The sequence below is a fragment of the Prionailurus viverrinus genome, chromosome E2 (genome assembly GCF_022837055.1).
Source record: "Prionailurus viverrinus isolate Anna chromosome E2, UM_Priviv_1.0, whole genome shotgun sequence".
Lineage (NCBI taxonomy): Eukaryota > Metazoa > Chordata > Mammalia > Carnivora > Felidae > Prionailurus > Prionailurus viverrinus.
The window spans coordinates 11,992,165-12,567,607 of NC_062575.1; the positions used below are offsets into that span (position 1 = coordinate 11,992,165).

The 575,443-nt window shown below is 38.7% G+C and overlaps 1 protein-coding gene across 7 annotated transcripts; it reads right to left on the minus strand.

Moving 5' to 3' along the window:
• Nucleotides 1-42,914: 42,914 nt before the first annotated feature.
• On the minus strand, nucleotides 42,915-294,779 carry CNTNAP4 (contactin associated protein family member 4). Of its 7 annotated transcripts, XM_047835765.1 has the most exons (25): nucleotides 294,695-294,779; nucleotides 257,855-257,965; nucleotides 218,581-218,774; nucleotides 163,661-163,808; nucleotides 147,898-148,101; nucleotides 146,951-147,135; nucleotides 146,000-146,143; nucleotides 142,771-143,032; nucleotides 134,768-134,917; nucleotides 128,673-128,844; nucleotides 122,056-122,162; nucleotides 118,601-118,720; nucleotides 108,322-108,519; nucleotides 103,969-104,125; nucleotides 99,455-99,582; nucleotides 80,122-80,292; nucleotides 79,203-79,421; nucleotides 63,269-63,508; nucleotides 60,655-60,879; nucleotides 59,132-59,265; nucleotides 58,301-58,388; nucleotides 48,395-48,430; nucleotides 48,212-48,289; nucleotides 47,819-47,890; nucleotides 42,915-43,310 (listed from the first exon to the last, which is right to left on the minus strand). In XM_047835765.1, the coding sequence occupies exons 1-25, from the start codon at nucleotides 294,777-294,779 to the stop codon at nucleotides 43,117-43,119; spliced, it is 3,822 nt and encodes a 1,273-aa protein (XP_047691721.1). In that variant the 3' UTR covers nucleotides 42,915-43,116. The 7 variants fall into 7 exon arrangements, with proteins under 7 accessions (XP_047691721.1, XP_047691720.1, XP_047691719.1 ...); XM_047835764.1 differs by having other exon boundaries at nucleotides 48,212-48,430; nucleotides 218,581-218,771; XM_047835763.1 differs by having other exon boundaries at nucleotides 48,212-48,430.
• Between the last annotated feature and the right edge of the window lie 280,664 nt (nucleotides 294,780-575,443).

A 575,443-nucleotide genomic window follows, 5' to 3' on the forward strand; every position in this document is an offset into this window, starting at 1 on the left:
AATTTTAAATGCTGTCAGTAATTCGCTTGGTAGTTTCCATCAATGTCCAACACAGACACAGAGATTTGGGCCAGAAGTTGACAAGCCCTAGCCTCTTAGGTGTCTCAAATAAGTGAGTTCAAATCACTTCCTAACTAAATCCTTGGGCACAGCACGTATTCCCACTAAAACTGAGTTTTCCCCACATCCCACTTGGACACCATCATAATACATGATAATAATAAAGGTGCCAGTTTCGTTGTGATTGTGGGGACTGAATAGAATGATGCATATGGATTTCTCAGCAGAACCCCAGGAAATAAGCGTGCTGGGTGAGAAGGATTCATTCCAATTACGTTACATACAAGCATTCTTCCACAAAGGGCTCCTTAAGTCTCAACTCTACCCCCTAGAGAAGGCTGAAAGCTTATTAGAATGTTTAAGTGCTAATTCCCACATCCCAGGGTCCAAGCACCTTAGTCATCCCGTCTGATTGACAGATTCAATTGGAGCCTCTGCAGGAAGTTTTTAGCAACGAAACGCCCAGGACTCTGGGGCGCCTGAGTGGCTCAGTCAGTTAAGCATCTGACTTTGGCTCAGGTCATGATCTTACAGTTCGTGAGTTCAAACCCCACAGTGAACTCTGTGCTAACCACTCAGAGCCTGGAGTCTGCTTCAGATTCTGTGTCCTCCTCTCTTTCTCTATGTTCTTCCCCTGCTCACACTTGTTCTCTCTCTCAAAAATAAACATTAATACACACACACACACACACACACACACACACACACACACATATATATTCCCAGGATTCCTAAGCTTAAGTAGTTTTTATCGAAGCTTAAGGAAGAGCATGATGAAAAGGCAAAAGTCACTATGTCCCCCATTCCCTTTGGATCCTGAAGATGATGGGAGCTGTTGCCCTCTACAGGGAAGACAGCAAAGCCAAGATCACCTTCCAGGATGTCCGGGCCACAGCAAAGCCCCTCCCGAGGATTGCCCGTGCCGTCCAACGCAGCTTGCGGTGGTCCCCATCCTCGGTTCTGGATTCCTGCAGTCACCTCAAACTGGCCCCTCCGGCAGTGCCTCTAGCGGCACAAATTTCCTGGAGGACCCCGTGACCCTTGTTTACCCAAAAAGTACTTGGCTTTCAGAATGGGTAGCTGTCTATGGACCTGTCCATCCCCCCTGAGAGCAGTGAAGAGCAGTGAAGTAGGATCTCCAGGAGGGAGAGCACACCTCTATGCTAGAATTTCTTCAAAAATGACTTCTTTTTATAAAAAAAAATTTTACATTTATTTTCGAGAGAGAAAACGCAAGTAGGGGAGGGACAGAGGATCCCAAGTGGGTTCTGCACCGACAGCAGCAAGCCGGAGGTGGGGCTCAAATTCACCCATTGTGAGCTCATGACCCGGACAGAAGTCAGGCGCTCGACCAAATGAGCCACCCAGGTGCCCTTCAAAAAATGCTGCTTAGCGAATCTGGTCGATGCTGCACGAAGCCTCTTTAGGTTGACACACAGCTCAAGTAAAACACCCAGTGTCCCCGGTTCCTGTTCTTCTGAGCCTCGTGGTACCACCCAGGCACACCGATCAGGCTGTCCATTTCCCCGCTGCCTTGATGACAGATCGAAAGGAAATTTTTATTTGCCTGGACAGAGCTGTGTGCGTAGACACTCAGCATCTTCCTGCAGGAACTTACGTCTCTTCCCTTGGGCTGGGTACCCCCTTCCTACAGACGCTTGGGCCCTTCCCAAAGTCGCATTTAGACCAGGCACTGAGGACTTTTATGACAAGGGACAGCCTTAAGTGGCTAACTCGGGCAAATACAAGTGTCAAGACCTTGCTTCTTCTGACATCTGAAGCACCAAAGAAATCTCTTTAAAAGATATTAAGGGAAAAACCATTTGATGGAGGAGACATAACGTTTGTAGGTTAATCAGATGGATGCTGCATAGGAGCTGAATTGAGTCTCTGTGCTTGCATTCTTTTCAAATGTGCTTAATGTTAATATAAATAATAAGTGTTGATAGTTAGATGCTATGTTTTGCTTTTTCTAATAAAATTTTTATAGTGGAAAGGCCATTATTACCTGCCTAATGTGTTCATCTATTCTCTTGATTTCCCCACACACAGAAGTAGCCTTCGCAAAATGATTAATCGTTTTTATGGTCACAATTAACTGTAATTGAAGCCATGCAGCTCAGGGAGAAAAGAGCAGTCCCTAAAAGGCAGCCTTAAAGCCCATAAAGAGACAGGAACATAATATGTATAGAGTCCACTTCTAAGTGGTATGAGGATTAAAGCTCATTTTGTGGTCACTGTTAAAAATACAATGCTGTAAGCATTTACTTTTAAACAAGGTTTAAAAGCAGAGGCGTGCTGGAACCAGCTTGTACCAGCTCACAAGAAAGCCACGTCTGTGAATTTCTTTTCAACCCTAGAACCATCCAGGAGTATTTACACCCCGGAAATTGGCAAAAGCTATCAATCGGGATGAGGGTTCCCTTTTGTTTTCTTCTCTCTGAGAATCTACCAACACACTCCTACTTAAAAAAGCAAATTTGAAATGTAGTTAAAACAGAGCTACTGCCAGAAAGATATTTGGGGATAAAAATTGACCAGATAAATGCAACAATTACCTGAATAAACCACTGCTTCTCAACCCTTCCTCTTTCTGACTTTATTCATTATCTTACTACCTACCAACTATGGCTCCTACAATATTTTCTCCAACACCCCCCTAATAAATTTCCTGTTGCCTCCCTGTTTTATACTTTTATCATTTTTCTCCAAAACCTGCCATTTACTTTTACTGATATTCACTTCTTAGCTTTGTCAATAACCACCCATGATCACTATGTACCTCAGATGCCAGTTCCCCTAGATTTCAGAAAGCGAGCTTTTTGTTGAGAGCCTCAGTCTTAAAATTCCAGCACATCGTGAATGAGAAAATTAGCGGTGCTGGTAGCAGAAAGAGCAGAGGACTGGGGATAATAGCAACCTTAGAAGTAAGTACTGCGTGGGGCACCTGGGTGGCTCAGTTGGCTAAGCATCAGGTTACGATCTCATGGTGAGTTCGAGCTCCTCGTCAGGCTCTGTGCTGACAGCTCAGAGACTGGAGCCTGCTTTGGATTCTGTGTCTCCCTCTTTCTCTGCCCCGCCCTTACTTGTGTTCCATCTCAATCTCTCTCTCTAAAATAAACAAACATTAAAAACATTTAAAAAAAAATAAGTAGCACACGCTGCTTTCTCTACACTGTGCCAAGGGCTGATCTTAAAACTTTTCATTTACTTTTTAAAATCAATCCTGTTAAGTACCAGGTATGGTTGTAATTGTCTCCCATTTAAGAGGGGTTATACTTTTTGATGAGGTCACACAATGACTATGCAGCAGAACAAAGATTTGAACTCAGTTTTTATTTCTTCTTCCCCCAGCATTCATGATCTCTCATGATCTGATTGGGGAGATGTGTTAATGCCTGGATTGGGTATGGTTGAAGGGCACCTTTGAGCACTCTAATATGCAAGAAGGAAGGGTGTGTAAAAAGAAAAAAGGAGGCACAGTTCATATTGAAGAATGACAAAATAGATCCTCAGTTAATCAGACGAGAGAAAAAACATTACGGAGGTGCAGGCATTTATGTAAAAAGATGGACTTTCTAATCAGAGTCCTGGATCAGAGTTCAGACTTCAGAATTCATCGTGGCTCTCTTGAACTTACTGACAAAAACGATTAAAATGTCTGATTAAAAATTGGGTTTAGGAATGCCTGAGTGGCTCAGGTGGTTAAGTGTCTGACTCTTGGTTTCCTGTTCAGGTCATGATCTCATGGTTCGTGGGATTGAGCACCTTGTCAGGACTTGCATTCTCATTCCCCCCCACCCCCTCTCTCTGTTCCTCCCCTGGTCATGCTCTCCCTCAAAATAAACTTAAAAACATGGGTTTCCACAGTATGGAGCTTCCCCCCAAAATTAAAAATAGAATTACCATATAACCAAGCATTTGTACTACTAGGAATTTATCCAAAGGATACAAGAGTGCTTATTCTAAGGGGGAACATGCACCCCAGTAGTTATAACACCGTTATCAACAATAGCCAAATTATGACAAGAGCCCAAATGTCCATCAACTGATGAATGGATTAAGAAGAGGTCGTGTGTGTGTGTGTGTGTGTGTGTGTATGTATATATGTATACACACACACACACACACACACACACACACACAATGGAATACTACTTGGCAATGAAAAAGAGTGAAATCCTGCCATCTGCAACAACATGGATGGAACTGGAGGGTATTATGCTAAGTGAAATAAGTCAGTTGGAGAAAGATATCCTATGATTTCACTCATAGGTGGAATTTGAGAAACTTAAATGATCATAGGGGAAGGGAAGGAAAAATAAGACAGAAACAGAGGGAGGCAAACCATAAGAGACACTTAAAGACAGAGAAGAAACTGAGGGTTGATGAAGGTGGGGAAGATGGGTGGTGGGCATTAAGGAGGACACTTGTTGGGATGAGCCCTGGGTGTTATATGTAAGTGATGAATCATTGGATTCTGTTTCTGAAGCCAAGACTACACTATTATCTAACTTCAGAATAAAAAGACAAAAACAAAAACAAACAAACAAAAAACAGGTTGAGCCTTGAGCTCAGTGGCAAGAAAAAGCTGCCCCAAAGAATGAACAGCCAATGGTCTACTTAGAAATCTGGATCCCCATATTAGATCATTTATTTGGAATTTTATTTAACTGTGTGAAATAAACCACAGACATCTGTGGTTCAGTGATTACTGGTGATCCCCAGAGAAGAGAGGTACCCAAAGAGCTGTTAGAATTGCCTGGGATGGGAAAGCTCTGAGCCAGTCTACATTCTCTGTCTTGAATTGGGATCACATTCTCCATGGGGCACCTCGTTGAACCGGAATTAAATATTACATGAAATTCTGGAGTCCTAGTACTCAGCACACTGTTGCCCGTCTCCCTTAAATTTTAACACCCACAAAGTCAAGAATGTTATCAGTCTTGCAGATCATTTTATCTGTGGTACTTAGTACAGTGCCCCAGTGAACCAGTTTTGAATGAATGGATGAATGAATGAGGATTGTGGTGGCCACAAAAGTCCTGTCTGTCATTCTGTGGCAAAACCCACTGTGGGTGATCACCTAGACCTCTTTATACTTCTAATTTCAATACCACTTACTAATCACAAAATTTTTAAGGAAAGTTTAAACAACACATACATTGTTCCAAAACTAAGTTCATTTTATCCTGGCCATTTATAACCATAATGTACTTTTTGACAAATCATGGTATAAATTATTGATAGATCCTCAGGACCAGATTTTAATTTCAACCAGATTAAAAACAGATCAAATGTTATAAATGAATGAGTGGCTTTAGAAAGTGAAATTTCCCTAATTCCATTCAATTCTTTTTGACCCCCCAGTTTGACCCCATCTTAGCTGTCTGGCCTCCAGTAAGAGACACTTCGGCAGTATTGTTGGCTCACATAAATGCTGCAGGGTTACTTCCGGAGGAAGGCAGCACAATTATTAAGGTATATAGGTAATCACTGGCAGTGATATCTTTTTGATTATACAGATCAAACACATAAACAAACAAAGAATCAGTAAAACCTTGAATGGCGAGCATAATTTGTTCCAGCAAAATGCTTGTAATCTAAAAGCACTTGTGAATTTCAAGACAATTTCATTGTCTCACTTGTGATCATGTGACGTTCAGCATCATATACTACTCGTGTTGCAAGACATCACTCGCTTATCAAGTTCAAATTTATTAAAAATGTTTGCTCGTCTGGTGGAACAAGTTACTTGCGATCTAAGGTTTTACTCTAATTAGCATGTTAAAATCCTGCTATGGATCGTTGACTCAATGGTGCATGCGAGTAAGGAATAGAGTGGTTCACACAAAGCATGTTGCAAAATTTGGCCCTGCACAATTTGAGTTGGATTACATAGCCATCATAAAGAAATTCACAAGGCTGGTAATGGTAACCAGTAAAACTGATACATGTACAAATTCTCCATCATGAAGCAAATTTGTTGTATAACCACACAGAAAAGGTAGTAGTGAAAAATACTTTAAGTTATAATCAAAAAGGAAAAAGTGAAATAATTTTACATCACTGTACAGAATATCAATGAAATAAATTGCATTAATGAAAGAAGCTCTAGAAAAGATTTTTCTTGACAAATTCTGTCAACACTGGTATAATTATTATGATTTTATTTATAAATATAGATGCAAGTTTCAGGAATGAAGTGATCACTTCATGCAGAGATACATAATATCTGTATTCCTATTCTTAGAAACAATCTTAACTATATTCTTCATTTTAGCCGAGGACAGCAATATTCTTAACTATTCCGACCTGTTGCCGCATAAAGTAGGCCTACGTACTTGCCCAATACTGCTGGGCTATCTCAAACTATCAGAAAGTACCAGTACTCCAGTGTATTGCATAATTTATGTGACAATTGTTTAAATTCAATGCCAATTATTTTATTGAAAGGTTACTTAATAACACATTTGGTCTTTTCTGTTTCAGTGGAATAACAGATTTGTTCAGAAAAAGTACTCAATCGCTCAACCCATCGATCTGATATTTCAAAACACATTTTAAAAGTTGATTTTGTAAATTTACTTCGAGAACTTCACAATCTTAGCACTCTCCTCAGGGATCTCGGAAGCCATTGGGTTCTGTGACGTGCTCCTCAAAACCTGATTTACTGGCGACTGTCAGCAATGTTTCCAACCCACACAAATAACCTCCCCATGAATCAGTTCATTAATGTGATGCTACATCACAACTATCCAAAAAGTTTTGAAAAAATTTAGACCTGGCTCATTTTACAAAGAAGTTGAATGAAGCAATTTGCTCCATATCACCAATTTTTAAGATTCCATTGTTTTCAGTCATCTCAACACCCCGTGTGGGGCTCAAACTCACAACCCCGAGATCAAGAGCCGCATGCCCTTACAACTGAGCCAGCCAGGTGCTCCTAAACTCACCTGGTCTCTTAATGACAAGAGTCCTGGACGATCACTAATGACTCATAGTGATCAACTCACCTCAAGAAAACTAATTACATACTTGAAGTTTATAATCTTTTCAACTTTCAATATACCTGCCAATAACTGCTAATTGATTTATAAATCAATCTTGTTAATCTTAATCTTCTGTTTTCCACGGCACACCTTCAGATGATGTCACTGTGGAATTCAGAATTGAGCAGCAACTTTGAGCATGCAAGATGGATCTTTAAAAAAGAGAAACCAAAGTATTTGATGTGTCCACTATCCCACTACTGTCTCCGTTTTGGAAGAAATTAACTGACCTTCTATATCTTGTTTCCTTTTCTCACATCATTCAAAGAAAGAGAACTCAGGGTGAGCAGGTCAATTATATCAGATTGTGAAAACTCAACACTGCATCCTAAGTCATTCTAACATGCCCACCACTTTGTTCTGCACTGTGGAGAGGTGTTTGCACTCCACTTATTTGGAAGCCTATCATCTGATCAAGGCTCCACGGTTCCATCGAAGAAAAATATTAAGATCAGCTCCCAACATTTTTACGAGAATGAATTATGGGAGAAAGCGTGCCCGTCAATGAATTCGGTCCTATTCAGTTTCATATTGCACGTGCATGCACCACGCACACAGTCTCAAGCACTTACAAGTTCACGGCTGTCCACACATACTCCCAGTTGTGCTTGACATAATCGCAATGTCCTGAATCTGCTTTGCTGTGCTGTTTCCTTCCCCGCCCGGGGCACAGGGCTTGTACTTCATCATTGAGAACTGACTCTGGTTATTGACTTGGAGGCAGTGAGGGAGAAAGTTTTATCCCACAAGGTACTTGCTTTCAGTAAGGCCTTCACTTGGCCTCCAGACCAGGGAAAGCTAATGTCCTTTGGAAAGCAGGGAACTTTGAAGATAAAAAGGCCTTGTATTTATCCACCCATGTATCCCCCGGTGAGTCAGAGGAACTAATTTTTTTCCCGTACCTTTAGTTTTGTTTGTGGGTCTGCGCTCTTATAACCAGAGCCTAAGCCTTATTTCCAGTATGTGGTTCTTTGAGGCTGCGGGAAGCCTCAAAGAGCCTCAAAGGCCTCAAAGCCCCAGTTGAGGTCCTCTGGACTTCACAACAATTTCTGTCTTAAATTGGCCGTCAACTGCCCTGGGATTGTCACATCTTTCTATAATTCTGTCAAAAACCATTCTACTTCATTATTCTGATGTATAGCAAGAATTTCTTAGGGTAGGTACGTGAGCTAGTATCTCCTTCTAAGTAAACCCAACCCTGCGTGCTAGGGACTGGTACCACCTCACTTAAGGACCAGTGATGTGATCACTGTTACTTTCATTCAGGAGGGCAATCCAAATCCTCAAGTCCATTTTGAAGATTTGTATCTTAAAAATACTTCTAATACAAATTGTCACAACCCGGGAAAACAGAGCCTGAGGAAAGGACTCAGGTTGCTAAAACGTTACTTGGGTGGTAAAAGTCCAGAGAAGAGGAAGGGAAGGAAAAAGAAAGTGAGGCCAAAGAACATGTTCTCCAATAGGATGGGAATGCTTCACATGGATCTATGGACGACACAGGCCATAGGATGCTCATTCAGCACTTGGGAATTCTCCAGAAGAGTTACAAGGACGAGTCTCATATTGGGGAAGAGAATAGAGGGGAAACTTATTTACTTGGTTCCTTTCCGTCTCCCCTTTCCTGTTAGTTTTCCCTTTTTAAGAGATAATGCCCGTCAGACCCAAACAGAAACCCAAACCTCATACCTTAAGGAGGGATACTTCCCCTTGCCCCCAATTTCAGAAGTCTGGCAGGTGAAATGACAACCAAGAAAGAGGGAGAGCAGAAAGCATTTGTGGGAGTCTGATAAAGTCAATGAAGGTTTTGTTTGCCAAGGGTCCACAGTTTCCACTCATTTCAGTCCACTCAGGCACCAACCCCCTTCGTTAAAAGTCCCAGCAAGCAATGTGGGGCATCCACTTCATCCATGAAAAAAAAATAGGTTCAACACAGAGACACCATTCATGCCCATAGGACCTTACAATTCAGTTGAAGAGGAAGGGGATACCAGAATTAAGAAGGCTTGTGGCTTTAGGTGGAATATAAGACTGTAGGTGTAGAATAAAGGGGTAGAGAGAAGTTGGAGTTGCTTTGCTAAAGAAAATTCTCTGAAAGATTGGATATGTTTGGTCTACATTTCTTTTAAAGCCAAACTTAGAATCACAGCTTCTGTCTCTTGTAGGTCTGATCCCTCGACACCTCATACTATGTATATGGCCCAATGCTCTGTCACGTTGCATCGATGTGACCAATTACAGCCAGCTAGTTAACTCAGCAGAATCCAGAAGACACATGATTGACGCATGTTCAAGTTACTTGAAGGTTGACATAGCTGGATAGATCTAACTCACTTGTTTTTGATCATCTCAATAATTTAGCTACCATGAACTGTTTCCACAGTCTTTTTTTGTTTAAACATTTATTTATTTTCAAGAGACACAGAGCATGAGTGGGGAAGGGGCAGAGAGAGAGGGAGACACAGCATCTGAGGCAGACTCCAGACTCTGAGCTGTCAGCCTAGAGCCCGACGTGGGGCTTGAACCCATGAACTGTGAGATCATGACCTGAGCCAAAATTGGCCGCTTAACCGACTGAGCCACCCAGGTGCCCCAACTGTTTTAACAGTCTTAAGGACAGTCATAGGTATCAATGAGTGCAGTTATTTGTAGAGAATTTTTAAGAATAAAAACTTGAAGAAAAACAGATAGGCAATTGACAGAAATGCTCATGCCAGGAAAGGCATTATCTTCACCAGTTATGGAACTGGAATATTTAATTCCCACTTTTAATCCAGGAGCAATTAGCATGGAACGCCATTTATCGATTTGAATTTATATTAAAGTGTCATAATACTATTAATAGACAAATTGCTTTCCAAATGGATCAAGCACACAAAGACAATTGCTTTCGAAAAGCAGCTGCATAACGAACGAGGCAAAGTTTCTTTCTCATGCTACTTCTTTAAAATCTTCTCAACAAAATGGGCTTTATTAACGTTTTGAATGTACAATATTTGAAAACGACAACCAACCAGACCAAGATGAAAAGCAAATGCTAATGAAAGACATGTATATATTATGAAAACAACTGTAACACTTTAAAATCTTTTTTTTTTTTTAGAATAGGCTCTGTGCTGTGGAGGTGGGGCTTGAACTCATGACCCCCCGGATCATGACCTGAGCTGAGATCAAGAGTTGGATGCTTAACTGACTGAGCCACCCAGGTGCCCCTAAAATCATTTTGAATACTAAATGTTGTAGGCTTCAGTTTTACAGAATGACTCTACACACACACACACACACACACACACACACACACACACACACACACCCTTTCCCCTATAAATGTAAATCAGGAATCTTGACTGTGCTTAATAAGGGTAACTCATCGAGGGACATGCTTTCTCGGGGTTAGTTAAGAGGTAATTCTGTTTTTACAAAACCAACTAATGTCAATAGAGAAACATCACATACCAATCTAACACTATGGGAGTTAAATATGTCCCCAAAGATTACATTTGTGTTTTCTACATGGCAACTACATGCCAATGAGGCTAAAACAAGTAATGCCCACGACACGTGGTATTAAGGTGCCACTCTGTTATCTAAGCTCTTTTTTGCCTCAACTGATTTTCAAATAGCTCTTGGTCTCACTTTTGCCACCCTTGTATGATAATGACTTAAGGACGAATTTGGGACAATTTAGTTAATGGAAATATCTGGGTCTTCTCTCAGAGGTATGCTTTTAAGCCTTACTTATATTTAATTAGTATAAATCTTCATTGGTGGCTTATACATGCAGGATATTTTCAGCCCCTTCCATTTTCTATTCTCTGCGATGAGATTTTCCAAACCTGATGACCCTCCCACAATGGTTTAAAAACTTTTATTTCTATATTTTAATCAAGCTTGTTGTCATTGAAAACAACTGAATGACAAAGCCTCCCAGCAAATTCATCCAGAGTGTGGGTTTTTAACCACATTTAGTTTATTTATTTATTTTTTTTTAAATTTGTTTTTTAACATTTATTTATTTTTGAGACAGAGAGAGACAGAGCATGAACGGGGGAGGGGCAGAGAGAGAGGGAGACACAGAATCGGAAACAGGCTCCAGGCTCTGAGCCATCAGCCCAGAGCTTGACGCGGGGCTCGAACTCACGGACCGCAAGATTGTGACCTGGCTGAAGTCGGACGCTTAACCGACTGCGCCACCCAGGTGCCCCTAACCACATTTAGTTTAAATTTTGGCAGTCTGGGGAAGTCTGTGGGCTTCGTTTCAGAATACTGATAGAGAGGTATCCCAGTATTTGATCTACATGTATGTTTACTGCATTAAATAACAAGTTTTATGGCAGTCTAATAACTACTGTAATTTCTAGTCATGAATATAAACTATTTTGAGAGCTGTATGACACCATAATGTGACATGAAAATATCTGATTTCGATTGGCGCGAATCACAGGTACTATTAACACTGCTATAGTTAGTTGTCAACAACCCGAACTAATGGAAAGGCTATGTGATTTCCATGAAGTCAGTTCCGATCCAGTTTTCTTCATCATATCCATCCATACACTGCGAGAGCTCCATCAACAGTCCCCTGAAACGAAGGGCCTTTCCACCGCATTTTCCAAAGAATAAAAGACCTTCCATCTCCCCTATGTTCGCGTGTGCATGTTCAAAAAGTCCCGATCTCAAGTGGCGAAGTCCTGAGGAAGAATGTGTATGATAAAATGCCTTCTGTTTACGCAGACTGTAGTCCACATGGCACGAGAGGACGGGATAAATACCATTCGTGGAGCATTTTCAGAAATGCAATGCTTTGACCACAAAAATCAATATATCCTTCCATATTAATGTAGGTGTAACCACTCAATTATAGGTGTACCTATTATCATGTAAGTTTTAGTGCAAGTCGAATGGACAGTGCTAGTTGTCTTTTAAAATCAACATTATCGGGGCGCCTGGGTGGCGCGGTCGGTTAAGCGTCCGACCTCAGCCAGGTCACGATCTCGGGGTCTGTGAGTTCGAGCCCCGCGTCGGGCTCTGGGCTGATGGCTCAGAGCCTGGAGCCTGTTTCCCATTCTGTGTGTCCCTCTCTCTCTGCCCCTCCCCCATTCATGCTCTGTCTCTCTCTGTCCCAAAAATTAAAAAAAAAAAAAAAGTTGAAAAAATAAAATCAACATTATCTTTACAGTCCCAATTTTCTAGTTTTCCCTAAGTACTTATATCATAAAAATAATTTAATAAAAAAAATAACCAGGCAGTGCAAGCGAGTTCATCAGTGTTACCCAGCTTTGAATCATTGAGCTGTATTTCGTTTGAACACACATTCATCAAATTGGCTCCGTATGTCAACTCAGGGAGCATTAACTTTAACTTCCGCGTGGACAGGGGATCCTATAAAACCATCGCTGACAAGGTAGTTTCACAGATTTTTTAATGGGAAACTGAAAATCTGATTTAAATGCATACCGGAGAAGCTTAGTTTTATTGAACGCGTGGGACACACAGCATATCCTCTTCAGCCTAACATCAGACGCAAGTAAAAGCAAAGAGAGAGTTCTAGATGTTCTGGAAGCTCATGATTATTCATAATTCTTTTAATTCCATGAAATACACGGTTTTGAGTAAAACAAGCTTTCATAAGCAGCCTGTTAAATCTTAAAGATCATGTGCACGTGTGTGCGGTGCGCGTATTCAGACGTGTGCTCGTGTGTGTGTGCACGGGAGCGCCCACGCGGAGTCTAGATGTGCAGGCTGGGGTTTAACTGAGTGCAGATGTTGGTCAACTAATGAATACACGTGTGAGTAGATGTGTTTCTGTGAGCACGGGGAGGCACTTGTAGGGGACACGGAGGCACGTGGGAAGGGTGTTCTAAGAGGGACCTGTGAGGAATGTGGGTGAAGATTTGGGGAATCAGGAGGGACACGTGTATGCGGACTGGGAACATAAGGTGCGGGGAGACTGTAAGGAGTACAAGGATTTGGGAACATGGACGGACACAGGGGGAAGATGGGAGTCCTGAACAGGGACATGCTTTGTTTGGATGCGGGTACAGGTGGGTGCTGGGATTCAGGGCTCACCTAGCCTCAGCAGCGATTAGTCAATTCCCGTGGAGAAGGATTCCAGGCATAAATGCAGAGGCGGCTGTCAGGGGAGAGACTGGGACGCAGGGGGAGTTCTTAAGAGCTTCAACAGCTTCAGAGGCTCATCTGGGGCTCATGTGGCCCCTCACCCTTAATTCACCTCCCTTGTTTTAGCACCAGCACTAATAGCCCTTCCTCTGTTTAAAACGATGAAATCCTAGAGGCACCTGGTTGGCTCAACTTGGTTAAGCGTCCACGTAGGCTCAGGACATGATCTCCCAGTTTGTGTGTTCTGCTGTCGTGTGCAGACAGCTCAGAGCCTGGAGCCTGCTCGAGTTCTGTGTCTCCTTCTCTCTGCCCCTCTCTCCCTCCCTCTCTCAAAATAAACATTAAAAAAAAATTAAAACCATGGAATCCTCAAGGTGCAGGTGACTGTGAAGGTAATTTACTTCTGCTCCTCAGATGGGCAGAACAGATGAAGTTCAGGGAGGTTTTACTTTGTTCCCCAGACACAGTCGATACTTATGTTCTAACTGCATGGTCTTGGTCAGGAACCACTGAAAACTGTGCCTTCATGGGAATAAAAATAACTGTGTCCCAGAGAAAAAACTGGAACATAACCTGCCCTGGGAACAAGTGGAAGAAACAGGAGCTGAATAAACCTAAGCTCTGATAGGGTCATGCTGCATGGGAGACATAGCCATGGGCTGTGGATAAATAGGGCTCCAAGGGGTTTTCAAGGTTGAGAATTAAATCAAGCATATCAGCTCTTTTGACTCTAATTCCTTGCATTTCTCTGCCTTCCCTATTTTTTTTGAACTCTTGAATCTTGACTTCTCACCCTAAATTGTTAGTCTGGATAATATTTGATCCTGTAGGTGGCAAGCCAAACTCCAAGCAATCACAGCACAATTGCCCTCAATACAATGCAATTTTAGAGTCAAAAAAGATTTTTACATTTTTAATTTTATGTTTTTAAACATTTATAAGAAACTCTTATCAGGCAGCTGTGTCCTTAAAACGAACAGAAGAAAACACCCCAGACTCAAACCTCAGACCTCTTCTCTTTCCTATTGACCCTAATTCCTGGGTCATCCAGGATCATGACTTCAAGTATCATCCCCTAATTCAGGACAACCAATCTTCTATGTAGCTCCAGATTCTCTCTCAACTCCAGATTCAGAGATCCTTAAACTCGCTCATTGATATTTCCAAACTGGAGGTCCAACTGGCATCTCCAACCCTGGCTTTGCATATCCAAAGGGAACAAAAAAGAAACTTGAATGAACAGACATACACTTCTCTCTCTTCTGTCACTCAAGCAACTATATTTTGGCCCTCTGGAAATACTAGATGCACACACTAAGACAGACAGACAGACACACACACACACACACACACAAACAAACTCTGATAGGAGCTTCTAAAATGATCCCCAAAAATCCCATCTTCTGCTACTCAAAACCTCTTGGAATCCCCTGACACGACCCCCTTGCTTCTAACGAATAGAATACCTCAACTTTGACAGTGTGCCACTTCTGTGACTGGGTACAAAGACTTAGGTTTTTCTAGCAAACTCTGCCTCTTGCAAGCCTTGATGCTCAATGAAAGAAAAGCCACAGGGCAAGTAATGGCCAGTGATCTGCAGCCAACACTGAGGAAGTGAAGCCCTCTGCCCAACAGTCTTTAAGGAGAGGAATTCTGTCAAGAGTTGGGAAAATGAGCTAGGAAGGAGATCCTTCCCCAGTTGAGCCATCAAGTGAGACCTCACCTCTGGTCGGCATCTTGACGGCAGCCTTATGAGCAACCTCGAAGCAGAGAAGCTGGGAGGGAAAGGACTTTCTGCTGTATGTGTTCACTACCACATCTCTGCTTCCTCAAACAGGACTGGCATGGGTTCAGAGATCAATACCTTTTTGTTCATCCAATGAATGAAGTATTCCTCCCCCGCTAAGACAATCAGGAGCAAAGAGAGTATGGAGGGCCTCCCTGGAGGACACTTTGTCTCTTTTGGATAAGGTCCCTTCCTAAGTGACTTCACATTATTTAACTTGAAACCAAGGATGGACTTTCTTCTTAAGTATGAATCTACCGAAGGATGAACCGAAATTTCTTTCTTTAGCCTAACCTCTCGTTAATAGATGAAATAGAGACAAAGATATCAATTTAAAGCACCATTTTTTTTAGAAGCTAATTAGATCTGGGGGGAAAATCAGGTATAATCAACTTCCAGCCCCAAGTCAAATAAAGTCATGGGATCCCACCACTGAGCATGGCCTTCTTGCAAACAAGAGCTTCAAGACTGTCACTATTCTACAGCTGCAAATTTGTTTCTACTTTCAAGATTAGCCACTGTGCTAATAGATGGCTTCAAGACTCGAAACAGGTTGGAAGCACCCATCATTCTTTTTCCTCAGTATCTCTCATCGAGGCCCATACTTTCCACTTCAAGATCTTAATTTAGGCATCAATCTCACTGCTTCAGAGACCTTCCTTAATATCTTCGTTGTTATAGGCATTTATCTACATCCTATCCGTATCCATGTAATTCGAGCTGACGTTCTCCTAAGATGGTCTCTGTCCCAAGTAGCTAAGTCATTCTATAGGAAAAAGAAATATGTGGCTTTTGGTAAAACACAGTAATTTCTCCAAAATAAAAGATTGGCAAAGGAGACATTTTGTCAAGAGAAACAGCAACTAAACCAGAGAGGTAGTGACCCACCCAAGGACCCAGTTTAAGTGATGATCTTCTGTCTTCCGCAGCCTTCTACTTCCTTGGATCATGCGGCCATGACCACACCATCCTTTATCCTTGTGCACAGCATGACCAGTGTCAGGAAATAGCGGTACAAATAATTACAGCGATCAAGGACACTTACAAGTTGTTGGACGTTTTTCTTGGTACTAAAATGCAACTTGCGGACCAAAAGACTTGAAAAGCCACTGAATCAAAGGTCTTAGAAGCTCATTTATTTTCCATTTCCTTTGGGGGTCCTAAGTGTGTTGCTGGTGTGCATTTTGAGAAAAGCAACGATGATGCTTTCTTCTATTTTTGCACTTTAAGCCCAAAAGGCAGCTTTTTATGTGGCCCCTTCCTTCAAAACCCCCACCCTCTCAGATGTGGGTGCATTTTCTTGGTTTTTATATATGGCTTCATCTTCCCTGCTTCCAGCATGGTGCCTGCGAACACATTGAAATCCTAGTTACATACCACATGTGGTAACTAGGAGACGCCAGGCTACAGAGCTTTTAGCCCCGCCATTGTTGTCTGGGATTACACCATCAATGCCAGACCATCTGTCAGGGAAGGGCTGCCAGGAGTGGATATTTATCTGGCTTCTCTGTCAATTTAAGAGGACTTAGCAAGTTGGCCACCTGCCAGCAGCTACAGAACCAACCTTCAGAGAGATGCCTGCTGAGAAACTGACTGAGATTGTACAATTTTAATCTCCCTTTTCATTTATCCAATTTCTCCACATCTGCACGAAACGAAAGGGGAATTGACTCAACACCCCACCCCGGCCCGGCCCACGGCCCCTCCACATTCGAAGGTGATGCTCTCTCTTCCTTTCCATCACATTCTTTCTGTCAAAATCCCATCCGCCCTTCAGGATCTAGTGGAAATTGCAGCCACAGGTGGCATCGCGGTATCGCTCCTACCTTTTGCGTCGTTATTGATGGATGCCTAATAGACGGTGCCCAGCAACATAGCCAGGAATGCAGAAGTCTGACTCGCTAAGCCGCCAAGTGTCCAGCTCATGATATTCACTAAGTAATTATTGCAATAAATTGGGATGGAGAGGCAAATCTCTAACCAAATTTAGGATTAGCAGAAATCCTTGTGAGGACCATTTATTGAGATTTTCCGATGAGGCTAACCACTGAAGATGGAAGACAAGTCAGACACAGGAGATTACAACAGAGTCAGTCCCCTTTCAGTGCAGCAGGTGTATTTCCATCAAGCAATAAAAGAAAGGGTAGCAAAACTTCCAAAGAAGTGATTTGAACTAAGATCTACATATGGAAAAAATGAATTGGCCATTTTTTCCTCTCTTACAAACACAAATAGAAAAAAAAAGTAAATTTAAATAAAAGCCTCACAAAATGGTCCTGTTTTAATTTACTCTGACGGGAAGAGAATGAGTTAGTTTATTTCTCTCTGGGATGTTCCTGCCACCTTTGTTGCGAAATATAGCTAGAAACTTGGCAGATTGTTTTTGGCAAAAGAAAAAAAATTGGAAGGAAAAGGGGAAGACTAGAGAGACCAGATATATTTTCTTTTCGTTTATTGTCTTAGGAGAACAGCTTTCCGAATGTCCCTGAAGCACAATTATTTCAACTGAAAACCTGGAGCTTCTCTCTGGGGTTAGGTTAATGACTTTGAAGAAGAATATGACAGGAGGCAGATCAGTCAGGAGAGGTCAAGAGCTGTCAGGAATTGTGATGGCTGCTGTGGAGTCCAACTGGCTTGTAGTCTCAGTGCTCAGACTGACTCCATGCAATAAAGCCAATGTGGTCAGCCTAGTCTGTCATCCATAGGTCTCCACAGGGGACAGCATATGTGGCTGATGACAACACCGGTGCCATGTGCATATAATGGGGAAGAGCCCCTTAGAACACGGGATCTCACACTTGGCTGTATACAGGAATCTCATAGGGAGTTAAAAAAAATGCGTAGGTCCAACCCTAAGGATTCTGATGTCTGGAATCCAGTCTCATCTTTGGAATTTTTTAAAACCCCTCAAAATTTGAGAATCACTGCCATAGACGATAAAAGAATTCAAGACCCAGTAGTAGGGGCAGTTGGCCAAAAAAGATCCTGAAAACAAACACAAAACACAGCACACTTCAGGCACCCCAGGACATCAAATTTACGTGGAAAACTGAGGCACAAGAATATACAGTTGGTAAAGAATCAGCTGTACAGGAGTCAGAGGACTTTCAAAACAAGGGAATAATGCCACACAGAGCGATGGTCAAGCTTGGAGAAAGTACAGAGGACCTGTGGCCAAGAGTTAAGGACCAGGACAGGACTTGCCCAGGAATGAGCAAAGATGTAAAAAAGGACCACAGTGGAAGGTGCTGGTAGAACGGAACTCCTTCCTCACTGGCAGGAACACAGGGTCACCTTTTCATCAGACTTGACGAGTATAAACGTGCTTACCGAGGCTCATCAGCAAATATATCCACCTATCACCCATCATCAATTACTAACGTCAATAGTCTTAGCTAATGACCTGTTCACTTATAAAGTCTTAAATGATTCTTTTAGATATGTTAAGCCAAATATACTAGAGTCTTCCATGCAGCCAACCTCTGGAAGGTCACAAAACAAAATCCATTTGAGGACTCTTACACCAGTCACACCCAGACGAGAAAAAGTATACAAATGGCAGGGATTTCTGCCACAGTGCAGACCACAGGGACAAAAGTCACTTCATGTTAAGACACAGTGCTGGTTGTTTCACTCTAGAAAAAGGCTTCTTTAAAATCTGTATTTTTACCTAGGAATTTTTAGGTTTCAAACCTTTCACCTAAGAAAAGGAACATTTGTAAAGATGTCCAGTAACGATCCACATGAACTTGTGACCACGATCGGGGGGGGGGGGGGTGCAGCTCTATAATCGAGACCCAGGTTTAGTTTTGGAAAAAAAAAAAAACACTTTTAAACATTTTTTTTAAATGAGTGTTCGAGTGTCTGAAAATGTCAAGACTTTGACACCGCTTATACCATAGTACGCTATTTGCTGAGGAAACTCACTGCATTCTGCCTCCAAAGCTGAGAAAATAGATGTCACGAGCAAATAAATTAGGCTCCAGCAGAAATATCCCATCAGGTGAAATGATATGTGCCCACCCCCAAACTCATTCCACCCGGAAATCTCCAAAATCTAAAAATCCCAAGGATTTTTAGTCCTTCATAGATTTCAACACATCTCATCTTCTTTCCCCCCCCCCCCCCCCCCAGATTCTACCCAATCGACTCTAAGTCACACACCTGCTTCTCCACTGGGCAGCACCAGCTGGATTTCAGGACTGTGTGATTTCAAGAGCTGGATGTTAATTGGGGCTCTGCTCTCCTTACAGGATAAAGGATGTGGAGTCTTACAAAGGACTTGTTTCAATACAACTCTCTGTATCCAAGGAGGGTTAATAGAATTCTGATATTTGCGTTCCCTCCCTGACTGGTCATGCAAAATGCAGCCACTCATGGGCGTGTACGCACTCAGTTTAACACCTCACTATTCAAAATGTGGTCCGTGGATCAGCAACGTGGGCATCCCTGGAAACTTGTTAGAGATACAGACTCCCCGGGTCAACTCCAGACCATCTGAATCAGAAACAGCTTTAACGAGATCCCTGGTGATTTCTGTGCAGGTTAAAATAGACCATCACAGCTCTAGATAGCTTGCCCTTCAGATCTCTCTGGATACTTAGTGTTTGCATCTCATGTATTTAAAGTTTTTGTGTTCATTTCTCTATCCTACTTCAAACCCCATGATTTGAGGAAAAAATTCACAATAGGCAAGGCAAACAAACGATTTCCCAGCTGTTCTATTTCTGTTTTATTCTGGTTATCTCACACTCTCCCGTGTCCTTCACCATAATGCTGGTGCAAATTATCTGCCTTCTTAGTCTCTGCTCACCACTCTCAATATCCAGTTTCACATTTAAGACATGCTTATTGGATAGTTTCTTCGTGATAGACCTATAGCAATTAAAACCCGATTGGTCTAAAATCTATCTTCTGCCTTTAAGAGGCTTCGCTTTTACCGTTACAAGTGATAAAATTGTAACAAGAGATTCGCACGTGATTCTAATGACCAGACCACTTCGATAAAGTCTAAGAGTATATTCACGATTGCTTCCCTCCTTTTCAAATAGGCACCCAACTTTGTCAAATTAGCTATCACTAGCCTCAATGTGTATTTACACATCTTAATATAGTTCTTTGCAATGATGTTTTAAATACTGAATTTGGGGGAGGTTTTTCTGGCGGGGGGGGGGTGGTGGTGATGAGGCTGGGAATCCTATTAGCAGCCTAACAAATATATAGGCTTACCACTGAATTCCAAGTCAGAAGCCTTATAAATTTTAATTTAGTTTACAGAAGATACCAATTTTCCCCAAAACTTTGGAAAGCATAGCTGGAATTGCACCTTAACCTCTTAATTATGACAAGAAAGTATTTTGCTTCTATACCACTTCAAGAGCATGTTCATATCCCCTGGTGAAAATCTTTGTTTATATTCACATTATTGCTACTTGTATTTAATTCCCAGGGAGGAGGGAATCCTGATACATTTTACAGCTCAGATGATACTCACCTGGATTGAACATCAGCCTAGTCTGCACACCAGGCATTAGCTCACATACCAAAGGAGTTACACTATGCTTATAGGGAAAGCTGAATGCAATATTAACTCTTTTATGCAAGTTTGAAAATAAATAGGAACCAGAGAGTGAAAAAAAGCAAAAACAAAACGGTTTGCAAAAAAGTTATTTAGATCATAAACAAATCATGTGAACCCATGATCTCTGGCCACATCACAAGCCAGGAATAAACAAGCCTCTTAGAACTAGAAAATTAAGTTGAAAATTGCCACTGATTAAAAAAAAAAAAATAGACGTTCATGTCTTCGCTTTTTCTTAGGTGCAGGGTGACTGTTGCAGGGTGGGGACTCATTTTGAAAAAGCACATTTACAGTTTATTCCTTTTCCTGAAATGAATGCTGAGATGACTTACCTGCCAATAAATGCAACCCTGAATCAGAGAAGGTCAAATGCAGAGGTTGAGTGTTTCTGTCTTACTGAGAACGCAGGAGCGTCCTGCTTGATTTTGCGGTTTCACCTCCTGGAAGCCGTCCCTCGACGGGGCTGCTGCTAATAAGCCCAAATCCCCTTCCGGCAGCCCTCCCCACCACGCCCCTGCAGGCCAGGAGCAAACCCCAGGGATAGCGCCCAAGCCACAGCTCTGCCTCAGCCTTCTCCCGGCTTGGAGAGGTTGATTAAAAATGGAAATTCCTGGGGCGCCTGGTGGCTCATCTGCTAAGCATCTGACTCTTGATTTCAGCTCAGGGTATGATCTTGTGGTTCATGAGATGGACCCCCCTGTGGGGCTCTGTGCTGACAGCATGGATCCTGCTTGGGATTCTCTCTCTCCCTCTCTCTGCCCCTGCGCACCATCAGAAAACATGGAAATTCCCGTTGCTCACAGTGAACCAGAATCACTTGATTTGGGGTTTGGGCATGCACAGCTGAGATGACTTATTTTCACTAAGTTTTGAGAACCACTGCATCAAACACATAGATAATATGGATCAAAGTCACAGACATCTCTAGCATTTGCCCACGTCCCTGTCCTGTCTTGCCAAGAAATTGCTTTGGAAAAGATTCGTGGAGTTCATGCTTTGATTATAGTGAAACAACCAATGTTCTCCTATTTATATTAAATAATGTGCGGAAATTATTATTACCTATACATTACCCATGAGTCAGTTGTTTGGAGTGAGATGAAATGCACAATAGGTATTGTTCCCAGTAGGAGAGTCTGCGTTGTGTGAATGAAGGTCTCCGTTCCTGGATTCCTCGTGAAAGATTTACGTGAGGATCCGTGCTCAAGTCAAGACAGCCAGGAGGAAAGTAGCCGGCACAAAGCAGTTGATTCAGGATCGTACACTCTCAAGAAAGGCCAGTCAAGAAGGGGTTGTGGGTCATGGACAGGATGGTCTCTAAATAAAGCTGCTTCCAATTATGTGGGGGACCCCTCCCACAGGTCCGGGAGCAAGAGTTTTTGGCCCTACAGGGTTTCTAGGGAGCTGCCACGGCTGGCCGTCTTCCCCCATGGGGCTCGGGGGTCAAAACCTCAATGCAAATATATCTGATGAACCTACAGGTTACCCTGGGGCAGAGGTTGAAGAGGAGAGCACCTACTCTCTACACCTGTGGCTCCTGGTCTGCCAGCCTCGGGGTGTTGGAAGCTGCAAGGCCAGGACGCTAAGAGCCACAAAGCCAGGATGTTGTACCCTCGGGCTTCTAATGTGTCATCTATTTATCACCGCCTTTGCCTCCAGCTCCTGTCTCGCTGACTACCTGGTCAATCAGTATGAAAGTTACATAGCACTTACTACATGCCAAGCTCACACAGGGACTCCCCTGATGTGGCTGGGCCATGCCTGAGTGCCTTCGTACAGGTAAGAGCGAAAGTTAGTTGCAGCGTTAGGGTTTATAAGATGCATCTTCCAGGAGGCTGTAACGAGAAGGCTTTGGAATATGTGCTGTTAAAGAAAGCTACCTCGGGAGAGAAAGCCCCTTTCAAAACTTTGCAGGCCAAATGAGTCTACACGTGTACCCAGATTTTTCCAGGGTAGCCTCTAACTCATCTCTCTTGGGAAATAATCTAACTGCCTTTATGAACCTCTAGCAAAGTAGCTTTGAGAAACGTCTTTTGTAATTCAGGCAGCTGACTATAAAAGAAATCATACAAGATGCTTAGTACATAACTACACAGGCATATATATATATACACATTTAAATAACTATATACATAGACATAAATATGTATGTATATATATAGATGGATCTATATATGTATATATAACACTGAATATATATATTATGCTATATGATGCATATATTTGGTGTCTCATACAAATATGTTTTAAAATATCCAGAGGACCATTTGGGTTCCTTGAAAATTCAGGTTCACAGGGGCGCCTGGGTGACAGTCGGTTAAGCGTCTAACTTCAGCTCGGGTCATGGTCTCACAGTCCGTGAGTTCGAGCCCCTCTCTGTGCTGACGGCTCGGGGCCTGGAGCCTGCTTCAGATTCTGTGTCTCCCTCTCTCTGCCCCTCCCCCACTCTCTTACTCTCAAAAATGAATAAATGTTAAAAATTTTTTTTAAAAATCAGGTTCACAAAAGATATCATATCCTCTGAAACACTGTGAAAATGTAAATCATCTCTGGTTAACCGCAGCTGCTGTCGGGGAAAGTAGGCGGAGGGCATGACTGGAGTCCTCTCTTTCCGGTGGACACACGCTCACAGGTCAGAGCCCGACTGTGGGCAGATGAGATAAAAACCCTTGTGCCAAAAAAAAAAAAAAAAAAAAAAAGATGTTCTTAAAACAGACTCAGAAACTTCAGAGATCTAGCGTCTGCAGAATAAAATCATAATGGTCTTGTGTCAGAGCAAAACAATTAGCACCCATAAAAGGACACAAAGAAGGATAAGGTAACAAACACTGTCCTCTAGACCAAATTCTAGCCACGCTCCCTTTTCTTGATGAGGCCTCACCTTGTCCCATAAACAGCTGAACTGAGACTAACAGGGTTTCTAACATTCCTAAGATGGCCTAGCCCCCACCCCATAAAGTGCATGCCTGAAAAAACTTAGGGCTGCCCATATGAGGTACTGCTTGTTACAGCCAACACCTGAGGATGGCAGGGGAGCCGGTTAACTTCGATCGTTGCCAGGAAACGGACACACCTGCCCCAACTGCATTTGCACGGACTAGCCCTTTGTGATGTGTCCCATCTCTGGCTATGGAGCCCCCGCCCCCATGCTCCCTCGTCTCCCTTTCAACACCCTGGCACCTCGGTGCAAACCCAAATCAGGTTCGGTTCACACTGGACCCGTTCCCCCACGGCAGTAGTTATTTCTGATTAAAATCCATCCTTCCCACTTTAACTAGGGCGTGGCTTTGTCTTTGACAATAGCAGTATGCACAGCCAAGTTGAAGGAGAAGTCCCAGGTTTCCCCTTAAAATAGAAGAGGCGGGGGGAAGGGTACCTGGGGGGCTCAGTTGCTGAGTATCCAACTCTTGATTTCAGCTCAAGTCATGATCCCAGGGTCATGGGATTGAGCCCTAAGTTGGGCTCCAAGCAGAATGTGGAGCCTTCCTGGGACTCTCTCTCTCTCTCTCTCTCTCTCTCTCTCTCTCCTGCTGCCCCTCCTATGAACACTCTCTCTCTCTCTCAAATTAAAAAAAAAAAAAAATAGAAGAGAAGGGAAGGAAAAACAGACTTAAACTGAGGTGTGCTTAGGACTGCAGAGGTATACAGAGAAAGATGTTGCATGTGGAAAAATACCATATTTATTCTCTCTCCATTAGGTGTTTTTCTCCCAGAAATGCACAGAGGTTAAGTATTTGTGATTAAATATCAGTATCAATAATTTCTTTAACAAAACCCCAGCGGATTTGAGCATATGAAACAGTGCCCAACCACAAGCTTTGCCTGGGGGCCATCGCTAAGGAGGCTGATTCTGGAACAATCTGAGTAACAATGTAAATAGGGTACTGGATTAGAACTCATCCAGTAAAACAAATACGCATGTGTCCATACTCACATTCATTAAACAGTTAAAAGGTAGAGAAAGGTGGTTCTTCTTTAAATGTTAATTTTTGGGGGCGCCTGGGTGGCGCAGTCGGTTAAGCGTCCGACTTCAGCCAGGTCACGATCTCGCGGTCCGTGAGTTCGAGCCCCGCGTCAGGCTCTGGGCTGATGGCTCGGAGCCTGGAGCCTGTTTCCGATTCTGTGTCTCCCTCTCTCTCTGCCCCTCCCCCGTTCATGCTCTGTCTCTCTCTGTCCCAAAAATAAATAAACGTTGAAAAAAAAATAAATAAATGTTAATTTTTGAGAGAGAGAGCACAAGTTGGGGATGGGCAGAGAGAGGAGGACAGAGGATTCCATGCGGGCTCTGGGCTGACAGCAGTGATCCCGATGTGGGGCTTGAACTCACGAACTGGGAGATCATGACCTGAGTCGATGTTCCGACCCTCAACTGACTGAGCCACCCAGGTGGCCCTGAAAGATAGTTCTTCTTTAAAGAAAAATTCAAATTAATAAATGTGGAAGCAATGAGGGAAATGTATGATCATCATAAGGAATATACCTCAGTAATAACGGTAGTGGGCAGGATCCCCTAAGGGATGCTAAAATCAGTGGGTGAAAATTTAAGGAGAAACAGGACATCAACCTAGGCTAAAAGTAACCTCATCAAGGAGAAACCCAGTGGTGACAGACACCACGTTAACCAAGAATTTGAGGCCCATATTGCAAGTAACAAGACATATTGACATCATGTACCCCAGGCTGTTATGAACTGAGGATATAACATCTCTTCTGTGGTATTCTGGCCAAAAAATGCATAAGCTCGATTTAATAATGAGAAAATATGTGGCAAGCCAAGATTGAGTGACAGTCTACAGAATGATCAGTTATTTAAAAAAAAATCAAACGAGTCAAGGTCCTGAAAGACAAGGGTAGACTAAGGAACTATCATAGATGGAAGGTCATTAAAGACCTCAGTTGCTATATGCAATCAGGGATCCTGGGCCGCGTCCTGGAACAAAAATAGGATATTAGGGGGCACACTGGAGAAATTTCTATAAAATCTGTGGGTTAGTATCCAACCATAATTTCCTGGTTCTCCCAATGGTTGTTAACATTAGGGAATCTGAGTGAAGGGTAAATGTGGATTCTGTACCAATTTTGCAACTTTTCTGTAAGCCTAAAATTATTTCAAATAAAAACTTTTTTTACAATTTTTTTAATGTTTATTCTTGAGAGAGAGAAAGAGAGAAAGCGAGCGAGTGCCAGTGGGGGAAGGGCAGAGAGAGGGGGAGACACAGAATCTGAAACAGGCTCCAGGCTCTGAGCTGTCCCCACAGCCCGACACGGAGCTCCAACTCACAAACTCATGAACTGAGAGACTAGGGAAAAATTACCAGGTGTACTCACAACTGCAAAGAAAAGACCCTACCCACTCCCCCCCCCCCCCCCCCCGCCATTCCCGGAACCAGCCAGGGGGTGCCCGGTTGTGGTCTGACCTAAAGGCGGGAACCAATCAAGTTCTGCTGAGTGTTCAAATTTAAATGTCAACTAATAACAGCTCTGTAACCGCAAAAAATCCCTAACTTGTTTGTGCCTGTCTATAAAAGAAGCTGTAAGATCCTCACTCGGGGCCTCTTAGCGTCACCAGCAACAAGTGCATGGAGGACCGGGTTTGAACCTGCAATAAATGACCCTTGCTGCTTGGCTTTGACTCTGGACTCTGGTGGTTTGTTTTCGGGGGGGGGGGTCTCTCGAATCGGGGCATATCATTTGGGGGCTCGTCCGGGATCCCCCCAAACCCACCAGACCCCAAGTCAACGGGTCATCCCTGAGACCGATCGGTAAGTGAGCCGGCTCTGTCTGTTTCTGTTTGTCTGTTTGTTTCTGGCTCTCCCTCGAGGGATCTGTATGGGTGACTGACACAGCCCTGGCGGATGCGCTATAGGGCAGTCAGTTGGGTCCAGTAGGAAACGTCCACTGGCACCCATCTGGGGCACCTTTTTGGGCCCATTGGAATTTTTCTGTTTGGGTGGCAGACACCCAAAACACGCTAGCGATCTAAGTGTTGTGTTCTCTATTCTATAACCTTTAAGTGTTAAACTCCTTCTCTTTCACAGGTGACCTGGCCTGGCCCAGCCAGAAATCCTCATAACTTTACTGTTTCTCCTTTTAATCCTTTCCTCCACCTCCAGGATACAGATGGGCCAATATCAAAGCACTCCTCTTTTCTCTCCTCGTTGCTAACTTCAGGGATGTTAGAACCAGAGGACAGAATTTGAGTTTAGACATCCGGCGGGGAAAATTAATAACCCTCTGCTGCTCCGAATGGTCAACCTTCGGCGTTGGATGGCCAACTGAAGGAACTTTCTGCCTCCCTATAATTGCTAAGGTGAAATCAAAGATTTTTCTACTGGGTCGTGAGGGACACCTGGATCAGATTCCCTACATTCTTGTATGGTGGAATTTAGTGGAAAATCCACCCCCTTGGTTGGCCCCCTTCCTATCGTCGGGAACGTGTAAGGTCCTTGCCATGCGGCCTGCAGATCCCCCAAAATCAAGGACGCCAGCCGCGCCCTTGTATCCCATATTGCCCGATAGTCAGGACCTATTATCCCTAGACCCTCCACCCTATCATCCCCCTCCCCTCGTACCCCAGGCCCTGCCCGCAGCAGCTGCCCCACCAGTTGCCCCGCTAGTTGCCCCCCTAGGGGAACCGGGAGGACGGGAAGCAGCAGCTGCGCTGGAACCAGGAGGACAGGAGGCAGCAGCCGCGCCGGGCCCCATTGAAAATGAAACCAACCGCGAGGGGCCAGCCGTCCGAACCCGCAGACGCACCCAGCGTGAGCCAAACCCTCGCCTCCCCGACTCCACTGTGGCCCTACCCCTGTGGGAAATAGGACCCCCCGATGAAACAGGCAACCCCCGACTCCAGTATTGGCCCTTTTCCACCAGTGACCTTTACAACTGGAAAACACAGAATGCTCGATTCTCTGACAACCCTAAAGACCTAATAGCTCTTTTAGACAGTGTCATGTTCACCCACCAGCCCACCTGGGACAACTGCCAGCAGCTCCTCCGCATCCTGTTCAAGCAAGAAAGCTGTCTGTAAATCCAAACCCCCACACCGCCTATAATTTGACATGGGAAATTACTAACTTAGAGACTCATGAAATCTACAACAAAACCCTAGGAACTGCCCCATTAAATACCTGGTGGCCAGATTTATATTTTAATTTAGAAAAAGTTAGTCCGTTAGAAGAAATGGAAGGAGGTAAATGGAGGCAACTGCAAAGGAGGGTGTCAATAAGTAGAAATGGATTTTATGCATGTCCGGGATTTAGGACGGGGGCGATGAGGCGCACATGTGGAGGGTTTGAAACCCTCTATTGCGCAGCCTGGAGTTGTGTCACCTCCAGTGATGGGGAATGGAAGTGGGAAGTAAAACCCCAATTTATTGAAATGTCCTATGTCCGACCATGTACCCGCACCAGGTATGATGAAAACTGTAACCTTATTTGTGTAAGATTTACAGAGGAAGGGAAAAAAGACAGGCGATGGGTCTTAGGACTGACTTGGGGACTCTACTTTTATCAACGTCCCCTCTTTGGGACTGCCATTCAAATAAAATTAAAAGTCTCCCCTCTTGTACAACCGGTGGGGCCAAATCAGATATTAGGAAAAAATAAAAATAAAAAAAGAGACTAGCCTATCCCCAGGCAGATCCCCACTACTCCCTCCAGCAGGACCCCCGTCGTTACCCCAGGAGTAAAAGCACAAGCTGTCCAAGAAAATCAGAACCCAGAAGGCATAGACTCCCTATGGAAATTGCTAACAGCAGCGTATGAGGCCTTAAACCGATCGGACCCTGAGGCAACAAGGGCCTGCTGGCTATGTTATGATATAAAACCCCCCTTCTATGAAGCCATAGGTCTAGCTGCCCCTTTTTCACAGTCAGAAGAGTCGCCAGCAGCTTGCAGGTGGAATCGAAAGGGCCCCAGCCTCACACTGCAAGTGGTCACTGGCAATGGGACTTGTATAGGAAAGGTCCCCTCTAGCCATATCCAGCTCTGTGCCCCGACTAATTACTCTATAGATGAATCTAAATGGATAATTCCAGCTCCTGACAGTTGGTGGATTTGTTCTAAGACAGGGCTCACCCCATGTGTTAGCAGAGATGTTTTTAATTCGTCACCCGAATATTGTATCATGGTATTAGTATTTCCAAAGGTTATTTACCACCGAGAAAATGTTGTATATGATCTGTGGACAGAAGGGACGGAAGCAATAGAGTCAATAAGAACAAAACGGGAACCCTTTATGTCCATAACCTTGGCCACCTTATTTGGCCTCGGTACCATAGGGGCAGGAACAGGGATCTCATCACTAGTCATCCAGCACCGGGGGTTCAATAGCCTAAGGGCAGCCATTGATGAGGATATAGCCAGACTTGAGGACTCAATCTCGCACCTCGAAAAATCTCTGACCTCCCTTTCTGAAGTAGTCCTACAGAACCGAAGGGGGCTAGATCTAGTCTTCTTCCAACAGGGAGGTTTATGTGCAGCCTTAAGAGAAGAATGTTGTTTTTATGCTGACCACACCAGAGTAGTCTGAGAGTCTATGGCTAAAGTTAGAGAAGGCCTGGCCAAACGGAGGCGAGAACGAGAACAACAACAAGGCTGGTTTGAGTCTTGGTTCAATCAGTCCCCATGGCTAGCTACCCTGCTTTCTGCTCTAGCTGGGCCCCTTACACTCCTCCTTCTCCTCCTCACCTTCAGGCCTTATATTATTAATAAACTAGTTGCCTTTATCAAAGACCGAGTTAACACGATCCAACTGATGGTGCTTAGGACCCAATACCAACCCGTCATTACCGAAACATTTGAGTCAGACACATAAGATCCAAGATTGGCTCTTAAGGCAGCAAAGAGAGGGGGGAATGAGAGACTAAGAGAAAAATTACCAGGTGTACTCAGCCAGGGCGTGCCCGGTTGTGGTCTGACCTAAAGGTGGGAACCAATCAAGTTCTGCTGAGTGGTTTGAAAAAAAGGCGGGAACCAATCAAGTTCTGCTAAGTGTTCAAATTTAAATGTCAACCAATAACAGCTCTGTAACCGCAAAAAATCCCTAACGTGTTTGTGCCTGTCTATAAAAGAAGCTGTAAGATCCTCGCTCAGGGCCTCTTAGCGTCACCGGCAACGAGTGCGCGGAGGACCGGGTTCGAACCTGCAATAAACGACCCTTGCCGCTTGGCTTTGACTCTGGACTCTGGTGGTTTGTTTTCGGGGGGTCTCTCGAATCGGGGCATATCAGAACCATGAGATCATGACCTGAGCTGAAATCAGACGCTTAACCAATGAGCCACCCATGTGCCCCTTTAAATAAAAACATTTTTAAAAAGAGACATAGTATTTTCATGTGGCGCTGTCCTTTCTTGTGCCATTTGCAGATTAAACCTAGCACACAATGGGGACATTAATTTCCCTCCTGGAAAATGCATTTGAGTTTATGCTTCTGAAAGTTCTGCTGGTATATGAATGGACACATCCTCCCATGTAAACTGCCAGGTCTGTGGATGAATGAAAAGTCCAGCTTGATTACTAATAAAATGCGTTTATTATAAATGTAGTTACACTCTTCAAACATTATAATAAGTAAAAGAAAATTACTGATGAATATAGCATGCAAAATGAAATGTTAATTGCCCATAAGTGTTATTGTGGGTAAATTGGCATTGAACGAGGGCTACATTTTTAGCACTAATGTATATAATGTGACCCATTTAAACCACATTTCAGTACCTCAAAAATAAAATGTACAAAATTTAGGGCATTGAGTAATTGGCTTTCATTAAGCTTTTCTTAATTGGATACTTTCTAAATAGGTTTATTAGTGATCACAAAATGAATCTATAAAGCAACTTGTAAAAATGTAGAACTTGCCATGTAATGGACGCTGTATTCATGGTTATTACTATCAAGAGAAGTTGGGCGTGTGATAGATAAGCTACGTGTTGCTTAATGTTTGCGTTGAGGTATTTTATTGTTCTAAATGGGGAGTAAATGTCCATTTAAAAAGAAGAACAATAGTCAGCAAGCTGCGTAAGAAATGACAGGAGGACTGTCTGCCTTTCTCCCAATTTTAATCAAGTAAATGAAAGCAATTACCCTCCATCATCCTGCCCGCCAGAGTCACTCACAAATGGGGCCCTGCTGACTCCTGGGTGAGCCACAGCAGGGCTGCTGGATTCCAGCTTCTCCCCAGAGCCAAACATCCAAGCAACAGGAAGCATCCTGCCCAATAAGAGCTTTCTCTCTCCCTCCCTCCTTCTCTCTTTCTCTCTCTCTGCCTCCACCCTCCCCCAATCCATGTGGATTTCAAGTGAAATAATTTCCAAACCAAACAAAAATATTCCAATTTCAAAACACACCCAAATTTTATACTAGAAAATGTAAGTTGCATAATTGCAAATTGTGGAAGGTCATGGCAATACAAGACCTCCCAACTTTTTTTTTCCACTTCAAACACATGGTCTAATCTATTATGCTCAAACTGTACCCTTTTTCTTTTAAATGAATCCAAATGCTCATGACAGTGTTTGCAATTGTGACCACATATTGTATCCCTCTTACATCGACGCAAGGAGAGAGAGCGTTGCATCGGAAAACTGTTGAGCGAGGAGCTTTCGATTCTACATAATGGCCTGGAGAATATAAAACGGACGGAAGTAAATGTCTTTGGCAGCCCTCTGCTTATGAAATACAGGAAAGTGGGGTGAAGGCTAATGTATTTTATTAAGAGCAAATGAGAGATACAGAGCTAGACGATGTAAGAACTGTGACTAGAGAACAAAGTTTTCCATGCCCACACATTTGCCTTTTGTTTTGCTCTGTGTTAGCTTGCAAGATAGTAAAAGAAGATTGATTTTAGTAATGGCGGAGTATTACATGAGACGCTGATTAAAAAAGCTTTCTTGATAAGTACAGTGGCGTGGGGATGGGTAAATCTATTTTGTAATAACAGAACTTGCGTTTCAATGTGACGAGGGATCCAGCTGGGGAGGTAAGCATAGTTATTCGTGTCTGGCATCTGTCTTCCTTTGTCAGGGGGGTGGGTCACCAGAAACTGACCCTTCAATCACATGTATACAGAAAACAACCAGTTCTAAGTCATTATGTATTTAATGGATGTATATTCAGTTAACTCTATTGGGTGGCTGTTAAACAGCTGGCCTTGTACTTGGTAATGGGACTGAACTGGAAACACAGAGAGCCCATCTCTTGATCTCATGGGGCTCTGTCTCATGGAGAAGGCACACAAGTGCTGTGCTTTCAGTACGAGAATTTGACCTTGAAATGGAGACCAGGGAAAGTTTTGCTGGAAAATAAAATGATGCTCAAAATGATGGAAATGAATCAACTAATTAGTTGAAAGAGAAAGGGATTTACTACAAAGGAATAGCAAATTCAAATTTTATGTGATGGGGACAGGGGATGAATGGAAAATAAATAAAACTGAACTGAAAGAATATTAGTGAGGAAAAAAACATGAGCAATTTGGTTCAGGTTAGCCATGTGATCAATCGGATGGGGATTATGATGAAAGGGGCCTTCTGGTTTGATTTCAGCTTCTGACAACAAGGTGGATGATGATGCAATTCCACAAGGCAGGAAGCAGTGGAGGCGGCCAGCAGCTGGGAGCTACAGGTGGACACTGTGTCGGGACGAGGTTTAGGCTTAGAGCATGGACAATGAGGTGAATTTTCATGGTAACTCAATGGTGAGTCCATAGAATATACCAGAGAGAGTATGTCAAAATCTTCCACCTGGTCTTCTACAAGGATGGATGTTCCCAACTTTGGGAAATCAACTGTCAAGCACTTTGTCCCAGAAACGACTTGGAAGCCTGGCTCTATGCTGTCTGGGTGAAAGTTTCCACTAAGTAATATACATTGTGTTCACCCTGGGGCAGGAAGAAATCAGGTGTTGGCAAGGAACTGCCCTTCACTTGACTGTAGTCGTTACGTTTGGTGAGTGGGAAGGAGATCATACCATCCTGGGTGAGAGAACAGCTGGGCAGAAGACTAAGTAGAACAAGTCACTGGAATGGCATGATCGGGGGACTCTAGGAACCATGATAATTGATATCCAATTGAATTCACTTGTTCTGCATTACAATCACTTTATATTATTTCCATTATGTCCATTTTTTTTTTTTTCTGAAATGCTATAGTCTGGTCTTCCCTGTATTTGGTGAATTAAAGGAAACCCAAACTATAGCCAGACAGAAGCTGGTCAGGAACAACAGAGATCATCTACTGAGTTTAAATTATTTTTTGGTCACTAGACTGATGACCCAATGTGGGCATCTGGCTGAAGTAACTTTTAATGGCCAAGATGGGTTTGTAGAACATGACATCATTCTTTCAGGGCCTCCAGAAAATCTTGGGGAGGGGGGATGAGGTATCCACTTAAAAGATCCAACTTCCTACAGTCTCAAGATAGGGGCTCAAACTATTTTTATTTGGATATGAAGGGAAACGATGGTATCTGGCTGAAGGAATTAGGATGAAGTCTGCCTTGGTTTCCCTGAGCTGTCTGGGAGCCAGTTGGAGATTCTATACCTTTCCCCAGACCTACTTCTTCAGTAGAAAAATATTCGCGTGGAAAAAAAAAAAACAGTTGCATATGTATATGGGTAAGTATGATTTGTTTTGGCAATTTAGTAGCAATTTTGCTTGTGCAATATTAATATCTCAGAAAATATTTCCCTTCAAATTAAAGATTTCAAGGATAAGACTGACTCTATGTTTATATTATGTTTTACAGTTTAAATTCTGTAGCTAAGCTTCAATTTCATGATAGAAGCCAATAGAAAAGTAGAAATTGCTTAAAGAAGTTTTTAGAGGCACTTTAGCACCATATCAATTTCATACATCGTGAAATTTCAACTATGGTAAGGCCGAAGTGTACTAAATTTCCACTAAGAAAGTCATCAGGAAAGATAAGAGATTTTCTATCTCTTATACAAATTACAGGTAGGAAATAAATGTGTATTCAGAAAATGTGATACCATTCAGCAACTATTATTAACATTATCACTACTATAATTCATAATATAAAGATTCAACCTAAGTTGAAATGAGTTTGGTCAGTATTTGTTTTAATTTCTGAATATTGTTTGTATGATAAAATGTGGTGCTTTCATTATGTTTAGCTTATGTTTTTTTTTTAAATTTTTTCTTAATGTTTATTTATTTTTGAGAGAGAGACAGAATGTGAGTGGGGGAGGAGCAGAGAGAGAGGCAGACAATGAATCTGAAACAGGCTCCAGTCTCTGAGCTGTCAGCGCAGAGCCAGATGTGGGGCTCAAACTCATGAACTGTGAGATCATGACCTGAGCCGAAGTCAGACGCCCACCGACTGAGCCACCCAGACGCCCCTAGCTTATGTTCTTTCATATAACTACAATCCTACTCTAGAAGATGCCATTCTATGATAATTTATTTGGTGCTATAGATTTCTACTAAGAAAAGTTTGTCAAATATTGCAAGCAAATGAAAAAACTTATTGCAAAGAGTCTAAATCACCATGACCATTTGTAACCATCTTCTTTTAATATGTATTTTGGAAGAACAGGTCATTTCACTGCTCAATTAAAAAATTAATTTGTTCCTGTTGAAAATGCAGAGAAACATGAATCATTTATAACAGCCTGTTTTCAATGAAAATATGAATTCCTTCACAACAACATAATTTATCAGAAAGTTTCTTCTGTGAACAGCTTGGAAGCAGATGTGTTAGTTCAATGGGTCTAAAACCATACCTAGCATCAGCACATGGAATAAAGACATTATTTTATCAAGAGCAAACCCAATTTAGTGTGGCATGACATAATGAATTATAATAAGGACTGGTCTTTCTAGTTTATGGCATGATAAAACAGATATTATTGGTTTCTTGACTTTTCAAACAACAATTGTTAGAGCCCCTAACTGTCAAAGGCAATATGAAGCCAGGAGCAAATCAAGTGATGAGCATTGTTAAACTTTACTCAGGAGGAGGGAAGGGTAAGCAAGGAAGCTGGGGCCACGGGAGGAGTTCCACTCTGGCTAGATTCACTGGCTGTTGGCATTTCTTCCACACAAGGAAAGTAAGAACAAATTATGTAAAGGAATGGCTGAGACATTATGTACCCGACTCATGAACTATGGGGACAGGTAGTTACTTCATAGGAATTTCACACATAAAGACATAAAGAGACACCTGACTATAGATATCTTTCTAGAAAAGTTCAAACAAAAAGGATCTGGAATAAACAACATCAGGCCACTTGGATGGAGAAAACCACAGAAAATGGGGGTGTTGCAGGCACACTAATGGCCCCTCAAAGCTGTCCACGTTCTAGCCTCTGCAACCTGTGAATATGTTACCTTCCCTGGCAGAGGGGAAGTAGATTGCAGGAGCCCCAGTTGCAGCTGTGGTACCAGATGTTGGCATTTCTGCTAGAGTAACATCATCTCAGGTATAGAGTATGTGGATGTTGATGTGAAAAATGTGTTCTTTTCCAACCTATCAGAATGGATATTTAGAAGCACTCTGTAGTCATCTGGAATGGACAACAGCCTTGCCCCAAAAGCCATATGAACACTTCCTCTCCCTGCCATGGTATAGTCCAAAGAGACCTGTGTCATTTGGACATCCTGTGGAACATACTAGTCTATTATATTGGCCGCCCAATCATACAATGATTAAGAATCTAGTGTTTTAAGGCAGAAGTCAGAAAAGTATGGCCTATGCATCAAATCTAGCCTACTTCTTACGTTTTACATAGCTTTGTTGGGATGCAGCTATACTCTTTTTTTTTTTTTCTTTTCACATTGTCTATGGATGCTCTCACATGACAATGACAGAGTTAGGGATCTGTGGCATAAGCTTAACCCATTTACTATCTGGCATTTTACAGAAAAAGGGCATGCTGGGACCTCTCTCCACAGTCAGTAACAAAGTATTTCATCTCTCATTTCCCACTATGAAAAAGATAGCACAGTGCCTAGTAGGCTTCTTTGGGTTCTAGAAGAGGTATTTTCCACACTTGGGAATAGGGCTGTGACCAAATATTGGGTAGCATGTAAGGCTTCAGCCAGCTTTCAGTGGGGCCCAGAATAAGAACAGGTTCTACAGTGGGGTCTAAACAACAGACATGAGGTCCAGCCCCTTGGACCACACAATCCTGCAGACCCTACGTGGCATCATTGGTGGAAAAAGACGCTATGCAGGTTTCCTTGGCCATCACCAATGGGAACATCACATTGAAGAAATGCAAGGTTTGAGAGCCATGCCACGTCATCTGCAGCAGAGAAATACACAACTCTCTAAAAAATCTCCTGATGTTCTACTGAGCTCTGCTAGAGAGGAGGTTCCTCACATTGGGATGGTAAATGTGGGCAAAATCGCTGGCTTCTCTCAGACTCACCAAGTCACAAGTTATGTGGGCTCAGCAGAAAGCCAACATAAATTGGAAACAGTGTACGTGGGATCAAGCATGAGTAGGCACTAAAAAGCTGCACAAGCCACCTGCCCAGATCCTTAAGTTATCCACTACTCTTCCCCAGCACTGTTCGCTCAGCTTATGCTTAGAGTTGCATGAATGGTTCCTTATTACCAACTGCTAGAGAAGTGAAAAGTGTGAACTGGGTGAATGGATGGGTAAGCTTAGAATATGAATGCAGGCTGAAAATGGAAAGTAACACCACTACCATTCTGGTCAGAGGACCACAGAAAGATGGTGGTGAGGAGAAACCTCCACATGAGCAGAACTTTTGGATGGTGCCATAGTTACCCACTTTGTGTGAAAGAAATGGCTCAAGGATATAATATATATGGACTTATGGGCAGTAATTTGGCCAATTTGTCAAGGACCTAGAAGGAGATTGGGAAGATCAGAGACAAGAAGGTCTGAAAGAGAAGCAGATGGACGGAACTATGGGATGGGCATGAAATGTAAAGATCTTTGCCCACCAGAAAGCATATGCTGCCTTGAAATAATCACTAAACAACCAAATCAGACAGAATGACTAAGTATCAACCAACCTTAATCACTGGCCACTGAAGGAACTGCTAGTACAATGGATGTACGAACAGAGTAGCCGTGGAGGCACGAATGGAAGCTATGCATCATCAAGCAACATGAGCTCCCACTCGTCAGGATTGATATAACTACTGCCACTCCCGAATGGTTGAGTGGTCAGCAACAGACACCAGTGTCCATTCCCCAGAATGGTTCCCCTCTACAAAAACACCAATTTTGTGGCAAGTTGACTACATCAGATCTTTTCTACCCTGAAAGGATCAGAGATTACTTTTGATTGGAATCATTACTTATTTCAGCGATGAGTTGTCTTTATTGCCTGTAAGGTATCAGCCAACACTACCTGTTGAGGATCTACAGAGATCATATCTTCTGAAGGTATGATATGAAAGGACCAGCAGTCTCACGGAAATGTGCTCATTCCCATGCATCTCTGCTGTAACGTGGATCTTTGGCTGAGGCAGTGTTATGTGGGAGGCTATGTCAGGAGTAATTGTCCCTGATAAGTGATAAGAGAGAGCTACTTTTACACTTTGGGGACAAGGAGGAATATGTTTGGCCTCTAGATACTCCTTTGACCAATTTTAATGGTAAGTGCAAAAGAACAGCAGCTACAGCTGGAGAGGTCATAGGAGGCAATGGTTCAAACTCTCTGCAGAGCTGTTAGCTAGTAAAGGAGTCCTGCACGGGCAGCAGTGGAGGGAGAGAATGAGTACCAGTGGCAGCCAAGAGATCACTTGCAGGGGCAGGATATGTGGTTCGTTCTGTCCTCCTTCCTCATGTAAGTTTCCCAGGAAATGAGGCTCGCCAGAGTCCTGAAGGAGCTGATCCCAGAACACAGATGATGATGGATCTGAGCAGCACAGGGGCAAACCCTCAGGGATGGTGAGCTGTGCCACCCAGATCCCTGGGGCAGCACTGAACGATTTCTTTTCCCCAGATGCTGAGCAGCATTTGTTCTCCTTCCTTAGGAACTGCTGAGGCTGAAGAGAGCTGTTTGTCCAAGTTCATTACCCACTTCCCCAGGCAGTCAACATCCAGTGCCTGGCTGAAAGGAGAGTGTAAATGCCCAGCCCCCTCACTCCCACTCAGGACATCAGGGTTGGCTGAGCCCTTGTGACAGCAGCACATGTTGGGTGATGGGCCCCATCCTTCCTCCTCCCCTCTCCCACAGGTGTTGATCCCAACAATTCTCCCCAATAAATGTCCTTTGTGATAACCACTGTCTTGGAGTTTGCTTCCCAAGGAAGCTGGCCTGCTACATCATGTGATGAAGAGATGGGGGCAGCTCACAGAGGCATCTAAAAGAGCTGAGACAGATGGGGAGGCGATATGGTAACAGAGAGCTGTTTCCTTGTAAGATTTCTTATGCTATTTCATTTTTTTCAATATATTCACGTATTTTTTAACAAAAAATTTAATGTTACAAATAAGGAAAAGACTAAAAGGCTATTGCACTGGAGAAGCCATGATAATCTGGGTCAGACTGTTTTCCATCCCATTTATTTTCATTTGCAAATCTTCAAAACCAGTCCCCAGGGAAGCTCTTGCCACACCAATAGTCCAGCTCTCTTAGCTAAATTATATGCAGACTGTTTCACAGTTCATATTCGCTTTCTCCTCATTTGGTATTCCTTCTTGTACACATGCATACGCTCACTCACGCATGTCCCCAACACATAGACAGTCGGCTTCCGTTCCTTCTGTTCTTTTTCTTCCGTTACCACTCTCCATCACTCAAACTTGGGAAAAATAAATGACCACCAGGACATCCTGAACATATCTAGTAGATCCATCTCATAGTCAACACAAGGACCAGAAAGCCAATCAATTGACTGAACGTTGTTGACGTGAGTTGGGTCTATTTCATCTTTTCTTCTGTTATAGCGAAGATATTTGATGCCTTGATCCATCGGGTTGAGCTCGTATGGTGTATTTCATGACTATACAAAGTGCTCCAGTTATAATCGTCTCTCCTGGTGTCGAGGGCCATAAGCTTACTAAATATTTTTTAAAGAAAACCAAATCTATCAATGGCAATGACCTACCAGATAAAGATCTATGTTCTTTTTAAAAAAAAATTTTTTTTTCAACGTTTATTTATTTTTGGGACAGAGAGAGACAGAGCATGAACGGGCGAGGGGCAGAGAGAGAGGGAGACACAGAATCCGAAACAGGCTCCAGGCTCTGAGCCATCAGCCCAGAGCCTGACGCGGGGCTCGAACTCACGGACCGCGAGATCATGACCTGGCTGAAGTCGGACGCTTAACCGACTGCGCCACCCAGGCGCCCCAAGATCTATGTTCTTTTTAAAGGATATGGGAGAGATCTAGAAGTATAGGTCATTCTGGACAAAGAGGACACCAAGATCCTTCAATTTTTCCATGCCACTAAATAATTGCCAAAACTCCAGGTCTTGGAAGTACTAAGATCAGAAACACATGGGAACAAAAGGAAATTCCCATCACGGTTTCATCACTTCCACATTGCTGACGTGTCCTTTTGGGGACACCACCTCATATACCTGTGTCCTGGACATTTCATCTGTAAAACTCAGCTGTTCACACTAATACGTATCATTCAGTAACACATCTGTGCTCTCCAGTTGCCTGATGGACCCCATTCCCAGATTCCGTTATACATGAAAGATAGTACCAATTCATGAAAGTGGATTTTGTGAAAATTTATAAAAGGGAACCTCATTTAGAATGGAGGCAGGAGGCCAGCAGGGCATGCTCATGCCCTACCCCTCCTCAATTACAGACCCAAGAGGAAAAGACCACCTTTCGTGGGAAACTACTTCACTATTCCCAGCAGGAGGAATAGGAGGAAGGAGGAAAACGATTTCCTCTTCCCTGACCCCACCTCCCCCTACACACCTCCTGCAACACAGCCAATGACAGACAGTCACAGCTCAGCCAATGAGAAGCCCCTACACTTGGAACTCCCAGTTTATTCCAATGGACTTGTTGGTAACAGGCTTTCCAACCTCCCTGCCCCCTTTCCTCTACAAACAGCATTCCTCTCCTTTGTCCAGGCAACTTGCCTATCATTTTGCCATAGCTTGCTTATCCCGAATTGCATCTCTGCTGTTCCCGAATAAACCCACTTTTGCTGGTAGAATAACTGGCAGTTTTATTTTTTAACATTAACAATTTTTTTTAATTAAAAAAGTTTTTTTCAATGTTTATTTATTTTTGAGAGAGAGAGAGAGAGAGAGAGAGAGAGAGAGAGAGACACACACACACACACACTGCATGAGCTGGGGAGGGGCAGAGAGACAGAGAGAGAATCCAAAGCAGGCTCCGGGCTCTGAGCTGTCAGCAGAGAGCCCAACACAGGGATCGAACCCATGAATCATGAGATCATGACCTGAGCCAAAGTTGGACGCTTAACTGACTGAGCCACCTAGGTGCCCCAACATAAACAATTTTAAATAACTGGCTTCTGTTTGGTCGTCAGGTGTTTACCTTGCCATCTAAAGAATTTATTAAATGTGTTTCAAAGAGTGACACTTGAGAAAGGATTTTTTTTTAAATATTTATTTTGAGAGAGAGAGAAATCAAGCACAAGGGGTGGGGGGCACAGAGAGAGAAGGAGAGAGAGACAGAGAGGGAGAGAGAGAATCCCAAGCAGGTTCTGTGCTGTCAGCAGAGGAACCATGAGATCACGACCTGGGCCAAAATGAGGACTGGGACGCTTAACCCACTGAGCCACCCAGGAGCCCCCTTGGGGACGGAATTTTTTAAAAACGAAGCTATTTGCTAGAATGGTCAAGGGCCATTTAAGTGGCACGGCTTCCACAAAATTAAGATGTCATTTCCCACAGATGACCCCTATTTCATAGAGGCCAGTATTCAATGCCACATTAACTCCACTCTATTTGCATATTAGCACATTGGAATTTAATGAGATTTAGAAAGTTCGTCTTCTTAAAAAGAGAATGTTAATTATATATTGTGTTCCTGTGAAATCACAGACAAGGGACTTCTTAAAAACTTTTATATTATAGAAGGGTGCACAGTATCCTTCGACATAATCGGGTCTGTCAGTGTAGCCTCACTGGCCAAGCTCTCTGGAGAAGTAAAAGGATAGAGCCCCGTTTAAACACACAGAATGTTTCAACAAACAGTTGCTGACAAAGGCTAGCCTCCGGCAAAACTTTAAGTGTCGTTCAACTGCCCTCACCTGTTATAATCAGTAAACCTTTTTCTGTTTTCTCCTGCCATTTTTGTGTCCATTTCAAAGGAAAATACACGATAAATGCAGTTTTCGTTAATAATTCATAATAATCACGGGATGTACCAAAAGACTTAAAAAACACAGACCGCCAGTAAAGGAGGTGGACATCTACACATCTTTTTACTGTTTTAAGAAAATGAAAATCCAGTATCATTCCCTCAGTTTAAACCTTTATACAACGTCTCTTAAAATATATCCTGCATTTTAACTTCAAAAATGCACTTTATTAAGAAAAAAGAAAGAATAGATTACAAACCCGGAACTGAAAGTCATGACAAATGACGAATCAATGCGTTGTGAGGCCATCACGTTGCAGCTTCTCGTGGTGCGGACCACACAGTACCATGAGGCTTCACCATCTATAAACCTGTCTACACTCCCAACCAGGTTAATGCGGCTACTAAATCACATGAACACTTCTAACAGATTCAGGGCCGTTAGGATGCTTGTATTCAGCTTTGCATCAAATAAAAACTAGCACTTCTGTGTTCTATTCTTCAAGTCTTTCAATTAAAAAGAAGAAAGTATGCCACTCATCAACATCGGTCCTTCATAAACTACTATGTTAATTCATACCCTAAGATTTAGTCAGGCATTTACAGAAACAGCAAAGTGGATACAGAGCTATGGAAAAGACAGGCAGCTTTTGTAAGGAGGTTGAGAAGGAAAATAAGATGATTAATTTATGTATTCCCAAATTGTTCTGGTGTGGACGAACTAAGGGACCCAACTGTTCCTTGCCAGGCACCCGAGCAGCATGATCATAAACAGCAAAGTGCCTTTATTATATAACTGGCTTATGAAATTTAAAGAGAACTACATGCATGCACCTTGTTTGCTTTGCCTCAAAATCAATTATTGCAACAAGTTTCATAAGGTCACTGATAATTCTATGATCTCTTGGTATGCATATACACCCTAATCAGAAAGCACTAGTTAGCAGGTTATATTGATTTTTGGTACTTTTCGAGAAATTACCCCGTCACCATAAATGAGAGATGACAGAAGGGCAGACGAAGCATAAATCATGCAATACGCCATCACCCCATAGAGTGAGCACTCTGTAACCACTCAACTGCTTTTGGAGAAAGTAGGGGAGGGGGGCGTGGCTGCAGCTTATATTTTACAAAGTCTGTCCCGGAGGTCAGGGCACAGAAAAATGTATGCCTGAAGGAGTATATGTTTTAGGATGGGGAATGGAGCTCTCCACTTCCAGCTGTCTTTTTTTTTTTTTTCTAATACATAAGAAACATTCCCCACGGAATACAGTCAAGGGAGATCAAAGAAAATTTGGTGATAAACTTTAGAAAAACAGAAGAACAAACCTATAAAGAAAACTGGCATAAGGTTTGGGGAAAATATTCTCAAAGGTGTGTTTCATATGAGATATTACAGTTGTAAATAAAATTTGTGCATTGTTAAGAGTTGTGGTTTTTATGTTGACAAGTTGAAGAGTTGCAAACATTTCACATTCTTTGGGAAATTGGCATTATCCAGGGTCTTACCTCCCGCCACTACTGAACAATGATAGCAGATTATGAAAATTTTAAAAGGCAAGACATCGCACGCTGACAACCAAAGCACTTTCCGAGTCTGGTTGCATATGAATTTTACATTCAGAGCTGAAGTCTGACACTCAAAACCTAAGGTATCCCAAATCATTAAGAGAAGTCAAATAGAAAAAGAACAATCAAAACAAACCAATGACAACACAACATCTTTCAAGACTATTGATAAACTGTATTGAATGTAACACAGAGAAAGGCAAAGGGGTTTTATATACTTTTGGCCACTGAAGATGCAAACACCAGCCAAAAAGGATCTTAGAAGCATTTCCAGGTCTATTAATAACACCATAGGGACACTAAAGCAAACACGAGCATGTTCTCCAGTAAAGCAAGGTCCGTATTGTCCAATTTTGATTTTTACCTCTAACAAAACTTACGTACCACACGGTGGAGAGACCAGGGATATGGTCTTCACATTTAAAAACCGTAGTCATCAAGCGAGTTAAACTTCCGTTTTAGATCCTATCAGAACGGTCGGAAATTAAGAGCGGTATCTCATCCCTTGTTCTGTAGAACGACTGCTATGGGAAATACATCACTGGATGAGGCCTCCTGGAGCCATCTGGAGTCTGGATATGGCAAGACGGCAGTGCTGCAAATCACCTGCGTGTACATTCAGTGGAAGAACATGTTCTTGTCCGTTGAGAGCCCCCGGCTATTAAAACAGACTGTCGGGATTGTAAGTTAAAACACAGCTGCCAATCAGAAGAAGTACTCTTTCTGATTTTCATTGACTGCACTTTGTATATTAAGCTCACTTTTCAAAACAGCCTCGGCACTGTCTACATTCTCTGACCTTTTTGCCTCATTTCTTTTGTATAACCTTTTCTGCTGATAAATGCGAACAGCAATGGCAGCAATGCACAGCAAGATAAAGATTACAACCGCTATCAGACCTGGGGAGGGAAGAGAAAAACAACGCAAAGTCAGAACTTTTGTCCAAACGGAAGCCCTGCTGACTTCGTTGCTTAATAAGTCATGATAAAATCGTTTTCTACATACATCAAGCATCTAGTAGGTATGAATTAAAAATATCAAAACCTCAAGTATTTCTGGATCGGGTGGTGTCATAATATACCCGAGTCTGTCTGTCCCTGAGTTCCTCTATCAGCCCTGGGGGTTCACCTCCATTTATTCTGCATGCATACGATATTGGATTTATTTAGTGCATTTCCACTTATTTTTCAAATTTTTAGTGCATTTACATATAACGCAAGATGTTATTGACATGTCTCTAAGACCCTGTGGTTGGTCACTGCATATTAACACACAAATTGTTATTATTTTAAATTTACAGATAGTAGTAATGTTGTAAAATAATTAAATGTGTTTTTGTACTTCAATATTTAAACACTGTAATTCAGTTGATTCTCAATAGTCTGTCATACTGCTGAATAGGAGGAACAGGATATATGTATATGAATAATCCTGACTAGTGAAATATATTGACACAGATAACATAGATTATTTCGATTATTTCTGTAGGAGAAATATTGATATTTTGAAACATCTGGTTGTAAATAAAATATTTAAATACCACAATTCTTAGCTATGCCAACATAGGGTTATCGACCTTGGCGTTACATCGGGCTAGTAGTTCTTCAAAGCGTGTTCTGTGAATCCCTATTGGTCCTCAGGACACTTTGAGGAGATCCACAGGGTCAAAGCTATTTTCATAATAATTCTAAGATGCCTCTCTCATTGTGTTGACATATCCACTATTAATGTAAAACAGGGTTAGGTAAAATTCCTGGTACCTTAGCACGAATTGAGGCAAGGCTACCGAACTGTAAAAGCGGTCGTGGAATTCATAAGGCAGAAGGCGTTAGATTGCCAGGCAATCCCACAAAAAAGAAAAAAAAAAAGCAAGCCAGATTCATTTTAAGAGTGTCCTTAATGAAGCCCTAAAAATTACTTATTTTATGAAATACTGACCTTTTGTCTATAAGCCTTTTTAACATTTTGGGCAATGAGGTAGAAAATACTTTGGATGGATCTCCAAGTACGATGGCTGTCTCCAGGAAGAGCGCCTGTGTGAACAGCTGACTTGTGAGCTCAACTACTTACTTTTCGCTTCATGGAACACCATTTTTATTTGAAAGAATGACTGACAAACTATGGTTGTTTTGACTTGGATATTTGGCAGATATTTTCTCTAAAATGTGTGAAGTGAGTCTGTCACTTGAAGAAAAACAACTGACAATATATGTCGCCAGTGATAAAAGTCAAGCTTTCAGATGAAAAAGAGAATTTGGAAAACTATTGCCTGTCACCATGAGTTCAAGAATTTCCTAACACTTAGACTTTTCTGATGAAAACGGTGGAGGTATTAACCGATGAAGTTGTTTTCAGACAAAAATAGGCACAATGAAAACAGCAATGTGGATCAACTGTCATATTGTAAAGCTAGGAATTCTTCATTCCAGTTTAAGTCAGGGGCATAGAACTCTAATGGAAACCGACCAAGCCAACACATTGAAGGTTCTCACCAATCACAGTGGACTCCTGAGCACATGATTTAATGGGCAATTAAATTCACTACAGCAAATTATATAATATTGCCAATGGCTAAGCCAATGTTAGGTTGGGTCGGGCTTACCTGAGAAGGATAGTAATTCCTTGCTCATATAAGTCTAACATAAATGTGGCAACCAAATTCTGCACTTGAAATCTGAAGAATTTACTAACGGATACAGTTGTTTTTATTATTATTAGTCATATTAATAAATAATAATTTTAATCAGAATATCATTTGTTGTTATATATTTTGCCTCTCATCAGTTGAGTCGCTATAAATATTTCTATTGTCTGGCCTCTTAATTTAGGCCTCTTGTTTCAAGAGAGATATTCTGAATTATTTCAATATGAAAAACTGATGAGGTATAGTAGAGACCAGGCTACAGCAATTATAAAATAAATATCAATATTACAGTGGCCCAGACAGGACATCCAGATGGTCATAATCATGGGGGGACTCTGGAACTAGTTTGTTTCATATATGTGATTTATCTCCTTTAATTTGGGGAAGGTGTCATGTCAGGATTTGTCACATCCAACAAAAACCTTGATTTAACCTGCTATACCAAAAAAAAAAAAAAAAGATACACTAAATAAAATACGGCAAACCACTGTGCTCTGTGACATTGCCATCTGAAGCTCTGTGTGAATGTTTTTATGAGGAAATTAGGTAGCTTTCTCTTTGTCTAATTCTCACCATCCATATCTGTGTAGCCTGGCCAGAAACCCTCTGTAATATCTGGGTCACGGTTAAAAAAGTCTTATTGAACAATTTTCCCATCTTACATTATTCAGTGTTTGTAAGTGAAGAAAAAGATGATCTAAAATGTAGAACATAGGGCGATTAGCCAATTTGGAGAAATTTTAAATGGATTAATTATTGTTACACAGTGGGCGCAATTTACGAGTAACGAGACAACGGGCGAAGAATTATACCGCGATGCTACCAGATGGAGAAACACCCTGGAGGATGATATTCTGTGATTTAGCAGATAAATTGCATGTGGTCCCAAGACAAGGCCTTCTGAGCTTCAACGGCCATGATCAACTGCTCTGCTTCTGAAGCTCTGTCTGAGCAATGAGCAAAAGCAGACACCACGTGTTCCCAGGCCCTCAGTTCCCAAGCTGCACACACCTTCCACACTGTCTTTCTCTGCTCTACGTATTTGAGCCAAGATGGATTTCAGAGATGACCTATAACATGTTTCCATTCCACAGTAACAGAGGATGACTTATCAATATACCCCTCCTATATTCTGTAAATATTAACAATGATCTTTGCCCAAAGCAACAATATTCTAAAGATTCAGCATTGTGCTCTAATACTGGCTTGACCGTCCAGTCATTCTCTATGTATATCTGTGAATCTGTGTCTCCCTATATCTATACCAGTTAAATGTATGGAAAAAGCACCATTGGGAGACTGAGACAATTTCTTTGACAAAGAATCGTCATTTAAAATGTTAAGCACATTGGGGCGCCTGGGCAGCTCATTCGGTTGAGCGGCCGACTTCGGCTCAAGTCATGATCTCGCGGTTTGTGAGTTTGAGCCCTGCGTCGGGCTCTGTGCTAACAGCTCGGAGCCTGGAGCCTGCTTTGGATTCTGTGTCTCCTTCTCTCTCTGCCCCTCCCTCACTAGTAATCTGTCTCTCTCTCAAAAATAAATAAAAACATTAAAAAAATAAAAATGCTAAAATGTTAAGCACATTAATTGCTATAGCTTCAAATGAGTTTTTACCACATAATGTATTTTTAATAATATATTAATGTATTTTCTTTTAGACACTCAGTTATTAACTACTCCTTTCGGAGGGACTTACTGCTGTTTGTTTTTTGCTTATCATATGACTAAATGGGAATTCTATCTTATGTATCTTTAATTTATACACCATTAATCTGATAAAAAGAAAAGCAACTGAAATGGCACAAAGATATGACTAGTACTATTCTCTGTTTAAGTAAAATCCTAACGACTTCAAGGAAGTTGATGTCTGAATGAGTAAAGATGTAAAAAAATAGAACAAAAACGGACCAGACATGAAGCCCACATAAATTGCCCAAGTTAAAGTGAAATCACATTATCTGGCAATGTAATAACTTTATTTTTTATGTTCATCTCATATGCAAAGTGTGGAGAAAAGGTGAGTCACTTAGCATTTCCATTATCTGATTAATTACTTTCTGACGATCATTCATCAGGAAGAAAAAGGTATATTTTGGGGGTTGGCTTTGAATAAATTGTGTCTCAGAGAACATGCTGTTTCATTGCCAGGAAGGTATACTTTAAAATTGTTTGTGTTAATTCTGCAATTTAAAATAACTACAAACCACTTTCATTCCATTGGCCTAATATTTGATAAAAAAAAAAATACAACTAAAAGTGTTATATTCACTGATGTGAGCATCTAAACCACGGAAATACCCATTTCATTGAGTATTAACACAACATAAAATGTATGTTCCCAGTGTTAATCTCAGGTTTTTCCTACTTTTTACATAAACTCTTGTGGAAACAATACGACAAAATCCAAGAAATCCAACAGAATAGTACCTCCCCAAATATATTCAGAATTCCTTAGGGATTGGAGAAGGCCATTTTCAAGTTAAATGATGCTCAGTTTTACACAGAGTAGCAACTGTATGAGTGTGGCACTTCAGGGAAATGATCAATTATGTATACTGAAAATCTTCAAGGAATTCATGAATTCAAGAAGACTCTAAAAGACAACCCAGTATAAATAATAAACCACCCCCGCCATTGACCTCAGGATCCAGTGTCCCGCAGTGGGGGTATGTGTGGATTCCCCACCGTTTCTCTAGTGCTAACTATTCCCCACTCCTAGAGATGAGAAGTACCAAAGAAGAGTTCATTCACGCCTTCTGTTACCTCCAATTACTGCAGAGTCACTTCTGATTGCATTAGCTAGAGGTTCTCTGTCATCTCTTGTTCCAGAATGATCTGCAGTAAAAGGATAAAAAAAAAAAGTGGGAGGGAGGGATAGAGCCAAGTAAAAAGAAGAAATTTTGGGGAAAAAAAAATCTTAAAACATTTAATCAGTGTGGGATCTCTGTGATTTTTTTTTTTTTAACCTCAGCAGCATCAACTGCAGGGGCTCACATGGATAAGGCACTGAGGATCTAGAAGAGAAATGGGTTGGAAGTTAAACAAAACCAATCTGGGGAGGCCACCTTGAGAATGCATTGCAACAGCGGCATCAGAAGATTCAACACCCAGGGGACAAGTGCGTTTGTTACTGCAAAGGAGGAGCCATTCCCCTACCTGCAAACGAGTGTGTCCTCTCCCTTGATGTGGCATCAGTGCCAGCCTGGGACACACAGCTGGACTCTGTCACATGTCCTGAGACGGTGACAGGGGCCGGGTGGCTAGGCTGCAGCGCGGCCTTCAGAGGGGCCACGTGGCTGAGCTGCACCGCAGACAGACAGCCCAGGAAGCCCTGTGCACCGGCCAGGGCTGTCTCCTGGTCTACGTCAGTGTACTCTGGAAATCCAAAGAAACACCAAAATATTAATAATCATGCAAGAGCAAACAGGCAAGGCTAGAGATGGAATGTTCTGAGTCTGATAATACAGTAACAACAGACATGCAGTGGACTAAACTCCCCTTTCTTGGGTCTTTATTAAAACAGTCAGATCCGTTAAGTCTCTCCGTGACTACCGCTGAGCCTCCTGAGGTTAACGAAAGCAAGTTTTTAAGTATGGCTAATTTAATATGATATGGTGATCTGGAAATGATTGAAGCCTCCGGACGGATGAGCCAGGTTTTGAACTGATGAGGGTTCGTGAGATGTTACATTTAAAAATAGATGATTAACGTGATTTGTGATAGGGCTTGCAGTCAATGTTCAAGAGATTAAAGTGCTTCCCGATTTGGAAATGAATTCAGCTCAGCCTTTGAGACGTAAGTCACGACCATCACAGGAGCTAGAGGGAAAATGGAGCTTCTAGAGTTCCCCTGTTAACTGCCCAAGCAGACAGCTCGGTCTGGCTGAAAGCCGCCTGGTATTCTCTGGCCCCATCCAAACACGCAGGGGGAAGATGTTATCAGGTGGGAAGGCTACACCCCAAAGTGTATTCTCTGGCCCCATCCAAACACGCAGGGGGAAGATGTTATCAGGTGGGAAGGCTACACCCCAAAGTGTCTAGAGTCGCACTAATTCCTCATGCACAGCAGTGAAAGCGTCCACACCTCACTCCCTGTTTCAGGGCTGCTGTCACTCAGGCAGAAACATGTGTGGCCCCTCTAGACAGAAAACCCCTCCCCCACATTAACCAGAGTTGAGTTTCTCTGGGACTATGATGGAACAGAGGTTGGCTTGAATGCCGGAATACTAATTTATGATTTTAGAGTGAAGAACATATTTACATTTTGTGTGTGGCAAGCCTGAAATCTAAACCAGGGGAACTAACTATAGTTTTAAAGTTCAAATGTGACCAGACCATATAGCACCTCCCCACCCAATATGACCATAAAAAAGGAGGACTAATGTCTCCTGCACTGCATATACAAGGACACAGACACAATTTGACACTCTTGTCTCTTAAAAAAAAAAAGATATTTAGTATTTATTGGGTGCTTACAATGGCACCGTTCTAAGGGATTCGCACGTCTGTGTTGACAGCTTCCAGTAGCCGCCAGTATCTTATCCCAGTCAGTCACACAGGCGAGACGCGTGGGTTCAGAACTGCAGTGATGGCCTGAGGCCACACAGCCATCGGCAGTCTGCTCGGGAGTCAGGCCTGTTGGGCTCCAAATCACAAGACTCTTCTATTTATGAACCACTTTCTGATTGGGCTGCTGATTTATTTTGTTATTAGTTTGTTTGGCTGGAGAGCAACTATTCTTGAAGTGACTCTTGGCACGTCACCTCCGAATGAGCCTGACCTGATTACTCTGGATGTATGGCATTCAGGCTCAGGGGCTCTACCTCCGAAAGTCATGTTCTTACTACCAGGCCATCCCGCCTCACTGCACCCAGACTGGCTCCTTGAACCTACGGGAGACCCTCAACCCCCCGGCATTACGTTGTTCCACAGAAGCCATGTCGTGCATGTGTGGAAACCAAGAACTAACTTAGTTCCAACACACAGCATTCACTCATTTGAATGGATATACATTCAAGCATATTTATGTTTAGAAAGGCAGCATTCTTGCTTTGGAGGTTTTTTACTTTAATAAGAAAGGAACAAGAAATATACATTAAAAACAACATAATCAGGACAGTGCTTTTCACATTTATTCTACAGTGTTAAAATCTTGATTACAATTTCGATAGGCTTTTGAAAAATCTTATCTTTTGAACACTACCCCCTCCCCGAAAAATGTAAATAGATGAGATTCACTTCTCTGGTACAAATCTGATATGAGATGAATCTTAAAAACTACACCTTTAAGTAAAAACATTTTTCAAATTACAAGTTACGGTATAAAAGACTTTAAACTCTTAAAACGTAAAGTGGGCAGTTAATCAATTAATTTTTGTTTTAAGAGCTAGAGATACAGGAAATAAATTCCGCGCATATCAAGCATGTTACATTCTAGCAGCAGAGAGAGAAAATAAACACAGAAACAGGAACTAATGAAAATTTTGAAGAGTGGTAATGCTCTGAATAAATCAATTAGAAAATGTGATGGAGTGCGTCTGGAACAGAAATTTATCTTGATGGATTAGGTGATTTTTGCGCATCTATTTTAAGGTTGATTCTTCGGAGCCCTGTTCCCTTAGTGGTCTGGAGATATTATTCCAGCATCTTCTGGCTCCATCACTTCTTCCTTAAATTTTGCAAGATTCCCTGTGTGTTAGGAATTTTGCATAGAATATGGTGGGCCCTTCTCATCTGGAGACACAAGGTTTTTCGTTAGCCTGCCAAGTGTCGTAACCTGCTTCTCCTTCCTCTTCTTTATCCTATTGGTCTGCTGATTATTCACACCACATCTTCTCTGCATTTTCTCTAAGCTGTTTTACTTTTCCAGCCTGATTTCTATCCTTTAGGACCTAATATTGTGTGAGTCGAAGCCTTCATCACTTGATCTTCTAGGTGATGAGTTCACGTTTCAACAAACATCACTCTTTCCTACTGACTTTGAGTCTGGAACACTCACACCTTTTTAGTTCCTCAAGGTCTTTTTTTGCTTTGTTGGAAGCAAGGGCTCTTACTAAGTCTCATCAGATGGTGTCTGTCTCCCTGAATATGCCCATTGTGATAGGGAGTGATTCGGTGGCTTTGTTTCTTCTCCCGTTTCATTGTTGTGAGTCTTAAGAATAGAGCTGTTTTTCTCCTCCGCTGGGTGATTGTCAGTCACTGGTTTCCTTAGGCGGCTGACATCTAGAGAAGGTAGACAATGTAGCTGCCCCACATCAGGGAGGGTATGGGCCAGGCACCCCTAACCTCCAGCCAGAGAGGACTCAAACCTCAGGTCATCGTCAGCAGGACTCAGGAACTCCTCAAGTTTCAGGTCACTACCTCTTTGGCAAAGGGGGGGATTAAGCACAGTGACGTTTTCAATGCTGACCTTTCCCCACGGGGGTCCCAGAGATCTCTGTAAGCCAAGCATTTCCAAGTGGAGAGGAGGGATCTACACAATTCAGGGTGTTCCCCAGAGACTCTCGCAGGCTGGTCCAGACCCTTCCAACCAGGGTGCACGGGGTCACCCAAGGCTCTCTTCACTGACAACCTCTAATGCTCCCCCCTGCCTGCTGGGCTGGACCAGCAACTCCTATTTGCAGGAGAGTCAATGGGTGGGAATTAGGAGTGAAGGCAGAGCACAGGGGCTTTGCAGCCACCCCCTGCCCCCCAGAACTGAGACCAGGCAAAATTAACAGTTACAATATGTTGTTCATAAGCAAAGCTGGCCTTAGAAATACATAGCATTAGATATCTTTGCTAGACATCGACAACTGCATTAACAAAGCCAACGAGCAAAAATCTCTATCTTTCCTGTTACCTGACTCCTGAGATGCTGACACCACTGTCTCCTGCTTTACACAAACCCTGAGAAGACAATCATGTTTTGGATGTTTCTGGTTGTAAAAATCCTTATTGACTCAGATGTTTGGGTGATCTTGCCTATTAAAAAATCAGCCTCAACTGTACTTTCCAACAAACAGAATGACTCCTGCTTTGTTAGAGAAGAAACCTTTTAACGAAAGATCTACAAGAAAAAGAGGGTACCGAGGAATTAAAATGTGTACGAAGTGCCTTTCCATACGTAGTAAGAGGACTGTTTCTGGAGAAGGTGTGACGTAAATGGAAGAATAATTGCAAAGAGTGCTTCATGGAATTTCTTGTGGCTCTCCTTAACAAACAAACAGAAAACCTCAGAAAACAAAACCAAGTGGTTTGGCCATACCTATGAAGAGGGGCCTTATTTAAAAAGGATCTCAGTATCTTTAATCTATGAAGATCAGATTGAAAGCCCTGCCGAACATGGTGCAATAAATCAGAGGAGGAGCCTGGCATTTTGACCGTTATATACCATTACGGCCAGGATCCTAGACAAGAGTTCATGGGAAAGTAAAATGGCGGAGCAGACGGCAAATATACCACATGGATGAGGAAGCAGTTTTTCATAAAAGGTATTTATTTGTCAACCAAACCTACCGCTCTGAGATATCACCTTGAAAATCTGATTAATACAGAAGCTATTTATAGTTAAGAGATCTCTGGGTGACCTGTACTTCTCTTTCGCTTTCGACATAACTTGTCTTAAGTGCCGTAAGACATTTACAAAATCACAGGGTCCTTAAATAATCTGGTTAAACTATCTTACATACCCCTTTGGCTTTGAAGCAGGTTTTCCATAGAATAGCATCGAGACTGACGTGTGTTCCTCTAGCTCTTCTAAGAGCTGGACTAGACACCCTCTTCCCTCTGACCACACGCTTTATTTACATCTGGCCTAAATCTCCACTGCAGAAATCTGAGCCACTTCCTGGCTCTGCAGCGTCAGAAGAGATCAATGATCCCGATGGGTCATTGCCTCTAAATATACCAAAGCTACCGCTCAGCACAGAATGAGTGAAAAACATCTTCGGGCTTTTAGAAAACTCTTCTAACATAAAAACAATCCATAAACAGAACTCAGAACTTGATTTGGCAATGAGCTTTGGATATAAAAACAAACGTAATGCAGCCTATTAATTACGGAGGGCTATGGACCAAGTCTGTCTCGAGGCAGACTGGTTCTTCCCCTACCACGATGGACGACGAATTTCTGCTGTCACGGTTCCCGCGCCGTAACATGTCTGACATAACAAAGTAATGGATAGTAGCTGTAAACTTCACTCAGCCTTTGAACAGTGACTCTGCAGTCATTTTACACTAGGTTAAATTGTATCATTCAAGATGTGAGCACATTTTTCCGTGAGAGGTTTTAAGCGATTTCACGATCATGTAATGGTCTTAATTGGGATTTTTTTTTTCATGTGTGGAATCGTGACCCAACGAAATCTCAATGAGTTAGCAAAACAACTTTACACCTGCATATCTCCTTTGATTAATGACATCTTGGAGAGATCTCTTTTTGGATAATGTTCAAGTTAATAGTTCTCTTAAAGGAGCTGATTGAGGAATCATTCACTTCGGCGTCCGTACTTACAACCTGTGAACAACATACTTGACAGAGAGATGGCATCAGACTGTCTGCCTTTTTAGAAGGAAGACCAGAAAGAAATAAAACGGCTTCCTCTCTGTCCTCCAGTGCTCATTTTTACAAAGGAAATGGACCGCAGGAACAAATTTTTAACTCCAATCATCATTAACAAGCATCACTAGCAGATATCAAGCAAGGAGTGTAATTTTTTAGGTAATGACATTAAATTGTACTATGATGACATGGAAACCATCTCGAACCCTCTATTATACTTAATAGACGACACTAACGGAATTCACGTCTACTGCTCTTACTCTGAGTGCTCCCACAGCTCATCACTGGGCCGGAAACTGTTTGCTCTGTTTGCTTTGTGCCCCAAACTCATGCAGCCACTCTCCTGCCAACCTCCTCCTCTCTTTCTCTTCCTTCAATTCTTGTTCTTTAATAAGGTCATTCACACTGTAGTGTAAGTCCCTGATAATGGCTTTATTGTTTACTTATTCCTGGTGCAGTCACATTTTAAAGCAGGCTAGTAATGAAAGGAATAAACAACTGCCTTCTCTTTTTTATTTTAGAAATTATTCTGGTTTTGTCTCTGTACAAAGGTTTCTAGATCTGGCAGCTGATAAATATATAATTTGGGATTTGTGGCTTTCGCTTTTATCATTTGGTTTTGTTTTGGTTTTTTTTTTGAAGTGTAAGCAGAGCTCTGCTTCGTTATGTTTGACTACCAGATGAGAGCAACGAGGGTGATCTTGTTGTCAAAGGATCACATTCATCCTTCCCACCTGGAGCACATCCTCGTGACTACATGAGCCTCTGACAAAATCCCAATGTCTACCCTCCCATTTGCTCCATAATTAAAATCAGAGAACATGTTTCGGCAACAGGAGTGTTCTCTGGGTTTGGGACATGACACTTTGATCAATGCTCACGTACTATAACAAGGAGAAAGGTGTTTTCCAGTTTCTAGGTATGGCCAATTCAAAATGGTACTGCTAACTCTCTGGAAACAAAGCCTCCAGAAAGTTAAAGCCACGGTATGCACTGAAGATAGTCTATGACATTCCAACTGTTAAAATACTCAAAAATCAACCTGATGAAGAAAAAAAATTTTAAGATTTCTTACTTACTTACTTAGAACAAGATTTCTCTGTTCTAAGCTGTACTTCTCTTTTAAAAGTTGCTTGTGAAATAACCACTATCTCAAGTGTCATCTCACAATATAGTTACACAAACAGGACTCAGGTCATCTGATTTTTCCTCACCTCTAGGCACCGAAGCACGTTTTACATAAAGGATTCCTGACACACAGGAAATTGTTCTTACGGCTCTTCGGTAGAGACTGAGTGGCTGTCCTTTCCTTGCTGATGACAGACATTATTTACATCTGGCCTCATCTCCACTGCAGTAATCTGAGGTACCTCCTGGCTCTGTATCCTCAGAAGAGAGGAACAATCACTACTGATCCAGACCTCTAATATGCAAAAGCTACTACTCAGAGTAAGTGAAAATAATCATCCAGCTTTTACTAAAATAAATCATAAAACTATTATAGCATATAAAAGTACTGAGATACAGAATTCAGAGCTTAATTTTATAGTGAATTATGAACATGAAAAGCAGATTTAATGTACTCTGTCGATAGTAGGAGGATCTGAACGAAACTGCTTGGCTAAAGCCTTGACTTCCCCACCACAGCCCCCAACTATTACTGAGCATTATTGTCAAAGTTATTGAGTCCTTAGTCTTTTAAGTGTAACAGGGAGTTGGAGATGGCTTCTGTGCTGTCATACTACAGTTTGGTACTGTTTCTAAAATTTACCTTCTTTTTGAGTATCTACTGGTAACCCTGGTTCACAGGACAATCCAAAATTATCTCCATAGTTCTTCCAAAATTTAAGAAATGCATAACGGAGAAAGTTGAAAGAGGGAAGAGATGTCCTTCTTTCTGGGTTTCCATCTAATATGGCAGTGAGTGATCATCTCCTTAACTCTTGGCTTGAAAAGGTAGACAAATCACAACTCCAAAAATATATATATAATTGATCAATGTTTATATTCTGCCCCCTTAGAAGAAATATTCAGAAATCATAAGATGATAGAAATATTTTAACTCATTTTAATTTGGAGGGTAATTTGGAACTATTTTATCTAAGGCAACATAGGATACATTATACTCAATCAGATACACAGGAACCTTTTGTGTGACGGTTACATGTCCGCTAACCATAAGCTCTGTGAGGACAGGTGTAATGTCCACCTTGCCGAATGGCACTCTTCGTGAATATAACATGTGATCACAGAGTATGTGCTAAACGAATCAGTGAGCCAAAGGGGCTTCCAAAAAGGAAAAATATATCTGATAAGCGTGGGGCCGTGAGAATGTGTCTTGCAGACCTCTAATTAGAGGAGGGTAACTGACCAAGGCCCCTGCTGCTGGGCTCTGAAACCCATCTTTATACTTGGGCCAAGGCCATGCTTCCTGTGGCTGTCTCCCAGCGGTGGCTGATCAGAGCAGGGATTCCTAAGGCGGGCTCATTCTTGGGAAACAGGAGACTCCTCCGACAGCTGGCTGACCCAAGGGCTCCCCAAAGACTGCTCAACCCTTCTTAGATTGCACAGACTTCCAGGATACTTCCGAGTTTCCCTCCCTCTCTCCTTCATTGGAGGCAGAGGTGCGTGCGTGGCCATCTGATGGCTCTGCCGCTCTTGGCCAGCTCCCTCCCCACCTCCTACTTTACAAGTGTTCCCTGAATAAAATCGTCACATGGTTAATTTTGTCTTGGCAACTGCTTGTTGGAGGACCCGGACTAACATAACAAGGAATTTCAAGATTGAGCAACTCTCTGGAAAATTAATAGTTCCATTTTAGTGTCTATTTTACTATAAATTAATATACTACATTAAAATATAATAATATACTACATATATTTTATTGTAAATTCATATACCACACCAAATTTGACCACAAATTATTACTTTCCTTTGAATTACATTAATTCCTTTGAATTAATGATCAAACAGACCATTAGTCCTTGGTCAAGATCCACACCTTAGGCACATGGCAAATAAATTCTTACCTACACTTTTAGGAGAATGAGTTGATTCAGACTATAAAGTTCACTGCTCAGTTTGGACTTTAATCTTATTTTTCAGTATGAGTGAGATGCGTTTTAATGATATGCTATTCTGGAGTAAAAACATTAACATCGTTAATTCCCTACTAATCTCCCTACTCATTTACAAAAAGGGAAACAAATATTTATATAACGAATGTTATTATTCTACTGTGTCATTAATACAATCTTCCTAATAGAATGCAGATAAGTTTCCCAATTGTTTTATAATATATTTAACATATTTCTACTCACAAAAAGTATTTTCATCAGCAATGCTGGCATTAAATTTGAAGATTTTATTTCCTTAAAACTATGATTGTATTAACATTAGGCATAACTATTACAATTTTCTATCTTGTGTTTTACATTTTTATGTAATGCCTCATCTCAGACCCTGCTAGATGAGGAGCTCCTGAGATCAAGATTTGTTATATTTCTTTGATTCTTTTTATTACTACAGTTGAATTTACATAATTTACATGATGAAACTCACTTGGAATTTTTCAGTTAAGCTTCCAAATATCTAAGTAGCACTTTGCACGTATTTTTTACGTCCACTCTGGCATACTGAGGGAGAACAATGCAATTCACATTTCCCCTGTTTGCAGGATGAGAGCACACGATTTTGGGGGCTAATCACGGTCCTAGAGGGCCTATAAATATTTATAAATTTAACTCTTAACCTACTCAAGGGCCAATATTTTGATCATTCACCCATGGGTTTAATCAAACATTCTCAAGATTCTGAATTATGTACAGGCAGCATAAGGAATGATTAGTCAAGGTACAAACTGCTGCAAAGTTCAAAAAAATGAAAGATTCCATTTACTATCTGGGACAAAATATTGCAGGTTCCTGTCAAATATCCAACAAGAAATAAAAACCAGGCTACAAGAAGTCCCCTCACCCTCCCAAATAAGGTGAAATATCACTCCTCTTTATAATTTACTTGCAACTAGAAAGAAAACCCTTTCAAAATTTACCACCCCTCTTTCCGCGTAGTCCCCGTTGGCAAGTGTAAGAAAACGTATATATATTTTGACATTAAGATGGCAAGAGTACGTTTCTACTTCAATGCGAATAGTCAGAAGTAACTGTTGGATATAACTAATAATCACAAGGCACAGACACACTGGGTTTCGGCAAGAGCGGCTGGCCACCACCACATCTCAACAAAGCAAACAGGCCCCAAGCCAGAACCTAAAGCACATTTACTAATTAGAACAAAAGCCATTGCTCTCCCCTACCTCCTCTTTTAGGCCTAGTCCTGGTTTGATCATTAGATGACAGCTTGTATATTTGGCAGCTGATTGATACAAAGGCTGTTATTTCTACCTTTCCTTCTATTTTTGAAGTGTGAGAACTGGATCACGTTTTACTACGTGAGAGCACAGTGGCATTACTGTCAGAGGGCAGGGCTTGCTCAGCAAGACGTCCCTGCACAGGGTCACACAAAGTAGACCTGAGAAGGTAGAGTTTCTGCCTCCATTATCACCGACTTTATAATTAAAACGAAACAAGATTTCTTTCGGCATGATAAATTGGTGTGTGGCCTATGCGTGTGCACGCGTGTTTCCAGTATGACTCTTCTGATCTTTATGCGTCACAATTAGGGAAAGGCTGTTCCTTTCCTTACCTGAAATCCGGCCCAGTACAAGAGACTTGATGGCGCTGAGTTCTGTACCCGATGACAGATGGACTTGTCTCCTTGCGTTGTCATCAATCTACAGAATTGTTACGTGAGAATGCAAGCATCCGCACGGACGCCATTTTGTTGAGGAGAGGACAGAGGGCAAAGGAAGGCAAAAAAAAAAAAAAAAAAAAGATAAAAAATAGGCAGTTTAGTGTGGCCCCAAAGACTGAGAACAACAAATTTTAAAGAGCCATTCACAAAGGTGAATGATATTTTCTAAATTTTCCATTCTATCCTAACAGTGCGCCCCACCTTCTGGCCCCTTATATCCCTTTAATTTTCTCCATTGTATGAGAAATCCAAAATTGGTAAAGCTAAAAAATATATAGACGAGTTATTTTCACCTTAATACTTTTACTTAGCTTGGCCCTTTAACCTGAGTCATTCAGCTAAGAAGTCTTCCTCTGTGTAGAGGGCCAAAATGTTCGTGCTTTGCTTCCACAGCTGGTACAGTGAATAATTCCACTGGTTTCATTAGAGCGACGATGGCCCCACTAGTGGTACGTATGATAAGCCATTCGGCTTTCCCTCCTGAGCAATGTAAAACAAATGAGGAAAGTGTAGCATTTTTCAGTATCCAATATCAATAATATCTTGGACAGAACCTTGATCCTTTCAAAAACGAGACCACATTTGAGGGTCTGTCCATGGTCTGTGTGAGAGCAGCACTGAAAGAATGCCTTCAGTCTGTTCATGATCACGATTCTGCCGGCGGTCCTTCATGCTGGGGAATCCTAACTATAACCACTGCTTCTGTTGAGTTTCCTGTATTACCTCTACAAAGAGCACTCCTTCTTCTCTGTTGATCTCTACGTGGTGAAGCTGTCCATCCGCCATGTTTTTGAAATCAAAGTTAACGACATCAGGTTCTTGATATCTGTTTAGCTTGTACCTGATCTGCAAACTTCCTAAAGTAGGGGAGAGAAGTTACAGTTTTAGTTAAAATTGTAGTTAAAGAGCTACTTATAAAAACTCAGGAGTATTCTTTTTAGTTAGTAATTTCTGGTGGAAAATTCACGGCTTATTTGGATGCCTCCTGTCCTCATAATTCCCAGAAGTCAGCTCCTATGTCAAACTGCACTATTTTTGAGATCAGGACCACGCATGTTACTAATAGGCAGCCTTTCCTGCAAATCTTGAATTTTTCCCCTAGAAGTCAAATATGCAGTCAAACATAAGCAAATCTCTGAACTAGCTTCTACCTTTAAAAAAAAAAATACACCTTATTATATTATGAAATGCCAAACTACTGTGGAATATTACAATAACGTTGTTTCTATAATCTTTTTAAAAATACATCTACCACTCCAATGACGCAATTGGTTAATGGAATTTTTATAAGCAAATGGAGTTTTACTAAAGATGAGAAATATTTCCAAGTGGTCACAGCCATGGATTTTGGAACGAAATTAGGATGAAATGAACAGTTTTGAGCCAAACTTACCGCGAGACTTAATGCTACTCACTTAGCTGCCTGCAAAGATGCCAATTACTTTATTTCACAGGGTATCTCCAATTTAACAAAGAAAATATCTTAATGTAGAGATATGCTTCAAGTTCAAAAGGTACACAGTGGTGGTAAATATACTTATTAAAGTATATTTAGTGTTCAGTGCCCTTGGGCCATATTTATTTTAGTTGCAATGATATATTCAGGTTTATAAATTTATTTTCCTCACTCAGACAATTTATCTACAGGATTCCTATCTTTAATCTGGATACAGGGAGGAGGAAAATATCTGTAAGTGGTTTTCTGCGACAAAGTTTCTGTAGCATACACACATCCTAACCCAGAAGCCACTGCCCTGCAGTAATGTACCAGCATTTCCCACAACAATTTTGTTGCTGATGATTAGAACCGACAGATTACTTTGTGGACATTTTCTTATACATAATGCTAGGTTGTTAACATTCCCCCCAAATGTCTCTACTTTTAATTGATGGAAATATTTATTATATGCAAATAGGCATCTCATTTCAAAATGAACCACAAAATTGATACTGATATTATATGGGATAGTAAAGAGTTTCTAACAACAATAAAATACAGGAAGTATTTTATATAAATAACAAGTTAACATTGAAAATGCGAAATTATCAAAATTATAACAAAACTATCTTAATAATTTCATAAATAATCCTTTTAGGTTAGATTTATAGGACAGTATAGGCACGCTTTTCTTCCTGTTTGCAGTTTGAGAGGCAAGAACATCAGAACGATCCATATTATTACTAATGTTCTAATTTAATTTTCTCCCTCTCTGTCTCTCTCTCTCTCTCCTCTAAAAAGCACTCACCATTTTTGGCAATGATAACTGAAAGGTATTCTTTATAAAAGGAGCTCACATAAAGCAGTAAGCTTGGTGCTCGCGCTGTTCGGAAGCTAAATTTGATCATTTCTCTGCTCAGCTTCATGTCGCCATGAAACGAAGCAGCGTGGGAGCTGGAATTTTTACTTAAGGAATAATTTTCTTGAAAATTGTAAATCACAGATGAGCCAGATCCAAAATATGCAGAGATCTCTGAAATGACACACACATTTTATGTTAAAAAAATTAAATACAAGGATCTTATTTCAGCTATATTGATATATTATTTTTAATTAAAAATATCAAATTATATAGATATAACAAATCGCCCCAAACCAGAATTAAATAACACAGAATATTAACAGAGCTCTTATGATGGTCCTTGAAATGGCTTTATGCTAGAATTATATGTAATTAATTTACTAGTTCACCTTCTAATTACAAGCATAACGTTCTCCTCTCTGACATCAGACATAAACCAGGCTTCTTGACTTTCGTCTCCCTTACCGTCCATTTTCTTATTTAAATTTTTGGTCCCATCTATTATTTTGTAACTAGAATGCACTAGTCTTCCTATAATAGGAAGGAAGGAAGTTTGAGGGGTCCTCTTACCTTCCAGGATCAACAGGCAGAAATGTTCCTTTTTGCCTAAACACTTTCCCCTATTTATTGTGCCCTACGAGAAGAAGCCAAGTCCTGCGTTAATAGGAGAGGGCAGTGGGCATCTTTGTAGCAGTGATCAACATAAGGAACTATCCAGCCTCTTTCAGTTTTACAAAATCATAGTACTTTACTTATATGAGATTAATATCCCAAATTCACACACACATGCATGTGCACACACACACACACACACACACACACACACATATACGTGTCTATATATACACTTATATACACACACATTTATGTACATATGTATATATGTTTGCATGAAAATGAGGATCTGGAGGAATAATCAGCACTGGATCCTTGAATCCTGCTTCTCTCCATTACTATAAAAGACCAGTTGTGGGATGTGAGTAGCAGATGATGCTCACGGGGTAACATAGCAACGTCTCCGTTCCTTGGCACTGGAGGACTATTTTGTTTGCTTGTTTTATTATGTTATTATAATGGACCTTTTTATAGTCAATATGATATGCAGAGTAGGATTCCTGACTGCACTTAGCGAGCTTAACTAGAAATCATTTTGATTCAGAAAAGGAAGACAAGTTCTTGGGAAGAAGTGGTCTCCACTCTACCTCTAAATGTGAAAAACCTTCTAGAATGAGAGCAGCAGGGTGTGAGTTGTTTATCACAGGCGCATTTTAAATAGTAACTTAGTTCTGGTCAAAAGTGGAGGACTTTTAACCCACTTTTCATGAAATAATCCCAAATGCTTTCTGTGCAAAGCAGGGGCTGCTTCAATTTGGAGGCGATTTTTGTTAGCCTTCAGTAGCCCAGACACACGCAAATAAAGCAACTAAATTAAGCTGGATGGCAGTTTTCTGTGAGCAACTATGACAGCATAACAAATGTTTGTGTATTCAGAGAAGTCCATCTAGAACACTTAATACTATACTCAGTCCTTTCTTTCTTCCATGACATAGGTCTGTGAACAAGACAGACAGAAAAATATTCCACTTCACAGACATTGGCCACATCATAGAGCAAAATGCCAGAGTAATCTTTATTTTGTTACACATCCATATTTAATGGAAAAGTAATTTTTATTCTTTTTCAATGTTTGTTTATTTATCTTTGAGATACAGAGAGAGAGAGGAGTGGGGGAGAGAGAGGGAGAGAGAGGATCCCAACCAGTCTCCGTGCCAGCACAGAGCCCAATGTGGGGCTCGAACTCACAAACCATGAGATCATGACCTGGGTGGAAATCAAGAGTCGGTCGCTTAACCGACTGAGCCACCTAAGCACCCCAAAGTTATTTTTATTCTTGGAAAAAAATACGTTTAGCAAAAAACCGAAAAACAATACTTCCTAAATTTCCTTGCATTATTGACTATCTTCATCAAAAATAACAATAATGCCTTTAAAGATTTTAAAATAGAGAACTGCCCCGTGGAACAGGTTGTTAGCATATTTACTTAAGCACATCAACACGGGATAAATAAAAGTAGATTGAGCAGCTAACACTTTAAGACAATGAGAGGAGGGGCACCTGGGTGCTCAGGCGGTTGGTTAAGCGCCCGACTTCGGCTCAGGTCATGATCTCACAGTCCGTGAGTTCGAGCCCTGCATCCGGCTCTGTGCTGACAGCTCAGAGCCTGGAGCCTGCTTTGGATTCTGTGTCTCCCTCTCTCTCTGACCATCCCCTGCTCTTTCTCTCTCTCTCTCTCAAAAATAAACGTTAAAAAAAATTTTTTTAAAGACATCAAGAGGCAACTTTAGAGGATTTATCATGAATAGTTTTTCTTTTTTTAAGAATTGAGGCCAATGTCTAAGAAATGAAATAGGATTAGCATGAAATAGTTAACTGGCAAAAAAAAAAAAAAATCAGAAATGGAAATAATTGGGTTTCAAATAGCTACCCAGAAAATGACTACAGGATGTTTTCTTCATATCGGATGAGTTTTCCTACGAAGACGTCCCACGCCATGCTTACCCTTCGAGCAGAAAGGCCCCGTGTATGCAGAGAAGGTGCAGTCACAAGAGAACCCGCTGAGCTTTTCTCTGCACTTCCCTCCATTGAGACACAACTTCCCGTAGCTGCTGCAGTGGCCTCTACAGCCCGGCTCCACGCCAGGGGTCACCTTAGCCCTCTCTTCCAGGTCCAGGGACATCCCGTTCAACTGCAGAGACCGAATGCAGCCCAGAAAGCCCCTCTGTCTGGTGGCTGTTCCACCTAGAAGGGAAATACTGCAAATGGAAACATGTTCCTAGGCGTTTGCTTCAGGATTGAAAGACCCAGCAAAACTGAGGCTTCGCAGGGAAGGGCAAAGGCTGTGGCCTTACAGGGCAGGGCAAGCGTTGGATGAGCCAATATAATTTGGGAAGCAAATTTGTGACAGGATATTGAAAGGATTTAAGAAGATAAAACATTAATTCCATTTTTTCGCAAAGTTGAATTTGTTACACGTTGGTTTTCTAAAAATGATTTATTAAAATACAAGTCGGAGAGGTTCTCTTTTTTAGTTGCTTTCTTTCCGAGAACAAAATGAGGCTGTATCTTTCATGCAAAGTAACAATGAGATGGATTGATACTCGTATGTGGAAGCTAACTTTGTTTTTGGCAATTTTAAATCAGCATATATTTGTGGGTGAGTGCGGCTCGTTCTTCATATTGAAACTTGATCCTGATGCTGGTCTGGTTTTAATTTACTGAGAATTATGAAAGACACCTTGAGTTCTTCTAACTTGACTGTGCACCGATGGGGTCTTTTGGTTATTCTTCCATCGAAAACATGGTAGCTGAGATTATCTGCTTTTGTCTGGCATATGTCCCAGTGAATTTTTCTCTAAATACTGGTCCAGGGTGGGTCATTTTAAGCTTGGAAAGATTCTCAACAAACTGGGGAAAGGGGTCAATGGAGAGACGGTGGTGTAGCATTTATTGGGTAATACATGACCATATATGCACTTATCAAGTCACCCTGAAGAGGTTTACGATGTCTGAGTGGAATCAGACCCTGACATTCTACACCAGAGGCTCTCCAACTTTAAGGAATGTAAATGTCACATGGAAGTCTTCTTAAAAATACAGGCTCGCTCTAAGAAATGCTGATTCTGTGGGCTGGAAATAGGGCTGTGGATCGAAACAATCAACAAGCCTCCCAGGTGCATCATATTCAGGTGGTCACCTGACTACCACATTTTCTGGGCACTATCCTAGTAAGAATGCAAGCTCTAGGAGGATCTTCACCCACCTGTGTGCCCAGGAACCCTCAAAATTAATGCTCTGAACTCAAAGTGGGAAAACAGTACTCTAATCTAAATAGTCTGGATGATTCTACCCAGAGGCATTATTAGATGGTCACGGGTCCTCTACAAAGGAGCTTTGTCAGTGAATGGATGAGGCTGTCTCACCACCAGAATGTTAGACCCACTCCGTACATACTGTCTCTTTCTAGAACATGTTTCTTCCCTCCTCTACCACCACACTTAGCTAGCTCCTGATCTAGCCTTCATTACTTAACATCTCCTCATCTTCAGAAATTAAAGTTGCTGTTGTTGTTTTTAACTTTCAGAACCGAAAGTTGGAAAGACCCTAAATGAATCGGCCTTTTGTCACCGTGTACCAGGTGCTACATTTCACCACTTTACTTTTGTATATCATCAGAGTCCCACCATTGCATACACTTTGGGGATGGCCGCTTCAATCACACTGCACCCCAGCACACAGGACGGTGCCTGACGCAAAATAGCTGTGCAATAATTATTTATAATCATACCTAATTGATCAGCAATTGAAAATAATAACTGATTCTTAATAATTAGATATTAATAATCAGTCAATGCAATGGCTCGTTAAACTGGATTAGGCCATAGGAGTGGGGGTTGGGTGCTTCAAAGGCTGGAGAGAGGAACATCACTGGCCCCATGAGGTGGCTTGGGTTCCCAAAACTGAGAATGAGGATAAAACCCAAGGAATATTTCTGAATACATTAATTCTATATTTTTGGATAATGAAATACCATGAAGGGGAAACCGAAAGGAATCCTAAGAATTTGGGGCTCATGACACTGATGGTATTTAGAATTCAGATTCATAGACATAAGGGTCTCCATGCAAACAACTGTACTTAAATTGGTGTATCGAAGTTGTTTCACTTAACATTGTTTGTGCCTCTTCTATGAAGCAAATACAAGTCTTCAGGGTGTGGGTCATACTTGCTATTTATAAATCAAAATGCAGTGTGCTACGCAGCCAGACATATTCCGATTCCAGTTTCTGTGGGCAAGGCAGGGGAAAGGAGTTCACCTCGTCCCAGAGTCTCAGAACAACGGCCAGTCTTCTTGTTCGCTTCCTCCTACATCTACTGTCTCCTTCCATTCTTGAAGCCTCTCTCCTCCCCTTAATCTTAGGACTCCTCTTCTTTTCCTTCCCCGTTAAAGCTGCCGTTCACCTGCGCTTCAGACCTCCCTATTCTCACACTAACTCATCTCAACAGAACGTCGAGAGCTCAGAGTTAAGTCTTGGACCAAATGCTCTTAGCATCTTTGCTGGAGTTTTCTTTCCTGGGTAAGGAAGGCTTCAGCCTTACTTTTATCTTTGGCCCAGGAACTCTTTGGAGGAGGGTCAGGTGCTGGGAAGTCTGGATTACTGGTATATTTAATTTACTTTACATTAGAGTACTTTAAATCATGAGATACATATATATATATATATATAGTATACAGTCACATTAAATCATGGTCTGTTAAGCATTTGTCACTCTGTAACATCATTTCCCTGATTTAGGAGTTGATCTCCTTCTGCCAGTGACATCATAAAAACTAAATAACTTGGGAGGCCAACAATTGAATACAATTCCTTTTCATCTGCCCCAGCTTATTTATTCTTATCTATTTTGTTTTGTTCCAGATGATGAGGACCAAGGGGCATAGAGAATTCCAGGGACAAACCCAGGGGCATAGCTGAGGAAATATTAAAACACACACATTCACTTAGAGGCAGAAAAGGGCAAGAATCTACCGTTGGCCTTTTATTGTAAGGGAGTCCCTTTCTTTTAACACCAAACTATGGTCAAAAAAGATCATTTTCATTGTCTTCTACTTCTTAGATCATTTTTGGTTCGGACGGCATTTCAGTTCTACACGCTCTACTTAGTAGCTCTGTGCTGGGCATCGAGTCTGGCCTTGGAGGTTCAGAATTATATGCAACTGACCTTGCCCTCAAAGAGCACGTGATCTAGAAATAGATTCAAACAGGGAAGCACATGATTACCACATGAGGTTAATGATAGAAATAGGTACCTGGTGGACAAGAAGGTCAGAGGATGGTCCCGGGACATTAACAGGAAACAGCCCCTTCAAATACATGTATGAGATACATATATTTATAGTAGTGAGAAGAAAATCAACACCCAGCCCTGTAAACAGGACATCTGAATTGTGAACTTGCAAAGAGTTCACGTTTACCTAACCAAATAGTTTGAAACTACATTTTTAAATTATCAAAAAAAAAAAAAAGTCTAATTAAACATAAACATATGTGTCTTACAAGTGTGGAAGATTTTTACTTTACCATTAGGTTTCAAGTTAATAACTTCTTATTTTAAGATTAACTACTCTGGAGAACATGGCCAATGTAAACAGTATTGGGCTTGAAAGCTTAATTAAAGATTCCAACAACTGTCCAGGGTTAGAGTAGGTCCAATTAAAATGAGCTGCAGTTTGATTAATTGATTCTGGATGTTTCTACTGAGCTATTATGTTTGGAACTGTCTTCCAATTAATTTCCTATCAATTTACCTGCCATGCTATATCAGATATAATGAATTCTGGAACTTCACAAACACTAGGCATCTTGTGAAACTAATGCCTAACCTTCCTATGTGAAGGAATAAAAACCTGAATCTGTTCACTTACATAACAATACTGGGACCTGCACCAATAGGTGTGCTAGGTGATGAACAGAGATGGAGTCCAACCCTTTTATCATGTTCATTACTCTCAGGAAGTGAGTCTAAGTGACAGATGCTATTGTCACGAAGTACGAGCCGGCTCTTTCCTATGCCAATTTTTTTTTTTTTTTTTTGGAGCAGGAAGACCTTTAATTTTTTAATGGCAAATTATTTATGTGCTGTGCTTGAATACTATTGAGGATTAATTGGGAACAATGGCATATTTGCCCAGGGGCCTTAGAAAAAAAAGAAATGGAGAACCTCTTCAAAATTTAAAGTTATAGAAACTTGTCTGGCAGAGTACAGGGGCTCACCCTGACCATGGCACTGTGACAGAGAAAGGCCGCTAAGGCTCTAACCACTGATCAGCTTGGAACAGGAAGGTTGTTGCACATGCATGCAGGGCCCAGGACCAAGTGAGGGGATTAAAGGAAAAACACGGTCTTCTACAGATTATGCATTGGATCTTTAGTCCTGGTCTATTCAACCATCCTGGGGGAACGCTTAGCATCGTAGAAATGAGGCATTAACGTACAGACCCGTGAGACTGGACCCCAGCAATAACTTTGCCATGGAATGTTCCTCATTGAGGAAAACCCTAGGAGAACTGGGAGGAGGAGGAAGAACCAGCTATTCCTTAGGTTCAAAGAACTATTATGGTTGAAATAGGAAGCTGTGAAGCAACAGTATCATAGTGCAGAAAATGCAGGCGTTATTCTCTGAACCAAAGTCAATGGTGAGGACATGCTCTCGTGGTAGTGACAGCAGAAAAATGTGGGTCTATTTAGATTTCTTATATGCCAATGCCACAGCACTTCTCTGGTCTGACCCATTTTAAAGAAATGAACTGTTGGTGGTATTAGTCATACTCTCTGCTCTGAAGAGATCCCATCTGAATTCAGATTTCAGTCAACAGTCACCAAGATCTGTTTGCTAAACAGGCAAAAGTAAACTGAGTGCCTCTTAAGCTGATCATGAAAAAGACATCTCAAGGAAGAGAGAACACAATTGAAGTAAGTAATAGGATTACATTAAAGAGAAATGTGACTTTCATTGCATTGCACTTTGGTAATGTGGGAACATACTTACTACAAAAGAAAACCAGACTGAAAGAAAAATTACTCAAACATAAAACTACTGCCATTCTCTTCCCATAACTATTTTAGCCTATCAAAAGTAAACTAAAAGTAAAAAGAAAAAATCTAGAATATATTATGATTAATGACTCTGTTCATCAAAAGACCCCATTAAGTACATGAAAATACAAGGGCGCCTGGGTGGCTCAGTCAGTTAAGTGTTCAACTTCAGCTCAGGTCATGATCTCACAGTTCGTGGGCTCTGTGCTGCCAGCTCAGAGCCTGGAGCCTGATTTTGGATTCTGTGTCTCCCTCTCTGCCCCTCCCCTGCTCATGCTCTCTTTCTCAAAAAATAAATGAACATTAAAAGATTTTTTTAAAAAACTAAAAAAAGTATATGAAAATACAATCCACAGAAAGAGAGAAGAAATCTGTAATAACGTTACTTGAAATAAATCCAAAATTCTTATAAACCTTTAAAAAAAAAAAGAAGAAGACAACCCTGTAGAAAATGGGCAACAGATTTGAACAGCCACGTCACAAAGGAGGATATCCAAATGGTCAATAGCTATCTGGCAGTGTCTTTTAAGGCTTAACATATGCACATCTTATGACCCAGTAATTCCACTGTTAGGTAGAGACCCAACAGAAATACAAGCATATGTTCACCAAGAGACCAGTACAAAGATATATTTGTGATATCCAACTTTGCAAGGGCACAAATGCCCATCCACAGTAAATAAATCTACCTTTGTACCGGTCATGTCAGTTTCCCAAAATATCCCTGAGCGATACTAATGTGTAACTAACGGTGATAACCAAACTTCAGACCTTCGACAGGCTCAGAGTTCAACATTAACCCTCACGTGTGGCATTTAGAAACTGTTTGCTCTAGAAGCCCAATAAATATTTGTGGATTTGATGCAATTCAAATGCAATGCAAATGACTTATGCATCCATGTCAGGAGTTCTTACTTCTCCTTCAGGTCCTAGTCACAAAGTATTGAGATGGAGTTTGCCCCATTTAAAAAAACCTGTCAGTAAAAGAATTTAGACTGCAAACAAAAATTGCAGAGCTAGTTGAATGAAAATCAATTCAAGGCTAATTTAAGAAGCTTCTAAGAAAAATGCTGAGTTTACAAACCAAAATAGAAAATGACCACTGTCACATTTCAGCTTAAAAAAATGATTGATTCTTTTCTCTCCATCATTTCCGTGGTTGGGGAATGTTTGCGGGTGAATGATAACAGCAATGACTCTCGACATTGAGACTTCATTGTAACAAGGTCAAGGACATATGTTTAATACACCAATTAACATCATGCCACTAAACTTATTTTTTAAGGTAATAAATAGAATGTCTGAATAGGACTTTTTAACTCAGACACATCATAAATCACACACACACACAAAGGACAAAGTGAAAGAATGTGAAAAGGTCAGTAAAGACTCAGTGCCATAAATAAGAACAAGAATGGAGAAAGAACTAGAAGGCTCGAACTAAAGGGTGAATTGCCATTTTTATTATGAGAAGCCATCTGACAGTTGGGATATTTGGGAAAGGAGAGGAGATTGTCACTGCATTGGTGTTCACTGTTTCTAATCACATTACATTCACGTTAAATGTTTCCACTGTCTCATACAAGGCTTTGTGTTCATTATTTTATTACTCCTTCACTTTGCACGGAATCCTATAGTTTGGTTTAGATGAAGATACTTGTTCTAACGTTTGGAACTGCAGGTATTGTTAAAAACCTTCTGTTCTATCATTTTTTGGTGTAGACTAACAGTTCCATCTCTGAAATGACCATTTCCTTTATTTCCATTTCAATGTCATAGATCATTGTTGCCCAGCTGAATCACGTTTTTATCTTGCTTTCTACTTATTTTCACTGATTTTGTTCAGAAGGTGAAGCATTAGTCTGGCCTCAGAGTTACACTCCGAGATGCGGACACACTTCATGATTGGTCTTTAGAGGAGAGAGTGAAGCCAGCAATGGAGAGAGTGCCAAATCCTACCCACTAGACCATCAGGGAGGTTTGAAGCCAGTAATGGAGAAAACACCTTAGATGTTTTCCATGATATCCCATCCTACTAGTCATTTCTGAGACACCACCCCCCCAAAAAAAAAAAGTAATGTCCACATTGTGGACATATCAACATTGACCAGGCTGTGGTAGCACAGTGAGATGGAGAATATAACTGGAATCAAAATTAACATATATCCAGATATCCACATTTTACTTGTAGGTAAAAGTGTTAAAGATATATCTCAAACAAATATATTTCTACGTTATCAAATTTTCTAATGTTTCATATTTGTCGTATTATAAAATGACTTTATTTGGTATTTGAAATACTCCACAATAGTGTTAATGTTTTCTGCCAAATTTGTTTACAAGCAAGAAGGTACATTTCTGGCAAAAGCAACTAAATGCTGGGATACTAACATAATCTATCTTAGAGTGACTAACATTAGCTTAGTCTTACAGTTGAGAGGGCTCAGTCGGCTGAGCGTCTGACTTTGGCTCAGGTCATGATCTTGCCGTCCGTGAGTTCAACCCCACATCAGGCTCACTGCTGTCAGTGCAGAGCCTGGTTTGGATCCTCTGTCCCCCTCTCTCTCTGCCCCTCCCCCACTTGCACTCTCTCAAAAATAAATAAAACATTAAAAAAAAGTTTTTTAAAAAGACGTGTTTCTATATAACTGAAATCACCATCATCACTGTCTGGATTTAAACATTTTTTTAGGAGAAAAAAGTTATACTGAACTATAGACTTACTCTTTATAGTTACATTTATCTCATTAATATATACTGATACCCCAAAACAAATGATAGTCATTATGCACACTTAAGAATACTGATTAGCCATAATTAATTTTAAGAATGATGGGTGAACTGCAAATTAAACTCTTGAACTTGTAAGTAAGGGGAATGAAATTACCTTTTAAACTGTGAACCAGAAGATCAATTCTGTTGCATTAGAAGAGAGACTCCTACTCACCCACAGAGTCATGACTCTGGGAACACACTTAGCTCTAGAATATTGGAAGGTATTCATATGTGGGGAAACAGTGTCCAAGAGAAGGTGCCTTCTACATCTGACATGTACTGGCACAGAACATATGAACAAAGAAGCCCGATTTCCTGGGAGAGTGTGATTATGGGGCGGGTGGGATCTCACTGAAGAAAAGGAAGGAGGGGAGATATTTTCTCCAGGGTGTGAAGAAGGACCACCAGTCTTTTGCTGCCTTGAAAGAGTATGGTTTATAGAGTTTGTAGTATATAATCTAGACTGAAGGGTCAGGGAACGGCGTGAATCATCCTACAGGTTAGGATAAAGGAAGAAAACAAGAAAAGCTAACTTCAGTTGAAACTGAAAAGTGCGAAATGATGTGAGAATCCCAGAGACCTAAGAGAAGTGTCTTGTCCCCGAGAAGATTAGCAGGAGTAAGTAGTCACACACTAGCAGCAACAACAAATCCACCACAAGCTGTGTGTATATAAAGTACGGCCCAATGCTGCTTTTCACTTGTGTCCGCTTCAGCCCACACCAACGTCATCTCTCACGGGGACCACTGCCCTAGCCTGCTTCTACCCTGTTCCCTCCATCCACATTCTTCACAGTGGTCAGGAAGACGTGGAAAGGTACATTAGATCAGGCGCTCCTCTGAGCCTCAGAATAAGACCCAGATTCCTCACCACAGTCTCAAGACCCAGTCAAAGTGACCATGATTTGCAACAGGCTTTCCCTCAGACCAACTCTACCGTCCTGCTACCATGGCTTCCTCCTTGCTCCCTGACTCCTTCACTTCGCTTTGAGCCATGGTTCCTCTGCTGGGAATTCTCTCCCTCCAGATGTTCACGTTCCCTCTTCTGCTTCCTCTGGCCTCTGTTCAAATGTAAGGTCCTCAAAGAGCACTCTCCTGACCACCCTGCTGAAAGTAGAAGCCCCTTAACCTAATTTATTGCTCGACTTTTTATAGAATTGATCATTATCTGAAATTGTGTCTGTATATACATATATACACACACACATAGATATATGTGTGCACACACGCATGTGTGTATATGTGTATTAACAACATATTATAAATAATAACTATATTATCTTACTATTTCCTCTTTTATTGGCTGCCTCTTGTCTCTTCCACTGAAATATACTATAAGGAATGCAGAGAGCTACTTTTTGGTCTCAGTAAACGCTACACTAAGTTAGCTCTAATCTTTATTGATTTTTTTACTAGCTTTTCACCCACTTTGCACTAATTCATTGTAACTTAAAAAAATTTTTTTTAACATTTATTTATTTTTGAGAGACAGAGAGAGACCGAGCACAAGCAGGAGAGGGGCAGAGAGAGAGGGAGACACAGAATCCAAAGCAGGCTCCAGGCTCTGAGCTGTCAGCACAGAGCCTGATGCGGGGCTCGAACCCGTGAACCATGAGACCATGACCTGAGCTGAAGTCAGACGCTCAACCGACTGAGCCATCAGGCACCCCACATTGTAACTTTTTAAATTATGATTTAACTCCCATTGAAGTATGTTAATCTAGAAATTTAAACAATATCTTGATGTGTTTATTAGTAATATTATAAATTGATAAGTTAATATTCCATCTTGTAAGTGTCATTTTTTAATGACTAGGTTGGGGCCTGTTCCTAAGAGCGTGGTCTACTCATGGGGTAGAAATAGAGATAAAAGAAAACCCTGATGTGCTCTTTGACAGCCAGTGACCTGCCTCTCCCTAAGCCTTTTTTAAAACATGGGTCCTTGGGGCGCCTGGGTGGCGCAGTCGGTTAAGCGTCCGACTTCAGCCAGGTCACGATCTCGCGGTACGTGAGTTCGAGCCCCGCGTCGGGCTCTGGGCGGATGGCTCAGAGCCTGGAGCCTGTTTCGATTCTGTGTCTCCCTCTCTCTCTGCCCCTCCCCCGTTCATGCTCTGTCTCTCTCTGTCCCAAAAATAAATAAACGTTGAAAAAAAAAAAAAAATTTAAAAAAAAAAAAAAAAAAAAAAAAAAAAAAAAAACATGGGTCCTTAAATGCTCCCCAATCAAGAGACACAGGGCATCAGAACGGATAAAAAACCAAGACCCATAAATATGCTGGTTGAAAGAGACCCATTTTAGACCCAAAGACACCTCCAGTTTTAAAGTGACGAGGTGGAGAACCATTTGTCATGCTAAGGGACATCAAAAGTAAGCTGGCATAGCCATACTGGGGCCAAAATCAGACAAACTAGATTTTTAACCAAAGACTGTAAAAAGAGATAAAGAAGGGCACTATCGCCTAATAAAATAAAGAGGTCTATCCAACAAGGTCTAACAATAGTAACTATTTTTGCATTCAACTTGGGAGAAGCCAAATATATAAATCAATAAAAAACACACTTACTGAAATTCATTGGTAACAATACTGTAATAGTAGAAGACTTCAACAGTCTACTTACAGCAACGGACATAATCTAAAGCACAAAATCAACTGGGAAACAATGGCTTTGAATGACACACTGGACCAGATGGACTTAACAGATATATTCAGAGGATTTCATCCCAGAGCAGCAGAAGACACATTTAGAATGCACGTGGAACATTTTCCAGAAGAGATCACATACTGGGTCACAAATCAGGCTTCAACCAGTACAAAAAGACTGAGATCATTCTTTGCATATTTTCAGACCACACTGAAACTTGAAGTCAACCACAAGAAAAAATCTGGAAAGACTACAAATATATGGAGGATAAAGAACATCCTGTTAATGAATGAATGGGTTAACCAGGAAATTAGAGAAGAAATTGAAAAAATACATGGAAGCAAATGAAAATGAAAACACAATAGTCCAAAACCTTTGGGATACAGAAAAGGTGGTCTTACGAGGGAAGTAGATAGCGAGAAGTCGGGAAGAAGAGGGAAGTAGATAGCTTCCTCAATCAGGAAGCAAGAAAAGTCTCAAATATACAAACTAACCTTACACCTAAAGGAGCTGGAAAAAGAACAGCAAATAAAACCCGAAGCCAGCAGAAGAAGAGAAATAATAAAGATTACACCAGAAATAAAGGATATACAAATTAAAAAAAAAAAAACAATAAAACTCGGAGATGGTTCTTTGAAAGAATTAACAAAATTGATAAACCCGCTAGCCAGACTTATCAAAAAGAAAAGAGAAAGGACCCAAATAAATAAAATCATGAATGAAAGAGGAGAGATAACAACCAACACCACAGAAATACAATTATAAGAGAATATCATGAGCAATTATATGCCAACAAACTGGGCAATCTGGAAGAAATGGATAAATTCCTAGAAACATATAAACTACCAAATCTGAAACAGGAAGAAATAGAAAATTTGAACAGGCTCATAACCAGCAAATAAATAGGATCAGTAATCAAAAATCTTCCAACTCTCAAAGGTCCAGGGCCAGATGGCTTCCCAGAGGAATTCTAGCAAACGTTTAAAAAGAGTTAAAACCTATTCTTCTGAACTGTTCCAAAAAGAGAAATGGAAGGAAAACTTCCAAGCTCATTCTATGAGGTCAGCATTGCCTTGATTCCAAAACCAGACAAAGATCCCACTAAAAAGGAGAACTACAAACCAACATCCCTGATGAACATGGATGCAAAAATTCTCAACAAGATACTAGCAAATCGAATCCGACAGTACATTAAGAGAATTATTCACCACATTCAAGTGGGAGTCATTCTTGGCCTGCAGGAGTGGTTCCATATTCAAATCAATCAATGTGATACACCACATTAATAAAAGAACAGAAAAGAACCATATGATCTTCTCAATAGATGCAGAAAAGGCACTTGACAAAATACAGCATCCTTTCTTGATAAAAACCCTCAAGGAAGTAGGGACAGAAGGAAATCTCAACATCATAAAGGCCATATATGAAAGACCCACAGCTAATATCATACTTAATCGGGAAAAACTGAGAGCATTTCCCCTAAAGTCAGGAATACAACACGGATGTCCACTCTCACCACTTTTATTCCACATAGCGCTGGAAGTCCTAGCCTCAGCCATCAGACAACAAAAAGAAATAAAAGGCATCCAAATTGGTAAGGATAAAGTCAAACTTTCACTCTTCACAGATTTCACTCTACATGGAAAACCTGAAAGACTCCACCAAAAAACTGCTAGAGCTGACACACGAATTCAGCAAAGTTGCAGGGTATGAAATCAATGTACATATATTGGTTGCATTTTGATACACCAACAGTGAAGCGGCAGAAAGAGAAATCAAGGAATCTATCCCACTTACAACTGCACCAAAAACCATAAGATACCTGTGAATGAACCCAACCAAACAGGCAAAAGATTTGTGCTCTGAAAACCAAAGAACATTTATGAAAAAACTGAAGAAGAAACAAAGAAATGGAAAAACATTCCATGCCTTTGATTCGAAGAGTAGATATTGTTAAAATGTCTACACCACACAAAGCAATCTACACATTCAACGCAATCCCTATCAAAATAACACCAGCATTTTTCACAGACCTAGAACAAATATCCTAAAATTTGTATTTGAACCATAAAAGACCCCAAATAGCCAAAGTAATGTTCAAAAAGAAAAGCAAAGTAGGAGGTATCACAATGCCAGACTTCAAGCTGTATTACAAAGCTGTGATCATCAAAACAGTAAAGTACTGGCACAAAAAGAGACACATAGATCAGTGGAACAGAATGGAGAACCCAGAAGTGGACCCATAACTTTATGCTCAACTCATCTTTGACAAAGCAAGAAAGTATATCCGATGGAAAAAAAGACAACTGCTTCAACAAATGGTGCTGGGAAAATGGACGGCAGCATACATAAGAATGAACCTGGACTGCTTTCTTACACCATACACAAAAACAAATTCAAAATGGATGAAAGACCTACATGTAAGATAGGAAACCAACAAAATCCTGGAGGAGAACACAAGCAGTAACCTCTTTGACTCTGGCTGGAGCAAGTGCTTACTAGACACATCTCCAGAGGCAAAGGAAACAAAATAAACTACCGGGACCTCATCAAGATAAAAAACTTCTGCACAGTGAAGAAAACAATCAACAAAACTAAAATACAACCTAGGCAATGGGAGAAGGTATTTGCAAATGACATAATGGGTAACATGGCTAGTATCCAAAATCTATAAAGAACTTATGAAACTCAACACCCAAAACATAAATAATCCAGTGGAAAAATGGGAAGAAGGTATGAACAGACATTTCTCCAAAGAAGACATCCAGATGGCTAACAGACACATGAAAGAAAAAATGCTCAATATCACTCATCATTGGGGAAACACAAGCAAAACCACAATGAGATATCACCTCACACCTGTCAGAATGGCTAAAATGAACAACTCAGGAAATAACTGATGTTGATGAGGACGTGGAAAAAGGGAAATCCTCTTACACTATTGGTGGGACTGGTGTAGCCACTCCAGAAAACAGTGTGGTTTCTCAAAAAGTTGAAAATAGAACTACCCTCAGACCCAGCAATTGCACTACTAGGTATTTTACCCAAAGGACACAAAAATACCAATTCAAAGGGGCACACGCACCCCAACGTTCACAGCAGCACTATCAGCAATAGCCAAATTATGGAAAGAGCCCAAATGTCCATTGACTGGTGAAAGGATAAAGAAGATGTGGTGTATATATATATACAATGGAATAATACTCAGCCACCAAAAAGAATGAAATCTTGCCATTTGCAAAAACGTGTATGGAGCTAAAGTGTATTATGCTAAGCAAAATAAGTCAGGCAGAGAAAAGACAAATACCATATGATTTCACTCATATGTGGAATTAAGAAACAAAACAGATGAACATAGGGGAGGGGAAGAAAAAATAAGATCAAACAGTGAGGGAGTTAAGAGACTTAACTATAGAGAGCAAACTGAGGGCTGATGGAAGGAAGTGGGTGGGAGACGGGCTACATGGGTGATGGGCATTAAGAAGGGCACTTGTTGTGTTGAACACTGGGTGTTGTATGTAAGTGATGGATGACTGAATTCTACTCCTGAAACCAATATTACACTATATGTTAACAGTTAACATGAATTTAAGTAAAATCTTGGAAGAAAGTAAAATAAAATAAAATAAAATAAAACGAGTTCTTCTTTCAATATCATCACATTAACCATGTCAATTTTCTCAGTTACCTGTGAGTAAAAAGAAGGGAATTGTATAAACAGATTTTTATTAAGAGTAGATACATTTTTCAGAGATCTTTCTGCCTTTTTAATTTTCTATGACTTGACTTAAACACAGCGAGGATTTTAGTTTATAAAACTTTCACATAGGGCAGCCTTTGGATTTGAACACATATGGGGATGTCAAAAGCCTAACCAATTGCCTCCATAAAGATGAAATCTCTTAGGTATATTTATTAAAATTATAACACATGATTGATGGCAGAAGACTCAAGTCTGTTCCAACACAGTCTTCTGATATAATAATAGTGCTTCCAGCCACTACAGCTACCTGAAATCAAATTAAGGCCCGGATTCCTATCAGACACAATACATAGTGACTTCATTTCTATGAAGTTAAAATTCGCACAAAGGATAAAAGGTCACGTTCAGGCGAACTGCAGCAGACCTCACTGTAAAATTCTAGGACTGTTTCAGCCTTCTCAATTTCCAAGAATAGTAAGGCTATTTCCAAGATACTGACAGATTTTAAATTGCCATACCTTTGGTTGCAGCGATCTCTCAGGTTTTGTAATTCAGGAAATATCTGTGTCAATTTCCTGAATTTCCAGCATGTTACTAAAAGTTAGGTATTTCAAGTATTCCTCATTATTTCCATACCCTTAAATCAGTCGAGTGGCCATAAGATCATGATTAGATTGTCTATTACAGTGCCCTATTCATAGAATCTGTTCATTAAATATTTATTGAGTGAAAGAATAAATGATAGAAGTAAGGAGTATATAAATTCATTAGAAATCCCAAATATGTCTTAATCAAGTAAGTCACAAATAGGCTTATCTTTTGCAGTGAGAGTAATAAACAAGATTATTAAGCAATGAACGATGTAATAGGTATGTTGAATTTTATTCTAAAACACAACTGTTAAAATGCTTGAAAAAAAGTTTCTCATCATTTATAACCTATCCTGCTTTTATAGCATTGCCGTGCCCTTTTTTTGCATTAAAATATCTGGAAAGTGATCAAGTAAGAAATAATTCCTTGCACTCATGGTCGATGAGTTCTGTAAAGTAATTAGCAAGATTAAAAATAAACACTTCCAGAAGGATTCCACCATCAAGTGTATAGATACCAAGTGAATGTATTTAGGCAATAAAGGAACAGTTGGATATAAGTATGAGGTAGGTGATCAGAAGGCATCCAAAAAATAGGCAAAATGAGAGACACCAGCAGAACTGACGGTTTATACACTTTGTTCCTGCTTTTCCTTTTGTCTTCTACTGGCCTGTTTTTTGACGAGGGTCCCTGGTTGGCATCGGCTGGAATTACAGGGAGAGTTCCTTAAATCCTCTGGGAACAGAGATAAACACCTCCAACATAACACTAAAAGCACTAATGTAAAAACAAACAAACAAAGCAAACAGATTACATAATCTGTAATAGTAAGAATCCAGATTTAGGCATTAATCAAATACAAATTTAAATCTCACTTACTAGGTAGATTCCTGAAGGCAAGGCTTTTAGATCCCTGGTAGCTCAGTCACCTCATCTGTAAAATGGGGTTAACTCATTTCACAGGTTTGGGTACCAGGAAGGCATAAAACACCTGGCACAGCCTGGGACGTAGGTTCTCAGTAAACAGTGGTTTGTTGTGGCTGTTACCACCATTTTCATAGTTGGTATGATTTCATTTTGGCCCACAACTGCGCTGACATCATAGAGTTAAATGACAACAGAACTTACCCACGAAGAGTTGACTGTTGAGCTGTAAAAGGACATGGCCATCAGTGGGAGCAGGCTGCGTCTTCGGTAAGAGCTGATCCACTTGGATAGTTGCCTCTTTCATGTTCCTTTCAACCTTGACGTGGTGCCACTGGTTGTCATTGAAATGAGTGGGTGACTGCACTGAGATTTCAAAAGGTCCATTCCCCACATCAAATGAAAAGGTCACTACTGCCGGTGCTGGAAATATGAGATACGAAGATTGTTCAAGTTAGTCCACACGGGGGAAAGCGGAGTCCTCTTCAGGAACAGCGCCATAGCATAGCAGTCAGGAAATACAAAGATAAGGGCTCAAATCTTATGGAAGGAACCAATGACGTCAGTAAAAGACAGAGGGGGAATAAAACAGTCAAACACATTTGGGAAAAAACTCCGATCTTAAAAAATTCATCCTCAGAGTTAATTTCTCATATTGAGAAAAGAGTAAAGCTATTTGGCCAGAATAAGAAAACTAAATAGGCTCTGGCCTTTTATGTAAAGATAATTTTTACAATGATTCAAAGTTTCTATAATTTTAAAAGCATGTAATATACATTTGATCTTAAGAGACTAATGGTGATCTAAGCGTATACCAAAATTATAAGGCTGGGGATCTAATTAACTTTGTAACTGACTGAGAATTTAGTTTTTAAAAAAGTTTAATTATCTGAATTTAAAACCCTTCCTAAATTGGTTCTAGAGAATACCAATTATATTCCCAAATTATCGTGTTAAATATTAAATTATTTTCTGGCAAAAAGGCTAACAATATCAGATTTTTTTCAAAAGGACACAATGAAGAGATTCAGCTGGTAAAGTAGAAACACAGTACGTTAACAATTAGTTAAAGGATTTACTACTAAATAGAATTCCACAGGCCTCTAAGGAAAAGGAGACTCACAGCGTAGCTCTATCCTTATAAAATCGGTAATCCCCAGGTTCTCTAAAAATACCCCAGATGAAGCTGTTGTCTTAAAAAAGAAAGACACATCTGCACTAAGTTCTCCATGGAAAGTAGGGAAATGAAGGTATGAAGCCTCAGTATTGAAGGAAGCTGAATTCCAAAATGATCCTGTTTGAAAAAAAAAAAAAGGAAAAAATCAAAAAGAAAAATTCATGAAATGAATGGCATAATTACATTTTCAATTTTTAGTATTTCTGCTACTAAAAATATTGCTAATTTATACAAACCTGCTTTTCTTTTTTCTATTAACTATATACTTACTCTACAGGACATGGGCAGAAGAATGGAGATTTTACAAGGATTGTGATCCTGGATTCCTTCCAACATAGGAGAGGAATGATCACTACAGAAATGGTCTGAACGTTATATTTTATGTAAGAAAAATAGCCTCACCCCAAATACCACCCTCTGCCAAAGTGATGTGGTAAAAATCTGCCAAATATTCACTAATAGACTTAATTTTTTTATAACTTGAAAACTGAAACACCTACATTCCTTTGAATAACAAAACTAAAGAAGCTCAAAGCGGTTTTTGTTCTGACACTTCTAACACACACACTTCAGAGTTACGCCTTCAACTAACTGTTTTCATTAATGGGCCTTGTGATTTTCTAAACTGAGACTGGCATTCAAAATATTCTCACCTAATTAAAGATCAAGACACTACTTACTTTCCTGATCTTCTCACAAAAATGCTCTTTCCATTCAAAATTATCTTTTACTTTGCCTGTAACAGTGAAGTGATCAACAGTAGGAAAGGGCTCTCGAAAACTTTAAAAATGCTCAATATAAGGAGAAAATGTGCAAAAGGTTGGGGGTATAAATTAAGGGATGTGAAAACAATTATGTGGACTATTAATTGAATTATAATTTCTGTCCACATGCCACTTCTCATCTTCACTTTCCCATTCTTTTTTTTTGGGGGGGGGGAGCAGTTATACCTACAACTTTCCTTTTGAGAAAATATTGTGGGACTTATACAGCAGAAAGCATGGGAAATAAAGTATAAATGTAGTGATCGAAGTGGCAAGAGCGAAATCCAAGTGTCTCTGTGTGGCTGATGAGAAGCACCACCCGAGAAATGAACTATGTAGTTGCTGCTGCCACCAGCAAGTTCTCGACACACGGAATATAAATATACACCTGCCTCCATACGCACTCACAACATTGGTTAAAATTCTATCTAAATTACCTTCCTGGAAGACGTATTGATCCACTGAAGTCAGAAAACAGTAATTTCAAAACAATGGTTCATTATGTTAGCAGGGAACAGATAGCTAGAGTTAAAAATCGCAGACTTGCCTCAGCTTCTCTCCGGTCCTTAGATTTTAATTTATTTTCTATAAATCCTGGACCAAACAAGCGGTGGCTGTATCCAGTTTACGTTTTCTGTTTTTCTTATGGACCTGATTCAAAAGTCAATTCTCAGCTCATCTGTGAACAATTTTAGAGCTGCATTTATTCCGCTGAGAATATACTTTGAGGGCTTTTTTTTTTCTACAGCCAAATGAAACTGTATATTATCTGAGTTGGCCAAGCCTAGTCTTATTTCCATTTTACAGCTATTTCTATGCTTAGACATTTTGATCTCTAGGAAAAACTGCAAGGAAATGCGAAATATCAAATCAGGGATAACAACACATTTGTGTTCTTAAAAGCTCTTACCTGACCTATTTTTAAAAGGAATTAAATGCCTTTCTGTTGAAATGTGATGTATATGAAAATTAAAGCTGTAACTTTAAGTTGTGGAACATTACCGAATCTTCTTCATTCGGTCAGATTAAAAAGAACACTCAGAATTCCTTAAAGGTCTACATGAGATAATATTACTATAAGACATAATATTTCAGTTGTTTCATTTCTATATCACACCTAACCCAATGAAGCATCCTGCAGAAGGTTTCAGGAACCTGGCTGAAACAAACAAACAAAACCAATTTCTGAATTGCTGCTATCTTTACAATGAATGTTTTTATAGTAATGAAAACAATGTATTACCTTAGGTAGCTTAAACATTCTCACATACATCATCATGCCTATTTAGCCCAGTTAGCAAACCTCATTGTACAGATTCACAATAGGTTAAAAAAATAAAAAAGAAAAGAAAAAAAAGACACCATTTTATTGGATTAGGAAATTGCTGCTAATTCGAAACAATGGTAAAGAAAGCAAAGGCCAATATTTCCATGATCAAATCATGTTTATGGCGTATGATATCTCAGCTCTTTCCAGACTGTGCTAAGAAGCACCCAGGAGAACGTGGACTGCCTCCGAAAAAGGAGGGGAAAGAGCAGGAGGCCCAGCAAAGCAGAGCCCAGCAGGCGGGCGCCAGCAGGGAGCTGCAGGTCTTTTGAAGAGAGAGTTCCTGGCTAAGGTGGTTCAAAAATCCTTAAGCTGCATCCAGGGGCAGACTGGAATGCAATCGCCTGCAATCGGGAGAATAGGACCACTTTTATCATCCCAACAAAAACAATTCATGATGTGTTATTCTATGTAATTAACTAATAATTTAAAAAATTTCAGTAATTAATAATTCGTATCTTTTCAATTAAATTCAGTAGAGGGTACTCAAAACTTGGAAATATTCCTTCAGGAATTCCACCTTTTATTCTTCCCAAATTAAAAAAAAAATGCAATGGATACTGGGATCCAGACAGTTATTTACATAGAAGAGGAAGATGTACTAAGGATTGAATTCCATACACAAAGTAAAAAAGAGCTCATTTAGGAAACTTAGCTTAGTAGAATGTTAAGATTACAAGTAATTTAAAGGGCGCCTGGGTGACTCAGTTGGTTGAGCATCCAACTTTTGGTTTCAGCTCAGGTCATAATCTCACAGTTTCGTGGGTTCGAGCCCTTGTCGGGCTCTCCACTGGCAGAGGGTAGCCTGTTTGGGATTCTGTCTCTCTCCCTCTCTGTGTGCCCCTCACCAACTCACGCTCTATGTCTCTCTCTCTCAAAATAAATAAACTTAAAAAAAAGAATTTAAAAATATTCTTTTTGATAAACTTTTATTTATATCATTAATAGATTATCCATTAAAAAGAACAGATTTAGGGGCGCCGGGGTGGCTCAGTGGGTTAAGCGTCCAACTCTTGATTTCGGCTGCGATCATGATTTCACAGTTCGTGGGAATGAGCCCTGCATCACGCTGACAGCATGCAGCCTGCTTGGGACGCTCTCTTTCCCTTTCTCTGCTCCTCCTCCATTCACACTCTCTCTCTCTCTCAAAATAAATAAATAAATTAAAAAAAAATAACAGATTTATAGAGACAGAAAGTTAGATTAGTGGTTCTCTGGAACTGGGGAGAGGAGGCAATTAGAGAATAACAGGGGCTAAGGGGTGGGGAGTTCTTTCTGCATAATAAAAATGTTCTAAAATTGATTGCAGTAATGGTTACACAATGCTGTGACTATACTAAAAGTCACTGAATAGTTCACTTTATATGCATGAATTATACGGCATGTAAATTACACCTTAATAAAGCTGTTTTTAAAAAAGAACAACATTTGAAAAAGCCATTATTTTTTAAGGCACTGTGTTTTTACTTATAAAAGCAAAAGGCATATGACACACTAACCCTACCTTTCTTTCTTGCCCCACTTTATTGAGGTATAATTGTCATGTAAAGAGCTGTACGTATTTAATGTACACAACTCGATAAGTTTGGTAACACTACCTTTCTTAAAAGTAAATAAACTGAAGTGAAATACAGAAATGCCAAGGCAAGGGATAATTTACTAGTCAAACGGATCTTTCTGGAGGTAAGAGTCATTTCAAAAGCTGGAAGTATAATTTCTTGCATTTGAGTTTTTATTTGGAGGTAATTGTAGCTTCTTGTGCGGTTGTAAGAGATAACACAGAAAGATTCTGTGCATCCATTAGCTAGATTTTCCCCAACGCTAACATCTTGCAAAACTGTAGTGTATCAAAACCGGGATATTCACACTGAGAGCAGTCAAGATGCAGGACATCTGCTTCATGGCAAGTAGCCTCCAATGTTTCTCTTTTATAGACACACTCATTTCCCTCCTGCCCTCACTCTTCTGTAGCCCTCTTACAACCCCTATTCTCTATTGTCATCCGAAGAATGTTCCATAAATGGAAGGTAGGTAGCCTTTGAGACTGACATATTTTTCACTCAGATTTCTCTCTGAAGATACACCAAGTTGGTGTGCGAATCAATAGTTCATTCCTTTTTATTGCTGAACAGTATTCCACGTACAGATGTACCAAAATTTGTTTATTCTCCTGTTGAAAGACATCTGGATTGTTTCTAGTTTTCAGCTATTACAATCAAAGCCGCCATGAATATCCATGTAAGAGTTTTTGTACGAACATAAATTCTCAGTTCTCTGGGATAAGTGCTATCCCTGAGTCATAGGAGAGTTGCGTGTTTTACTTTTTATGAAACTGCCACAGTCCTTTCCAGAGTGGCTGTATTATTTACATCCCCGCCAGCAATGTGTAAGCGAGCTGGTTTTCCACATCCTAGTCAGAATTCTGTATCATTATTTTTATAGCCATTTTGAAGGGTGTGTAGTGACATCTCATCGTGGTTTTGATATGCATTTGCCCAGGGGCTAATGATTTTGAGTATCCTTTCATGTGCTAATTGCCATCTGTAGCCCTTTGGTGAAATCTCTTTTACCCATTATATCCCTGGCTTGCTGAGGGCCACCTTCTCTCTTGGCCTTTCCTCTGTGCACAGGTGGGAAGAGAGAACCCTCTGATGTCTCTTCCTCTTTGTATAAAAACACAAGACCAGGGGCGCCTGGGTGGCTCAGTCGGTTAAGCGTCCGACTTCGGCTCAGGTCACCATCTGGCGGTCCGTGAGTTCGAGCCCCGTGTCAGGCTCTGTGCTGACAGTTCAGAGCCTGGAGCCTGTTTCAGATTCTGTGTCTCCCACTCTCTCTGACCCTCCCCTGTTCATGCTCTGTCTCTCTCTGTCTCAAAAGTAAATAAACGTTAAGAAAAAAACAACAAAAAACCACAAGACCAATCAAATTAGGGCCCCAGCCTTATGACCTCATTTAACTTAAATTACCTCTTTTTAAAAAATGTTTATTTATTTTTGAGACAGAGAGAGACAGAACATGAATAGGAGAGGGTCAGAGAGAGAGGGAGACACAGAATCTGAAGCAGGTTCCAGGCTCTGAGCTGTCAGCACAGAGCCTGACGCAGGGCTCAAACTCACGGACCCTGAGATCATGACCTGAGCTGAAGTCGGACGCTTAACCGATGGAGCCACCCAGGCGCCCCTTAAATTACCTCTTTAAAGACCCTACCAGTTAACACAGTTACAATGGGGTTAGGGCTTCAACATATAAGCTTTGGGGGTGGGGAAACCATTCAGTCCATAACATCCCTATTTTATTTTTTTTTTTATTTAAAAAAATTTTTTTTTTCAACGTTTATTTATTTTTGGGACAGAGAGAGACAGAGCATGAACGGGGGAGGGGCAGAGAGAGAGGGAGACACAGAATCGGAAACAGGCTCCAGGCTCTGAGCCATCAGCCCAGAGCCCGACGCGGGGCTCGAACTCACGGACCGTGAGATCGTGACCTGGCTGAAGTCGGACGCTTAACCGACTGCGCCACCCAGGCGCCCCTTTAACATCCCTATTTTAATTGCATTGTTTCTTTTTATTTCCACTGTTGATTTCCCAGGGTTCTTTATATATTCTAGATACTAGTCCTTTGTCAATTCTCAGCCCTCATCTTACTTAACCTTAATCTATCAACAACAATTAACGTAGTTGATTATTCTCCCCTCCTTGAAACATTTTCTTCACTTGGCTCCAGAACACCAACACTCTTGCCTTTCTCATTAGTGCTGTAATACTGTTTCTTTCTTTCTTCCTCCTCCCCTCTTCAACCTACTAATGTTTGAATGCCTCCAATCCCTATTAATGTTGGAATGCCCACTTATCCTTCCACAGTAACTCCTGCTGGCCCATCTCATGGCTTTAAATATGCTGATGGCTTACAAATACATATCTGAAGCCTGGAACTCTCAAACTAACAACCCCACATTCTATCTGAACATGTCAACTCAACTTTAATATGTTCAAAAACTGAGTTCTTTACATTCTTCTGCAACTCCTTGACCCCAGCAGCAATATTTTCTATCTTGGGAAATGCCAGTTCTGTGCCTCTAATTGACTATTAGACCAAGCACCTTGGTGTCATTCTTGACGCTTTTGCAACCTACATCAATCCATCAGCAAACTGTATTGCTTCTCCTTTTGAATTAGTCCCATCCTACAACTATTGCCATTGTGCCCATGGCCCAAACCACTATGACTCCTCAGCTGGGTTGGTGATATGGTCTTATAAATGGCCTCCTTGCTTTCACCGCCCCTGTTAAATCTCATTAAACTGTAAGTTAGAGCACATCAAGCCTCTACTCAAAATTGTCTAATGTTTTCCAATTGCATTCAAGTTGAAAAAATTAAACCTTTCAAAACCCTCCATGATCTGACCACCTGATCTTCGAATGTCTTCTGCCATTCTCTTCGCTCACTCTGCTCCAGATGTTTTAATCATCTTGCTGTTCCATGAGCATATCGGCTACATTCCCATCTCTACGTGGCTACTCTGGCTTTTTCCTCTGTCTCAGAGTACTGTTTCACAGATATACACATGCCGTGCTCCCTTATTTCCTTCAGACTTTTATTCAAATGCCACCTTCTTAGTGGGCATTTTATGACCATGCTATTTAAAATTTCCAATCCCACACCACCCTGCCTCAACTACGTTGTCTTCACAACACATCTTATTAGCATCTATCATACCATATATTTTACTTTGTTATTGTCTATCACCCTCCAAGAGAACTCAAGCCCCCAAAATGCAGATACTTTTATCTATTCTGTTCACTGTGTGCATGCTCTCTCTCTCTCTCTCTCTCTCTCTCTCTCTCTCTCTCTCTTTCAGGATGTGGAGAAGGCATAGTATAATGTATGGGCTCAGTAAATATTTGTTGAATGAAACGATAAGATTTCCTTTGTCAAAGTAGCAATAAGAAAGCTTACTGTACTTATCTCAGTAAATACACTCAAATTCTTTGGTAGACAAGAAGAACGAGGGAGGGAAAGAGGGGAACAGAAGAGAGAGTGAAAGAAGAAGAGGAAAAGGAGGAAGGGGTAAAAAAAAAAGGGAGAAGAAACATGAGGAAAATTAAATAAAGAGAACCTAAGGAAAGAAAATAAAAATATAAAAATTAAAAAGAATTTCCTATTGGTAGAGGATTATCAGACATAGTAGAGCTTGCAAAATTATATGATTATCTGTTAAAACAGAATTGACCCTCACTCTCCTTAATGGTTTATACGTAGTCTGCCAAATGGAACAAAACTCTGTCGAATGGAAGAGAAATTAACCAAATCACTAGTCAATATCTTTCTCAAGTCTATGAATGTAACTTCTGCAAAGTTATTTATTGCCTACATGCACCTTTGATTATTTAATGCATTTTGGGCAGCTGTGATTTCTCAGACAGCTGAACAAGTCAATGCAGACAAAATGAAAAAAACAATTTCAATGACAAGAATTTCTTAGAATAAGAAACTTAGAACAATCTTTTTTAACTATGCTTAAGTTTTGGTGGTTCCTTGATTGACATAAAATTTCAACACAATGGATTAACTGAGAAGAAGTACATTGAGTCAAATAGTTAGAAACACTCAAATGCCAGAGTTAAAAAACTACCTTGTTCAGATTAATGAACTGAGAGCAGAAATTTAGATCATGTTTGCAACACCAAACAGTTTAAAAAATACACACTTTCTATAGTTTACCATATGATATTCAACTTGAGGGAGAATTAATGCCAAAGTGTAACACTGAGACGCATCCTTGTTAAGTTACTGACCTTGAGGACAGAATATTAAAGTATTTGGTCAGAAAAAGCCAATCCTCTAGAAGGTGAAAAAATAAGTTTGGCTTCAGAATACAGCAAGATTCAATACCAGAAGACAAAGAAGCACTCCCCACAAATTTCTGAGAGAAAGAAAACGTATCCAGCCTAATTTTTTGTGTGTTAAAGCAATAGGCAGACATTCTCATATTTGAAAGAAATCTGAGAATAAAGCATGCACAAACCCTTTTGAGGAATAATAAAAGTAAAAGCCTACTTTGTAATGAAATATCAGCCAAAAGCTATCTGGAAAAGGTGTGGAAGGACAGGATGACTGCATGTCTCAGCGCAGACAAAAGTAGGATAATATGTACAAATGGTGAGTCACAAAGTGTGACCCACTAAAATGTTACATCAGTTTCTAAAAAGTTGAAGGGGTGACTGAGTGGCTCAGGTGGTTAAGTGTCCGACTCGTTATCTCAGCTCGGGTCATGATCTCATGGTTTCATGAGTTCGAGTCCCACATTGGGCTTTGCACTGACAGTGTGGAGCCTGACTGGGATTCTCGCTCTCTCTCCTCTCTCTCTATGCCCCTGCCTCACTCACACTGTGTGTGTGTGTGTGTGTGTGTGTGTGTGTGTGTGTCTCTCAATATAAATAAATAAACATTAGAAAAATTAAGAAAGATAAATAAATAAAAAGTTCAAATGTAGAGTTACCTTATACCCCAGAAGTTCTATTCCTAGAAATATACTCAAGATAAATGAAAACATGTATCCAGAAAAAACCTCATACATGGATGTTCATGTATAGCATTATTTATAATAGCCAAAAAGTGGAACCAAGCCACACATCTGTCAACCGATTAATGGGTAAACAAAATGTCATCTGTCCATACAATGGAACATTATCTGGTCATAAATATTAATGAAGTGTTGATACACAGTACAACATGGATAAGCCTTGACAATATCATGCTAAGTGAAAACAGCCAGTCACGAAGACCACATACTCTTGTGTTTGCATCTAAATGTTGTTGACTAGGGTTGGAGTCAGCGCAGGAGGGAAACAGGGACTGTCTGATCAGTGGGTACAGGTTTCTTTTTGGGGTGATGAAAATGTTCCAAAATTGGTTGGGTTGTGGTGATGGCTGCATAACTCTATAATGTACCGAAATGATCAAATATACTAAAATATGATCAGACTGTACGCTTTAAATGGGTGAATTGTAGGGCATGTGAATTATTTCTCACTAAAGCTGTTACCAAAAAAATAATATAAAGTTAAACTTGCAAAGTTTATTTTAGAGTTCTGAGGCAACAAATATTCCCAAGCACGTGCATACTCAAGAAATGCAACACTCAAGAGTCTTTCTGGAGGAAAACAGAAAACATCAGCTACCTGACAATGCAGTCCAAGAAGAAACAAATCAAAATAAAAAACCATTCAAGAATAGAGAGGCTCTGATGATAGATTAGCAGTTAGCATTAAGAAATAAACAACTATACAAATAACAGCAAAATTAGCAAAAAGGAGAGGTGGGGGAGAAAAAGAAGAGGAGAGGACAAATGAGTTACTTTTCCCATTTTTCACAATAGATCAATACTGTATAAAATTTAAAAATGAGTTTAACATAAAGCCTAGTGACTCTGTAATGTTTTAAATTTTCATAATCTTTTTTTAAGGTTTAGTGGGATCATTCAAGTTGAACATATATTTATGAGATATATAAATAATGTAAAGCAATTCCCTTGGCTTCAATTTGGTTTTCTTCTTTCTCTGTCGATTTCCATTAATAAAGTTTTGCAAACTTATTTCTCAATCTCTGTTTCTATTTTTCTGTCTAGAGTAGTGCTTCTCTCAACATGAGAAGATTTTGCCCCCAGGGGACATCTGAAAATTTCTGGAGACATATTTGGTTGTCACAATTAGGGGAAAAGTGCTACTAGTGGATTGAGACCAGGGATACTGCTACATGTTCAGCAATACACAGGACAGCCCCCAATCATAACAGCCCCAATGTTGGGATTGCCAAAGTTGGGAAACCCTGCTCTGGGAATATCTAGCAATGTCTGGAATAATATTCACTGATGTGAATCATTATTTCTGAGCTGTGTGAATCTTGGTTATTAGTATACTCTTTTCTTTGACATTTATACATTTCTGTATACCTTAAAATTTTATAATGCCTATATCAATTAAGTCACTAATATTTAATATTAAAACTATAAATAAAGGTATGCATGTATATAAAATTATCACAAGAGGTATTATTACAGTCTTGAGAATTATCAGGATTCCTGGTCTCAGAAAAGGGGAAATCTTTTGAAAGCATGAGAGAGAATGTTCCCTCACATTTGTGAAGCTGCTTGAGCATTAATTACCAGTGAGTAATATAAGTCATCTCAAAAGAACAGAAAACAAACAAAATGGACAAAGTATTGTTTTCTCCAACAAGTAGAAAGTATTTCAGTTTTACAAAGGTGCTGGATTATTAGAAGAGTAACAATCAAAATTATTAATATTAAGTAAAATCATATATTCATTTGAAAGCACTTTCACTGCCCAAGTCCAAGTGTATTGATGAAAGATGGTTCAGATGAAACTAGATACTCCATGTACTATGTGATTTTTCAATTGGAATACATCTTTCAATAAAAGCTGAACTCTTTTCATTCAAAGTATATATTTGCACATCATTTAATTGCGGATACATCAAAACCTTATTCCTGTCTCTTTCAAATAATTCAAAGTTATAGGTTTCTTGAGCCATATATGATGGATCTTTCTCATTCTTTCACAAACTGCTATTTATTGATTATCTTTCATGTAACAGGTAATGGACTAGGTGCCAGGAACACAATAATAAACGAGCAATGGATCTGCTCTTGAGAGGCTCAAAAATAATTAAAAGCCAGTATGAAAATATATCTCTGTAATTTGTTCAATATTCTTTGAAAGTATAAGGCCAAGTCCTCTAGAGACCTACTGAAGTCTTCACTGAGTGTAGAAAGTTTCAGTAAATGTTTCGCTTGGGGAGATTTTGCAGATGAAGGAAAGGAAATGAAAAGGCAGTGAAGCCAGATGCCATCAGAGGTCCATGAGTTTTCCCTCTGCCACAGGACCTGCAGAAGTAGGGAAAGGTCTCTGTAGATGTCCTCCTGACCTGTGTGTCAATACTGGATATCCACTCTTTCTCTTTAGCATTTGGGGAGAGTTCTGAAGACAGTGTAAGCACAGTGGGCATGCTCTCCAGTTAATTTTTCTGCATGCCAAAGTTGAGGGATTACCAGTCAAGAAGACTTTGGATGGAACCTCAAAATGAGGATGTTCCCACTGCTTCTGGGAGAAAGGAAAGTATACGAGTAAGCCCTCTGACTAATTACAACTTATTAACCAGTAAACCCAGATGTTTTCCCATAATTCTTTCCTTTGACTCTTTTGCTTCTACAGTTAATAAAGGTTAGAAACATGTTCAGCAGGATTCTATGAGTGTCCTAGAGGACAACCGTGTTACTAAAACCTTGGCTGTTTTATGAATTTATTTCTGGTATTTTTTTAAATTGAAGTACAGTTGACATACAGTGTTACATTAGTTTCAGGAGTATGACAGAGATTCGACAACCGTATATGTTATGCTGTGTTCACCACAAGTGTAGCTACCATCTGTCGCCATGCAACACTCCTACAATACCATTGACTATATTCCCTATTCCGTCCCTTTTATTCCCTGGATTTATTCATTCCATAATTAGAACTCTGGTCCTCCAAATCCCCTTTACCCATTTCACCCATCGCCCACCTCTGCCCCTCTGGCAACCACGATTTTGTTCCCTGTATTTATGGGTCTGCTTCGGTTTTGTTTTGTTTTGGTTTTTAGATTCCACATACGAGTGAAATCATATGGTATTTGTCTATCTCGGGCTGACTTATTTCACTTAGCACAATACCCTCTAGGTCCATCCATGTTGTCGCAAGTGGCAAGATCTCATCTTTTTCATGGCTGATATATATACACTTAATAGATATATTAATAAGATATAGATTAATAAGATATAGATTAATTAATTAATAAGATATAGATTAATAAGATATAGACTTAATAGATATATTAATAAGATATATAATACTTAATATATACTGCTTCTTCCTTATCCCTTCATCTACTGATGGACATGTAAGCTGCTTCTATATCTTGCCTATTGTAAATAATGCTACAATAAACATAGGGATGCATATATCTTTTCAAATTACTGTTTTCATTTTCTTTAGGCAAATGCCCAGCAGCAGAATTCCTGGATCAAATGGTAACTCTATTTTTAATGTTTTGAGGAGCCTCAATACTGTTGTACACAGGTTGCACCAATGTACATTCCCACCAACGGTGTACAAGAGTTCAATGAACACTCGTTCAGTGAACAAGAGTTCCTGGCCAACACTTGTTATTTCTTATCTTTTTGATACTAGCAATTCTGACAAGTATAAGGTGATATCTCATTGTGTTTAGATTTTCATTTCCCTGATGATTAGTGATATTGAGCATCTTTTCACATGTCTGTTGACCATCCTTACGTCTTCTTTAGGAAAATGCCTATTCCAGTCCTCTGCTCATTTTAATTGGATTATGTGTTGAGTTGTGGAAGATTATTATATACTTTGGATATTACCCCTTATCAAATATATCATCTGCAAATATCTTCTCCCATTCAGTATCTTGCCTTTTTGTTTTGTTAATGGTTTTCTTTGCTGTACAAAAGCTTTTTATTTTAGTTTATTTTTGCTTTCGTTTCCCTTACCTGGGGAGACATAGCTAGAAAAATGTTTCTAAAGCTGATGTACAAGAGATTACTGCCTATGTTTTGTTTAAGGAGTTTTATAGTTTCAGTTCTCACATTCAGGCCTTTAATCCACTTTGAGTTTATTTTGTATATGGTGTAAGAAAGTGGTCAGGTTTCATTCTTTTGCATGTAGCTGTCCAGTTTCCCCAGCACCATTTGTTGAAGGGGTTGTCTTTTCTCCATTGTATATTCTTGCCTCCTTTCTTGTAGATTAAGTGTGGATATACCTTTGTAGTATACTTGAAATCTGGGAGTGTGACACCTCCCACTTTGTTCTTCTTTCTCAAGATTGGTTTGGCTACTCAGGGTCTTTTGTGGTTTCATACAACTTTTAGAATTATTCTAGTTCTGTGAAAAATACTATTGGTATTATAATAGGGATTGCACTGAATCTGTATATTGCTTTGGTAGTATGGAGATTTTAATTATATTGATCCTTCCAATCCATGAGCATGGTATATATTTTCATTTGTTTGTGTTATCAATTTTTTTCATCAATGTCTTCTAGTTTTACGGTATTCTTTAGATAAACCAATTTTTAAATTAAGCAGTTATCATCCTTGGTTAAAAAAAAATGTACCATTCTGGTGAGTGATGTTGATAAGAGAGGTTATCTATGTGTGTGGGCAGGGGATATAAAGCAATCTCCATACTTGCCTTTCAATTTTGTTATAAACCTAAAATTTCTCTTTAAAAAAGAGCATTTAGTTCATACTAACATTTAGTCTTTTTTTTTTTGAGGGTTTTTTTTTTTTGGAGTCAGATGTATTGAAGGATAATTTACATGAATAAAAATGACCCTTTATTTGTGTAACAATCTTGATAGATGCATAAAGCCATGAAACCACCACCACACTCAAGATGTAGAACATGTCCTTAATCTGTTCCCCTTTGCAGAATTCCTCTCACCTTGAAGCTGTTGGCAACTGAAATCCTGTTTTTGTTCCCATGGTTTTACCTTTTCCAAAATACCTTAGACACTGAATCATCCAGCACATATTTTAAGTAAGACTCTTTTACTTAGCATAAAGTGCTTGAGATTCATTCACGTTACTGTATGTATCAATACTCCATTTCTTTTTAATGTTCAGTAGAATTCCGTTGTATAGAGTGGCTACACCACAGTAAAATGGGAAACTTATTCATTCACTTGTTGATGGACATTTGGGTGGGTTCCAGTTTTAGGAGACTATGAATAGAGCCAGTATAAACCTTTACATACAGGTTTTTTTTATGTCTCTTGTATATCTAAGAATGGAATTGCTGTATCATATGGTAAATGTGTGCTTAACCTATAAAAAAACAAAAACAAAAACAAAAACAAAAAAATCTGCCAAACTATCTTCCAAAGTGTCTGTAGCATTTTACATTTGCACCAGCAATGAGAGTTCCTGTTACTCTGAATCTTCACCAGAATTTGATACCGTCTGTTTTTTAAAAAATTTTATCAATTTTAACAGTTATATATTGATATCTCCTTATGGTATCATTTTACATTTTCCTAATGACTAAGGATATTGAGAATCTTTTTTTTATTATTATTTTACATTTACTTATTTTTGATAGAGAAAGAGCACAAGTGGGGCAGGGGCAGAGATAGAAGGAGACAGAATCCAAAGCAGGCTCCAGGCTCTGAACTGTCAGCACAGAGCCTGATGCAGGGCTCGAACTCACAAACCGCAAGATCATCAGGACCTGAGTCGAAGGTGGACACGTAGGTGGACACTGAGCCACCCAGGCGCCCCTTGAAAATCTTTTTATGTGCTTTTTGAAATCTGTATATTTTCTCTGATAAATGTGCAAATCTTTTGCCCATGTCTTAATCTGAATATTTTTTATTATTGACCCGTGAGAGTAATGTTCTTTCTATATCCTGGACACTAGGCTTTATCGGGTATGTATTTTGTAAATATTTTCTCCCAGTTTGTGGCTTGTCTTTTCACTTTCTTAACGTCATTTTAAAAGTAGTTTTTAAATTCGATGAAATTTAATTTATCATTTTTAACAATTTTATGGATCAGGCATTTGGTGTTGTATTTAAGAAATCTATGCCTAACTTAAAGTCACTAAGATTTTTTTCCTATATTTTCTTTTTTTTTTTTTTTTAATTTTTTTTTTTTAATTTATTTTTGGGACAGAGAGAGACAGAACATGAACGGGGGAGGGGCAGAGAGAGAGGGAGACACAGAATCGGAAACAGGCTCCAGGCTCCGAGCCATCAGCCTGGAGCCCGACGCGGGGCTCGAACTCACGGACCGCGAGATCGTGACCTGGCTGAAGTCGGATGCTTAACCGACTGCGCCACCCAGGCGCCCCTCCTATATTTTCTTAAAGAAGGTTATAGGTTGTGGGTTCACATTTAAGTATATGATTAGTTTTGAGTTATTTTTTGTACACAGTTTGAAGAATGGGTTGAGATTTTTGTTTGTTTTTGTTTTTTTTCAAATGCATTGTAATTATTCCAGCACTGTCTTAAATTGGACTGTTCTTTCTCCATTGAGTTGCTCTGGCAGCTTTTTCTTTTTTTTTCTTTTTTTTATTTAAAAAAAAATTTTTTTTTCAACGTTTATTTATTTTGGGGACAGAGAGAGACAGAGCATGAACGGGGGAGGGGCAGAGAGAGAGGGAGACACAGAATTGGAAACAGGTTCCAGGCTCCGAGCCATCAGCCCGGAGCCCGACGCGGGGCTCGAACTCACGGACCGCGAGATCGTGACCTGGCTGAAGTCGGACGCTTAACCGACTGCGCCACCCAGGCGCCCCATCTGGCAGCTTTTTCAAAAATGAATTGAATGTATATATTCTGGGCTCTCTGTTCTGTTTTATCAATCTATTTCTCTATCTTGATGTCAATATCACATTGTCTTTAATTCTACAGTTTTGTAATGTGTCGTCTTAAAAAGTGTTAAGTCTCAAACTTGGTTTTTATTTTTCACAATGTTTTAGTTATTCTAGTTTCTTTGTGTTTTGGCACACAGTTTAGAATAAGCTTGCCAATTTCTATGAAGAGGAAAAAGAAAAGTACCTAATGGGTTTTGATTGGGAGTGTAATGAACCTGTATATCAATTTTAGAAAAACTGACATCTTAACAATATCAAATCTTTCAATCCACAACTATTACAGCTCTCATTCCACAACTATTATATTTTTACTTAGTTCTTCTTTAATGATTTCTCATCAATGTTATGTAATTTTGTTACATTTATGCCAAAGAATTTAGTATTTTTGGTGCTACTATAAGAGGTATTTTAACATTTTAATTAACAGTTTTTATTAAGAAAATACAGAAATTTATTTTTGAATACTGACCTTGTATCCTGTGACCTTGCTAAACTCACTTTAAAAAAAGTTCTTACAGATTTCCTACCTAGAAATCCGTATCATTTATAAATGGAACATTTTATATCTTCCATTCTGATCTATATGCCTTGAATTCCTTTTCATATTGCATATGCTAGGACCAACAGTATGATATTGAATCGGACAGGTGATAGCAGACATCTTTGCCTTGATCCTGATCTCAGAGGGAAAGCATTTTAAGTCTTTGGCTATTCAATATGATATTAGCTGTCAGATCTTCATAGATGCCTTTAATTTTTTTTTTTCTTTTTTTGGAGAGAGAGTGCGGGCAGGGGAGGGGCAGAGGGAGAGAGAGAGAATCTTAAGCAGGCTCCATGCCCAGTGTGGAGCCTGGGCTCAATCTCACAAGAGATCAGGACGTGAGCCTAAATCAAGAGTCAGATGCTTAATGGCCTGAACCACCCAGGTGCCCCAATATATGCCTTTTAAAACACTGAGGATGTTCTCTTCAGTTCCTACTCTGCTTTTATCATAAATAGGATGTCAAATGCTTTTATCATAAATAGGATGCCATTTACTTTTCACATAAATCTTCAAGAAATTTATTTCCATATTCACAAATAAATTCGTAAGGACAATAGTATTTACTAAGTTTTGTGTCTGTAGCACAACTTTAAAGGCAGCTTTATCGTTCATACCTGTTGTGCTTTAAGACAAACACCTAACAATGTTACCTGTGCTTCTGGTATCAAACGACAATGGCAGCAGTCACGTGGAATTTCAGAACCACGTACATTTAAAAAAATAATCAAAGAAGGACTTGGAAAAAGACAACCTCAATTAATTAGGGGCAAGCTCATATTTGGTATCAATAGGTCTCAGAGTCATTTTTGTTTCTTTGTCCTGCCTTCTCAAGGCTTCTGTCCTCTTTCCTAGAAAAACATAGCTAGATAGAAAACTTTCAACATCTCTCATGTGTGTGATAAAACCAAAATGTCTATTTTTTTATACTCATTTTTCCGTTGTTCTGTCAAAGAAAATCTAAAAGTCCCTTTGTCTCAGTGAAGGGTACTAGAATTCTTACTGTCACAGCAGCTTTACTTAGATCAGAAAGTCAGAGATCTTTCAACCTCCACTTTCACGCTTTCAGCCTCCACTCCCATCCAGATCATGCCGAATTTACCTCTTTCTCTGAGCCCCTTCCGTAAGTCCCATGCCAACAACTGCCTGGTTCAAGTCCTCATCATTTTTCCTTGTCTTACATCAAAGGTCACTTCGCTGGCCTTTAGATTTATAACTGGTCTTCATGTTTTCAATTGGATTGTGAAGATTAAGCTATTTCTCAGCCTTAAATTATTCAATATTCAGGTCCTACTGCCTTCAGGATAGTGTCTGCATACCTTTCTTCTGCTTATCAGGCCCAGTGTGCATGATTCCATATCTAGAAATCCCATATCTACCCAGTCTATCTCACCTGGGAAGAAAAATAAATGTGCCTAAGGCACTGCACCTTCGGGGGTGCAGATTTCCCATGTAGAGAAAGGGGGGGCATCCATTGTTCTGTAGCCATTGCTCTTCTGACTGAGAAAATAAGAACGAGTCCCCCAGGCAGAAAACAGTCCTGTGACGTTATGTGAGGATGAGCCTCAAGCCTAAAATAGATGTGCAAGAAGGCCAAGGAAACTCTCAATTACTATTTCATTTAAAAGTGAGATATTATTTAGCAGGTCTCTAAATACTTAAATTGCTTGCAAATTCTTATTCCTAATGTTTTTCCTCCCTCTGCAGCCCCACGGTCACAAAAGTTTAATGCTGTGGTTTCTCAACTTCAGTACTATTGACATTTTGGACCAGATCATTCCTTGTTGCAGATGGCTGTCTTGCACATTATAGGATATTTAGCAGTATTCCTGACCTCTCTCTCTAGATGCCAGTAGCACTCAACCCCCCAACAACTGTACCAGTCAAAAGTGTCTTCAGGTATTGCCAAATGTCCACCGAGGGGCAAACACTGCCTTGCATGGAAAACCTCTACTTTAAGTGAAAAGGGCAGTGTGTTTTAAGTTCATGGCAGAAAGTCTATGCGAAAGAAGCCCTCAGCGCCAGTGGTAGTGACGTGAGTCAAAGCAGACACCTTCCCGGGGACTGTGGCAAATGATATAAGGGAGAGGGAGGAAGCCAGCCCAGGCCCCTGAAGGGTTAAGATGAGAGCCAGCAGGGAAAACTGTGTGTGAGGTATAGAACAATTTCTCTGCAGTCACAAAATCATCGTACTTCCCTGGATGCATCCTGAGTTTACAACCTCGTCTGTTTGCACCTAATTTTTCTCTCCATGAAATATCCTATGTCTTCTTCGTGTGATTGTGTGAGCCTACTGGCAGGACAGGAAGTAGAGATGCTTAAGATTGGGGATGGTAGGTATAATGGCAGACATTTTTTATAAGTATATATAAATTTTTATAGGCCAGTATCATTTTTGCTTTTTAACTAAGCAGCTTCTGCTGTGTATCTCCATAAATCCACTGCGTTGTTAGATCGTCTCTTCCTCTGTCGAGCCCCTAGAATAAAACTTTATTTTAGGGTATACTTTTAATGTGAATAAATATTTTTCCCATTTCCGTTTTAAGTCCTGGAAATAACTGAAGGCACAAATAATTAATGCATCAGTCTCCACACGTATGGATACATACACTCATTTCAATCCCTGCTGAAAAGAAATATTTTCTGTGAAACTATATTTGAATTTTAAAATTCTGCTTTAGAGTGCGAATACATTGAATATACAAAACAGCGTGTCCCATTGATTTAGAGTTGGACACACACACTGGAAATAAAAATGAGATCAAAAGTTGAAATATGTTTGACCAAACTGGCATTTGATCCTATTGATGCTCTAATTTCACCACGGGCCCAACAGGAGAAAACTCACATACATTCTCCACACTTTTATGCAGCACTGAGGCTTTCCAATATAGATAACAGCAGGTAGAAATTTAGGAATGCTGGGATGTGTTTACCAACCAATCAAATTGAGATGCTTAGTGGTTTCTTTCTCTTGGGATCTGAACAAGCCCTGCTGTCACAGCCTTTGTTGCAGGGCTTTAAACTTTATGAGGGTATGTTCTTTGCTGACCGACTGAAAGAAAGACTTCAAACACTGCTCATGCGCTGTCACAAGAGAAGTCTGATTAATTATTCTATGACAGAAACATGAGTCCTCAGCGACATCGGTTTCCCCAGATATGTTTACAGCACAATGCCACCACTTACTGTCTCCCCGGCAGAGTAGAGGCCCCAGTTTATAAGCTGCTTCTGAGTGCGGTCGGCCCGTGTCTGTAACCACGATCTTCCTTACTGGCAGGTGTTCTTTATAAGAAAGGAATCCAGTGTCATTGGTCCTAAAAAACAGTAACAACAACAAAAATCCTTAAAATTACAATCTGTAATTATAAAATAAGCAATAATCCTCACTACCTTTCAAAGCCAAGGTATTCTGAGCTAAATCTGCACACACAAAAAAGCAAGGAAACAATTGCTCACTTAAGCATATGAAAATATGGCCACGTTTTCACGTCTCCTGCAGACTGACTATAGCTGGTGATTCTGAAATTCAGTTGAGCATTTTCTACCTTTTCAGTGGAATGGTTATGCCGAGATAATCATTTCATAATGTACAAAAGTATCAAATCACTACGTTGCATAATATAATATAATATAATATAATATAATATAATATAATATAATATATATTGTATATATTAATATAATATTGTATACCAATTATAAAATATACTATTGTATAATTAATATACATATTAATGTAATATTGTATACCAATTATAATCCAATAGCAAAAAAGAATAGAAAACAAGTAAATTAATAAATAATTACATTTAGTATAATGACTGATATTGTGTTCTTAGTTCTAGCATTTTGTTATTTGTTGCTTATTTTTTCCCATAGGATTTCCTGTATTTCTGCACCCTCTTTCCTAAATCTCTTGGCTAACTACGTATTTCTTTGTATTCAATTTTATTTTTTACTCACTTTTGAGCTATATGTCTGTTTATAGTTTTTAATGTTTGCTTTACGGATCTTTACATGATGCGTCTTTAATTCATCCACTTTACTTAGGTTTTATGTTATATTACTTAATATAAAATGTCAGAAGCTTACTACAGGATAATATTCTTAACCTCCCCCTACCCCCCACCACACACACACCTGCTCCTTGTGTTATTGCTGTAATATAGTTTAAATCTAGGTGTTATAAATGTTATAATAAAATTAAACAGTAAATTTTAATCTACTTTTTTAATTAAAAAAAAAAGAACTTAAATGCTGGCTTTTATATTTCCTGACATAATCATGATTTCCAGTCTTCTTCGTTCCTTTCTGAAGATGAGTTTTCGTCTGGTATTATTTCTCTTCAGCCTGTAGCATTTCTGTTAGTATACTGTTACAGTGCAGTTGTGTTGGGAACAAATTCAGCATTTCCTTAATCTGAGAAGGACTTCATTTCACCTTCAGTTTTGAAATATCTATTTATTTAGTATAGAATTCTAGGTTGACATTGCTTTCTTTCTCAGCACATTAAAGAGATCATTCCATTGTCTTCTGACCTGTGCTTCTGATGAGGAGTCAGCCTTCACTGGTATCTCTCTGTTTTCCTGCATGGAATGCATTCCACCAGATCTGTCCAACCTGGCTGTTGCTTTTACAATATTTATCTTTATCATTTTTTTTAGCAGCAATTTGAACACTAAGCCAGGGTGTGTTCTTCTCTGTTTTTATTCTGCTTCAGATCTTCTGAGTTTCTGGAATCTGTACATTGATGTTGTATTAGTGATCTACCATGGCAGTACAAACTATCCTAAAACTTCACGACTTAAAACAACATTTATGATCTATGTTTCCGTGTGTCAAGAATCTGGGCAGAGCTCAACAGGAGAGTCTGGCTCCGAGTCCCCCGCCCAGCTGCAACGAGAGTGTTGGCAAGGACTACCGCCATCTCAGTGCTTGACAGGGGAAGGATCCGCTTCCAAGCTCACTCGTGTGGTTCGTCGTTGGCAGTAGTCTGCTCCTTGCCAGCGGATGGACTGAGGGCCCTGGCTCTTCACTGGTGTCGGTTGATGGTCACCTTCAATTCCTTGCCATATGAGCCTCTCCCCAGGACAGCTCATGACACGGCAGATTGCCTCATCAAAACAGGAGTCGCAGAGAGAGTTGCAAGGAAATCAGAAATCATAGTCTTTTGTGACTCCATCTCAGAAGTGACTCTCCTCCCTTTGATCATATTCTATTTATTTAAAGCAAGTCACAAGGTCCAAGTGAAATGCCACTGAAATGTCCCTAGAGCTCATTCAGTTTTCCAGGGGTAGCTCTCTGCTTGATTCCCAGAAACCTCCCCTGTGCATATGCGGTTCAAGGGCAGTCGGGGCACTGAGGGGAGTTGACAGAGTGAACTCTGCCCAGGTAGTTTTCTTCTTTCTGGGATTTCCACTCCCTCCTCAATTTTTAGTCATTTTGGCAGCCCTAAACTCTGTCCTCTGATACCTGGAGCCGAAAAAATCTAGTATTCCCTTGGAGTCCTAACCACCTCATGGCACGTGGTTTGGTGAGTGCCCTCATGCAAAAAAGCATATAAACATCTATCTCACCCACTTGAATTCCTTCTTTCAAGGGTCAACGTCCCCCAACCTTGGTAGTTTCTGCCTACATTTGGCTGCTCTCCACCTTCTTCAACTAGGTGCTTTTCTAAATATATTTCCAGAGATTATAAATGTGTCTAAGGAAGGTTAGCTCCATGGAAGCTACTTTACCAGGAGCAGAATTTAATACGAGAAATTTTAAAATCTTATTTTTAAAAATGGCTTTTTTTGAGCGAGAGAGAAAGAGAGCACACAGGGTGGGGAGGGGCAGATGGAGAGGGAGAGAGAGAGAATCTTCAGTAGCCCCCACACCCAGCACGGAGCCCAACGTGGGGCTCGATCCCACAACCCTGAGATCATGACCTGAACCGAAATCGAGTTGGACATGTGACAGACTGAACCACACCAGGTGCCCCTAAAAATTATTTTTGATGAATAATATGTTACAGAGGCATTGGAGAAATTTGGTGATTAGGTTAGGTATTTTTCCTGGTAAGCACTGCTATTAACATTTTATTTGCCCTTTAAGACACACTATTATTGTGTAGGCATTTTGTGTGTGTGTGTGTGTGTGTGTGTGGGTGTGTGCGTGTGTGTGAAGGCAGTGAGGAAAAGAGTGCCCTCCACAGGAGGTAGATATTCTGAAAAACTGGAGTTTGAGCAAGAAAGACAATACTCTATGAAACATGTAACACTAAAAATATAATCGTGACTCCATGCAGAAACCTCCTTTTAGAGTATTCTAAAACAATCTTTTTTAAAATATAATGTAGCCTTGATGTTTGCCAAATAAATACACAGAGTATTCCATAATTCAAAACGTGAGCTCAATTAACAACGGACTGATTACTGAAATTAATGTAGATTCTGTAACCAAATCAATCCCATTTACAGCCAAATTGACTATTAGTACTTTTAAAAATAATTCTTGGGGTACCTGGTTGGCTCAGTTAGTTGAGCCTCCGAGTTCAGCTCAGGTCATGGTATCACGGGTTCATGGGTTCGAGCCCCACATCAGGCTCTGTGCTGACAGCTGAGAGCCTGGAGCCTGCTTCGGGTTCTGTGTCTCCCTCCCTCTCCGCCCCTCTCCCACTCGCACTCTCTCTGACAAAAATAAATAAGCGTTAAAAAAAATTTTTTTAGATAATTTTTATGTACAGATCCAGGTGCTTAGTGATGTAAGATATACATATGGAATGCTGAAATGCGAATAGGAAAATTTAAAAACCTTTCACTTCACAAATAAATAAAACCAACGTATATTTCAACTCTAATCTCAAATATACTAAATATCTTTTCAAAATTTTCAAAGGCAAACATACACATAAGGCTTCTCTTCTACTTAAAACAATATTTCAGCCTTAGTTTTCAAATCCCTAAGTGTTTTAGATTTCCTTTTTTGAGGTATGATAAGTAGACTATTAGTTCTTTGTGGCATGGTTTGTCCTAAAAAAAAAACTAAAGAGCTACATGTTCAAATAACTGTGAGACTTTCTAAGTTTACATGTTTAAAGGTTTTAGAGGTAGATTGTTGAAGAACTGTGCTTCAGTAATTAATGTCTATAAATATATTGTGAAAATAATAGAATTCTTAACCACATTCAATTTTAAAAAGAATGATAACTGACTTACAATGAAGAGGAAACATGAAACAGATGTCTCTATTTCATCCTATTATAAAAATAAAATGTAATGATTTGTGGTCCATTTCCAAAAAACTCAAATAAAAAGATACTGGTCTTCACATTTAGGATTCAAACTGATTGTAACACATTTCATCAAAACATACCTTTATCTAATTTCTTCACTGTACTAATTTGTTCAGTATCTGCCTCGCTCTGCTGTATGTTCTGAGTGATTCATTTTTAACAATAAACTTTATATCGGGGTGTCTGGGTGGCTCAGTCGATTAAGCGTCCGACTTCGGCTCAGATCATGATCTCACGGTTCGTGAGTTTGACCCCTGCCTCTGGCTCTGCGCTGACAGCTCAGAACCTGGAGCCTGCTTGGGATTTTGTCTCTCCCTCCCTCTCTCTCTTTCTCTGGCCCTCCTCCTCCCTCTCTCTCTTTTTCTCTCCCTCAAAAATAATTAACATTAAATAAAAACAACTTTATTTTGCATAAGGAAATCACCATTCATTCCGGTCAGCGTCACAGTTGCAGTAATACTGAGAATCAATGCAGTTCCCTTCTAATCCACAAGTACACTTCTGAGGATCAGGCAAAGAACCTCCCCAGTACGTCTGTGTTTCATTGGTTCTTCCAACCCACCAACTCAGAGGGCGTCCATCTGAAAGATAAATGCGAGAAATGTGACATCAGCTCTAGACCCCACAGCCTTCCAGGCCAGTCCATTCCCTTCCGTCCCCAATCAGTCAAAAGACTGAAGGCAGGAAAAGAAAGGCTGGTCTGATGTAATGACATTCCAAAGACTGCTACTGATGGCATCTCCTTAAGAAAGCTTTTAAAAAATATATTTTATTATTTAAGCTTAAATGGTCAATATATTTTTCTTTAAGTAGAAAAGAAACCAGTAGTTCCTTTTTAATTCAGACATGACATTTAAAAATGTTTTGAGAGGAGTTCACATATGTAAGTTCTTTAAAAATAATTTCTGAAACAAGAAGGCATCAAAATATAAGCCACAGGAATTATGATATCAGAAGCAAAATTGATTTGAGATCATGAAATGCCCATTAAAACACTATAGAATGTTATGGAAAGTCAGCGATTGATCTCAATACATTTATTCATTAGGCATTGTATGGCACCCCTTCCTTATGATTTAGGATCTATTTGGAAGTTTGTGGGCTTTTTTCTTCCATTTAATGGCTTGGCTATTTATTTGGAGACTACAGAAATAACAATGAAAGATCTTTATGCCTGAAGCAAACGCTACACTCAAAAACAAAGTTTCCCTTAGCCAAGTGCATTGCTTTCTATGATGAATGTTCAGCTTCCAGCTCCTTCTTAGAGTTACGACTAAACATGATGCCAAAGAACTAGCACAAAGAATAGACAGAACATTCAGGTGAGGAATGCAGGCAATCTGTCTTAGCAAAAAACAATAGGTAGTGAGGAAAAATCATAGTCATTTGAGAATCAGGGCATGAGAAGAATGTGACATCAAATCAGTCAGCTCCTCAAAGTTGTTAGATCATTTTTCTGTTGACTTTCAAAACTTTTAAGTTACTGCCATGAGCCCTATTGAAAATACGGACTTATACTAATTTCTCCCTCATTTACAAATGTCAATGCTCATAACAACTTACCATTTGATTAAACCTCTACTAATGCTGATAACCTCTCTCCCAGTGTTCCTTTCCATACAGCACATACCATGCCAAAAAACCCAAGTGAACTGGAAGTTTGTGTTATGGATAAAGACATTAAAATCAAGGTTTTTCATTTTTTTTAATTGCATGATGAACTTAACCATCTTGAAACATTTAATAGGTATATTCCAATATACCGCTTAAACATTATGTGTTCATAGATTAAAAAGAAAATAAATTACTCCTAAATATTGAATAATATTTTCACCAATCTTCCTTGAAACCACTGAATATTTTAAAGTACCAAGGACATGCGGTTCCCTTTAAGACTTTTTCAAGTGTCCTGAAGAATTTAAATAAGCATAGGAAAGAATGAAGAAAGTCATGAGAAATTTTCTAAGTTAAAAATTAAAATTATAAAATATCAGTGATCATGGTAGGACATTCCCCTTCCCATAGTTAAAATCCCAAATGACCTGAGTATCCACATTGATCATCTTTGCAATGTGCTGAGTCATAGCTCCACAGCTTGCAGAAAATTTATTTTCATACACATCCCACTTTATTCATTCACAGTTATGGCACCATTATTACTTGAAACTGCTCTACCTTTAAGATCTGAAACTGTAAACTTAACTTGTCTGACAGCACCTTCCTGTTCTTCCCCGTGTATTTCTTATTGTGAACTTAAACTCCAAATTGTTCTATTTTCCTTTTTTTATGTTTATATATTTATTTATTTGAGAGAAAGAGAGAGAGAATTTATGGGGGAGGGGCAGAGAGAGAGAGGGAATGAGACAAATACTCCGAAGCAGGCTCTGTTTTGATTAGCGCAGAGCCCGAGGCGGGGCTCCAACCCACGAAGGGTGAGATCATGACCTGAGCTGACTGTCAGTTGCCCAACCAACTGAGCCACCCAGGCGCCCCTGTTCTCTCTATTTTCAAACTCAAGTTCATCCCATATGAGTTCTTGGGTGATGGACCTAACGAAAATCTGTGTGTGTAACAAGCATCATCACCCTTTGTTCTACAGCCTTTTCTTTACTAGTGGCTCTCAAGACTGGCTGAAACACCCAGATGCATGGGCACCATTGGCCATGAAGGGAGGGGTTCCTTCACACTCTATACTGTGCTCTTTACTTTGGGTGGTGCTTGCTCGCCAACCCCTTGGGGATTTTGTTTTCTGTTTCTTCCAGAGTTTGGCTGATTTGTGACTTTGATGCTTATCTTCCCTTTTGTCTTTCTTTTCTAGTTAGGCAACTCAGTTCATTTTGTTGCATCTCATTCATTTATCCTTCCATAAATAAGGTTCTCATTCTTCTTAGATTAGACTTCCATATTTGCTTATCTATGTTTTTAGATTCTAAGCATCAATGAACAATCAGTTGCATACTAAACTGCTACGTGAACTATAACCGTGATGCACCAGAGAGCTGAAATGAGAGAAGCTCACTTCAGGCACTTTGTACGTGCTGTGCTATGTCATCCAATTATTGCCACGCCCTGTGAGGTTGGTACCACTGGCCCCACGTCATAGAAGAGAAAGATTCATCTATCCAAGCTCTATACCTAATCAACAAGAGCCCTGGAATTTGAACCCACATCTCTCCCTGCCTTTAAGTCTTATGCTCTTTACACCGTAATTATCTGATGGTCATTCACAAATGGGATTGAGGTTTCAGGGGGGGTAAGATGTGAGAGGAGACCAGCAAGATGGGAAGGGTTGGTGGGGGTAAATGGCCAAACGAGGACATTCTGAAATAGAGGAAGGAGAAAAAGGAGGAGAGGGTGTGAAGCCAGTCACAAGGGAAAGAAGAATCTGGTTGTATTACGTGGGTGGACAGTAAGTAGAAGAGCTGCTTAACTAGAAGCAACAAGTTCAAATGTCATCCCGAGAGTTCAGAATCTTGGGGCACCTGGTGGCTCAGTCAGTGAAGCATCCAATTCTTGGTTTCCACTCAGGTCACGATCTCACGGTTTTGCGAGTTTGAGCCCCAACTGGGGCTCTGTGCTGACTCTGCAGAGCCTGTTTGGGATTCTCTCTCTCTCTCTCTCTCTGTCCCTCCCCAGCTCCCAGCTTGCATTCTTTCCGTCTCTCTCAAAATAAATAAATGAACTTAACAAAAAAGGGTTCAAATCTTTCTGCTTGACCCATATGACATATGACATTCACATATGAAATGCATGTCTTTTAAAATTGTTGTCATGGTATTCAGACCTCTCTTAAGATAACAAACAGGGGTAAACATGCGCCAAGTAGCTTTATTGTGCAGATGTCTCAGAATCTTCCTAATTTCTAAAGAAGAATATACCTCAATATTACTCCTAGAAAACAGTGTCTTAGGGAATGGTATGAATCAGACAAGAGTCTGTTTTGGACGGACAGCAAAGAGGAAGGCCTGGAGCTTCGTTAAGTAGAAAAGCGTCATGACCGAAGTCGTGTTTCTTAAAGCTTAATTCCCTTCAAAAAGATTAAATTCTAGATTACACATTGGGTGATGAGAAGATATGAGGGATGCCTACGGGAGGCCAGATGGAAAGCGCCTGCAGTAAATTCCAGCATTGCGCCAGCACTGGGTGGTGGGGCCCAAGATACCGTCACATAATGAGATGTTCTAATGGGAAAACAAAACCAAACACAGAACTGAAGAGCAGACTGGTTATTAAAAGTAGAATAAAGGAAAGAGTTAAAAGATGGTTTTCTGATTTCCGATTTAAACTGCTGAATAAACTGTTTTCAGCAGCCTATCCTAATTTTCAATTTTACCGAGGCTAGCTGCCAACAATCCATGAAAAAAGAGTCGCACAGAATAGTCACTTTGAGAAAAGTGAGTCATATTTTCATTAACTCTCTTCCTGATAAAACAAACAGTATGTGTCACCTGCCCTTTCTAAAGGATAGACACTGAGCATTCATTGAGGATCAGAATGAAGCTCCTTTCTGTAGAGTTATCTGACTGAGGCCAGGAAGAGACTCCGAAGGCAATCGAGGTTTTGAACAAAGCTCAGAGTAAATTGACCTTGTTCTTTCTTCGGGCAAAAGCATTGCTGTGACTTCCAGACTGTGACATGTTTGCTAAGTATACAGGGGGCAGACACGCTCCGTGGCCGAATGCCACCACCACCACGGCGTGATTCAAATCCTCGGGAGCTGGTTAAGTAAAGCGACGGTGCCATGTGCACAGAGGGACAGGTGCCTCAGTTTCCTTACCTTGTTTATTGGCAAGCCGTGACTTCTTGCAGTAGTAGGTAAGCTCCTGCTCACAGTGGTCCGCAAGGTTAATTGTGGCCTGGAGCTGCTCCATGCTGGCCACATACTCGAAAAACCCAGCATATGGGTTCTCTGGGTTAGTGTTTCTGACTCTTGTTAGGTCAGAGCCATTGTGCTGTATGACGGTCCATGCAGTTTCTTGTATGCGGAAATGGGGAAGAAAGAGAGGAGACCATCACTAGTCTGCAAAAGTTAAAATAAATAAAGAAAATCAAAATCACCTTTTATCTGAGTCAAGTTTTTCTAGTCATCAAACCTCTCTGAGAGGTTTCAACACAAATGGGTTCTTAAAATATTTAAATTATAGTAAAGTGACTCTTTTCCCTGAAGTTTATATGACTGCCATGCATTTGCCATGATTTTTATTTTACGTGGCCATATAATTTAACCAGAAAATGTTTATGGTGAAAAATATTAAGAAAACTAATTATTAAAATTTGCGACACGTTTCATTTCATTGAATCCAATATTCTATTTTTTAAAGATGCATCATGATTTTACTTAAAAAAACAAAAGAAAAAGCTGCCTATTATAACTATAAAACATTGTTGATTATTGATACACCCTGAATTCAGGGATGCTACGATGTGAAAAAAGGTGTATCTGTGAATTTCTGAAATATTTTAAATTATATGATATAAGCGATGATTTTTCTACTCTTAAAAATTCCCTTTACCATTCCCTTTACCAGCAAAGAAAGGTCAGATTTTTATGGGCTATATATATCTCTCTCTTCAGACAACATTTAATTATGAGTGCCCATCCTTTTCTTTTTAAATCGAATTTTAAATATTCATTTTGGTATTGTGTGATGTGCATAGTTATGGAATACAATAGGACGTTACTTCCTTGAGCTGAACACACCTGATACAGCATCAGCAACTCAACTAAAATAAAAAATAAAATATCTTTGAGTCCTTGCTAGAGCAATCCCTATCGACACTTGAATGTCTGTAAACATTACCATCACAATGATTACCAAAATTATGAAATGAAATAAAAATCCTACAATGTTTGTAACGGAAGGTAGGCATATTGTATCTAGCCTTCAACCTTCCCAGAAATTGACTTCACATTATATTTACGGTGAGAGATGCAGGCACAAGAACAGATTAATCAAAAGTCCTCTGATTTAATAGGTAAGAAACAGATTGGAAGTTGTCAAAACTCTGCTATCTATGTGACGTTAAGTCACATAACTCTTCTGTATTACAGAGGACTATTCCAAATTGGAGGAAACAGTAGGTAGAATTTCCTCCCCTCTCTTTAGCTAATGCATTCACATGGATCGACAACCAAAACAAGATAAGAGATTTCACTCCCATGCCTCACCAGGTCACCAGAGTTTTGAATAGAAAGGTCTGTCTGCTAAATAAGACGGGAGGCAGCTTTGACAGTCTTATTGCCTTCTATGTGTGAGTGCATCACTATTTTTCCTGGAAACAATAGCCGTTACTTTTATTTCTGCTTTGCATTTCTCCTCACCATTCAGCTTTATCAGTAAATTAATTTCCTTAAAGAGGACATGATATAAAAGCTAAGGAAATTAATTATGGATGGCCAGACTGTGACATAGTATAGAGACCGTCAGGATATTTGAGTTGCAGATCTGGAAGAGATGTGCCCTTAAGAAAGTCAGGTAAAATCTGAGCCTCCATTTCCAAATTTAGAAAATAAACTGGCAGAATATAGGACAATATCATAGGTCTGAAATTCTATGATTTTAGCCAACCCAACCTTCGCTATTAGAGGTTTGTGATTATTGGAGCGCTTGGGTGGTTCAGTCGGTTAAGCGTCTGACTCTTGGTCCGGCACAAGTCAGGACCTCACGGTTTGTGGGATCGAGCCCCGCCTCGGCCTGCTTGGGATTTTCTCTCTCCCTCTCTCCCTGCCCCTCCTTCGCTCGCATGTGCTCACTCGCACTCTCAAAAGAAATACATAAATACATACTCTTTAAGAAAAAAAACTTCATGATCATTAATCAGGCAAATCCACTAACCTAGCCTCCACTGGAGTCTGCTTTAATTGTTCAGCAAACAATAAAATTTCCTTGTAATGAATCAATGGACAGCATGAGGAAGCTCGACTCTGGCTGGGTAGCTGCCAAAGGAACAGGACAATATGCCTGCTTTTGCCTCTTTGCCTTTTGGTTCACTCCGAGAGGGGCTTCCCTAGAGTTTAGCATCCACTGGGTCACAGTAAACACATGATTCTAAAGGTCTTTTAAGGGGTAAGAAATCCAAGGCTGTGGTGCACGACATCCCTTGAAGGACCGTGCCTAGAAATGTTTCCTTTTGAAATTCTAAAATTTCAGTGTTACGGTAGTTTCTTTAAATGATTTCATTTTTAAAAAATATTTATTCATTTTGAGGGGGGCCGGGGCAGAGAGAAGGAGAAAGAGAATCCCAAGCAGGCTCTGTACCGTCAACACAGAGCCCAGCGCAGGGCTTCAACTCATGAACCTTGAGATCACGACCAGAGCCGAAATCAAGAATCAGACGCTTAACTGACTGAGCCACTCAGGTGTTGCTGATTTCATTTTTCAATAAAAAGTGCTACAAAGCATGAAGGAAGTTAAACAGATGCTGCATGTATCAGGCAATCTCGATTTCCGGGGCGAAGCAGAGACATCACGAGGAGCAATGAGAAAATGAGTGCCCAGCAGCCATGCAAAGCCCCATGTGCTTTGCAAACAGGGGAACCTCTCACAACTATTAACCCCGAGCCTCTCTCCTGCTCTTTCCGACATGATTGCATTAGCTGATGTTTAGAAATTACAACCGTAAAGGACACAGACTTTATCATCATTTGTAACTCAGCATTTTGTGATTTATTCCATGGGGCTTTTCCACTGGCCTGGAGGCTCCCTGAGAAGAGTGATGGTTTCTGATTTGCTAACCACCATATCTGCAGCACACAGCACGGGGCTGGCACAACACGCCCAAAAGACTTTAGTTACAGAACTGAGGGAATAAACACATGAACGAATTAAAGACAAGGTACTCTCCAGACGAGAGTACAACCTTCAGGTTCTATGGTGGCCGTGAGCCTTGCCTTGCCTCTCAGCTGCTTTAGAACTTTGTAAACTGTCAACTCATAGTTTTGCAAAAGAGTAAGTCTGACACTGTGGAGGGCGTGACACATTATCCTACTTGTAAGTTAACTGGTTATCTTGCCTCCTATCTGCATTCTATCCGTTTGTCTGCATCTAGCTACCGAGATCTAGATTTACACGGGTGGAGGAAGACGGCCGCTCACAGACACAGAAGTCTTTGGATCAGGGGCCGTCTGCCCACGGAAAATCTTAGCAGCCTCTAGGCTCTACGGCCCAATGTCCCGTGGGCCAATACAGAGAGCGCCAGATGCGCCCGCCCATGCGGGGTCTGCACCCAAGAGAGGAAACCCCCAAAAGTATGAGACTTGGAGATTACGGGCGATGGCTGGCACATCTTCTCCTCCCCTCCACAGAGGGAGACGGGCCTTCTGGCTCTAGAACCCCACAGATCTCTGGGGAGAGGCGCCAGTCCACAGGTTGTTTAAATCACTTTTGGAGGGCAGGCAAATGCATCTGGGGGGGATAAGCCTTCTCAATCTCTCCAGAGAAATTCACTATCTCTAACTTCCAAGACATATGCATATGAAATTATCCTTTAACACAGGCTTCTGGATTTAATTAATTAATTAATGTGTTTAGTCTTACTTACTGGCTCAGCAAGCAAAGCATTGTTTTCCTTACAACAAGTAATGATTGCCCACAGACGAGCAAATTCCATCCGGCAGAAGTTCAAGGGACTCCCCTTTTCTACTATGGACGAAGCCAGGTCTTCCTCCGTCTGCACATTAATTTCAACATTACCGATGTGCCCCGAGGTCTGTTCTTTGGATTCTCCTTTGAACTGGTTGTAACAGCTTACCAGTTTCCTCATGAACAATGCGTTAAAATCTTTACAATGTGTTTTTGAGCTTTTATTTTTCTATCTGCCTAAGAGTCATGATTGTATTATTTTTTTTTTTTTAATTATCCTCTACCAAAGGCCAAGAGAGTTAAGTTGTTGCAGTAAGGAGACACAGGGACATGAGTAAGGAAAGACAGCTGAAACGGGCAGCAAATCTATGAAATTTAATAAATATACTAAAAAAAAAAAAGGAAAGGCAGTTTGGGTCCACCGGTGTCTTTCCCCGAAGAGATTTCTAATATATAGATTGTATGTAAAGCACCTGAGTAATTAAGAACCTGATTTATCTTAGGCTGACTGCTATTTTTTAGTGTGATAACAGTGTAAAGAAAAAACATGCTGTTTAAGCAACACTCTTGCAGAGCTCGTGTTCCTTCAGGATTAACAGCGGAGGGTGACAGATGTGATGAAAAGCTGTGAGGTCAGGTAGGAAGTGCTGTGTTCAGGAAAGCCTCGGAGATGAAAGGGAAGAGCAGCTAGTGTTCTGGGGCAAAACTGGACGTAAACAAGGCTGCATCTGAATAACGATAGTTGGTTATTAACTCTCAGAGCTATCAGGAAGGCCTGATTGTTGAAATGCCTAGAGTAAAAATAATTTTGTTGTTATAAATCTTAGGGCGCTCCAGCTTCCCAGGGGATGGTCTCAGGAGCCCCTATCTCAGAGCTTGTTTAGAGAGCAGAGGCCCAGGCCTTGGGCTTGAAAATTGAGTCAGTGAAACTAAATGTAGGAGTCTTGGTGGTGGTGCAGAGAGAAAGAATAAGGTTAAGCGACGGAATTAGCATTATCATCAAAGTTTGAAAGCCCCAGCTCAAGCACTCATCAATCGCTCCCCACTGAAACAATTGTCTTTACAATGCAATGTTTGATCATGAGAAACAACGCCTTGAACCTAGAGCTATTTCATTTTAGAAAGAGCAGTGGATTTAGGGGCTCCTGGGTGGCTCAGTGCATCTGACTTTGGCTGAGGTCATGATCTGACGGTTCACGGGTTCTAGCCCCACGTCGGGCTCTGTGCTGACAGCTGGGAGCCTGAAGCCTGCTCAGATTCTGTGGCGCTCTCTCTCTGCGCCACCCCCGCGCCCAAAAAATAAACTTAAAAAAAAAAAGAAAAGAAAAAGTGGATTTAATGTAGAAGACAAAAGCCATGTACATTTCTAAAGAGACAGCCACTGGGATTCCTATTATCCTGTCTACTTATTTTTAAATTATATTTACAGTACTCTGTTTAGAAAGAATTTTCAGTCTTTAACATAGTTTGGGAAATTATCCATTCAAAAGAAGTTTCCTTTGTAGTTTTTAGCTTGTAATGCTTCAAGGTATTTAAATCCACGTGGAATCATTTGTTTGACAATGATTCTAGACTAATAACTGGATTTTTTTTAAGTTACCCATTTGCAAGTTACTGATTCAGCATTTTGCCTTGTTTTTATAATTGTTATACTTGATTTATACAACTAGAGGATATGTTACTGGCTATAAGCAATGTGACACTGATAGAACACAGCCTTTTCTAGTGGAAAAATGTTCAGACTGGGAGAAAGGAGACAAGGTTTTAGTCCCTGATTGCTCCCTAATGATTCTTTCCCCAACCTCCCTGCTTTCCTCATTTGCAAAAACCAGATCAATAGGGAACGTTTCAAGCTGTAACATTATTTTTCACTGGGTTGTTACATTCTGGGATTGCCACTTTAGCGTGAATGTATTTCAATATTCTGGGGTTTCTGATGACACTTAGCTGATTCCTAACTGGATTATCTGTATCTGCTCTCAATGGCTTGCTTTTCAAACGGCTTTACATGTTGCGAATGTCCTCTCCAGCATCAATGCTTTCTGATCATTTTGCTGAGGCAAAATTAACCTCTGTATGTGTGCATATACATATTTCCTTCATGTCCGTCAGAGTTGTTATCGAATTAGCACGACGCTTCGTTGACTGCGATAAGGCTCGTGACTGGTAAAGTAATATGAGGAGGTAAATGTTGATTTAATAGAAAGGGAACAATTCATTCCATAAAATGAAACTCGGAATTTCCTTGTCATTTAGATCATTTAAGTGCACCTGGCCTATCAATTTTGGAATGATTGTCCATACAAAGATAATATATGTATGTATGTGAATATAATCCAATCCTCACTATTTGCAGTTCCTCATTATCTGGAAATCGCCTACTGCCTAAAATTTATTTGAACCCCCAAATCATGACTCGAGGCACTCTTGTACATCTACAGACATGTACACGCAGCAAAAAGCTTGAGTTGCCCAATCCACACGTATCCAAAAAAATTTTTTTTTAACAATGGCCTCGAAGTGTGGTGCTAAAGAGCTGTCTAGTATTTCGAGTGCAAGAAGGCTGTGTGACGTGCCTCATGAGAAAACAGGTGCTAGAATAAACCTCGTTGAAGTGTGAGTCACAGTGCTGTTGGTTGTGAGTTCAATGTCAATGAATTAACAGTATGTATTAAATAAGGTGTCTCTAATCTGAAACACAAGTCAAACAAGGTCATGTGTTGATCGGTTGATGAGAATGTTGGCTAATTCAGTGTCTGTTGTTGCCTTGCGGAACATAACGATGTTACAATCACGGATAATGAGACTTGTGTGTGTATGTGTGTGGTGTGTGTCTATGTTTCGTAAAGTTTTAAAGATTACAGATACTTATTAACCTAGAGGTATCTGATTTATAGAATCAAAACCTTCTAAGCATGTGCCTGTGGATACTTCAGGATGCATTGTGGGAACACAGGATTCACAAGGACGCAGGGATAGATTGTTGAATGTCACTCACAACCCAAGCTGTATGAACAAGAAAAATCAAAAAGTTATTTGACACTTAAATTCCTGTATTTCACGGCAAAGTCTTCCCTTCCTCTCTGTGAAGTATTTTCAAATGTATTATGTTTCAACCTCACATAATAGAACAGTCTGTTTTGTGAAGTTGGAGAAGCACAGGTCCAAAGCAGTGATTCTCAAAGCTAGGTACACAGAGGAGTCAACTGGGAAGATTTGTAAAATATTGATTCTGTTGTCACCGCAAACACGTTGTCAGAACCTGACTCAAGTGCTGCCTGGGGGTCCGTGCTGGGTCCGTCACTGAAGGGACACACATGCGGGAATCATGTGTCTTAGGGTGCTTTGGCGTGTGGGCAGTGCCCGAATGTTTGTGCCCCCCCCCATTCACATGTTGAATCATCGGGTAATTAGGTCATGAGGGTGGGGATCAGTCGTCTTGTAAAAGAGACCCCAGAGACCCTCTTCCATCACATGAGAATACCAGAAGTCTGTGGCCCAGGAGAGACCCTCAGTTGACTATGCTGGTGCCACGAGCTTGGACTTCCCAGTCTCTAAAACTGTAAGAAACGAATTTCTGTTGTTTGTAAGCTACCCAGTCTGTGGTTATTTTGCTACAGCAGCTCAAACGGACTAAGACAGGCAATGCCTTCAATGACTGTGAGAACAAATGGAAGACGCCTAGCTGTGTTACACGAAAAACCTTTGAAGATACAGTCTAATTTTCTAATTTTCCCAAATATCTGTTGCCATGGTTTCAGCACCATCCTCCAGGTTTTAGAATTACACATTAATCCAAAGGAACTTTTGCTCCCATATTCAACAGCCTTTCTCAGTATCTCCTTTGAATGTGTCACGGACATCTCAAACTCAAAATGTGTAAAATTTTGACCGAGCTGCTGGTCTTTGCCCTCAAACCTTTTCTGACCACCTCTCAAATGTCGGCAACTGGACTACTCCAGCTGCCCAAGCCAGAACGTGGTGTTATTTTGGTTTCCTTTTGTTTACTCACATCTCACACATACTTGGTGAGAAAGTCAAAACTGCCTCCACCATCCACACTGCTATGATCTACCATCATCCTCTTGCCTGGATCCTTGCACTACTTGAACTGGTTGTCCAAGCGGGTTTCCACTCCTACTACAGACATACAGAGACACATACATTATACACACGTACACATGGATCTGCATCTTATGTATAGCCATGCCTATGGAGCGTATGTGTGTATATGCATGTGTGTGTATGTGTGGACCCCTGCTCCTAGATGGGCATTTCCCAACACTGGAGCCATCATGATCCCACTGAAGGCAGTCAGAGTGCATCCATCGGTGTTCAAAGTCCCCAGTGTCTTCTCATCTCATTCAAGTAAATATCAGGGACTTTACAACATTGTTGTAAGGACCTCGTGACTTCCCCGCCTGCCCCTGCCGTACTCGACTCTCTTGCTCTCCCACTACTCCCAGATAACTTGCCACACTCCTACCACACTAGATTTGTTGCTGTTTTCTGAAAGCACCTGGGAAGATCACTGCTCTCAGCACTTAGCACTTGCTATTTCCTTTGCCTGGAAGGTTCTTGCCCCAGATAATCACTGCCTGGTTTTTAAGTAGTGAATCTTCCTCTGAAACACCTCCTACTTCAATTTAATATTTCCTTTTTCTGTTTGTTTTGCTCCAGAAAACTGTGACTTCCTGACACGGAGCTATTCAATGTGAACTTTTGGCCACGATGGAATAGGCAGCTGCTGAGCAGTTAAAATATGGCCAGTGAGGTTGGAAAACGGGACGGTTAACTTAATCTTGTTTTTATTAATTTAAATTTAAAATGTATTTCAATTCATTTAGCTTTATTAATTAGTTTTTATTAAATTTGAATCGAGGGTTGCTTGGGTGGCTCAGTCGGTTGAGTGTCCGACCTCGGCTCAGGGCATGATCTCACTGGTCGTGAGTTTGAGTCCTGTATCGGGCTCTGTGCTGACAGCTCAGAGCCTGGAGCCTGCTTCGGATTCTGTGTCTCCCTCTCTCTCTGTCCCTCCCCCACTCACACTCTAACTTCCTCTCTGTCAAAAATAAATAAACATTAAAAAAATTGAATCAAAACAGGCATTTGTTACAAGTGGCTACTACAGTAGACAACACAGTTCATCCAGACTCCATTTTTTTGGGTTTGATGATACAGAGATCAAGATTCCTTTTTATGACATTTATATACACCCCTTCCCCTCCCCCTGCTGGCTCCCAAGCACCACTGGTTGAAAGACCATATTCCCTTCACTGTATATCAATGCCTTTGGAGTAAGTCAACTATCCATATGGTTCTTTGTGTCCCTTCAAATCTGCTGATAAATCTTAGAATCTGCGTTCCAGTTTTCATCAAAGCAATTATATCAACAAATAAATACTCCACTGGAATTTTAATTAAGGTTTTCACTGAATCAATACCTACATGGGAAGAATTGAGATTTATACTATACTGAGTTTCCCAATCAATGAAATTTTTACATTTTCCCATCTAGTTAGAATTTCAATTTATCTCATGAGCATTTTATCCTTATCTATATAGAAACCATGCATATCTTTCATTAGATTTATTACCTTGTATTTGAGATTTTTTTTACGCTATTGAAAATAAAATCTAAAACTTCATTTTGCTTATTGCTGGTATACAGACATGAAATTACTTTTTACATTAACTTGATACCCAGTGATCACCCTAAAGTTTATCTGTAAATTATGGAGAATATTCTCAATATATCACCTGGCCGAGGACAGATAATGAGAACCTTAGTTCTACCTTTCCAGTACTTCAATCCTTCCTTTCTTTCTCTTGCTTTATTGCACTGGCAAGGACCTCTATCCCATACAATGGTGAACAGAGTGATAATAGCAGGCATCTTGTGTTAATGCTGGTAACACACGTAAAGATTTCAATATTTCACCATGAAGTATGAATGTGCTGGAGAGTTTTTTGTGAGTGCTCTTTAACAAAGTAAGGAAATTTCCTTCCATTGGTAATTTATTGAGTTTTCATTTTCTCCCTTTTCATAAGTGGATGTTGCATTTAATCAAACACATTTTCCATGACTATTAATACCTATTTAAATGTATGTAAGTAACAAATTCAAGAATACAAGTTATGTTTACCTACATTTAAAAAGTAAATATTTTCCAAAGCTTTCACATGTATCAATCTTCTCAGAGAAATAAAGTCTGTCCTTTTTGTTTGGAGACTTAATAAGATACTTTATTATTAGATGTTCTACCCAGATACCACATTCATTGAAAATAATAAAACATTTTAAATCATTACCATTAAACTATTTTTTAAAGATTTATGTTGAGCTCTTTTGCTGAACAATATACATTTTAATCAAGTTGCAAATTAGGCCAACTTTCTACTGGTTTCATTTTAATTTTGTGTGTTTAAAGCTTCATGCAAATTTAACTATTAAATGAAAATTGATTAACTCACCAGTCATATTGCAATATAGAAGAAAGGGTTCCAGGGGACCACTTCCATCTGAATCTATATAGTAAAACCCTGAAGTATTTCCTCTGTGCTTATAGGATTCACATGACTGCTCATAGATAGCTGTAAAAAAAAATGGACCATCATAAATGGAATAGTATAAAATGAATCTCTGAAGTTCTAATTTGGACACAAAACACTCCAAGTGCTGAAATGTAATATGTACATTACTGACCGGGAGAAAAGAGAGAACACACTTTAAAACTCATTCTTTTAAAAAAAAAAATAACTATTATAGATGAAAGTAGGTTAATATAGAGAAAGGCAGAATGAGGTTGAATTTCATGGCATTTCTTTCTGTCATTAAAGGAATATGAGATTACTGAGTCAAAATAAAAAAACATTTTTTTACATGAGGTAAAACAACAAAAGAGACGGTATGTGTTTTAAATGTTAACATACTAAGAAGTATGGACATCCCATTTTGGACATCCATTCAAATGGATCTTGTGACATCCACTTTGGAATTTCTAATTCTAGCATCACCTAACATCTGAAACACAGTAGTGTAATCTCCTTAAATAATCTGCTATTATCCAATAATTATGAAATAGAAAGGTTTTAAATAATGTTGTAACAATTCTCCTTTCTCACAAAAATTACTCACAGATAAAATCTTTAAAAAACATAATGACCGGCAAAGCTCTTCGTCAATAATTTTAAAAGTAATTTACTAAAGAAACTTTCTCTAATTCTCTGTAATGAGAATTTAAGATAATTAAAATTGGAAGCAGAAGAAATATCTATATTAAATATTCCTTCAAGTGGTCTCAATATGTTTTGATCCATAATTGGATGTTTTTTTTTTAAAGTTCATTTATTTACTTTGGGAGAGAGAAAGCATGAGTAGGAGACAGGCAGAGAGAGAGAGGGAGAGAGGATCCCAAGCAGGCTCCACACTGTCAGTGCAGAACCCAACACGGGGCCTGATCCCAGAAACCATGAGATCATGACCTGAGAAGAAATCAAGAGTTGGATGTTTAACTGACTGAGCCCCCAGGTGTCCCCATAATTGGATGTTTTTGATTATACAATTATACATTTGCCATGTACGAGGTTTGATATTAATAGCTGTATATGATACACACATCACACTGAACATTTGGTCAAATGTACTGATAATTTTCATAAAGCTTTTGATTTTATGAAATGAGAAATAAGTCATACCCTGAATGTCCTTCCTTGATCTAGTCTAAATTTTTGAAAATTATGTTAATGACTTTTTAGGCAATATGAAATAATGTAACTAATTTGCTCAATATTACTGAAATTTCAGATAATCATACAAATTTACTTCCCTATACCTCCACCTTCTGATGGTTTTATTTTGTTCCTATTATACATTACATAGACAAGAATTTAAGCATGGGTTGTTTTCTAGTCACATTTATATTTTGTGCAGTGAAACAGGCACGTAAAAATGGTTATTTTATTCACTTCTGCACACATATACATATGTTCATAAATTCTTTGAAGGCGGTTGGCAGGAGATATACATAACTTGAGAGTCAGGGTTGGTATTAGAAAGGACACATATTTGAGGTGCCTGGATGGCTCAGTTGGTTAAGTATCTGACTGTTGATTTTGGCTGAAGTAGTGATCTCACAGTTTACGGGTTCGAGCCCCATGTCAGGCTCTGCAGTGATAGTGCAGAGCCTGCTTGGGATTCTCTCTCTTCCCCGCTCTCTCTGCCCTTACCCTATTCATACTCTCTCTCTCTCAAAATAAATAAACTTTGAAAAAGAAAGGAGACATGATTCCATAATGGTAATTGGGAGTACATTTGCTTCGTGTGTATTGCTTGACTCTTTATAATATGAATGTTTATAACATATTATTTTCTAATAAAACCTTTTAAAGACTCCATCCCTGCCCCGTTCTCTATTTATGCTAACGATAGTGAAGACTTCACTACAACCAAGTTTGTCCTCCTGGCCCCATTTCTCAGAATGTTTATTGGCCAAACCCTTCAGCTCCATTTGGACCTACCTGTTCAAGAACCTAGTAAGTTAACTCTATGCTTAGAGCAAAATGTGGCCATAAACAAAAATACTTTATCAACCAGTTTTTTCCCTCAGAATGTAAATATTTAGATTCAGTCATTCATAACAATTACAAACAAAGGGTCAATTAAAACACATTGAATTAGCATTTTGTTGGGAGTTACTACAATTAGGAAGATGGCGGATGAGAAAAAGTCAACTAGACTGGCCTTCTGCTACTGGACCTAGCTCAAGTAACTTGGTCTCTAGTTACAGTGAGGCGTGGCCTTAGCAACAGTAGGCCTCCTTCATGATGCGAAGATAAGCTGATGCCTAAGAATGACCCTGGCTGCAGTGGTGCAGGCTTGAGGGTGACACCACGAGCCCCTCCCACTCACGCCCTCGTCAGCCCCGAATCAGGACCTCTGAGGGTCCCTTCCAGAACCTGCAGGGCTGGGAGCCCGGGATGCTAACTCTCCACTCCGACAGGAGTACAAAGTAGCACAAGGTGAAGAGACTGCGAATGGAGAGACTGATGACTGCATAGAACACCCTCGCCTGAAGTCAAGGCTATGGGACATCGTAGTAGGAGAGAAGCCGCTCAGCAGTGTCTGTAATAATGTGAAAAAGTGGGAGAGAAAAATGGGCGTTTAGATCTCCCAATCCTATGTGCGGAAAAAGCGGACGTCAAAATGGCATATGAGTCTTACTTACAATGCACGCAAACACTTCATCAGAAAAACTGCATGGTTTATAATATACATAGAGTATTTATTGGTTGTGCTCCCAGGCTCTGAAGCACAATTCCAAGTGTTCACATACTCAGTGTCCCTCAGTTATTGAAGGAGGCTTGGGCAAGGTGATTAGTCTCTGATATTTCATGAGTAAACTAGGGATGATAATAGTAACCTACTAATTCAGTGAATTTGGAACATCAGAATTCAATGAACTGGGACATATAAAATATTATATCAGTACCTGCATTTAGAAAACATTCAATAAAATGAACTATTATGATTAACATCGTTACCTGCCATCCTTATTCCATTATTCTCACTAATGGGGTTATGAGAATTTAAGGATTACTCATTCTGTATTATTTATTATTTATTCATTATCTATGTTTATTCACTATTTATATTTATCCTTAGCTGCCTTTTTTTTTTCGATATACATTTCTCCTTTGCCAGCTCTCCTACTCTTTTCTATCCTGTTTTATGTTACCTATTTCTATAAGCTACTTCGACAACTCTGTGCAAAGAGGTGTGGATTTAAAATAAACTAGGAATCAACTGGACGCTAAAATTCAGTCTTGCACGTTCCAATCCACGGACATACATGCGCACAGCCACAAAAAGGGAAATGGAACAAGGAAATCGGAACAGAGGCAAGAAGAAGCAAGTGTGTTCGGCTTACAGTTGTGGCAAGTAGCTCCCGTGTAGCCAGTGTTTGCACAGTTGCAGTGAAAGGTATTCCAGGACTGGGAACATTCACCGCCATGTTCACAGTAGTTGGGCAAACACCTACAAAAGGGTGCAGATACAATCACTACTTTTCATTTTGAGCTGTCATAAACTGTTGGTCATGGTCATGTGAGAGAAGAATGTCCACAGTACCAGAAAGGGTAAATTTAACATGACTAATGGTTATTCAGTCTGTCATTAAGGTGCTTTAATCACAGAACCAAACCTTAGATCAATAGCTGCATCAGATTTCAACCAATTCTCGTTGGTTGTGACTGCTTAATTTTCAACATGTCCTGCTACATCAGAGCACTTTCTTTTCCCTAAATAAACATAACACTAATTCAATATGCTGCCAGAAATACCAATAGCTTACATAAAATAACAACACTCAATCTTATTGATTTACTACACTGAATATTTAAAGAAACAAGAATAAAAAAGAGAGAAGAAAAGAAGGAAGTAAGACGGAGGGACATCTTTATTCACTTTTTGAGTAGAGTGAATACCTCTAGGAATATTGAAGTTTCATTGGACAGGCACACAAATTCATAGCAGTGTGTTGGGGTGCTCTAGGGTGCTGAATGGAACTCACAGGGGCTCCCAGGATATTTGAACTTTTCCAGAGAAATACAGGCATACTCAATATCTGCCCAAACTTGCACAATTTCCTGCTTGAGGTAGTTCAATGTCAACATTAGATCATAATACATTCCTTTCAATGATGTCCCATATTTAAGAACCTGGGTTTTCAGTAGTTGCTAAAAAACTGAAACCATGTGAAACCATGTGAAATCAGTGTTGAACAAAAATGAGGGTGGCAGTGTCTGACCTGATCCCAAGTTTTGAAAAGTTGTGCAATACTCAACAGGTAAACACGTGTAATTATGAAGTAGCTGTGTTGAATTCAAAATAAAATTAAAATATTTTTCAAATTATATATATATATATATACACATATATATATAATCTACATATATAAATTACAATATATATTATGTATGTATATTCCATTTTCAAAGGCTTACTAAATTTTAGGACATATCTATAAAGTTGTTTGGACCTAAGTTACATCTTAAATGAAGGCGTTAGTTATATCTTCTGGCTTGGAACACTATGAAAAAATTACTGAACTATATAAGGCACTGTGGCCAAAAAACTTGGGGAGCTTCTGGTATCGACCTGAAGAGCCCTGATCAGATTATGGATGCTTTTCAGTATTGATATGGAAAGATCTATTGAGACCAAAGTTTGAAATGCTCTCCATTACTCCCAAACAAAAAATTAAACTGCAAAGCCTATCAAGAATATATTCATGCTTGGGGTTTCTGCCACCTCCTTTATTAAAACTAAGGATGGGAACTTCGTGTTCTGCTCATAGGATTTCTCCAATTTTAACTGAAAACAATGCCAGTGATTTTTCCTGATTATAAAAAACAGATATCCAGTGTACAAAAAATCAAACAACCCAGGACACAGCAGAGGAGAAATATGGTTTATAATCTCATATATAAAAATCACCATTACAAATATATACATGCATGCGCATGCATATATAAACGCATATATGCATTTGTGTGTGTGATTATATTCATAAATAAAATCGTTATGTTATTTTCCAACCTCCTTCTTAAGGATGCACAAATAAATAGTGGGCATCTTTCTATGCCAATTAAGTTTATATATATTTTAGTATTTTTATAGATTCACAGGAATCCATTCAAGAATGTTTCATGCTGTACGTATTTTTTAAGCATTTCAGATCAGTAACAATCTAGAAGAAAGAGGTAGATTAAAAAACTTAAAACATGAAAAATCCTAGTTGGTGATCAGAAAAGAAAAGGACAGCAGGCTCACGGACCTCAGCCATGCTTTAAAAGGGAGCAGATATAAGTGGCTATAAACTAAGATTCTAAAGAATGAATAATCAGTGTGATACATGTGCCATTTCTATCTGATTTGCTGCTGCTGAAAGATATTGAATTCATTTTCCTTGATTCTTGTTAGACCTGACTTTTCGCATTTTTTAAGTACAATGTGAAGACTGGATTGTGGGTGGTGTTGAAATTCACCGCGTAGTAGCCTCTCCTGACAACTAGTAAGTAACCTACAGCAAATTACATTGTAGAGTGAAGGACTGATTTTCATTCAGTGTTCTAAACAATTTACACTCTTCTCTTTCCTTAGTCATTCTCTGTAGCCTCCGACACTTTTCTGTTGATATTTGTCATTATTTTCACTGTTCATAATGGGCAGGGGATACGGACAGCAGCCCCCTTTGTGGTTCTGTCCTCACCTCGCCGAGGGACTGGCCTCCCTCAGCCCTCAGGCACCCAGATTTCTGACTTAGGGTCACTTCCCCTGTATGTCCATAGAGGACAGGGGCAGGGCTTCTAGGTGAGTGTGCGTGTGTGAATGTGGATAAGGAAGATGTGAGTATGTAAGGGGTGTGGGAATGTTCTTGTAAGTGTGCGCATGTGTGTGTGCATGTGCGTGGATTAGTAAGTAAGGAGGTGCCAGAATGTGCAAATAAAGAGTGTATTGTAAAGACTGGATGTGGTAAAGCTTTGGAAGTGTGTGACTGAGCACACAAATGTGTACACACGTATGAGAGGCTGTTCGTCTGTGTGTAAAGAGTATGTGCGAATGACCGTACAAAGGTGAGTGTGAGCATGTGTAAATATATGTACACCTTTACATGTAGATCTGATCCAACTTAAAGTTACAGTAAAAAAGGAGTTACATTTGCTTAAGTTCCTGTCAGATTTTTAAGTATATTTTTCATGTTCCTGTTTATTTTTCATTGCAATGTATTAAATCATCAAATTATGTGTTTATTATATGTAGCTTGAATAGGAACCACAATAGATGTGAATGTGCGCCCAGGGGGCTGTGCAGTTTGGCAGGCAGACATTTCAGTGGGACCTGGCCAGCCCCAGAGAGCTGAGATCGGATGTGGGCTCTCTCCTGAGCTGCGTCCTCTTAGCCAACCTCACCTCTCTGTGCACCTGCTCTCAGATTTACAAGAAACAAACACTACCAGGAAGAGACTCTAAGGGTGTTTTGTGAGGATTACTTTAAATACACATTAATTAATTTAAAATTCATTTTAGGGAGTGCCCCTCTATCTACTAAATGGGACCCTGTCCAATTCATAAATCATTTAATATACCCAATGAGATCTTTAACATTAAAAAATAAATAGGCAAAATTCATTTTAGAATGGTTGTTACACACAGTCTCTCACACACGTACACATTCACAAGCTTACTCACATATCCAAAAGCACCTCCCACACTCATGCAAATCCTTACATACACCGCCACACAGCTCCTCACATGCTAACTTGTACATATACACACACTCACACACATCAACGCTATTCCCACACACGTGCACACACTTGTAGGTCATTCACACATGCATTCCCAGACTCCTTACACTCTTGCATCATCCTTACACATAGTCACTCAAACTCACAGACTTAAATACTAATTCATGTTAAGTGCTGAGAATACAGCCTGGTAAACAGATTTTTAAAAAAAAGAGACTTTATTTAATAATGCTTGGAAGCTATGTCAATAAGCATAGCATAGACGACCAAAATAAATGAATATACGTTTTCTTCTGAATATAAGAAAATGAGTTGAGAAATACTTTTGGAAATTTAAAAGGTAAACATACATAAAAGTTACTTTGATTTTTGCTATTATTTTTAATACTGCTAGGGCTACTATTAGTCATACGTTTTTCTTTAAAAAAGAAAGCATGTATAGCCACAATCTATCCACAATTTGCTCACTCTTTCTGAAAAGTCTTCTCAAAGTGTGGTACTAAAACCATACATTCTCCAACTGTGCTATAAACCACAGTCCTCTGTTTTACAAGTGTGTATCTCCAGAAAGTAGGCAATCCAGCCTCCTCGGGTAAAATGGCAGCTTCGGAGAAACCCAGTTTGGAGAAGTGTGGATCCACCAGCACCAAAGGAATTGTCTACAATCTAAGATGGTTAACACGACTATCACTGATTGTGGATGACTGAATCTCCCCGCAGATCCTAATGATTGTTAGCCACTTGGAAGTGAGCCCTACCTCTTCAGAGCTGGCATGCCCTTCCCCAAACGGGGATTAAGGTTCTAGAGCTGATGTGGACGTAACTATGGAGAAGGTCACTGTCATTTAGTACCAAAATCAAGCCAACTGAGGTTTACTGTCTAAATTCTTCCTTTACGTATCATCTTTCATTATAGAAAGAATTATTTTAGCTACAAATTGGGTTAAATAGATAAATGCAAATTCATAAAGAGGAAAGTATGGCCTTTTAATCCATTGTTAAATGAGATTACAATTACTTTTTTTCTACATACAACACAACACCTATTAGTGTTCAAAACAGGATCCACAGACACTGACAGATTAACAGTCTATTAGATATAACACACATCATATATAGTAACAGATATAATATATACGTTTATGTTGATAAAATGTCTCATGCAAATAAAAAGTAATTTTTAAAGCTCAGTATTTATATTTATTCAAAATATATATTGAACACCTCTACGGGGTAGGAGCTAAGTCTGTCACAATGTTTAATTTTTTTATCCGCAATGACCATGACATTCCATTAAACTCAATAATTAAAATTAACAACCTTCATATTAAAACATGACTGGCAAGATTATTTGGCTATAGTTGCCCAGGCCTAAAAATACTTTTTAATTATTAACTATCAATTGTTATTTTAAAATTTACCTGTCCTCTACAATTAACTCCCAAATCTTATGCTACCATGTCCTGTACTAGAGCTCCTAATGAAACTACTGGATCATGTTTATACCTTGATCAATGCTATAGTTCCAAACTTTTCCAAAGGAGGGTTCCTTTTTATTTGCCCTGCAGAGAAGACAGTAATGTGCTGTTAAAGGTACACATTAGGAGCAGAGCAACTGTTAAACTGCTATGCCACTGAAAATATTAGTCAGCTGTCAGAGAAGCAAAAGACATTTTGATAACCAGCCACAAAGGTCTCTGACTTACTGGTACGTGCAGATCAACACTACTGTTAGAATGTACTAATTTATTGAGTTTAATGATATTTTTTTGATACATTTATACTCGTCTAAAATTATAGCGGCATTGCCGCGGCAACTTCTTACTCAACACGTCTCTGGGGGCAAGGGAAACAAAAGCAAACATGAACTATTGGGACCTCATCAAAATAAAAACCATCTGCACAGCAAAGGAAACAATCAGCAAAACTAAAAGGCAACTGATAGAATGGAAGAAGATATTTGCAAGTGACATATCAGATAAAGGGTTAGTATCCAAAATCTATACAGAATTTATCAAACTCAACACCCCAAAAAACAAATAATCCAATGAAGCAATGGGCAAAAGACATGAACAGACACTTCTCCAAAGAAGACATCCAGATGGCTAACACATGAAAAAATGCTCAACATCATTCATCATCAGGGAAATACAAATCAAAACCCCAATGAGATACGACCTGACACCTGTCAGAATGGCTAACATTAACAACTCAGGCAACTACAGATGTTGGCGAGGATGCAGAGAAAGAGGAGATCTTTTGCACTGCTGGTGGGAATGCAAACTGGCACAGCCACTCTGGAAAACAGTAAGGAGGTTCCTCAAAAAATTAAAAATAGAACTATCTTATGACCCAGAAATTGCACTAGTAGGTATTTATCCAAGGGATACAGTTGTGCTGTTTCACAGGGGCATATGCACCCCAATGTTTATAACAGCACTATTGATAATAACCAAAGTATGGAAAGAGCCCAAATGTCCACTGACTGACGAATGGATAAAGAAATGTGGTGTACATATATACAATAGAGTATTAGTCGGCAATAAAAAAGAATGAAATCCTGCCATTTGCAACTATGTGGATGGAACTAGAGGATATTATGCTAAGTGAAATTAGAGAAAGACAAATATCATATGACTCCATTTGTATGAGGAATTTAAGATACAAAACAGATGAACATAATGGAAGGGAAGCAAAAATAACGTAAAAACAAGGAGGAGGACAAAACATAAGAGAATTTTAGTTACAGAGAACAAACCGAGGCTTGCTGGAAGGGTTGTGGATGGGGGATGGGGTAAATGGGTAAGGGGCATTAGGGAGGACACTTGTTGGGATGAGCACTGGGTGTTATATACATAGGGGATGAATCACTGGAATCTATTCCTTAAATCATTACAGCACTATGCTAAATAACTTGGATGCAAATTAAAAAATAAAAATAAAATAAATAAAAGTTATAGCAGCATCAACATTACCTTTTGTAAATCGGTAGCATGTTAACATATAAATAACATGGTCACATGTCTCCCACCTAAATTTTATCCCTGGAAACACGAAGCATAAAACTAAAAGCATATTTTTCTTATTTCTAATGTGAGTATCATCCATTTCCTGTGGAATAGGTGATGGTGGGAAAGGGAGTTTTAAAACATGTTCATTTTATATATAAGTTTTAATATGCTGCCAAGCATTTGAAAATGGATGGATCAAAGTTAAAGAAAATATGAGATCTGTACCTGTCTGTGATTCCACATGAGTCTATCTGAAGGTCACTGAAGTTTCCAAGGGATCCCTGCTGAACTGAAATCAGATCCACCACCTTGTTACTGACAGAAATGAGTCTCATACATCCCTGAAATCCACCAAGTGGATTTTTACATTTGGATCCAAAGCTGTTGTCAGGACAACCTGATCAAAACAAAACAAAACAAAACAAAACAAAACAAAACAAAATAAAACAAAACAAAACAAGTCAGGATACATCATAATCAATCAGGATTTAGTACCATAGACTGCTTCATTATGAAAAAAAAAAAAGAAAGAAAGAAAAGAAAAGAAGTAGCCATTTGATTATTTTCTTAAAATTAAAAGAGGGAGGAAGAGCCCCTTGCAGTCATCATTAGTTTGATCTAAATGACAAACTGCAATTTATACAAAGTATTTCTCATTACTACCATAGGATTCTTACGAAATAATGTTACAGTAATTATCATACAATTATTATAGTATATTATTATTACATAATATTAAATTATGTATTACAGTTAAACATAGGAACTCAGTCTTTTGGAATGCAAAAAAAGGCATAAAGATTCAAAATGTGCACTGCACATAAGAAAAGATAAATCAAGAACTATGAAATACCTTGGTATTTGAAACTATTTGGGAAAGGAGTTGTATTGACTTGGGATAAAATTACCAACCATCTATGTAATTAAATACTTTATTTTTATATGCATATAAAAGCCATATACACATGCATTTTAATAAATCATAATGACTTAATGTCAAAAACATTTCACTGTGATTTTATTTCTCCTTTGATTCATAAAAGAATGTTCCATTTATATTGATTTTTTCTAACACTTACCTAAGCCCTGTTTCTAATTATTTAAATAATAAAGAACTATAATATTAACCATTACTCTCTGAGTTTTAATGATGTTCTAAGTGTTTCTCTATCCAAGTGAAATAAATAATTTTATGGAGTATGAGCACATATATTATACTTATGTATTTTTCATTAATCTTTCTTTGCCGTTATGGTTGTCAAGCACTATTACAGTTTCGAAGAATAAGAAATGAATCAGCAACTTCCTAATTCCAATACAATCCACGCTATTTTTCTACCTGAGAATTTCCATTATAATTACATACTGTGACTGAAGATATTTCCCATTTAATGCTTGTTTTCCTAACAAAACCCATTTATATGGCAAGTGAAGACCAGGATTCATATTTAAAACTATTATCAGGTACACTGAAATATTATATTTTGACCAAGGGAGACTCTGAAGTTTCAAGTTTGACGTATCAAGAAAAGGTGATGAATGCTCTTTGAGTATCAATTTATTGCACAGGCCACTACACACATTTTCGGTGCTTAAAATTCTTCTGTGGTATAGGATATGGTTATTATAACCTCGCTATGTTTTCTAGATGACTTATTAACCAATTAAGAATGTTAAAGTAACAACTGAGACGATAATAGTTCAACAATATTTGGGGGTGACTACAATATGCCAGGAATATAAACAGCTCTGCTAATCTCCTTTTCTCCAGGTAGTGTTTCCTGACACATTTCAAACTATCTCAGAATAAAATAAATTTTGCAATATGCCTGCAGGGAATAAAACTAAGCAAACTCAGTCACCAAGAAAGATGATGGAACTTTCAGAAAGCACATTGTCGTACCATGAGGAACTTTGTATTCCTAGTTACGATGTTTAATAAGCAAGAGATTCTAAGAATAAAGAAAGGTTCAAGCCAGGTTAGTCTCATTAGTCTATGATAACAGGCACCCACAAGTGAATATATTGCAATAGCAAGGAGAGGTTCAGCACTGAACCCGTCTGAGACGGAAGTTTTAAAATATGAAGATTTCTAGGGAATACTTAATGTTGAATTAATGGATGGATCCATTCCTGGAGGCAGTCGACATGTTAAGCACTTCTGAAGATGACAGATAAATTATCACTCGATGTCACTGCACCAGAAGTAAGATGTTGGCTTTGACTTCACGGTGGTCTAGCCTGTTCACTGGATGGATAATGTTTGATTTACACAAGCGGGGGTGTGAGAATTCTGCACACGGTCTAGTGCCTCCAGTTTGCACCGCACAGTGTGTTATTCTTTAGCACAAAGATCACATGGGTCAACATACAGAAATTAGGCATTTATCTGTCCTCAACCCAGACTTAAAATTTATAATTTATAAATGATAAAAGCTGGGCACAATGCGCCACAAAGCAGTCCAAATTTGTGAAAAGCACTCAGCAGGGGCTGGGGGGAGAAAGAGTAGAGAACGACGGACAGATAATGGGATCTGGCATGGCATATGCAGAATGCTGTGGTTTCTGAGCAGCCCCCCTCCCAATATAACTGTCACTCTCAAGATGGGCCTAGAATGGACGTACAACGCGGGCTGGTGGAACAGTGGGGCATGGCAGCCATGTTAGGCTGATTGTAGGCTGATAAGATCACCGGAAATTTGCAGCTGAACTGAGACACAAATGGAAGAAAACTTATAAGATCCCATCTCAGAACATGGGACATTTATTCACTTGAGGATAAACTGGCTAAAGAATTAACACCCTAGGAAGCGCCTTCCACCTAGATAAAGCAGATCCTAGTAATACAGGGGGCTCTCATGCACAAAGAGCCGAAGGTCCAGTAGGGTCAACAACTGTCACAGTTTGCCTTCGGACTCAGGGCATCCAGTGCGAAAACTGGGAAGAGATGATCACCCCACTCCCCTTCCAGTCTACTTTTGGAATCCAGGATTCCCAGCCCAAAGCCCCAAGTGAGCTTCCAGAAGGATGGACCTTCTCTATTAGTCTCTGGAGCACAAACCCGGGAAGAGGAGGGGGGGGGGGGAGCTGGGCAGCAGAAGGCCTCCTGCTTTCTTTTGGACCCTTGTTCCCAATCCTGGAAGTGTCAGGGTGCTCTACAGTTTGCAGAGCATGAGATCAGTAGAATCTCATGCTCAAAATGTTCTGGTACCAAAGGACACCAACCGAGAACTTGATTGCATTTTATTATGGAACATTCCACAGTATATTGGGTAGGAACTCAGAAACACCTCAATAGATGCCAGTTAAAAAGAACATGAGAGGGAGAAATACCCCAAATTCGAGACAGTGTTTACCTGGGGAGAAGAGACATGACCCTGGAGGGACAAATGGATATTGATACTATTATCTTTCTAAGCTGGGAAATGCACATGTAGATATGCACAGCATTCTAATTAATATGCTTTAAAATGCACACATGATGTAAGATGTGAGCAACCGAGGACACTGGGTTCAGGGGGTATGGGAACTCTGGGTATCTTTGCAGCTTTTTGATAAATCTAAAACTATTCAAAGATTAAAAGCTTATTTAAATAAAATGGTGTGTATCATAATAAAAACAAGCAAAATTACAGAGTGCACATGTGATGTAGGTTTCACCATAAAAAAATATTACAGAATAATAGCAATAAAAATTTTCCACAAAAATAGGTAGGCATTGTTAAATATGAACATAAAGGATGAAAAATACTGTAAGAATGATGATTCTATTTGCATGATTTACACTTTTATCCAATCCAGTCATTTTTTTTTTTATTTTTAAAAAAAAATTTTTTTTCAACGTTTATTTTTTGGGACAGAGAGAGACAGAGCATGAATGGGGGAGGGGCAGAGAGAGAGGGAGACACAGAATCGGAAACAGGCTCCAGGCTCCGAGCCATCAGCCCAGAGCCTGACGCGGGGCTTGAACTCACGGAGCGCGAGATCGTGACCTGGCTGAAGTCGGACGCTTAACCGACTGCGCCACCCAGGCGCCCCATCCAATCCAGTCATTTTTATCTAGTCTTTTTTTTTCCACACTTAACAATATGCATGTTTTTAAAATCTCTTTTAGTGCTTCTAAATCTTTTCCGTTGAAGTGAAAGCTCTTAGTTAATTTGTTCTCTAGATCTTACCATTTATTAAAGGAATGTGCTCCTATGGATTGCCAGAAAATCAATCATATATTCCATGAGGTTTAATAAACAAGTTGGTTCAGAAATGCACAAATCTCACTAAAGAAGGCAATTACATCTTTTGGGATTGTTGCCACTATGCTGCCATTCACAGTAATGGATTATGTAGGGGGTTTTGTTTGTTTGTTCTCTTTTTTTTTTTTTTTAAGAAATTTTTTACTTTCCATCCACCTTATTTCCATTTCATTGGCCTTTGTGGAAGAGCAGCTTAAGACCACTCAGTGCTGGTTCCTGCCCACTCAGTCGCCTGAGCAGGGGGAGCTGTGGACCAGTCTTCAGCAGCAGGCTGAGCGCCCGAGTCAGTAGGGAAATGCCAAACAGGCACAGGGGGCACCCGCCCACCTTCAGGACCAGTCTGTGACTTCAGGGTGAGTGGCAGTGAACTCAGGAGCTGGAGCAGCCCATTCACCCTGAAATTCCTCCTTGGTCACAGTCTCTTCAGCAGCAATCTGCTCCTCCTTTTCAATCTCTTCAGGATCTCTGTAGAAGTAGAGACCAGACACGACTTCCTACGGGTGTTGTGGGTAATGGCACCACACGTGCACAGAACTTCCCAGGCCAGCATCCAATACATCAGACCCACTGAGCGAGCTCCCTTGTCGTGACAACGGATGGCGATGTCCACAGGGCAGAGAGGGGAGTTTGTGCTACACAGAGTGATGGTAGGCAGGTTAATATAAGACACCTCTGTGAGAGACTGGTGGTCAGCCCTGCAATTAATAACCAGCAGAAGTCTCAGCTCCTGGAAGGCTGCCTGGATCTGGTTAGTGGAGGTTCCGGGGGTGAAGTGGCCAGCAACAGGAGTGGCTCCAGTGGCAGAACACTTCAGCCCAGCTTGCTGGCCAGGATTCCTGTATGATACGACACTAACATCAGCCAGGTTTTCATCAGCAACAATGGTGCACGAACTGCCAGCAGAAGCTTCTCCCAAATTCTCTTCAGATTCATGATGTAGACGCCATCATCTTTCCTTTTGTAGATGTACTGTCGTTCCACTTGCAAGTCAAGGTTGGTGCCACCCACGTGGGTTCCTCCTGCAAAAATTTGACGGCATCCTCCTTCTTCAATTGTAGGACATCGAGGGCTCTGGACTTTGTGAAAGTTTCCCTTTAAGTTATGGTGGGAACACAGAACAACGCCATATGCACCCCTCCTTGGGTAGCATGGAAAGTGTTTGTTTGAAAGTGTTAATATCAGACGAATGATGCATGGTCTGTGTGCTTACTGTCAACTCTTAGAAAGGAATTTGTATTTTACTGATGAATAATAAAGATTGGGCTACTTGCCACCAAATTCAAAAGTGATTCTAGACAGAAGGACTGTTAAAATTCAAAATTGCAGCAATAAAAAACATACCAAGTCAAGATTAGAAATAAGTCTTACTACTAACAGTTTTACACCTTTGCCTTTCTAATGGCAAATCACCTTTGATTTTCATTTTCCACGCTAAAGATTCATTTCCATTTCCAAGGTTTTCTTTTCCAAACTTTTAGTTCAATCAAACATCCCCTGGGCAGGTAAACGCTTCATGTGTCTTTGTTCTCTTAGAGAGATGACCTGGTGTTGAAGGTTGATGCCCTAATTTCATCCACGGTATCAGTGCATTATTACTTAGCGATGAGCAGAGGTTTCTATGGCTAATTGAGTTCGATTATTTGCCATTGGCATAACATTGCCCTTCTGCATTGGACAGTAGGAAAGCAATAAGGATGCTCCAGAGGAGCTAAGAGCCATGTTCACGAAAATACTGCAATAAAACCAGGCCATAAAAATCTGAAAAAGTCATATAAGAACCATTTAACACTAGGAAAATATAACAAAGTTCGAAAGTAAGAACTGAAGAGGGTGGCTTATTTGCAGTCATTCTCATGCAGAAATTGTAAACATAAGTAAATTCATCCCTAAGAAAGGCCTTTTAGGCCACAGTCGGTCCATCTTGATTCACTCAACATTTCCATGCTCAACGAGAGGGAGACATTATTCCATACTATTGACATTCGTTAAAATGATGACATCTCCAGGACAAAAGGGCAAGTAACTGCAAATATGGGTCAGTGTCCCATATGGCCTGACCTCTTCTCTTACCTCCAAAATAATAGGTGCCACCTGAATAAGTCTGCTCAGACCCCAGGGAAGAAGCAACAGAGGCCACCTGGCCATCCACTACCACACTCAAGTGATTCCTTTTGGCAGATAAGGAGATGGAATGCCACTGCCCATCATTTAATCCAACACCTAGGGGAGATAAAAATCAGTTAAAAGAGTTATCTCTCAACAGGGAACAGCATAAGCCGTTGGTTAGGAACAGCAATATATACATCACCCAATCAAGCACAGCACTTCCATATGTTAACAAAAGGAAACCAAAAGACAGGAAGAGGAGACAAGTGGGTACCCTCTTGGGGATAATGGTATATGATTCCTTTCTGAGGGCCTCAATAAAGGGAACAAAATCCCCAACACTGGGCAAAGTCTAACCCAATAAAACGACTTATCTGCTTTTTTTTTTTTTTTTTACATTTGTGTGTAGTCATTTTATATATTTAGCAAAGTATATCAAGTCAATCATTACAAAAATATTGGGAGAGACTATAATGAATATTGAAAGTTTGCCCATATAATACAAAGTTAAAAAATAAAGCAGTATGGGGGCACCTGGGCAGCTCAGTCAGTTAAGTGTCTGACTCTTGGTTTCGGCTCAGGTCATGCTCTCACAGTTTTATGAGTTCAAGCCCCACGTCAGGCTCTGGGCTGGCAGCACGGAGCCGGTTTGGGATTCTCTCCCTTTCCCTCTCTCCCCACCCTTCCCCTGCTCACATGCTGTCTGTGTCCCTCTCATAAATAAATAAATAAACATAAAAATATATAAATAAATAAATTAAGCAGTGTGTAAAACCACATTTACATAGTCGATCCTCATAGTGCATAGGATTTGCAAATCCACCTAAGTCACCATAATGTATCTGTAACCCCAAAACCAATACTCAGGGCATCTTTGGAATCATTCACAGAAACGTATATAGAAGAGTGAAAAAACGGAGTGGATGGACACACGTTTCCAGCTGAGGTTAAACAAGGAGATGACACTTGTTTCAGCTGTCGTATGTAAACACGTTTTCCAACTTTTTGTGCTTTTGGTTGGTGATTTTGCAATTTAAAAGACCTCAGGGGGCACCTGGGTGGCTCAGTCACTTGAGTGACATGGGTCATGATTTCAGCTCAGGTCATGATCCCAGGGGTTGGTGAGATCAAGCCCCTGACAGTGCAGAGCCTGCTGGGGATTCTCTCTCTCGCCCCTTCTCTCTCTACCCCACCCCCGCTCATGTACATGCACACTCTCTCTCTCAAAATAAATTAAAAAAACACTAAAAAAAAAAAAAGATATCAGTCCTAGTGACAAAGTACAGGTTTGGTGTTACTATATGCAAGAAGGGTGTGATGTGTCTCACAGAGAAAACATACATGCTCGATGAACTTCACTCAGCCATTGCTTATAGTGCAGTTGACCATGAGTTCAATGTTAATGGATCGACAATATATATGAAATAAGGTATCTTTAAACAGAATCACACATAAAACAAGGTTATGGATTGATTGGTTGACAAAAATGTTGTGACCAGAAAGTCACAGGAACCTAACCCCATTCATTCTAGGAGTGATGGCTCAGTGTTTGTTAATGCAGTGTCCACAGTGACTTTCTACAATAGAACTACTGCAAAGAATGAGAATCAACTCCATATATACAATTCTAAGGATACTCCTATTTTTTTTTGTATACATACGGGGAAGGGCTGAAACGACTCCGATATATCAACAGTAATTTTTTCATCATGGAAAATTGTGGGTTTTGTTCATTTTTATATTTTCCCTGGATTTCCCAAGATGATATACATGACCAAAATTCACACGAATCAAAAATCAAAGTTTTCTCATCACTTCTAAAAAATAACCTCCCATCCCTCCCACTGAAGCTCCTGTGTCATGAATCCATGAGATGAGTTAGCCCTTTCCTTCTTAAAGGGAATTAAGTCTGTCGCTGGTTGAACATGAGCAGACAGGTGGAATCTAAGCACCTCTATTGCGGATTAACCATCAAGGTTTTTTATATCCATTGAATACTCAATGCTGTATGACTTTATGGATCAAATTAGTAAACTAAACTATGAGTACTCTATTAAACCCAAAGGTCATGGTCTCTTTTCTGTTACTATGTACAATGTACAACTTCTTTACTTCCTCAGCTATTTTTGACCAGCTATTTTGCAGACAGAAAAAGTGTAGAAGCTCTGTTAGGCGATTAAGCTCTTTGCCCTGGATTTATTTAGTGTAACGCAAATTTCATCCTGGGCACCAAAGCTCATTTTTATACTACATCCAGGAAGGAGAAAAGATTTTCAAAGACCCAACTGGTTTAGTTTGTGAAAGGTAATGAGAAAGACCTAAAAACTGAGAAATGAAAAATGTAGGTTAGATACTTTTAGATACCTTTTCTAAGAGTGGGTTCCGAAATAGACAACTGAGGAGTTATGTAATCCCTGACGGTGTGAGATTGGACTAAAATAAATCAAATGCCCCAGATTTGTCATCTAGAGCTTCCTTTAAGAGGATACATTTAGAGTGAAAGCCTTTGTATTGAGCTTTGCGTCACACCTACAGACACCTCCCACCCTCCCTCCCCTACCACGTGCCTCCTATCAGCTCTCTCAAAGGCTGGGTGTGCCTATAGACACGACTTTGCAGCTCTTATTTAATTTTAGGCTTTCTAGCGGTCGAGGACAGTGCTTCCCAAGCCACCTGTGGTGATGAACATTTTCTTTTCTGATCTACTGCGGACTGATCCTTTCAAAACCTCAGCGAAAATCAATTACTAAAAATTAAATAAAGAAGACATAAAATACGAGTCCAGCGACCTTGGCCTCGGATGGTGCAGCAAGAATTTATTGCTCCAGCAGTGTTTTAGAGCTTAATCCCAATTTTTATACTCCATCTGGAAACAAGTATTTCACCGAATGAGTGTCACTCAGGGACCACACTTTGAGTAGCAGCGCTCCAGGGATCTGCTGGGTGAGGTATGCGTAGGAGTAAAGTCAAAGGCTCGGGAATTTCTTCCCTTAGTACAGAAGCCAGTTTAGATTAGGAACAAAAGATGGTCAGGACAGCCATTCTGTCATCTGACACAGTTCAGTCACCCACCTAGGCAGCTAGCACGTTGTGAAGTTGTGCTATGGTCGTGGGGGAAACTTCGGGAAGCTATTCTCAGACCTCACTTATAACAGACACCGCTCACTTATGATGAGGAGGCTTGTTACCCATCAATAGGATTTATTATGTAAATGAAATAATGAACAATCCATTTGATTTCTTTCTCTTAACTGGAGACACTAAAAGGATAATTTTAAAATTTGATTCTCTTTTTTACAGGGTGCCTGGGTGGCTCAGCCGATTGAGCATCTGACTTGGGCTCAGGTCATGAGCTCACAGTTTGTGGGTACGAGCCCCACATGGGGCTTACTACTGTCAGCTCAGCGCCTGCTTTGGATCTTCTGTTCCCCTGTCTCTCTGTCCCTCCCCCACTCCCACTCATGCCCTCTCTCAAAAATAAATTTAAAAAACATCAGAAGTAAAGTTTAAAAATAGATTCTATTTTTAAAGTTTATATATTTTTTTTGAGTGAGAGAGAGAGAGAGAGAGAGAGCACGTGTGCACACACAGGAAAGGGGCAGAGGGAGGGGGTGAGAGAGTATCTCAAGCAGGCTCTACCCTGTCAGCACAGAGCCTGATGTGGGGCTCGAACTCACAAACCGTGAGATCATGACCTGAGCGGAAATCAAGAATCATATGCTTAGTTGACCGAGCCACCCAGGCACCCCAAGATTCTATTTTTTTTAAGTGTACAACTCCTTGCTGCTTTTGGATCTGATGAGAGGGAGCCCCTTAAAAGACCACGTCGCTTTAAAAGGATGGAAGGTGACAAATCATAGAATTTGCACTCATTCTTGTTCATGATATTAGGTAAGTAAATGCTAATTTTAGCACTGCTCCCACCACTCATAAGTTTTGAGTTGGGGAGGGACATGTTGTTGGTATAACAGTAAGATAATAAAAATAGTTTTTACTGAACTGGTATCTATAACAGGTATTGGGTGCCTTACATGCATTGTGCCATTTGATCTTCAACACTGCTATTGCTATTCTCATTTTAAAGATGGAGAAAATGAGGCTCAAGTAGGAAGATCAAATCACCCAAGGTAGTGTCCCGCTGGTAAGTTGATTCCAAAACCCACACTCTTCTCTGCCTGCAGGACAGGCAGTTCCTTTACTTTTTTCCTCTTGTAAATAATTAAGTTTGAGAAACAGAAAAGCCGCCCCAACAGCCAGGACATGGCCTCGCACTCTCAGCCGGGTGATGCTATGGGACGTTGGCGAGCACTCAGAGCGAGCTCTCCCATTGAACACAATCTCATAGAATACCAATAGTAGACAAGGTAACTCTGTGACCACACTGAACTTGGACCAAAAAAAGCCAAGACTACTTTCTTATCTTGTCTAACCATAGACGATAACAAGGCTTCTGCGAAAACCAAAGAATTACCAAACTTCCTCCTCGGGATAATATGAACGACAACGGATGTTTTTTGTTTTTGTTTTTGTTTTACATCAATTACCTTATTTCATTCCTCCATCCTTCTAGATAAGATTTACAAAGATACTTAATCACACAATTACCCTCACTTCCTAGCAGCATTTAATCCAGAGCAATTTTCCACTTCCTTGAAGCCTCCCCCCAAATGAGCTAACAGCCCCAAATCTTACAATAAATCACCCTTAACACCTTAAAATTGAGACACGCCCATGGCTCCCCAGGTGTGTGCTCCCCTTGCTGCAATAAGCATTCAGCCCGACTTGTTTGATTACAGGTAGTGTGGTGTGGGCTGCGTGGAAGGCGTGGGCAACGCTAAATGGAATGATGGAAGACCAGAATAAGAAGTAAGCGGGAATGGCAGGTCATAGGGAAGAACACGGCTGTTCACCAGAAATCTCTTCCTCTCCCTCTCTCTCTTCTCCCTCCCTCCTCTCCCCCCTCTCCCCTCCCCCTCTCTCTCTCTGTCTCACAAAATACAGAAAGAGGAAAAAGATTTATATCCGCTCCTCATGTACAATCTTCTGGAATCAGCCCTAAATTGCCACAGAAATTCTGTGACAGCTTAGCCACCATCACTGGCTCCTAAGATGAGAATAGGCATCATGAAATAAGATGTATAAAGAAGGAAGACCCTGCTGGACAGGGTAGGTACTTTGTGAAGGTGCAAAAGGGAGTTATACATAGGCAATTGCTCAAGGAACAAGTGAAGGGTTTTTTCCGTTTTTAAATATCTTTGAGTGCTCTGTCAACAGAGCACCCATTAGCTATATTCATCCATTAGCTATATTTGCCAACCAGAACTAAAGTTCCAGGCCTCCAGAAAGCTCTTGTCAAGATGAAAATATGGAGATCCCTGGTGCCGGTCACTTTTGGAGAAAGAGGGAGTTTCAGAGAGTGACAGGTTTACCCTCTGAAAGGTAGGAAGAGTCCAACAGTGAAAGGGAGGAAGGTGAAATGACACAGGCCTTCTCCTGGGTTAGGCAAATCAAGAGGGCTGGGCCTCTGCAGAGGTCACAAGAATCGCGAAGGTCTAGTAAGTGAAAAAATGCCAGAAACATTTCTTACTCTGCAAGCCCGCATCACCAGGCCCTGCCCCTGAGAGCAAGAAGCTGGTTTATAGGCCTGATTTTCACCCTCAGGCAAAAGCAGCAGCAGAAATGCTAAATCATAGCAGAATCTCAAATCCTACCATACAGAGTCTGCTTTAAACAGGAAAATATAACCACACTGTGCGTTGGGTTCTTGATGTCATCTGATGATTTTTGCTTTGACATCTGTAAAAGCGACAAAGACTGGAAATATTTTGTGTCATGAGGGATTCTGTAATCCAGCTAATATCTTTTATGATTTAGACTAATATAATATCTTTAATATTTCAAAATGATATAGGTTGACATAATATTTTCAAAGAATTCCAAGTGACATTGTGCCAAACTATACAGCGCATTAAAAATGTATCCTGCTAATTCAAAGATTTGAACAATTCAGTTCTTCCACAGCATAATTTAATTTTTATGCCACTGCAAAAGATAAAAATGTTGATTCTTTAAAACATGTAAGATTGGGAAGTTATACCTTAGTAGCTAAGAAAAATTGAACCATCCTTATAAAATGGCAAGCTTCAACATGATATGGTAACAATCCACCAATAAGTATTTGGTTCCCTTTAAGGAGTCATAATAATACATTCTGACAAATGACCTAGTTCTCGAACCTTGTACAAATGAACCACCCACCCAACTACCATTTACAGAGTCCCCTTTCAAGTGCAAAAGGTGCTTGCCTCACTGAAACCGGCAAAAATTAGTATCTTAAGAGAAACGGGGAAAAATGGGAGTTGGGGGTCGGTAAGTCAAGGCCCACCTGTGTACTGTGAAGTTCAACAATTTCTCCTAGCCTGGCGTTCATCGTTCATCCATAGTCTGCACTCCTTGTTATTCGCTACAGAACAACTACACTGAGTCCTATGACACCATCGTGGATTAGACTGTATAGGAATTTAAATATCAATTTAAAGATTTTCAAATCAGAGTATTCTATATAGACTCAACACCTAGTAATTTATTACATATTCATGCCTGTAAAGTGTTTAGAATGAACCAGCTTCATGGGGCTCACTATAGTACACTGTACTGAAGCAGTTTCTTTAAGGTGTTGAAACAAGGCTCTGCATACCACCACTTCTTAGAATGTCAAATAAATCACAATAAACGACACATTAATGACAAGCTTACATTTTGGGGCCCTCATTTTAGGGAGCCTATTAATTATTTAGATGGCACTGATTAATTTGTTTCCTTTGTTTCCTTTTGTCGGGTCTGCAAATCCACCACATTTTGAGCATTACATGAAAAAGTCACAACATAGTAGCTGTTAAAAATTATATTTAATATCGAACTTCCAGCTCCCACATTTAAACTGCAGCGACAGACTGAACACCAATACATAAAGACTGGGTATTTGTGTGTCCGTTGATACACTTGTTCTTCCTATATTTAGCTTCCAACTGTATTTCTGCCAATTTTCCTCTCATATGCGATTAATTTTGGCCAGAGTTAACACAGAGGAGTAGTACAATGGCATCTTTCAATTTTTTTGAAAGATCATTTATTAAACTGATGTAGCAACTCACCCCAATGTGACCTCTAGTTGCTTGGCTTGGGTGTTATTCCATGTGTATGAAAATGTGCTGGAGATCCCTTGTCAAGAACTACATAATTTTAATGAAGAGGCAAAAATATCCCTCACCCAAAGCGCTGACCTAAATTAGGTATTAATTTTCCAAATACTCATACAGTCTCCTTAATTATAGCACTTCTAATCATTAAGATGATAACCGTATTGCCTAGAAGTAGAGAGAATCCCCTCTGGTACCCAAATGGAGAAGTTTGCACAAACCTTTTCATCCTCCCCAATATATCCAACTCTGTACAGAATATATCAGCAAGTGAAGTTACTTTGACCAAGTGCTTGGGTTTTACATCACACACAGACAGAGAAATACAGATCCAAGAAACACTCCTTTTCTCTCACAGACCAGATTAGGCTAATAGCTATGTTAGACAAAGCCTAGTCTTCCCATGAAGACACCCAGTAAACTTTTGGGCCCATTTCAAAGTCTTTTGCATTTCTCCCAAAACACATTTCCTCAGAATATGTGGATTTATCTGGAGTGGGAAGAGGGTCATGAAAGGAAATTTCTATTCCCCCATAACTATCATTCTGGTTACTAAGACCTGCTAGGGCTGAAGCCACACTTAAAAGGAAATTAGAATCGAGGTCCTCGAAGGAAGAGTCCTGATAATCTTATTAACTCAAGTATTCATTCATTAAACAAACACTAGTTTTTGTTTTTGGTTATGCATAAAAGTTTATGGAAAAGGGACAGAGAGATAATGAAATCTTTCAAACCCATACGCTGTGCCTGCAGGAATACACTTATTACCTGCTGTGATGTCACTGGGTAATTTTCCTGGCTGGTAGAGATTCAGCTTAAGTTTTCCATCATTAAGAAAGAGGAGGAGACCCCCTGAAACCAGCTGAAGTTCACTGAATAGCAGAAGTCCTGCCTTATTCCAGGTTCGAAATTGAAAAGTAGCAGACAGCTCGTCCTCCCCGGAAAAGCCTGGCAGGGCTAAGTAACTCCTGGGGCTGAGAAAAGTCACAGGCACAGACTGTGACTGCGAACAAGAAAAGGACACATTTCCCTGAGAATGAAGCAAAAGAAAAAGCTTTCAGAATGACTCCCATCATGTTAGTAATAGAAACTGAAGTGTCACAAAGGCTGTTTATGGATCTCAAATTACCCTTGATTTAAAACAACAAAAGGCTATCAACATGAAAATTCAAATCCTTGCCATTTATCTTAAAGGTTCTTCAAAATCCAGTGACAGCACGGTCAGGCAAACTTTTCCCTAGGCTCTGGGTGAAATCCATTTTTCCCCAGCTCGCAACTTCTGTAAAGGCATCTAACTCAATGTGACTGAATTCAGTACAAATTTATTTAAGCCAATTCTTTGTTTGTATCTTCTCTTGGATTTCTACTCCTTGGGCTCTGGCTGAAAATGCTTTTCTCCTTCGTCCTTTGCTGCCTTTGGTTCTAATCCATCCCGTAACATAACCAATATTAACGAGCTACTCTTTTTCCTTCTGTATTTTTTCATATTTCATATATATATGTATATCCATATATATATCCTCATTTCCAGGTTTTGTCTTTCCCAGAAAGACTGTAATAAATAACTCGGTATGCTCCTCTGTATATTTTCAGTTCTACGGAAAAGGGTTCTAAATGCAGAACTATATATACTTATATGTTTTAATAAATATTTCCAGTTTCTTTTCCAAAAAGAAGTTAAAATACTCCACAGTTCTACCGGTAATATACAAGCATATCCTTGTCCCCACATCCTTGGCAGGAATAGGTATTATAGATCTTTTAAATTTGCACAGGTTCAATGACAAAATGCCAAAGTGATATATCATTCTCATTTATCTTGCATTTACCTGACCAATAGCGAATCTAAGCATTTTTCACGAGTTTGTGTCTCTTTGGGACTAGCTTTCCTCAGAATGGTCTCTCTATAGCATCAGCCCATCTTTCCTTTTTTCTTGGATACTACAATGTACAATGTACTACTTACATTCTTTTAATTTTTTTAAAGATTTTATTTTTTATTTTTTTAAGTAACCTGTATACCCAACGCGGGGCTTGAACCCACAACTCGGAGATCAAGAGTCTCATGCTCTACTGAATGAGCCAGCCAGGCGTCCCAACATTATTTTTTAAACATTTTTGGCTCTTTCTTATTATGCCTGTGTCATCAGATTTACATGTATTATTTCTCATCTAACAGTTTTAAAATAGAGTTTCAAGACACCTTAGACTTGCATAAATTTTCATTAAAATACTATGTATAAAAATTATCTAACTAGTAAAGTATATATTTAAGGATTTAAAAAATCTTTACCCTCTGAATTATTTAGAAATAGTTAAACATGTTCCTTAACAGGCTTCAGAAATGAAGATAAAGGTTTTTACTTTTCCTGAAAATATTCTTTAGCATCTTTTCCAAATACAGATTTGAAAAGTCAATGAAATCAACTGTACTTAGAAGGATACACATTGGAATTAAACCAGTTAGTCTTGGTTAAACAAAGATATTTGGCTATGTTGTGATCCTGTTAAAAGTGAATTAGCTTTCACTGTGGACAAATATCTTGTCCCAGTGAATGGAAAATAAAAGCTGAAGAGTAAGTGACGCTGACCCATAATGTAAAGGCAATTATAAACTAACAAACCTCGTAAAACTGAAAACATTTTACCAGCGGCAGTTTGGTCTGATGCTTCATTTGGACAGTGGCCTGCTACCCCGCAAGCAGCAAATCCTCTTGCCAGTGAAAAGTAGGTGTTAGCTGCATGGGCAGTTTCTGGAAGCTCGTTTTGCCAATGAAACACACACATCTACCTACGGCTTTTTGATTTTCCTTTTAAATCGTCTTCCCTCTTATCAAAGTATGACTAAAAATCTTTCTGAATGGTATATTCCTATAGATAACATCAATTCATACAGAGAATTAGGAATAAAACATTTTATAAGAAAATAAATATTCCCGTGATGTGCTTTGCGACTGGCTGATATAACACGAGCTTGAATTTATATATCCTGAATTTTGAACAATTAAAGAAATGTATTGAAAAGGATCTACGTTTTCTTTTCTTTCATGAAGCTTCTTTCTTGAAGCTTCTTTCATGAAGCTAGTTAAGCTGGAAACCATGTCTCCCAGAATCCTCTTTCCTGGCTGGTTCTGGTTAAAAGTTAGTCAAAAACGGAGCTTGTGTGGTATTTGAGGCAAAAGTGAAATGCCAGCCATTTTTTTCCATGGGAGTTTGTTTGTTTGTTTGTTTGTTTGTTTATGTATTTATTTCCTGTGATACAAGCACAGTGAGGGATGATCACAGAGGAGCTGGCTTTCCTTCACCCTGTTCTAACTCTTCTTCCTGACAGGTGGCCACTTTTCAGCTCCTCTGACAAATGTGAAGATCCAAGTCCTAAAAGAGATCCCTTGTTCCTAAAACTCGTAGTGGTGCTACTTCCCTGACTGACCCCAGACCAATACGGTTATATTTAAAATCTGCTGCATTTCCATAGAATCTAACGCAGCCTGACCAACATCACTATTGGGACAGATTGGCAGAGGCAGTGTCATAACGGCCTGTTCGTTTCTTTTACTTGTTATGAATGACCATGGCAAAATATAGTTTTTCAAATGCCTCTCTAATACACATGGATATTATCTGATTCCAGGAACTTGATTCCCTTGATTAAGGGAGGTTGTCAGGGCATATCTTATTAAGGTAGTTACAGAGCAAAGGAAATTGGTCCCCTGGAGTAACAGCATCACAACAAAATGAAATTATCAACTGTAAAAAAAAATGTTTTACTTCATATAAAAATAAAATAATCACGCTCTGTGAATTATAATTGCTTTAAGTAGAATTAATCCCTTACATGAATATTGCCAAGCAGAGAAAATTTTTAAAAGAGTAATCTCTTAAAAAAAGAGAGAGAGTAATCTCACATCATATCAAGTGGGAATCCAAAGGGAAGCAATTTTATTGTGTGAAAAAGCAACACAATTTCATTCATTCATTTACATGAAGATTCTCTTACCATAGTGATGATCTCTGGTTTTTGTTGCTTGGCCAAATCAATGATATCTACTCCATTATAAAAGAGATTTTCTAGACACCCATGAAAATTTTTATGGGGGAATGACACTGATTTTCCAGGTGCTGGAATCCCTCCGAAGCTGATCTTAGAAAGAAAAATGGCATCAATAATATTGTTTAGTGATTTTCTGATAGTTTGCTTAAGTAATTATGATTAGTAACTATAGCTTTAATCATCACAGATAAATCAATTTTTCATCACCCTACACTGCCATGTTGCTAATTTCGTATGGATATTTTTAAAAAATTAAAATGCAGATTTGAAAACAAATTTACATGCATTCAGTTTTCATTTACACTAGAGCTTGATTACTCTTACAAGTTACTAATCACATCTGGATGTTTATTGGCTGATGAATAAAAATGCCTCTTTATATCCATGGTAAATCTCTGTTTAATAACATTAACTGGTTATAATGGCATTTTGTTCTATATGTATTTCCGGCACACATTGGTGTTTGTGCATTTGAATCGATTGATAATGAATTAATTAATCTATTAGTTACTACAACCTCTCCATAAATCTACACTGCTTGAGGGTACCCTAAAGCGCACAAAAAAATCATGCAACACATTCTGTATTTACCAGTGGTAATATGATCTCTTGGAGATTTCCTACATGTGATAATCTGTGACTATACATTTCAGGTAAAAAAGAAAACTCTCTCTCTCTCTGATAACAGATTAACATATCATCAGAAAGACAAAACCTCAGTAGCATATGCTCAAATCTGCTACTGTGAGTTAGGTCACCTGGGGAAACATGTCACCAGGACTTTGATTTACTCTGAAAGAGGGAAGGGGTGCTGTCTCTACAGTATGTTTTCTTTTGCATGGCTGCGTCACATATACATTGTAAAAATCTGCATTAATTGGAACATAACTATCACACCTCATAATCAAGGTCCAGGTAACTGAATTCTCCCTGGGCGTGGAAACGGTGCCTGTGCTCATCCACTGTAAAGTTCACTTGTCTGCCCAACCGTTGGATCAGCACTGAATGCCAGTGCTGATCGTCCAGCAGGCTGCCCAGGGTGAGATTGATCAGCGTGTGAGCAGAGGGCAGTTTGGTTTCACCTTAGAAGAGAAAAAAACAACAGTACCATTATTTCTAGTCTAAAAAAAAAAAAGTTTCCCCTTGGGGACCAGGATCTCTCATAATTGCAATCTTCTTCCTTGCATTCCATCCGAAACACTGGCATGGATTTACCTGAAGTTTGAATATAATATCCTCTCAACCTTGCTGGAATTTCTTTCACCATTAATTCTTTTTATTAGTATTTCCCATCACATGCCATTTGCAATGTAAAACGTATCTTTGCTACAATTTCATTCTTTTTACTAGCTCAGTATTTTTCAGGGACTCATCCCTTTCTTCATGATGTTTGAAAACAGCTATGTAGTTCTGTCGGCACTAAGCAAAAGAAACATCAAATGAGGGTCTTGCAGGGGTGCCTGGGTAGCTCAGTTGGTTAAGCGTCCAACTTGGGCTCAGGTTATGATCTCATGGTTCCTGGTCTTAAGCCCTGCATAGGGCTATGTGCTGACAGCTCAGAGCCTGGAGCCTGCTTCAGATTCTGTGTCTCCTACTCTCTGTCCCTCCCCTGCTCACTCTCTGTCTCAAAAATAAATAAAACATTAAAAAAAATTTTAAATGAGGGTCTTGTACAATTTGCAAAATAGGAACCATTTTTATATGTATGATACTGGTGTACATATAAGCCCCTGAATCTGGAAATAAGGCACCTTAATTGTTATACGATAAGCTATAAAAGCATAAAGTTACTGAAGTGATATCTAAGTGGCCAGACTGTCAAACACTTCCCCAAATAGATTTACCTGAATTAATAAGTAAAAAGAGTTTTCCTTTTCGTAAGTCCAACGTGATATGATCTCCATTTTGCCCTTCCCGGTGGAGCAGAATTCCATCACTCTGCATAGTTTTAAATTTCAAAGAAATAACATCCTTTATTGGGCTCAGGGAGTTTTGATCAAATCTATAGACAAGGGAACTTTTTCCATCAAGATCAACCACTTCTGATCCTAAAGACAAAGACATTAAAGTCATTCTAAAGGATAAATATACTTTTTATTAAAGCATTTTAAATGTGCATATATGTACATGTGAATGTACATATATATACACACACATATATACATACACATATATACATATATAAACCATTGTGCATACACACATGCACGTATAGTTCAGTTCCAAGACAACCATGAGGGAAAATAAAAGCTCGTGTCTAATTCCCTCTTGATGCCTGGGATTGATTCCATTTTAGTCCTTGCTAACCTATTTACAAAATCATTATCTAGAAATACATCTCAAAATGTACTCCTAATTTTCTATTATTGAAAGCTATTTCTTTTCATTCAATGAAAAAATAAAGAAAAAGGTTATGATCAATATCCACACAACCACTTTGCATATTTCACCATCAGTATTTTTAATCATGTTCCTGAAGTGCTGAAGGCAAATGGTGTTTAGCTCCTGAAAAAATGGTTTTGACATCTCAAAAATTCTCTCACACATGCTATAGATAAAAGATCTGCATAAAAATATAAACACATCCATCAGACTCATCAAATGCCATCTCAAGTATATATTAACCTGACCTTTGTGCTTTGTTTTATTTTATTATTTTTGTGGCTAAGTAATAGTATTTAAGAGCAATGCTATCTTCTGTCTTCTAAAGAGCATCACTGGAAAGATAGTCACTTAATGATATTATAAGGGCTTTTCTGCTGCATTTGTGTCAAAACTGTGACATTGACATGTTTTTTCAGCTTTCTGACAGTGTCTTATCTACTCATTGTCAAGATCACTTTTATTCAGTTCATCTGAAAAAAGATGTCATGTTATACCAGTAACATAACAGCATATCTGTCAAAATCAGTTGCACCCAAACAACAGACACAAAATAGAACTGATAATACTCAGAAAGCCGAGCAGGGTTTTCTACATTTCGCAAGTCAAAGATTTTTTTAAGGCAATTACCCTTGCGAGTACATTTATGTAATAAATGAAGAAGTTAGGGAAACCCAATGAAGCTATTTTTCAACCGGTTAGCTGACTTTTCCCAGTCAATGAAATGACATTAAAGTTTACTCATCTTGTTTCATTTGACAAAATTATTACAGCTACTTGTATGCCCAAATATACATTTCATTCAGATTATCCATCATATTTAATGTGAACCATTTATATTCACCACCCCCCCCAAATTTTTTCAACTATTTTATGCAGCTATCTTTTGAAAAGTCAGAGGTTTGATTTTTCCACATCTTGTTAATGTGCTTATAAAGAATTCATTCACCAAATGCACATGAATAAACATTGCATTCTGTAGAAAGAATAATGTTAACTGAACAATTATTCCTTGTTATATAGCTGAATGAATGTGCATGGTAAAAACATAACTCTGTGTCAAATACAAATAATGTGTTCTATGATTATTAGATTACAATAAATTAAGAAAAATTCCAATAAGACAGACTTTAAATGCTGATGCATTTGGAGCAATACAGTTATCTCTGAGTCAATGTATTGCTTAAAGGCAACCATCATAATAATGATTTTACTTTAGATAAAGTCTATTTTTGGAATAAGCTACCAAGAGAATTTTTTTTCCAATAAAGGTTTAGCCTGTGTTACTTTACCCCACTATTTCTTTCTTTCTCTTCTTCGCTATTATTATTATCACATTATAATGGTCATAATCATCCTTCATGGCACCTAAAGCTTTTGTGCCTTGTATATTTCCATCAGCAACAAAGGAAAGTGAAAAATGTGTCAGAAAATTGATGTCTAAAGCAATGGTATACTGCTTCATCTCTTAAAACGAAGCCACTTGCCATTTTCTCTCATTCTTACCTATTATCTTCTTACTCCATGGATATTAACCAAGAAATCTGAGACATTCAGAAACAATAAGTATCTATTCAGCAAATCGTTTGTGAGACCCTGTGATGGATGCTGAGATCGAGAGAGTAATCAACACCAGCACAGCCCCCTGCCCTCATGGAGCTGACATTCCATGAAGGTGGACACTGCTCAGCAAGTGAACAACCATGAAAGACTGATCAAGGTCAACAGAAGACTGGCTCTTTAGTTAAGGTAGTTGGAGAAACTCACCCCTCTGATCTAGAAACCTCACTACTAACCTTTCTACTCCTCACAATCTTCAAGTCCTACACATGTCCCCATAAGCTCTTAGAATTACTCTTAGGACATTTAATTCCCAAAGACCTAGATGTTCTCCCAATACTTTCTCTCCTCTACCGTCATGAAAAGAAATACAGAGACAGTCAGTAACTCAGCTCTCAGAGGAGGAAGAGGAGTGGGGCTTTCTTTGAAAATGGGTCTGTAGGGGCGCCTGGGTGGCGCAGTCGATTAAGTGTCCGACTTCAGGCAGGTCACGATCTTGCAGTCCGTGAGTTCAAGCCCTGTGTCAGGCTCTGGGCTGATGGCTCAGAGCCTGGAGCCTGTTTCCGATTCTGTGTCTCCCTCTCTCTCTGCCCCTCCCCCGTTCATGCTCTGTCTCTCTCTGTCCCAAAAATAAATAAACGTTGAAAAAAAAATTAAAAAAAAAAAGAAAACGGGTCTGTAAGTGAGAAAGTAGTTTAAGTAGGGAAATCAACAAACTTGCTGCCACACCATCATGGACTTCAGTGTGTGTGTGAACAATATCTTCAGGGAAGAAAAGCTAAATATAATTCAGAATGTGAGTACAATGTTAGTATACGATAACTTCAACTTACATGTGTGCAATATGTGTACAAGAATTATCATAAAATAAAAAACTCAGGATGACTCCTAACAGTATTACTTTAGATAGAAAACTTACTTATATGGGTCTAATATAAGTCACTGTTATAAAAAGCAATTTACACAACATATCTGAAATACAAGCAGCATAGACTTTTAAGCAATAATCACAAGACTCTGCGTTGTGGCACATACAGTTAATGATATAAAAATCTGGAACTATATGAAAAAGAATCTTGAGGAAGACAGAGAGACAGAGACAGAGAGAGAGAGGGAGAGAGAGACACAGAGAGAATTAATTTGAATTCATTATGAGAATCTATCTCTCCAAGGATGCTGGTGGGAGAGATAGGTTTGTAGTCTCTCCTGAAAATGGTCTTACCCACTGTTAACTGGAAAAACTGGATATAACCCAAAGCAATAATTTCACCTCCTTTCAATGTCATATTGGACCATTTTCTCACAGGTCCATCTAAAGATTATTTAATTCTAGGTGAATTAATAAAAGTCTCATTTTACTATTTATTATGGGTTAGAGCCAGACTGTGCTCAGTTACATGTTAATTTGTAAATTTTTTTCCCAGTGGAAATACAAATGACTTCTGTGTGACAGAAAATAAATGCTTTTGGTTTTAGTGCCCTGTTCGACATTAACCATTTATGTACCCAACCTAATGATAGTAATCCAACATACTTTCCAGGATTCCTATCTACACTCAGTCTCTTGAATCTTCTTGCAACTAGCTTTACCATATTTCTGATTCCTTCTTTAATTAATCTTTCATATGTATTTATTCTGTATTTGAATGAAAGTCATGTCTATTTGTTTGTTTTTGAAATTTTTACTTTCAACATTACTAACCTTTAAAGTTCAACTTGGGCTTCACATCATTGGCTGGGGAAGCAACATTTCACGTCTGAGCCGTCACCAGTAACATTCAAGGTGAATTTATTTTTGCTATTCCACAAAGGACACTACCAATGCAAATACATTCTCACAAAAGAAAAGTTCAGATGATTCATAACGATATTTATTTACATTGAAACTAACCTATGAAAGATATAATGAATGCATGCCATTCATGAAAGTAATCTAACTCTGTATTTATTTGTTTAGAAACACTAAATTAAGCATCCAAGTAATAATCATGTTTCAATTAACAGAATCACACTTATGCCCATCTTTTGTCAAACACTTTCAGAAAACGAATCTTTTGTACACGGTTGAAATGCATACATAGGAAAAACAGAGGTATTAGACAATTGGCTATAATAAAAATTAGAAATCAGAAGTCAACAAAATTTATAACAGCCAAAGACCCACAGTCCAACGATGTAGGAGGAGACGTGTTACTTGACTGAAAGAATTATTTTTCTAATTGTAAATCTGTTCATTAGTAGGCTTGTCACTCAGGTTATATTTTAATGATTAGATTGCCATCAATATTAATATTGTGACCCTGTCATATCCTGTTCACCAGAGGGAGGGCATAAACTCTAATTTTCTAGTAATAAGTTGCAAATTGTTCTGACACATTTATCCTCCTCAGGCTAGCCCCCTTCTGAGACATTTTTAATAGTTTTTTTTATTACAGGGTAGCCCAGGAGTTAAGATAACTAGTCGGCGTGGATTTGCACCTTCACCCTCCCTTGGGCAACTGTATGAGTTTCCTGTTATTGATGTAACAAATGACCACAAACTCAGTCACATGAAACGACACAAACTTATCATCTTCTAGTCTGGGAATTCAAAAAGTCCTAAAATCAAGGGGTTGGCAGGAGCTGCTTTCCTTCGGAAGTCTCTGGAAGATGATCCTTTTTTTCCCCTTTTCCAGCTTGGAGAGACCATCTGCATTCCTCAGTTCACGACTTCTCTTCATGTGCAAGGCTAGCATCATAGCATCTTCAAATCCCCCACTTTGTTTCTCAGTTACATCTCCTTCTCTGACTGATCCTCTCACCTCCCTCTTGTAAAGACCCTTGTAATTCCATCAGGTCCAACTAGATAATCCAGGCTACTTTCCCTACCTCAACGACCTTAGTTTAATCACAACTGTAAGTGCCTATGTCCCATAATGTAACTTAGTAACAGGTAACAGGGCATTACTCCCTCTGTGGCACAAGGTGTTCCACCCCTTTGTCCCTTTCCTATCTGTCACATGGGAATAACAATAGTATATTCTTCACAGGATTGTTGCACGAATGTCTATCTGCATAATTTTTGGAAGAATTGCTGGTGCATAATTAAAAGTCAATAAACATTAACTACTGCTATTACTTATTGTTAGAACACTGGGCAGGGAAAGAGGTACAGCAAAAATAGTTCAACACATACATTCGGTGTATTTAAAACTGAACTCTTTAAAAAATAATGAATTTCTGAAGAGCACGAGGAATGCTCCATTATCAATGTCACTGCCGGGTTATGCAGCAAGAATGATTTTGAGCCATCTGTGGGTTCTGTGGCTTTTTCTCTGTCTGTCAGCTAATGCTTGAGCTGACTCACTATGGCAATTGTCGGTGACCTGAATCCTCCTTAGTGAATACCTCCATCTCAAATCTTCTCATTTATAGCAGGCGTCAAGGAAAGAAGAGACTCACAAAGACTGTAGGCCCTACTCTCATATCAATTCTCCCCGTGACCCCAGGAAAGAGGTACAGTCTGCTTTATTTGCATGATTCAGAAATACAATCTCCCATGGAACGAAGAGATTTCCAATAAAAATATTCAAATTTCTTTCAGGGACTTGTGTCAGAAGTGGTATTGCTGAAATGCCTACTTGCGCCCCTTTCTGCAAGCACGTATCTATGGAGAGCTCCCTGTGAACAGGGGAAGACACAGCAATGCATAAATACAAAGCACATTTTTGTTCAAGGAGCTTCCATTGTAATGGGAAAGACACACATCCCTGAGATGTGATTTTTCAGGCCAGTGCTTAGAGCTTTGCTGCTGCGTCAGGGCTGGGTCTGAATGATTTCTAACATGTGCAGGAGGAGTTGATCCACTCAGCCTGTGAGAAGGATGTCAACTAAATTGCAGATGTACCTATGCGAGCAGCAAATTGTTCTTTTACCTGGGCATATGACACATGCAGATACACCCCTCAGTGTAATATCTTCCACTCGACCCGGTATCCTTCCCTCACACCTACATCCTACCCCTGCTCCAAAGTTTGAGGCTTCACAAAATGTGAGAGGTTGCGATTTGAAAAAGCAACACCGTCCCTACCACTCCAAGTGGATTGCTAAGAAAAAAAACATACAGGAGCATGTTTTCTTAAATTGAGCTCCATGGTCTAGCCATGTTAGAATCAACTGAGGAGTATCTCGTGAGGTTTCCAGAAGCATCCAACATCCTGGGTTCTGCTTTATATCCACCAGCGTAGGAGCTCCTAGAGCCACACCCAGGAAAACAGGTTCCTGAGGGACCCCTGAGCAGATGACAGCATCAGGATTATCAGACAAGAACAAGAAGGTTAAAGAAACCTTCTGTCTGAAAATGAGTAACTTCGTTGCATATTGAATTGGACCATGGAAAATGAGTATGTTTATCTACACGTAGGTGGTACTTGAAGAAAACTGGACATGGGAGCAGCTTGTCCTTGAAAGATGTTTTGGAGAGAAACTGGCTCTGTGAATTAACTATGAATCATTGCATCACTGATGAGGTCAGTTGGCTAAGAAATGTAAAAGAGAAAAACTGGAATAGAAAATGCATGAACTGGAACACGAATCCTTGAATAAGAGAAAACTGCCTTTATTAAAGGTCATGAGAGAGTTCCTGAAAAAGACATGACAGCTTTCTATGAATTCTGTGGGAAGCACCCCAAAAATATAAACAGAGAAAAGGGCTCTCAGTGGAGAAAGAACAATCGACCAAACTCTTCTGGGCTAAACAAGAAAGTCAGTCTCCAATACTGATCATACTGCTTCTTTATTTGAAAGTTACTACCTATGAATTTCTAAACACAGGTCCAATTTTGACTTCTAAGAAACATAAATCAGGCTGAGTCACCGTTAAACTATTATATAGTGAAATATTAAAGCAACAGCATGATGTATGGGCACTTGAGATCTGCATTACTGAATTGGGTTTTGAAGAGATGGCGAGGAGAGCCCAAGCACTTGAGAAATCAACAGGAAATGGGCTGGACTATTTTTGCATGGTAGCATAAAAGAACACAGAATGATTTAAGGCACTCTTAAGTTTAAAACAACCAAAATTAATACAACAAAAAGGAAGAAGGTACAGGATCAAGTGCTGCATATAACCACAGGCAAAAGGTGACTTTACTATCATGGTTTTAAATAGACTGAATTAAGATCAGTGATAACACTCCAGGAGGTTATAGGAACAAACAAGCCCACTGCCACCCAAATATCAATCTAAATGAACATTTTAAATAGATTTGAAATGGGTAACATCTACTACATCGAGGACACTTCAGTGTGTCATTGGAGGACATAAGCTGTATTTCTGTTTCTAATATTTGTAGTTTTGTAATGCCACAGAAGTCACATAAACATGGATTCTCAATTTCCTTATTTGGAATATGTGGAGAAAAATTCCAGTTTCTCATACAACACAAAAAGCTGTGCGTTTCAAATGGAAGTATCAAAATGCCTAATTTATTACATATTTTGTATGCTCTTACCATCACTTTAATAATAACAAACATTCGACAGCCGACATGTTTATCCCACACTTATGTAATCAACTGCTACTGTAGGAAAGTAATAAATCTGTGGTTTCTATACATTTATTCATTTTTCCATTTTTGTCATGGCTAACTGGATGTTTTTCTGAATTCTCTATGTAGCAAATAGTTACTGAGCATTTACTGTGTCCACTCCTACAGTAGGAGCTGATGTTACAACAGTGAACACGTTCTGTCCTCATGGATCCCTCAGTCTGAAGGAAAAGAAAGACATCAAGCAACTCACCCCACGTGTACAGATATATTTACAAACTGTTAAGTGGAGCATGAAGGAAAAGGGCAGGTTGCACGGGAGTTTTGAACAGGGAGATTTGAATGAGGTTTTTGACTGGGGACATCTTTGGGGAAATGAATCTTAGTCTGAGTAGATGTCCACCTCTGTGAATGTCTAGGATCAGGAAAGAAGGAGGAGGCAGGGAAGCGGAGGGTACAAGTTTGGGGAGGGGTGAGGAAGGGTGGGAGGGTGAAACCTGGGGAGGGAGGGATGGTGGTGGCAGGAAGGAGATGGACGAGGTCCATGGATCACCTTGACCCTGTGAAAGCTTGGTTCCAGATTTTGTTGGGATGGATCTACTTTGGTTTTGTCCTTAGCCCCAGGACATATCAATTGGTCCACAGATTGGTCTTTACTCCTAAAGCAATGTCCTCTGGCTTTTCAGTTAAGAGCCCAACATGTCCCACAAGTCCCTGTAAATTGGCAGGATTGATTTTTTTCCAAAGGTGTTCCTTCCAGCATTAGGCAGATGTGGAAATCTTCAGCGCCTGGATCTCCCATCCCGCTCTCTCCTGAGCTTCTTGGTACCCCATCTTGGGCATGCGCAGGTCAGGGATCAGCCGAGGACCGAAGGGGAGTTTTTATGTGGGAGTTGAGGCCCTCCCTCTCTGACCCCCTCCTTTTCCGGATTCTACCCTAAATTTCTAGCCACTCTGGCAACCCTGAACTCTGGACCCCGCCTCCACAGCCCAGTAAAATCTGGCTACTTTTCTGCTTGAGCATTATGATGCCCTGCAACTGGGATGCATTTTTAGGAAAAATTCAGTGAAACGTGGATCTCTCAAAATTTGCTTTCCTTCTCTCAAGATCAAATCTTGTCAAATATCATCCTGTTTTGAGTTGAACTTCAGAAACCTGAAGGAGGTTTTTTAATGTATATTTTCTATCCAGTGATTCCAGTTGTAGCAAGACAGTCCAATAAAAGCGACTCTTCTGTGACTGGTACTGAAAAGCAAATCATCTGTTTGTGAACTTTTATAGTCATTGACTTGGTCTATTAATTTATTTAGGGCTGCAAAGTGGGACTATGCTAATTCTATTTGCTTATTTCCCTCTTTACCTATTACCTGGAATAGACCTTTAAAGAGAAATGCCCTGTTAACTTCTATTTGATCTGTACCTTGAAGTACAGATCACATAGGAAAAGTGAGATAAATTCTTGATGTTTCCCTTCATTTACTAGTTTTCAAAATAAGGAGTTGGTTCCTTCATCTCTCTCATAGGTAACCGATTGGATTTTTGTTTTTTAGTATTGTCATGAACCCACTCACTTAAACATACTTAACATGTTGTGGAACTGTAGTTACTATCCTTACTGATGCTACAATATTTCCATTTTTGGTCAGTGAGGGCCTCCTCAGCAGGCCCTGAGTTCTTGTGACATAATCCCAGAGGGTTTCATAGCTGCTTCTTTTTTTTCTGGTATCCTAATAGCTCACCTTATTTTCATTTTAATATAACCCCATTTATCATCAGATTAAAATCTTAAGACTATCAATTTTTCAAAGAATTAGAATTTAACCTCTTTGACTTTAGGCCCACCAGAATCTATCTTCTTTTTCAAACTCCGGCATAAGCTCGGATTCCTCAGCTATGGTATCAGCTGATAAACAATCTGAGTGCAGGGATTGTATGTAATTCACCTGGATCAAGTTTTTAGCTGTTAACATGGGAGAGCTGCTTCATAAATATGTATTGAGTTCAATTATAACTATTCTTTAGAGTAAATCTAACACATTTACTGCCTTTCATTTCTCCCCCTAACTAGACACGTGGTGTAAGAGATTGGTCCCGAATAGACAGAAAACTCAGAGTCGGTTTAGTGTTAGTAGCTGCATTTCTCAGGCTACTTTCTTGCATTTCCTATTAATGTGTTTTCCAAATTAAAATCTACTGATAGAAGCAGTTCCAACTTCCAATATTTTTTACACGATAGAAAGCATATTTTTATTAAGTTGGCCTGAGTTTTGTAATTGTTGACCTACTTCCATTTGTTCAACAGAATCCATAATTTTCTCTTAATTGGTCTGGATTTAAGCAAATAAACACAACACTTTCTGTATTCTGTGTAGTTTCTATCCTTCTATGTGTTTGTTGTCTTCCAACCTTCTTAGTTCTCCCGTGTTCTATGTCATATCTTTTACGGCCTGCACGTGCCTCCCGGTTGACGGGAAAAGCCTTCCTGAGGCTCACCAACCCTACCTCCCTTTGTTCGTGCACCTATCCAGAAGACTCAGGACAAAGAAGGAATAGCTGACTACAATACAGTACCATGTGTGCATGGTACGACGGGGAGCAGAATGGCTGTTCCAGGAACAGGCGGAAATGTCCTCTGACCCAAAAGTGAGGTGTCAGAGAAGCTGCTGGAGACTGATTTCTATGCTGAGAAAAGGTGCTGAATGAAAGACTCATCTCGGTAGACAAGTGAAGGCTCCACATGTGGTGATTGCCCTGGGCACTGTGCAAAGATCCCAAGTCTACAAAAATCATATCATGGCGTGTGGAAGAAATGGAAAGTGCTCGGTGCGGCCAGGAAGCTGGATGCTCTTCTTCTGTTGAGGATGAGGAAAGGAAGATCCCACACTGCAAAATGAGGATGTTTACACAAGACTAGAGGGAAGGAACTCCGCATTTATACTGAGGGCAAGTGTCACAGCAATTCGTCCACCATTAAAGAACACTATCTCCTGTGGCTTAATGGCCACTTCCCCAAGGACATCTCAGACAGAGCTGCTTTCACTCAGTTTTGTCTCCTTTCTCTGCCTTTGTTTACCATTGTTTACTTTCCTTTGGGACATTCCGTAGACCGTGTTTCTTTACCACGAAACGTTTTCTCTTCTTGTTCTTTCTTCCATGAGTTATTTCCTTACCTACCTCTCTCGTCTAGATCTATAAACATGTTCACGGCTGCTATGGCCAAGGCATCTGAAATTTATACTTTCTCTTTGAACCCATAAAATTTAGCTTCTACTTCTCTCATTACTCAGAAAACAACTTCCAAGTTTTCCGACATAAAAGTAGAACATGCTCTTTGATATGGATTTTCCATTCACTTGATGTACCTTCATAACAAGTTACTGCCCTAACTCACCCGGACAGAGGCTAATAAAATCATGTGTGGCTCTCACAATAGCCACTGTCTCTACAATATTCATCAGAGCGGCTACCTAGAACTTCAGCGGACATATGCATTAGGCACAAGGAGGGGGGTGGCATAAAAATGCACACTACCTGAAAAACAGCGTTAAAGACCTGCTTTAATGATGATAGAAATGCATTTGTCCTTTTCAAAGACATGAGCAGTTGTCCAAACACAGCACTTCATACTGTTATTATTACCAGAAATTCTGCAAGTGGAAAGTTATGATTTAATAACAATGATATTTATGTAGCTTTCAATTATGTATCTTCAGCTCAGAGGGTTTCGTGTTCCAACCTTCCGAATTCCCCAGGCTTGAATTCAGTTAAGTCAACAGTGCAATTAATTCTCTCTCCTGTGCCCTTTCAGAGCTCATTCACTCTCCCTTGCCCCTCTCAGCACATGGCACCACTTTCCAGATGCTTGTTCAAATCTGATAACTCGGGGACCCTCATGTGCGATCACTAAGATCTCTGAATCCACATCCTCAGTATATTTGAGTCTGATGTGAATCAAGAGAAGCTTCTCTCCTGATTGTTGGTGCTCTGGTCCTGTTACTTGCACACATGAGACCAGAAGCCTCCTGACATGTGTGTGCCCTTATTTTCAGCCTGAATGACTGTTCTCCAATAAAAACCGATCCTCCAAGCAATTCTCGTCTCTGTGTTTGACAAGGGTCCGCCCCTTCCCCTATCTGGACTGTCCTCCCAGCCTCTCAAGTGAAAATATCTGCACTTCAGTTTCAAACCTATTGCTATCAGCGTTCTTACACTTACACTCAATTTCTCAATCATTTTATTCCTCCCAACCTACACTCATGCTACCATATGTTACACGGAGTTTGTGTAATTTTTATCACATTGCCTCTTCTGACCTCTAGGGGTCAAGCACCAAATGTTAATTGCCACAAATGGCGCTGTTTTTACAAGTACTCACGCACGTACCCCCACACCCCACTTCTCCCTTTCTCTCTCTGAAATTAACAAGCAAGTTGAGAGCCAGCTCCGCAAGGGTCATCACAGATCCCCGCGCCGGAGCTGTTATTCATGGTGGTGGTCTTGTAGATTACTTTGGCAACGTGTACATGCTTTTTTGGCTTTTATTGTACAGTCAGTACTATAAACTTTGCTTTGCATTTTGTAACTATGTAGTATTTTAGATAATGTTGTGTTTGCGCTTTGTTGTATAAAGTAAAAGGACTGTACTGAATAAACCTAGGATTAGAATACAAAAAAAAACCCAATTATATATAATAATTCCCATTTATTAAGAAATCTACATTGTTTTAGAATTTCTCCCTACACCCAATACCTAGTAGAGTTCTCTTTCAGCAAGTGTCAATAAATACTTAAAAGGCGAACACATGTATGATTCATAGAGTTGTCAAGAGCACTGGCTTTGGAAAGTAATGGATGTGAATTTAAATCTTAGATCTCACACAGGCAGTCTGCGTAATGCGGACAAAGTTCTTAATTTCTCTAAAGTTCACTTTCCCCCGTGTCAGGAGACTTGAAGCACCCTGGTATACAGCACTCTTAACTGAGCAGCTCAGGCAAAGCCCAGAAAAAAGTCACATTAACTTGGTGCAAGCGATGTGGATACAAAGGCTGTGGGTTGCATGCAGGCCTCCGGGCTTTCCCAAGAGGCTCACTTAATTGCCAGCATGTTCAGGAATCCTGTGACTGGGATCTAGGAGAGAGACCCTGAACCCTCCCCAACACTGCTTGTCCTTTTTTAAAGGGATTGTAGGAGAATGGCCTTGTGTATCTGAAGAAAATCCAGACTGATCTCGGATCTGGGCTACTCTGGGGAGTGGCACACAGAATCTTACGAGCTGTGTTCTTGTGCAGATAGCACCTGCTGCTCTTCCTTCTGAGGGCAAGGGGGGCTGGTGGTCCCCACTTATTTCTGTACCAGAACTCAGAGCAAGCCGGGGCTCATGCAGCAGACAATTCTGTTCCTCTCCTCTTACTCCTGCATAAAGTGGTAATATTCATGCCCCTGTTTGAATGTGTTATTAGGAGTAACTCAGAAAATGCCAAAAAAGAAAATATCTGATACCTATTAACTATTTAATAAATGATAATTACATAGAATCATGCTTCAGTAAATTCATAGTCTGTGAGGCTGATACTATTAACAGGTGGGTAATATAACTGTAACTGAAGAATTAAAATATATTTGATCAAATTCACTCAAGAAGGGACTCACACCCAACCCATTTTGAGGTTCTTTTACGTTATCTGTGATAATACTTTTCCATTGTTTATTATTTTTCCTCTTATCCAAAATTATACAACAGCCATTTTACACTCAGTCCTGTCATACCATTTTACCATACGTGTTTATGTTTGAATTTCAAATCTTGTTGGCTCTCAGTACCGTTACTTCAACTGCGGGTCAATGAAAACAGGAAGCTGATTAAATGCATGGACAATGTGCTCACTGCAAGAGACAGCAAATGAAGTCACAGGAAAAAGAATGTTCCACAGGGTTGCAGATCAATGAGAGTGGAGGGAGATTTGGGTCATCATGAAGCATATATGGCAGCAAAGAACTCAAAGGACCCTGTTCCTCAGCAGCCCCTTCCTTCCATGGGGACATGATGAGCGATGCTTTAGTTTTGGAAAAACTGTCAGTAGTCCTTTTTCAACGAATGTTGAATTTACATCCCAGATTGAATGTGTACCAAGGGTGTACAACTGGGGAACCTGTTTGATATTTCTAAGACTCTGTTAAATGGGTGATTTTTAGGATGAAATGAGAACGTCCATAAAAACTGTATCTGACACAGAGTAAGGGCTCAAGAACTGTTAGCTATTTTTATACTGTGATAAATAAATACTTTGCAAGGTGGACGCTCTGAGTAAGTAGAGATGCAACTACAAATATAAAGCATCTGATGTCTGTTTTGCTAAGTATCCAGGGTGCAGCCTGGGCTTTGCTATACTCTACGACCCAAACACAAATAAGACGGACTGAGTTCTGTGTTTCAGAATTGCAATTTGGGGTGGGATACTTTTTTTAAAGGGTGATTTTATTCCAACAGATCATTGCGAAGGAGGAGGTACCATGTAACAGGAACAGCTAAGCTGAGCTGTTGGAGACAAGAGAGTAAGTGGGTAGATGGTAAGAAGTATGCTTCCCTGGCTCATCGCTGCGAATCAACAGCTGGATGGAGCCTAAGCCTGCACGTGGGTTCTGGAGCCTGGCAGATCTGGCTGCAAATCCCGCGTTGTGACTTCCCATCAGCATGGCTTCAGCAAGTCCTAGTGCCTGAGCTTTTAACCTCCCCTTTTGCAAAGGCGGGGGGGGAGGTGGGAAGGGAATAGTAACCTAATAATATTTACCTGGACTTTTTAAAAAATTATAAACTGTTCATGTAATGCTGTAATAAGCAGTCAAGAAAACACTGCTACTTCTAGAATTTTTCAAAGACTTAGTACTATTAAAATTAGTGTTATTGCTATGATTATGATTACTGTTGATATTCACACTGTGATCGCTATTCTGTAGCCTCCAATGGGAACAAAAGGCCAGTCAGTTACCTTTGATGGGACAGAAGGATGCCGGGAACATCACTAACTACTGCAAGGAGATGTGCAGTCTGGACAACATAGTTTGTCCGTCTGACACAGTTTCAACAACGTCAACACGTTGCCTGTCCTGTGCACGACCTATCTTGCCTGCATGCAAATGAAGTGAACCGGAACCTAACTGGACTTACATCAAAAAGTGATAAAATACGTGTGACAAAAGCTTTAGTGGCTAAAAAGCTTTAGCTTTTAGCTAAATAGTGATATAGAGGAACTGAACAATCTCAGGCTCTTTTCCGGATTCTTCCATGTACTAGGCGTGGGACACTGGGCAAATTACTGAATCTCTCCAAACCTCAGACTGCTCATCTGATAATTGTAGATCATGTTAACTAACTCACTGTTCCATAATAAAAGACCATCTAACAGGATGGTGTGGCTTGAGGTAGGCTATCAATAACTCTTAGGCCCCTGCCCCACAAAAAGATATAATAAAATGCTTCATTAAGAGGAGACTAAGTGAAATCTGTGGTTTCTACCATTTTTTATGTGAAAGTATTTCAAACACATTTTATATTTTAGCAGAGGTCTTTACTTTTTCTATGAATTTATGTTGAGGGCACAGCATTATTTATAAGTGAGTTACACGGCATATTATTTTTAGGCTAAAGAGACCAACATTCTTTGGTGCCTAACGTTTGACTGGTTATACTAAATGGAACACTGTATCTTTTATGAAATTCAGGGTGCCTAAGTGAAACATCATCAGATACAGTCCATGGAGGGGGAAACTCTAATATTTGCAAGTTAGGATCTAGTTAATAATATTAGATTTGGATAAATGGATTCACATGTGTCCATTAACAGGGAGCTGTGTGTACCTATCTCCGTAGGGATTGATCTATCTATAAAACGCTTCCATTTCTGATTTAAAATATAACACTAAATACTGAAGTCAATATTGCCATGCACGGGCTCATGCGCACAACACACACACACACACACACACACACACACACACACACACACGCTTTCCACAAAGATCATTCCTGTGTTTCGATCTCTTTACATAGCTATAAAGTCAATTTCGGTGTGCAGGTTGGCTCTTAAAACATCTTTTGATCTCTATGTCAGTGTGTTGGGTAAACAAACACTTACTGTATGCACATCCGAACACCTCAATCCGCATTCCAATTCTGCCCCTGGGGTTCCACTCTAAAGGGATGAAGCGCAGAAATCGGGCTTTGATGGAAGGCTGGAGTCTATAGTACACAACACTGTCTGCATTTGCATTTCCTGAAAAGCCCTAAAAGAAAAGGGAAAGAAAGAAATCAATGCATTTGGAGAATATCCATTTTACCCTGTGACCTAGAGTGTCCACAAGCAATGTCTGATTTGTTTTTTTACTATAAAAATGGCTGCCTTCTCCAAGAAAATCATTATTACCAGTTACATTGTAATGTCCCTCTTTCACACAGAAGTCACGATTGCTCAAGCTTTTCTTTATATTGAGAGTAGATGAAATTCCACCTTCCCCATTAAGCCAGCTTTCAACACGATACCCTCAATAAACGTTGTTTCTATAAAGTGCAAATTATACTTAAAAGGTATTAACGTTGTGAATGGCACAAAAAAATTTTGAGAAAATCTTCTCCCCGCATTAAAAAAGCAGGATCTGATTCAGCAAAGAAGTTGCTTAGTCACTGATGAATGATAAAAGTTAGGAACCTGTTTCCATTGTTTTATTTTATCCTCTTAGTAACATAAACAAAAGTGTCACCCATTCAGAACTAAGGAACTACACTCCGAAAACAGGCTGTTCAACCTCACGCACTGCACTGCCGGTATGTCAAAGTGATTTAATAAAAAAATAACAACACAAAAGTGCCTGTATTAAAAAAGAAAAACTGTTAAGGGAAATTAGAAGCAATAACAATTGGGAAGACCTATAATTAGACTTACAGACTCTAGAATCTGAAAGCTAGAAAGACCTTGAGAATGATGCTAAGCTGGCACAAAGTGCAGGTGAGGAAATGAAAGGTCAGAAAGGTAGAAAATAACCCTCTGGTATTTGGAAAACTGTTGTATGGTAAGACCAAGAGCTACCCTCCTTCCGCAAAACCAGGATGCATCTGCCTACCACGTAGTTCACCTGCAAAAGCCACACACCAGAGCACCTAACATCTAAGCACTTTAATTTTCTCCTCCATGACGGATGGTACACTTTCATATATGAAAAAGTTAGGGGAAGTGGAAGTTGTTCTCAATAATTTATATTTATTTTTTTATTTCTTCTTCTCCTCCTCCACTACCCATCCTCCCTTCCTCCTCCTTCTTTTTTTTTCTCCTTTTCCCCTCTTTTGATTTTTTTTTCAACTGTAACAATCAGCAAATGTAGGAACAAAATAAGGGATCTATTCACGCTCTTGGTAGGTCTGTTGACCATGACTGACTGGATCAACAAATACGGCTGGCCTCATGTAGACTGCATAAGAAAAAGGCAAATACATTAGGAATACCTATATACAGGGAGCCTGCTCATTTACCTACTTTTCTTTCCTTTTCACTAATATCCCTTTAGCAGCATTTACCAAAATATTTTTTTAATATGAAATTTATTGTCAAATTGGTTTCCATACAACACCCAGTGCTCATCCCAACAGGTGCCCTCCTCAATGCCCATCACCCACTTTCCCCTCCCTCCCACCCCCCATCAACCCTCAGTTTATTCTCAGCTTTTAAGAGCCTCTTATGATTTGGCCAAAATATTTTCTGATACATTTTTTTTAAAGGCTCAGTGTTTCGTAGTCAGATTAATTTGATTTGACTCCCCTTATCAATAGATTCCCTACTTCTTGCTCCCACTCCACCAATATTCCATACACCAGCTCTCAGGCTCACACACCACAGGCAGTTCTGTGATGGCACCTCCAAATTATATCCCAAATCTGGGCACCTCTCTTCATCTCAGCTATGACCACCCAGTTCAACAAAGAATCATCTCACCAGAATTATCTGAATGACCTCGTCCTCACCTTTTTTGTTCTCCTGTTCCCTGGCACCAACCCCATATGCAGCCCTAGTCTCTTCCTCTCTGAGAAGTCAAAAACATTTTTAAAGGTGGGTGCCTGGGTGGCTCAGTCGGTTAACCATCCGACTTCAGCTCAGGTCATGATATCATGGCTAGTGAGTTCAAGTCCCGTGTTGGACTCTGTGCTGACAGCTCGGGGCCTGGAGCCTGTTTCAGATCCGTGTCTCCCTCTCTCTCTGCCCCTCACCCACTTGCATGCGCACACGCTCTCTCTCTCTCTCAAAAATAAATAAACATGTAAAAAATTGTTTTAATTTTAAAGGTAAATCAAACCATGTAACCCCAACTGCTTTCTTTACCACTTAGAACAAAATCCAATCTCCTTATCAAACATACGCTCTTTGACAACACCCTCCATTAGGTTTATGCCACCCTGGAGCCCCTAGAACAACCAAGCTCAGGGCTGCTTAGGGCCTCTGCACCAGCTGTCTCTGCTGCTCTGTAAGTTCTCTCCGCAAGGTCTCTGGCACAACCAGCTCTTCTTGCCCTTTGAGGCTTTGGTCAAAATATTACCCCTTAAGTCAGGCCCTTGCTAATCACAGTTGCAAAGGCAGTGTACCTGGCACACCCCACACCTTATTGCCTATTTTATTTTCTTCATATTACTCATTATTTGGGGTCTTCTTCTGTTCGATTATTGTTTGTTTATCTTACCCCACTAGAAAATGAGCTCCATGAAAGCAAAGACCTTCCGTGCCCTCCATCCATAGTACCTAGAACATGGCTTGGCTCAAGGTGGTTCACAATAAGATACCTGTTGGATGCGTATGTTTGGGAAAGACTGGGCTTCAAAACAAAACAAAATTCAACAGGTGTCTTATTTACAGAACCTCTAAGAGCATGTCAACTGTGAATGTGCTAAAGTGCACTGTATCTCCCATGACAGGGATACTTCTCTAGTATGTTTTAAACATATTAGGCCCTCATTCTTAGCTATTATTTCCCAGAACATAGACAGGAGAACACTGCTTAATTCCACAGGTATTTTAACTTTGTAATCAGACCCTTCCAGAAAGCTCCAACCTTCTCACTGGTCAAAATTTCATACTCTGGGCATTGGTGGCGTGTGTGTGTGTGTGTGTGTGTGTGTGTGTGTGTGCCCCCGTGTGTGTTTCCAGGCTCCCCAAATCAGGCCAATGTGGGAAAGGCAATGCGGGTCGAAGCCCTGGTCCACTGACATTCAATCCTAATCAGACCCCCTTACACTTCGATTCTATTTTCCTGCCTGCCTCTGGCAGGCTAATACAATTTTGATTTCTTTCGGTGAACAGCTGGATGATGAATTAGATAACCTTCCAAAAGATCTCATGTTTTTTCAACATTAATGCACATTCACAGATTTAGACAGATGCCAGTATGATGTTCTCAACATCTTAAAGGATTAAGAGGAAAGATACATAGTGGCCATGGCAACAGACAGGTAAATGGAAGGGGGAGGTCCACGCGTGGCAATCGTTCACATTTTACCTGATCGATTTATGAGCTATGTAAATTTTCAGAACATAAAGAAGAAATATAAGGTGCTTAGCTTATATACGTAATAAAAATGTCTTGGCACATTCAAACTTTTAAGCAGCTTTTTCTTACAAAGGGTGAGGGAACTTGTGAGGTGGGGGATATGGGGGTTTTAGCACATTCCAGTCACATCTGGGGTTTTTTTCTAAATGAACATTTTTAATTTTATAATAATCAGTATAATGAAAGAAGATGCAGACAGAGGAAGTGTGTTCAGTGACAGAACAGGCAGAACACTATCTTGGAATGCTCTGAGTACCTTAAATAACTTCCTAGGATCAATGTCAGCCAGAGAACAGGAATCATTGCTATTAATTAAGAATTCGTTAACTGAGCAATAATTTTGTCTTGTCTTGCTCCTCATGGTGAAATTTTTTCAATACATAAGATAAAGACTTTGCTTGGGAATTCTGTATTTAATGGGCCCCTTTTTCAGAATGGTAGTCAATTAGGGATGTGGCTGATGTTACATTACCTTATGAATGAAAAGTTCTATGCATACTATCAGGTTTCAAATGTACTTCCCTCGCCTAAGAGATATTCTTCAACTTGCTATGAATACTTTTTTTACACCATCGCAAGTTCATAAAGAACGCATGGATTTAAGTTGCTCATTAAAAAAAAAAATTTTATTATGTGGATGTTTATGTCTTCATTTTTCCCAATTTTTTTTCATGTTTATTCATTTTTGAGAGAGAAAGACTGCTAGTGGGGGAGGGGCAGAGAGCGAGGGAGACACAGAATCAGTCTCAGTAATGTTAGTGCAGCCTCTGATGCCCCCACGAGGCACTCAAACCCACAAAACTGGGAGATCATGACCTGAGCCGGAAGTCAGACCTTAACCAACTGAGCCACTCAGGCGCTCCTGTCTTTCCTTTTATTATAGATTCTGAACTTTGGTGTCTGTTAGAATTACTTGAGGAGCTGTTTAAAAATGCAATTTCTTCATATGAGTGAAAACACATGGTATCATATGTTTTCACTCATATGTGGATCTTAAGAAACTTAACAGAAGACCATGGGGGAAGGGAAGGGGGAAAAAGTTACAAACAGAGTGGGAGGGAGCCAAACCACAAGAGACTTTTATTTTTTTTAATTTTTTAATTTTTTTTTCAACGTTTATTTATTTTTTGGGGGACAGAGAGGGACAGAGCATGAATGGGGGAGGGGCAGAGAGAGAGGGAGACACAGAATCGGAAACAGGCTCCAGGCTCGGAGCCATCAGCCCAGAGCCTGACGCGGGGCTCGAACTCACGGACCGCGAGATCGTGACCTGGCTGAAGTCGGACGCTCAACCGACTGCGCCACCCAGGCGCCCCACACAAGAGACTTTTAAATACAGAGAACAAACTGAGGTTGGATGGGGCAGGGGAGAGGGGAAAGTGGGTGATGGGCATTGAGGAGGGCACTTGTTGGGAGCACTGGGTGTTGTATGAAAGCCAATTTGACAATAAATTATATTTTAAAAATGCAATTTCTAGATCCTGAACCCCATGTGCTAAATCTACAAGTGGGGCCCTGGAATCTGCATTTCTAATGCATGCCAAGCCAATTTGTGCTTTGGTCTTTAGCTGATTATGAAAAATTTTCTGGCTTGTGAATAAGCCATGCTCTTTTCCCCTCCCTATATCATTGCAAAACTTTAGAGAGGGAAGAGATTTCAGGAGAAGGGTTCACCAGGGCTAACTTCTAAGGGGAGAAATATGTAGCAAACGTGTTCTGTGTTATCAGTCTAAAGGTCTTCAGTGTGCAAATCTGTACTCAGGGTCAGGTGCAGGAGAAATGCATTACACAGCTGTAATACTTCCATCAATGCTGTAAGATAGTCATTTTTGCACCCACTTTAAAATTGAGGATAATGAAAATTATAGAAGTTGTGTGTCTAAAGCCACACAGCTAAGAAGTGGCAGAGGAAGGATTTAATCCCAGGCTTTGCTGACTCCAGAGAACATAATTTAGCTAAACTATCAATAGGCTTCCTTCCAAAAGAACATGAAAGCTAAACCAGTCGCCCTAGAGGAAGCTTGATATTTTATCTGAGGCTCCCCCCACTCTTTCTCATAATTTACATTTAAAATCTTTGACATATTGAGAGTAATACGACTCAGATGATCGCTGAACACAGCTCTCCCAGTTAACTATTATAGACAAAAGCATGGTTCCATAAACTTTACATTTTCTCAAAATTACTGGAGTAGAATAAAAAGAAAAGACAAACGTTCAATCATCAATAGGACTCGTACATAAAATGATAACTTCCTCACAGATACGAAATGCAAAAGAATATGCCAGTATTTCATCAAATGTATGAAACACCTAGAAGTAGAATTAAGGTCATGTGTCTTATGTGACAAAAATCAAAAAGCCTTAATTGTATTTTTCTTTTCTTGGAGACTTGATTTTCAAGCTCAATGAGGTATTCATAGATGGTTTAAAAATGCATTCTAACCGAGATAATTTATGGAGTTAATGAATTAAAGTTCTTCACAAGATTTTAAGTATGTCCATAATGATTCTAAAGTTTATGAAGAGGTATAACAGCATTCATCTGTTTTATAAATATTAATTGAGCAACTCATCTATGAAAGTCAAGATGCATAAAGGGAAATGCCCATATGGCAGTTCATAAGGGGATCCAAAACACTTCTGTAATAAATCAGAAACATGGGACCACTTACATGTAGTTACATAGCAGGCTGTGTAATTACATAAAAATTGGTTTAGCTCCCACCAAAATAAACAGCAATACGAATATAAATTCAACATGACCAGCAGGCAAACATGAAAATCCTCTGACCTCTCTTGTTATGAGAATTCATGTGACTCACATATGACCTATTTCCAAGAACAACTCATTTTGACACAGTCAGCTGACAGGCGGACACTGAATGCATCGTAACAACATGCTGTCTAATGGAAGTCAGACCTTTGTTTTATGGTGTTGGTTATAAATATTTACCAAGTGCACCAGTGAGCCTCCCAAGAGACTGTCTTGTCTAAAAACAAAAAATTAAAAAAACTGAGAAAGCAAAGAAAAAATAACAACTGGAAAGTGGGAAATTTGCTAGCATAAACCCAAGTAAGTAACTTGTAAACACATGTTGAATAAGCCCATTGTAACTCTACGTATAAATGCTGATTCTCTCTTAAGTGAGTGTGAACGTCATTCATTAATTGTAATAAAGAAATAGCAATGAGAGTAGAGGAATGAAATTAGAAAGTTAAGGGTTGTTCTGTGTTTATGATAAGTCTCAAATTTCAAAATAAGAATACAGAATTTTATTGATATAAAATCAGTTTCTACCACCCCCTCTGCTCTGAAAATACTGTCTTTAAAATATTTACTTGCATCAATACCAAATTCTTGGCAGTATTTCAGTAAGGTCCCATGTCTTGCCCATTATATTAGAATCTGAAGAAACCAAGTTGTAAAATACACTGTTTTATCCCTTTTAGCATAGGATGTTTCACTTCTCAGGATGGAAGAATCGAACGGCAAGAGCAAAAAAGCACATGAACAATACGGCCTTGGCTATAGTTTGTAACTATTGTTCAGAGACAGCAATAAATTGTTTTATGGAAGACACATGGATAGGTCATTACTCTTAAATTTGTATTAGGGTAAGATATGTCTAGTTTTTTGGAAGACTAAAATTTTATTGAAAGATAACTTTTAGCTTTAAAAAATCATCATATTATGGTAGTGGTAGACTAGGAAATTCTGAACAATCCTCCTGCTAGAAAAGTTGCACAAAATAAAAAATAGGGAATGAAGCGCTCAAAGACAATAAAATAGAGCCCTACCTTTGAGACCCTTTTCTCTTTCTAGGATTCCTGAATAGAACCTGAGACAGAAAGAACCTGAACATCAGATCTTTTTACAACTGCACAGGGTTAAAGACAAAATTTTAGAACTAGGTCCCCCAAGGATGAAGATATCCTGTAAACTTCCACAGATTTTGTATCGGAACTCAGAGGGTCTACAGCTTAGGACAAAGGGTAAGTCACAGACAGACAACTCCTTAGAGGGACTAAAATTCAGCTTTCTACCTTCTCAATCTGTGAAATAACATTAAGATAGTCAGAAAAGTCTGGTGCTCATTTCTACCTGCAGAAGCAAATGTAGTTACATTCTGTAGAAAGATATCTTTCTAGGTTGCAAACTGTGTTTTCATTTTTCATACATAATGTCCTACACACCACAGAAAGTAAGAAAGCAGCAGTGAAAACTGTTCTTAAAGGGAAATTTGGAGTCGTGGATACACACACACACATACTAACTAGTAAACAGGAAAGGCATCAGCTCTGTATTTAAAGAGCTTGGAAATCATGACTGTACTCTAAGCAACAACAAAGTCAGACAGACTGAAAATCAATGACCTTTCTTAGACCTGTCAGAAAACTTAGGTTATTTGGTGCTATGGATTGGATTGTGTCCCTCCAAAATTCATATTAAGGCCCTAACTCCAATGTGATGTATTTGAAAGTGGGGCCTTTGGGGTGTCATTAGGTTTAGATGAAGTCATGAGGGCAGGCCCCCATGATGGGATTAGCGTCATAATCATGAGAAAAGAGACCAGAGCCAGTGGAAGACACTGAGAAGGCTGATGTCTGCAAGCCAGGAAGTGGGTTCTGACCAGGAATGGTTTGAATTAGCCAGCAACTTGATCTTGGACTTTCCCAATTCCACAACTGTGAAAACTAAAGGTCTGTTTTGTTTAGCCACCCACCAGTCTGCAGTGTTTTGTGACTGCAGCCTGAGCTGACTAAAACCATGGCAAACTATCGCCCTGGAATCTGGAGAAACAAGACGATCCAAAGAGTCAGAGCCAAGATGTGTTCACCAGGATCTGCCACTGGTGCCAGAAACTGATAGGGTTGCTTATGTGGTAATAGTGATAAACTGATGGAGGCTGAGGGTGAGCTGGCATGACAAAGAGAGAGAGAAACTCCTGGGGACCACAGTCTTAGAGGGCCCTACATTTCTGTGAACTTGACTTTTAGGAAACTTTCACGTTCTCCATGAAGATCAGAAAAAGATTCCCTCCTGGGGAATGGCAGGGTAAGGGAAAGGTAATTATTGTGAAATACGCCCCAAGTGTTCTGCACAACAAAGGCCTACTGTCTAGGAGGAAAGACTTTGCCAGAGCCTCATCCCCATTAGGGAAGAACATTCTTCCCACTCTGGGTTCCCTACTCTCCCTGTCCCACCCAAGGGAACAGTGAACAGGAGTCAATAGCCAGGAAAAGAAGTAAGGGCAGGAAGGGAATGAGCTATGCCCCTAGAGACACACTAGTGAAGGTCACAGTCCCAAGACAGAAGCCCACTACAAACAGTGACATTTAGCTGGAATAACACAGAATGCTCTCATACCCTCATATCATAACATCCAACCAGCAGAACTCCAGTGTAATAATACTGGATAACAGCTGAAAGCACTGTAAACACGGACCACCTCTGAAGAGGACCCCAAAGTCAAGAGGAGAGACAAAAATTCATCTAAGAGTATTAGATGAATTTGAAGCTTCCGGCACCTACAACACCTACATCAAACATTAAATACAGCCCAATTCCTCACCAGGTTAATATAAATCCTCACACAAAAATTCCATTCACTTCAGTTCCCATTACTGAATATAACATGTCCAGGGGTGTCTGGGTAGTTCAGTCGGTTAAGGGTCTGACTTCAGCTCAGGTCATGATCTTGCTGTTCATGAGTTCGAGCCCCACGTTGGGCTCTGTGCTGACAGTTCAGAGCCTGGAGCCACTTCTGATTCTGTGTCTCCCTCTCTCTCTCTGCCCCTCCCCTGCTCATGCTCTGTCTCTCTCTCTCTCTCAAAAATAAATAAACATTAAACAAACCAAAATTTAATACAACATGTCCACATTTCGAAGAGAAATTGCAAGGCACGCCAAAAGGCCAGAAAAAAACCACACTGCAGAGACAAAACAATCATCAATTACATACATCTCAGATGTTGGAATTATCAGACTACGAATTTAAGACAACTCTAATATGCTAAGGGTTCTAATGAGACAAGTGGACAGCATGCAAGAAAGATGGGTAAGATAAACAGAGAGATGAGAACTCTAAGAAAGAATCAAAGGGAAATATCATAAATCAAAAACACCATGACAGAAATGGATAATGTCTTTGACGGGCACATCAATAAATGCAACACAACCAAGGAAAGAATCAGTGAGCTCAAAGATAAGAAAACATAAACTTCCTGCACTCTAATGCAAAAAGGAAAAAAGCAGAAGGGAATATCCAACACCTGTGTATAACTGCAAAAATTGTAACATGTGCATAAGTGGAATACCAGAAGGTAAGGAAAGAGAGAATGGAGTGGAAGAAATATTTGAATAATGGCCAACGACTTTCCAAAATTAATGACAGACCCGAAAGTAGGCCCAGGAATTTCAAAGAGTAACAAGCAGATTAGAAATCAAAATAAACTCTATACTGAGTCAAAATATAATCAAATTGCAGAAAGCCAAAGGTATAGAGAACATTTTTAAAGAACCAGAGAAAAGCAAACACCATACCTACAGAGGAACAAGGGTAAGAATTATATTGGACTTCTCATCAGAAAACACGCAAGCAGGAAGAGAGTGAAGTGAAATATTTAAAGTGTTGAAAGAAGTAAAAATAAACTGGGAATTCTCTACCTGGAGAAGTTCTCTCTCAAAAGTGAAAAAATAAAAACTTTCTCAGACAAAACTCAACAGAACTCATTGCTACCAGACTTGCTCTGCAAAAAATATTTCAAAGAAGTTCTTTATACAAAAGTTAAATGACATAGGTCAGAAACATGCAGAGAAAGGAAGAGCACTTGAGAAGGAATAAAAGAACTTAAGATAAGATAATTTTTTATTGTTAGTTACAAGATAATTGTTTAAAGAAACATTAGTCAAGATCTGTTGGGTGATGATAGCACTTGGATGAATTAAATGCATGGCAGCAACATTGCAGGTAATGAGGGGGAGGGATTGGGAGTATTCTAAGTTACCTGCACTATTTATTAAGTAGTATAATGTTATTTGAAGATGGACTTTGACAGGCAAGGGCAGTCACTAAAAATTTTTTTAAGTATATCAGTACGGAAAGAGATAAAATTGAATCATACAAAATTCTCAAACTCAGATAACACATTAAAAAGGGGGAGCAAGAAACAAAAGGCAAATGCAACAAACAGAAAACAGTTACAAACATAGTAGATATTAATCCAAATATATCAAAAATCACTTTAAAAGCTACAGTCTAGGGGCGCCTGGGTGGCTCCGTCGGTTGAGCGGCCGACTTCGGCTCAGGTCATGGTCTCGCGGTCCGTGAGTTCGAGCCCCGTGTCGGGCTCTGTGCTGACAGCTCAGAGCCTGGAGCCCGTTTCAGATTCTGTGTCTCCCTCTCTCTCTGACCCTCCCCTGTTCATGCTCTGTCTCTCTCTGTCTCAAAAATAAATAAACGTTAAAAAAAAAATTAAAAAAAAAATAAAAGCTACAGTCTAAATACTATATTTAGCTGTAGTCTAAATACTACATTAAAAGACAGAGATTGTCAGGCTATATATAAAGAATGATGAAACCCAACTATAGTTCATCTGCAAGGAATTCACTTTCAATATAAGACTAAAATACGTTAAATGTAAAAGGATAGAGATTTACCATGCTAATGTCAAAAATCTAAAAATAGCAAAATTTAAACCACCAGATCAATAAAATAGTAATTAGTAAGAGTTTATTGTGCATATCAGAACAGTTCAAGGACTGGGAGTTTCAGGGGCGCCTAGGTGGCTCAATCAGTGGCGCGTCTGACTTCAGCTCAGGTCATGATCTCATGGCTCATGAGTTTGAGCCCCGCGTTGGGCTCAGTGCTGATGGCTTGGAGCCTGGAGCCTGTTTCGGATACTGTGTCTCTGTCTCTTTCTACCCCTTCCCACCTCTCAAAAATAAATAAACATTAAATAAATAAATAAATAAATAAATAAATAAATAAAAGAGTGAATGAATGAATGAATGAATGAATGAATAAATAAAAGAACTGGGAGCTTTCAAACCAAAACTCTATGAGGCTTAGAAGCACGGCATTACAGGATGGCTCATAAAATGAAAATGAGGAAGTTGTTTAACCTTTACGTGATTGGTTATTACAATAGGGGTTTCCAGATGGTTAAAAGTAGTTATCTTGTACCATCTTTAGGAAAATGACTAAGTTTCACTTACGTTCATGGAATAATCTAGATTCAGTTTTGCTTATGTGGGTTAAATGGTTTTGTCTGCTCAGGGAATTTTCAAGTTTGGTTTTCATTTTGTATTTTAGCCGAACACTAACACCAATCTAAAGAATGCTGGAGTAGCCATGTTAATTTCAAACAAAGCAGCCTGCAGAACAAGAAAGATTATCAGAGATAAACAGACACAGCAGCCAAGTTTCCAACATGGTATAACAATCCTCTATGTATAGCACGTAACAACAAAAGGGTCAAAATACATGAGGCAAATGCTGATAGAACCACAGAGAGAAATAGACAAATCCATTATTATAGGTGGAGTAGTTGATACATCAAAAAGACAGAAAAACAGTAAGAATACAGAAGACGTGTATATCGGTATTAGTCAACTGGATCGAATTGACATTTTAGAATTTTCCATCTAACAGCAGCAGAAACAGTCTTCTTAAGATCACATGAAATATTCATCAAGATGGACCACGTTATAGGCCCTAAATCGCACCCTCACAAATATAAAAGAATTGGGAACTGTACAAAGTATGCTCTCAAATCACAACAGGATTGAACTAGAAACCAGTAACAGAATGATAGTTAGAAAACCCCAAAATATTTGGAAATAACCCAAGGGTTTAGGCATATGTCCCAAGTAAAATTTTTAAAAATTGATCTAAATGAAAATAAAAATATAATTTATCAAAATTTGTGAGATATACCAGCATTTGTAGCACTAAATGCATACATTTTTAAAAAGGCAAAGATCTAAATAAGTCAGTTTCCAACCTACGATACTAGAGAATGTAGAGTAATATAAATCAAAAATAAGCAAAATAAAATTATAAAAAATCAGAGCACAAATAAATGAAATTAAAAACAGAAAAACAGAGAAAATCAACAAAATCAAAAGCTGTTTCTTGGAAAAATTTGCTGAAATTGATAAGTCCCTACTCATGTTGTCCAAACAAATAAGAGAGAAAGACCCAAATTACCATTATCACAAGTGCATGAGAAGTCACTGGTACTGAGTACATGGGCATCCAAAGAAAAAAGGCAGAAGATTAATGAGCTAATAAGGACGGATGGTTGAGCACTGGGTGTTGTATGGAAACCAATTTGACAATAAATTTCAAAAAAAAAAAAAAGGATGGATGGTAAGACCTTAGGGAAAAAAATACAGTAAACTAAAACCAAGAATGAAACACAAAGTAAGTGATATAAGGCTTTGAAAGAACATTGAAATTAATGAAACCCTAGCTAGACTGATCAAGGAAAAGAAAAAAGAGACACAACTGATCAATACCAGGAATTCGAAAGAGCAACCCCACTATGATCCCATACAAGTTAGAATGACAATAAGAGGTTATTGTGAAAGGTTTTTGAACATTAAGTGAACAAATTCCAAACAAACAGTAACCTGCCAAAACAGATGAAAAACAGGAAAATCTGAGTAGCCTATCTCTACTGGCAAAATTAAATCCATAATTAAAAAATATTCACACATGGAAAATTCCAGGCCCTGATGTCTTCCCTTGTAAATTCTTCTAAACATTTAAGGACAAAATAACACTGATCTTATACAAACACCTTCAAAAAGTAGAAAAACAGAATGCTTCCCAACTTGTTTCATGAGGCTAGCCTAACCTTGATATCAAAATCTGACAAAGAATTTACAAGAAGGAAAATAAAGGCCAATCTTATTCATAAACACAATTCTTACTATCCTGTAAAATTAATTGAGAAGTTGCTAGAGTATATAGAAATAAAGAAAAAGTTTAATAGCTCATCACTTAATCAAGTGTCTTCCAGGAACATAAGGATTGCTTAATATTTAAGAATCCTTCAATGTAATTAATCAAACTGAAGAAAATATGATCTTCTAAACAGATATAGAAAGAGCATTTGATTAAATTCAACATCTAAACATGATTAAAACTTTTAGCCATAAAGGGAATTTCTAAATCTGCAAAGGATATCTATAAAAACCTTACAGCAAGCTGTCACATGCTAGAAGAAATGTGGAGATCTGCTTTGAGTGTGGGAATCAAAGTATGTTCTCTACAGACCCCTTCATTCACGATGAAGTGAATATTCTAACTAGGGTAAGAAAAATATTTAACAGATAATATGGATTCGAAAGAAAGAAAGAAGTCGGCTGTCATTCATACGTTGGATGATTATGTGTATAGAAATTTTTTTACTCTATAGAGCGTGTTTAGCAAACCTGCTGAATGAAAGTCTATATATAAATATGAATTGAATTTACACACCTTTTAGAATAGTCAAAATCCACAACACTGACAACACCAAATACTGGTGAGGATGTGAATTAATAAGAACTCTCATACATTGTTAGTGAAAACATAAAGGGACAGAAATCACCAAGATACTCTTGAAGAAAAACAAAGCTGGAGGATTTTCTTTACTGGATATCAAGTCTCATAATGGCACAAAAATAATAGAATGTCATATTGGCAGAAGGTTCCTCAAACAGACCAATGGAACAGAATAGAGAATCCAGAAACTGACTGAACATCTATGAAGAGAGGATTTTGACAATGTTTGCAATGCAGAGCAGTTAAAAAACAACAAACAAACAATAAACCACCTCTTTTAAATGTATAGTGCTGGGTCAATCAAACATCCACACTGAGGAAAAAGAAGAAAAAAGAAAAGAAAGGAGGGGGGAAAAAGGAAGGTTGATCACTCCCTTAAATCATGCACAGAAAGGAATTCCAGTAAGACTACAAATCTAAATGTGAAAGGCAAAACTATAAAGTTAGCAAAGATGTGTTAGAAGGCAGCATAGCTGGATATCTTCGTAACCCGGAGGAGGGCAAAGGTGTCTTCAACATGACACAAAGGAAAGGTTGACACATAAGACGAAAGGCTGTCAAATCAGAATATATGAAACTAAGAACTTGTGTTCATTGAAAGATGTTAAAATAGTGAAAAGAGAAGCCAAAGAATGGAAGAACCCAGTCTTCAGTATATTAGTGTACAGAATTTAGGAGAGAACTCTAAAGCAATAATGAAAAAGGGACAAGGAAATACCGAAATTACTAACAAACCCATGCCATGGTGTCCAACCTCATTAGGCACAGGGCTGTGCAAATTAAAACCATAGAGAAAGTTCTGCACACCAACCAGAATAGCTAAAACTGGGGGAAACAACATAAAGCTAGAATTAAAAGAAAACTGACAATACCAAATGCTGTCAAGAATGTGGAAGAAATGGAATTTTTCTAACACTGCTGTTGGGAGTGTAAATTAACGCAATCTCCATAAAAAGTCTTTCACGTGTTCCACTAAAAGTAAACACACACGTTATGCGCCAGCCATTCCCTTCTCAAGAGCGTGCCCACCAGAAAAGCAAGCATTGTGCACCAAATGCACATGAATGTTCTTCAAGAATTATTCAGGACAGTCTCCAAATCCAAGTCACACATCCATTTGTAGAACGGATAAACACATTCAGATATGTTTATATAACGGGATTTTGTAAAGCAATGAAAACAAATCAATTATATACAACATAATGTTACCCCAGGTAGCCAGATGTAAAGAAGTGTATGTTACATGACTTGTTGGGTATATAATTCAAAACAAGCATTAACAGTCACGATGGTGATGACTTGGGGAGAAGAGAGAGGTGGTAGTGATCAGAAAAGGATGAAAGGAGGTGCTTGAGATATTGTAATATTTTTGGCCGAGGTAATATTGACATAAGTATGTTCACTTTTTGATAATTCACTGATGTGTGTGTGTGTGTGTGTGTGTGTGTGTGTGTGTGTGCACCTTTTGTCTCTTTGGACGTGTGTTGAACTTCACTATGAAAAGTTAAATGAAAATAATTATGCCAACTTTGTCAAAGAAGTAAGTCCTTAATGCTTTAAAAGATAGTTCAGTGAAGGCAGTCAAGATTTAAATTTGCATGTATTTATCCAAAAGCAAAAAGATAAGATTCTGAAGAATACTTCATTAAAACTGTATTTTTCACTTTTGTGCTTTTCTATAGATCATTAAGAACACCATGAGAAGTACCTTTCAGCTTCAGATTTTAGATATCATATAATTTTTCATGCATTATACCATAAAGAGCTCCATTAACATCTTTCTTTTTACCATTAATATTACAAGGAATAATGGCATTCTTATGACCGTATTAAAATAACTATTGTTCAGTAATGGAAGAAAACTACTGTTCTCTATTAGAGATATTATAAAATTTAAAATAAATTATTTCTCACCTCTACCTTCTATTAATGTTTCTATACAGTCTTTCCAATATATTGACTAGTCTTCAGGGTGCTTCAAAATGCCGTTTATTTATTAAATGACTGCTAATCAGTTTTTCCAAGTACAAACTTCAATACGTGTTTTAGAAAGAGACTTAAAAAGCAACCAATCTTTCCAGCAGAATAAAACAAAATACCCACTTCATTATACTTAATTTTCAAAACTGAACTGTTTAAAAGCTTGGATACAGTTCAATCAGCCCTTAAGGTTCCTTACAGCTTTAGGCTCTCATTTTGGTCTCTGAAGCCATTCATTATTTAACATACATTAAATACATTATAGTACTAATGTATATTGTATGCACACTAATGTATATTGCAATGCACATTGTGATGTACATTAAATACCATATACAATATATAACTGGTGAACAATGTATCTTCACTTAGATCAACATCTAAACTTTCATACAAGCTTGTCACTCAGAGAAGCTATATTACCGGCCACGTCTAACTATAACCCTCAGTCTTAGCAGATACAAAGATAAATGGCCTCTAAAGTATTCCTTTTCACATTGGTGCCAACTTTAAATTTCACCAAATATTTTTAGAACACACGGACTAAAATACAATGTGGTATTATTTTGGGTCGTTTGACCTTCAGAGTCTGTATGATTTGGTCACACAATTAAAGTTTCATTACACAAAGAAGAGCCTGCTTTATTTAGTAATAATGCAATCAGGGAGTGAAATGTGCACTTTCTTAACCTATTCTTCACCAAAGAGACCCACTCGTGTGCCCTATGGGAGCAGAAGCTGAATAAATGCATGCAGCAGACAATGGGTTAGAGAGACTGGCACAAAACTGTTTTTATTTCAATCAATAATAACACCTGCCTACCTGCATTGCCTTTTGAAATACTGCCAGATGTAACAAAACAAGAAAACAAACCAGTAAATGGCTCCCATACCCATGGGTACCTTGATACAGATAAATGGAACAAAGAACACAGAGAACTTAAATGCCTTAATGCATGTGCTCCATTTTTAATGCTAGGATGTCTGCAATTTGGGAAGTTCTTTTCCCTACTCAACCCAGACAACATAAACTCATTTATTTTGTGTTCAAATACTGCTTTTCCCTCTATAGACAACTTTTTTCAAGCCCCAATGATCATTCTTCCAACAACAACTGAAACATTAATAATGCCTTCACCCCCTCTCCGTAAAGAGAAATTAAGGATATCCATCCAAACTTTTTACCAAGACACCTTGGTTGGCCCTGGAAAAGGACAGACAGTTGCCGACAACTGTGGCTCATAATAGTCAGGGATCTTATTAGCTGGAGAAACTTGAAGGAGATATATTCCTAAGCCTCTGTTTCTTCATCTATAAATTGGGGATAGAAGTAATTACTTCCAAAGTTTGAACTACAAATTAACTAAAATAAAGTGGTTAACATCTGCCTGGCTCATAATAACAATAAATGGCAGTCTGTGGTTGCTGTGGTGTGGCGATCACGTGCCGGCACACGGCACACTGTCATTCACAGCTAATGAGAGTGACCGAATGGCATTATTTGGGTTTAATACCTGAGTCTCCCAGCTACACAGTCAAAAGAGAAACAGCAGCTCCTCTGAATGTCCTTCATCAAAGTGACAATCCCATTTAGGAAATAAAGCCTAATACTTACTTGGGGGTCACGGACAGTATTTTTAACCCCAAGACAAAAAAATATCAAGAAAATACTTCCCAGAAAAGTCGCTTAAATAAAAATAGTTTTAACTTCATGAATGCAAAGTTATCCTTTTCTAACTAGCGTTTGAATAAAAACTTGGGGAATTATACTTCAGTGTGTGTAACTGTAGTACCAATGCAGCAATAAGAGGTTCCTAAATGCCCGTATTATTTGTTTCAATGCAACTGAGATTACTTGATGAACATTTTAAAAACATTTCAAAAGTATGTAATAAATTTAAACATACATAACTTTTATTAGAGATGCTTGTATGCATCCTCAAAGTCAGTTTATCAAATACAATGCATGTGGTTTCAGTGATATTGTACAGGTTTTCAAATTCTCCTTATTTGAAACTACATTATTTATAGTATATAATATATATAATAGAATAACCATTAATTATTCCCTTAAGAAACTGATAAAATGTCTTCCTCTCCATAGATTAAAAAAAACTAAAATGAATGACTCTGAGGGCAACCTCTACTAGAATTCCAATGACACATATTGAGGCTTATTATTTAACACGTAAATAACATTTATCTTAATGCAATATGTACCGTAGAGTTTATTGTTCTAAAATACATTCATATTTTCTTTTGACTTCTTCCAGAACAGTCAAAAATTCTTAGGTCACAAATGTAACATTTATGAATACAGGAATGACAGACACCATGACCTACTCTGGCTTTGTTCTCTAAGGGATGAAAATCACGCTCCATAAGAATAGGAAGAAGGGTCTGCTCTGAACATATGCACCTTTAGCAATTTCTCTGGGACTCACCTCTCAATTGAGTAACAGGTGTAAATGAGGCAACACTACACAAAGTATACGCACAGAGAACAGGCTGTGATCTCAACAGTCCTTAAAACAAATCTTTATTTCTTATTAGATTGCTGTCTTTGAAAAGTTATAGTCTCTATGTGCACACTGGCAAAAGGAAATGCATTTTTCAGTTAACTTGGAAATTCGAAAACCAATGGGATATTCAAGGATGTAAATGAGTTACTGTTGAATTTTTCAAGGTTCTGTTTTAAGAAAGGCTCTTACCTTTCAGAGATTCAAACTGAAATAGTTAAGGATGAAAGATTAGCATGCTTATTATTTGTTTCAAGATAATTTAATGGAGACAGTATATGGGGGAGATGGGTGGGGCAGGACTGGCCATTAGTTGACATCTGGGGAATGTGTCCAAGAGTGTTCATTTTGCCATTCTGTTTACTTGCGTACACAGAATAAATGTGGGCAGGGTGGCGCAGTCGGTTAAGCGTCCGACTTCAGCCAGGTCACGATCTCGTGGTCCGTGAGTTCGAGCCCCGCGTCGGGCTCTGGGCTGATGGCTCAGAGCCTGGAGCCTGTTTCCGATTCTGTGTCTCCCTCTCTCTCTGTCCCTCCCCCGTTCATGCTCTGTCTCCCTCTGTCCCAAAAATAAATAAACGTTGAAAAAAAAATTAAAAAAAAAAGAATAAATGTGGGCAAAGATTGCTGTAAAAATTAAATGAAGTGGTGTACATAAGAAGCCTAGTCTATTCACAAGCTAATATTTCCCTTTCTAACTTTCTACTTATCATAGGTATATATTGTAAGTTTCCTAATGGACAGACAAGAAATTTATTTTAATCTGTCTAGTCAACTTAAAAGCTCTCAATGCACCACAAAAACTGTTTTATTTAGTAATCAAGATTGATTGTGCCTGATAAAATTCTCAGTTTCCATATATTATATTCTTTAGCTATGTAAAAAAGTATAATCTGGGGGCCATTTACATGCTACACATTATGCTTCCAAAGTAATTTATTTAGAAACTGATGATATTGAAAGTTGCGATTCTCTGCTTTATTTTGCTCAACGATTATACTGGTCAGACCTCGATGACCACAGGGAAGGAGTAATTGCAACTCTGGTGTGGTTTTATGATGGTTTCTAGAATACTGTAACCTAATGTCACCTCTGCTAGTGAAGCTAAGTGCTCACAGAGAGTGACATACTGGGAAAACACAATTCTGTTGATGAGAAGCTCATTAACAACTGCATTTGATCGGGAGCCCCTGGGAGGCTCAGTCAGTTGAGCGTCAGAGCCTGGAGCCTGCTTTGGATTCTGTGCCTCCCTCTCTCTCTGCCCCTCCCCGACTCACGGACCCTCTCCCTCTTTCTCTCTCGGTCTCAAAAATAAACATTAAAAAATTAAAAAAAAACACAACTGCACATGATCATTCTACTAATTCTGTGCCATTTTCTATTCAGAATTGGAGAAGTTAAATTATTTCCTTATTTGAAATACATGCTTCTGTCACACATTTATCACAAATTCTTTACCGTAATGTCCTCGTCATAAGTTCTGAAGTAGTCAGAATGTGTTTATGTAACGCACACTGCAAGTCTTGTATTAAATCTTAAATTTCGAATGTGTCTATTCACTGTGCCTCGCAATTTCACATATTTGACGGTCACAAAAATCCTGACAGAGCCTTACAAAAAGACACCATGTATCGAGCAACTTAAGAATGATTACTCAAGCTTTCCAAACACCCACATGCACTAGAGATTCTGATTCAGTCTCTTGGTTAACTTTACTTCGAGCTGTTTCGATTAAGAAGTAGAATGATGTTGTATTAAGGAAATGCACCGGGGAATGGAATCCCTGTAGGGGGTCTTCCAAAGGTCAGATCTAAGGCAGTTCTTAAACACGGAGCCTTGGCTGGTTCTTTCATCTCTAACACAGTAATAATACCCAGATTGCCCAGATCACAGCTCCACTTGAAGATAATATTACCGAAAGTGTTTACTCTATGGGGCTGTACAAATATAAGGTATTTCTCAGCACATCGGCTTACACTAAGATATGTGAGCATGTCTAAATACATTTGATTAAAATAATTTGTAATTTATACTATACATTTTTGAGGACACTGAATTACTTTCAAGTCCCAAGCTTTGAAGTATAATTACCCTGGCACATGCACTTGACGGAATATTATGAAGCAATTAAAATGGTGATTTTTGCAGACTATTGAAAAATTAGTATGCTCTCTTCATTACTTGAATATGATACATGATTGTATGATCAGCATACTTATAAGTTAATTGAGAGTTAAGCATAAGAATACAGAAGATCCATCAAAGTTTTAATGGTGGTTTCATTAAGTGATAAACTCATGGATTTCTTTTTTTTTAACTTCCTCTATGTGGCAAGTTTTAATGATGCGATTATAATACCATAGAAATGTAAACAAAAAAAGGAAGAGCAAGATATATCATTCTTTTCTTCATCTACCGTTAGCCTCCTTCCACTACCAAAACTCCCTTGTCCTGGCGTTATCAATTACCTTGAGATTACCAATTATCTGGATGTTATCATCTATGCACTTTCTCTTGATCTCCCTTCACCGTGGGTTCCAGGGACCTCAGGAGAATATCCTCTAACTGAATTCTGATTATTGGCAATTTTCTAATAACCCAATTGCCTAAAAGCTTTCTAAATTTGCCTTTTGATAAAACGTATGTATTTTTAAAAAATCCAAGAATAACAACAAACGTAGCTAACTTTTCTGGAGAGCTTACTACTTTCCAGACCTAGTACAAATCACTCTGCATGCATTATTCTCACTTCATGACCTTCCTGTGAGAGAGAGAGAGATTTACTTTTTCCCCATTTTATAGAAGAGACAACTTAGAAAGGTGAAGTGACACTCAAGATCATGCAGTCAGCAAGTTAAGGTAGAAAAACCAAATAGATGAACAGATGCTCAAGATTATTCCCGAAAAAGACAATGAGAAATGAGATACTACTCTGTGCTTCAAAGGCTAACGAAATTCAGGAAGCTGATAATACCACGTGTTGAAGGAATATGGGGATGTAGGGACCCTCACATACTGCTGGCGGGAGTGCAGACCAGTACAGCTGTTCGTGAGAGCACCCTTGCATTATGTAGTAGGATCACTGATGAAGCATTGGTGTGCAAATACCCTATTACCCAGCGATTCTGTCTCTGGTTATAGATCCCGAAGTAATTATTGCATAGGTACTTAAGGGCCATGCTCTTTGCCTCATGGTGGCTGATGGCTGAAAGCAATCTGAGTATCCGTGACCGGGGGAATGAGTATTAAGGCAGGGTAGGTGTCCACCCTGCAGTATTAGGTGGCAGTTAGCCAGCTCTCCGGATGATTCTGATGTAAGCTAAGCAATGTCTGAGGACCTCTGTACACATGAATCTAAGGTGTCCTGTAGCATAAGATTCTTCTTTCCCTCTCTCTCTCTCTCTCTCATATATATGCATAGACACACATATATATGTACATGTGTATATATACATATAGATATTCCTTTATGCCTTTACTTATTTATAGCGCTCTGATTGCAACCATGAAATTTTATTCATGAAATGTCAGAATTTATGAATTGACTCTAACACTAGTATTTTAGGGCTCAGGCCTTATTATTTTTGGCTATTTGCTGACACTCTTAGGAATGTAGCACTGCTATATATACTATTCCTAGAAAGGCGTTTCAGTGAAAACAGACCTGCGCACTCCATATCCGCCGTGTGCCGTGTGCATATCCCAAAGCTTCCTCCCCTTCTATCACATACCCATGCCTACTCTCCTGAGGAAGGGGGCCAGCAGTCACTGCTCCTGCATGTTCCATTTCCAAAAAATATGCAATCCCTTGTGCCTTAATCTCCTTCCCTACAGTTCTCCTGACATTAATAGCTCAGGGATCACCAGCATCCTTCTGACCATTGTCTGTAACCACTTTCCTCAGTCCTCGTGGTTTATTTATTGATCCTTCTGCTGTCCTTCTCCCTCCAGCATCATCTATGGATTCCCTGCCTGAAAACTGCTCCTCATGCTTTGGGCTCTGGGCCCCAACATCACCTACTGCATAAATCCTTCTCTCATGCCCATAAAGGGTTTGGTGTTCCTTCTCCTGGAGCCCCTTGGATCTCTGTTCATGTGTTCACCAGAATAGAAGCTGGATTATAAAGTACTATTCGAATGTTCAGTGGTGATACCCTCTAAAAAAAGGAAAGCGTCATACCCGTGACTGATTCCCCTGAATGTACCTCATTGCCTAAGAAACAATACTCAATAAGTGCCTGCTGAATAGATAAATGAATACTTGACACTAAAAGCTCAATAGAAGGGCGCCTGGGTGGCTCAGTCGGTTGAGCGTCTGACTTCAGCTCAGGTCATGATCTCGTGGTTTGTGAGTTTGAGCCCCATGTCGGGCTCTGTGCTGACAGCTCGGAGCCTGGAGCCTGCTTCGGATTCTGTGTCTCCCTCTCTCTCTGCCCCTCCCCCGCTCATGTTCTCTGTCTTCTCTCAAAAATAAACAAACATTAAAAAAAATTTTAAAGCTCATTAGATATTCATTCTTATTGCAGACATCATGCCCAGCTGGGAATAACCCTCAGTCCTGGGTCAAAAACATGCAGTGGTAAATTCAGCGCACCCTTCTCCAGCCTGCTCCTCCAACCCCACCCCAGCCTGGCACCCCTATCCTCCACTCTGGACTGTTGTCTATTCTGTCTACACCAGCTGTCACTCCTGCTGTGCCACTCCTGTGCTCTCACTCTTCCTCTTGCCTTTGCTCACAGTGGACCTGGATGACTCCCAGACACCACCCACCCAGGAAAACTCTTTGTGAATTTCCTTCACTCCTTCAATGACACCCCAAAAGACTTTCAGCTTCCCCTTGACCACTTGTGTCTCTGCTTCCTTTGAAACCTCTCACTGTTTCTAGTGTGTTGACTTATTGACCTAATTATGTTTTTATAATAAATAGCTTTCGTTCTTCACTGTGGGTCCGTGGGCAAGCCACTGGACTTCCAGGGGATTCAGATGTTTTATGAGTAACTTGGGGAAAATGATGCCTCCTAGGCTCACAGGGTAGTTCTGAGGAGTCACGAGTGATTTGTGTGCGGGTCCGGTGGTGCTGACTGATACACAGGATGCATGAGGTGAAGGACAGTGAGAAAGATAAAAGCAGCCCTGACCGTGCTCAGCTGGGAGCCAGGTCGGTGCTTCACTATTCAACATAATTTCACAAGACGCCAACATCCCGCAAGGTCACTCTGTGACTGTGATGGAGTGAGGTGAAAATAAGAGCACTCTGTAATCCTGTCGGAACGCATCCCCAAACTCAAGCAATGTCTGAAGCACATAAGTGAGCCAACGTCCACCGCTTTGGCTAGCGTGAGCGATTCATTCCTCCTTCTTTACCGATTACATACAGCTTTAGCTCTGTCCCATTCCTCCCTCCGCCTCCTCCATATACATTCAGATACACAAATATGGTGCACCTTCTCTCGTGTTGTAACAGGAAGCAAGCCCAACCTCGTCTGACCACAAGTCTGTTTCCGGTGGGGTCTGGCTGGGGGCCAGCAACGGCAGCTATTATTGAGCTCAGTATGTTTGCTATTACTCGTTGAATTAAACGTATAGCTGTCGTGTGGGTTGCGAGGGATGTGAAATCACACGTCTTGTTCTTGTAGATGTGTCAATGCTTAAGAATTTAGTAATCAAAGTTTAATGAAGCAGAATTGGAAGTGAATTCCACAACACAGTCATTTATAAATATATCTTATTTTTAGTTGATGTTGAGATCTTTCCTTATTTGTGGTCAAGGTTATTTTATTTTCCCCACTGTTCAGGTTAATAAAAAACCAAAGATCTTTTCTGGAGGCCACAGTGTTGCTGCTGCCTGTTACCAGTTTGGATGACCGAGAGAGAGCTTATCCATTTAATTTTACTGAAGATACTTTCAAAATGTAATTTCTCCTGAAATGAAATAATTTATCACACGCTGTTTTAGCAACCTTCAGCCTGTAAAACGAATAGTGAGGTGAAAAAAAATTAATAATGTCAAGTCCCCCGATGCCCTCTAAGGATCCGATTTAAAGCAATTTCAATAGGTCACAATCTCCCTAAAGCTGGACCTCAGTGATTCCCAATCAGCTTTCATTTATCGTTATTATGGCCATTCCTCTGGGAGAGTCTTGTGTTGTCATCAGAAGTAAACCACTTCAACATACAACTGTCTTAAAAAACAGAAGAACTCTTGGGGGCTCTAGTCACAGTGATTTGCCTCGTTGTTCTCTTAATTGGCAGAAATTTATCCATCGTGTTATCCAGCCATCGCTTTGGGAAAAGGTGAGTAAATGGGGCCAACAATCTGTTCGTAATGGTCGGGGGAGAAGACATGAACTGGGGATTTCGACCTTCGGCACTTTCCACGGCAGGAGGATGTGAATGATATACACTCGTGCCCACGTTTCACGCATTTCTTTATCGGCATTGCCTAGGTCTCCTTTGATAGTAACATTTCGATTGAACTAAATAAATATTTAAGTAGACACCGAGAGTGTTTAAATTTAATTTTAATAAAACTGTTTTATTTCCAAGTATAATTTATGTTGAAAACATGAAAACTTTCATTATAAAAGTAATTTAAAAATGTTTGTTATAGATAGAATTTGGGGGGGAGGGGCAGGAAGGAGAAAGGAAGAAAAGTCCCACTCCGTCTCATCGCTCTCAAAATTAGCAGAAAATTAGGTCCTCTCCTCTTGCTATTTGTTTATAGTTACCGTCTCACTATTAAATCATTTTATAATTGTAATTTAGCACGAGTAAATACAATATTGCTCATTTTTATTACAGTTAATTAGCAATTGGAAAACACAGTCGCTCTTGCCACACATTCCAAACATGATGAGGTGTGCACATGTGTGGGCACTTGCAAATCCAACCTTCCTGATCTCAATGACAGCAAAGGACACAGCATCTGTGATTTACAGAATAAACTCCATTTAAATAGAGACTATTTAAATAACTTGCTCAAGGTCAACTTGCAAAACAAGTAAACATTCCTGACCAGCTCTATTCTACCACTAAGATCAGAGCTTCTCATGATGAATGTCAAACGATAAGATGAATTTTAAAAGGTACATATTTTCTCATGAATTTTCAGATGTCGTAGAAGCCAGAGCATGCCATAATAAATAGGCAGAACTTCTCTCCCTGCTCCATTTGAGTTTTTTCCTTTGGCATGCCTGTTCATCCCCCATGAAGAAGTATATCCAGAGGAGAAACAATCAGGGGAAATATTAGACACACTAACGTGCTCACAGTCTAACAGAGTTTGTTTCTGTTAGGAAAAAAATGAAATAAGTCATTTGTATTGACTATATTTTTCTCTGACTTCATTTAAGCGCTAATGTTTAAGTTATTTTATAGCTACTTGATGGACCCAGCAGTTCTCTGCAGAGGCATCAACGAATGCGAGATTTTAGCTGGATCTCAGCAGAGAGGGCTGAAGTCTCTTCTCAGGGAGGTGGGCTGGGGACTCAGCTCAACATGAAAACGACCCATTTGCTCCATCCCTCCTGGCTCCCCCACCCCCCGCCATGTGCCCTCCACTCCCCTGTGAGCTTTTTCTCTGCTGCCTAAATTCACAGGATCTCCTCTCATTCCCTACCCAGCTGCCTAAGCCTTGCCTTAAGTCCCACAGTCAGGATACTCTCTCTGCGGCATCACACTACTCCCAGGTATTTTCGGGCTTCTGAGCACTGCCCCCAGGCTGGGATCACTTTGGAGCCTAGTGCTCAGTGCATGCTGAGCATGAACGCACATTTGAATCCCTGAGTGACAGCCCAAAGCTTACAAGCATTGTCACTGGGACAAATAAGGGTGTGAATTAAGGGATATGGTATCAAGTAGGGTTGATTTGGTGATTACCCCCACTCATTTTAGGATACGATCTATGTGACCAATTCATCACATATCGTATCTAGAACACATTCTGGAGCTTCTCGGTGGATATTCAAATTGTTCTCAGTTGTTAAGAGGACCACAGCGATAGAAATGTATCCATCCGTAAGCCATTTTTTTTTTTACCCTAAATGGATTAAAGGTTGTAAGCTGGTTTGTGAAGAGAGTGCATTTGGCAGAGAGTCTTGGAGTGTGATACATCTGAACCAAAGACCGAAGAAGAGCACCATATGGGAAGGAGAGACCATCACTGCTGTGATAGCCACTTCACAGGCTTACAGATATTAAAGTCTTGTGATAAAACTGATAAGCCTATTATGCTAAGACCCCATTTCTCAGGTGTGACAAAGCAGCTGATGTGATCATGACATGGCAAGGTATGAAGCAGAGACACTGGTTTAAGGCTCTGGCGTCCTTCTGCCTGGTACCGACCGTCTCGACAGTCACCTGCCCTGCCTGGCACCGACAGTATCGCCACACACGGGGACTCAGGAACGTCTATGCCAAAGAAGTAACCCTGTGCCCAGGTATCCACGTGCATGTGCAAACTTCACAAACTCAAATTCCATGTCCACTTGTTATTTCCAATAAGTGTTCTTCCCTAGGGACTCAACACTCAAAAAAAAAATTATTTTTTCTTTGTGTTTGACGGAGATACATTTCCCAAAAGACAATATGTGCCAAGAGCTGCCAGGGCTTGCTGGAAAATAAATCTATGCACTCTGCATTGAGAGAAGACATTTTCCCCCCTATCTCCTCAAGGATGTGTTCCAATCATTTCGAGTAGACTTACAGTGTCTTGTTTAAAAAAAAAAAAAAGTAATGAAGTAGAAAGTAGGTCTGCAGTATGACTTCCTCTACCCTTCTTTCTCTAGTAGCTTTCTTTTTATAGGACCCATATTACACATATTTAATATCCTAGTTCATAGCTTTCCAGTAAGAACTTTGCCGAGTTAATATTGGTTCTCCTTTTGGGCGAGTTTAGGAACATTTCCTTAACGTAACTCTCCTTTTAAAATACTTTCTTTTAAAACAGCATTTTTGAATGCCAATTTTATTGAATAGCTGGACACATCTTACCACTTACTGACACTGAAAATGCAAAGCTGAGTCCCGTGGAATAGTGCTGTTCAAACTTTAATTGCACATGCATTTCCTGGGGCTCTCGTTAACAGGCGGATGATGACACAGCAGACCTGGAAGGGGCGCCTGAGAGTCAGCATTTCCAGCGAGCGCTCCTTGAGGACGCTTCTGAGGCTGCTGGTCCCAGAACCACATTTTGAGGACTACACAGCTGTGCTACTCAAGCTTAGTGTGCACAACATCACAGGGAGGGGTTGTTAAAACCTTCCTGGACCCTCCCCAGGTATTCTGATTGGGTACGTCTGGGAAGCAGTCTCACACTGTGCATTTCTAACAAGCTCCTAAGTGATGCTGACACTGCTAATTAGGAAAGCAGACTTTGAATGTCATATAAGGGAATGCAGTTGAGCCATAAAATGCCGGCCTGCCCCTTACTAGGCCAAATACAGTTTTGTCATAACAAGAAATTTTAGATAAATAAACATTAGTGTGCTTCAGAACATTCACCCATAAAAAAGCAATTTCTACAAGTCAGATACAAATTGGAAACACTGCCACTGGTGGGAAAGGAAATTGGAGGTGGGTTGACTTTTTCAGCTGAAAATAATAAGAGATGAGAAATAAAGTAACGTTTCAGGTCACTTATGTTGGAAATGTTTACCACGTCTAATTCTTACACACAGGAGGGCAGTAGTAATCTTTACATTTTGGCCAAAAGTCAGTGCGACTTCCTGTCCACATCGACAGTCAAAAGCACTCAATGGGAACTAAAAGAAATAGCATACTCTAAACTTTTCAAACTTCCTAGGGTTCAACTTGGAAGTGATCAAAAGAATTTAACTTAGCTAAGAAAATCGAGGCGGAAGGGTGGACAAGTTGGTAAGCGGTGGGTGGCGGTAAACTGCGTCAACTTGCCTAGGCCACCGGATGTCTCGATAGCTGAGTAAGCACTGTTTCTGGGTGCATCTGTGAGGATGTTTCTGGAAGAAATGAGCCCTTGAATTGGTGGACTGAGTAGAGCAAATGGCCCTTCCCAACTTGGGTGACCATCACCCAATCTGTTGAAAGCTTAAATAGAACAAAAGTGGAAGAAGTTTAGATTCATGCTCTCTCTGCCTCACTATGAACCAGGACATGATCTTCTCCTGACTCAGTGATCCTGATTCTCAGGCCTTCAGACTTGGACTGGAATCCACTTCATCGGCCCTCTGGCTCCCAGGCCTTTGACTTAAACTGCCACCTTTCTTGGGTCTTTAGCTTGCAAATGGTGGGACTTCTCAGTCTCCATAATCACATAAGCCAATACATGATAGTACATCTATACAGAGAGAGAGAGATGCTTATATAAAACTGGCTCTTTTTCTCTGGAGAACCACTAATACAGGTTTTGGCACCAGGAGTAGGCCTACAGGGATAATCTTGGTTTCAAGTCACACCCTAGGCTTTTGATATGGGCTGCCCTTGGTAATGCATTGATGAGAAGCCCCGATGACTGCTTAGAACATGTAGAGTCTTTTAGTCATGATTATTTACGATAGAGAGTTGAGCTCCAGTCCATGAACACAGCCTCTGCTGTGAAGGCCTAATGAAGGAAGGAACGCTGGGCTTCTCGTAGAGAAGTAACCACACACCGAGTTTTTAAGGAGGAAGCAAGAGTCCTGACGGAAGGATACAGTCCAGACCCTGGCCTTCAGAGCATGGTCCAGCCCAATAGGTCTCAAGCGCAGTGATGGAAAAGAACTTGATGGCTTTAAACGATTAGCTCTAACGGATAAGGTAGGACCAGTGTAGCAAGAAATGTGAATAACCCACCATATGCCTGGGGCCTTTGCTTCCACGTACGTCTTGCTAAACCCAGCTTCTAGCACCGCACATTCGTCTGTGTGCTTTGTATGTCTCCCAGGGAGGAAGGGTGAGTCCTCAACTAATGAGTGAACAGAGACAGTGGAAAGTTTGCCCGTTGGATGGAGGACACCGAGCCATGACAGGCACTGGCTCCTAGAATTCCTGCTGGGATGAAGCCCCAGTTCAAACTGCTCTTTTAGTAGTTGCCTTCCCTTCTCAGTCTCTACTTCCCATTCTCCTATATTGTTTCTTGGGATCGCCTTCCAAATAAATAAGCTGAACTCCAATTCTGGAGGGGGAACCCAGGCTAAAAGACCTTAGTTCGGGCAGGCATACTAGAAAGAAGAGTTAGAATACTGAGCACAGGACAGGTGACCGTGCTGAGGCAACGAGGCTCCCACACACGGGTCTGGAAGGAAGAGGAGCTGTCAGCACTGCCATGGAAAGAACTCCCGCGACGCTGATCTTAGTTTCAGAGGTAAACACAAACACAAAACAGGCTGAATGGCTGGATGGCACACATGTGTACGTGTGCATACACATGTGTCAGGACACACACTCACGTCCAGGTGGCCTAAATGACACCATTTGCACTACCTGAGCGCGCGCACGCACACAGAAAGCTTTATTCTGTTCAGTCATTTCTTAACGGTTGAGCCTCTCTAGTATCTAGCCAGATTCATTTTCTACCCACCAGTAAAAACATTTTTGTGCACGCTCATATTGTTATATACTAAACAGCGCTCTTTACATTATATCAGTATGTAATATTTTGGTTTAGATACATGTGTATAATAGTCATTACATACATGTAATTAACTATTTAAAAAGTCATTTTCCTTCTTTTTTCTAGAATACACACAGGCGTATTTATCAAATAGTACAGTCTGAAGCACAAAACGAACGATCCTACTCTAGCAGCAGAGGATGCTGGGACAGACGTGCAGTTTGGTGTCAGATACTGACTACCCACTTTGTATGACTTGGCAAGGTTATTTAATCCCTCTGATTTCAGTTTCCGTGTGTGTAAAGTGTCAATAAATGGTATTTCTGTGAATGTAGGTTTCAAAGAGAAACACAGAGATACATATTAAATGTTTAAAACATCTGGCACAGGACAGGCAATAAATCAATAGATAAATATTTGCACATCACAGGAAGTGATATTATTACACCAGAGATACTATCACAACTCATAGTATTACACATGAAAGAACTTTGAGTATCTCGTTTGTCCTTATCCTTGGTGTTTGTTTTACCTTGTGTGGACTAACAAATACATGAAGATTCCAGAACCAGATTGTCTCCTTCATTTGTTTCAAATCCGTTCAATCAATAGTCTACGACATGTACATTTCTCAATGTTTCAGAGCCACTTCATCACTGCCCTCAAATAAGAACGAGTGGTGGTTTGCTGTGTAGGGGAAAGTATGTCTTTCCGCTTCAATTATTATACCAACGTTTAAAAACTGCTGACTTCCTAGGAGAGCAAATTCCTGGCAGTACACAATGCTGCTGCCTTTCTGAGGATGGATGAAATCAACAGCAATACTCTAACGAACTCTCCGGGTAAATGTCTCAGGAATGTTCCTGACACCATAAGGTGCTGACTTAGCTAAATCTACACGGTGGGAATGTGTAAAGTAATTGCTACCCACCTACATTTGAGGGTAATTTTTATGCAACCTCTCAAGTCACTAACTGATCATAAAATATAAACCCTTGCACTCTGGGACAAAATAGACTCCCAAGCACATCTTAATGACTTATATGACTAATGCATAGTTTTGAGTTTCAGTAAAATTAATACATTTTTAAATGAAATATTTTCACTAGCCTAGAACACAAGGCAAGAGGGGGATATATCCTACTATGTTTACATAGTAATAAATGGCATCCTCAACAGTAACAATAGTTTTACATTTACTGAGTACAGCCTATGTATTAGGTCACAGAAATAAGTACTCTGGGGGTGCCTGGTTGGCTTGGTCAGTTAGGTACCCACCTTGATTTTGGCTCAGGTCATGATCTCATGGTCATGAGTTTGAGCCCCACAGCAGGCTCAAAGTGGAGTTCAGAGCCTCCTTGGGATTCTCTCTCTCTCTCTCTCTCTCTCTCTCTCCCTCCCTCTCTCGCTGTCCCTCCCCTGCCTGTGTTTGCATGCTCTCTCTCTCTCTCAAAATAAATAAACTTAAAAAAAAAAAAAGAAAGAAAGACGTACTCTGTGTCATCCTATTTCATTCTCTTGACAACATAATCATCCTTACCTAAACCTCTATTAAATCATATTGGCTGACAATAGGTAATCAAAATTTTGTCCGTGTTCAGTGGTTTTTAAAACAACATTAATTTTCATTACTTCTTTGCTAGATTAATTCTGAACATTAATTCTCAAGTTTCAGAGGGCAATTTCTTTCTTTCTTTCCTTCTTTTTTTTTTTGAGTATTGTAAGGTTGATCTTCTCATATTTTACCCAAAGCCTGATTACAAAATTTTAGAAATAAAGAGGTATTATTTAGCACATGATTTATAAATACATAAAACTGTAATTTCTCTCACACTTGAAAATGACACAACAGTGAGATAACAAAATCAATTATTTTGGCCAGAAAGCAAGATAGAGTATTGGTTCCAAAGGATTTACAAAATCAATCAATCAATTTCATGAAGAGCTCCCAAACGATTCAGTGAGATTTGAGGGCTGCGAATGAACTTCTCTGCAAATATCAGTTCCAGCCCTCACCATGAGGTTTGACATTGTTACCTAAATATTCACTGTGGGGTCTTAGAGGCTTTTCAAACGTGTGATGTCACTTGTTAGACTAGAAATGCCATTTGCTGAGTGTATTACTTTTCTGTGGCGTGGCTGGGTACCAAATTGTCAAATGTTTCATGGCTTAAAATACAAATATATTACCTGACAGTTCTGGAGGGCAGAAATAGGACACAGGTGTCACTGGGCAAGAAGCAAGGTGCAAGCAGGGCCACGTGCCTTTTTGGGGGCACCAGGAGACACTCCATCTCCCTGCCTTTTCCAGTTTCTAGAGCCCTTCTACATTCCTTGACTCATGGACCCCTTCCTCCATCTTCAAAGCCAGCAACAGCGGATTGAGTCGTTTTCACATTGTATAATCCTGGCCTCCTTCCTTAGCCATACCTCATGTTAGATCTCTTTTTCTGCCTCATTCTTTGATTTTTAAGGCCCCTTGTGATAACACTGGGCTAACCTATACAAAGCCAGGTAATCTTCCCTTCTACAACCAGCTGATTACCAGCTTTCATTCCATCTGCAACACTAAATCTCCTCCTCATGGGATATTCATTCACAGGTCCTAAGATTTAGGATGTGGACATCTTTGGAGGGCCATTCTGCTTACCATGGTAGGATATATTTATTAGCTGGTACACATTAATTTATGTTTTCTAAATATTTCCTGAGCACCCATTATGTTTCCAACACCAAGTCAGGCTCTGCAAAATTAATGTAAACAAGACAGACATGATCTTTATCTTTGGACCTTGCATTTTGATTTTTAGTCTTATTAATTCCTAACTGACAGCAAACACAGGTTGAAATATTTTTTTTAAGTGTAGCGCAGAGAAGGCAAAAGGCAATTTGCAAGAGACAAAAATATGCTCACTTCATAATTTTGCCTGAAGCTGGTTGTGTAAACATAATAAAAGTTATAGAAAGAGTGAACCAGAGCTAGTGACCTATTTTACAGTTTTTAGACAGACAGTAAATTAAAGCCTATCCTCATTATTCAAAGATTTCTGTATGTGTAAATTCATCGACTCACCAAAATTTACTTGTAATCCCATAATCAATATCCATGGCGCTTTTGTGGCCATCTGTGAACATGCACAGAGGCAAAAATTTGGGTTGGCCAGGGTGCAAGTTGCCATTGGAGTTCAAACAAGACAACATTCCACTTTCCTGCTCCAACTCTCATCACCGTAAACCAAGTGTCTTTTTCATGGTCTACTTAGTGTCACAATTTTGCATTTTTATACTTTTGTTGGTGATTTTGCTGTTTAAAATATCAACTAAGCATTAGTGTCAAAGTACCATCTTCTAAAGTGCAGGGAGGCTGGGATGTGCCTCATGGAGAAAATACTGTGACAGATAAAGCTTTGCCTAGGCCTGACTTATAGTACTGTTGGCCGTGTGTTCAGTGCTAATGAGTCAACAGTACATATTAAATAAAGTGTCTTTAAACAGAAACACACAAAAAATAAGTTATGTGTTGACTGATTGATGAAAATGTGGCCAGAGGCTGGCAGAAACCTAACCCTGTATTACTCCCAGGAGCGCAGCTCAGTATTTGCGAATTCCACATTCATGAAGACTTCACAAAACACAACAGTCACGAATAATGATAATTAACTATGTTTATTGTACGGCTCTTACTGTTTTAAGTAGACTAGAAGAATCTGGAGTAGGAATCAAGGCAAATCAACAAAAAGCATTATAATGTCATAAAAAATGATCTTTAATAAAAGATTCATAACTATGCTTCTAACACCTAAGTTTCAAATGCTACAAATTGTGCCTGTCAGGTGTCAGAATAATCCACATGTGCATGTTCACTGTATTGATGCCTTAGACTATTTTTCTTTAAAAATATTGTAGCTAGTTGAATAGTGACTATAAATGAAATCACTGATTTTTAAGCATTTTAAATGCACACTTCGAATGTAACTCATGTATTAAACTATATGTTTTCCCTGTGGTTCCTATTTTCTACTTTTACCTTATATTAGTTATTTTAGGAGGAAAAAACAGCCTAACTATGACTTATATGCTGATTAATCATAATCAAAGAAAACTAATTGAAAATGTGTTACCATGTATGCTTTTATATTTTTGAAATTATTTTTCAGGGCCTAGACAAATGTAGATGATTTTGAGGTTATGATGAAGCCTGGCTGGCATGACCACTTCCATCACTATCCATGAGTGTCCCTGTAAGAGGTGAAGGAATCTACCTCATTGTGAAGACACCAGGAAGTTCAATCTCACGGGGGGCTGGGAAAGCGAAAAGCAAGTCAGTCAAAACCAGAGCTACGTGGCCCATGGGTTCGAGTGTCACTTAGCCTGAGATGTGGGGCTGGAGAAGGAAGAGAAGACGCACCCCCTTATTTCCCTTCTTTTCTCCATTTCTCTCCTTTTGCTTCTCTGTCAGATCTGCCTTTCCTTCCTTTTCTCTATTTTGTGGTAGCAGCAAACTTTGGTCTCCTCCTTCCCCACTCCCGACACGAACGCTCCTTTATCAAGAACTGGCCTCACTTGGGCCTGGACCACCTCCTTTCAACTGAGGCAAACGAATTCGCATTAATCTTGATACTTGATTTAACTTGGTCCTAACGGTGTTCCTCATTGCTGGCTTTACTGCAAGGAAAATTATGTTGTGCAAGAATAGAAACTTGACTATGAAAAATCTAAAGAGGGGAAAACTTATATCTGGCATTAAAAATTTTATGGTCATTTTCAAATATATACCCAAGTAGGGAGAAGAGAACAATAAAAACACATATATCTGATTTTAAAAATTGCTAACTCGGGGCACCTGGGTGGCTCAATTGGTTAAATGTCTAACTTGGGCTCAGGTCATCATCTCACGGTCCATGAGTTGGAGCCCCGCGTTGGGCTCTGTGCTGACAGCTCAGAGCCTAGAGGCTGCTTCAGATTCTGTGTCTCCCTCTCTCTCTCTCTGCCCCTCCCTTGCTTGCCCTCTGTCTCCCTCTCTCTCAAAATCAAACATAAAAATTTTAAAACAATAAAAAATTGCTAACTCATGGCCAATTTTATTTCACCTATACGCACGCCCCCTCCTTTCCTACAAGATTACTTTAAATTCAGTCTCAGACATCCTGACGACTGAGATGTATGTGATTTCATACATAAATATCTCAAAATAGATCTTTAAAGGATAAGGATTCCTTTTGAAACAAAACTGCAATTTAATGTTAACATCTAAAATACTGACAATAGTTCTGTAATATCACCAGCGTCCTGAGATGACCGCTTATCTTTGGAAAGTGGCTGTGTTCATGCACTACTGTTCCAACCAGAATACCAAAAATTTCCACAAGTTAAATTTGGTGATGTTTCTCTTAAGTGTCTTTTTACCTATAAGTCACCTCCCTTTCATTTTCTTCCAGTTTGTGTAGTGAAAAGTCCCTCACCATTTGTCTTATTGTTTCCCACAGTTTGCTGACTGCCTCTCTGTGGTGTGTCAAATACGTCCCTTTGTTGCGCTCTAGCTTATAGACCCGGAGGTAGATTTTGAGACTTGATTTGACTTGGGTTGGACTTTTCAGCAAGAATTACTCAAAGAACACACTGTATACATCTATCAGGAGTGGTGTTACACCCGGTTGCCTCTGTTTTTATAATGTTAGCGATCAGTACGTTATTTCATTAGCGGTTAAAAAATGGTGATATTCTGATTCTATCATCCCTTTCTCAAAACCTTTTCTAAAAAATCTAAATAAAATACTTCTGTGAAAAGAAACTTCCTCTCAACGAATATTTGGTTACCCTCTGATGCAATTTAATCAGAAAAAGTAGAAAATACTTCATTTTTTTTTATGAACTGATGTTCAGACTAATGAGTTAATTCCCTAGCATCTTCCACTGATGGTGAATAAGGAAATTTTCATATTATTAATTCATAAATGTTTAACTGACTTGGTGTTTTAACCCATTTCTAGTATTATTCTTATAAATGTTCTAATTGTTTCGTTTTGGCCAGTGAAATCCTTTCTGAGTTGGTTTCTGGGTCTTTTTCACATGACTCCAATTGTCTGATTAAAACCTAGTATTCTGGCATAAGATATCTATACCACATATATTTTGTGTATTTCACACCCCAGATCTGGATTCAGCCATTCTCCATAGGGAGTCCTTGATCCCCTCAGAGTAAGTGGCATTTGGGGTCTAGGTACCTGAGGTCTGGGGGTATTTGGATAAAGGGGTATTTGGAGTTCAGGACTGTAGGAGATTTACTTAACCTCTTCAAATTTTAGATTTCTTTTTATATTGAAATTATGATTTCTAATGATACTAATAAAATCACTTAACTATTTTATCAGGATTAGTTTTAGAATCACAATACATACTAATATATACATTAGTAAATATATGTATACATTTCTGTTCCCTTTATTTAAATAGATGGCAGTAGACCATGCCCACTTTCTTCACCTTGTCTTTGTCAAGGTTATCAAACAAATGTGAGGGGCAGGAGTAAGCCACATGTTCATCTTTTTAAATGGTCATCACCCTTGAAGAATTTTCCAGATGAAAGCGATAATCCTATGAAGGAAGGGGAACAGTCCAGGATACCCTACAGCAAAGTTTGGGGCCTTTCCCAGCCTAGCTCCTCACATATCATTGGCCACCTGCCTTCTCCTTCCACTAGAATGATGTCAGAATTATTATCATGACATCTCATGGAGGCAGCTATACAGCTCTCAGAGTCTCTGCTAGGAAAGGACTTGGGTGGGGAGACAGGGAGATTACTGCGTCTTGTGTCATGTGTCAGCTCTGGGGAATCTCTCCAAAGGGATTCCAGTGGCCTCTGTGTTGATGCCCCTAGGGACTGCTGGCATCTGGAGAATGTCAACTTAAAAAAAAAAGTTTCCTTCATTAAAATTGTTAGATTTTAAAAGTCAGCCCATCTGATGAAATGCATTTTGGGAAAGAAAGTGTTGAAAGTACTGATTAACTTCGGTTTTAGGACAAAGGAACTGTGGGTAAATGATAATGGGTGATAGAGAAAAGAGGTTCTAAGGTATGGAGAAAAACTTTGCAGTTGTAGAGCACATTTACAGAGGAGAGTAACAGAAGACAAGGTCCAGGGCAGTCAGTAGTTAATAACAGTATAGTAACAGTTATAATAGCAGACATCTAACTTAAAGTAACTGAGTTCATGACAGATCATAATTTTTCCTTAGCATTCTAAGGGGCACATATTGATGCTTGTGGTGTGGAAGAAGCATCCTATATATATGACTTCCTGAGCACTCATTGGCTCTATCCTTGGTAACTGCTACATCATCAGAACCTTTAAATATTTATGCATGGCTCAAGTACATGTTGTTATTTTCCAAGTAATGCCTACTGGTAAGAAAACAGCTTTTCAACTATATAGTAGTATCTCCAGTTACAAATAAGCAATTGATGAATATTTTCAAAAAAAAAAAAAAGACATCTCCTAATCACATTTAGTTTCAAGCTCATTTCTTGGGCTTGAGTCATTTCTTGCTTCTTGAGTCATCTTATTGTTATACTTTGCTTGAGTCTATTCACAAAATCATGAGCTTTTAAAAAACAGGCGGACAGCAGAAAAAAAATAGAGAATAAAATATAAGCCCATCATGTCCCTTTAAAATATAATAGCACTGATTTCAAAGTAATCTTGCAATCTGAAGGAAACATGAACTTAGTTTAAAATGTTCTTTTTCATCAGTGAGACCAAGACCAATTATGTGATACAGAGAGGTGCGGAGTTTGACAGCAAAAACAAATCCTGGTCCTGTAGGCTTATGCCAGAAACAGTACGATTCCCTCAGCAAGCATAAATATCACCACCCACAATCCCACCAGTTTTCCACACTACATGCCACAAGCCCTCTAGATATTATTTCTTATTCAAATTAAAATAAATTATAGTGTATATCTAGTCTTAAATGCATTGGGTCATTTTGAACACATTTTCCAGCAGAATATAATGGACCTAGAATGTCTTGAGATACTGCAGTAAACCTGAGTTTCAGCTGATACAGTATTTTTCTCAAAAAATATGTAGAACATTCACCACGTAACTCTGACTCCCTACATCAAGTATTTGACTGAATATCATTGAGCTAGACAGACAAATATACTCATAGTCAAGGACTTCATACCCTGAGGTCATCAAGATGTACACCATTATATAGATGTTAAGCATATCTTTTTAAATCTGAACTTATGCACAGAGAAATCCTTCACATGTCATTAACCCAAGTACAGTACAGGAGGTCAGAATATTACACATCCATGAATCAATTTAGAGAAAAGATGAGGACCACCGTCCTGGTCAGAACCAGCTAAGATCAGTCAGTAGTGATTGAAACTGATATGTGTGCATGTAACTACTAAATCAGCAGCAGAATATCAGAAGTCACTCAAAAGATGACGCCACCGCTTGGTTAATCTCCAGTTCTATTGGGAGGAAAAGCATGATTAATAGATGTATCTCACCTGAATGATAAAACAGCATCTGAGTAATTAGAGTGTGACCTCTGGCTGCAATCTACAAGGTATAATGGCAATAATAAGACGAGATCAGTGAGAGGAAGAGTAGCATATTTTGGAGTTAACTCAGCTAAAAGCAGAAATGGAAAAAGACAGAAAGTAAAACCAATGCAACTCCAAACTCCAAAGACAGTTGAAAAGATAAAATGGATTTTACAAATTAAATTTTTAAAGGAAAAGAAAATTAGAATGACAACTAGTGGAAGAAAACCATCTCACCTCTACACTGTAGTGAAGTGAAGTAAGGTGTCAGTGCTCCTGTTGATTTCATTTTCTTTCAGGATATGTCAAGTTCCCTGGAATACCTTCCACAGTCACTTGCAAAAATCATGATCCTCTTACATTCTTTTCTCCTATTTCCCATGTCTTTCTGTAAATTGGAGTGATTTAAGGACCAAAAAGTAGGGCTTGGATTTAATTAGATCCTATAATAGCTGTGGTACATTGCAGAGTGAAAGGCATCTGTGATGGCTAATTTTATATGTCAACTTTTCTTGGCTAAGGGTTGGATGCCCAGATAGCTGGTAAAACATGATTTCTGGGTGTGTCTGTGAGGGTGTTTCCGAAAGAGATTCACGTGTCCCATGACATCCAAATTAGCACTTTGGGATCTAATGTGAAGTTTACATACTTTTCCCAAAATCTCTACGTCCATGGGGTCAGTAAGTATTTTTATAGGTCTCCTAGCAATTTCATATAATTTTTCCTTCTTCCTCATGAAAATAAGCCAACAAAAGAAAAAGAAAAAAAGAGGAAACACTATCCTCTCTTTTTTATGAATATCAGCAGGGAATAGCAAATCCTGCCCCCCTCGGCTCGGGTGCTCCCCAAACAACAGGTCACCTCATGTCCATGGCAATCTCTCTGCTTCTGTATCCTTTGGACACTCTATAAAACATCCTGGACGTGGACCGCCTTCGTCTGCTCCTCTTTAAACATTTTCCTGCCCATATCTTGGTCCTTAATCATTTCTTATGATTGCACCACTTTTAAAATGTTAAGTGCTTATATTCTACTCTTTGATCGTAGGCCGCCAGATATTTCTTTTTCTCCCATTCTTATTTGCTGTTTAGCCCCAATAACTCCACTGTTCCTTTGACATCTTCCATCTCTGTGATGATTTTCTGTGTCAACTTGACTAGGTCACAGTGCTTAGACATTGGGTCAAACGATATTCTAGATGTCTCCGTGAAGGTATTTTTTTATTAGACTAACATTTAAATCGGTAGACTTCTGAATAAAGCAGATTACTCTCCAGATGTGGGTGGGCCTCATCCAATCAGTGGAAGGCCTGAGTAGAAAAATGCCTGATTTCCCCGGAAGAGAAGGGATTGTGGCAGCAGACCCCTTGGAACGCAAACTGCAACTCTTTTGTGGGTCCTCTAGCTTTCCAGTCTACCTTGCAGATTTTGGACTCGTCAAACCTCCACAATCATATAAGCCAATTCCTTAAAATAAATCTATGTACATCCTGTTGGTTCCATTTCTCTGGAGAACCCCGACTAATACAGTCTTCTGCCAGGGCCCCCTCGACTTCACCTCCTCCTTCTTATGGTGCTCTCTACTGCCCTTCCTCTATGCTTTTGCCAGCCCACAGTGTCCTTGTCCTGCTGTCCTCCACCACAGTTATGCCTGCACATTGCAACCCTGCATCAAACTAAGAATCTACGCTCTCTGCTCCTGCACATGCGTGGTACCACAGGTGCCCGTTTGCGGTCTCCAGCCTAAGCTGCGCTCTCAGAGCCATGGGGAGGTTCTTTTCTGGGTCGGCACCCTGAAAATTCAGTGTTTGTCTACACATGTATCCAAGGGGGGTTGATTTTATGGGGAAAAGGGGACCGGACAGAACAATTTCTAATTTAGAGAAGTTTCAGTATTTATCTGTCATCTTTGACATGCAGATTTTTTTTAATTGAGATGTTTTATTTATTTTTGAGAGAGAGAGAGAGAGGCACAGGGTGCAAGCAGGGGAGGGGGAGAGAGAGAGGAAGTCACAGAATCCGAAGCTTAACCAAAGCATCCGGATGCTTAACCGACTGAGCCACCCAGGCACCCAACATGCAGATTTTCAAGGAGAGTATAAACATCACTGTGAACTTCATTAATCCATGCATTTATTCTAATCTAAGGGTAGAAAATCTATTTCCAAAGTGACATCGTGAAAAAAAAAATTTTTTTTACCTCTTTTTATTTCAGAGTGTAAAGATGGAACCTCTATTACCATAATAGCTTTGCAGCTCTTGGGACACTCTTCTGCAACTTTCCACCAACTTGCTAAAATAAATACAAGTTTTTCCTGAAACTGCTATTCCCCAGCCCACCCCCAACTCATGATGACTCTGACATATTGTAATAAAGCCATTGCTCCCTGAGGATCTCTTTGCACTGCTCCAGCAATTTTTGTCTTCTCTCTCTCTTATTGAAAAAGAACCCTATTATTAAGTACTTAAAATGTTCAAGATTCCAAAGAGAAGACAACCTTTCGGTATGAGAGATTAATAATAACAATAAGAAATACAGAATGGGAGATAGGCGTTCACAGCCAAATAAAAATTTCCTTTGCAGAATACAAATCAAATATGATTTCTTTTGAGCTGCATCTCTCTGATTTATAGACACAGCTCTGTAGAATATTTCCTAGTATTTTTGCTTCCTCTGTTCTCCTTTTCATACTCACAGCTACTTCTGCACAAATGCCCTAACATTTGAATCTTTTCTAAAGCATGACTCTTCTAAATTGGCCAAAGGATTATTCTTTGTGAATGCTTCTGAAAGTAGTTAGATGCGGATAATTATATACAAAGACAATCTAAGGCAATGAGGTATAACTCCTAAAGGCAACTGGGAATATGGATGGATAAAGACATTTGGCTCAAGTTCTGATTCTTATGACTAAGAGTTTTTCTTCTGCATATTCATACAGAATATTATATGGATGCCTCATCTCAGTACATACACATACCTCTGCCTTGTCAACCGGCAGACACATCACCAGACTTTTGTACTTTGGACCTTAAGTAATCACAAAAGCGTTTCCTTTTACTATCATGGTATTATTCATATGTATTCCAAACCACATTAGCAAAAAAAAAAAAAAAAGCATGGTTTCTATCTCCTAGAAATTCACAGCCTTAATTAAGAAATGGTATGCATTTTAGCCAGTAGCATTTGGGTATTTATTTGTAGTGAGTGTATAATTTGGAATAAAGGAAAATGTGTAAGTACAGTGAAAGAGAATGAAAAATACATGAATGCGTTTGAAATCCAGTCGATTAAGGTTATACAAACCATGCAAAGTAATCCATAAGGACTCCGTGGAAATGACACTATCACAGATGTCATTGGAAACAAGACCCTGGTGATGAGTTAGTGAACACAGGAAAACTGATAGGGCAGGAGGGACCAGAAAGTAAGTGGTTAGAAGGCCCCAAGTTGGAGGGGATGAACTGAAGCATATTTGGCAAGCGTGCCTGAGATAAATGAAGAGTATACCCACAAGAGAAGTGTGAGAGCACAAGGCACCCTGGTGAATGTCCTAAGAGCAATCACTGAGTGGGGGAGTCCGGAGGTGTGGTTCATCCTACCCAAGGGAGCGGTCAATGAAACGAACCAGGTTTGGGTTGGACAGGCCCTCAGGCCTGTCAGCCAAAGCAAAACATTTCAGTAAAATAGAGTGGCATGCTGATTTTTGTACACCAAATGCATGGAGTTACCCCATCCCGGAGGCAACAACAAATGTGTATTAATCCACATATGTGCCCTTCTACCTAGTCCTCTGCAGCGAGCCTTGGCCTTTACCTGCACAACGTTTGCTGATGAACAGAGCAACGCTAACTCTCCCACACTGACAGCACTGAAAGCAAACCTACACCTTGAACTACAATACATATGTTGAGAAACAAAAAAGGATTAAATCCACAGTCTATTAAAGTTAGCATCATTCTACCGCCTGAGAGTAGATTATGTGTAAAATATGACCCTAAACCAAGGATCTGAATATTCACCACGGATTCCCTTCTCTTGGTATGTCGCAATACTGCTCTTTGCTAGCTTTGCGTACTTACCAATATAAGGAAGGAAGAGAGCTCAACGTAAAACTTTATAAAAGTTCTAACTATTCACATGAACTTAGGTCGGAACTTAGGATCTTAAATCTCAGTTTCTTCGGCATCAAAATATTATTGATCTACTTTCTTTATGGGTCGATGGGGAAGCATGCAATTTTGCAGCTGGAAGGGAATGAGACAGCACTCAGTAAGTACCTGGATTCTACCTGCACCCTCGTTCTGTAAGGACACAAAAAGCAGCACACTGAGGTGAGTTGTCCTTAGGGCTGTGCTGGTCATCTGCTTGTTTCACTTAGAACCACGTATCACCCTTTCCCTGCTCTGTTCTGAGGCATGCGAGGGCTGAGTGATGCTGACTGAGAATTGTAGGCTCCTGGTTTAGCAAGCTTCCAGCCCAGAGCTGGGGAGAGGTGGGCAGGTGAAGGGAAGGGAGGGGCCAGGATACTTCTCCCCACTCTTGCTCTGCCTGGGCAGCTTCTTGGTAGTGGCTGAGTCTTTTTTTCACAAGGCTCCTGCTCCCAAAGGACACCCTTGCTTCTCCAATCCTCTAATGGGAAGCCGCTGCCAGGATTCTAGCACTAATAGACAACGTCAGCCTCTAAGCTCTGGAGGCATGACCTTCTCATTTTTTCCCTCCGGCCCTTGGCGTTATAGCATCTTCCTGCTGTCACTAAGCTCTGAGTCGTCTCACCGCCTCACGTTTGGCCGATCAGCTTTTCCGTCACCTGTAACCAATTTCCTCTGATGACTGGGCAGTTTCAGAGGCCTGGAGTGATTCTGGTTTTTCTGACTGGGCACTGACTCAGAGATCAATTTAGCACCAGAACTCAAGTATTTTTTAATCTGTAATAACATGATCAAAGACTAACGACGTGCACGTCAGACTGCCACCCACCCATTAGACAAATATATTTTTTAGACCACTACTAAAATAAGCATTAACAAATATCATATGATGCTACAGACTGATAACTCACGTAGGCTTTAGAGTATCATTAAATATTATAGCATTATACAACAAGTAGGAAATAGTCACTGTTTTTCTTAAAAATTTGATAATTGAATTATTTCCTACCTGTTCTCCTCTATTTGTTCTCCTTTGTTTCTTCCACATCCAGATTACTTTGCCCTATTTGAAACCTCATATAAATCTAATCTTTACCTGTGCTTCCATAAATAAATATTCCATCCATCACCCACCCCCCCATCTCTTCCTCTTCAGTCCCTAAGATTCACTCTTTAGCATCAAATGTCTGCTCACTTTCAAAATTTCACATCAGTTTTGGAACCCACTCCAGAAATGGTAGTATATTCTTGCATCATCTGTTTTTGATGGCCATAAGTTATTCCATTGGGTGGAGGTGCTATAATTTATTTAAGCGAGTGATATACGGCTGCTGGGTTCAATCAATATCATTTTGCTGCTGCAGACAACGTTGCAGTGAATATTCTTGCATACATTTCAAATGTACAATGCAAGTGAGCTTGCAGGATTAACCCCTAGAGTTTGGGCTACTTTTTGGTGCAGATTATATACCTGGATAGATTTAAAGCATTAGGCAACACTGTTTTGGACTCCCTATGGCAATGTTTTCTGTGTTTTAAATCATTTGGGTTCTCGTTCAAAATGCTAATTTCATACACATAATATTTTGACCTGTAACATAGGGGATATAGAAGCCAGGTTCCTGAGGAGCAAAATCTTGCCCCATTTAGCTGTGTGGCCTTGGGAAAGTAACCTTCGCATCTCTGTTTGCGTATACACAAACTGGGCATTATCAGAGTTCCTAACTCACTGGATTGTGAAGAATAACTGAATAAATATATAATGCACACAGAATAATGCCTGGAGTATTTCTTTTTATTTGAGCAAATAATCCCTCCACTCTTTTATTTATAGACCTTAACTTATATTATTTACAAACCTATCGACAGAAGATTCTGGGCCATAATAAGTGTTCATCCTTCTCGCTTTTTAGATGCTTTTCTTTAAAATCAATTTTTAGCTTCCTCTTGTGTTAAACAGTAGTACCCATAATACCACGGTTTTCATACCGTCGTTAAAATTTTGTAAGAAGAGTCATCATATTAAATGTGTAACTATTAAAACTAAAGAAGACATTACTTTGTTACACAAAACAACTTGGCAAATTATGTCCAAAGAACACTGTAGTTCCAACATTCTCATTTATTCAAGTTTTTTAGGGAATGCTACCTGACACCTATTTTTTTTTAAATATATGAAATTTATTGTCAAATTGGTTTCCATACAACACCCAGTGTTCATCCCAACAGGTGCCCTCCTCAATACCCATCACCCACCTTGCCCTCCCTCCCACCCCCCATCAGCCCTCAGTTTGTTCTCAGTTTTTAAGAGTCTCTTATGCTTTGGCTCTCTCCCACTCTAACCTCTTTTTATTTCCTTCCCCTCCCCCATGGGTTCCTGTTAAGTTTCTTAGGATCCACGTAAGAGTGAACACATTTGATATCTGTCTTTCTCTGTATGGCTTATTTCACTTAGCATAACACTCTCCAATTCCATCCACATTGCTACAAAGGGCCATATTTCATTCTTTCTCCTTGCCACGTAGTACTCCATTGTGTATATAAACCACACTGACACCTGTTTTAATGCGCATGTCTTCAATAATGAATGAGGTGGTAGACGCTTACACATACTTACATATCATCCTTTCCTTTCTAGGCAGTGTCTGTTTATATTTTGCTTCCTTTTTAAAAAAAATAAAGCTTGGGGCGCCTGGGTGGCGCAGTCGGTTAAGCGTCCGACTTCAGCCAGGTCACGATCTCACGGTCCGTGAGTTCGAGCCCCGCATCGGGCTCTGGGCTGATGGCTCGGAGCCTGGAGCCTGTTTCCGATTCTGTGTCTCCCTCTCTCTCTGCCCCTCCCCCATTCATGCTCTGTCTCTCTCTGTCCCCAAAATAAATAAACGTTGGAAAAAAAAAAATTAAAAAAAAAAATAAAAATAAAGCTTTATTTTTTATTATTAATTTTCAAGAGTATTTTGTACCTGTGCTAATAGAATCTGCGGAGATAATGGGCATGTTCTATAACTGCACTAATACAATAACCAATGGCTTCATCTAGCTAGCTATTCAGCACTTAAAATGTGGCTAGCATGACTGAGAAACTTTATTTTTATTTTCTTTCATTTTAGTTAATTGAGTTTTAAATTTAAATAGCACTAGATAGCTAGTGGCTACCATATTAGACCATCTTTCTCATTAGAAGGACTGAGTTAACATCTGGTTTATAGCTCTTTTTACCTAGCATTGATCTTTAGCCAAATCCTTCTTGCAACATATACTCGAGGAATGCACAGGAGTTTACTGGATCTAAGATACATCGGCATCCTGCTGATTATGCGTTGTACTGAACTAAGAACCTATACTTGGTTGTCAAGTGTGTTTATGGAGTAATCCAATGGTTCCCACACTTTGCAGCAAATTGGAATCGCCTGGTACTATTTCTTTAAAATCCCAATACCTGGTTTCCATCCCAAAAACTATTTGATTGGCATGGATGCTACCTGGGTATCAGAATTCAAATAAGCTGCAACATTTGGGAACGACAGACATCACCTGTAATCAGTGAGTAACGTGGGAGTGATGAGATGCAGGCACGCTGAAACAAAAAGGGGGTTGGCAGGTATCTCGGAGGAGTTATGTCATTGGCAAGGTATGAAAGCTGAAGGTGCCCTGAAGCTGATGGCTTTCCTGATCTGTGGTGGTCACACCCACTCAGCCTTGCCCATCGTGACCACGTTTATCCCAATTCAAGTCGTGGGGATATTTAGAAGCTGTTCAGTGTAACTAAGCATCCATTATGCTGTTGCTGTGCACACTGTGATACTGCCTGCCCTGTATCCCTTTTTTAAAATATGAAATTGTCAAATTGGTTTCCATACAACACCCAGTGCTCATCCCAACAGGTGCCCTCTGCAATACCCCTCACCCACCCTCCCCTCCCTCCCACCCCCCCATCAACCCTCAGTTTGTTCTCAGTTTTTAAGAGTCTCTTATGTTTTGGCTTTTTAAATCTAAGTAAACTTGCAGGTGAATGAAGTCCATTCAGTCATTGTCAATCTGAATATCAATCTCAACCCAGGACCACTGCTGCTGGTGAATCAAAGTGGGCACTGCCATCATAGAGGCTACAAATATTTTTCAATTTATACTCTTCCTTTTAATATTGTTTATGTTATTTTTTCATGCAGCTCTCTAAATATTATCTCATTTTTCATCATCTCCTCAATGGCACCTGGGTTTGGTTCTCTTGCTTAGAAAGACATGTGCCTTCCAATATTATTGTGTTATCTATTCATCATCTTGTGTTTTCTTCTATTACTTTTTTCTATGTCTGTTTTATTATTATTTAGAGAGAGTGTGTGAGCAGGGGAACACAGGGAAAGAGAGAGATTCCCAAGCAGGCTCCATGCTCATTGGGAGGCCTAACGTGGGGCTCGATCTCAGGATCATGACCTGAGCCAAAATATAGAGTTAGATGTTCAAACAACTGAGCCACCCAAGAGCCCCTGTATTATTTTTAAATATTCAATTCATCTAGAATCCATTTTGATATAAAAATGTTACTTATTTTTCTAGAAACTATAGCTTACTAAGTTCCATTATTGACTATATACATTTCCTCACATATTTTCTTTTTTTTTCAATATATGAAATTTATTGTCAAATTGGTTTCCATACAACACCAAGTGTTCATCCCAACAGGTGCCCTCCTCAATACCCATCACCCACCCTCCCCTCCCTCCCACCCCCTATCAGCCCTCAGTTTGTTCTCAGTTTTTAACAATCTCTTATGCTTTGGCTCTCTCCCACTCTAACCTCTTTTTTTTTTCCTTCCCCTCCCCCATGGGTTTCTGTTAAGTTTCTCAGGATCCACATAAGAGTGAAACCATATGGTATCTGTCTTTCTCTGTATGGCTTATTTCACTTAGCATCACACTCTCCAGTTCCATCCACGTTGCTACAAAAGGCCATAATTCATTTTTTCTCATTGCCACGTAATATTCCATTGCGTATATAAACCACAATTTCTTTATCCATTCATCAGTTGATGGACATTTAGGCTCTTTCCATAATTTGGCTCTTGTTGAGAGTGCTGCTATAAAACATTGGGGTCCAAGTGCCCCTATGCATCAGTACTCCTGTATCCCTTGGGTAAACTCCTAGCAGTCCTCACATATTTTCAATGCTACGTGTATCTTAGGCAAATCCCTAAATGGTATTTGGACTTAGTAATGCATGCTCTCTTTTATTCTTTCACTATGTTTTCATGTGCCAGTATCAACATGTTTTAATTAACATACATTTATAAAATTTTTCTAACATGTAGGTTCTCCTTACTACTGTTATTTTGCTAACTTATGTATTTGTTCATACTTTTTATACATGAAATTCAGAATGATTTCATTTTTATGAGTTACTTTAGGTAGAATGAGTAGCTTGTGATACTATTTTCCACTTCAAAACAGATATGACTTGCCATTTAATCAAGTCTTCTTTTATATCCTTCAGTAATATTCTAAATATTATTTTTATATATCCTGTAGATTTTTCTAAGTTTTACCTTGATATTTATTCATTTTTGGTTCTAGTTTAAGTGGAGTATGTATTCCTTTTGTATTGTCTATGCAGTTATTTATAAGTGGGAAGATAAATTACTGATTTAAAAAATTAATTTTGTTGTTAGGCACATTACTGAGTTACCATCTTAAAAAAATAGTAAAATAATTCTCTTAGATTTTTAAGCGTTATATTGTATCAGTGCCAAATCTTGTCACCTCCTTTCTAGCTTTATATATTTTTCTATCTCTTTCTCTGATCAAAACATGCCTATAAGCTCGGAACTTAAAAAACCAAAAATTAGGAAAGAGAGCCTAATGCATCGGTTTACAGAGAGACCTAGATGCCTAGGTCTTAACAACAAAAGAGACATTTCAAAAGGACAGACTTGTTCCAAGAGAGAACTCCAAATGTAGTCTCTGGAGGCTGGAACTAGAAAAGCCGGAAGTAGACATCTACGACATCAGATCACAGCGATGGCAAGAAAGAATGGAGAAAAGGGGGTCATGTTGTTATCACTGAACTGTGACATGGTAGAATGTGAGACGCAAGTTGGAAAGTGTCTTTAACACATGTTATTCCCTGGTTGATGATTTGAGAACGATCCTGAGTGTGAGTGTGCCCTCTGAGGAGGGCACCAAATCCAATCTCCTGTTAACTCTAATCACTCTGTTCAAATAATTTTTACTTTGCTTGCTTAGAGGCAGATCATTTTGAAGAATGTGAAACAACATTACCATTTGTCTTATATCACTGTTTATGTGTACTTGAAATGCATGGGAGTTCCCATATATGTATTTTGTGCATCACATATTGATACAAAGTTCCCATATATATGCGTGTCCAAAGAAGTTTATGAGAAGGGACTCACAGAGCACATTAGAGAACGAGCACGGATGCACGGAGGTGAAAGAAACCACACTACATGATAGAGAAGGTGCCTAGCAAACTAACTGTTCAGACCCATGACTGAAGCCACATTAAAAACCCAGATGCAGCCAGCTTTAAGCATGCACTACTAGGTTAATCATTTTCAAAAGGGTGAAGAAGTCATGATTAAATAGAAATACATCAAGAGATTTCCTGACGATACAAATAATAGCAACTTCCATTAAAAATGTCTTTTTGGCATCGGAGTAGAGGCCATCCAGAAAGACAGATGCAGCTTAAGGCCTTCTCTAGGCCTCTGTCCAAGTACTGAGGCAAGTCTTGCGATGCATTAAACTTGATGGTTTGACAGGTTGACATACACGGCATTAGTACTGTTGTGCTTTGAAACCCCACAAATGATTTTTGCAGGTTTAAGTTGCTAGAATAAGGGCTCGACAGAGGGGGAGGACGAGGAAAGATGTGCCTTGCATGGCATGGAGTCCAGCAAGCTTATAGCACCCCTCCCGCTTGTATTCCTGCCTCCTGAGGTTTTCTATTAAACTCCCCTGGCCACATGTTTATTTGATTTGAAACAAATGCATGTTAAAATCTTTGCAGGTAGTGTTTCTGCACTGTGTGGCTTTGAGAGTTGACGACTCAATCATTCACAGTGATAATGGTGTGAATATTCTGGGACAGGTGATACTTCTACCTAATTGACTATGTTACTATGTCACAAGGGCTCTGTGTTTTTCACAAAACAAACCCAGAACCATGACATTAAACACTTCTAAGTAAAAAACAAGGGGCGCCTGAGTGGCTCAGTCGGGTAAGCATCTGATCTCCGCTCAGAGCATGATCTCACTGTTCGTGAGTCTAAGCTCCACATCAGGCTCTCTGCTGTCAACACGGAGTCTGCTTTGGTCCCTGTCTCCCTCTCTCTGCCCCTCCCCAGCTCATGCTTTCTCTCTGTCTCAAAAATAAATAAAACATCAAAAAAATTTTTAATAAGAAAAAAGTAAGAAAAATAAGAAACAAAATAAAACTACTCTAACTTTAGAAATACGCTAAAGGTTTTTGTTTGTTTGTTTGGAAAACCAGGTACAAATGACATCCATAAAAAAACAAAAAGCAAACTATTCTGTGTATAACAATCATATTTACCTAAACAATTCATAAAATTGGTACCATTCCCATTCCTTGCCTGTATAGTCTGGAGTGTCAAAGAATCTTGGGCATGTATCAGGGACCATTTGGATAATTTAGCTATAAAGTTCCTGCACATGTTTATCTATTTAAAATAGTTTCTAAGATGTTACTTTCATGATATCTTAGCAATTGTCCTTAAATGAGCAGAAATTACACCTTACATTCACTTTTTAAATCACTTACAATAAAACTGGCTGAAAAGTCCTTTGATCATAGATGTTGAGGGATTTTATTTTATCTTCATTTTGAGAGGAACCACTTTAGTGGCTTGCATTTTCTAATTTTGTGAAATATTTACATGCCAAGTACTAGAGTAGTTTCTATAAATTACATTTATGGGCCTGGACTATAAATTTTTTTCTAAAGAAATGTTTTAATATGTGATTTTACAAAATATCATCTATCTGTCAAGTTTACAGTTCTATCAAATATGTGCATGACCTGTAGAGACAATAAATACTTCATCTTTCTTTTTAAAGATTATTTGTAAGAAGCATCAGGGCCTTTTATTAAACCTTTCAGGTATATAGAGCCATTGTTCTCTCCAGCGCTCGAGGTGGGATCAAATGAAGGGAGAATGAAGATCCTCAATGCAGCATTTCAATCCATGTTGATGGGTTTTATTTTATTTGTTTCTAAACTTACAACAATTGTCTCTTCTTCCTTTTTCCATCACATACTTGTATAATGGCTTATATCTTCCCTAACCCTCTTTCATAGATTTATTTCTATCATCTGGGGCAGAATGTGAAGCTCTTAAATAAAATGGGCATTTTTTGTACAGTCTGTATATAACTCAGAATACCTTTTTTAAAAATGGGCCAAAAAATGCCAAATAAAGAAAACGACCCTGGAAAATCTGTATTTGTAAAACACAGGAGTGGGTTAAAGTCCTTACTATGTACATCAATTAAAAATTGTACTTTGGCTAAAAAACAATCCAGGTTGAAGTGATCTGTGTTATTCCAGGTGAAATGGCAAGAACTAGGCATAATTCACCACGTTGCATTCTTCCTGCTTTGGCAGTTGTAGATTCACGGAGACGGAGCCTCCCTCGGAGAGGTACCTGCGTAACTAGGAGCAGGAGAGAACTCAGCAGCCTACCTGGGACGAGCAGGCATCAGGAGGATGTGCGTGGTATGGGATGTGGGTTGTTTCACCTACATCATAACTTCGGTGTAGTCATAGTACCTGTTGCACCAAGTCTTAATTTTGATCTTGACACTCAAAGTCATCCATCAATTTTCTTTACCATACCCAAAAGTATCATTCAGACCTTCCTGACCTTGACAGTCCATTCTGACCAGTAGATTTCCTGGTTATTTTGTGGGAAACTGTACCTCTGGATATCACCGAAGTCCATGCTGTTGTCTACTCTTTTCCAGCTACGTGGGATAGCTTCCTTAATCCTTCCATAATCTAAGTTTTGAAGCTTTTTCTTCAACACCCAGGTGAGCCCAGCTGTTTTGACAAAGTCAATCTACAATGATCTGCGTATTCCACTAATTTCCAAATCTCTAGAATTCTGTACCCCATGTTTGCATGCTTCTCTGAATCATTTTTTGCTTTGTTCTGATGTATTTTATCTCTTGATGACATTAACATGAGCTCTTTTAATAACTCTCAGATTTTTTTTTCTTTACAAAGTTAGACCCAGAATAGGAGATCAATGTCTTCAAATCCATTCATTCATTGATTTTTTTTTCTGTAATAACCTCAACAAAAGCGATATACCACAATGGGTACTAAATGCTGGAAATGCAGATGAAAAAGATAAACCCTCTCCCATAAAAAGTTCAAAACTTATAGGGGGTAAAGAAATGTGCATCCTAACTCTAGGTATATTAAACTGGTAAAACATAAATGCACTAAAAGACATAACTGATTCTAGGAGGAAGCGGTCACTACAATAAAATGCATTTTTTATTCATTTATTCATTCCCTCATTCATTCATTCATTCAACAAACATTTAGCATTTGCCTGCAACAAGCCAGGAACTCTTAAGATCTAGGATGCCGAGGGGTGCCTGGGTGGCTCAACTGGTTAAATGTCAGACCTTTGATACTGGCTCAGGTGATAATCTCACCGTGGTGAGATTGAGCCCCATGTCAGGCTCCACACTGAGCATGGAGCCTGCTTGGGATTCTCTCTCTCCCTCTCTCTCTCTGCCCCTTCTCCCCCTCTCAAAATAAATCAACATTAAAAAAAAAGATTTGGGGCACCTGGGTGGTTCAGTCGGTTAAGCGTCCAACTTTGGCTCGGGTCATGATCTCACAGTCCGTGAGTTCGAGCCCCGCGTCGGGCTCTGTGCTGACAGCTCGGAGCCTGGAGCCTGCTTTGGATTCTGTGTCTCCCTCTCTCTCTGCCCCTCCCCTGTTCGTGCTCTCTCTCTCTGTCTCCCCAAAATAAATAAAGATTAAAAAATTTTAAAAATGAATAAACAAACAAACAAATAAATAAATAAATAATGAAAAAAAGATTTGGATGCTGAGATGACAGGTTGGAAGGTACAGCCTCTATTTTCAGGATGTTCACACTCAAAAGAGGAAGAGAATGAATAAACAAACAAATCAAAGCAAAGCATAAAAAATAATATTACCTTGGCAAGTAATTATGATAGATGCCATCTGTCTTTACATTGATTAGTTTGGATTGGTTAAGGATATCATTATGCCTCTATTTCACCCTGAGAACCTCACCTTTTTTTTTTTTTAATTTTTTTAATGCTTATTTTTGAGAGAGAGAGAGACAGACAGACAGACAGATAGAGACAGAGTGTGAGCAGGAGAGGAGCAGAGAGAAGGAGACACAGAATCGGAAGCAGGCTCCAGGCTCTGAGCTCAGCTGTCAGCACAGAGCCAGATGCGGGGCTCGAACCCATGGAATGTGAGATCATGACCTGAGCTGAAGTTGGACGCCCAACCGACGGAGCCACCCAGGCACCCCTGAGAACCTCACCTGAACAAGAGTAAGCAAAGGAAGGCAAGTGGTGTGGTCTAAGTTTGACTTGCCCCAAAATTGAATAACGGAGAAATAATTTTCATGGTTGATGTATCATCTTAAGAAATGTCAACAACGTACATTTTACTTAACACATCTATATGTTAGCATGAATTAACCTCTACTTATCTAGTTTAAAACCCAATGCTTAATTGAGAAAAAGAGTAAAGGATAATCCAAACACCTAGTTAAAATAAATACCTCATTAAGCTTTCATTGTTATTGGTTCATAATTACTGTTTATTTTATCCCTACTTTGAATGGTTCTCATGAAATTAATTCAACCGTAATATCCAGTTTTTCTCGCTCTTCTACGCTTCAGCCTGCTTAGGATTTTAAGGCAGCTTTTCTTAAAAATACTTATAGGCAACTTCTTCCAGCCCAACTGTTGTTCTCTCTAGAGAAAGAGCAGGGTTACTTCTTCTCAATTCAATTTACATCAATAAACACGCATTGAATGGCCACCAAATGCTTCAGAGACACAAAGGTGAGTAAATCGCAGTCCATTTCTTCAATGAGTTGATAATGTATGACTGAGTTCTAGGAACTTTCAAAAGAGAGGCAATTGACTGATCAAAGAAAATTATCATTATGTGCCCAAATAGGCTTCTAAATTATCTGTGTGCTAAGAATGATGCTTCATTAAGTTACTCATTTTCTCTGGTTCCAGCAGCTCAGCCAGAGGAAAAGAAAAAAAAAGAAAGTTCTTTGACTGCAGCACGTTGTCCCTGGTCCACATAAGATCCAAACCAATACCCTTCTCCTAGCAAAGAAGTCCTTTCTTCACCACCAAGCAAACAGCCTGTAGCTTCCTTCTTCCACCAGGTGTTTATATGTGATCAGCCAACTACAAATACCACCCGCCATATTGCAAACTGCCTCCTTGTCAGTCTCTCTTAAGGAGCCATGCCCCTGCCAATAACATGCAGCGTTTTACACACTTACACACTTTTAAAAGACTAGAGAATGGTTTATATACAAATCATATATATATGTTTATATATACAAAACATATATGTTTTATATACAAAAACATATATATATGTTTATATCATATATAATACTCCAAATATTATATATACCAACCTCCAAATACTAGAGAGAGAAGGAGATGTTCAGAAATCTCAGAGGCATCAGAGAAAATAAAAGGAAAAAATTCTGTCAACCAACCTTAAATGAAGACCATGCAAAAACCACTAGGTTATTGGATAAAACTTAAAAACAAATGATAGGTTTTATTTATTTCTTAGACTTCCACACTAGGTAGTGGACAAGTAAGATTTTTTTTCAGTTTCTGGGGTCCCTGAGATAAGTTCACTCACCTTTAGTATTTTCAAAAGTTATACCATGAAACAGAATAGAAAGTGAATATTAATTCATTTTTCCTTGAAAAATGCTTTCTAAGTAATTCCCAAGATTCTGTTTCTCAACTTAGTTTAAGAGATTCGTAAACAACACACAGGGATGACTCTGCTTCTTTTCCCTGAGAGACTATGCATTCTGTTAAAGAAACATACCCAGATGCTGTCTTCTTGTCGATATTGTTTCCAGTTCCTGCCACTATCACTGAACATCAGGAGGTAGCTGGTCACCCAGTTGGAGCTCCCATATCCCCCTTGGGTGGCCACAGCGGTGATCTCCATTCTCTCTCCAAGGTCAATCTGCAACCACTGGTATTTGTTTGACACAAGTGGAGACCAGCCACCAGCTCCTTTTATGAAAATAGAAACAGAAGACAACAGGAAGAAGATTAGTTAAAAATCTGTTATTGGATAGAAATGCCAGTAAGACTGTATTCCTGTATGGAATTTAATAAAGTCAAATTTCCAAAATATGAAACTTCTCATAATTGTAGAATAATATAGAAAAACAAGAATTTAGTATAAATGGATGAAGCCTGTGTTAATTATGTTCATTTCTAGGTGTTGTAACTCCCAACACGGGGTAGAACTGAGATTCTACTGAACGTTCAAAGTGCTTAATTTGATAAGTGGACATTCGTGTCTACACTTGGAACTAGGAGGGTTACTGCCCACACACATGATTAGGTGATGGTTCGACCTTCAATCATAGTTCACACTGTGGCATAGAGAAAGAAGTATAGCATAAAGCCTGAAAATACAGGTGGTCAAAAAGGATAGTCCCTATCCTCACTGTGTTTACGGGTTTATAGGAGGGACAGACATTGAAAAGCATGCTTGAAACACAAATGTTAATGGTGAGGCACGTGCAGGAAACAATAATACAACGGATGATGGAGGAGAGTTCTATCCACTAGAAAGTTGGAGCTGGCTGGCAACAGTGTAGGAGAGGCCATTAAATTTTCAGGAATTTTGCAAGCTGACTGCCGAATATAGCCACTTTTGCAACGGACCATGGTTGGAGTATTTAAACCACAGAAACTGGCAAACTCTACAGATCAGCACCCATTCCCACCCCAACCAATTCACCAACACACCACTGGTTCTATCCTGGCCGGGTGGGGAGGTGGGGTAAGGGGGGGGAGGTAAGAGGTGGGGGAGGGGCAGTCAGGGAAAAGGTCCTAGAGTAAGGTGTGCTTGAGCATTCAAGAGTGAAAAATAGGAACCTATTGTATATTCAAGGAAGTGTGGGTAGAGCCGAACTTATTGTGTTTCCTTTTACTCACTGCACACCAGAATATTAGAGATGTGACTACTGGATGTCTTGTTAAGATGTTTCATTCTTCCAGTTAATACAAAAAAGCCTTATTTGGGGACTTTACTTATTTTAAGTAATATTCACATTGATAATTATGTAAGTAATACGTAATCATTGTAAAAGGCATGAAACAGGGTTTAACGCATTCTTAAATCCATAATCATCTAATACTCAGTATCTTTTAAAATGTAACATCTAATATATAACACCCCAAGTAAGAATATTAGCACATGTTTTCTTTCCCACATTCGTTTGTCACCACCTTGAGGCTGTAAGCCCAACAAGGGAAGGGGGCAGATTATGGATATAATCAGCTGCTCATGAAAGAGAGCAGACCATCCTCTACGTAAGGCTCAAAACTGAGTCAATACAGTATATTAAAAAGGAATTATGTGACAACAACATCCTATCCTGATGCTATAATGCTAACTCCTACTGGTATTAGGGCATGATTACCAAGTTATTCGCTACATTGTCTTTAGAATGAGACTTTTTTTTTTTTCAAATTTCCTTTTTTTCTTGGAAGAAGTCATTGTTCAAAAATGTCTTCCATTCCACATCTCTCTCTTTTTCATCCAAAATATTATACATACAGTAATTTTGGTTGGCTTGTTTTTACTTTTAATTTTCTCTGTATTTGCCCTTGAAGAACCTGTGGTTTGGGCCAGTAACCTGGATGGGTGGAGTTCTGTCGGCCACCAATACCATCTAGTACATTTAGGTTAGAGAAGAATACTCTCATATTTTGAGCAAGAGGGTTTGTTGGCAGACATATGCTCTGGCTGCATTTCTGGTGTCTTGGTGTCACTTCTCCAGCACAGCTCTGCTGTCCACAAGGGGCACCTCTTACTCTTGCAGCCTGTTATCTAGAAGGAAGACTGATCTGAAGACATCTTGAATTATAGCCTGCCACAAATAACTCAGGAAATTCCTGAACCCTCAGTGGGAGTTGTTCCCACGGCATTATTTTTAAAGCCAAGCCAACTCTTCGTCCATATTTCACTGCTCAGGATGTAATGAAACTCCAGCCTACCTTTTCTACTTATTCTACTGTGGTAGAATTCGCTTAGTATTTATTGAGCAAGTGAGTACTTTGTGTCAGGCATTCTGTGAAGACATGGTTATTTAATTCTCAGAGCAACCTATTGAATAGAGGATAAGTCACATACAGAGAGTCTGAATACCTGGCTGTCACCTGCAGAGCAGGAAGAGGCATGGTGCTCTTAGCCAGGACCTGCAGTGCCTCTCATGTTGTTATGATCAATGGGAACTGGAAGCTCCCAATGGATGTAGAAAAGATGGTGCTGAGAGAGGTAGGGGAACCCTAGAATTTAGCTACGGGGCGGTTGAGCCAATTTTCCTCCCTCGAATTAACAAAGACCGTATCTCTGAAGTACAGGGACATGACGGGAGGGGTGAATGGGTAACTATTTCCCTCTACTGTCCTTTCTAAATCTTACTATTCTTCCTAAGGATCTCTCCAAGTTTGGAAGTTGAAAGTTTCCTGAGGTCTAATGCTAACCAAGCATCCTCAGTCCTCTTATACTGTTACTACTGCCTATCTCTCTGTTTTTTTTACCATTTAAAAAAAATTTTTTTTAAGTTTATTTATTTACTTTGGTTGAAAGAGAGAGTGGGGTGGGGGGGAAGGGCAGAAAGAGAGGGGAGAGAAAATCCCAAGCAGGCTCCTCAATGTCAGCACAGAGCCTGACACAGGGCTTGGTCTCACCAACAGTGAAGTCATGACCTAAGCCAAAATCAAGAGACGGATGCTTATCCGACTGAGCCACCCAGGCGCCCCATATCATTGTTTCATACATAGAAAAGTTGGAAAAGAGTGAATGAAGGGCCCCCGGCTGGCTATCATTTTAACCTGACATTTCGACATTCGGAATTTTGTCTATATGTAGCTTATACCTCTGGGAAAATACTGATTATTTTGTGTCTTGCTCTTTCTAGTTAATTTCAATGGTCTATACACTTTTTCAATATAGAATTTCATAATCTTTCTCCAGCATTTTGACACTCCTTGATAGACCAGTATTTAAAAAGTGAGCACATGAGAGGAGCACAGTAAGGAAAAAAGAATCAGCATGATTCTGGTGAGTTAAAATTGGATCATCAATTCTCATCAGGAGAAAGAGGCACCTCTCACTGACCGCTCCCTCTTCCCAGCACCGCTCACTGTTACAGCTGCACTACCCGACTTGAAACATTCGCAGTTAATTGACCTTGAACATTTCAATTTCTCACCTGTGGTGAAAAGGTACTACTGATATGCAAATTAAGCTATATCATTAAAGAGGTACACCAATAAAGTCATGGAAATTCAGATGCTCCTGGGCTTTACCAAGTGAAATCGGCCCCAGGGAATCCACAGATTCCCCACAGGGTTTGAAGCTGTTTTAGCTCTGCAGACGCACATGGTCTACGTGTGTGATGGAGTGATATCCTTGTTCTGATTCTAAAACAAGTGTCGAAGAGGAATATGGAAAATGCAAACTTCTAGGTATAGACATAGGTACAGATATAGGTAGAACGTGACATACTTTGGTACTGGCAGCCTGTGGTGACAAGTAGGAACAACAGACATGAAATAAAAGCTGACGTTATATTTTAACAGCCGTATGGCCACTACCAAACCACCCAGCATTCCGGAGCCATGCTATTGTCGTATTTACTTTTTTCATGGAAGAAATGAGGGCTAACTCCAGCCAATGGTAAAGTCTGAATTACTCTAAAATAAAAGAATGCCTCACTTTATTTATTAATCAAAACTTTTAGCTGCTGGTCAAGTACTATTCGTTCTTAACGATGCTTTTAATATGCCCATGTGTTCACCATTACAGTAGGCCAATACCTACAGACCAAAGACCATCTCTTTAGAACCCCCACCTCGTCCATGGTTACTGACACATAACCCACCAGATAAAAACAAGAGTCTTGTCCCCTCAGCTCATTTTCTTCCTATTCCACTCTCCTTTTTCTCCTTCTTTGGCCTCATCACTGACACTTGGCATAGTAAAGTGTCATAAATCTACCCAAACAAAAACATTTGTTGACTCTTCGTATCACAGCCTGAAAACTCACATTTAAAAACGAAAATCCTCCCGACTGGTGAGACTTTTAAACTAAATGTTGTAGCACTGCTCTGAGAATTAATTTCAAAAAGCATATTAAAGTGCCTATTGATTTCTCTCACATACAGCAAGCATGTGGGTACATGGCAGTTGTTACTTTTTGAATTATAGAACAATTATTATTACTATTGACTCCAAATACAGATTTATGATCACAGCACTAAATTCAGCTCTGAAAATATTTAGTTCCTGAATGACCACAAACACAGCATCTCTTGCCTACCAGTTCTATTTATTTTTTTTAATTTTTAAAAAATGTTTATTTATTTTTGAGAGAGAGACAGAGTGTGAGTGGGGGAGGGGCAGAGAGAGACAGAGACGCAGAATCTGAAGCAGGCTCCAGGCTCCAAGCTGCCAGCATAGAGCCTGATGTGGGACTTCAATCCACAAACTGAGAGATCATGATTTGAACCGAAGTTGGGTGCTTAACCCACTGAGGCACCCAGTGGGTGCCTACCAATTTAAACATCAGTTTCCTGGGGAACTTGCTTCTATAAAATATGTGGCTGTGCATTATAGGGAAAGAAAAGCAAACTATAAATTGTCTGTGCCTATTGTATGTCAAATACTCTACTCTAGAAATTTTATGTACCATATTAAGCTTAATTACTAAAATTATCTAGTGAAATGAAATGTTTTAACACCTCTTCTTTTCAAATAAAACTTAAAAAAATATTTACAGAGGCTAAGTAAATTTTCCTAATATTATGCAAATTAAATTTTTCCAAATGTTATACAAATCACTTTAATGTGGATAAGAAATTACTTATTTTTAAAATAATTTAAATCTCAGTGAGGATCTCATTTTATTTTTTTTTAATTTTTTTTTTACATTTATTTATTTTTGAGACAGAAAGAGACAGAGCATGAACAGGGGAGGGGCAGAGAGAGGGGGGGGGGACACAGAATGGGAAGCAGGCTCCAGGCTCTGAGCCATCAGCCCAGAGCCTGACGCGGGGCTCGAACTCACGGACCGCGAGATCGTGACCTGAGCTGAAGTCGGACACTTAACCGACTGAGCCACCCAGGCGCCCCTGAGGATCTCATTTTAAAAGTCACTTCCTTCTCAGTTCTTTACCCCTGAAAAAATTATACAACTGTCATTGCCCATAGTGGTTAATTTTATCCCAGGAATATAGCTAAATTATAAATTCAATATTATTTATTTTTCTTTAATTTTTTTAAACATTCATCTTAAGTAGGTTCCACGTCCAGTGGGGGGCTTGAACTCAGGACCTTGAGATCAAGAGTCACATGCTCTATCAACTGAGCCAGGCAGATACCCTTATTCAATATTATTTAACTATAAGTAACTGCCTGGCTGAATTATAAATTTAATATCCATATATCCCATTTGCCAGATATCAATAATAATTAGTTCTGCTCATAGAGACACATCTTACAATTTCGGGAAAGTGAAAAGAAAAACTGAAGAAAAAAATACTTTTGGTTGAAGCCTTAAAATAGAGAAAAGAATCACCTCTATCCCCTACTAATATTAAAAATGACATGACTGCCATTCCTGGTGGTCATCAGGGAGATGATGTGGCATAGAGTTTTGTCAACTTCGTAAAAGTACAAACTGCTCAGAAAGAAGGAGCCATATTTCTTTCCCAATATTTAAAGTGTAGAAAGACACAAATGTTCAAGGACACAAAGCACAGTGAACACAATTGAATGACAGTCCTAGCCACCACTAGGCCACATACATTTCTACAAAAATGATTGGCTTAATTAAAATTGTCATAGGAAAGCTTCCTTCTAAGATAATTACTTTTTTTTCACATGTCAACTAGATTTCCCCCAAGAGTCTAAATTTGCCCGGATCATTTTGATCTTGACATTACATTACAATAATGTAAGGAAACAAAAAGAACATTGTGCCAATATTTGTTTGGCTCCCTTAAATGGACTGCAGTGTCCCTGGGTCACCATGTAGAACTCTTAACAACTTTGTGTTGTTACCAGCTTAGTTTTTTGTCGGTTTTTTTGTGTGTTTGCTTGTTTTGCCAAGAAGAAAACACGATGCTATTGATGCTGTAATTTGCTGGTCTTTTTTCACAGAACACTCTGGAATCTTGGCATTGCCTCCCCTGGCCCCAGGGATGGACGCATCACCTGAGCCAGGCTAGTGGCGCAATTCCAGGATTCTGTCGGGACTACTGAAGGAGAGATCCTTTTCTCTGCTCAGAAAGCTGAAAGGATGGGACTCGGGAATCAAACTGCAGCAGCGATCTTTTTGGAAAGTCTGCCTGAGTGAAGCCAACACAGAGGGAGGCAGAGGTGGGAGGTGAAGTGAGACGGAGCTCTGCTGGCACAGTCAGCGCCCGACCCCATTCCTGTGCCTTCTAGTTCCTTCCACAGGGCATGAGCTGGCCCCTTCACTTGTGATGGACCTGCTCAGGTCCACTGCTTCAGCGATTCTCCCCTCTCTCCGGCCTCGTTATCTTTTTTTCTCTTTAATGGATCATTCCCACGGATGTACAAGCATGCTGTTGTTTTTCCTTCTTTTTTTTTTTTAAAGAAAAAAAGCTTCTCTTGACTCTTCTGTACTTTTTTTTCTCCTTTTTATGTTACCGTTCTTTGAATAAGATGTCCACACTCAAGCTCTGCAATTCTTCTCATTTCATTCTCGCTCCAGCCAACTCCAAACAGCCTTTCATTCTTTACCACTCGACTGAAGCTGCTCTTCTCAAGACTACCAGAGAACTCCACGTCACCAAATCGAATGCTCAGGTTTCAGCCTTCCTACCACCTGGCCCACCAGAGACATTTGAATATTCCGGCCCTTCCCAATGCTTCGGTATACTTTGTTCACTTATTTTCACAAGAGCTCCTTCTCTTAATTTTCTCCTCAGCTTACTGGTCCTTCTTCCTCAGTCTCCATTGCTAGTTCTTTTTATCTCTTATCAGCTCTGAGGGTTGAGGTGCTCCAGGGCTCAGTCCTTTGCCCTGGTTCTTTTCTGTCAATGTGCACTCCTTCATGATTTCTCTTGACCTCGTGGATTTAAGCATTACCCACATGCCAATAATTCCCTGAGTTAATCTCCACCCCACATCTCCTTCCTGAGCTTCATTCAACTTGATATCTGTAACATGTTCCAAACCAAACATCATTCTCTCCCCCAGGCCTGCTCTGTTCATACCCTTCCCCAGCCCAGTTTATGATAATTCCATCCTTCTGGTTTCTCAGAAGAGTAACAACAAAGAAGTCATTCTTGACTCCCCTCTTTTTCACCACATAACCATTCCGAGAGAAAATGTTACTGGTGCTTCTCACCTCTCCAGCATCAGACTATTTTCCCATCTTCATTGGTACTCCTTTGGCTCAAGGCACATGATTTTACCCTACATTCTTGCAGAAGCCACCCAAGAAGTCTCTCTGCTTCTTCCCTAGCTCATGGAGGCTCCATTCTCCATGTAACAAGCTTAAAATATTATCCCTGTATTCAAAACACTGCAGTAAGTCTCCATCATACACACAGTGAAAGACAAAGTCATCGCTATATGGCCCACAGGGTCCTATCTGATTTGCCCCCTTATACCACTCCCGCCCATGTCTGCCCAGCCTCTTCTTCCCAGTTCACTCCCCATCAGCAGCAAGGGCCTCCCTCCCTGAGGTTCCCTGCACAAACACCAGTCATTCTCCTACCTCCCAGTCCCTGCTGTGCGAAGTGATCCTTTCTGCCTGGAGTGCTCCCCTCTGAGATACACTGGGGTAACATCCCTGCCACCTTCGAGTCTTTGCTCGGATCTGATCCTTCCCATAGAGGCCTGTATCCCCTGACCTCCCTTGCCACAATTTTTCTTACCCAACAATATTGTTCCCATTTTTCTTACCCAAAACAACTTTCTCATTCTTTTTGACAGGAATTGACATGGTATATGACTTCCTTTTACACATAGTATATGATTTTCTTATTTATTACATGTATTCTTTATCTTTTATCTTGACCTACTAGATCATAAGCTTGATGAGACCAAGAGTCTTTGCCTGTTTTACCCACAGATAGATCCTAAGTGTCTAGCACATGGCCCGACACACGGTGGATGCTTAGTAACTATGTACTGCATAAAGGAATGAAATAAATCTGTAGCCATCCAGGTATAATAAGACTGTGTAAATTCATATACCAAATTAGTGACAAAGTGGAAACTGGAGCCAAATGAGGTTTCTTTGCAGCGAGGTATTTTCAGTGAGGTTCTCAAAGAGAAAGCTCAAGTATGTACACACACACACACACACACACACACACACTACCAATTGCCCCAAAGTTATACAGTTTAATCACTTGTAAACTACATTTCCTAGATGTACTTATGGCTTTGTTTTTGGATTTTTGATACAGTGAAAAAGATGCTTTTCACTTCATTTCCCCAGAAAGGCTCTAAATTAATAAAACCTCACTCAGTTCTCTGAGGTTTCAGTTCTTTGCTGTTGATCCATGTTTCCCTCGCGGCAAATTGGCAGACTGACTTTCCGTCCTACTTCATGTATTGCCAGAGCAAACATTTCTGAAATCTTTAATAATTCAGTGGATTGAAAAGTAAATATTTACACCCTTCCTCTGTTCGGGCATTTTGATTTGTATATTTGATTTGCAAATTTTGTGACAGCCAAATTTACTCTGGAAAGCTGGGAAAAAGTTATAAAAACACTAAATTCTGTGCCAGCAAGTTTTATTTCACTCAAATTAGTCATTTTAGGAAAATGACTTTTAGCACATGATGTCTAGAAATTCAAACGATAATCAGGACTTGCTCATGTTTTGCTTTCTAAGCCCATTATGATGCTTTTCTAAAAGTTTCGATTTAGATCTATTGCAGTGAGACAGGTCATTTCAGTAAATGACATCATGCATCAAAAAGAACATACTGACAATATCCCAGAGGTTTAAAAACCATTTTTTGCTTCCGTACCTTCCTTTTTTTTTTTTTTTTTTTTTTATCTTCCTTAGCCAGACAGAGATGATAAGCTGTCATGAGCCAAATGTCCTCATATCACTCCTTCTGGGTCAAAAAACTGAAGTCACTCTCTTGTACCAACAGACATCATTTCCACATAATGACTGCAAAAGGCAGCATTACTGGAACACAGTAAATCAAAAAGGTAAAAAGTGCAAAACCAATCCCAAGCATTTGATTGATTAAATCATTTAATGCTTTCTCAGTTTGTAAAAACTGCTAAGACATATTAAGATAACATCATATTCCCAATTATGGAGATGTGTTTACCTCTAGGCTTAGGTACTTTTGAGTTCAGTCTTGAATATACGTGCTTTATTTAATTCCATGACTTATTCCTTTTTAAGTGATACTTCATTGTGGAAACTTTTATTTTACAAGCAGCAGGAAAAACTATTAGTGATGCTTGTGACCATGATAGTCTTAGCTTTTACCTCAGAAGCTTGACTAAACTTTACACAGGGTCCTTCCCAACTAGAAGTGCCTGACTTCCCTTTTCTTAGAGCATTTAATTTAGGAAACTTGCAACTATAAACCATTTCTCTGCCCCCTGAGATATAAATCTTCCTCAAGCCTCGTTCCAAGTTTATCATCCAAGAATGTCTTTCTCAAGGACCTGAGTCATCCCTTGAAATGCAGTCATCAAGAAAGTGCCTCATTTCCCAGTCTCTATGGGAGGGCATGAGTCTAATTTCTGTAATCGCCAATTAGCAAACACAAACACCTGATCACAATGACCAACTTCCCCGCCTAATGTTCTCCAGTACTTTTCTACTGGCTCAACCCAGAGCTTACAAAGTCTCTTTTGTTTCAACAGAGTTGGGTTCAATGTCTCTTCTCTATTGCAATAGTCTTGACCTTCATTGCTATGGTACTGAAAGTCTGTCTGGTCTTTTTACCCAATCCGTGCAATTATTCTTTTGTTTTTTTTATTTTTATCTATTATTGAAGTATAGTTGACATACAATATCATATTAGTTTCAGGTGTACAAGAGTGATTCAACAATTCTATACATTACACAGTGCTTACCACAGTAAACATAGTCATCATCTGTCACCATACAATGTTATTTCAATGTTATTGACTAGATTCCCTGTGTTGTACTTTTAATCTCCATGACTTTTTTTATTTTGTAACTGGAAGTCTGTACTAGTGTGATTTTTCTTTGGCAGGAGATAACTGGGAGTTTTTTAATTGGAACAATGTGTTTTTCATCTTTCTGTCTAATGAATTATATTCCCTAGAAACCATTCCACAATCAAAGTCCAGGAGGAGAAGATAAAGAGCAATGCTCAGAAGTGAATGAGGGTCTGACTAGAAGCTCACTTGAGGGATTCTTCATGGTAGTGACATCACCCAGAGATGACTGCACAGTTGTTCCATTTATTAACCAAAGAATGTCACAGCCAGCTTCATAGACTCTGAATAGCAACAAGAGGTGTCATGGGACTCCTTCAGCAAAAGGTGATGACCTTGGCCAAGAAAACAATCAAGGGAGGGATCGGCCACTAAAACTGGCAATGCATTACAACAAACATGTAGGGTTAGGACCAACCCAACCACACTCAGCAGATATCACTGACAGGTATAAAAGGATCCAACCAACGATCTTGTGGTAAATACCAACATGACAACCAACATATGCTGGGGGAGCTGCTACCCAGTCGTGCCCTGTATCATCTGAGTTCCTCATATGTCAACCATCATTTTGGAAAGAACTAAAGGAAAGATGAGGAAATCATAAAGTCTGATTTCAGGGCAGGTCATGATCTCACAGTTCATGAGATCAGGCCCCACAATGGACTCTGTACTGTGAGTACAGAACCTGCTTGGGATTTTCTCTTTCTCTCTCTCTCTCTCTCTCTCTCTCTCTCTCTCTCTCTCCTCCCCCCACCTCTGCATCTACCCTTCTGTCTCTCTCTTTCTCTCTCTTCCTCTCTGTCCCTCTCTCTCTCCCTCTCCCTCTCTCTCAAAATAAATAAAATGAGCTAAAAAAAAGTCTGAACATTTATCTGGAAGGGATTGACACAATCAAAGGAGGCTACTCTACCCAGCAGTCACCAGAGGGCTTGAGGTGAACTGATTTGTGGGCATATATGGGAAAGAGTCTCTAAACTGAAAAGCAAATAGGATCACCCCCCAATTAAAACAATATTCACCAGTGCTAATGTGTTGACAATACTGAAAAAATATGTCATGTTTCCATGTTATTCCTCAACTCACATAACCTGCAAACTCAGAGATCTGAAATTGGCTGAGAAAATCAGATCAACTAATATCTCAGATCTGAATGGTTAATGTACTGTAGTATCTTTAGGAGTAAATGTTTAAGTGCCTAATATCCCCAAAGCTGCCGATTATACATTTTATGCAAAGTATGATTTTATAAAACTGTATGTGGATTGTGAAAAACAAGGCTATTTGCATGTGTAGATGGGTGGTCAACCAGGATGAATGCTTCTATCTGATTCAAAAAACATCCTGCCATATGTGCAGTAGATTCTGGACTCCAGATCTGCACTGTAGAGCAAAATCGCTCAAAATTCAGTAGGCATCACAGTAGTAACTGGTACAAATTAGACAGAAGCAAAAAAAATTATATATATGTAAAATATCATATATATAATTATAATAATTACATTATAGTATATATGTATATATAATATATATACATATATATACACACACACATATATATATATAGTACACACACACACACACACACACATACACACTGCTTTTAATGGATATACTGTTCCACAATAGCATGGGGCAGTGGGATGCAAATAGAATTTAGTGTTTGAAGCCAGCAAGTACAATATTCCCCCATGCACACATTCAATTCTAGAAATGCTTTGAGTTGCAGACCCTTTTGCTACACAAATGAATTGCTTCCTCTAACATCCAAGCACCCTAGCCAGCTCCATCTGGCTCCTGGCCTATGTACAAACAGAAGAGCACACACGAGTTCTGTTTTTATGAAAAACACAGAGAAAAAAATATGCTCTTACGGGTTTTATGTCAAAAATGTGATACATTACCACTAATTTGGCCAGCGATTGACATACGTTGGGATGTTTTGAGTTATGCTCAATTATTACAGGTGTTTTAAATGAGTTCTTTACCTCTTTATATAGAACAAATCAAGGTTCAACATATTTAATTTGGGGATTGTGCTCAAACAGTGAAGAAAACAAACAGACCTAAGTGTAACAAGCCATTGCTGGCGATTTTTCCCATCAAGCACTTCTATTCATTAATCTGATTTTAACCTATGGTTATAAACTTGTGATTTTTGTCACTGAGAAAAAAATAACTTCTAAAATGACATGCCGCTAATTGTTCCACAGGAGAAAGAGCAGGCAATTCCCCCGGCTTGACCAAGATAAAAATCACCCCAGGCTGAGGGAGCAGGATCCAGTCTGTCAGGATGCGAAAGGTGGGGAAGTGCAGGCAGAAGAGGAAAAAAGCACATCATTTTGCTCTGTTTATCTCCATCTTATTTCTATTTGTAATGCATAATGGAAAGTTCTAAATTGTCCTTTTTGATAAAAAGAAAGTTGCCTCTCACAAAGCAACCTCATTTCCACTCAAACCAGTGAGGCCTTTCATACGATTGTCAGGCCACCTATCACAGTTCATGGCTCCCAATGTATATTGATCCACTGAGTCATAATAAAGGAATGCTTCCAGCTGGGAATGAGAGTTAATGCAAACATTTTCTAGATCAGAAAAGACGGACCAAAAAAAAAAAAAAAATAGGTCATGCTTCTGCCTAGCCAATTTCAAATTGCTTCTGGCGATACTGTGAATCTCATCCACACCCCTGCATTTTCCACACACTGTTACTACCAAGGAGAATGGTAGCAACCAGAAAACAGCATCCTAGCAGAATCAGTTCAGCACATGCTTGTGATGACGGCTACAATAATTATAAAATGCAAATCCTTTTGATAAGCACAATGGAAAGTCAATTACCACCATGCATTCTTATATTGCAATTATTATTATTTTGCTATATTCTTTTCTGACAGTAAAAAAAAATAATAATAAAGATCAATTTGCTGTTGTTTGGAATGTACCTTCAGAATTCAGAATTTTCCATCTTTATTTTAAAAATTACCACAAAAGGGGCTCCTGGATGGCTCAGTTGGTTAAGCATCTGACTCTTGGTTTTGGCTCAGGTCATGATCTCACAGTTTGTGAGTTCAAGCCCTGCATCAGGCTCTGTATTCACAGCACGGAGTCTGCTTGGGATTCTCTGTCTCCCTCTATCTCTGCCCCTCCCCCCCCCAAAATAAACATTAAAAAAATAATTTACCACAAAAGAATTTTTTTTAACTTTTAATAAAAAAGAATGAATGAATGAATGAATGAATGAATGGGGCACCTGGGTGGCCTAGTCGGTTAAGCATCCAACTGCAGCTCAGGGCATGATCTCATGGTTTGTGGGTTCGAGCCCTACATCAGGCTCTGTGCTGACAGCTTAGAGCCTGGAGCCTGCTTCGGATTCTGGGTCGGCCTCTCTCTCTCTGCCCCTTCCCTGATCCCACTTCCTCTCTTGCTCTCTCAAAAATAAATAAACATAATTTTTTAAGGTGAATGAATGAATGAATGAATGAATGAAAGGGGTAGAGGGAAATTTTTGTAGGTGATGAAAAAATTTATGGCCTTGATTATGGTGATGGTTTCATGAATGCATTTTTTACAATTTTTTTTATTTGAGCACAGTAGACACAATGTTACATTAGTTTCAGGTGTACAACATAGTGATTCAGCATCTGTATATGTTATGCTGTGCTCAGCCCAAGTGTAGCTACCGCCTGTCCTCATACAACACTATGACAGTACCATGAATTATATTCCTTATGCTATACCTTTTATTCCTGTGACTTTTTCAGTCTACAACTATAAGCCCGTACCTCCCACTTCTTTTCACCCATTTTGCCCATCTGTCCACCCCCTTCTCTCTGGCAACCATCAGTGTGTTCTCTGTATTTATAGGTCTGATTCTTTTTTGTTTGTTTATTCATTTGTTTGGGTTTTTTTTTAGATTCTACATATGAGTAAATCACATGGCATTTGTCTCTCTCCATCTTATTTCACTTAGCATTATACCTGCTAGGTCCATTCATGTTGTCACAAATGGCAAGATCTCACCCTTTTTTATGGCTGCATATATATATATCACACATATACATATATATGTATACATATATGTATATTTATATATACACATATATACATATACATATATATGTATATGTATACATATATGTATATGTATATATATACATACATATATATATATATGACAACTTCTTTATCCATTCTTCTCCTAATGGACCCTTAAGTTCCTTCTATATCTTAACTATTGTAAATAATGCTGCAATGAACATAGGGTGCATATATCTTTTTAAATTAGTATTTTCATTTCCTTTGAGTAAATACCCAGTAGTGGAATTTCTAGATCATGCAGCATTTCTATTTTTAATTTTTTGAGGAATCTCCACACTGTTTTCCACAGTGGCTATACCAATTTACATTCCCACCAACAGCGTAAGAAGGTTCCTTTTTCTTCACATCCTCAACAACACTTGTTATTTCTTGTCTTTTTTTTATTTTAGCCATTCTGGCAGGTATAAGATGATATCTCATTGTAGTTTCAATTTCCATTTCCCTGATGACTAGTGATATTGAACAACTTTTTTTTTAATGTTTATTTATTTATTTTGAGAAAGAGAGAGCACGAGCATGCAGGGGAGGAGCACAGAGAGAGGTAGACAGAGAAGCCCAAGCAGGCTTCACGCTGTCACTGTAGAGCCCAAGGTGGGGGCCTGAAATAAACTGTGAAATCATGACCTGAGCCAGAATCAAGAGTCAGATGCTTACCCAACTGAGCCATCCAGGTGCCCTGAGCTTCTTTTAATGTGTCTGTTGGCCATCTGCATGCCTTCTTTGGAAAAATGTCTATTCAGGTCCTCTGCCCATTTTTTAAATGGATTGTTTGGTGGTGGGTTTTTTTGTTTGTTTGTTTGTTTTTTGTTTTTGTTTTTGTTTTTTTTTCAGTGTTAAGCTGTATACATTCTTTATAGATTTTGGATATTAACCACTTATCAGATCTATCATTTGCAAATATCTTCTCCCATTCAGTATGTTGCTTTTTTGTCTTTTATTAATGGTTTCCTTTGCTGTGCAAAAGCTTTTTATTGTAATGCAGTCCCAACACTTTATTTTAGCTTTTGTTTCCCCTGCCTCAGGAGCCATATCTAGAAAAATGTTGTTATAGCCAATGTCAAAGAAATTACTGCTTATGCTGTCTTATAGGATATTTATGGCTTCAGGTATCACATTTAGGTCTTTAATGTTGAGTTTGCTTTTGTGCATGTTGTTAGAAAGTGTTCAAGCTTCATTCTTTTACATGTGGCAGTCCGGTTTTCCCAGCACTACTGATTGAAGAAACTGTCTTTTTCCCCATCGTATATTCTTGTCTCCTTTGTCGTATTTAATTGATCATATAATTGTGAGTTCATTTCTGGGCTCTCTACTCTGTTCTACTCATCTAAGTGTCTGTTTCTGTGCCAGTGCCATACTGTTTTGATTACTACAGCTTTGTAGCATACCTTAAAGTCTGGAATTATGCTACCTCTAGCTTTGCCCTTGTTTCTCAGGATTGCTTTAGGTGTTCAGGGTCTTTTGTGGTTCCATACGCATTTTAGTACTATTTGTTCTACTTCTGTGAAAAATGCTGTTGGTATTTCAATAGGAATAGGTAATTTAATTGCATTGAATTGATTGTTTTGGGTAGTATGGATCATAAGTGTATTCTTATCTCCAAACTCATCAAGTTGTAAACACTGAATATGTAGAGGTTTTTGTATATCATACCTCAAAATGGCTTATAAAAATTGGCAATTTGTAATTTCAGGAAATATGAATGCAATATTTCCAGAGTCAGTTTGGCTCAACAGTCAACCATAATATCAACAACTTCGTATTTTATTTAAAGGCACTGATTTTCAGTAATCAAAAACCTCCCAACAAACAAAAGTGCAGGGCCAGACAGCTTCACAGGCAAATTCTACCAAACATTTAAATAAGAATTAATACCTGTTCTACTCAAACTATTCCAAAGAAGAGAAAAAGAAGGAAAACTTCCAAATTCATTACATGAAGCCAGTATCACTCCGATATCAAAACCAGATAAAGACATCTCCGTCCCCCCCAAAAAAAGAGAAGTATAGGCCAAAATCTCTGATGAACATAGAAAATCCTCAACAAGATACCAGCAAACCACATACAACAGTACAGTTAAAAAAAAAATCATTCACCATGATCAAGTGGGATTTCTTCCCAGAATGCAAGGGTGGATCAATATTTGCAAATCAGTCAAAGTGATACATCACATCAACAAGAGAAAGGATAAAAACCAAAAAACCCTACGATCATTGCAACAGATGCAGAGAAACCATATGACAAAGTACAACATCCATTCATGATAAAAAACCCTCAACAAAGTAGGGTTAGGGGGAAAACACTTCAACATAATAAAGTCCATATATGAAAAAACCATAGCAAACATCATCCTAAGATCAAGAATAAGACAAGGATGCCCACTCTCTCCATTTTTATTCAACATAGTACTGGAAGCCCTAGCCCTAGCAATTAGACCAGCAGAAGAAATAAAAAGCGTCCAGATTAGCAAGGAAGAAGTAAAACTTTCACTATTTGCAGATGACATGACACTATATAGACAAAACTCAAAAGACTCCACCAAAACACTACTAGAACTGATAAATGAATTCAGTAAAGTTGCAGGACACAAATCAATTGTGCATAAATCTGTTGCATTTCTATACACTAATATTGAAGAAGCAGAAAGAAATTAAGAAAACAACCCCATTTACAACTGCACCAAAAACAGTAAGATACCTAGGAATAAACCTAACCAAAGAGGTGAAAAACCTGTACTCTGAAAAACTATAAACTACTGATAAAAGAAATGGAAGATGACACAAAGAAATGGAAAGGCATTCTATGCTCATGGACTGAAAGAACAAGTATTTTTAAAATGTCTATACTACCCAAAGCAATCTACACATTTAATGCAATCCCTATCAAAATACCAACAGCATTTTTCACAGAACTAGAACAAAAAATTCTAAAATATATACGGAAGCACAAAAGACCTCAAATAGCCAAAGCAATCTTGAGAAAGCAAAGTTGGAGGTCTTGTAATTCCTGACTTCAAGTTATATTACAAAGCTGTAGTAATCAAAAGAGTAGGACATTGGCATAGGTCAATGGAACACAGAATAGAAAACTAAGAAATGAACCTACAACTACATGGCCTATTAATCTCTCACAATAGGATAAAGTCTCTTCAACAAGTGGTGTTGGGAAAACTGGACAGCAACATGCAAAAGAATGAAACTGGACCACTTTCTTATATCACATACAAAAATAAACTCAAAATGGATCAAAGACCGAAATATGAGACCTGAAGCCATAAAAGTCCTAAAGAGAGCAAAGGCAGTAATTACTCTGACATCAGCCATAGCAACATTTTTCTAGATATGTCTCCTGAGGCAAGGGAAATAAAAGCAAAAATGATCTTTTGGGGCTACATCAAAATATAAAGCCTCTACACAGCAAAGAAAATAATCAAAATAACTAAAAGGTAACCTAAGGAATGGGAGAAGATAATTGCAAATAACATATCCAATAAAGAGTTAGTATCCAAAATATATAAAGAACTTATAAAACTCAACACCCAAATTAAAATAAAAAATGAATGGGACCGCATCAAGATAAAAAGCTTCTGCACTGCAAAGGAAACAATCAACAAAACTAAAAGGCAACCCACGGAATGGGAAAAGATATTTGCAAATGACATATCGGATAAAGGCCTAGTATCCAAAATCTATAAAGAACTCACCAAACTCCACACCTGAAAAACAAATAATCCAGTGAAGAAACGGGCCAAAGACATGAATAGGCACTTCTCTAAAGAAGACTTCCAGGGGCGCCTGGGTGGCTCAGTTGGTTGGGCGGCTGACTTCGGCTCAGGTCAACATCTCGCGGTCCGTGAGTTCGAGCCCCGCGTCAGGCTCTGGGCTGACTGCTCAGAGCCTGGAGCCTGTTTCAGATTCTGTGTCTCCCTCTCTCTGACCCTCCCCCGTTCATGCTCTGTCTCTCTCTGTCTCAAAAATAAATAAACGTTAAAAAAAAAATTAAAAAAAAAAAAAGAAGACTTCCAGATGGCCAACAGGCACATGAAAAGATGCTCAATGTCACTCCTCATCAGGGAAATACAAATCAAAACCAAACAGATATCACCCCACATTGGTCAGAGTGAATAAAATGAACAAATCAGGAGACTATAGATGGAGTGGACGTGGAGAAACAGGAACCTCTTGCACTGTTGGTGGGAATGCAAACTGGTGCAGCCGCTCTGGAAAACAGTGCGGAGGTTCCTCAGAAAATTAAAAATAGATCTACCCTATGACCCAGCAATAGCACTGCTAGGAATTTACCCAAGGGATACAGGAGTGCTGATGCATAGGGGTACTTGTACCCCAATGTTTGTAGTAGCACTTTCAACAATAGCCAAATTATGGAAAGAGCCTAAATGTCCATCAACTGATGAATGGATAAAGAAATTGTGGCTTATATACACAATGGAATACTACTTGGCAATGAGAAAGAATGAAATATAGCCTTTTGTAGTAACGTGGATGGAAATGGAGAGTGTTATGCTAAGTGAAATAAGACATACAGAGAAAGACAGATACCGTATGTTTTCACTCTTAGGCGGATCCTGAGAAATTTAACAGAAGACCATGGGAAAGGGGAAGGGGAAAAAAAAAGTTATGGAGAGGGAAGGAGGCAAACCATAAGAGACTCTTAAAAACTGAAAATAAATTGAGGGTTGATGGGAGGTAGGAGGGAGGGGAAAGTGGGTGATGGGCATGGGTGGGCATCTGTTGGGATGAGCACTGGGTGTTGCATGGAAACAAATTTGACAACAAATTTCATATTAAAATAAATAAATAAATAAATTTTTATATTCCAAAAAAACAACACTCAACACCCAAAAGATAAATAATCCAATTAAAAATAGGCAGAAGAAATGAACAGACGTTTCTCCAAAAAAGATACCCAGATGGCCAAAAGACACTTAAAAAGATGCTCAATACTACTCATCATCAGGGAAAAGAAAATAAAATCCACAATGAGATATCACCCCACACCTGTCAGAATAGCTAAAATCAAAAACACAAGAAAAAAACAAGTATTGGTGAGGATGAGGGAAAAAACGGACCCTCTTGCACTGCTGGTGGGAATGCAAACTGGTGCAGCTGCTGTGAAAAACAGTATGGAGATTCCTCAAAAAGTTAAAAACAGAGCTACCCTATAACCCAGAAATTGCTAATCTTTCCTAATCTAAGACTATTCTTAATTCTTAATATCCTTAAGCTCTGATTAAATGGTAATTTATTGGGGCACCTGGGTGGCTCAGTCGGTTAAGCATACGACTTCGGCTCAGGTCATGATCTTACAGCTCGTGAGCTCGAGCCCTGCATCAAGCTCTGTGCTCACAGCTCAAAGCCTGGAGCCTGCTTTGGATTCTGCGTCTCTGGCTCTCTCTGCCCCTTCCCCACCCGTGCTCTGTCTCTGTCTCTCTCTCAAAAATAAACATAAATTTAAAAAAAAACCACTAATTCAAAGGGATACATGCACCCCTATGTGTATAGTGGCATTATTTACAATACCCAATTTATGGAAGCAGCCCACACATCCATCAAATGATGAATGGATAAAGGGGTAGGATATATAAAGTGGAATATTACTCAGTCATAAAAAAGAATGAAATCTTGCCATTTGCAGCAACACGGATGGAGCTAAAGTATAATGGCAAGCAGAATAAATCAGAGAAAGAGAAATACCATATGCTTTCACTCATGTGTGGAATTTAGGAAATAAAACAAATCAGTAAATGAAGAGAGAGAGAGAGAGAGTGAGAGAGAGACAAATCAAGAAACAGATTCTTAACTATTGAGAACAGAATTACCAAAGGGGGAGGGAGAGGGAATGGGTGAAAGAGGTGACAGGGATTAAGAAGTACATTTGTTGTGATGAGCACTCAATGATGTAAGGAATTACTGAAACTAACATAACACTGTATGTTAACTATACTGGAGTTAGTAAAATAAATATAATATAAAATAAAAATAAAATAATAAAATAAAATAAAATAAAATAAAATAAAATAAAATAAATCAGTTATGCATCTGTTACAGATCTTTCCTGTAACAGATGCATAACTGAGTAGAAGAATATTGGGTCATGTTATGCACCCTTTGTACAATTTTTAAGTCCACCATTTTTACAAAATTATATGAAAGCTTGATCTAAACTTCTAGCACTTTACATTCCTTTCTATAAAAACAGGGACAATACAATGGTATGGACATTATATGGAACTCCCAGGTAATCCACAAATTGAGTTTTAATAAGAATTTCAGGATTTCCATAATTGAGAGATGATTCTTTCAAAAAAAGGAACAAAAGCTTTTTGTTTTTGCTAGGCTGACATCCTGTATCTTTAGAACAGAAGATTTGTCTAGGTCAATAAATGAGCTGAGAAAAACCCATCAGGAAACATCTCTAGATCAGAAGTCATGACCAAATCACTTAGAACAAACCCTTCCTTCTTTAGCTCATTTCCCTTCCTCAGCCCCTTTGGCCAGCCTTTTTCAGTATCCTTCATAGAGCTCCCTTTCTCTACTTTTGTTTAAAAGCTAATACAACTCTCCTCTTTAGCTTTCATTCTCAATAAACTGCATTTCTCATTGCCTATGGCTGCAATGATTAGTTTTTTGTTTTTTGGATGATGATGCCTAAATCTTTATTTTTAAGCTCTGACTTTCCTTTGAAATCTGTATCCCAAATCCTGAATGTTTCCTATAGATCTATTCATGGATGCCTTATAGATAACTCCAGCTCAACCTTCCAAAAATGGATGCCTTACCTCCTGTCAGAACCAGATGGCCACATCATTCCAATCTTCACTCAGACTGAAATCTTAAAATCACTTCTAATTATTCCCTTTCAATAACAGAAATAGAAATTTCTATATGTGTAGAAATTGCCAAATCTGGTCAATGTTACTTCTGAGGCGATTTTCATTACAGCCTTTGCCTTTTCATGATCCCTGCCTTGGTTTGAGCCCTTGTTATTTCAACCACTCCATTAAAAACGTACTTTCTATATTTATTTGTTAGTTGCTTAGGGATATAATCTTGAATTGAGTAAATAAGATAATAAAAAGAAATGAAAGCATTTTAGAGATTTTAGTGGGGTGACATTGGCAGGGCTTGGTCATCTGCGGATACCTTTAGATATCGGATGTTGGGAGGGCGAGGAGAAGCTTATAAAGTCCAGGATGATGGCCTGGAAAACTTTCTAGATGGTGATGCTGACAGTAAAGTCATCAGCGGAAGGGAAATTTGTTAGATGTAAAATGGAAGGAATAGGAATCCCGAGGAAGCACGAAAGATACAGGATACTGTGGAGTGATTCATGTTAGAACAGAGGGGCAGCTCTTCCAGGGTCATGACAATGAAGGAAGCAAGACCAGTGGGATTTGGCTACATTTACAGGCTTTGGAGAGGAAGACAGGAAATTGTGTTCCTGCCTGATGTCCTACCCTTCTGGAAATCTTTAGTATGTGCCTCTTAAAGAACCAATCTATTTTTGTCATTGTTCCCAGAATTGGTTTAGTAAAAGCAAGCTGAATAATTTTTTCTGGTAACAAAAGGAATCTTTCTAGGCACGTCATTTAATGCAACTTCAATTCGGCATTGGGGCCTCATAAAACAGTGCAGTTTTCTATGAAGTCTATTCTCATTCGTCACAATTCTGCTTGAATGCTATGTACTCCTCTCACACAGCCAGGAGTCTCTTTCCTCCACCTGTCTGTGGCAGCTCAAACAGCACCTCTCCCGCAGTCTGGCTGGCTGTTTACAAGAACTTTGTAATATGAAAGAATAGAGCTTATATATTTGTTAAATTAATCACTAACAGTCAGACTCCATATTAGAATACCATTGTCACACTTAAGTCTGACCTTATAAAAACTTTTGTGAGCTGGTCAGACATAAAAGGGAGGCTTGCCATTAGCTGAGCTGTTACTGTTTGAATATGGCCAAACTCAGTGACATGAACTAAATTAGATGGTGAGGTGACTTCAGAAGGTCAAAGGTCTGTAACAGTTTTGCTTTCTAGTAACAAAGGAAAAATGATGGACTTTTTTAATGAGCAAAGTTGACATTTCAAAGGATCTTAAACTCTTTTTTGCCATTTCTTGTATAAGAAATAGTTCTGATTAATTCTCACCAATCTTTTTTTTTTTTGAATAGCTGAAATGTGTCTTGAATTCCAATGAACAAATGAATATTTGGTGAATACTGATTTAATAAAGTATCTTTTTTATTTTTTTAATGTCTATTTTTGAGAGAGACAGAGTGCAAGTGGGGGAGGGGCAGAGAGAGAGAGAGAGAGAGAGAGAGAGAATATGAAGCAGGTTCCAGGCTCTGAGCTGGCAGCACAGAGCTCAACACGGGTCTCAACACCACGAACTGTGAGAACCTGAGCCGAAGTTGGACACTTAACCAACTGAGCCACCCAGATACCCCCTTACCAGGAATCTTTTATGTTGCTCTTGGGTTCCTGCTCACCTAAAATTAAATTCTTGTAGTTTACATGTAGTTACCAAGTGGTAGATTTTATGTTTTTGAACAATATCAACACTATTAAATTTTCCTCATACCTTTTACTAATAGGAAGAAGGTAGAAATGAAATGTCAAAAAACTGAATCTGGGAGGGGCTATGAAATTTAGGACATTTCTAATTCTTAATTAGAACTATGAAAGCACAAGGAAATAGAAGGGTATGAAATATTACCTTCTTTTAAAAATCTCTAAATGCCATCCCTCATAACAAAGAATATAGAATTTATCTCCCTAATCACAGAGACTGGTTATGGTTTTCCGTATTGGATCACACACAAGTTTTTCAGAGAAACTACCGTATACAAAGGAATGTCAATATCACTCTGATCACCACCATGAATACCCACAATCAGGGGACCAAGTGTGATCACTGTACCTATCGGTGCATACAGAGTCAAAATAAATGCCAGGAATGACTCAGGGTCACCAGCTATAAATAGAAGTTGCCCACATGTTCTACGATGTGCTTCCTTATCCTGACTCATTTGATTCTCACAAGCCTATGAGATGAAAACTATTATATTTCCTACTTTAGACAAGAAGACACTGAGACAAAGGGAGGTAGTCTCCTGTGAAAGGTCACAGAACTACACTAAAATCAGGCAAAGCCTCAAACACAATCGACTCCAGAGCCTGTTCCTCATCACAGATGATAAGGCTTCCACCTTTGGGAAGTTTGCTTTTTGTGAAACAGTATGCAGACACGTGAGCAGGTGATGCATATTATACGAGGACTTGAAACAGGATATACACTAAAGATGTTTAGGATCTAGAGAGCATTGCTGGCTGAGTGACTAGGGAAAACAGAAACATTCCACTGAGGTTCTAGGGTCGGGTTCTGAAAGGTCAAAATGGAGAGTTGAAGCCTTCCAAGCAGAGGAATGATCTGAGGGCAGACAGATGCAAGACACATTTTTCAGAATGGCAGTAATTGGACTGAAGGGAGAGAGAGGGCATGGAGAGGGCGGTGGTCATTAAGGCAGGAAAAGAAAGTGGAGTCAGAGCGTTGAAAGTCTTTCATTCAACGCTAAGAAAACAGCAGTCCAACTTTCAGCATCTGAGGACTACTTAGTGGGTTTTGTGTTGGGCACACGTGTGGACCACCAACTTCAGATAAATTAATATCAAAAAGACATCTGAAATTTTAAATGTATGGAATAAACAGTATTTAAGGTCACTAATAATATGCATGCTTATTCCCACTGGTCTACATGAAGATATTATTTGCAATCTTTGACCAAGCTATACCAGCGTAATTGGATAGTTTGACCTGTTTGGGCCACTTCTGTAGCCAGTTGCTTTCACTTCTCACTCTTGATATTTACTCTATAAAATATTTTAACTCATATTAGTAGGTCACTGAGAAAAAGAGAAGATTCTGTGGATCTGTTGGAGATTTCTGTATATTTTGATCAAAGATAGACATTGAATGGAGAACTGTTCTCTTTTTAGCATAAAATCAAACAGTAGGGCAACCAACATGTCCAACCCCAAAGCTGGAAGTTTGAATGTTACAGCTTAGGATATACATTCTTTTTTTTTTTTAATGTTTATTTATTTTGAGAGAGAGAGAGATAGACAGCAAGAGGGGAAGGGGCAGAAAAAGGGAAATAGAGAATCCCAAGCAGGCCACATGTTCTCAGTGCAAAGCCCGACAAGGGGCTCGGGCTCACAAACTGTGAGATCGTGACCTGAGCGGAAATCAAGAGTCGGATGTTTAACCAACTGGGCCACCCAGGCGCTCTGGGATGTACATTCTTTTCTTTTTTTAATGTTTATTTTTGAGAGAGAGAGAGAGAGACAGAGTGTGAGTAGGGGAGGGGCAGAGAGAGAGGGAGACACAGAATCTGAAGCAGGCTCCAGGCTCTGAGCTGTCAGCAGAGCTCGACGCGGGGCTCAAACTCACTCAACCGCGAGATCATGACCTGCGATAAAGATGGATACTTAACCAACTGAGCCACCCAGGTGCCCCCGGGATGTACATTCTTAACACACTTACTTGTTGTATGTGGTTCTAGAAACAAGTTTTTTAAACTATGGTAAAGAACTTAGCTGTATTGTGAATATGCAAAACAAAAACAAACACAAACAAAAAAACACCATATTTATAGATTTTTTTTTAAGCAACAAACAAGTACTGAGAGCACATCAAACTCTTGGTTCAGGTATTTTGCATCCCAGTCCAATCTGTAAAATATATTCTAATGTTTTTTCCCAAGATCATTGTATGTTGGCTATAAGAGGTAAGTCAGGTAAGTGGTTATAATTCAGGTAAGTGGTATGCTAGTAAGTGTTTAATATGTTGGTCCCTGGGGAGGGTCGAGGGGAGGGAGTCCTGCTTTATAGCATTTGTCAATTCCTGTGGTGTAAATGCTCCCTTGATGGCAGATTTCAAGCTCCCGACTTGGTAATGCTGAGTTGGGAAAGCTGCTGACAGCGGGCTCCCACAAGCCAGCAAGGTATCGACCACAGCTCAGATAAGCTACTTGGGCAATGCAGCTAGAATCATATTGCAGTCATGAATTTCTCAGTTACAGCCTCGGGTATGAAAAATGCATCTTTTCCCCTAACTCAATCTAATTTTCTCTCTTGAGTTTCTGTTCTCTCTAATGTAGAAAATCAATCTAATCATTTCAGAGGAACTCAGTCCAGTTCATGGATTACTCAGTCAAGTCAGGATTTTATTTCTGTCACCTTAGGCTTCAAAATGCTTGCAGGGGTCTATCTCCCCCTTCTGCCAGCCCTGTAAGCTGGGGACAGGAAGACCACCTTCTGGTCTTCTCCACGCACAGTCAAGCAGCCTCCCCTCCCCTCTGCTCCGTGGTGACTGGCCAGGGGTGGGCCGTACTTTATCAGGGCATTCAGGTGGTCTTCCTTCCTCCCATCCCGGGGGTGACCCTTTGCCCGCACCCACTGCTCCAGTCCCTGCCTTCTGCATTCGTTCCAGGACCCACAGCAGCCCTTGGTTCTCCTCACATGCCACCTCGGGCTGCCACACTCTCTCTCTGCCACACTATCAGCCCTCCACAGTGCAAGAGGGTGCAGGGCGCTGGTGACTTATCTTGAGGCAGGCAGGCCCCTCTCCGTTGCCCACCCTCCTCACAGCCTTCACATGCAGTTGCCTCAACGTTGAGTGCAGGGTTCTGACACATTTCTCACCGTGGACTTAACCTGGGGCAGGATGTCAGGGAAACCTGTCTTCATACTTGCTTGCTCATGTCCAACCCCCCTTTTCTTCTCCCCTCAGCAGGACACGGGGAAAAGAGATTCCTTCGGGCTGCTCAATTCCCCTTCAAATCCTTTATATTCTAGGCCTAAAAAGTACCCACTTAGCTTTGTTCCCAAGCTGTGCCATGACCCCCCCCTTTCCTTAAGCCTTGGGTGACATGTGTGCCTTGGATCTGGAAGAGGAGAAGGAGACAGCTGGGGACGTCATACCCCTTTCTGCTCCCCAAATCATCTCCCAGACAGACATGTCTCTGAAGGAATTATTATTGTCATTAAAAATGTTTTTGTCTTCCTTCATTAGAGGATTTATGTGCTCACCTTTCCCACCATCAACCAGCGTGCTTTAACGCAGAAAAGCAGAAACACTGCCCACGTGTTTGCACAATACAGCGAAAAGAACTCCCCACCCAACTTCCCAGTGACCACAGTTTGGTAAGGCTGTAACACTGGCACCTGTTACCGTCTGCCGACCATCCTCTGTGAATGGAGCCTCTCCTGTCTACCCAGGGCCACCTAGGTCCTGCTCCACCGCACTGTCCGGTCTGCAATAGCACACCAAATGATCCAGAAAAGGCGCTTCTCCTGCAGTGGGTCACCAAGACTAACCAGACTGATGAGTGCTTTTGCTCTTATGTAGGCTGAAGCAGGATTAAAACTCCGGAATCAAGGTAGTCCTTACATTGAAGAAAGCAGGAGGCTACTAGCATATTCTCATAATAGTTACTCTTCCACATTCAGAGCCACTAAAAAAATACGGGTTTTGATAGCGTCTTTTGCTACAAGAATTCTGCAAACAGCTTATTCTACTTTGCTTCCCAGAATGTCAGTAATGAGACGTAATTTTGCCACAAGGAGTGCAACTTCGATGCATACGTAGTTCTGCTCTTTTCCATTACAGAAAAATTCTTAACACTCACATTAGAAAACACTAGTTTCTTTCCGTTTGTAACTCTATTGATATCCTCTATTTGTGGAGACATTATTCGCATTTCTTTTGGCTCTGTGAGCACATTCAAAAGAGTTGATTTAAAGTCTTTGTCTACTAGGTCCAATGTCTTTGCTTTGTCTATCCAGTGCTTTCCTTATTTAGATGCTCATATGAAGTCACCACATTCAAATACTCACATATCCCAGCTTGTGTGGATTTATTCTTCGTACTAAAATTATGGTCACTTCTTATATTTAGGACATTGTTCAAATTTCTATTTCTCACTTTTTTATTCCATTTATACTTTTAGGCATCAATGAGCTCTTTGTGTATTTGTGCTAACTATAGAATTAATGTGATATAGTATTTATTAGGTTTACTTAGATTAAATAATTAGATTTGTAGAATGAACCAAGCATTAGCACACAAATTAAGCAAAGATGGGTTAGTTAAGAGAAACTATATTCTGTTAGTAAATGGTAGACAATTCATAGGTTATGTTACAGTTTAATTTGGAAATATTTATGAATATTTTTTTATTATTTTTTCCTTAAAACTACCAAATAATCTGCTCAACCACTGCAGAGTATTAGCTGGACTTTTTTAATGTTTATTTCTTTTTGAGAGAGAGAGAGACAGAGACAGAGACAGAGACAGAAAGAGAGAGTGAGCTGGGGAGAGGCAGAGAGAGAGAGGGGGATACAGAATCCGAAATAGGCTCCAGGCTCCGAACTGTCAGCACAGAGCCCAACGTGGAGCTTGAACTCACGAACTGTGAGATCATGACTTGAGCCAAAGTCAGACGCTTAACTGACTGAGCCACCCAGGCACCCCATTAGCTGGACTTTAGAAAGCACATTCAGAAACATCCACATGTGCAAGGAAAGTGGCATTGAAAAATCTTAAACAGGCAAAAACAAGGTCACAACTGTACGTGCAAATTTATTTTTATTGAGGACAGCCTCAGAATTACATGACCAGTTATGGCTCTATTAAAATAACCTTGGTTAGAAATCCCAAAATTGCATTAGTGTAGTAGCAATGGAATCTAAAAAAACAAAAAACAAAACAAAAAAAAGGAATAAAAGAGAGAGATTGCAAACTATGCATCCACAGAATTTATCATCTTCAGGAGGAGGGATCAAGAGAGAAATAAAAGGTGATTCTAAGAATGTTAAGCCATGGCGATTAAGATAACCAGCAGGAACCAGAAAAAGAAAAATAATTACGAGCAGAAGCTGGCTTGGAGGTGATATATTTAACTTTAAGATATGTTGAGCTTTTTCGTAAAGACAAGACATCTAGGAGGCAGCTGGAAAATTCCAGCAGGCAGTTGAAAATACAAGAAAGGAGACTGTTAGACATGTTTCTCCTCCAGCACAAATGTGGGAATTGTCTGCACAGGCCTCCTCCTGGAGGCCCTGGCAATGGATCAGCTCATTCTAGGAGGGCATGCACAATGCCAAGGTCAAGGATGAGGTTTTGGAAAAACCCACATAAACATTCTCATTCTGGCAGCGTCTCTGATCCTGTTTTTCATTTTTATACAGTCAGATATTTTTATATAGTCTATTAAATCAGTTACATTTTATATGGCCAATTATAAAGTCCATCTTACACGTGTCCCTTTTATTTCCTACTGTTAATATTCATTACATGTCAAACTTTTTTTAAAAGGTACAAAAGATAAGAGAAAAATAACAACCCTCAAATCACTTAAATAGGATTTGGGGCTAGCTTTCTACTTAAATTATTAGACCTTTAAGGACCTGACAATTCCCACTGAGGGAGGAAATCTTTGATATATAAAGTCCTGTTTGAGAAGAAACATAGAGAAATCCTTACAAAATTGTGTAATTTTTCCACATCTTTTCTCGTGGAATTAGATCTGCAGGGCAGTCTTTAAAAGGGTTACAGTTGCAATTCCAATGAGATAATTTATGGGAACAGAAATTACAGATCATTAGATAGCAGATGATAATGACAGACAGACAGACAGACAGGATATATGAAGTGACGTCAGCAAGATGACAGAATGGGAGGGGTGCCTGGGTGGCTCAGTGGGTTAAGCGTCTGACTTCAGTTCATGTCATGAACTTGTGCTTCATGACTCTGAGCCCCTCATCTGGCTCTGGGCTGACAGCTCGGAGCCTGGAGCCTGCTTCAGGTTCTGTATCTGTCTGTCTGTCTCTCTCTCTCTCTCTGTCTCTCTCTCTCTCTCTCTCTGCCCCTCCCCCACTCATGCTCTGCCTCTCTCTGTGAAAAAGGAACATTAAAAAAAAAAAACAAAACGATGGCAGAATAGGAAATCTCCTGCTTGTATCCCCCCTGTAACAACAATAACTTGGCAACCCTCCGTTGACAAAGGTGCCTTTGTGGGCGCTCTGGGACCCAGCTGCAGTCCAGGAACAGGTCTGCCCTCCCAGGGACCCACCGGGAGGCACACCTGACCCCAGCCCCGGAGGCAAGCCCTCCCGTGTCCCCACATCCGTGGGAAAGGACATTCGACAACAGCTCTGTACCTGGGCTCCCACCCCTCCCGGCTGCTCCGGACAGCAGTTCTGCCCTGCAGAGACCGGGCCAGGCCCTCCTCACTGCTCCATCAGGAAGCAGTCGCACCTGTCCTCCAGCAGGTCAGCCCTCAAACCTCGGTGTGACTGTGGATCTTGAAGGGGTCCTGGGCCCCATTCCAAACCCTCTCAGCTGCAGCCCAAAGCAGTCGTGCCCACTCAGGCACCCCGAGGGAGACTCACGCCTCACCCGCACATGCCTCCAGAGGCAGGCCTGCCTGCTTTCACTGGACTCAGAAGCGGCCCTGTGACTCGGCTCCGGCTGCTCTTAGCCACAGTCCTGGAGCAGCCCTGCCCACCCAGGGGTCTGGCAAGAGACGTGCTCTTCCATGCCCTTGAAAGCAGGCCTGCACACTGGGCTGTGCACCCTGACATGGCCATTTCGATCAGTTCCAGCCCCTCTCAGACACAGTCTGGGACCAATCCTGCAGCCCAGGGCCCTGTGGTGACACTCCTTCTGGCGGGGACAACAATACAAGGCTGTACAGATCACGAAAAATCAGGCAGATAGGACACCATCGAAGGACGCGGACAGGAATAAACTTCCAGCGACTGACCCCAAAGAAACGAAAATCTACAAATTGCCTAACAAACAAGTCAAACGACCATCAGAAAGAAGCTCAGTGAGATACAAGACAACCCGGACAACTGAACAAAATCAGGAACACAATGCATGAATAAAATGAGAAGTCAGCCTCATTGTGATGCATCTCAGAACTTTCCACCCTGAGGACCAAGCGGGGAAGATTTTCTCCATCAGTTTTTGTCCTCTGTTGGTCAAGATTAGCCTCACAGGCAGACAGTACTCCCCATACTCCGCTGCCAGGATTTTAATGCCCGGTGGATTCGCTGGGAGCATCCAGGGAGCCATGGGCAGGAAGCTACAGGTAAGCGGTACAATCTCAGACCAGGCCCTCTTGCACCTGTCAGGAGTTGGACTTGCTCCTTACCATGCCGGCCAGAGAAAGAGGTGTGGCTGAGGGGACGTGTCACCCAAGAGGCGGCCAATAGATTACAGCACATCTTTAATTACAATAGTCTCTAAAATGAGTGTATACAAAAAAAAAGATGGTTTTCTACGGCTAGCTACCTTCACGCTTCCTCTCCTCGAGAAGATGCTCCGGATTCTTCTGCACGGTAGCAGACTAGAAAGCTCCAGTTTGGTTATACAACCCACCTGCTAGCAGAGCCCGCGTGCCGTCCAGCCAAGACGGTGCATTCTCATTCTGAGGCTGAGTCCCAGACCCATCCACACATATATGCTAACATTCTGTTTGCAGTATTTTGCATTTATATTCATGAGAGAGAGTGGCTTTTAATTTTCCTTTCTTGTTTGTCCTTGACGGGGTTTGGTATCAAGGTTATGCTGGCCTCACAGAAGGAGTTGGGAAGTATTTTGACTTTTTTTTTCTGTCCTCTGGAAGAGAATGTGTAAGATTAGAGTTTTATCTTCCTTAAAAGTATCTTGGAGAATTCACGTATGAAGGCATTTTAGCCTGGAGTTTTCTCCACTGGAGCGTGTGAATTATGGATTCACTATCTTTAACAGACAGAGGGATATTTAAATTTTCCGTTTTATTTCTTGGGTACGACTTTTCAGGTTGTGTTTTCAAATCATTTTTTTAAATCCATTTAAATTTTCACCATCATTAGCAGAACGTTTGTTAAAGTGTCCTCTTGCTATACTTTTGTCTTATTGGTGGTATTCTCCGTCTTTATTTCATTAACTAATGCACTTTTCTTTTTTTCCTTTCCTTTTCCTTATTTTGGTTTAATCTGCTGTTTCTTAAGCATTTCTTGAGAAGTTGAAGAACTAAGCAATAAATGGATCATTAATATTTAGTCTTCTGTCTTGTGTAATTTGTGCAAGTCAAGCTATCAGTTTGGACCGAGCTGTGTCTCAATTTTGACCCGATAGCCTTTTGTTATCATTGAATTAAAATGTTTCCTAACTTCTGCTGAGACTTCTTTTTGGAAAGCATACTAACTAAAGTCCACACCTTTCTAGGTTTTTTAGTATTTCCTAATTATTGATTTCTAGTTTAATTCAACTGTATCCACAGTATTTATTCTGTCTGATTTAAATCCTCTGAGATTTATTCAAACAATTTTTTATGGCCCAGAATAAGTTTAAGTAAATATTCAAAGGTACACTGCCTAAGAATGTATATTCTATAGTTGTTGGGGGCAGAGTTTAATGCATCCTGCCCATTAAATAAATATAATTACTACTTATTTATGTATTTTGTCAAATTTGTTCACTTTGCTGTTAAAATCTTCTGTATTTTCACTACTTTTTTTTGCCCACTTCCTCGATAAAATACAGAGAGAGAGAGATTAAAAACCCCTTACTATGTTTTATGTTTCAATTTATATTGTCTATTTCTCCTATCATTTCTGTCCATTTTGAACCCCTGTTATGTGTTGCAGAAAATATCAGGCTTACTATATGGTATTTCCTTTCTCTCCAGGATCTTTGCCCCTGAAGGCCTGGCTATCTTGGGTTTTTATCAGCTGTCTTCAAGCAGTTAATACTTTCTGGTTGGTTTACTAGTTTCAAAAATGCAGCTGTTACAGACTAATGTGTCTCCCCAAAATTCATAGTTGAAGCCCTAACCCCCAAGTGATGGTATTTGGTGCCTTTTTGAGGTATTCGGGTTTACATTAGGCCTTGAGAGTGGGACCCTCATGATGGGATTAGTGCCCTTTCAAGAAGAGGAAGACAGAGATGGCTCTCTCCACACAGACGCATCAAGGAAAGGCCCTGTGAGCACACAGCAAGAAGGTGGCTGTCCACAGCTAAGGTAGGCTCTCTCCAGGAACTGAATCTGCCAATGTCTTGATCTCAGACTTCCCAGCCTCTAGAACTGCAAGAAAGAAATGTCTATCGTTTAAGACCTCCAGTCTATGGTATTTTGTTACAGTGGCCCAAGCTCAGACACGAACTTTTCTAAACTGATCACACACCCAGCCGTCTTGTTCGGCTAGGTTTCTTTACAATGAAGTAGGACAAAATCTTAGGTACGATTTTACCATCCAGAGTTTCCTGGGGGATCAGGCAGCGTGTGGAACTTCACTTGAAACTGACTGGCTTCCTCCCCTTCCTCACCCTGCTTCCTCCACTCCCTCACTGTGTTCTCCTGGGAGCTACCCCCTAACAAACCACTGGCACCTCAGTCATCACCCAGAGTGTGCTTCTGAGAGAATCCAACCTAACACACCACCTGATTACTTAGCTCACGTTTTTCTCCGTACCTATATGTGAAATTTCCCTACTCAGCCCTGTGAAAAATGTTAGATATACACAAAGAAATATGTTAAATATTAATGATAATTGTAAATCTCATGAATGTATTTTAATTGGCCAAATTTGAGCCATGGTATCAATTTCAGTAGGATCACATTTATGACTTGAATTCCTAGATCCTATGGCAACTTAAGACATTTCCTAAGCCTGGAACATTCTGTGTCTCCTAGTTTGAGCGGAATTAGAAGAACAATCTGCCTTCAGGGACTCTACTTACCTTCTTCTTGAAGGGCCATCAATATCACTACTCACTCTCTCCATTACCAGAGTGAGTTAGAAAGAAAAGGTATTGCCTATAGAGTATCAGAAATGAAAAGAGTGCCACAGAATTGTCATAGAATTTAGAGATCCTCAAATTCAACCCCATACTTTTATAGGAAAGGAGAAAAGAAGAGGTAATTTCATTTCCTTAAGGCAACTTGCAATTTAGGATGACGATCAGTTTTCATGTTTCTAAAACCAGATTTTCTATCACTGTAAATTGCTTAGGGTTGGCTACTTGGCACATTCACTCAGGTTACATTATCAGGTTGATTTAGAGCTGAAAAAAGTGCGCTACAGGGCAGACAAAGACAATAAAGGTAAGTTAGAGGGATGACCAAGACTTTGGCAAGAGACTTGAGAAGGAAGGGAGCCCAGAAAGGAGGGCGATACCCAAAGTAAAGAGGGGGCCAAGCGACCGAGCAGACAAGCACCTCTGGTGTTAAGTCAAGTGAATCAATAGAAGAGTAGAAGTGATTCTATATTAATCACAGAAATGATAGCAAATTCTCTCCTCCTTTAATGAACACAGGATATAGGTATATGGAGAAATAAGATGTAAATCTTTACTCATTTTTTTTCTACCTTCTCAAGGCCAGCACACAAAATATAATCTATAAGCATGAACCACACACCACGGACCATAAAATTGATCTAGACCTTCATTTTCCAAACCTTTTCCAAAATGTTAATCTCCTTGGAAGTTCCTGTGTAACTTCATAAACCAATTTCCAATTGCTAAAAAAGTAAAATATTTTACATAAAGGCATCAGATCGCCCTAGTTCACAAACCTGGACTACGATATAGAAGAACGTACTTCAAGCTAATACTGAACATATAAAACATAGTTTTTGTTTTGCTTTATAATTAATCAGGGAAAAAAAACCAACACTTACTACCAGAGTTATATGGAAGCCTGAATTCTCCGAGATTATCCTTGTAATTTATATATTTGGTCCCATGAGGTCTGCTAAAATGTGGTTAACTGGCAGGGCACACTCTGAACAGTTTAACGTTCTCTTGGGACTGTGCTTTTCTTATCGCCATACCAGAGCCAAGATCATTTTCAATAGAGCCAACACCATTTCAATGCTATCAATAAAGCCAAAACCATTTCAGTACTATCCCTATTCTTCCAGTAGAAAATTAGGAAATTAAAGCATAGTGGTTAAATACTTTTCCCGTCCTTAAGTAAGAAGTAGTAGTCATTTAAACCCAAGAATGGTGAATTGGTCTCAGAGATGTCTCATACAGAAGTGTCTGCTTTTCACCTAAACTTTTATGATCCACTGGAGTGAGTAGGAGAGTAGGTTAGCTGAGGTTCAAGCGTGCTGGGGAAGCTCGTGTTCTGTGACTACAGGGGTAATTCTCAGGGATCTGACTCTTCAGGGATCTAGTCGGGTTTCAGTGCTCTCATCTCAGTGTTAAGAACTGTACATCTCCTAGTCCTGGAGATAAATTACGGCATGAGACAGAAGAATTGGGCAGATCTGGTAAGAAAGCATGTATTCACTGCCTGAATCAACGCGGATGTGCATGCCCCTTGCAATTCAGATAATTGTTCAGGGACCATGGGCTTACTCGGGCACCTCAGATTCTGGGATAATGGGAAAGCAGGTGATATAGAAGCAAGCAAGCTGGTAATATCTTTTCTTCTCGAACAAACTACAATAAAAGGCCATCCCCATATGCACCAAATCCATATTCTTCTCAGTCAGGAAGCTTGCCCACACCATCTCTGGTCCTAGGGACCTCTATGCACATTCCTGACCCACACCCACTGTACCAATGAGGGTCCCCTTTCTTTAGGCTTGAGGTTTTTTTTTTGTGCTGTGCAAAACCCATCTCTTATTCTTTTCCTCATGAAGAAAGTATTGGTTATTAGATATATTAATGCTATCGTTTTAAAATATGATAATTATAAAAGATTTTCTGCACTATGTTTAACAGCAGGAAACATTCACCTCATCTGTCCTCTTAAGCACTGACATGTAGCATGCATACCTTGGGGATTTATCTTTTGGGTTTTAATTTAGGCATCATAGTTGTATGTGAAGAAGCACAATGATTTAGGGCAGTAAGAATCACCAAATAATTCTGCATAGAATGTCATAATTATTCTCATTAGGAGTACATCTGAAAATGGGAGTTCTCTCTGTCAATTAGCCAAATATGCTAATTTCTCTACAGATAGCTTGATGTTAACAGCAAATTCTATGGGCATGGGGAAAACATTGCTCGGCAGGCATTTAGAATGGAAGGGTTTAGCTGCAGTGAAGAAAAACAGACAATGGAGGGGTCCCTGGGTGGCTCAGTCGGTTAAGCATCTGACTTCAGCTCAGGTCATGATCTCAGTTCCTGGGTTTGAGCCCCATGTCGTGCTCTGTGCCGGAAGCTCCGAGCCTGGAGCCTGCTTCAGATTCTGGGTCTCCCTCTCTCTCTGCCTCTCCCCCACTCGTGCTGTCTCTCACACACACACAAAATAAACATTTAAAATTTTTAAAGAAAGAAAGAAAGAAAGATAAATAGACAATGGGAAAACAGAGACAAACATTCAACTTTTAGGAAAATAGGATATATTCCGACCTTACAGAATAGATGACAGAAAACTTGCAGAATTTTTCAGTTATGGGAGCAATCTGCTATATAAATAAACACAGGTACATATGTATATCTACACTCATACCTATAAATACATGTAAGTATGATAGTTTTATTTACTGCTTTATGATTTTACATGTGTACACAAGTATATCAGTTGGCAGTAACCCATTTCCTAGGTTTCTCGAGTACATCAAAACTAAAACTTTCATTTGGATTACACTGCAGCCTGAGGGACAGTTCTGCATCTGTGGCCTCATTATATCCTGTCGTAAGAACACACTTGGACTATCAAATGGCACGCTAGAGCCTGTCTGAACTTGACATGGACACTAGTTAACTTTAGCTGCCAATCATCATTCAAACTACATGGGAGCTGCAGCAATATGGCGGCATATAAAGGCAGAGAGAGATTTCATTCTAGTACGTAGCCAGTATTAGCAGGGATGGGTTTTTGTTCATCTGTGTTGTTTACCCTTACATCTGGATTATTCCTCTGAGCTATGAGATCTTTCAGATTCAAACTTGGAGGCATCCTCCCAGTACGAACAAGTAGGGAGAAGTCCTTTCCTCAGGGGCACTCTTGCCAGCTTCCCAGCACTGCTTTAACTAAATATCACTAACTGGGCAGCTTAAAACAACAGAACTTATTCTCTCACAGTTTGGGAGGCTGGACATCCAAAATCAAGGTGTTGGCGGGGCCATGCTCCTCCCCTTGTAAGCTTTAAAAAGACTCCTTCCCTGCCTCCTCCTAGCTTCTAGAAGTTGCTGGCGATACAGACATTTCTTAGTTTGAAACCCCATCATTCCAACGTTTGCTTCCATTTCTACATGTTCCATTTCTACATGGCCTTCTTCTCTCTCTCTCCGTCTCTTCTGTCTCTGTGTGTCTCCAAAGCTCATTCTCTTTACAAGGCCTGATCTGGAGCTCACCCTAATCCACAATAACCTAAACTGATATGACCTCAACTTGATCACACTGCAGAGACTCTAGATCCAAATAAAGTCATATTCATAGGTATCAGGGTTAGAATTTGAATGTATCCTTTTGAAGGACACAACTCAACCCACAACAGCACTCAAGTGGCAAAAGTAACTTAGTATACCTCCAAAAATGTTCATTTTTCTTCGTCCCTCCTGAGAGACTCATTATGTTCAACAGTATCTTTTTCTGGTCTTCTTCTCCCGCCCCGGGGTCTAGTTATTTTCACAGTTACCCATGGCATTTATCTCATGGATGGAGAACAGCCACTGGATAAGCTTGATTCTTTGTTTCTTGCTTGTTTGTTCTTTGGCTCTCAATTTTCTAGATTCCACAGGAAAGAGGTCACTCTCCGTGTTTCTGGGAGACCTAGGCCTTTATTTGTTGATTCAGTTTATTTACATGTGACCTGCTGACTTGGTTAAACACCCTTCCACAGCCTGATCTAAATATACTACAAGGAATGTTGATAGTAGGAATAATATATAGCCTTTAATAAATCACTCAAGAGCTGACATTCCTTTGTGAACACTTGATGTAATTAAGAGGGAAGAAAAAAGAAAAACTAAATAAAAAAGAAAAAAATGTAATCAAGTAGGTTGACAACCAGCAAAAGATAATTAAAATGATCCTGTTTTGTTTCTCCATTTCATTAACATGCAAATGAGATTCATGAAGTTTGATACTGTGGTTCACCAAGAGCCAGAGAAACGAATTAAGAATGAAAATGAGTCTCACTGGTGGAGACTTCTGACGAGTCTATAAATTAATGAGAAATACGATTTGATCCAATTCATAACTTATATACATTTTGTGTGATTTATTGAATCTCAGCAAATGAAATAAAGATAGTTAAATTAAATTTTGTATCCTTCCATGGGCCAAATCCTAGGAAAGCTCCTATTTCTCAAATAGAGCAGTGGTAAATGTTATACCCTGCCTTACTTTGGAAAGGAGTGTAAGAGAGAGACCTCACTGCAAGATCAGTGCTGTGATGTCAGCATTCCTGCTTGGAGAAGCACAGGTTCAAGAGTTGGACTGGTCTGCAGAGGGGCTAGGAGAGCTCACTTGCCTGTGGTCAGGAAAGGATTCAGAATTGCAAATAAGGAGACAGAGTCCAATAACCCTCACTCTAAGGCAAATAAAAGGAACGGACAAGCAGTATCTACACAAATATATCCAAGGCCCCACAAATTCCCTATTTGATCAAGGATCTCCGTTCTTACTCTCCATTGATGCTTTCACACTCAGATACACCCAAAGGTGACTGTCGCAAATAATATGAGATGACATTTTAAAATAAACTTCAATTTATTAAGTCATGCTAAGGTGTTAGATATTTATCATGTGTACCAGATGGCAAAACACAGACACACACACACACACACACACACACACACACACACAATTTGATCTATGTGTTACATCCAATGTGCATCGTGCTGAAACACTACAACAGCACCGAGGAGAACATCAAGGAGAAAAATGAAAAGAAGTGGCTGACATATGGCATGCAAGAAGGGGATAATAAATGAGCAAATCACGGTTTCAATAATATATGATGTCGGTGTCTATTTTTTCCATGGTTGCTAAAAACGTTTTCTGTGTTAGAACTGCCAAGCCTCTTTCTATAGAATGTGAGTGCAGATGGCTTTTGCCTTCACGTATTATGGAAAGGGGCCATGATGATGCTGTCTCTAAGTGCAGAGAGTTTTGAAATTCTCTCTTAGTTCAACGGCAAGTTGCCTTTTAATTATCTGCGCTTTCCCTTAAACATATTCAAGCGATCAAACACAACCTACCTATGAGACTGTCAACAATATGAACTGCATATTCCTAGAGGAGCATGAAACTTATTAAGTTCCCATTCCTCCACAGGAGAGAGAATCATGCCATCTACACTGAGAATTGCGCAAACTGAGGGCTCCTTATTTTTAAATAACTAGCGTCTTTGAAAATTACTTCTTCTCACAAGCTTCCTGTTTAACTTGAAATAGGGGGTCAATTAGATTTTTCATGGCTACTATATACATAATGATTAGATCTTGTTTTAGAAACGTTTACGTCATAAGATAAATATAAAAGCTCACCATACTGAAGGATTTCAGTTCTTTGGGTGCTGAAATGATGACACGGGCTTTAAAATAGGATGTGACCCTTTGCCATCCCAGAACCAGTCCTATACGTCATATACTTGTGAGTTTCAGCCATTTGCTTATGGAGACATGTACTTCCTTTTATAATAGGTCACTTATAATGATTTCATTAAAAGAGAATGGAAAATTAGGGAGATTCAACACGAACCAATCAAAAGGTAAAAAGCAGACTTACCATCTCTTCGATTTAGCCTTGCAAATCCAGGACCGTGACTGCTAGAAAGTTCAGATGAACTGCTGAACGATGCCGGAGACAAGGCAGACACCAGAGGCTCATCACAATCATCTGCCAAAAGGGAAAATCCACATTCAGGTTAGTACAGTGCTGACAACTTTCTTGGATTCCATAGGTCAAACAAACAAACAAACAAAACAAAAAATACTAGGATCTCTAACAATATGCCCACTGCTTATATGCAATTTTCTCCTGGAGGTCTAATAAGTTCAATAAGAAAAGAAAAAAAAAACTTAAAGACAAGAGAATATGAAGAAAAATTTTGTAGAAATTATAAAATAATATAATATCTTGAGATAGAAAAGATTTACCTAAGCAAGAAACAAAAATACCTAATCAGTATACAAATTTACAAGTAAATGTATGTAAGGAAAGATTTATACACAAAACTATATTAAAATCAAGAAATCATGGTTGCTAAAAGATGCGTAAAAAAAATCACATGTGGAAAGTACATGCAAAACAGCATGTGATTAGTATTCAAAATTAAGGGAAACAAAATAAAATAAAGACAAAAACTACCTTTAAATTGGTTCGAAAAAACCCTTGGAAAAATGGCACAAGGCAAGACCAGAGAGTTCACATAACAGAATGTATATAAACCGATGTTCAAACTCATCAGTAAAAAGAAGTGTAAATCAAGACTACAATGAGATGCTACTTTACAGATAGTATATTCGCAAGATTTTAGAATTCTGACACTACCAGATCATCCAGAGAGTGTGGGCCAAGAGAAGTTCCAACAGGTGGGAGTGTAAATCTGAGCACCTATTTTAAAAACATAATTTGTCACTAGCTCTTGCATTTGAACTTTTCTGTACCCCGATGTTCCTCCAATTCCATTGACATGGATGTCCTCCTGGGGAGAACGTCCCCATGATGAAACACTGGTCTCAAGGAGTTTGCCTTCCTACCCAACGATGTAATACAAATACCAGCATCTTCTCTGTCCATTGAAAAGAGAAAAGTTGCGAATCACTGACCTAGAGAAACTCTTGCATTTGTACACCAGGAGATGTGCAATTTCCGGCAACATTGCTCATAATAGGAAAAAATCGTTGACAACCCAAACATCCAATGACCACAGAACAGATCAATAAATCACAGTACTCTTCACAATGGAAACACATATAGCAGTACAAAGGAACTGTACATCAATGCACACCGAAGATAATGGTTGGATCTTAGAAACAAAACAGGTCTGATAGTTTTGAGAATCTTAAAACTAAGCAAAGCTAAGTAATACGTTGTTTAAGAATATACATAATTTTAAAAAAACAAAGAAATGAAAAACATAAAATTCAGGACAATGGTTACTTCCAGAGGAAGGCGATGTGTATGTGTGTATACCTACACGCATGTATATATCAATACACATACACATACGGATATATACAAAGTATATACCTATCATCTACCTTGTTAATGTGTATCACATATAAAATTAAAACTAAGGCACGAAGAGAGAGGGAAAGTATAAGAATAATCTCATGGAAACTGAGGGCTCATGGGGGTTGGGGGAGAGGGGAAAGTGGGTGATGGGCATTGAGGAGGGCACCTGTTGGGATGAGCACTGGGTGTTGTATGGAAACCAATCGGACAATAAATTATATATGAAAAAAAAAGAATAATCTCATGGAGACCATGTTGTAATATATGTTTTATTTTATTCAGGTAATTCTTCATTCCATGCAACCTTTACATATTTGTCTTTTATTTTATACAATTATCAAGTTGTTGTCAGTTTTTACTTTAATCAGAAAAAATATTTGTCTCATATTTAGGATTTAACACAACTGGTAATTAAAAATCAGGCAGGGTTATTGTCCCAATTATTTACCAATAATTTAATTTAAATTAAATTAAGCTAGGGATTACCTAAATTCATCTGAAATTTTATAAAGCTTATTCTGCCTGAACAGTTTAAAAAAAAACAGTCGTTGGTAGTTTCATTGCTAAAGCATTCAAACTACAATATTTTTCTGCAGTCCTATTTGAAATGTGTTTTTTCTTTAAAGCCAAATGTCTCAAATATAAGAGATAAGTAAAAATTTGCCAACTTAACATTGGCATGCCTTTCAGAAGAATTTGCCTGAGATGGCATTTTACTTTTTAAGACTGTCTCATTTTCATTTAAAGCACACTTTTTCTTCCTGCACACCTGAAATTCTTTAGCTGACTCTTAAGACAGACTTGATAACTGGCCCACAGTTCCTGCATGTCTATTGATTGGCTTAAGTACTGACACTGTCGATCTGGTGGTAATTCAAGTATTAAGGAGTGTAGACATAAAGAGACACACAATCCACAGAGTGATGAAGGAAGTTCTGATTGTGCCCAACCAGGAGTAACTACCAAATGGCTTTCGTACACTGTGCAAAAGACAACGTGTGCATCTGCGCGTACAAATGAGTGTGTTATCTCTACAGGGGGTGCACGTGTGGGTATGTGTTTACCAGAAGGACAGTCACTTTTGAATCATTATCAGTATTCAGGTGTACGTGTGACCCAAAAAAGCGTGTTTAACTGCAATTTTCAATCAATTATGCAGATTCAAATCGATGTTTCAGATGTAAAATGTCTCTCCAGTGCAATCACTCTTAGGGGCATATATTTACTGCTCATTTGTTTTTGCCATTATAAACTGAGAATCAATACTGTTCTATTTTTAGCCTAAAATGGGATTAAAATAAGAGAAGGTGCGTTTATTTCATTTATGGGGGAAAGAATATGGGGTATGGAAAATGGATCAGGGAGGCTTCTGGTGTTTGGTAAACTTCCAGTTGTTGGCCTGAGTGGTGATTACATGGTGTTATTATGTTTTGCAACGAGCATACACATATCCCCATGATCTATGGTATGTTTATCTGGCAATAAAATATTCTAAAGTTATTCTTATATACAACTAATAATAAGGGGTACCTGGGTGGCTCGGTCGGTGAAGCATCCGACTCTTGATTTCAGCTCAGGTCATGGATCTCTCAGTTTGTCAGATGGAGCCCTACATCAGGCTCTGCACTGACAGCACAAAGCCTGCTTGGGATTCTCTCTCTCTCTCTCTCTCTCTCTCTCTCTCTCTCTCTCTCTCTGTCCTCTCCTGATCATGTGCTTGCTTTCTCTCCCTCTCTCAAAATAAATTAATAAACATTTTTTAAAAAACTAATAATAACAGGGGCGCCTGGGTGGCTCAGTCGGTTGACTGTCCGACTTTGGCTCAGGTCATGATCTCACAGTCTGTGAGTTGGAGCTCCGTGTCGGGCTCTGTGCTGACAGAGCCTGAAGCCTACTTCAGATTCTATGTCTCCCCCTCTCTCTACCCCTCCCCTGCTCATGCTCTGTGTCTCTCTGTCTCTCAATAGTAAAAAAATGTTAAAAAATTAAAAAAAAAACTAATAATAACCAACACATGTTCAGTGAGCACGCTGTACTAAGAACTTACCTATTTTACACATAGTTATTAATCTTTACTACTCTTCTTTAAGATACCAATATTACTGTTATTTTACAAATGAGGTAATTGAAATACAGACTTTGGTTAATTTGCTTGCCTCACTGTAGCGGAACCATGGTATTTCAAAAAGTGAGATGGGGTCTAGAATCCAGTGTGTAAGAACACTATAACTACAACTATTATTTCTTTAGGTTGGGAGTATAGGAATTTCACCAGATACCATAACGACATAAATAACATCTCTCTCAAGAAGTTGTCCACTTCAATTCCAGATGTGCCAAGCAACTTATTACCAAAAAACCATAAAGTAATAAACAAACAAACAAACAACAAAACTATTGATCTTTAATAGTCTTGAACCACAGGAGCAAGGACTCAGACAGCAGTAAGGAGTCTGGAGTAAAAGGAATATTTCCCTCAAGACACTAATAAAATGGAATTCTAGATTAAGTATCAGTCTCCTGTGAATTTAATTCCAGAAAACAAGTTTTCTCTGACTGTACCAGTAATCGCAGCAAAATGCAGGCCCTGGACATAGCTGAGAACCACAACAGGAGGTGAGTTAGACGCCCCAGGGGAACTCAGCAACATCTGGAGACACTCTGAGCATCACAACTTGGGCATATTCTAGAATCTAGTGGGTTGAGACCAGGGATGCTGCTTAAACATCCTATGGTGTACAGGCAGCCCTCACGACAAAGAATTATCCAGTCCCAAATGTCAACAGTGCAGTGGTTGAGAAACCCTATCCTAGACTCCAGTAAAAGAAACTGGGTGAACTCGTCTTCTCTGGACGAATCTCTCATCTAGCACTCCAGGTTGCCTCAAATTCTCATCATTATTAGCTCTAATTTACAGCTTCTCAGAGTGCATATGAACATTGTTCAGAGTGCATAAATATATGTCATAAATGAAATAATATACTGAAATAATATATATTTATTATATACTGAAATAATCTGAAGTAGTATACTATTTCAAATCTGAAATAATATACTATTTCAGTTCAAAACATAATAGTATTATTTTTAAATAAACTACGGTATCACATCATTACCATCCTGGTTCCTTCACTAGGGACATACATATGTGTCACAGACCATGAATCTGGAGTTCTCTCTTGTCCATCAAGAGAGCAGACGCAGAATGGAAAACAAGAGGGGTTAATGTCTGGGAGGAGACAAGAGCCCCAAGCAGGGGTTTCCTCTCGGTATTTATTGAGCTCTCAAGATCTTACACCCATGGTGAAAGTGGAGAAAACAATCAGACAGTAATGATTAACTTGTGTGTGTAAGAAGCAAAGGGTCTGGGGGGGCACGTGGAGTTTGTGATCAAAGTATACTGGCACCAGATGGATGTAACAAGTGATATAACAAGTTACTTGGGATCCTATTATAATATCTCTCTCACTAACCCTGGGCCCTTTCTCCCTATGGTGGCGGCTTTCTGCCCTAAGCTTTAACCCATTTATGTAAGTATAAGGAATTCTTGAACTTATTTCCCACATACATGTACATATATTATTATACACATAATAGTATACATGTATTATAGTATACACATATATGTATGTATAAATTTGTATAGTTGGATATGTACAAATATGTATTTATGTATGTATAATATGCATAAATATGTTAATACATGATTATAATACATATATATGTACATACAGAAGTATGTACAAATACATTTATTAAAATGTATACATGTACATGTGTATAAAAGCTGTATAAATGCTAAGTTAGCCATCAAGTTCTAAGTGATCGCATATACTCACTGTATGGTATCCATATAGAACTATGTATCCATATATTTTTGTATGTATACATATTATATACACAAATGTGTTATTAATAAAAATATATAATCATATGTATTATGCATATATGTATTATATATACATATTACTAAATATGAATTCATACATACTTCATACCTACTTGAAATATACATCTACATTACATAGTTTATATATATGTATGTATAAGTGTATACATATGTGCATTTATATGTGTAAATAATATGTTTACATGCTATATATGCATTAGCACACATGTAGTTACATGCCTAAATATGCTACATAATATGTACATATTATGCATTATATAATAGTATAAACATATACATACATTTACATACAACACCTGTATTAAATATACCATGTACATATTTACATATGTAAATATATAGTGTTCAAGTGTGGTGCCTTTGAACACCCACCCCTGCAAGTCTCCAGGGGACTGCCCTCCACAGAAGCTGCCAAGCAGGGAGAGGACGACGAGGCCCCCTTCCTCCTGCTGTGAGCAGATGAGCTACTGGGCCTGGGGCCCTGACCTCACCCCACTTCTCTTCCAGAGCTGCGGCCCACTCTCCTCTGCTTCCTGCACATTGCTGGCACGTGTGTGCCCCTCGCCCCCCTTCTGTCCAGCACTTGCTCTGCGTTGGCGTGGAAGCCCTAACTCCCAGCTCCCCTCGGGCTGTCTTTTGACACTGAGAAGGAAGGTTTCTAAATTGCAGGAGCAGGATGGAACTTCTTCCATGCCCTCCCCAACTTTTTGGACAGGAGGCCCTGGGAGACTGAGGCCTTCCAGGCCCAAGTGCTGCTTTTTGTACCCCCCACCTCGCGCACATGGGTTGGACTCAGCTGTCTAACTCCCATCCCAGCAAGACAGCTCTGACCTGTGTCCTGCCATCCCCCTGAGAGCTAGGGGGAGGGACAGGGGTCAACTCAGCTTCCACCCAGGCTTTGGGCTGCCGCAGTGCATGCAGGGACTCAGCTCCCACCCCCCACCTCACCCCTCATCGAGCTTGGCGATGGAGAGGCAGCCAAGGGGAGCTGCCCTGACCCCCGGAACCAGGTGAGGACCCACGGCACAGCCTGATCTCTTTATGACGGTTAGGGGAGGGGAGCACATCTAGGTCAAAGTGGCACAGGCGCTCATTAAGACTCCAGTCACTAATGACATTTAAAAATTCAATCATTATGGGGGAAGGCTTGTACTATTCGGCACGGTGAATAGGGCATGTTTGGTTAATTACTGTCTTTTTCTATTAGAGGAAGAAATGGACATCTCTCTTACTTCTCTCTGTTTTTCCAAAATTATATTATTTTTTGTTCAACCTTTTTCATAGTCATATTAGAATTTCCACGTTAGCCTTGATACAGTTAGAAATGTGAAATCAGTTTTTAATGTTTTTGTAAAAAAAAAATTCTATACACTGATTACATGTAGAAGACAGTTTCAGTGAATCGTTAGAATGTCCATAGTAACCTAATTTATATTGAGACATTTTCTCACACACTCATATGCATGCGCGCACACACACACACACACACACACACACACACACACACACACACAAATCTACAGCTTTCAGGTCAACATCTCAGAAAAATCACCATTTCTTCACATGAGAGAAAAACTTACAATTGTCATTAAAAAGACAATGATAAATTAGATCTCTGGCAAACTGTGTATATAAAAAACTCAAGAGCCTGTTACAAATAAAGATGCAAGCTATAGTGAAAGTATTTTAATACAGCTCGATCGAAAGTAATTTAATTTTATTTTATAAAGGGCTTTAATGCATAATTCTCATAAGTAAGTAAAAGCTGTTCAGTTTTTAATAAAAGTAATTCAATTTTCTTAATCTGTGTAATACTACCTGTACTAAGATAATAGGTATATATTATTAGCTGCTTATGTTCTCAGTGCTTCACATGTATTAACTCATTTGATCCTGACAAATACCCTATATTATTTGATAGTATTAACTCCATTGGACACTTGAAGAGAAAGGTACACCATGGTTAAATAATTTACCCAACAACATAGAACTCCTATTCTGAGCAAGTATACTGTTGAAACGAACACTGGTAATCTAAAATATACTTGACAAAAAAAAAATAGAGCTAATTTTCAGCAGCATCCAGCTTAGCTGCCTTCTCTATTATTTGGAAAACCTTCCAAAATTACTTGCATGCCTGCTAATGGATCATGTTTCCCAGACGAATATTCATTGGAGAGGACAGGATAGGATAGATAGAAAACATACTTAAAATATTTAAAAATTCCCATACAACTAGAGGCAGAGGTGGGACCCGTGACAGGGAGCTTTGGAAACATTAGAATCTGAGTCTTTTCAGAAAGACCTATTCCAAATACGCCATTGACAGAATCAGGATTAAGGAATGACCTTCCCTTCAAGAAATATATTTCCTGGAACAAAATGTTTTACTCCAATCTATATTACTGAAATTGTCATTCAGTTGAAAGTAGAAATCAACTCATTTCAGAAAGTGTGGAATTATGCTAACATATATCAAAAATATTGTATACAAGCCAAGATCTTATCTGAAAAATTAGACAATATTGTCTGAGTCAACCATAAGCCCAGTCTGAGTTCTACAAATGGTCCAGGCCTAGTTTCAAGGCTCGAGGAGTAGTCCCATCTCCCTACCCTGGAGAGACACAGGATCCAGTCCTTCAGGCACCTCTGACTCTTGTCCAGTGAGAAATTGGATATACAAATGGGCAATGGCCAGATTACATACCAAAATAGAACTGTGACCCATAACCTACAGTAACCAGCCCAAGAAGCCAACCTACTATCTACAGTAATAAGCCCAAAAAAGCCAAACACTAACCCCTGTAGCAACTGGCCCTAAACAGTCAGGACTCGTCTAATAACTTACAACCTCCCTAATTTTTGCCTCTGCTTCCAACTTAGCACTGGATAAATGTATTTAGTAGAGATTTCTAAATCTCTACCAAATACAGAAGAAACCAAACACACACATCTAATCAATCACATAGGATGCCCTCCTTCTACTTAGCCTGCTTTCAGCTTCCTCTTACCAGCAGCCTCCAATGCAGGTATACCTGAAGCCTCCCCTTTTTTTTCCACTATAAAGCTTCCCCCCCCCCACCCCGCCCCCCCTTGAGTCTCTGCCTCAAGATGATGGTGGCTGGCTCTCTTGCTATAGGGAACTCTGGCTAACTAGCCTTTGCTTGTTCTCAAAGTCTCCTTTATTTCCATGATAATGAGTTCTTAACTCTGCAAGCTCACCCCCTTATTGTAACCATCCCAGGCATTCACTCACACATCAAAGAAAAGCCACAGAAGTCCATCCTAAGAATTTACAGAAGACCCGGGAATGTATGAAAAGCATCATCAACTTCCTGATAAAAAATATATGGATCAGCACCAGGCTGTCTCTTCTGTGGAACATGCATCTTCAGTAATTCAACATAGCTGCATAGTAGAATCACAAGGGGGAGATTTAAAACTTGCCTGTGGCTGTGCCCCATTCCAGGTCATTCGGACTTACTTTGTCTGGGGTGTAGTTTAGCCGGGACACCGTGATAGTTTGGAGACCGGTAAAAGAGACTTGCAAATTAATTCCTATCTAATGGAGAGTTTTGTTCCTTTCAAAGGCACTTTATGCTTTTCCTACTGCTTTATGAGGCTGTTTAAAGATTGAAAAATGGTTATGGTGTTACACCTCACCCCATTTTCCCTACATAGCTAAGTCAACTGACAGTGTGTGGAGGCAAATACTCCACAGTCACATTCTGGAGAGAAAAAAAAAAAAGAAAAAGAATAAGTTTTAAGGATAGTGATACAACCAGGCTAAAATAAAACATAATTTTTCAAAAGAGCAGGTAACAAAATACAGGCCAATCCTGATTTTTCTCTCTCATCATCTTCCAAAATAACATTTCAACTCAATTAAATACCACTGAGTATATACTACTATTAAATTCTTTTAGCCTCTTTGAGTATTAAATTTGACCTCAGCATAAAAATTAGCATTCACTTGAGGATACTAGCTTTAGATATATTAAATAAGACAAACATGAGCTTCTAACTTTGTCAGTGGCTTAAATCTAAAAATAACATATTGCTGCAATTTAAAACAAGCAAGCACGTATTGGCATTTTTTCTAGAACGGAGTCAGACTCATGGGGGATTTTCTAGTTGTCAAGAATTCATTATTACAGCAGCCTCTCAGTTTCTAGGCATTTTCTCCTATATAAGCCATGGGTGAATTATATACATAATTGTTAATACTCCGTGATGTTAATGGGATAAGCTTTCACTTGGAGGCAAACACTGGCTTAGTGCCCCAAGTTAGATCCTTGGTTTGAATCGCTTTCCCAATTAATCTCCACAATTAATGGATTAATGGGAAGGCAGTTAACTTTTAATGACAGCACAGCCAGAGGCTGATTGATTTTAGAGGCTTAATAGCAACTATTTAAAGTCCAGATTTTAGGACAAGGAAACCTACAAATCCAACAAACGAAACCAACCAAAGGTGAAAGGGTAGAACGAATACGAAAAGCAAAGAGAGTATGAGGGTTCCAAGAATCTACACACATCACAGACTCTTTCTGACAAAATGGCCACATGTGACACCCACATGAATAGACTGAAGGCTTGCTCACGTATCTCTAACCAGTTCCTTTTATGACCGAATCTAAATTTCAGAACTGACTTTTGATTTCAAAAGAACTTAAAGAGAGAAACTTTACATGAGTATAAAACCCAAAATAATTCCAATAGATTGAAGAATGTAACATGTTTAAAACAGTGATAGAGTCCTTTCACAAAATTAGGATTTGTGTGGAGTTGGCACGGGGAGGGGTTCAGAACATTAATAGGGGTGTAACTTGGATAAGATATAAAGCACGCTTCAAAATAATAAAGCTGATGCCCAGTCTAAAGCAAACTCACATGTAAGGTTAAAAACTGGTAGTTGAAAAAAATGATAATAAATGCAAATAAAAATGATGTTCAGCAAACATGGGGTCTATGCCTTTCACAATCTAAACACAAAACAGTCAAGCAAGATAAAGGAGGAAAGAGAGAGAAAATATCACGTATACATGAATCCAATGAGGTTCTGTCCACAGTTGCTCAGACACAGATTCTGGAACATTTACAGTTTAAGCTCCTACATAGGAGTTTATGTGACCCCTCCATTAGCTGCAAACGACATAGATTAAATTGACTTTATATCTATGATAGAACAGCTAAAGTCAAATGGTAATCAAGACACAGCTTTAAAACAGAATAGGTTTAAATGTATATTATAAACAATTTTTCATCTTTTTTCTTCTTTTTTAATAGGCTCGTGTAAAAACTCTTGAGTGAACTATTACAGATAATTGTTTGTTCTTCACAGCCCAGGAATAGAGGCAGAGGAAGTAAATGGCTGCTGTAGTAGTTTGTTATTTATTGCTGATGTAACAAATGACTGCAAACTTGGTGTCTTAATTATCTTACAGTTCTGACGTCAGAAGTCCAAAATTAGCTTCATGGGCTAAAATAAGGTTTCAGCAGGGCAACGTTCCTTTTAGAGGCTCTGGGGGAGAATCTGTTCACTTCCCTTTTCCAACCTCTGCAGGACCACTGCCTTACTCAGGGTCTCTGATCACACCTCTCCCCTGACTCCCCTCCTGCCCATTTTCACTAATGAGAATTCTGACATTGAGCCCGCCTAGATAATCCAGGATAATCTCCCCATCTCAAGAGCCTTTATCTAATAATACCTACAAGGTCCTTTTTGCCTTATAAGGTCAAGTCAAAGATCCCAGGGATTAAGATGTGGACATCCTTGGATGGCCATTACTCTGCCTACCACAGTTACCAATTTGTAGGTGTAGAACCAAGAAAGGAATTTTTTTTTTGCATATTCTATGGCTCAAATTATTGCCCACTGATTGTTAAAGAGCACTTCTGAGTCTGATGTGGGGACACACATATATTGCTTTAACGAGGAGACCTCCTGTTTTTGGTAAGCTGTTAGAGTTAATGGAATCCACACATAGGATTATAATTTGAGACAGAGAAGACTGGTTCATTCCCAGAACCATTTAGGAGATTACCCCAAGACTCTCCTCAATACACAAAACTGGGACATTCTGAGCACCTGCTTCCTCTCCAAGTCACAGCCATACTCCCCCTTCTCCACTGATATTCCCCCTGAGAGCCACCACCTCTCACACCCTTCTGGAAGGTACCTCCTTAAGCTGAACAGGTACCTATTATGGCACCTGTTAGGTGGTCTCCGTCCCCACTTCCTGGGACGAAAGTGTCTGGAGGGTCAGCATCACGTGGTACCTGGCGCCTCACGCAGAAGCCAGTCTATGGTGGAGCGCACTGATTTCAAATACAGCTTCGGAGCCATCCTCCCTGGGCTCAAGTCCTGCCTCTGCCAATTACTAACTGATCTTCCACACTTTATTTAAAGTGCCTTCCCCATCTCTAAATGGGGATCATGATGATACTAAGGTAAACAGGGCTTTCTGAGGATTAAATGAGTCAGCAGATAGAGGAGTACTGGCACCTGTGTATAGTAAGTACTACGTAAGTGTCTGTGATTGCTGCCTTAAGTGTTTATTATTCTGAATTCAAAAACTTCAGGAGTTGGAAATGAATAAAATTTAGCTGGATATCTCTTACAAAATCTTATTATCAGAATTTTCCCTTGAGAAGGAGAAAGAAAGAGGGTAGCATTTAACATGCCTAACCACAATGCCATCTTCGCTCTAAAAAAAAATTGGTACAGAATTATTAACCCCAAAAAGGAAGTAGAATGTCCTTGTGATGCACTGTTTTCCTATTAAGAAACAATTTTTAATGTTCTAAAAGGCCATATTTTTCTTTATGTCCCTCGAGCTTTAGATTTGTTTCACTTGCTCCAGAAAAACAGAATTTAAGGCAGCCTATGATGCAGAAATGGAGTGGCCACCATTCCCAAGGAAAATGGAAAAGAATTCAGGGAACACAGGCATCTCTTCATTAGGACACCTTTGATGATGTAGTTAGAATGTTCAGAGCATTCATGCTGTGCCCAGCTGTATCGCATGTGCATGAAGTCACAGCAATGATGACCTCCTAAGTATGTGCTATTTCCATTAACTGATATTTTCAACCTGAAATTGCCATGTTTTAGACTTGGATTCCTAGCGGGAAAATTGAGTAAGCCTCAATTCAGTTCCTATTCTAGTCATATTAGATGATATTTCGACATTTCTGAGCAAATACGCGATTTTATTACTAAATTATTTTGAGAGTTGTTATTTGTACCTCAAAATATCACACTTAAAGATGAAGGCTGAAATGCTTCACAGTGATGAGGAGTTTTTCTGCACATAAATGCTTTTTAATAGGCAAGCCCGTAAAGCAATTCTGATAAACAGCTATTTCTGACTGAGGGTGGGAAAGAGGGTACCAAGCCAACTAGAAACAATAAGCTTCCCTGAGTAATAACATGAAATTAGATGGAGGAAATTTCTGTTTCATTGGTTGAGATTATTGTGTTTGATTTCATAATCAAGCAACGGATAAGCTCCGCTGGCCTTGGGATACACTTCCCTGGTTTGGGCAGCTTAATTAAAAGCTGGCTGAGCAGATGTGAGCTAGCTCAACAAGAGAACAGGCTGATCACACCTGGTCCGAGCTCTGGAACCTCTCTGTTTCCAGCAAGGCCACACCCCCACCACAGAACCACCACTCTCTCAAGGACACCAAGATATTTCCAGTCCCTTATCTCCTTAAATACTAGTAGTGCCCTGGCACAGGCCCCTCCCCGCTGGAAAGATAGCCAAGCGTGTGAACCCCTCAGAAGGCAAGATTCTAAGGCAGCCCCTTATTATGGACATCTGGTATAACCTTCTCCCCTTGAGTGCAGGCAAAACCTGTGAATCCAATGCAGTATCATTCCCGTGATCATGTTACATTAAATGGCAAAGGGTATTTTGCAGATGTCGTTAATTAATTAAGATCCCTAATTTAGCTGACTTTTAGTGACTCGAAAGGGAGATTATCCTGAGTGGACACAACCTGATCAGGGGAGCCCTTCAAAAAGTACTGAAGGTCAAAGACACAAAGAAGTCAGAGAGACATGAGGCATGAGTGAAATTGCTCCCACCGCCCTTGAAGGAACAAACTGCCATATTGTGGAGAGGGCCATATGGTAAGCAATGGTGGGTGGCCCGTAAGAACTAAGAACGGACCCAGACTGACAGCAAGCAAGAAAATCAAGGGCCTCAACTGCAAGGAACTAAACTCTGCTAAGAAATATGTGAGCTTGAGAGGATGCCCAAGCTTTAGATGAGATTGTAGGATGCACCCTTAGCATTTCTAGGTCGTTCATCTTACCTTAACCCTTCCAACATCCCGATAACATTCCTTATACCAAATACTGGGAACTCATTTACTTCCAGGTCTTTCAATATATCTGAGTTCACATATTATTTACAAATACCATTATGTCAGCTGTAATCGTTATCTTAGATGTACATACATCTCAAATTAGACCAGAAATTATTTAAAAATAGAAAACACATGTTTCCATTCCTTTACATATCCCGCCATCATCTGCTTTTGGCTTCAAAACATAATTCTTTAAAAAAAATCTTTGAATAGTTGCCATTTGACTTTAGAACTTAGAATAATTCGCTTAAAATAATCCTTAGAACTTTGAATATGCTGATGGGATCATGGGATTGCCATGATATGTCATTTGTTTTTTGAAGACTACCATGCCTTAAAACTGATAATTCTTGTAGCACAAGACAAAACTCAACAGTGTCATTCAAAATTTTTCTTTTTAAATGCTAATTGCTTACATACTTCTACTCACACGTCTCTGGAATTAGAATAATGTATAGTTTTTACCTTGTTTTCAGGTATACAAGTTATCGCTTTCATGTTAGTTCCTACAAAATGCTGCCGAGTTGACCCAGTATTTGTTTACTTGTTCACATCCTCACCTCTCCAATATAAAAGACCTCTTCTCCTTGACCCATCACTCAGGTACTTCCCTGGCATATGTCATAGCATCTCATCTACTGCTTCTAATCTACTAAGCAGCTAAGGCATTAGTAGGATGAACTGATCCACGCCAGTGTATCAATGACACTTTAACTGGAGCCTTCTAGAGAAATATGCTAAGAATAGTAATAGTTACGTGTATTGCATGCTATGTCTCAGCCACATTAAATCCTTACAAGAACCCTGTGAGGAAAATATTATCTCCATTTTCTAGATGTGATTTGAAGGCCAAAGAATCTAAATTTCCTGCTAAAGGCTTTGGGCTTATTATTTCTTTCCATTCAACACCTTTACTTTGAGACAGAGATTGAGAGAAAGAGAGAGAGAGAGCATGGCAGCAGGGAATGGGCAGAGAGAGAGGGAGAGAGAGAATCCCAAGCAGGCTCTGCTCGTCAGTGCAAACCATGAGATCATGACCTGAGCCAAAATCAAGAGTCGGACGCTTAACCGACTGAGCCATTGAGGCACCCCTCAACGCCTTTACTTTGAATGACCACATCACGCTACCAACAGAGCTCTCCCACTACATTGCCTGAACTGTGAAAGAGTTCCTTGAGCAACTACACTGAATACGTTGTCCTAAGTGGACACGACCTGGGATAGGTGAGGTTCTTTATATAACAGACAATGGAACACAGCCTGTGCCGTGACATTTCTTTAAATGTACATCAGCGATACTCCAGATATCACCTGCAAAAAGTTGGCTTATTTGACTTTTTGAAGATAAAACACTGTAATAAATGAAATTAAAAATCTCTACCAGGTTTTTGTTCCACTCCTTTGCTTGGTTAAAGAGATCCCAAGGGTCTGCATATCAAAAAACCTACAAAAGTGTGGTTCTCCTGGAGATGGCTTGCATCCCAGTTGGCCAGTATCCCTGTGGGCAGTTGAGCCCTTGGAGAGCTTTATATGGCTGCAGCCACCATCGCTTCCAGGATGTGGTCACTCCACTCACTGGCTTTCTGCCTGAATTTCACAATCTAATGAATTTCTCCGCTTGGAGATTCTGAGAAGTAAGGGAGATGATTCATTTTCAGAAATACCAAATAAAAGCTGTGCTGTCTAGTTAACAGTAGGTTTACAACCTAAAACAGAGTCCCCCCACCCCCCACAATGGAGTCCCAAACTCTTGGACACTTCACTTCCTGGTTCTTCTTCCCCTCTCCATTTCATGGACTTATTTTTGCGGGCTATGCAATGAGCAAGCGCCAAAATACAAACGAGGGACTGCAGGTCTCTGTGTCACCTCAGGAAATGTACATTTGTTCCAATCAGACTACTTTTTGCCTTACATGGGTATAGGCGATGTGTGGGTAAGGCTGTAACTCAGACAATGAGGAATCGGGAGGGACGTGCATGCTAGGAGATAACACTGTCTGCTGTAACTGCCCCCGAGTGTGCCTGTCCATCAGACACCCGCTTTTGCAAGAACATTGATTAAAGCCTTGCTTCGCTGTGCTCCAAATCTCCGTGTTCCTCCTTTGAATGGGTCAGTGAGAGATTGAAAGTTGAGGCTAGCATCGAGGCTCTTGCTGTTTCTAGCACTGCCCCTCCTCCCACCCTACCCCCCCCCACACACACACAAGAATGGGGTAACCTAAATAACCTAATTGCCCTCTACAAAACCCAGAACGTTCATTCTAAACTTATCTTCAATTCTACTTCCCCCCATCCCATCAACCCTTCATATGAATGCTCCGAGACCATTATATTTTGATTAAATGAGCAGTTCCTTTCAGGGTCACTGCTCTGTGCTGCTCCAAGACTATCAGCTTGTAATCTCCTCCAGGAGCCATTGAGCCTCACGCTCAAATGTCCTCCTTGTCCTCATGGCACGTCATGTAAGCCTCTTGCACAGTAATTAATACATTGAAATTCTATGTTCACATGTTTCTTGTCCCGATCTAACTGTTCAGCCCCAAGGTGCAGTTGGAAAGGCCCCATGCTTCTGGCTGTGGGAGTAAAATGAAAAAGGTAGATGCAAGGACACTGAAAGATGAAGAACCACTAATTTGTAACTACTCAAATAGAGGGGGGCAGGTAGCAGAGAAAAGCGTCTCGTAGGTTTTCTGATTGTGGATTATCAGAAAAAGATGAGGCATCTGATACAAAGATGAGGGGACAGAACAGCAGACATGATTTCTGGCTTCTAGGTTAGTATCTGATTTATCAGGCCTTGTAGTGTAAATAATACTTTTAAAGAAATATTTAAAACAGACATTTTTATGTCTTGCAAATGCCAAACAAAATCATAAAGGGCAAGTTGTTTGGAGTGCTTGGGTAAAGTGGCCTGAAAACAGCATGCTGGAGGATTTACATATAACCATTAACTGAATGAAAGCTTATCTAATGATGGATCAATCAATGGATTGATCCTAAATTTGGGGGCTTCCTTTTGTTTAGCAAATGCTGACAAATTTAAGAGATGACAACCAACTATTTTATAGCCTAAAAATATACATTTCAATTAAGTTGAGGGAAGTTTAAGTGATGGACCGGAATCAGGATCTTCCTATAAGCTTCCTAGCTCATTCTTTAGTACTAAGGATTTAATTTCCATTTGTTAACTAACTCATAATTTGCACATCTGGAAGAACAGGTCCTTTTTTATTTTTTAGAGCTACAACATAATAAATCATATATAGTATTTTGGTTGAATAAATATAAATAATCATCTTTTATTATAGTCCATTCAATAACTCAAGTTGTTTGCAATGTAGATCATTTATATTGGTAGGGCACACTCCTACCTATTAGAATTTTGTAGATATATTTTCTGCTTTCAAGCAAAATTTAAATAATAGTGTATTACAAATGGTGAAATCTGAATGACCAAGAATTGTTAGATAAACAGGATCATCAGTTGAAACAGGTTTCCAAAGACCAGTTGCTGGTTTTGTTGGACTTGAAATTTGGATGTTCAAATATTAAAACACTTTTCAAAAGAGAAGTTTCCTTCTTATTCTTAGTAAATCCTGTGTGTTCACTTATACATTAGTAAAGGTTATTTCTTTACAACTTTTTTGAGTAAAAACCTTCTGGGTTTTTCTTCATAGCTGGACAGGTAGAGGGACATAGTTTAAAAATGTAATAGCTGACATTGGAGGGAAACTCAAAGCCTCTAATGCTTCCTGTCATATTTTTAAATCTCACAAGACTGCATAACACCACGGAACATACTGGAGAACTAGACGGACAGTTATTTCGGCTACTCTCAATGTTTGGGATATCGAATATAGTCAACAATTCAACAGAATTCACCTTTGGCCTCTGAATCCTTAGATATAGCAAAAGAAGTGGGTTCAAAATGATGTGGCATATCCAAAATTGGTACCATTAACATTTAATGAACTGCATCATTTCTTTCTTCTTCTTCTTCTTCTTCTTCTTCTTCTTCTTCTTCTTCTTCTTCTCTCTCTCTCTCTCTCTCTCTCTCCCCTCTCTTCTATTCTGAGAACAGAGTCTATCCATCTTCGTATGCCTGTTCTCTAGCATGCACTTCAACAGGGCAAGCACTGGGTAAATGTTTAATTAAACTGAACATAACTTGAAGAGAACACGGTAACATTTTAATCAACTTTTGCTATTCTATTTTATCTGCATCCTCTTTTTACACACACATTAAGTGGTAGATACTTCAGCCCAGAATGTATTTGTCCCAAAGTATTTAAGCAAACCAACTATAGGAATTCAGCCTTTTGTCATTAGAGGCAAGTCTTGAGTCTCTACTGTTTAAGCCAAGTGGCTGGGGTAGGGGTAGATATTTGAGAGGGAGACAAGAAAACATCATAGTCATCAGTCACAGGGAAGAAGAATACTCCATGAAACCTTCAATTCAGGATATATTCTTGTTCCTTCCAGAAGTAAAAGACTTCATTAAAATGCAACCATGTGTGACACCAGAAAGTATTTTGGATGAGCCTTATCTCAGAAAGATTTTACTCAATATGTCACCATGGCATGAATCTTTGTAAAATATTGCATTATACATAATCACACACAATCTCAAGCAAATTTAAATATGATCCTTTGTAGGCAGGTTGAAGAAGAGAATGGAAGAAAAAAAAAAAAAGAAACCAATATGAAGGCACTTAACATTCCTTAATCAGGAAGAAAGCAGCTACACAGGAATAGCGTATTATCCTTCTTGGAATGTAAACACATTAATAATAAAACAAAAGTGAAAGCAGAGAGCTGGATTGACCTCTCTGCGCTCTGATGTATCTCTGTTTTCAGTGAGTCATGACATCTTGTCAGTCTTACATGCTCTCATGGAAAAAGTCTGTTGCCTGCTCCTTACCGCCGTTGTCACTATCTGGGTTATTCTGTAGCTCTTATTGCTTCTTACATGAGTTAATTTATCAGCTAAATATCTGCTTTCTATATTTCCAGGTTAGATCCCATTGCCTTGCCTTTCCCTCAGCATTCCTATCCTTCAGAGCCCAGGAGTTTTACCTTTACAAAACACAAATCTAATCAATGTCACAAATGTGTGTGTGCACGTAACCACTTATAATATTAAGATGACCCATAGAGATCAAATACGTAGGGCCTCCCATGACCTGCCTGCTTCACGACTGTGCCTTTAGCTTTATCTGCTACCACTCCTCGCCGTCAGTCCTCCTGGACTATGTGTGGCGCATTCAGAGGCTCCATGCTTTCGTGGGGCTCATTCTGACTGGAATTCGCCTCTCCCTTCTCTGCCTCCTGGTTCTCCTATTCATCCTTCAAGAAACAGCTTTCTCTGGAGCTCTGCCTAGAACAACCCAAATGCCTTGCCTCTCACACTGCGCTGTGCTTTTCGATAGGACCAGAAAGTGGCAAAGCTGAGCTTGAAGCCAAAATAGCAATGAGCATGTGGTCTGTAATGACACCGGTCACCTTATCAGCACCCTGAACAATACTATACGTTTTGTTGTACAGGAAAGCAAAACCTTAGGCATAAAATATGATTTCAAAGGCTGACATACCTGGAAGCCAAAACTTCCATTCTCAAATTGTTAGCAAGAAGTTACTGATTGTGACCATTTTAACATTTCAAAACCACTGATGCTGAAGACGTGTAATGATAGGTAACACGCTAATATTTGTTGAGTGAATAAATGAATAAAATGAGTAGAGTGTGTTGAAACCCCAAGAGGCCTCAGAAATTACAAGGGTGAGGAAGGCTTTAACAGATGGAAGGAAGAATCATGTAATCCAGTGAAGAGTAATTGTATGAAACCAAATATATCTAGGGATTGTAAACATTATTTCACCAAGAATTTTTATAATATATTTAACTAGTATTTCTTCCTTAAGCATAATCCTCTGAATCATCAGTGCCAACTGAAAAATAACCAGGGTCCCAAAGCATACAATTTCAGAGTTCATTTAACATGGACCATATTCATCCAGTGTAATTCGTGGGGATAAATTTCTGAACTATCCACTCAAAGTTGGTGAAAAATACAAAAACTCATCTTATATCAATTCTAGTAGTATTACTGGTCATTTATTGATTTTTAAAGGACATGAGAGGAAGCACATGGTCAACAAGAGTTTACCAAATAAATCAGAATGTCATTACTCCAGGAATCTAGATTGAAATGGAGTGTGTGTCACAGCCTGCCTTTTATTAGTGACTGTAAGGCATGTCTTTCTGTCTTCCCCATTTGGTTTTGGTTCTCTGAATGCAGGGATTTCTGATTTTATACCCCTACCCTGACCACAACAAGAAACTCACAGGTAGCTCTTTGAGAGTTTCAGTGGATGGATGGATAATTTGCTTACCCAACCTCCAAAATCCAGAAACTCTAGGGTAACTCTGATATTTGTTTTTCTGTACATCTCATCGGAAGCTTGTTTAGAAATAAGCAGAACCATGGAGGAAGGGAAGGGGGCAAAATAGTTACAAACAGAGAGGGAGGGAGACAAACCATAAGAGACTCTTAAATACAGAGAACAATCTGAGGCTTGATGGGAGCATGGGGGAGAGGGGAAAATGGGTGATGGGCATTGAGGAGGGCACCTGTTGGGATGAGCACTGGGTGCTGTATATAAGCAAGGAACCATGGGTATCTACCTCAAAAACCAAGAGCACACTTTACACACTGTATATTAGCCAATTTTTAAATAAATTATATTTAAAAAGATAATAAAATAAATAAAATAAAATAAAATAAAATAAAATAAAATAAAATAAAATAAAATAAAATGAAACTGCTGAATGCCCAGCAAGGAAAGAAAGAAAGAAAGAAAGAAAGAAAGAAAGAAAGAAAGAAAGAGAACCTTTGAAATGGCAACTGGGCAGACAGGCAGGGACATAGTCTGCTTGCACCTTTTGCATTTAGAAGAATGTATAGTTAAGAAACATCCATTGAGGCACCTGTTGGGATGAGCACTGGGTGTTGTATGGAAACCAATCTGACAATAAATTTCATATTAAAAAATAATAAAATACAAGACACAAAATAAAAGAAAAAAGGAAACATCCATTGAATGTAAAGTACAAAACTTATCACAACTCTCAGTTTCAAACGCTCCATTGGTTCTGGGCATCAATTTTGTCTTTTAACTAAAAACAAAAATAGTTCATTCCAGGAGAAGAAATAAATTTCAACTCTAAGTTGAAACATTTGCTTGTAGTATTTCATCTGGTATTTTGCCAAGCATATGAAATATGTGGTTAAATACATTTATTTTCAACAATATCCTATTAGTTCCAAGCTATAAAACTACGAAGGTGTACTTTGTGAGAGACTGCCTTAACTGCAGAGTCACAGAAGTCCACCCAACAAATTTATTATACAAATTAATAAGAAATTCACTTTAGACCAATTAACTAAAGCCCGATGAAATCATTTTCCCTTAATATTTTTCACTTGTGTCATCAAGAAGATGAAGGAACTAGCAAGCATCTTGTCAATATTGTCATCAAAGAAAACAGTATTAAAATGGAAGTCTCATTGCTTTGCTTGATAGGGCAGATCTTTAAAGGCGTAGTGTATTCCTTATACAGGGAAGAAGGAAATTTTAAGAGCCTCAGGCATAACTATACAAAGAACTGGGCTAGATGAATAGGGGACAATAGTCAGAGAAAGAGGGAAGCACAAAGTGCCCTTAATGCTTCTGATACTGTTCTTTTTTATAAATGGGTTGGGATTAATGAGGAACCCCACTCAAAGACATATCTGATATTTCACAGAATCCTTTCCACTCTCTGGGAGACAATCTCAAGTAGCACAGGTGTTGATTGAGCAATGGAAACAGCTCTCATTCAAAATTGTAAATCTGAAATGTTTTCTTTTTCATTTTGATCTTCATTAAATTTGGGTTGCTTTCCTTGTCTTTGGAGGGAATAAAAATATTGAGGAATACTAGTCTGTTCATGAGATGTTGAAATTTTTCTCAAAAAGATGAAAGAAATCATAAGGTTTTTAAAAAGGAAGACAAAACTCTTACGACAGCAGAAGGATTACCAAAATCAGTACCAAGGGAAGAAGTGATACGGCATTTAAGGGGCTCTTGCCGTAAATAATGACTCATGTCTTTTGGAGAAAACATGAGGCTCATGGGGACAACCAAAAAGCAGTGTTTGCAGCATCCCATCAGAGGCCGGGGCATGGAGCTCCTCAGAGGGACACATGTAGGGGGGATCGGCAATGCTGCTGAGGGCTGCAGAGAAGAGACAGCGCTGTGTAGAGCTGACAGGACCAATTGATGAGTGAGCGGGTTTCCTGCAGGGTGACAGATGTGCTTCTGAGATGTGGCAGACATGGCAATCTCTACCCACCTCCTCTGATCCACGCTTGAACAAATGATACTGCTAGAAGAGACACTGAACCATCTTCAAGTGTTATAAATCCTTGAGCAGGAAAGGGAAGGGTGTAAGACAGCTACTGCTTTAAATTTCTCCTTCCAAAAGAAATTCAGATTTTCTTGCCAGACGAAGGGGACAAAGACGTGGAACCCTTCATGACCTTGACGCTTGCAAATGGCTTAAGATACTATGAGGAATCTGAAGATCACCATATACCAGGACAAGCAGATACTGGGAGACTAGGAGAATTTACAAATAAATCAATGAACAATCAATTGGTTCAAAATAGAGGAATGTTTAAATAAGAGCACATCCACTTGATAGATTATTATGAACCATTAGAAAAGATAAATACAAAGACTATTTAGCCACAAGAGAAATGCACTGGAGAGGATGGAAAAACACCCATAAGAGGAAAGACTGGGTGCGAACAGATGCTGTGTTAAGATTGAGCGAAATAATGTATGGCAAACATCTGTTCCAGTTCCCAATACTAGAGGGCATTCTACAAATTTAAAATTAGACAAATTTTAAATTGAATTTAAGGAAGTTATTAGAATCGTGGTTGTTTTTTCGTTTTATTTATGTCTTATTTGTTTGTGGCTCGACATACAAGGATCACAGGAAGAAAAGGGAGAATCTGTGTGCCCTGAGACTTGCAAATAAAAAGCAGAAAAGTGCCAAAGATAACAACCTGCAAAATCAACTTTTGATAAGGGGACATGAGAAACGCATAGAGCGAATCACAACACAACTGGAGCTTGGTAACACAGAGGAGAAAGTAATTTGGAGACGGATAAAATAACTATTTGTGACAGGGCACCTAGGTGGTTCAGTTGGCTAAGCAACGAACTCTTGGTTTCGGTCAAGGCCATTATCTCACAGGTTCGTGGGTTCAAGTCCTATGTCGGGCTCTGTGCTGACAATGCAGAGCCTGCTTGGGGTTCTCTCTCTCCCTCTCTCTCTCTGTCCCTCTCCCACTAGTGCTCACTCTCTCTCTCTCTCAAAATAAACAAACATTTTTAAAAAACAAAACTTAAAAAAATATTTGTGATGTAAGACATGGCAGGGTGGGTGACAGATAAAGATGTGATTTTGATAAAGGGAAGTAAATTACCATCCTGTATTATCTCTAAGACTTGGTGGAAGGAAAATTTATAACAGAATAGTGCACACAAAGAAAATGACTTGCTTCAAAGCTAAAAAAACACTGTGATATTATAGGAAGGCATTGTTGGTGTCATGAAGATGAGTTCCTCTAGAGGATATGAGAAACTCTCAGGTAGACAGGTGGAGAGCACCAGGTGTCGATAAAAGGAAAGAAACGTTGAAGAGACAGGGCAGTGGGAGCTAGCACCCATGGCAACCAGGCAGGAGGAGTAATGGATGAGTACCTTGGGTGTCATCCTAGCAATGCCACTGAGGAGGGATTCAACTGGAAGACGACTTCACTGACCTAAGTTTCGATCAGTAAAAGCAACATATCTGCTGCTGAACTTGCAAAAAATCTCCTAAATATCAAGAGAAGATTCATTTTATTCAGGCAGTTGAGGCAGGGAGAACATTCATTATGGACTGAATTGCGCCCCCCTGCCTCAAAATTCATATATTGGAGCCTTAACCCTCAATATGACTCTATTTGGAGACAAAGCCTCTAAGGAGATAATTAAGGTTAACTGAAATCATAAAAGTAGGGCCTTTCAAGGGCCAGGCCCCCCTAGTGGGATGTGACTGGTGTCCTTACAAGAAGAGGAAGAGACACCAGACGTCTGACTGATCACACACCCAGCGGAAAGGCCATGTGAGGACATAGTATGAAGGTGGCCATCTGCAAGCCAGGAAGAAAGTCCTCACCAGAAACCCTGCTGGCACTTTGAGTCCCAACCTCTAGAACTACGAGAAAATAACTTTCTGTTGTCTAAGCCTCCCAGTCTGTGCTATTTGTTATGGCGGGCTTTGCAGACTGATACAATACCCAAAGGGAATAGAGAAGGGAATGGGGAAGGAGAGGGGTTAAGTGAGAAGGAAACAATACTGGCAGAATGCCTGGGTCACACAGTGTCACCATCTTGCAGAAAGGAGTTGTTTTTTCTTGGCGATTGGAGCATTTTTAGTCCCTTATAACCTGTTCTTGGGATTGCTGACTCAAAGAAGGAACTTAACGGAGTGGGTAGGTCTTTGGTACCAAGGAGCAAGGGGAGTCAACAGACATTCAGAGGATTTTACAGGTGTATACACCAAGTGATGCTTGACACGTCACTCTGAAGAGTAAAGAAGAACTTGTTGATAAAATACAAGTAACAGAATCCTTGCAAAGAAAGTAAGCATGATGCCTTATAACTTATCATGTCAGAGAGGGAAGCTTGAGACCAAGCACATGTGGGGTCCTCTTATTCAGGGGAGGTGAATTCCAAGGGCTCAGAGAGAATATGAGTGTATTCCATTTCGAAGAGCAATAGATTTGGCATCATGGAAATCAAGTCCAAGCCTTAGCTCTCCTCGCCCTTACTCATGGCTTTGGAAGTACGTCCTAAATTTCCATTTCCTAGTTTGTAAATAATGATAATAATGTCTGCCTCCACCACCTTAGAGTCCACAGAGTGCCACACAAAAGGAATATTTGTCAATATTAATAGTAACATAGGTCAACATATGCAAGAAGCTATGAACTCTAGAATTCCGGCAATGACAATCCTAAAGGTACACAGTGAGGAGTAAGAAACATGATGGGAATCTAAAAAGAGTGATGAAAATTTACAGGAAATTAACAAAAAGAATATGCATACAATTCAAAGAGGAAAATAAAAGCTCAGAATTCATGAGCACTTGTAAAAATAGGTAAAGGCAATGAAGTTTTGCTTATGTAGCGAAGAGAAGACAAAGGAAGCAGCGGTTACACTCTTTATAAAGTTAATGATATAACGTTAAAAAAATAGAGAACTACAAAAGGCCATATTTCATTCTTTCTCATTGCCATGTAGTACTCCACTGTGTATATAAACCACAATTTCTTTTTTTTTAAATATGAAATTTATTGTCAAATTGGTTTCCATACAACACCCAGTGCTCATCCCAACAGGTGCCTTCCTCAATACCCATCACTCACCCTCCCCTTCCTCCCACCCCCCCATCAACCCTCAGTTTGTTCTCAGTTTTTAAGAGTCTCTTATGCTTTGGCTCTCTTCCACTCTAACCTCTTTTTTTTTTCCCTTCCCCTCCCCCATGGGTTTCTGTTAAGTTTCTCAGGATCCACATGAGAGTGAAACCATATGGTATCTGTCTTTCTCTGCATGACTTATTTCACTTAGCATAACACTCTCCAGTTCCATCCACGTTGCTACAAAAGGCCATATTTCATTCTTTCTCACTGCCACATAGTATTCCATTGTGTATATAAACCACAATTTATTTATCCATTCATCAGGTGATGGACATTTAGGCTCTTTCCACAATTTGGCTATTGTTAAAAGTGCTGCTATAAACATTGACAATAAATTTCATATTAAAAAAAGAGAACTAATTTTACTTTTCTTCTACCCTCCGTAAAGGAAAAAAGTCTTCAAATGGGAAAATGTAAAATACAAGCCAACATAAAGAAACTGAAGTCCAAGATAGATGAAGAAGTTGAAGATTTCTTTCTGGAATGCAAAAACAACTTTGTAGTACAACTTCCAAACTGGAGGAGATCACTGGCAGGTGCTGCAGAGATGGGGCGGCGCCAGGACGACCCGGACAGCGACAGGCGCGCTTCGAACTTTATACTCATGATGTGTTTTGTGTTTGCCTGTCCACTGAGTCCTTAGTCCAAACATGATGTGAGACAGTGGCCTATCAAATTATAATATGAAAGGGGGTGGGGAGGGGAAGATAGAGATAGCGAGAGCCAGTAAGAACTGGCTGGCTGTGATGATATTCATTCTAGTGGATTATGACACACGAGAATCAAGTACTCAGCCTATCTAAATGAAATATACCAGAGATAAATACAAAGGCAAAAAAAGGTTTTTTTTTTAAAGGAAAAATACATGGTCTCCTAAATAAAAATGTTAAGTAATCTTTTTAAAGAAATTTTTTTAATGTTTATTTATTTTTGAGTGAGAGAGACAGAGCACGAGCAGGGGAGGGGTAGAGTGAGAGGGAGATACAGAATCCGAAGCAGGCTCCAGGCTCTGCTCTGAGCCTGAAATGGGGCTCAAACCTACTAATCGTGAGATCATGACCTGAGCCGAAGTCAGATGCCTAACCGACTGAGCCACCAGAGGCCCCAAAATACATCTTATCTTTAAAAAACACACATTGCTCCAGCTTACCCTGATTCTGTTCATCTCCTCTCTTTTTGGCGTTTCAAGTGAAAAAAATCCAGATAAGTCACCTTTTGGTGTATTCTTTTCACATTTACCGAATATCCTCTTTTCTCCAGGCACCGTGCCAGGTGTTGCAGACACAGAAATGATTAAAATAATACCTTCGCCTTTCAAAGATTTCACCATTTTGTAAAGAAGACATATTCTCTAAAAACACACTTTGAGAGTCTGTGATCAGGGCAGGAATGGTGAGCACGCAAGGTGCTACGGGGCATCTGCCAAGATGGTGACAGTTGAGATGGTTTGATCAGGGAAGACTCCACTGAGGAAGGAAGTCGGGTTTGCTTTAGGTAGACGTTTTTCAGGAGGATTTAGAGAGAAGTGATTGATGGCCATCAGGCAAAGGGAACAGCAGATGTAAAGGCCAGGTCATAAAGGCCAGAGGACATGGGGAGGGGCAGCCCTGTGGTAGAGACACAGCAGCTGAGACAGAGGAACACGGAACAATCGATGAATACAGAGGACAAAGATATTTGCTGTGCTAATAAGGCTGAACTTACTGTTGGAAACACCTAGCAATGAGATAGTGCCACAAGGCAGGAGTTACTTTCTTTTTCGATAAAACCTTAAAATTGATTAAAGATATCAATGTATTACGGCAGGCTTCCTTAAAAATACAATAATATGTGTAGTATTTAAAAATCATGCATGATGTGGAACGGAAGGAACTGAAGTCCCAGGAAGTCATGAGGGAAGAAGGAGACAGCTGCTGCGCTGGTCCTACCAGCCAAATCAACCCTGGCAATCTGTAAGATGACAGATGCCACAGCCAGATCATCCTCAAATCCAGGAGAAGGAAAAAGGAAAATGATCAAGGCTCAATTTTGCTAATTCAGAAAATCAGAGAACTGCCAGCATCTTCCCTGGAGAATGTTTCACTGATTACTAATACTACATACATTCTTTGCATGCTAATCTGTTTCATGTTGCAACTACACACACACACACACACACACACACACACACACACACACACGCAGGCACGCACGCACGTGCGCGTAGAGCAACCATTCCATAGGCAAGCACACAGCAAGGCTTTCAAGAAATGAATGTGGTCATTTACAAGGCCACACCACTAAATAGCTCAGTTTTATATGTCAAGCATAGCAAATTATGATGATCATCATTTTATTCTTAGTACCTAAAATTCTACCTCATATTTTATTAGCCCACTTTTTCCATTTCTCTAATAGATATTTGACTATGAGATACTTTATTTCACCACGTTCTGTTTTGTGATTAGGTCCTATAGGATGCTATGAGTTTAAGAAACCAAATGTTACCTTCATTGTTTGCTCTTTGCTTTCTTCAATGTAGCCTACTTCCTTTCCCAAATCATCCTCTCTTTTGTTTGTTTAAGGAAAGGCTACACATCTTATGATCCTTAAAAGATTGTGTTACGACATTTCACAGGTGCCTGACGTTTTCTTAACAGGATTATAATACAGACTCCATGTTAAAGCACAACACTTCAAATAAGCACAGAAATCATATACACAGTGGAACAAAAGAGCCTATCTGAGCAGCTTTATAACCTCGCACAGAATTCCCTCGCCACCACTTAAGATAGAATTGTTTTTATTTCAGCAGTGTTCTTTTAATTAAGTCCTAAACATCCAAAATATGGCAAAGGTAAATATGTATTATAAATCCTTAATTAAGAGGATCGCTAAGCTTTCACGGAGCTTCCCGCCTTAGAGATGGATTCTTTTTGTTTAAAATCAGCCAAAAGCGAGAGATAAAAGTGAATGATGTGAACAATGTTAAACTTTGTTTATAATGCCCTTCTCTTGGCACCAGTGTCACTTTACTGCACTGCCTTCGAGAGTTACATTCTGCTTCAATTTATCTACTGGCATTTAAGCCAAAATCTCTCCAGCCATTTTCTGCCTTCGTTGTCATGTTCAGAAAGACTAGCAACGTGGGACCAGCTAGAAGTTAAGTGTTCGAGTCTGTGAGTTCTCCATGTCATATCCTAGAAAATAAAGCACTGTGGGATCACCAAAGAGCAACATTGCCCCTCTGTTTGGGATGAGGTGAAGTTACATCCAGAAAGACCTCTTGCTAATTTTTAATCCCACATACGGTTTTAAAACTATACCAGAGATTATTCTGGTATGGTAGCAACAAAGAAAGAATCCTATTCTATACTCCAACATTACTTAGTTAAAAATGTGCCACTCAGGGGCAATGTTTTCCATTTCTCCACCAATATGAACCATTCCCCAATTCCCACCAAGAGTATCTTCCAAGATAAGCACGTGAACACACACGCGTGCACACTCACATGCATGTGCGTGCGCACACACACACACACACACACACGCACTGACAATTTCATCTCAGCAACTCATTTCCCTTACAGGCCATTTTCAATTTAGCTCCTTCTTTCTGTTTGGCTATCTGCTGATCAATATATTTTAAAAGACAAACACATAACAATATCTTTGAAAACTAAAGATATCCTGAAGATCTAAGTACACACACACACACACACACACACACACACACACACACACCTTAGGGCACAATTATTAGCCCAGAGAGAAATTTCACTTTCTCAAATTTTCCCAGAAATCTCTCTCTGGAGTCTGACAGAGCAAAGGTCATGTTGACAGGAAACTGTGGTGCTCTCAGGTGTGGGTCCTTCAGTTGAGACATCTATTCAATATCATCCAGGTATCTACCAACTCTAAGGTTTGCAACCAATTCCAAAAAGAGTTTATCAGTGCCCTTATTTAAAGGGCATTTAAAAAAATCTCCATATATAGGTTATAACTGCAGAGGAAATCAAGTAATAAAATTAAAAGTTACAGTTTGCTTTGAAACTATACGATAAATGCAATTTAGGAAGGCAGGTGAATTTATATATTTGCATGCTGTTTCTAAACTAATACCAACCTATGACCTCAGTTGTAAGTACCATAATTGCTAGTGGGGAAAGAATGGTCACAGAAACAAATATGCCTTTTATGATTTAGAAGCACATAATATCTTATTCTAGAGCACTGCCAAGTAATGAGAAGTACTTAATAAAAAAAGTAATTAGAGCTATAGCCAACTGATACGTATCATACCATTTTTTTCCTTTGTGATTTAAAAACCTTAGAGGTAAATTTCATCACTGCTCTATTAAATACTTATGGCATTAAAAACTTTTATAGTTACTAATTTTAAACTACTTAAAATGTCAAATGTTTTCAAGCTTCACTCACTTTCCCAATTATTACAATGGAATGACTCATTAACTGTAATATAAACAGACCCAATTTTACCTCCTGTTATGCTATGTCTCTGATTTTATTACCAGCGTACCACTTTTCCATGAACCATGACAAAAATCCATGGGGAGGGGAAAAAAACAAAACCAAAGCAAACACATACACTTCCTCTTCATATACCAATTTTCCTCAAGAGAACTGAAGGAATAATGAGAAGTTGAAATGGACTTTATATGTACATTCTTTTTTTTTTTTTTACATGTACATTCTTTACGTTTCCATAACACTGTAGTTTCAGGTACCATGTACGTGAATACTTCAGCAAAAGACATTTGGACAAAAACTTTACCCTCCAGAAATCAATTAGGAAACAAAAATATCTTTACTTGTGCAGGACCATATCAGATTTGGTCTGTACCAAATGGACTCTGGAGCAGTCAGCATTGGGGAAGGTTGAAATTCACAGTTTAAAAAAACAAGGAAAGGTGGTTGGAGAAGTCAAATAAAAAAATACATATATGCATACACACATACATGTGTACCTAATTGAGGCACACAGGTGGATAGCTAGCCTTAGAGCCCATGGAAAAAATGTAAATGTTGCAACCTCAGACATCAGTTTCCCCCTAAAAAAGCAGTCAAGAAGATAATCCAATGGTCAATGATACTTCTGTTATTTAGAAATGCAATTTACTGTCATTTAGAGTTATGGTTAAACTATTATTTCTCAAGAAATTTTTAAGTCTGTTTTTAAGAAAAAACCCTCAAAGCCTTCAAATTACAACATACATCTCCAGACTAAGTTATTTCATTTAAGTATATCTAGTTAAGTGAGGCTTTTCAATGAGTTCATTCTTTTAGAAGGACTTTCAGTGATAATCATAGGGTCTCCTAAAGCTCCCTAATTTTTGTCCTCACTTAGTTCAGGGCATTTATTTCTCTTTCTTAGATCTTTTCTTTTAAGTGACCTTAGCATTTTATCCTACAATTCAAGACCTGTTTTTAAAGCTTGGTTTGTTAAAGAGTATTTCTAAAAGTCCATAATTGAAAGCGCCCTTCAAACAATTATCCACATATTCTCTGAGAATTCACTCCACCATCACCACCACCACCAACACAGCTCATTTCACCTCATGAATGCAGCGAATTCTTGAAACATCTCCTATTCTATGCAAATATTCTGCCAGAGGTCTCCTCTTCCCTATCATACTCGTCTTGAAAAACAGCACTAATTCTAGATAAACACTAAATAAGTAATGGAGGCCAAAATTTCTGAATCAATAAAAATTTTTAAAAAATAAGCTAGGCAAGAATTGAAATACCAGCCCACTGAAAAAAATTAGATCAAAGCCTGCATTATTTAATATTTCACCAGAGATATTCACTACCAACCTAATTATACATATCTGGGATGTATATAACAATGTTGGATAAGCTTTCATAACTCCTCCTACTGTTTTCAGGGGCTGGGTCGGTCTGTGAACTTTTAATCACCAAGGAGGAAAGGTGGAGATTTTAAAAGGAGAATGGAGGACTTAGGTAAACTGACTAGCTGGCAACCCAAAGACGTGGAATTCATTAGTTGATAATATTAAGGCCCTAATATTGATTTATCTGAGGTAAAAGTAACTCAAATTCTAAATACGGGATCAAATGCAGAAAAATGGATAATTATGGAGCAAGACTGATACTGTAATATGAAAAAATTCAAAGCCATGTAATGATAGTGTCACTGTCCCTCATCATCAGTTCACAGCAGTCATGCGCTCCACCGAAGTTCTTGCTGACACCCAGAGTGAGTCACATTGGAGTGAGCTCTGTGAGACTGTCCTTGGTTGTCTTTGATTTGGAAACTGGTCTTTGGGTGGTAAGACAGGACTCTTCATTAAAGCTGAGCCATTAAAAACAAAATTACGAAAAATAAAGTATTTTAACATATGGCTACTTACTTTGGAAAAAAATGTCACTGGAATTAGAGTGAAAAGAATTTGTAAAATGTTAGGCTCCATCAAATTTTTAACTGAAAAAAAAATATTAAACAGGGTAATGTAAATAAAATGAGGCCAATGAGCAGTTCTTGGAAACTAAAAGTAAATACAACTCCAAATGGACAAGACATTTACATAAAAATTAATTATGTTGGCATGAGTAGGTGAAAGGCACCTGCTTAATTATTATGAATTCTCAGTGGGGAGTGCTTAAATGAAAATCTATTTTTTAATTTATTCTAGCAAGTTTGCCAATTTCAAAATTTGTAAGAAGCTGCTACTGTAAAAGTCATAGGGACAAGAACACTCTTCCAGTAACATCATCTCCCTCATACAATCAGTGATTCCAAGTGCAAGTTTCTGATTAGTATGGAATGGGATAATTTACACTCATGAAAGTATAAAATAACAACAGAGTGTTCATTTAAAATATCTAAGATGCTGAAGCTTTACAAAGAGTTGCAAGTAATTCGTACCTGTATGTTATTCAGAAATAACAGATTTCTGAATGAGAAAGTCTTGAAGAAGAAACACACGAGGAAGATACTAATCTGCAGGTCTCCTCTTTAATAGTTCCTGGTAATACTAGCATTACTTTCAGTACCATGATTCCACAAGTACATATTTCTGTGCTAAATAATTAAGACTGAATTTTATCATAGAACTATAATGTATATACAACCCATGTCTCACCATTATTTTGTATGTTACTTAAATTAAGTGTCAATGAACTTTATCTATAAAAGGCCAGAGAGTAAAGAATATCATGTAGGTCTTTATAGAAAGAGAGGGACATCAATTTTGAGAACATTTTATTGATAAAATGCAAAATGTAACAATAATTGAGTACAAATTTTTGCCATACGGGTCTAGTAATGAGAGGAATGGATGACTGAAATTGAAATTTCATGTAACTTTTTTGGACCACAAAGAACTCTGCTTTTAATTTTTTCCAAACATTTAAAAATATAAAAACCACCCTTAGCTCACAGGCTCTACGAAACAAGGCAGCGGGCCGGGCCGTATTTGGCCACTGGGCCATATCTTGCCAACCTCTGAGCTAAATATTATTATGTTATCTGACAATTGATATTATGCAATTCTATTAATTTGTTTTCACTGAAGAGGTAAATTAATTCCATCTTGATACCGAGATTGGGTCCCCTAAAGGAACTGTTTGTATCTGATACAAATTCTGCAATTAAGTTCAGGAGACAATGATGTTTATCACTTAGAGTAAGCACTATGTTTCATGTGGAAGTCCTACGTTTGATCCCATGTTAGCTGTGAGCTGCGTTATCCCCGGAGGTGGAGGCTGCCCTTATTAGAAATTACTGGGGATGCCTACAATCAGAAGTAGGGAGAATGTACCAAGCTGGTGAAAACAAACTAGTATCATTGCTAGAAAAGGAAGCCAAAGCGCATGCTTACTTCTATGTCCAAAGCTCAGCAATTTATGCATTGTGTCATGTAATTATATTTTATTAGTACTTCACTGTTACGGTCTAGTTATTTTTTTGCCATGGAAAGAAATTCTTGGGAGAAGGAGGAAAAAGAAGGAAACTTTGAGAAAGAATCACAAGGTGGAGTTTGAACAATTTGGGAATCTGTCCAGTTGCATTCACACAGCATCCCAAAGCCCACAAAAGTGATCATCTGCTCAAGGAATTACCTTCACCTATTGCTGATTTCAACATATCCTTCCCAGGCTTCCCTTAGGGTAGGTATCAGATAAGCCTTTTTTTTCAATTAGATAAAAGAAAGAACTTAACTTCTAATTAAGTCATTCATAAGCTACTTGGTGAGCATTAAATATTTTCAAAGTAAGGCTGGGGAGGAGGTCAGAAAGCCTTCATCACATGATCTGCAAGAGTAAAAATAACAACAGGACTCTTACTTGCCTTAGTATATACACCCATTCCTTCTTTTGTGGTGAGTCAGCCTCTCCCCCCAAAACATCTTAGGGTTCAGCAAGAAACTATGAGTCCATAAGAACAATTATAAAAATAGAGGTCTTCCTTCTCAGTGCATGTCTCTTAGTAGCAAGTGAAGAAACCAACAGCCTGTGCAACGTATGAAACAGCAAGCCCTTCCACCAGGATCCGTCTCTAAACTTTCAAGAAAGGAACACCTCAATACAGTCACAAATCTGTCTTGACCAGAACATAGAGGAAAGACCTGGGGCTGATTCACTGCTTTTGAAGTGCCAAGTAGGGCGCTAGTAGGCAAAGAATGTGGTCCATTCAACCTACTTCATCTTTAGACAGGTGAGAGGAGTAAGCGGAGCCACCAAATATGTGTGAACACATGGGGCCGGTGGTTTTTTACAGATTTATACACATATATACACATGCGCATACACATAGACATACATACATGTATATTTGTGTGTGTCTGCACAGAACCCTTCTGATGTAAAGTCACCCTGTTGATTAACTAGACCATCTAACATTCAAATTAAAGGGCATCTAATCCCTGAGCTGTGCCTGGTTTACAGAGTGCTGTCCCATGAAAACTTACACACTGGCAGCCCGGGATAGTTTTGGGCTGACTCAGTGAATAACAGATTTGCTCCTGGTGAATCAGCTGTAAATAAAGGGAGAAGGTCTTTGTATTCACCTGGGAAACCGACCTTTAATTTTCTTTATTTATATTCAGTTCTCCCTGACTTTAATATTGGTATCCGAGATTGATTCATGTTTTAACACAAAGTCTTGTCCAGAAGAATTACTGGAGTTATTTTAACACTTTCAAAATGTTTATGCTGGTTGATGGTCACTTGTCCATACACTGAACCCCAACCTTGCTGGGAAACATATACACTTGTTCTTCTAAACAAGACAAAAGATACGAAGCTCCTATGTAGTAAGTAGACCTTGCTTCCCTACCAAAAAAAAAAAAAACCCAAAAAGAAAAACAAAACCCCAAAACACCCAAAAACAAACACACAAAAAAACCTAACTATTAAAGAATAAAATAAAAATTAGGCAATGAATTTTTCTCTTATATATATTGCTGCAAATCATACCACCTAGGTGACATTAACAAGAAATTACTAGATGCAATGTTAATTATATGAGGGCACTTACTGCATTTTTGACACTTTAAGGACTGTCAACTCAATACATATGGTAAGCAAGAACTCCAACTTTAATATTTAAAGAATTCCTAATAATTTAAAATTCTATAGGTTCTTTAAGTTTTTCAAATACTTAGAAGAGCATTAAACCACTTCGTGAACAAACGAGAGCTGAGAAAATACAGAACCGGAGTTGGAATTTTAAGTGTCAGCCGGAGGCTCAGCCAAAGCTAAGCACCCCTGAATTTCCTGCTCTCCTCAAGTCTCAGCAGCTCCTCTGAGATGTATTCAGTAAACACACTAAAAGATGCGTTACAAAAAGAAAGCTATTCCATGTTGATGTGCCTTTTACTGGATTTCCAGAAAACAAACATAAACAACCATCAATAAAACAAGTATCAATCGCACTCACACATTATAAACCCAAACGCAGGCAGTGTCTTGGAAAGACAGGACTGTGTCTAGGCCAGACTTCCAGCTCTGCTTTTCTGAAGGGAAGGATGCTTCAAGTGATGTGCTTCACATTGTAAGAGTGACCTCTAGTGCCTTCCTTTTTTGTTGAACTTCTGTAGTTGGACGATGAATTACTTCTGCCTTCTCTGCAAAACTTTGTGTGCAGGGGTCTGCGTGTCTGTCGTGTTACCGTTTGTCTACTACAACGCTTGTCAAATGTTACCATGACAGCATTCAAAGACTGTGACTAAGTGAAAACATGCAAATTTTCTGGTCTCATGGAATTCTTATACAACCAAATTAAAACTGAATCTGAAACACAGGACAGCCATCTGAGGGATGTTCTCCTCTTGCAGAGTGATAGATACACCATACCATTAAGTGAGCTAATACTGCATGGAAACCTGACATCACAGTAGCCACACAGTGTAAAGGGACATTTGGCCTGTGCCAGGTGGGCCATTTATTATGTTTTCCCCACATCAAAGTGCTTCAGTGTCCTCAAGGGATGTGCCATAGCAAATGCCTGATTACTGGCTTGTTCGTATCCCCTAAACGTAACCCTGGTTATACAGCAGCAGCATAAATTCCTGAACAGGCCTCATAGCCCTTTCTGGAAAAGCAATTGAGGTTTTCTTTTTAAATCAGAGAAAGAGGTAAAAAGTTGAATTTGCAGAGCTTACTTATCATTCATGGAGGATATAGAAATTCTCCCATTTAGAGATTTAGGCCAAATATAACTTTTAAAACTTTTTCTATCTCCAATAAAAAGCGGATGAAGGGACTTCGGCCAAATTATTTCAGATGATACTTAAACAAGAAATAAAGTCTTAATTGATCTTCCCTGAATCAAATAACTTAGAATATTCAATCACAAATGTATAAAGTTAAAAATAATACTTTTAAGAATTAATACTTCTGACAAAGCACCTGAATGTTTTTCCTTTAAGCAAACTGTAGGAATCAAGCCCCCTCTTTCAAGAGTACTCAAATCTCATTCTATACGGAGTGAGGGCACAATTCTTAATACTGAGGTTCACCTCCACCAATTTTGCTCCTGAATTCTGCAGTGCATTTCAGTTATCAGCCTGGCATCATTTTAAAGATGCAGTCTGCCAATGCAAACTTCAGAAGCCTAAGCTAATGCAGCATAATGTGAAGTCTGCCAGTTGTTTTCCTGTTAGACATAATTCCAATAGAATTCAGTAATCCTTAAAAAGGAAGAAATGAAGACATTCGCAGGCGATTCCCTGGTTAAGATGCTAATTTAATGTTTTACTAGAACTTGAGCTTTATTCAATGAATATTCAAAGATGAGAGGATAAGAGTCTGCTCCTGGACAAAAAAAAAAGAAATGACACTTTGCATATTTTGACCAGACCAGGAAGAAAGACATGTGTAAAGCAAGTCACATTCGCAGGATTTTTAAGTGAGGCTTCATTTATAGCAATATGCTTTGCAGCAATTCCAGTTGCAAAAAATAATCATAAAAACAACAGAATTAAAGTTTCGCAGACAGCCCCCCCCCCACCACCACCAATGCAAGTTTTAAATCATTTGCTGTATACTTACAGGAATTCCCAGCTATAACCCTGTTCCAATTTTGAGTAGATAACAGAAGTAGCGTCTTGAGGACAGCTCTGGCGACAGACCCCATGTTCACATTTACTGGGCTCCCCCAAAAGATCGTGAGTGGCTCTCCGCGCCGTCTGGGTCTTCAGCACCTCTGGGTCTCTCAGTGGCTCTCCCTCCTTTCTCTCTCTCACTCTCTCTCTCTCTCTCTCTCTCTCTCTGTCTCATACACACACACACACACACACAGACACACACGCTCCCCACACAGGCACATACACGCTCCCCCCACACAGCCCTGGCTCCTCACTGAAAAGCACCCAGCATCTTTCCGAACAAGCATCCACACCGACCAGGCCACGCCCACTCCTCGCCGCGGCGGTCCCCGACTGTGGCCGCGGTCCCTCCTCCAAATTCACAGCGGCGCTCTGAACCCACCGCGCGCTGAGCCGCTGATGGAAGCTGCACCTGCAGACGAGGCCTGCTGCTCCGAGGCCTCCTCGGGGCTCCCTCCCCGCCCCGCTCTTCTCCAACAGTCCTTAACCCTTTCTCCCCTCTGGAAGTGTGGGTGGGGGAAGGGGCGAGTCGGCGAAGCCTCCGGATATTCTGGAGGTCTTGCCTTTATCGGAGCCAGTCAACACACCTAGCACATTCGTAAATATCCGGGAGGGCATCCAGGTAAAACTGCATTATGTTTCAAAACAAAAGCATAAAAGAAGACAGAAATAACTAAGCAGTATTGGTAAATTGTAGCTAAAACTGTGCTCGGGGAAAATACTTGCTGCTGTTTTTCTCTGTTTATATAAAACTATCCTCCTCAGCTATGGTGCCAGGATTTTATTATGGAAATTCCTCACAAGGAAACAGACATTCCTGTTTGGCAGATATTTAGAATCATCTGGTAATAGTCTGCGAGAAATTAACATTTCTTATTTTAGTGCATCAGGAGGACAAATCCACAAACTGAGCGCTTTGGATGGATTTATTTTGATGAACGCATCGTGCTGTGAATAGACAGCTGCATCCTACAAATTCTTTAATAACAATTCCCCAAAGGCCTGAAGTGAAAAATGCTGGGATACTAAAGACGGGAACCCCCCCTACACACACACACACACACACACACACACCAAGCCTAAACAATGTAAAGATGTAATTCAAATGCTCTAAAGGAGGGAGGAATAAACTTGAATTCAGAAGACCATCAGCCACAGAAAAATTACTCTTCTAATGGTTGATCCATGAATACTGCCATTTCTTGAGTAGAATATTAAAATATTTAAATAGTGGAGTTAATATCACACAATGATAAGTACATCACACGGTGTCAGAGAGGATAAATAATCTCTTTAAAAGAAATGTGAAGATATTTAACTGATAATGTGCTCGATTTTATAAGAATAGGAATCTATTCTTATAAGATTATAATCTTATAATCTATTTTATAAGAATAGGAATCTAAGAGTTGCCAAGCATCTCTGGGTGATTACACATTAGAAAAAATAAGCCTATGGCAGCAGCACCCTTGCTATGGAATGAGTGAAAGAAGGAGAAAAATGACCGAAGCATCCTCCTGTCTAGCTGTAAGAGCTAAACAAACAAGTTTAGCTTTGCCTACAAACAAAGCAGAACAGATATTTTTACTTTTCCTATTTTACAGATGAAAACACAAGAACAGAGAATTTAAATAATTTGAACAGGTCGTAGAGTTAGTTAAGTAAAGCATTGAACACTGCACTTTGTTTTTCTGACTCCAATTTTAATGCTCTCAGCCTGGGACTTACTGCTTCTCACATCACAGCACACCTCCTCCTTGACCAGTCAGTGGTGGCTAAAACCCAAAGCCTTAGGAAAAAACAGCAGGGAAAAGAAAGGTCATTGCTTGAGTGTTTACTTGTATTCCTAGGCCTACATCCCTGATTTTGTTATTTTCCAATAAAATATATTAAGCAAAAGCAGATATAAATTGACAATTTCTGTTAGGTAATTACTGAAGGGGATTAAATTTTATTGAACACATACTATATGCCATTTGTTACCTAATTAAATAATTATAGCAATCATTGAGGGAAATATCATTATGTCTAGATAACAAAGAGACTAAACCTCAGGGAAATTGTAAGTAGTATGTCCACAGTTGTCACAGTGCATAGGAGAGAAAGCTGGGGGTGGCATTCTGCTCTGCAAAGCTCTAAAATCATTACTTTCAGTGACCCCACACTGAGGAACAGGTTCTTGGACTCTCCAGAAGAGAGACGGTGTCTTCCTATTAAAACTTTATATTTAGTTGTTCCCAAAAAACAAATTAGAGAATACATTTTAAAAGGATCAGTACATATAAATGAAAAATACTTGAGCCCTTTGTGCCAATAATTTCTTTCAGACAAAGTATAAATTATCATAGCAGCCATTATGATGGATTTTTCCATATCAGGGGCTATGGCTATAGAATGAGGTGGAGACTGGCACTGGAGAGAAGCTCAGAGCATTTCAAGCCTCGGCAACATCTGTCCCCGTATGATGACCACACAGGGGAGACATGGCCTGGATAATGTGAAGCAAGGGAGAGAAGGTAGACTTTGCAAAGAGAGGGGCCTAGACATGAATTCAGCTTTCATTATGGTTCTAATTAAGTAACTCCATTACTTTGGTCTTTGATTTTTTTTTTTTAACAATACAAGGGAATAATGACTAAACAGCCATTGTGATAGAATTTGTGACAACCTCCTACTAAGTACCTAGCACTGACTGAGTCATCATTTACATACTGGCCTTACATATCTGCATTCTGACCATACAGAGGAGTGGTTTGAGCAGGCAATGCTGGAGTCTGGCAGCCCAGGTTCAATGTCGGCCCCAGCTATACCACCGACCAGCACATGCTCTTGGGCAAGCTATGTATCACCTCTGCTTCTGTTTCCTCATCTGCGCACCAAGGATAAGTAAAGTATCAACCTCATGGCCAAGACAATGCCATAAAGTGAAAGCCCCTAGGAGTTACACAACCATCATTGTTCTTGTCCTCACTTGGCACAGATGAGAAATTCAATGAGCACAGGAATTCCACTTACCAAAGGGACATGACCCATTAGTAGCAGGCAAGGGTTGGTCACCAAGACCCACTCACCTGTGTTTCTTTTCTACATCCCCACCAGATGGTGCTTAGTGTCAGGGGAAAAAAAGAAAAAAAGAGTCTGAATGGGGAAAATCAGGAAAGCAGAGAGCCCTAATTTTGCACATTACTGTACTGCTGATTCAGATGCCACGAATCACTTCTCCCCGTGGATGCATTTGTGGTTCTATTTTTCACCGATTAAGATAAACACAACTGCTGGTGCTTAGGATTTGCCATATGCATATTATGGGCCAGGCCCTGCCTGAGAAAGCATTATAAATCAAATCAAAGTGTTAGAATTTGTAAAATAAAGCTTTCAATTTCCTGTTGGTACAACTTGCCAGAGAACTGTACGTCCCACCACAGTGTACCAGGAGGCTCCTAGACTGTCAATTAGATTGGAAAAAGACCTTCAGGCCAGAGTGGAACAAAGTCACATCAAAAGACTAGAAAGAGATCAAGATGCTCTCCTTTGTTTACTTTATTCAAGTAACAACTGTTTTACCTGGGGCCTGAATCTCCTAACTGGTTTCTGGAATTTCAAGGTGGGCTTCTCATTCTTTAATTTTGCTGATGTCACTATTCAAAATAGATTTTTTTTAACTAAAATATACTTCAGGGACAATACTGTGGTTTATAACAAATATATATAGTTGGTTATCCAAATGACCAAAATAGATTTCTTATTATATTTGGTTTTCTTCTGCTGTTCTTGGCTCACAGCTCCCCAAACCCTTGGAATTTCCTCTGATAAAGGGTGATAAAGGTGTCTTTGTTATGTTAATAAGGTGACCTTAGGAAAACCCTTAGGTAACTTAAGGGCTGGGACTGGTTGCCTCAGCCTTGGAACTTTCAGTCCCTCCCTGCCTCCCCATTTCTGAGGTGGACAGGGAGGCTAGAGACGGAGTTCTATTGCCAGCAGCCAATGATGCAATTAATCATACCCATGTAACTGGGTTCAGAGAGCTTCCAGGTTGGTGAACATGTTGAGATTCAAGGACAATGGTATGACTGGAGAGGGCATGGAAGCTTCTCACCCTTTCCCCCATACCTTACTCTATGACCTCTTAAGTCTGGTGTTCTGGAGTAATATCTTTTTATAGTAAACCCACAATCTAATAAGTAAAATATTTCTCTGAGTTATGGGGCGCCTGGGTGGCTCAGTCAGTTAAGTGTCCGACTTCGGCTCAGGTCATGATCTCACAGTTCATGAGTTCGAGCCCTATGTCGGGCTCTGTGCTGACAGCTCAGAGCCTGGAGCCTGCTTCAGATTCTGTGTCTCTCTCTACCCTTACTTCGCTCACACTTTCTTTCTCTCTCTCAAAAATAAATAAACATTAAAAAATTAAAAAAAAAAAATTTTATCTGAGTTGTGTGAACCACTCTAGCAAAAGAATCAAACCCAAGGAGGGGGGAAGGGGTTGCAGGGACCTCTGATTTACATATAGCCGGTTGGTCAGAAGTACAGGAAAACTAGGAGAGGGAGGGCAGTTTTGTAACTGAGCCCTTAACCTGATAATCTGATGTGATCTCCAGGTTGATGGTGTCAGAACTGAGATGCATTTTTGGACACCCTGCTGGTGTCCTGAGAATTGCCTGCTGGTGTGGGGAACTGAGGAATCACCACCCCCACTCACTGAAATTCATCTCAGATCAGCTACTTATGAGACAATAAAATTTTTGCGAAAAGCCCCTTCCCAAAAATGTTTATATTGAATATAAACAATGTTTTCTATGCTATAACCAGTAAATATACAAAAATATTCACCGTTGTCATTGTTGGGACTGAACCTTTATTGAGTTAATATTTTATTAATGGTATTTACTTTTATTTTGTATTGCATTTTCAGTAAAGGGATTTAACATTCTGAAACATAAACACACTTTTCCTAAGCGACTTTTTATTGCCCTAAGTGCTACTGTTTTATTTTCTCTTTTAATCAGTATGTTATAAATCGTGTAAGTGATGACTTTGATAATAAGACACATATTGAGTTTTGCAACTTTGCAAACAGGGAAAGCTCTAGCAGAGCACTCTTTCTATTAACATCTCACCTGACACAACCCTTCCATAATAAAGGTTTAATTGGCAAATACAGATAAAAATTATAGGCAACACTGGCTGTTCTCTTCGGAAAAAATAGTAATAAGGAAAAACATGCACATTTTTTATGTGGTACTGCAACTTCCCTATTTTTTTTCCTTAATATTAAAGAAAATGTGTAACTCTTGCCTACCTGAATTATATAATGACATACATTATTTATATATTACATATCGTGTGTGTATAAATATGTGTAATATGCATACATTTATTATCATAGCATCTATTACATGCACATATATATTATAGTTTGCATGATTCAACAATATTTGATTACATATAATTTAGTTTTTAATAGAAAGTATTTAAGATTTTTAGATAGTCTGATTAAAATATTATGTATTATACAGTGAGTGTTGGTTCTTTCATGACTTGAAATGTTCCCTTTTTAAAATAAATATTTTAAGATATTTTAAATAGTTAATAGTTATGAAATATTTTAATAAATTTTAATATAAAAATAGTTTTAGACTTACAGGAAAATTACAAAGATAGTACAGAAAGTACCCATTTACCCTCCATACCCAGTTTCCCTTATTTTTAGCATCTTACATTAGTTTGGTTCATTCATTATAATTAATGAACCAATATTGGCATATTATCGTTAACTAAAAATCCCTATCTTATTAAGATATTTTTCATTTTTACCTAATGTTCTTTCTTTGTTCTTGGGTCCCTTCCAGAATACCACACTATATTTAATATCTATGCCTCCTTAGGATCCTTTTGGCTGTAACAGGTACTCAGACTTACCTTATTATTTTTTTCACAGTTTTGAAAATATTGGTTAGCTATTTTTTATAACGGCCCTCTAATGGGTTTGTCTGTTGTTTTTTTCATGATTAAACTAGAAATGAAGTGTCTGAGGGGAGGACTACAGAGGTAAAGTGCCATTCTGATCAGATCATACAAGAGTATGTACCATTAACGTGACTTATCATTGATGATGTTGACCTTGATCACTCGGAGGAGAAAGTGTCAGATTTCTGTCAGATTACTCTTTTTTTTCATCCTTTTCTTCTTTCCTCTTTGGAAGGAAGGCATTATGTGCAACACACACTTAGGGGTGGGGAATTATACTCCACCGACTTGAGAGGCGAATATCTCTATAAACCGTCTGGAATTGTTCTGCATGAAAGATTCATCTATTCTCCCAATTTATTTATTTAATCAATCATATGGCTTATAGATACTTATGTTATATATTGGTCTCTAATACTACTCTACTTTGTTGCTCAAATTGTTCCATCTTTGGATGAAAAAGCTTCTATAAGTAGCCTTTTTGATTGAATCATGTGGGATTTTTTTTAACATGCGTCCATTTTGTGTGTGTGTGTGTGCGTGTGTGTGAGTGCACACATTTCAGCACTTCCTTAGTTTCTGGCATCATTTTCTCTAAGGACTCTCTAAGCTCATTTTCTGTATTTCTTGCCACTGTCCTAGAATCAGCTATTTCTTTAAAGAGCACTGGTTCCTTTTACTAAAGGTTATTAGAAACCAAGCTCTGGGTCCTGAGTATGCTTGTTGCTACTGGTATCCTTACTTCTAGGTCCTCTCTGCCGAAAGAGCAAGAAAATAAATGTATATACTAACCTGCGTATATCCAGATATCTATAAATACCTCCGTGTCATTATTTATTTGTATCTATATTAAGCTAAATATGATTTCACAGTGATGTCTCCAATCTCAGTCTATTATCATGTGGATTATTCCAGCATCCTTCTCTTTCCTATCTGTAAACTACCATTCCAACAATGAGAAATTTGACTCCCATCCATCCTCATTTACTTAACTGTTCAATTTCAATTGGCTTTGGAGTATTAGCACAATATTTAACCTCTACTCCCATGTAAAACACCTTTATCAACTAAACTATAGTGATTAGGTACTATTCCTTTAGTCTTGCAGACTCTACTCACTTCCAAACTTAACTTAGTTCAGAATCTTTTTTACTCCTCCCCTTAAATGGGGTTTTTCATACATTTCTAATACAGATAATTGTTTTGTCACATTTTGCATTCCATCCAGGTAATCCTACACTCTTTACATATTTTTTTTAATTTGCACACAGTAAGGTTCTCTTCTGACAAATGCATAGGGTCATGCGTCGATAATCATAAATAAGACAATACAAAATGGTTTCTTGCCCTTAACAAAGGTCTCCTATGCTTCATCTACTTAACCCTCTCCTACTCTTCCTCCAATTCCATAAGTACCAATAGTTTTGCCTTTCCAAGAATGCCATATAACTGGAATCATACATTACGTAGCCTTTTCAGTCTGGCTTCTTTCACTTAGCAATACACATTTAAGATTCAACCCATGATTTTCATGGCTTATTAGCTCCTTTCTTTCTATTGCTGAGTAATGTTCCATTGTATGCATATGCCACTTTTGTCAATCCTTTTACTGTTGAATCACTTCTTGGTTGCTTCCAGTTTGAGGCAATTATTAATAAAGCTACTATCAACATTAACATGCAGTATCTTGTGTGGACAAAAGTTTTCAGCTCATTCGGATACATTTCTAAGAGTGTGATTGCTGGATCCTATGGTAAGATGATGCTTAACCTTTGAGAAAATTGCCAGTCATTCAAAGTGACTGTGCCATTTTGCATTCCTACCAGTGAGAATGAGAATTCCTGTTGCTCCACCTCCTTGCCAGCAATTTTATTATGTTTTCTGGATTTTAGGCATTCTAATAAGAGTGTAGTTGTATTGTATTGTTGTGCTTATTTGCAATTCTCTAATGACAAAAGATCTTGAACATCTTTACGTATGCTTACTTGCCATCTGTATATCTTCTTTGGGGAGACACCTGTTCAGGTCTTTTGCCATTTTCTAATTGTATTTTTGTCTTAGTGTTGAGTGTAAGAGCTTTGTATATTTTAAATATAATTCATTAATCAAATACATGTTTTACAAATATCTTCTTCCCATCTGTGGATCTTTCATGGATCTTGTTTTTGATATGGTATATATAGGCTTTTCACCAAACTCAAGATCTACATTTTCTCCAAAAATTTCCCCTAGTTTTATATTTTTGCTTCTGACATGTAGATTTATAATCCCTATTGAGCCCATTTCTGTGGAAGTTGAAATGTTTGAAGACTACATTGTTTCCACTGAATTGCCTTTGCTCCTTTTCAAAGTTAGTTGAATATATTTGTGTGGGCCTATTTCTGTGCTCTTTTATTCCATTATTCCGTGTATTCTTCCACCAATAGCAGGCTGTCTCGATTACCATGGCTTTAATGTAAAGTTAAAGTTGGACAGTGTCAGTTTCTGACTTTGTTCTTATTTAGTATTGTGTTGGCTTTTCCAGGTCTTTTGTCTTTCTGTATAAACTTTAGAATCAGTTTGCCAATATCGCCAAGAGAGCCTCTCTGGAATTTATTTGGGATGTGTTACATCTGTAAAGCAACTTGGATAAACATGACCCCTGAATATTGAGTCTTCCAGTCCATGAATATGAGCACCATGGATCTACATTTTATCACCTTCATCAACTTGGACAACTTTGGTCATTATTTCTTCTAATTTGTTTGCCCCTCTTTCTTCAGGGACTCCAATTACATGTATATTGGGCCAGTAGGAATAGTCTTGCATCTCACAGATGCTCTTTTCATTTTCAATTTTTCTCTGTGTATTTTATTTTGAATGCCTTACATTTCTACGTCTCTAGGTTCACTAGTCTCTTGTTCAGCCATATTTAACATGCTGTTTTATTTTGAGTATTTTTTATGTTAGGCACTAAAACTTTTTGCTCAAGAACTTCAATTTTCATCCTTTGTATTTCTTCCATGACACTACTTGACCTTTTGAACATATGGAATACAATTATATTAAATATTTTAAGGTCCTTAGCTGCTCATTCTAACATTTGTTAGATTATAATAATATTAGATTATTATTGATCACTTTCCTCATTATGGGTTGTGTTCTATGCTTCTTCACATACCTGTTAATCATTGATTGGATGCCAGATATTGTGTGAAATTAATTTTACTTTTTTAGTTACTGGATATTTTTGTATTCCTATAAAATTTCTTATTTATTCTGGGATGCAGCTAAGTTACTTAGAAATAACTTGATCCATTCAGGTCTTGCTTTCATGATTTTTAGGTGAATCTGGAGTAGTCCTTAGCCTAGCACTGATTATTCTCCACTACTGAGGCAAGACTTTCCTGAGTGGTCTATCCAGTGCCCTGTGAATTGTAAGTTTTCTTTGTCTTGCTGGTAGGCATAGACATTTTCCCACACTCCATGAAAATGCCAAAACTTCTTCCCTCCAATATTTTTGAATGTTTATTCTTGGTCTCTGATAATTTCTTCATACATATGTGCTAATTGACATTCTGCTGAATACTCCAAAAGAATCCTCCACAGATGTCCGAGGTTCCCCCCGTGCAACATTTTTCGCCTTGGTACTTTCCCCTGTGTATTCTAACTGCTTTGGTCTCAAACCCCAGCTCTACCTGCTCGACTCAGAGAATCCACCAGACTCTGTCTGGGCCTCTCCTCTCTGTAACCATTGCCTGGAAATATTCTACAGGCAACAAGCTGAGGCCACTGTAGAGTTCACTTTGTCTCTCAGCTTTCGGAGATCACTGTCCTGTGTCTCCTGGTATCTAGTGTCTTAAGACCAATTATTTTATGTATTTTGTCCCTTTACTTTGGTTGTTTCAATTAAGAAGATAAACCTGATGCCTATTCCTCCACAATGGGTGGCGGGATAAATGATGGTATTACATAATTCTGTTACCCCTAAGACAAGCATGCTATTTTATGAAGAATTCTTTCTAAATGGTGTCCCTGACCAAAAGTCCGTTCACTATCCATGAGGAATTGAGAGATCAGAGAAGGAGAAACAGTGTTTTTTAAAAAAGCTCTTTTGTAAACAGTTTGCTTGAACGTGTCTTTTAAGTACTGTGTGGATGATCTCATGTCTAATTGAATAAGTCATTATGCCAATATTCACTAACACGCAGCTTTCCTATTTGATAATTCATGATTTAGATGTCTTCTTTGATATAGAAAGCTTAGGATGACCCTTAACCAGGGTTAACTGTACACATAATAACAATAGGTACACAAAACTAGGGTGAGACTTCAGGAGCTAGAAAATAAATCCTTGATTCCATCAAACTGTTTTAAATATAGTCAGCATACAACAAAATACTCAATTTCTTAAACACATAGAACATTTTGCTTAAAATTCAAGTACTCTAAAAAAATATATTGGTTTTGATCACCCTCATCTGAACTTCAGCACTTTTCGTAGAAACTGACCATGATTTAGGAACGGTTAAAGATCACCAGGCTCCAGTGGGTTGGACAAAAAAGTAAAACAGAATAAAGGATAGAGAGCGATGGGGAATGGGGAGGATGAAGAAAAGGATAAGCAGTTGTCCAAGATCTGCCTCCTGTACACTTTTGTCTTGGTGAAACCTTGTGACTACAGCATTCGGTTTTACTTCTCTGAAGGAAAAAAAGCTTATCCCAGTAGGAATGCATAACGCTAGAAAATGTCATGCTTAGATTTGTGATATCTTTATAGTGAACTGATTTAAGCATAAGGGAACACAGTTGCTGCAGAAAACAAAGAATTTGGTAGATAAGGACTTTGAAAATTTTCTTATATCTACTAGCATTTATGTTTCAGAACTCTAGACTGCCTCATGGAACGTTTCCATTTCTCAGAATAATGAAGTGGAAACAATTTTGGCCTCAGGCAGGTCCAGGAAAATCAAATCCACCCACTACCTAGATCTTCAGATCCACAACACACAGCAAGCTTCATGCCTGGCAGCTGATGTGCCTTAAAGTGCCTTCAGGGAGCAATTCTCCAACTTGCAGGTAGAAAACTACTGTAATGGAAGACGGAGGGTACCTGGGGTTAATCTCCTACAAGTAAAACTGGTCCTTACTTTTGCAAACATGGTAATGGTGCCATCTTTACAGTGATGAGAAAAAGGAAGAGCACTGTTGCAAGATTCACACACAATCTTAAAAAGACTAGCTCCCGTTCTTTGTGTTGCCTGAACAGGATGAGAAGGTCAGCCCTAGGAGGTGGAGGGATGTGTGAAGTCATTTCAGTTTGACCTGCTAACCAACACGGTAGCTACTAGCCATATTAACATTAGGATCAGTTGCTCACTCACGGTAGCCAGATGTTGGACAATGCAGATAGAGAACATTTCCGTCCGAGCAGAAAGCCATACTGGACAGTGCTGCTCTCGATGTCTGCAAAGGCTGGGTAACATTTTTACAATATGTCAATATTTCAGTAGCTAATTTTCCCATTAAAAGCATTTAAAGGCAATTTTCCTTCCAATCCTATTGAAACTACGTGCATTAAAATTTCAGATTGTAAAGTCTCAAAAGAGGAAAAAAGTCGCTACGCTCTTTATGGATAAAAAGTGAATTCAACTGCCTGAAATAACCACCTTGGATATTCATAGACAATATTTTGGTGGTGTGTGTTGAATACTCCTACGAAGGTGATAAACAAAAGTGACAGACTGTGTGCGGCATAATTAAAGTATACAATGGTCTTCTTATATGGATTAGTGTGCATACTCTGATTCACATTTTAAAATAGAGTAGCTTGGATGTGAGGAAATAAAAGAAGAAAACAGGAACACTAGAAAATAGAATAAAATTGATAGCTAAAATATAGAGAGCACTGTGACCCAGCTGAATGAAACAGGAATAAACCCAAGATCAGGAGTTCCCAATTTCTACTTCTTTCATCTACATGAGCAAGTCCCCAAATCTCTCTCACCTTTGATATTTATACCTTCCTTCCAGGTGAGGTGTGAATATTATATAAGGATAATTAACACAGTGTGTCAATTACACTTCAATGAAAAAGAATGATTAATACAAAGTTCCTAGTTTCTTTAACACAATGAGAGGGTAATAAATGTGTCCTGTCATTATTAATATAAAAATAAACCCATGAACTCTTAAGTTGTATATATTAAATATATACAGCTTTATGTGTGTCAATTATACCTCAATAAAGTTTTTAAAAACATAAATTCTGGGGCACCTGGTGGCTCAGTCGGTTAAGTGCCTAACTCTTGATTTGGGCTCAGATCATGATCTCATGGAGATAAGATCAAGACCCACATTAGGCTTTGTGTTGGGTGTGCAGCCCACTTGGGGTTCTCTCTTTCTCTCTCTCAAAAAATAACAAAATAAAATAAAATAAATCCAGGAAATTGCTTTTAAAAACTTTCCCAAAAATCTATTGTAAATTTTATTTGATGTCACTGTTTAGCCCAAACCAAAGGTTTAATATACTCACCCTTAGATTTTAAAATACATATCATAGATACGATACCTCTCAAAAGGCAGTGAGGTAGAATATCAGTTTTGACCCCTCTGAGTTCCCATAGTTGTATGTTATACATTGAGATGATGTTACCCCATGTCCATTTTTGCATAAAAAATTTATAATATTTAAGTCCATTACATTCATGTTCTCTTTATGGCAAAAAAAAATATCCACAAAATGATGTGAGCCTTTTTAAGTTCCCAAGTCCCTGTGAAATTCTTTTACAGACAGTTCCTAACTTAAGATATTTTGACTTCTGATTTCTCAACTTCAAATAGTGGAAAAGCAATACTCATTCAGTAGAAACTGTACTGCAGATTTGGAATTTGGATCTGTTCCCAGGTTTGTGCTATGCAATCATATTCTCATGATGCTGGACAGTGGCAGCAAGCCATGGCTTCCAGTCAATGAGCAATGTGATCATGGGGGTCAAAACTGGATAGACTGACCACTGTCTATACCCATACAGCCTTTCTGTTTTTCACCTTTACTACAGTAGTCAATAAATTACAAGGGATATTCAACACTTGATGATAAAACAGGCTTTGACTCGGGAGGTAATGTCCAACTACAAGCTAATGTATATGTTCTGAGCACATTTAAGGTCAGTTAAACAAAGCCATGCTGTTTGTCAGGTTAAGTTTATGAAATGCATTTGCAACATAATGATATTTTCAACTTACTATGTGTTTATCAGAACATACCCCATCCTATGTTGAAGAAGATCTGCACTTCACTGAATGCCCTGATCGAATTAATAAAGTCACAATTTTCTTGCTTTAGGACCTCCACTTATATGCCATTGAACACAGATCCAGTATCCAGTATTATTAATTTTCTTTTATGTGTTTGCACTTTTTCTTAACTTTGTGTTTCTCACAAGTCATGAAACACAACTTGTGCTACATGTGTTACATATAGTACATGTGTTATAAATGTCATATGTAACATATATACATGTAGACACATGTATATGAATGCATAGTTATATATCTAACAACCTTTCAATGACATCACATTTTGGATGTGTAGCTTTATAGGTATTATCTCTTCACCTGACTCATTTTCAAGAAAATTTCAGTGTCACAGGATCTTCCTCTAAAGGAGAGAGAGATTTATAATTTATAAAGTTGCACGTTCTTGAACAAACTGTACCTTTGACCAATGACTCTCCTAATTTTTGTTAACTGCATAAAGGGAAATTTTAAGAAACTCATACATACTATTGAAAATATCGCATTGTATCATATATTATCAAAATCACTGGCCTGCATACTAAATATGTCACGTTTTTCCCTGAAGACATGGACCTGTATTGGGATGAGTATTTTGACCACTCATAAAAACCTGCCCATTCCTCTTGTCCATTCACTTTCTTTCAGAAATGGAGGTTACGACAATGACAAAAATGTGTTCACCCATGGAATACTGTCCAAAGATAATACAAAATTGGCTATAAAAATATTTTGGATTGGTAAAATAGCCAATTATTTGTTTTATATGAAAAAGGGCATGGTCTTTTAAAAAAGGAACAATTTTGAACATATTCCAACTCTTTGCTAGTATTAAAATAATCTAAAACTGAAGCAAGTATTGTGGTTCAGTCAAATTTTGCTGTGTAAAAACCACCCCAAGATGCCATGGTTGAAGACAATAAAGACTTATTATTTCTCCTATCTCGGGTGTTTAGACGAACTAGAAAATCCAAAATGGCCTCTTTCACATGTTTGGTGATTGGGTGCCAGATGGAGCATTTCAGTTCTCTTCCACATGGCTAAATTGGCTCCCTTGTGTGGATGATTCAGAGCAGTGATCAAAGAGGAAGAAGATATAAACTGCAAGGTCTCTTGAAGCTTCATCTCTGGAGGTCACGCTACGTCAATGCCAACACATTCTATTCGTCAAAGCAAGTCACAAGCCCACCTCAGATTTAAGGGGCTGGAGAAAGAGATTCCATTTCAGTGTTGGGGGAGTAGCAATGTCGCATTGCAAAGAGAGGATGGAAAGAATCTACATCCATTAAATAATCTAACTCATGCTGAGACTTCTTTATCTGTGTGTTATTTTTCTGACAAAACTGTGTGACAACATGACAAGACATCATTTGCATCTGTCTGACTTTAACAACATAAACATGAAAGGTAAATTTTACAAAAATATTTGTGGCCTTCATCAATTTTTCCAAGGGCCTTTCTTAGTCTTTTGATAGTCAAAGCATTATCTTTTGAAGTCTAAAATAAATTTGCATTCAATTTGCTGGGTGTATACATAATGTTGACATCTTATACTCAACAATGAACTAACTAACCTACAAATGACCTAACAGAGTGAGTGAGGGCGTGTCTATGCTACTGTTACACAAAAATGATAATTGAGAGGTACCTGATTTAATAAATAATCCTTTTTTTAAATGACTGCTTTTCTATTAAGAGTTTGGTATCCCTACAAAGTCTTGCAACTGCAGACCTAAAACCATTTTTCATTAGTAAGGATTCTCTCTCAACCAAATTATTATTTTTTTTTACTACTTATTTTCTATTAAACATTCCACTACTTCCAAATATGAATAAACAGAGCCATTCTATGAGTTTCAAACAGAGGCAGTTTTCCAGAATTTGCTTATGTGAGTACCAGAAGGGCTGGAGGAACAGAAGGAAATCAGCCTGCCCTCCAGGCACTTCCATTGCTGCTGAGCCTCCCTGACTCCCAGGCCACCCTTGCTGCTCTTAAGATCAAGTTCAAGAAAGGAGTATATTATCCCTCTTTCTACCTCTCATGAGTTGAACCTAACAGGAACTACAAATTATAGGAGCCTGGGAAATGTCGCCTACAGTTTTCCAGCCTCCTATAACACCAGGCAGAACATGCAGAGACAAGAATGGGGCTCAGAGAAAATGGCAAATGACCAGCACACTGAGTAAGACATAGTACCTACCTCCACCTGTCACAACACAACAGTGGACAGGTATGTAACTCTAAAGCAAGTTCTGTTTTTGTTTTTGAAGTTTCTTTATTTATTGAGAGAGAGTGTGTGCATGCAAGTGGGGGATGGGGCAGAGAGAGAGACCGGAAGAGAGGGAGAGAATGCCAAGCAGGTTCCACACTGCCAGTGCAGAGCCTGACACAGGGCTGGAACCCACAAACCGTGAGATCATGATCTGAGCTGAAGTTGGACACTTAACCGAATGAGCCACCAGGTGCCCCTAAAGCAAGTTCTGTTGTAACGAGGACTGAGGTAAGGTGAAAATGAGGTGGACCCAGACTAATTCTAGGAAAGACATCTAACAAACTGAGAGATCAGAGGAGGTAACATTTAAACTGGAATTCAAGCGATAGACAGAAGTCTAAGTCACCATCTGGGCAGGAGAAAGGATTTCAAGACAGAGAAAATGACATTTTAAGGTGTTTGTTTGTTTTCTTTTTAGGAAAGACTAAAATATTTGAAAGACAGTTGTTTCTTGGACCAGATAACATGCAAAGGGCTTATTTTTTATTAACAGGAATAAGAAACTTTTTGACAAGGTATTGAAGTTAAATTTAATTTGAGTTTTCTCAAAGTGGCATCCCTTTTCAAATACACCTAATAAAGCATTTTAAATCATTTCCAAGCCTGACTAAGGACATTTTCCCCATTGTTACACCAATTTTATTCCTGTGTACTATAAGAGATCCCCAGTTTACTTTTCTATCCTCACTACTTTTAGGAAACTTCACCTGAGGCAGCAGAGGGGCTGGCTCAGTGGGAGCACCTGCTAAATTCTACTGAGAGTGCACTTGGTGGAAGCATAATACATTGTGGTAGAGCTATCTCCCGTGTGAGGAATACGCTAGAATATTTGGCATTCACTTTATTTCTCAAATTGCTTCTAAAAGCATTATTCTGTCTAGAATGACGGAAATCCCTCAGGTCACTGGATCAGGGCTAGAAACCGCCACGGGATTTAGATACCAGCAGTGACCTTGACTCCAGATTCTGCTATGAACACTGTAACCTTGGGTAACTTTATCTGTCGAATAAGAGGATCTGAAGAGATGATCTCAAATGCTCCTTTCAGCTCTGATAAGGTAAAATGTTATGAAAATGCTTTAAAGACATCTGAGTTGGAGTGTGTGGAACAATGCATTACAAAATGTGCTTTCAGTTTATTGTAAATATTTAAAATGTCAGTGCTGGTCTCAGCATTTTTGTGTATCTATTTTCTTCTTTTTAAATGAGGCTAGAAAAATATCGAGGGGGGGGTAAGTTTTGAAAAATTAGACATAGGTGTCTTACAGAACTATACTGAATAGTTGCCAGAATGTACACTTCCTATAATTTTAGAACTTTGGTGCAAAGCTAGCCTAAAGAACTTCTCTTTTCTATTTCCCCATTCTTTATGGCAAGTTGGGATGGTGAAAAGATACTGGATTTAAATCCCACTGACGGTATTAAGTCTGCATACCACTGAACTTGTATGACATTAGACAAATAAAATAACTTCTCTGATCTCTAATTTCTTTTTTTATTAGCTACACAGAATGGGATTATGGGATTAATCATAACCTTTGGTTCATAATTCCATGTCACCAGTTCACACATGTCTCTTCCTTTAATTTCATTTATATTTTTAGTCTCTTTCTTTTTAATTTTTATTATGTTTATGTTTATTTTTTGAGAGAGAGAGAGAGAGAAAGGAGAAAGTAGGGAGGGGCAGAGAGGGAGAGAGAGAATCCCAAGCAGGCTCCATACTATCAGAGCAGAGCCCAACGTGGGGCTCAAACTCATGAACTGTGAGCTCATGACCTGCGCCAAAACCAAGTGTTGGACCCTTAACCAACTGAGTCACCCAGGTACCCTTGAGTCTATTTCTTAATTTTGGAAAAAATAATGAACAGAAGCTAATTAATATAAGGAATACACCTGAACTAGCCCTAGTTTTACAGAGTTTTGAAGATATAAAAGAAGTCATACTGCATACCTTTCGGCTTTTTATTTTCCATGCAACAGGATGTTACTAAGAATAACCTACACTGTCCTGTTGCCTTCGGGTAGTGTAGTTCATTCATTTTTATTGCTACCTGTTGTGTGAATATACACTAATTGGTTACAATGAATCAGGTCATCTCTGAATTTTTTTAAATTACGAAAACTTCTGCTATGAATTATCTTCTTTATGTCTCCTGGTGCAAGATGTAAAATTTTTACATGATACATAAGTAGAGGCGGATAAATGTACATATGTTCAAATTCATAAGTTAATATAAAACTAGTTTTCTTTTTTTTAACGAGTTTTCAACATGGTTGTGCTGATTTAAATAGCTGTCAGTAATGAGTAATAAATTCCATTGATCGACATCCTCTCAAACAGTGGGAATTTTCCCCTCTCCTAATTTTCTGCCAGTTGAATAAGCACAACATAGTGGGTCATTGTGCATGTTTCTGCCTGTACTCAATTTAAACTTTTCTTCAAGTGTTTACTTACTGAATATATATCCTTCTTTTTGAGGAAGTGCAAGTTCATATTTTTCTCCATATTTTTATTGGCACCATCTGTGGGCTTTTTATGTTATTGGGTTGGTCAATTTATATACCCCTGCACCAGTGGCACACTATATTAATTACCCAGTTTTTTAAAATCTTGCTCTCTAGATTATGCATTATCCATCTTTGTGTTCAGGCACGACTTATCTTTTAGAACCATTGTACTTCCACGTAAAGTTTAGAATCAGCTTGTCAAGTTTCGTGGAAAATTCCTGTAGGTTTTCACTGGATACGTCTCAAGTCCATAAATCAACTTAGAAAGAAAAGACATCCTCAGGAGATAAGTGTTTCCATTATGAACGTGGGATACGTGTGCATTTGTTAACATTTTCTCTAATGCACAACTGCAAAGTTTCAAAAACATCCATACACAAGGCTTGCACAATTTTGTTAGGTTTTAGACCCGCTATAATTTTAGTGGTAACTATATGTTTTAAATATACATATATACATATGTGTGTTTCCTGTTTGTTGATGGTATATTTTAAAAATTATTGACTTTACGTATTGATCCTGTATCTGACTTCATCGCTAGGCTCCTTGTAAGAACCACTATTTCTCCATCCATAAAATACCTACTGTACGTGGTTGTTACAGAAATGAAATGAGGGGAGATTAGTGACAAGACACACTTCCACAAGCATGTCTAAATATCTCTTCACCTCCCTTCCTCAGAGGAAGATGATGGACAGAATGAACTCGAGGTTATTTTGGATTACCAGTGCTTTGATTTTTTTTTTTGTTATATTTAGTTGCATAATGATTGTGCTCTATTGGGTTAGTGAAATGCAAAGTGAGTAACTGCATAACATTTATTTTAAAGCCAGGGAAAACAAAGGACACACTGAAGAACCAAAGTCTCGACATAATGGCTTTGTTATTATGTTACACATAGAAATAACACATAAGAAGGTTGTTTGAGTTTAATGTTTTTACAGGAAAAAATGTGGTACATTTTTGCCTATGCCTGCATTAGATATAGTGAAAACTCAATTTTTGGATACATCTTAGACCTGTAAGATTCCCTTCCTTCCTTCCATTTTTCTTCCTTTCTTTCTTCCTTTCTCCCTTCTTCCCTCCCTAACTTCTCTTCCTCCCTTCTTCTCTTCCTCTTATCCATGAGGAGGGTGAGACTCTTTGAATCCTGAATTAAGCTTAAGAGATAATGTGTAGATGGCTTTAGACACTTACTTGGAACATTAACTAGTCTTTCACCTTGGCTCTGGGTGTTAAAATAGCAATTTATGGTGATGTCACCTTGGACGAGTGTGTTCATTTTCACACTCTCACATGTATAAATGTAATATATTCAAACTTTTAATACTAGTTTGCAACAGAGATATTTTATACCCTAATATTAAAGATATTCTGAAATTTTTAATTATTTTTATTAAAATCCGATGTCATGAAATGCTGCTTATGCCCCACTGTATGTGTAAATCACACATTTAGGAAGCTTTCCTCACAACGTGCATGAAGACCACGCTTAATGCTCCCTAAGCTATGGAAAAACACCTACATTAAAGTACATAAATGACCTCTCATTAGGATGACTTTGCTTCAATAGACTTAGAATGACTCCTATATCAGAAATTGTTCCTACATAGGCATGAAAAGTAAGTCTTCACATCAAACAAGCTTACTTCACCTTTTATAGAGTTATAAATAGTCAAAGGAGGTAACTTAAAGGTGAAGCAGTGAAAAATTCAACTCACTAAATCTATTTCTCACACAGTGACTCTTTTCTATCACCATCCATTTTCAATCCTTGTCCTCAAATAAGAGCTATTTCTTGCTTATAACAGTGAAATGTCATAAGACCACATTTAACAAGAGTAATTCTACTGTTTAAAAAATAAATGTAAAAACGGAAAACCACCTTTATGTTCAAATGTTGTCTTTCCGTCTACTCCTAAGTTTTCATTCCAATCATTAGAGTTAATGATTTTTTTAAATCCATGGCTATGTAAAATCAATTAAGGACAACTCTTTCCTATGCATAAACATCTATTTTTAAAAGTCTAAGATGTACCATACCCAACTTTAAAATTCATCTTGTCTCCCTTTCTTTGCCTTCTCTTAGATTAGTAAAATGTAAATACTCATATTGGATATAATCAGTGAAATCAAAGACCATATTCAAGAATGAAAGTCATGAAATGATTATTTCATTATTTGAAAGATGTTTTAGATTTTACAAAAATGCCATAAATTCTATAGCCCTCCATGCGGGAGATGTGAGTAAAAACTATTGCCAATTTAGACGATACCGTTAGATACTGAAGATGACTTAATGTTATCATAATTTTTTCAAATGGAAGAAAACAAAGTTCTTTGCCAGAGATAAAACAAATTATCAAGATTTAGATTCTCATAAAGGCAGAATCAAATTACTTACTTTAGTCCCTACATAAACAGCAACAACAAAACTATAGAGTGTGCAATGTCCTTTTCCCATGTCCCATCCAAAGAAAAGTTTTCTGTGACTAACTGTACCTTGTAGCCACTTTGATTTGGATCAACTCTAATGGGAAAAGAAATAACTCGAGAAAGCCCACATTGCCTTTCATATAATTATCTTTATATATTAGTTTAATAAACGTGTTACTTCAAGCTTTCTTAATCAAGATTATTAATTCTTTTTTTTTAATTTTTTTTTCAACGTTTTTTTATTTTATTTTTGGGACAGAGAGAGACAGAGCATGAACGGGGGAGGGGCAGAGAGAGAGGGAGACACAGAATCGGAAACAGGCTCCAGGCTCCGAGCCATCAGCCCAGAGCCTGACGCGGGGCTCGAACTCACGGACCGCGAGATCGTGACCTGGCTGAAGTCGGACGCTTAACCGACTGTGCCACCCAGGCGCCCCAAGATTATTAATTCTTAAAGGTAATTCCAATTTAGGTCAGAGTCTTTAACACATAATTGGATTGGCTCTGGATGACCTCAAAAGGTTTGAGTTACTTGTTATGGAATTCATGCGACAGATACTGGTTACTCATTTTCTGGTTGTTTGCAAAAATATGTGTAGGCCTGATCTAAGTTGGACTAAGCAATCCTTAAAGCCTTATTCAGATCCAAGGTTCTAGGCTCTCCTGTTATGAGTAGAAGTTTATCTTTACAAGGATCTACGTTCTTGATTACTTTTGAAGAAACTACTTTTGAAGAAATTATGAGAAATTTTCTTAAAGAAATAGCATTGGTTTCTCTGGGGTAAAAGTTAAATGAAGTTAATTTATTTTACATTGTTCCTAGTTTTATCTGATCTGACTTTAATTTAAAATTAACTCAATCTATTTGGATATGTGGTGCTCAATGAAACAGAAACAATTACCTAAGTCATGTGTAAATGCAAGATTTGCCAAACTCATGATTCTCTTACAAGACGCCTGACATTTTAGAAGAGTGTTCAGCAGGAGGATTTCTGGCTGACAAAGCCCACTTCCAGAAGTGTTGCCTGACATCACAAACATCCACTTAAAGCCTTATATAGGCTTTTCAGATCCAGAATTCTATTATATTTTAAGACTATAATATTACAAGGTAATGATTCAGAGACATTAATTCACAGATACTGAATTTCTTCAAAAAAATGAGAAACGAATAAATATTTTCTTTTTATTACATTTTTTTAAATCTTCGTTTATTTTTGACAGAGAGACAGAGTGTGGGCAAGGGAGGGGCAGACAGAGGGGGAGACACAGAATCTGAAGCAGGCTCCGGGCTCTGAGCTGTCAACACAGAGCCCGACGCAGGGCGTGAACTCAGGGACCGCGAGAACGTGACCTGAGCTGAAGTCAGACACTTAACTGACAGAGCCACCCAGGCGCCCCAATAAATCTTCAGTAGTTGGAATCTATTAAATGATTTTTTCTGCATTCATTACATGAATAAAGGTACTTAGTGAAAAAATGAGATTTCACTAAAAAGTTTACAATGAACAACAGCCATCTCCTACTTCAAACAACATTCATTAACTGCCCTAGGTCAAGTCATCTGATATATTTCTGCTCCACTTGCTTCATCGGATGAGTGGAGAGATTACAAAGGCCCCACCTCGTAGAATTGTTGGGCACAAATGTGTAAAAAAATATGCACAATGTCTGCAACACAGCACAAAATAAATGTTAGTCATTATTATTATGATCTCCACCTTCCCTGTCTTAATTTTCACGGCAGGCACCCTAATCTTTCCCCTGGCACTTACCTCCATACTCTAAAAAGTGATGCACTTTTGTGCATTATTTGTTTTGGATTCTAACAGATGATACCATAGTGTATCCTCACCATACCCCAGTGCCTCTCAAACTACCCATACAAAGTTGCTATTTTATAGTTTTGGTTAATGCGAGATTCATCCATGTTTTACTACCTCATTACATCAGTTAGGAATTTCAGGCACAAGTAATAGTAAAACCAACAACAGTGATCTAAACAAGCCGAGGTTCTAGTTCCATCTACAGTAATTCTGGAGGGACACCGTTACTGCTGTTCCCTGCTGCCCTCAGTATTTTGCTCTGTATTTTTATAGTTGTCAAATCACATTGCACGATGGCTGACTCTGCTCCAGGCAAGAGGACCACCTTCAAAAGCAGAAAGCAGAGGCTAGCCAGGGTGGCAAAATCCTTTCATCTCCTGTGGACTGCTCTTATTAGGAAAAGAAATAACTTTCTAAAAAGTTAGCCAGTACAATTTCTCCTGCATCTCACTGACCGATACTGAATCCTACGGTGGCCCCTACCTCAGTTGCCTTCTGATTCCCCATAAAGCTGGTATCTTTAATTGATGGTGGACTCTCAGAACTCTTTATTTTCCATATGCTTTGATTGTTTTTAAAATTACATTCCTATCATTGCAGTGGAGTTTAAGAAGGGAAAAAAAACAGTGTTGATGCAACAATTTCAACTAGAAGACAAGGGAAGATTCTGAAAATGACTTAACTTTGGCAGGAATAATGATAAAAGTACAGAATTCCAGGTGTTACCCCATATGAAGGATGTGCTTTTATTAGATAATACATGATTGTCCATCATTTATAGCCCAGATTGTGAGAGACCATGTATTTTGGACATCACAAAACTCCAATCACTGGCCAGATGTCTAAGATTTCAGGATGTTCTAATATTCACCTGATCACCACCCCTCTCCACACCAACAATGCCCCAGTTAATGCAGGATTTTGTGTAAAACAAGTTACCTCCTATTTCAAATACCCATCCATTCTTTCACAGTGACTTCATCTGTACATGGATATTAGAATGAAAGTAACTTTTAAACTAGGTATTATTGGGGTGCCTGGGTGGTGCAGTCAGTTAAGCATCTGACTCTTGATCTCGGCTCAGGTCATGATCTCACAGTTTGTAAGTTCAAGCCCCACATCAGGGTCTGCGTTGATGGTGTGGAGGCTGCTTGGTATTCTGTCTCTCCTTCTCTGTGTCCCTCACCTACTTGTGCATGTTCTCTTTCTCTTTCTCTCTCTCTCTCTCTCTCTCTCTCCAGATAAATGAAGTAAAAAAATTTTTTAAAAATAGGTATTAATTCCAGGCAATTGGCCAAGGCCAACAGATTTGGATGTAGGTTTTATCAACCTCCAATTCAGCAAATGTTTTGCATTATAAAAAACAGTCTTTCAAAAATACTTTCATACTTTTGTATCCTATTGTCTACTGTCTATTCCTGGATAACATTTTTGAAGACAAAGATATTTTGTTATTTCTATTAAGGAAGAAGATATCTTGTGCTAGGGAAGAAAATAATATACAAACAGATTTAGTTACAGATTAAATATTATCAGATTCAAAAAGTCCCTACATCATTCCCCCTACTCAGTTCCCTGCCAGACTATAAAAGAGTTGTTTCTTTGAAAATTCTGATGCCAGGAGTCTTCACATTTGTAAACATGTACCCAGGTCTCACTGAAGAGCCTGAAATCAAAGTTGGTAGTTATAACTTTATCTATTTTAGATGAAAGTGTTCAGAAACAAACAGTAGTTTCCCTTTTATCTTTACACAGGACCTGTGTTAAGTTCAGAGTATATAAGGGAAGAAATATGCCTTACATATATCTGTTTCTTCATTTCCAATAAGAGGTCACACCAGCAGGCACATTATGTACACTCACATAGGCACTCAGTCATCAGCACGTTGGGCAAACAAACTTCCCAGTATTTTATCGGCTTCAAAAGACTTGCATTGTTAGTATTTAAAATGAGAAGTTCTCAGACATGAGAAGGCAGGGGGAAAATTGGATGGATTTTATTTTTATTGGAGAATTCAGTCATTGGATCTTAATCTTAAGGCTTCCTTTCAAATTACATTTGTTTTCTGGAGAGAGCAGTTCATGTTAAAAAACTAAGTTTTTGGATTGGGTAGCTTTGAGGAAGCCACGCATAGGTTTTTAAACAACCCAAAATATTCGCTTTCTCTCTCTCTCTCTCTCTCTCTCTCTCTCTCACACACACACACACACACACACACACACATACACACACACACACACACAGTTATTTTGCAAAATTACCCAATGAAAGTACAGCTACCATGTGTGAAAAAGTTCTTGGTATTTTATTGAGTTGCCTCAAACTCCTGTATAATATTTGGTTTCTTAATATGCATATTAACACTCAGATTATTTTATTACTCTGTACAGAGCACTTTCCATACCGATTCACCTCCTGCATGAGGTTGTAAATTTTTGGAGGCATAGACCATGATTTTCCTTAGGAAATAAAACTGCAGCATCTGCACTTTACTAAAACTGTAGTAAACCCTTAAGAATTATATGCAAAAATATTTTTTCAAAACAAGAGATCCTGGTTGCAAGCAAAAGAAACTGATACTGGCCACCATGTGTATGCAAGAAGGAAATACACTGGGACAATAATGCTGATTCATGTAATTCTCAAGGACCTGGATTAGAAATTGCACAGAAGCCAAGGCAGCCCTGAGGAGTCAAGAGTTAGGACCCAGCTGTCCCCCTGTCTTTGACTCACCACCACCTGGCTGAGTGGGGAGCAAATAACCAGCCAAATCTCAGGTGCCTGCCCACATGCTAGTTGCCAGGAAATCAAGAAGGGAGATGTGGTCCTCCTTCCTTCTGGGCAGGAAAGCCCCTCTCTTTCTCACTAGTCAGCCTACTGGGGACACCCCAAAACCAGGCTGGGGGTAAATCTTGAGCAGGCAAAAAATTATAATGTGACTGCCTAGTAACCTCATGAATGCTTTATCCTACATTACATTTCCAATTAAGAACATTCCTCTGAATGTAATGGAATAGATTTTTTACAAACAAAATTATGCACATTTGTCCTCCAAAGAAAGCAAGATCTCATTAGCCCAGGATCATTAGATCATGTCCATTTCTCCTGTGAAACCTCTATGTCTGATCTCCATCCTTCTTTCGTTAGAATGATCCTAAAGTACCCAAGTTAATTAACTTCTCCTTAAAGGATGATTCATACACCTTAGGCTTACTCTCTATTTGATAACTGTTTATAGAAACCTAGATCTCTTAGTTTATCAGTGTTTAAAACATCTCAAACATCTCAAACTTTAATTCCAAAAAAAAACCCAGTATTTGATATGAGAAGTACCATCCTCTATCAAATCGTTTTTGTCTTCTAGTTTTATCTAAAAACCCCACTTTGTTACTTTTTTTCTTTGCAAATGAGAAAGTGAGTACTTCCAATTGTCTTTGCATTGTCTTCTCAAGTGATGCTCCACAGCAAAAGTAAACATAGTTCTTTACCAGTTTAGTTCCGAAAGAGGAGCTTATAACGTGACAATATATAGGCACTAGGCTCTTATATTATTCTTAAATTCTGATTAGCTTTAGTGAGACCAGAGTGAATTTATTTAGGAAAGAACGAGCTCCATTTTCTTATTCTTTATTGCACTTTCAATACAGTACCATTCTTTAAGTCCATGAATGTCTAGACCCTCAACATTTAGAAAATGATGAGTTGGACTGAAATGCACTATATAAAAGAGAACTTTTATGAACTCTCCAGAAACTCCCCAGTCTGGAACATGCAGAAATTCACAACACCACAGTTATATAGCTCCTTAGGATGTAAATAATTTTTCCAAATAATTATTTACATAGAAAGAAAAAACAAAATTTTAAAACCTTTTAAAAATTAAAAATTCTATTACAGAAACCCAACTTTAAATGGTACAATACATTTAAGAATTTTATAAATGTTAAACATGAACATTTTTAAAAATGTTTTCAAGTTTTTATTAGAGAGAGAGAGAGAGAGAGAGAGAGAGAGAGAGAAGATGAATGGGGCAGGTGCGGCGGGGGGAGCGGGGACATGATCTGAAGCAGGCTGATAGCAGAGAGCCCGATTTGGGGCTCGAACTCATGAACTGTGAGATCAAGACCTGAACCAAAGTCAGACACTTAACCAACTGAGCCACCCAGGTGCCCCAAATGAAAATTTTTAATATGATTTTATTTCACTAAAAGCCTTAGGCTAATTTGAAGTTTTTAATATGATTTTATTTCACTAAAAGCCTTAGGCTAATTTGAAGTTTATTTAGAATCTGTTATGATGAGTAGAATTTACTTAAATAGTTCCAGTTGTACAAATTTTAAATTTTGAGTGTCTATCCAATTCTTTTTGATGATGTATAATTCAGCAGACTAACATGAAAGATGACAATATAAGGGCTATTGCAAGGATTGAAGAAAGTAATGTATGGAAATATAATAACATTAGTAATAACAGTACTTACATTCCACCTACTGCCTACAGGAATAAATAGGAATAAATATGCTTTACTTTTTGAGATTTTTAATTTAAAAAATCTAGACACATACTGGGGCTTTTATAATGACCTCTAGTATGGAAGATCTTAGATTTTAATAGCTCATGTTCAAAACTCTGTGCTAATGTAAGACGACAAAAGTATTCTTAGAGTTATGCCAAATTGAGTGATATGCTTCTTGTGTATACACAGCAATCAGAGCAAGCACTTTATGAGTCTGAACATATGGGGAAAATTTAGCAAATGAACTTTTTATCTTAAAAGTTAATAGATTCTCCACATGTAGCAATACATTAGTGAAGCTATTATCTGGGAAAGATTAAAGAATAAAGACACAAATAGATGGAAAGTGTGTGAGACAGAGAGAAAGAGAGAGAGAAGAAGAAAGAGAGAAAGAAGGGAGAGGGGAAGGTCTTATCAGAAAACTTGCATAGTGATGAGCTTCAGGGAGTGAGAAAAACTCATTGAAGCAGCATTCACAAGATATTCCTCAATGTTGATCTAGTCCAGTTGTTCTCAAACTTCAGTTTAGTTCATCATAATCACCTGAAGGGTTTGTTGAAACACAGGTAGTGGGACCCGACCCCAGGATTGTGATTCATAGATTTGAGTGGGGCCCCAAACTTTGTGCTTCTAACAAGTTCCCAAGTGATACCAATGCTTCTGGTCTGGGAACCCTGCTTTGAGAACCACTGGTCTCAACAGATTTTTATAACAGATTGATGGCCTATGCTTTGTTCCCCTGCTTGATAAGAAATCTAAAACATGTTTTGATGAATAATATATATGACTGATACTATTCACATTTTCCCAGAGTTTACCAATTATTATGAAGAGTGGGCTATTAAAGTCTAATCATTACACATATATTCAAGACCAAAATTATCCAATATCCTGAGAATTCCATGTAATATAGAGCTCTACCCAAAAAGCAGATTTTAAAGTGTTTAAATGTAAGTTAGATGCAATAAGCATTTTTGGCCATGGACAATAAGTAAGAATAGAGAACATCACATGTGTGGATACAAATGAAAACAACAATGAAACCCCATTCTTCCCATTTCAGAAAAGGCAACAATTAAAATGTGTTATTATATCCTTTGCCTTATTGGTGGAAGTTGAAGGTGAGGACACCTAGAAAGGGTGATTCCAGGGTTTATCTAGGTGGTAAAGAGATTGGCACCCATCATTTATAGCTTATTGTAGTTTCTTGTATTGAAATAAGACTATAAAATGTGTTACCTGGGTAATGAAAATACATTGCAATGCCTTAAAAACTAGTCTTACTCTATAGATGCTGGAGAGGATGCGGAGAAACGGGAACCCTCTTGCACTGTTGGTGGGAATGCAAACTGATGCAGCCACTCTGGAAAACAGTGTGGAGGTTCCTCAGAAAATTAAAAATAGACCTACCCTATGACCCAGCAGTAGCACTGCTAGGAATTTACCCAAGGGATACAGGAGTGCTGATGCATAGGGGCACTTGGACCCCAATGTTTATAGCAGCACTCTCAACAATAGCCAAATTATGGAAAGAGCCTAAATGTCCATCAACTGATGAATGGATAAAGAAATTGTGGTTTATATACACAACGGAGTACTACGTGGCAATGAGGAAGAATGAAATATGGCCCTTTGTAGCAACGTGGATGGAACTGGAGAGTGTGATGCTAAGTGAAATAAGCCATACAGAGAAAGACAGATACCATATGTTTTCACTCTCATGTGGATCCTGAGAAACTTAACAGAAACCCATGGGGGAGGGGAAGGGAAAAAAAAAGAGGTTAGAGTGGAAGAGAGCCAAAGCATAAGAGACTCTTAAAACTGAGAACAAACTGAGGGTTGATGGGGGGTGGGAGAGAGGGAAGGGTGGGTGATGGGTATTGAGGAGGGCACCTTTTGGGATGAGCACTGGGTGTTGTATGGAAACCAATTTGACAATAAATTTCATATATTGAAAAAAAAATAGTACTTAATAAATGTTAAATAAATAATAAAGATATCACTTAAAAGCGAAAAAAAAACTAGTCTTACTTCAGTACCAGTTATGGATGTAAGTAACAGATTTAAATTTCACTTGTTTCTTTTATGAAGTCAAAACATCCTTTATTTTATAGTTAAATTTGGTAACTCTGTGAACAATGTATTTAATAAATTAATGGGGGCCGGCTGGTAAAGTGGCAAAGGAGGAGAAAAGGTCCACAGAGACAGGCTGCAAAACAACTCAGAGAACGGGATTTAGTTCTGGAGTGGAGGAAGCATGATGCTGTCCACTTGGGCTGCGTGAGTCATATGTTATCACTAGACAACTTCTCCCTACAGAAATGCCCATTAGCTGATTAACTGCTCCCTCGTGTCCCCAGCTGCCCTGACCACATAGGTTAATAGCACTGCTTCTGGGCTAGCTGATGTTGCTATATTCTCATATTTTTAAGGAGTTCTATACCAAGGAAGCACAGGCCAAATAAAGTACATATATAACTTAACAGGGAACACTGAACAAAAGGTCATGCCAAATTTGCAGCCATTCCCTTTATTTCCTTGAGCAAATATTCTTTATTCACAGGAGAAACTCTTTTATAACAACATGAAATAATCTTTCCTGAAAGTCATTAGAAATTATATTACACACACACACACACACACACACACACACACACACACACACACGGAGGTAAAAGAACCAAAAAAGAAAAACCTGACAAAAGTCAATATCAAAACCTCTATTGCTATATTTCCTAAAATATATGGAAGGAATTAAAATTTTCTGCGAGTTAATTTTCTTCTTATTTAAATCACATAAAATATCAGATGAACTAATCATGTTTCACACTAAAGAGGTTAAATGAGGCTGGAAAATAGTAAAGAAATTAATCCACATTTAGGACAAAGTTAACTTGTTGTGTAAGCCTCTGGGAACCACTTAGCAGAAATTACATAATCTTGCATAATAGCAGATTCACTGAATACTCTAGAAGTTTGCTGATTTAGCATTTAATTCTTACAGAGCAATTATTGGGAAGAGAAGTTCTGTCAGATAATAAAATTAACAATGCTACAGTATTTAGATTTTTACAATCTTTGAAGATGGATTTCATGGAGATGAAATGCGTGTGTGAATTGTATACACATACAACATACACACAGGCATGTGTGTGCACACCTGTACACAACACCCCTTCCTGTGCTAGAACAAAGCTTCATTCTTTAACCATACAAATACATCTCTTTTCATGATTCAGTTGATCAAACTATGCAGTTGAGTGCTGACTGATGGGTGAAATGCAAAGCTATTTCTTTTTCATCAATCCTAAACTTGTGCAGATTGTTTTTCTGTTTTTTTCTGCTTGCTAATATCACAAAACAGGTATCCTTTAGTAAAATCTTGATAACCTGTGAAATACCCCTTCCCAAACCAGGTAAAACTTCTAAGTTGATCATTTTCTCCAAAATAATATTTTATTTCAATAGTAAAAAAATCAACTTATAAAACTTAAGAAATTAGAATATAAGAAATCACAATCTCCATTTTCTAGAAACTACTCCCTTGCTATTACGTGACTTTTTCATGACTTCAGCATTGGTCTTGTCCTCCCTTTACACTGATTCTTGAATTATCTTTCTGAAACCTACAACCCTGTTTGGTTGCAGAATGATATTCAAACTCCTTACCAAAGATACAGCCTAATGCACCTTTTCAGTGCAGCCTCTTCTCTCTACATCTAATTCCACAGAGCCTTTTCTCATCCCTCGACACCCCTGTAATTCCTGTGCCATCCATTCTCCATGCTTCCTTTGCCCTCCCCAGGAACCTATCTCCACCATCATCAGACCTGAGATCACCTAGTTGACACATGCCGTCCTGGAGTGCCAGGATTCCAGAACATCCTAGATGATCACAGCATCATTGCTTCATACCTTTGTCTTAATTCCTCAGTCTGCCACTGGAAGAAAGGCTGGAGTATGAGGAACAGACATTACTGATGGTTTAGGGATAGAGGAAATTACAATATAGCAAATGAAACATGACTATTCACAGGAAGAGGAAAAAAGACCAAGCCCTTCTCATGGGGTACCCCTCCCCCCACTGAAGAACTCCAACTGCTAATTCTAATCATCTCTCTCCATGTTATTTAATGGTCTCCTATTCTTTAGATTAAAATCATGTTTTCACAGCACCACATATACCTTTATGTCTTTAGGAAAATCCAACTCCTACTAACATCACTTAATGTGTTTACCCATGCCCACTCCCGACCAGGACAGCCTGGCAGGCACAATAGTCCAAAGCATCATACATATAGTCAGTCTATGGGAAACATAGCATGTTTCCCAAATCTGGGACGTGATTTCAAAAATCATATCATAATTGGACTTGGGCAGCACAGCGTACAATTTGGTTCAGAGCTGGCTCCGACACTCATTCTCTTTTAGTCCTTTCCACACAAGATGGAAAGACGTGACTCTTGATCCTTCCTGTAGTAACCCCAGCCTCTTGCAGGTTACTCTGCATAGGACATATACACAAACACGTACGTGTGCCCAAATGCATTCATTCAACAGGTATCTTTAGAAACTTGTTATGCTTCACTCACTGTGATCAGGGATGTGTTTACAGTGGTGAGCAAAGCAGATGTGGAGCTGGTCATGTGAGGCAGACAAGTCACGTCAAACACAAATCTTAAACTGGACGGTGTAATAAGCAGAGCAAAAGAAAATTGTAAGGCACAGTCGAATTGTCCACTCAGGGGAACCTGACTTAGTCTTGGGGTCAGAGAATATGTCCCTGAGGAAGTGATTCTGAATTTTTATCTGAACCATAAGTATTGATTAGGTGAAAGAGGAAACCTTGTGACCAATGGAAGCATCTCTTCAGGCTTAGAACTGCTTCAATTCTAAGGCTGAATAAGACTGACTCAAGACACATCCATCACTCCTGCAAAGCAGAATTCCAATAATATACTCCTGTGATGGTGCATCAATAAAGCCATATTCAAACATGAAAAACTGTATTTTTTTAAGTCCCAAACTGACTAGATTTAAAAGTAAATATATACATTTATCTTATATTTGAAAAGCTCTTTCTTTCAACATTTTAACACCAGCTAGGGCTAAAGTTATCTTTGGAACCATTTTCCTTTGATTACACAAATCTCAATGGCACTTTATCTTCTCTCAAATAATAGACTGATTATATACATTTGCTTTAACCTTCTGAAATTGCTGGGAAAGAGCCTATCTATAAATACACAGTGATAATTGATGGTCAAAATGCCAGTCAGTATCTGAGCACATTGAACAATTTTAGACTCAAGAAAGAGAACAAGTTAAAATTGCTTGAAGCTTGTATTGCTTCTAAAGATTCCTTCCTTTATGCACTATGATTTCTGAATGGGCTCTAGTGATATTGTTACATTCATAATATGTCTCTCTTCTGAGTAGTCAAAATGCAACCTTTATATTTTCTTAACCTATTAATTCAGTAATGCTTGGTTAAATGCATATGTAGAAAATGAAAAACTCAGAAAGAAATCCATTTAGTACAGGAGCCTATCAACTTAAAAATAAAAGTCTCTCTCTTGATCACCAATCCCCAAACTTGCCAGCAGAGTATCCTCCATGTTTTATTTATTTTTTTAATTTTTTTTTGCCCTTTACATCTCATACTTCTTTCCAAATAAGCACTGGAGAACCCACCCTGTAGTATTACACATTATGATTGCATTTAACCTGTCTATATTGATGATTATTTAGTTCCTTCTCTTTTATTTCTCTCATAAACACCATAATACTAGATAAAACACTGTTGCAAAGTGTATAGATACTTCTGTAAATATACATTTCAGTATATGTAGCAGACATACTAATACTCCCCATATATTACATTTTCTTCCCTGCGTGGTTAGGCAATACCATGTGACTGTTGTGTCCAATGAAATGGCCAGGCCAACTCCACAATTTGATCCTGCTGGTTTTCCCTGCCCTGCCATGGTAACCAGGAATCTGAGTGTTCCAGAAGTTTCAGCTACAAGATAGTGGAGCTTCCATCTTACTGGCTACATGAACCCGAACCTCACGCCCAAACCCTCAATCCTAACCTGCACTCAACTTCCAGCAAGAGTGAAAAATAATTTACTATCAAGAAACGTTTTATCATGCCTTTATCATGACATTTGGTCCATGGGGTTGGGGTGCTCACTAAGTAGACAGCCTGTGAATAAAATTGTAGCCCTTTTCTTTATAAGGTTTTTACCAAATAGAACTGTTATTTAAAATCTCATACATAGGTATGTATGTGTGTGGGTATACAAATATATGTGTTTATTTCAAGTGTAGTTCTTATTATAACACATTAGATTTTTTTTTTTTATTTCACTGTGTAATATCATTCTTCTCACTTGTTCCACTCTCCAATCTCTCTTTCAGACTATGGGTTGATACTTCAACCTGACCCCTAGGTCTTTCTTCCTCTTACCTGAAGCCACGAGATTGTCTGCCCCCATGGAGAACCGAGATTATCTGTCCCTTAATTCTAAACAACTATTCCAGTATTCTGTTGGAATTCCATGAGCGTTACCATTAAATTAAATGATACAATGAGGGGCGTCTGGGTGGCTCAGTCGGTTAAGTGTCCGACTTCAGCTCAGGTCACGATCTCGCGGTCCGCGAGTTCGAGCCCCGTGTCGGTCTCTGGGCTGATGGCTCAGAGCCTGGAGCCTGTTTCGGATTCTGTGTCTCCCTCTCTCTCTGCCTCTCCCCCGTTCATGCTGTGTCTCTCTCTGTCTCAAAAATAAATAAAACGTTAAAAAAAATTTTTTTTAAATAAAAAATAAAAAATAAATAAATGATACAATGACCATTGTTGATTTGTGACATATGTATGGCTAGGCATAGCATAAGTATTTTAATTCACTTCTTTGGATAAGTGTCCCTACCATGAACCTTATCTTGAGAGCACATGTCAAAATTGTTAACATGATTTCATATTTGCTTGCATGATTATTTGATTTTTATACGACACCTCTATACCATAAGCTTCATGAGAGCAGGGAGCCATTTGTGTCACTGCTGTACTTCAGCCCAAACCTTGCAAAAACATCAGGCTCATTCGATTTGCTCAATACACACTTTTAGAATACTGCATTTTGTTTAATTATAATGATGGGTGCTTTCATAATTAACATAATGATATTCAAAGCAAATTTTCAACAAAAAAATTGGCACACGAATACATAATTTGAGAAGATTATTATTGTCCCTCTTGATTTTCCTTGATACTGATTGCACTGAAGTTTTATTTCGTGTATTTTGTCAAGTATTTAGATATCAGTTTTATGTGATCATATGTACCTGTACACCCGGATAAATATCCAGTATAGATGAGTATTTGCATTACATACATATACACATGTGTAAGTTAACTCTGTAAAACATTCATTTAAATCAGTGGTGCTCGGGGGACAATTCTGCCCTTCTCTCCAAGGGACATTTGGCAGCGTCTGGAGACATTTTTGGTTTTCACAACCGAGGGACAGAGGCTACTGGCTTCTAGCAGATAAAGGTCAGGCACGCTGCTAAATAGCCTACAATGCACCACCACCACCAAAAGAAAGACTTATTCAGCCCAAAATGTTAACAGTGCCAAGACGAAGAAATCTTGATTGAAACCATGACCTTTAAATTTTAAATACGGAAAAAGTATAATGAGTTTTGTTCCCTGAGTTAACATGTTTGGTATATATTATTCAGAGCAAGTAACGTAGTGGTTCCTTTCATTGGAACTGAAAATGTTTAGCTTCATCAAACCATTGCAATCCATACAGTCTCCACGTCAACCTTGAATCTAGAGGAAAGTGAAGTAAGCTTCTATGTCGAGCATGTCTTTCTAGGCAAGGCTCCTCACACTGGGGTCTTGCTGTCTGAGGCGGGTCTACGTGGTGCGGAGGACATCCAGGACTCTGAGCCGAGACACAGGGTCAGCTGCTGGAGGACAGTGGATGTGAACTAATGCGTAATCTTAAAGCCCTCTATAAAATCCGCCCCTATAAATCCTGGTTCTCGGTGGTTTTATGTGAGGGCTTATTCATCTTCTGCATTAGCAGTAAGTATAATTCCCTTGTGTGCCCAGAATGGACAATGTGAAAGATAAAGTGGTGCTTTCCATTGTGGGGGGGGGGGGGGGATGATCATCCTTATGATGCTCTAGGCTACTCGATTAGGCTTTTACAAGGCAACAAAGTAAGCTGTTCTATATGTGCCCCAAGCAGCAACTCTTTTAAAACACATTTACCTAAAACACTTTGAAAACTGAGTTTTACCATTCCTTCACAGCCTCAGAGAATTTAATAATTTATAGGTCTGCACACTGACCATAGAAATATTTTGTCATTGATGTTTCCATTAAATTGTACCTGCTTGAAGTCAGCATGGAGTCAAAATTCTTTGCAGTGAATACTCTGATTTCTTTCATTCATTTATCAGGGATGCTTACTGATGGCTTACATGAATAGAATCCTGCCTTTGGACATCATTTTTACAAGAAAGGAACAATCACGACATTGAGTAAGATTCCTTGTGAAGAAAAAAAAACCCTTCACATCAATAAAAAATATATTTCTAATCATTTCCTTGGTTTCACACAGTAGAAAACTTTCTGTTCAACTTATCCTTGAATCCAGCACAAGCACCTTTAGAGAAGTAAGAATTCAGACCCCATCTGGTAACTTGCTCCAACTCCTCGATTGAGGCCTAATGACTGGGTTAGGGTGGGGAGGGAGGCAAGCATGGGTTTTCTCAGATTCTCTGAACTCAGAGCAGTGGCATACTTAAAGGTCTTATTTCCGGCTTCCTTTTCCCGCAGGTGAAATGGTAAGAATGTGGTGATAAATTGAGGACATTAGGTTTTCAGCTAGCTCTTTGATCAGAATTTAACACATTAAATGGGTACCTATTGAGCTTTACATGTGTTTCATTATAAAGTCTAGGGGGGTTAGACACAAAAGGGAGCCAAATTTTTAAATTTTTTTTAATGTTTATTTTTGAGAGTGAGACAGAGTGCGAGGGGGGGAGGGGCAAAGAGAGAGGGAGACAGAGAATCTGAAACAGGCTCCAGGCTCTGAGCTGTCAGCACAGAGCCTGACACAGGGCCTGAACTCAGGAATAGCAAGATCATGACCTGAGCCGAAGTTGGATGCTTAACCAACTGAGCCACCCAGATGCCCTGAAAAAGTAGTAGATTTTAGCATGAGGAATAAGACAATACGTATATAACCATTATACATGATAAACTAGTCTTAAGTAATTCTGTGCTGTAGAGAGGAGGTACCATTTCAACTGGTATTTGAATTAGAGAAGCAGGCACAAATGGAAGGGGAGAGTCCCTGTAACAGAGACCAAAATGAAGGAGAGGAATACTCCAGGTACTGGAAAGGTAGAAGTCTGACTTTCTAGAGCTTCGCTGACAAATAGTAATATGATGCATGTCACATTTATAATTCTGAATTTCCTATAACCATATTATATGAAATAGCAAAACTCAATTTAATATTTAACCCAGTATAACCAAAATAGTATCATTTTAAAAGGCAATAAATAAAAATTATCGGAGATATTTTACATTCTTTTTATAATAAGTTTCTGAAATTTGAGGTATATTTTACAATCGCAGCACTTCTCAATTGGACTAGTCATATTTCAAGTGCTCACTAGTCAAATGTGTCTAGTGACTACCAGATTGGACAGTGCAGCTCTACAGTTTTGAACAGATTACCCAGGCTATGGGGAGTCAGGAGCAAGCTGAGCAATGCATTTCTCCACTGTGGACACTTTCTGCGCCGGAATATAGAAAATGGGCAAACGGAATATAGAAAATGACTGCTTTGTATATTCTTCTGGACTCTGGTTCAGCTTATGGTAACATTGCTGGATAATATGCTGTTCCACCCTTCTCCACTATGACCAGAGTTACCTTTCAATGATAAAGACTTAAGCATCTTTGCAGCCAGTGGACAAAGGTCCTGGAGAAGAGGGACTATGTCTAAGCTATTCAGTGTTTGGCACTGGGGAGAACTCTAGTGAATTTTGGCTCAACAAATGATGATGGACCCCTACAAGCAGGAAATGGAATTAAGAATACAGACAGAAGATTAAAGACTGAAGTTTGCTTGTGTGTTACAAATTTATACTCAAGTATAAAATATGCAACTGATACACTATACATACAAATGTTAATATTTGAACAATAATAAATATTTGACCAAGACAGGATTAATATTCTCTTCAGTTTCATTAAATTTTAGACAGGTTTCTTCCTGACTACAGGCCCTGACTTCCTTATTGTTAGAAAGCTGACTTAGAAAACTTGCAATTATAAATTCTTTCTCTGCCCCTCTGAAATGTATGCAAATCCTCTTCCAGCTCTTATGAGCTTTACAACCCAGGAAATATTTCTCAAGTGTGTGGGAATCATCTCTTTGAAAGTAAACATCTAAGGAGACAGCAGCCCTATCTCCCAGTCTCTGTGGGAGAGTAAGAGTCTAACTTTGATGGTCACCAATTAGTAAGCAAATGGCCTAACCAGAGTGAAAAACATTTGTAAGGTCAGGAATAATTTGATGTGCTCAACACATCCCATTGATCAACCTCCCTCTTAATGTCTTCCAGTACTTTTCCACTAGCTCCTCCAATGCTCAAAAATTCCTCCCACCTTTTGTTTCAGGGGAGTTGAGTTCAGTCTCCCTCCCCTTTTGCAGCAGCCTAAATAAAGTCTTCCTTCCCTGTTTAACTTTGTCTGGTGCAATTTTTGTTTTGACACAATTTGTTAAAGTATAATTTTCCTAGTTCGAAAAATAATGGAGGAAATAAAGTAGAGGTAAACACCATCAGACACAGAATGAAAAGAAGAGAAAAATGAACATAGGTGGTAATAATGGAGCCAGCCAAACTGCCTTGGAAAGTCTAGAAAAAGGTGGCCATGAGAAAAAAGCTATCTAGTATTCCCTGGGGAAAGATAGGCTAGGATATTACAACCCAACCTGGGGTAACAGCAGTTATGTGGGGACAAATATTGCCTTGAAAGGTACAAGTAATCTATAAATTGAGATGGGCCAGGCATATCATTCATTTTTATCTGTCTAGGTAGGATGTCTTTCAATTTCTCATGGATGTCTCTAATCATATGCAATACTTGGTCATCATGTAAGTGACTTCCTCATTACATCCCTTTCTACTCTGAATGTTCCGTGTGCCCTCGGCTTTCCTGGCTGTGTGTGAACTCTGACCTGGATTTTGAAGGTTAATCTCTAGTTATCCTGGGCCTTTCATTAAGTCTTGCCTGACTCATAGGTCAGAGTCCATCATCAGCTTTATCCTTTGAATTTTCCCAACTGTCCAGGGAACATGTTCTTGTTCTAGGATGTGCTAAAACAGCAGGATATTCTTATGTGAGTCAGAATACTTTCAGATGAATAGTTCATTAGCCTGTGGAGTGTGGCATTTAGAAATGTTTTATAGTCAAACATCTGATCAGAACATTTATGAGTAGTGCTCACATAAATCCTTTAGCAAATTATATCTATAAATGCAAATAAAAACATCTTGGAAGCATATTTTCCATCATTAATCATAAATATGTTGCTCCTCACAGTTATGAATTCAGCAAAGCAAGCAGAGTTTTATGTAACAACGGATCTTAAAACACTGTTAGGTGAAATATAAGATATGTAAATTAAGATATTTAGCCTAGCCAAACAATAAAGTCATTGGAATTAATAACAGTATAAACAGACATCATTAGAAACTCTTCTGCGTCTCCAGCATAGACATGTTTGATTATTTATATGAACCAACAATCACCAGATGTATGTTACCAAAATCAGCATCTATCAGGAAAGCTGTGTAAGTGGGTGTCTGTTTTCCTTTCTGAAAAACTGGCTTATTACCTCTTACAGGCTCTAATGTTAAAATAGACACTAAAGTTTGTAGAGTCAAGAATCTCCAAATCAGCAGGTAATAGATTCTAGAAATTATGGAAGGGATGCGATTTTTAAAAATCATTTTATAGTGCTTTCAGCCTTCTTTCATCAAGCGCGCTTGGAACTTTTCGGTTTTGGGATATATGTCTCAGAATTCTGTGAGTCACCAGAATAATGGACACAGGCTGGCATTCTGTGAAAGGAGAGGTGCTTTCTCTCACTTGGGGACAAATAATGCATCTTCTCTGGAACTTATCATTACATTTTTGTTTAGTAAACAAAAGAAACATGAAAAAAAACACTGGTTGGTTGTTGCTGTTGTTGTTTTGTAGTATGTATCAGTTCTGAGAGCGCACGGGAATGTTAAATAAACACTATATATTGTTGAAATCAATTTCAGGTCTACATTTTACTACTCTCAATGAAATATTTTCCATGTGCTTCTGGTCGTTTTTCCTTTTCCAACTAGGTCCTTTTTCAATTAAACTATCAGATTTAAGAGCAAAGTTGTAGCACAAAGTATCCACTAAGTGAACTATTATGTTCTTAATAACGTATTTCCAAAATAACCATCAAAGGTGGTGGCAGCTGAGGGCCAGTGTAGTTGCGTGGTGGCCAAGTGGGGCCCTGGGAGCCCGGCAGTCTGGCCCAAGGGCAGGGGTCTCAGGGGTCTTTGGGAGCCTCGCAGGGCATGGAGCATAGAATTTCCGTCCACCACCACTCCCTGGCCTGAGTCTGCGTCTCTGGAAGCCCCCAAGCCCTTGGGGTCTCGAGCCTGGCACCACCACTGAAGATCTCAAGCCACTGCCCCCGAACAGCAAGTACGTGAAGCTGAACGTAAACCTTCACCGGCCTCGCAGAGGCGACCACTGACGCGGGAGGCTGGGTGCTGATGAACCAGGGCGGTCGCCCCTCTGGCACAGCCCTCAGCTACCTGTGGGGCAGGTCTGTGTCACTGCCAGAGAGTTCCGGAGAACTGAGGGAGCTGCCAGGGCGAGCACACTGGTACCTGGGCCTGGACGGAGAACTGCCCGCTAGCGCTGCTGTTCACAAGTCTTCAGATCAACAGGAAATGTACTGCAGGAGCTGTAGTTAAGGAGCCACACCCAAGGAGCCTCATCATACCCGGACTAACTGAGATGCCAAGATTCTGTATTCCAAGCTGATGCTGTGGTGGCATCAGACTTCGGGGGCTCTTGAGTAGGGGCCAGCTGTTTTTCAATGGAAAGGATTTGAATCAAGGGGGCCAGAAGGTGGCCTGTGGAGCCAGGCTCCAAGGCAGTCCCCAGTGATTCTTACTTCCTAGTATTCATTCTTTTGTGTAGTTTCTTTCCACACTGAACCAGGCTGACAAAACTAGGCGCAAAAAGACACTGAGGCCTTCATCTTGCTCTCTTTTGGATTATTTGCTCTGGAGAGCCAACTGCCATGTTGCAAGGACACTCAAGCAACCCTATGGAGAGGTGCAGATGACAGGGATCAGAGGTTTCATGCTGGTGGCCAGCATGAACTTGCTAGTCATATGAATGAGTTTTCCTTGACAGAAATCCTCCAGACCCAGGCATGCCTTCAGATTCCTGCAGCACTGGCTGACTTGATTACAACCTCCAGAGACGCCATGCTGAAAACACCCAGCCAAAACACTCCTGAATTCCTGACCCACAGAAATGGAGAAAATAAATATTTATGGGTGATTTAACAAATAAATAAATAATCCATAAAATATGCAAACTAATAAAAAGAATGTATAGAAAGACAACTACTTGCCAGTATTTACAAATGGAACACAATTTAAGGAATAAGCTCCTTTGGGTTTCAAGTCACATCATTTTATTTTTTTTCTGATTTGTTTTTTATATTAAATATAATTTACTGTCAAATTGGTTTCCATAGCACACCCAGGGCTTATCCCAACAGGTGCCCTCTTCAGTGCCCATCACCCACTTTCCCCTCTCCCCCACCCCCCATCAACCCTCAGTTTATTCTCAGTATTTAAGAGTCTCATGGTTTGCCTCCTTCCCTCTCTGTAACTTTTTTCCCCCCTTCCCCCTCCCCCATGGTCTTCTGTTAAGTTTCTCAGGATCCACATATGAGTGAAAACATATGGTATCTGTCTTTCTCTGTATGACTTATTTCACTTAGCATAGCACTCTCCAGTTCCATCCACGTTGCTACAAATGACCAGATTTCATTCTTTCTCATTGCCAAGTAGTACTCCATTGTATATATAAACCACATCTTCTTTATCCATTCGTCAGTTGATGGACATTTAGGCTCTTTCCATAATTTGGCTATTGTTGAAAGTGCTGCTATAAACATTGGGGACAAGTGCCCCTATGCATTAGCACTCCTATACTGCTTGGGTAAATTCCTAGTAGTGTTATTTCTGGGTCATAGGGTAGATCTATTTTTAATGTTTTGAGGACCCTCCACACTGTTTTCCAGAGTGGCTGTACCAGTTTGCATTCCCACCAACACTGTAAGGGGGTTCCTGTTTCTCCACATCCTCGCCAGCATCTATAGTCTCCTAATTTGATCATTTTACCCACTCTGACCCGTGTGAGGTGGTATCTCAGTGTGGTTTTGATTTGTGTTTCCCTGATGAGGAGTGACGTTGAGCATCTTTTCATGTGCCTGTTGGCCATCTGGAAGTCTTCTTTAGAGAAGTGTCTATTGATGTTTTCTGCCCATTTCTTCACTGGATTATTTTTCAGGTGTGCAGTTTGGTGAGTTCTTTATAGATTTTGGATATTAGCACTTTATCTGATATGTCATTTGCAAATATCTTTTCCCATTCCGTGGGTTGGCTTTTAGTTTTGTTGATTGTTTCCTTGGCAGTGCAGAAGCTTTATCTTCATGAGGTCCCAATAGTTCATTTTTGCTTTTAATTCCCTTGCCTTTGGAGATCTGTCGAGTAAGAAATTGCTGTAGCTGAGGTCAGAGAGGTTTTTTTCCTGTTTTCTCCTCTAGGGTTTTGATGGTTTCCTGTCTCACATTCAGGTCACATCATTTTAAATGTAGAGTATGAATCTATGTAAAAAAATTGATTATGAAGGGAAATGCAAATTAGAATGATTAAAAAAAAATAACTCGAGGGGCGCCAAGGTGGTTCAGTCAGTTGAGTATCCAACTCTTAATTTTGGCTCAGGTCATGATCCCAGGGTTGTGGGATTGAGCCCACGTCAGCATGGAGCCTGCTTAAGATTCTCTCTCTCCCTCTGTCCCTCTCCCCCACTCCCAGGCTCTCTCTCTCTCTCTAAAAAAAAAGAAGGTAACTTGAAGATGAGAGAAGACATTACTAGTGCTTTGAGACAAATACACAAATACACTTCCTGTATTGACCTCAAATCTTACATGATTTTCTCCTTCAATATGTCCCTTTATTTCTTCAAAAATTTAATATCTGATGGCTTAAGTTTCTTTCTAAAGTGAGAATTATCTGAAGAGAGGTGGAAACATGACAGAATGCATTGATTTTTCATTATCTGCACATTTGCTGATTTACTGTATTCGTTTGTAGAAAAAAATAAATTATTGCAAAGCCAAGATCAGCTTATGAAAAGCTAGAAAAAGGGCCCAAATAAATGCTCACAGCCATTGCATTATTGACTTAATGGTCTGTCTTAATGAACTGTATAACCACCCTCTGTTAAGCATGTTGCTTGTTTACCTAATTTCACATTGTTTTCTCCCTTAAATGTTCCACACATTGAAGTCTTAGAGTAATTTGAATCCCTATTGATTGCCATCTCCTAGAGCTCTGACTTAAACTGGTCCTGCTTGAACTGGTCTGAAACATTTGACTTAAGTATGCTTAAATAACAAAACAGAGGTGGCCACAAATGGTGAGATGTGTTTTATTTATTCTTCCTCAAGCTAAACACACAATCATAGAATTTGTTTCACAAAAATATCAGAGACGCTTTTCACTTCCAACTAAGAAGCTTAAAATGCGGCTGATGTTTCATCTGTTGAAGATGTACCGGAGATTCAGACTGCATTAAGTCTGTCAATGACCAGAACTCTAACTGGACCCAGTGTTTGAAAAGTGTTCATCACTCCTCTCAATGTTAGTCATGCCTGTACCCTTTTAAAGAATTCTAATCCTGTGTGCCTTGAAAGTTAAACTCCCAAAATCTACCTCAAATAAAATGCTGGAGGGTACACTGGATTAAATCAATTCTAATGACAACTCAGTTGGATTCCAACCCAACTATCCAAAGTCAGTTTTAAGCAGTTCTTTTTTTTTCAATGTTTATTTATTTTTGAGAGACAGAGTGTAAGTAGGAGAGGGGTAGAGAGAGAGGGAGACAGAGAATTCAAAGCAGGCTCCAGGCTGTGAGTTATCAGCCAGCAGATATCAGCCTGGCTTGGGGCTCAAACCCAAGAACCGTGAGATCATGACCTGGGCTGAAGTCTAACGCCCAACCAACTGAGACACCCAGGCACCCCTAAGCAATTCTTCTTAATCCTACAATATGTTGGTCCTCACTTCTCTTCTAGGTTCTGAATGGGCTAATGTGCCTGCCCTCTTGAGTGTCTATTATATAATACAACAATTTTAAATACATCTAAGCTTCCTAGACTTAAGTGTGGGCACAGTGAAGCTATTTTATTCAAGTGTTAAAATATGTAGATATTGCCACCATTTACTTAAATCTGACATTATTTCATCAAACTAGGAGGTGAAAAGTTTGTTTTCACAGGATTAAGTGTGATAATGTCTTCACGATTAGCACATATTAAATATTTAATACATGGCAAATATTGTTACTTTTGCTGAATTTTTAAATTAAGAAAGTTTAAGTGTTACATTTTTACGGAACTATATATGCAGAACAGTGCTCATGTAATCAATTTACAGTCCAATAAATTCTCTTAAGGCTAAAATTTGAACACTAAAGCTCAACATTCCCAAATAAAAACCTTCTGCTTTACATCACAATTTTTTCTCATTCTTTTTATCTCAATGTAATCTAAAACCTGAGAAATGTTTAGTCAATACCATAGATTCAAAGGTACAACAATATAAGCTTGAGGGTAGAGCTTTATTACCTATATATTGACCTGAACCTCTGTTCACAAAATATAAATACGATCATTTTTATTAACCAGGCACTACCTATTAAAAATAGATTTTTTTTTCTCTTTATATTTGGGGGAGGTGAGAAGGGTATAAAGAATAGAATTTTTACTGAGTTCCTACAAAGAGTCAGGCACTGTAATAGGCATTGTTGTATTGTTCTTCCACAGTATGAATAGTGTATCCTTACAGTATCCCTGTGAAGAAAATATTTATTTTTACAGATAGGGAAACTGAGATACAGACAGATGAAGTATCTGGTCCAATACCCACACCTTGTAAAAAGAGCCCTGGAATTGCAATTCCAACGTGATTCCATCCCAGGTTGGCATGGACAGTGAAACTGTTTTCTCATGACCAAATAATCCAGTTCCTACTGTTCCTTTTTTGAGACTGCTGCTTATGAGTATTATCATTACAAATACTAGTCCTCACATTAGTCAGACTTTTTAAAATTGTTTCTTAGGTTCTGCTTGAATAAATTCTTTCTTACCTACAGGCCAATAGAACACTTCACCAAAGCCACACACTGTCTTTTTGTGCTCAATCTCATATGTCACCTTCCTCTCTGAGTCAGGGTAAGAGAAAGTGAGCCAGAGAGGAATTTAAACCCATCAGCTAAAATAAGTCTTAATATAAAAGTGACTGATGCCCCTGGGTGCGTTTCTACTGGGAAAATCAAACTTCTGGCTTCTTATTTTATTCTATTCCCACCTGACTATTACTCACTGAATACTTCTATTTAGAAGTTCATGTTCATTACTTTTTATCTGACCACATCTTACCTCCATACTTTTTCTTTCCCTTTCATGTTTTCCCTAATCCCCTGCTATGAAAAACCTGGAGAAATGTTGGACTCTTCTTCATTCATTCCCCTTTGTCCAAAAGATCATTAAGTTCTGCAGGGTCTTCATTTGATTGTCAGCCTCTCTGCCCCCGCCTCCTGCCGCCATGTTTCTTACTGTACAAAAGAGACCAAGTGCTGACTGATTCCTTCATCAATTCCTCACATCTCCAGTCTATTTCTCATCTGCCTTAAACTGTTTCCGTTAATGATCCTCTTGCCATGTCCTTCTTCCACTTGCTTAACTTTTAAAGTAAATTCCTTTCTGTTGCCCGTTACTGAAGTCTCATCCTGGCCATGCAAGTGTTCCATAATCTGGCCCATCTGGTCTTTAAGGCATAGACATAAGTCTTGCATCTGCTGTTCTTGCCTCTCCCCACAATACCATATATGCTGGCTCCCTTAATATGATTCTACTGTATTAACAGAGGCCATGACATGATAGTCTAAGCAACTTTATTCAGCACTATGCTGAACTAAGAAGGCTACAGGTATGTGAAAATTAAACAGAAGAGCAAACTATATTTTTATTAAATAATGTTCAGGATTTTTTTCTTTTCTTAGAAGAATATAATATAATTAACTAATGTAAGTTATTTTATTCCCTCTTTTAAAACAACTATATACTTGTATGAAAACCCATTTTACTTTCCACTGCCCAGAGGTTATGAATAACTTTTTAGTATGAATGACAAAGTAATTGCTTCCATATTAGGCCTGATTTTCCGCTTGGAAAAACTTATCCTCCCTCAACATCTTGTTAATGTATGAAGTCCATCATTTTATTATCAACAATCCCATTTTTTTTCCTTTTCTTTTTAGCGTTCCCTTATTCTCATTATTGATTTCTTACTTCGGTCAGCACACACTACTTTATTTCCACTTAAAATTTATATCAGGCACATATTAGCTTCCCATGGTCACTGTGACAAGTTACAAAATGATTTTCTCTTTTTCTTCTTCTTTACTATGCTGTATCCCAGGGTCTTGAAGAGTTGTCTGATGTATTACAGATGCTCAATTAATATCTGTCAAATGAATGACTTCATCTTGTCTTCATTTTTACGATGATGCACGCATCTTTCAAGGAATCACAGCTGGCCAACCACTAAAGGTACTGCCTTAAAATTGGTGAGCTCACTGTCCCTGAAAGGGACTCATGTGAATGCTTGATGATCGACCAAGACACAAGTTATTACAGAGAGTTCCTGTATTGGGAATCAACGTGCACCAAATGATTTCCCAATTCTCCTTCAAACCTGATTCTAGAGTTCCATATATACTGGCGGAATTGGCCTCATTAACATTCATACATGGGCCCATGAGTGGAGTTTTCATTTTTTGTCCTTTTTTTCCATTTCTTAAGATATATTTTGATGCCATGTATCATGTATTTATTTCCTGTGGCTGCAGTCACAAATTGCCACAAATTTAAGGGTTTAAAGGAACAGAAATTAATTCTCTCTCAGTTCTGGAAGCCAAAGTCTAAAGTCAGTGTTACTGGATCAAAATCAAGCTGTCGGCAAGGCTGCGCTCCCCCAAGAGATTCCAAGGGGAGAATCCGTTCTTTCAGCTTCAGGAAGGGGCGGTGAGCACTCCTTGGCTTGTGATCACATTACTCCAAACTCTGCCTGCACGATCCTCCTCCCCCTCCTCCTCCGCAAACTCTGCCTCCCCCTCGTCTGTGTATGTCTTTTTCCTTCTCTGTCTGTATCAAATCGTCCCCTGTTTCCTTCCTACAAGAACACTTATGTTTGCACTTAGGGCCCATACTGATAATACAGAACCATCCTCTCTCCTCAAGAGCCTTTCCTTCATCACATCTGAGAAGACCTTTCTTCCCTGTAAAGTAACATTTATAGGTTCTGGGGATTAAAACTTGATATCTGTGGGCAGCCATGGAGCCACCTGCAGGCGTGTAAAAGATTAGCGTAAGTCATTATGACTTAACTGTTACTCCAACTGCGTACAAATTTGGGGTCAGAAATGTCTATGTAACTGCAATTAAGTGATAAGCAATAGGTGGTACTAAGAGTCAGACACTCAAATTCTTTTGTACGGAAGAAGAAAGAGTTCTAGAGAATGTTTTGTTTATAAAATTTTAGTGCAGATGAAAGTGGTGATTTAAAATATAATAACAATTGTTTAGAAAGACCACAGGCAACATCTGCGGAGAGCATTTCCTTGGTGGGTAGTTTTAGTCAAAAGCTTTCAAAGGGGAGAACATTTAAAAGATGCATCTATGTGGAGACTATTCATATGTAAAAACTTCACAAATTATTTTTTGAGGTTAAAAAACAAGGGTAAGAAAGAATGTGGGAGAAAAGGATACATTATAAGAACCTGAAAGGCAAGGAGGGGGAAGCCTTCAATTCTGGAAGGAGAAATCATGGAAATCCATTAATAAGTGAGTTTTCCTAATTATCTACGAGCATGAATGGGAAATTCTCATTACACTTGCAGTTAGCCTTTTTGGAAAATGTGATATTATTAGAAGTTGTAAGGAAGTTTGGGATCTCAGACTCTCTGTCATAGCTTTTTAACTCTCTCTTCCTACCTGTGTCCCATGAGATTTCCAGCCTTTTCAAGTTTGGGGGGATTTTTCTTTACAAAACCTGGAAGTATTTCAAGAACTGCTTCTAGTGGTAATTCAATGCTTTCCTGGCTTTATTGATGGAAATAACACACTTCGGAAAGGTATGAAAATTTAAAGAACTATTTTAAACTTCAAAACTGTTTCCATTTGATTTTAGTTTGACAGTTTAAAGTAGCTCTTATTTTATAAGAATTCTTTCACCTACCACACACTAATGGCAGAAAAAGGAAGCATTTGCTTACACAGAATTTTATGCTTGGAATAAAGAGAAAGACTGAGACAGCACATCTTAAATAATCAATGTTGTACTAATATTTAGATAAATTACATTAACTCTAATTTTAATAAAAGGTTAAATAACCATTTTTATTGAAACCCTACATATCCTTAATTTTGACTGGTTGCAGTAATAAACATTATTCAAACATTTCCATCCATATATATGAGGGTCTACACTACTGAAAATGTCACTGTATACATGGGTCTCTAAGTTTTTCTTAGTTTTCCTTTTCTGTTAATAGGACTTTAATCTTCAGTTACTGTGATTTCTCTTCCCTATCCCTATTCCCTCTTCCAAATCCCACCTATTCAAAAGTTATATTCCCAAATTGGGAAGCACAGCGCTTGGTCTCACTATAGTCAATGTCTACTACTGAACAAACACTTTCTGATTATTCATATAGTCATGCATATTTCACTCCCTTCTTTCATTTATTCAGCAAATATCATGTAACATGCTTCAGGCTTTGGACTTGATGCTAAGGACATAAAGACAAATTAGAGCTACTGGCCAAGGGAAGCTTCTATTGTAGTAGAGGAGGCAGAATTATCAACATGAGGTCTCCAAACCCCAGCACTACTGACATAGAGGACAAGGTAAATTCTTTGTTGTGGCAGCCTATTTCATGCATTGTAGAACATTCGGTAGTATGGATGCAATGGATGCCAGCTGCATTACCCCAGTTTTGACAACCAAAATGTTTCCAGACATTGCCAAATGTCCCTTATGGAGTACAGCCGCCCCTGGTTGAGAACCACTGTTATACACCAATGTATCAGATTCAGAAATAACACACAGCCTAGGGTTGGAAGTTGAGAAAAAAATCAGAGAAGGCTACATAAAAAAGGTAGACTTTGGGGTGCCTGGGTGACTCAGTCAGTTAAGCATCCAACCCTTGATCTCAGCTCAGGTCTTAATCTCAGGGTCATGAGTTCAAAGCCCTACGTTGGGCTCTGCACCAGGTGTAAAAAAAGTAGAATTTGGGCCCAGTCCTAAAGGATATGTATCAATTAGCCAGCTTTATATTGTTTCCAGAAAATTCCAAAGAAAGGAAATATCAAACACAAAGGCACAGAGGTGAGATTCTACATGACTAATTTGCAGATAAGACAAGAAAATTAAAAAAAAAAAACGTGGGTGCATTGAAATCTATGATTTTAAAACAGCAAATGGCAATAAGTAAGGCTAAAGTTGTGGGAAATGTAAGATTATGGAATGCTTTGGGTGACACGTCAGAGCAATGAACTCTGTCTTATAAAACCTGAGCAGCTGTTGCAGCGTGATGGGGAGAATCAGATTTTGAATACATGCCTTTTGTAGCCCCATTAGACTATAAAGACAGAAATCTTCAGAGACAGAAATCGTGTGTGTGTGTGTGTGTGTGTGTGTGTGTGTGTTATATGTTTTCCCCTTTTTAAATATGATGCACAGCATAACAATTATACATATTCAACAATTATTTGTTGAATAGATAATAACAACAATAACATTAAGCCGTAGCATTTATTACTCCCTGTGTGTGTAGTACTACTTTAAATGTTTACACGACTGACAAAGGTGGGGAACATACCTGTGATGGGAAGAATCACAGAGGCAAGGAAATGGTTAGGATGTATTAAATTATTACATATTTTAGAAATAATCAGTAGGCGAGAACAACACTAGCAAATACTAAGGCCAAAGGATACCAAGAGATGTCCATCCATCCAGTTGGAGTGAAAACCAATGCCAGATCTTTTCCCGGTTTATTATCTGGTGCTCTTTTTAATATCTAGTGCCTCTCTTGTACCATAGTTTCCTGCTGTTAAATTCCAAATTTCTCATTTTTAAGCAAACATTAATACCTACCTTGTCTTCCTTAAAGTTCTACAATGAACAAACGAGATAACCCCTCAAGTTGCTTAAGCAACTTAACTGAATGTTGAGACTTATGAGTAAAATGTACAAGAAGATACATGTTCTGCCCAAAGATGGCACACATTTATATCCTATCAATAGCTTCTTAAGAATATTCCCAACGATCCTGCATAAATTAGCTTATTGACTGGGTTTCAGTGTAAATAGATGAACTTGCAATCTCATCAAAGTAAATACAGAGTACACATGAATACACAAAAAAGCAAGTGCTTGCCTTCAAATATTTCAGACATTCAAATTATCTTTTTCTTTCCCCCTTCAAAATAAAGGCACAGATCTAAAAGTAAGAAGTACCAATTATCTCAACAGGTTTTTAAAGTTGTTGAAAATACAACGATCTTTTCCTCAACAAAAATTAAATAGTTGAAATTTACTCTACGGAGTTTTAAAAGAATTTAGTGCACATGGCATTTAGAAGCGAGTCAAGCATGCATATGGATTTTATATCAAAATTTTTCATGCTACGCGTAACTAGGCCGTGACCGGGGATTCTGTCCTTTGTCTGTTTACAGATTTTATGTCTGTTTTTCAGATGAGAAACTTTAACGATGGAAGTGCACAGTCAATGAGCCAATGATGTCCCTCTTCAATTTCAATCTATTTTGATGGTTCATTTCATTTCTCCAACTTATAAAGGAAATTTTGAATTGTATTTCTACATTACAGACTGTATGTCCTCACATCCAACACAGTGCCATTTGTGATTTTAATGAGAAACATTCCCCATGCTTTCCTTTGTCACTGATACCTATTTTTAAACACTTGCCCCCTGCAGAACAGTGCCAGGGATTTTTTTTTTTTTACTCTGTTGACAAGTATCTGAATGCCATTTTATTGAGTAGTTATCTCATACTTTTATGGTCTACCTAATGCTATAAACTGACTAGTCATTTCTGCAGAATAAATTAGTTTTGCTTCCCATTCCTTCTCTAACATGGCATCTGATCAGTTCCTAGATTCTTAATACCAAAGGCATTTATTTTAACAAAAGAAGACTGTGTTTCAGAGTAGGTTTAATTGTTTATGTTACTGAGTCTGGATGAAAAGTTCTCCCACTGACTTAATAAATATTCCTTCCCTTTGTCTTTTCCCTTTTTGTCTGGAATCCTCAATTCCTTTTTATCTTTGTGGCAGGGAGCCAGATTTTTGCACATCCCAGGTTCCAATTACATGCAAACTCTTATGAGCCTGGAGTCTGTGGGCATATGCATGAAATATATCCATCTATATATTTCTTTTGGTATTTTTTGCTATTAAAATTTATTAGTCTTACTTCTTTCTTCAGGTGTTAATTTACATAGAGTGAAATACAAATTTCAGAGTAGGCATTCCCAATGTTCTGCCTTGAAAATATAAAATAGAACATTCATAGAATATCCAATTTAAAGAAGAAAATAAACTTTTTGAAAACTACAACATGAAATTGTCAAAAGTAGATTCCTCTGTTAGTCAATGATCTAATATATAATGATCTAATTATATATAACATATATATAATGCATCTTCATTAGGCTTTAATTAAATATTACATTACGTGTATAATAAATGATAATTTTGGCATAGTACGACAAATTATTTATTTGTATTCCAATTCATTATCTATTAAAGCCCTCCTACTATAAACTACATTAATCTTTTTTTTTAATTTTCCGTATTTCTGGATACTTTGAGATCTTGGACCTTGGTGACACTGGTACAGACTGTTCTTCCAAAATTAACTAAATCCTTGGGTGCCTGGGTGGCTCAGTTGGTTAAGCATCCTACTCTTGGTTTCGGCTCAGGTCACGATCTCATAGATTCACGGGAGAATCTTTAGCCTCCCTGATACTGAAAAGGAATGTTTCTGCTCCTCACGTCCTCACTTGTTTCCAAGCATATTTCATGATATTCAACCTATCTTCTTGCCAATTTGGAGTGTTGGGATATGTCTGTTTCCTTGCCTCCATAAAGATCGGGTTTTTCTACATTTTTCTTGTTTTGTTTTTTTTTTCCAGTGGATTTTGAGACAGAAGAAAAGATGAAATTGCCTATTCTCTGCCTTCATTAACCAGAGGGTACCTACATTGCTTTTTTTTTTTAAGGCAGGAGGAATACATAAAAGCAATTATAGCAAGATCCATGTTGAAAACCTACAGTTAATATTGTTTGGCAAATGACTTATCCTAAAGGTTGACACATACGTAAGATAAAATAACAAAAGCAACTTCTATCTGCATGCAGCATGAATTTAGTGCATTTTAAAAATCTCATTTGATTTTCACAATAACCTTGTGAATCAGGAGTTGCCTGCATACCAAAAATGAATAAACCAAGCCTGAAATCATAGTATGAATGAAAATACTAATAATTCACGATCTAATGTCACGTCTTCTAAATATTTCTGCTTCTTAGAATTTACAATACACGCTAAATGCAGGGGGATATATTATTAACAGTTGACTTCCAAGGGAAATAATAAAGTAGAATCATTATGCCTTAATGAGAATTCTCCTGGATGGAAGTGACAAAATTCAACTCAAAACAGCTGCAAATAGATGTGTTAGGCTGAATGATGCCTTCCAAGGGAGTCCGTATCCAAATCCCTAAAACTTGTTAATATATTATCTTATTTGGCAAAAGGGATTCTGAAAATGTGATTAGTTATGGATCTTGACATGGGGACATTATCCTGTATCAAATAGGTGGACCCAATCTATCAGAAGTGTCCTTACAAGAAGGATGCAGAGGGTTAGAGTCAAGGAAGGTGATGTGACACCGGAAGCAGAAAGATTAAGATGTGCAAGAAGGGACCATGAGCCAGGAATGCAGGCGGCCTCCAGAAGCTGGAAAAGGCAAGGAAACCCATTTTCCCTTAGACCCTCCAGCTCTTGACTTAAGCCATGTAAGACCAGTTTTAGACTTCTGGCCTCCAGAACTGTAAGATAATAAATGTGTGTTGTTTTAAGCCACTAAATTTGTTATAAATGGTTACAGCAGAAATAGGTAACTAATACAATAGTTAATTTACTGCTGCACCCTCCTGGCTAAGGCATGGGTATGGCTAGATTTCTTGGATATGCAAACTAAATTTCATTTCACTCTCATGGCCATCTCCAGGCAGCCAGGAGATGCTCCTGGCACCTTCTGGTTCCCATTTTCCCACATCGGTCTCCTTAAGACTCTTGAAGACTCTTCTTGTGTTCACCCACGTAAGAATCAACACATCTGAGCGTGACATGTGCCCTGATTTGCCCACTTGAGGTCAGCCACCCACAGAGCCAGCCCGCCTGATGGATAGCACCACATAGCTCACCTAAGGGTTCCCAAAAGAAAAAAGAAAGCTCGGCAGACAAAAATGTGACTGCATTTTACTCCTTTCCTTCTTAGCATCCTCACTTTCTCTCTTCCTATATATAATGTAACAAGAAATTCTGAACAAAATCATGCAACTTTCCCACATGCACTTAAAGTGCACACTAATCCTGTCACGGTCTGGCCTGTTGACCGCTCAGTTCTTGGTCCATGACCTTGGGGTGATGTGCATTCCTTTCAAAGAGATCCAGAAATGGCTCTTCATCATTTAGTTACCTATGGCCAAATGATCGACTTACCCTGACACGACTAATGTAGGCTAATGATGAGACCACTAAATAACCACAACGAACATTCCCACTTGTAGCAGGAAGAAAGACAGGACAGTGCCACATACTCAGTTTTCACTGCTGACAATGCCTACTGGGGGCAGTGAGTACGTGCAGCGATCACTCCACACAGGTGTTGCTCCCAGGGACTATGGCTCTTGGTCCCTGTTCTGTTTGATCCAACAGGAGAGAAAGTGAGCTACATCATGTTTGCCTCTGATGTCTTATAAAAATGGCATAATAGCCAGGAAGGGTAGTAGGATGGGATTAATGCCAGACCACCCTCTTTCCAAAATGGGTTTTCAAATAATAAGACTTCCTTTAGCTATTTCATATCTTTGATCTAGAATCTGGATCTAGATTTTTCTGTCTCTCAGCTCTGCCCATTCCCTAGTACCTCAGAACCATGGGCGGGTTTGAGGACGGGTATTCTTGCCTCAAACCTGCACCTAGTGGTTGGCATTTGCAAAATGGGTGACTCCTCCTCTAAGTCAACAACAGGGGGATGTCAGAGAACCCTGGGGGAAACAGGCTTTGGTGAAAAGTTGCCTTATCTTCAGAGCTGTGTAAAATCTTATTTCTTTGGATGAGCTAAGTTTCTCTCTCTTAACTTTGTTCTCACTGATGAGTATATGTATGACTTGGGAAAAAATTACTAAATTTACATGTGCTCTTTCAACTGAAGATTGAACCAATTCCAAAACTATGTTACCTTTATCTTATTAATTTATATAATAATAAGAGCAATAATCATAATAATAATGTCTTTAAGTTGTTACTCAGTTCTTAGGCTGAGCATCAGATCATACTGGACATTGCTTTGCTATAGTATGGTTCTTACCCCTATTGGGTTTGTGATAAAGCAATGCAATTAAGGATGGATGGGGATGTTTACAACCACACACACTAATGTCTTCTTAGCAGCCAACACCGTACCAACCTACTTTGTGCCTGTTTTTCACCAAATGACTTTAAAGAGGAGTCATTTAAGAGAATTTGCAAGAATGACACAATGGAGCATAACAAAAGGTACCTTATTTAGAGGAAGCAACTTAAATTCACACAGGGGACTCTTTCAAGCAATACTAGCCAATCAACCCATTAGCAAATGTTTAGAAATAATGAGAAACATGCTCTGGCAAATCACAGTAATTTTGTAAGAAGATAAGTTAGAACATACCTAAAACATTTGGGAATTTTTCTTGATATACCAACATATATAAATATCTATCTTGATTTGTGTACGTACATGATAAAGTTATCTGCAAGTGACTCTAATAAACTTTCATGATGACTGCAAATTTTGTAATATTAGAAAGATGTGCTGCTTATCCTGAATATGTTAGGTTTACTTTTAAAACTCAAAACTCTATTAAAACTGGTGGGTGGTTTAGGGGCACTGGGTCGCTCAGTTGGTTAAGTGTCCGACTGCGCTCAGCTCATGATCTCATGATTCACGAGTTTGAGCCCCACATCCGGCTCTTTGCTGACAGCTAAGGAATCTAGAGACTGCTTCAGATTCTGTCTGTCTGTCTGTCTCTCTCTCTCTCTCTCTCTCTCTCTCTCTGCCCCTCTCCCACTTGTGCTCTCTCTCAAAAATAAATATTAAGGGGCGCCTGGGTGGCGCAGTCGGTTAAGTGTCCGACTTCAGCCAGGTCACGATCTTGCGGTCTGTGAGTTCGAGCCCCGCGTCAGGCTCTGGGCTGATGGCTCAGAGCCTGGAGCCTGTTTCCGATTCTGTGTCTCCCTCTCTCTCTGCCCCTCCCCCGTTCATGCTCTGTCTCTCTCTGTCCCAAAAATAAATAAACATTGAAAAAAAAAAAATTTAAAAAAAAAAAAAAAATAAATAAATAAATATTAAAAAAACTGGTGGCTTTATTTTAGAGTTAAAATAACCGCACAGCTGGTTGTCCCACCTCTCTTTTCTTGCATTGTATATGGAGATCAAGGTCAGATCCTTTGAAGGAATAAAGATCAAATTATTTTGCAGCATTAAGAATCAGTGTCAATGACATCCACACTTACTTTTCTAATTTATCATAATACTTCTTTAATCTTTGAACACATTTATCCATCACAGTTTTGAATAAAATAGTAAAATTAAAACAAAGGAGCAACTGCAATAAAATGCCAGAAAAAGTGAGCATGTGTGTGTTCTCCCGTTGCGTGTGTGTGCATACACCAGGCAATCAGGAAACATATGTTTTAGTTCTGCTGGCTGCTGTATGCGTTCTCGAACTGTTCACACATTTGACCAAAGTGTTTAAGAACAGAGAGTATATTGCAATGAGAGTATTACCAAAGTCTGGATTTGTCAGATGTTATTTTTATTTCACCAATGCATTCTGTCCACTGTATTTTGTGGAGAGAGGGCACTCAGGCCTGTTTTATGATCTGTGACAAAATGTAATAGAGGTTCTGGCCACCAACCAGGTAAAAGGCTTCTGACGAGCATCAACAAGGACGGGTTTCTGAATTTCAAACCATTAATCATTTGTGTCCCACCTGAAGATAACAGTCTATTAATTAACTGTTCCTTCACTTTGGGGGCTAACACAAATCACATCATGAAATCCAGAAACGTTATGAAAATGTGATCCTCATGTGTCTCGTGTTTAAAAGACAAACAAACAAAAACATTGTTTTGTTTTGTTTTTTTGAGGCTGCCGCGGACCCTCCTGGCCTCAACACTTACCCAGAAAACACATTTTGAACAAAAGAACTGCCTGTGTCAGCTCTGCAGGACACATCCCTCATCATCAGGACCTCTTCCTGTCACCACCGTTGACATGAGATTCAGAGAAAAAGGCAGATTGCTTAGTTCAAAACTATCGCTAGATGAGATTCTGCCCCATGAAGGACTCTCATGAGTCCCCCACTGCTTCCATCATGTGACACAGGCCTCCTCTAACCCAAGAACAAAGAGCACAACGCAAGAACGCAACCCCACTAGCCACAACGGTGTACAGTTGAGTTTCTTTCCCTGATGTAATAAAAGAGAGTAGAGAAAATGGGTTATATTTAGAGAAAAGACAGACTGAAGTGTTTTGCATTCAAGCATATTATGTTTTGTTTTCACAGGACTCTCTAGAGCCTGCCCCCTACAAATGAAGAAGGCAATGCTTACTAGAAATAGTGCATTGTCTGAGATTCTTCTGCTGAATTATAGTAGAAAATGCTCTGGCCACTTCCCTAGGCCACACTTTTCTCTTCCTGAGTTCTCTGAGGTTATCTGCAAGAGCACAGAAAGCAGCCTGGTGCCTCTTCCCAAATGTGGCCTCCCTCCCTACTCAGAAAGCAGAACTATTTACATTCCTACCAGCCTTTACAAAAGGAAGATGAGCTCTGTGTACTATTAACATATCAAAGGAGGAGTTGATAGACACAGGCAGAAAACAAAAAACAAAAACTCAACACATTCAAAGCCATGGAGAGACAGGGCTGATTTATGAAGAAGCCAGCCCAAGAATGCAAGTAGATGTCCTGGACTCCAAGCACGCTCACAGCTCACCCCTATGGAATACCGGCTCCTTGCACCACACTGTCCTGCGCACCTTGCATGTGTTAATTCATTCAAGCCTTTTAACAGTCCCCGCTCATTTCTTAGATCCCCATTCTACAGGTGAGGAAACCAAGGAACAGAGTGTCCCAGCTAGTGAACAGTGCAGGCCAGATCTGCCTGGAGGCAACCTGTCTCTTGGAGCCCCAATTTTAACCTCTACACTTTCCTCTTTCTACTACTGCAATATGAGAGATGGCATCAGGCCTTCTTATTATGGCTTAGGAAATAGGGAGCTTCTTTTTATCTATAAACAATTTAGGTAGAGGTTAGGAAGAAAGGTTTTCCTATGTCTGTGTCCCATAAATGTGCCATGACTTATCAGCAAATCACACAAGGACCAGAAGTACTTCTGAGAAATTATTTGATGCCACTTCTGATTAGCAAGAAACACTGGTAAATATAAAATAGGGGGGCACTGATTTCACTCCCTGGGATCTGGGCACAATTTATTATAACATGTGTTTTTCACATTTGGAGCCCTAAAATATTTCTTTCAAAACACTGACTTCACTGTGATCAAATGTGAGTACCCCACAAATAATGTGATATTTAATGATTTATTTACTTGAGAAATGATTTCTGAGACTCTACAATGAATGGGACATTTGTTTAGGTATTGAAATAGGCTAGCTTCAAGGGAAGACAGATATTTGTGAAGTAGATACAGAAAAAAGTAAATGAAAAGAGGAAAATCATTTTAATTTTGATTTGTGGCATTTCTGATAGTGGTTTAAAAAATACTTGTTGAACACTTCCAATATTAACATTGAGAACTAAGGTGCACATTCTCTCATATTTTATTAAAGAAAACTCATTTCACTATATATGAAACTACTTTTACCATGGCAAATATCTTCTGGAAAATACCACACTTTACCAGTATCTAAACATTCCTATTTAAGCCAACTCCAAAATGATATTGAGTCTTCATATTTCTCAAATTCTTTCATAGAATTTAACTTATATTTGATCTCTCCAATGATAATATATTCTTCTTAAAGGCAGGGGCTATTCCTTTCATATTTGTATTTTTATGCAGGCATTCTATAAAGATTTAATAAATTAGACTGGTTAATGGAAATCATCCCCATAAGTAATGCTATACCACAAATGTTCTACATCAACTCACAACATTCTAAGGCTGGATAGGCTATTATGGATGATAGCGCTTCCAAATTCCCCCGTGGAATGGAATGGAATTAAATTTACTGTAGTGCTATCAGAAGATATCCTTCTATACGTACATTTGAGAGACTCCTTCAGTAAAGGATGGACAGTAGTGTATCTCCAATGCTAGTAATGTCATAGCTATAGGTAAAATAATAGCTATATTTTTTGCAGAAATGTTTTCAACATAACGACATATTTTACACAGAGTTCATGATGACTCTGGGTAGCAGACGCCTAATTGTTGTGTCAGTTTCCTGTCTATCTATCCCTTAACAGAGCAGTTTTAAAAAAATATTGTTATATGCCTTATATGTCTGTGGGTTGACTGGGGGTCATCTTATCTAGAGTGGCCTTGGCAGGGAGGCTGTGAAATCTTGGCTGGCTTGCTCATGTGCTTGTGGATCAGGTGGAAGAATGTGCTGTAGGCTGAATAGTTCTGCTCATTGTGTCTCTCACCTTCTTCCTGGGGCCAGTGGCTTAGCCTGGACATACACTTCTAATGTCAGTATCAGAGGCACAAGAGAGCAAGCAGAAACATACAAGGGCTCTTGCATATGTCCTCCCAGGTTTGGACAGGCACAGTCACCTCCAGACGATCCTCTTGGTTACATAGTGGAACCCAGAGTCATAAAGTATGAAAAAAAATCATATCTGTATCTATATCAATAGATAGAGTATTCAGGAGAAACTGCCAAGTCTCTTGACTGAGGATGTGTAGATATTGGGATGAGTGAGAAAGTAGACCTATTAATACTTACATTTCTCATTCTGTGTGCTAATGCTCCCATCAAAATGTATGCTCATTTCCACTATTTTATTTCTAAAACAGCAAATGAACAAAAAAAGAAAGTAATCCTCCCCATCAACTGGTTGGTTGAATTCAGAACCAGTATCTCTTTAAATGAAGACTTGGGAACACAAATTTTTAGTTTGTTGGGTTTTTTTTTCCATTTCGGCTACTGGACAAATCAAAAGCCATCCATCTTAAACATTATTCAGAGAATATGATTTCAAAATTCTTATATCTCTGTAAATGAATGTGAGGTATATTATGAAAAAGAAAATTTTTTTTTAATTTTTTTTTTCAACGTTTATTTATTTTTGGGACAGAGAGAGACAGAGCATGAACGGGGGAGGGGCAGAGAGAGAGGGAGACACAGAATCGGAAACAGGCTCCAGGCTCTGAGTCATCAGCCCAGAGCCCGACGCGGGACTCAAACTCATGGACCGCGAGATCGTGACCTGGCTGAAGTCGGACGCTCAACCGACTGCGCCACCCAGGCGCCCCGAAAAAGAAAATTTTTAAAGAATACAAAAGATCTAAGTAAAGAGTCTATCATTACCAGATTTGAAAAAATCTGTTGCTTGAATTTTTATTGGGAGGAGACATAAATCATTTGGTTGTTACAAATTAATACTTCTATAGCAATAAAGATCAGAGTTTTTTAATCTAACAGCTAAACATGTGCTAAGATTCAAACCACACATAATTCAGTTATCCTTAAAAAAAAATTTCAGCAGCACAAGCCAAAAATAAAAAATAAAAAGCCAAATAAACATGGCCCAATATAATACTGCTTTAATACACCTATTTAATTTATATACTTATTATTCTCTAACCTCTGTTTGCCCACAGTACCTTAGTGTTCTTAATGAATCATTTTAGCTACAATTTCCTAAGGCAACATCAATACAAATAAGCATGAGTAGCTATTATCTGAGCTATCAGATGTGCCTTCGAGCTCACATACTGGATGACATCTCTCCATGTCTAGGACTTTAGGGTTTAAACCAACCAACTAGTCAGATGAAAATGGGCACATTATGGTCTCCAGAGATGCCTAAGTTGACATGACAATTATTAAAAGTAGACCTCTTAGATGGCGCTAGCATGTCAGAGACCAAACTTCTAATATTGACTGATCATGTCGTATCAAGTAGTGTCATAAAACTACACTGAAGTTTTTCTTTTAATACCTAAAGTTGTAGTGTTCCTAAACTATAGTTCCAAACTATGCCTGAACACTCATTATTTCTAAAAATTGTATTGAGCATCAGTTTTGTGGCAAACCTTTTGCTTCATTTTGGAAATGCAGAATGAATCATGCATGATCCCTGTTTGCTAGTTGCTCAGAGACGATAGAACTCGTGATCTCTTGAAACTTAAGAACAGAATTCCAAGACCATTTTTCTAAGACTGTTTTAAATCCTCCTCAGTTGCAGGAGCCAGTGTCATCTATGCTTCTGCACGGACTAACAATATATAGCAAGCAACTGCCGTGTGCATTGGACACGTGGCAGACGACACCTCATATGCTCTAGGCTTCAACTGTCTTCTGCTCCTGTCCCACTGCTCCTGTGATGACCAGCTCTGCATGAGCTCTGGCTGGCTTCTCAAAAACATCCCCCTCAAAACACCACAGCTTCGTTGTTAACTTCTTGTTAACTTCTCTAGGAGAACCACATACGTTCATACGTGCATCACCAGAAATGCAAGGCCACATTGGGTGAAATTCTGAACAACCAGAGATGGGATCCAGTCAATGAGTGTTTCTCCCTTCAGCTCTCAAGTTGGTTGCAAGGCAGTTTATTCAGCTTCTCGGGGGCTTGTTACCATGGATCTGTCAACACTCAACACACTTAGTAGCATCATCAGGAAAACATATCCTCCCTCAACTTCAATCTTCCTCCTTCTTTGCTTCCCTCCCCTCTTGCTCACTCATGCTTCCTTTGGTAATAGAATATATGCCCTCTGCCATGGGATCTGCTTTCTGGGCAACCCAGAAGAGGACACGGTAAAAAGAGGAATTTGTCATGGGTCATGTGGAAACATAAAATGAGTTAGAAGTGAAAGAGAAGAAAATAAACAAGAAATGAGATTTGTAAAGAAAGATGAAAGGAAATACTAGAAAAAAGAAACAAAGTCCAGCTGAAGAACCTGACAGGAAATATTTTAATCACTCTGAGCAGTGACAATACTCTGAAGAGCCAGTCATCTTACTTTGAGGTTTCCTCTGTTGTAAATCTTTTTTACTGAAAAGCTCTTGAAAAACAAAACTCATTAGAGAGTTGAGGTAATGGTTCTCCAAAACGTCTACTGTTTGCTTTTATTACTGTGTTACTGCCAGCAATACTGAGAGCGCTGTGTCACTCCAATAGCAAATGGGTGGATCAGTGTCTTTCCCCAGAGATAAATGAAGCAACAACGTGGTAAAAAGCTCTTGGTTTCAGGAGGTGAACAGTTGGATCTTTAATTACAAAGGACTGAAATCCATTACCACACAACGGGGGAGTGTGTTTAATTTGCAGAAAGAGAGAAATTTCTGGGTTTTTTTGTGACTTGAATGACCTTAACACAAAAACCCAGCAGTCCCCACTTCCAAAGGACAATGTATAGCCTCTACCCTGAACACACAGGTAGACTGGAGGTTCAGGAATTGCTTCCTCTTCAAAACTGAATGAGGAAAAAATGACATGTAATCTTACTGTCATCCACCTGATTTACCACCATGAGCTCAGCTTTACAGTTCAATGCAGTACTCCAGCCTTCAACTTGTTTACAGGAAGAGAGCTGTGTTAGAAAGCAAGTGGGTATTGTATAGAATTGGTGGGTTTTTACTTTCTTTTTAAAATATGTCACGTCTCTGGTTTTTGTATTGTTTAGTTTTGTTTGAAGAAAGCAATATGCTTTTATCTTATTCAAGTACTGTGCAGAGTCCCCTACCTTATTAATGACACAAAGAATGCTCTAAAAACATCTAACTTGCTTTACTCCAAGTTCTGAAGATGTCACTCTTATTATTGGGAGTCTCTGGTAAACAGTATTAAAGCTTTTGCCTCAGCAAGGTCTTGCCCCTGATGTGAATAAAGAGAAACCAGACTTCATGAGATCTCTAGTATTGGACACCATCCTTAAGTAATTCTAAGGGAATCCAAAATGGCATTTATTCACACGATAATATTTGGTTTTATAAGCTCATTGAGAGGTAGGAACAATGGTTTCTAACGCCTGCTGTTTTCTTCCACAGGGAGAGAAGAGAGACATCGTCAATTAGTTTACCAATCAGCCCTATGCCAACTCCTCATTCACTTTCCTCCAGAGCAAAAGGAATAATTAAACTTAGTAAGAGTGCCAAAGGCCCAACCCTTGCTGTCCTTGTCCTCCCAGAGCAGACCACTCAGGGACATTTTGCAAATCCTGTTCAAGAGGCGATCACAGGCATTTTAGGCTGATTCAAGAAGAACCCCAAACTCTAATTTTCTTCATCTAGAGGGTTCTCTCTAGATTTATCTCTCTTCTCTTTCAAGGAAATTTTGATCTCAAATATGCCCAATTTTGTTTTATGCACAAATCTAAAAAACTACTTTTACAGGACTATTCCAAAACACGTTTTTGTTAAAAATCTTCAAGGAAATTATTGAATGTGACTATCTTGTTTAATTTACAATTTTTAAAAAACAAAATTTAAAATCCACATTGCAAAGTTCCATAGGATTTACACATGTATGCCTAAAAAATAAGAAAGAACACAGAAACCTACCAATATCCATAGCAGCTTTATTTGTAATAGCCAGAGACTAAAAACAAATGACATGTTTTTTGATAGATGAATGGTTAAATAAATGTGGTACATCCACACCATGGAATACTATTCAGCAATAAAAAGGAATAGATTACTGATTCATGGAACAATGTGAATGAATCCCAAGAGGAATGTCCTGAGTGAAAAAAACCAACCTCAGAAGTTGCATATTGCACATGTATACATACATGTATATAATCTTACATATAAGATTTATATAATCTTAAAATCACAAAATCACGGAGACAGAAGATTAGGGATTGTCAGGGGTTAGGGATGAGAATAAGTGATAAGAGAAAGGTGGATGTGGTTATAACAGGGTTCCTGGTGGTGATGGAACTGTTCTCTATCTTGACTGTAGTAGTAGACACAGCAACCCACACATGTGACAAAACTGCAAACAACTACACACACACACACATACACACATACATACACACACACACACACACACACACACAGAATACATGTAAAACTGGGGAAATCTAAATAAAATTAGTGGACTGTATCAATGTGACTTTCCTGGTGGCGACACTGAACTACAGTTTTACAAGATGGTGCTATTGGCAAAACTAGGTGAAGAGTACACAAGATCACTTAATGTTATTTCTACAACTGCATATGAACCTATAATTACCTCAAAGTAAAGAGTCTGATTTTAAAAGGAGGAAAAAATAAAATATATTTTTTTCTCATCAGGCTGATTCATATCATAATCAGATATCAATTTTGTAAACATAGAAAAAGGTATGTAAAAGTAAAGGAAAAAGAGTATATCCAGTCTTACAGATATTTCTGTGTTGGACAATATATTTTACACATACACAATTATGTTTATAAATCTTCAAAGACAGAGTGGCATACCTTTTTTTAAAAAAACCTTTCACTGAACAGTTTCTAACTCTGATTTTCAAACTATTTCTTTTATGTGTTTATTTGAAATCAGCTAAATAAAATCACTTTCATGATTGTACCATGAGAGTCATGATAGCTTTTATTTTCATCTATTATCCTTTTTGGACTTACAATGGCATATAGAAAGATCTATTACTCTACTAAACTAAATCTTTCATTCAAATTTTTGAGGCAGAATCACTTTTACTCCCTCATGACGCTACATACAAACATGCTCCTTTCTTTTATTTCCAGAAAATGTTAAAATGGGAAAGGTAAGTCATGCTAAGCCCATGACTGATCTCATGTATCTACCTTGAACACTGTGAGACTAATACACTACCTTGTTTAACTTACAAGGTGAGTTTAAAAACACATTCTATAGAATAGAAACCCCAGAATTACACCCACAAAAGTATGGCCAACTATTCTTTGACAAAGCAGGAAAGAACATCCAATGGAAAACAGGCAGTCTCTTTAACAAATGGTGTTGGCATAACTGGACAGCAACATGCAGAAGGATGAAACTAGACCACTTTCTTACACCATTCACAAAAATAAAATCAAAATGGATAAAGGACCTGAATGTGAGACAGGAAACTATCAAAACCCTAGAGGAGAAAGCAGGAAAACACCTCTCTGACCTCAGCCACAGCAATTTCTTACTTGACACATCCCCAAAGGCAAGGGAATTAAAAGCAAAAATGAACTATTGGGACCTCATCAAGATAAAAAGTTTCTGCACTGCAAAGGAAACAATCAACAAAACGAAAAGGCAACCCACGGACTGGGAAAAGATATTTGCAAATGATATATCGGACAAAGGGCTAGTATCCAAAATCTATAAAAAGCTCACCAAACTCCACACCCGAAAAACAAACAATCCAGTGAAGAAATGGGCAGAAAACATGGACACTTCTCTAAAGAAGACATCCAGATGGCCAACAGGCATATGAAAGGATGCTCAACGTCACTCCTCATCAGGGAAATACAAATCAAAACCACACTCAGATATCACCTCACGCCAGTCAGAGTGGCTAAAAGGAACAAATCAGGAGACCATAGATGCTGGCGAGAATGTGGAGAAACGGGAACCCTCTTGCACTGTTGGTGGGAATGCAAACTGGTGCAGCCGCTCTGGAAAACAGTGTGGAGGTTCCTCAAAACATTAAAAATAGATCTACCCTATGACCCACCAATAGCACTGCTAGGAATTTACCCAAGGGATACAGGAGTGCTGGTGCATAGGGGCACTTGGACCCCAATGTTTATAGCAGCACTTTCAACAACAGCCAAATTATGGAAAGAGCCTAAATGTCCATCAACTGATGAATGGATAAAGAAATTGTGGTTTATATACACAACAGAATACTACGTGGCAATGAGAAAGAATGAAATAAGGCCTTTTGTAGCAACATGGATGCCACTGGAGAGTGTTATACTAAGTGAAATAAGTCATACAGAGAAACACAGATAGGCCATATGTATTCACTCTTATGTGGATCCCGAGAAACTTAACAGAAGACAATGGGGGAGGGGAAGGAAAAAAAAAGGTTAGAGAGGGAGGGAGCCAAAACATAAGAGACTCTTAAAAACGGAGAACAAACTGAGGGTTGATGGGGGGTAGGAGGGAGGGGCGGGTGGGTGATGGGTACTGAGGAGGGCACCTGTTGGGATGAGCACTGGGTATTGTATGGAAACCAATTTGACAATGAATTTCATATTAAAAAATAATAATTAAAAAATTAAAAAAAATAAAAACACTTATTCTAATTTTATGTACCCAAAATCCTGTTTCTGAAACTCAAGTAAAAGTAGACTTTTATCCTTCATGGCCAATCCATGATTATGCACCGAGTCTTTAACATTTGAAATAATCATTCAATTAGTGCTTTCTACCTCTTTATCTGCTTGTGATGACTGTATCGTTAACTAGAAGAAGAACAGAACTAAGCTGGTGTCACTTATCATGATTTGTGTACCCTGATTAGTGTGTAGGTACAGAAACTCTGCCAACAGCACCATGGTCTAACTTCAAATTGTGAGAGACAAACAAGAAATAATCCAGAGAACTTTCTAAACAGGAAAATAGACCTATTAAATTTTTAGGAATAAGACTCAAAATTCTAATATCAACAGACAACCTAAGTGATCAACATTTTTAAAAGTCTACCTGGGGCTCCTGCGGGGGCACAGCCGATTAAGCATCTGACTCTTGGTCTCAGCTCAGGTCTTGATCTCAGAGTCATGAGTTTAAGTTCCACATTGGACTCTGTGCTGGGCATGGAGCCTACTTAGAAGGAAAAAAAAAAAAGGACTCTAGCTAATTCTATTTTCTGTTTAACTCTAATTAAAATTAATTTTTTTCCATACACGTTACTTGGGATGTGAAAACAGAAGACATGCATCATTTGCTCATCAGTACTGAATCATTCTAGATAATATTCTCAACATGGTGGGGAAACATTGCCTCCTTTTTCTGTCCATTTCTTTTCTGTTTTAATTGCTAAACTCCATTGTGTTTAATATTTATCTCCTCCTGGAATTATTACTCCAACCTACAGCATTACTGTCTCCAGTGTTGCATTTGGGGTTTCTATCTTATTATTATTGTCAATTTCCTATTAGTTGATTATTGTTTTACCTACTGATCAATCCAGATAGAACACCACCTGTAAGATCCACCTCTCTTTGTCATTTGACAGATTAATCTGCAAATCTCATTTCAAAAACAACAGTTTACAAAATCTGATGGATCTTTGAGGAAGATACAAAAACAAATACTTCACAATCGTAAGCTAATTGGTCTCATCAGGTGTTTAATTGGGGAAAAAATGCATTTCAACCTTGGTTACTTGTGACAGACAAGTGTAATTGAGAATGCAATAGATACATGTGAACATCCAATATGGTTGCCACATGTGGCTACTGAGGACTTGAAATGTGGCTAATCCAAATTAATGTGTGCTAGAAGTATAAAACTCCTGGATTTCAAACACTTAGTATATAAAAAAATTAAAAATAGAGTTACCATATGATCCAGCAATTCCACTTCTGGGTATTCGTCTGAAACACTGATTCAAAAAGATGTATGTATCCCTATGTCCACCTCAGCATTATTTACAATAGTCAAGAAGATACAGAAAGAACCTAAGTGTCTATCAATAGATGAATGAATAAAGATGTGGTACACACACACACACACACACACACACACACACACACACTGGAATACTACTCATCCATAAAAAAGAATGAAATCTTGCCATTTGCAACAACATAGATGGCCCTTGAGGCTATTACACTAAGTGAAATAAGAGCAAGACAAATACTGTATGATTTTACTCATACGTAAAATCTAAAAAACAGGGGTGTCTGGGTGACTCAGTCAGTTAAGTGTCAGACTTCGGTTCAGGTCATGATCTCGTAGTCTGTGAGTTCAAGCCCCACATCAGACCCTGTGTTGACAGCTCAGAGCCAGGAGCCTGTTTTGGATTCTGTCTCCCCTACTCTCTGTCCCTCCCTGTTTGTTCTCTCTCTCTCTTAAAAATAAACATTAAAAAAAATGTTTAAATAAAAAACAAAACAGGGGCGCCTGGGTGGCACAGTTGGTTAAGCGTCCGACTTCAGCCAGGTCACGATCTCACGGTCCGTGAGTTCGAGCCCCGCGTCGGGCTCTGGGCCATGGAGCCTGTTTCCGATTCTGTGTCTCCCTCTCTCTCTGCCCCTCCCCTGTTCATGCTCTGTCTCTCTCTGTCCCAAAAATAAATAAACGTTGAAAAAAAAAAATCCCAAAACCCATAGATGCAGAGAAAACAATGCTGGTTGCCAGAGGGCAGGGGGGTTGGGAGGTGAGCAAAATGACAGAATAGGGTCAGGAGGTACAAACTTTCCGTAATAAAATAATTGTCATTTATTGGGGATGAAATATACAGCATGGTGACTATATTTAATAATATCATATTGCAAAATTGAAAGTTGCTAAGAAAGTAAGTCTTAAGGGGTGCCTGGGTGTCTCAGTTGGTTAAGTAGTTGACTCTTGGTTTCAGCTCAAGTCATGATCTCGAGGTTTGGGAGATCAAGCCCCCCAATGGGCTGTGCACTGAAAGCAGGTTCTCTCCTCTCTTTCAAAATAAAAAAATTTTGTAAAGTAAATCTTTTTAAATTTTCTTTAGTGCTTATTTATTTTTGAGAGAGAGATTGACAGAATGCGAGCAGGGGAGGGGAAGAGAGAGAGGGGGAGAGATAGAATCCGAAGCAGACTCCAGGCTCTGAGCTGTCAGCACAGAGCTCGACGCAGGGCTTGTACTCACAAACCACGAGATCATGACCTGAGCTGAAGTCGGACGCTCAACCAACGGAGCCACCCAGGCACCCCCCAAAAAAGAAAGTAAATCTTAAAAGTTCTCATCACAAGAAACAAAAATTTGTTTTATAATTTTGTATGGTGACAGATAGTAGCTAGACTTACCATGGTAATCATTTCACAGTGTATACAAATATCAAGTCATTCTGCTGTATACCTGAAACTAGTATGTCAATTCTACCTCAGTCAAAAAAAGAGCTGTCATCTGGGAAAATTTTATGTACACGCAATGTTTACAAATAACAGAATTTTTTCTTGTTGTTTAGAGTGCTCCCTAAAGAAAAAGATTCTGTATTTTCCATTAGAATATTTGCTTTCCTTATGGGAAAGGTATTTCAACTGATATTTTTTGTTTTGTTTTTTACTTTCAAACACTGATGGCCTTATGCATGATCATACATTCTGAGTCAGAAAAATATAAACTAAAATCCTGCCTAGAACCATTTAGTAATTGTTTCGTATAGTTTCTCCCTTTCAGTGTTTATGCTGTGACCTCTATTTTAGTTGGAATCAAAATTCCATTAATAACCTACTATTTGTATTATTTTCTTACACATTGCTGCAATATATGGCACAGCTAAGTTTTCTTTATTACCCTCACCTTGAGTCTGTCTATAAAAGAGAGGAATAATAAAGAAAGGGAAAGAGCACTGACGTGCATTAAGCTCCTTTTCCCCTCCAGGTGCTATACATAGTACTTTTTATACAGTGATTCAAAAATCTCATTAAAAATTATTATTTTTACTGTTATACTAATGATGAGACTGAGAGTCAGGGTTGTAAGAGGACTTGCTTAAGGTTATATAGTTAACAAACAGCATGGCTAGAAATGTTCAATCAATGTTTAATATTGTTTTACCAAAACAGAGAGCTAGTTTTTCCTATTTTTATAAAAACTTTTGCTTCCTAAAATACTTACTCTGTTTTGTGTATCTTTACCAAAAGACAAGTTAGTGATCTTTGTTTTTAGGTTGTATGACAGACTGTTGGTACATTAAATATGTCATTTTTTTAATGTAAATAATCCAAACCCTTTGTCCTAGACATTAATATTTATGCCATCTTCCTTGTAATTGCTCATTCTTTACAATATAGAATTTATGTTACTGAGATCCCAAAACTTAAAATTTAGTTCATCTTTGTCAACTTCTCCCATTTCTTTTTAGGTCTGCCTACAAAAAAGAATGCCTTTTCCCCCATTCAAGGATTCAAAGATCAGGGGTAATCAATCAGGAAGCCACGATAAGACCTGCCACGCACGACAAATGCTCTGCATCCTTATCCTGCCCTTCCAACATTTGCCACAGGCAATGAGAGAGAGATGTGCTTCCCATCTGGCTAGAGAACTGATGGGATGTCGGTCTAGGGAAATGAGTCTAATTTTAATTAATTAATTTAATTGTTTAGATGGAGAAAGAGCAAATGAATACAACTAATCATGCAAGTAGAAAAATCACTAATGATACTAATGATACACTACCTAATATACACTGAACTCCTACTGGGTTCTAACGACTTCATATATGTATTTAATTCTCATAACGAATAGATAATAGGTACTAATAATAACTTTTTTACAAAAAATATAAAGAAAACTAAGAACAGAGACTTTTTCAGTCATTTCAAAAAGACTATCAATTTCATACAGACATTAAATGGTAAAGACAACCCAATTCAGATCAAGATGTTTATTCATATACCACCTGCCAACACATTGCTTAAGTTCTACCCAAATAAACTTGAAAACCTTAATAAAATGAGGAATTATCTAGGAAAATATAATTACAAACGTAACATTTAATAATATAATAACACCACAATTGACCCTATCAAAAATATATACTCTGAACAAATTACCAAGTAACAAATGAAAAAAGCTATCAAATCACTCCCTAAAATAATAATAATGATAATAATAATAATAATAATAATAATAATAGGGAGCGCCTGGGTGGCTCAGTCGGTTAAGCGTCATCTGACTTCAGCTCAGATCATCATCTTGAAGTTTGTGAGTTTAAGCCCCACATCAGGCTCTGTGCTGACAGCTCGGAGCCTGGAGCCTGCTTCAGATTCGGTGCTTCCCCCCTCCCTCTACCCATCCCCTGCTCAAGCTCTGTCTCTCTCTCTCAAAAATAAACAAACATTAAAAAAATTTTTTTGGGGCGCCTGGGTGGCGCAGTCGGTTAAGCGTCCGACTTCAGCCAGGTCACGATCTCGCGGTCCGGGAGTTCGAGCCCCGCGTCGGGCTCTGGGCTGATGGCTCAGAGCCTGGAGCCTGTTTCTGATTCTGTGTCTCCCTCTATCTCTGCCCCTCCCCCGTTCATGCTCTGTCTCTCTCTGTCCCAAAAATAAATAAACGTTGAAAAAAAAAATTTTTTTTAATATATAATAAGTTAAAAGGCCAAAAATTCAATAGATAATTCCATGAACTCTGTGACTTGATAGGTCACTTAACATATCTGCACCTTACAAATATTTAAAGCAAAACAAATTCTAATGATAATAGAGGTAGGAAAAATTTTAAAAAAGTCTGAAATTTTACTAAACTTAAAAAAATGTGATCAATATTAGACTACATAATCATAACAAAAGTTAAAGATGACAGGTAAATTCTGCCTCTTATGTATTTCCTCATTAAAAAATACGACTATTTTTTTCCATTAATCAGATTAGTCAGGGTAACACCCTCTAGCTCACATCACAGTTTGATGTACTATGGCTGGCTATCCCCTCCGTTCCCATATGGTCTCTCAGAAAACCAGTCTTCTTTCATGTTGTGCTCACCTTACAGGCCATGGACAACAGACAGGAGAAAGGAGAAGCTTGCATGGAATACACCAATTCTCTCAGGGCCACGACCTAGAGAAAGCTACCCCCTTACTATGTTCCACTCTTCAAAACTTGTCCCATGGCCGCAATTTACCTGCAAGGGAGATTGGGACATGTTGTTCTTCTCAAATGTCTACACATGCCAATGAGATCGGTGACCCTCTTGCCGGTTTCCACCACATCCTGCATCTGTATGTGTCATACCTGAATACTCACTTGACTCTCCTCACAAACAATGAAAACACCCATGTTCTTCCAAGGGGGTCAACACAGAGGCCACCTAGTCCCTGGATTCAGTTCCTATCCAGGTGATACATGGTCTTTTCCTGCTTGTAGAACAGCCGATCCTTCTCTGAGTCCATAATGCATGCCAACATCCATTACTAAGGTTCTTTTTGCCAATCCCCTTCCCTAGAGCTCATTAGAAACATGGTCTGCCTTCCAAGTGTTCTCCAGAACCAATTATTTTACCTAACAATTTTTTTGGTACTATGCCATCCCCTGAGAAATGTTAAAAGAAATAAAACAAAAAGAAAATCAGGATGCTCTCAGAATTCATGGATAAGGTTGTTGATGCTGATGAGTCACTACAGAACAGAAGAGTCTCTTCGTGATGATATTTCTTTTCAGTGGCAGTATTAAAAATTGTGTTTTCTTTATCATTTGGTTGCTTGTGTCATAAAGACAGTATGAGTCATTTCTATCTTTGCCTCTGCTACTAGAAAACCAGGTGAGTTTGTGGTAAACTTTCTGAACTGTAATTTAAAACTTGGACTTGGAAAATATACCGAGCTTCAGAGAATGAATTTAGCAATTAACCTCCCAGGTTTCTTCCCTTTTTTCTACCTATATTGTTGCATTGCTCCTCATTTTTAAAATACGTATTTGTTTAGTTATAAAAAAATATATGATCAGTTATATGATCAGTTTTGTATCCTCTTAGGATCAAGGCTGGGCTGAGGAAGAAAGCATTAAGGTCATGCAGAATCTCCTGGTTTTGAGCCTCTTCTCCCTGAAATGTTTTAGTTATCGAATATGAGGAAACATGGAAGGTAAAGGCTCTGAAACACTGATTGGTTTTAAAAGTAATGTAGGTCTGGGGAGCCTGGATGGCTCAGTGGGTTGAGCATCCGACTCTTGAGTTCAGCCCAGGTCATGATCCCAGGGTCACAGGATCGAGCCCCCAGAATCAGGCTCTGAGCTGAGTATGGAGCCTGCTTGGAAATCTCTCTCTCTCTCTCTCTCTCTCTCTCTCTCTCTCTCTCTCCCTGTGCCCCTCTCCCCCCACTCACATGCACGATCTCTAAAAATAAATAAATAAATAAACAAACAAACAAACAAACAAATTCAAAAATAAAAAAGTACTGTAGGTCTATTATCTAGGCTCATATTCTCTTTTAAAAAATAACCTGTGATACAGAAGATGCTGGTTAGGTTGTTTTTAATTTGCTGATGATTGACAAGGGAGGCCAAGAGGTGTCTTGCTTTCTCTCTGGAAGGGACATTAGAACAACTGCTCACATACAGATTAATGGTCCATATATTCCAGCCACTTGTTGCTGACCAACTGATAAGGCACATAATTGTCCTTAACAGTTGGGCGTAATTTATTCCTGCGTTAGGTGGCTGTTACCTTCAGCAATTACAGCACAGTGACTGATGGACCCTGTTATGTTATCCTAGCAATTTAGCTGAATCTGCAATTCCTACTCATGCTATACAGCATGTCTATACGTTTCCAGAAAATTGCAAACCAAAGAGTTTCAGGTCAGGAAATGTTCTTCTATTCTCACAGAATTCTAACAAACATCATAAAATACACATTCTACTCCATTTTTGATGAAGTACTCTTTTACTATAGAATTAAGGTATATTTATACATCACTTTTTGGGGGGAATATGTATTTTTGTAAAGGTTTATTTCTTTTGAGAAAGAAAGAGAGGGGGTGAGGGGCAGAGAAAGAAAGAGAGAATCCCAAGCAGACGATGCAGGACTTGATCTCACCAACCATGAGATCAAGACCTGAGTCTGTCATTTAACCAACTGAGCAACCCAGGCGCCCTTGTATTTTTGTTGTTAGGAGGGGTCACCAACGCACGTGCACTTGATATTCAAGTTCATTAGCACAAAAAAAATGATGTCAGGGGAAATCCAACATGCAGAGACATGGATTGTAGCATGTAGAATACTCAACCCCAGAAGAATGCCAACGGACCATAAATTCTAGGGTATTATATCCTGGATTGTCATTTTGTTACACCAGAGAACAATGGGAATCTTCTCCCAAGAGGAATAATGACCAATTTCTGTTAGGAAGTGTAATTTTCACTTTTTGAAACATTATATAGGCAGAGGTCAAGGGATGGCTACAAAGGGAAGACGTGGTTTGTGAGAGATGCTAAGCCATATGCCTCCTCTGTAGCCTTCCGACCTACGGAGCACACACATCGCAACTTGGAATTTTTTCAATGACTCATGATGGGCTTTCTCACCATTGGATCCTTTCTCTCCACTGTATGAATGACTCCTAAAGGTTCCCAAATTGCTTACTTCTTTCTTTGGTCTCAGAAAATCACAAATATTATATTTTTGTTATATAGGTCAACTCAGCTGTTTTTCTTAATATCTCACAGGAATTAATTCCATAAGTAAAATACAATTCAAGGAACAAGTATCTGAGTTTTGAATGTAGTATCTTTCAAATTTTCTTCCTCCTACTATTAGTAATAAAGAATAAAAGAAAAATGAACAATCCTTACCATGTCAATAAACAGACATCTTTTCTTAATCATCATAATTACTTAACTGGTAACCCTGAAGCAAACCCCAGGAGGTTGTTTAATTGATCATTCTACCAACAGTGATCCATCGGTTAGTCATATGGCAAAGATGTTAAGTGGTCTATACCATATTACAGAATCTACTGATTTCATTACCTTTAAAAGAACCTACTCTTGTTTATAACTATTCCTAAGAAGCTTTTCCATTATTAAACCAGCAGTACTCTTGTAGAAATGTAAGGGTAATAGCATATCAACATCGGACTATTGGTCATATAAAACTAAAAATACGTATTTATACATATGATTAACAGTCTGATGTGGATGTATGAAGAGAACATCAACAAACTTCCTGGTATTTTTTTAAAAAAAGGGTTACTTATTTATTTTGAGAGAGAGAGAAAATAGGAGGAGCAGGGAGAGGAGGAGGGAGAGAGAATCCCAACATGGGGCTCAAACCCATGAGCTGTGAGATCATGACCCAAGCCAAAGTCAGACGTTTAACCGACTAAGCCCCCAGGCGCCCTGGTACTTCTTAATACTCTAAATAACTTTCAGTTTATTTTGACTTTACTTTTATATCACCCCAAAAAGATTTCTCATGCCCATTTGCATTCAATCTCAGTTTCTACCCCAGCCCTAGGCATCCACTAATCTTCTTTCTGTCCATATAGATTTATTTTTTCTAGACATTTCATATAAATGGAATCATACAACAAATAGTCTTCTATTTTTCTCAATCAGTTATCATAATAATTTGAGGTTTGCTCATGTTTTAGTATGTATCAGTGGTTAGTTCATTTTATGACTGAGTAGTATCCCACTATATGGGTACAACATATTCTGCTTATTCATTCACCAGGCCATAGAAATTTTGAGCGTTCCCACTTTTTGTCTATTATGAATAATGCTGCTATAAACATTCACATACAAGTCTTTAGTGAACATATGTTTTCATTTTCTTGGGTAGATACCTAGGATGCAATTGCTGGATTGTATGATACATTCACATTTAACTTTTTTAAAAAAACTGTCATACTCTTTTCTCAAGTAGCTATATCATTTTACATTTCCACCGGTAATGTTTGAGGATTACATTTTCTCCCCATGCTTGCCAACGTTGTATTATCATTTTTATTACAGCCATTCTAGTGAGTGTGAAGTATTGTTCCATTGTGGGTTTATAATTTGTAATGACTAATGACTAATGACGTTGAACATCTTTTCATGTGTTTATTAGCCATTCATATGTCTCCTTTAGTGAAATGTCTTTTCATGTATTTTGCCCATTTTAGCAACTTATTGAAATGTTATTTACATAAGATGTAGTTCACCCATTAAAAGAGTACAACTCAATGGTTCTTATTATATTTATAGAGTTGTGCAACCATCAACATAATCAAATTTTAGAATATTTCATCATCCCAAAAAGAAAGTTCGTACCCACTAACAATCACTCTCCATTCCATTTCTCCCCCCAAATTTAAATTGAGTTGTTTGGTTTTTTTAATTGTTAAGTTGTATGAGTTCTTCAGATACTCTTGATACAAATAATTTATCAGATATATCATTTGCAAATATTTTATTCTGGACTGTTGCTTGCTTTCTTATTCCTTATAGATGTCTTTTGGAGCACAGAACTTTCATTTTAAAGTCAGGTTTAGCCATTTATTCCCCTGTGGATTGTGCTTTTGGTGTCAAATCTGAGAACCTTTTGCCTAATACAAAGTAATAAAAATTATTAAAATCCCCAGCATTATGAAAAAAAATTATTATGCTATTCTTATGGAGAAAATTGAATTCAGAAAGTTAACTAACTTCCTTAGGCTTTACAAATTAGTAACTGAGCTGGTACATTTTGCACTTCCATTTTTAGCAAAGCATTAATAGAGACTCTCCTACTTTAAATTTGCTTTAATAAATATTTATTGAATATTGAATATTTAAAATGAAGCTTAGAATTTGAACTGGTTATCTATATAGCTGCATCAGAGAGACCGTAAGTAGTGCATACAATTAGTGCATCATACACAAGAGGAAGGGGTATTATTCTATGTGGCTCTGTGACTGATTAATTAACAGAATACCTAATAATGAGAAAAAAATCATTTGACTTTGTTTAAAGAAATAGAGATCAACTAGGAAACTTATAGTTTGGGTAATATCAGTGCATTAGTTTTTTTTGAATTTAGGTTTTTTGCATTGTGTGATAATTTTGAAGCAGTTTATCAGAAGAACTTTTAACAATTAAATAAACAACAGAAGTCATCTAAAATTGGTTTGTTGCATGTGGAAAAAAAATCCGTCACTCATTTTCCTTTTTAGCCTCTTAAGTAGGCGGTAATAGTAGTTTCTTCTCTTTGTAATTATAGAGAAAATAAAGTAAAAATAGAAAACACAGCAACAGAAAAGCATAGGCAAAAGCTTCTAATGGCCTCCTTGCACCCTTAAAGACATTTGCTATTATATTAGTGACTTTTCATCGTGGCATAGTGGGTTTGCACTAGTAATGTTTTTGTATGTATTCTATAATACCATAGTCTATTGAGATTTTATGGTGATAAATTAGACACTAAGAACATTTGATAATAATATGATAGTAAAAAAGTAACATCAAGGATGTCATACATTCATCTATTTATCCTAAGTTTCTGTCATTTTGAGAACAGGCAAAATATGTAGATTCGGGGTATGATTCTTCATACCCCCTGGCACCTTGTTTTCATCATTTTCAGCAACCATCTGTGCCCTTATCTATACTCACACATTGTTTCCATCACTCTTCACAGTTCAGCATCTTTACCTATCAAACCCAAGAATTATGATCTAAATGAGAGAGATTCACAAAACAATTTACATTGTGCTACCCAAGTGTCTTGGGAGAATTCTACATCCAGGTGATACTTTCCTATTGGAGGCTATGAAGCAAGAATCTAAGCTCCATCAACATGAGTTATTCTGGGTTAGACCTTGGAAAAATCACTCTCAGGTTCAGTTTTATCAACTGAGAAATGAAAACAGTGGGCCGCTCTTCCCAGAAATGTTATGTACCTGAATAAAATCATATGCAGGAGGCCTCTTAGCCGGACACTGAACTGAAATCATTGCTGAGGTAGAGGCGTGTCCGTGCAAGGGGAGTATAGATTTCAGAGCCTATGATGGATACAGAGGAAGGGACAAGAGAATACAACTCAAGAATACATGGCTTTTGAGGGGACAGAGAAGGAAGCAGGGAGCGTCAGAGAAGTGGACCAGAGGGAGGCAGACAGGAAGCTAGAGAACCACTCTGTAGAGACAGCCTCAGGGCTCACAGGGGGGCGAGTGCATGACACCACCTATATGCCTTTGAGTTTTTGCCTGGCCCCTTTCAAACAATCTTCTTTATGAGTTTCAGTAGGTATTTTTGTGGTAGGTATCACTATTATTTTATGTATCTGTCAATTACCATGAAAAATGCACTTTTTAAAATGATCTCTACCAGTTGCTTATAAAGCAGCCCTTCAAATAATACTTAGTTACAGAGTTTTGATAATGTGTGAACAAACCTTTCTTGAATTCCAATTGGTCCTCTACCTTTGTGGTCCCATCTAGCTGCACTTCAGTCTGAGACACACGGTGATTACAAATCTGGTTACAGGAACTCTCTCTGCATGTTCAAACTTACTTTAAACATGCTACATGATTGGCAACAGTGTGTCACTACAGACAAAAGCAGGGCCTTTACAATCAAATCCTTGTCTACGTTTTGGCTACACGACCCTTGCCAATACTGATAGTCTCTAACCCACAGGTTTGTGATGAAAATTAAGTGAGATCATGCTTGTAAAGTCTTTAGCAGAGTGCCGTGTACACGAGATCATTTAAGAATTGCTAGCTATCATTTTAAGTTTTCTAAGTTAACACTGCATAAGGTCTAGCTCAACTAATTTCTGTAATCAAATTCCTCAAAATATAATGCACTTCACTAAAAATAAACGAATATACGTGCCAATGTTTCACTTTACACAACCAACGTGTATGTGAACTAAGCAGGAACACGTACATGTTAAATCACTGGATACTCTCTGTTGTTGTGTTTTGTTGATTTGCCTTAAACACACCTTAATCTAGGCAGACACCTCGGGTGCTCCCAACGGAGTGTATGTTGCTTTGGTGACTTTCATTTCTCCCAATTTTGCCCTTTCCAAATTTTCAGCAAACTTTGCTTCATCAATCTTGCCATCTCTTAGGCATATCCAAATGTTTTCTTTTTATGGACTGCATTCCTTCAACATTTAAATATCCTTAAGCCTTCCCCCAATGAAAAAAAAAAAATACCCTGCCTCCCCACAAAACCCTCAGCCCTGATTTCTCAACTCACTTTCAGTCCAACTAACTCCACTCCTTCAAAATCCAGTTCCCTGAAATGAGCCCGTCGGGGCTAAACAACCACACACGTAGTGAGCATCAAGCATGGCATGAACAAAGTAAAAGCACAAAAATACCAAGGAGTCCATTACAATGTATTCATGCAGAACTGTGCAATTAGATAATGTACAAGAAGGCTGTCCCAAATCCAGACTTCAAGTGAACTTGGTGTCATTTTGAAAAATACAAGTATATGGAGAATACCCTCTAACAGAGTAAGCTCTATTGTTTTTATGCTTACAGGCACTAAGTCTTAATCTGATTTTGGCTCAGTTCACCACTTATTTCAACTCTTTTCATTTACCTGCCACATCTCCATAATTCAGCTGCCAGCCCAAAATAAATCCAATGGAACTGCTTTTGTCAATATCACGAATGCCTGCTTTATCACTAACACGGAGCCCATGCTCCCTTAATTTAACTAATATGTCTTCAGACTGTGGCAGTGTTGACCCCTCTCTTCTTAAAATTTTCTATTGCCTTGACCTAAACATTCTATGTTTCAGCTATACTAAAAATCTCTCCCATCCCTGAAAAATTCAGATATTCAGTCTTACCGTCTGTCCTTGGGCTTTCACCATTGTGTTTCCAACGCACATCACACTACCTGTCACGTAGTGGATGGCAGGTACCCAGGGAAGATGGATGAACTCATTGTTGAAGGCGTGAATCTGATTATCCATGACACTGCAGCTTATATTACCCTGTTAAATGCCCAGATCTCCACTGATTTTCTGCCATCACTCATCTCCCCCAACTCTCCCCACCTGGTCTTTGCAACTTTCTTATTTTCTTCTCTTGATTCTATGCTAAAAACATTTTTTTAAGTTAAAAAGTATAAAGATATACAAAAATCAATTGGGTTTCTTTTTTTAAGTAGGTTCCACACCCAAGGTGGGGTCTGAACTCATGACCCTGAGATTAAGAGTTGTATGCTTTACCCACTGAGCAAGCCAGGCACCCCCAACTGTGTTTTTATAACTAACAATGACCAATCTGAAAAGAAAATTAATAAAACTATCCCAGCATCATAAAAAATAAAATACTTATAAATAAAATTAAGGAGGAGAAAGGCTTACACTAAAAACTACAAAACATTGCTGAAAGAAATTTTTAAAAACACACATAAATGGAGAGACATCCCGTGTTCATGGACTTGGAGACTTCATGTTCCTAAAATGTCCATTCTACCAAAGCGATCTATAGATCTGATGCAATCCCTCTTAAAATTCCAATGGCATCTTTTTCAGGAATACCAAAACAATCCTAATATTCGTAAGGAAACACAAAAGGCCTCAAATAGTCACAACAATCCCGAGAAAGAACAAAACTGAAGACCTCAACTTCTTGATTTCAAAACATATTACAAAGCTACAGTAATCAAAACAGTATGGTACCAGCAGAAAGGCAAACATATACACCAAAGGGAACAGAATAGAGAGCCCAAGAATAAACCCACATGTATATTGTCTTGATCCTTGACAAAGGTGCCAGGAACACACAAGAGGATCTCTTATGCCATGTACAAAAATCAACTCAAAATGCATTAAACATTTAAATGTAAGATCTGAAACCAGATAAGATGGAGTACATCAAACTAAAAAACTGCACAGCAAAAGAAACGATCAATGAAATGAAAAGGTAACCTACAGAATGGAAAAAATATTTATAAACCATCTATCTCATAAGGATTCATTTCTAAAATATATAATGAACTGGAGTGCCTGGTGGCTCATTTACTTAAACATCTGACTTCAGCTCAGGTCATCAACTCACGGCTCATGATTTTGAAACCCATGTTGGGCTCTATGCTGACAGCTCAGAGCCTGGAACCTGCTTCAGATTCTGTGTCTTCGTCTCTGTCTGTCCCTCCCCACTCATGTGCTCACTCTCTCACGTGCTTTCTCTCAAAAATATACATAAAAATTTTTTTAATATATATGGAACTCCTACCACTCAATAACACAACACAAACAAAACAAATAATCTTAAAAAATGCAAATCAAAAGCACAATGAGGTGTCACCTCATACCTGTTAGAATGAGTATTATCAGAAAAACAAACAAATGTTAGTGAAGATGTGAAGAAATTGGAATCCTTGTGCACAGTTTGGTGAGAATGTAAATGGTGCAAGTACTATAAAAAACAGCATGGAGCTTCCTCAAAAAATTAAAAATAGAACTACAATATGATCTAGAAATCCCAATTCTGGGTATCCATCTGTCAGCAAAGTTAGTCTCATGCATGCAGTCTTTTCACTTCCACTCCACCACATTCTTATGTCTCCAAACATAAGAATGGCTTAGGCCTGGGGGGTCTGGGTGGCTCAGTCAGTTAAGCATCAGACTCTTGATTTTGGCTCAGGTCATGATCTCATTGCTCGTGAGTTCGAACCCTGCATCAGGTTCTGCACTGATAGTGTGGAGCCTGCTTGGGATTCTCTCTCTCCCTCTCTCTCTCTTAAAAAAAAAAATGGGTTTAGGCCTAGAACATTTCCTTGCCAAGACAAAGAGTCCTGACAATCTATGCTGGACTTGTACCTTATGTGAGAAAACCGTTCCCTGTTTTAGACTCTGTGTGTGCTCCTTTGTTCTGTTTAAGCATCATCTGGCACCTGGTCAACCCCATGCCTATATCTGTACCCTGGAGGGGGACACAGAGTCATTCTGCTGTAGCACAGGCTAATCACCCTGCATCAGAAGCCACAAGGGACCTAACAGCCACTGCAAACTGACATCCACTATTGAAACTGATCTTGTTTTGCCTCCTCTATAAACGAATAGTGCTATTTCACCCAGTGCTCAACTGCCATTGCATTCTTGTTGGTGACTCCAATGCCAAGATGCAGAGGTCAAAAGTGCTCAGACTTCTCCTCCTAATAAAGGCAACAGATGCCACTTGCTTAACATTATCCCAAAGAGTTGAAATCAGGATCTCTAAGATGTATTTGCACTCCCATGTTCATTACAGTATTATTTACCACAGCTAAGCAGATGAAACAATGAAAACATCAACAGATCAATGGGTAAAGAAAATGTGGTATATACACACAATAGAATATTATATAGGCACAGAAAAGAAGAAAATCCCGTTATATGGTACATTATGCATTAACCTAAAGGACATTATGCCAAGTGAAATCAGCCAATCACAGGGGGTCAGATACTTCATGATTCTACTTATATGACATAGGTCATCTAAGTCAAATTCATAGGAAGTAGAATGGTGGTTGCCAGGGGCTGGAGGAAAGGGGATACGAGAAGTTGCTGTTCAATGGGTACAGAGTTTCAGTCATTCAAGATAAACAATGCCAAGAGGGCTGCATATTTACTTTAAAAGGCAGAGCCATACACTAAGACCTTATCTCCCTCTCAATCAACCTCCACCATCTCATAACTCCTTTCCACTTACACCATTGACCCATATCACCTTCCATCATTCCATGGACTTTCCCCATAATTATATTTCTCTCTACATGCTTAGAATATCCTTTATCAGTCCTTTCCCTCACTTTTGTAGATGTACATATCCCTCTTTTTTGAAAAGTCAACGAACTGTTCACTGGATCCTACTTCGTATTCCATGTTTCCCCCTATTTCATGCTCTATATAACGGCCAATCGTTAGAATGAGTGGGCTTCATTTGTCATTTTCACTCCCTTAATGGATGATTCTTTCTTATTTTCTTAAGTTTGGTTTATATCTCTATATTTATACATAAATTAATTATTCTCTTGAAGGACATTAGTAACATCCTACTTAATTAATCTCTCACCATTGGCTTTTCATTTATTCCTCTGGGTGATTTATAAGTAATCTTGATGTGCAAGTACTTGCTAGCAGAAATATGAAGCAATGGTATGTCTCTTTAGTGGGGATAGATGAACTGTAATTTGGGTCATAATCCACAGTCTAGAAATATATCTCAAAATTCCTAAAGAGATTCAAAAGTAGTAACAAAGGCATTGTCGTATGTAAATGAAGCTCATTTAATGAACAGACTAATAATCTGAATGACAAAAGTGGATAATTCAAGACAGAGAAACATGTTGCTGACACCTAAATTATAGCAGTGAGTAAATATATCAGAGAAACATGGAAAGCACCAGATGGATTTAAATACATCAGAGAATTGGGTCACCCATTAGCAGATGAGACCTGACTTAGAAGACTGTAAGCAAAATGCATGTATTTATATAGCTCTAATATCTGCCTGATGATACAATCATTTAGGACAGCCAGCAGGAGGGAAAAAAAAGCCGGAAGAAATCCAGGGCCCATCAATATCAATTTTGCTGCATTTAAAAAAACATTTTTTTAATGTTTATTTTTGAGAGAGAGAGACAGAGTGCAAGCGGGGAAGGGACAGAGAGAGAGGGAGACACAGAATCTGAATCAGGTTCCAGGCTTCATGCTGTTAGCACAAAGTGTGACACGGGGCTCAAACCCACGAACCACAAGATCACGACCTGAGCTGAAGTCGGACGCTTAACTGACTGAGCCACCCAGGTGCCCCAACTTTGCTGCATTTTTTAAAGCAAGCATTAGGTTTAGCTTTTTTAAGATAGGAAAAAGGAAAAGAGAGCATGCCAGCATAATGTCTGAATTTCATTTTTGAATATGAGAAATATAAAATGACTCATTTTTATAATTAAAAATTAAGTTTTAAAAATCATTGTCTTAAAATGAGAATAATATAAAAGAGAGGGGAGAACAATTAGGTGTAGTATAACCCATTCCTGCTTTATCATATCTGTGATTGAGGCAACAATTAGTAGTGTTTAAAAAATGATCAAAGCATTGATAGCAAAGTATGCCTGAGCATGATACTAGGCTCCCCACTCCCAATTAGTTTCAGGGTGGAATAATCTATGTAAGAAAACATCATGGCACAAAAACAGACACATAGACCAATGGAATAGAATAGAAACCCCAGAACTAGACCCACAAACGTATGGCCAACTCATCTTTGACAAAGCAGGAAAGAACATCCAATGGAAAAAAGACAGTCTCTTTAACAAATGGTGCTGGGAGAACTGGACAGCAACATGCAGAAGGTTGAAACTAGACCACTTTCTCACACCATTCACAAAAATAAACTCAAAATGGACAAAGGACCTGAATGTGAGACAGGAAACCATCAAAACCTTAGAGGAGAAAGCAGGAAAAGACCTCTCAGACCTCAGCCGTAGCAATCTCTTACTCGACACATCTCCAAAGGCAAGGGAATTAAAAGCAAAAGTGAATTACTGGGACCTTATGAAGATAAAAAGCTTCTGCACAGCAAAGGAAACAGGCAACAAAACTAAAAGGCAACCAACAGAATGGGAAAAGATATTTGCAAATGACATATCAGACAAAGGGCTAGTATCCAAAATCTATAAAGAGCTCACCAAACTCCACACCCAAAAAACAAATAACCCAGTGAAGAAATGGGCAGAAAACATGAATAGACACTTCTCTAAAGAAGACATCCGGATGGCCAACAGGCACATGAAAAGATGTTCAGCGTCGCTCCTTATCAGGGAAATACAAATCAAAACCACACTCAGGTATCACCTCACGCCAGTCAGAGTGGCCAAAATGAACAAATCAGGAGACTATAGATGCTGGAGAGGATGTGGAGAAACGGGAACCCTCTTGCACTGTTGGTGGGAATGCAAATTGGTGCAGCCGCTCTGGAAAGCAGTGTGGAGGTTCCTCAGAAAATTAAAAATAGACCTACCCTATGACCCAGCAGTAGCACTGCTAGGAATTTACCCAAGGGATACAGGAGTACTGATGCATAGGGCCACTTGGACCCCAATGTTCATAGCAGCACTCTCAACAATAGCCAAATTATGGAAAGAGCCTAAATGTCCATCAACTGATGAATGGATAAAGAAATTGTGGTTTATATACACAATGGACTACTACGTGGCAATGAGAAAAAATGAAATATGGCCTTTTGTAGCAACGTGGATGGAACTGGAGAGTGTGATGCTAAGTGAAATAAGCCATACAGAGAAAGACAGATACCATATGGTTTCACTCTTATGTGGATCCTGAGAAACTTAACAGGAACCCATGGGGGAGGGGAAGGAAAAAAAAAAAAGAGGTTAGAGTGGGAGACAGCCAAAGCATAAGAGACTGTTAAAAACTGAGAACAAACTGAGGGTTGATGGGGGGTGGGAGGGAGGAGAGGGTGGGTGATGGGTATTGAGGAGGGCACCTTTTGGGATGAGCACTGGGTGTTGTATGGAAACCAATTTGACAATAAATTTAATATAAAAAAAAAAAAGAAAACATCATGTACTTTCTCAAAACTTATCACGTGATCATTACTGTGCTGCAAAATTACCAAGGGTTTTGTTGGTCTTATTACAAGAGGAAATTGAAGTGTCCTGCGCCATCATCCTTCAGGATTACGGTCTTCCATAGAGGAAATCAAAGCCTTAAAAACTCAGTTCCAACCATCTTTTCCATTTCGATAACTTCTCTTTCTTTCCACACAAACCCTCTTCTTTGCTCCTACTTCTCTGTTGCCCACCCTATTCCTAATTCTGCCTTGACTTTTGCTGATCTCATTTCCTATATTTCCTTCTGTGACTTGTGAGTTATCCAAATTCTTCTCATTTTTCAATTCTTACAACAGTTTCTTGTTTTTTACTAACATTTTCCAATAGTCTTTAGAAAAGTCTTTTTCAATAGCTCATCATGTCCTTTTTAAGAAAAAAACTATTAGCCTCTTTGTTGTTGCTGTTCTTATTATTTGATGTGTCACCACATCCTAGATTGTACATTCCTCAGGCATTCTTTAAAAGTTGGCATGAGCTACATACCTTATTTTAATTCTTCCCTGCACCCAGCAAAATACATATGCAAGAAGCACTCAGTATTTATTGAAAAACAGAAACAATGAACATGTGAATGAAGAGATATAAGTTGAGGCTGTTATGCTGACTTTTCTTTGGAGACGATAGATTAATATTTACTTCTACTTCTATTTAGTTACCCATAAAAAGAAGAATTATTAAACACTATAAGTAAAACAATTATAGCAGAAATGAGGAAGAATACAGACAACAATTCTGCGTAAATTTTAGGAAAAGATTAGAAGGAAAATGCCACCCAGAGACTAAATAGAAATACCTTAATATGTAAATAAAAATAAATCGGGGGTCCAAGAAAACCACATTTCCAATAATGCATCTTTCTTTCCTATAATCTGAAATTCAAGTAGTCCCTAAAGTGCATATATTTAAACACTTTTCACATCAGCCAGGGCAGAGAATTTAGCATCCAAAGCATTGTCAGTGGTCAGTACATAACCCCGAATGCCATTCACCTTTGGTAGCTTCACAATTCCACTGTTGCCAAAGAGTAAAACAAAAAGGACTCTTAGCCTCCATTCAAAATATACCTTAATATTACCATTAACTTAAATATAATTAGAATTACAATGAAATGTTATATCATTTTAGAAAGGAAATTATTTCTCTATCAAGTTTTACAACGGCCTTTGGCACAGCACAGTAAAATTGAACCTAAAAATAAAACCTCACTAAAATGAAAAGCTCAAATTAACTAACAATTTTCAAACTTCAGAATTTCCCTGTGTATTTTTTCTCCAGTGACCTTTCTGATGACAAAGCCTGAAATGATAGTCAATTAAATTTATATCCCAAGGCATACTATAAATTTGTCAGGACCAAAACAAGCACACTGGGAAGCTCATGAAATCAGCTCCTGGTACCAGAGAGCAGAGACAGAGAAGAGGTGACAGATCAGTCCTTGGTGCTTATGCTGACACTGACATAATGATGCTCAGGTCTGCAAGAAGATGAAGGACCAAGAGAGGCCCTCGAAGCTCCCTCATATGCATGTAATTACCCCCAATTTATTTCAGTATCAGTACCCGCAGCAACTGTGGCCCCGTTTCTAGTGAGGAAGCTCACATGATTATATCCTCACATTGGTAATCTAAGTAAAGCACAGGCACTGGAGAAATGCTCATTACCTTTCTGATGCAGGCACAAGTAACACACGATGCAGGATCTCAGGGCTCATTTTCTCTTGGGTTGTGACACTAAGTCTGACTTCTGTCCAGTTCAAACTTTCATTTCAAATGGACTGATGTTTTTGTATTTTTTTCTTCCCAAATGAGCAAAACTATAAAGTAAGCAAAAAATTTCCAGTTTGTTTTGATCCTTGCCTCCTGAGTGATGGCTGATGATGCTCTCTACTGCACAAACCAGTTAACGACTGGGCTTCCTTATCATTTTTCAGTTACGCAAGAACCATGAGATCACATTCTTCAAAGACTAGATGTGTGCCCATTCTTTTGGGAAAATATTGCCCAAGGAAGGTCTATGTTAACAACACATAAGTCCTTCCATTTCAGTATATTAGGCAACCCTCAAACGCCATGACCCCTATGTTCACCAACACTCTGTACACTAGGGCGCCCCACATGTGAATTAAGGTAGAAGATCAACTCCAGACACAGAAGGAACTGAAACTGTCTTCTAGACCTGAAAAGTTACTTCTCAAAAGCAGCTGCTTGCCCTATTCTTTCTTCCTGTACTAAACACACATTCATTAGTAATTTTGTATCATAATGGTTTTTAAAAGCAGATTCATTGGCAGGAGGAAAGCATTTTGAGAAATAAAATACCTTTAGAAACTTAAATTTCTTTCTCTATTTTTTAAAGATTTCTCCCACACTTATGTTCAAAATATATGCCTCTTTTCCATTAACATTAAATATTTATCATGATATGAAAACATGACAGTGTATTAGAATGTCTAAGTAAAGTTTTAAAACCATTAGAAAAAGCAAAGAGGTTGTGGTTTCTCTTGTTATGTAAGCGGAGACAGAAGAAAGCTCTTTAAAAATTACTAAACTCCTTCAAACAATATTTTCAAATACAGCAGTACAGAGTTTAGATTCAGTCTAAACTGAGGCCCTGTTTCAATTCTATTTCTTGAAGAGAATAACTGAGAATTACGTGAACTTTTCCTCCGATAATATCTTGACCCATTTATAGAAACCCATCCGCTAGCAATTGTATGAATCTGTCTGCAAGCCACCATGTGAATCGAGCAAAAATCCGACAACCGATCAGGATCATGAAATAAACCCAAAAGGTGATTTCTGGGATTCAGTCAGAAGTGAATATTAAAATACTTGATCAATTAGTAACTAATTCAAGTCTGACTCTTTTGGTCTTAAAAGAAGGTATTTATTTGACATCCCATTATTGAGTATCTACTGTTTGCAAGTTCTGCTAAGAAAACAAAGATGTAGCCACAGTCTGTCTTCTTACAGTTTCTCTTGGCGAAATAAAGACTGTGACAGTGGCACCAAAGTGTCCACGGCCATGCTGTTGTAACAATGGTAGTGCTTAATACATAAATAGGGAAGGGGCGTCTGGGTGGCTCAGTCGGTTAAGCATCCAACTTCGGCTCAGGACATGAACTCATGGTTCATGGGTTTGAGCCCCATGTCGGGCTGTGTGCTGACAGCTCGGAGCCTGGAGCCTGCTGCGGATTCTGTGTCTCCCTCTCTCTCTGCCCCTCCCCCACAAGTGCTCTGTCTCTGTCTCTCAAAAATAAACGTTAAAAAATGGAAAAAAAAAAGAAATAGGGAAAAGATCATTATAACAGAGAATGGGAAAGGACCATCAAGAAACACGTGTTAACATGGTAGTGTCTAATCAATGTAGAGAGATGGCTATGGAGAAAGATGGGCAAGAAAAAGGCCTTTCCAAACAGAACCATACCGTAACAAAGAAACATCAGGTTCAAGAGACTGTGAGTCTTGAGGAATGTTTCAAGATGTTGAGCAGGAGGGCTGAACCATCAGATACTCCTTTAGGAAAGATAACTTGGCAGCACTTTCGAGTTATGATGTCCTAACGGAAATGTGCACATCTGGAAAGAGACGAATAGGAAGAAAGAAAATCAACTGGGGTTGATTTATTCTTACTTCGTACCTGTCATTTCAAATGTGTTATTATTTTATAATGTGCACCATATTTCAGGACAGTAGAACATGTGCGTCAGTTATAAATTTGTATGTATACCTCAAACCTGATACTAAAAATACTAATATCACCCGTACCAACAACAGCCCTATCTCTGTCTTGGATGAGATTAGAGATAACTGACATAGAGCATGGCCTGGAAAGGAATAAATGGAATCAGGCTGAGTTAGAGAAATGCTGCTATTAATCTCACACTTTTATTACTTTGAAGAAGGAGAACTGTAAGATATGGTCAATACGTATATATAATTAAATAGGTGGAGAAGATGGGGACCCTGAGATGATTTCAAAGCTTAGACATGAATCAAAATAATATGATATGAATCAATAAATAAAGTTCAAAAAAAGGAAGGCAATCAAGGGAGAATGCATGGATCACTAAATTAAGACTCTCAAAAAACAAATAATCCATATATTCTCTTTAATCTCTTCATCATGGTGATTTGCAGGACCTGGCAAATTCAATTAGCGCAGTGAACATCCCATCTACCTTCTGCTCAATACAGCTGGATGAAGACTGACAATTCTCAGTGCAATATGGGCTTCCATGGCTTAGTTTTTTCTCACTCCAATTAACACATAGAGCTGGCAACCAGTAGTATTCTCTTAGTCCATGGGGATACAACCAGAATCTACTTAATGTTAACGGCGGGAATTAAATGAGTTAATATGTGAAAAACATTTCACTGGGTCTGCAGTATCTTGTTAAGACTCTACATAAACGGGAGCTTGGGTGGGCTCAGTCAGTTGGGCATCTGGCTAGGGTTAGGTCATCAACTCACAGCTGGTTGAGTTTAAGCCCCACATCTCTGCTGTCAGAACAGTCTTCTTTGGATCCTCTGTCCCCTTCTCTCTCTGCCACTCCCCAGCTCATATTCTCTGTCTCTCTGTCTGTCTCTCTCAAAAAAAATAAAAAAGACTCACTACATAGTAGCCACTGTTATTAATAATTATTTAGATCCAAACTACTACGTTGAAATCCTGGTTCCTCCATTTCATTTATAATTTTTTACCTAAGATAAGTTACATCTTTTCTAAAGCTCAATTTTCTCACTGCATAATGAACTTAACAGTATTATTATTTAAAACTTGGAGATGAGGCAAAAGGATGGCTCTGTGTCATTAACAATAAAATGACAATAAATACCGGAACACTGTCAAATGGGTCTCCACAAAATAATGACTATTCATTCTAAAGGGGAATGTGCCTTTATTTTACTTGGCATTTATTACTTATTAGAATCCAGACTCTAGGAAGTTTTAGGTTAATTCATAGATCTTGTCTGTTAAACCTGCCAATGTTTTCTGTCTAGTAGAAAAGACAGCTCCAAAACTTAAGGTTATATAGTCTTGCAGGGCATTAACCAGTTTTGCACTGTTATTTACTTATCTTATGCCAACATTCTTTGTTTCTGTGTTTGTATATACACTATCATTTGAATTTGTTTCAACCAGCTAAACATTTTTCTTTTTTCCTCATTGATGGAATAAATAAACATTTCCATGTGCTTACTATATAGTTGTATGACAGTTATTTTTAAACATTTTTGAAGGGTATTCTTTTACAATGGCTAATATCTGAGTACTAACTAAATGTAACACACAGTTACTAATTCATTGGTTTCTAAAAACAAAGAGATGGGAAATAGTATAATCCACATCTTATAGTAAAGAAACTCTGTTTTATAATCACCAGCCATGGATTAATTAAATGCCAAAATAATGGGAAGTGCACCTTGGCCTAGAATAACCATTCTTTAACCATCTCCACCTTTTGATTAAAGCAACTTAGGACATAATAACACAGCTGAATTATCCATTTATCCACCAAAACTCAATGGTTAGGAGATTAAGGAGAATGTATGGCACATTTATTCTTTGAGATCCTTTATTTATGATTATTTTCTCCCTTGATTTCTTTGTATTCTATATTCTATGCCTTAATTCAGGTTATACCCCCAGTCACTAAGGTCTAAAATTTTGAAATTATCTCAGGATCCATATTCCCCAGACTTATAATACAAAGAAATCACACACAGTGACTCACAAAGTAGTAGTAGATATAATACAATGTTTAACTTCCCACTCTTCTGCTATTGAAGTTCTGGCTGAACCTGACTCCCATTTCTCCCCAATCTGAGGTATGCCTTGAACCAGTAATCTCTAATGCCATAAGGGCAGAGTATCACTATTGCTATGGTTGATATTGTTGGGTTCGAGCCATTAGAAGTGAGCTGAAGTAAAAAAAAAAAAAATACATGCACTGTAAACCTATGTATATTAAATATATATAATGTTATTCATGTTCTGCTACACTTAACTTTTTGTATCTTAGAAATCAAACAATTTGAAATTAAAATGAATATATGAATAAGAATTAAAATTCAAAAATGTATTCCCTTAACCAGTTAATTGTCTGGCATTTCCAATATCCCCCCAAGATGAGCACACATCACATAATTCTATGTTACTGCTAATATTATATTCCTAAAGGACTCTCTCTTGCTCAACATCTGCATGAACATATACATCAGAGACATAATCTGAATCTTTTGGCTTCTTGTTTTGTGTAGTATAATTTGCTCTGTTAGTAATGCTTCCTGTTATACCCACCTCTTCTTATGTCCCTTTCAACACTAGCTTCTCTCACCCATTCCAATCCATCTCCCACCTTTAAATATTCCATATTGTTTTCTGTCACTGTTCTAGCATTTTAGACAACTTACCTTGTGTCCTAGGCAGAATATGCCTCCCACCCGCCCTCAAAACAACCCACTGTGAATATATCACCTTACATGGCAAAAGGGACTTTCCAGATGTGATGAAGTTAAGGATATTGAGATGGGGAGACTGTCCTGCATTATCTGAGTGGGCCCAATGTAACCACAAGGGCCATTACAGGAGGGAGACAAAATAGTCATAATCAGAGAATAATAGGTGAAGACAAAAGCAGAGACAGAAAGATTTGAAGTTGCTATCTATGCAGCTAACTTTGAAGATGGAAGACTATGAGCCAGGAAATGTGAGGGAACTTTAGAGCCAAAAACAGCAAGGAAACAGATTTTCTTCTAGAGCCTCTGGAAGGAACAGAGCCTGTCAACCCATTTTATATTTGTGAATTCCAGAACTTTTAGATAAGAAATTTGTGTTAGTGCTGATTTGTTATAGCAGAAATAAGAAACTAATACATCTTGTATTGACCTGATTAAAGCCTTCCCTTCCATACAGGAAGCTCCAGGATGACAGACTATGGTTTTGTCTACTTGTTTCCCACAGACATCTTTGGAAATAATTAGATGCTCAGTTAATATTTATAGAAGGGATGACTCTTTGAGAGCCAAGCCAACAGTTTAATTTGTCCCCACTTAAGTCTAAAGGGTCTTTTGGTTAATCTACAGGGACACCGTTTATGATCCTAAATGATCCTAAATAGCTTCTTATACTTTTGTTAGGCTGGGATAATAATTGCCAAATTTATCCCTGTTCTGGGTAATACGTAGTTTTATTTATGGGTCATGACATTCAGATAACAAATAGAAAAACAAAGCTCCACATGTCTCTCTGTATTTTTTTTTTGCAGGAAATAAAACTGAGACACATTTTAATAGTAAATCTAAATGTCTTCTATATTACCAGGCTTAAAAAGGTTATGTACGTTAGATATTACATCATTGTTTGAAGTACATTAGTGCTTTTGAAACAGCTGCCTTCAATCCCCATTCTCATAAAAAGAGCAACCACAGTCTGTGCTTTTTCTAATGGCTTTAAAATGTATGTTAACTTAGAAATTCTGATCCACACTAATGTTTGTGTACCACAATACAGAATATTAATGGAAAACATAAAGGGGGAAAAGTCTTTACAAAATAGGCAGAAGGAGGAACATGCTTCTCAAAGTGTTTCTGGTTTCAAAATGCTTTCCCTCTGGCAATGAATAGTTTTTATAAAATCTTTATGAGGCAAAATTACTAATAAATGTGTATATTTAGCACATAATACGAGAACAGAACAGAGCCATTGATTTGGAGAAACTTTTCTAAGTGAGAAAAGTTTTGACTTTTGTTTGTACATAAAGTTGTTATCTGTGATTCCTCATGGGTTAGCCTATCATACACACATGATGTCATGCAGGCTAAATGTAGTGTGCTACCTAAACAGACCAAATATAAGGATTTCTGTGGCTTCAAAACTAACTTTACTCCAGGAATGATTTTCTGAAATAAAGAGTGATCTCCATCGTCCTGGTTCTAACTGGGAATCCTTGTCTGGTCTACAGAGCAGTGAAAATGGAAAACCTATTCCTACAGCAAAGACATCTTTAATATCTCTCAGGATACAAGAATGGAAATGTACAGAGAGATGACAATAATGATGCTGGTGACTGTGATTGGTTACTCATCCTTTACTCACTTTGGCAAGATAAATACAAATGAAAATTTGATTCTTTGAAATGATAGGATGCACTTCCCAGCAGCAGGAACCAGAGAGCAAATTTAGCACAAGTGTCACTGACATTGTGCCGCATTCTGCCTACATAAAGAGGCAATGAACATTTCTTAAATGGTTGTTCCTTACCTAAACCAGCAGGGAGAGGGCATATACAGGCACACTTGGGCACTTAATGTCTAGAAATGGGGTTAAGTGCTGCATTTGACTTTCTCAAGGCTGAAAAAACAAAGATTTTGTAAAAATAAAGCATGACTGGGAGGTTGGTGGCTGCCTTCATCCTTTGCCCTCCTGCTGAGCTGAGCAGTGCACCTCAGTGTCTGTGTTAGCAACAAGCTCCCCTCTCAGCCCTCCTGCTGGTCACAAGGAGCATGGTGCATTTGTTTTGTGTTTGACAAGTTCACAATTTACCTTGGGATGTAAACTGAATGGACAACATTCAAGGGCTTTATACTTAAGAAGAGTGCCTGGGGAAAATACTAGAAAGAAATTCTGAGCCTTGAAAACTGCTTGTTGATCTGACCTAAATGGCCACTCATTACATGGTTTCAAAGAACCAACCATAGCCTGGAAGGATTTGCTTTCTGTAGAGTATATCAATTTTTTGTTAATGTTTAGTTAATTACATCATTCATTTAAAAATATAAAAATATTTTTTTTAAAAAATCAAAATAAAATACTTCTAGAAATCTGAAAATGACCAAGACTGTACAGCAGTTGGGGTGGGGGGAGGGGCAGGGGTTGAATGGAGGATGAAAAGGGGAATAAAAAAATCTAGAATCTAATGGGAAAAAGGGGAAGGCAACCGAGTAAGTGGGACTTAATACAGGTGGGTTTTTATGAATGTAGGATACCTGCAAACCAGGTTTCTATTGGTATAGATAGGGAGTGTTTTAAAATGGTAAGATGGGTGCTTTAGTGGCCTAAACTCAGTATTGAATAAGGAAGTATAATACAATATCTAAATGTGCATCAGACTGATGAATACAAAGGAACTTGGTTGTGGGGTTTTTTAACAAATAAACTGATGACTGAGTGAATGTGCAGTTTATATTTCAACTCATTGGACAATGTATTATGTATTGGTAGACATTATTTTGTAAGTTACTAGCCTCCAAAGAATTTGAACTTGTAAGAATAGCTGCTGTCTCATGGGGATACTAAGACAAATTATTTAAGAAGAGTACTGCTTCAGATGAGCCTGACATCTCATAAATAGACCCTTTGTTTCCCAAAGGAGAACTTGAAATTATTTATACAGAGGCATCATTGACAATATACCAGGTAAGTCTTCTGTAAATTTTAACTTCTCTTTCCCTTCCTGATTTTTCAAGAATAGTTGGATTAAACTATCATATACTTTTGTATAGAATCATGCTGAAAAAATGTTTAAAAATTAAGGTCATATTCTGGATGAGTTTTCTCATTATTTCAGCAGGAAATTGTGAATTATAAATATATACCTTGTTAACACAAAACCATTATATTTTTTTTTTTAATTTTTTTTTTCAACATTTATTTATTTTTGGGACAGAGAGAGACAGAGCATGAACGGGGGAGGGGCAGAGAGAGAGGGAGACACAGAATCGGAAACAGGCTCCAGGCTCTGAGCCATCAGCCCAGAGCCTGACGCGGGGCTCGAACTCCCGGACCGTGAGATCGTGACCTGGCTGAAGTCGGACGCTTAACCGACTGCGCCACCCAGGCGCCCCAAAACCATTATATTTTTTAGCAATTATCAATCTATCTGCAGTTTAAAGGTACTAAGCTTTCTTTTGAGTTCTTCCATAAAACCGTAACAGAGATTGTCTAATACTCTACCAACCGTTTGAAAATTAGTAATTTGGGGCGCCTGGGTGGCGCAGTCGGTTAAGCGTCCGACTTCAGCCAGGTCACGATCTCGCGGTCCGGGAGTTCGAGCCCCGCGTCGGGCTCTGGGCTGATGGCTCAGAGCCTGGAGCCTGTTTCCGATTCTGTGTCTCCCTCTCTCTCTGCCCCTCCCCCGTTCATGCTCTGTCTCTCTCTGTCCCAAAAATAAATAAATGTTGAAAAAAAAATTTAAAAAAAAAAAAAAAAAAAAAAGAAAATTAGTAATTTTCCCAAAATTCTAATTAAGATGTTATAACTGTACTGACAGCTCAGAGACTGGAATCTGCTTCCAATTCCAATTCTCCCTCTCTCTCCTCCCCTCACCCACTCACACACTCTCTCTCTCGCTCAAAAATAAATTTAAAAACATTTAAAAATTTTAAAAAGATTAACACTTGTTTGGAATTATTTGAAAGTGGGCTCTTTTTAGTTTATTTTGCCTAATATTTTAGCCAAAATATAATTAACAAAAATCTCTTTAATTGTACTGAATATTTTAAAATTCCAGAAGTTTTTAGATTGATGGTTTATAGGTAAGATGTGCTTTATTTTCTTTTTAGCCATCTTGACATTCTCTAATTTTAAACTCTTTGGGGGAACATTATAGAAAATGAGAGTTGTCTGCATTAGCTGTCTATTACTAGGTAAAAATTACCACCAAATTAGCAGTTAAACACACACACACACACACACACACACACACACACACACACACACACCCTGAGTTTCTGTGGGTCAGCTTAGCTGGGTAACCTGCCACTTAGGAGTTCCACAAAGCTGAAATCAAGGTGTAGCTCAGGCTGCCTCCTCATCTGGAAGCTAGAATGGGGAAGTAAATACTTCCATAATCTTACTCAAATTATAGGCAGAATTAATTTCCTTACGTCTGTAGAACTAAAGACACAGAATCATTGGCTGTCAGTTGGAAGTTCCCTCATCTTCTAAGAGTTGCCTACAATTCCTCAAGGCCATCCCCAGTTTATAGAGGCTGCTCCCAGTTTATTGCCTTGTGGACTTTGTCAGTTTGGTGGCTTATCTTCATTGGCCAGCAAGGAGTCTCCAGAGCAAGTATACTGGCAAGATGACTCTTACAGAATGTAATCACATGAGGAGCATCCCGTGTGAGCCATCATATCCATCACCTTTGTCATATTCTTGTTTAGAAGCAAGTCACAGGACTACTCACACTCAATGGAAGGGAACACACAAAGACATGAACACTGGGAAGAACGGATTACAGGCAGCCACCTCAGAGGATGTCTGCCAAGGTCTCTCTAAAACCAAATTTCTTTTTAGCGGAGTCTCATTTCCCTCAGTTAAAAATCAGTTGATTCTTAATTTTAAACTTGAAATATAATTGCATTTTTAAAAGGATATTAAATAAATCTGTTTTCAAACCTTTGAAGATATTTTGAAATGTAGTTATCATATTTCCCTATGGAAAAAGAATACACACACACACACACACACACACACACACACACCCCTATGTAAAAAGATGAGACACTGAGAAATGTTACTGTCTTAAAAATTTACACAGACATTTTGATACAGGGGCAAATTTAAATAAAATTGAAAAAAGCATTTATGTGTTTGCTGAGTTTTTTAGATTCAAAATGCATTGTTTATCACATCTGCTAATATTTCATATACACAAAGGCAAAGTCACCATCCAAATTAATAGTAGTAATTAGCAGACTGGGTTTCTCACCACAGGCAAATGTCTGACTTTAGAGTTACAAATGAGCATTTAAGAGTTGAAGCAGTAGGTAGAATACTCTCAGAGAACAAAATGATTGTTTAACATAATCTTATAAAGGATGATATAGCCATATTAATTCCTACTGAAACACAGGTTGTGTAAATAAATTCATATTCCATTTTTTTAAATTTCAGTTAATATTATTAGCCTTTGAAAAGTATTTCTTAAAAGTTTTTGATAATTTTGTTTAATTTCTATTCTTTTTTCCCCAAAATTTTTATTTAAATTCTAGTTAGTTAACATACAGTGTAATATTGGTTTCAGGAGTAGAATTCAGTGATTCACCATGCTTAATTTCTATTCTGTTGACATGAGAGTTTTTAAATTATACTTCAATGAATTTAGGTGGAAAGGTCTGTTAAATAATTATTATAGTTACATATTCAGAAAACTAAGTTTACCTGAGACAGCTTTAATATTTAATATATTAAATGACATAGTTCCGAATATAAAAATATTTTTAATAATTGTCTATGGATTATATTGGCTGATGGAAGAATGAGTGAAAAAAATCAACTCACGGAAATATATATGATATTTCATTTACTGTTTTAAAGGTTATCTTTGACAATATGCTGTGGGGATCTTGCTAAATTGTAATACCTTAGAAAAATTAATTAGCTTTATTTATTCTCAGTATAATAGATATAGTAGTAATTCCCTAATATGGTTATTTGCTTTCACAGCTCAGAACCTGGAGCCTGCTTCGGATTCTGTGTCTCCCTCTTTCTCTGACTCACTCTCTCACTCTCTCTCTCTCCCTACCCCCTCTCCCTCTCTCAAAAATAAATAAAAACATTTTTTTAATATGCAAATATATCTTTTTATGAGAATGCCTAAAAAATGTGCCTACTTCAGAAGCCTACTGAATGGGAGAAGGTATTTACAAATGACATATCTGATAAGGGGTTAATATCCAAAACATATAGAGAACCCAACACCAAAACACCTATAAATAATCTAATTTAAAAATGAGTAGAGGACCTGAACATTTTTCCAAAGAAGACATACAGATGGACAACAAACACATGAAAAGATGCTCAATATCACTCATCACCAGGGAAATGCAAATGAAAACTACAATGAGTTATCACATCACACCATTCAGAATGGCTAAAATCAACAACACAAGAAACAAGTGTTACTGAGGATGTGGAGAAAAAACAATCCTCATGCTCTGTTGGTGGGAATACAAACTGACAGAGCCACTATGGAAAACAGTATGGAAGTTCCTCAAAAAATTAAAAATATGCATGATGCAGTAATTCCACTTTTGGAGATTTATCCAAAGAAAATGAAAACACTAATTTGAAAAGACAGTAAGTACTCCTATGCTTACTACAGCATTATTTACAATAGCCAAGATATGAAAGCAAACTGTGTCCATCAACAGATGAAGTGATAAAGAAGATGTGTCTGTGTATGTGTGTATACACACACACACGTACACACACACACAATGGACTATTTACTCAGCCATAAAAAAGAATAAGATCTTGCCAATTGCAACAACATGGATGAACCTAGAGAGTATTATGCTAAAAGAAATAAGTCAAAGAAAGAAAATACCATATAATGCCACTTATATATGAAATCTAAAAAAAAAAAAACCAAGAAACAAAAAAGCAAGCAAACAAAAGAAATAAACTCATAAACACAGAGAACAAATCAGTGGTTGTCAGAGGGGAGGGGAATGGGGGATGGGCAAAACAGGTGAAGGGGATAAAGAGGTAAAAACTTCCAGTTATAAAATAAGTAAGTCACAGAGATGAAAAGTACAATATAGAGAATACAGTCAATAATACTGTAGTAATTTCATTTGGTGACAGAGACTATGCTTACTGTGGTGAGCATGAGAAGCACAGAATTGTTAAATCAACTATGTACACTTGAAACTAATGTAATATTATGCATCACCTATTCAATTAAAACATTTAAAAATATAGGGGTGTCTGGGAGGCTCAGTCGGTTAAGCGTCTGACTCTTGATTTCACCTCGGGTCATGATCTCATGGTTTCTGAGTTCGAGCCTTGCACTGGGCTCTGCGCTGACAGTGTGGAGCCTGCTTGGAATTCTCCCTCTCCCTCTCTTTCTGCCCCTTCCCTCTACACTCACACATGCATTCTCTCTCTCTCAAAATAGATAAATAAGCTTTAAATATATATACATAAATTTTAAAAAACACAAACTTCGAAAAAATTTTGCCAAGTTCATTTCTGCCCCTCGCCTTCTAAAACATATGTAAATTAGTTAACAGAAATTAGAATTTCAAGAACCCATATTACTCTAACTTTTTACTTTGAAATAATTTAAAACATCAGAGAATCTATAGGGATATTACACAGATTATTTATCCTATAAGCTAATATTTCATATTTACAAATTAATGGCAGAAGGAGCTGTCAGAGTTGGCAAGTGAGAGAGAGAGGGAGAGTTGGTATGAGAAGGAGGGCATTCAATTAAACATGAGTTTCCAATAAACAACAAATAATTTATTTAGTATAAGGAGGTCACAGCAATATTTGATATTTACCCTAAAAAATGTTTTTATATTTGAAATCCCAATTTAACAGGGTTTCCTGAATTTTATCTAGCCACCCTACAGTCCCTTCGCCGGATTCACTAACTGTTAATATTTGCCACATTTCTTTATTCTCTCCATCTCTCTCTTCCTCTTTTCTAACTCTATATATGTGCAAATGTGCACAGCATGCACACACATTCATGATTTTTTTTTCTGAACCATCTGAGAGTTTGCACACATTGTTCCTTTACCTATAAACACTTCAGTGTTTATTCTCTAACAAGAATATTTTCTTAAATACTCACAAACATTGGGCACCTGGGTGGCTCAGTCAGTTAAGTGTCTGACTTCGGCTCAGGTCATGATCTCACAGTTTGTGAGCTCAAGCCCCACATCAGGCTCTGTGCTGACAGCTCAGAGCCAGGAGCCTGCTATGGATTCTGTGTCTCCCTCTCTCTCTCTCTCTGTCCCTCCCCCCTCACGCTCGCTCGCTCTCTCTCTCTCTCGCTCTCTCTCTCTCTCAAAAATAAACAAACATTTTAAAAAAATATCCACAAACATTGTAAAAATCATGAAATTAACATTGAATAAATACTGGTGATCAATATGCAGTCCATGTTCTGATTTCACAATTTGTCACAATTAACTGCTCTTTAGATAATCTCTCTAGCCTAAGGGCCGATTTAGGATCACACATTTATTGCATTTATTTGTCATAATTCTTTATTCACCTGTAATCTTAAACATTCCTTAACGTTTTTTTTTACTTTTCATGACATTATCATTTGGGGGGGAATTTAGGCCAGTTATTTTGTATAATACGTTCCTCCACTTGCGTTTATTTGATGTTTCCTTATGATTAGGTCAAGCTTATGCATCTGTAGCAGGAATACCACAGAGGTGCAACATATCATGAATCAAATGATGGTTTTTCTCTACATTGGTGATGTTAACCTTGACCACTTGAGTAGAATGACGTCTACCTGTTGTCATTTAATGAGCACTTTTTGTGAAGATATTTGAAACCACAAAAATATCCTGTTTTTCATCTAAATTTCACCCACTATTTTTCAGCCTTAATCCATCATTATTTATTGCCTGAATAAATTATCACTATGATGGTTGAACCTGGTGATTTTTTTAACACCATCAATCCTTCTACAATTATTATATAGCATCCTACAGTACGAATCCTTTCTTCTCTCTCATTTATATATGCTTGAATTTAGGAATACATTTGTGTGCACATGTTACACTGTCTACAATGTTACATACCAATATTTACTTCTTGATGTCCTATAACATTGATCAGTAAGCAACATCATTGTCTCTCCTTTCTGACATTTTATTCTAAATTATGTTTTATGTGACACGATAATTTATTCCTTATGCTCTTTTGGTTCATATTTTGGGAGAATAATGGATTCTATTTTATCATGAATTAATTTTCTCTTTCTGTAAACATGTACTCAGTTTTCAAGCACTGCTTATTACAAAGTTCATCTGCTGTATTTATCACATACTAAATTTCCGTACGTATTTGGGTCTATTTCTTGACTTTCTGTTCTAGTGCACAATTCTATTTGTCTGTCCATGCACCAGTACCAAACTATTTGAGTTACAGAGAATTCATAGTAATACCTGGTAGGGCTTGTTCCCCTCATAGTTTTTCATTATTTTCATTGCTGTTCCTACAGTTTCTTATTTCTATACAAAGTTCAGTGCCCATTAGTCTGACTCCAAGAAAAATGACTGCTGTTAGTTTTCTTTTTGGCAGGTTTGGAGTTAAAATTTAGAAAATAAGCTGGCCAGTGCTAACATCGTTGTAACATTAACTTATTCTAAGAAAAAGAGATGTTTTCCCATTTGTTCAAGTCTACTTTTGTATCCTTCAGAAATATTTCAAACCTTTCCTCAATTGGTACTCTGCTTCTATTATTTTTGCATGTTAATGACATATCCTGTAACTTCTTGAATATTTTTAGTTTCATGAGTGATTCCTTAATTTCCTTACTTTTCCAGATATACATTCATGTCAGCTGCAAAAAGGAAAAAAAAAGTTTTACTCCCTCCTTACCTGTTTTACCTATTCTCATTACCTGAGTCATTTCTCTTGATCAAATATTGATTAATATTTGCCTTAAAGTGCTGATTAGCAGCAGACATCGTGGGTACTTGCTTTGTTCTTAGTGGAAATATCACTACGTCTCTTATGAAATATGAGAACTTTAGAAGATGTGTGTGAATGCACATATGTGTATATGTGTATATATGCATGATACACAATGTGTATATATACATACATAGAACACTGGAGTGCATGGGTTCATGTGAATAAAAGTGTGGAAAGTCCCTTAAAGTTTTAAATATTTCTGTTGCATCGTTTTGTTTTCTTCTGCAGGAACTAAAATAATATGAATGTTATTCCTTCTTTTCCTGTCTTCCATTCCCACTACTTTCCTTTTCATCCTTTTTATTCCTTTTTTAAAATTTCATTTTTCTTCTTTTGCTTGCTGTCCTGCCTTTCTGCAATGCTAATAATGAAAGTTTAACTTCAGTCATGTCTTCCTTGGACGTTTTGTAATTTATTATCTGTGACATCATTCTGTCTTTTTCTTCCACCTCTTTCCTCTCTTCAGTAAACTCTCTTTCTTCCTGAGTTTCATCTGTTGTTGTCCATTCCTATTCTAAGCTTCTGAATTTATGAATCAAGTGTTTTTTGTATTGTTAAATGGTCTTGTGACTATATTTAATTCCATTTTGTTAGTATAGTTTATTTCTATTTTATCACTTTTTTCAAAAGGAATTTTCCTCAATTGATATACGCTGACTTCATATTTTTCTTGCTCATTTTTGCTGTATTGAAGTGCTTTTACAAACTTCCTAGTTGAATGATGCTCTTCTCTGTCACTGTTGCGTTGTCTAGTTACTTAGTGAGTGTTTATCTTTGCTTTGTGGTGTTAGTGAAAATAAAGACGTTTATTTCCCAAATACATATTAATAATGGTTAGTTTTGCTTCATTTAAATTTACTCTAAAGAGAAAATGTTTTTCTGAATTAGCAATGCCAGTAGATTAAAATGTTAATAATCATAAATTAATACAAACTGTTAGTAATGAGTAGTAAAAGCTCCTTTTCTATTGTTTGTATTAAAAAGAAATTGATGTGATGGAAAATAAATGTCTTTGTTCATTTAACATTTAAATTAAAATCCATTTAAAATTTTCTAGTTAAGGGCATAGAGCCTGTGAAGGAACTCAAACTGGAATATTTATCCTGGTATATCCCAACAGGAAACTGATGCCAAACTTAATGGGGTAACTGAGGCACCCTCTACAAAGACGTGGGAAAATGTTACAGACAACCAACAAAGCATGGTACTCTAAGGCTAGCCACGTAAGAAACTGATGCCACCTCTTCTATCAGGGCAAAAGGCCAAGTGGTTGTCTGACACCAAAGAAATCACTGCAGAGTGAGAGTCGGCAGGTGCTGTGACCATCCACTAAAGAGCACACTCAAGCCAAGTGAGTTGGCAAGGGTGGAGCCAGGCTAATAAGTATGCTTCTCCTCTCACTGCCTCATGATTCACTACATCTTCAGAAAGATTCTGAGTGTGCATTATAGCCTGGTATTTAACTGATACATTTTTTATTACTGGCTAATTTACCTTTTCTAACTTTTATTGAGTATCTCATTTTCCCTTAAAATATCCCTCCATGCCATTTTCTTATTTTTACTTTGTTTTTACACTTTTTTTTTCCTCAAGATTTGTATGACCTATGTATACAGCAAAACCTTGGTTTGCGAGCAGAATTTGTCCTGGAAACATGTTTATAATCCAAAGCACTCATATATCACAGCGAATTTCAAGAACCACTGGCTCAGTTGTGATCATGTGACATTCGGCATCATGTACTACCCGTATTGCAAGATATCGCTTGTTTTTTAAGTTAAAATTTATTAGAACCATTTGCTTGGTCTTGGAGAACACTCGCAAAACAAGTTACCTGAAATCCAAGGTTTTCCTGTATTTTAAATCTTTCTCCATTATCTACTATTGTCATAATAGTTGCAAATGTTTTTTCTTAGTTTGGCATTTGATCTTTAACTTTGTACAGTGCCTGTGATGTACGGAAGATACACTTTATAAGGCTAAGTATACTAGGGCTTGTTCTTTTTTTTTTTTTTTTTTTTTTTTTTTTTTTGAAAGAGAGAGAGAGAGCAAGAGCGTGAGCGGGACAGGGGCAGAGAGAAAGGGAGACACAGAATCTGAAGCAGATTCCAGGCTCTGAGATGTCAGCACAGAGCCCTATGCGGGGCCCAAACCTGTGAATCACGAGTTCATGACCTGAGCCGGAGTCGGACACTTAACCGACTGAGCCACGCAGGCGCCCCTAGGGCTTGTTTTATTATTTCTTCCAGGGATTTTTTTAAATTAGAAATACCTTCCTGATTTATTGGCCTAATTTATTTGTAGGTTTTTTATGATATCAAAGATTTAAGTATAAATGTAAGTATAGACCTTAAAATTCAAAATATTTTTTTGTCATGTGAGGTTCGATGAAAATTCTAAAATGGGGGGTGCCTGGGTGGCTCAATTGGTTAAGTATCTGACTCTTGATGTCAAGGTCATGAGTTCAAGTACAGCACCCGGCTCTGTGACAGGCATGAATCCTACTTAAATAAAAACAAACAAGTAATTCTAAGATGTGTGTGTGTGTGTGCACGTGCATGCTTTTTATAGAGCTAATTATCCCAATGATTTTTTTAAATAATCCATTCCTTTTCATTTTATTGTATGCATCACATCAAAGTCTATTTAACAACTATGTAGGTTGCTTCACTGACCTATTTATGCCAGCATCACACCATTTTAACTATCACGGATTTATAATTTTTGGCTTCTGACAAGGCAAGTCACCGTGAAGCCAGTTTCTGCTCACTGATGCTGATCTTTCACACTGATTTCTTCATTCAGGGCCATCAATCGTTTCCCACTTAGAGAAAGTAAATCCAATAAAGATCCTGTGTTGAGAATCCTGTGGTACAGAGTTACAAAACAGAACAATTTGAAGAACACTTTATGCAAACTCAAAGATGAACCTTGTCCAATTTGGTAATAGAAACCCCTCCTCACATTGCATTTATGTAAACTGGCTTAGGTGATCAAATCACCTGTAAACCTCTCTGAATTGTCATTCATAAAAGTAAAGTATAAACTGGCTTTATATCTGTCAAAAAATGTATGTGAACAATTGTTTGATTTCTTTATGTTTCTACTCAATGTAATACAGTTTTGAATTGAGAATTCAAGGCAACCCAAACCAGAGAAGGAAATTATTACCCAGCTTCAGCTCTGATTCATATTTAAAGCAAGAGTTATTTCCACAATTTTAAAAGTAAGGGCTGAAATGTCTGGAAGCTATGCTTGCTTTCAGAGATGAACATGTTTTCTTGTTGCACCTTGGGGAATTGGGTTCATGAATGTACAATATTCATCAGCTCTCATTCTCTAGGCTACCTGCTAATTTTCTGTAAGCAACAGAACTGATAATGATAGTTTTGTTTCTTCACCCACTAAATACCTTCATGCCCCAAATGTTCTAATTGGTATTCTATTCCTCAAAGCATCAATAGTTGGTTTACATAAGGAAATGAAAAATGGTAGGTGGGGTTCCCTGCTTGAGCTCCTCCCAAGTAGCCTAGTCTTAGGATGTGCTCACCGTCCACCACCTCTGCTGGAAAGCCATGCCTTGCTCAGCATCACCTGATGGGGGGTTCTACATTAAAACTTACAAAACTCTATTTAATTTGATTAACTATCCTTCTGACAAGTCATTAGCAGTCTTCTCCTTCACCCTCAGACTTCAGAGACCTTGCAAAAATCTGTTGTAAATAAATAAATTTGACAGTCTTCAGGATATGACTTGTCACTCTGATAATATTGACAAAAAACAACTGGGTTGAAAGTTAAAAGCATTTGGCATGAGGAGTGGAAGGAAGGCAGGAAGGGAAAGGATGTTTAAGAATGCAGAAAACCATGTGTGGCCACAGAGCACAGACCAGCTCACAGTGACCACCAGAGGGGCTCTGGTTCACAGACTGAAGAAGGGAGTAAGGAAAATCTCCCTTAAACCAAGTGGGAAATTACAGTTACCAAATTGACAATTACTTCTTTCGTATATATAAATATAACTTCTAATGCTACATTTCTATCGTTGCATGCATCACTTCTGACCTGAGGGCTCTTTACAATTCTTGATTTCATTAGTGTAAAATACATGTCCTCTGAGTGCTAACTGCAGTAAACTTCCAGGCAGATCAACTGTGTTAACTAAGCAAAGTATATTCAGCAATTCTTGAGCTGCTGTGCTATGAACTGGCTGTGCAGATTGCTAATGCTTTGTTGGGAGTTCTTTCAACATCAAGACCATTTGATGCATCAACTTTGAAGCAAAGTGTCATATTCACACTCTAAAAGAGTGAAATGCTATGGTCTTTCCCTCTGAAGAGCCCAATGGCCATACCAGGCTCACTCTACATAAGGACACAGCTTCTTCACAAGCTCTGACAGTTTGCCCAGCCTGTACTGGTCCTCCACGCTGAAAGCCAGGACAGGCTATGTTATTTTTAACAAGCTGAGGACTCTGCCCCACTTGCACTCCTCGCTTCTTCTATAATACTTGTTGAAGTATTCTGTGATCCATGACTGAGTCTGATTTGTTCCATGATTGATTTACCCAAATGTTTAAGAGCATCTATTACAGAGAGGTCTTGGTGACAGGTGGCAGAATTTAAAGGAGAAATAACATAGTCATTGTCTGGCCTTCTCTGAGATAAATATCCTGCAAGGGAGACAGGTAAATTAATTAAGAAATTAGAGTAGTAGTTGATAAGTACTATAATAAAATGGGAAGAGGATGTAAGAACAAGTAGCAAGATCACCTAACCTAGTCAAGTGGGAACAGATAATGTATTTAATAAATATCTGTTGGGTATCATTAAATGAGTAAGACCACATTTAAGCTTGTGTCTGAAAGATGACGTGGACTTGGTTCGGCAGGAAGGTGACAATGTGGGAGCAGGAATGGAGATCAAGACAGGCAGAGGGATGAGCAAGGGAAAAGATCAGAAGTGAGAGAGAGCAAGGTGTTTTGAGAAACTGAAATAAGGTCAGGACAGCTGTCACAGGGGATGGGCTCAAGGGAGAGATCAGTCTGGGACTGGACGGGGAGGCCATGAAAGGTCTTCTAAGCCAAGTTAAAGAATCTGAAATGTATCTTTACATGGCCTGACTGTTACAATACTCACACAGCACCTCCTAAATAAGAGTAGACTTTCTTTTGGATTCTTGAAAACATCAAATTTCTACATTTCCAAGCATGGTACACAGAAGGTACTCAATAAATATTTAACAATTCTCAAACTGGATGACTTTGCCGAATAGAAATTATAACTTCACCCAGATGTGATGATTTTGTAATGTGCCTATGTGAAAATTTCCTCGTTTATCATTTTAGCAAATAGTAGTTTATCTTTAAAACCAGGTCTTTAACCTTTGGCAAAAGCTTGATTTCAAAAAATGTAAAGACACTGAAATAGATGATTGCATATTGCCATTGCATTGAAACATAATTATGAGCACCCTGAATGGGAGCACTATAAATAAAAATAACTCATCAGGTCCTTTTACAACCTAAGCAATGCAGAGTAATTAAACTAAGAAATTAAATTCTGTAAAATTAAAAATGCAATTCTATACATCCAATTTACCAATGATTTTCAAGGAACTGATTGATCTCACAGCTTTGAAACAGCCTGGCTTGGTCAAATTGCAGACAATGACTCATGTATTTGTTTATTTCAAAGAATGCATTTCATTATCAAATTCACAATTTAAATTTTCAAGTCAACTTGAATAATACATGCAGTTTAACAATGTGAATGTGTGTGTGTGTGTGTGTGTGCGCGCGCGCACGTGTGTGTTTCTGGCCAAGAGCTTTACAGGAGTGATTCTCATTCAAACCATCTCATATTATGATTTGCATTGTGGAAGAGTCGTCATAGTTACAAAAATACAAGCTATTACTGATGGCAGATTATTCATGCTATTCTACTTAGAAATATTCTGGTGAGCAATTATAAACCATGAAATACATGTATAGTATTATTCCTATGTGTCCATGTAGAACACAATCCAAACACAGGTCTCTATATAAAGGGAATTATGCATACACTATAATTATCCATTTAAAAATTATACCATTCTTCAGAGTATTACTGGTATTCTATGAAATATTTTCTCACATATTTCTTAGCATATAGCAATAATCAACCCATATTATTTCCTATATATCAATGAAAGCTTCAGTGACTTTAGTCTCTTCTCTACATCTCAATGTATCTTGAAAAATACATGTTATTTTTATTTCAGTATAGTTACAGATATCTAAAAACTGCTGAAAATGTTAGTGTACATATGAGTACATACACACAAACACACACACACACACACACACCAGTTTATTTCTATGGGTAAGGGCAAAAGGAGAAGGATGGTCTTCTCACTCCCCTTCCAATTAAAAAAGACAGACCTGTCACATGGAAGACTGGAAGCTAAGAAAGGAAGTAGCTCTTTCCCTGCAGCTACCCTCTGTTGCAGCCTGCTCCCTTCACCTTTTTTACTGCACAAGAGTAAATAAAGGCTGGAGACGCTCAAAGAGCAAAATCTTCCTATTGTCAATTGTCCTTATAGCATACGCCGTCTTTACTGGGTATCATTAAATCCTGTCCACACTTCTATACACAGTCCCTTTAACAAATTCTCTTCAATTATCCTATTGTATGTCCTGTGTTTCATGTGAGAATCTTGGCAGATATAGTAAGTGGTACGAGAAATGCCCCAGAAATGAATTTTCAAATGGGACTCTGAGAATGGGTTGTTGGTATTTTTGAGAGCCTCATGGAAAGCCACGGGATGAAGTGGCATCATGATGATTCAGATTTTCCCTGGTGATGACCTGGTATGAGACGCACGTGAAAAGCAGGATGTAAGAGGTCATGCGGCCATAACACTTACTAGCTGCTATGGTAGAATTAGTAATATTAATGAGAACAGAGTCAGCTGGATGCTCCTGAGAGGTGTAGAGGATGTATTTGAATAAAAAGAGAAATGGAAAACCAAGATTGTCCAACTTACAAAACAAGGGGAAAATCCGAAAGTCTTGATGGCAACTTTGAAGGAACACCTCATCCCCTAGAGTCTTAGGTGGTATCCAGCTCCTATCATCCCTGACTTATAGAACAACTTATGCATTACCATTTCATCCCATGTAACATTGCCTCAAACCAGGGTAACACCTTTTACAGCAAAGGGAGTTAACAACAGGCTCACTCCCATATAAATCACTGGACTTATCACATACTCCAGTCTCTGAAGCCAGTTAAGAGACATTGCTTTGCAAGGTCAAGGACAGTACAACAAAATACGGCTATGCTTTAGGCGAGCAGTTAATGTAATGTGCAGGAATCTGTGGGTCCAAAAACCACGAGGTAGAGGTAGGAGTGTCCTCGTCATTGTTATCACTTGATAAATTTCTTATTTCTTTGTCCGGCAACACTATGACTGAAGGAGTTTGAAAGTCCTAGTGTCAAAAGGAGCAAAGTTTCCGCCAAAAAATACAGTTAAGGATTGACAGAGTTGAGTAATGAGGCAAGTCTCTCATTGTGAGGTCCTCATGTGCTGTATACACAAAATAAGAAGGGGGCCAAGAAGCTGATTTTCTTAGTGAGAGGCAACGGAGTTGCTGCTACACAATGGTGCAGAGGGGTATGTGCAAACAAAATTTTATGTGAAATTTAGGGGACCAAAGAGGACGTCCCTTAGTACACCATTATCCAATAGTCCTGGACAATGAAAAACTAACGCAACTCCATGAAGAATAGGAACACTAAATATTCAAGGATTTTTTTTAGAAATGAAGGGTTGACTCACCCCTCCAGAAAAAGAATGCCATTAATTTCAAGGTTGTAATGCACAATAAGCGAAACACAGAAATGGTTGTAGTGGAAGAATAACGTTCTGATTACTGACTGTGGCTTTGTGATGAACTATACAAATGGGGGCTGTTCCAGTAATGTTTGCTGTCACTGTCGTCAACTGCACCCCCCACTTCTCCCTGCTACCTTATATGAACAGCAGTGGCACAGCTAGCATTTTACAGTTGGGAATATGTTCTATTTGGTATTTCCTCAAGATGTTACATTATGTAATGAGATTTGTGAGTTCACTGTTGAGTGCACAAATTTTCCAACCATATAAAAATCAAAAGCAGATGTAAAAGACAAAAGTGATGGATTATGCTATGTGTCTTTTATTAATCTCTCCAAAAGCGGGCACCAGCCGGATATCAGAGGCAGAAAAAGAGGTCGGTGGCTTTTTCTATGGCTTCCTTCTTCCTGGATCAACCTTAATTGCCCCTCTACCAAAGGCCAAGCTACTGTCCCCGGGTCTCCTCAAGTACAGGGGAAATAAAGTGTCCCTCACTGTTGCTGAGTCAGTAGCACTGAATTACTGCATTATTCTTCACTAATTTCCCTAAACCCTGCCCACCCCATTAATGTTCCTCAATTTCCCTGTTTAAATGAAAACGTTAGCTAAAGGAAAAAGCATAAAATAGTAATATGTTTTAAACATTTTAACTTAAAACACACAAAAGATTTTCTGGCTTAGGAGAGGTTTACTACTTTTTGTTTTCCATTACCCTGAAAGCAAAACTTTACTCACAAAGCATTATGTAATTGTTTCTGGTTTCAAGTTTTTAAAGTGGAATGAGAACATCAAAACATTGTGAAAAATATCAGAGCACAGAAATCTAGATTTTTATTATTCTCTTACTCTTTTCTGCCTTTAAATCAACAGGGAAAAAAATTTCATGACTTCCTATAACAAGTCTTTCCAATGCACTCAACATGATTTTTATAGAAACAACTGTTTTTGTCTGAATCTATTTTCAATTGGCATAATCTGTACCTAAAATACAGAATACAGGGGGGACCTGGGTGGCTCAGTCGGTTAAGCATCTGACTCTTGATCTAGGCTCAGGTCATGATCTCACGGTTCCCCACATCACACTCTACTGATAATGCAGAGCCTTCTTGGGATTCTCCTCTCTGCCCACCCCCACCCCCCTAAAAATAAACAAACTTAAAAAAAATAAAATACAGAAAACAACATGTCCAACTTGCCTGAACAGGTTTGGGAACAAAACCCACTGACCAAGATAAGCATACAACTCTACCAGCAGGAGGAAAAGTGGAAAATGCAATATCCCAGGCACAATGGTTCAACATCCCGTGGGAATCGATGAATATATTTCACTGAAGAATGTAATGGTGGGTATCAGTGAAGCCAGCACACTGGTTAGGGAGAGAATTACACCCATGGAAGGGGATGAGGGTGCCTGTGAAAAGCGTGCAGAGTATGATCAAAAGGGTCTAGCACAGAATCACAAGGAACACCAGCAAACGAGAGATGTATCAGGAGGGTCTGAGAGAGGAGACAAGGTCTGAAATATTAGAGACTTACCAGGAATTACTTGTTAAATAAAAGAACATCTTCTATCGAAACAAATGAACAATGAAATTCACAAATTATACGGTTTGGGGATGAGCACACGATCATAAATCAAATGGCCCTGGCTGCGGAGTCTGCCTCTGACTCTGATGTGTCAAAATGACTCCGTGTCTCTGGGCCTCACTGACTTTAACTGTAAATGGGAATAATTATCTCACAAGAGCGGCCATGAGAATCCCATACGGAGTCTTGCACAAAATGTACTCTTTGTAAGTGCTCAATAAATGCGGATTTCCTTCTTTCCTCTTCAGCACACTATTTCCAGAATCTACTGTAAAGTGGTTGAATACTGAGAAGGAATTCCTGGACCATCCTTTCCCAACAGATGTGTGAAATGCTGGTTCATGTTCACTTTATTCTTAATCAAGTCCATTTACTGACAATTTCTCTACCACTGAGGGAAAATGTTCTGCTTCATAGCCCAGAATATATGCTTTGTGATTTCCTGATTGATTTTATTGATTTTAGTTCATGCCACTTTGGTCATATTTCTCAGGTTAGGTGTTCTCCCACGCCACGCCATTTCAACGGTGTAGTTGAGTCCCTACAGAGCTGTACAATTTTTTTTATTTTTTTTTAATGTTTATTCATTTCTGAGAGAGATGGAGAGAGACAGAGCATGAGTGGGGGGGGGGGCATAGAGAGAGATGGAGACACAGAATTCGAAGAAGGCTCCAGGCTCTGAGCTGTCAGCGCAGAGCTGGACACGGGGCTTGAACCCACAAATCATGAGATCGTGACCTGAGTTGAAGTTGGATGTTTAACCAACTGAACCACCCAGCAGCTCCCGGAGCTGTATAATCTAACCGTCCTGGCTGGGACCCAATTCTCTTCAGGAGAACATCTTCCTATGGGGGTTCATAGAGCCAACCTAGATTCCATAAAATTATCTGCTATTGAAACAGGATGTCCTCTGAAGGTGTGATGAAACAACCATACTCTGGTTAATATCATAGGTCATGAGACTAGGTTGAAGTATGGAGGTAGTATATTAATAAATGGGTAAAACCAATCCTTTGTGTGATCTAACAGTTCACTGTAAGCACAAAATACACAAAAATTGTGGAAGGGAAATAGAAAATAGCAATTTTTTCTGGCTTACATATCATTATAAATGTAGGAATTAAAAACATAAATTTCAGGATGACTTTGAACCTAAAATACCCAAAGATAAAACCCAACAAAGTCCAGAAATCCATCTGCTCATGATTTGCTCAGTGTTTCACTGGTCTACCTACCTGATCTGCAAGATTCAAACTGTCAAATCAGCCCAAATCTGGAGACAGTAGTGTGGCAAAATGCAGCTGTGGTCAGTAGGGGAAATGCAGATTGTCCACGTGAAAAATTCAGGGGTTTTGCTACTGATGTATACTAGTACAGAGTTTCCAAATCCAATTATTACTGTTCTTAAAGAAAAACTGGTAGATAGGGGCACCTGGGTGGCTCAGGCGGTTGTGTGTCTGGCGTCGGCTCAAGTCATGATCTCACAGTCCGTGATTCGATCCCCACGTCAGGCTCTGGGCTGACAGCTCAGAGCCAGAAGCCTGCTTCAGATTCTGTGTCTCCCTCTCTCTCTGTCCTTTCCCCGTTCACACTCTCTCTCTTTCAAAATAAAATAAAAACAAAACAAAATTTTTAAAGAAAAATTGGTAGATAGGACACGACAATTATCATGACAGATTCTGGGATTTATGAGACTTCAATCTGTTTTGATATTTGTAATCATTAAAGTATCTCCAAAGGATAACCCAAATTCAAATGCTTACTTCTGATGTAATGAATCAGATTATTAAGCTCCATGCCCCTCCAGCCACCCACCACAGAGTAGAGCTTTATGCTCACAGTGAAAAGAAACTAAGCATGTCATTTGAAGATTCATATTTTAAATGGCATTTAAGATCTTTTTCATATCGTAACATTTTCAATCAGTGAAATATTTCCAATCGTGTCTCTTGAATTAGATTTAACTTTAAAATCTAAAAATAAATTGTGTGTGTGTGTGTGTGTGTAAAATCTTGTACTACTGGTGTTTTTAACTTGAGACAACCAAGATGATTAAAGAATAGGAAAAATATGTGTATGAGAAGATTTTCTCATTTAAATTTAAATAATCTCATATATCTCACTAGCAATTCCTTGTACAAGCCCCATTTTATGCTCTGTGGTTATTTCATCCCACATAAGTACAATACCAGACAGATTCAGTTCTTGACATCATCTGGAGTTGGACTTCAGTCTGGGCATAAGGAACATGGCACTTAAAGCTTTCCACATTATTTTTGTTTTCACCAAATAATTTAACCAGAACACTAGCAAGGATCATTTAAAAAAAAAAAAGAATTACTTAGTGACCCTCTAGGTAAACTTCTAAACAAATGCACTGAGTGATTAAACGAAAAGCACAACAACATATACGCATATGATGCTGACAGGAATTTCACGTCGGAGCCGGAAGAATCCTTTACCCAGGCTAGCTGGGTCAGCATTCTTCACGCTGCGGGCATCTTGGCTGGCACCATATGCCATGTACACGAGCGTGTGTTCTTGTACTTCACCTTTCATTGACTTCAACTGTCTCTTTTCTGTTCCTCCCCTTTCCTACATCTTCTGCATCCTCCCCTGTGGACTTTGTTTCTCTTGATTCTTTGCTCAGCTCCAGAAACCTACTGTGGATAATCTATTTACTGCATGTACAACTGGTTTTCTTTGCTGAGGTTTCCCCAACACAAAATTCACTGCTTTTTTTGGTTAGCATCCAAATGGAAGAGAATACTGCTTAAAAGCCCAATCATCTGCACTTTGTCCCTGACCAAGAGCCTTTCCACATAGTGAGAAGACACCATTTCTTTCAAGATCTTAGTATACAGCAGAAAGTCATGAGTAGGGTCATCCCTCCTCTCCCACTTGAATAACCTTCAAAACACCTTGCTTCTATGGCACATTCATTCCTGTACACTTATAAACATCCTCTCATGGCTAAGTGTAATGTCAGAGATTATAGTAGCCTGGCAGAAACACTGCCTTGGCCCTTTTAAAAGTTCACCCCTAAAACATGTGAGTATTTGAATTTTACCAAGGCATTTGGTGAAACTTTCCATCTTAACTGACAAAACGGTGAAATGGGGGCGCCTGGGTGGTTCAGTCAGTTAAGCGTCCGACTTCGACTCAGGTCATGATCTCACAGTTTGTGAGTTTGAGCCCCACGTCGGGCTCTGTGCTGACAGCTCAGAGCCCGGAGCCTACTTCACATTCTGTGTCTCCCTCTCTCTCTGTTCATGCTGTCTCTCTCTCTGTCTCAAAAATAAACATTAAAAAAATTTAAAAAAAAAAAGGGGCGCCTGGGTGGCGCAGTCGGTTAAGCCTCGGACTTCACCCAGGTCACGATCTCGCGGTCCGTGAGTTCGAGCCCTGCGTCAGGCTCTGGGCTGATGGCTCGGAGCCTAGAGCCTGTTTCTGATTCTGTGTCTCCCTCTCTCTCTGCCCCTCCCCCATTCATGCTCTGTCTCTCTCTGTCCCAAAAATAAAAAAATTTAAAAAAAAAAAAAAACGGTGAAATGTGGACTCAGTACTCTTCAGTGATTTTGCATTTTAATTTATCTATCATTTGCCAAAGCTGCTGGATTGATTTCCACCGTGAGTGACATTTACGTTTTGTGACAGGGGACGCTGGCCAGGGCTGTCCTGTTCAGCATTTCTATTGATCATTTGAACTAGGATACAGAAAGAATACAAACAATACTCAAGAAAACACAGGAAAAACAGTTAAGTTTCCGTTATGAGATGAATCTACTAAATTTCTGAGATAGATTTATGTAAAATATTACAGCTAGTAAGCAGTCAGCTATTTCTCAATTTTTGTTGGTTGCCAAAATTTAATACTACATTTAAAGACCAGTTCTTGTTGCTAACAGTTGTTGAGCAATGAAATGTTACACAAAGGGTATAATTTGAGAATCAGCTATAGCTCTGAATAGACTGCTTGAGTATGGATTCTGGACTCTGTTCTCACCAGCTGTGTGACTAAGTTACTTAACCTCTCTGTGCCTTGGGTGATAATACTAGTATCTATCCTGTACGGTTGCTGGGAGAAATAAGTAACATAATGAACGCAAATCATTTGAGCAATGCCTGGCAGATGCTATGTGATCAGGAAGTCCCAGGGATTATTATTATCTTTTCTAAATAGCTTTGCAAATGGGATACATTTTCTTCTATATTCAGCATTAAATTGTATCTTCAATAAAAGTGATGTGGTAAGAGACATCTTCAGATACCTGAAACTCCTTTTTAATTTTTATTCGAATGTTGGTGTATTCACACAATACTGAATAATTGGGAGGTTTTCTTAAATGATAACCCACACTTCAACCGTGTGAAAAAAAAATGAGCAATTCAAGAGAAAATTAGATTAAATCCTTAAATTAAATTCCAGATTAAAAAAAGATCCTAGTAGAAAATGTACCAGTATGGCTTGCTATTAAGATCTAATATTTTCCCAATTGTGTAGTAATGAGGGTGGGGGGGGACATCCCTTAGGCATTCTCATGAAAAGATCTGGATAAACAGCTTAAATAGACAGTGTGATTAAGGCCTCTTCAATAACATCAAAATCACCTCCAACTTAATTCTATTCATTCAAAGAAAGAAATTACTTTATTTCAAAGTTAATAGAAGTTTCTTTTTTAATGTAATAATTGGCAGACAATTATTTTGCTTGAAATGCAATAATCCTAAATGTACTTGAGGGTTATTAAATCAGTGAAATCTTCAAGGCCATGGAGAGTAAGAAGATACAATTGTTTTATTTCTCTCGTGGGTTCCTCTGTGACTTGAACATTCAGATCTTATTTACAAAGTGATTCTGGTATTGGAAAGTTGATAAAAAAAAAAAAAACCACATGATTTTACCAGAAAAGACTGGGAATTGAAGTTAATATAGTAAAAGGAAAAAGTGAACCAGAATAAGATGTTTTATTTCCATTCCAACCACTTCTCATCCTTCATATAGGAGAGGAGAAAAACGTATATTTACGATGAATATTATCAGAGAGTTTGACATGTTCTTACCTAAATACATCTTTAGTAGAACATTTTCAGAATTCTTTTATAAATGTCTTCTATGAACATTTTCCTGAGGTTTATTTTTAACTTAAGCTGTAAGCTTCTTGAGAAAGAGACGCTTTGCCTCTCTAGGAAGCGGCCTCCCTGAGCACTCAGCTGACATGAAATAGCTCATCTTTAAAACACTGAACAACTTTAGCAAAGGTATGTGAAGGACTTTAAGTATCTGAAGAACAATGAATGTGTTACACAGGCACAAAGTAGTAACAGTATTTTAGAAGCTTGAATTCATTTCTGATCCTAAACAGAACGAAATGAAACCCAAAAAGAGTCCTTTAAACTAAAATGGGATCACACGTTCTGCCTTACGGAACATACGTGTGTGTGTGTGTGTGTGTGTATGTATATGTGTGTGTATACATATATGTATATGTATATATACATACAGTTGACCCTTGAGCAACATGGGGGTGTGGGGCACCAACACCCAGAACAGGTGAAAATCTGGACGTCCCAAAACATCACCATTAATAGCCTAGTGTTGACTGGAAGCTTTATTGATAACATAGTCAACTGATGCATATTTTGTATATTGTATGTATTATATACTATATTCTTAAAATAAGCTAAAGAAAATATTATTAAGAAAATCATAAGGAAGAGAAAATACATTCACAGTACTGTACTTACCAGGAAAAAAAAAAAGCCACACATAAGTGGACCCGCAGAGTTCAAACCCATGTTGTTCAAGGGACAACTATATATGCACCCACTGCCCTCCCTCAAAAGCTGTCTCCATGTTTCCTTTGACCATCAAATGCCTTAAACTTGAGGCACAGTCTCTAAGCACTACACTACCCTTCATTCCTTACACCACCGCAAACTGAATTTTTATCTGTGTAGGATTCTCATCATTCTACCATAACTTCTTACAGGGAAACAATCCCCTCCCATCAATGTCTTTTTCCTTTTCTCCCTCCTTATTCTATCTGTCTTTTCAGCAGGAAACATTGCAGATAACTGCTCCTCACTTGGGCATCCCCTGCTTCTGGTCTTCCCAACCCTCTTCTGTCTCAGCGCCCTTCTTCCAACTGCCCTTACACAAGAATTCTTTATAATTCTTTGTAAGTCATTTGCTAAATCACTGTTAGTCCTGCCTTGGTACCAAATAATCCAGAGGGAGTGCAGTAGATCAGCACTCGAGAATCTATAGTTTGGACAACTGAGCTTGTATTTTGAACAGGTTGAACATTTTCCAGAAAAAAAGATAGGTTTCAAATGGAAGTAATGTGAGCATTAGTATCAAGAATACTGTTTTTTTCTGGCAGAATCAGACCTACAAATACAGAGAACAAGCTGATAGTTGCCAGGGGAGCGGGGTGGGGGGGGCGGGGGGGCGATAAGTAAATGAGTGAAGGGAAGTGGGAGATTTAGGCTTCCAGGGAGAGAGTGAATTTTGAAGTCAGGAAAATAAAAAGTACAACATGGGGAATATAGTCAATGGTATTGTAATGGTGATGTACGGTAACAGACGGTAGCTACACTTACGGTGAACATAGCATAACATATAGAGAATCACTATGTTGTACACCTGAAACTAACATTATGTCACGATACTATATAGTACAGTATAAAAATTACACTATAATTTTTAAAAATTAAAAAAATATATGGGCACAAAATTTCATTCCAATATATTTTACTAAATATTTAAAGATAAAATAAGTGCATCGCATATAAATTATTCTTGGTTGTAAACAAAAATACTGGGTTTTTTCCCTAGCCGAATACATTCTATTAGGACAATGCTTTTTTTTATACTAAACACTAAAACAATGACTATGCTCAAGACACTGCCGGCTTCTTTCCTGTCTCCCACCTCCATACTGGAGACTCGACTGCCTACCTGGTCCCCTTGCTGCTCACCCTAGCCCCAGGCTATTCCCTCCCCCCCCCCCCCCCCCCCCCCCGCCACCAACACCCCCCCCCCCCCCCCCCCGGGCTCTCCATGGCTAAGAAGACTCCCTAATCCTCTGCTGACACTGTTGCCGGGCCTTCAAATCTCAGATTATCTGTAGCTTCTTCTCGGAAACTTCCCAGGCCAGCCCCAGGTTGGTTCATGAGTCCTCCCAATGCTACACTAATAACCCATATGTATTTCTATGGTTGTACCCGCCAAACTTAATTAAAGCCCTCAGACTCCATATTGGTTTTCCCCTGTGCTGTGAGCTCCTGAGGGCAGTCGTGGTCTCCTATTTATCTCTGTGTCCAGTGAGCAGAGCAGAATGTCTGACATATAATGTTTAGTAAAATATCTGAATTCATAAATAAACGAACAAAGATTGAGTTGAAGGATCCTGTATGATACTATCCTAAAACTTAATGAGATTAAGTTTGATAAACACAAAATAGACACCTTTGGATCTTAAAATTTTCCTCCATAATCTTATTAATGTATATTCTATTTTTACTATTATTACTAATCAAATTTACACATTGATATTTTTATGGTGGGGTTTACTGCACACATCACGTCATTTTGTTTACAGAGTCTCAAAGAAAGATACAATGAGCAAGGTCACACATCCCTTCTCTGAGAGGGTTTGATATATCTTAGCGCTCTCAGAGCAGAGATAATAATATAAAAGACCATTGGAGGCGGAATAATGGATCCAAATTAAGGGCAACATCAATTTCTACTCAGCTAGATAGCAAATTTCAACATGTACTGTTATGTCAACATAGGCACCATTAGGAAAAGAAGACTGATTTTCAAAGTTTAGTTTTATTATTGAAAAAAAATGCTATGTTTTATTTTTTTAATCCAGTATGACAATTAAGGCATAGTAATCCCATTTATCTCAATAATTTTTCTAAATGGTCTCACATCTTAGCCTAGTTTATAAAGATATGTAGCAATATGGATTATGTTCAAGAGTTAAACAAAAAAGATGAGAAATGCACAATCTTCCTCATTATTGAGGCTCATTGCTAAGAGAGTGTTGGTAACTTACTAAAAATTCTATCGGGGCTCATTTCCAAGGAGCCTCAAATATTTTGCCACTTGAAAATATAATTAACATGAAAGAGACTGGAGAAAAGAAAGTTTGATTGTAAGATTAAATTCCACTTTCAAATCTCTTCTTTGTTTCCTTAACTATGTCTACATAAGTGTTTTCTCAGACAGCAAAGAAAAAGACCAATTTGGTCAATACAGGCATCAGAGTGTTGATGTTTTTAAAGGAAAAATGTGTTAGTGCCTTAGTTATCTAGACAATTGCTTCAAATATCATATCTATTTTCTATTCATGGAGACATCTACATCTGCACAAAGCTTGTGTGTCTGAAACTGAGGGTGCAGGTCATTTGTATCCAGTCCACTACAGAACCTGGACAGGGATCAAGGGCCAGACAGAACTGAGGACATTTCACTGTCAAGAAGGAAGGAGATAGGATATAGTGCATGACTCAGAGACGAGTTTGTGTCATGCTTAGCATGGCATGCTTGTAATTGCTGGATTGAGCTATTTTTCTCAACTCAGTCATTTAAAGGGTGCTGTCTTATCATATTTTCCTAATCACTTAAAGAGTGTCGTCTTACCATGAATCATGTTTACTTAGGGCCAGTGACATATGGCCTTTTTAGGATTTCCCTTTTGAGCCAGATAAATATGTTATTTTGTATATGTATGATATAATCAACTTAGACTGTGATTATATCCTACAAAAGGAGACAAACCTTAGAAAAAGAAAAAAGAGACAGGAACGACTAAAATTCACAGTGGCTGCATACATCATGATTTGAACATGTTCATTCAATACAATCATGGTATTATTTGTTTCTTAATGAAGTAATGGAGGAATGCACTGATAAAAGAATAATGGGTAAGATTAGAGAGGGGGTGTTATCTAGATCTTATCCATATAGTCAAACCAACAGAACTTCGTATATGAGAGAATTGCAGCTCTGTAACAGAATCAAGTACAAAATTACCAAAATAATATTCTGACATGTTTGGGGGGACCACTTGGAAAAAATTACTGACTTGTTTAATTTCAACAAAGTAATGACTCTTATTAAAGTCTGTATTTCTCTTTTGTAAGGAGGTACAGCAATGGAACATAACTCACCAAACCAACTGGAATGAATCACAAACTGCACAGATATTGTTAAAAATGAAAAAGTATTGCATCTAAGTGAATAATAGAAAAGCTGAATCATCTAGTACAGTTACACTGGCAAGCTTTAGCACAGTTGTAAGGGTAATGAATTTCCTTTTACTTGGTTAAAAACAAAACAAAAACCTAGAGTTGTTTATAAAAATGAGATGTTTTATTTTTATCATATAAACATTCCTATAAAACATAACTCGGTCTCCTTTTTAAAAAACTCCATGGTAGAAAAGTTTTTATTGATGAAAAAAATCAAACAATACAGAAAATTTCAAAAAACAGAAATCATTCCACAATCTCAGTATCCAGGTATTATTACTATTGTCAGTGATCTGTATACACAACGCTAAGTACATTTGTAAAGAAGATACCATAGTAATATTCCACTGTCTATATAGCATCCATCTTTAACCATTCATCTAATGATAGACATTTGGGCTGCTTCCATATCTTGTCTAATGTAAATAATGTTGCAATAAAACAGGGGTATATATATCTTTTGAAATTAGTGTTTTTATTTTGTTTGGGCAAATACCAAAAGGGCATAAAAAAGAATGAGATCTTGCCATTTGCAACAAATAGGTGGATCTAGAGGATATAATGCTAAAAGAAATAAATCAGAGAAAGACAAATACCATATGATTTTACTCATATGTAGAACTTAAGAAACAAATGAACAACAAGAAAAAAAGAGAGAAAAAAAATATTCTTAAATACAGAGAACAAACTGGTGGTTGCCAGAGGGGAGGTGGTTAGGGGCATGGATGAAATTGATTGACGAGTTGATTAATGATTGATTAAATAAGTAAATGTATCCTAGGATAATGCACTACAAGTAACTTGCCCCTTTTTTTTTCACTTAATACTATGTAACTGCCTTCTTTTAAATTCAATACAAATAGGTCGACCTGTTTTTCAAATTCCTAGAGTGATATCCAGAGTAATTCATTTAACTACTGTCCTCTTCATTTTTCTCTTTTTTTTTTTTAATTTTTTTTTTCAACGTTTATTTATTTTTGGGACAGAGAGAGGCAGAGCATGAACGGGGAGGGGCAGAGAGAGAGGGAGACACAGAATCGGAAACAGGCTCCAGGCTCCGAGCCATCAGCCCAGAGCCTGATGCGGGGCTCGAACTCACGGACTGTGAGATGGTGACCTGGCTGAAGTCGGACACTTAACCGACTGCGCCACCCAGGCGCCAACTACTGTCCTCTTAATGGAACATTCAGATGAGTCCAATATATTGCTACCACTAACAATGTTATAATCGACATCTTTCTATATGCATACACTGTATGTGCATTTTAAATTTTGAGAAATTGTCAAATCAGCAAAACGCAGATTATTTTTCCCCACATTTTGTCATCACTGAGAACCTTTTCAGTATTTTAATCTTTGCAAATTTAATAGGCAAAATCACTGCCATAATTTTCATCTATATTTATCATTAGGACATCAAATGATCTTTTCAGAAAACATTACAGATTCCTCTGCCAAATTTTCTATTGTTCTGGTCATCATTTTGCTCATTTTGTAACAGCTTTTTTATGTCCTATAGATTTATGTATTATACATCACTTACGGAGTACATGAAATCCAATGAGGAAAAGTACTACTATGGGCTGAATGTATGTCTCAAAATTCATACACTGAAGCCCTATCCGCCAGCACGGCTGCAACTAGAGTAAGGAGGTAGTTAAGGTTGGATTAGGGCAAAAGTGTGAAGCCTGGAATCAACAGGATTTTTGTTCTTTTAAGAAGAGACAGAAGAAAATTTAATCAATCTCTGTATATATGCATATGGGAACATAATGAGAAGGCAGCTGTCTGCAAACTGGGAAGAGAGCCTTCACTGAAGACCAAGAATCTTGATGTACTTCTAGGCTCCAGAAGTGTGAGAAAATAAATTCCTGTTGTTTAAGCCACCTATTCTTTTACATTTTGACCAGTATATGGTATTTTGATCATTTCAGACCACTGTGATCTTTTTGGATAATTCAGTACAGTTAAAATTGGTGACTGTATTAGCTTTGTGGTGTGTAACACACTACCACAAACTTGGCAGTTTAAAACCAAACTCATTCATTATCTCGTGGTTTCCATACGTCAAAAGTTCAGTCACAACCTACCTGGGTTGTCTGCTTCAGGAACACACAAGGAAAAATGCAGATGTCCTTTAGGGCTACAGTCTCATTAGAAACTTGAATGAAACCAATTTGACAAATTTCCTATTAAAAAAATAAAATCTAAAAAAGTAAACTCCTAGAAAAAAGAAAAAAAAAAGAACCTTGAATGAAAAAGATCTGCTTCCAAATACTCTCAGAATGTTGACATAATTCATCTCCTTGTAGCTGTGGGACTGAGGTTTTTGTTTTATTTCTGTCAATCAAGAGTCATTCTCCGCTTCTAAAGGCCATCCATTGTTCCTTGCTCCTTGGTCCTCTCCAGAGACCCTCTCACAATGTGGCAGCTTACTTCTTCAAGACAGCGATGGAGAGTGTGTTTCTCATCTCAGGGAGAGCTCAGCTGCAGCTGTAGGGGCCTTGATCTGATTAAGCCAGGCCCACCCAGGCACCTCTTCCTTCTGATTAACTCAAAATCAACTGATGTGACACCTTAATTACAATAATTGCAATAATCCTCCACCTCCTTCATATTCTATTGGTCAGGAGCAAGTCACAAGTCCCATCCACACTTAAGGGTTTAAAGATGAGGTGGGGCAGAAATTACAGGGGATGCTCTAGAGTCCGCCCACCAAAATGAGTGTTTTGTGTTTTTAACTCTAAAATCCATGGGATTTTTGGCACCAACTTTTGACAGTCTGCATTGTGGAATCTGAGGGACAGAGGAGATGGTGATCAATCAGCAGGAGCTATGGGGAAAGAAGAGGAAAGATAAAACAAGAGGAGGGAGAGCTGACTGGAGAAGGGGAAACACATCCACGCCATGGTGAGCAGAAGAGTCCTGGTGGAGCAACGATTTCATGGGAAGGAAAAGAAGATGAGCTTTAGCTCTCTCTTGTTCCATCTCCATCCTGTCTTTCTACATGAGACAATTACACAAGTTTCTCTCAATTTTCTTTTTCCTTCCAGTCAATAAGGCGCCCAGTTCTTCTTGCCGATTATACCACGGTGGCACTTACTCATCCTTCATGCCTTAACTGTAATGAGAAACTACACTCTGACACCATTGTGTTCCACTACCCCCCCGTAAGGTGAAGAATGGGCCTCATAAGTATAAATCAGACTTCAGCTGGGTCTCTCCCCTGTTCCTCAAGAGTAGTGCAAGTCCCTGAAACTCCTTCTTGGAGTAGTAGAGAATCTTCTCCAATATCTACACAGACATTAAGCATTTCAGATCTGGGTCCTCTCTGCCTAAAGTCCACATCAAGCTTTCTTGATTCTATCTCCTTTCACAGCACCTTCTGGAACTCTCTCTCCGCATATCATTCTGAGGTTACTAAACTCCATGGTAATTTTAAAGGAAAAGTCAGTGTTTTAAAGATGGAAATGAAAGCTGTGATCACACGACAAGAATGTGACTGATTTGATTTTAAACATGAAGTATTTGTTAAAACACCTGCTAGCTTCCCTTCACCTCACCCCTCCCCCACCAGTCCCCAGGTAGCACAATCTCACTCATCCCTTCTCTCCACATCTCTTCTCTCATTCGTATTTTCCCCCGTTCCCAATCAGAAAGACAAAGATGAAAGAACCAAAGAGTCATTTTATTTCCTTGTACTGAGTAGCTCTTGGTGGCGACTGGGTGCACTCATGGCCTGGTGACCGCACCCTCTAGTTCAAGGTATCTATCAGGATATTACCCTTAAAATATTTCCCTCCCTAAGGGCGCCTGGGTGGCTCAACTGGCTAAGATCCCCACTTTTAATTTTGGCTGAGGCCATAATCCCACAACGGTGAGATCGAGCCCCAAATCAGGCTACACACTGAGCATGGAGCCTGCTTGGGATTTTCTCTCTCCCTCTCTCTGCCCCTCCCCTGCTCACTCTCTTTAAAAATAAACAAATAAACATTTAAATATACATATACATAGACATATACATATATGTATACATATACATATACGTATATCCTTCCCTATATGGAAACCTCATGCTTGCTGTCAAGATCAAAAAAGTTACATATTGGTGGCAAATTTATACTCCTCCTAGACTGAAGCTCATGGAGGATACCTACTCACTTTGTCATATTCATCTTAGGAACACCCAGCCCCGCTTATGTCCAATAAGCCTTCTCTGTGTGTGTGCTATTGCATTCAGACCAGGAAACACATACTGAAACTTAGCAAGTTCACACAGTGCATACTAAATGAGTGTAACCTGGGTTCCTTGTTAATTTGTGGGAACACATTTCCTTCAATGTTTATAGGACTTCAGGAACATGATACTTCAAAAATGTAGTATAAAGTACAGAATCATACACCAAACCCCAGACTCCCAGACCTACATCTCCCATACACCTGCCATCTACACATCTACCACCCTACAGTACACAAGCCACCCTTAACACCACATCCCACAGTGTGCATGCACACAGGCACACACACACACACACACACACACACACACACACACACACACACCACCCGTGTCACCCTAACACACCTCACTGCACCACAGAGCACAACACATAGTATACTATACTCCACTACACACCCACGCCCACATCTACCATCCCCAACAGACCACATTACATCAACCACACACCACAGCACAGCACACGCCATCCCACACTTACCATCACAATAAACCACACACACACACACACACACACACACGAGTCCCCTCACATCAAACATACAAATGTGAATCACTTGATTGCTACACACTTGTACTGCTTCAATCTTGAGTGGGAACAGAGAATGCAGAGATTCAAGGAAGCCTCATTCTTCTACTCTTTCATGGCCACAGAATACTAACCCAAATAAAAATTATTATGGACTTGAGGGAGAGATATTTTTGTGCATACTTCAAAAATACATGAATACATTCAAGGAAATTCATGGTTATACAAGTCCAAAAACTAGAATGGGAGAGGGAAAAATAAAGTTAAATCCTGATAATCTGTGGGTGATCAGAGTGACTTTTAAGATCACGTGTTGATTTGTGTCCCACTCTTCCCAGACCCAAGAGCATTTATCACAACATATTATAAATACAACTTTTGCTTGTCTTGTTTTTCCACCCCACTTCAGCGAGGTGGAAAATCTCTTCAGTTTGCTCAGAATGTTTTCCTGGCACCTGGTACACAGTAGGTATCCAAATCATTTTTACTGAATCAAGGCTTTACAGAGGGAGATTACGGAAGTTATAAATACACAATTTCATGATATATCTAAGTAAGTCTACAAAATTAAATAATATTGCCAGAAGAGTTTTCAAGCCCTCACCATCTTGTTCATTCTCATCTCCTTTCAGATATCATGGGAAATTTTAGGGCATTCAATTTCAAACAGAGTTGTGTAACAGATTTCAAATTAAATCAAAGTAGATTTCCCTGTGATTTAAAAGTGGATAAGTTTCTAATCAATTATGCATATAGTTCACTTGGTTTGTCCTTCACAGTGTAGAATTTCTAATGGTGTTTAAAGTTGGGAAAACCATGAACAGTCTCTCTACCATATGCTATCGTTTTCTTTAATTACAGTCCTATTTGGTTTCTTAATGAAGTAAAAATAAAATCCAATATATAAATGTTATGACATTTAGGGATATCTAATTCATGTTCTCATCCTATGATTGATTTTCCTTAATGAAGAATTAGAGTAGGTGAAGGCCTTTAAAACCAAATATATTCTAAGCTCTTCAACCTATCAGTTTTCAAATAATTGTATTTTTATTTTCAAAGCCATTCAAGTACAACATTTTATAGTTCCTGTGAGGCCATCATTTTTAAGCACAGGTATCTTTATGAAAATGCAATCAGTGTAAATTATCATGCACTTGAATTTGAAAAAGACCGGTTCAAACTGCACATTAACTCTGAAGGCAACCATACTGATTCTTATTTATCATGAAAGTATACTTATCTGACACCACATTGTGTTTGTCTTTATCTTAGGAGTGAACTAATGGCAAATGAGACAGTATTCTAAAAAAAAAAAAAAAAAAAAAAAAAAAAAAAAAATATATATATATATATATATATATATATATATATATATATATATCTTTATCCAATCATAAGATCTGAAACTTTACATTGCCTACTATTAGATAATAATTGTAACAATTTCAGCTTAAGCCACTGCATATTAGAATCTTGGCCTCAGATTTTATACACTTAAGAAAGTTTTAACAGAAAATCATAGTTTGAGAATGTTTTAATACATAAAGTTGTGAAGTAAATGGTTTTGAATTTGTTTTGTTACTCTTAACTTTTTAAAAGCTCCATGAGAGTGGTAAGTGAAACTGTATTTAGTATATGTTTTCCCCTCAATGTATTTTGCTTCAAAAGACACATCAGTAGTAGCATCAGGCAGAATTCTAGTATCTCCAGTAGTTCTATTTTACTCCCTATGATCCACATCCTCTGTAGGCCCCTTCTGTTGAGTGTGGAAGGTACTAAAGAATATGCCAGAATATGATTAGGTTGTTTTATACAACACAGTTGACTTTAAAAAAGAGATATGATTCACCCTGAGTCTGACCTAATCAGATGATTCTGAAAAATAAACAAGGCTCTTCCTGGAGAAAGAGATTCAAAACAAGAAGGAGGTTCGAATTCAGAACTCTAGAGTCTCTGTTGCTGGTTTTAAAAATGGAGAAAGCCATGTGACTAACTAAAAATGTGTCTAAATGGAAGAGCTAAAACTATAAAATTTTAAAAATGACACGTAGGAGAAAATATCTATATAATCTGGGCTATGCAAAACCTTCTTAGATACAACAAAAATACATTCTATAAATGAAAAAAATGAAAAAATAAACACCTTATCAAAGTTCAAAACATTTGTGTTTTAAAAGACACCATTAGTGAAACTAAAAATATAAGCATCAGACTGTTAGAAATTATTTGCAAATCAAATATCTCATAAAAGATGTGTATCTAAAAACTAGAAGGAGGGGCGCCTGGGTGGCGCAGTCGGTTAAGCGTCCGACTTCAGCCAGGTCACGATCTCGTGGTCCGTGAGTTTGAGCCCCGCGTCGGGCTCTGGGCTGATGGCTCAGAGCCTGGAGCCTGTTTCCGATTCTGTGTCTCCCTCTCTCTCTGCCCCTCCCCCGCTCATGCTCTGTCTCTCTCTGTCCCAAAAATAAATAAACGTTGAAAAAAAAATTTTTTTAATAAAAAATAAAAAAAAAAATAAAAACTATAAGGAACTCTTAAAACTAAGAAATAAGAAAAGCTCATTTTAAATGGACAAAAGTGTAGAATGGACTTTTACCCAAAAACATATAAATGAGTAATTAACAAGCACATAAGAGATATCATTAATCAGGGAAAGGTAAATAAATACCACATGTGATACTTAACACCTACTAGAATAAAGTAATAAAAAGTTAAGAACAGATAATAATAACTCTTAGGAAGAACATGGAGAAAATGGCAAACTCGCATATTTATAATGAGAATTAAAATAGTGTTGCCACTTTGGAAAACAGTTTATTTCTTAAAATTTTAAATATAAAATTCTCATATAACCCATCAATTCTACTTCTAGATAACTACACAAGATAACTGAAAACATAGGTCTACACAAAGACTTGTAAACACATATTTCCAGTAGCACTATTAATACTAATTAAAAAGTGAAAACAATCAAAGTGTTCATCTACTGATGAATGGAAAAATAAAATGTAGTATATCCACAAAGTGCAATACTACTAACAGTAAAAAAAAAAAAATGAACTACTGCTCCAGGCAAAATATAGATGAACCTCAAAACCATTATGCTAAGTGAAAAAAGCCAGATCTGAAAGACCACACATTATATGTTTCCACTTAAAGGAAGTTTCCATAAATAGGAAATGTTTAAAAAATGAAATTTTGTAAACAGAAAGCAGATTCTTGTTTGCCTGTGGCTCAAAGTGGAAAGTGAGATTGGGCACAAGGAATCTTTTTAGGGAGATGGAAATATGGTATTGTGCTGTTACATGCAAAAATATAAATTTATTAAAAACTACCATACATTTTTTAATATAATGTATTGTCAAATTGGCTTACATACAACATCCAGTGCTCATACCAACAAGTGGCCTCCTCAATGCCCATCACCCATTTTCCCCTCTCCCCCACCTCTCCATCTACGCTCAGTTTATTCTCTGAATTTAGGAGTCTCTTATGGTTTGCCTCCCTCCCTCTCTGTAACTTTTTCCCCCCCACCTCTCCCCGCTAGCCTTCTGTTAAGTTTCTCAAGATCCACATATGAGTGAAAAAATATGATATCTGTCCTTCTCTGACTGATTTATTTTACTCAGCATAATACCTTCCAGTTCCATCCACGTTGCTGCAAATGGCAGGGTTTCATTCTTTCTCATTGCCAAGTAGTATTCCATTGTATATATAAACCACATCTTCTTTATCCATTCATCAGATGATGGACATTTAGGTGATTTCCATAATTTGGCTATTGTTGAAAGTGCTGCTATTAACATTGGGGTACAAGTGCCCCTATGCATCAGCACTCCTGTATCCCTAGGGTAAATTCCTAGTAGTGCTGTTGCTGGGTCATAGGGTAGATCTGTTTTTAATTTTTTGAGGAACCTCCACACTGTTTTCCAGAGTGGCTGCACCAGTTGAACCCATAACTAGTGAAGAAGTTGAATCACTTATCAAAAGTCTCCCAGAAAATAAGAGTCCTGGTCCAGATGGCTTCCCTGAGGAATTCTATCAGACATTTAAAACAGAGTTAGTACTTATCCTTCTCAAGCTGTTCCAATAAATAGAAGTGGAAGGAAAACTTCTAGACTCAGTCTATGAAGCTGGCATTACCTTGATTCCCAACCCAGACAGAGACCCTACAAAAAAGGAGAACTACAGGCAAATATCCCTGATGAACATGGATGCAAAAATTCTCAACAAGATACTAGCAAATTGAATTCAACAGCATATAAAAAGAATCATTCAAGTGGGATTCATTCCTGGGCTGCAGGGCTGGTTCAATATTCGCAAATCAATCAATGTGATACATCACATTAATAAAAGAAAGGATAAAAGCCACATGATCTGTCAATTCATGCAAAAAAGCATTTGACAAAATACAACATTCTTGCTTAATTAAAACCCTCAAGAAAGTCGGAATAGAAGGAACATACTTAAACATCATAAAAGCCATATAGGAAATGCCCACAGCTAACATCAGCCTCAATGTGGAAACACTGAGAGCTTTCCCCCTGAGATCAGGAACACAACAGGGATGTCCATTCTCACCACTGTTGTTTAACATAGCGTTGAAAGTCCTAGGATCAGCAATCAGACAACAAAATGAATTAAAGGCATCAAAACTGACAAAGAAGTCAAACTTCCACTTTTCACAGACAACATGATACTCTACATGGAAAACCCCAAAGACTCCACCAAAAGACTAATACATGAAATTCAGCCAAGTCACAGGGTACAAAATCAATGTACAGAAATTGGTTGCATTTTTACACACCAATAACGAACCAACAGAAAGAGAAATAAAGAAACGGATACCATTCACAACTGTACCACAAACCACAAAATACCTAGGAATAAACCTAACCAAAAGTGTGAAAGATCTGAAAACTACAGAAAGCTTATGAAGGAAACTGAAGAAGACACAAAGAAATGGAAAAACATTCCATGCTCATGGACTGGAAGAATAAATATTGTTAAAATGTCAACACTACCCAAGGCTATCTACACATTCAATGCAATCCCAATCAAAATTGCACCAGCATTCTTCTCAAAGCTAGAACAAGCAATCCTAAAATTCATATGGAACCACAAAAGGCCCCAAATAGCCAAAGTAATTTTGAAGAAGACCAAAGCGGGAGGCATCACAATCCCAGACTTTAGCCTCCACTACCAAAGCTGTAATCATCAAGACAGTATGGTATTGGCACAAAAACGGACCCATAGACCAATGGAATAGAATAGGCAATCCAGAATTGGACCCACAAATGTATAGCTAACTAATCTTCGACAAAGCAGGAAAGAGTATCCAATGGAAAAAAGACAGTCTCTTTAGCAAATAGTGCTGGGAGAACTGGACAGCAACATGCAGAAGAACGAAACTAGACTACTTTCTTACACCATACACAAAAATAAACTCAAAATGGATAAAGGACCTGAATGTGAGACAGGAAACCATCAAAACCCTAGAGGAGAAAGCAGGCAACAACCTATTTGACCTCAGCCGCAGCAATTTCTTACTCGACACATTTCCAAAGGGAAGGAAATTAAAGGGAATTTAAAGGGAATTAAAGAGAATTTAAAGGAAATTAAAGAACTACTGTACATTTAAAATGAAAAAAATTTATGGTATATAAATTATACCTCAATAATGGTATTTAAAAATCACACAGGTGATTGCAGTTTTGCAGACTATACAGAAGACTATAACCACTAGAGGACTAGATTGCACTCTAGTACACTAAATTATCACTTGTAAATGTGGGCATTTCTGTCTTCACCGAGAAGACTACACTGTATCATTTCCCTAAATATACCAAGGTCCATGAGATGTATTTTTGACCTTGGAGTTCTCTAAAGGCTTTCCTTTAGCTGAAGCATTTTGTATTTCAGTTGCATGTCCCAGTTGACAACACAGCTGGGGCATGTTGATGAGAGTGTACTGCATTCGTTGGTCATGGTGTTAATGGCAGTACTTAGGGGTATGGTACATATGCTTAAAAACTGATTACTGGCTAACAGCCAAAGATAGGAAAACAATTAGATATTGAATCACACTCACAGTGAAATTTTTAGTATTAACATAGGCAGAAGCCTATATTTAGAAACCAGACCAATGAAAGAAGTTGGCTGAGATAAAGGCACTGATCCAAACTACAACACAATTTTTGCAAATGCACTTATAGCCATCAGAAGCATTTCTTTTTCCTATGGGCTACTAATAAACATTGTCAGACTTTTATCAATAGAAGTATCAATTAGAGATACATCAGAGAATTTGCTAAAAGTTCCTCTTTGCCTTAGATATTAACCAGGCAAACTCTGACTATTCTGTTTTTAGCTTATGCTGGAAGTATAAATTAGGTCTGATTGAATAACACTAGATTGGAAAGCATAGTTTATAGCTTTTAAAATCATATTTAGCCTTCTTAATGTGTCCCTAGAGCATATTCCCTTCAGGGCATATTAAATTTATATGGCATTATATAATGGCTTGTGAATTGCAAGCAACACATATTAGTAATAGAGAAGCTAGACATAATATTGAAATCACCTTACATGAGATACGTTTCTCTTATGTTCAGAAACTAGTGCCATTTTTTGTCGATTCAAAGGGTAATGAAATTAGTTTAATGCTTATAAGCCAACTGCTTATGTTTATCTGAAAACCTGTTCTTTGAAAGTAGAAATTCTTATAGGGGACGTGTTTCTTGGTATTTTTAATGTTTTCCTTCAAATCAATACATGTTTAATAATCAAGATACAATAAATTAAAAATATAGAATACTTAATACAAAACATTACATTGCATTAGAATTATATCTCACTCAGGATAGAATTAAAATGTAAATTAGTGTGGTTAAAGATAAAGACAACTTTGTTTCCTATCTCAAAATAAGGTTATTATGAAATAAAATTGGTAAAAACATTTTTAGCAATATACACTTATGCCAAAAACTGATAAACTTGATATAAGATACAGTACACAACTTTTAGAAAACTGGCAGATAGCATATAATAGTACAATGGAAAAAAGAGGAAAATATATTACATTCCTATTACTTTGGAAGATGACAATAAAATGTCTGCATTCTAGAATTAGGACTTTGTTTCAAAAATACCTTCTCTTGATAGGGTCTCTAAATGTCATATTATCTGTAATAAAAATGTCACTTATCTTTATCTTCTATTCCAATGACTGAAATGTCATGATTTTTTAGAGATTCTTATTTTAAAGTTCTTTACGTAGATCTGAATTAGATGTGTTAAGGTATTAAATGTAAAAGATTAGACTACTGAGTAATATCTTCCCACTTCCCCAATTTGATGTGGTCCTTGTCACAGGCAAATAGTAAAATTATTGTGACCTCATGTCTCAGTGTTAGTCTCCCAAATACACGCCACATTTAAGTCAACAGGTTTTGTTTTAACAGGAAGAACATCCTTCTGCATGGCAAGGATCTGTCATTTATGTGCAGATAAATCAGGGAAGAATATACTGGGAACATTTGTCAGACACTGGTGATAATCCTCACATGGTCCTATTGACCTCAGAACAGAAATGTCCTTGAGACGAACCTACAGCAAGACAGTATCAGTATACTGTATAAGTATGGTTGTTGACCTGTATGTCCCCTCTGTAGAACTAAGCAGGTATAATCCTGTGTTGTGCACTCAGCATAACTGTTGCTCCTGTGGCTACCACTGCTCTGAATTGCAGTTACCACAAGAACAACCTTCTAATTGAAATTACCTAGAAAAACTAAAATTACAAATTTCTGTTTAAAGACATCAAAGAATTAATGAGGCAATAAAAAAATTAGAAGGTGAAAGTCCAGCATAAGAAACTTGGTGAGATGATGCAAGAATTAAAATATATATCATAAAAGTTGACGTTGATTTTAGAAGTGTCTGAGAGGCTGAAAAGACGCTTTTGACAGATTTCTAAATTTAGGAGTATAAACACAGAATTAAGGAACCTCCAAGTAGAGAGAGACTTGGTAAATCAGAAAGGCTGTGATTTGGAAAACAAGAGGACCCTATCATAAGATAAGGATAAGCTTGAGATAGATCACAAGACCAATGACTGCTAATGACCCTACCTTCTATCCAAAGCAAATGCACAACCTCTCTGGGAAAAGGGTACATTCTCTTAGGGTGCAAATTATTTTGTCAATTTCTTATTCACACTATACAGCACTGAATTTAATTTTTTTTTTACATTTATTTATTTTTGAGAGACAAAGAGAGAGCACAAGCAGTCGAGGGGCAGAAAGAGAGAGAGACACAGAACCCAAAGCAGGCCCCAGGCTCTGAGCTGTCAGCACAGAGCCCGATGCAGGCCTCAAACCCACAAACTGTGAGATCATGACCTGAGCCGAAGTTAGACGCTTAACGGACTGAGCCACCCAGGTGCCCCAAGCACTGAATTCTTAAAAGGTCATTACTACAAGATGCTACTAAGTAACAAAATCAAGGAGACAACAGAAAATACAAATAAACCCATACAGGATTCAGGTAAAAGAATTACCATGAATTGTAAAATAACTCTGCATAGTATGTTTAAGGAAATAAAAATCAGATCAAGAATTTTTGCACAGAATAGTAAACCACCACCTTTTGGGATGAGCACTGGATGTGGTATGGAAACCAATTTGACAATAAACTTCATATATTGAAAAAATAAATAAATTAATTAATTAATTAATTAATTAATTAAATAAAACAAAACACAGGAAAAAAAAAAGAACAGTAAACCACAAAAAGATACAAAAAGAATGGGAAATTATTGATTACTTAAACATAAAACAATGAATGTGTTCAACAACAAATTATACATAGCTAAACAGAAACTCAGTTACCTGTAATACAGCAGAGAACAAAACGGCCAAGCTAAATAACAGAAAAAAAAGAAAAAAGTAGGGTATAAGTTACTTATATGAAGAAAAGAGTTTACATTATTGAAGAACTGAAGGTGAGAAAAGAGAAAAAGGGGCAGAGAAAGGACTGAGAATTTTCCAAAACTGACAAAAGACATCAACCTGCAAATTTAAGAAGCTAAAGGGGAAAAAAGAAAAAACTGAACAAATAATTACAGGCAGATCATATTTTTGAAAACTTCTTGATGTTTTTGAAAACCAAATAACCTTCAGAAAACCAAATAAAAAGGAAAAGAATTTAAGTACCCAGAGGGAATAATATACAGTAGCTTCAAAGAACCAAGAATAAGTCTGACAACAGACTTCTCAACAAAAATTATGGAAACAAGAAGACATGGTATGAGATCTCTCAAATGATATTTTAAAAAATGAATGCCAATCAAGTATTTTATTCTGAGTGAAAATGTAAAAATACTTGGTGAATGTAAATGAATGATGACTGGATAAAACAATAATAATAAGACACAGTGACATTTTAAAATACATAATACAGGGGCGCCTGGGTGGCGCAGTCGGTTAAGCGTCCGACTTCAGCCAGGTCACGATCTCACGGTCCGTGAGTTCGAGCCCCGCGTCAGGCTCTGGGCTGATGGCTCAGAGCCTGGAGCCTGTTTCCGATTCTGTGTCTCCCTCTCTCTCTGCCCCTCCCCCGTTCATGCTCTGTCTCTCTCTGTCCCAAAAATAAATTAAAAATGTTGAAAAAAAAATTAAAAAAAAAAAAAAAAATACATAATACAGAAGATTACAATGCCTGAGAACAATAACAGATCAAGTTAATGCATTCTAAGAATGCTGTTTTCTCTGGGAAGTTAAGGAAATTTTTAATATGTGTTAACTTTGATACATTAACTATGCCTGTGACATGAATCTATGCAGCTCTGGGGAAATTACTGAAATAATTCTCAAGGAATGTGTAACTTATAAAACAATAGAAGAGAAAAGACATAAGAAAATATACATGTTAACTCATGGCATGAAAGGAGAGGAAAAGAAATGAACAGGTAGAAGAAAGAAAAACAGTCATTTATCTCAAAAATTCAAATGATAGTAATACATTATGTATGTAGATTATCAGACTGCATGAAATAACAACTTTGGAATATATCTAAATAGTCCCCATTTCTAAAAAGAACCATTAAAAACCAATCATACTGAGGGGTGCCCAGGTGGTTAAGCGTCCAACTTCAGCTCAGGTCATGGTCTCACAGTTTGTGAGTTTTTACATTTATTTTATTTTACATTTTTTACATTTATTTATTTATTTTTTGAGAGAGAGAGAGAGAGAGAGAGAGAGAGCGCGCACAAGTCGGGGATGGGCAGAGAGAGGAGACAACGGCATCCGAAGCAGGAGCTTGCTTCAGGTTGTGTGTCTCCCTCTCTCTCTGCCCCCTCCACCACTTGTGTGCACTCACTCACTCTCTCTCTCTCTCTCTCAAAAATAAATAAACATTAAAAAAAATTCTTTTAATCATACTGTGAAATACAAAATGATTCCTAAACATGCTGACAATTGATGAAATGTAGTAAGTAATCTCGTGATATAAATTACACTTGAATTCAGTAACAAAAATATAACTAGAAAACTTCCTTGTATTTTAGAATAAGAAATTCCTATTTAACTAACCTATACATCAAGAAGGAATAATTTAAATTCAAAAATATTTTTAAATAAATGACATGGTAGTGTTAAAACATAGCCTTCTTTGATAACTCCTTGAAAGTTCTGGGGCACCTGGGTGGCTCAGGTGGTTGAGCGTCCAACTTCAGCTCAGGTCATGATCTTGCAGTTCATGAGTTCGAGCCCCGTGTCAGGCTCTGTGCTGACAGCTCAGAGCCTGGAGCCTGCTTCGGACTCTGTGTCTCCTTCTCTCTCTGCCCATCCCCCACTTGTGCTCTGTCTTCCTATCTCTCAAAAATAAATAAATAAATGTAAAAAAATTTTTTTAAAAAAGGAAGATAGCTCTCTTATCAAGAGATGAGCTCCATGTGCCTTCTTCCCCTTGCATCTGGGATTTGTGTTTTACCAATAGAATAAGGTGGGAAAGATGCTGTGCCAATTTCTGGCACCTGTCTTAGGAAAATGGGAAGTTTCACTTTTGCTTCTTTTGACATTCACTTTTGGACCCCAGACATCATGCTGTAAGGAAGCAGGGCAGCCTTTGCAAAGACCCAGCAGGAGACACCCATTTGAAGGGGAGCAAAGATGCCTACTTGTCAGTCATGTCAGCCAACTAAGCCATCCTGAATGATGCCACATGGAGGAGACAAGCATTCTTCACAAGCACTGACAAACTACAGACTCATTAGCTAAGTAAAGGATTGATGTAGAAACCAGAAACTACCTGCTATAAGCACAATATACCTGTTTGAGAAGCAAGCCTGGAAGAACTGTTAAAAGTATGAATTTCGGAGCGCCTGGGTGACTCAGTCGGTTAAGCATCCAACTTCAGCTCAGGTCATGATCTCAGGTTTCGTGGGTTCAAGCCCCACGTGGGGCTCTGTGCTGAAAGCTCAGAGCCTGGAATCTGCTTCAGATTCTGTGTATCCCTCTCTCTCTGCCCCTCCCCAAGTAGCACTATGTCTCTCAAAAAATAAAAAACAAAAAAAAAATTTTTTAAGTATTAATTTCACTCGTTTAACAGTTTATTGAACCAGAATCCCAGAAAGATGATCGTGTTCTGGAAGGTAGCTTGCAGAACATATTCTCTCATCAACTGAGATGCCAAAACTGTGTATTACACAGCTTCCCTTTTAGCTGACACACCAAACACAGTTTAAAACACGTTTACAGATGGCAGAGTAATTGGTTAAGTACTTGTTCGTTTCCTTCCAAGAATTCATAGACATTGTTTCTGTATTATACCCTTGTTGAGCCAATCCATGTAACTCATCTCAAGAACATAATATATGGATGGAATTCTCAATTTTGTCACATATGCAAGAGAATATGCAGTTGAACTCTTCAAAAAACAAATAGGATTTCTGGAGAAAAAAAAAACAAACCTAGAACCAAGTATGAGAGAGCTGCTTTCATAGAATGTGAGTTAAAGCCATTGATTTCACCACAGTATTTCTGTCAGCATTAAAAAATAAAAACAGATATGTTTAAAAATTGATAGAAAACAAGCCTAAATTTGTAGTGTCTATCCTGGACTTCCATATTTTAAAGATGGAGTTTGACAGATTATGATAGACAGCATTCTAAGGATTAAAGGGAAAGGCTAGAAAGAGAAACAAGAAAATGGCACTAAATCAAAGATTTGGATCAGTTCCCAGCCCATTGAAACAGCAGGTGATGAAGATTTCAACTGAGTTATACCTAATTACAAACCAATGTGAGCAAAGAACACAGGCATGAAAGAATGAGACAAGAAGTTCTCATTACCATTCCAAGGGGGAAAAGATGAGCTGCCCTACCTTAGCAGCAATCCACTGATAAATTCTTTATCAACTTAACAGCTATGACAGAGCTCTGAAACATTTTATAACTGCCAATGTGGTCTTGAGATTGTAGAAACCCCAAGGTTATTGTTTAGAAGTCTATATACCCCCCAAATTTGTAATCTTTGGTTAGATTCTCTCCTAAATTGAAAACTACTTTGCCTTCCTCACTCCATCCATTTCAGATTTCAAAATACTCATCCTCCCCATACTATAGGCTAAGAGTAAAGGCAATTTGTTTTATATTTAAGAAAAAAAATAGACACTCCTTATATCTTAGTTAAGGAAAGGAAGTTATATTGCTTACTGTCACACACTATTTATGGACTTATTTACTTGCCTTTTCTAGTGGATGTCTTCGGCATAATAGCAAAGTATTTGATCTACATAATATTGCTAACTACATATAACCATTTTCAAAGTGTACAATCAATAGCAATGATCATTTACATAGCTACCAGCTTTGTATTTCCAAATTGATATGGATATAGATATTCCTATAGATTATATAGCACACAAATAGATGGATAGCAACACACTTTCTGTCAGTGATCTACATTTGATGAACACCATATTAATCGATAAATTCCTTTCTGTTAGTCATACCAGCCAATGTTCATAACATGCTACAGCTCATGGCTTATGATCATTTGCTAGGATGCCTGTCATTGCTTCTCCAACCAGGTATGTGCTTACTAAAAGTGTGTGGGTATGTTTCCTCTATCCTACACTAGTTGTGTTTGAAATAACTATGAAATTTAAATTACAATACAATTATAATATGTGAAATATGAGGGAGACATAATATCTGCTTGAGAAAAGTAATTTGAATGCTTAGGAAAGACACAATAAAGGAACATATTATAAAAATGTTTCTGAATGACAGTCCAAGACAAATTTAGGAACATAAATGGAAAGATTTTGCTCTTAGATTGGTACATGAATCTCTTCAATATCTTACTTTACTTAAAAAAAGCCATCAGGGGACAAAGGGAAGACAGAGGGAAGTTGTTTTTTTGTTTCGTTTGTTTGTTTAAATCTTTATTTTGGGGAGAGCCCAAGTGGGGGAGGGGCAGAGAAAGGGAGACAGAGGATTCGAAGGGGGCTCTGGGCTGACAGGCTGACAGCAGAGAGCCTGATGTGGGTCTTGAACTCATGAACCACAAAATCATGATCTGAACTGAAGCTGAATGCCCAACCAACTGAGCCACCCAGGAGCCCTGGGAGTTAATAGGAATAGAGTTTCAGATTTGCAAGATGAAAAATTCTGGAGCTCTATTTCAAAATAATGTGAATATACTTAACACTACTGAACTGTGCACTTAAAAATAAATCAAACTAGGGGCACCTGGGTGGCTCAGTTGGTTAAGCATCTGACTACAGCTCAGGTCATGATCTTGCGGTTTGTGGGTTCGAGCCCAGCATCACCCTCTGTGCTGACAGCGCGAAACCTGGAGCCTGCTTCAAGTTCTGTGTCTCCCTCTCTCTGTGTGCTTCCCCTGCTCATGCTCTGTCTCTCCCTCTCAAAAATAAACAAACATTACAAAAAATTCAGACTAAATATCACAGATAATATAATCACAGGTATAGTTTTCCTAAGAACTACATTAATTGAACACTGCTCCTTAAAAAAAAAAAAAAATTGGTTCTACATGAAAAGACTTACAAATAATGTACATGTATGTGGTTTTTAGCGAACTCCAAGCATTAGGTTAACATGAATGATTTTTAAGATTTTTCCTCTTTAACCAACATGATTGTGTCCAATAAGTTCATGGTAAGTATTATTTGTACATAAGATACTGTGGCTATTAAATCTGAGAATGCTGTCTTTCCAAACGGTGGTGTTGGAGTTTTCAAACTGTGTTTCTCGGATGGAGTCCTAGAGAATGGAGTCCTAGAGCTTCCAGAGCCCTCTTAGTATGGGCGGCAGGGGTGGAGGTGGGGGTGGGGGTAGGAGAGTCTGGAAGTTGGAGAGAGAGATCGAAGTGGGGAGGGAAGGGAGAAAAGCAGACAGAAGGAGACTCTGGGACTCCAAAGCCAGGACTTCAATTCCTCCGCAACCAAAAAAGCTCTGATTTCATCTGTTATATGTTAGGTTCCAGGTGAGAGTTTACTAGAAAATAAAAGGTCCTATGAGTTTTAAAAGTTTAGAGAATGTGGTTTTAAATAGCAAAATCCAGGGAGAAGGAACACTTGTTATGTGTCTAGAACTATACTAGACCTCTTTAAAATGCAGATACTATTTTGTTTCACTCCGACGGCAAATTTAAGAGAAAGTTATTTCTGTCTAATTTTACTGAAAGTTATGCCTCAAATGTATGAATTAATTCAGGCAAAATCACATTGCTTATAAGAAAAGTCAGGTATTTGATGAACAAGTGAGTTTCCATGCTGATTTACATAGTTCCGTAATTCTGTGCTACCCCTTTCTGAATGTAATTTAATATACTTTACCAATTTTCTTCACTAATCAACTCTGATTTCTCACCATCAACTCTGAGGAAGATCTGACTTATTTTTCAAGTTCTTTTTGTTTTGACTTTATCCAGAAGGTCTCTTGTCTTATGGATGTCAGGAATGTGTTTGTGCCACAAATCATCACAGAGTAATATATACACACGAATATGTTTTCTTGGAACACCATATGTCATTAACTTTTTATTTCTGAAAAGCATTTAGTACTATCTCTGGAAGAAGTAGCAACCTAAATACAACTTTAAATAAATGCAAAAATATGAAAGCAATTTTCTGAGGCAGGTGATGCAATATGCCAACAGAAATATTTTAATGAACAGATTCAGAAAAGGAATCACAGAGTGATAATACTCTCATTTGGATTTAGAACTAAGTTTCGTTGCATTAAATTTTCAATTCTCAGATTCACGGAGGAAAAACATTGAGTAATTTAGGTTGTAGCATCTTGACACCACCATGAAAGGTACAGACCAAGAAGGGCCTGGTCCATGTCTGGTCCTGCACACTCACTGCAGTTGGGTAAGCTTTTGTTCTGAACTAGGTTATCTTGAATGAACAAGCCCAGAGCAAACCCAGGAAAAAACACCTATATTTCTAGCTAGGAAAGCAATGATTTCAGCTGAAGGAAAGTCAAGTATTCATTTCACTGAGATAAATTTACATGAAAACAAAAACACAAAAAGACTCCTTTACCATTTAACTATCTTCTAAGAAAGTTGATTACTGCCCTTTGCATGGAGAGGAAAGGTCAAAAACAAAAGAACATTGCTGAAGTCCCTGATACAAGTTCCATGATATTTAGCTTGTTGATTTCCTTCAGGTTCCATAGCCACGCATGCAGTTTTGTCATACAAATTCTTATACAAATTATCCTTTTAAAAATGAATTATTCAGAGACATAGCCCTTAGAATTTGATAAGCTTATGGCTTTTGTTTCTCTTAAGACAAATTAGAGAACCACAGTTCTGCTTCAGCCTAGCTCTACATCTCTATTATCTGATAACTCTCAACTCTTGGGAAAAATTAAAGTAACAAACATAAAGGACACAATGCAACAAAAAAATAGTCACACGAATCTCATTTTTTTCTATATTGCTGTGCAATCAAGGACAGGGTTTTTCTTTGTTCTAATTCTTGTTGAATAACGATACAGATATGTGATCTTCACGTTAGGACAATTAGACAAAGCAAAGGGCAAAGGGCAATCTCAAATCAATTTTACAGTAAAGCAAAGAATTTTGAAACTATTGCTTTCCCTTGCAATCTCATACAGGCACCAACAAAAGCACCATTTGTGGTGGTGGGGCACTGGGGGCTGTTTTAACAAAAGAGAATAGCTTTTTCAAAGGCTGTTTATTACTTTAAATGTTTAAAAGCTTTTTAAAAAGCAACTTTTTTCTTCTCCTTAGGCATCAACAGGGGATAATTGCCTTAGCGTGCTTTTAAATAATCCTGTTTAAGACACAGAGTGGCATGGGAGCCTGTGCTTGAAAAACTTTTTACTTAACTGAATTGTGTGGGTGTGGATCTGGGGTCAGCAACAGTACCTCTCTACAAATAACGACACTTTGAATTTTCTTTTAGGACGATTTATTTTTTAAATTGCCATAGAGTAAAATTGACTTTTTTGGGTGTACACATTACGAATGTTAACACATACACAGATCCATGCAACTACCTTCATAATCTGGATACAGAACGATTCTATCACCTCAGAAAACACCCCCGAGCTAGCCCTTTGTAGTCGCACCTTCCTCTTTCCCCTTAAGCCCTGAGAACCATGGATCCATTCATCACTATACTTTCATCTTTTTGAGGATGTCATACAGTGTACAACGTGTTTTGTCTGCAACTACGAAGATGACCAACTGGAGAACTGAAGGGTAGCTTCGTACTTTCTGCACGGAAGACGAGCTGAGGCAATGAAATCAGCTGTGCAATACAAAACTCTTGAGCCATCTGTGGCAACCATTCATGCAGTGGGGCTTTAAGGTCTCTAAGCCAACTGGTTTGTACCTCCCAGGAGGATGTATTGGGATGGAGGCAAATCGGGATGGGTCAAGTCTTTCTACAGAGGGTGACTGTCCAAACTCGTCAAGGGCTATGAATGATAACATCGGGACTAGAAGGACCAAGTCACCTTCTTCTGAGTATTTATTACATGAATAACTAGAATAAATTCTTGGGCATTTTCGTCACCCCAAAATGAAGTGAGTCCTCTCGTATCTGCAGCAAACCAGAACATGTCAGAGTGCCACATGGGTATGAAAGAAGGAAATGAAGCGGCCTCATCTTAAAGCTGCAATCTACATTTTCAAAATTTTACATTTACATTTTACATTAGCAAAAAATATTCAACTATTTTTAATGAAATTAAAGAGCTGTTTGGAACAGTTTAATAGTGTTTTACCACTTGAAAGTGAAAACATTTGGGTTTGAGACATGCTTTCCCCCCAAAATTTAATAGTGTAATGATTCTAACTAGATTGTATGAATTTTACCATTGTAAAATGTTATGTGTTCCTTGTTTTAGATTGTGCTAGGGTGAGCAGATGTTCAACAATTTGAAGTCTGTTTAGAATCTTCTTACCTGCTGGGTTTAATTTCAAAAGCAAGAAACATTCTTGAAGATAGACAAAATGTTATTTGTTCTTTTATCCATGTACCACGTTGCACTAATTTTCATCATTTCTATCTCTGTTTATGGCAGGTCATTTCTGGTATACATAAAATTTAATTATAATCTTTGGAAGGAATTTTGTTCCTGTGTCTGGTAAATAAAATATTATAAAATCATTTGAGATTATAGAGAATACATACCGCTGCCTGGTTTTGAGTTGAAAATAAATAGAAATATATTTTCTACTGTATTAAATAAATGCAAAGACAGACCTGAGGAAAGGTGTTTACTCACCGTCTTTACAGGTTTATAAAATATGAAATATAACTTAACATTAATTTTATATGTTGTTAGATATTAGCATTTTCTAATTTTCTGTGCTTGAGTCTTTGAAATAATCATGTACACATTCATGTATACCATGACTGATGACCAGTTTCCTTTTCCTTATTCTGTTCACTTCAGCATCTGCATTACTGAACTGGTGGAGGTGTCTGCTACTTTGTTGATTAAAGTGATAATAGCAGACCTATTTTATTCTCTTTCTCAGAATTAAGTCATTAAATCACTATATATGTTATCATATTAAGGAAGTTCCCTTCCATTGATAACATGCTAAATGCTCTAAACATAATGAGTATGGAATTATCAAGTGGTTTTTATTTAGCTATTGAGATGGCAATTTGACATTTATTCTTACTTATTCTGTTAATGCTTGAACTGTATTTATGGGTATAAGAATGTCAAATCAACTTTGCATTCCTAGAATAAACCTCACTTGTTCATGATTTATTGTCCTATTTATAAGCACTGCATTTGATATGCAAATAATTTATTTAGACTTTTGCATTCATATTCATGTAATGTATTTCTCTATATTTTTCTTTTCTTATACTTTTCTTGTCAGGCTTTGGTATCAAGGATATACTAGACCCATAAAATGATCTGGGAAACATTTCCTCCTTTTCTCTATAATGGAATAATTGGCGTAGAAATTGTAATATTTCTTTACTGAATATTTTTTTAGAAACTCACTGGTGGAAACCATATAAGACTAAAGACTTTGCATGAAAGATTCCTTTGTAGGGTTTTAATATCTGTAACCATTATTACACATTTTTATTTCCTTTTTTACTGGTTTTAGTTTTGTACACTGTATTTTTCTAGGAAATTTTCTAAAAACTCATTTCAGGGGCACTTGGGTAGCTCACTTGGTTACACATTCTACTTTGGCTTAGGTCATGATCTCACAGTTCATGAGTTCGAGCCCTCCACTGGGCTCTGTGCTGACAGCTCAGAGCCTGGAGTCTGCTTCAGATTCTGCCTCCTCTCTCTACCTCTCCCCGACTCACAATCTGTCTCTCTCTCTGTCTGAAAAATAAATGAAAAAAATTTAAATCTTATTTCAGTTGAGGAGCACCTGACTGGCTCAGTTTGGTAGAGCATGAGACGCTTGATCTTGGGGTTGTAAGTTTGAGCCCCATGCTGGGTGTAGAGATTGCTTAAAAATAAAATCTTTGAATGAATAAATGAATGAATGAAATGAAATAAATAAAATTTCACTTGAATTCTAAGATTTATTACCATAAAGTTATTCATAACATCCTTTAATGAAGTTAAAGACATTTTCATAATTAGTGATGAATTGTCTCAATAAACTTTGAAGAATGCTAAGGAACCAACTCTTGATTATGATAAATAAGCCATACTCTTGAGTAACCAAATAGTTGACAAAGGAGATTTTTTTTAAAAAAGTATTCCAACTAATATTTGAAAAGGAAATAGAATATCACTATTTTACAAATGGCTGCTAACATCAGAGAGAGAGAGAGAGAGAGAGAGAGAGAGAGAGAGGGAGAGATAGAGATGAGATGAGATGAGATGAAGTACATGCTAACGGAAGTATAGAAGGCAAGCTATGAAGCAATTTTGCCAAAAATTCTAGAATGAATTCGATCACACCTGTAGATCAACTTCCAGTTTGTAAGAAACAAAGACAACAGAGGAACATGCTAAATATTACCAGAAAGATATACTATTCAAAATCAGAACTGTGGAAAACTCTACAGAATAATTAATAAGTTGCTTCTATCATTAAGATGCATGGAAAGAGAGATGGGAAACAGAATTGGTAGATTAAAAGACTCTTAAACATATGTAAATAATTTTCAATACTTGAATCTTATTTGGATCTTGGTACATACAGTTAAAAAATGATATAACTGATGCAATCAAAATCCACAAGGTATTTTATGGATAACGACAAACTGATTATAAAGCTTATATAGAAAAGCAAAGGACCCAGAATAGCAAACACAATACTGAAAGAGAGAACAAAGTTGGAGGAATGACATTACCATACTTCCAGACTTATTAGTAAGCTATAGAAATCAAAGTAGTGAGGTACTAGAGAAAGAGTAAACCAACAGATCAGTGGAACAGAACAGAGAACTCAGAAACAGACCCACGCAAATAAAGTCAGATGATGTTTAATGAAGGAGAAAAGGCAGTGAAATAGAGAAAAGACAAGTCTTTCCAACAAATGGTTCTGGAACAACTCGATATCCACATAGAAAACAATAACAGTAGTAACAATAACCAAAAAAAAAAAAAAAACCCTCTAAAATCTAGATACAGACTTTACATACTTCAAAAAAAATGAACTCAAAATGAATCAAACATAAATATAAAATGGAAAACTAGAAAACTCTTAGAAGACTGCATAAAATAAAATCTAGATGACTTAGAGTATGGTGATGACTTTTAGATATAATACCAAAGGCATGATCCATAGAAAAAATAATTGGTAAGCTGGACTTCAGTGAAACCAAAAATGTCAAGAGAATAAGAAGTCAAGCCATAGACAGTGAGAAAATACTTGCAAAACACATCTAAGGAAGGACTGTTATTCAAAATATACATAGAACTCTTAAAACACAACACTAAAAAAAATGAGTAACTCACAGTTCAAATATGGGCAGAAAACTTAACAGACACCTCACCAAAGAAGACATATAGACAAGACATAAGCATATAAAAAATGGTCAACATAATATGCCATCAGGGAATTGTAAACTAAAACCACAATAAGAGGGGGCACCTGTGTGGCTCAGTCGGTTGAGCATCCGACTTCGGCTCAGGTCATGATCTCACGCTTCGTGAGTTCGAGTCCCGCGTCGGGCTCTGTGCTGACAACTCAGAGCCTGAAGCCTGCTTTGGATTCTTTGTCTCCCTCTCTCTCTGTCCCTCCCCACTCACGTTCTGTCTCTGTCTCTCAAAAATAAACATTTTTTTTAATTTTTTAAAAAGAAAAATGATACATTTGGGGATTTTGGAATACTTACCATGTATTACATGACAATACAGAATTACTGTTAATTAACTTAGATTTGGTAATGCTGTTGTGGTTGCTTTTAAAACCTTTCTTTAAGTAAGAAACATAACACTTCTTTGGCTGTTAGTGACACTGTAAAATGCTCTGAAATATTTCATGCCCTATTTATCTGAATGTGATTTACTTGTTTAGTTCACAGAGCATATTCATCCACAGGTGGTTAAGGACATGCATATCTATGTATGTTAATACTCGAGTGAAGTGGGCACTTCGCTTTTTTAATGAGATCAAAAAGGTGCCACTAACAGTGTACAACACAAACAGAGGTAAAAATGGGGGGAAATGCAGATGTAAGTAACACACTTATGTCTATTAGTAATTGTCTTCTTTTTATTATTTTTCTGAAGATTCTTTTTATACTTCACCTTTCCAGTTTCACCATTTTCATGGAAGATAAATACTTGTTTTACTTCAGTTCTCTGCTGAAAGGGGTATTAATGCAGGATACATTCACCTTTTGAAGAATATGTATCCATATTCTAGGAGAAATGAGTTCATCTGCTTCTATTTCTTCACAAATATCTAAAAACTGTCATACCTAACCATGAAGTGGCATATAACGTCAAAATTATCATTGCTCTTCAGAAGTCACATCTATCAAGAAATTTCTTTGTTTGGAGGAGCTCAGTTTCTCCTTCTCTTCTCCAGCTAGGCGGGACACTACACAAGGTGCTGAGATGTTCCCCTAGTGGATGCCATTGTTCACATCTGCTTCTGTTAATGCCCAGCCCCAAACAGTAACTCATTATCTGCATACTTGCTTAGATATTTTTGTTTTCGTATCTGAAAGTAAAATGCTCTTCCTGCTTGCCTTTTTTGAAAATGCTTCTTAAAAAGTAAGGTCAGGATGGGACTCTATAATTCACTGCCATAACCATACAACATGTAAATTCCCTGGTTGATGTTTAGCTGTGATAAAACCTCAGTTTGAAAAATAAGGACACTGGACTCTAACTTTTAACCAGGCTTCAGGGTCAAGGGCCCTAATACACTTGTAATAAGAAAACTTCTATCATATTAAGGCTTTGTAGCCTCCATCAGTAGGTGAGAGAAAACCAAAACCTGGGGTTTGTGTCAATCCATTTCTTTGTCCATGAAACATGCAGATAGTGTAAGAAACTGAAATATCAGCCAATCCACACTGAAATGTTAAAATCATGTCTGAGTTCTTTTCTCCAAGTCCCATTAATTCACATATCTAGTTTGAAACTGAGATAACAAAAGCCTTCAATTGGTAGGATGTAAAGACAGAGCATCCATTTGAAAGTTGGGGACTTTCTCCATTGACTGAAAATAAAATTGTATTCTTGAAACTCCAAAGAGGGCAATGTCATTTCAGCACACTGCCGAGATCTACGTCAAATGTTACTTACATACTCCAATTCATATAAATACATAGTTTTCCAATACTTGTAGCAATTCCTGACCTTGGTTTTTTTTTAAGTCTATTTATTTTGAGAGAGAGAAATGGCGGGGGGGGGGGGGGGGGGGAGAGAGAGAGAACACAAACGAATGAGTGGGGAAAGGGTAGAGGGACAGACAGAGGATCCAGACAGAGCAGGCTCTGTACTGACAACAGAGAGCTCAATGTGAGGCTCAAACTCACAAGCGTGAGATCATGACCCGAGCCAAAGTGGGATGCTTAACCAAGTGAGCCACCAAGGTGCCCCTGACCTTATTTGTTTTTACCTTTACTCCTGCTTATGACTCTTTATCACCTAAGCTCCAGGTCTATCAGTTTACACACTATTACCCAGCATTTAAAAAATATTTGTCCTTGGGGTTATCTGCGTGAAACACACATCCCCCAGACTATCACATAGAACTCTTCATCATTCACATTGCAACATAATTATCACCTTTGAAAAGCATGTCATTCTATTTGAAGCAGTTCCTATCTACCACCAGTTATCATCGTTTTAGTACATAGTTTTGTTTACCTAAAAGCACTACTAATGTTCACATACAATTTTATCTACTTATTATATATGTACTTTTTAATCTATAAACACAAATGTGAATTTCAGGAGAGCAAGGGCCCACTCAAGTTGCAGCACCTCTCCTAACTCAGAGCCCTTCACACTGATGATAAATACAAAGTAAATACACGTTAAGTGAATAAAATAATCTGTAAACACAGTACAGAAGATGTCATCAAGGTCACATAACAGTAACTAAGTTTTTTAAGTGTGCCAAAGAAAGCTGTGACAGCTCTTGGAAGATGCGAATTAGTGAGGAGAATAAGGGAGTTATAGGGCCTATAAGAAACCTCTTAAAAGAGGGCCTCAAGGAGGCAGGGATTCTGGAACCACAGTATGAAGAGCCCAGCAAAATCCCTCCACAGGAAGTAATGTCGCAACTGGACAAAAGTGACCAAAACAATCATTTTGGCACGCTGGAGATCAAGCAGAGGCATATAAAACAAATCCAGAAGAGTTAATTTAAGAAAACTACCCAATCTGAGGCAAATGAACAGTGGGACTTGGAGCTCTGCCTTGGGGGTGCTTTCATCTGCCTCATTCCTCCCACACCAGCCTGGCTAAGCAGGAAGCATCAGCTTCCCTGCCAGAGGGCACTGACTTAATTTGGAACAGAGACTAGAAAACTACCAAACTCCTGGCCATTGTCCACAACAGCAGCAATCCTGGTAGCAAAAACCGGGGATATTTAAAACACAGCTAGCATGAGGTTGCAATTCTGGTTGAGACACGCAGCACCTGTCTAAGTTAGCCAGAACTTAACCAGGGATCACAGAATGAGCCCGTGATACGCTCCCACAGATCTCAAGCAACCAGGATGCCCATGTGCGCACACAAAACTGCAGACACTAAGGACGTATGAAGAAGGGGTCCTAATGATCCAGACATCCCTCTTTGGATCATGAGAATTTCTGTCTTCTCAGAGAAACTACACAGGACCCAGCAGAAAATTTAAAACCAAATTAGACAGACTTCTACATTGCCAGAAGTACACAATAGGTAAACAAATGTGCCTGTGTTCCACTAAAATGCTGCTTACAGAAACAGGTAATTGAACCAGATTTGGCTCATAGGACATTGTCTGCTGATCACTGCTCTAAAAAAGTGTACGCTAACCTACTGTGACATAAAATGGATCACTGGTTGGGGCACGTGGGTTGCTCAGTCTATTGCTTAACCGACTCTTGATCTCAGCTGAGGTCTTGATCTCAGGGTCATGAGTTCAAGCCCTGCACTGGGCTCCATGCTGGGCCTGGAGCGTATTTTAAAAAAATAAATAAAGGGGCACCTGGGTGGCTCGGTTGAGCATCTGACTTCGGCACAGGTTGCGATCTCAGAGTGAGTTCGAGCCCACGTTGGGCTTGCTGCTGTAAGCATAGATCCCACTTAGGATCCTCTGTACAACTCTCTCTCTGCCCCTCTCCGCCCCCCATCTCAAAAAGTAAGTGAATATTAAAAAAATGTTTTAATAAACAAATAAATAAAAACAGATCACTGGTTGTGAGGTTTTGAAGGTGGCAGGAATAAGGGATTATAAAAAACGAAGAGGAAACTTTTAGGGGCTGATAGAAATAGTAATCATCCTGATTGTGGTGATCGTTACACAGGTGCATACATATATTAAAATCTAAGAAACTGTGAATTTAAATATGTGCAGTTAATTATATGTCAATTATATCCAAATAAAGTTATTAAAAATCAATTTTACCACATTAACAGAATAAATTAGAACAACCATATGACTGTATACATAGATGCATAAAAAGTGTTTTTTTCAACTCTGACATTCCTTCCTGCTTATACAAAATACCTGACATATACTCAGTAAAAGCAGTTATTTTATGGGAGACAGTGACATAATAGAAAGGTATAGTGGAAACAACACTGGCTTTTGAAACAGGTAGGCTATTCTTCAAGTCCAAACTAAGTTATTCACTAACTGTATAAATTAATGCCAATAACAGTTACTTTACTGGCCTATATTGTAATCATTAGAACAGTTTACTTAATGTGTATTGTAGAACTCCTGATTTTCAGTGGGTAGCCATTACTATTCTTGTGGTATTCTAAATTTAACATTTTAAAATCCATACAGATCCTGGCAGGCTGTGCCTAGTAGTCCCATCAATAATTAATAATAATGAGTTAGTTACATTTTGAAGCTATTTATTATGTCAATTTTCAATCATATACTAAGGTAAAGAGAACACATAATGAATTTTCATGGACTCAAAAAATTTCCATAGTAATCATCTTGGCATTCTTTATCATCTATCCTCCTTTTTTTTATCCCCCGCCGGAGTATGCCAAAATAAATTCTAGATATCATAGTATTTTTCCCTGTAAAATTTAAATTTAAAAATTTCCTTTAATTTTTAATTAAAGACTTTTAAATGTTAAGACCTTGTATTAGTTTGCTAAAGCTGCCATAACAAAGTATGACAGACTGTATGGCTAAAACAATAGAAATTTTCCCACAATTCTGAGGCTATATGTCTAAGTTCAAGATGCTGGCAGAGGTGGTTTCTTCTGAGGCCTCTCTGGCCAACTTGATGGTCACATCTTTCCACTTGAAGACATGGTCTTCCCTCTGCATGTGTGTGTGTCCTAATTTCCTCTTCTAATAAGGACATGAGTCATATCAGAATTGGGCCCATTCTTAAGACCTCATTTTACCTTAATTACTTCCTTAGAGTTACTGAGGGTTAGGACATCAACATCAGAATTCTGGGTAGACACAATCCAGCACAAAACAGAGCTAGACAATACAGACCTGTAATGGCCATGGGAATGCGTGGCTCGGATATCCTACAATAAACTGTGTCATTTGTTGGTAGTCCCCAGCTGCTATACTCTAAGTTCTGTGGCAATGTTTACCCCAAAGCCACACTATCTCTGAGTTGCTCCTAGTCAATGACTGGGCACAGTGGGAACACTAGAGCCAGCCATTTCTGCCCTACATGAATCTCCTCTGGTGGGAAATAACTGCTCTGGGACCCCTCAGTGTCCTGGTCAAGACTTTCTCAGAGGTGCACCACAGTGTGAGGCCTCTCTAACCCCATTTGCCTTTCTCTCCTTACTGCCTTCCTTCCCTCCTTCTCTTTCTCTTTTCACAAGTCCGAGATGTGTCTCATGATCTAAAACCTTCCCCTATTGATCCTATTCCCCACCCAGGTTTATCTCCTAACAAATCTTGTACATGTCTAATTCTACCTTCTATCTTCTATTTCCACAAGAAGCATACTAATGGTAAATGCTGAAATCTGTAAAGCAGGTAAGTAAATGAATGGCAAAGCTGAGAGTCAGGTTTCTCATTGCTAGAATGGGCTGTTTAAGATAAGCAGGAGCAGGTGGTCCATGTGGTGATAGACTGCCGTTGAAGACATCAATACGAACTCATGTTTATCTTAGTGTGCATGCCGATGGTTACCTGTAAAATATTTATAGATATGTGTATATACAAACGTTAGTATGTACACGTACTTTGCTTTGTCAGCTAAGGCGACCCAGAAGAATGAATGATGCTTCAGTAGCAATGAGTGCATTTATCACTCAGATACTGGTTTCTAATGCCATTCTTCAATAAAAGGAACCAGGGCTCCTTGAAGAAATGGCTGATCCTAGTACTGGGGCAGGATATCTGCAAGATGAGCCTGGAGCATCTTCAGGTAAGTAAGTAAATGCCAGAAAGTAAGTAAATGCTAAACAAAACAATAAAACGAAAACACACTCACAATGATGGGGATATATCAAAGGGACCTAAGAGCCAACATAAATGGCCCCCAATGACCAAAGCTAAAATAATTTGAACAATAAAATAAAGTTGTACTGGATGACAATGCAAAGTAAAAAATAAATATAATTCCATACAGATATAAGCATATGATTGAATAAATAAATGGAAAAAAAGACAAATCACCTAAGCAGAAGAGTTTTAAGTAATTTATGTAGACACTCCACCCTAAAGGAGGTAAAGTACAACTCTCTACTCCTTGATTGTGGGCTGCACATAGTGACTTTCTTCCAAAGAGTACAGTATTAAAAAAAAGAGGAAAAGAGTAACTTTACAGTGGAGAAACTGACACAGCTTCAGCCAGATGATCAAGGGAAGCGTTAAGACTGGTAAGTCATGTTGATACGATGTACCCTTGATATGTGGTGATGAAAATTACACTTTATCTCTGTGCTTGTGCTCTCAAAAATTCACAAACCCAGTCTAATCATAAGGAAAACACCAGACCGTTCTCCAATGAGGAACATTCTACAAAACACCTGACTAGGACTCCTTAAAACTGTCAAGGTCATCAAAAGCAAGGAAAGTCTGAGTAACTGCCACAGACAGGAACATCCTAAGGAAACCCAAGAATTAAATGTAAAGTTGTATCCTGGATGGTACCACATAACAACAACAATTAAAAAAAAAAAGACATTAGGTAAAAAACTAAGGAAATCTGACTAAAATATAGACTTTAAATTGTATATTATATTGGCTCATTGATTATAATAATTGTACCATATCACGTTAAAATGTTAATAACAAGGGAAGCTAGACTTGGGGTATTTGGAAGCTTTCTGTACTTTTTTATAATTTTTCTGTAACCCCAAAATTGTTTTAAAATAAAAAATCTGTAAGACAAAATGCCATGTGGATTATGATTGCAATAACTAGTATTTATTTAGCACTTTCCAGACTACAAAGCACTCTCTACTGCATTAACTCATTGAATGATAAATCCATTACCTTCCAGGATTTTATGATGAGATCATATTATGAAGCCTGTCTAAAAAGCACATTAATAAAACATGTAACTGTCATTATTTCAATAAAATCATGTTCTGCTCAGGAAAAAAAAAAGTGAATCATAAAGGACCTGAATTTACCAGCACAGCTTTTAATTTCTGGCAAATTTCACATCTTTGCTCTGTGTGTCAAACCTGTTCTGGGCATGTTGGGTTTCTATTTTGCAGATCTCCAGTGATTTTAACAGCAGTTGTGAATACTTAATGAAATTCATCATGCATTTACAACAAATTGCTCACCTTTCCCAACCCCAGAGAGAGGTGTGGAAGTAGAAGAAAAGAAGCTAGTGATGAATTCTATCCCTCCTCACCAGAGCAGGAGGGAATAACTGACAGAACAGGTGCCTGCCAGAGATCCAGCAAGCACTCTGGTATTTCAGGTTGGCTCCGCTCCATCTCCATCTTTTTGTGCATCCTCCTCTCCGATATCACTCTGTCATGCCACTTCACTCCTTCCCTTTATTTTGCCCATGGGTCACTTTCCCCTCCTCTCCATTGCTTTAGGCCAATCAGAGAAACTCAGACAAATACCCAAATCCTAGAGATGACTGCATGTGTTACTCAGGAAAAATAGGTGGCTAAGTATAGATGAGACGGTTAAAATTAACTTCTAGGATACCATATACGTCCTAAAGTACTTATTCACTCTTCCTAAACTTATCATTTGGAGTGGGATGACCTCCCACTCCAAACACAAGTAAGCATTTTGCTGGGCCTGTGAGGCCAGCAATGGTATGTTTCTTGGCTATAACTTACCATAAACCTGTAATGTGTTAAGTTGAAAAGTTCTTCAGACAGGAAGACGGCAGTAGAGTACGAGGACCCTTAGGATCTCCTCATCCCACAAATACAACTAGATACCTATCAAATCACCCTAATTACCCCAGAAATTGACCTGAAGACTGACAGAACAAGCTCCACAATTAAAAGGAGGGAAGAGGCCACATCAAATAAGGTAGGAAGTGCAGAGACACGGTTTAGGGGAAAAATGGATCCTGGATGCTGCAGAGAAGAGGAAGCCATGGTCACAGAGAAGAATGACAGAGAAACACACAAGGAAAAAGTTTCCCCATAGCCACTGGGTTGGAAAATGAGAAGGGCTGAATTTTATGAGTTCTTACAACCAGCAGGCCTTAAAGCTTGGAATTTTAAAGGTCAGCGGGCTTTGCTGGAATGGAGCTCAGAGGGCCTTGTGCTGCTCCTGGAGAGAAGTCAGGAAAACAACTCAGGGGCATACAGCATGGAAACAGTGATCTGAAGAGGATCTAGGGCACACAGTGGGGAGATTGTATGCTGTTCTAAGAGCATGTCTGTTCTAAGAGCATGTCCCTGAGAGGCAGTATCCACAGAGACACCTCTCCAGTAACAAAGGGGCTGGCCTGTGCCATTTCCTTCCACCACCCCTCAGCATCAACGGACAGCCACCAATGGGAAGCAGCGCAGCACCAAGGCTGGCTGCCTAACTTGTTTATACTATATCCCACCCCCCTGCACTCTGGTAAATTGCCCTTTTCACTCATGCACAGCTGACCCCTCCCCAAGGAGGCCAGCACAAACCCCTGCCCATACCACATCTCCTGACCAGAGAGTTTTGCAGGGCCTCAGTTCCAATGAAGATAACGGGTGTCACTGCACAAGCAGACCAGAGCACACGTGGTTAAAATTCACCACATTCCGGACAGGAACCAAACACTACCCAAAGCAGGCAAGGAGAGCTTCTGCAGATGACTGGCCTGAAGGATAGAGTAGCCAAAACACAAGACGAGGGTACAGGCAGCACACACTGGAGACACTACCTGAAGCACCAGGGCCTGGGCACTGCATGATCTGTTCTTCATAAGGCCATTACTTTCAAGAACAAGAGACACAATTGGCTTTTCTAATACAGAAAAGCAGTTGGAGACTTAAACAAAATGAGAAGACAGAGGAATGTATCCCAAATAAGTGAACGTGATAAGGCCATAGCCAGAGATCTAAGCAAAACAGATAAAAGTAATATTTCTGTAAAATAATCTCCATCTGCCTGATGGAGAATTTAAAGCAACCATCCTAAGGATACTCACTGGGCATGAGACAAGAATGGAAGATATCAGTGAGACCCTTAGCACAGAGATAACAGAGTTAAAAAAGATTCAATCAGAGATGAAGAGTGCAACAAACAAGATTAGAAACACAAATGATGAAAGAACAGCAGGCTGGAAGAAGCAGAGGAATGAATTAATGATCCAGAAGACAACATAGCAGAAAAGCAATAAAGCTGAACAAAAGAAACAAACATGCAAAATGAGAAAAGACTTGGGTAACTTAGTGACTCCATCAAGCATAGTAACATACATATTTCAGGAGTCCCAGAAGAAGAAGAGAGACAAAAGGGGGTAGAAAATTAACTTGAAGAAATGATAGATGAAAACTACTCTAATCTGGGGAAGGAAATAGACATCCAGATCCAGGAGGCACAGAGAACTCCAACCAAAATCAACAACAAACAGCAGGCCCATACCAAGATATACTGTAATTAAATTGGCAAAATATAAAGAAAAACTCATAAAAGCAACAAGAGAAAAGCAGCCATTAACTTACAAGGGAAAACCTGTAAGACTGTCAGCTGACTTGTCAACAGAAACTTTGCAAGCCAAATGGCTGAATGGGAAAAATCTGCAGCCAAGAATACTCTATCCAGCAAGGCTATCATACAGAATAGAATGAGAGATAGAGTATCTGAGACAAACAAAAACTAAAGGAGTCTGTGACCACTACATCAGCCCTGCAAGATATTTAAGGGGATTCTTTGAGGAGAAAGGAAAACTGAAAGGGACAGTATAAAGGTAGGAAAAACAAAAGCAATAAAAAATGAGTATTTCTATTAAAAAAATCAAGATTTTATTTCTCCAGAAACAACCACAAAACAAGTAACAAAATGGCAATAAATACATACCTACTGGGGAATCTGGGAGGCTCAGGTAGTTAAGCATCCAACTCTTGATTTTGGCTCGGATCATGACTTCACAGTTTGGGATAGCAAGCCCTGCATTGAGTTCCACACTGTTACCATGGAAAGGAGCGTGGGATTCTCTTTCTCCCTCTCTGTCTCTCCCCTACTCACTCACTTTCTCTCTCTCTCTCTCTCTCTCTCTCTCTCTCTCTCTCTCTCTTAAATAAACTTAAAAAAATACTTATCTATCAATCATTACTTCAAATGTAATTTGACTATCTGATCAAAAGACAGGGTGTCAGAATGGATAAAAAAAAACAAAAAGCAAAAAAAACAAGACCCATCCATATCCTGCCTGCAAGAGATTCATTTCAGACCTCAAGACACCTGCAGATTGAAAGGGAGAGGATGGAGAAACATCTATCATGCAAATGTTTGTCAAAAGAAAACCAGAGTAGCAACACTTATGTCTAACAAACTTCTCTTAAAACAAAGACTGTAACGAGAGAAAAAGAAGGACACTATAGAATAATAAAGGGGACAATCCAACAAGAAGATATAACAATTATAAATAGTTATGTACCCAACATCAAAGCACCCAAATACATAAAACAGTTAATAACAAACATAAAGGAAATAATCAATAACAATACAATAATAGTAGGAGACCTTAACACCCCCCTTACATCAATGAACATCATCTAAACAAAAAAATCAACAAGAAAAATATGGCTATGAATGACACACTAGACCAAAAGGACTTAACAAATATATTCAGAACATTCCATCCTAAAACAAGAGAATACACATTCTTTTTAAGTGCACATGGAACATTCTCCAGATCACATATTAGGACACAAAACAAGCCTCAACAAACTCAAAAACACTGGTGTCATACCAGGCACATTTTCTGACCACAACACTGTGAAACTAGACGTCAAGCACAATAAAAAAATATCAAAGACTACAAATACATACTACTAAACAATGAATGGTTCAACCAGAAATTAAAAGAAGAAATTTTTAAAATACATGAAAACACAATGGTCCAAAACCTCTGGGATGCAGCAAAAGCAGTTTTAAGAGGGAAGTTTATAGCAAAACAGGTCTAACTCAAGAAGCAAGAAAAATCTCAAATAAACAACCTAACCTTGCACCTAAAGAAGCTAGAAGAACAACAACAAACAAAGCCTAAAGGAAGCAGAAAGAAGAAAACAGGAAAGATTACATCAGAAATAAAGGATATAGAAACTAAAAAAGCAATAGAACAGATCAATGAAAGTACAAGCTAGTTCTTTGGAAAAAATTTTAAATTGATAAACTGCTAGTCAGACTTATCAAAAGGAAAAGAGGAAGGACCCAAATAAATAAAATCACAAATGAGAGAGAAAAAAAAACAACCAACACCACAGACATACAAACAATTTTAAGAGAATATTATAAAAAACTATATGTCAACAAACTGGACAACCTAGAAGAAATGGATAAACTCCAAAAACATATAAACTACCAAAACTGAAACAGAAAGAAATAGAAAATTTGAACAGGCTGACAACTAGCAAAGAAATTGAATCAGTAATCAAAACACTCCCAACAAACCAAAGTCCAGGACCAGACAGCTTCATAGGAGAATTTTACCAAATATGTAAAGAATTGATAGCTATTCTTTTCAAACTATTCCAAAATATAGAAAAGGAAGGAAAACTTCCAAATTCACTCTATGAGGACAGTATTGCCCTGATACCAAAACCAGATAAAAACACCACAAAATAAGAAAACTACAGCCCAATATCCCCAACAAACATAGTTGCAAAAACCCTCAACAAAATATTAGCATACTGAACCCAACAAGACATTAAAAAAATCATTCATTACAATCAAATGGGATTTATTCCTGGGTTACAAGGATGGTTTGCTCTTTGCAAATCAACCAACATGATATACAACACATGAACAAAAGAAAGGAAAAGAACCATATGATCATTTCACTAGATGCAGAAAAAGCATTTGACAAAGTACAACATTTATGACAAAAGCACTCAACAAAGTAGATTTAGAAGAAATATACTTCAACATCATAAAGGCTATATATGACAAACCCACAGCTAATATTATCATAAATAGGGGAAAACTAAGAGCTTTTTCTCTGAGGTTAGGAACAAGACAAAGATGTCCACTCTCACCACTTTTAGTCAACATTGTCCTGGAAGTCCTAGCCATAGCAATCAGAAAACAAAAAGAAATAAAAGGCAAATTTTAAAAAGGCATCCAAATTGGTAAGGAAGTTGTAAAACTTTCACTATTTGCAGATGACATGACACTATATATATAGGTACTATATAAAGATTCCACCAAGAAAATTTCTAGAACTGATAAATTCAGAAAAGTTGCAGGAGACAAAATCAACCAAGAGAGATCTACTGCATTTCTATACATCAATAATGAAATTAAGGAATCAATCCCATTTAAAATTGCACCAAAAAAGTAAGATACCTAGGGATAAACCTAACCAAAGAAGTAAAAGACTTATACTCTGGAAACTATAAAACATCGATGAAAGAAACTTGGAAAGACATTCCATGTTCATGGATTGGAAGAACAGTGTTAATATGTCAATACTACCCAAAGCAATCTGCACATTTCATGCAATCCCTATCAAAATACCAGAAGCATTTTTCACAGAGCTAAAACAAAAAATCCTAAAATTTGTATGGAAACACAAAAGATTCTGAATAGCCACAGCTATCTTGAAAAAGAAAAGCAAAGCTGGAGGCATCACAATTCTGAATTTCACGTTATATTAACAAGCTGTAGTAATCAAAACAGTATGGCACTGGCACAAAAATAGGTAAATAGAACAGAACAGAAAACCCAGAAATGGACCCACAATTATATGGTCAATTAATCTCTGACAAAACAGGCAAGAATATGCAATGGGAAAAAAATCTCTCCAACAAATAGTGTTAGGAAAACTGGACAACATGCAAAAGAATGAAACAAGACCACTTTATTACATCATACACAAAATTAACTTCAAATTTGATTCAAGTAAACACCTAAATATGAGACCTAAAACCATAAAAACCCTAGAAGAGAATACAGGCAGTAATATCTTTGACATCAATAATAGCAACTTTTTATTAGACATGTTGCCAGAGGCAAGGGAAACAAAAGCAAAAATAATCTGATGGAACTACATCAAAATAAAAAGCTTCTGTACAGCAAAGGAAATAATCAACAAAACTAAAAGATAACCTACAGAATGGGAGAAGATATTTGCAAATGACAGATCTGATAAAAGCTAGTATCCAAAATATATAAGGAACTTATAAAACTCAATACTCAAAAAATAAAATCCAGGGGCGCCTGGGTGGCGCAGTCGGTTAAGCGTCCGACTTCAGCCAGGTCACGATCTCGCGGTCCGGGAGTTCGAGCCCCGCGTCAGGCTCTGGGCTGATGGCTCAGAGCCTGGAGCCTGTTTCCGATTCTGTGTCTCCCTCTCTCTCTGCCCCTCCCCTGTTCATGCTCTGTCTCTCTCTGTCCCAAAAATAAATAAACGTTGAAAAAAAAAAAAAATTTAAAAAAAAAAAAAAAAAAATAAATAAAATAAAATCCAATTAAAAATGGGCAGAAGACATGAATAGACATTTTTCTAAAGACATACAATGGCCAACAAACACATGAAAAGATGTTCAACACCACTTTTCGTCAGGGAAATGCAAATCAAAACCACAATGAGATATCACCTCACACCTGTCAGAGTGGCTGAAATCAACAACAGAAGAATCAACAGGTGTTGGCAAGAATGTGGAGAAGGTGAACCTTTTTACACTGTTGGTGTAAATGCAACCATAGTGGTGCAACCACTATGGAAACAGAATGGAGGTTCCTCAAAAAATTAAAAACAAAACTAAACTACCCTTTGATCCAGCAATCACACTACTAGGTATTTACCCAAAGAATACAAAAATACCAATTCAAAAGGATACGTGAACCCCAATGTTTATAACAGTGGTATCTACAATAACCAAATTATGGAAACAGCCCAAGTGCCCATCAAATGATGAATGGATCAAGAATGTGGTAGATATATATTATGAAATATTACTCAGCCATAAAAAAGAATGAAATCTTGCTATTTGCACTGACACGAAAGGAGCCAGAGGGTACAATGCTAAGGGAAATAAGTCAGACAGAGAAAGGCAAACACCATAGGATTTTACTCATACGTGGAATTTAAGAAACAAAACCAACAAGCAAAGGGAAAAAAACAGATATAGAGAGGCAAATCAAGAAACAGACTCTTAACTATAGAGAACAAACGGATGGTTACCAGGGGGAAGGTGGGTGGGAGGAATGGGTGAAGCAGGTGATGGGTGTTAAGGAGTGCATTTCTTGTGATTAGCATGGGTGTTGTACAGAAGTACTGAATCACTATATTGTACACCTGAAACTAGTATTACACTGTATGTTAGCTAACTAGAGTTTAAATAAAAACTTAAAAAAGAGAAGAAAATCCCCACAAAAATTCTAAATACAGTAAAACCTTGATATGTAAGCATAATTTATTCCAGAAACATGCGTGTAATCCAAAGCACTTGTATATCAAAATGAATTTCCCCGTAAGAAATAATGGAAACTCAGATTATTCATTCCACAACGCAAAAATATTCATTTAAAAATGATTACAATATTGCATACAATAAAAAATAATAAATGAAAATATAAAGAAAAATAAGCAAATTAACTTGCACTTATCTCTGAAAACTTTTGTGGCTGGTGTGACACGAGGGAGGCTGGAGGGAGACGAGAGGAGGGTTACTGTGTAGGATGGCTTCACTATCACTGAGAAAAACCACTGCTGTCTATTGGCTCAATGGAATGTTTTTCTTTTTGTGCAACTTTAACAAGGAACCTATGCAATGACACTTGCTTCTGTTTGCTTTTGAGGATTTCACATAAACGTGACATCGCATTAATCATCACCCACAATCCAGCAGCGTGTGAGAGAGAAGAGCCATTGGCTCAGTTGTGCTCATGTGATGTTCAGCATCACGTACTACTCGTATTGCAAGACATGGCTCATTTATCAAGTTAAAATTTATTAGAAATGTTTGTTCGTCTTGCAGAATACTTAGAGAACAAGTTACTCACAATCCAAGGTTTCACTGTACTTTTTTTTTTTTTTGGAAAAGTATACTTTTATTTTTTTTATTTTTTATTTTTTTAAATTACATCCAAGTTAGTTAGCATCCAGTGCAACAATGATTTCAGGAGTAGATTCCTTAATGCCCCTTACCCATTTAGCCCATCCCCCGCCACAACCCCTCCAGCAACCCTCAGTTTGTTCTCCATATTTATGAGTCTCTTCTGTTTTGTCCCCCTCCCTGTTTTTCTATTATTTTTGTTTGCCTTCCCTTATGTTCATCCGTTTTGTCTCTTCAAGTCCTCACATAAGTTAAGTCATATGATTTTTGTCTTTCTCTGACTAACGTACTCTTCATCATAAAAGAGGATCCAGATTCAGAGGTTCCATGATGAATGTGACACATGCTAGCCATGTGATTTAAGACCTCACAAGTTCGCTTCCTTATTTGTAAAATGAGAATAATGTGTTCTGAGTACATGTTAAGCATTTGGTGAATATTAGGGGAGAAAAAAAGCTACTTGAGATAAGAGTAGCATATGCTACACTGACTCTTGCTTCCAGGTCCACAATGTATAAAAAAATAACAGAAATTTATCTTGATCTCAGGATAGTGCATGTTAAATTTTCTTTCCTGATAGGCTTTTGAAATAAATATTGAATGTCCTAAATAAATCATGTAACATGGCATTAATAAAAACAGTCATAAACATATAGCATATCACAAATACCTACCCTAAATGTGACATATACTTGGAAAGACAAATGCTAGTGACATATGTGTGACTTTGAAGCGAAATGATCAGTGTTTAGCCAGTTCTTCGAAAGCAAATCATTTTTTAATCTTTTTAAATCAACCACTTAGCAATATTCAAACTTAAGTTTTCTATATATTTTGAACGAATAACAAATATATTAAAATTTTACATATTTAGTGAAAATATCTAGTGAATGCATACAATATATAAGTTAAATAATCTAACATTTATTTTCCCTCTATGAGGAAATTTTTTAAATCCACCTTGCCCAGGTCAGAATATTTCCTTGTATACCTCTGCTAGCTGCACTTGGCAGGTCACCCACCACCATCACAACAATCAAGAAAAAATGTGGACAAGATCATTTCTCTGTCTCAAAGCATTTGATTTAGTCTCTGCCTCAGAGTTTAAAACACCCCAAGTTGTGTGGGCCAAATAAGCACAAAGAATTCAATGGTGGGCAATAACTATAATCAAAATTGCTGTACCTCCGTTCTTTTCTCAAGAATTGTAAATTTTGGACCAGGAGTGCAAATTCTAGGATTTGATATGATGTTTACAACTGAAGTAAGAAAGGGGAACAAAGAATTCAAGACAATAGGATAGCTTCCTTTACTCTGCTTTTACACATTGAATATTACCCTAATATCCTTTTTGAATCTTAGAGGTGTAAAGCAGAAGTTTCATACCCCTTGCTTTAGGGTGGCATCTCGTTGGAAAGGAAGCTAGTATTCTATCAGCAGCTATATTCTTTCTCCAACAGAATAGAGAAAAACATTTTTCTACATTTAACAGGCCTGATGGTAACATTTGGGTGTATTTTTCTCTTTCATCTTTTTATTATGGGATAAATATTCAGGTTGTCACTAATCTTTACAATAAATACAGTATCAGCTGCCCCCCCCCCATTTCTTTTCTCCAATGTGTGAGGGGTTAAAAGACACTCTTTACATCAGCAAACAAGATAATACTGACAATGTGTCCAACTTCTTAATATAATTATATGGCAAAACCTCTCACCCTCCAGGAAACACTCAAACTTCACAGCATTCACTAATTGAGAAGTCACAAGGAGCATGTATTTACAACTCAACTTATGGGCACAGCTTCCTGAATATATGGAACTAAAAACTACAAAAGAAAAAACAACTGGTTCAGAGAGAAGCCTTCAGCCAGTCAATAAACTCGAAGCTGGAAAACAGGTCATAGTAAAAGTCAATGTAAAGCAGAGCTCCAAATTCAGTGGGGACATGGCTTTTTGACCTACTACCAACAAAGACTGAAATGTTATTCATTTTCCCCATATTTTCATGTAAATTTAATTTTTATGAAATTGCTGACTTGTTAACCCTAGAGGCTAGTGATCTATTAATCTACAAAATGAGTATTAATGGTAAACTCTTCAAATGAGCACTTTTTCATTCCTGTCACCTCTATTTTATTCCAAAGAGTACACTGTGCTCCTCCTGAATGTAGTTGCTGGATAAAAAATGAAGAGAAATATGAGTGTTTTATATTTACTCCCTTACCCCCAAAGGAATGAGTGGATGATCCTTAAAAGCCTGTTAATTACTCCCTGAACATACCATGAAAATAACAGCAAATCTGGAAGTCTAATTCTTTGTCATAAAATAAGGGTAAAGGAACTTCCCCAAAGATGTAGATATTAGCAGAAAACAAAGAATCAAAGGTGACTCAAAGAGTTATAATGTAAGAATGCCTTGAGCTTGGCTTGGTTATTTTTCGCTTCCATAAAATTGAATGGTATGTTTTAAAAATGTTCCTTGAGTTTTCAAAATATCATGGAAGAAGGCAGTAACTGTTTTTAGTTCTCATTAACGTTTCTTTAATTCGCACATGGATTATGAAAGAAATAGATTTTGGTTATCAGTTACATTGTACCAACTGTCCCGTTGGGAACAAATGTAATAGCCAGATACATTTTTTGAAGTCTGTTTGAAGGCATCAGAGAGATACCAAGTCAGAAAGGACTTGAAGGGTCAAGAACCCAGGGAGAAAAGAAGAGCATAGAATTGAGCTGGATATTTAGAAGTACTTTCACCTGTAAGGCATTTTCTAATTCCCAAGCAGTGGCCAAGGGTCAGAAAAACCCAGCACCAAATGATGGTCACAAATCTTATTTGGGGTTTTTCCAGAACCAGAACAGAGATAAATATTTTAGTGCAAGTAGTTCATTTGGGAGATGCAAGGAACATGAAGACTAAAGTGGGAATTGATGTAAGGAAGAGAGACAACCAATAAGAAGCACCCAAATAAGCAGGATACAAACAACTGGAATAACTCTGGGACATGTAAGCACATACCTCAGTTACATCCTATGTGGCGGCGGGGGTTGGGGGGGGGGGTAAGGTTTGTATGACCTTTCTTATCGGGCGTTGACTGAGGGATATCTCTGAGGGTGTTAAATAATTCCAAAGCACTTCTAGCCTTCCATGAGTACAGCAGAACATGCAGTTACTGGCAGCCACCAATTATCTAGAGCACACAGATACAGTAAGCCTGCAGTCTGACCTTTGTGATACTCAAAACAATTCATGCCCCCAAGTTAAGTGTACTCTTTCCTGTCATCTTTCCTTCAGGGTCAAGTTTCATTTGGTTTTGTTTTTTAATTAACATGCACAGGAGTTTTAGTGGAACAAGTTACATGCCTCATTGCAGTTTATCCGAAAGTTGTAACTAATATTTACTATCTCTTCTACCACTCAATCAAGGTAATTGGCCAGTGCTTCTGATGATCTGGGATAAACCAGGTCTTCATCTTTGAGGATTCTGAGACCGCAGTTACCATGCTCTTGGTAGGTCATGCTTTCTGCCATTACCCCTTTCTGGTAAATTACTAGATACAGAAACACAAGGAACTTCCCTGCCTTCATTATTATGTTGCAGCAACTCCGTATCCACACGATAGTAATGATCTATTTCCACTAACAGTGTAATAACTTCTCAAATGCCTTCTATACTTCATGGTGAAAGACCAGCATGACTAAAGTACAGCTGTGATTTTAGCTTTTGTGGAACTCTTGTATGTACCCTGGCGGAAGCATTTCTCTCAGGGAAACTGAAGCACAAATTCATCAAGTGGGTCCCTGGGAATAATGGTGAAAGAGACCACTAATACTCCCACTCTTGGTTCTTAGACCCTGGAGATCCTGTGATACCTTGAGGGGTCTTTGCAGTCAAGAATATTTTCCTAATATTGAGATGTTATTTGCCTTTATCACTGCAATAGATGCCAACAGTTATCAGTGCTATCACTTGGTTAAATTTATGGTTCTTCCCCATAATTTTCCCTATTTATCTGATATGTTCAGGATTCAGATGAGTTAAGTGAATGGGAATACAATGGAGATCACCAACCCTGCATTCTTTAAGTGCATGGGGTGATACTAAATCTGCCTTTTCTCTTAGGATATATTAGGCTTCTCATTTAGTCTCTTGACCAGTGAGGAATTTTAGGTATTTCCACTTGTTTTTTTAACAAACATTCTGGTTCTTTCTCCGTAAGACAGAAAACCAATGTAAGAATTCTGCCTAATTATAATTATACATATGTATCTTCGTTATGCAAGGAAGGACTGGGGAATTCACCAGAAAAGTAATGACACCAATGGATTCACAGTGAGAGAGACTTAGGCCAGGACTCTATGTATCACCTGATCACCCTAGTACCTTAAGTAGCAAGAGGACTACAGGATTACAAGGATTGAAACAATTCCATGTGTATCTCTAACCAAGTGGAATTAGATGAGAAACCAGTAACAAAAATCTAACTAGACAATTTCCCAGTATTTGAGTCAAAGCTAAAGTTGCTGTGCTATTTTTTTAATTTGCTAAATGGAAATACAATAAACATAAATTATACTGAGTCTTCTGAGACACATTTAAAGATTCTAGGATGGAAATTTATAGCCTTGAGGGCTTATTTAGAAAAAGAATAAATGCTAATACTCAATGATCTAAGTAACCATCTCAGTAAGCTATCCAATGAAAGTAAAAGGAAGGCAATAGTAAAAATAAGATAAAAAATTAACGAAATAAAGAAAAGAACCCATTAGAGAAAAAAATTTAAATGACAAGTTTGGAAAATAATAGTTTAAAAAAATAAATAATAACTTAATAAAACTGTGGACTCCATGTAAAGACCTTTAAGAGAGGGACAAAGACAAAGAGAGAGACAAAGAAAAGCCAAATAATATTAGGAATGAAAAATATTAAAATACTATATGATTTCACTTACGTGGAATTTAAGAAACAAAAGAAATGAACATGGCAGGGAAAAGGGAAGCAAACCAAGAAAGAGACTCTTAACTATAGAGCACAAACTGAGGTTCTTGGAGGGGAGGGTGGAAGGGGGAGGGGGAGGGGGGAAGTAAGAGATGGAGGATAGTAAGGAGGGCACTTGTTGGGATGAGCACCTGTTATATATAAGTGATGAATCACTAAATTCTACACCTGAAACTAACATTACAATATATGTTAACTGGAATTTAAATGAAAAATTGGAGAAAGAAGAAGAAAAGATGTAAAAAGGTATGAAGACTTTATATAATTTTAGATAAAATGAACAGATTGCTAGTAAAATGCAATTTAATAAATCTAACACAAGAAGAAATAGATAATATGAATATTCCCATACCTATAAATTTTTTTTAGTCTTTATTTTTGAGAGAGACACAGGGTGTGAGCAGGGGAGGAGCAAAGAAAGAGGGAGACACAGCATCTGAAGCAGGCTCCAGACCCCGAGCTGTCAGCACAGAGCCCGACGCGGGGCTCAAACTCATGAACCTTGAGATCGTGACCTGAGCCAAAGTCAGACGCTCAATCAACTGAGCCACCCAGGCACCCCTGAATATTCCTATACCTATAAAAATGACAGCTCAAATGAAAATCTTCAGAGGAAACTTCAGGCCAAGATGATTTCATTATTGAATTCTTCCAAATATTTCAGAAATAATTAACCTCAATCTTCCTTAAAAACTTTTCTAGAGAATAAAGGGGAAAATTTTCAGCCTATTTGAGACCAAGATAACTATCATTCCAAAATTTGACAAAAACATAAACATATGTGCAAAATCATATATAAAATGTTGGCAAAAATAATCCAGAAATATATACAAGTTGGACTGATTCCGGGAATGCACAATTGGTTTTAACATCTGAAAATAAATCATGTAATTCATCACATTAACAAAATAATTAATGTTTTCAAGAGTATATCTGAAGAAATATTAAATACTCTTTCATGCATTCACAATAAAACCCGCTATAATACTAACAGAAGATTCCCTTAAGCTATCTAAAAAATACCTTACAAGAAAAAATTACACCGAATAATGAATACTGAAGTTTCTCCATGAAACTGTAGGGTGAGACTAAGATGTCCATTATCACCAGCTTTGTTCAATATAATCTTGAAGGTCCAAGCAAGAGAAATAAATAAAAATATCAAAATTATAATGATTTCAAAGAAAAAATAAAACTTTAAGTTCATATATTATGTATATAAAACATATAGATAAATCTAAAGGTAATTCTTCACCTTAATAAGTGATTTTAAGAATCTTATGGGTTAAAAGGTTAATACAAAATCACTTTTGTTTCCATTTAAAGGCAATAATTAGAATATTTTTCACAATACAATTTACAATAGCATCAAAAGCATCAAATATCAGGCATAAATGTAATTAAGAATTATACAAAATTAACAGGGCACCTGGGTGGCTCAGTAGGTTAAGCATCTGACTGCAGCTCAAGTCATGATCTCATGGTTCATGAATCCACACCCCGCATCGGGCTCTGTGCTGACACCTCAGAGCCTGGAGCCTCCTTTGGATTCTGACTCCATCTCCCTCTGCTCCTCCCCTGCTCATGCTCTCTCTCAAGTATAAATAAACATTAAAAATTTTAAACTTAAAAGAAAAGGAATTATACAAAATTATCAAAAGAAAATAAAGATGTAAGGTAATGAGGGTTATGACTTACTCATGAGCAAAAGGATTAATATTGTAAAGATTTATTTTTTTCTTTAACATTTTTGACACACACACACACACACACACACACACACACACACACAGCATGAGTGGGTGAGGGGCAGAGAGAGAGGGAGACACAAAATCCAGAGCAGTCTGCAGGCTCTGAGCTGTCAGCACAGAGCCTGACACAGGGCTCGAACCCATGAACCATGAGATCTTGAGCCAAGATGAAGTTGGTCATTCAACCGACTAAGCCACCCATGCACCCCAAAATTTGTGTTTTCTTAAATCGATATGTAGATTTTGTGCACTCTCAATCAAAATACCCGCATTTGTTTTTTAAACTTGCAGACTTTTTCTAAAATTTGTATGGAAAATGTAAGTGGACAAGAGCCAAATCTATCTTTTCTTTATAAAGCCCCCCCCAAAAAAAACTGGAGGACTTACATAACAAGATATAAAACTTTGTTGTAGAAAAAGAATATGTAAGAGAATGCTGTACTGAGTCAAGCAAAGGCAGACAGATGTACGAAATGGAACAAGATTCAGATTACATTTAAGTAGAGACTTGATGAGTGACAAATGTTTGGTTGCAACAGAATAGACTTTTTGATGAATGTTTGGTCATTGTATTAGGATATGCACTTGGTCAATCTATATGGATGACCATTAAACTGGACAACCTACCTCACATCATACAAATAAAAGTATAGAAGAATAAAGGGAATAAAAATTTTTAAGATATATAATAAAAAAATCTTTGGAACTTAAGATAGGAGAAATAGGCAAGTTTTCTTATGGGGTAATTATAAATAAAAATATTGATAAATCAAATTAAAATAAAGAAGGGATCCTCATCAGAAGAGACTATTAAGAGAGTAAAGATGTATGCCAGAGTAGAAGCATATATTCACAATGTATTTCATAAACAAGAGGCCCATATTCAGAATATAGGAAAATTTTATAACAATCAAGATATAGAAGACAACCAAGACAAATGGCCAAGAGTCTTTTGCAACTTCTCAAAAGAGGATATGTCATGATCAATAAACACGAAAAAGCATTCAGTCTGCTTAATCACCAGAAAAATGTAAACTAACTCCACAACAATCTACATGTGCATATATATTAATATGACTGTAATGTAAAAGTCTGAAAACACTGAGCACTGCTAAGATGAGGAGAACCTGGAACTCTCATCATTTCCACTGTGGAAAACTGGGGCTTTCTACAAAAGACAGACATATTCATACCCTATCAATCCCCCACTAACAATCACAAATCTAAATACAAACCTAATAAAATTGCATACATATACTGACTGAATGATTTGCATAACTACATTATAATAACATTATGTGAATAGCAGCAAACCAGAAACAAGGCAAATGTCAATAAAGATTAGTGGAATTCATAAAAATAAATACCGTATTTCTAATGCAACAGGATGGAACAACAGCGCACATGCAACTTTGACTAAAAGAAACCACACACAAAATAGTACATACTGTATGATTCCATTCAGGCAAAACTAACCTACAGTGAAAGAAGTGGCTTCTTTGCAGAAGGTGGCTAATAAAATGAAGGGGTCACACAGAAGGACATTCATGAAAATTCTTCAAGGTCCATTTTTACTGTGTTATTCTGTATATGCATTATAATTTGATAAAAACTAAATTCAAATACAGATTAAAAATGGAATTAACACAAAAAGTAAACATAATGTCAAAATTAATCACAAAAGAAAACAGAGGATAATTAGTCTTAAGAATTTGTACTACAGTAAGTAAATCTAATTTCTTGATTCATTCTTTAAATGATTCAAAGTTTTGAGAACTCTGAAAAATCAAATTCCTATTAGAAATCAAATATTACGTATTAAATGCAAAGTGAATAAGTTGGAATATTAATTCAGTATATCCACAGGGTATTCTGGATAAAAGTGAGAAAAATCTCAATTATAGAATTTTACTATTACAAATAGAAAGTTTGCATGCCTGATGAACTGTGCATTTCCATTAATGAACTTGAACTAGTTTGATGTATCACCAACTGGAAGCACCACCAACCCCTCAAATAATTTTAACCCCAATTAAATGTTTTATCTTTTCCCCAAAGCTGCTTATGCTTCTCTGTTCCCAGTTGCTATAAATGACAGCCTGGTCTCCTAATCATTTGCATTTAAAACCTCAGTGCTACCCTTGACACTGCCCTCTCCTCTATTGATTCCTTTTCCTTATTAGCTTTCACATCTATCACAACCTTTACATTCCAGTGACCAACCTCTCCTTCAAGCCCACAATTACTCTCTCCTAGAATACTGCAAATAGTCTTTTCACTTCTAGTCTCTTGATGTCAGTCAGGGCTATTCAAGCTAGTAGATTAGTCTCTTTTTTGTGGGCTGCACTAATCATGTTATTCTTCATTTCAAAAAACCTTAATTGAGTTGCTAGTATCTAGAGAATGAACCCTAGTATCCTTAGCTTGACTTCCAAGGCCATCCAAAACCTGGCCCCAAACTAATCTGCAGTTCGCATGCTCTATTCCAGCAATGCAGCAGTAATTACATTCACCTCACTTTTCTGGCTGTTTCTTTGATTGTACTACTGCCGCTGTCAAGAATAATTTTTTCCACTCTTCCACAATTCTAAGTCCTCTACAACCTTTAAAACTCAATTTGTCATGAAAACTGTAGAATAAGAACTTGTTTAAGTGGTTTTTAAAATTGATCAGGTTTTAGGATCACCCGAGGAGCTTCTAAAATTAACCAGTAATGGGGGTCATATCTGCAGACTGCTAGAGTCACCAAAGTTGACAACGTCCCAGTGGTATTGCAGCGGCCACCGGCTCAACAGTTTAGCAGGACCTGATGAACTAACATCTGGGGGCACAGAGGATGGCCAGGCTAAGCAGAAAAGTAAGGTTATATCACATCAGACTTGCCATGTATATGGACAACCACAGTCACAGAATGAAGGTGGAAGTAAAAGCAAATTGTTTGCAATCCACTTCTGATATGGTTTTAACAGTCCTTCCTAACTAATTATCCTACAGGTAACATTGATAAATTCTGGAGAAACTACTGAAAAATAAATTTAAAACAAAAAACAGTATCATGAAGAAGAGTCTAGAGAAGAAGAAGAACACAGTTGGAAAAAGGGAAGAGCACAGTTCTCAAAACATCATAGGAAAACACTCAAAAATTGCAGAGAAAACATTGAAAGCAGTGGGGGGGGGGGTGGGGAGGTGAGGGAACAAGCAAAAACAAAAGGTATCTTACATGCAGGAAACACCAATTTAAACACCAGTGACTTCTCATCAGGAGCAACTGAAGGCAAAGAAAAGCTAGAACATCCTTAAAGTTCTGACACACAACAAAACAACAACTACCTACAAACAACAAATCCTGGAACTTATAAAATGCTTTTCATAAATGGAAGCAGACTTCAGGTTTCTGCCTAAGATGTATAAACCTGGTCAGAGTGTCATTCCCACCCTAATGACAAGAAAAAGCAGGATAATTTACAAAATTATAATGGTTCTTGGACACATTAAAAGGTGAGGAAATAGAACCAACTGTTATCAAAGGAAAGACAGGGCATGAGCACAGTCCTAATAGCTGCACCAGGAGGACGATGAGATCTTCATACAAGATGATACGAGGAATTCAGCTATGTTTTTAGTGAACAGGGCTCACCAGTGTGAGCTAGCAGGAGAGAATAGAAGCCCTAAAAGTCGCAGACTCTTGCACCCACTAGAGACTCTTCTCCATGGACTCAGAGGGTGCATAAGAAATCTATACGACCAAGAGTGGGAGTGGGGGGAAGCCTGGGGAAAGCCTCTTGTGGTGCTGCAGGCCAGAACACACGGAGTGGCAGCCCCTGGAGAAAAACACAAAGTACCAGCTGGTGTCTTCTCCACTAAATAATGGAGGGTGTAAGCCACCAACGAAAAGGCAGCAAACCCTATCCCTAAGAAGACAGAGTAAAAGATCCACCGTGACTGGGACAAGTGGAGAAAGAGAAAAGGAAAAAGGCTTCACCCCCTCAGGGAAGGGGCAGGAAACCTGGACTCAATCCATTAAATGTTTCCTAATACACAGAGCAGTGGCAGGATCACTGAGAGAATCCAACCCAAGAACCAGAGACTCAGGACTCCAGGCTGGGCCAGGAACACAGAGACCCACACCCCTTGCATCTCAAAATAAGCAGACAAGCACAAGTAACAACCAAAGAGCAATTTACCACTCAAGAAAGTGGCAAAAACAAGGAAAAAGAGCCTTCTCTGAGGTTATCTGATGTATCTGTATCATCTACGAAGTAATGTGACCTCCATTTTTTAGGCAACTAATTAGATTAAAAAATGCATGTCACACTATTTTTGAAGAGAAGAGAAGAGAAGAGAAGAGAAGAGAAGAGAAGAGAAGAGAAGAGAAAAGAAAAGAAAAGAAAAGAAAAGGAACTTGGACCACAGAAAATATCTTAGAAGCAAGTACAAGAAGCTGGAACATTCAATACTCCATGAAGTGGATACTTGGGAGAGGGGATAAAGAGCTGTAACTCATTATTTTAATCATCATTAAACTATCTGGATTATTATTTCAGTCAAATTCTCTTTCAAAGATTTCATGAAAGCTAAAATTAAAGACGCTGGAATTACTGGTAAATCTTGAAATCAATATAAACTTTTTTGGAAAACTATCTGGTAATTACACAATCAGGAGTACTGAAAATGACAGGGCACCTGGGTGGCTCAGTTGGTTAAGCGTCCAACCTCAACTCAGGTCATGATCTCATGGTTCGTGGGTTCATGTCGGGCTCTGTACTGAGAGCTCAGAGCCCCGAGCCTGCTTCAGATTCTGTCTCCCTCTCTTTCTGCCCCTCTCCTACTCACACTCTGTCTCTCTCTCTGTAAACAATAAGTAAACATTAAAAAAATTTTTTAAATATGAGTACTGGAAACATCAACTTTTCTGTTTTTGGTATAATTTTTTATCACGGACCTATATTCTAAGAAAATAATGCATAATATGAAAAAGATTACCGCAACATACATTTAACAAAACACTCTGCTGAATTTTTAAAATGTACCTACAACTTTCAACTCTAGAATAATTCCATTTTTACAGCACCTCCACTTAATGGACACGGTTTCATCATTAGGAATTACTGTTATACAGACTACAAAGCACCATGGGCAATGAATACAATATGATTATGTTAACTGCAAAGCGAAGACAATGCCACACAGTTGTGCACAGGCAAAGAGCCAAACTTACTAAATTTGTACCCTGGAAAATTTGCTACTCTAAGCTTTAGTCTTCACACCTATTAAATGAAAGTAATAATACATATACATTCGATTTTTCACTAGAACTAGAATGAGAAAATAACAGGAATGTGCACATTACCTGAGTGCTTGATAAATATTAGTTATGAGTTATGATATAATATGCAAATAGAATCTTAAATAGACAAACATATAGATACAAATGATGTTAGAAGGAAATAATCTAACACATATAGGTATGTTCTTTGCTAATTTTATTGGAATTTTTTCCTTTTTTATATTTTCTAATTTTTTCAGTGTAGATTATGGTTCCCTTCCGAATTTAAAAAGTGATTATATTGGATAATGTGATTTCCCCTCATATTCTCTGCTTAGGACAGATCTATTCAATCTAGAACAACTGCCCATATTTGGAACATTCCTTTAGTGTTTTCAAATGCCAAATTCAGGGAGGAATATAAATTCTTTAGTCTACTTGTACTTGAACTTTAGTTGCCTCTAAAAGTGGCTCTGTTAAATAAAACTCTCTTCAGCTGGAGTATTTTAAAACTTTTAGAAAAAAAGCTTTACATTCAATGAACACATTCACACGTACAAACTTCATCTGGGAAAAAAACCATGCTCCAGTCATCTAGAAATTGATAGAAAGACTCCATCAAGTGCAGCAGTGGACCCTGCTCATAAGTGAGGGGCTTAGCTCATTCTGGAGCCAAAGATTTGTGAGGCCACAAAAAGAGTCCCTGACACACATGTGATTGATGACATCGCCCTAGATCTAGGGAGTATGGCTTTATTCAAATATATCCCTACACTGCTGACAACACCCAAATCCAAACCGTTCCAAATGAAGGCTTGAAGAAGCAATTTTCAGGTGAACTGAAGAAGAAAATCATATGTTTGCACCAAGGGAGGTAGCAAATTTATGAAAACAATACGGGTGAAATGACAGGTTTGTAGGATGATTTTGGTACATCTGCATGTGAACTTTCACTCGGCAGCAACTGTGAGGACAACATGAAGAGAGAAAAATAAAAATTCAGTTCTTACCCATAAAGCTGAACCTGCTCTAAGTAGTTAGAAATCTGGAATAGTGGAGTGTGTGCATGTGCATTTCTCCCAACTCCAGAAACAAATTAAGAAGAAAATTACTTTGTTTTTGAGTTCAAAAATGACACTAAAGCAAGTGTTGCTAATCATATGTGATTGCAGCTTTGAAAAAAGCATCTACAAAAGTCTTACTTGATAAAAATAAGCTTACCGGTTGAGTATGAAAATATCCAAGGAATTTTAGCAGACAGGTTACTCACCAGCAGTTTTTACAGAGGTGAGTTCAGACAATACTATACTCCAATGTATGTATATATATAGGAATCTCTGGTTCCTTCTTCTAATACTTAGCCATCCAAAAAAAATTCAGTTTAGAATAAAGATAAAGCTACTCTGGTCTATAATTTCTGCCAATGTTGTTTTTCTAGTCCACTACCACCTTCCCCTCCCTCTCTTAAAAACCATTCTACAGACATGCCACATGTGTTAAATGTTTTAATGGCATTGCAGCATTTCTTACAATTGAGTTTTTGCCCCTGTGGTTCCATTCTATAGCAAGAACTAATTCCAGTCATTCCACACAAACATCCCAACCAGCAAAGTTAAATTACATGCGGGTATTTGGTCCTATAATCTTCTTATAGAAGTTGTAGGTCAGTCAAGGTGAGAATACGTGGCGTGGATTAAGGAATAATAAGACATAATCTGCAGTACCACTTTAAGGGCCATTTAGCAGTAACTGAAAAACCAGTACTAAAAAGTTAGCCTATTTGGCCTTGTGATCCATTTCTATTTATTTATACAAAAATTCACACACTGTACAAAGTGGGTAAGGAGATTCATAGCAGATATTCTGAACACAGTGATCATTATTATTCTATGAATTATCCTGTGAAATATTATGAAGTCACTAAGAAAAACAGGGCTCATGTGTCTGAGAAAAATTTTAAAGTAGAAATTTAACTTAAGAAAAGCCAATTGTGTGGTAAAATGTTAACATTATGAAACAGTTGTGTAAAATAACTATTGTTATTTGTTTATCTGTGTACAACTCTAAACGCACAGAAAACAGTATCAGGAAGTGTGCACGCCAAGGTTGACAGCAGTAGAGACTACCCTTGGAAGTGAGCACATACTTGCATTTGTATGCAAATTGTGCATACAAGGTACACACAATTGTGCATACAATTGTGCATGCAAGGTATGTGTATGTGCACATGTGAGGAATCTTTATATTTTTCCATTGTGTTTGCTTCAGTGAGATTCTTTTAATTTTTATGTAGTTGAAAATAAAATATGTTTCAAATGAGAGACACTTTACATAGAGGAAAATATGAGAAAATAGTATATAATGAAGAACAACATATCAGACAAATAAAATGTGAATCATTACTGTATGTTAACATTCAATAACAGGTTTTCAGAGAATAAAGAAATCATTTACAGCAGAATAAAAACCTCCTAAGGTCAAAACTATGAAGACACGAGGAATAATTTAAAACTAAACAGAAACAATAAAGACTCCTAATATTTAGCATAGTGCCTGGCACATAGTAGCTATTCAATAACCATTTGTTAAATGCCAATAGTTGCCATGAGACCCTGGATACGTTATATCTTCACAGCTGAATTCTCATGCTGGTCAAACACACTCATTTTCCTGGATTATTTTCAGGATCCCAGTAAGATATAAAAGTCTTCATTTAATGGATCATATCATTTCTATGCCAATATATTACATCCTAATGTGGAAAAGATTTTCTGGGACTTTAAATTTTCAGAACAATCCATCCCATCACATCTATAGAAGTAGAAATAAAGTTGTTTGGCTTCTTGTAATATTTAATTTAGGGACTATGGCCAGAATATGTATGCCTCCTGCTGGCAAGGTACATAACATCACTGGTAAAGTACACATTTCAGACCCTCAAACTTGGCAAACAATTCTCACAGCTGCCACTCAAAATAGGGCTAGGAATTACCATTCCAAACTGATTCTGGTTTTAACAAGGCAAACATCAGGGTAAGTAAGTAGAAAACTTCAAAACCTGTTTGTCTACATTAAATGTTAAGAGAAAGAAATGTTTCTCCAGAATAAAAAATGTTTCTTTGAAAACAGGATAGGTTTTATCAAGAATGTGGCAATAAATACAGTGGGTTTAGGATTATATATGAAAACCTATAAAGGAAAGCAAACTGCTACACAAGGTAATTGCTAAATTTGTGAATTGTAACTGATTTTTTCCTAAATGGAAATAAGCTGTAACTACAAGAAAATATATACATGTACTTTGCTTTTTAAAAAATAATAAATCAGAGAAAAGTATATAAATGAAAGTAAAAATTACACATAAAATGCACAATCCTGCAATCCATGGATAACCACTACTAACATTTTGTTCTATATCCTTCTAATCATTGTTTTTTCCAAAGTACACACACTTTACATGTTTGAACTCACAGTATTTTAAAATCTGCTCTTTCGTGTGGAGGTTCCTCAGAAAATTAAAAAGAGACCTACCCTATGACCCAGCAATAGCACTGCTAAGAATTTATCCAAGGGATACAGGAGTACTGATGCATAGGGCCACTTGTACCCCAATGTTCATAGCAGCACTCTCAACAATAGCCAAATTATGGAAAGAGCCTAAATGTCCATCAACTGATGAATGGATAAAGAAAATGTGGTTTATATACACAATGGAATACTACGTGGCAATGAGAAAAAATGAAATATGGCCTTTTGTAGCAACGTGGATGGAACTGGAGAGTGTGATGCTAAGTGAAATAAGCCATACAGAGAAAGACAGATACCATATGGTTTCACTCTTATGTGGATCCTGAGAAACTTAACAGGAACCCATGGGGGAGGGGAAGGAAAAAAAAAAAAAGAGGTTAGAGTGGGAGAGAGCCAAAGCATAAGAGACTGTTAAAAACTGAGAACAAACTGAGGGTTGATGGGGGGTGGGAGGGAGGAGAGGGTGGGTGATGGGTATTGAGGAAGGCACCTTTTGGGATGAGCACTGGGTGTTGTATGGAAACCAATTTGTCAATAAATTTCATATATTAAAAAAAAAATCTGCTCTTTCATTTTAAAGTATAGTATTTTGAATATATAATCTATGTCATAATAGCAAATGCTTAAATTCTAACAGCTTTTCTAATAGCTTTCACTACTGAAATATGTTATTATGAGATATCTAGAAAACACACATTTTCTCAATTACTCTAAATTCCCAGTTAAAATTCTGAAAACTAAAATAGAAATTACTTCTCTAAGACTGAGATTCTTTTTTTTTTTTTTAATTTTTTTTTTCAACTTTTTTTATTTATTTTTGGGACAGAGAGAGACAGAGCATGAACGGGGGAGGGGCAGAGAGAGAGGGAGACACAGAATCGGAAACAGGCTCCAGGCTCCGAGCCATCAGCCCAGAGCCCGACGCGGGGCTCAAACTCACGGACCGCGAGATCGTGACCTGGCTGTAGTCAGACGCTTAACCGACTGCGCCACCCAGGCGCCCCTAAGACTGAGATTCTTGAAATTTCCTGTCGAAAAACTACAGAGGGGCACCTGGGTGGCTCAATCTGTTAAGCGTCCAACTTTGGCTCAGGTCATGATCTCACGGATTTGGAGTACAAGCCCCCGCATTGGGTTCTGTGCTGACAGCTCAGAGCTTGGAGCCTGTTTAAAATTCTGTATCTCCCTCTCTCTCTGCCCCGCCCTCACTCATACTCTGTCTCTCTCAAAAATAAACAATAAAAAACCTTAAAAACACATATTTATGGCAACTTTGAAAAAACAGAATATAATGAAATTAAAATAATAAAAAATTTAACTGGGGAAAATCAGGTAAAATTAAAGCCTGACAGGCAGCAAAAGAGGGGAGATTAAAGCAAAGGAATGAAAGGCAACAAAACAGTTACAAATGTGGTACTTTTTAATTCAACTATATCAATCATCACTTTAAATGTGAATGGTCTAGGGGAGGAGCCAAGATGGCGGAACAGCATGGAAGTTTTTTGTGTGTCTCATGTCCATGAAATACAGCCAGACCAACATTAAACCATCCTGCACACCTAGAAAACTGATCTGAGGATTAACACAACAATCTGGACAACCTGAACCACAGAATTCAGCAGGTACATGGGGTGGAGAGGTGAACTTGGGAAGAGAATGGCTGCAGAGGGCAGGGAACTTCTTTTGCATGAGGAGACAGAATGGAGAAGTGGGGGGGAGGGCCTGGAACACGGGAAAAGCACCCCTCCCCAAAAGCAGCTGGAGAGAAAGTGGAAAATTGGAAACAGCTGCAGGGATTGAACTAAAAAGGAAGAAAGGAGAGGGTTTAAACTCCATTAAGACTGTAAACAGGGGGAGTGCAGAGTCTGAAACTCTGCAGCTCAATACCTGGTGGCGCTCTGGTGGGAAGGGCAAATCCCCAGGAGCAGAATGGGGTCCAGGAGGTTCTCAGGCCACACAGGGAGAAACGGTTCCACTAGTGGAAGGCCATTTGATAGACGCTTTGAGACCACCTGGGCCCAGAAGACCCAAGAGAATGGCCACATTTGCTGGTGCTGGAACAAGGTCACTGGGGGTGAAGCCTGGTGCCAGATGTGTGTTGTGATTTTCCATAATCCCTGAGGCACTGCTGCTACACTGTCTAGTGAACTTTTTCTGGGGCAGGCTGACACCTGGCCACAATCTTTGGGCATCAGCAACAGCACAGTCCTGCAAGCGTTCTTGGGTGTGGCTGGCACCCAGCCATTGCTTGGTGAGACCCTCTGCAGAGGGGCGGAGAGGGTCAAAACCGCAGTCCCTCAGAAGTGGAGGGGCCGGGGAAGGCAGCTGCATCTGAGACAAAACTCAGGAGGGAGGTGCTGCCAGCTGCTTGGTTCACAAACAGTGTGGAAGCGGGGAGTGGACAGAAGCTGAAGACAAAGGATAGGTGTGCGATTGCTGATCAGGGAGAACAGAGTTCTGATACTAGAGACTGGGTAGCTGGGTGATGCCATTTTCACCACTCCCATGCATGCGCACACATACCTACAAGCACCACAACAATCCACCCCAGTGGAATAGCAGCGCCATCTAGTGGAGAACGGAGCCATTACACTAAGCCCCGCCCAACTGGGCCACAAATCACTCTACCTGCTTAGTTTATGGACTATAAAGTGCTTCAGAGTTTGACTTGCAGGGGAAAAGGAAGTAATTTCAGTCATATTTCAGTCTGTTAGCCAGTTCAACTATTCAATTTTCTTCATTTCCTCTTTTTCATTTCTTTTCTTGAATACAGAAAAGGAAAAAAATTCATTTTCAAATTTATTAAAAATATTTTTCTTTCATTTTTTATACTATGTTGTTTACTTTGTGGTAATTTCTTTCAAATTCTATGTTACTTCCATCATTTCATTTTAGTATACTTCAGAGTATTCATTTTTTCAAATTTTCAAACAATTTCCTTTTTTCTTTTTTCCCCCTTTTTTCTCTAAACAATCAAGCCACATTCAACACCCAAACCAAAACATACCTAGGATCTAGCATCATTTATTCGATTGTGTGTATGTGTGTGTGTGTGTGTTTAATTTTCTAATTCTGGTATTTTTTAATTTTAATTTTTTTATTTTAAATACTTCTACCTCATTAATTCCTTTTCTCCCTTCAAAACGACAAAATGAAGGAATTCACCCCAAAAGAAAGAGCAGGAAGAAATGACAGCCAGGGACTTAACCAACAGAGATACAAGCAAGATGTATGAACCAGAATTTAGAATCAAAATAATAAGAATACTAGTTGGAGTTGAAAATAGATTAGATCCCTTTCTGAAGAGATAAAAGAAGTAAAAGCTAGTCAGGATGAAATTAAAAAATGCTAATTGAGCTGCAATCTCAAATGGATGCCGTGGTGGAAAGGATGGATGAGGCAGAACAGAGAATCAGCAATAAAGAGACCAAACTTATGGAGAATAATGAAGCAGAAAAAAAAGAGGGAGATTAAGGCAAAAGAGCACAATTTAAGAATTAGAGAAATCAGTGACTCATTAAAAAGGAACAACATCAGAATCATAGGGGTCCCAGAAGAGGAAGAGAGAGAAATAGAGGTAGAAGGGTTATGTGAGCAAATCATAGCAGAAAACTTTCTTAACCTGGGGAAAGACACAGACATCAAAATCCGAGAAGCACAGAGGACTCCCAGTAGATTCAACAAAAACTGACCATCAACAAGACATATCATAATCAAATTCACAAAATACTCACACAAGGACAGAATCATGAAAGCAGCAAGGAAAAAAAGTCCTTAACCTACAAGGGAAGACAGATCAGGTTTGCAGCAAACCTATCCACATAAAGTTGGGAGGCCATAAAGGAGTGGCAGGATATATTCAATGTACTGAATCAAAAAAAAATATGCAGCCAAGAATGCTTTATCCAGTAAAGCTGTTATTCAAAATAGAAGGAGAGATAAAAAGCTTCCCAGACAGGGGGGCCTAACTTCAGCTCGGGTCATGATCTCACAGCCCATGGGTTCGAGCCCCATATCGGGCTCTGTGCTGACAGCTCGGAGCTTGGAGTCTGCTTCGGATTCTGTGTCTCCCTCTCTCTGCCCCTCCCCTGTTCATGCTCTCTTTCTCTCTCTCAAAAATAAACATTAAAAAATTTTTTAAAAACCATTTCCCAAACAAAAATTAAAAGAATTTGTGACCACTAAACCAGCCCTGCAAGAAATTTTAAGGGAGGGACTCTCTTAGGAGAGAAAAAAATAAATGAAGGAAGGAAGGAAGGAAGGAAGGAATAAATATGTAAGTAAGTACCAAAAGCAACAAAGATAAGAAAGGACCAGAGAACACCACTAGAAACTCCAACTCGACAAGCAACCTAATGGCAATAAATTCATATCTTTCACTACTCACTCTAAACATTAATGGAGTAAATGCTCCAATAAAAAGACATAGGGTAACAGAATGGATAAGAAAACAAGATCCATCTATATGCTGTTTACAAGAGACCCACTTGAGACCTAAAGATGCCTTCAGATTGAAAGTAATGGGATGGAGAACCATCTATCATGCAAATGGTCAACAAAAGAAAGCCCGAGTAGCCATACTTATATCAGACAATCTAGACTTTAAAATAAAGACTGCATCAAGAGATGCAGAAGAGCATTATATCATAATCAAGGGGTCTATAGACCAAGAAGACCTAACAATTGTAAACATTTATGTGCCAAATGTGGGAGGACCAAATAAATACATCAATTAATCACACCCATAAACTAACTCATCGATAGCAATACCATAATAGTAGACTTCAACACCCCACACACAGCAATGGACAGATCATCTAATCAAAAAATCAACAAGGAAACAATGGCTTTAAATGACACCCTGGACCAGATGGACTTAACAGATATATTCAGGACATTTCATCCTAAAGCAGTGGAATATACATTCTTCTCCAGTGCACATGGAACATTTTCCAGAATAGACCACAAACTGGGACACAAATCAGCCCTCAGCAAGTACAAAAAGATCGAGATCATACCAAGCATATTTTCAGACCACAAAGCTATGAAACTTGAAATCAACCACAAGAAAAAATTCAGAAAGGTAACAAATAGTTGGAGACTGAAGAATATCCTATTAAAGAATGAATGGGCCAACCAAGAAGTTAAAGAGGAAATTAAAAATACATGGAAGTCAATGAAAATGATAACACCACAACCCAAAACCTCTAGGATGCAGCAAAGGTGGTCATAAGAAGAAAGTATATAGCAATCCAGGCCTTCCTAAAGAAGGAAGAAAGACCTCAGACACACAACCTAACCTTATACCTTAAAGAGCTGGAAAAAGACAGCAAATAAAATCCAAAACCAGCAGAAGACAGGAAATAATAAAGATCAGAGCAGAAATTAATGCTATTAAAACCAAAAAAAAACAGAAATCATAACACAGCAGGAATAAAAACAATAAGAGAATATTATGAGCAATATATGCCAATTAAATGGGCAATCTAGAAGAAACAAATTCCTAGAAACATACACACTACCAAACCGAAACAGGAAGAAACAGAAAATTTGAACAGACCCATAACCAGTAAGGAAACCGAATTAGTAATCAAACATCTCCCAAAAACCAAGAGTCCAGGGCCAGATGGCTTTCCAGGGGACTTCTACCAAATATTTAAGGAAGAGTTAACAGCTATTCTCTTGAAGCTATTCCAAAAAATAGAAATGCAATGAAAACTTCCAAACTCTATCTATGAAACCAGCATTACCTTGATTCCAAAACCAGACAGAGGCCCCACTAAAAAGGAGAACTATACCAATTTCCCTGATGAACATGGATGCAAAAATCCTCAACAAGATATTAGCCAACTGGATCCAACAATACATTTAAAAACTTTCACCACGACCAAGTGGGATTTATACCTGAGATTCAGGGCTGGTTCAATATCCGGAAAACAATTAACATGATTCATCACATCAATAAAAATACAAGAACCATATGATCCCCTCAATAGATACAGAGAAAGCTTTTGACAAAATACAGCATGGTTTCTTGATAAAAACCCTCAAGAAAGTAGGGATAGAAGGAGCATACCAGAGATCATAAAAGCCATATATGAAAGACCCAACGCTCATATCATCCTCAATGGGGAAACACTGAGAGCTTTCCCCCTAAGGTCAGGAATAAGACAGGGATGTCCACTCTCGCCACTCTTATTCAACATAGTATTGGAAGTCTTAGCCTCTGCAATCAGACAACACAAAGAAATAAAAGGCATCCAAATTGGCCAGGAGGAGGTCAAACTTTCACTCTTCGCAGATGACATGATACTCTATGTGGAAAACCCTAAAGATTCCACGAAAAACTGCTAGAACGGATTCATGAATGCCACAAAGTTGCAGGATATAAAATCAATGCACAGAAAATGGTTGCATTCCTATTCACCAACAATGAAGCAACAGAAAGAGAAATCATTTACAATTTGCCCCAAATTGTATTTACAACTGCACCAAAAACCTTAAGATATCTCAGAATAAATCTAACCAAAGAGGTGAAAAATCTATACACTGAAAACTGTAGAAATCTTATGAAAGGAACTGAAGAAGACACAAAAAAAATGGGAAAAAATTCCATGCTCCTGGATAGGAAGAACAAATATTGTCAGAATGTTGATACTACCCAAAGCAATCTACATATTCAATGCAATCCCTATCAAAATAACACCAGCATTCTTCACAGAGCTAAAACAAATAATCCTAAAATTTGTATGGAACCAGAGAAGACCCCAAATAGCCAAAGCAATCTTGAAAAAGAAAACCAAAGCAGGAGGCATCACAATCCCAGATTTCAAGCTATATATACTACAAAGCTGTAATCATCAAGACAGTATGGTACTGGCACAAGAAGAGACCAATGTTCAGATCAATGGAACACAATAGAGAACCCAGAAATGGACCCACAAATGTATGGCCAACTAATCTTTGACAAAGCAGGAAAGAATACCCAATGGAATAAAGACAGTCTCTTCAATAAGTGGTGCTGGGAAAACTGGACAGAGACATACAGAAGAATGAACCTGGACCACTTTCTTACACCATACACAAAAATAAACTCAAAATGGATGAAAGACCTCAATGTAAGACAGGAAGCCATCAAAATCCCCAAGGAGAAAGCAGGCAAAACCTCTTTGATCTTGGCCGCAGCAACTTCAACACGTCTCTGGAGGCAAGGGAAATGAAAGAAAAAATGAACTACTAGGACCTCATCAAAATAAAAAGCTTCTGCACAGTGAAGGAAACAATCAGCAAAACTAAAAGGCAACTGACAGAATGGGAGAAGATATTTGCAAACGCCTTATCAGATAAAAGGTTAGTATCCAAAATCTATAAAGAACTTATCAAACTCAACATCCAAAAAACAAATCATCCAGTAAAGAAATGGCCAAAAGACATGAATAGACACTTCTCCAAAGAAGACACCCAGATGGCCAACTGACACATGAAAAATGCTCAACATCACTCATCATCAGGGAAATACAAATCAAAACTACAATGAGATACCCCCTCCCACCTGTCAGAATGGCTTACATTAGCAACTCAGGCAAGAACAGATGTTGGGGAGAATGCAGACAAAGAGGATCTCTTTTGCACTTTTGTTGGGAATCCAAGCTGGTGCAGCCACTCTGGGAAACAGTATGAAGGTTCCTCAAAAAATTAAAAATAAAACTACCCTACGACCCAGCAACTGTACTACTAGGTATTATTTCAAGGGACACAGGTGTGCTGTTTTGAAGGGACACATTCACCCCTATGTTTATAGCAGCACTATCAACAACAGCCAAAGTATGGAAAGAGCCCAAATGTCCATCAATGGATGAATAAAGAAGATATGGTATATACATACAGTGGAGTATTACTCAGCCATCAAAAAGAATGAAATCTTGCCACTTGCAACCATGTGGATGGAACTAGAGGGTATTATGCTAAGTGAAATTAGAGAAAGACATATCATAGGACTTCACTCATATGGGAAGGGAAGCAAAAATAATATAAAAACAGAGAGGGCGACAAAACATAAGAGACTCTTAAATATGGAGAACAGAGGGTTACTGGAGGGGTTGTGGAAGGAGAGATGGGCTAAATGGGTAAGGGGCATTAAGGAATCTACTCCTGAAATCACTGTCACCCTATATGCTGACTAATCTGGATGTAAGTCAAAGAAAATTAAATTATAAATAACAAAATTTTATAATTAGACAGATAGACAAATGTGAATGGTCTAGGGACACCTGTGTGGCTCAATGGTCCAACTTCAACTCAGGTCATGATCTCACGGTTCATGGGTTGGAGCCACGCGTCGGGCTATGGGCTGAAAGATCACAGCCTGGAGCCTGCTTCGGATTCTATGTCTCTCTCTCTCTCTCTCTCTCTGCCCTTCTCTTGCTCGTGCTCTACCTCTTTCTCTCTCCCAAAAAAAAGAAACAAAATTTTTTATAAATGAAAAGAAAAAATGTAGAAAACAGAAACAGAGCAAAGCAGAAAACTTGGGTGGAACATTCCATTTGAACATTCGCAATGGGGACTGTATCCTCCAGAAGAGGGATGTAGACAGAAGCAATCATAGACACATATAAGGAACACATTTCAGTAAATCAACACAGCTCTATAGAGGATATATCTGAAGGCAGTAAGGATTTCAAAGTAGAAGGCAGAAAAAAGAGATGCCTGGGTGGCTCAGTAAGTTGAGCGTCCAACTCTTGATTTTGGCTCAACTCACGATCCCAGGGCTGTGGGATCAAGCTCTGCTTTGGGCTCTGTGCTGAGTGCTCTGCCCCTCCCCTGCTTGCACCCAATCTCTCTAAAATGGAAAAAAAAAAAAAAGGAAGGTAGAAAAGATAGGCAAGTCTCTAAAGAAAAAGCTGATTGATTTAATTTTAGTTTTTATATTTTTGAAGTATAATCATTAAACAAAAAACTGCACATATTTAATGTATACATTTTTAAGTTTATTGAGAGAGACAGAGACAGAGACAGAGAGAGAAAATGAGCAGGGGAGGGACAGAGAAAGAGAAAGAGAGAATTCCAGGCAGGTTCCAGGTTGTCACAGTGAGCCTGACACAGGGCTCAACCTCAAACCGTGAGATCATGACCTGAAGCAAAATCAAGAGTTGGACGCTTAACCAACTGAGTCACCCGGGCACCTCTTTAATGTATACATCTTGATGAGTTAAGGATTATGCATATACCTGTGACACCACTGTCACAACCAAGGTACTTAAACATATCTATCCACTTCCCAAAATGTCCTTGTGTTCTTTTATGGGGTTTTGCTTTGTTTTTTGTGGTAAGAAAACTTAATATGAAATTTACTCTTAATATATATTAAAGTACACAATATGTATTGTTAATTACAGGCACTATGTTGCACAACAGATGTCTGGAACATATTCATCTTATAGAACTGAAACTTTATGCTCCGTGAACAACTCCTTCTCCCTAACCCCTGGAAACCACCATTCCATTCTCTGCCTCTGTGTGTGACTATTGTGGATACCTCATGTAAGTGGAATAATGCAGTGCATGTCTGCCTTATTTCATGTAGTATAATGTCCCCTAGTTTTATCCATGTTCTCATATATTTCAGTACTTCTTTATTTTTTAAGGCTAAATAATAGTCCATGCATGTTTATGCCATAGTTTCTTTGTCCATTCGTCAACAAGACAAATGAATTGTTTCCATATCTTAGCTATTATGAATAATGCTGCAAAGAACAAGGGGGTACAGATAACTATTTGGGATACTTATTTCAACTCTTTTGGATATACACTCAAAAGTGGGATTGCCAGATCATATGGTAGTTCTATTTTTAATTTTAGAAAACATAAAATAAAGAAAAATAAAAAAAATACTTTCAAGGGTAACTAAAATGAGAATGCTCATGAATGTGTAACTAAGACATATTTCCAGGGGATAAACCACGTCAGAAGAGAGGGAAATAATACAGCTGAAAAGGAAAAATTAATATTTTAAAGCAAGGCATTCACAAAAAAATGATTTGCTTTATTTGGTAAAGAAAGAAAATTAAAACCAGACCTATGCAATCATATTCTGTAATTACGAATCATTTCATGTCAAATGCACTTGGGTGAAGGCATCTTATGAAGAGCTGATAGTAAATACATCACATTTTCCTTGTTTCTGTGGGAAGTCTCAAAGACACATAGGGCTTCTTTCCTGAAGAAGGGTTAGGACTAAGGACACCTGAATTGAAAATTTTATGAATGAAACTTAAAAATATAGAGCAAAGAATATATGAAATCTAGAAAGCCATGAAAACTTTCTCACACACATAGCCACCTCCAGCTACTTCCAAACTGATCCAAGCAAAATATCATGTCCTGGGTCTGTGAACCTCCTCATCAAAGAAAATGCCCCCACCTAAAATCATTGATACCATCACATAGAGCAAACTTACAGTGGAATTAAGTACTAGGAGAAGAGTGAAGATGGTGGAAAAGTAAGGGGACCCTAAGCTTGCCCTGTCCCTGGAATACAACTGGGTAAGTATCAAATCATTCTGAAAACCCAAGATATCAATCCAAGGACTGAGAGAACAAAACTGCAAATCTACAAGTAAAAAAAAATGATGTGGACAGTAGGAGCTGGGGAGAGTTGATTTGGGGGAGAAAAGAACTGCAGGTGCTGCAGAAGGTAGGGAGCCTTGCTTATGGAGACTACCACAAGTTATTATAAGCAGCAGAGTGCAAAATCTGAAGTTTTAGAATTTCGCCACCCCTTCAGTCATACCTAGCTTTGGAGTGCTTCTGTGGGAAGGGAGGGTGAAGACCCGGAGCAGACGGTGTGGTCTGAGGAGCTGCTGAGTCACGTGAGGAGGAATCGTTCCCATGCTTGGGAGTGCAACTGGGAGAGGCAGCAAGGCCTCTCCAGGGACACAAGAATGGGTGGCTCCAATGACATGCACTGTTCCCAGGTACAGGAGCAGAAACACCTGCTGACTGGCTCAGAGAGCAGTGAGGCTTGGTATTTTGTGCTCCACTTTGCCATAAACTCCAAAAAGCCGCACAGTCATGTGACCACTTTCCTGGGACTGGCTGGAAAACAGCAAAAGTTCAGGGAGATTCTCCCCCAAAGGATCAGTCCCTAAAATTTAGAGTTTGAAAACCCAGCCCCACACCTGAGATAGAACACACAAGTACTGTGCCACCCGGCAGGCAGACAGCTCCAACACAGGGTGAAGGCAGGGATCTGACCAACGCCAGGGACACAAGAGGGGTGATTGTTTGCTCTTCTGTTAGGGCTTGTTTAAGAGGGGCAGGTACACGCTGTCTGCTCCAGGAAGGAGAGAGAAGAGAAAAGCCATCCCCCACTTCCACTCCCTGACCATCAGCACTAACCAACCTCAGTGAGCTAAACAGAGCTACCAAGTGGTGACTGGAGCCACTTACACCAAGTTCTGCTGCCCTGCGCCTTGCAGATACATAACTACTAGGGCAGGTCAGCCTGAGAATCAGTGCAACAGGCCCTTCCCCCAGAAGACAAGCACACACCTCTCACATGCAATAAGCCTACTGATGAGAGTGCTACAAAGCTTCAGTTGTAGGGGAAACAGGATCTAGCTTCGCTTTTATTTTTATTTTTTTATTTTTTAAATTTTCATTTACATATTTTTTTTAACTTTTATTTTTTGGATCTAGCTTCCTTTAACAAGCAGACCAAAACAAACCTAGGATCTAGCTTTTCTTTTTCTGGACAAAATGACAAGACAGAGGAATTCACCCCAAAACAAAAAAAAGAAAGAAGTAACAGCAGGGATTCCAATCAATATAGATACAAGTATGATGGCTGAGCTAGGATTTTCAAGAACAATTAAAAAGATACTATCTTGACTTTAAAAAAAGCATAGAAGACACGAGAAAATCACCCACTATAGAGACACAAGAACTAAAATATAGTCAGGACGAAATTTAAAAAGCTATAACCGAGATGCAAAACCAAATGAATGCAATAACAAGGATGGACAAAGCAGAGGAATGAATCAGTGATACAGAAGATAAAATTATGAAAAATAATAAAGCTGAGGAGCAAAAGATTTATTTCAGCAAATTATAGCTGAAAACTTCACAACAGACTTCCCAATAAATTAAACAAAAGCCAGCCATCACCATGATATATCATAGTCAAATTCACAAAATACACAAAATACAGACAAGGAAAGAATTATGAAAGCAACAAGAGAAAAAAAGTCCTTAACCTACAATGGAAGACAGATCAGGTTTGCAGCAGATCTGTCCACAGAAACTTGGCAGGCCAGATGTAAATGGCAGGATATATTCAACATGCTGAATGGGAAAAATATGCAACCAAGAATACTTTATCCAGCAAGGCCGTCATTCAGAATAGAAGGAGAGACAAAGAGTTTCCCAAAGAAACAATAACTAAAGGAGTTCATGACCACTAAACTACCCCCGTAAGAAATATTAAAGGGGACTCTGAGGGGGTTGGGGGGAGGGAACCAAAAGCAACCAAAAAAAGGAACAGAGAACATCACCAGAAACACCAGCTCTATAGGTAACACAATGACACAAAATTCTTATCTTTCAATAATCACTCTAAATGTAATGTAAATGAACTAAATGCTCCAATCAAAACACAGAGGTATCAGAATGGATTTTAAAAAAATAAAAAAAACAAGACCCATCTATATGCTGCCTACAAGAGACTCACCGTAGACCTAACGACACCTGCAGATTGAAAGTGAGGGAATGGAGAACTATCTATCATGCTAATAGATGTCAAAAACAGCTGGAGTAGCCATACTTATATCAGACAAACTAGATTTTTAAACAAAGACTGTAACAAGAGATGAAGAAGGGCATTATATCATAATTAAGAGGTCTATCCATCAAAAAGATCTAACAATTGTAAATATTTATGCCTCCAAATTTGGCAGTACCCAAATGTATAAGTAAATTAATAACAAACATGAAGAAATTCATTGATAATAATACAATAATAGTAAGGGGACTTTATCACCCCACTTACGGCAATGGAAAGATCATCTAAGCAGAAAATCAACAAGGAAACAATGGCTTTGAATGACACACTGGACCTGATGGACTTGATACATATATTCAGAACACTTCATCCTAAGTAGCAGAATACACATTCTTTTTGAGGGCACATGGAACATTCTCCAGAAGTGATCATATACTGGATCACAAATCAGCCCTCACCAAGTACAAAAAGATCGAAATCATACCATGCTATTTTCAGACCACAACCCTATGAAACTTGAAGTCCTTCACAAGAAAAAATTTTAAAAGACTACAAATACACAGAAGCTAAAGAATATCCTACTAAAGAATGAATGAGTTAACCAGGAAATTAAGAAATTAACAAGGACATGGAGGGGCAGATGGGTGGGTCTGTCAGTTAAGCATCTGACTTTTGGTTTCAGCAGGTCATGATCTCATAGTTCATGAGTTCAAGACCTGCACTGGGCTCTATGCTGGCAGCGCAGAGCCTACTTGGGACTCTCTCTCTCTCTCTCTCTCTCTCTCTCTCTCTCTCTCCCCCCTCCCCTACTCACACAGTCTCTGTCTCTCTCAAAATAAACTTTTAAAAAAAAATTACATGGAAGCAAATGAAAATGAAAACAGGACATTCCAAAACTTTGAGGATGCAGCAAAGGCAGTTCTAAGAGGGAAGTATATTACAATACAGGTCTACCTCAAGAGGCAAGAAAGGTCCCTAACACACAACCTAACCTTACACCTAAAGGAACTAGGAAAGGAAGAGCAAATAAATCCTAAAGTCAACAGAAGGGAAGTAAAAAAGATTAGAGCAGAAGTAAAGGATACAGAAACAAAAAAAGTAGAATAGATCAACAAAACTAAAAGCCGGTTCTTTAGAAGAATTAGTAAAATTGACAAACCCCTAGCCAGACTTAATAAAAAGAAAAAAGACCCCCAAAAATAAAATCACGAATGAGATAGGACAGATCACATCATAATTAACACTACAGAAATACAAATAACCATAAGAGAATATTATGAGCAATTATATGCCAACAAACTGAGCAATCTGGAAGAAATAGACAAATTCCTATCAAGTGCCAAAACTGAAACAGAAACTGAAATTTTTAACAGACCCATAACCAGCAAGGAAATTGAATCAGTAATCAAAAATCTCCTAAGAAACAAAAGTCCAGGGCCAGATGCATTCCCAAGGGAATTCTACTAGACATTTAAAGAAGAGTTCATACCTATTCTCAAACTGTTCCAAAAAACAGAAATGGAAGGAAAACTTCCAAACTTACTCTCAAGACTAGCATCACCTTGATTCCAAAACCAGACCAAGACCACACTAAAAAAGGAGAATTACAGGCCACTTTCCCTGATGAACATGGATGCAAAAATTCCCAGCAAGACACTAGCAAATCGAATCCAGCAGTACAGTAAAAGAGTTATTCACCACGATCAAATGGAATTTATTCCTGGGCTGCAGGTCTAGTTCAATATTCAAAAATCAATCAACGTGATATACCACATTAAAAGAAGACAGGTTAAGAATCATACAATCCTCTCAACAGATGCAGAAAAAGCATTTGACAAAATACAAGATCCATTCTTGATAAAAACCCTCAACAAAGTAGGGATAGAATACACCTTAATATCAGAAAGGCCATGTAAGAAAGACCCACAGCTAATATAATCCTAAATGGGAAAAAACTGAGAGCTTTCCCCCAAGTCAGGAACACAACAGGGATGTCCGCTCTCACTCTCACCACTGTTGTTCAACATAGTGTTGGAATTCTAGACAACAAAAATAAATAAAAGGCACCCAAATTGTCAACGAAGAAGTCAAATATTCATTATTTGCAAGTAACATGATACTCTATGTAGAAAATCCAAAAGACTCCACAAAAGAATTTCTAGAATACATGAATTCAGCAAAATCACAGTATATAAAATCAACCACAGTACACCAATAATGAAGCAGCAGAAAGAGAAATCAAGGAATTGATCCCATTTACAACTGTACCAAAAAATGTAAGATACCTATGAATAAACCTAACCCAAGAGGCCAAAGATCTGTACCCTATCAACTGTAGAACACTTATGAAGGAAACTGAAGAGGACACAAGAAGTGGAAAAACATTCCACGCTCATAGACTGGAAGAATAAATATTGCTAAAATGAATATACTACCCTAAGCAATCTACACATTTAATGCAATCCTTATCAAAATACCACCAGCACTTTCATAGAGCTAGAATGAAAAACAAAAAAATCCTAAAATCTGTATGGAACCACAAAAGACCCCGGATAGCCAAAGCAATCCTGAAAAAGGAAAGCAAAGCCGTGAAGTGTCTGGGTGGCTTAGTCAGTTAAGTGTCCAACTCTTGATTTTGGCCCAGGTCATGACCTCACGGTTTGTGAGTTTGAGCATCACATCAGGCTCCACACTAATGGTGCACAGCCTGCCTGGAATTATATTCATTCTCTCTCTCTCCCTCCCTCCCTCCCTCCCTCTTCAGTGCTCTTTCTCTCTCTCAAAGGAAAGGAAAAGGAAAAGGAAAAGGAAAAGGAAAAGGAAAAGGAAAAGAAAAAGAAAAGAAAAGAAAAGAAAAAAAACGAAATGAAAAGAAAAGCTGGAGGCATCATGATTCTGGATATCAAGCTCTATTATAAAGCTGTAGTCATCCAGACAGTATGGTACTGACACAAAAACGCATAGATCAATGACACAGAATAGTAAACCTGGAAATGGATGCAAAACTATATGGTTAACTCATCTTTGACAAAGGAGGAAGGAATATTCAATGGAAAAAAGAGTCTCTTCAACAAATGGTGATGGGAAAACTGAACAGCAACATGCAAAAGAATGAGACTGGACCACTTTCTCACACCACACACAAAAATAATTTCAAAATGGATGAAAGACCTAAATGTGAGACAGGAAACCATCAAAATCCTAGAAGAGAACACAGACAGTCTTTGATCTTGTCCAGAGCAACTTCTTACTAGACACAACGCCAGAGGCAAGGGAAACCAATGCAATAATCAACTACTGTGACCTCACCAAGATAAAAAAACAAACTTCTGTACCGTGAAGGAAACAATCAACAAAACTAAAAGGCAGCCTATAAAATGGGAGAAGATATTTGCAAATGACATATCAGATAAGGGGCTAGTATCCAAAATCTATAAAGAACTAATCAAACTCAATATCCAAAAACAGATAATCCAGTTAAGAAATGGGCAAAAGCCATGAATAGACATTTCTCCAAAGAAGACATCCAGATATGATGCTCAACATCACTCATCATCAGAGAAATACAAATCAAAACATAATGAGATACCACTTCACACCTGTCAGAATGGCTAAAATTAACACAAGAGACAACAGGTGTTGGCAAGGATGTGGAGAAAGGGAAACCTTCTTGCAATGTTGGAATGAAAACTGGTGCAACCACTCTGGAAAACAGTATGGAAGTTCCCTAAAAAGTTAAAAATAGAACTACCCTAAGATCCAGCAACTGCACTATTAGGTATTTACCCAAAGGATACAAAAATACTGATTCAAAGGGGGTACAGGCACCGTGAAGTTTATTGCAGCATTATCAACAATAACCTAACTATGGAGATGGCCCAAATGTCCATGACTGATGAATGGATAAAGAAGATACAGGATGTGTGTGTATGTATGTGCATGTGTGTATGTGTATGTATATAAATACAAATACATATATACACATATAAAGATAAATACATGTTTATACACATATACATATACACACACATAAATATATATAACAGGATATTACTCAGCCATGAAGAAGAATGAAATCTTGCCCTTTACAATGATGTGGATGGAGCTAACGTGTATTATGCTAAGTGAAAGAAGGCAGAGAAAGACAAATGCCGTAAGATTTCACTCATATGTGGAATTTAAGAAACAAAACAGATGAACATATAGGAAGAGGAAAAAAGAAAAAGGAGAGGGAAACAGACCATAAGAGACTCTTAAAGATAGAGAACAAAATGAGGGTTAAGGAAGGGAAGTGGGTGGGGGATGGGCTAGATGGCTGATGGGAATTGAGGGCACTTGTGCTGAGCACTGGGTTTTGTAAGTAAATGATGAATCACTGAGTTATACTCCTGAAATCAATATTGCACTGTATCTTAACTAGAATTTAAATAAAATTTTGAAAAGTAAAAAGGGAATTAAGTATAGAAAAAACCTTTAAATGTCTGGCCTAACATCTTTTACTACATCTTTCTTCCACCATCTTTAATAAAAACTTACCTACAATCTTCTGATGATGTGTTTTTCCTTAGGGGATTTGTGGTCTGAATCATAAACCCCATGAATCAGAAGCACCCCATCACCACCACCACCAGGGCACAGGTTCAGGCTCACTCAACAGATGCTGTCTCCTCCAGACACCAAGTTCTCTAAGTAGCCCTGGTGCTAAGTGACATAAGCCAGTCACAGAAAGAAAGATATGGCACGACTCCCCTTAGGCAAAGTATCTAAAATGGTCAAACTCATGGCAGCAGAGAGAGGTAGGTACCAGTAGCTGGGGGAGGGAGAATGGAGAATTACTGTTCAGTGTGAATAAAGTTTCACACTTGTGTAAGATGAAAATGTTCTAGAGATCAGCTCTACAGCACTGTGCTCATAACAATGCTAAGACTAGGCACTCAAATATTTGTTAAGAGGGTAGATCTCGTGTATGTGTTTTATCATACTAAGATAAAGAAATAATTTTTAAAAAATAAAGAACTTCCAAAATAATGACAGTTCAGAACACATCTCTGAATTATCTATGTAGTGCCAACTCTACTCATCATTTAGAGACAAAAGAGAGGTGGACACAAAAGCTCGGACAAGCACTGACGGGACATAAATAAAAGAGTATTCTACAAGCAGGGCTTCTGAAGTATATTGCAGTGATTTTGAAGAAACAACGCTTCAATTGTTCTCACGCCCAGAAATAATCTTATTGAAGGTGAAGCTTCTGGGTGTCCGACAGCTCTTCACAAAAATGAAACATTTTCTGGGTACTTACAAAGGAAGAGAGTGAGATTTAGGCTGGGCTGCAAGAGTGACTGACTATAATAGACCTCAAAGAGAAAGCATCTACTACACAGCTTTCTTTCATCCCAAGTCTCTTTTATCCCAAATATGTTTTAAAGAATTTTTCTTAGACTCTTGCAAACAATTTCAACAATGACTAAACTTCCATTTTGCCAAATAAGCAGAGACGGTTTTATGAAAACAATGTTGAAAATAACCAGGCCGCTAGCAATTGGCTGACCCCTGGAAGCATTTCAGAAGTGTTTCAAGTGTCAGCTTCATCCTCTTGTTGTTTCATTTGTTATTATTATATTAGTTGGGGGGGGGGGGGAATGTCTTGTTATTTTCTCTTTTTTATTATCGAAGTGTTTTTCCTTTGGGGAAATAAAAAAACAAGACTTCCATGAAACACAGACATCCATGAAAATGAATTAAAACCATACACACCTAGATTGACTTCATGCTTACTTAGCCCTGTATTAGATTAGTAAATGTTTAAAAAGAAACCTGGGGCTGGGGGAGGGGCAAAGAGGCACTCTTGCTTCCACAAATGGAGTAAACTGGATTTGAGTCTATTATGCTCAGAAAACTAGAAATGGCTCCTTTTCAAGTCCCTTAAATAAACTTACTTCGAAGAATATTGATTATGAACTAATTTTCCATTAGGCAATTAAGTGTCAGAGAAAAGGCCTGTAAGGAGGGAAAATTAATTCTTCTGTTAAACCTCTTTCTCAACAATGGTTTCATTTCACTAAGTCATTTAAAATCTATACAAAGACATTCTGTTTCAAAAATTAATATTTAGCAAATTTATAGTCAATTCCATCATAGGATCTTTAAGTCTTTGCATGTTTGTTTTATCATTATTAATTTCTTCATCTCTTTTAACAATATATTCATTTACCATTGCTGCTATAATCAACTGCCACAAAATTAGTAGTTGAAAACAACACAAGTTTATTATCTTATGGTTCTGGAGGTTTTAAGTTTAAAAAGAACCACAATGTCCACAGAGCTGCACTCCCCACTGGAGGATCTAGTGGATAATCCATTTCCTTACCTTTTTTAGCTTCTGAAGGAGGCCTGCATTCCATGGCTGGTGGTCCCCTTCCCCCATCTTCAAAGCCAGCAACCCTGGGGGTGGAGTCCCCCTCCCGCTGCCAACTCTTTGGCTCTCTCCTCAAGTTCCCTTTACCAATTTAAAAGACCCTTGTGATTATAATCCAAGATGACCTACCTATTTTAAGATTACTTGATTAGCAATCTAATTCTATCTATAATCTTTACTCCCCTTTGTCATGTAACCTAACATGGAATTTACCAAAAGATAGACATCTGCAGATCAAAATTCCCATTCTATCAGTTGTTAATCCTAAAAGTCGAGAGTGAAGTTTCTCCAAAATGGTTAAAATGGCAAATTCAATAATAATCAGAAGGCTTCCTAATTTGTATGTAACTTTAGAAGCCCACCCACCCACTCAACTCCCTCCAATGAGAGTAGACACTAGCAATAAATAGAAAGGTGTTCTGCTCACCAAAGATTGACATTTGGGATATGCAACTTTGCAAGTACAGGAGTTGCCAGGCCAGAATGCATTCTCCTACCAAATAATGTTGTAAGAACTTGGAATGCCCTTGCCAACTGGGGATATCAATATGGAAATGAACAGGACCCAAGCAGGCTTGTGCCAAATAGTGTGAAGAGATAATGATCATCACCAACAGTTGAAAGAAACAAAAGAAACCTGAGAGAAAAGGCACAGTTTATGTGGACTAGTTAAACCCACAACATCCATAAGATAAGACTCTATTATCTTTCCATGGGGCACCTGGGTGGCTCAGTCGGTTGAGCGTCCAACTTTGGCTCAGGTCATGATCTCACAGCTCTTGAGTTTGAGCCCTACGTCGGGCTCTGTGCTGACAGCTCAGAGCCTGAAGCCTGCTTCTGCTTCTGTGTCTCCCTCTCTCTGCCCCTAACCCACTCTCATTCTGTCTCTGTCTCTTTCAAAAATAAACAAACATTTAAAAAAATTTTTTTAAACTCTATTATCTTTCCAATCATATCACTTTTTGTTCCACTCTGAATAGAATTCTGGAAATGCCATTTTCTGTCTTATCCCCCTCCTCCCTCCACTACAACTCCTCTTTCCTAAACATCTGCCACCCCACCAGTATAGATCTTCAAGCCCTGCTCCCAGGGCCATCTAGGGCTAAGAGTGACTTGGGAAACCATAAAACATACCAGTGTCCTGCCCCCCTCAAGACCAACTGAAGTCAGGAATTCTGGTCATGGGGCTAGGCTCTTTATTCTTTGAAGCTGCTCAGATGTTTCTAGTACATAGTCAGGGTTGACATTAGATCCCAGTGGGGCAGCTGCTCCTCAGGGGAAGGGTGGCAGGTTTTTCGGATTCTTCAAAGCAGGACATCAACAAGAAGACCAGATGCTACTGGCAACCACATCTCATAGTACAAACTGAATTTTTTTGCTTTTTTTTTTTTTTTTAATTTCCACAAAGAGTAGAACTGAAAGGCAGGGGTAGGGGGTAGTTAGGAAGAAGAGGAGTTAGAAAGGTACCTGTTTCTCTAACACTTCCCCTAGTTGAACATAAACTGTCACCAAGAGAGAAAGATAGCTCTCTCTACTTACATAGTATGCTGGGGGAAATCGGAGGCTGCCCAGCATCCTATACCAAAGGACACATTTACTCTCTCAGATGACACTAAGACCCCAGGGAAGCTGATGGTTCTTAAGCCTTCCCAGGCTAAACACCCCACTTAATGCTACATTTGCTTCATGTGGTGAAGGCAACTCTTTCCACGAACCCCATCCCATACCCCCAACTCACAGCAAGGCACAAGGTCTTCTCTATGATGATCCCATAATCCTCAAGAGATGGTCTCAATCTCCCCTCTGTTGGCAAGAAGTCAAAAATGGCAAAAAAGAACACCGTTGATCTCACTTTTATTTCAATCTCTGATTTCTGGATCTGGAATCTGATCAAGATATGGGGATGGAGAGGGACTTCTCCTATCATAGCATGTGACCTCCCCAGAGCAAACAATTATATCAAGTATTTATTCACAGCCCTGGCTTTCAACTCACAAATTTTCTCGTCTATCAAAATATAGGAGCCCAAACTGTGCATTTCAAGGACAGCTGAGAGGAAAGCAGGGTGAACAAACCATGAAACAAACAACAGCCCTGACTCCATGGTGACACAGCATTGGCTACTCGGTCTGTCTCATGGAGAAAACACAGAATGAAAACACAGCGTGAGTATGAGGAAATAACGTACCAACTCTGAGAAGTTCCTGAGCAGGTCAGAGATTGTTGTGTATGTGCTGTACCTCTTTATGCGGTGTGTGTGGCATAGGTGGATCTGGGGGCTTCCACCCCTCCCACACACACAGTGCTTTGGAACAACCTTTGCCCAACATGGCTGTCAGGCATCCCACTGTTGTCACAACACAAAGCCTACAGGGTTAAAGCTGTTCTGCAGTCATGTCCCATTGACTCCTCCATTCTCAAGTCAAAACCTTGAACAACAAACCTAAAGAGATTCCTACTCCCTAACTTGAAAGTTTACCAGAAAGTGAGAAAGAGCCCTTCAGAGTTCGAGACAACAGTTTTACAGTGCCTACAGCTCTCCATCATGGAGCCCATCCCCTCCCTTATGTCCAAACACACCAGGAGAGTCACAGGCCAGTACCTGCCCCTGACCCTTCTTGCCAGAGAGGGTGGCTACTAACTGGGGGGATATGAGCAACTCACAGGCCATGAAACAGAAAAAATTAAAAAGAGCAATATAAACACAAGAAACACAAAAACTAAAGAATACTTATCATCTGAATTACTGAAACATATGGGATCAATATTTTTTTTAATTTTTTTAAATTTATTTTTGAGAGAGAGAGAGACAAAGTACAAGCAGGAGAAGGGCACAGAGAGAGAGAGACACAGAATCTGAAGCAGGCTCCACGCTCTGAGCTGTCTGCACAGAGCCCAACACAGGGCTCAAACCCACCAACTGTGAGATCCTGACCCAAAGTCAGACACTTCACCAACTAGCCACCCAGGTGCCCCATGGGGTCAAAAAATTTAAATAAATACAATAAATATCCCCTGAGACAAAACAAAGAATGGTAGGAACATCAAAGATAAACAAGAAAAGAAAGTCCCAAGTAGGGTTTAAATAGAATTAAACTCTTGTTAAATAATTGCATTACTTTGGAAATGTAAAAAGTACTAGTTTAAACTTTTAACAAGCCAAGGATAAATACTGCAATCAACTGAAAAAGTTGACTAAAAATGAGAAATAATAAAAATACTGATTAATCCAAAGATAAAAAGGGAGAAAAACAGAGAAGGGAAAATAGAGAAAAAGCAAAATGGCAGACTTAGTAATAAGTAAACAACTATAATTAAACGTTAAAAAAATCAACATTGTACATAAAGCAAAGATTTTCTTATTGGAGAGAAATAATAAAGCCCTACTGTATGCTGTTTACAAGGTCTATGTTTTAAAAGACAAAAGCTGTCTAAAATAAAGGGATGGGAAATGATATACCAAAAGTTTGTAACTAAATAGTTTGTAAATAAAGCTGGTGTATGTATATTAATATCAGACTTTTGAGCAAGAAATATCACTTTATAATAAAAAGACATCTCTTAAGAATACAAAGATCATAAGGATGGTTTTATTGAATCTAGTCATAGTAAATTTATTTTTAATACACTGCTAATTTCTAATATTTTCTGTAGAACTTCATTGATACACATAGTCTTAAGAAAAAATGAGCTGTTGAAGAGGGTTTTTTTGTTTTTGTTTTTGTCAGTTGGTCAGACTTCACAATGACATAAACAGGGACGCATCAGCAGTCTTCTATGGAATAGTATTAAAGAGCACCAGGATAATAACAGCTAACATTAAGCTCCTTTGGTATGCTTGGCAAGGCAATGAATGTTACATGTACTATCTCATATCCTGGGGGGAATATGCTGCTCAGACCTGGAATTTGAAACTGAGTTGAGCTTCACTCTATTCCTGACTCAATTACTGCTTTATTATTAACCTATGGATCCTAAAGGAGCTACAGACATACCTTTCTTGTTTTCCTTAGAAACATGGAGGTATTAAGGCTATGCATCAGGCCACTGACACTACTGATATAATGGGACACTTGCAATAATAAGTAAACACGAATATTTTCTGAGTTATCAATAAGCTAAATTATCAAACTAGTATGAACTTCATTACTCTTACTAATACTCCTGAGCAGGGAGAGGGGAAGGACTACTGACTTGAAGGATTATTTCAAAGGATTTTATAGTATTAAGATGGAAAAAATGGATGAAAAATTTCAAAATCTCTCTTTTGAAAAATACGCATGAAACCAGTTGTTCTTAAATTTGTCCATCCACCAGAATCCCCTAGTAGGCTTGTGAAAACAGATTTCCGGAACTCACTCAGGAGTTTTTCAGTCAAAAGGTCTGGAATGGGACTTGTTAATCTGCATTTCTAACAAGTTTCCAGGTGATGCTGGATGTTTTTGGTCCCAAGACCAGACTTTGAAAGAGCCACCACTTTAAACAAATGAAGAGCCCCACCTGGAAATTATCTCATCTCCAGTATCTGAGTGATTTTTTTCCTAATCTAAAACATGTGAATGAGATTTCTTCCACATTAAAAGCTAACAAACAATTGGATATTTTCCATAAAACAACTGTTGGTACAGATCCAGTATCCGGAAACCCTCTATGTCTCTATCTCACACCTGGGCAGGGACCTGCAGTGTTGAAATATAATAGTGCTCCACAATTCTCCTTCAAAATTCTAGAGAGTCCCCGAAGGTGAATATTACTATGGCATTTGGCCTTTCAAATTAGTTTGCATCATTGCATTTTATGCTACTCCCTACTCTCATGCACACGGAGTCTCATTAAAGTAGGAAAACACTGTAATTGAAAGCGCCCAGAGAAGCCAAGGGTATCCACGAGACACAAATACTTGTCTTCTCCCTTATTATCTGATGTTTAGTGTATCCAACTTACAAAAGGAAATGGATGTAAACAAAAACCCTAAGAGCAACAACAAGTTAGGAAGAATGTCAAGTGGGACATAAAGACACGGTATCTTGAGACAGGCTGGCATTCAGTGCAGCAGAACAGAGAGTAGTCCCTCTAGAGAGGTACCTGATAGGACACATGCAGTACAAGAAAGTGCAGAGGATAAGAAAAGGAATAAGACAGGACAATTAATGACACTGCACCCAGATCAGTAGGGGGACATAATTATAACAGTACTGACCAGGACACGTTAAATAAGTTCTACAGACCTGCTGTACAACATTGCACCTAGACTCAATGATATTGTACTCTAAAAACTTTAAGAGGTAGATCTCATGTCAAGTGTTCTTCCAAAAATAAAAGTAAAATTAAATATATATATATATATATATATATACGTGTGTGTGTATATATATGTGTGTGTGTGTATATATATATATATATGTATGTATAAAGATGAGATATTAGCATGAAACATCAGTAATTCCAATTTGTACATAGGATCTTGGCAGTGCTAGATGTGGCTGTTTCACTCACACATGGTTCATCTTCCATGGGTTTGAAAAAACGGAGAAATCACAAAGAGTCATCAAAAGTGGGGAAATCACAGGGTGCCATGTGAATTAGAAAGCTTTGGAGAGAATCTATGGGGAGGATGTACGCGGCTAAGCCTTTGTACTATAGGGTAGACCCGCTACACATGCACACACTTGTGACTGCCTTATTTAAATTCAAGTTGTCTTTCTCTCCAGGACCCTTGAAATGATGCAGATCCTTAAATATTATTGCCTTGGTTTCCCTAAATTCACACTGGTGTTTTTACAGGTACCCGGCCAGATACAGATCATATGTGATAAAATTGTTTAAAATGCACTTTGCATGGTTTGCTTGAAATAAACTACAGTGCAGTCAAACTTGAGTGAGAAATCTACAACATGTGAGAAACAAGAAAATATTTCCAAAACAGTAAGAAATAAGAAATATTACAATCATTCTGCTTGTCATTTTAAGTTATTTACATAAAGAAATTGAAAAGTACCACCACTTGCAAAAGAACAGCAGATCATTTTTCCCCCTCAGTGTTGCTTAAAAAAATTTTTTTTAGAAAATTTGGTATTTTTTTACACTTTTTTTTAAAATACTTTTGAGAGGGGGGCAGAGAGAGAACGAGCCGGAAAGGGGCAGAGCAAGAGGGAGACACAGAATCCAAAGTGGGCTCTGTGCTGACAGCATGGAGCCCAATGCAGGGCGCAAACTCACAAACCCACGAGATTATGACCTGAGCTGAAGTCAGACACTTAACCGACTGAGCCACCCAGGCACCCCCTGGTATTTTGACAATATTAAAACCATCAGAACCAAGAAAATTCTTACTTTGGTTGAATTCATAGAACTGTCAGTAATATGCTTTAGAAATTAAATATATGCATCTCATAGGTAAAATCACAAGGAGCAAAGTTTGAAATCAATTTACAAAAATGGTGATTTAACACAAAATTAAACAGTCCTTTTTTTGTGACTGTATCTGAACAATGTCTAAAAATTTTATATCAGCTCCAAACAATATCCACACTTGATCTGATTATGTTACCGTATCTTCAAGTCTTCACTCACAGAAAAAAATTCTTTCACTTACCATCTTTGTGTCTATCATAGGGTACTCCTGTTCCCCTTTTAATTACGCAAATTTTCAAACATAACCACAAGTAGACAGAACACTCTCATCACCCAGCTTTAATATATATTAACATGTGACCAGCTTCAATTTATCTACTGACCCACATATTTTAACCAAAATATTTTTTTTATTTTTTTTTTATCTTTATTCATTTTTGAAAGACAGAGAGAAACAGAGCACAAGCAGGGGTGGGGCGGAGAGAGAGGGTGACACAGAATCTGAAGCAGGCTCCAGGCTCCTCATGAGCTGTCAGCACAGAGTCCAACACAGGGCTTGAACTCATGAACCATGAGATCATGACCTGAGCAGAAGGCAGATGCTCAACCAACTGAGCCACCCGGGCACCCCATTTAGCCACAATATTTTAAAGCAAACCCCACAGCATGGTATTTCAACTGTAAATACTAGTATGCTTCTTCTCTAAGGCTATTTTGAAATAATCGCCATACTTTAAGTCAGTTATCCTAAGTGAAATAAGTCACACAGAGAAAGAAAGATACTGTATGTTTTCACTCTTAGGTGGATCCTGAGAAACTTAACAGAAGGGGAAGGGGAAGGGGAAAAAAAAGTTACAGAGAGGGAAGGAGGCAAACCGTGAGAGACTCTTAAAAACTGAGAATAAACTGAGGGTTGATGGGGGGTGGGAGGGAGGGGAAAGTGGGTGATGGGCATAGAGGAGGGCACCTGTTGGGATGAGCACTGGGTGTTGTATGGAAACCAATTTGACAATAAATTTCATATTTTAAAAGTCAGTAATTTCTTAATATCATGAAATTTGTTTATTTATTTTAATCAGGATCTCTCAATGTCCACATACTATATTGTTATATTTTTAAGTATTATTTATTCCACTGATTTGTACTATCTAATGTTTCACATTCTGCATTTGACTGATTACTTCCTCGTGGTGTATACATTAACTCTCCTGTCTGCTGTATTTCCTACAAACTGACAGGTAGATCTTAGAGGACCTGAGGTAGTCAGGCTCAAGTGTTTTGACAACATACTTCATATGTGGTGCTTTTACTTCCTATTACTTCTTATCACTGACCCTATGACATCTGGTTGCCTCATATTTAATGATGTTAAGATTTATCAGTAGGTTCAGATGATGTTAGTCCATCCTCATTTTAAAATTTCCAATCAAGTGTTCCCCTAATGATTTTAGGATTCACTGTGATTACTGCCCAGACCCACTATTTCATCCCAAGTTTCAAAATGTGATTTTACAATTCTATCATTCTTGGGGTGTCTAAGTGTCTTAGTTAAGAGGCAACTCGATCTCAGCACAGGTGTTCATCTCAGGGTCATGAGTTCAAACCCCACTTTGGCTCTGCTGAGTGTGAAGCCTACTTAAAATATATATATACATATATATATATATACACACACACACATACACACCACACACACACGTACATATATTCATATATTCTATCACTCTTATTTATGTATTCATTTGTTGAATTCCAATAAGGATGAACCATCCTCCCAACTTGTTACATTCCATTTTAAGATTTTTTTCAATTCTTCTAATGTAAAGAATATTTTCCTATCTATAGAAGTAAAAAATATTTTCTTGTCCTATTTTTGGATGTGTAGCCATGATCTAGTTGAGTGCCTGGGGAATGTTAAATAATGCCAATAATGAGCCAGATCATCCCAATGCATAAATTATCCTCGGGCTTACATCCCTTACTTTAGAAGCTTCATTAATTGCTTTAGCAGCATTAACTTTTAAAGGCCATTGGGGTCCCATTAAGTTACAGTTATATTATGTCTCCATCCCAGATGTCTCTCCCCAGAGAGTAGTTTTTGTGCTAAGAGAATTGGGGGTGACAAAAGAGAGAAAGCACCACTTTTAGTTGTAAGTTAACTCAAAAGAGTAAGTTTTGCAAGAATAACCAGAAAATCCATTTATTTAAAGCTTCATAAAATTTGACTGAAGTACTCTTAATAGTCTAGCTATACTCTTAAAAACCATGGCCAATTTTTGCAGCTTGATGAAGCACAGTGCTCATGAGGCCCAAGTTTGCTCCCACTGGATGGGCTAGTTAACATCTTGAGGAAAACAGGAAACAACTCTGGAATTTCTGCACCCTGACTCTGGTGGCTGCCTTGAAAAATGCATGTCATTAAACTTAGAACAGTAGAGAAAGACAACGCATACATTTAAACAACACTAGCAAAGACTCAAAGGAACAACATCAACTAGAATACATTCAGAATAAAAGAATATGCCTTTAGCTCCCATGAAGCCTTCCCTCTGGTGGATTCATGATAATTCTTCCAAATATTTCTATACACACCTTCCCTTTTAAAATTTTTTTTTTTCAACGTTTATTTATTTTTGGGACAGAGAGAGACAGAGCATGAACGGGGGAGGGTCAGAGAGAGAGGGAGACACAGAATCTGAAACAGGCTCCAGGCTCCGAGCCATCAGCCCAGAGCCTGACGCGGGGCTCGAACTCCCGGACCGCGAGATCGTGACCTGGCTGAAGTCGGACGCTTAACCAACTGCGCCACCCAGGCGCCCCACACCTTCCCTTTTAAAAATACACTCCTTCCGGGGCGCCTGGGTGGCTCAGTCGGTTGGGCGCCCGACTTCAGCTCGGGTCACAATCTCGCAGTCCGTGAGTTCGAGCCCCGCGTCGGGCGCTGGGCTGATGGCTCAGAGCCTGGAGCCTGCTTCCGATTCTGTGCCTCCCTCTCTCTCTGCCCCTCCCCCGTTCATGCTCTGTCTCTCTGTCTCAAAAATGAATAAAACGTTAAAAAAAAAAAATACACTCCTTCCAAACTCACAGAATTACCTTAACAGCACATCACCTCAAAATACAATCCTTTCTTTTTTTTTTTTTCATTCATTAATCAGGCTTCTCAAAAGACTAATTAGGCTTCTGCTTAAAAGACAGACACAGAGACCCAGAGGAGAAAGAGAGAACTGCAGGGAGAAGGAGCAAGCATATTAGAGGAACAGGATCAGAGCAAGACAGAGCCAGGGAAACCAGAGGAATTGCTTTAAGAAATCAATGATTTTTGAGTGTGGTTTTGATTTGTATTTCCCTGATAAGGAGCGACGCTGAACATCTTTTCATGTGCCTGTTGGCCATCCGGATGTCTTCTTTAGAGAAGTGTCTATTCATGTTTTCTGCCCATTTCTTCACTGGGTTATTTGTTTTTCGGGTGTGGAGTTTGGTGAGCTCTTTATAGATTTTGGATACTAGCCCTTTGTCCGATATGTCATTTGCAAATATCTTTTCCCATTCCGTTGGTTGCCTTTTAGTTTTGTTGGTTGTTTCCTTTGCTGTGCAGAAGCTTTTTATCTTCATAAGGTCCCAGTAATTCACTTTTGCTTTTAATTCCCTTGCCTTTGGGGATGTGTCGAGTAAGAGATTGCTACGGCTGAGGTCAGAGAGGTCTTTTCCTGCTTTCTCCTCTAAGGTTTTGATGGGTGATGCTAAGTGAAATAAGCCATACAGAGAAAGACAGATACCATATGGTTTCACTCTTATGTGGATCCTGAGAACCTTAACAGGAACCCATGGGGGAGGGGAAGAAAAGAAAAAAAAAAAAAAAGAGGTTAGAGTGGGAGACAGCCAAAGCATAAGAGACTGTTAAAAACTGAGAACAAACTGAGGGTTGATGGGGGGTGGGAGGGAGGAGAGGGCAGGTGATGGGTATTGAGGAGGGCACCTTTTGGGATGAGCACTGGGTGTTGTATGGAAACCAATTTGGCAATAAATTTCATATATATATAAAAAAAAAAAAAAGAAATCAATGATTTTTTTTTCTTTTCATCAGAAGCCAAGGAAGAAAGATGACCAAGCAGAATGGGCGAGTTGAAGTGTCTGGGCCTGCAGAACATCGCAGAAAGAGAAACAGTTGACTTTGCAGACCCCTGACAGGTTGTACAGACAGAAGCTCCAGATACGCCAGAGTGGACTCCTCCAGAAATTAGGAACTTGTCTGAAAATTTGTTCACAGAGCAAGTGGGCCCTAAGATTTTCTCCCCAAACCAGAGAAGCCTGCTGCTCACTTCCCCTTACCACACAAAAGAACCCCAAAAGGTTCCATAGAATGTTGTGGAGTTCATTCTGGGGTGAAAATACACTGGTTCTCTGCTATCTTTCTGAGCACCACGGTGTACACATTCCTGGTCCTAAGCAAAAACTAATGATACTCCTTGGCAATGAGATAAATGGAAAGGGGGTTACTTTATTTAATGATCAACTGGCTAGTTGGCTGTCTCCCTATTTTTCTTCTAGGATTTGTTTCAGTCCTTTGGAAGTAAAACTTGGAACTCTTTCTGCCTACCACACTATGATTAGATAAAGAATCCAAAACCACATTTCCCCTGTATTAACCTATTTTATTTTCTCCATTATCACTTTGGTCCCCCTATTTAAGGGAGCTTTTCATTTTTCTTATTATTAAGTTTTTATTTAAATTCCAGTTAGTTAACATACAGTGTAATATTAGTTTCAGGTATACCATATAGAGATTCAACACTTAAAATACCCAGTACTCATCACAAGTGCACCCCTTAATACTCATCAGCTATTTACCCATCCCCCTACACACCTCCCCTCTGGGAACCCTCTCTATAGTTTGTTATCTACAGTTAAGAGTCTGTTCCTTGGTTTTCCTTTTTTTCCCCATGTTTGTTTGTTTGGTTTCTTAAATTCCACATATGAGTGAAGTCATGTGGTATTCGTCTTTCTTTGACTGACTTATCTCGGTTAACCTAATACTCTCTAGCTCCATCCACATCATTGCAAATGGCAAGATTTCATTCTTTTTGATGACTGAGTAATATTCCATTATATATACATATATACAACATCTTCTTTATCCACTTTATCCATTCATCAGTTGGTGGACATGTGGGCTTTCTCCATAGTTTGGCTATTGCTGATAAATGCAGCCGTAAACGCTGGGGTACATGTATTCCTTTGAATTAGTATTTTTGTATCCTGTGGATAAATATCTACTAGTGCAATTGCCGGATCACAGGTAGTTTGATTTTTAACTTTTTGAGGAATCCTCATGCTGCTTTAAGGGAGCTTTTTCTTTTCCAAGGTGGCATAAAGCTTTTCAACAATTTTATTGTGTGGTAATAAAAATAAATTTTCAAATCTAACAGTAATAAAATAATTATTAAACAACTATCCATGTGTCAAGATTCCAGGGACAAAGAGAATGCTCCTTAGCCCACAGATTAGAAATTTCAAAGAGGGCACCCGGCAGGCAGGGTTTGTCCTCGTGTGTTCATCAGCTTTACATATCAGGAATTACAGAAGCCAAAGTATTCTCCATTAGTATGCATTTAGGACATCTGTCTTCAGTTTACATTATGCAAGTGCATGTTAAAGAGAGCAAAAGCAGGTTTTACAGAGACATACAGAACTCTGAAGAAAGAGGTAAATCAAGTTATTAAATCAATATTTGCAAAATGTCCCTGCAAGTAGATAATCCTGGGAATTTCAGCTCAAATATGAATTCAGAGAAGACGACATTTGCTAGGGGTTTATCTGTAAAGATCAAGAGTCTGGTTCACATTATGGATTTGAGTAAGTCACAAGGGAAAAGTTGGCTATGGAAGCAGGACACAGCCATTGCTATGGTCTGAATGTTTATGTTCCACCAAAATGCATATTTTGAAATCCTAATGCCCGATATGATAGTATTAGGAGGTGGGCCACTGAGAAATGCTGAGGTTATGAGTGCCTCAGAGCCCTTGTGAATGGAATTAGTGCCATTATAAAAGAAGCCCCAAAAGCTCCCTAGCCCTTTTCACCATGTGAGAATACAATAAATCTACTGTTCAGATGAGAGCCTTCACTTGACCATGCTAGCACTCTGATCTCACATTTGCAGCCTCCAGAACTGTGAGAAATAAATTTATGTAAATTCTAAGCCACCCAGACAGTGGTATTTTGTTACAGCAGCCTGAACATACTAAGACAGCTATTACAAACTTTAGTACCTCCATCTCTCAAAACCCATGTCTGATCTTCAGGAAAATAAAACAATATTAACAATAGATTTTCTCTGAAAAACTAGTATTTTCAAATGCTTCCATTGACTTAGATCCTTCTGAGGGGTTAGATTTTTGATATTTTGACTCAGAGTTGCCACTGCACAACACATTATTAACATTAAAATAATTATTATCAGAACATGTGCAAGCAATCTTACATACAGACGCTGAGCAGGAGTTGTTTTGTTTGTGTTTATTTGGTTATGCTTTCTTTTTAGGAAGGGGGGAAATATTATCAAAATTGAAGCTTTGAAGAGAAATGGATAACTATTATTTTAGAGATCAGTTCTACTTGAATAGAGACAACATCCAGAAACCACCCCCTTGCATATTTCCCTTTCCAGTCCTCCCTCTCCCTCTCACACACCCAACTTGATCCATGTAACAGGACATGGCCCCAACTTTCAAAACAAAGAGTCTCATTTTAGTTGCAATGGCTAATCCCAGACTAGGCTGTTCTGTGATGATTCTGAAACCACCTCTGACCCTGCAGAGTGTGCATTTGTGTGGAAGAATCTTCCACTGTATTATCTTTACCCATTGAAAAACCTAAACATCTTTGAATAATTCTAGGTTATTGTCACCTTGTCTTATCTTCATAGACTGAACAATTCCCTCTCCATCTATATGGTTACCTTGAATGTATTCATAGAGTGACAGTGTGTTTCCCCTGAGCTTCTTTCTTTGTACCTGATGATTGCCTTGCTGGAGGGAGGCAGATGGAAAGGAATCATGCATTCTTCACCCTTTAAAAAGTAAAGCAACTCAGATTTAAGATGTCACACTGTTTTATTGGAAAGTATAAAAAGAACTGTTTTACGGTGTCATTACAATGACACGGTGCAAGGGCTGGCTCTAAAAAATACCACTACCTTGGGAGACCAAATAGTTTAAGGCAGAAACTATCAAACGATCTCATACTAAACTGTTTATCCATCAATTGAGAATGGAATTGTTTTTTTCTAATGGAGTGCTATGTCTTGTTATGGATTTATTGAATACTGCAATCACCACTGTGAAAATTAACACTGAAGGGAAAATTCATGTGTCATTTGATGACCTAGTTAGGGACAAATGTTCCAGATTGAACAAAATATAATCCCAACAGTCAGAAATAAAAACATTACTGGAATATTTTATCTCCACCCTAAGTGGTGGAGTTGGGGTTTAGGTGCCCCAAAATGTATAAAGTAACTAAAATATGCTTTACATGCCTGTGTTTATTTAATGATTACTCCCTTGAACTGCCCAATCAAAAATCCATACAGAAAAATAACTCTTAATTCCCAATAGTGTTTACCTTAAAAAAAACATCTTTTGGTTTTTTGGTTTCTTACGGGTTTTAACAGTCTTAATTCACATATACAACTAGATTCTTAGAAACACCTTTTATTTATGTGCCTTTACATAGTATATTTCATGCATCACAGTGTGGTAAACATATTCTGTCACTGAACTATCACTGTCCTTACTCACATATATAACTAGCACTTTTAGAAACATCTTTTATACATATGTCTTTACATCATTTATTCCATGTACCACGGTGTGATGAACACATTCTTTCACCAAATACAATCCTTATTCACACATTAACTATCATTTCAGAAGTAAAAACAGACAAGAGGGGCTCAACTAATAAAGTTCTGCACAACAAAGTAAACAATCAATAGAGTGGAAAGGCAACTCACAGAATGGGAGCAATATATGCACTGTATGTGATAAGCACTTAATTTCCAAAACATATAAGGCAGTCCTACAACAAAACAGCAAAAACAGCAAAAAACAAAAAAAGCCAAATTTTAAAAATGGGCAAAGGACTTGAACAGACATTTCTCTAAAGAAGACATACAAATGACCAACAAGAATATGAAAAGATGCTAAACAGCACTAATCATCAGGGAAATGCAAACCAAAACCACATTATCACCTCACCACCTGTTAGTATGGCTATTGTCAAAATAATAATTACTATTATTGTTGTCGTTGTTAGAAAGAATGTGGGGAAATTGGAATGTTTGTACTGTACACTGTTGATAGAATACAGAACTGTGCAGCCCTAAAGAAAATAGTATAAAGGGTCCTCAAAAAGTTGAAAATAGAACTATTATATGATCTGGCAATCTTCTGAATTAAAATCAGGATCTTCACTCCTATGTTCACAGCAGCATTATTCACAACAGGCAAGATTTATAAACAACCTAAATATTCATCAATGATGAATGGATAAAGAAAATAAGGTAAATAAATACGATGGTATATTATTCAGTTGTAAACAGAAGGAAGTCCTGCCATATGCATCAATATGGATGAACCTGGAAGACATTATGGTAAGTGAAATAAGGTAGTCACAGAAGGACAAACACTGCATGGTTCTGCTTATAGGAAGTATTTTAAGTAGTTAAACTTGTGAAAGTACCGAAGAGAGCAATAGTTGCCAGACACTAGACACTCCCTTCAGCAGCAAGAAAATCTTAAAACTTGTGAAGGGAAACATGTCTTGAGCATGTGATAGGTGCACTTGCATATATACTTCATTCCACACATGAGGTTTTTTTTCCTATAGCCTATTCCCTAATAGCAGGTTTGTCTAATGCCAAATACTGGATCATGATCCTTACAATGGACTAGATAAGGGTGTGAATGAGGTGGTTGTGCAAATCCTTTTTTTTTTTTTAATTTATTTTTTCTTTATTTTTTATTTTTTTATGAAATTTATTGACAAATTGGTTTCCATACAACACCCAGTGCTCATCCCAAAAGGTGCCCTCCTCAATACCCATCACCCACCCTCTCCTCCCTCCCACCCCCCATCAACCCTCAGTTTGTTCTCAGTTTTTAACAGTCTCTTATGCTTTGGCTCTCTCCCACTCTAACCTCTTTTTTTTTTTTTTCCTTCCCCTCCCCCATGGGTTCCTGTTAAGTTTCTCAGGATCCACATAAGAGTGAAACCATATGGTACCTGTCTTTCTCTGTATGGCTTATTTCACTTAGCATCACACTCTCCAGTTCCATCCACGTTGCTACAAAAGGCCATATTTCATTTTTTCTCATTGCCACGTAATATTCCATTGTGTATATAAACCACAATTTCTTTATCCATTCATCAGTTGATGGACATTTAGGCTCTTTCCATAATTTGGCTATTGTTGAGAGTGCTGCTATGAACATTGGGGTACAAGTGGCCCTATGCATCAGTACTCCTGTATCCCTTGGATAAATTCCTAGCAGTGCTACTGCTGGGTCATAGGGTAGGTCTATTTTTAATTTTCTGAGGAACCTCCACACTGCTTTCCAGAGCGGCTGCACCAATTTGCATTCCCACCAACAGTGCAAGAGGGTTCCCGTTTCTCCACATCCTCTCCAGCATCTATAGTCTCCTGATTTGTTCATTTTGGCCACTCTGACTGGCGTGAGGTGATACCTGAGTGTGGTTTTGATTTGTATTTCCCTGATAAGGAGCGACGCTGAACATCTTTTCATGTGCCTGTTGGCCATCCGGATGTCTTCTTTAGAGAAGTGTCTATTCATGTTTTCTGCCCATTTCTTCACTGGGTTATTTGTTTTTCGGGTGTGGAGTTTGGTGAGCTCTTTATAGATTTTGGATACTAGCCCTTTGTCCGATATGTCATTTGCAAATATCTTTTCCCATTCCGTTGGTTGCCTTTTAGTTTTGTTGGTTGTTTCCTTTGCTGTGCAGAAGCTTTTTATCTTCATAAGGTCCCAGTAATTCACTTTTGCTTTTAATTCCCTTGCCTTTGGGGATGTGTCGAGTAAGAGATTGCTACGGCTGAGGTCAGAGAGGTCTTTTCCTGCTTTCTCCTCTAAGGTTTTGATGGTTTCCTGTCTCACATTTAGGTCCTTTATCCATTTTGAGTTTATTTTTGTGAATGGTGTGAGAAAGTGGTCTAGTTTCAACCTTCTGCATGTTGCTGTCCAGTTCTCCCAGCACCATTTGTTAAAGAGGCTGTCTCTTTTCCATTGGATGTTCTTTCCTGCTTTGTCAAAGATGAGTTGGCCATACGTTTGTGGGTCTAGTTCTGGGGTTTCTATTCTATTCCATTGGTCTATGTGTCTGTTTTGGTGCCAATACCATGCTGTCTTGATGATGACAGCTTTGTAGTAGAGGCTAAAGTCTGGGATTGTGATGCCTCCTGCTTTGGTCTTCTTCTTCAAAATTCCTTTGGCTATTCGGGGCCTTTTGTGGTTCCATATGAATTTTAGGATTGCTTGTTCTAGTTTCGAGAAGAATGCTGGTGCAATTTTGATTGGGATTGCATTGAATGTGTAGATAGCTTTGGGTAGTATTGACATTTTGACAATATTTATTTTTCCAATCCATGAGCAGGGAATGTCTTTCCATTTCTTTAAATCTTCTTCAATTTCCTTCATAAGCTTTCTATAGTTTTCAGCATACAGATCCTTTACATCTTTGGTTAGATTTATTCCTAGGTATTTTATGCTTCTTGGTGCAATTGTGAATGGGATCAGTTTCTTTATTTGTCTTTCTGTGGCTTCATTGTTAGTGTATAAGAATGCAACTGATTTCTGTACATTGATTTTGTATCCTGCAACTTTGCTGAATTCCTGTATCAGTTCTAGCAGACTTTTGGTGGAGTCTATCGGATTTTCCATGTATAATATCATGTCATCTGCAAAAAGCGAAAGCTTGACTTCATCTTTGCCAATTTTGATGCCTTTGATTTCCTTTTGTTGTCTGATTGCTGATGCTAGAACTTCCAGCACTTCCACTATGTTAAACAGCAGCGGTGAGAGTGGGCTCCCTGTCGTGTTCCTGATCTCAGGGAAAAAGCTCTCAGTTTTTCCCCATTGAGGATGATGTTAGCTGTGGGCTTTTCATAAATGGCTTTTATGATCTTTAAGTATGTTCCTTCTATCCCGACTTTCTCAAGGGTTTTTATTAAGAAAGGGTGCTGGATTTTGTCAAAGGCCTTTTCTGCATCGATTGACAGGATCATATGGTTCTTCTCTCTTTTTTTGTTAATGTGATGTATCACGTTGATTGATTTGCGAATGTTGAACCAGCCCTGCATCCCAGGAATGAATCCCACTTGATCATGGTGAATAATTCTTTTTATATGCTGTTGAATTCGATTTGCTAGTATCTTATTGAGAATTTTTGCATCCATATTCATCAGGGATATTGGCCTGTAGTTCTCTTTTTTTACTGGGTCTCTGTCTGGTTTAGGAATCAAAGTAATACTGGCTTCATAGAATGAGTCTGGGAGTTTTCCTTCCCTTTCTATTTCTTGGAATAGCTTGAGAAGGATAGGTATTATCTCTGCTTTAAACGTCTGGTAGAACTCCCCTGGGAAGCCATCTGGTCCTGGACTCTTATTTGTTGGGAGATTTTTGATAACCGATTCAATTTCTTCGCTGGTTATGGGTCTGTTCAAGCTTTCTATTTCCTCCTGATTGAGTTTTGGAAGAGTGTGGGTGTTCAAGAATTTGTCCATTTCTTCCAGGTTGTCCAATTTGTTGGCATATAAGTTTTCATAGTATTCCCTGATAATTGTTTGTATCTCTGAGGGATTGGTTGTAATCATTCCATTTTCATTCATGATTTTATCTATTTGGGTCATCTCCCTTTTCTTTTTGAGAAGCCTGGCTAGAGGTTTGTCAATTTTGTTTATTTTTTCAAAAAACCAACGCTTGGTTTCGTTGATCTGCTCTACAGTTTTTTTAGTTTCTATATTGTTTATTTCTGCTCTGATCTTTATTATTTCTCTTCTGCTGGGCTTAGGCTGCCTTTGCTGTTCTGCTTCTAGTTCCTTTAGGTGTGCTGTTAGATTTTGTATTTGGGATTTTTCTTGTTTCTTGAGATAGGCCTGGATTGCAATGTATTTTCCTCTCAGGACTGCCTTTGGTGCGTCCCAAAGCGTTTGGATGGTTGTATTTTCATTTTCGTTTGTTTCCATATATTTTTTAATTTCTTCTCTAATTGCCTGGTTGACCCACTCATTCGTTAGTAGGGTGTTCTTTAACCTCCATGCTTTTGGAGGTTTTCCAGACTTTTTTCTGTGGCTGATTTCAAGCTTCATAGCATTGTGGTCTGAAAGTAAGCATGGTATAATTTCAATTCTTGTAAACTTATGAAGGGCTGTTTTGTGACCCAGTATATGATCTATCTTGGAGAACGTTCCATGTGCACTCGAGAAGAAAGTATATTCTGTTGCTTTGGGATGCAGAGTTCTAAATATATCTGTCAAGTCCATCTGATCCAATGTCTCATTCAGGGCCCTTCTTTCTTTATTGACCGTGTGTCTAGATGATCTATCCATTTCTGTAAGTGGTGTGTTAAAGTCCCCTGCAATGACCACATTCTTATCAATAAGGTTGCTTATGTTTATGAGTAATTGTTTTATATATTTGGGGGCTCCGGTATTCGGCGCATAGACATTTATAATTGTTAGCTCTTCCTGATGGATAGACCCTGTAACTATTATATAATGTCCTTCTTCATCTCTTGTTACAGCCTTTAATTTAAAGTCTAGTTTGTCTGATATAAGTATGGCTACTCCAGCTTTCTTTTGGCTTCCAGTCGCATGATAAATAGTTCTCCATCCCCTCACTCTCAATCTAAAGGTGTCCTCCGGTCTAAAATGAGTCTCTTGTAGACAGCAAATAGATGGGTCTTGTTTTTTCATCCATTCTGATACCCTATGTCTTTTGGTTGGCGCATTTAATCCATTTACATTCAGTGTTATTATAGAAAGATACAGGTTTAGAGTCATTGTGATGTCTGTATGTTTTATGCTTGTAGTGATGTCTCTGGGACTTTGTCTCACAGGGTCCCCCTTAGGATCTCTTGTAGGGCTGGTTTAGTGGTGACAAATTCCTTCAGTTTTTGTTTGTTTGGGAAGACCTTTATCTCTCCTTCTATTCTAAATGACAGACTTGCTGGATAAAGGATTCTTGGCTGCATATTTTTTCTGTCTAGCACTCTGAAAATCTCATGCCAAATCTTTCTGGCCTGCCAAGTTTCAAAAGAGAGATCAGTCACTAGTCTTATAGGTCTCCCTTTATATGTGAGGGCACGTTTACCCCTTGCTGCTTTCAGAATTTTCTCTTTATCCTTGTATTTTGCCAGTTTCACTATGATATGTCGTGCAGAAGATCGATTCAAGTTACGTCTGAAGGGAGTTCTCTGTGCCTCTTGGATTTCAATGCCTTTTTCCTTCCCCAGTTCAGGGAAGTTCTCAGCTATTATTTCTTCAAGTACCCCTTCAGCACCTTTCCCTCTCTCTTCCTCCTCTGGGATACCAATTATGTGTATATTATTTCTTTTTAGTGTATCACTTAGTTCTCTAATTTTCCCCTCATACTCCTGGATTTTTTTATCTCTTTTTCTCAGCTTCCTCTTTTTCCATACCTTTATCTTCTAGTTCACCTATTCTCTCTTCTGCCTCTTCAAGCCGAGCTGTGGTGGTTTCCATTTTGTTATGCATTTCGTTTAAAGCGTTTTTCAGCTCCTCGTGACTGTTCCTTAGTCCCTTGATCTCTGTAGCAAGAGATTCTCTGCTGTCCTGTATACTGTTTTCAAGCCCAGCGATTAATTTTATGACTATTATTCTAAATTCACTTTCTGTTATATTATTTAAATCCTTTTTGATCAGCTCATTAGCTGTTGTTATTTCCTGGAGATTCTTCTGAGGGGAATTCTTCCGCTTGGTCATTTTGGATAGTCCCTGGCGTGGTGAGGACCTGCAGGGCACTTCCCCTGTGCTGTGGTGTATAACTGGAGTTGGTGGGCGGGGCCGCAGTCAGACCTGATGTCTGCCCCCAGCCCACCGCTGGGGCCACAGTCAGACTGGTGTGTGCCTTCTCTTCCCCTCTCCTAGGGGCGGGATTCACTGTGGGGTGGTGTGGCTCGTCTGGGCTACTTGCACCCTGCAAGGCTTGTGATGCTGGGGATCTGGCGTATTAGCTGGGGTGGGTAGGCAAGGTGCACGGGGCAGGAGGGGCAGGCTTAGATCGCTTCTCCTTAGGTGATCCACTTCAGGAGGGGCCCTGTGGCAGCGGGAGGGAGTCAGATCCGCTGCTGGAGGTTTGGCTCCGCCGAAGCGCAGAGTTGGGTGTTTGCGCGGAGCGAGCAAGTTCCCTGGCAGGAACCGGTTCTCTTTGGGATTTTGGCTGGGGGATGGGCGGGGGAGATGGCACTGGTGAGCGCCTTTGTTCCCCACCAAACTGAGCTCTGTCGTCAGGGGGCTCAGCAGCTCTCCCTCCCTTTGTCCTCCAGCCTTCCCGCTTTCCGAGCAGAGCTGTTAACTTATGACCTCCCAGATGCTAAGTGGCGCTTGTTGTGGGAACACAGTCCGTCAGGCCCCTCCGCTTTTGCCAGCCAGACTCGGGGGCTCTGCTTGGCCGGCAAGCCGCCCCTCCGCCCCGGCTCCCTCCCGCCAGTCCGTGGAGCGCGCACAGCCTCGCCGCCCTTCCTACCCTCTTCCGTGGGTCTCTCGTCTGCGTTTGGCTCCCGAGACTCCGTTCTGCTAATCCTCTGGCGGTTTTCTGGGTTTAGGCAGGTGTAGATGGAATCTAAGTGATCAGCAGGACGTGCGGTGAGCCCAGCGTCCTCCTAAGCCGCCATCTTGCCAATTCTCTCGCAAATCAATTCTTAATATAATAGCAGCACAAAGGAGGGGCATTTCCTTATTGATTTAATAGAGAGCCAAGAATTATCCTAACGTATGTTAGGTCTGTAATTAGAAATTTTATCTTTAAAAATCTTCAGTTCAGTCTTCTAAACTTCAAATGGCATTCTACTTAGGCAAACTGCTTCTCTGGAACAAAACCACGTTTTTACATTTACCTGAAAACATATACCCTAGCTGATAAGCCCTATTCAAGGCTGTATCTTTCCGATTCTAAACCAGACACTTCAGTAGAATTCCATTAACAATAAATGCTTAGTGGTGATCATTTCACAACATATACAAATATCAGATCATTATGTAGTACCCCTGAAACTAATACAACGTATGTCAACTATAGCTCAATAAAAAAATAAAAAATGCTTAATTATAACAGGTAATATCTTAATAAATTTCTATGACAATATTTAAAATAAGTAAACTAAGGATCACCTGGGTGGCTCAGTCATTAAAGCATCTGACCTCTGATTTTGGCTCAGGCTGTGAAATCAAGGTTATGAGATTGTGCCCCACCTAGCGCTCCGCACTGAGCATGGAGCCTGCTTGGGATTGTCTCCCTCCCTATTTTTCTGTCCCTTCTCTGCTTGCACGCATGCTCACTCTCTCAAAGAAAACAAAGGGTGCTCACTCTCTCAAAGAAAACAAGGGGAGGGGAGGGGAGGGGAGGGGAGGGAAGGGAAAGGAAGAAAAGAAAAAGAGAAAGAAAAAAAAGAAAAAGGGTATGTAAACTGATTCTGTCTCCATCTCCTCTGCCTCCATAATTACCATAATTCCTGTGATATGTTCTACAAGACACCCTGTACCATTGATGAATACACATCCTATTCTGATAAAGAATTTATTTTTGTATTTTTTTTAATATTTTTTTTCAACGTTTATTTATTTTTGGGACAGAGAGAGACAGAGCATGAATGGGGGAGGGGCAGAGAGAGAGGGAGACACAGAATCGGAAACAGGCTCCAGGCTCTGAGCCATCAGCCCAGAGCCTGACGCGGGGCTCGAACTCTCAGACTGCGAGATCGTGACCTGGCTGAAGTCGGACGCTTAACCGACTGCGCCACCCAGGCGCCCCGATTTTTGTATTTTAATAGAATATGTTGTATGTATTTTCAACTTGCTTTTTTCATATAATATATCTTGCAAACCAGTCTGTGACTGAATGTCATGTTTTATAACCCTTCCTAGTCATAATAATGTAGTTGGACCTGAGGTGCTTTCTCAACCCCTACTGCTCTCATGCCCTACTGTGAAATTTACTTAATTTAATTTATATCATAAAGAAGAATGACAATGCCATAAAGGATGCACATTTAAAATTTAGTGATACCAAATTTCTCCCCATAGTGTCTATACCAATTAATAACTCCACCAGAATGCTAAATATTTGATATACACCTTTAATCACACTTGACATTAGCATTATTTTTTTAATTCTCATGGTGGGAAATTTATCTATTTAGTGGTTAAATTTTTTCAATTAGTTTTTATGATAAAATATATAACTGCTGAAATCTATATATGAACTTCAGTGTTTCAACTTCTATGAATTTCCTTTTCCTATCTTTGTCCATTTTTATTGGGTTAATATTCTTCTTAAATATTGGAAATGTTTCCTTTTAGGAATCATAGATGTTACTCCTTTATCTGTTAACATAATAAAAGATATTTCTTCCCTGTTGTCACTGATACTTAACTCTACTGCACTGTTTTTTCAGTTTCTGTTGGACTATATATCTTAATAGAAACAACTTTACCAATGGCTGTGCTCATAAAGAAACAGCCTGCCAAATTCTATTTTAAAATCTATTAGATGTTTTATTGGGACCACACTGATATTACACATTAACTTATTAGAGACATAATATATTTTTTAAATATTGAGTCTTCCATCCAGCAAAAATGGCATTTCTTTACATTATTTGGCATGTTTTTATGTTCTATAGCAATTTTTTTTAATTACAGGAATGTTTATGTGACTTCATACAATCCAAAAAAATGCAATATATGAATACAGCTAAGTGCATAATGGTTTTTTTTTTTCAAGAATCTATGATTCTCATTTATAGTACAAATAGATATAAACTGCACACACACAGAAAAACAGGCTGGTCATTAGTTTCAAAATTTTGCCCCAAAATGACCTATAGGTGCATTCTTTTCTGATCTTTCATCAAGTCCAAGAAGACAACTAAAGAAAAACTTTATTCTCTGATTCCTACCATTTGAAAGATGTTATTATCTATTGCAATAGACCAAGATATGGAAAGATGTCTATATTAAACATTTCAAAATGAAGCAGTAATGAGGACCTTCTTGTTAAAAAGGTCACTACCTAAGGATCTTTCTTATAAATTCAAAATGATAAAAATATGGTTATAAAAACCTTCTAGGTACATTTTCTGCATACAGATTTCCTTTTATTATGTGAATTTTTAAAAAATAAGTCTCAAAAAAATAACAGCAATAAATTACATTATTGTATATATTGCATTGAATGGAATATTTGAATTATAATTATCCTACAAAATATCAAGTTGCATCATAATTGAGAAGTGTACCTTGAATTAAAATATTCCAGTATACTTTGGTTTTGGAGTATGATAAAAGCAACCAAATCACCAAAACAGTTTTAAGTTGTAGGTTTAAAATGTGGTTTTGCATTAAACTGAAGACATTGATTTAATTTAAAACATAAAAAGAAAGGAAAAGTAGGAAAGTTACTGAAAGTATTACTTTCAAAGTTCACAACATTTATTCAAGGGATCTTATTCTCTTATGAACAACATCAAAAACAATAATAGATTCAGTCTTTAAAAAAGAAAAAAAAAAGGACATCCTGCCATATGTGACAAATACAGATGAACCTGGAGGCTATCATGCTAAGTGATAGCATACCAATTATGTAATATGAATAAGTTCTGGAAACCTGCTGCTATAAAACACTGCATCTATACTTAACAATACTGTATTGTGCACTTAAAATTTTTGTTAAGCAGGTAGATCTCAAGTTAAGTGTTCTTACTACAATTTTTAAAGAAATAATGATTGTATGGGGTGCCTGGGTGGCTCATTCAGTTGAGCGTATGACTTTGGCTCAGGTCATCTCGCAGTCTGTGGGTTCCAGCCCCACGTTGGGCTCTGTGATGACAGCTCCGAACCTGGAGGCTGCTTTGGAATCTGCTTTGGTCTCCCTCTCTCTCTGCCCCTCATCCCCCACTGTCTGTCTTTGTCTCTGTCCCTCTCTCTCTCTCTCTCAAAAATAAACAAACATTTAAAAAAAGAAATAATGATTATAAATAAAAAGAAAAATCATAACTATTTTTTACCTATTAGATTAGCACAAAACTTAAAAGGAAATAACACTCATAGCTAATGAGGATAAGCCATCTTCAGACTTTGTTCATAGAGTATGAGCTGCTTCCCGGGGAAAGTAATCTGGAAATTGTGTATTAAAATTTAAAATGTTATCTACTCCAGAAAATGTTCCATGTACACTTGAGAAGAATGTATATTCTACTGCTTTAGGATAAAATGTTCTAAATACATGTGTTAATTCCATCTGGTCCATGTGCCATTCAAAGCTATTGTTTCCTTATTGATTTCCTGCTTAAATGATTTGTCCATTGCTGTAACTGGGGAGTTAAAGTCCTCTACTATTATGGTATTATTATCAATGAGTTTCTTCTTATTTGTTATTAATTGATGTATATATTTTGGTGCTTTCAAGTTTGGGGCATCAATATTTATAATTGTTAGATGTTCTGGGAGGAAAGATCCTTTAATTATGATATAATGTCCTTCTTCATCTCTTCTTACAGTCTTGTTTTAATATCTAGTTTGTCTGATATAAGTATGATGTCCATTAGCATGATAGACAGTTCTCCAGTCCCTAACTTTCAATCTGCAGGTGTCTTTAGGACTAAAATGAGTCTCTTGCAGGCAGCATATAGATAGTCTTGATCTTTTATCCATTCTGATACCCAGTGTGTTGTGACTGGAGCATTTAGTCTAATTACATTTAGAATTGAAAGATATGAATTTAGTGCCATTGTATAGTTTGTACAGTTGGTGTTTCTGGTGATGTTCTCTGGTCCTTTCTAGTCTTTGTTGGCTTTTGGTCTTGTTTTATTTTTTTCTCCACTCAAAGAATGCCCCTTAAAATTTCTTATAGGGCTGGCTTAGTGGTCACAAACTCCTTTAGTTTTTGTTTTTCTGGAAACTCTTTATCTTTCCTTCTATTTTGAATTAAAACCTTGCTGGATAGAGAATTATTCACAGCATATTTTTCTGATTCATCACATTGAATATATCCTGCCACTACATACTGGGTTACAAATAAGCCCTCAACAAGTACAAAAGGAATGAGATCATATCATGCATACTTTCAGAGCACAACACTATGAAACTTGATCTAACCACAAGAAAAAAAATTGGAAAGACACAAATACTTGGAGATAAAGAGCATCCTACTAAAGAATGAATGGGTTAACCAAAAAATTAAAGAGGAAATTAAAAAGTACGTGGAAGCCAATGAAAATAAAAACCTGACGGTACAAAACCTCAGGGACGCAGCACAAGTGGTCATAAGAGGGAAATATAAAGCAATACAAGCTCTCCTAAAGAAGGAAGAAACGTCTCAAATACACAACCTAATGTTACATCTAAAGGAGCTGTAAAAAGAACAGTAAATAAATCACAAGACAGCAAAAGAAAAGAAAGAATACAGATTAGAGCAGTAATCAGGGTGCCTGGGTGGCTCAGTAAGTTAAGTGTCTGACTCTTGATTTTGGCTCAGGCCATGACCTCACAGTTTGTGACCTTGAGCCCTGCCTCAGACTCTGCACTGATGGTGTGGACCCTACTGGGATTCTCTTGCCCTCCTCTCTGCCACTCCCCTGCTCACTCACACTCTCACTCTCTCTCAAAAATAAATAAATTTTTAAAAAATTCTCAAAGATTAGAGCAGAAATCAATAACAAAATTTTTAAAAAAATGAAATGGATCAACAAAACCAGGAGCTGGTTCTTTGAAAGAATTAACAAAATTGATAACCCCCTAGCCCTACTGATCAAAAAGAAAAAGCCAAATAAATAAAATCACAAGTGAAAGGTGAGAGATCACAACCAACACTGCAGAAAAACAAACAATAAGAGAATATTACCAGCAATTTATATGCCAACAAATTGGACAATCTAGAAGAAATGGACAAATTCCTAGAAACATAAAAACTACCAAAACTGAAAAAGGAAGAAACAGAATATTTGAACAGACCCACAACCAGCAAAGAAATTCATTCAGTAATCAAACATCTCGCCACCCCCCTCTCCCCGAAAACAAAACAAAAAAACAACAGGAGTCCAGGGCCAAATGGCTTTCCAGAGGAATTCTACCAAACATTTAAAGAAGAGTTAATACCTATTCTTTTAAAGCTGTTACAAAAAATAGAAATGAACAGAAAACTTCTGAACTCATTCTATGAACTCAACATTACCTTGATTCCAAACCCAAAGACCACTAAGAAGGAGAACTACAGACCAATTTCTCTGATGAACATGGTTGCAAAAATTCTCAGCAAGATACTAGCTAACTAAATCCAGCAGTACATTAAGAGAATTATTCACTATGATCAAGTGGGATCTATTCCTGGGCTACAGGCATGGCTCAATATTCACAAATCAATGTGATACATCAGATTAATAAAAGAAAGGACAAGAGCCACACAATCCTTTCAACAGATGCAGAAAAAGCATTTGAAAGAATACAGCATCTTTTCTTGATAAAAAAACCCCCAAGAAAATAGGGATAGATGGAAAATATCTCAACATCATAAAGGCCATATACAAAAGACTCACTGCTAATATCATCCTCAATGGAGAGAAACAGTGAGCTTTCCCCCTAAGGTCAGGAACACAACAGTGCTGTCCACTCTCACTGCTCTTCTTGAACATAGTGATGGAAGTCCTAGCCTCAGCAATCATATGACAACAAGAAATAAAAAGCATCCAAATCAGCAAGGAAGAAGTCAAACTTTCACTCTTCACAGACGACATGATAACTCTACATGGAAAACCCAAAAGACTGCACCAAAAAACTGCTAGAGTTGATCCATGAATTCAGCAAAGTCACAGGATATAAAATCAATGTACAGAACTTGGTTGCATTTCTTTTTTTTTAATGTTTATTTATTTTTGAGAGTGACAGAGACAGAGTATGAGCTGGAGAAGGGGCAGAGAGAGGGAGACTCAGAATCTGAAGTAGGTTCCAGGCTCTGAGCTGTCTGCACAGAGCCCGACATGGGGCTCGAACCCATGAACCATGAGATCATGACCTGAGCTGAAGTCATTTAACCAACTGAGGCACCCAGACACCCCGGAAATTGGTTGCATTTCTATATACCAATAATGAATCAGCAGAAAGAGAAATTAAGGAATTGATCTCATTTACAATTGCACCAAAAACTGTAAAGTACCTATGAATAAACCTAACCAAAGAGGTAAAAGATCTGTACACTGGAAACTATAGAAAGCTTATGAAAGAAATTGAAGAACATGAAGAAATGGAATAAGATTCCACGCTAATGGATCAGAAGAACAAATATTGTTAAAATATTTATACCACCCAAAGCAATCCTTATAAAAATAATACCAGCATTCTTCACAGAGCTAGAACAAACAATGCTAAAATTTGTATGGTACCAGAAAAGACCCCAAATACCAAAGTACTGTTGAAAAGGAAAACCAGTGTTGGAGGCATCACAATTCCAAACATCAAGCTATATTACGAAGCTATAATCAAGACAGATGGTACTGGCACAAAAACAGACACAGAGATCAATGGAACAGAACAGAGAACCCAGAAATGGACCCACAAACGTATGGCCAACTAATCTTTGACAAAGCAGGAAAGAATATCCAATGGAAAAAAGACAGTCTCTTCAGTAAATGGTGCTGGGAAAACTGGACAGCAACATGCAGAAGAATGAACCTGGACTACCCTCTTATACCATATACAAAAGTAAGTTCAAAATGGATAAAAGACCTAAATGTAAGACATGAAACCATCAAAATCCTAGAGGAGAAAACAGGCAACAACATCTTTGACCTTATTTGCAGCAACTTCTTACTAGACATATCTCAGGAAGCATGGGAAACAAAAGCAAAAATGAGCTACTGGGACCTCATCAATATAAAAGGCTTCTACACAGCAAAGGAAACAATCACTAAAACCAAAAGGCAACTAACGGAATGGGAGAAGATATTTGCAAATGACATATCAGATAAAGGATTAGTATCCAAAATCTATAAATAAGTTATCAAATTCAACACCAAAAACAAGTGATCCAGTGAAGAAATGGGCAAAAGACATGACACTTTTCCAAAGAAGACATCCAGATAGCTAAGAGACACATGAAAAGATGCTCAATATCACTCAGCATCAGGGAAATACGTACCAATTTCCCTGAGATACCATCTCATACCTGTCAGAATGGCTAAAATTAACAACTCAGGAAACAACAGATGTTGGCAAGGATGTGAAGAAAGGGGAACACTTTTGCACTGCTGGTGGGAATGCAAACTGGTACAGCCATTCTGGAGAACACTATGGAGGTTCCTCAAAAAAATAAAAATAGAACTACCCTATGACCCAGCAATTGCACTACTAGGTATTTATCCAAAGAACACAAAAATGCTGATTTGAAGGGGCACATGCACTTATAGCAGCATTATCAGCAATAGCTAAATTATGGCAAGAGCCCAAATGTCTATCGACTGGATAGATGAATGGATAAAGAAGATGTGACTACTTTGGGACTCTGTCCTACTGTAATAACACTTGTATCTAAAATAAATGTGTAACTGTGCTTATTGCAACACTGTCTGTTACGGTAAAAAAGAAAAAACTACAAATAAAAATAGTTTTTAAAAAGTAAGATTCATTGTGATTAGATTGCCTTGGGCTATACTTTCATTCCTTTATCAAGCTATGTGTGTAAGGAATGGAACAGAGGATGAGATCAGCTTCTAAAGAAATAGATAATCAACAGGGGGCCAGTGTAGACACCCAGAGAAAAAGGTCGAGTTCTACTAGAAAACAGAGGCATGGTTGTATAGACAAGCAACAAATACATATTATGGCACCAGTTGGCCCTTTCAAGTCAGTAAGTAGGAGCAGAAGGAAAAATACTATTTTACACTACATTTGAGCCCTGAGAGTCTGAAAGGACATTTTTGGAGAGTTAACAAATTCTTCCTCACAGAGCCCAGTAGGTATCTCTGGAATGATGGACCAGTGGGAAGGAAATAGACCTTTATTAGTATCTCCAAAGTATTTAATATACATTTTACCATATTCTTACAGTAAGGTAAGCTAGAGGAAAAAATGTTATTAAGAAAATCATAAGGGAGAGAAAATACATTTATAGTACTGGACTATTAATCAAAAAAATCTGGGGAGTTGCGGCAAGATGGCGGCTTAGGAGGACGCTGGGCTCATCGCACGTCCTGCTGATCACTTAGATTCCATCTACACCTGCCTAAATAACCCAGAAAACCGCCAGAGGATTAGCAGAACAGAGTCGCCAGAGCCAAACGCAGACGAGAGGCCCACGGAAGAGGGTAGGAAGGGCGGCGAGGCGGTGCGCGCTCCACGGACTGGCGGGAGGGAGCCGGGGCGGAGGGGCGGCTCGCCGGCCAAGCAGAGCCCCCGAGTCTGGCTTGCAAAAGCGGAGGGGCCGGGCGGACTGTGTTCCGACAGCAAGCGCGACTTAGCGTCTGGGAGGTCATAAATTAACAGCTCTGCTCGGAAAGCGGGAAGGCTGGAGGACAAAGGGAGGGAGAGCTGCTGAGCCCCCTGACAACAGAGCTCAGTTTGGTGGGGAACAAAGGTGCTCGCCAGCGTCATTTCCCCCGCCCATCCCCCAGCCGAAATCCCAAAGAGAACCGGTTCCTGCCAGGGAACTTGCTCGCTCCGCGCAAACACCCAACTCTGCGCTTCGGCGGAGCCAAACCTCCAGCAGCGGATCTGACTCCCTCCCGCTGCCACAGGGCCCCTCCTGAAGTGGATCACCTAAGGAAAGGCGATCTAAGCCTGCCCCTCCTGCCCCCAAGCACCTTGCCTACCCACCCCAGCTAATACGCCAGATCCCCAGCATCACAAGCCTTGCAGGGTGCAAGTAGCCCAGACGAGCCACACCACCTCACAGTGAATCCCGCCCCTAGGAGAGGGGAAGAGAAGGCACACACCAGTCTGACTGTGGCCCCAGCGGTGGGCTGGGGGCAGACATCAGGTCTGACTGCGGCCCCGCCCACCAACTCCAGTTATACACCACAGCACAGGGGAAGTGCCCTGCAGGTCCTCACCACGCCAGGGACTATCCAAAATGACCAAGAGGAAGAACTCCCCTCAGAAGAATCTCCAGGAAATAACAACAGCTAATGAGCTGATCAAAAAGGATTTAAATAATATAACAGAAAGTGAATTTAGAATAATAGTCATAAAATTAATCGCTGGGCTTGAAAACAGTATACAGGACAGCAGAGAATCTCTTGCTACAGAGATCAAGGGACTAAGGAACAGTCACGAGGAGCTGAAAAACGCTTTAAACGAAATGCATAACAAAATGGAAACCACCACAGCTCGGCTTGAAGAGGCAGAGGAGAGAATAGGTGAACTAGAAGATAAAGTTATGGAAAAAGAGGAAGCTGAGAAAAAGAGAGATAAAGAAATCCAGGAGTATGAGGGGAAAATTAGAGAATTAAGTGATACACTAAAAAGAAATAATATACGCATAATTGGTATCCCAGAGGAGGAAGAGAGAGGGAAAGGTGCTGAAGGGGTACTGGAAGAAATAATAGCTGAGAACTTCCCTGAACTGGGGAAGGAAAAAGGCATTGAAATCCAAGAGGCACAGAGAACTCCCTTCAGACGTAACTTGAATCGATCTTCTGCACGACATATCATAGTGAAACTGGCAAAATACAAGGATAAAGAGAAAATTCTGAAAGCAGCAAGGGGTAAACGTGCCCTCACATATAAAGGGAGACCTATAAGACTAGTGACTGATCTCTCTTTTGAAACTTGGCAGGCCAGAAAGAATTGGCACGAGATTTTCAGGGTGCTAGACAGAAAAAATATGCAGCCAAGAATCCTTTATCCAGCAAGTCTGTCATTTAGAATAGAAGGAGAGATAAAGGTCTTCCCAAACAAACAAAAACTGAAGGAATTTGTCACCACTAAACCAGCCCTACAAGAGATCCTAAGGGGGACCCTGTGAGACAAAGTCCCAGAGACATCACTACAAGCATAAAACATACAGACATCACAATGACTCTAAACCCGTATCTTTCTATAATAACACTGAATGTAAATGGATTAAATGCGCCAACCAAAAGACATAGGGTATCAGAATGGATAAGAAAACAAGACCCATCTATTTGCTGTCTACAAGAGACTCATTTTAGACCGGAGGACACCTTTAGATTGAGAGTGAGGGGATGGAGAACTATTTATCATGCGACTGGAAGCCAAAAGAAAGCTGGAGTAGCCATACTTATATCAGACAAACTAGACTTTAAATTAAAGGCTGTAACAAGAGATGAAGAAGGACATTATATAATAGTTACAGGGTCTGTCCATCAGGAAGAGCTAACAATTATAAATGTCTATGCGCCGAATACCGGAGCCCCCAAATATATAAAACAATTACTCATAAACATAAGCAACCTTATTGATAAGAATGTGGTCATTGCAGGGGACTTTAACACCCCACTTACAGAAATGGATAGATAGATCATCTAGACACACGGTCAATAAAGAAACAAGGGCCCTGAATGAGACATTGGATCAGATGGACTTGACAGATATATTTAGAACTCTGCATCCCAAAGCAACAGAATATACTTTCTTCTCGAGTGCACATGGAACGTTCTCCAAGATAGATCATATACTGGGTCACAAAACAGCCCTTCATAAGTTTACAAGAATTGAAATTATACCATGCTTACTTTCAGACCACAATGCTATGAAGCTTGAAATCAGCCACAGAAAAAAGTCTGGAAAACCTCCAAAAGCATGGAGGTTAAAGAACACCCTACTAACGAATGAGTGGGTCAACCAGGCAATTAGAGAAGAAATTAAAAAATATATGGAAACAAACGAAAATGAAAATACAACCATCCAAACGCTTTGGGACGCACCAAAGGCAGTCCTGAGAGGAAAATACATTGCAATCCAGGCCTATCTCAAGAAACAAGAAAAATCCCAAATACAAAATCTAACAGCACACCTAAAGGAACTAGAAGCAGAACAGCAAAGGCAGCCTAAGCCCAGCAGAAGAAGAGAAATAATAAAGATCAGAGCAGAAATAAACAATATAGAAACTAAAAAAACTGTAGAGCAGATCAACGAAACCAAGCGTTGGTTTTTTGAAAAAATAAACAAAATTGACAAACCTCTAGCCAGGCTTCTCAAAAAGAAAAGGGAGATGACCCAAATAGATAAAATCATGAATGAAAATGGAATGATTACAACCAATCCCTCAGAGATACAAACAATTATCAGGGAATACTATGAAAACTTATATGCCAACAAATTGGACAACCTGGAAGAAATGGACAAATTCTTGAACACCCACACTCTTCCAAAACTCAATCAGGAGGAAATAGAAAGCTTGAACAGACCCATAACCAGCGAAGAAATTGAATCGGTTATCAAAAATCTCCCAACAAATAAGAGTCCAGGACCAGATGGCTTCCCAGGGGAGTTCTACCAGACGTTTAAAGCAGAGATAATACCTATCCTTCTCAAGCTATTCCAAGAAATAGAAAGGGAAGGAAAACTCCCAGACTCATTCTATGAAGCCAGTATTACTTTGATTCCTAAACCAGACAGAGACCCAGTAAAAAAAGAGAACTACAGGCCAATATCCCTGATGAATATGGATGCAAAAATTCTCAATAAGATACTAGCAAATCGAATTCAACAGCATATAAAAAGAATTATTCACCATGATCAAGTGGGATTCATTCCTGGGATGCAGGGCTGGTTCAACATTCGCAAATCAATCAACGTGATACATCACATTAACAAAAAAAGAGAGAAGAACCATATGATCCTGTCAATCGATGCAGAAAAGGCCTTCGACAAAATCCAGCACCCTTTCTTAATAAAAACCCTTGAGAAAGTCGGGATAGAAGGAACATACTTAAAGATCATAAAAGCCATTTATGAAAAGCCCACAGCTAACATCATCCTCAACGGGGAAAAACTGAGAGCTTTTCCCCTGAGATCAGGAACACGACAGGGAGCCCACTCTCACCGCTGCTGTTTAACATAGTGGAAGTGCTGGAAGTTCTAGCATCAGCAATCAGACAACAAAAGGAAATCAAAGGCATCAAAATTGGCAAAGATGAAGTCAAGCTTTCGCTTTTTGCAGATGACATGATATTATACATGGAAAATCCGACAGACTCCACCAAAAGTCTGCTAGAACTGATACAGGAATTCAGCAAAGTTGCAGGATACAAAATCAATGTACAGAAATCAGTTGCATTCTTATACACTAACAATGAAGCCACAGAAAGACAAATAAAGAAACTGATCCCATTCACAATTGCACCAAGAAGCATAAAATACCTAGGAATAAATCTAACCAAAGATGTAAAGGATCTGTATGCTGAAAACTATAGAAAGCTTATGAAGGAAATTGAAGAAGATTTAAAGAAATGGAAAGACATTCCCTGCTCATGGATTGGAAAAATAAATATTGTCAAAATGTCAATACTACCCAAAGCTATCTACACATTCAATGCAATCCCAATCAAAATTGCACCAGCATTCTTCTCGAAACTAGAACAAGCAATCCTAAAATTCATATGGAACCACAAAAGGCCCCGAATAGCCAAAGGAATTTTGAAGAAGAAGACCAAAGCAGGAGGCATCACAATCCCAGACTTTAGCCTCTACTACAAAGCTGTCATCATCAAGACAGCATGGTATTGGCACCAAAACAGACACATAGACCAATGGAATAGAATAGAAACCCCAGAACTAGACCCACAAACGTATGGCCAACTCATCTTTGACAAAGCAGGAAAGAACATCCAATGGAAAAGAGACAGCCTCTTTAACAAATGGTGCTGGGAGAACTGGACAGCAACATGCAGAAGGTTGAAACTAGACCACTTTCTCACACCATTCACAAAAATAAACTCAAAATGGATAAAGGACCTAAATGTGAGACAGGAAACCATCAAAACCTTAGAGGAGAAAGCAGGAAAAGACCTCTCTGACCTCAGCCGTAGCAATCTCTTACTCGACACATCCCCAAAGGCAAGGGAATTAAAAGCAAAAGTGAATTACTGGGACCTTATGAAGATAAAAAGCTTCTGCACAGCAAAGGAAACAACCAACAAAACTAAAAGGCAACCAACGGAATGGGAAAAGATATTCGCAAATGACATATCGGACAAAGGGCTAGTATCCAAAATCTATAAAGAGCTCACCAAACTCCACACCCAAAAAACAAATAACCCAGTGAAGAAATGGGCAGAAAACATGAATAGACACTTCTCTAAAGAAGACATCCGGATGGCCAACAGGCACATGAAAAGATGTTCAGCGTCGCTCCTTATCAGGGAAATACAAATCAAAACCACACTCAGGTATCACCTCACGCCAGTCAGAGTGGCCAAAATGAACAAATCAGGAGACTATAGATGCTGGAGAGGATGTGGAGAAACGGGAACCCTCTTGCACTGTTGGTGGGAATGCAAATTGGTGCAGCCGCTCTGGAAAGCAGTGTGGAGGTTCCTCAGAAAATTAAAAATAGACCTACCCTATGACCCAGCAATAGCACTGCTAGGAATTTATCCAAGGGATACAGGAGCACTGATGCATAGGGCCACTTGTACCCCAATGTTCATAGCAGCACTCTCAACAATAGCCAAATTATGGAAAGAGCCTAAATGTCCATCAACTGATGAATGGATAAAGAAATTGTGGTTTATATACACAATGGAATATTACGTGGCAATGAGAAAAAATGAAATATGGCCTTTTGTAGCAACGTGGATGGAACTGGAGAGTGTGATGCTAAGTGAAATAAGCCATACAGAGAAAGACAGATACCATATGGTTTCACTCTTATGTGGATCCTGAGAAACTTAACAGGAACCCATGGGGGAGGGGAAGGAAAAAAAAAAAAAGAGGTTAGAATGGGAGAGAGCCAAAGCATAAGAGACTGTTAAAAACTGAGAACAAACTGAGGGTTGATGGGGGGTGGGAGGGAGGAGAGGGTGGGTGATGGGTATTGAGGAGGGCACCTTTTGGGATGAGCACCGGGTGTTATATGGAAACCAATTTGTCAATAAATTTCAGAAAAAAAAAAATCATTAATGTCAAAAAAAAAAAAAAATCTGCAGTTAGGTAGACCACACAGTTCAAACCGCCTTGTTCAAGGATCAACTGTACTAGGACTGCTCTGGACACCAGGTGTTGGCTATGTCCTCTTCCTCTTACAGCTTCCCTGAAAGAACAAACTCACATAAAAACACCACGGAGCAATGTGAAAATTGTTATGTATCTTGACAGGGAGATGAACAACAATCTTCACTGAAAATAACTCAAAAACTCTCTACTTACTTCTCCAAATTCCCATCTTGGCCAAGCATCCACAAGCTTCCTGTCTCCTTTTTCTCCATGTGAGCTCGGTTTCCTCAGCTCCACCTGGCTTCCTCTAGGCTTTCCTCATTGAAAACCATTTTTCTTTATCATCATTCATGTAAAATGGCATCCCTCCACCTGGGAGACCTGGTTAACGTGGACCTCAGCCCTGGAAGCTCACCCTCTACTTTCAGGGACCTTACTGAAGCCACTTTGAACACAGGAACACTATTCTACAAGGAACTTTCATTCTAGACTGCCAGAAAATAAAACTAACTCCCTCCATAAGGCTGCTTTCATTCTGTGCTCTCAAAAGACAAGCTTTACGGGAAACACTGTGACCATAAGAGAAAGGAGAAAAAACATTTAAATATGAAGAAGAGATACAGCAATTATTGAAAACTAATCCATTCTCTTAGACCATAATAAAGACAAAAAAAAAAATAATAAAATATCTCCAAACCCTGTATGAGACAGAAAAGTTACACTGGCCACAAAGGAGTCATTAAAATTGGTTCCTTACTTCATCTAGAATAAGCTTCACTGTTAAACTATTTCAGTCAGTATTTCAGCTTTTCCCCACTAGACTACTTCAAGCATCGTTTATAGAAAAATTAGTAAATGCAAGACAATCCAGTATGTGAGTAGAGCTAATCCCACAAAAGTTATATTCCACAGTTCAATAGTAACTCAACCTCACTAGAGATAATTCCACACTAGATGTTGGGGATAAAAAGCACTCAATTAATACTAGCTATTATTATTATGTTATTATTATTAGTCTTAGCCTTCATGTTCCAGATTTAACACTTTAGTACTTGACATGAAAAGTTACAGACTAATGAATGAATAGGCTATAAGGTAAAATACATGTCTTACTATATGTCACAGTAAAAAACAAGTTTTCTAAACACTGAGGTAGATACAAGTTTTATTTTTCCCTACTGGTAAGACTTCTTACACAAGTAGGCCCCTGGTTCTCATAACCAACAATGAATGATACGTGCCTTCTACTGAGTTCTGACTCTATATGTACCATGATATATGTTTTAATTTATAACACAGATAATTAGTACATAATCCAAAACTGGCCACACCACTCACAAATTCCTTTTTCTCTCCAAGAAGAAGGAGGAATAATGCAATAGATTCATCAGGTGTGAGGATGCTTTGACTATAGTCCTATAATACAGAACTTTCACTATTCTGGTAAAATGGGAGGGTCCAAATAGAGATGGCTTCTTGTGGTATTCTTCCTTTAATGTATTAGGAAGAAAGACAATTAAAATTTTCTCCAAAGTGTTTGAGAAACAGAGAGAAGGTCAGTGTGCCTGGATAATACAACAATGGGAAAAGTGAAGAGAAGAGGTGCAGGGAGGAGCTAGATCATATAAAGTTTGATTTTATTCTGGCTGCAATGGGAAACCCTTCAACTGTTTTAAGAAGGAGAGTAATGTAATATAACAGTGTCTTTGTAAAACTCTCTCTGGGGGCTCCTGGCTGGCTCAATCTCATGAGAGTTCATGAGAGTTCAAGCCTCACAGTGGGCATGACACCTACTTAAAAACAAAAGAAGACAAAAAAAAAAAAAAAGAACTGTCTCTGGCTGCTAATTGGAAACTAAGTTGCAGGACAGCAAGATTGGAGAGCATTTAGAAGATGGGTACAGTGGTTCAGGTGACTAACAATTATTGCTGAGACTAGCATTATTATACAGAAGATGGTAAAAAGTTACCCTATCTTAAATATGTTTTGAATACTGAGATGCCTAAGGTTACTATTGAATAATCAAGGATCATTCATAAGTGTCTGTAGCAAGCAACATGTAAATCCCACTGCTATTTGCTGAGAAAGGGAAGACATGGCAATGGAGACTGTCAGTTTGGAGGAGGGTTATGTAATAGTTTAGTGTGACCCATATGAAATATGGAGTCTCTACACCTTTTCTTTCTTTTTCTCATACGATTACTGTGGCTAGGACCTCCCGTACCATGAATAAAAGTGGCAAGAGGAGACATCTTGTCTTGTTCCCAGTGTTAGAGGAAAAGCTTTCAGCTCTTCACTGCTATGATGTTGGCTGTGGGTTTGTCATATATAGCCTTTATTACATTAAGGTATGTTCCCTCTAAACGCACTCTGAGAGTTTTTCTCATGAATAGATGTTGAGTTTTGCCAAATGCTTTTTTTTTCATCTACTGAGATAATATGGTTTTTATCTTTCATTTTGTTGATGTGATATATATCACAGTGATTTGCAGACATTAAACTATCCTTGCATTCCCAGAATAAGTGCCCGAATTGTGGTGAATGATCCTTTTACTGTATTGTGGATGAAATATGGTGTATCTAACCTACAGATGGGATTAGATGAGATCACCTGCTAAAAGAGAATAGATGAAGAGAAACACTAAGGACAGAGACTGCAGATTCTCCACTGTTCAGATGGGATGATTAAGAATAAGAGATTAAAAAGGAATAGCAGGTGAGAGTGATGTTACAAAAATCATTCAGAATAGCATTTCAAGAGGGAAGATGAAGTCAGCAATGTAGAAACCTGAACAACTACATTACAATGAGAATGCAAAATGGACTATACATTTGGTCAAGATTCAAGTTACTAATGACTTGGAAAAGATTATTTCCTTGTATCTGTGAGGAGTAGAGAGCTTGATAAGAATAGGCTTATCAATATATAATTAGAGTCCATTGTATCCAATTTTCACTTCTTGAGTTTCTTCTTTGAAGAGTTCTGTTGGTGAGGATTAATATTTCATTATGTTAGTCTTAGAGAATTTCAAAAAATAAAAGTTTATTATTTTAAACAGACTAACACCCATTCTATCTGAAGTACCATATGAATCTACTGGACTCTTATAAATCTAAGGTATATGATAAGGCAGGAATTTAGTGATCTTATGTTTCCTCTATCTTGAAACATTTTGCTATTTCATAATCCTAAAATTCATTTTATCACTATTCATCAATAATTCCCATGTAAGCTAAAAAAGAGACTAAAATATAAAAATGGAAAAATATTAAACTAACCTAAAAGGATATTCCAAGAGTGAAATAAGTCATAATTCCTCAATTTTCTAATTGTTAACCCAAAGTATTACATCATCTTTTGCAAAGGATTTTTAAAAGATGGGAAAAACTATCTCTATAGCCTATTTTTACTTTTCATTGAACAAAGTTGAGAATTCAGATTTTTTTCCTGCCCATATGGCAAAGCAAATACACAAGACATTTCACAATCACTAGAAAAATGAGATGAATACAAAAAGACAGGCTTACTCTGAAATCTACTGGTAATAAAATTGATTATATAAGTGAAATATCAGACTATGAACCTTCAGATGATGACATCTATAGATGAATTTTCTCAAACTTTAGAATCAATGTTTGAACAATATACTTCTAAGGACAAAAAAGGAAATATAGCATTGTCATCTATTTAATCATTTAATAGGAAGGACATTATCATACAATTTTTTTTGTGACAAAAACCTGGGCCATCTCCTTTTGCTAAAAAAAAAAAAAACACAGTATGTGGCAATATTCCTTTATCTTTAATGAGGTGAATGTAGCAAAAATTATTTTATACACAGAGATTTGCTATGTTTAATGTTTATTATAATTTTTAACAGTAATTCTCTCTCCCTGTATTGTCTTTAAATTATTTGTAGAAATAATATTTTATTTTTTAATTTTTGTAACATTTATTTATTTTTGAGACAATGCAAGAGACAGAGTGCAAGCAGCAGAGGGGCAGACACAGGGAGACACAGAATCTGAAGCAGGCTCCAGGCTCTGAGCTGTCAGCCCAGAGCCCGACGCAGGGCTCAAACTCACGAACCGTGAGATCATGACCTGAGCGGAAGTCGGACACTTAACCAACCAAGCCACTCAGGCGCCCCACTAATAATGTTTTAAATAGATGATAGTCCATTAAACCCTAATGATAAATAATGACTATCTTTCCTTGTACACTAAGAATTAAAAAATGTGAGATGAGGAAATGAAGTTCTTTAATTATATAGTTTAAGCAATATTTTTAGGAATACTGCTGTGAGGAGAAACAGAAATGGCAATAGCTGTAGAGAGATAGAGGTTTAAGAGATATTAAAATGGGTGCTATAACTCAATAATTCTGGATAATGCTAGAATCCAGCATTGGGAAAAGACCTGTACCCTGACCCAACAGGGTCCCTTGACTATTTTAATACAAATGGGGTCTGAAGTGGCCATTAAGCAATGGTCCTCAATCCTAGCTGCTGAGGCTCTAGAGGCACACCTATGGGAATCTTATGACCCTCCAAATGTATGGAAGTTCTGTGGTGGCACTTGTAATTTACATCAATGTACTATGATTACTCTTGTACAAAGAATACATTAAAATAAAACATGTCTTCTAATACAGTTAGTAGGGATAGAAACAATCAAAGTTCTGCTCATGTCCTCCCCCATAGAAGCGGAGTGGATCCTGCTATGTAGCAACACACACAGGAAATCAGTCTTCGTATAAGCCTGTGAGGTGAGGCAGGGTAACTGGCTTGGTCTCTAATTAACTTAGAACCCATACACAAGTGAGTGAGAGCCAAGTGAAATGATGCCTGTCCTCAATAAGATCTTGTATATGAGCAAAGGTAGATTTTGTTCGGTAGGCAAAGCAAATACCTCAGCAATTCTTACTGATTTTTTCTGTAATGAAACTGAATGGTGCCATGATCACACTGTGATATGGTATAATACTAGATTTGATAGGATTCAACTACCTCATGTAAATAAGTCTTATGATAACACTCATGTTGATGATCCAGTGCACTGGGAGAATAAGCTAACACCTCCTCAGGATGTAATATCCTTAGAAAATAACCGGCCTAAAGAAGAACTGAATCTAGCTAACCATCAGCTTGTTTCTGTGCTAAACAGTTCTACATAAGTTTATCTTGATGTACAAAGAGCGGTAGATCAAGGGGGGAGAGGGGAATTATCAAATGTACAAGAATATGAAAATATATGTAATACCTTTTTGAGACAAATTAGTTGTTTCTTTAAACCCATCTCTATCTCACACTGCCTTCTCCAAATGTTAGGCACATTTGTGTTGGTGCTATTGCTATATCTATTCTATAAATACTATATCAAATGTAAATGATCTGAAAAATACGATGACTTTGCTCTAAGGGGTCCATGGCCTGAGACCAGGGTATGGACTGTGACATAAGAAGAAATATATATTTGGTCTCTCTCTGGTTCCAGACACAGTGTTCCTAAATCCCTTGGAATTTCTGGGTAATAGGAATATATTTAATTCAAATGAGACAATTCTTGTTGGGCTCCTGGATGGTGAGTGGTCACCAAAAAGACCAAGCATGATTACAGGCTTGGAACTTTCAGCGCCCTCCCCTATTCTCCAAGGAGGAAAGAAGAACTAGAGATTAAGTTAAGAGTCAATCATGACAATGTGATGAAGCCTCCATAAAAGTTCCTCAAGTAGGAGGTTCAGAGAACTTCTGAGTTTGTGAATACATCCACATGCGAGGATGGGGACACATCCCAATACCAAGGAGACAGAAGCCACTGTACTTGGGACCCTTCCAGACCTTGCCCTATGTACCGCTTTATCTTGCTTTTCATCTGTATCTTTTTTTAAATCCTTTATAATAAAACAGCAGGCCTAAGTGTTTCCTTGAGTTCTGGGAGCCATTATAAGCAAATTATGGTACCTGAGGAGGGGGTTACAGGAACTCCTAATTTGTAACTGGTTGGTCAGAAGTACAGGCAACAACCTAAAACTTGTGACTGGCATCTGACATCACAGCAATATTGTGGGACTGAGCCCTTAACTCTGTACTAATTCTATCTTGTTAGTTTCCTAACTGAATTGCAACACAACCAATTGGTGTCCACAGAGTTTAAAAATTGGTTTCGGGGGAAAACCCACATGTGGTATCCGAGTGTTAGGAGTATAGGAAAATGGTTTTTTCCTTTACGTAGACAGACATTCCCATGGATTTGTAAGTAGGAAGAAGGAGTAATGCTTGTCTGATTCCTTCTCCCTTCCGTAAGAACTATAAAGCAATCCACATTAAGGAAGTTATCAAAGGTCACGCAGCTAATCAGTGGCTGAGAGAAGACTTGAAAGTAAATCTCATCACAGAGTTTAAATGCTGTACCACAGGCCACCTGGGTGGCCCAGTCACTCAGTCTCTGACTTTAGCTCAGGTCATGATCTCACAGTTGTTGAGTACAAGCCCCAGCATGGGCTCGCTGCTGTCAGCACGCTTCAGATCTTCTGTCTCCCTCTTTCTCTGCACCTCCCCTGCTCATGTGCGCGCGCTCTCTCTCTCTCTCTCTCTCAAATATAAAAGAAACAAAAATAAATAAATATTTAACTACTGTTCCATGACTCAGGAAAGGCGACTGCTTGTCTTACAGTAACCCAGTCAACTGCATGTTTATCTCATTCATATTTTTGTTGTAGCATTCGCCAAGCTGTTTTGTGATTTGTTTATTGTGTTTTTAAACTAGATCTCTGTGCCCTTTATGACAAGCAATGTGCATCTCAAATAGAATCCAGTACTTGACAAATGAAGTCAGGGAAGGGAGGGAGGCAAGAAAGGAGGGCAGGTGGAAGGGAAGAAAGAAATAGGGATAAGGAAAAGAAAAGGAGGTGAATGTGGAAGATGCACACAAATAAAGAGCTGTTTGTGATTCTGCCACAAACTGGCTTGTAACTGGGGAGCTACAGACAGACATAAAACCTCCACATGTCCCAGTTCCACAGTATATAAATTGAATGTTTTGTATTAAGTGAACAATCTTCAAACTATTTTTCAGTGTGAAATTTCTTTAACACCTGATCCAAGTTGTAAACAAATTTTTAAGTGCTGTTGAAGTTGATAAGTTATAAGTAAAATCTAGTCATTTCTCTGCCCTCAGCTCATCAGAGTGACTATGCAAAGCCACATATCTACTAGAGCTCCAAAGCACTGGAAAAACAATGAATAAGGTGGTTTCCTTCTTTAAAGACTGGTCAACCTCCCAGAGAGAAGTTTGGCAAACCTTAGCATTGTGGGGATGGGGATGATTCTTCTCTTTTAAACTGCTGACTTCTCCATGTCCAACACCACCAACCCTTACCTGAATAATTATTTTATGGGGCGCCTGGGTGGCTCAGTCGGTTGAGCGACTGACTTTGGCTCAGGTCATGATCTCATGGTCTGTGAGTTCAAGCCCCACATCAGGCTCTGTGCTGACAGCTCAGAGCCTGGAGCCTGCTTCTGATTCTGTGTCTCCCTCTCTCTATCCCCCTCTCCTGCTCATGCTCTCTGTCTCAGAAATAAACATTAAAAAAAATTTTTTTTAATGACAACAAAAAGGAATGTCGTTTTATATGACATGAAAATTCTGTTACTGTAAAAAAAAAAAATCAGCTTCATCAACCTAAGTGTCCATAGATAGATGAATGATTAAAGAAGGTATAGTATAGGGGCACCTGGGTGGCTCAGTTAGTTAAGCATCTGACTTCAGCTCAGGTCATGATCTCACAGTTCGTGGGGTCAAGCACTGTGTCAGACTGTGCTGACAGCTCAGAGCCTGGAGCCTGTTTCAGATTCTGTGTCTCCCTCTCTCTGTGCCCCTCCCCAACTTGTACTCTTTCTCTCCCTCTCTTTCAAACATAAGTAAACATTGAAAAAGTTTTTTTTACTGAGAACAAACTGAGGGCTGATGGGGGGTGGGAAGGAGGGGAGGGTGGGTGATGGGTATTGAGGAGGGCACCTGTTGGGATGAGCACTGGGTGTTGTATGGAAACCAATTTGACAATAAATTTCATATATTTAAAAAAAATTTTTTTAAAGATGTAGTGTAAGGGGCACCTGTGTGGTTCCGTCAGTTAAACACCTGACTTCAGCTCAGGTCATGATCTTACAGATCATGAGTTTGAGCCCTGCACTGGGCTCTCTACTGACAGTGTGGAGCCTGCTTTGGGTCCTTGGTCTCCCTCTCTCTCTCTGACCCTCCCCCTCCCTCCCTTCCTCTTCCCTACCTCTCTCTCAAAAATAAATATTTTTAAAAATATGTAGTATGTACACACACACACACACACACACACACACACACAGTGGAATATTAGCCATAAAAAGAATGAGATCTTGACATTTGCAACAACATGGATGGACCAGACTCACAGAAGGAAAAATATCACTTGATTTCAATCATATGTGGCATCTAAAAAACAAAACAAATGAACAAAAAAACCAGAAACCCCTAAAAACAGAGAACAAATTGATGGCTGCCATAGGGGAGGGAAGTGGGGGATTGGCAAAGTGAGTGGAGGGGAGGAGGTACATACTTCTGGTTATGGAATGGATGAGTCAAGGGGATGAAAGTTACAGCACAGGGCACACAGTCAATGGTATTATAACAGGGTTGTACAGTGACAGATGGTAGCTACACTTGTGGTCACACAGCATCACGCACAGCGTTGTCAAATCACTATCTTGAATGCCTAAAACTAAGGTAACATTGTGTGTTAACTACACTTCATTAAAAAAAAGGAAAAACATTAGCTTCATTATAGTAATTCATAAATTAATATCCCTACTACTTATAAGACATACATCTGAGGTTCGGTGTGCATAATTGATATGGCAAGAATAAACACAAAGAAAAATGCTTTAAAAAGTTCATAAGCCACAGAATCACATTTAAGCATATAAAATCACGCTATTGCTTGTATTGTTATTGGGGCTTTTTAAGTCTTTTGGTTTATGTACACATTCCTATATGTATTCCACATAAAGATAATTTTGTAAGTAAAATCTATTATTTTGTACTCTAAAAAATGAGAAAATTAAGAGCAATTTTTCATTATCTTTCCTTTTCTTCTGTTATCAGATTTTCACTCTATTAAGAGTTTTGAGGATTACTTTCTGTTAAAGCATCAAATCAAACTAATTACTCAGAGACAGTTTAAAGTTAAAGATAACTGAATAGTTCCAAAGATAAAAAGCACGCCCACATTCTCTTGAGAAACCTCTGTTGATCAGATTTGGACTGGCTCTTAGCAATAACAAAATAGCATCTCGAAATAGCAACAGACAAGTACAAAAGAGAGCAGGCCATTCATGGAAGGGTCTGCCTTGGAGACCGCTCTAAATTTATTTCCAAAGCTTTAGGCAACAATAAACCTCTCTTTCTCCCCACATTTGCAGTAGCATTAACTCTGAGTCCCCACCATAATAGAATAATGAAAACAGATTCAGGGTCTTTTGCAGCTTTACAAAATGCCTGTCCATTGGTTCTAAGCAAATGTGATCTTTCTTCCTTAAATCTACTGGGAAAAGTAGATTTTCTAATGGAGTAAATAAGTTTCAAGTAATATAAAGGTATCATCTCCTTCAAATACTTCTCCCCACTTCACATACAAATCTGATCACTTTCCTTGCTTGACATAGTATCAGTACTAATTTCCTCCCCTAGATCACTTTAGAAAGAAAGAAGTGTGAAAATTATATCATAATAAATACAATTTTAGCTTTAACTTACTATCACCATCTCACTGATCAAATACATAGCACAAAACAGGATACAGAATGATATGTAACTATAGCTATTGACCCAAAAAATGCTGAAAAAATCTGTGTTTAATTTTAAAATATCAAAACTAAGTCTCGACTTTGTTCATTTAATTCTATTTATTTGCTTCACCAAAAAAATATGTAATTACAAAGTGTTGATTCGAACATTAATGTTGATCTAACCATTAGAAAATACTGCATTTTGGGGGCTCCTGGGTGGCTCAGTCGGTCGAGCGTCTGACTTCGGCTGAGGTCATGATCGCACGGTTCGTGAGTTCAAGCCCCACGTCGGGCTCTGTGCTGACAGCTTGGAGCCTGGAGCCTGCTCCAGATTCTGTGTCTCCCTCTCTCTCTGCTCCTCCCCTGCTCACACTCTGTCTCTCTCTCAAAAATAAATAAAGATTTTTTAAAAATTATTTTTTAAAGAGAAAAGAAAATAATGCATTTTGGGGGTACCTGGGTGGCTCAGTGGGTTAAGCATCCAACTTCAGCCCAGGTCATGATCTCACAGCTCATGGGTTTGAGCCTTGCATCGGGCTCTCTGCTGTCAGCACAGAGCCTGCTTCAGATTCTCTGACCCCTTCTCTCTCTGCCCCTCCCATGCTTGCACTCTCTCTCTCTCAAAAATAAACATCTTTAAAAAAAAAGAAAATAATGCATTTTTTATGGTAAGCATAGTGATCTAAACCATCTTTAGTCACTCTGCCCTTCCTATTATTTTCTCAAGTGTATGTTACAAGTGGCTCAATGAAATTCTTGTGATATTATCTGCCCCAAAGATGAGGACAAGTATTTCAGGATTGAATCCATTTCCAGTTAGGAAATTGAGGTAATGGTCAAGGTAGAGGATGGTCTTGTATGATGAGTATTCAGAATCCCTTAATGGATGCCAGTTGTCCCAGTGTGCGATGGCAATTGTTCTGAGTTCATTTTCCAAAGAGTGTGAGGATGTTTGTTTTCTAGCAGATATTTTAGCAATACACATTTATCACCCAAAACTTTCTATACAGCAGCCAGACTCCAGCTTAGAAACAGCACAATCCTTTGCTAACCACACACCTTATTAAAGGGGCACGGTACATTGTCCTCTCCCTAACCTAATTCTTAAGTGATCTTTTCCTTCCAAACTTTCTACTCAAGCACTGCTCTCCACCTTCCTCTGTGTGATCAGTCATCTTTCTTCACAACCTGAGATATTTGTAGAACATTTTCTTTATGTGTTTTCCTCTTACAGAAACCCAGCTCCTTGCTGGGACTCCTCTGCAACCTTCTCTTCCAGAAACTGTTTTTCTGTCTCACACACTGCATAACTGGCTTCCCAGCCTTTTTCCAGTCCCTCCTCCCCTTTCCTCTGATCCCCAGAACTCAACTTTGTGGCCACAGCAGCCTCTCTATTCCCATCACCCTCTCTTTCATTGCACCTCCCTGCTAATCTCCTAAACATTCTTCATGAATTAAACCCTTCACTAATTAAATCCTGACTCAGGGTCTTCCTCATCCTCCCACCTTCCGGCCAGTACTCTCAATGTTGATAATGTCCACACCGATGGGCTAACACCTTACACTTTTAGTTCTCTGATATCCTCCTCAAACCTCTACCTCCCATCCGACTTCCCTGCATCTTGTCCCTACCAGGCATTACACCACTTCCTAAAACTGAATTTTAATCATCCACTTTCTGATCATACCGGTTCACCTGCTCAAGTATGCCCCCATTACTGGCACATTCCACAACCACGTGATACCTCCAATCCAGTGACCCCATGGTAATCCCCACTGAGTGACCCTGCTTGAGTAAGTCCCACCTTGAGTGACCCTGCTCCTTGTCCAGCCTCTTTTCTTGGTGCATCATTAAAATCACTCTTTTAAAATGCTTCTGACTTTGTGCTCTTCATGCTCTCTTTCACTCTCCTGGGAAAAACCACAGCTCATTTGTGGAATGTCAACCTACACAGCACCTTAACCAACAACCCAGCTCATGTGTCCCCTTTATAGTCATGACTGTGAGTCTCAAAGTGGCACTTACTTAGTACTACTCACTAATCCTGCCATTTTCTAGTAAGCTTACTTTCCCACTCCTTAGAGAAAGATTTCATACAGTCTCTTCTCTGTTAAAACCGTTTCACTTACCTCCTCACAACTGATTTTTCTTGCTTCATATTTCAATGAGATAACAAAAATAAGTATACATGAATCCACTCAGTTTTCCACTACAAATCTACATACTCATCTATCAGTGAATCCTCTTCCTTCTTCCTTCCAATCACAAGGCAGTAAGTGCCTCATATCCCCAAGGAATACTTAATACTTTCCTCTACTTAATACCTCAAATGCAACCTCCATGGACCCATCCAATCCCTCCATTCATGTGGTTATCCCCTTCTCTTTAAAGTGGCTTACTTCAGCCAACAAGCTCACTTAAGTTTCTATTATCTAAAATGAATTCAATTAAAATAACAATATAAAAGGGGTGCCTGGGTGGCTCAGTTGGTTAAGCGTTCAACTTCAGATCAGGTCATGATCTCACAGTTCAAGGCTTTAAGCCCCACGTCAGGCTCTGTGCTGATGGCTCAGAGCCTGGAGTCTGCTTCTGATTCTGTTTCTCCCTCTCTCTCTGCCTCTCCTCCGCTTGTGCTCTTTCTCAAAATTAAATAAACATAAAAAATTTTTAATAAAATATAAAATTATATAGAGAGATATCCCCACACACACACATAGCTTATGCTTCATTTCTGTGTTTCCTTTACAGCAAGAAGCCTCAATGGAGTTATCCTAACAAGTTACCCAATTCCTAACCTCCAACCCAGCCCAGTCAAGCCTGCATCACCACTTCTTGACAGACACGACTCTTGTTAGGCTCACCAGTAAACCTCCATATTGCTAAATGCAGCCTAACAAGCAAGAAGTGTTACCAGAAACTTTCTCATTTCTTCTTTGCCAAACTGACAATTCCTAGGGATCCTCCAAAGAATCAGAACTGCAGAATGGTACAGATTCACAAGTTACTTTGCAACAAAGATGAGGTACAGATTGACTCAGAGCCAGGCAAGGAGTTAGGAGGGAGTACATAAAAACTAAAGGTCATCAACACAAGGCCCCAGTCAAAGCCAGGAACATGGCCAGGAAGATATAAACATAAAGACTGGGCCAAAGACCAGCAGGCTTTGCAATGATAAAACTAAATCCACTGACTGGTTCTTCAGAGCCCAGGGGCACCTCAGACACAGAAGTCAATTTTTCATTAAAGTTGTTAAGAACAAATATGTACAAATAAAAATATATATATACACATATATAAGACCTTTTGAAAGAATACAATGTTCTATAATCAACTCTTTTGTAGGAATAACTTGATACGTATACATATATTTCTATTTTTATAATGGTTTATTTTCAAACACACATACAAATTAGGCTATCTTAAGTATAGTATTGAAAAAAATGAACTTTGGTACACTTGTGTATGTATACATATAAATAGAATATTTTGGATAAATAAATACAGTTCTGTGTACTGTTTGTGAAAATGCAGCAGTCTCTGCATTGGCACTGTTCTGTTTTGTGTCAAGCCCATCTGTTGCAATTATCCAAATGTCTATTTTTATTATTCAATTTCCCAATAACATGTGTCTGCCTTCCTTGTCCCATTAACTCTCTATTCTTTTATGTGCTTCCTATAGAATAATCAGCTCTATTCACTATATTCCACCACCAAAGCATATTTTAGGAAAGAAAAGGGTATTTTGGATAAAGTGCAGCTTTATATAGTTGCTGATGATTGTTGTGGTCTTTGATACACAACACCTATTTACCCTTTAAGCAAGATTGACCGAGGCAGAATAATCTTTTCGTAGATTTGCACGTAGTAAGTATAGTAATAGAAATATCAAGAGTAATTGTATTTACCACTGCATCTAATTTGGTTGAATTACATTGTACAATATAATGCCCCCCAAATTAAAACACAGATGAATAGAAAGACTGACTGAAACGTGGGGTTGTTGGTGGCTGTCACAGACTTTTCTGGATACAACTCATGTCTCTTTTAACTTGGGAAAGGTCTCTTGGCATATGTAATGGAGTCCCTGCCCTGGGTACCAAGCAAGCACATGCACACTTTCCCAGTGTCTTCCTTATTTTCAGAGTAGGAAACACAGCCTTGTATTCATTATCAGCCAGTCTGCCCACCTACTTATCTGTCTCATTTCTAGTTTTAGGAAAAAGTACTGAGAAATCTCCTAACTGGATCTAGCCCAAAGTCAAAACTGACTTCTAACCTAGTGCTATATATGGCGATTCTGTTTGCTGTTAGACCCCTATAACCAGAGTGTAATCTTTGATCTGACCTATAAAGTATGTCAGAAAAACACTAAGGATCCAATGACATCTTTAAAACAACTTCATCAAAGAACAAGTGTTCCTGAAAATATATTGAGAAAATAGGTTTCTTTGTCCTTTTACCTTAGTCAAACAGCTTTATACATAACAGTATTATGTAACAGAACACTAGATTTGACATCTACTTCTGGTTCATATACTAACCAGAACTTTCCCTTAGGGAAGAGATTTAACATCCTTTCATTCAAAATGTATTCAGTGACCATCTGCTATGTGAATATACGACAGGCAGACTCTTAGACCTTTCTGATTGGTAATACCTTCAAATGAATAAAAGTTTTGGATTTTACTATTGTAAAATTCTATGTAGTTTTATGACATGTTATAAGATCTTGAACGAAGGTATAATCTGCCTTATGCATTGATGACAGATGCAGCAAGGTGAGAACATATTTTGTGTATCCTTTTTAGCCTCGTATCCACTAAAAAACAATATTCTTTAGAGCACAAAGGCAACATCTCTTAAGCTACTGGTTACTTTGCTAATAGACAAAAATAGTTTTCTTTTCTGGAGTAAAGAATACTCCTTTCACACTTATTTTTCAAACTTTCTAAGTTTTGTTCAAAGCTTATTGAAAAGATGCTATAAGGTCCCTCTTTGGAACAAGCTACCCTCAAGCACAGGTCAGGACCTTTTTTCCATCAATACAGAGATACTTCCACAGGAGAAAACTCCTCTCAAAATAAATTGAAGAGTTTACTAGTGGGTCATATCAGTACTAAGGAAAGCCTAACAAGGATATCTAACTAATATCATGTGGCTTTTCTAGGTGACACACATATTCCCTCCCAAGACCTGCTTATAAGCTATCCCTTCAGCCAATTATCCTGGCTCAATCACCAAATATGATCCGATGAGCATAAGAAATCTTTATCCTCATTCCATGAAACACAATTTTTAAACTACTTTATTAAGGTATAACTGACATAGAAAAAGTTGTACACATTTAATATATACAACTTACTGAGTTTGAAGATAATTATACTCCATAAAACCATCACGAAACATAATTTTGAAAGCAATTGTTTCCTGGATCTTGAGCCATCTCATCTTTTATCGTAGAATGGAGCAGCTAAGAAAAAATTCTCAAGTACTAGCTTATAAAATATAAATATTTGCTTCAAAAGTACTAATACCTCCCCTACAAATGTATTTTAATGTTGCTTCTTGAATTATTTGCATAATAAAATGAAAAGTATGGAAATGATGCTCTTCAAGTTAGCAGTGAGTGAATACATTTCCCAAGCAAAATATAGGATGATGTAAAATTACGTGATGTAAAAATGGCGCCAAAGGATAGTGCCTTCTGGGCAGGAAATGCTCATAGCATTTGGAACAAAGACTTTCTAAGCCACATGCCAAGAGGAATGACATGAAGGCAAACTAATAACAAGGTAATAATAAGGTAAACTTATACAGTGTATTATTTATGAGACATATGCATCTTATTGCATGTAACTATAATTCAAAAAGATATCATCATGTAATCTATTCTAGAGCCACTCTTGTTTTCATTTTAAGATCCATGAGCCATCTGAAATTGATTTTGGATCATCATGTGACACAAGAATCTTTTTTATCCATCTGGACATCCAACTGACCCACCATCATCTTTTGAAAAGACTTTGCTTTGTCACTGCAAAGAGTAAACTTTGCAGTTTATCTATATACACTTATATAAATATATAGCCCATACAAGTATAGGTTCATTTTTTTATTCTATTTTATCTTGATGATCTAATTGTCTATAGTAGCACCAATACCACACTGTATCATTTAGGTAGCTTTATCATGACTATTGTATTTGATAGAATAATTCTTCCAACTTTGTTCTTCAAGACTCTTTTGCCTATTCATGGTCCTTTTCAATTTTAGCTATATTTTAAAATCATCATGTCAAATTCTATCAATAATTTTGAAGGCAGTTGATTAAATCTATATATTTTGTTTTGAATATTTTTTAATATGAAATTTATTGTCAAATTGGTTTCCATACAACACCCAGTGCTCACCCATCACCCACCCTCCCCTCGCTCCCACCCCCCATCAACCCTCAGTTTGTTCTCAGTTTTTAAGAATCTCTTATGTTTTGCCTCCCTCCCTCTCTAACCTCTTTTTTTTCCCTTCCCATCCCCCATGGTCTTCTGTTAAGTTTCTCAGGATCTAAACCTATATTTTTTAATGCCACTTTACAGTATTAAATCTTCCAATCCCTTGCCATGGTATATCCCACCATTTGTTTCAGCCCTCTATAATTACTCTCATGAATGTTTTATAATTTTTGTTTAGATGTTCTATGTAAGCTTTAGTCCATTTATATCACCAATGCTATTTTTAACTGTTTGACCATGACTCCTAAAACTTAAAATACAATTTATGTTCCAATTAACCTAATTTGTGTTGATTCATAGTGTTTCAGTTTGTCTAACATGTGTACTAAATGAAAAAGATCATAGCTATGAGCACAAAAACATTTGTCATAAAACTGCTTTGTTATTTGGGTTTATTAGTCTATGTCTGATTATGATGTAGAATGTTCCTCACAAGACACTCAGGGAGCTTTGATCACCATTACTTGGACCCAAAAAATAAAAGAATGGGCACAGTAACTCAAACTGAAATTTTAGTTACTGTAAAGATAATGGGTTCCATCACCAACGTCACAAAAGGAAATAGTCCAAAACCCTTATCAAGGAAAATGCCCCCTCAGTGTAACTGGGCATTTACCCAGAGGGCATTCTATAGCTTAGTGCTGGCAGACAAGTAGCTTTCTTGTCTCAAATTTAAGGTCCAGAACTCAAGCTCTGAAGATAGTTGGATCTCACATTGTTGGTTAACAGATTCTCAGCAGACTCCCAGATCCCATTCCTTGCTTTGTCCCACATTCACCTCCCAGTAATGGTGACCAGAGGTGAACCTTGAGGGGAGTTCAGGACACAGAACTCAGTAGCTGAATCTCTAAGCACATACTCACAGCTTCTGGCTGATATTCCCACATTGGATGTTTCTCAGGTCATCAGAAATGATGAGGAATTAACTGGCTGTATCAATATCCACAGTCATATCCACAGGATCTTCAGCATTCTTGGATTCATCTGTAGAATAGCTCTCAGCTAGAGCTCTAATACCTTAATCTTGGAAATCAGCTCTCCCATCTGGCAAGACGATCAGATACTGTTCTTCTGAGAGACCAAAGAGCAGAAGGGCACAATAAACCTTCTTCATGGAGATCCTCATGTAGTCAATTGAAGCACTGCAAGACATTCATTTCTATCTTTTTTTTGCCTTTTTTAAATTTACTTTTGTTTTTTTAATGTTTATTTATTTTGAGAGAGAGACAGAGACAGAATACGTGCATAAGCAGGCGAGGGACAGAGAGGGAGAGAGACAATCTCAAGCAGGCGATGCTCTGTCAGTGCAGAGCCTGACCTGGGACACTCGATCTCATGAACCGTGAGATCATGACCTGAGTCAAGAGTTGGACGCTTAACTGACTGAGCCACCAGATGCCCCTTATTTATTTTTTGTGTTAATTCCAGTGTAGTTACCATACAGTGTCATATTAGTTTCAGGTGTACAATAGAGTGATTCAACAGTTCATATATTATTCAGTACTCATCAAGGTAAGTGTACACTTAATCTCCTCCACCTGTGTCACTCACCCCCCCCCCCCCACTCACTTGACCTCTGGCAACCGTCTGTTCTCTACGGTTAAGAATGTATTTTTTGGTTTGCTTTTTATTTTATTTCTTTGCTCATTTGTTTTGATTTTTAAATTCCACCTATGAATGAAATCATATGGTATTTGTCTTTCCCTAACTTGCTTATTTTGCTTAGCATTATACTCTTCAGATCCATCCATGTTGTTGCAAATGGCAAGATTTCATTCTTTTTTATGACTGAGTGATATTCCATTGTGTATATATACCGTATCTTTATCCATTCATCTATTGATGGACACTTGTGCTGCTTCATAAATTGTAAATAATGCTACTATAAACACAGGGGTGGCACGTGACCATCTGAATTTATATTTTTGTATTCTGAGGGTAAATATCCAGTAATGCAATTACTGGATTGTAGAGTAGTTCTATTTTTAACTTTTTGAGGAACATCCATCCAGTCTTCCACAGTGGCTGCACCAGTCTGTGTTCCCACCAGCAGGGCAAGAGAGTTCCTTTTTTCTCCACATCCTTACCAACACCCTGTCAGGTGTTGCCATTCTGATAGCTGTGAGCTGTTATCTCACTGTGGTTTTGATTTCCATTTCCCTGAAGGTAAGTGATGATAAATATCTTTTCATGTGTCTATTGACCATCTGGATGTCTTCACTGGAGAAATGCCTGTTCATGTCTTTTGTTAATTGGATTTGTTAATTGGATTATTTGTTTTGGGGGGTGTTGAATTGTACAAGTTCTTTATATATTTTGGATACCTACCCTTTATTGGATAGGTCATTTGCAAATATCTTCTCCCATTCCATAGGCTGTCTTTTAGTTTTGTTGGTTTTCTTTTGCTGTGCATAAACTTTTTATTTTGATGTAGTCCCAATAGTTTACTTTTGCTTCTGATTCCCTTGCCCCAGGAGACATCTAGAAAGATGTTGTTATGGCAATGTTCAAATACACACACACGCTCTCTCTGAAATTAAAAACAGGGAAAATTCCAGGCTTTAAGTCCCACTCATTGAAAGAACTGACAAAATTCATCCCCTCTTGCTTTTCAAAGCCAAATGTTAGGCTTCCCAGTGTGATAGCCTGTTTCTCCCTCTTCTCTGTGCCCAAGGGTCTGTTTAGGTCCCCACTGGGTCTCTGCCCTCCCTACCCTTTTCAATGTGGCCTCTTTTCTACCTTTAGTTGTGGAGTTTATTCTGCCAGTCTTTGAATCATTTTCTGGGTTATTCACACTGATATGAGAGTTATCTACTAGTGTCCATAGGACAAGGTGAGCTTAGGGTCCTCACTCTTCCATGCTCCTTCAGGATGCTTTTTTACTACTTGCATCTTTTAAGTGCTCAGCCATGGCAACTGTTTGTACTCCACTAGATGTACAGATGTATAGACATCTTACTTCTTTCCTGATTCTGTTCCACTGTTCCAAGTATCCACCTTTATACCAGTACCACAATGTCAATTATCATAGCTTTGTTGTAAATTTTGAAATCAGGAAGTCTAAGTCCTCTTTTTCTTTTTTAAGATTGTTTAGGCTATCAGGGTCTCTTGAATCTCCTTATGAATTATAGAATCTGCTTGTCAGTTTCTGCAAAAAAAACACAGCAAGAACTCTGATAGACATTGTGTTGAATCTGTTGATCAATTTAGATAGTATTATCATTTAATAATATTAAATCTCTGAGCCAGGGTGCCTAGGTGGCTCAGTTGGTTAAGCGTCTGATTCTTTATTTTGGCTCAGGTCATGATCTCATAGTTCGGTTCAGGAGATCCAACACAGAGCCTACTTGGAATGCTTCTCTCTCTCTCTCTCTGCCCCTCCTCTACTGTCGTTCAAAATAAGTAAGTCAACTCTAAATCTCTGAGCCATAAATATGGAATATATTTCCATTTATTTAGGTCTTCTTTAATTCCTTTCACCCACATTTTGTACTTTTTAGTGTCCAAATCTTATACTTCATTTTTATTTTTTTTTAATTTTTTTTAATGTTCATTTATTTTTGAGAGAGCGAGAGAGAGAGCACGAGCGAGAGAGGAGCAGAGAGGGAGGGAGACATAGAATCTGAAGCAGGCTCCAGGCTCTGAGCTGTCTGCACAGAGCCGGATGAGGGGCTTGAACTCATGAACCGTGAGATCATGACCTGAGCTGAAGTGGGAGGCTCAACCCACTGAGTCACCCAGGTGCCCCTCTTATACTTCATTTTCAAAATTTATTCCTGAGTATTAATACTTTTTAATGCTGTTGCAATGGGAATTTTTCTTAATTTCCAGTTCAAAACACTCATTGCTAGTATATACAAATACAGTTCATTTTTTACTGGTCTCATATACTATAAACTTTATGTATTTATTACTAGGTTATATGTAACTTTATCTCTAATCCTCACAACAGTGGTGCACAAAATTATGCCATTTTTTACAGATGTAAGAAAGAAGAATTCTGAGACTCAGAAATTAAGAAACAATCTTGACTAACAAAAGTAGTAAGCTGTAGAGACTGTAAACAAACCCTATAGGTTCAAATGATCTCTAACATCATCTACTTTCCAATATGCCATGTGCCCTCCAATGAGCCTGGCTTTCCTTAACCTTAGTCATTTATTCTTAACATTACCTTAGGAGCAAATAATAGTATTGCCTGTGTACCTCAAGTATGCCACATGCCCTTTTTTACTGTGTAAATCTGCAAAATAATAATCAATTGTATTTTTCTTTACTGACTTCAGCCTTAGAAAAATGTCCTATGTGATTCATTATTCAACAGTAGAAACTATCAGTTATATCATAAAAAAACACATTTTTTCTTTTTACCATTATTTCTCTTTGAAAGGCTAAATTTATACTATCCATGAAAATGAAAAATAAAGAAGGAAGCAATTATTAAAAATGTTCACAGTACTATTTTTTTTTTCTTGAGAGAGAGAGCATACATGCACAGGGGAGGGAGGGGCAGAGAGAGAGAATCTTAAGCAGGTTCCAAACCTGGCACGGAGCCCCACACAGGACTCGATCCTACAACCATGAGATCGTGACCTGAACCCTAATCAAGAGTTGGACGCTTAAATGAGTCACCTAAGTGCCCCTCAGACTACTTTTAATATTATTGATTTTATTTGTTCCCGATTAAATAGAATTCTGAACATCAGGAAGCTTGTAGAACTGTGGGAGTGTGATATGCCAGAAACACCGAAAGTAATGAAATGCCAAATGATAATTTTGATAGGAATTAAATAAAACCTGTGTTTTCTCAGCTATTTCAGGCACCTGGTTGTCTCAGACTTCAAAGTCCAGATAGTAATGTAGACTCAATATAGTGAAATCAGATTTCAAATAGTATTTTATATCAGTGGGTTTCAACAGCTCTTTAAAACAACCCCTTTTATCTGAAGTCCATGTGGGAAAGATGGCGTGCCACTACTCAGAATAACAAACAAATCCCTTGACTATATCCACCTCTACATTGTCTACTGACTCAAGTCCCTTGGAAAAGGAAATGTGCTGCATTACAATTTCAAAAATAGCCAGAGACTGAAAATTAATGCACCACAGAGCACGTCGTTTTGGCCTTTTGTCTAAAGGGCAAATGCAGACAAATCAGAGTCTAGAGCTGTGTGCCATATACAGGGATTTGTTTCCTGCACAAAACTCCAAAGAAAACAGTGCATTCAAATGGTAATGAAGAGAGGGCTTGGGTGCAGATAATGGTATATTAAACTTGGATGAGCTAATTGTGCATTTTCATGTGAATCAGCCTCCTGCTAGGACTCATTAGGAATGCACATTAAAGATATAGACAAGTGTGCCGCCTTTTAATCAAGTGTCTTATTTCTAACAACACTATTAGTATTGTGAGCATTCTGGTAAGTGGAATTTTTGACTGAAATTTAATTGTGCAGCCTGCAAATCTGGTTCCACTTCAAAGCTGTAAAAATATCTTCATGTGAGGGTAGAATGGGGAGAGGTGGGAGAGGGGATAGAGAGTGGACCAGAATAGGAATTGATCGATTACTTTCTTTTCTCTTAAAAACTAAATATGCTGGCCTGTTGAGCTGAATTCTTACTTGGAATCCATACAAATTCCCACAAAGTATCAGTCTACAGATGGTGCTGAGGAAATGACAGCCGAGACCATACCAGCAATACTTAGGAACAGTTGAGAAGCATTTCTCCAAGAGGGTGATAGAACACATGTGGAGCCTTAGATGGAGAGATGTTATGTATGGGGCAATCTGCATGTAGAAGAACAGAAAAATACTCATATGATTATGATTAGACATGTAGCAGGAGAGCAAAATATGATTAAGCTTATTAAGAAATTGAAATTCTAGTGGGTCAGCCATAAAATTCTAAAAAATTCCTTGAAAAACATCCTTTTTTCAATTCTTATTATATCACACTTGTAAGAGGCAAACACTTAAAATCTGGTTGCCTTTAATTCCAAAGTATGTTAAAGGTAGAAAAATAAGGAAAAAAAGACCACTACAAAAGATTTCTTTCTCTTACAAAGATATGTCTAAACACTGAAGTCATTTCTGTGAAATTCTGGGATAATCGCATACTGGTCACATATCGTTACTTTCATTGCCAATATCCTTTCTCTAGAGAAGGTGATAAACCCAGGCAAGCATGCTCCTGGTAGACTACGAGGGTCCAAGGACACAAGTTCAGCTGGGATTTCCAGGAAAGGAAATCAAGGCATAGCTTCCTTCTCCAACGGATCTGAAGTGAAAGACAAGGTTTGTCTCTCCTCAATCTTTGGGAGCTGCTCATGAGTGGTCTCAAGTGGCTGAAGCTCTAGGATCTCTGGATGATAAGCAATATAGGTCCATTTACTTCCTGTGGTCCTTAGAACGGCTACTCACTTGTGTAAACCTTAGTGAGCTCTGGTGGAAAAAGCAGTTAGGGCCAGGGCTTGCATCTGGGACATGGCAGCCAGCCCCTTAGAAAAAGAAAGCAGAGTGAGATCCTTCCCAAACCATAACAGAAGGGTTAGAGTCTAAAACTTCATTTACTCTGAGCCACAAGAGAACTGCCATGCCTTCCATCCCATGCTCATTTGCCACAGAAGAGAATGTGGCATGTCAAGGTACACCGTTAAAAGGATATACAACCATGACTGGGTTTAGGAATGCATAGATAATCTTGTGTTATGTGACTTTAAAAGAGAGAAATTAAAGATATATAAAGTTAGGTTCATGAAAAACATAAAATATCAGAATGAATTTAAGATATAAGAGCAACTGTGAGACACCAATTGAAATCTTGAAAACTATAAAATTTGATCCAAGAGATACATACTCTCAACAGACACATAATCACATCTACCTTTAAGATGACCTCACTCCAGACTGTTTTGTAGCTGATTACACCTAATTTTAAATATCTTATCACTTCTTTCCCAGTCATAGGAACACATGGAAAGAATTTCAATTTATCATGTAAAGCCAACATTTTTTACTAATGATGTTAAAGAAAAGTTAACCATGATCTTACCCAAAATATAAAAATAAATTTCACAATAAAAAAATTTATAAGAACTGTTCTGGAGAAAAATTTTATAATATGTTTTATTAGGGTTCTCCAGAAAAAGAGAACCAGTAGGACATATAGTGATATATAGAGAGAGATTTATTATAGGAATCTGTTCAGGCAGCTACAGAGGCCAAGAAGTCCCAAATCTGCCATCTGCAAGCTGAAGAACAGGAAAGTCAGTGGTGTAATTCAGACTGAGTCTGAAGGCCTGAGAATCAGGGGGCTCATGGTTTAAGTCCTGGTCTGAGTCTGAATACCCAAGAGAGTCCAAGGGCAGGAGAAGACAGATGTTTCAGTTCAAGTACAGAAAGAAGGTGCCCTTCCCCTACCCTTCCTCTGCTTCTCTTCAGGCCCTCAACAAACTGGATGATGATGGCCACCAGCATTAGTGACGGTAACCTTCTTTACAGTACCTACCAATTCAAATGCTTAGGTCTTCTGAAGACACCCTCACAGACACACCCGGAAATAATGTTGTACCAGCTGTCTGGACATCCTTTAGCCCAAATTGACACATAAAATTAACCATCACACATATTGAGAGGATTTTCTTAAGTTGACCCTATTTTATGACACAAAATAATCATTTGCCAAAACCTCCACAAACGGAAGCCAAAGGTAATCAATAAACTGGGAAAAGCATTTAGAATGAAATGACCAACAAAAGGATAATATTTTTAATATATACAAAGTTCTTTTAATTAATAAGTAAAATTTTGAAAAAAGAAAATTTAGCAAAGGATATAAGCAGGCAAGCCACAAAGAACATAGAAATGGTCACTAAACACAAAAAGATTTTCAGTATCACTAAACATCTAAATTATGCTTCATGAATGAGATATATTTTTTTCACTCATCATATTAGCCAAAGTTTAAAAACTTTATGGTATCCTGTAATGAAGAGAATTTGAGGAGAAAGGGCACATACACCAGGATTTTCAAAGTATGTACTACAAAAATTTTTGCAAAACCATCAAGCAATTTCTATCAAGTTGAAAAGCATTTATTATTTGAACAAGTTGTCATATGCTTTGGAAGTCAATTCTAGGAATTTCAGACTTTAAACTTCTTTCGTTGAAAAATAAAAGAATGAAAGAAAAAGGAAATATGTATGAACACAGAGAAAGGTTTGGATGCATATTCCCCAAATTATTAAAAGGCTGAGGGGCAAGGGGATACTAAAAAGGTGATATTAAATTTATTTTTTTTTTTTTTTTTTTTTTTTTAAATTTTTTTTTTCAACGTTTATTTATTTTTGGGACAGAGAGAGACAGAGCATGAACGGGGGAGGGGCAGAGAGAGAGGGAGACACAGAATCGGAAACAGGCTCCAGGCTCTGAGCCATCAACCCAGAGCCCGACGCGGGGCTCGAACTCACGGACCGCGAGATCGTGACCTGGCTGAAGTCGGATGCTTAACCGACTGCGCCACCCAGGCGCCCCTTAAATTTATTTTTAAACATTTCTATTTTTTTCTCTAAACAGTTCTATATTTTGGTATTTGTAACTATAAATTTGACTTTTTTTCTTTATGGTAAAAAATATATAGTAGTCCCTGGGTAGCTGAGTTGGTTAGACATCTGACTCTTTTTTTTTTTTTTTTTTTTCAACGTTTTTTATTTATTTTGGGACAGAGAGAGACAGAGCATGAACGGGGGAGGGGCAGAGAGAGAGGGAGACACAGAATCGGAAACAGGCTCCAGGCTCTGAGCCATCAGCCCAGAGCCCGACGCGGGGCTCGAACTCACGGACCGCGAGATCGTGACCTGGCTGAAGTCGGACGCTTAACCGACTGCGCCACCCAGGCGCCCTAGACATCTGACTCTTGATTTCAGCTCAGGTCATGGGATCAAGCCCCGCCTGGGGTTCTGTGTTGACAGCACGGAGTCTGCTCGGGTTTCTCTCTCCCCCTCTCTCTGCCCCTCCCCCACTCTCACCCAAGCATTCTCTCTCTCTCAAAATAAATAAGCGCTTAAATATATACATATACACATACTATATATAAACCTAAATGGACCTGGTATGGCATATATATCATATCACACATATTTTATATATCATGCATATATATAAATTACGTCCTCAATCTGTACCATTAGTTCATTATACTTCTTGAATCACAAAAATATATAGTCATAAGAATCTTTATAATTAAATGACTTCAGTTGAGTCCAAATGAACTGAAGATTTGGGAAGTATGAATATGCTTTGGTGCATCCTTTCTTGAGTGTTGGTATGGCAACTTCCCACTCTGTCCCATGCTAGATCAAGCTTACAGGAACCTGTCTCTTCTAGCAAGCAACCTCCTGATCTTGATTTAAAACAGTTTCCCCAAGGGGTGCCTGGGTGGCTCAGTCGGTTAAGCGTCCAACTTTGGCTCAGGTCATGATCTCACAGTCTGTGAGTTTGAGCCCCGCGTCGGACTCTGTGCTGACAGCTCAGAGCCTGGAGCCTGCTTCAGGTTCAGTGTCTCCCTCTCTCTCTGCCCCACCCCCACTCACACTCTCTCAAAAATAAATATTAAGAAAAAATTTTTGTAAAGTTTCCCCAAAATTACGCTATCCAAGAGAGGATCAGATTGGTCATTACCATAACCCAAAGATAAGTGTTTTAAAAGGACAAACACCGAGTTTAAATAGTCCAATTTACCCAGAATGATATAGTTGATAATAAGGCATGTGCTTGCAATTTATATAAGGGAGTGTAGAATAGTAAAGAACCCAGGATTTATGGTCAGACCTGATTTGGGGTCAGGTTGGGCCCCTTAACTAAGATGACAGCTCCTCTGTCAACTGCTGAACTTGGAGAATAACAGTAAATGCCTTATTCATTGTACATATGCATTCACTTTTCTGGTTACATGTATGCATTAGAAAAAAAATCTAAGTAAAATCCCTAGTCCAGGATTTTGTGATTGTTGGCTGATTCAACATATGGTGGTTACTATTTTGAGGGCAGTGACTGTACACGTATGGGGTGATATCTAATGATGCCACTTCACATAGGTAAAAACTATTACTTAGACTTAATGGTATTTTTATTAAATATTTAAAGAAATGGTGGGCAGAACAAAGATTAAACATGTTTCATGATGACTCTGGAGGGCAGAATTGGGCATACTGCTTACAGCTACCAATCTGATTCTTAGTAAAAGGAAAACTTGGATTTGCCTAAGGATGGAATGAGTGATTCCAGAACTCAAGGGTTTTCTTTAACGGAGGGTATAGGACCAGATAATGTAATGCTTAGTGTCTTTCTGTTCCTGAGATTCTGATTCTATGCCTTGCACTCTGCCAGAGGCTACACAGGGAGGCAGCTAAGGAAGAAGGTATAGTGTATGTACAAGATAGGTATAGTACAGTGTTTCTAAATCAAAAGATTGTAGTCTCAAAGAAAATCTGAACAAAAATTAAATATGGTTGGCTATTAGCTACCATATCAGATAACACAGTTTTCATGTGTTTAGATCTCATTAAATCCAACAGTCCCATTTGAAACTTAATCTCTTATAGATTTTTGTTTATAGTTTCTTCAGCACTTTTATCACTTTCAACGGGATTTACTAAAAGCAGCTCAGCCATTTGTTTGTCCAAATCCCTCCATGCTAGTCTAGACATTTATGGACATTCGTTTCATAACACAACCATAAAAACTAAAATTATGGGGCGCCTGGGTGGCTCAGTCGGTTGAGCGTCCGACTTCAGCTCAGGTCACAATCTCACGGTCCGTGAGTTCGAGCCCCACATCGGGCTCTGGGCTGATGGCTCAGAGCCTGGAGCTTGCTTCCGATTCTGTGTCTCCCTCTCTCTCTGACCCTCCCCTGTCCATGCTCCATCTCTCTGTCTCAAAAATAAATAAATGTTTAAAAAAATTAAAAAAAAAAACTAAAATTATGGTTTATTTCCCATCTCAAGATATAGATTTACCTACACATTTTTTCAGCCTTTCACATTTTCAAAACCTCCCAAGTCTGCTGCGTTGGTTCTTCCCAGAAGACACTTTTGTTCTAATAAAAATATAAACACCAACAATGAGATTGGAATGCTCATTGTTCTTCATAACGAGTTTCATTACCATACAGCTAGTTCATGCTATGTCCTCTTGGTAAAGACAAGATAGCTTGGTTAAGCCATCATCTTTGCTTAACTCACAGTGTCAGAATGGAGTATCCTATGAGACTTGACTAACTAGATACTAAGAAATGGGCAATCTGTTTAAGCATAATGACCTTTCAACTTAGAAATTCTCTATGTGAAGTAACAAATTGAATGGGATATGGATACGGTATAATCAATAAACTAGAAGAAAATTGGGACCTCAAATTCAATGAAGTGTACTAATTATGCTTTACCATCAAAATTGTTCCTTAACTTCTTTGAAGTCAGAGTGAAAGTCTCCGTTTTAAAACTGAAAAACCAAAAAACTCCTTAATGAGACTTTTATATTGGTACTAATTTTACTGGAAATGTTCACATAGGACCCGAAGGTATGAGAGAACAGGTAACACTCCTGACAGTATCTTCAATAACAGATTTATAATCATTTACAATTTTAAAAGTTATGTTTCTTCAATTTAGCTTCAATTCATTTATTTGTATTTAATTTGAGTTCCAGCAGTTTTGTTTCTCTCTCAACTCAGGAAACTTCACTCAGGCAGTGTAGAATAGTAAAGAAACCAGGATTCATAGTCAGCCCTGAATTTGGGTCAGGTTGGGCCCCTTAACAAAGATGACAGCTCCTCTGTCAACTGCTGAACTTGGAGAGTATCAGTAAATGCCTTTTTGGTTGTACACACAGCCCATTTTTCAGTAATAATAGAATGTGGACAGAGTAGATAAAATCCATCAATTAGGCAGGTACAACCTACAAGGAGGGAAAATCCTGTTTGTGTTTATAACCTTATGCAAGAGTCATCACAATTCTCGCAAAAGTATTCTTTAGTAAGCTTTAGAATCGAAGAAGAAAGCAGTGGCTTTTAATGATCATTGGTCGCAAGGTTATAATTATAGTCAATCTCATGTAACCTTACCATCACTAAAATAAGGATCCTATGATCAAAAAGAGGAGATAGGGATTTCTAACATAATTTTACTTTTGATTTAAAATATCCACTAGTATCTCACTAATGATAAAACAAATTCTAAACTCACCATATGCAAAAAAGCCTCATTCTATCATACTGCTATCCGCTCCTCCAAATATATAAACCTTTATGTCACAGTTACATGTACAGAGAAACTTCCCTTCATAGCATTTATCTCTTTTAAGAATTTACATGGATTTGTGTTTATTTACTCAATTTCTAACTTCCCAGGAGGTAGTAATGCAAGTCTACTTTTTGCCCATCACCTTCCTTTGATTACCATTTTCATTTTCCTCATAATTTGTCATGTTACCAAAGTTCCAATAATCTTTAGTTCTGCATTCTTCAAATTGTCCTGAATTCTACTATCAGTTAAATTTTCCCAAAACACAGCCATATGATGTCACCATTCAACTCACACATCTCCTCGCTATCCAGAATCTAGGCCAGCCTTTCTCAGTTGAGAATTAAACCCAAAACCCCCAGACACCCATTATATGTAATGAAGTAACTTCTCTCCTATGCATATAGATCAGTGATAGCTATGTAGCAACTTTGAGAGAGTTGAGAAAATAATTTTTCAATTTATTTTACGTAAGGCTTCTCTTGAGGAACCTCACTTGAGAACAACTAGCTCCAGGAAAACAATGTGGATCTGCCTTAATTTTTTGGTCTACTCTCCCATAACTACTCTTCACATTCCCCTGACATTATTCAAATTGGACACTCCACTATCATCAGGCATTTGTCTCCACCAGGAGACATTGTAGTGTTCCCCCAATCCTCACATATCCACTGTGCATCTCTTTGGCTGCAATCTTACCCAATCTCTAAGATTAATCACAAACACCCCAAGAAGATTTCTTCTTTGGGCTTCCTGTGTATTGTTGCACTTATTACATTTAACTTACCATTACAAATATTTTTGCATTTTTTTTTACCTCTCCTACGAGTTCCTTGAAAGCTGAACTTCTGTCCACAGAAAAAGAACATTATTTCTTTTGCAGAGCAGATGCTAGGTTCAGAGGGCAAACCACATGCCACTGAGGGAAAAGATCTAAGCAAAGCTGTAGAATCACAGAAAGATGTGGGAGAAAGCGTTAAGTGTCTGCTAATACAGAGTGTCAGCTTTCCACCACTGCCTGACATAAAGAGTCAGTGCTCATAATGAGCAGCAGCATGGCAAGGAGTTAAACTTCAGAAACTGCCCAGGAATTATTATTATTCACTTTTTCTTTTAATATTTGTGCTCTTAATTAAAATAAAAGGAACACACACACACACACACACACACACACACACACACTCTATGCTACAGAGAAAAATAAACTCTACATTTAATCACTATTCCCAGAAAAGTGACTGGTAACAGTGCATAACTGAAAAGATGGTGAGAAGCTTCAATATTTGATACTAACACTGTCCTTCAAAATCAGGATGTTCTAACTCTGGTTGAGACTCACTTTCTTCAACAGGTTGTCTGTCCCTTTATTATACAAATAATACAGTCTTTTGAGCAACTGTTTATTATTATAAGATCATATTGTTCTAAAAATGTCTGTATACTCAGGCTCAAAAATATATATAATATACATGTTTTTGCATGTATACATACATATGTACACACACGGATATGCAGATATATGTGTGTTTGTGTACATATAATGCATATGTATATGTGTATATATGTATATGTACCTTTGAATCTAGAGTCAATATCCATTTCCTATATCCTATTGCTAGCTTTCATGAAGTCTGCTATAATACACATCCCGTACCTACAAAGCTGATTGTGATACTATTACATTAATGTCTTCCTGGCACATTCTCGTGATATTTAACATACTATTGTTGCAATGTGCTAAATGACCCCATGATGGTTATTTTTCAAAAGGTAAATGCGAATTTTTTAATATGTAATAATCGTAGTGTAAATTAATCACTAAAAGTACATTAACAGTGTTTTATTGTGAAATTTTGCCACTGGCTTAGAGGTTGTTTACTAACCATATTTAGAAAAGTATCTATTATTTGAAATCAATACAATTATAAGGTGCCCACTTTTGAGCCAGAGCCTAATAGAAATTAAAATATTCAGGAAAATGTGAAAACTATGTTTTAAGAGGTCAATATGAAAAATAATTCTGTTAATACAGATTATTCCAGTCAAGAGTTGGCTGTCAGACTTCAGTTTGCCTAGAACAGCATATATCCCTGCAAAATTAATAAGCTAGAGGCCACTAGGGACTTGCTGCCACACTTCATCTCATTTAAAGTTACAACAAAAAGGGTGCCTGGATGGCTCAGTTGGTTAAGTGCTGGACTTGGGGTCAGGTCATGATCTCATGGTTCATGAGTCTGAGCCCCACATTGGGCTACATGCTAAGGGTGGAGCCTGCCTGAGATTCTCTTTCTCTCCCTCTCTGCCCATTTCATGCTCTCTCTCTCAAAATACATAAACTTTTAAAAATAAATAGATATATAAATAAAGCTACAATACCAATTTAAAAAAGGCATAGAGTTACAGGCACATAGGTATGTGTGATCCTATTTTGACATTACAAGTAACACTGAAATAATTAAAAATATATGCCCTAAATCTTAAAAATTATTATAAATTAACAAAGATAACAATCAAGTACATATTAAACAAAGGAAATATTAAAATAGAATTATGCAGAGTTTTGGAAATTAGGCAGGATAAGTGATCTATCACAATAAATAGAAATGAGATAAATTCCCTATGAAACCTTGAGAAATAGGTAACATAGCATTACTCCCCCTATCCAGACAGCATCATATTTAGGTGTTTGTTGATGGAAACATCTTAAAGTTGTATCAAGAGTGACCCAAGTTAACCCCAATAGAACAATAAACCCTGTGTGCATAGGGAAATTGTACTTTACCAGCAAATGCGTAGATTTTCAAGATATTTTCTATATGAAGGTCCCAAGACTACAAGTACAGACCATCTAGTTTTAAAATAGAGCTCAGAGAAGATATTTGCAAATGACACATCAGATAAAGGGTTAGCATCCAAAATCTATACAGAACTTATCAAATTCAACCCCAAAAAAGCAAATAATCCAGTGAGGAAATGGGACAAAGACATGAATAGACACTTTTCCAAAAAAGACATGCAGATGGCTAACAGTCACATGAAAAAATACTCAGTATCACTCATCATCATGGAAATACAAATCAAAACTACAATGAGATACCACCTCACACCTGTCAGAATGGCTAACGTTAACAACTCAGGCAACAACAGATGTTGGCGAGGATGCAGACAAAGAGGATCTCTTTTGCACTGCTGGTGGGAATGCAAACTGGTGCAGCCACTCTGGAAAACAGCATGGAGGTTCCTCAAAAAGTTAAAAACAGATACCGCTTCTCAGCCTTTTGGCTAAGATCAAGTGTAAAAAGTTAAAACGAGAACTACCCCATGACCCAGCGATTGCACTACAAGGTATTTATCCAAGGTATACAGGTGAGCTGTTTCAAAGGGACACACGCACTCCAATGTTTAAAGCAGCACTATCGACAATAGCCAAACTATGGAAAGAGCCCGTGTCCATTGATGGATGAACGGATAAAGAAGATGTGGTGTATATAACATATAAACAACAGAGTATTACTCAGCGGTCAAAAAGAATGAAATCTTCCCATTTGCAAAAACATGGATGGAACTAGAGGGTATTATGCTAAGTGAAGTAAGTCAGAGAAAGACAAATATCTGATGACCTCACTCATGTGGAATTTAAGATACAAAACAGGGGCACCTGGGTGGCTCAGCCGGTTGAGCATCCTACTTCAGCTCAGGTCATGATCTCACAGTGTGTGAGTTCGAGCCCTGTCGGGCTCTGTGCCGACAGCTCAGAGCCTGGAGCCGGCTTAGCATTCTGTGTCTCCCTCTCTCTCTGCCCCTCCCCCACTCATGCTTCCTCTCTCTCTCTCTCTCTCTCTCTCTCTCTCTCTCTCTCTCTCTCAAAAATAAATAAACATTAAAAAAATTAAAAAAATATATACAAAACAGATGAACATGAGTGAAGAGAAGTAAAAATAATATAAAAACAGGGAGGGGACAAACCATAAGAGACTCTTAAATGCAGTGAACAAACAGATGGTTGCTGGAGGGGTTACGGGTGGGGGGGATGGGCTAAATGGGTAAGGGGCATTAAGGAAGACACCTGTTAGGATGAGCACCGGGTGTTATACATAGGGGATAAATCACTGGAATCTACTCCTGAAATCATTATAGCACTATATGCTAACTAACTCAGATGTAAATTAAAAATAACGTAACATAACATAACAACATACAGCACAGAGAAGTGCCTGGGTGGCTCAATCAATTAAGCATCTGACTCTTAATTTCAGCTCAGGTCATCATCTCACAGCTCATAAATTCCAGCTCGCATCAGGCTCTGTGGTGACAGCATGGAGTCTGCTTGGGATCCTCTCTCTCCTACTCCCCAGCTCACACACGTGCTCTCTCTAAATAAATAAATATTTAAAAAGTACAGTACAATACAATACAGCTCAGAATTCTAGCAGCTACATGAACAAAGCACACAGTATTACAATACCTGTGGTTTGCAAAATTACCAAAGTTCCAGCTCCTGAGGAAGCTGAAAAACTAGAAAATAGATGATAGAAACAAGTTGGAAACAAAGAATACTTAGTTGCACCAGCTAAATGACTTAGCAATTGTGTTAACTCTCTAATCTTCAACCATTTCAATGTAAATACAATATAAACCATTTTCAATATAATAAAACATTTTTATTACCTTGTAAACTTTCATCTCTTTAAAAAGCTATAGTCTGGGGGCGCCTGGGTGGCTCAGTCGGTTAAGTGTCCGACTTCAGCTCAGGTCATGATCTCACAGTCCGTGAGTTCGAGCCCTGCGTCGGGCTCTGGGCTGATGGCTTAGAGCCTGGAGCCTGCTTCCAATTCTGTGTCTCCCTCTCTCTCTGCCCCTCCCCTGTTCATGCTCTGTCTCTGTCTCAAAAATAAATTAAAAAAACGTTAAAAAAAAAAAAGCTATTGTCTGTAAGCCAGTTGGCATGTAAGACATACAACATACATGTATGCACACAGGAGTAAAAGTAGGCAGGTAATGTTGCTTGCTTAGTGTTTTGTTTTGATTAAAATATTCTTTAAACACACACACACACACACACACACGTACATATATACAGGAAATGGGACTAAGAGTGCAGAACTCATAAAGTTGTAGTGTAAACCCAAAGAAACTACAATGTAAGACACTTAGCATTATACCTCACATACTTAGTCAATACTCAATAAATGGTGGTCATTATTATCACTGTTGGCTCGAAATGCCACAAACAGCCATGGGAAATGTTTAGAATAAGGCTTGAGCTGTACAAAAGAACACTGGGATGTTGTCATTTGTCACGTTTGGCTTATGCAGATTCAAGTGAGCTGTTTAGAGAAAAGAAGAAAACAAGGAGCAAGTGTTGACAATCCAGTCTTCACTGCTTTAAATGAGCATATGCCACAATGTGGGTGTGACCCCAGCCACAGAATCTGCTGTTTCTTTAGTGTGTCCCCAATGTTGTGAATATCTCAGCTCACTAGACAGGATTCTAGGGTTACATATACATATTCTTCACATAGCATGATGCCAAAACACAAGTCAAAAATTCACTTGACACTCAACAGAAGAAATGATGATTAAATCAATGTTGAGGAAAAGCTGTCATGACTCCGTAAGCGGAGTGTTCTGGGGTTCCCGGGCTTAGGCCAGCCTGGTCAATTCTAGCCAAAAAGAGCAGGGTTTTGGTAAGCTTCATCGGGGGCCCTGGGAGGTGGAAGAGGGCACTGGGGGGAGTCATATTAGGAATTTCCATTTATTTATGACGCTGCAGGCTGTTATCTAGGGCACGTGCTGGGGGAGGGACTAGTCAGTTCAAGGCCCCTGCGAGTCACATAGCCACACAAAATGGATGCTGAGGCAGCAGTATCATGGAGTAATTTAGCTCATCTCTCAATCATGAAAGACTAGTCTGTCAAAAATGAAAAAGTAGGGAACCAAACTAAAACAATCCTTCTTCCCCAGTCACCTAGTTTAAAAGTTTGCCTTCTCTCAGGGACAAGCATGATGTCCAGGGCAATTTTCCAGCCCGACACTCCTGAGAAAGAATGATCGTGCTCCCAGGTGCCTAGGATGCTCTTCACTGGCTGTGATGACTGTCAGTCCTGGGCTACATTGTTAAATACAGTCCCAATCTCTTTGTAGAATATTCCTCTCCCTGATAGTTGCTGTTGCTCTTTTGACGGTGGGGCAGGAGACGGTGGATGTGAGGCCCTGTGACTGACACTCTATTTACAGGCACTCGCTGTATGGGTAAAGAACTTGGCACAGAGGCAGAGATTTCTGATAAGCGTCCATTGATCCTACCTAAACAAAGGCTTCAGGTTTAAAGCATGAGAGAGAGAGAGAGTTACAAATTCAATTTGGTGAAATCGGCTGCATCTTCATGAAAAGGGTAACTCTGTATTGTGGATATGACTTTTTGTCATCTTCAGTTTTTGTAAACACACAGGTAGTCAAACACTGCCAGTAGCCCTAATATTCCATTAAAGGGGCAGCAATTATGTCAAAACAAAAATATATTGTCTGTGCTCAACAAACATTGTCTACTTGCTATCCGTTGCTAGCACAAAGATCCAGCAGAAAATACTCAACAGGACAAAGAATTGCTAAGCAGCTGGCTAATCATGGACTATGCAATTATTATATTTTCATTCTGGCTCTGAAAAAGGAAACACTTAAAATGAATGAAATATGCATCGGCGCCTCCAGCAATGAAATTAAGCCACCTTATTAACTGTGCAATTTTTACAAAGGTTTCAAGAAACACTCATTAGGCCTTTTGTTTGAATTCAATTTCATCTCTTGTCTCATCTTAATTCCCAGAATATAAAGCAACTCTTATTTAAACACCTTGGTTTTTACTGAGAGATGGTAAATAAAAATACTTGGAGATTTTGGAAATAGAATAATTTCTTAAAGGTCAACATTAGCTGCTTCTTATTGTATGTAGCCTGTTTCTTATAGTGATTACCTTATTGTTACTATTATTTTTCACTATTATCACTACACTCAAACCATTATGCTAGGCACTTATACCATGTATTATTAATACCTTAAAATATCAGGCAAGTCAGAAATTACCATGGTCGTTTACTAAGTAAGGAAGAGCTTCAGAGTACAATTAACTTTCTGAAGCTCTCACTGCTAACAAGTCCCAAAACCTCTATTAAATCTCATATTGGAACAATTCCAAAGCCTACAAACATCCATCCCATCAGTCATGTTTCCATATAAAAACTTGTCAAGGATCAATGAGAAAAATGCATAATTTATATCTTACAATTATATCAGTCAATCTAATAATACTAATGTAATGAGATAGTTTCATTAAATGTTACTGTTACCCATCAAAGTTTTATAAATATTAATCTCAAATTATTAAGGTCTCTAAATACTTAATATTAAATGCCCACACATTATTATTGCTTCTTCATCTTTAGGAAATCATCCAAGGAAATAGTCATAAAGTGAAAGCATTATTGGAAAATTTTTTATCACCAGGTTTTTAATCACTTTGAAATGGTATTTGGCATTTTTCAGCTAGGAGAATGGTGTTGGGTATTCAATTGAAGAGATTATGGCTAAGGATTAACAGTAAATTCACAGGAAAGGAAGCAACTCCCTAGAAATTGTGTTTGAACTCGGGAATTTTTCTACCTCCCTCCCACATCCTACAATGTACCTGGCAAAAATAGAAGGAAAAATAAAACAGGTATAAAAACAGCTACCTGTACAATTAAAAACCAGAACTCCTACTCTGAATAATGAGTATTAATTGCCAACTTCACATTATACAAATCTTCATAAAAACCTTCCAAATCACCAAACATCATCTGTACGTGTAAGCAACGAATCTGCAAGCATAACAACAGATCAAATCAAGGCTACTTCAATGCTCTACCACTAAATAGGATGAATTCCAGTCAGTTAACAAGGTTGACAACATCCTTACTGTGGATGTTATCATCTGCTCAAATAACCCTTTTGCCTAAAAGTCTCTAACCAGCATAATCCAATACAGCTACTTATCAAGTTCATGCCAATTATAAAAAACATTGAACATACAAGCCCTTCTAAAAAGTCTGGAGGGAGTTAAATATACAATGTGAACCAGGTTCTTAGCTCACATGTATTTGGGGTCAATATTAGCATTTACATACTATGAAACTGGAAGAGTCCTTTCCATGATGTTTACTTTTCACAATTTAAACTAGGGCAACTGAAGAGCTTCTGGACAGAATTTCAAACGCTATTTGAATCATCAGTAATTAAAAATAGAAATCTGGGGGCACCTGGCTGCCTCAGTCAGCAGAGCATATGACTCTTGATCTCAGAGTTTTGAGTTTGAGCCCTACAGTGGGTTTGATTACTTAAAAATAAAATCTTTAAATAATAATAGTAAAAATAGAAATCTGATACATATTCCTTCTGACCTGGGTATTGAAAACTCACAGTCAGACACAAGCTAATAAACATGGACCCAGAGTTTGGAGGAACGGAAATTACAGGTTGTACAGAACGTGCATGCTAGAATTCACCCTATTTAGGCAGTCACCACTTGGTGAAAGAGAAGCAATAGCAGGAAATCACCCAGGTAACGGGTGATGATGAATCCTTAAGGAGTGAAGGAAGACACTGTGGACTAGGATCTAGAAGATTTTTTATTATAGTCTTGGCCTGGACATACACTATTTTTGTGATCTTAGGCAAGTTGTCTTCCTTCTGGGGACTTCGATATTCTCATCTGTAAAAGGATATTCAGGGAAAGGCAGACTGACAAATTTGATTTAGGGTTACTTGAAGTTCAAGTTCCAAAATACCCAAATGCAGATTTGCAGAATAGGTTGTTTTCATGAGGAAAACATGTTTTATGTTTCTTTCCTTCAGCCCAAGTTTCAGCTGCCTGGATACAAAACATGGTAAAACATCGCAGCACTACTCATTATGGTTTGCTGGCCCTACTCAGACCCTTCCTTCTTAACAAAGAAACCAAGGTAGAGTGGATATTATTTCTACATTTGTGGCCTGGTCTACTGGAAATGAAGATGAAGGGATTATACAAGGTCACACAGGTACGGCCACCACATACAGGTGTCTAATTGATAACCTGCACAGCTGTGGTCAGTTGACCTGGGCTGGATGTGATTGGAACATGCAATATACTTGTTTAGATTGGATGTGGGGTGAAAGTTGATGACATAAAAACCTACCACACAAGAAGAATCAGCAACAACAAAGGCATCAGGTAGAATCACTGTGCATTTAGCTATAATCCTAATGGGAGATATATTTAATTGATGCCTATTAACTCTTTTTTGGAAATTTGTAAATGACCAAGTCTTTAAGAGAAAGATTAAAATATTAACTTTATATGTTCATTTTTGTTCCAAACTCTTTTAAGACTAATCAAACACCTAAAGGGAAAAATTAAGGGTTGGTATCTAATAGAAGCATTTAGTATATTTCAAAATTAAATGCATAAATCGTTCTGTTTATTCACATCCAAGATGAAAGGCAGCTAAATCTCAGAGGGTTACCTCTTAATATTAGTGAAAATAATACACTGTAAAAATGAGAGTTCTCCATGTTCCAAATAAAACAGAAAATTTTCACAACGCATTTTAAATAACGATCTATATCTACATAAGCATACGAGAGCATGTGAATACCATATGTGACTGTGTGCATTTGAGCATGGGTGTGGGTGAGTTTATGGACTATGAGTGAGTGTGTGTGTGTGTGAGAGAGAGACAGAGAGACAGAGACAGAGAGAGAGAGAGAGGGAGAGAGAGAACCAATAGATGATCTTGTATGTAAGCATCCAAGTGTGAACATTTGCACACTAATGTGAAAATCACCAAAGATCACATTTCCTTCTATAACCAGAAGCACCCAAGTCTTCACCATCATAGGAATCTTCTCCCATTGAGTAATGAATTATAACAATGCACAAAGGAACCATTTGTTCTTGGAGATACATGGAAGCAATTTAAACCAAGCATGGAAAGATGTGAGTATTTTACCATAGACAGACAGGTATTTTTTAAAGCTTTGATATGGACATAGATATACCAAGAGCAAATAAACATTGATCACATAACAGAAAAAAAACTAAAAATTAGTAAATATAACTATAATTTACTTTTTTATAAAAGACTGTTAAGTGTGTAATTTTTATTTTATACAGGTACATAAAACACAAGTAAATCATGTCAATATAGGCCAAAAGTCAAAATAATACAAAAGGCAAATGATGTGCATCATTTCACAAAGATTAAATGCCTTCAGAAATGAAATTATTATGGTGAATAATAGGTGGCAATGATGCAGCTCTAATTTTCAATGATTATTGGGAAATTAGGCAGTTAGATGTTAATGGTCATACTAAATCCATAATGAGGAAGCAAATGATCACATTAACACACACCATATGTTTACAATCATTTTGTTATGGTTACTCTACTATCTCTAAAGGGAAAGAAAAAGTTCAATTTAAAGTGGGCCAAGACAAAATGAACAAATCAGGAGACTATAGATGCTGGAGAGGATGTGGAGAAACGGGAACCCTCTTGCACTGTTGGTGGGAATGCAAACTGGTGCAGCCGCTCTGGAAAACAGTGTGTAGGTTCCTCAGAAAATTAAAAATAGACCTACCCTATGACCCAGCAGAAGCACTGCTAGGAATTTACCCAAGGGATACAGGAGTACTGATGCATAGGGGCACTTGGACCCCAATGTTTATAGCAGCACTCTCAACAATAGCCAAATTAAGGAAAGAGCCTAAATGTCCATCAACTGATGAATGGATAAAGAAATTGTGGTTTATATACACAATGGAGTACTACGTGGCAATGAGAAAGAATGAAATATGGCCCTTTGTAGCAACGTGGATGGAACTGGAGAGTGTGATGCTAAGTGAAATAAGCCATACAGAGAAAGACAGATACCATATGGTTTCACTCTTATGTGGATCCTGAGAAACTTAACAGGAACCCATGGGGGAGGGGAAGGAAAAAAAAAAAAGGAGGTTAGAGTGGGAGAGAGCCAAAGCATAAGAGACTGTTAAAAACTGAGAACAAACTGAGGGCTGATGGGGGGTGGGAGGGAGGGGAGGGTGGGTGATGGGTATTGAGGAGGGCACCTTTTGGGATGAGCACTGGGTTTTCTATGGAAACCAATTTGACAATAAATTTCATATATTGAAAAAATAAAATAAAATTAAATTAAATTAAATTAAATTAAATTAAAATTAAATAAATAAATAAAAATAAATATCCTACATTAAAAATAAAGCAGGGGCGCCTGGGTGGCGCAGTCGGTTAAGCGTCCGACTTCAGCCAGGTCACGATCTCGCGGTCCGTGAGTTCGAGCCCCGCGTTGGGCTCTGGGCTGATGGCTCAGAGCCTGGAGCCTGTTTCCGATTCTGTGTCTCCCTCTCTCTCTGCCCCTCCCCCGTTCATGCTCTGTCTCTGTCCCAAAAATAAATAAACGTTGAAAAACAATAAAAAATAAAAAAATAAAAATAAAAAAAAAAAGAAAGTTCTCCAGAATAGATCACATACTGGGACACAAAATCAGCCCTAAGTAAGTACAAAAAGATCCAGATCATACCGTGCACATTTTCAGAACACAATGCTATGAAACTCGAAATCAACCATAAAGAAATATTTGGAAAGGTAACAAATCCTTGGGAGACTGAAGATCATCCTACTAAAGAATGAATGGGCTAACCAAGCACTTAAAGAGGAAATTAAAAAGTATATGGAAGTCAATGAAAATGATAACACCACAACCCAAAACCTCTGGGATGCAGCAAAGGTGGTCATAAGAGGAAAGTATATAGCAATCCAGGCCTTCCTACAAAAGGAAGAAAGATCTCAGACACACAACCTAACTTTACACCTTAAAGAGCTGGAAAAAGAACAGCAAATAAAACCCAAAACCAGCAGAAGACAGGAAATAATAAAAATTAGAGCAGAAATTAATGCTATTGAAACCAAAAAAAAACAGTAGAACGGATCAATGAAACCAGAAGCTGGTTCTTTGAAAGAATTAACAAAATTGATAAACCACTAGGCAGTGTGATCAAAAAGAAAAAGGAAAGGACCCAAAAAAATAAAATCAAGAATGAAAGAGAGATCACAACCAACACAGCAGGAATAAAAACAATAGTAAGAGAATATTATAAGCAATTATATGCTAATAAAATGGGCAATCTGGAAGAAACAGACAAATTCCTAGAAACATATACACTACCAAACCAAAACAGGAAGAAAAAGAAAATTTGAACAGACCCATAACCAGTAAGGAAATCGAATTAGTAATCAAACATCTCCCAAAAAACAAGAGTCCAGGGCCAGATGGTTTTCCAGGGGAATTCTACCAAACATTTAAGGAAGAGTTAACACCTATTCTCTTGAAGCTATTCCAAAAAATAGAAATGCAATGAAAACTTCCAAACTCTTTCTATGAAGCCAGCATTACCTTGATTCCAAAACCAGACAGAGGCCCCACTAAAAAGGAGAACTATACCAATTTCCCTGATGAACATGGATACAAAAATCCTCAACAAGATATGAGCCAACAGGATCTAACAATATATTAAAATTATTCACCACAACCAAGCAGGATTTATACCTGGGATGCAGGGCTGGTTCAATATCTGCAAAACAATTAACATGATTCATCACATCAATAAAAGAAAGGACAAGAACCATATGATCCTCTCAAAAGACGCAGAGAAAGCATTTGACAAAATACAGCATGCTTTCTTGATAAAAACCCTCAAGAAAGTAGGGGTAGAAGGATCATATCTCCAGATCATAAAAGCCATATACCAAAGACCCAACACTAATACACTAATATCATCCTCAATGGGGAAACACTGAGAGCTTTCCCCCTAAGGTCAGGAACAAGACAGGGATATCCACTCTGGCCACTCCTATTCAACATAGTATTGGAAGTCTTAGCCTCTGCAATCAGACAACACAAAGAAATAAAAGGCATCCAAATTGGCCAGGAGGAGGTCAAACTTTCACTCTTCCCAGATGACATGATACTCTATATGGAAAAATGATTCCACCAAAAAACTGCTGCAATTGATTCATGAATTCACCAAAGTTGCAGGATATAAAATCAACACACAGAAATCAGTTGCATTCCTATACACCAACAATGAAGCAACAGAAAAGAGAAATCAAGGAATCGGTCCCATTTACAGTTGCACCAAAAACCATAAAATACCTAGGAATAAGTAACCAAAGAGGTGAAAAACCTATGCACTGAAAACTATAGAAAGCTTATGAAAGAAATTTAAGAAGACACAAAAAAAAATGGAAAAAGATTCCATGCTCCTGGATAGGAAGAACAAATATTGTGAAAATGTCGATACTACCCAAAGCAATCTACATATTCACTGCAATCCCTATCAAAATAACACCAGCATTCTTCACACAGCTAGAACAAATAATCCTAAAATTTGTATGGAACCAGGAAAGATCCCAAATAGCCAAAGCAATCTTAAAAAAGAAAACCAAAGCAGGAGGCATCACAATCCCAGACTTCAAGCTACACTACAAAGCTGTAATCATCATGACAGTATGGTACTGGCACAAGAACACTCAGATCAATGGAACAGAATAGAGAACCCAGAAATGGACCCACAAACGTATGGCCAACTAATCTTTGACAAAGCAGGAAAGAATATCCAAAGGAAAAAAGACAGTCTCTTCAGCAAACGGTGTTGGGGAAAATTGCACAGTGACATGCAGAAAAAGGAACCTGGACCACTTTCTTATGCCATACACAAAATAAAATGGGTGAAAGACCTCAGTGTAAGACAGGAAGCCATCAAAATCCTCGAGGAGAAAGCAAGCAAAACCCTCTTTGACCTTGGCCGCAGCAACTTCTTACTCAACACGTCTCTGGAGACAAGGGAAACAAAAGCAAAAATGAACTACTGGGACCCCATCAAAATAAAAAGCTTCTGCACAGCAAAGGAAACAATCAGCAAAACTAAAAGGCAACCGACGGGATGGGAGAAGATATTTGCAAATGCCATATCAGATAAAGGGTTAGTATCCAAAATCTATAAAGAACTTATCAAACTCAACACCCAAAAAAACAAATAATCCAGTGAAGAAATGGGCAAAAGACACGAATAGACACTTCTCCAAAGAAGACATCCAGATGGCCAACCGACACATGAGAAAATGCTCAGCATCACTCATCATCAGGGAAATACAAATCAAAACCACAATGACATACCCCCTCCCACCTGTCAGAATGGCTTACATTAGCAACTCAGGCAACAACAGACGTTGGCGAGGATGCGGACAAAGAGGATCTCTTTTGCATTGCTGGTGCAAATGCAAGCTGGTGCAGCCACTCTGGAAAACGGTATGGAGGTTCCTCAAAAAATTAAAAATAGAACTACCCTACGACCCAGCAATTGTACTACCAGGCATTTATCCAAGGGATACAGGTGTGCTGTTTCGAAGGGACACATGCACCCCCATGTTTATAGCAGCACTATCAACAACAGCCAAAGTATGGAAAGAGCCCAAATGTCCATCGATGTATGAATGAATAAAGAAGATGTGGTATATATACACAATGGAGTATTACTCGGCAATCAAAAAAGAATGAAATCTTGCCATTTGCAACAACAACGTGGATGGAACTAGAGGGTATTATGCTAAGCGAAATGAGTTAGAGAAAGACAAATATCATACGACTTCACTCATGAGGACTTGAAGACACAGAACAGATGAACATAAGGGAAGGGAAGCAAAAATAATATAGAAACAGGGAGGGGGACAAAGCACAAAGAGACTCTTAAATATGGAGTACAAACAGAGGGTTGCTGGAGGGGTTGTGGGAGGGGTGTGGGCTAAATGGGTAAGGGGCATTAAGGAATCTACTCCTGAAATCGTTGTTGCACTATATGCTAATTTAAAAAAATTTAATTAAATTAAAAAAATAAAATAAAAGAACATAATGTTGAGCAAAAGAATCCAGACACAACAGAATACATACTTCATGATTCCATTTACATAAAGTATAAAAACAGGTGAACCAATCTATGGTGCTATGTGTCAGGATAAAGGTTACACTCCAAGGAGACTAATGACTGAAAAGGAACAAAAGGAGGAGCTTGCAGAATGTTGGTAATGTTCTTTTCTTTGACCTGGGTATTCATGTTCTGGGTATGTTCAGTTTATGAAAATTCTTGGAGCAGTTTGTGCCCTTTTCTGTATGTATATTAGACTTCAGCAAATGTTTTAAAGAGGGAACACAGGTAACTTTTCACATTCTGCAGAGCGGGCACTGGGCGTATGGAGTAATTAATGCTGCCGCAATCTAAGCCTTATATTCTACTTTTGTAAATGGTTTTGATTTTATGTGTTTATGTCTTGTTTCCCTAATTAAATTTTAAGCTTTTTTATGGGGGGGGGGAACAATATTAAAACTGTACTACTTAGAGGTGAGTAAATGGAATTGTGCCCATCTTTTTTTCCTTAGTACATGCATAGTCCCCACAACTTCTGTACTGAATACTTGTCCATGATAGCTTTATACTGTATTAATGGTGGCTGTTGGTATTAAAAACAATCAACAAACCAATTAATAAAAACAACAACCACCAAGTTAAAATCAAGTGTGGCTAATCTGTTGACTTTTTAAAATGGTGTTAATAGTAGGTGCCCTAGTAAATAAGGCATTGATGGCAACATCAGGCATCCCTGAGTGGGAATCCCAGGTCTGCAGATGGTTTACTTGCCCTACTCTGTGTTTCCTAATCTGTAGTGATACCAAAGGCCTCCCAGGATTACTCTGAGTATTAGCTTCAGCATAAATCTGTGTGTGTCATGTAAAAGGGATTCAGTCCAAAGCAGCTATCATCAATACAAAGGATATACTAATCAGTAACAACTGTTGTTATGTTGTCATTTACATGCCATACCTCACAGGGCATATTGAGCATACTGTGCTAAACTGAGTTAAAAAAACTCACAGATACTTACAAATTTTGTCCTTGGAAAAGTGTGTAATGTTATGTCGATTTTGGGGAGTTGATGTTTGGGGAATGATAATGAAATGGAAGGCACTCTATTTCATGAATGCACTATTCTTGAACTTAAGCATGTGAATTTGAGGTGGACAGGAAGGGTAGGTGTGACTTGTATGTGATAGCGTGAATGAGTCCATGCATCCTAGCAAACAGGAGATGGATGTCAGAGTCTGGGACTTTATGGCTTGGCTTAACAAATTTAAAGAAGAAAAGGCACGGGGTGCCTGGGTGGCTCAGTCGGTTAAGCGTCCGACTTCGGCTCAGGTCACGATCTCGCGGTATGTGAGTTCGAGCCCCGCGTCGGGCTCTGTGCTGACTGCTCAGAGCCTGGAGCCTGTTTCAGATTCTGTCTCCCTCTCTCCCTGACCCTCCCCGTTCATGCTCTGTCTCTTGCTGTCTCAAAAATAAATAAATGTTAAAAAAGAAATTTAAAGAAGAAAAGGCAGATACAGGATAGGTGAATTGAGAACAAGGAAGAGAGTAAGAGAAGGCTGAGAGTAGAGAGCTGTCATATAAATGACAGGAGGACAGACAGAAGAGTGGATAAACTAAGGAAATAGAATTTGATGAATCATTAAGAAAACAAGAAGTAGGGAGACCTCAAGATTGCTAGTAGAAAGGAGAAAGGAGAATCATTGTATCACTGGCTTTAGTGTTGAAAGGACTCATTTCTTTTTCTTTTCATTTTTTTGTTAACTTGTTTTATTTTTTATTTTTAAAATTTTACATCCAAATTAGTTAGCATATAGTGCAACAATGATATCAGGAGTAGATTTCTTAGTGCCCCTGACCCATTTAGCCCACACCCCTCCCACAACCCCTCCAGCAACCCTCAGTTTGTTCTCCATATTTGTGAGTCTCTTCTGTTTTGCCCCCTCCCTGTTTTTAAATTATTTTGTTTCCCTTCCCTTATGTTCATCTGTTTTGTCTCTTAAAGTCTTCATATGAGTGAAGTCATATGATATTTGTCTTTATCTAAGTTTACTTAGCATAATACCTTCCAGTTCCATTCACGTTGTTGCAAATGGCAAGATTTCATTCTTTTTTGATTGCCGAGTAATACTCCATTGTGTATATATACCACATCTTCTTTATTCATTCATACATCGATGGACATTTGGGCTCTTTCCATACTTTGGCTGTTGTTGATAGTGCTGCTATAAACATGGGGGTGCATGTGTCCCTTCGAAACAGCACACCTGTATCCCTTGGATAAATGCCTGGTAGTACAATTGCTGGGTCGTAGGGTAGTTCTATTTTTAATTTTTTGAGGAACCTCCATACCGTTTTCCAGAGTGGCTGCACCAGCTTGCATTTGCACCAGCAATGCAAAAGAGATCCTCTTTGTCCGCATCCTCGCCAACGTCTGTTGTTGCCTGAGTTGCTAATGTAAGCCATTCTGACAGGTGGGAGGGGGTATGTCATTGTGGTTTTGATTTGTATTTCCCTGATGATGAGTGATGCTGAGCATTTTCTCATGTGTCGGTTGGCCATCTGGATGTCTTCTTTGGAGAAGTGTCTATTCGTGTCTTTTGCCCATTTCTTCACTGGATTATTTGTTTTTTTGGGTGTTGAGTTTGATAAGTTCTTTATAGATTTTGGATACTAACCCTTTATCTGATATGGCATTTGCAAATATCTTCTCCCATCCCGTCGGTTGCCTTTTAGTTTTGCTGATTGTTTCCTTTGCTGTGCAGAAGCTTTTTATTTTGATGGGGTCCCAGTAGTTCATTTTTGCTTTTGTTTCCCTTGTCTCCAGAGACGTGTTGAGTAAGAAGTTGCTGCGGCCAAGGTCAAAGAGGGTTTTGCTTGCTTTCTCCTCGAGGATTTTGATGGCTTCCTGTCTTACACTGAGGTCTTTCACCCATTTTATTTTGTGTATGGCATAAGAAAGTGGTCCAGGTTCCTTTTTCTGCATGTCACTGTGCAATTTTCCCCAACACCGTTTGCTGAAGAGACTGTCTTTTTTCCTTTGGATATTCTTTCCTGCTTTGTCAAAGATTAGTTGGCCATACGTTTGTGGGTCCATTTCTGGGTTCTCTATTCTGCTCCACTGGTCTGTTTTTATGCCACAGTTTTGATATTGTTATTGGTCAAAATAATAATCAAATAGGAAATGAATAGGTGATATTAATAAAAATGACAAAGTAAAGGGGCACCTGGGTGGCTCAGTCAGTTGAGCATCTGACTTTGGCTCAGGAAATGATCTCATGGTTTGCGTGTTCGAGCCCCACACTGGGCTTTGTGCTGACAGCTCAGAGCCTGGAGCCTGTTTTGGATTCACTCTCTCTCTGCCCCTCCCCCAATCATTCTCCTTCTCTCTCTCTCTCTCTCTCTCTGAAAAATAAACATTAAATTTTTTTTAAATGACTAAGTAAAAACCATCGAAACCTTCCATAAAGGACATGAGAAAAGATTGTGTGTGTGTATGTAATGGTCAGAATCAACATTTCAGAACTTGAATTGACTTTATGATTTGCAGCAACCTGGAGAGTGTTTAATTCAAGAATAATTGCTAAATCTCAGAAAGAACAGTTTCATGGCATTTTTTTTAACTTGCCCTATTCCCATTCACCCATGCCAGCTCGGTGATAGCCTTGAAAACAACAGATTCGCAATCACATGAAAATCAACAGTTTGGCAGCAATGGAGGAAGAAAAACAGGATTAGAGCTCTTTTAAAGCCCCATTCAAGAGAATTTTCATTATTTAACCAGTTTAGTAGTTCCCTGGAAGATTCCACTTGCAAAGCTAGTCTTTCTTTTAACTTAGTCCATTCAGCTGCTATAACAAAAATGACACTGGGGTGCCTGGGAGCTCAGTCTATTAAGCATCCGACTTGACTTCAGCTCAAGTCATCATCTCACAGTCCTGAGATTGAGCCCTGGACTTGAAGTTGGGAGTGGAACCTGCTCAAGATTCTCTCTCTCCTTTTTGCAGATGACATGATATTACACATGGAAAATCCGACGGACTCCACCAAAAGTCTGCTAGAACTGATACATGAATTCAGCAAAGTCGCAGGATACAAAATCAATGTACAGAAATCAGTTGCATTCTTATACACTAATAATGAAGCAACAGAAAGACAAATAAAGAAACTGATCCCACTGACAATTGCACCAAGAAGCATAAAATACCTAGGAATAAATCTATCAAAGATGTAAAAGATCTGTATGCTGAAAACTATAGAAAGCTTATGAAGGAAATTGAAGATATAAAGAAATGGAAAAACATTCCATGCTCACAGATTCGAAGAATAAATATTGTCAAAATGTCAGTACTACCCAAAGCTACCTACACATTCAATGCAATCCCAATCAAAATTGCACCAGCATTCTTCTCGAAGCTAGAACAAGCAATCCTAAAATTCATATGGAACCACAAAAGGCCCCGAATAGCCAAAGTAATTTTGAAGAAGAAGACCAAAGAAGGAGGCATCACAATCCCAGAATTTAGCCTCTACTACAAAGCTGTAATCATCAAGACAGCATGGTATTGACACAAAAAGACACACAGACCAATGGAATAGAATAGAAACCCCAAAACTAGACCCACAAAAGTATGGCCAACCAATCTTTGACAAAGCAGGGAAGTATACCCAATGGAAAAAAGACAGTCTCTTTAACAAACGGTGTTGGCATAACTGGACAGCAACATGCAGAAGGATGCAACTAGACCACTTTCTCACACCATTCACAAAAATAAACTCAAAATGGATAAAGGACCTGAATATGAGACAGGAAACCATCAAAACCCTAGAGAAAGCAAGAAAACACCTCTCTGACCTCAGCCGTAGCAATTTCTTACTTGACACATCCCCAAAGGCAAGGGAATTAAAAGCAAAAATGAACTATTGGGACCTCATGAAGATAAAAAGCTTCTGCACTGCAAAGGAAACAATCAACAAAACTAAAAGGCAACCAACGGAATGGGAAAAGATATTTGCAAATGACATATCAGACAAAGGGCTAGTATCCAAAATCTATAAAGAGCTCACCAAACTCCACACCTGAAAAACAAATAATCCAGTGAAGAAATGGGCAGAAAACATGAATAGACATTTCTCTAAAGAAGACATCCGGATGGCCAACAGGCACATGAAAAGATGCTCAACATTGCTCCTTATCAGGAAAAATACAAATCAAAACCACAGTGAGATATCACCTCATGCCAGTCAGAGTGGCCAAAATGAACAAATCAGGAGATCACAGATGCTGGAGAGGATGTGGAGAAACGGGACCCTCTTGCACTGTTGGTGGGAATGCAAACTGGTGCAGCCACTCTGGAAAACAGTGTGGAGGTTCCTCAAAAAATTAAAAATAGACCTACCCTATGACCCAGCAGTAGCATGCTAGGAATTTACCCAAGGGATACAGGAGTACTGATGCATAGGGGCACTTGGACCCCAATGTTTATAGCAGCACTCTCAACAATAGCCAAATTATGGAAAGAGCCTAAATGTCCATCAACTGATGAATGGATAAAGAAATTGTGGTTTATATACACAATGGAGTACTATGTGGCAATGAGAAAAAATGAAATATGGCCATTTGTAGCAACGTGGATGGAACTGGAGTGTGATGCTAAGTGAAATAAGCCATACAGAGAAAGACAGATACCATATGTTTTCACTCTTATGTGGATCCTGAGAAACTTAACAGGAACCCATGGGGGAGGGAAAGGAAAAAAAAAAAAAGAGAGAGAGAGGTTAGAGTGGGAGAGAGCCAAAGCATAAGAGACTCTTAAAAACTGAGAACAAACTGAGGGCTGATGGGGGGTGGGAGGGAGGGGAGGGTGGGTGATGGATGGGTATTGAAGAGGGCATCTTTTGGGATGAGCACTGGGTGTTGTATGGAAACCAATTTGACAATAAATGTCATATATTTAAAAAAAAAAAAAAAGATTCTCTTTCTCCTTCTCCCTCCACCCCTCCCCCAACCTCTCTCTCAAAAAAAAAAAAAAAAAAAAAAAAGCCATAGACTGGGTGGCTTAAACAACCAACATTTATTTCAAAGAGTTCTAGAGGATAGGAAGTCCAAAACCAAGGCACCAGTAGATTCAGTGTCTGCTGAGAGCCCTCCTCCTGGTTAACAGATGGCAGTCTTCTACACAGCGGAAGGAGTGAGGGAGCTCTCTGGAGTCTCTTTTATAAGGTCACTAATCCTACTCATGAGGGATCCTCCCTCGTGTCCTTATCATCTCCCAAAGACCCCATTTCCAAATACCATCACATTGGAGATTAGGTTGCAACATAAGAATTTGAGGGAGGTGGAGGACACAGACATTCAGTCTATAAGCACTGACTCAAAATTCACTCAGTACAAATAAACTTTTTGAAATCAAGTATTGGGAGTGGAAAGATTTGTCAAGAACAATTAGAGGCAATTGTGTAACAACATACATGCCTGAGGTAGTGGGTAACAGTTCAAACAAACAATAGGCTAATCATTAAGTTTAAAAGGAAAAGTGAGAAATTAGACGTCCACAGAAGGGGTTGAAAAACTGTAACATATTCCTAGCAATCTAAAAGGCACATACATAGAGCTATGTGCACGTTTCGGACTGTGCACATGCTCAGAAAAGACCTGAGACTATCCTGTGTACTCACTTCTGATTAACCTGGAGGCTATGCACCAACAA

Coding starts and splice junctions, on each gene's coding strand:
- CNTNAP4 (XM_047835763.1), bottom strand. CDS start 294,779: ATGGGGTCTGTCGCCAGAGCTGTCCTCAAGACGCTACTTCTGTTATCT. Junction 99,583..103,968: donor GACGCTGACCGGAATGAATG/GTGATTTCCTTA, acceptor ACTGTTTTTTAG/GACCAATGACACTGGATTCC. Junction 58,389..59,131: donor AAGGAGTGCTCTTTGTAGAG/GTAATACAGGAA, acceptor ACAATTCTGTAG/ATTGATGACAACGCAAGGAG.